This window comes from Rhinolophus ferrumequinum, chromosome 11 (genome assembly GCF_004115265.2).
Source record: "Rhinolophus ferrumequinum isolate MPI-CBG mRhiFer1 chromosome 11, mRhiFer1_v1.p, whole genome shotgun sequence".
In the NCBI taxonomy this organism is placed as follows: Eukaryota; Metazoa; Chordata; class Mammalia; order Chiroptera; family Rhinolophidae; genus Rhinolophus; species Rhinolophus ferrumequinum.
Window position 1 is genome coordinate 86,067,023 of NC_046294.1, and position 499,952 is coordinate 86,566,974.

Consider the following 499,952-nt stretch of genomic DNA (forward strand, 5'->3'; position numbering starts at 1 on the left):
CTTCAAAAGGAACATAATGCCAATATCTGATTGACTCTCCTTTATTGGTTTTAGTAGCCACAGATGAGCAATGGCTAGATTGATTAATCCATTAGGAGTTGCAATAAGGTGATATTTTAATTTAATGCATTTTTATTATTGATTTTATTGATTTCTACCCCTTTTTTCTTGCATTACTTTCTTCTTTGGGTTTTCTCTATAATCTTTTTTTTTTCCAAATTCCCGAATAAAACAGTTAGCTCATTTTTTCTATCTTTGTTGTTTTCTGATAAATATAGCTAAAGCCATTACTTTTCCTTAAGTCTTACTTTAGAAATGTCCCACAAATTTTGATATGCAATGTTTTTGTTGTCATTCAATTCTAAGTATTTTGCAATTTCCCCTACAATTTCTTCTTTAATACAAGTGCTATTAAGTAGCTTGCTTTTTCAGTTTCTATACCTTTGGGATTAATGAAAACCTGTCTTTTTGTTATCAATTCCTTTTTTTTTTACGGTATTTGTAAATGATTGAATCATCATCCTTTGTAGCCTAGTTCATGATGATTTTTTTTTAATGTTCTAGGTGAGCTAAAAAATAACATACACTCCTCACACCTTGGGTGTAAAGTGCTTTATCACATCTTCATTCAAGGTTATCAGTTGTATTATTCAAACCTATTTGCTCATTTTTGTCTTCTTGATCTGTTAGTTTCTAAAAGGGATATGTTAAGTTACTTAAGTACAGTTTTTGATGTATGTCTTTTGGGCCCGGAATTCTACTTGGCCTAAAAGTAAAAGTAGTTTATTTTTCCATGGAATATCTTTTCTATTTGTGTTAGTGAGGTTTGGATTCAACTGTAGTCAAAGAAAACCCAAAATATCAGTGTCCACAACAAGGTAGAAGTTTATTTCATTAAAATCCAGAAGACTAGGGTTGGTCCTGCTTAAATATAATAGTTTATTTCTCCTTAATTCAACATATGCAGACAAGAGCTGTTATGGCAGACCCATAAAGTCCTTAGGGACACAGTGTCCTTCCACGTTATCCTTAAGTTGTATCTCTTGTCCTCATGATATGGTAAGAAGGAAAGAAGAAGGGGAACGAGAAATGTACCGCTTCTTTCTTTAATAATACTTCCTGAGGTGGGTGGCTGGTTAGCTCAGTTAGTTGGAGTGTGGTGCGAATAACACCAAGGTTGCCAGTTCGATCCCCACTTGGGCCACTGTGAGCAGTGCCCTCCTTTAAAAAAAAAAAAAAAAAAGAATACTTCCTGAGGCTATTGGATCTGGTCAAGATGGTGGACCAGGAGGTTGCATTTACCTCCTCTCAGGACATATTGAAATTACAACTACACTACAGAACAACCATGATTGGGAATCAACTGAAGTCTAGCTAAACAAAAGTCCTACAACTAAGGATATATAGCAGAAGCCACCTCAAGACTGGAAGGGTGAAGACACAGAATGGGCTGGTCCAACACTTGCGTGTGACAATTAAAAATGAGGAGGGATATCTTGGCTGTACAGGTCACCCCCAAAGGAGCAAGGTGTCCCAGCACCACACCAGGCTCTCCAGCCCAAGTTTTCAGTGCTTGGGAGAGAAATCCCCATAACTTCTGACTTTGAAAACCAGCAGAGATTGTGGCTGAGTGAGACTAAGGTGGATGCAGTTCCAGGCTTGAAGGTACTATGCATGGACTTACTTGCTGATGGACTCACTCACTTTGAGCCACAGATGGCAAGAACCCATTCCGTTCCGTGGCTGAGCAATATTCCAATGTATATACAAGGTCTGATGATTAAGTTCGGGAACTCATACTGAAAAAAGTGCTACAGACCTCATTGCTGAATGTCACTATGGTCACCTTCAAAGTACTCCCCTTCGGAGGCTATGCACCGTCACAGGTACCTAGTCTACCCTTCAAAGCAATTTTGGAACTCTTTCTCTGGAATGGCCATCAGAGCTGTCATCATCTTACCTTTGATATCCTGAATGTCATCAAAATGTCTTCCTTTCAATATTTTCTTCATCTTTGGGTAAAGAAAGAAGTCACTGGAGGCCAGATCAGGTGAGTAGGGAGGGTGTTTCAATACTGTTATTTGTTTACTGGCTAAAACCTCCCTCACAGACAGTGCCGTGTGAGCTGGTGCATTGTCATGATGCAAGAGCCATGAATCGTTGGCAAAAAGTTCAGGTCATTTTCTTCTAACTTTTTCAAACAGCCTTTTCAACACTTCCAAATAGTGAACTTGGTTAACTGTTTGTCCAGTTAGTACAAATTCATAATGAGTAATACTTCTGCTATCAAAAAAAGGTTAGCAACATCGTTTTGACTTTTGATTTGGACTGACGGAAATTTTTTGGTCAGGGAGAATTGGCTGACTTCCATTGTGCACTTTGACACTTTGTTTTAGGATCGTATTGGCACACCCATGTTTCATCACCAGTGATAACATGGCCCAAAACACCATCTTGCCTCTCCAAAAGGTCTTGGTAAACTTCAACTTCCCTTTGCTTTTGTTCATCGGTGAGCTCCTTTGGGACCATTTTTGCTCACACCTTTCTCATGCCAAGATTTTCAGTTACAATTTTCCTAACTGTTTCTCTATCGATGTTTGCTTGGTCTGCTATGCTTCTCACAGTAAACGATGATTTTGACCCACAATTCGATGAATTTTTGCAGTGTTTTCATCAATTCTGCTCGTTACTGGCCTTCCTGACCTCTCTTCATCAGTGATGCCTTCTCTCCCCTCAGGAAAACGTTTAATCCACTTGTACACTGCCGTTTTCTTCATGGCATTATCCCCATAAACTTGGACTAACGTGTCCTTGATTTCACTTCCACTCTTACCAAGTTTAACAAGAAATTTAATGTTTATTCGTTGCTCTAATTCAAAGTCAGACATTCTCGCAATGGCACAAAAAACACACAACAACAATAATGAACACCACTCAGCAAGACACCACCACACGCCGATACAAACACAGCTGTGAGACACTGATATACCAAGGTTATGAAACCTTACTGAGCTATTTGTACAGTGCTGCCAGTGTAAACACACAGGGCAAGTTTGCCAACTTAATTGTCAGACCTTGTATATATGAGGTCTGACAATTAAGTTGGCAAACTTGTTGCAACAATGCTGCTAAACTTTTCTGAAATTAGAGGGAGTATTCGTTATGAATTTGTAACAACTGGACAAACAGTTAACCAAGTTCACTATTTGGAAGTGCTGAAAAGGCTGCATCAAAACGTTAAAAGAAAATGACCTGAATTTTTTGCGAACAATTCATAGCTCTTGCATCACGACAATGCACCAGCTCACATGGCGCTATCTGTGAGGGAGTTTTTAGCCAGTAAACAACTGCATTGGAAAACTCTCTCTGCTCACCTGATCTGGCCTCCAATAACTTCTTTCTTTACCCAAAGATAAAGAAAATATTGAAAGGGAGACATTTTGATGACATTCAGGACATCAAAGGTAAGATGACAACAGCTCTGATGGCCATTCCAGAAAAAGAGTTCCAAAACTGCTTTGAAGGGTGGACTAGGCACTGGCATCAGGGCATAGCTTCCCAAGGGGAGTACTTCGAAGGTGACCATAGTGATATTCAGCAATAAGGTATGCAGCACTTTTTCTAGGATGAGTTCGCAAACTTAATTGTCATACCTCGCATATATCAGTGGTGCCCAAAAAATGTATACAAGTGGACATTTTGGTCAATGTGCAGTAGTTCGCCATACACAGAAGTGTCTGGACACTGATGGTAACCACTTTGAGCTCCTCTTGTAATTGCAGAAGTCAAACATGACTTGCATTCATCCTTCGTTATCAGTATATATTGAGTATTATAATTTTAATACAATTTTCCTTTCTTAAAATGTATATACTTTTTATTAAAGTATTAAATTTGTATTAAAATTGTAATACTCAATGTATACTGATAACAAAAAAGATGAATACAAGTCATGTTTGACTTCTGCAATTACAAGAGGTGCTCAAAGTGGTTACCATCAGTGTCTAGACACTTCTGATTATGGCAAACTAGTGCTCGAGCAATGTTGACCAAAGTGTCCACTTGTATACATTTTTTGGCACTCCCAGTAAAGCACATGTGTGTATAAAGTATATAGTGGAATATTACTAAGCTATAAGAAAGAAATCTTGCCATCAGCAACAACATGGATGGACCTAGATGGTATTGTGCTGAGTGGAGTAATTCAGACAGAGAAAGACAAATGCCATATAATTTCATTTATATGTGGAATCTACAGAACACAATAAATGAACAAACAAAACAGAAATGAACTCAGAATACTATTTGGTGGTAAGAAAAGATGATATAGGAACATTTGTGACAACATGGATGGATCTTGAGAATATAATGCTAAGCGAAATAAGTCAGACAGGAAAAACAGAGAACCATATGATTTCACTGATATGTGGTATATAAACCAAAAACAACAAAAGAATAAGACAAACAAATGAGAAACAAGAACTCATAGACACAGACAATAGTTTAGTGGTTACCAGAGGGTAAGGGGAGTGGGGGATGGGATATGAGGGTAAGGGGGATCAAATATATGGTGATGGAAGGAGAACTGACTCTGGGTGGTGAACACACAATGGGATTTACAGATGATGTGATACAGAATTGTACACCTGAAATCTATGTTGTAATTTTACTAACAATTGTCACCCCAATAAATTAAAAAAAAAAAGAAATGAACTCAGAGATACAGAAAACATTGTGATGGTTGCTGGCTGGGAAGGGGATTGGAAGTATGGGGGGAAAAATGAAGAGATTAAGTAGAAATTGGTAGTTACAAAATAGTCACGGGGATGTAAAGTGTACCATAGGGAACACAGTCAATAATACTGTAATTATGTGTAGTGTCAGATTGGTACTAGACTTAGCGGGGTGATCACTTCATAAGTTACACAAATGTCTAATCACTATGCTGTACACCTGAAACTAATGTAATATTGTGTGTCAACTGTAATTGAAAAATAAAAAATTATTTAAAAAAAGAGTACAGACTGTGAGATTCCATGTATATTAAGTACAAAACCAAGCAAAACTAATTTATGGTGTTAGAAGTCAGAACAGTGTTTATCTTCGGAAGGTAGGAGTAGAGACTGGAAGGGGCACAGCAGGGATTTCTGGGGTGCTAGTGATGTTTTGTTTCTTGATCTGGATAGTAGTTATTATGTGGTTAGTATTATTATTTGATGCAATTTTTGAAAATTCACTACTTATGTACATTTCTCTACGTATGTTATACTGCAATGAAAAAGTTTAATGAAAAATATAAGGGTAGGCCAATACTGAACAACCCCATCCAGAAACACAAGCCAACTGCTTAGCTGTAACACACTTCCCTATTCCTGTCTGGGCTCTACCATCCTCATGGACACTTTGTGACACAAATATGTCCCTATCTCTTACCCTTGTAAGAGACCCTCTGCCATCAGTCCTGCTGGTTCTTCCTTTACAATGCCTGTCCGCTTTGATCAGTTTCTTGCATTCCTGTTGTCTCTGCTGTATCTGATGCCTTGACTCAGCAAAGGTTAGTTTCTAACTGCTCTCCCAGCCAGGGCAGGGATTAAGGTGAGGCCAGTGAGTATCTGGGGCCAAAATTTAAGAAGGCACAATTCTCAGGCATAAAGTTGACAGCTTTATGAGAGCAAAGTTTCTTTAAATTCTTTACCCAGACACCTATCTTGCCTCATGCTAGTTCTGCTCCATGATGCTGGACTTTTTGCTTTCATCATTGTCCTATCATTGTCTGCTAAATTAAGAATGGCCTTGGGCAGATCAAACCATCTCCCTTAGCCTCAGTTTCTTTATATGTATAGTGAGGAGCCTGGACCCAGAAATAGCAAATCGACTTCCTTTTGAGTACCAGCCATCTTGAGCATAGGGTTGAGAAAGATTCTGAGGGCAAGTACAGATGTATTGAACAAGGCGTTATGATCAATTACTGATACCTGCCACGGGTGAGAAAGAGGACAACCTTGATATACATACCAGGTACTTCCCTTAAGTAACTAAAGCTAAATTCTGTATCCTGTCATTCTAGACCCTCCACAATCTAGTCTTACCATACAATGGTTCTATTTCTTAGGGAACCAAGTCTAAAATATTCAACTTGGTTTCAAAATAAAGGAAGTTGAAGTGAATTGGGACAGCTGCACCAAGACGAGTTGTAGCATGGTCACCTGTGGTAGTCACTTCACCCTCAGGTACACTTGGGCAGAACCCCCATCGAGGTGGTCAACCTTGGGCTTGCCCCCTCCTAGCTCATCTCCATTTCCAGAACCCAATTCCAAAATATTGTCCTGAACTCCCTTGAGAGCTGGTTTATGTCCTGGCTAAGGGAAAAAGAACCCAAAAAATTATGCCCATTTGTTTGAGCCATGGATGATTAAACAGAATCATATCTCTCCTGCTGACTAGCCTGGCTCTCTCAGCTCCTCTGGTACGTGCTGGAGGCAGCTGGATTTGAAAGCTCAGCCCACAAGACAAAGCCCAGCCTGTGAACCCAGAGAAATGCCAACCCAGGGCCTCTTGCAGGCCCCCAGGACCTGCACTAAGGGCTTTCTGAATGCAAGGCACATGCACACACGCCCAATAGTGCATGGTTCATTGAACGGGGAAATCTCACGAGTCCTAATATTTCTTTATTTTCCTCTTTCCCAGGATCTGTCCACCCAAAATGGTGATGAGTGGGCTCTGCCTGAGCTGGCACATCCAGGACTCTCTGGTCAGAGGAACCCAGTGCCACTCCAATCCTTCCCCTCTTCTGGACGGGCACCTATATGCAGCTACCTAAAAGGCAAGTATGTGTAAGTAAGTGTAATACAATGAGACTTGTGCTCTGCCTGGACAAAGTACCAGGAAAATGCAAAGCACAAGTGGTTGATTCTCCACAGTACTTCACTTCTCAGGGGAGGTGACTGAGGTGGGTCTAAAAGACAATAGTTGTCCTCACCGAGCAAAAAGAGAAGGGAAAGCCTGTGTCAAGGTATGTAAGTAGGGATGAACTCAACATGTTACGGAGCTCCTACTGGATGGAGCTCAAGACCCCAGGACCAGGCCTGTGTGCCCTCCAGATCATGACCTCATTTCACATGCTCAGGTATGGCGTGGGGAGCAGCAGTCTTTGCTCTGCCTTCACCAACAAGGTAGCATGTCCAGTTTGCTCCAGGAGCTCCCTAGGGACTACCGTGAAACCCTCTTGGGGACATCCTTAACATCCCATCCTAGGTGGACCCATTCAGGGAAAATCATGGTGGGTCAAAGAGTACGGAGGTAAGTTTCTAGAGCCTGGAGACCTTAGAAGAAAAGAATGACCTGGGCACTGCTACGTTCCTCTCCCGTGACAATGCCCTGCCAGTGGTCCTGTCCTGCCTATTTCCTGCTGAGCTCATCATCCTCTATCCACTCATAGAGCCTCTGCTTGTTGATTAAGCCAAGGGGAGGGATGTGTGATAAAGTAAACCCTGGGGAATAAGGGCAATGCCCTCCTGAGGCCATAGGACTGGGCACACGCCATGACATGGGGGTGGGGGTCCATCCCCTTCCCAATGAGCTAAGCCAATAACCTGATTATCAGGGAGGAATTGCAGTGAAGTCATTTAGAAGTAGAACTTGGGTACTCTGTGGAGGCCATGTGTGAGCACTGAAGGTGAGAGGAACAGACAGGGATGGGTAACGAAGGGGAAGAAGCGGAAAGGGCCTTCTCTCTCGCTATCCAAGAATGCTATCCACCAACTCCCCATCCCGAACACACACCTACAGGCACCCTTCAAAGCCCTTCTCCTCCATGGAGCCTTCCCTAAGTGGCCCAGCCAGAAATGCTCAGGTACAACCAAGGCTGAGGACCACTACCTCTCGACCTTTGTTTTAGGAAGCAGGACCTACAGTCGAATTAACAAGGGCTCTGAAGGGTAAATATGGACTTTATGTCTAATTCTGCTTCAACTAGATGGGTGACTTTGGGCAGAGTACTCATCCTTAACAAGTACAATTTTTCTCCTCTGTCAATTGAGAAGTAATAATAATACCTACCTTCCAATATTGAGAGGATTAAATAAGATATTTGTAAAGCCTCAGCACTTAGTAGATGCTTGATAAATGTTTTTCTCTTGTAATATGTATCATTTCCAAGTGCACTCCTCACCTCCTCCTCTAGATTGCAAGCTCCAGGAGGGGAGTTTTGTAACACACACACACACACACACACACACACACACACACACACACACACACAGAATTGAGCACATGGACAGCTCAATAAATGCCTTTTGGAAATAAAACCTTATAGAGCAAGAAGAAGGGAAAGGAGGAGATCCCTGAGAAGAGGGCTTTGCCACCTCTCCCAAACTGGGCAGGAGACTGGGTCATATCCTTCTCATCTAGTTGTAAAGCATCTGTGTTCATTATTTTAACAGTTATTCGTGATCAAACGATTTGGTGTTAATGTGGATCTAATGTATAAATCCATACGGGTCCCACAGTCATTTAGCATTAATTAAACGAGACCATTACAAGGCTGGGATTCCGATGGGTTTATTACACTTAGCAATTAATGGCAGGAACCACTTGGCCACTCTTTCTCTCTGCTCTTGCCTTGTCTCTTTTACCTCTGGAGCAGAACTACAGAGCTGTCCTGGAATGGAGAGCAGTGCATAGGAGGATCCTGGCTGGGGTGCAGAGATGATTGACAGGTGGGAAGCTCAGCAGAGGTCAAGCGTTGCCTTTGAGGAGCTGACATTTCATAAAGAAGAAATAAGGGCTACATTGGCAGCTCTGGTCTGGGAGTCCAGGGAACCGGATTTTAGTCCTGCTCTGCTGTTGTTGACTGGCTGTGCAACTTTGTGCAAGCCATTCACACTATCTGTTCTCCATCAGTTAATTAAGGAGTCGGGACAAGCGAAGCTCATTCCCTCTGCCTGGAATGCATCTCCTTCAATTTTCCCGTGGTTATTTCTTTCAGGACTCAGCTCACACGTCAGTTCCTCCACTAGGTCTCCTGAATACCCACTCCCCACCACCCCAATCACTCCGGAGCATATTTTCTCTGCTTTATTTTCTTCATGGGACTTATCACTATCTAAATTATCTCTGCATTTGTACTCATTTGTCTACTTGTATATTATCTCTGTCTCTTCCCACTACAGGCTCTACTAGACTAAGGACTTCATCTGTCTTATTCATCACTGTAACACCAATTCCCAGAACAGTACCTATTCTGTACATGGCACATGTAGCTGGCACATGGCAGGGAATCAGAAAATAATTTTTCTGTTGATGGATCATTAGGTGATAGCTAAAACACCTCCAAGATGGGCATTCGGTGGCCCTTGACATCTGTGCCCAGAAAGCAAAGGAGGTATGGGGTGCAGATAGAGCTGGGCTAGCAGGGAAGAGTGGTGGGAGAAGGGCTGGGACAGGCCGTAAGGGACGGAGCAGAGCCACCCTGACGATGAGGGAAAGACGGCTGTTACACTGAGCAGATAGCAGACAGGAGCCACAATGGTGGAGAGTTTCAAGTCTCAGCAGCTGCTACCCTTTTGGGTTTCTGGCCAAGACCATTTGGTGAAACTGTATAAATAATCACAATACAAGAATCCCTTGTGGACTGGAATAGTTTCCCTTCCAAGGCACTGGCACGTATTTCACTTCACTTAATTCTCCTGCCATCCGCTTGATACAGGAAAGGGGAAAATATCTTCTGCTATTTATTCTTATAAAATTAATAACTATAATTCTTAATTTGTATAGTAGCTCCTAGAACACACTTTCCTGTACAAGAGTGCTAGTATTTATCCCTATTTTGAAGACGATGAGACTCAAATAGGTGAGGTGACTTGTCCAAGGTCACTCATGGAATAGGTAACCTAAAAAACTCAAACTCCAAACTCAAAATATTGCTACAGCGCAGTGTTCTGTTTTCCAGATGAGGAAACGGAGGCAGAAAGTACGTGGCTAGATGCTGACAGCCACACACACACACTCAGGGGGGCAAAACTATTATAGGGTCAGGGTGAGGCATGATGAGGATTGGGGTGGGGGAAACCTCACTTCCAGATCTGAGCATGGAGATGGAGGTTACCCCGAATGAAATGGTTCATTATTCTAGCTCAGGGAGAGAGGGCCAGAGATTCGTGGTATTACAGAATCCTAGAATTTTAAGCTGGAAAGGACATTGGAGATGCTACTATCTATTTATATTAAAATTATATACTATAGTTATTCTTATAGAAATTTTTAAAAGATTATATTCAGGTCTCGGTTGCGTGTTCTAAGCTCTTTGATTTAGCATCGTAATATCAGGTGCCATGCCCAAAGTAGACTCAGCCAGTATCTGACTCAGAGCTGAGCACTGAATGCACACAAGTAAGACAGGTCAGGTCTAACAAGTCAAATAGCCATTGGCACTCAGCCTCAGTGTTGGGGACACATAGGGAGTGGTGGAGACTGTGGCAAGTTGGAGAATATAAACTCTGTGAGGGAGGAAATATTGCAGCCAACTGTTGCCATGTGGATATGCAGGCCCAGTGTTAGAAAAGCCGGAAATGTGGATCTCTATTGAAAAGTCTAGAATTTTTAATGTTGGCATTTACATTGAAAGCACTGTGCTGGCCAAAATAAAATGTCTAACAGCAAGTTTCTATTCATTGTCCATCAGTGTGACACTCGTCCTTAAGTGAATGAATTTACCCTGTTCACAGCCTCCATCGTGCAGATGGGCAGCTCAAAGAGTTAAGCCATGTTCCTGATATTACAAGCAGTGAGAGACAAAGCTTAGACCCCACCCTCCAGATTTCCAATCCAATACTTAAACTGTTGACCCAGGGATCCGGTCAGGGAGGGGACACATCACTGCATGATTTGCTGTCCTGAACGCACACAGTCCATCCAGCCCATGGCCCAGAAGTCAGGGTCTACCCTCCTGCCTGAGCTGGAAGGTCTAGCCCACAGAAGAGGTGCAGGCAGCAGCGCCTCCTGACCTCCCTCCTTCCAAAGCCTTGGAAAAGCTCCCCGATACCCTCCTCAATGCTCCATCATCAGGCCACTTAGAATGCAGCACCATGGCAAAAGCCAGCTGTCACTTAGGCACTTACAGGCAGAACCGCAGAAAAACCAAACTACTGTTATTACACTTAATAACCAGTTTCCACATCATCAATTCATTGGAGTCTGACAGGCGTTGTTAGGGTGTCAGCTCCCTTGGCCTAACAAGGGGTGGGGGCACTAGGCGGGACTGGGCGCTAGCCTCCAGGAGTTATTGTGGCCCCCTCCTGCCCTGTGTGGAGGACATGCTCCCAAGGGCAACCTGATGTTCGGTCCCGCCCTCCGCTCCGCCAACCTGCGCCCACGTGCCCAGGAGCTTAGTGGCCACACCACCAGCACTTAAGGTTTGGAGCAGGGCCAGGACCCCAGAGAAGGTGTCTGATGGGTGTCTGAACAGGAGAAAACAACCCCACTTGGCAGAGTGGGGCCAAGGGGTCTGAAAGAAAAGAATCCAGGACTGGACCACCTGGGTTGGGATCCTGGCTCTGCTGTGTGACCTTGAATAAGTTACTTCATCTTTCTGAGCCTGTTTCCCATTTGTATAAGGTGGTCCCTCAAAGCTGCCTTCTAAGGGTTAATTTGAAATGTATGTGTAGTGCCCAGAGAGGTGCCTGCAACCAGTAAATGGCCTAATATACTGGGGAGGGGAGGTTTGAGCTGAGCTGAAAATATCCAGCAATAATAAAACCTAACATTATTTTTATTGTCCCCCTTTCAGAGATGAGAAAACTCAGAGAAGTTAAGTCACTTATCCAAGGTAATCAAGCAAATGGTAAAACGGCTTGGCAGCCAGGCAGTGAGGCAGGAATTGAGATCTCAGCCCTGTTGCCCTTCCTCCCTCTCCACTCCCCTGCCCTCCCAGTCCTTGTATCTACAAGGGAAGATCTGATGCAATGGGGGGTAGAAGGAGTTGGGGGGTGGGGACTGAGGGCAGGTGGGGCTGGTCTGCAGTTACCCAGCGTCTTAAGGTCCTACGTCCAGATTGTTCTGCACCGAAACAGCAAATGACCCTGGAGGTTTAGGGAACAATTCCAGGATGGAGGGCCTGAGGCCTCCAGAATGCAATGATCCTTCTGTCGCTCTGGGTCCAGGCCACATGAATCACACCTTCCTGAGACTCGGCCAAAGCAGTGTTCCCCACCCAGAGCCTTGGAAGACAAAAGACAAACCCCCTTCCTATGGCCCTCCTGCCGCCCTTCTTCTGCGCTGCCTGAGGCAGTGTAGTGCTGCCATCTTTTGGCCTCATGCAACACTGCATCCCCACCCTGCCAGTGGGGTGAACCCAGCCAGAGCAGCAGCCCCTAGGGAAGCCGACAGACAGAGCGTCCTTCAGAGCCAGCACCTGGAGGGGGCCCACCTCTGCGAGCCTTGGCAGGGCATCCTCTCAGCATCCGGCACAGCCTGAGACTCCAGAACAGACCAGGCGCCCACAGGGGGCCCTCTGCCCTTGGAGGGGGACAGTGTGCTGAGGACCCAAGAGGCCCAGGGGCCCCTGATGTTGCTGTCCTTCCCACCCCATACCTGGGCACAAGCTGGGGCGGCAGTGCAGGGAGAAGGGGGAGTGGGAGTGGGAAAGAGGGGTTCACAAAGTGCCAGCACCCTTAATCCCTGAGAGGAGGGATTGTGGTAATTAGCATGTATGGTTTTGTTAGTTTGTTTGCCTATTTATTTGTTTTGTTATGTTTGTTCTTTTTTCTTTATGCTTAATTGGAATTTTATATTTTTCTACAGTGATCAAGTAAGCCTCAAGAAATAATGAAATATTTATAAATTTAACCTGAAAGTAAATTTGCTTTTAAGTAAAAAAACAATGATTCCAGAATAAAAAGGGAATTTTTCCTAACTCCTTTCTTTCATGGATGAGGAAAATGAGCTCAGAAATAGGTGAGTTTCCCAAAGTCACCCCACTGGTTCGTAGAGAGATGGATTAGAACTTGCATCTCAGGACAGGATGTTTTCCCCCTTGAGAGTGGCCTGGGCCTTCCCATACCCACCAGCCAGGCTAGGATCCAAGGTGATCAAGCAAGTGGTAAACTGGGCTTGGAGTTAGGCCGGGAGGGAGAAACTGAAATCTCAGCCCTCCTTGCCTAGCCTCCCCGCCCCTCCCAGTCCTAGTATCTACAAAGAAAGATCTGCTGTAATGGGGGTCCGGGGGTTGGAGGGTAGGGATGTTAGTCACCCACGGCACCTGCTTTTCTGTTTACTGTCTGTCTGTCCCGTGTAAGTTTCATGGGGGCAGGAACCTCACCTGTGTTGTTCACTAAGGGGTTCCCAATATCCGGTATAATGCCTGGCATGGGGCAAATACTTCATAAATATGTATTGAATGAATGGGGTTAATCAGGGAAGGCTTCCAGAAGGAGGTAAATGATACATCCATCTTTAAAAGGCAATGATAATGGATCAACAGAGAAGATGGGAAACATTCTAGGAGTTGGAGGAGGGCCTCGAGCTGGCACACAGAAAATCTGTTCCCATATGCCTGGGAGAGAACGGCAGATGGCATGAATTGTCCACCAGCACATATAGGTGCCTGACCCATCCCCTTGCCCTGATTCCTCTGCTCATCCTGGGAATCTAGGATGGAAGCCAGTAAGAGCCGCTCCCTGGGACCAGGACGGACCCGCTGAGAACTCAAGCCCCAGTGCAGCCTAGCTGGGTCTGATGCGGTCCCGCTGGTGGGACCTGACCATACTGGGTGGGGCCTGATGGGGTCTGACTGGGCTGGACAGGTCTGACCAGATGTGGGTGGGTGGGCCTGGCGAAGCCTGGTTGCTCCCATATTTAGGAGCCCCTAGCACCTGTCATCTCAGCCTGATCACCAGGGGCTCTAGTCTAAAGACATGTAGGGGAAGAGTCCAGAAATGTTGAGGCCAAAGGGAAAACGTGAGGGGGTCCACACTTATGCAAGGTCTTGTTAGTAGGGCCCTTTATATTATCACCAGTAGTTTAGGAACATAAAGATGCATTAAGATTACTATGTTTTGGTACAGATATCAGTCTGGGAGAAAAATGGAAAATTTCAGCAGGGAGAAATGGACATTTCTGAAAGGAACATATTCTCTTAATTTTTCCAGAAAAGTCCCCCAAAATGTTCTTGGAAAAGATTTATTTCTCCCAGAATGTTACATAGTGCCTGTATGACAAGGAGCCCAGAGGCCTTGTGCACATCCCTCCAACCACATTGAGAAAGGAGACACACACTTACTGAGCACCTGCTATGTGCCAGGCTCTGTGCTAGGCTCATTGTGTGCAGGGCCTGGTGTGATAAAAGTGGGGCAACCTGTAGCCCATAGACACCTGCATCCTGCAGTAAACCTCAGCCACCCAACCTCATTTGCCTGAACACCGGGGAGGCAGGGTCTCTCAGCCTCAGCCTCTGCGTACGTCAGGGCCACAGATGACATGGAGGGCCACTGGTCTGTCCTCAGGCCGAGCATATATTTGTAAAGTGGGGTGCACATGCTACTGTGGGTCCTGCCCACTACCTTCCCCTAAGCCCCTTGTGACCTGCCCTGAACAGAGTTCAGCCCTGCTTTGGGCTTCCAACTTTAATTTCCTCCTGCAAAGCTTCTTAGCACCAAAACCTAGAGATGGGATGCTGGTGAGGGCCCCTCCAGGAAACAGGCCAGGGGTAATTCTTTATTGTTTCTGAATTCAAAACAGTAACTCAGAGAAGGACAGAACAAAGACAAAAAGAGAGTGACTCAGAGAGAAACACAAAGAGAGATGGAAAGTGAGAGACAAGGAGAAAAAGAAAGATGGAGAAACAAAGAGGTGGAAAAAAAGAGAGACAAAGAGACAGAGAAATGAAGAGGAAGGTGACAAACGTGGGGAGAAAGGAAAGCTTAGAAGACAGAGGAAAGGAAGGCGAGAGAGACAAAGGAGCAGACCAACAGTGAAAGGACTAAGGAGGAGGGAGAAGGCGCCATCCCTCAAGGCGGGCCCCCAATCCTGCTTTCACCCCCCTACAGGAACAACTACGAAATGGGAGGCACAAAGAAGCAGCAGAGACTGGCAACGTCGCTGGGTAACCTTGGAGACGAGAGCCAGGGAGATGGGCACTGGGAGGGGCACTTTGGGAAGGAGGGAGGAGGGAGAGAGACCAGTGGGCTGGAGACCAGCAACAGGTCCCGCCCCCTCCCCCACCCTCACCCTCCCACCTCACCCGGAGGTAGAAGAGGGGCTAGGGACAGAGGCCAAGGAACGTGACCCGTTTGAGTGGGGGAAGGGAGTGAGGGGGACAAAAAATTCCAGGAACAAACCTAAGGAGGCCTGAGGAATCAAATAAAGAGGGAGATTTGACTGAGAATCAATTTAGGGAAGAAAGAGCAGGGAGTTTGGGAGCTGTGATAACAGGAAGGGGGTGAAATCAGCAGAGATAGGCCGTGCAGGAGGCAGCCCAGATGGCAGCGCTGAAGCAAGGAGGGGCCTGGATGGGACTCGGTGGGAGGCAGAGGGGCACAGGCAGAAAACAGTCACAGCCAGTTGGCCAAGGGGGCTCCTTCTGACCCTTTCCCGGAGACATATTGGGGGTCATCACTGCAGCATCCACCCGCAGCTGGAGACAGAGTCTCTGAATCCCAGCTGGTTGGCTGGGGGGACCATTCCATTCACTCCTGTCCCAAATTCTTGCTGAGCTTCCACTATGTGCCAGGTAGGTGCTGGCACCCTGGGGACACAGGGACCACTAGACAAACATATGCCCTCCAGCCACTCATAGGCCAATAGAGAAACTGAGGTGTGTCCACAAATAACAAGATAACAATGCGAAGGCTGGCCTCTTGGATCCGTCACTGATGCCCAGAGCCAGCCGGGCTGTGGAGGGCATGGGCAGGGTCTGGACTGGGCAGCATTCCCAGAAAAGGCAGCAGGACTGAGTAGGCCCTCATTGTCCCTGGCTCTTCCCACACTGACACGGCTGTGTGGCTTGCCCAGGCCAGGGGACAGACCAGGGTAGAAGTGAGATCAAAGTGGCATTTTCCTCACCTAACCCAAAATCTCAATCCACCACTAACTGCCTGGGTTATCTTGCACAAGTGACCTTGACTCTCTTTGCCTCAGTTTCTCACCTGTGAAACAGTGATAACAAGTCCTGCCTCCTGGGGTATTATCCTTATGGTGTGGCAAAGAGTCTCATTATGTGAGAATCAAATGAGAAATAAATTACAACATCCAGTGCAAAGCGGAAGCTCTGTGAAGGTTGGAACACCTATCCCCTGGAACCAGGAGATTTCCCATTTTTCTTTACCTTCTGACTCCATAGTTGCCCATACTTTAGGGTATGAATTAATTTGCAGGAGGAGCTTAAAAAAAAAAAAGTTTAAAAAGAAAAAAAAAAGGGACACTGGTCATTCCTGTCCCATAACAATTCGTAATTAGTTGAGACCTTGTTTACAGAGCAAATTTTGGCCTTGACCTCATTTCATTCTCATCACAACCCTGGGTTACTCACTCAACCACCTTTGCTCTGGTAACCTGTTTAAGCCTCAGTCTTCACATCTGTGAAATTGGGGTAATAAGAGCATCAGATTCATAGTGTTGTGACAGTTAAGTTAGATCACAGGGGACCAGGCCTGATGGGCCCTTCTCAATATTCATGATGATTGCGACAATGATGAGAGTTTCATCAGGGCCTGCAATACTAAATAAGGCCATGCTCTCGTAGCACAGAATTTAAATGACTCACGGATCCTGATTTCATTTATAGCAGAAGTCCATTCTTCTGAGTCCTGCTCCTCAAATAATTAAATGTTGGGAACCCCAAGAAATTCTGACATGGGGCGAGACTCTGTCCTCCTCCCTGTTGCTCCACACTAGGTAGCATTTATCCGTCTCTGTGCCCCTGAGTGTACCTCCCACCACAGTGCTCACACACAGCAGGGTAAGGACATGTTGGACAAATGTGTGGGTGAGTGGATGGATGGATGAATGGATGGCTATATGATTGACAGATGGATGCAAAGATGATTTTATGGTCTTTTGCTCCAGGCCACATGCCAAACCTCACTCTAGGCCTTTCTTGGGGCTCAGTATGAACAGAAAGAATTCCTCTCCTGCAGGAAAAGGGAAAAGAGGGGGGAACATCAACCATCCCACAATTCATTCTCGGTCTTAATTACATACATTTCTGATGAGTTCATTGACTTTACCCAATTAAGCTGTCTTAGAGCTCTCCACCCTAGGGTGTGCTGAGAGAGGCTGGGCTGTGTACGTCAGAAGGGAGGCTGGGCTATTTGCCTAGTCCTAGTAGGTCTAGAAGCCGGTGCCCATCATGGTTCTGGGGGCCCAGAGCCCAAGGAGCAGGCAGCAAGGTAGGAAGGGGCCTTCCACCATGTCCTCAAGCTCTCTGAAGTCTTAGGATTGCCTGGGGTGAGGACAGGCATGGGGAAGGGAAACAGAGACTCCTCACGGGACACTCCCACTGTGTCCGTCCCTCCCTCACCCCGAAATGCGAGAAGTCACCAGAAGAGGAGACAAGGCTGGCTAGTGCCTGGGAGATTATTTTGGTGTCATGGAAAGAGCTCTGGACTTAAAAGTCAGAGGCATTGGACTGAAGACTCAACCCTATATGTGCTGGTTGTGAGGTCTTGAACAAGCCAGATGACCCCTTAGAGCTTCATTTTGGTGAGGAGTTTGGATTGGATGATCTTGTAAGACCCCCTCCCATCTCTCAAGACTCATGAATCCAGAAGATATGCTTCAAGGTCACTCAGGAGCTCATGATCTGGACATTGGGATGGAGTTGGAAGAATTACTCTCACTGGCTGGCCACCTGGGGGGGGAGGGGGGCTGGATGAGTCAGCCTCCTGGGCTCCTCTCCAAGTTCATGAGCGTTGCCAGGAGGGATACCCTAGCAGAACCTGGAGCCTCACACCAGCAGGGAAGAGGATGGGGCAGGGGACACCAAGGAGGCTGTGGAAGTGCTCGGGGCCCCTAAGCATGCCACTCACCCAATCTTCTCGGCAGAGGTGGCTGCCTTGTAGGGAGTCAGTACCCTGCTAGCTCCAAACCCTCTGGGGGGTGGAGAGCCGAACCACTGCCCAGTGCCTGGCAAGGAGCTCTTGGACACATCCTCCCCCCACCGAGGCTTCAAAAACCAGGCAGAACTTCCAGCCGTAGGGAGGGCTGAGCTACAAATGTGCCCCAGTTGCCCCTTTGAACTCTGAGCCCCATTCTCCTTGCCGCGAGTGCCACCTGGCCAGCCTGACAGCCCTGGCAAGGACATGGAGCCAGGCCAAGACCCCAGCATGGACAGCAATTGATGGTGCTTCAGCTCCACCAGGCCAGACCCCACCAATCATGAGATAAGTCTCACTGAACCTCAGCTTTGACTACTCCAAAACAAAGCCAGGAAGGCTAGAGAGGTGACACGGATGGCAAACCCTCACCTTCCGCCAAGCCCAGGGGAGGAAAAGAAGGGACTGTTATCACCCACATATTTCCTGGGATGCGTGGAGATAGTATCTGTCAGGATACGTTACCTCCCACAGGGCTCCAACCCAGCCTGCCCACCCTATAGCCAAGAGCACCCTTTGCCGTCCTCCAGCCACAGCTCTCAAAGTCTGCTCATTGTGCAGAGAAAGGGCGGAGCCTCGCAGGAATGATGACCTTCCCAAGCAGCAGCAGTGGAGAGAAGGGACACCTTCAGGGCCAAGCTGATAGGTGGCTCTAAAAATGAGGGACTGAGGTGCAGGTTACAGGACCCAGTCTCAGACTCACCTTGGGTTTTGCTGATCCCGCTGGGAGGGTCCCTAAGTAGAAGAGAGACGGTGGCCTGAAATATGCCTGGCTTACAGATTGGCTCCACCTGTCCTCATCATGTCTCTGCCACGTGATCTTCTATAAGAGACCTAACCCTTCTGTATCCATTTCCTTTTCTGCGAAACAAGCATAAATTCTGCCTGGCATCCCCCTCAGCTCAGGGATTCTTGGTAAGTCTGTATGAGTAAATGCCCTGGGCTAGTCAGAGACTGGCGGACCTCAAAGACACTGGGGAACATCCATCCCTCCTAAGGGACTCAGATAACTTAGATGACTTCTCCAACTACACAGTATGTTGTGTGAGAAAGTGGATCCAAACATTTATTGTTGTACAAATAACAGAAACGATGTTTCTATAACAGATATTTGGCTCAGTGATAATCTGAAGTAAGTTACAGACTCCCTCTGAAAAATACTCATATGCACCGACATGCAGACTGCTCGTGTGACCTAAAGAGATTCACTCCTGAAGCCCATTCATGGATTCGCTGGTGGTCAAGGATCGCAGCTCTGCCACTGTGTGACCTTGGGCAATTCACATAACTTCTCTGTACCTCATTTCTTCAATAATAGCACCTACCTCATAGATTGTTTTGAGGATTTAATGAGTTCTCTATGTGTAAAGTGCTTGGAGCAATGCCTGGCACATAATAAATGCTATATGTGTGTTTGCTATTATTACCCACTGGAACATAGTCTCAGCTTCCTGGGAGCCCCAGATGCCAAGACAGCCATTCTCCTGAGGGTCTTTCAAATGTCCAGGTATAGCTGCTTAGTTGTCCCCCAACTCCCAACCTCCCCTTGGGTTGGGTCCCCAAGTGGATGGGATGGGATCAGGACCCCACCACCACCAGGCCAGTGCACCTCTCTCGAGCCTTGACACCTCCCACCTGGCCATGCCCACCTGGGCAGCCACTGCAGGCACTTCCAGGAACCCTACTTCTTCCCGCCTCTGCCCTGCCCTCCCCGCTGCCCGGGAATCAATGCAATCCCCTAAAAGCTCACAACTCGGAGGTAATTATAAGAAGCATCAATTACCCAGCAATGTGGATTTCATGAATTCAATTAATTTGCATGGCGATCGATACAGAAGGGTTCGCTGGGATCCCTGGGGGAAGTTAGGACATTGTTCTGCAAGCTATTGATTTTACAATGTAAAACAAAACCTCTCTCCTTGAAAATTCATAGATGCCCATTCAGCCATATTAACTTTCAGATCATTTATTTTTGTATGTCTTTCAACTCTGTTTGTTGCTATCACACAAATGCAGAGTATGACATCGTAGGGAATAATTGAATCAATATAGTCATGCTACGCCAGGCCTCCCTGGCTGGAGAAAGAGATGCCGGTTGGTGAGCTGCACGTCTTCTCATTCCGGTCTTCTGCTGTGTCCAGCCATCCCCTCACCCCAAACATTCCCTCTCCCAACCGGCCACGCCCCTGACCCTAAGTCCCTCACTCCATCAAACTTACCTACTTGATTCAAGACAAACTTAGAGCACAGCTGGAGAAATGTAGTTAGATAATAGGAAGAACTTTCCTGGTGATCGATGAAAGGGTTGGAGAGAATAGAGGACTCCCCTTTTCCAAAGGATCTTTGGAACCGAAAGGATTCGAGCACGAAGTGGCTGAAGTCAGGGGTATGGACTCCGTAACCTGTCAGCGACGCTTGTCTCTGCCACTCAAGGACATGTACATCGTGGGTTGGTGGGAGACTGTTTCTTTTCCTCCCACAGAGGCAATGAGGTTGAGGAGACAGCATTTCTGAAAAGCTATCCCACCCCCTTCTCTCAGAGAAGGCCAAGTTTAATAGGAAGAGTGCTCATTTAAAAAGGGGCCCATCAACCTCAGGCTCCCATTCTCCCGACTCAGGTATCCTGAGCCCTGCTGTACTACACATACTCGTACACACACACCAGTCCACATACAAGGCTGAGAGCCCCCAGCCCCAAGGAGAGCATGAGCAGGACTTACCACGCTTCCCCTTGCCAAGCTCCAACTCAGCAAACCGCTCTCAGCACCCCATGTCTGGAGAAGGAGAGAAGCTGTTTTTTTTTCATTTGTGTCTGCCCCCCACCCCCGTCAGGATATTAGACAACTAAACAGCCCGTCGTCTGTTTCCCTCAGATAACCAGTTCCTGACAAGCCCCCTAATTGTCCCCGGAATCTCAGCGCCAGTGTATAGAGTAGGTCATTTAACCAACAGTACACACAACTAAATAAAAATCCATTTTCCAAGAGAAAATTCTATTCTTATCAGAGTTTTGCAAGAGGGTTGCAAGCGGCCCATGTTAATTGAAGCTTTGATGTTTGTAGGAGGAAGCCTCTAATCAGCGCCACAAAGGCAGCCGATTCACTGCAGAGGGCCCCTGGGCTGAGAGCAGGGCTCTGGGCAGCCTGGGGAGGAGGGAGCAGGGAGAGGACAGAGGGCTCAGGCCAGCCACCGACGACACGCAGGCTCACCCACCGCACAGGCCCAAAGCCGGGCACAACACATCGAGAGGCAGGTGGCTGGGCTGGGAAGGCCACTGCGGCCGGCCGGAGGTGAGCTGGAAACCAGCGTCAGACAAGCCTGGCTCAGGAGCCACCGTATGCTGTGCCCGCTGTGTGGCAAGTCGCCTGACATTGCTGAGCCTCAGCTTCTCCTCTGGATCACCAGAACGCTCTTTACCACCTCTGAAAGCCTACTTGATGGTGAACAAATAAAAATAAAATCCAGGAAAGGAAGTTTCACTTGTTAGGGACATCCTGTGAGCCAGACTACCTACCACTTTATAGTCTACCTACTATGTAGTATCCTCTCTGCTTACTGCTGACTGTGTTTATTCCTTATCTCATTTAATCTGCAAGGTAGGGAATCTTACACCACTTTGTAGATAAGGAAACGGAAGCTCAGAGCAGCTAAGTGTCTTACTCAAAACATCACAGTAGAAAGTGTCATATCTGGGACTCAAACCTGTTGTCTTTGACTCCAAAATCCAAGCAGATTTCCCTTATCTGAGCTGCGTCTACAAAAATAAGGTGGGAGGACCCATCCAGCCCTTCCCCCCATACCACCCCCACTCACCCTCCCCTAACCCTAGTAATGATTAACATCCAGGCACACACACACACACACACACACACACACACACAGCAGCAGCATCTTTCCCTTTGCTCTTCACAGCGACCTCCAAAGTAGGCAGAAGGCACCTGGAAACAAAAAATACAGGTCTTGCAGAAATGTGTGCTGGTTCATGAAATAACATTCATAGAGTCAACTTCACCTGGACTATGACAAGCTCTCAAGGGCTGGAATGACGTGTTGTTGGTGTCGTGCTGACATGTTGTTGGTGTGGTGATGACAATTTCATATCTACCAACCTAGCATGCACAGTACCTTCTACACAAGAGCTGCTCGAAAAGGCATAGTTAGCAGCAGTAGTAAAATTATCCCCACTTTCTAGATGTAGAAACTCAGCTCAGAGGATGTCAGTGAGTTCTGCAGGCCATACAGCCAGTGAGCAGCAGCAGTGGGATGTCTCCGACCCCCGGCTTTAGCTACAAACCCATGGCCAGTCCACCATTCTCCTGTCCAGTGCCTGATAAAGGCCACTGCTGATTAGGGCTGAGGTGGGAAGAAGGTAGGAGAAATCCAAACACAGGGCACTATGGATTGAATGGTGTCCCCCACTCCCAAAGTTCGTATGTTGAAGCCCTACCCACCAACGTGATAGTATTTGGAGCTGGTGCCTTCTGGTGGTGGCTAGGTTCGGATGAGGTCAGAGGTAGGACCTTCTTGGGATTAGTGCCCTCATAAGAGGGACACCAAATCTATGGGCACCCTAATCTCAGACTTCTAGTCTCCAGAACTGTGATAAATAAATGTTGTTTAAGCCATCCAGACTTGATATTTGTTATGATATTTGTTATAGCAGCCAGAGCCCACCCAGTAAGATATGTGGTCATCAATAGCACAACTGGAGTTCTCGGGGCATGACACCTGGTCCCAGGTACCTGTGAGGAATCAGGGGTATGGATGGGACAGAAGTGACAACATTCCTCACCCTCAGGGGACTCGGACTGGAGGAACACAGGAGGCACACTAGAGATGTAAAGCCATGCTGGGGCCCAGGCCAAGGAGGCAGTGGTCCCAAGGAGATGAGGTAGGAGAGAAAAGAGAGGCAGTCGGGCAGCTACAAACCTGAAGTGTCTTCAGAAGAGAAAGGAGGAAGGAAGTGGTCGAATTTGCCATGCCAGATTAGGCTAGCAAGAGTTAATGCTCATTTCTTCAACACTGTTTGCCTAGCACCTACAGGTCTGTGCTAGGGGCTGGGGGCTCAGAGATGAAAAGACAAGTTGATAAGAGGCATCCACTCTAGCGGGAGCCATGTGTAAAGGTGAGAGCTTTGACAGAGGTCTGCCTGTGCCCTTGGGAAGAACTTGCTTTTCAGCTGCCATTTCAAAGATGCTTAGGGGTGTGCTGGGTGGGAAATTGAGTGATGAGAGGATTTTTAGAAACTTCCCTGCCCTTGACCTCATTTGATGATGCTACCTGCTGGGATAAACCAATAATGAGGAAACCAAGGCCCAAGAGCTCCAGCACCGTATTCAAGACCACAGAACTTTCAACGAGCAGAACTGGACCCAAACCCAGGTCTTTGGATACTAAGTGCAGTGTTTTTCCCATTACACCCAGGAAGTTAGATATCAGATGCAAAATGTGAAGTGGCTAGCTCAAACTCAGGAGTTAAAACCAGGTATCTGTAAATGGGCACTGGACTGAAGCTGTATGGCTGGCCTTCCACACAGGACTCTATGGCCCCAAATCTCCAGCAGGCGGTACCTGTGCCCAGCTGTGTCTGCAGAGTGTCAGGGGATACTTGGGAAAGGGAAGGGAGGAGGTGTGGGCTGACGATGTCAGGGTGACCTGAGCAATTCCTAGGGTTGTGGCCTCTCGCTTCCCAAGAGATAGTGGGACCTGCACAAAGAAGATGGTGAGGTTCAAGGGATTAACTTTCACCGAGTCAAGGCCAAGGTGGGTGGGATGCCTAGGGACGGACCCACAAACCTCCTTACTTGCTTAACCAGCTTAGCTGATCCATTTGCTTGGCAGCAGCGGGTCTTTTGCTATGTACTGACATGCCACGAGTTGAAGATTGGTGCCCATTTAGAAAAACCCTTATAAAAGCAGGAGCAGACTCATGACCTGAGTCCTCTGATCACGAGATCAACTCCCAGGGAAGCCTGGGTGACTCAAAGTCTCCTAACTGGTCTCCTAACCCTATGTCCCTTCCATTCTGTTCTCTGCTTTGAAGCCAGAGTGATCATTCTGAGATATCATCTGGCCATGTCGCTCCCCAGCTCAAAACCAATCAGTGTTTCCTCATTGCCCTGGGGATAAAATCTGAAGGCTTTGCTGACAGATAAGACTCTTCCTCATCTCTTCCTGCAAGCCTTTCCAGGAGCCTCCAGTTTCATACATTCAATGCTCCTACCAGATAGGTCCCCATGTGCCAAGTCCTAGTCTGTGCATGTTGTTTCCTTATCCTGTAACATCGCACCACCACCACACATCCATCCCACGTGTAGTAGATTGCATTAATGGCCACCATTCTAAAGAGGTGGAGGATATTACCCCACTAAAGAAGGGAAAATATTTTTCCCTTCTTTTTGACCTTGGGTTTGAACATATGACTTGCTTTGGTCAATGGAATGTTAGTGGGAGTGACATGACTAAAGATTTGAAATGTGCTTGTGTGATTGGCTTATTCCCTTGAGCTGTTTTTATCACCATTAGCAGATCGTGCCCAGGCTAGCCTGCTGGTGCCGGGAGTTGGATAAGAGATTCATGGAGCACACGTGCCTAATCAGGCCCAGCCTAAATCAGCTAACCCTCAGCCCACTCACAGAAGCATGAACTAAATAAATGGTAGTTGTGATATGCCACTGAGATATTATTGATGTTTGTTACACAGCATACTCGTATTGTAGTGATAGCTAATTGATACATAATTTTAACATGAATCATTTCTAGCCATTGATCAGACCTCAGCTGAGGTAGATGTCATTTCTTCTCAGAAGTCTGACTTCAGCCCCCTCGTCACTTCCACCAGTGCAGGGTGAGGTGCCCCCCCCCCGGGGCTCCCACAGCACACAGCATTTACCCTTTTTGCAACACTAAAGCATGCACTGGGTTATAACTTCTATTTCACTTTCCTATCTCCCTCATGGGATTCTGAGCTTCTTGGGCTCATGTATTGCATGCTATTCACAATTTCTGATACAGACATATTTAGAGACTACTTGTTAGAAGAAAACACATAGAGCTGACCTTTTCTAAGTGTTGAAAGCAAGAGGACCTCTCACTTTTCCACCCCAGCTCACCACCATCATGGAAAATGCCCAAAGTGGGAAGAAGACTCATGTGGGTTCTCAACTCCTCCTGATGGCCACTTGCACACATGCATGTGCATACTTGAACCCCACACTTGCCCAGGCTGCACATACCCACCCACCTGCTTGCTTGGTGACGAAGCACTTTTTGAACCAATTTGCTCCATCTTTCTGCAATATCCTCCAGCAAATCAAGCATCCCCTTCTTGGGATGTTTTCAATCTGTTTTATGTTGATTTTAATTAAAGAATCAGAAACTGAACAAACAGTTCCTAGCAGGTGGCCATACAAGTGTGAAATAAGCAAACTGTTTTATCTGCCACAAACTCTGCTAGTAAATTTCTTCAAATTAATCCCAGTCTCCGAGAGTCTGCTGATTTCAAGGAGAAAGCTAGGCAATCCCAGCCTCCAAATATTTGCTTTTGTTACAGCTCCTGGAGCCAACAACTGGTGGTGTCTACCTTTGTTCCACCCTCACCCCAGAGATGAGTTCCACCCAGACTCATCTCTGGCACTCCATTGGCCCAACCCATCAGCCCAGAACAAGGCTCATGTGCCCATACCACTAGGCTCCATGGCCAGAACTCCCATAGGGCGGTCAGATGCCCAGGAGACAGCTCCCAGCCCTCCCTCTCTCTTCTGAGTACCAGCACAGCCCACCCACTCTCACTGCCAATGCTCCCACTTGAGTTTGGTCCACGTCACCAAAGTTTGTTCACTCCCAGGGAGGAACAGACTTGGGGGCCCAGGACAATGTTTACTTTCTTCCCCATGGTACAGCCCAGGAATGAAAAAACCCATGCAAAAGTGACACCACCTAGCAGGGGCGTACATAAACGGGCATCTCATGCACCACTGATGGAAGTGTAAATTAGCACAGGCTAGCTGGAGACCAGTTTGTCCATGCATATCGAAAGTTTTAGAATTTTTCTTATTTTCAGATCCAAAACTTTCACATGTAGGACTTCATTTAAAAAAATCGTCAGTGTACAGTGGTAAACATTTACCTCAGAGCTATTTATAACAGCAAAAACTGAGAACAATTTGTTGTTCAACAATAAGGTATTGGATAAATAAATGATGGGACAGCCATACAAAATATTGCAAAATATTAAATACATAGAAAATAATCTTATGATTTTAGTGAAAAAAGGCCATTTATAAAGGCAATGAATATGTACAGCATGGATTCATTTTCCCTTTAGTTTTTATGTATATATAATATATTTTATTCTATATATAGTATAAATATATTGCACATATTAGTCTAGGTCTGCAATATGTGTGTGTGTACACATAAGAAAAAAGGCTAGAAGGATATAAACTAAAATGTTAACAATAGTTATCTAAGTATTGGGGATATAAGTGATATCTCTCTTTTGTTTGTTTGTTTTTAATCAGTATTTTGTTAATTTTCTAATTTTGAGAACCCTGGCTAGAGAATCAAGAGACCTAGGTTGTGACCAGCTGTGATGCTAACACAAACTTAGTATTATGCCATCTCCTGGCCTAACTCTAAAGCTGGCTGTGGAGTCATTAATATCACCCTGTGTTGATTTCCCTGATCTACATACACTATAGAAGAGAAACCAGGTTGCCTCTAAGATTGCACCCAGCTTCCATCTTATAGTTCTACCGTGTGCCTGCACTACATCTGGGAGAGGAAGATGGGTGGGGATATAGAAGGCACGAACTCAGGAGAAATGCCTTGTGGGTAACTTGTTTTCCCTGGTCATACCAGGCTCAGAGCTGTAAATATCAACACTGAAGAGGCCCTCACTACATGTCAGGCACTATTCTATTACACACTTAATGCAAAGGGATAGCACTAGAGTAGCAACCCATATTTCTACCCCACTGTAATTACAGGACTGTCCCTAGAGGATGGTGGTATTTCTGGCCATCCCCAGGAAATGTGCCACATGTGCTCAAGTACAAAGTACAGGTCCAGTCACTATCACTGGGCCTCCATCCAGCATCACCCCCCTCTGCTAGGCAGCAGCTACTCTTCTCCTGCATACGACCCCACTGGCCAATCCTCAGGACCTGGTCCTTTCCACCCACTCCAGGGCCAGCATTGCTCTCAAGCCTAGAGGTGCCACATTGCATGGTAGTTGGCAGTGAGGGGAGCAAATCTCTGTATTTTTTAAAGTGACACTAGCAGCTATACAGATAAACACCTAAATCTCATTGACTGAACACAGTAGAAGTTCATCTCTTGCTCACAGCACAGATCAGTGGGGAGTTAGCTCCACATAGTCATTCGTAAACACAGTCTCTTTCCATCTTGTGGCTTTACCCTCCTCTAAGTCTCCAGAGTCCTCTCTGTTCTGTAGCAAATGGAGGAAGAGAGCAAGGACTACACAAGGTAGGTTCTAAAGGGCCATGGCTGGAAGTGCCCACATCACCTCTACTCACACCCCATTGGCCAGGACTCAGTCACATGGCCGCATCTAACTGCAAGGGAGGCTAGGAAATGTAGTCCAGCTGTGTGCAGCCCAGGGAGTCACGGCTGTAGACTCCGGTGAGTGATAGCAGGCTCTTTCCTTCTCTGTCCCCACTTTCTGAGTGACCCTTTTAGAGGCACCCCAGCAGTGCAGTCTCACACCCCAGTACTTTGCTGTATTTCTCAAGATATGCCTCATTCTCACCATCCTCTTTGTTTGCCCCTGGGACCTGAGCCCACATCCTGGAGGAGGAGTGGCCAAGGACACAGCCTAACACTGGGAATACAGTAGGTTCTGTATGCCCCAGGGGGATCCAAAACCACCTGTTGAGAAGAATTGAATAAAACGTCCCCCTCAGTCCCTCACAACCCAAATATTTAGAAATTCCAGAGGTCTCAAGGACCACAAAATTGCCAGAAGCGATTACTTTGTTTTAGTCTTCCTTATTACCTTTCTGTAGTGTTTGGCCCCAGTGGCACCTTCTAAAACTCTCCTCTCATGATTTCATGACCTGTGCTCCCCAGGTTTTCCTTCTGCTTCTCTAACTTTGCCTTCAGCTCCTCTCCCTCCTGTCAGGGCTCCCTCCCATTCTCCTTAAATGATAGTGTTCCCACCCTCTCTTCCTTCTCCTCTTCCCCCTCCTGTCCCCTGATGAACTCACCCGCACCCCACTCAGACACCACCTTTCACCAAACCCATATTTCTGGCCAGACCTCTCTCCTAAAATCTAGACCTGCATTTCAAACTGCCTGCTGATCACATGTACCTGTATATTCCAACTCGTCATATCCAAAGCTGGGCTCACTATAGTCTTCCTGAAATCTCCCATCCTCCCTCTCTTGGTTAATGAGCCCACCAGCCACCCTGGCACCTTGGAAGCACCCTGGGAGTCCTCCTAGAGTCCAACTTTGTCTGGCCCCACAGCCAGGTGGCAACAAGCCCTGCCATGTCTAGTTCCTCCTGCTCTGGGCACCGTTTTCTTCAGTACTTCGATCTCCTCTCTGACCCTGGCCACCCAAGAGACTCCTGCCTGGTGTTCCCACCAGTATTCCCCTCTAATTCATCACCTCAAGGAAGCCAAATGCTCTTTCTAAAAACACAAATTTCATGGGGCAGCCGGATGGTTCAGTTGGTTAGAGCGCAAGCTCTCAACAATAAGGTCACTGGTTCGATTCCCACATGGGATGGTGGGCTGCACCCCTTGCAACTAAGATTGAAAACGGTGACTGGACTTGGAGCTGAGCTGCGCCCTCCACAACTAGATTGAAAGACCATGACTTGACGTGGCTGCTGATGGGCCCTGGAAAAACACACTGTCCCCCAATATTCCCCAATTAAAAAAAAAAAAAAAAACACAAATTTCACCATGCCACACCTTCCAAACAGGCAAGATATAGAACCGCAGGGAAAGGCCAAACTCCTTAGTCCGGCAGGCAATGCGCACCACCATCTGGACACCCTCACCACTTTCCATGTCAACTCACTGCCGTCTGCTCCTCGCCTCCTCCCTCTACACTCCTAACACCCTCCCCAGGCCCTTCTTAGAGCACAGCCCACCTCTGCATTCCCACCTCTGGGCCTCTGCGGGTGGAAAATTCTATACATCTTCCCTGAAGAAACCCCCAACATGCACACCCTGATAAAACAAGGGTGAATTCCCCCACTCCTGGGGTCCCCCAGTATTTTTCTGCCTTGTGGCCACTCTCACCACACCTTGTTATAGTGGATCATTTCTGATCTAATTCCCTCACTGGACAGTGAGTTCCTGAGGGCCTAGCACACTGGCTCTTGTAAAGGCACACAGGGTTTTGGAGGAAATTAGGTCTCCCTTTTCTCCCCTCCTCAGGCTTGGGTGCTGCTGAGAGCTGCACATGTACTACTGGGAGGCCCTGGGAAGCCCAGGTTCCCCCTGGATCCTCTTCCCCAGAGCGACCTGGCCAACACCGGTCTCTCCTTCTCTGCTGAAGCCGCCTTGGCGATAACCTTGAAGACACAAAGTCGGCAAGGACCCTCTCAGCAGCAGCTGGACCTGCATGCTGATGAGGCAACTGAGGGGGCAGGAGAGGCCGGCAGCCTACACACCCCTCCTCCTCCTGGGAAAAGACAGCGAGAAGGGGATGGCAACAAACAAAAGAAATCCTTCCCCTTCATCTGATCTGTGCCCTCTCTCAGAACTGCTTATCGGCATCTTGCAATGATTGCTGTGCCACTAACTTCCAGAACTATCGCTTCTGGGGTGTAGTGGCAGGCTGAACTTGGAAGCCAGACCCATCACCAGCCATGGGGTTGCCAGGCTGCATTGCCAACCCAGGGGGTCCAAAGCCTGCACCTAGCCATGGGGTGGAGGCGGGTAGAAAGAGGTGCCCGTTCCCAACCTGGGGGCAGGCAGACTTAGGGATCCACCCGGGTGAACCCCAAGACCTGCACAGGTACACAGCATTGCCCCCCACCTCCATGCACATACACTGGGTCCCAGGTATGGACACATACCCCATGTGTATAGGTAACATGCACAGAGGCAAATACACACCCGGGAGGAAATACCATCGGCCCGCTTACCTTGGATAAAAGCTGTTGTTTTCAGTTCACTTTTCTCCTCATGCCCACGATCCAATCAAGAACTATAGGTTGGGCCCTTGCTGCACTCCTGGCACAGAGCTAGGTCCAGAGGAAATAGAGTGTAGCCCAGGGCAAGCCACAAAGGTCCAAAGGGGGAAAAGCAACTGGAGGTAAAAGAGGCAGGAGGCCAGCCTGGGTGCCCTGGTGCCAACGGCCTGAAAAGTGAGGAGGCTGGTATGGGGACACAACATGAGGGAGGATACTCTGGGGACTAGAACAGAGTGGCGACACCCTCACCCTGAGTACCCTGCTTCTCAAAGGAGAGCCCGGGTGAGACGCCATCTGGCGCGGGGGGCCCAGGCTTCGGGCCCAGGCGAGTCGGCCTAAGCTCTGGATATTTACAATTGCACTGTGGCCTCCCCACAGTCAACTCTGCTCGTAGCAGCTAAAACGTCTTTCAGAATCTGATCTTCTCACGCCGCTCGATGGCTTCCATCACACTCAGGCAAAAGCCGAAGTCCTTACCGCCATCTACGTGTTCCTATGCGATCCGGCCTCTGCCCACATCTTAGCACACCTGGCGCTATAACAGATACATTTTCATTTATGTTTGTCTCCCACTAGAAGGCAAGCTCCCCTGCAGGCCAGGACTTCACAGCCCTCACTGCTGTGTCTGCGGTGCCTGCAGTCGCACCTGCCACACCACATACACAGGAGACACGTTTCCTAACTGAGCAGCTACCACTGCTCACATCCTTGTGAGGCACTGAGAATGTAGCACACACTCTCATGGTCCAGGCGTGTCTCACACTCAGCTCCGAGTCACACTCGGCTCAGGGGTTCTTAACCAGAGACCCATGCATCACAAGGGGGTCTGTGCAAGGGTTTCAGGAGGTCTTTGCACTCCTGGAAATTAAACACAAAATAAGTTTAAAACATGAACACTTTTCTGGGGAGAGGATCTGTGCCTGCCAACAGATATACAGAAGGGTAAGAATCCAACAGCTTGAAGGAGAAAGAGGGAGACACCCAGGAACACGCCATGTGGTCCCTGCCCTCAGATGGGAAGGTCAAGTGCTAGCTTATAAAATGACATGGGTGTAAAGCAGGTGACTTAAGCACCTGAGAGCACACACCGGAAGGTACATTAAGTACCCAAGGGCACACACAGAATGGGGCCTTGAGTTCTGCCAGGGCAGACCATTAGGGAAGGCTTTCCCAGGGAGGGGACCAGAGCCTTCTGGTCTTCACCCATGAAGGTGAGTGGACAACAGTCCTTTGGTACAGATGCTCACCCTTCCTGGCCCTAAGGAACAGGAACTAGGAGATGGTGGAGTGCCTGGGGAAGCAGGGGAGCTCCCAGAAAAAAGAAGGAGGACAGGTGGCCTGTTTTGTAGCTTGACTTGTACAAACATTTTCCAGGGCTGGCAGCACAGCCGGAGGACCTTGCCAGCCTCAGAGCAGTACTGTGGCAAAGGGAACTGCACACTTGGGCCCTGCAGATTGAGGCCACTCATTGCCCGTGTTATCCCAGGTGAGGGACTTTATCTCTCTGAGTCATGGTTTGGAGAATTAAATGCAATAATATCCGTAAACCATTTAGCCACTGTCTGGAATAAGTAAGAACCAAAATAAATATGGTTCCTTTCCTAGGGAAACTTCAGTCTAGAAGTGCTTGGTGTGAAGGCCCCTGGGCTCTGTTCACACTCTCTCCCACCCACTATTATACCCACATTTTCATCTGTGTACCTCAGACCAGATGAAACAACCATAATCACACCCAAGTGCTCTAAGAGGAGTCCATACAGGCCCTGGAAGGAATGGGAATGTGAAAGCTTGCTACACCAGGGACCCATGATATGTGGTAAGGCACCTGGGCTGGGTCCTTGCACTCTCTCTTAACCTACCTTGAAGCCTCAAGAGGAACACCCCTGCCCAGGATCAGAGTGAGGTGGGGAACTGAGAAGAGGAAGTTGTTCACTTTCATTTGTTAAGCTTCTATTATATGTTGAGTTCAAAGGAGGTATGATTATCCCCACTTTTTATGTGAAGAAACTGAGGATCAGAAAGGTTGTAGATAGAATAATGGTTTCCCAAGATGTCCACATCCTAATCTCAAAATCTGTGAATATGTTGCCTTACATGGCAAAAGGAACTTTACATATTTGATTAAGTTAAGGACCTTGAGATGGGGAATCATCCTGGATTATTCAGGTGGGCTCAATGTAATCACAGGGATCCTTAAAAATAGAATAGGAAAACAGAAGAGGTCAAGGCGATGCAGAGTGAGAAGAACTCAACTTTCCTTTCCTGGCTTTGAAGATGGAGCAAGGGGCTGCACACAGTCTGAGGAATGTAGGTGGCCTCTAGAAATGGAAAATGCAAGAAAACATATCCTATCCAAAGCCTACAGAAAGGAATGCCGTCCTGCCAACACCTTGATTTTAGTCCAGTGAGACTTGTGTCAAATATTTGAACTACAGAATTGTAAGATAATAAATTTGTGTTACATAAGCTTCTAAGTTTGTAGTTATTTGTTACAGCAGCTGCAGAAAACTAATACAGTCATGCGGTCTATGGGGGAGTCAGGATTCAAACCCAAGTAGGAATGGTATATTTTGAAGATTGAGTCAACAGAAATTGCTAATGTATAGGATGTGTAATGTAGGAAAAGGGGAGGAATCAAGGATAAATTCAAAGGTTTTTCCTGGGAGCTCTCATTTATTAAAGTGGGGAGATTGTGGGAAAGAAGGTTTAAAGAAGAAAATTAGAAGTTGAGTTTGGATGTTGGCAATGCCTATTTGATATCCAAGTGGAGATGCTGAGTAGGTAAGTGGATACAGGAATCTGGGGCTCAAAGGAGAGGCTCAGGTTAGAAATATAAATGTGGGAGTCATCAGCATGAAGACGGTATTTAAAGCCAGGAAATTGAATGAAATCATCCAGAAAGAGAGAAAAGTGCAAGGACTGAACCCCAGAGTTTGGGGAGATGAGGAATAATCTGCAAAGAACATGAGAGGAGCATCTACTGGTTCAGAAGAAGTTCTCTGGGGCTGGAAATCCCTCTTGAAAGTTCAGACAACAATCACAAAATTTTGGAAGCTGAAAAGCTGAGGGACAAATCAAGTGATGGCTGACTTAGTGACCCAAAAATGTTGAATCTCCAGCTGGCAATGGGAAAAGCTGAGAATCAACCTAATCTACACTGCAAAAATCCACAAAAGCCTCAGGCACTGACAGCACCAGATACCTCCGGAACTGGGGCGGGAATGAGAAGGACCTGAAACAGGAAGGATTCAACAAACGCTGTTTTGAGAAGCACGTAGCCATGAGGCCATGACCACATTCACTTAAACCCCTCTGAGGCTTATTGACCCAGCAATCCCTCTGGGTATCTACCCAAAACATCTGAAAACATTTATCCATAAAGACACGTGTGCTCCACTGTTGATTGCAGCTTTGTTTACGGTGGCCAAGACGTGGAAACAACCAAAATGTCCTTCAATAGATGAATGAATAAAGAAGTTGTGGTATATATACACAATGGAATACTATTCAGCAGTAAGAAAAGATGATATAGGACCATTTGTGACAACATGGATTGATCTTGAGATTATAATGCTAAGCGAAATAAGTCAGACAGAAAAAGCAGAGAACCATATGATTTCACTGATATGTGGTATATAAACCAAAAACAACAAAAGAACAAGACAAACAAATGAGAAACAAAAACTCATAGACACAGACAACAGTTTAGTGGTTACCAGAGGGTAAGGGGGGTGGGGGGTGGTAGATGAGGGTAAAGGGGATCAAATATATGGTGATGGAAGGAGAACTGACTCTGGGTGGTGAACACACAATGAGATTTATAGATGATGTATTATATTGTACACTTGAAACCTATGTAGTTTTGTTGACCATTGTCACCCCAATAAATTTTAATTAAAAAAAGAAATTGTACCTCTACTTCTTTACAGCCTTAATTACAATATATCAGATATATATATATATATATATATATATATATATATATATATATATATATATATATATATTGCTTGGTAAAACTGCAGAGATACTGTGACACTGTACTGGCCTAGTCCACTTTCAGAGATGAAAGTAATTGGAGAAGTAATGAATGTCTCATAATTCTGCAGCAGTGAGGCTTTCATTGTGACCAGGCCTATAACACCCTGTCAATCACTATGGAAGAGATTGTCCCTCAGAATGGAGGGGAGGGTCCAGGGCTCTAAGAATTTTACATTTGGGTCTCTTTCTTTGACTTTGACTGATGGTACAGCTTATGCCATCCTGAAGACTCCCAGAAGTTGAGATGGTGAGATGCCTCAGAACAGAGGAAGCTGGGTAAAAGAGCCTTATAAATTGTTCCAGGCTGTTTGGTCTAGAAAGTAGTTATTTATCTCAAGATGTGAGAACTATTTTTAAGGCATTATTTCCCTTATCATATCCCCAGGTAACCCACTCTATCCCCTGGAGCTCATGAAAAAGAGTATAGTGATTAAAAGCAGTGGCTTTCAATCTGCTTTCAGCAGATAAAATGAATCATATTTTTTAAAACTCAATCCAAAACAAGATAGGAAAGTAGGAACAAATAACAGCTATCACAAACAAAACAAACAGCAAGGAGGAAGATCTAAACCTCTGTTGATAATTACAGTAAATTTAAATGGTCCAAACACGACATAATAGACAGGGATCCCCAAACTGGATGAAAAAGCAAGACCCGATACTTGAAACATAAAAACACAGCTAGATTAAAAGTAAAGAGATGGGAAAAGATATACTATATAAATACACCAAAAGAAAGCTGACGTGGATGTATTAATATCAAAGTAGTGTGCAGAACAAGGAATATTACCAGGAAAAGAGAAATGTTTCATAATGATAAAGAGGTCAATTACTCAGGAAAACATAACAATCCTGAATGTTTTTTTACCTAATAACAGGACACCATAGGAGATCTAATCAATGTAATTAACCATATTAACAAACTGAAAACAAAATAATATATGATCAGCTCAACAGATACCAAAAAAGCCATTTGACAAAATTTAATACCTATTTGTGATCTTTTTTTTAAATCTCTCAACAAATTAGAAATATAAGAGAATTTCCTTAACCCAATAAAGGGCATTTCAAAAACCCTGTATTTCATATCACACTTAGTGTTATGACTAAAGATTTCCTAATGAAAGACTAAATGATATCCTATTAAAATTAGAAACAAAGCAAGAATCGTCTGCTCTCACCACTTGTATTCAATGTCACACAGGCAGTCCTAGCCAGTACAATAAGATAAGAAAAAGGAATAATTAGCACTCAAATTTGGAATGAATGGTAAAACTATCACATGGCAAGATGGTCTCTGTAACAAAATCTGAATGAATCTACCAAAAGCTATTAGAACTAATAAATAAATGAGATTTACAAAAACACAGGATACATAGCCAATATTTTTTTAAAAAATTAGGAACAAACAATTGGAACATAAAATTTAAAATGTAATAGCACTTAAGAATATTTCAGGGATAATAAATTCAACAAAATATTTGTAAGACTTGTACACGAGAAACTATAAAACATTGCTGAGAGAAATAAAGCAAGCCTAAATAAGTAGAAAGATGCAACATGTTCATGGATCAGAATACTCAGTATTGTTAAGATGTTAATTTTTCCCAAAATGACCTGTAGATTCAATATATACCTAATCAAAGATTAGTAGAGGGGCAGCCAGTTAGCTCAGTTGGTGAGAGTGTGGTGTTCTTAACAGCAAGCTAGCCGGTTTGATCCCCACATGGGCCACTGTGAGCTGCACCCTCCACAGCTAGATTGAAACAACTACTTGACTTGGAGCTGATAGGTCTTGGAAAAACACACTTAAAATAAATAAAAGTTAAAAAAAAAAAAAACGACTGGTAGGATTTTTTTAAAGAAATTGACAGTCTAACTCTAAACGAAATGTAAAAGACCTAGAATAGGGAGGGCGAAATTGGAGGGCTTACACTACAGTAAAGCTACAGCAATCATGTCAGTGTGGTGTTGGGATAAGGATATACGTGGTCTGACAATTAAGTTCTCACTTGTCGCAGTGATGTTGCTAAACTTTTTTGATATCAGGGAGATTATTCATTATGAATTTGTACCAACTGGACAAATAGTTAACCAAGCTTACTGTTTGGAAGTGCTGAAAAGGCTGTGTGAAAAAGTTAGACAAGAACGACCTGAACTTTTCACCAACAATTCATGGCTCTTGCATCACAACAATGCACCAGCTCACATAGCGCTGTCTGTGAGGGAGTTTTTAGCCAGTAAACAAATAACTGTACTGGAACACCCTCCCTACTCACCTGATCTGGCCACCAATGACTTCTTTTCTTTACCTGAAGATAAAGGAAATATTGAGAGGAAGACATTTTGATAACATTCAGGACATCAAGGGTAATTTGATGACAGCTCTGATGGCCATTCCAGAAAAAGTGGACTAGGCGCTTGGTGTCAGTGCATAGCTTCCCAAAGGGAATACTTGGAAGGTGACTGTAGTGATATTCAGCAAGGAGATATGTAGCACTTTTTCTAGGATGAGTTCGTGAACTTAATTATCAGATCTCATATGGATAGATTAATGGAATAGAAGAGACCAGAAATATACCCAAAACATATGGGCAGTTGATTTTTGAAAAAGACACCAAGTTAATTCTATGGGAATAATAAAGTCTTTTCAACAAATTGTGCTGAACAATTGGAGAGAGAGAGAGAGAGAGAGAGAGAGAAAGAGAGAGAGAGAGAGACAGACAGACAGACAGACAGACAGACTAATCATAGAGCTAAATGTAGAGCTAAAACTGTAAAATTCTAGAAGAGATTCTTTATTAACGGGTTAGTCAAAGAATTCGTAGGACACAAAAATCTAAATACTAGAGTTCAAGGCATGAACGTTTGACCAAGGTATGTTTTAGGCAAATGAAAGGAAAGACTTGTTTACACAGCTGAATCCAGCTACTCTCAGTCCTTCCATGTTCTCCCCTAGACTATCCTCCCTCTTCCCCAATCCAAACCCTTATCATAACCTACTCTTACTTATTGTCCTGTCTCAGCTTCAGGGTCACTTCCTCCAGGAAGCCTCCAGGACACTCTAAACTCAGTCAAGTGCTCCTTCTTTGATTCCCATCTCTCTCTAGATGTAACTATTGTAATGGTCTGTATCACCCTCTGTATTGGAAGCCTCATGTATAAATAGGATGGTGTCTGACTTCCTCAGTCTTATTGCCAGTGCTTAGCAGATGGTGGATGTTCAGTACATTTTACTAGATGAACAATTGTGAACAAATGTGTAATCACATCCATAAAGACAGTGTCTAGTTCCCAGGTGCTAGCAATCAATTTTTTTTTTAATTTTATGGTCATAAAATACATATAACTATCTTAACCATTTCTAAGTGTACAATTCAGTTATATTAGATACATTAATGATGTTGTGCAACCATTATCACCATCCATTTCCATCTTTTCATCTTCTAAAACTGAAAGCCTATGCTATTAAAAAATAGCTCCCCATTTCCTCTACCCCTGAGGCCCTGGCAAATACCATTCTACTGTCTCTTTGATTTTGACTACTCTAAGTACCTCATATAAGTGGAATCATACAGTATTTGTCTTTTGGTAATTGGTTTATATCTCTTACTGTTCTCGAAGTTTATCCATGTTGTGGCATATTGAAAAATGTCCTTCCTTTTTCAAGTTGAATAATATCCCATTGTTTCCATTGCAGGTTTGACAATTAAGTTCGCAAACTCATCCTAGAAAAAGTGCTATATATCTCATTACTGAATATCACTACAGTCACCTTCCAAGTACTCCCTTTGGGAAGCTATGCACTGACACCAAGCGCCTAGTCCACTTTTTCTGGAATGGCCATCAGAGCTGTCATCATATTACCCTTGATGTCCTGAATGTTATCAAAATGTCTTCCTTTCAATATTTCCTTTATCTTCAGCTACAGAAAGAAGTCATTGGGGGCCCAGATCAGGTGAGTAGGGAGGGTGTGCCAGTACAATTACTTGTTTACTGGCTAAAAACTCCCTCATAGACAGTGCTGCATGAACTGGTGCCTTGTCGTGACGCAAAAGCCATGAATTGTTGGCAAAAAGTTCAGGTTGTTTTCGTTTAACTTTTTTACACATCCTTTTCAGCATTTCCAGTTAACTTGGTTAACTGTTTGTCCAGTTGGTACAAATTCATAATGAATAATCCCCCTGATATCAAAAAAGTTAGCAACATCATTGCAACAAGTTCGTGAACTTGTCACACCTTGTATGTATATACCACATTTTGCTTACCCATTCATCCGTTGATGGATACCTGGTTGATGGAAATAACATGTTTCCTTGTTATAGCTATTGTGAATAATGCTGCTATGAACATGGATGTACAAATATCTCTTCAAGACTCTGCTTTCAATTCTTCTGGGCATATACCCAGAGGTGGAATTGCTGGATCATCTGGTAATTATATTTTTAATTTTTGAGGAATCACCATACTGTTTTCCACAGCAACTGTACTATTTTACATTCCAACAGTATACAAAGGTTCCAATTTCGCCCCTTCCTCATCAACATTTGTTTTCTGTTGTTTTTTGTTTGTTTGTTTGTTTTTGATACTTGCCATCCTAATGGGTATGAAATGGTATCTAATTGTTTTCTTGATTTGCATTTCCCTAATGATTAGTAATGTTGAACATCTGTTTGTGTACTTATTGGCCATTTGTATATCTTCTTTGGAGAAATGTCTATTCAAGTCCTTTGCCCATTTTTTTTATCAAGCTCTTTGTTTTGCTGTCATTGAGTTTTAGTTCTCCATATAGTCTGAATATTAATTCCTTATCAGTATATGATTTGCAAATCTTTTTTCCAGGTTATTGAGATATGACTGACATATAATATTGTGTAAGTTTAAAGTGTACAATGTGTTGATTTGATACCCTTATATATTGAAAAATGATTATCACTGTAGCATTACCTAATCCTCCATCACTTCACATAATTGTGTGTGTGTGTGTGTGTGTGTGTGTGTGTGTGTTGAGAACATTTAAGATTTACTCTTAGCAACTTTCAAATATATAATATGGTTTTGTTAACTATAGTCACTATGCTGTACATTAGATCCACAGAACTTATTTATCTTAAAATTAGAAGTTTGTATCCTTTGACCAACATTCCCCATTTTCCTCACCCCCAACCCTGGTAACCACTATTCTACTCTCTGTTTTGATGAGTTAGGCCTTTTTAGATTCCACAAAGAAGTGATAGCTTACAGTATTTGTCTTTCTCTGCTGGACTTATTCACTTAGCGTAATACCCTCAAGGTCCATCCATGTTGTCAAAAAGGACAGGGTTTCCTTCTTTCTAATGCCTGAATAATATTCCATTGTGTATATATACCACATCATCTTTATCCATTCATCCACCAATGGACTGACACTTAGGTTGTTTTCATACCTTGGCTATTGTGAATAATGTTGCAGTAAACATTAGAGTGCAGATATCTCTTCAAGATCCTGATTTCATTTCCTTTGGATATATACCCAGAAGTGGGATTGCTGGATCATATGGCACTTCTATTTTTAAATTGTTTAGGGATCTCCATAATTGTTTTCCTCACTGGCTGCATCAATTTACATTTCCACCAACAATGTACAGGGTTCTCTTTTCTCCACATCCTTACCAACACTTGTTATCTTTTGTCTTTTTTATGATCCCCATTCTAACAGGTACCAGGCAATGACAGATAATGGTGGTTTTGATTTGCATTTCCCTGAAGATTAATAATGTTGAGCATCTTTTCATGTGCCTGTTGGTCATTTGTATGTCTTCTTTGGAAATATATCTATTCACTTCCTCTGCCCATTTATTAATATGATTGGGCTTCTGCTATTAAGTTGTATCAGTTCTTTATATATTTTGGATATTAACTCCTTATCAGATGTATGATTTACAAATATTCTCTCCATTCCACAGGTTGCCTTTTTATTTTGTTGATTGTTTCTTTTGCTGTGCATAAGCTTTTTAGTTTGATATAGTCTCACTTATTATTTTTTCTTTTGTTGCTAAGGCTTTTGGTGTCTTATCCAAAAAAAAATCACTGCCAAGACCAATGTCAAAGAGCTTTTCCCTGTGTTTTCTTCTGAGTTTAAAACTTCAGGTCTTACAGTTGAGACTTCCTTTTTTACCTTTTTTTTTTTTAACCTAACTTGTGTAAGTCGTGTAAGAGAGGGACCCAATTTCATTCTTCTGCATGTGGTTATCCAGTTTTCCCAACACCATTTATTGAAGAGATTATCCTTTCCCAATTGAGTATTCTTGGCTCCCTTGTCAAATATTAGTTGACTGTACATGTAAGAGTTTATTTCTGGGCTCTGGATTCTGTTCCATTGGTCTATGTATCTATTTTTATGTCAGTACCTCACTGTTTCGATTTCTATAGCTTTGTAGTATAGTTTGAAATCAGGAAGTATAATGTTAATTATCTAGGTTCTTTTGTAGGTTCCATGTGAATTTCAGAAGTTTTTTCTATTTCTGTTAAAAATGTCATTGTAATTTTGATAGGGATTGCAATGAGTTTATAGATGGCTTTGAATATTTTGAGTACTATTAGTAGTACTATTAGTAGTACTAATATTTTAACAATATTAATTCTCCCAATCCGTAAATATGGGATATATGTCCATTTATTTGTGTCTTCTTCAATTTCTTTCATCAAAGTCTTAGAGTTTTCTGTGTAGAGATCTTTCACCTCCTCAGGTAAATTGATTCCTAAGTATTTTATTGTTTTTCATACTACGTGAATGTGATTGTTTTTATTTAAAGATATTTCATTGTTAGTGTATAGAAATGCAGCTGATTTCTGTATGTTGATTTTGTATCCCGTAACTTTACTGAAATTGTTAATTAGTTATAACAGCTTTTTGGTGTAGCCTTTAGGATTTTCTGCATATAACATTATATCATCTGCAAATAAAGGCAATTTTACTTTTTCCTTTCCAATGTGGATAACTTTTATTTCCTTTTCTGCTTGATTGCTCTGGCTTCCAGTACTGATTTGCATATTTTTTCTCCCATTCTGTGGGTTGCCTTTTTACTCTGTTAGTGTCTCTTGATGCACAAAAGGTTTTTAATTTTCAAAAGTCCAATTGTCTTTATTTCTTTTGTTAGCCTGTACCATTAGTGTCATATCCAAAAAATCGTTGCCAAATCCAATGTCATGAAGCTTTTGTCCTATGTTTTCTTCCAATATTTTTATTGTCTTAGGTGTCACATTTAGGTCTGTGACCCTTTTTGAGTTTATTTTTTTATATGGTGTTAGGTAAGGGTCCAACTTCATTCTTTTGCACATGGCTATCCAGCTTTTCCAGCACCATTTGTTGAGAAGACTGTCCTTTCCCCCCACTGCATGGTCTTGGCACCTTGTCAAAATCATTTGGCCATATATGTGAGGTTTTATTCCTGGCATCTATATTCTACTCCATTGGTCTATATGTCTGTCTTTAAACCAGTACCATACTGTTTTGATTACTGTAGCTCTGTAGTAAGCTTTAAATCAGAAAGTATGAGTCCTTCCATTTAGTTCTTATTTTTTAAGATTGTCTTGGCTACTCAAGGTCCCTTGAGAGTCCATTCAAATTTTAGGATGGGTTTTTCTACTCCACAAGTAACAGCATTAGGATTTTGCTGGGAATTGAATTGAATCAGTAGATCACTTTGGGTAGTATCGACATTTTAATAATATTAAGTTTTCCAATCCATGAACATAGGATGTGTTTCCATTCATCTATATTTGCTTTAATTTCTTTCAGCAATGTTTGTAGTTTTCATTGTACAAGTCTTTCATCTCCTTGGTTAATTCATAAGTATTCTTTATTACTTTGATCCTATTGTAAATGTAATTGTTTTTGTAATTTTCTTTTCAGATTTTTCATTGTTAGTGTGTAGAAATGTGACTAATTTTTGCATATTGACTTTGCATTTGCTACTTTGCTGAATTCATTTATTACTTCTAAAAGTTTTTTTTGTGCAATTGTTAGGGTTTCTACATATAAGATCATATCTGCAAACAGAGATAATTTTACTTCTTCCTTTCCAATTTGGATGCCTCATTTTTTTTTTCTCACCTAATTGCTCTGACTACAATTTCCAGTACTGTTTTGGATAGAAGTGGTGAAAGTGGGCATCCTTGCTATGTTCCTGATCTTAGAGGAAAAGCTTTCAGTCTTTTACCATTTAGTATGATATTCACTGTGGGTTTTTCACATATGGTTTTTTTCATATTGATGTAGTTTTCTTCCATTCCTAGTTTTTTTTTTTTTTTTTTAGTGCTTTTATCATTAAGGGATGCTAAGTTTTATCAAATCCTTTTTCTTTTTTTTTTTTTTTTAAGATTTTGAATGTGTTTTCCCCCCTTCTTCCACCTCCCCCCACAGCCCCCCATCCCGCCCCACTCCGGTTCAAGCCATTGTTTCTCAGTCTAGTTGTGTAGGACACAGCTCCCTGGCCCATGCTGGTGTTATGAGACTTGCGCTTCCCCCAGCTGAGGGAGTCGGTCACTCACGCTGGCCGACACTCAGCAGCCCACTGCATCTCACAGCACCCCACTCCAGGGAGAGCTGTTGTTCACAATCTTAGCTGCAGAGGGTGCAGCTCACTGGCCCATGTGGAAATCCAACTGGCAACCTCAGCATTAGGAGCACGGCGCTCCAACCACCTGAGCCACTGGGCTGGCCCCTGTCAAATCAACTGAAATGTGGGGTTTTTTTTGTTTCATTCTGCTAATACAGTGTATTTAATTAATCAATCTGTGTATGTTGAATCATCCTTCAATTCCAAAAATAAATTCCACTTGGTCATTGTATAAAATCCTTTTAACATGCAGCTGCATTTGGTTAGCTAGCATTTTGTTGAGGATTTTTGCATTAATGTTTGTAAGAGATACTGGCCTGTAGTTTTCTTTTCTTGTAGTGTCTTTTCCGGCTTTTGTATCAGGATAATACTGGCCTCAGAGAACGAATTAGGAAGTGTTTCTCTTCAATTTTTTGGAAAAATTTTAGAAGAATTGGCATTATTTCTTCTTTAAATGCTTGGTAGACTTCACTAGTGAAACCATCAGGTCCAGAGCTTTCCTTTATTGGGAGTTTTCTATTACTGATTCAATCTCGTTACTAGTTATAGTTCTATTCAGATTTTCAACTCCTTTGTGATTTAATCTTGGTAGGTTTTGTGCTTCTAGGAATTTTTCCATTACATCTAGATTATCCAATTTGTTAGCATACAATTATTCATAGTACTATCTTTTAATCATTTTTATTTCTGAATAATCAGTAGTAATGTTCCCTCTGAGTTTAGTAATTTGAGTATTCTCTTTTTTCTTAGTCCATTTAACTAAAGGTTTGTCAATTTTGTTGATATTTTTAAAGAACCAATTTTTAATTTCATTTATTTTCTCTATTGTTTTTCTATTCTGTATTTAGGTAATCTGTGCATTAACCTTTATTATTTCCTTTCTTCTGCTAGCTTTCGGTTTACTTTGTTCTTCTGTTTCTAGTTCTTTAAGTTGTACAGTTAGGTTGCTGGTTTAAAGTGTTTCTTGTTTTTTATTATAAGCATTTTAACTATAAATTTCCCTGTTGGCACCACTTTCACCATGTCCCATAAGTTTTGGTATATTGTGCTTTCATTTTAATTGATCTCTAAGCATTTTCTAATTTCTTTTGTTATATCCTCTTTGATTCCTTGGTTATTTCAAAGTTTGTTCTTTAATTTCCATAATTTTTAAAATTTTCCAGTTTTCCTTCTGTTATTGATTTCTAACTTCATCCCATTGTGGTCAAAGAAGATACTTTGTATGATATCTATCTTTTTAAACCTATTGAGGGTTCATTTGTGGCCTAATATATGATCTATCCTGTAAAGTGTTCCATGTACACTTGACAAGAATGCAAGAATGTGTGTGCTGTTGTTGGGTAGTGTTCTGTATTTGTCTGTTACATCTAGTAATTGTGTTAAGTCCTCTATTTCCTTACTTCTGTCTGGTTGCTTTATCTATTATTGTTGAATGGAATACTGAAGTCTCCACCTATTATTGTAGAATTATCTATTTCTCCCTTCTATTCTGTTGGTTTTTGCTACATATATTTTGGTGGTCTGTCATTAGGTGTGTAAATGTTTATAATTGTTATCTCTTCTTGCTGTATTAAACATTTTGTTAATATAAAATGTTCCTCAGCTTTTGTTCATCTGGTCATATCTTAATTTCTCCCTCACTTTTGAAGGACACTTTTGTCAGATATAGGAATCTTAACTGAGTTTTAGTTTTTTTTTTTTCTTTTAGCACTTTGAAAATCTTTTCCCACTGCCTTCTGACCTCCAAAATTGCTGATGATAAATCTACTGAATATCTTATTAAGGATCCTTGTATGTGACAATTTGCTTCTCTCTTGCTGCTTTCAAGATTCTCTCTTCATCTTTGGCTTTTGAAAGTTTGATTATAATGTGTCTTGGTGTGGGTCTTTTGAGTTCATTTTACTAGGTGTTTGTTAAGCTTCTTGGATACTTATGTTCATATCTTTCATCAAATTTGGGAAGTTTAAAGCCATTTTTTAAAAATATTCTCTCTTTTCTTCTTCTGGGACTCCCATGATGCTTATGTTCGTCCACTTAATGATGTCCCACAGGTCCCTTAATGTCTGTTGACTTTTCTTCACTCTGTTTTCTTTCTGCTCCTCAGACTCAATAATTTCCATTGTCCTATCCTCAAGTTCATCAATTCTTTCTTCTGCCTGCTCAAATCTACCTTCAAATCCCACTAATGAATTTTTCATTTCAATTGTAATTTTCAGATCCAGAATTTCTTTTTGGTTTCTTCCTAGGTTTTCTATATCTTTATTGATATTTCCATTTTGTTCATACATCATTTTCTTGACTTTTACATCTTCCTTTAGTTCTTCGATCATCATTAAGACAGTTGTTTTATATCTGCCATCAGGTCTTTCTCAAGGAAGTTTCTTTTGATTTATTTTTCCTTTGAATAGTCCATGCTTCATTGTTTCTTTGTATATCTTGTGATTCTTTTCATTGAACCCTGGATATCTAATTCTAATAATGTGGTGATTCTGGAAATCAAATTCTCCCCTTTCCCCAGTATTTACTGATTTTGCTATTGTTTTATTTATTTATTTATTTATTTATTTATTTATTTATTTATTTATTTATTTATGTGTTTATTACTCTAGGCTGTCTCTGTGCTGAGAATCACCTGAGATGTAAACTTAACATCTTCTCAGGTCTTTTCTGAGACTTTCCTTGGACATGCACTGTCACTTCCTAATCTTCCCCACATATGAAGCTTTTTTTTTGTTTTTTAATGTCCTTGTTTTTGATGTCTAGGCCCTAAAATGGGACAAAGAGAAAAACTGAAGGGGCAGAAAAGGCTTCTGGCTCTTTAAATCCCCTGGAAGTCACTTCAGCTAGACGGGGAGGAGCTTACAACAATAGGAGATATTCAAAAACAATGGCCACCTGTCCCATTGTTTGCACCTCTGATCAGATGCAGCAATCAGATATTAGAGCACAGATCCCTAATATTTAGAGAACAGAGTCCCTTTTGCCCATTCTGATTCCTGCAAGCTATGTGTAAGTGCTCCAGGAGCATATGCACAGCTGTCTGCCAGGTGGCTGGGGTGGGAGATGGGTAGCTGCTACTGTGCTAAGAGCTGAAATTGACCAAAATTAACTGCAATTTACCATCCAAGTCTTCCCCTGGAATTTACAAGTCTTCAACAGTCTCCAAAGTTCCAAATAGTTACATTTACATCAGAAAGATTCTGGTTGCCAATGCAATGTTTTCTAGGTGGGGAAACAGATTTCTTGGTGCTTCTTACTCCACCATCCTCCCAGAAGCCTCTCTACATTCATTACTATTTATTTCTATCAGTACCACCAGCAGAGGAAGACAGGGCAGAATTATTATCCTCTTTTGCAAATGAAGAACAAAGGGCCCAGAAAGGTGAGGTGATTTGCCCAAAGCCACACAGCTGACAAAGGCTATCCTGACTCCTCATCAGGTGCTCTTTCCCCTTGGTACATTGCACTGCCTCTCAACTGTGGCACCCCAAGCTGTCCCCCAGGTATATAAAGATACTGGAATCAATACCCAGTCTCTTTCTCTCACTCTCTCACCTCTCAACCTCCTTGTCTCACTCACTCTAGCCTCCTTCTCTTTAACCAGTATACCTGGTAGTGTAATGGGTGAGAACAGACATAATGGGTTTGAATCACACTCACTGGCTGTGTGAGTTTGGGAAAGGTACTTAACCTCTCTGAACCTCATTTTCCTCAACTCTCAGATGGGCATCAAATAGCATTTACCTCAGAGGAGTATTGTAAGGATTGAGCACAGTGCCTGGCCCCTATGAGCTCTGGTTGCCGGCTTTTTAGTACGGTCTCTCCATGTATCTCTGCCTCAGTGTCTCTTTTTCTCCCTGTCTTGGTCTGTCTGCCTATCTGCCAAACCAGTTGCAGTCCCCTTCAACATGCTGTCACGGCCTGTTCTGGGCTCAGCCTGAGAGACGCAGACAGCGCTGAGACTTCATCTGTATTCTGCCCCGGATCAGGAAGATGACTTGTTCCAGGGAAGGAACAACAGGAAAACCACACACATGAACATCTTCCTCACCTTCCAGGCAAGGTCTTGGAAGAAAGGTTGTGGGGGAGTGGAGAGGCTGAGGCTGGGTGGTGGGCACAGCCCTGGAAAGGTAAAGTAAGCTGAGAGTCCCAGTCCTGGGTGACAAGAAAGCAGGTGGGGTGGGAGTGACCACCGCCAAGGGCACCACCCTCAGAGAGCAGCAGAGGATAAAGGTTAGCCCATGGCCATTGCCCAAGGGTCAGCTCATCCCCCAGCAGACACCGAGGGGCCTGTTATGCCAGGCTGATAGCAGAGTGGAAAACACAAGCGTTCCCACCTGTGCCTGGCTGTAGACCTCCTATAGGAGGAGGCTTGTCAGGCCCCTGGAAAAGCTGCATTGATGGGAAGGCATCATGGCTCAGCATCCTGAGGAATGGGAGGAATGAGGATTGGTCTCTGAAGACGTAGGTTTAGGTGAATGCACAGTCACTTACTAGTCACATGACCTAGAAATCATACAATCATTCTGAGCCTCAGTGTCCTCATCTCTAAGATATAATAACAATATAAGACCTACTGAATTCCTATAGAAACTAAATTTAGAGATAACAGGCAAGAAGGCTGGGAGACTACAAGGTGCTCTCTGACACCGGGTGTTATTAATGGCACAGGCTGGGCAGCCGGTCCACCCTCATCTCCCTGCCTCCACTGTCACAGAGGAACTATTATCAATGCTGGCACCAGGAAGACAGACACACTCCAACAGTCTGGCAGCATAGGCCAGCTGAGACACTAACAGCCTTTCAGTGTGACCGTGGGCTATTCCACCTCTGAACCTCAGTTTTTTCTTTATACCCAGGGGATTGGGCCAAAGGTAAACATCCAGGAGTTTTGTAATCCCATGTTTGTAGCTTGAAATCAGCCATCGTGGGAGTATTTACACCACAGATATCAGCAAACACTACAAATCAGGGTACCACTGTTTGGGCCATCATTCCAGAAGCTCCTCCTTCCAGTAGCTGGCCAGGAATGCAGCAGCTGGCCCAAACAGGTTGCCTGGCATGCTCAGCATCCAGCTGCTTCCAAGGGACTCACCCCGATAAATATGGATGCACAGCTGGCTGGCAGCCGGTCCACACCCCCTATACACACACACTCTCTGCCTGGAGGGTCCCTGGTGCAGACGGGGAGGGAAGGAGGAAGGCAACCTGTGTGCTTGTCAATTACAGGAACAAGGCTCTGGGCCCCGCCTGGCCTGAATATTACATGAAGCCCTTTTTCCCCAGTATTCCTGCTCTCTCACCTCTCCCCAATTCACATCAAAGCAGGAGGGGAGCTTGCCAAGCTTCAGCATGTCACCTGCTTTGTAGTTACAAAGGGCTCAAAGGTACCCCCATACAGAGTCCTGTACCCTCTCTTATGTCCCTCCCAAGACCCTTACACTGTGCAAAAGTCATGCTCAGGGAGTGTCACCCACATAGACTGCAATGTGCCTGGTGCTCAACCCGGGCCACACACATTCTGTCCCCTTCACCCCCACCACCACACCCACACACGTCATAACCTGGGAGGCAAACCAGTCCCCAAGTGAGGAAGCACACGGTAAGAAGATGCATGGAGAGCTGCTCGGGGATAGAGGCTGAGGCTGGTCTCGGCTCGACCCCCCACACTGACCCCTTCCAGTGTCTATGGTTTGTCATTCTTGCTGTTCTTTTCTGAATCAAGCACTCAGGCATGCTCTCATTCTCTGTTCTGGCTTAATCTGTGTCCCCTAAAAATGATGTGTAAGAGCCCCAGCCCCCCGTAGCTCAGATGGTGACGTTATTTGGAGATAAGGTCTTTACAGAGGTAATCAAGTTAAAATAAGGTCATTGGGGAGGGTCCTAATCCAAAAGGACAAGTATCCTTATAAAAGGGGGAAATTGGGACACAGAGAGACACACACTGAGAGACCATGTGAAGACGCAGGGAGTGGATGACCATCTACAAGCCAACAGGCCTAGAACAGACCCTTCCCTCACCACCCTCAGAAGGAATCAACCCTGCCAACACCTTGACTTTGGACTTTCAACCTCCAGAACTGTGAGATAGTAAATTTCCATTGTGTAAGCCACCCAGTTTGTGGTACTTTGTTACAGGAGCCCTGAGAAACTAATATGTTCCCTCTCTCTGAAACAGAAGTAAAATACTTGTGGGTATCTTGGTTTCACTCTTTCCATGCATATTCACTCTCATTGTAGCATCTGATCCTCATAGCAGATGACTCCTTGGGTCCAAGAGGCATTACTCATCCCCTTTAACAGATGAGGAAACTGAGGCCCAGAGTCAGGGAGCTTACCAGAAGGCCCACACAGAGTTAACAACCAAGCCAGGTCTAGAGCCAAGGTCTCCTCACTAACAACCCAAAGGACTTTCCTGCATCAAGCCAAACTTCTCTTCCTAAATTTGTACAGAATTCGGTAAGGCCTTAGGTTTGGAGGGCTGGGGATACCTCCCATCACCAGAGATGACCTTTCTAGCAGTGGTCCCCCACACTGCATGCACTATACAACTACCCAGGCAATTTTTAATCAGCCTGAGGCCTGGGCTACACCCCAGACCAAGTGAATCAGAACCTCTGGGAGTGGGGCTCAGGCACTGTAAATTAGTTTTTACAGCAAACTAATGTGATTCTAATGTGCAGATTGGGTGGAGAAGCATGAACAAGAGTGTTCCAGGGTGGAACCAGGCACCACTGGCTTACAGTGTCAGCAACCTATGATGTGGCAAGAGGGCGAGGGCCCAAATGCCTCCATTCCATCCCAGAGGGGCCCTGTGGGTACCCAGCAAGCAGTACCACCTCAGGAAATGTGAGACATAAATTAAGGCGTAAATTGGTGCTCACTTATTCTTTATGAAGGCCTAGAAAATATCAGACTTGGGTGAAGTTTTTCCAAGTTTTTCACTTTATTGTGGGGATGGGTCTTTAAAATATTAATGGAAGGAAAAAATCATGTCTTTGCTTTAAATCTGGGCATCTATGGGGAGATCCAAGATAGCAGAGTAGATAAACACTGTGCCTGCTTCCTTTGGTAAACAAATTGAAATTACAACTAAATTGTAGAAAAATCAACTGGGAGAACCATCTGAAGTCTGGCTGAACAGAAGTTTTATAACTAAGGATATAAAAAAGCCACATCGACACCGGGGCAGAGATGTGCAACTGGCTAACCCCAAACCTCCATGTGGCAATTGAGAACTGTGAAGGGTATGTCAGCCATGGAGGTTCCCTCCAGCAAAGCAAGGGACCCCAGCCTCACACCAGCCTCCGCAGCCCAGAGACATTGGTTCCAGGAAGAGGAGCACCCCGCAACATCTGGCTGTGAAAAACAGTGGAGATTCCGACCATCTGGGTGGGATAGAAGGCTGAGGGAAACCCAGATGTCCTCTTAAAGGGCCCGTGCACAAACTCACTCACTCCCAGGCACTCATCTTGAGCTCCAGAGAAGGGACAGTAACTCAGGGGTTGTCGGAGACATGCAGGGGTCAGAGTGAGTTGTGTGTCTTCGAGATTAGGACTATCTGCATTTTTCCTGTGAAGGATTCTTCTCCCATGCAGCCATCAAGCTGGCACCATCTTTCCTGTGTTGAGCCCTCCCCCTGTGCTTACGGCCAAATCTGAATCTTATTGCTCTGGTGAGCTCTGCAGCAACACCCTGCTGACCCCACTCCACCTAACGCTGGAGGCACTTTCTCTGAGAGCAGCCAGCCCCACCCCCATTGCACTCTTTCTTGGAAAACTGTCAGAGTCCTACAGACCCCAGGCAGGCAGCGACTGACCTCAGTGTGCTCTGAGACTTTTGCTGAGTAGCTTCAGGCTCAGCACTGGCACCAAACCAGAGTGTACATTAACTTGGTGACTACAACTCTTCCCACTCTGGTGACTCCCTGAGACCCTGCCTCACCCAACTTGCACACCACACAAAGCTTTATCAGTAGCTGAACCTTAAGGGAGCCAGCAGGTGGCAGCAGGCCTTGGGGTGTCCTGGCTTTTTGCAGAGCTAACCCCAGACCTGGCACTGGTGGTAGCCATACTCAGTCCTCTCCTATGTGCCTCCAACTTTAGCAAAGGCAGCAAACAACTGCAGATAGCTTTATAGCTCCTACCAGGTAGTCCCCAGATGATCACAGGCAGTGGGCAAATTGGGCCTGCACCAGAGCCCCTCCCAAGAGGCCTCAGATTCAACATATTTGGAGGTTGGCTTCAGACCACAGCCCTACAAGCAACACACACAAAAAGTGGTCTCAAAAGACACCAGAGCTCACTGGGGCAAATGTCACTCAGGGGGGTAAACCCCAACCACAGCAGCCCATAAGCTGCTGTGGACATGGCCAAACCCCACAGCCAATCAGTCTGAGGGCCAATCCCACCCACTGACATGCCAGCAACAATCAAGGCTCAACTACAACAGGCAGTTACACACAACACACACAAGGGACACTCCTGAAGCATCTAGTTCAGGTGACCAGGGCAACGTGCCACTGGGCCCCACAGGACCCGTACTACATAAAGACACCTGGCAAGACTAGGAGTCATAGCAGCCCTATCTAATACATAGAAACAAACACAGAGAGGCAGCCACAAGGAGGAAACAAAGAAATATGTCCCAAATGAAAGAACAGGAGAAAACTCCAGAAAAAAAGAACTAAACAAAATGGAGACAAGCAATCTATCAGACACAGAGTTCAAAACAATTGTTATAAGGATGCTCAAGGAACTTAATCAAAACTTCAACAAAGAGGACTGATGTCACAGGAATGGCAGCTGCGAGACAGACTTCTTGAGTTCTCCTCCAGATCTTACCACAAACGGAACATCTGTAACCCTTCAAAGGACTCTGCTCATCACGTAGAACAGCTAAGAGACTCCTACAAGGATTACTTGAAAGTGGGCAAATTGGGCAAGCAGGGGAAGAGGGAAGGGAGCAGAGTGGAGTTGCAACCCGCATCCGTGGCTGCGGAGATGCAAGGGGTCCCAGGACAGAACAGAGACCACAAAAGCCAGGAGGTGAGATTTTTCCCTGCATCCCACAGCTGATCTCTCCCGCCTGAGAGGGCAGCATATCCAGCGTTTGAGGCAGTAACCTCAGCTGAGACCTCCAGCTGGGCCCTAGGTCGGACAAAGGACACAAACTCCATACCTGGGCCCCTCCCCCCACTCTCCCAATCCTACCCCCGCCCTTCCAGAGACTTAAACTGGCCCCTGAACTGAGGAGTAGTGTCACATTATAAAGGGGCCTTAGTGCTCAGGTTCTGGGAAGACTGGTGTGCAGCTCTGACCAAGGGAAGAGGCTGGGAAGAGTGTGATTTTTGCTGGGCAGGGAGAGAAGAGACTCCTCCACCCCCAGCCACCATCTTTTCTGGCCTGCGGGAAGAGTGTGAAACTGCTGGACTAGGAGAGAAAAGACCCCTCTAGCCCCAACCCCCACCCTTTCTGGACTGCCTAGGGCGGGCAATTAAAATGTGGAGACACTCCCAGGGATCAACAGTTGGGGCAAACGCAGCTCTGGGCTTTCAGCAGCTCAAAAATCTCCCGCCCACCACACACACACACACACACACACACACACACACACACACACGGAAGAAGTGCCCTAAGACTCAGGAGAACTGGGCACAGGGCTGGTGGTGCTACTCTCAGTGCATATAAATGCAGCCAAGAGCAGAAACTATACTGACTTTGTAGAAACTACCATCCAGACCCCTTAGCCCCACTCATCTAAATCTGCAGTCCCAAGGTCACTCTGGGCACCAGGTGACCGGCTCTGCCTGCACAATACACTGAAGACTCTTTGGTACAGCAGAGGACAACCTGGAGATTACTTGGTGGGCTTAAGCAAAGACTGGCGCTGCTCTTTTGTTTTGTTTTTATATCTTTGATATCTTTGCCTGTGTTGAGTATGGGTTATCGGTTGTTTTTACGTGTGAATGTATTTGGTTTTTTCTTTGTTGTTGTCGTTGTTGTTGTTGTTGTGCTTGGTAATTTGCTTTGTTCTGAAATTGCCCTACCAGGGCCCAGCTTAAGAGGCACAAGATTCAAAACACCCAGAGGCCAACTCCAGACCAAACCAGAGTACTACCGGGTTTGACCTACAAGTAACACACCCAGAGGGAATTCTCTGCAGGCACAAGAGTCCATAGAGGCCAAACCTCATTTAAGCCATCAACTTTCACACAGCAGAACATCCTGCTGTGGGCAGAGCCAAGTCTCACAACTAGTCAGCCTAGGAGTCAATCCCACCTACACACAAGCTAAAAGCAATTAAAGATAAATTTTAACAGGACAATATACACAACACAAGAGTCACCTCTGGAGCACATGCAGAGGAGAAGAAGGAAGTGGTGCAAGTCAAATATAAAGGACACATACTATATAAGATAACCCAGCAAAAACTAAGAACCCTAGGGCATCTACCTAATACATTGAAGCAAACACAGAGAGTCAGCCAGAATGGGGAAACAAAGAAACATGTCCCAAATAAAAGAACAGAACAAACCTCCAGAATTGGAAATGAAATAGAGGTAACCAACCTATTAGAGACAGAGTTCAGAACACTGATGATAAGAATGTTTAAGGAGCTTAGTGACGACACAAAGAAGGATAGAGAAATCATAATGAACAACCAGTTAGAGCTAAAGAATACAATAACTGAAATAAAGAACACACTTGAAGGAAATACTAGCAGGAGAGATGAGGCAGAGGATTGAATCAGTGACTTAGAAGACAAGTTAACAGAGATCACCCAAACGAAACAACAAAAAAGAAAAAAGAATAAAAAACAATGAAAATGGTTTAAATGACCTCTGGGATAACATCAAGTGCAACAACATGCGCATCATAGGAATACCAGAAGATGAAGAGAGGGAGCAAGGGATCAAGAACACATTTGAAGTAATAATGTCTGAAAACTTCCCTAACCTGGTGAAGGAAACTGACATACAAGCCCAGGAAGTGCAGAGAGTTCCAACTAGGATAAACTCAGGTCCACACCAAGACACATTATAGTAAAAATGTCAAAGGTTAAAGACAAAGAGAGAATCCTAAAAGCAGCAAGAGAAAGACAGAGGGTTACATACAAGGGTACTCCTATAAGACTATCAAACGACTTTTCTACAGAAACATTGAAGGCCAGGAGGGAGTGGCAGGAGATACTCAAAGCAATGGAAAACAAAGGCCTACAACCTAGATTGCTTTATCCAGCAAGGCTATCATTTAAAATTGAAGGAGAGATAAAGAGCTTCCCAGAAAAGAATAGGCTAAAGGAATTTATTATCCTGCAAGCCAGTATTGCAGGAAATACTAAAAGGACTTCTGCAAACAAAAGAAAGATGAAAACAATCTAACTACAAATTTAAAAAATAGCAATAACTATGTACCTAGCAATAATCACTTTAAATGTAAATGGATTAAATGCTCCAATCAAAAGACATAGGGTGGCTGAGTGGATAAGAAAGCAAGACCCTTGTATATGCTGTATACAAGAGACTCACCTCAGATCAAAAGAAACACACAGGGTGAAAGTGAAGGGTTGGAGTAAGATATTTCATGCAAATGGAAATGAGGAAAAAATCTGGAGTTGCAATACTTATATCTGACAAAATAGACTTTAAAATGAAGAACATATTAAAAGACAAAGATGGGCACTATATAATAATAAAGGGATTGATCCGACAAGAGGACATAACCCTAGTAAACATCTATGCACCCAACATAGGAGCAACAAAAAACATAAAACAGATATCGACTGACATGAAGACAGAGATCAACAGTAACACTATCATAGTATGGGACTTCAACACACCTCTGACAACAAGGGACAGGTTTTCCAAACAGAAAATCAATATGGAAACAATGGCCTTAAATGACACATTGGACCACTTGGATTTAATCGATATTTTCAGAGCATTTCACCTCAAAGCTGCAGAATGCACGTTCTTCTCAAGCGCACATAGAACATTTTCCAAGATGGACCACATGTTAGGCCACAAAACAAGTCTTGATAAATTTAAGAAACTTGAAATCAATTGTCTTCTCTGACCACGGTGCTATGAAATTAGAAATGAACTACAGGGAAAAAACTGGAAGACACACCAATTCATTGAGGCTGAATGACATGTTACTAAATAATGAATGGGTCAAGCAGGAGATCAAGGAAGAAATCAAAAGATATCTCAAGACAAATGAAAATGAAAACACGACGACCCAAAATCTATGGGATGCAGTGAAAGCAGTTCTAAGAGGGAAATTCATAGCATTGCAGGCCTACCTAAAGAAACAAGAAAAATCACTAATCAACTGTTTATCTTCACAATTAAGGGATCTGGAAAAAGAACAGCAAAATAAGCCCAAAGGGATTACAAGAAAGGAGATAATAAAGATCAGAGCAGAAATAAATGAAATACAAACCAGAAAAACAATACAAAAGATCAATGAATCCAAGAGTTGCTTTTTAGAGAAGATAAACAAAATCGACAAACCTTTAGCCAGATTCATTTTTAAAAAAGAGAGAGAGAACTCAAATTAATAAAATCAGAAATGAAAAAGGAGAAGTGACAACAGATACCACAGAACAGAAACACAAAAAATTTTAAGAAATTACTATGAGCAACTATATGCCAACAAATCTGACAATCTGGAAGAAATTGACAATTTTCTAGAAGCATACAACCTTCCAAGGCTAACTCAAGAAGAAACAGAAAACCTGAATAGACTGATTACCACCACGGAAATTGAATCAGTAACCAACAATCTCCCAACAAACAAAAGCCCTGGACCAGATGGCTTTAGAAGTGAATTTTACAAAACATTCAAAAAAGAAGTATCACCTATTCTCAAGCTCTTCCAAAAAATCCAGAAGGAGGGAAGGCTCCCATACACTTTTTATGAAGCCTGATTCCAAAATCAGACAAACACACTACAAAAAAAGAAAACTACAGGCCGATATCTCTAATGAACATAGATGCAAAAATCCTCAACAAAATATTAGTGAACAGAATTCAGCAATACATTAAAAAGATCATACACCATGATCAAGTGGGATTCATCACTGGTATGCAAGGGTGGTTCAACATCTGCAAATCAATTAATGTGATACATCACATTAACAAAATGAAAAATAAAAATCATATAATCATATCAATAGATGCAGAAAAAGCATTTGACAAAATCCACCAGCCATTTATGATAAAAACTCTTAAGAAAGTGGGAATAGAGGGATCCCATATCTCAACACAATAAAGGCCATATATGATAAACCCACAACTAACATCATACTCAATGGGGAAAAACTAAAACCATTCTCCCTAAGATCAGGAACAAGTCAAGGTTGCCCACTTTCTCCACTTCTATTCAACATAGTACTGGAAGTTCTAGCCACAGCAATCAGACAAGAAAAAGAAATAAAAGGCATCCAAATTGGTAAGGAGGAAGTAAAACTGTCATTATATGCAGATGACATGATACCATATATAGAGAACCCCAAAGACTCCACCAAGAAACTATTAGAGCTGATCAACGAATTTAGTAAAGTAGCAGGATATAAAATTAATATCCAGAAATCAGTTGCATTTGTATATACCAATAATAAAACATCAGAAGGAGAAATTAAAAAAAAATCCCATTTACAATTGCTTCAAAGACTATAAAATACCTGGGAATAAATTTAACCAAAGAAGTAAAAGATCTGTACTCAGAAAATTATAAGACACTGAAGATAGAAATGAAAGAAAATACAAATAGATGGAAACACATACCATGTTCATGGATAGGAAGAATTAATACAGTTAAAATGTCCATACTGCCTAAAGCAATATACATATTCAACGCAATTCCTATCAAACTACCAATGATGTTTTTCACTGAAATAGAACATATACTCCTACAATTTATATAGAACCATAAAAGACCCTGGATAGCCTCAGCAATCTTGAAAAATAAGAACAAAGTGGGAGGTATAACGATACCTGACATCAAATTATACTACAAGGTTACAGTAATCAAAACAGTATGGTACTGGCATAAAAACAGACACATAGATCAATGGAACAGAATAGAGAGTCCAGAAATAAATCCATGCCTATATGGTCATTTAATCTATGACAATGGAAGCAAGAACTTACGGTGGGGTAAAGACAGTCTATTCAATAAATGGTGCTGGAAAACCTGGACAGACACATGCAAAAAAATGAAGCTGGACCACCTCCTTACACAATATACAAAAATAAATTCAAAATGGCTTAAAGACTTAAATGTAAGATCTGAAACCATAAAATTCCTAGAAGAAAATATAGGAAGAAACTTTACAGACATTACCCGAAGTAAGATTTTTACTGATATATCTCCTCAGGCAAAGGAAGTAAGAGAAAAAATAAACATGTGGGATTACATCAAACTAAAAAGTTTTTTCACAGCAAAGGAAACCATCAATAAAACAAAAAGGGATCCTACTGAATGGGAGAAGACATTTGCCAATGATATATCCGATAAGCAGTTAATATCCAAAATTTGTAAAACACTCACTCAACTCAACTCCAAAAAAACAAACAACCCAATTAAAAAATGGGCAGAGGACATGAAGAGATATTTTTCTAAGAAGGACATACAGATGGCAAACAGACATATGAAAAAATGCTCAACCTCACTAACCATCAGAGAAATCCAAATAAAAACCACAGTGAGATACCACCTCACCCCAGTCAAAATGGCTATTATCAATAAATCAACAAACAACAAGTGCTGGTGAGGATGTGGAGAAAAGGGAACGCTTGTGCACTGTTGGTGGGATTGCAGATTGGTGCAGCCACTATGGAAAACAGTATGGAGGTATCTCAAAAATCTGAAAATGGAACTACCTTATGATCCAGCAATTCCACTCCTAGGTATCTATCCGGAGAAATTCAAAACTCTAATTCAAAAAAAAAATTTATGCACCCCTATGTTTATTGCAGCACTATACACAATAGCCAAGACATGGAAACAACCGAAATGCCCATCGGTAGATGACTGGATTAAGAAATTGTGGTACATTTATACAATGGAGTATTATGCAGCCATAAAGAAGAAAGAAATCTTACCATTTGCAACAACATGGATGGACCTAGAGAACATTATGTTAAGTGAAATAAGTCAGACAAAGAAAGACAAATACCATATGATCTCACTTATATGTGGAATCTAAAGAAAAGAATAAATGAATGAACTAATCAGAAACAGTTCCAGAGACATAGAGGAAAAACTGAGGCGGGGGGGAGGAGAGAAGGGGGAAGGTGAGGTGATTAGAAAACAATCAGTAACCACAAGATGGCCACGGGGTTAGGAAAGTTAATTTGGGGAATGTAATCAATAATGTTGTAAAGATTTTGTAGGGTATCCGATGGACGCTTATCTTGTTAGGGAGACCACCTCAGGGAAGATGTATATGCCTGATCACTGCACTGTACACCTGAAGCTGAAGCTGAACAACAATGAATGTCAACTACAATTATATATATATATGTATATACATAGTTACAAGAAGCGGAGTACAGCATTAGGAATAGAGACAGTGGAAATGTAATGGCTGTGTGTGATGTCAGAGGGATAGTGGATGGGGGAAGGGGGGTTGACACAGTGTGAGGGATACAAATGATAAATGTCCAACTATTACTTTTTTTGTACACCTGAAACTAATTTTTAAGAAAATTTAAAAAAAAAACTTCAACAAAGAGATAGCAAGCATTACAAAGGACATAGAAACCATAAAAAAAAAAAATAAGTCAGAAACAAAGAATACAATAACTGAAATGAGGAATGCACTAGAAGGAATCACCAGCAGATTAAATGAAGTAGAGGATCAAATCAGCAATTTGGAAGACAAGATATCAAAAACACCCAACTGGAACAGCAAAAAGAAAAAAGAATCCAAAAAATGTGAGGACAGTTTAAGAGATCTCTGGGAGAACACCAAGTGTTACAGCATTTGCATCATAGGGGTACCATAAGGAGAAGAGAGAAAGCAAAGGATTGAGAACCTATTTGAAGAAATAATACTGAAAACTTCCCTAACCTGGTGAAGGAAATAGACATACAAGCCCAGGAAGCACAGAAAGTCCCAAACAAGATGAACCCAAACAGGCCCACACCAAGACACATTATAAGTAAAATGGCAAAGACAAAGAGAGAATCCTAAAAGCAGCAAGAGAAAGGCAACTAGTAACTTATAAGGGAGCTCCCGTAAAATTGTCAGCTGATTTCTCAACAGAAACTTCGCAGGCCAGAAAAGATTGGCACGAAATATTCAATGTGATGAAAAAACAAGGATCTACAACCAAGATTACTCTACCCAGCAAAGCTATTATTTAGAATTGAAGGACAGATAAAGAGCTTCCCAGACAAGAAAAAATTAAAGGAGTTCATCATCACCAAATCAGCCTTACAAGGAATGTAAGAGGGACTTCTTTAAGATGGTAAAAAACATCAAAATTATGAATAATAAAATGGCAATAGCTACATATCTATCAACAATTACTTTCAATGTAAATGGATTAAATGCTCCACTCAAAAGACATAGAATGGCTGAATGGATAAGAAAACAAGACCCTTATATATGCTGCCTACAAGAAACTCACTTCAGAGACAAAGACATACACAAATGGAAAGTAAAGGGACAGAAAAAGATATTTCATGAAAATGGAAATTTTTAAAAAAAAATTTAAAAGGTGGGGTAGCAATACTCATAACAGAAAAAATCGACTTTAAAACAAAGGCTATGACAAGAGACAAAGAAGGACAAAGTCATCCCACTTCAGGGTATTTATCTGAAAAAACCCAAAATGCTACTTCGAGGGGATGTGTGCATCCATATGGCCAAGATGTGGAGGCAGCCTGGGTGTCTCTCGACGAAAGAATGGATAAAGAGTAGGCCATGCAAACAAGTACATACAATAAAATATTGCTCAGCCAGGGAAGGGAATGGGTTCTTGCCATCTGCAGTGGCTTTGATGGACCTAGAGGGTAATGTGCTGAGTGGAGTGTCAGACAAAAAGACAGATGCAATGAGATTTCACTTATATGTGGAATCTAAAGAAAATAAACAAAACAGAAATAAACTCATAGATACAGAGAGCATTTTGATGGTTGCCAGATGGGAGGGAGGTTGGAGATGAGTGAAAAAGGGGAAGGGATTAAGAAGTACAAATTGGTTGTTACACAGTAATCATAGGGATTTAGAGTATTTCATAAGAAATATAGTCAATAATATCATAATAACTATGTATGGTATCAAATGGGTACTAGATTTGTTGGGGTGATAAATGGGAGGGTTAGGGGACAGGGTGTAAAAGATGAACAGAGTAAGAAGTACAAACTGATAGCTACAAAATAGTCATGGGGATGTAACATAAAGCAGAAGGAATATAGTCAATAATTTGGTAATAACTATGTATAGTGCCAGGTGAGTACTAGACTAGTAAGGAGGATCATATCTTAAATTACACAAATGTCTAACCACTATGCTATATACCTGAAATTAATATAAAATAATATTGAACATCAACTGCAATTGAAAAATTAAAAAGGGGGAAAAGGTGAAGGGGAATAAGAGGTTCAAATCTCCAAGTATAAAACAAAAAAGTCATGGGGATGTAATGCACAGCATAGGGAATATAGTCAATGATATTGTGATAGCATGGTACAGTGTCAGATGGCTGCTGGACTTACCACAGTAATCACTTCTTTAGGTATATATGAGGTGTGATCAAACAATACAGTAAATGTTTAAATTTTAAAAATCTATTACAATAAAAGACCCATTGCCATTAATCCACCTCAAAATACTCATCCTCACTTCAAACACACTGATCCCATCGTTCTTGCCACTATCTGAAGTAGTTTTAGAAGTCTTCTTTCATGAGTGTCTTTAGTTGCGCTGTCATGGCTGCTTCTATGTCCTAAATCATTTTGACTGTGGGGAAGAGCCAGAAGTTGCATGGTGCCAGATCCAGTGAATAAGGTGGAAGTGGTCACACCATAAAGTTTTCATTTGACAGAAATTGCCATATACCAGAAGCAATGTGTGACACGGAGAGTTGTCATGATGGAGGATGATTTACACACACTTTAAAACACACCTTCTCTCAACCGTAGCTCACACCTGACTGACTGCACAAAACAAGCTGAAATTTGTCACACACTGTTACTAAGGTTCAACGCACCACTTCCCCTATTGAAGATCCCTGCCTTCCTGTTGGATGGCACCTGGTAGCAGCCTTCACTATATTTTGTGATCACAATGGAAAGGATCTATGTCACACATCGCTTCGGGTATATGGCAATTTCTGTCAAATAAAAACATTACACTGTCCCCTCATTCACTTTATTCATCGGATCTGGCACCATGCAACTTCTGGCTCTTCCCCAAAGTCAAAATGACCATAAAAGGTAAACATTTTGAATCGATTCAGGACATTGAAGCAGCCATGACAGGGCAACTCAAGACACTCACGAAAGAGGACTTCCAGAACAGCTTCAGAAAGTAGCAAGAATGATGGGATAAGAGTGTTCGAAGCGAGGGGGAGTATTTTGACGGGGATTAATGACAATGTGTCTTTTACTGTAATAATTTTTTTTATTTAAACATTCTTATTTTCTGATCACACTTGGTAAATGTTGAATAACTATGCTGTACACCTGAAACTAATATAATGTTGTACGTTAGCTATATTTTAATTAAAATCTTTTCTAAAAATTAAATAAACTAAAATTTGACACTCAATCAATCAATCAATCAATAAATTTTGGCCTTTACTGCTCTATCTAAATCAAATGTAGTTGCCTACCATGAAAATGAAGGAATTGGGGAAGGGGGATGGTAGAATAGGGTAAACAAGGTCAGACATATGGTGATGGAAGAACTGACTCTGGGTGGTGAACACACAATGTGATATATAGACGATGAATTACAAAATTGTGCACTTGAAACCTATGTAATTTTACTAACCATTGTCACTCCCAATAAATTTTAATTAAAACAAAACAAAACAGCACACAAAAAAAAGCAAGAAAGAAAATGAAGGCGCTACACTGGAGCACTTACTATGTCCCAGGCAAGTGCTGAGTGACCCCTACCGTGTTTATTCTTACAATTAACCTACAGGGTAGGTATTATAATCCCCATTTTACAGATGCGCAGCTGAGGCTTAACCTGGCTAAAGTCACCCAGTAATTAGGTGGTGGGGCTGAGATTCCAACCAGGCAGTCTGGTACCAAAGCCTGTGACATTGATCACCACCTGTGTGGTCTTCTACAAAGTCTTTTACCATTCACCACCACTTTTTTGTAAAAGGCCACTAAAATTAGGATTGTAGATATTAAATGTTTAAACAAAATGCCCTTTTCCCATGGCTTCAAAATATCTACTGATTTTTCTTTCCTAACTAGGGGTTGAAGAGCTCAGACACTAATAGGCCCCAATTCAGAGAGGGTATAGAACAGGAACCTCCATTCCCAGCACAAGGAACCCAGCCTAGACACCAGCACAGGCAACCGGCACGCCCGTCTCCCATTCCTGCCTGGGCCCTCCGACTTTCAGGAAGGAGAGAAACGTGGGCTGGGACGTCCCTCTAGTGGCCGTGATGATAACTGCAACCAACCCATCCACACCCACCCAAGCCGGGTGCAGAACCCTTAGTCCCAGTTGAAGCGGGGAAACTGCCTCTGATGGGCACACCTACTGTGGCAGCAGCAGGCCTCTGAGCATTGGAGACTTTACCCAGGTACAGGAGCTTGGGGGCCTGGACACTATGGCCCGAAAAGGCCAAACCACACCAGTCTCCCACTCACCATTTTCACCTCATTTGCCTCCCATCTTCCCAGCTGATGAGGGCATTAGAAGTCAGGAGGAAGGTTCCCCTCGCTGGCAGGATTCTGGCTCTAGGGCAATGGCTGGAACCCTGAGAGAGTGTCCACAGCACTCTCCAAAATTGGCCTCTGCCCTTCCCCCAACACTCTCACCCACTCCTCTCCTCAGGCAAATGAAAGTGTCATTGGAATCCTACCCATCCAAACACTCCCTCCTCCAGAAGCCTTCCCTCAGCCCTCCCCCACCACACACCTCTTAGCTGACAGTCTCCCCTGCCCTCATTTCCTGCAGTGAATTCCATGCGGGCCCAGAATGCTTTTCAGGACCACTAGTCTTTCCTCCTCCTCCTGGAGCTGTCCCTGAAGCAGACTGGGAGCCTCTGAGGACAGGTGTGGAGTCATGTGTGTCTCTGGTATCCACCTGCAGAGTGTCACCCAGGGCTGCCTATAGCAAGGCTTCCTCTACTCCTTTCCCACCCTCTCCATGATGCAGTATGCCCTGAGGGGCCAGCCAGGCAGCTGGGCCAGGAGCGGGAAAGGAACTTCCCAGGAATGCACCCTGTGAGGCTGGAGAAGGACTAGTAGTGGCAAAGCACATAAACTCCTACGGGGGAAGGGCCGGCTCTCAGGTGACAGAGGTCTCAGTCTCTACTAACTTTCTCTCTGTATTGAGATGGTGGACAGTTGCACCTCAGAGGGGAAGGCAGTTTCCTCACAGTTCCCCTCAGCTCTTAGGGGTGGTGGGGGGGAAATCCAGAGCCAGCCTGCCCCAGCCCAGCACAAATCGAGGCAGCAGGAACCTCCCAACCTCAGAATCAGGCTGACTCCCAGGGTAGGAGGCCCTCCCTGGCTGGCCAGATGGCACCTCAGACTCACCCAGTGCCCCCCTCCCATCCCATCCCGAGACCTGAGACCTGCGTGTCAGACTCACCCAGTGCCCCCCTCCCATCCCATCCTGAGACCTGAGACCTGCGTGTGTTAGCGGCCTTTAGGCTGGGAGGAGCAATTCCAAATGCCCCACTGATAAATTCCTAAGGAGAAGACTTGCTAATATGGAGCCTGGCTCTGAGGAAATGGGAACTCGCTGGGTGAAAGATGACAAATCACAACCCAGTGGGCAGGCTGAGAGCACTAATACTCACCTACATCTCATTCATTGGGCTGCCCTCGCCAGCCACTGGCCTCAGCCATCTCAGGGGACACGGGGCGTCACCCTGAGCAGCCCCTGTGGCTCCAAGAAGCTCTGGGATGATGGGAGGTGGCAGAACAGTCAGTCCTGCCCGCAGGCCAGGGGAGGGCCCAGCAGCAAGGGGAAGGGGGTGCACCCACCCCTAACCCCAAAGTAGACATGAGTGAGGCCTAAACTAGAACATTCCTTGGGACATAACCCCTGCTCCTGGTTCCGGTGGAAGTACCAAAGGCCCAGAAGTCCACCAGATTCATCCTGGACTGCACCCACCCTCTCTGCCTGAGAAAATATGTCGAGGCAGGCCATTGGGCCAAAAGGGGGTCAAGACAGCTCCTGCTCACGTTCTGGCCTAGAGAACGGGTGCGAGCTACACACACACCACACACACACACACACACACACACACACGCTCACATGCTCACAGGCACACAACACAATCCAGGTGCAGGGCAGGGCACACAGCCAGCCTGGCTGGGTACTGCCGAGTAGCCGGCTTGGTGCCTGGTCCCAGGCAGGGCGGGTGTGCAGTTTGAGTAATGGCGGGTGCAGGATGCACCCGAATCCTGATAAGGGAGAATAATAACTTGTCAAAGATATATATGATATGTGTTTGCTTTCCCGAAGGAATATCTATGGGGCTAATTCATCAAGCCGGCAGGCTGGCTGGAGACCCAAGGAGGGAAAAGAGAAGGAGCACGTGACAGGGCAGCCCCCAAATCGGCCAGGGTGGGGAGGGGAGTGTGGCCTGCTCAGGTTGGACTCACTCCAGGGCTCTGGGAAGCACTGAAACTAGCCAGGTCCACGGATGTCCCCCAGGCCCTGAATGCTAATGGTGTATTTTGGGGTCCATAATCCATAGATGTCCCACTTACTTGGGAAATCTACTCTTCTCTCCTGTGCACCTTCTCTCTTCCATTCTTTCTTCCTGCTGCACAGTCTGTGGAAAGCCTCTGGCCTGAGGAGTGGAAAGATGATCAGCAAATATCTCCCTTTTCAGAGAGAAGATAAACGGAAATGGGTAGAACTAAACCAGGAGGGAGGGCCCTACTTGTGTCCTGTGTTCTTGCTCTATGTCCCTTCTCTCTTTCCACCCCCTCCCTGTCCCACAGTCTCCCACATACCCTCCAACTTTCCTAGGCTCTAGTAGAAGGATGGAAAGAAAGAAGGCAAGAGGGCCTGTTCCCCTTACTCAGGTCATGTCAAGGATGCTGAGGCCAGAAAACCCATCTGGAAACACATGGCAGTCCCCCAGGAGGCTCCAGCTGCCACAGATGCTTGGTGGGGGCCCACCTCCTTACCAGAGAAAATTCTTTCACATGTCTATTCCTTCATTATTAGAGCTTCCTTTCTAATGCTGTCTCTTACTATCTCCTCTCTCTTTCTCATAGTGATCTAAATAAAAAATTGAGTTAGTGCACATCACTCCCCCAGGGCCTCCTGAGGTCTTACCTGTCCCTCTGCGTCCAAACTCTGAGCGCCACCCAGCCAACCTGGGGTAGGCCAGAGACCAATCTCCAGGACAGGAGCCCTAAAATTCAAGGTCTAGAAGGAAGCATCCCTGTGTGCCCTCCCCAGGACCGGGCACCTCCAGACCCTGCCCTCACATATCCCCTGCTGCCTCTCAGATCCTCACGTGGCTCGTCTCACTGTCACCATTCCGCCACTTACCACTAAGGTCAACTCCCTCACCTGGTAGCTCCAGGCTGACATTCAGTTCCACCTGAACCCGTTCATTCAACAGAGGCTAGAGTCCCTACTATGCGCCAGGTCACTTCTTGGCACTTGGGACACGTCAGTGAGCAAAGCAGACGAGGAGCTCCGGCTGTGGAGCTTACATTGTTAAATAAAACACTGAAATACTTCTCTCTGACCGGTGAACATGTATCACCACCCACTCTTCCTTCTCTACCTCTCCATGACCCAGCAATCAGACGGTTAACTTCTGGCACAGCTCAGAGACCACTGGAACCCTAGGACCCTGCCCAGCCCCTGCCTGGCATCCATCCCGGTTAGTAAGGGCTGGTGCCACACTGTTCTTAAATATTGTGACTCTCACCCTGGAGAGAGCGTCTGTAGCCCACCCTGTGGGAATTAAACGAGAGCTTCTCTGTATGAGAATCACCATTGCCTGCCTGCCTGCCTTCATTCCCTCCCTCCCTCTTCACTCCTTCCTTTTTTCTTCCTCCTTACTCTTCCTTCCTACCTGTCTGAGGCTTAAGGTCTCCCTCCCAGCACCATGACCCTCTCCTGGTCCTCAGCTCTGGGCACAGATCTGAGAAGCCACCCACCAGTCCTTATAGCTTCCCTTCCTTCCCACCCAGGGCCACCCAGGCAGTGGCTGGCATCTTCGGGATCCTGAGGGCCAGGAAATACAGACACCAGGCTCCAAGGGTGCCAGCTCCCCACCCCCATTTGTCCCTAATGAACTGATAGCCCCATTCTCCTTTCTGCCCCTCTGCCCTCTCCCCGACACCTGCACTGCCCTATCCACAGAGAGCAGGCCCAGGGCTGGAGACCACTGGTGTGTCCCCACCACAGGGCCTGTTGAACGGAAGAAGAAAGGGGGGGCCATGCCCCTGCCAGTGCAGCCTGAAGCTGGAGAGCAATTAACTTGGCATTTTCAAACAAGGGCAGAGGAAGTGGGAGCCACAGGACTGAGTCAGCACATCGGAAAGCGGGTGCCAAGCGGCTGGCTCAGCTCGTTAGCAGGACAGGGCTGAGCCAATGAGAAACAAGGTCAGGGAGAAATGGTGGGGGCCCCCAAACGGGGATGGGAGTGGGGACCGAGTCAGAAAGATGGCCATAGACTCCCCCACCTCACCCTGCAGCCGGGGTCCTGTCCTGGCTGCCCAGGCCTCAGGTTCTCATTCCTCGCAGACGATTCCTGCCCACCAGCAGCAATCGGCAAACATTCCCCACGTACTGTACGTGCTCCACGACTACGAGTAAAGGGGACTGACCCTACACACACACACACACACACACACACACACACACACACACACACACGCACACGCCAGCCTGGCCTCCCGGGCCGATATGACCACGGTCCTGGAGTCTGAGCAGCAGCACAGGGCTGCAGAGAGCAGCGGATGAGGAGGGAGGGCAAGGGCTTTGGTGGCTGGGAGACGTCTGGGAGGACGTGGACGTTGAGTAGCTACATTTAAAATAAAGTCTGCGTACCCTTCCTTTTATACAAAAGGAAACAAAGCTGCTGAGCCCATCCTCCTGCTGCATACTTTGCCAGGCGCCACAGGCACTACCCACCTCACCTAGGATCCTTACGTCAGCCTGCAAGTTTCCTCTCCCCTAGGAGGAGGTCGAGGCCTGGGGCTTACGGGACTCGCCCAAGCTCACACAGAAAAGGCCAGAGCTGAGATTTACATTTGTGGTCCACTGACTCCAGAGTCTATGTTCTTTCTAACTCCAGCGTTTCTGAGGTAGGACTCAGCTAGGCTGAGACGAGGGGCAGGCATCCGAGCAAAGGCTCAGGTGTGAGAATGAATAGAATGAGTTCTAGCAACTCGGCTGCCAGCCAGGCTGGAAGCGGGGCTGAGTGTGTGTGATGGTTAATTTCATGTGTGCACTTGACCCCCTGAAACACTACTCCTGGATGTATCTGTGAGGGTGTCTCCCAAAGCACTTAGCATTTGAATCAGTAGACTGAGTAAAGATGACCCTCACTAATGTGGGTGGGCACCATCCAATCCGCTGAGGGTGTGGATAGAACAAAAAAACAGGAGAAAGGGTGAATTTGCTCTCTGCTTGAGCTGGGACACCCATCCTCTGCCCTAAACATTGGTGCCTCTGGTTCTCAGGCCTTCTGACTTGGACTGAGTTACATCACAGACGCCTGGGTCTCCAGCTTGCAGACGGCAGATCATGGGACTTCTTGGCTTCTATAACTGAGCCAATTCCTATAATAAATCTATCTCCTATCAATTCTGTTTCCCTGGGGAACCCTGACTAAGACAGCACGTCTCCACCACCCCAAGGATAGGGCTTCACTCTCGGAGTTTCTGACATCACTCTGCAGATGCGTCACAACTTGGGAGGAGCTCCTAAGCCACCTGTTAATGCATCTTTGCAAATAGGAACCAAGAATTGGCCAGAACACCATACTAGACCACACCCTCGTGATTGCCAGTCCTACTGGTCTTGATTAATTCTTGACCCTTGAGAAAAGAGCTATTTCCAAGACGCCGTGTGGTTCCCTCTGGTTCTGATGCTATTGCTCTTTTCTGAGCAAGGAAGGTTTAAGGGTAGGGCTCAGGGCCCACAGGCTGGGGGGGTAAGGCCAGTGATAGTCAAGAACTGGGCAGAATCGAGTCAGCCAGCCCACGGCCACGTCGGCCATGAGATGCAGGCTCTCGGACGGGTGAAGGAGCAGGAGCAAGGAGGGAAGGGATCCATTGCTCAGCTGATTCCACCCCGAGCTTCCCACCGTCACCGACCTGAAAATTTCCCTCGTTCCAGGCCTGCCCATCAGGCAGGGCTGCCCCTGCTAATACCACTGCCCCTCTCGTGATGTGACCTGTTTCCATACCCTCATGTCTCCTGATCTAAATGTGAACAGATTTTCCTTTTCTTCAGAGTCCACCCAGGCAAGGTTAGAACTTTCTGAAAAAGGCTTTCACTAGAAAGCACAGGGCAGACAAGAGCTCCGAGCACTTTTGTTGGAGGATAAAAGCATTCAACTGGCTCCCACCAGAGTAAGCTCCTCAGACACAGGGGCTTTGACTTTTCGGTTACTGCTGTATCCCCGAGGCCTAGACGAGTGCTTGGTATCATGGGTGCTTAGTACACCTGTGCTGAGTGAATCAAGTACACGCCTGCTTGGTGCGAAACATGGCTCCTCCCCTCCCACGAGCTCATCTTTCTCCCTCTCAGCTCCACACATCACTGACCTGATGACGCCCTGCTGCCTTCACCTGACTTACAAACAAGCCTCCCCATGAACGATCTGCTTTCCTGCCAAAGTCCCCCATCCTGCCTCCACTTTTCACTGCACCCTTCCCACCCCAATGACAACAGGGACCATGCCACCATCTGCTCCTGTACTGAGCAATAACTGCTAGTATTTGCTGTGTGCTAGGCCCAGCGCTAAGCCTCTCATTTAATCCTCACGTACTGGACACAGGTACTAACACTGCACCCATTGTAGAGATGAGGAAACTGAGGATTAGAGAGACCAAAGGTCACAGAGCCAGGACTCACACACTTACCTGTCTGTTTCCAACACTTGTGCTCTCTGGGACTGAGAGCCAGATGGTGGACCTTTGACACCACCAGGCTATCTCCTAAGATCTTCGCCAATCACCCAATCAAGAATATGAAAGACACTGAATGTGCCCCAAAGGCATTCGTTCAATACTGATGAACCTACTATGTGTTCAGCATCTGCATGAATAATGGGCATACGACCCTTGCCCCAGAGTTGTCATGGTCCTTGGGGTGGGCACCACCTTGCCTGGGGTCTGTGGTCCCTGACTGGGGCTCTTCCGTCTCCAGTGCTGGATTCTGAGCATCAGTCAGTCTAGGGAAAGCCTCTCATTTGTCCTTCCTGGTCCCACCGAAGTCAGCCTGCAGTTCCCAGCTGGCTCGCAAAAGGTCCTGTGCTCCAAGAACAATCAAGCACAGATGATCTTGGTACAGGGGACATGGGTGGTGGGGAGGCTCTCCAGTGAGTCACCACTCAGGCATCCCCCAGGGAAAAGGTGTTCTGGAGCCCTGACACTATACTCTTGCAACATTAAAAACACTTTACGTACTTCAATGGTGAAAGACACCATCTCCACCAAGACAAAGCAGCATGGTTTCCTAAGAAAAGTAACAAACGAGCACGGGTAGGAGATGAACAAGTCGTTCCACCTGGAAGGGCCAGACCTTCTACATGGAAAGTTCCTATGTGATTACTGGTCCATGAGGCTTCACCTGAGTCCCATCAGAGAGGGCTGGGGATTGTCGCACCTCTGAAGAGAGGGAGCCAGGATGTGGACCCAGCATTTTCTCTGGTCCAAAATGCAGGCCTCCTGCCTTTATTACCATGTGCCCAAAGTTGTAGGGAACAGGTCAGCATGGGTGCTAGGGGCAGAGTGGGGCAAGGCCAGGCCTGATGGCCAGCCAAAACATCCTGGCCAGTGTTGTCCTGTCCCCACAGACATTTCCAGAGATTGTTGCTTCCATACACACCCATTCTGGCAGCTAGCTGGCATGGGGCTTGTCTGGATGTGCATGGACTGGTGGGGGCCTCGTGCACCCAGGGGGCCTCAGGGTTTTCATCTGAAAAAAGAGTCCTTTCTCATAGCCTGGACAATGTAGAGGGGGCAGGGACACCCAGATTGTGTCGTGGGGCCCACAGTCTTAAGCATCAGCGTCCTGGGGACCAAGAGGTCACCTAACCTAGGACGGGGAACTGGCAACAGCCCCTGATGCCTTCCCTCTCCCTCTCCCCTACCCCTGCCCCCAGTTGACCAATTGGCTTCCTCCCCAGCCCCAGGCGGGGGAGTTCCTGCTTTTAGTGTTGACACGAGTCACCCAATAACTACACCATACCTGTCCTTTAAGTCCCCCGTCCTCCAGCCACATAGCATTTGTGCTCTTCCCTAATTCCCCTCACCCTTCAACAGCATTGAGACTTCACTCCTGTCACTTCCTCCTTCCCTGTCTCAGCCACTTAAAATCTGGCCCATCTTTTAAGACCCAATTCCGCTGTCCCTGTGGGAGTCTCTCCCAACTCCAACCTCCCAAGCCTCTCCCTGTCCGTGCCGCTTCCAGCACGCTCACCATGTTCTGTAATGTGCTGCAGTGACATCTGTACATGACTTGTTTTCCTAGTACGGTGTCTGGCACATAGAAAGCTCAAAACTAATTCTTAATTGAATGAATAAGTCCAGTGTACTCATTATGTTACAGACAAAGAAACAGCCGCCAGGAGAGGTTGACTGGCTTCCGCAAAGTCACACAGCCAGTCAGTGCTGGAGGCAGCTCAGAACCCATAAAAATGTGTTCCCCACCCCACCCTCATTCCCCGACCCCACACCACCTCTCATCCCCTGAATCAAGCCAGGGGCCACAAGCTCAGGATGGATGATTTTGTTATTGCCAGAGGTACGGCACGTACAGAAAAGTACAAATACATATGTGCAGTGAAAAGGTAACAATCACCTATCTGATCTGCACCACCAGGGTTAAGACATACAATGTTGTTAGTGCCTTGGAAGCCTCAGATCCCCCCACTGTGACCCTCCCACGTTAACCACTGGAGTCAACCACGATCCTAACTCTCCTATTAATCATCCCCTTGCTTTGCTTTATAGTTGTGCCACTTTTATGCGTCTCCCTAACAATGTATTGCTCTTTGCTTACCTAGCTAGGTTTGTGCTTGCTACTCAGTTTTTCAAAATGAAACAGGATCTGTGATCTCTTCAATGCTTAACACTGTTATGTTCAAGTTTTCCCAATGCAGTGAACTCGGAGCAGATGCCTATTATAAAACCAGGCCACAAAAGCATGTACAGAGTTCTCCCATCCGATAGTACCAGCTCTCTCCTAAAAGCCACTTTATTTTAGGCACTGAATTAATGGTGTACAAACGACATGCACAGTAATGTGGAATTAGCATATGTCTTGAATTATTTTTTTTCAGGAAAGGATTTTATTATGTGTGTAAAAAAAGTCAACTGCTCAGGCCCTTGTTTTGATCCCAGTTGTCTGACAACAGGGATCTGCCCTCATGTTTAGAGGCAGAAAAGAGGCACCAGGAGGATGTGAGAAGAAGGCTTGGAGGGCTCCCCAGATCCCTCCTCTATTCCCCGGGGCCAGCCCTCACCACAGTGGCTTTGGCCCACAGCTACCCTAGCCCAGGGACCCAGTCGCAGACAGAAACAGACCTACTTTTGTTTCCATGGCAACTGTAGGCATCAGGAAGCCAACTGAGTGAGCTGTAGCCAACAAGGCAGCTGGTTTGAAGGGTGTTTGGTCTCTCTATGGACCAGCAAGGCAGAACCACCAGGGACCAGAGGCAGCAACCAAGACAGGAGGAGCCATAGGAGCTGGGCATACAGAGCATGCAAGGGACGTGTCTGCAGAGCTTGCACGTTTGTGGATGCACACACATGCACCCACACTCACCCCAACCCTCTCTCACCCAGGCAGAGGCACATGCTGACAAATGCACATCCACACTCCCCTGTAAACATACAGACCCATGCTCACAAACTTGGACAACTGTTTACACCAAATACACCCGTTTTACCTCTTGCCCCATTTTCACACTCAAAAATACAGACTCCTGCATATAGATGCACATTCATACATTATATATAAGATGTGTACCCAGAAAGATCCACATTCACCCCAATGTGTGTGTGTCTACACACACCCCCACATGCACAGACACTGCACACACACAGAGCACACACTGCATTCACCTTAGCCACCACAGACCCACATGTACAGGCAGAAATGCGTGCCCGTACTCACCTGTGCACTCACAGGCATATCACAGACACATACACGCAGAACAGATCAGATCAGAATACTGGAAAGCTAAAACTCCAAAGCTGAGGAGCCCAAGCTTTCTGAAACAACTCAGAAATGAGATTGTGGTTCCATTCAGTACTGGAGCAGCATGACAAAACCCAGAAATGACCATCCTGGCTTGCTGCCGCATGAATGGTGCCCACCATATAGGTAGACCTTTAATCGTCTCTCCCATGAACAAAGTTGGAGGCCAGGGGGTACCCCCGCGTCTAGCTCGGTGCCTGACCCATAGAAGGCCCAGCATAAATGTTTGCTGAACTGCCCAGCTCCAAGGGTCAGGCAAGGAAAATGGAATTAAGAGGGAGGCGACCCTGAGGGCTAGTTCAGGTCCAATATTGAGTGGCTCCAGCACCCTGGGCCAGAGATTTAACCTCTCCGCTTCTCGATTTGCACGCTGGTAAAACGAATCCGATAATGCCCTGACCTTCTTGGCTTCGCTATTCTGAGGCTCACAAGGGAACAGGCTGAACTAGCCGGAAAGGCACAGAGCGTGGCCAGAGCTGGGGACCACGCAGACCACTGCCACGCGCGCCCGGACTCGCCTTGCTCGGGGACCAGATGCCAGGAGATCTGGCTTAGCTATCCCCAATTGCCTATTCCCCAAGCGCGCACCTGCGCTGAATTTCTGCACAGGAAGATAGTGCGATCTGGCCACGCGTCAGTGCGTAGGCCCAGCCCCGGGATGCTCGCGCTGCACCTCGCAACGGACTGTAGTAGGCGGGACAGATGTGGCCCGGAGGGGACCTGGGCACTCCGGGGGTGGGCACCCGGAGAGGATGCGCGCAGAGCACGTCAGAGCCACTGATGCCAGACCGTGAGGTGCCAAAGGCGCCCCTTCCTTTCCAGCAACAGAGCCCCTCTCCCAAGGCCAAGGGAGCACAAGGTCAGTTTCTCCCCCATTCTCATAACCCTTCTGAAAAGTGAGCATGGAAGGTATGTCTCCTGCTTCCCACGTGGAGAAACTGAAGCTCAGAGATAGAGTGACTTTCGGCTGGACACACAGATATTCAGAGATGGAGCCAGATGGAAACCCAAGTCTCCTCAACTCCAAGTCCACTGTTCTTCCGTTGACTAGTGCTGTTCTGGTCCCACAGACCACTTTGGCCAATACTGGATGAGGGCAGGAATTCTTCCTTCACCCAAGGCTAGTTTTGGCTCCTTCCAGCCCAGGTGCCTTGCCATCCCTGTGCCACCTGGCCCACTCCTGAACCAACATGCCACCCCACATACCCTAAGGTTAATGGAGATCTCAGCCAAGCATAAAATCAGTAGAATTAAATCATGAAATACAAAGAACACCTTTAAAAAAAAAAATTAATGATTTGTTCCCAGTAAACTATCCATTTGTTCTTATCCTCTCTTACTGGACATGATTGCGAGCTGACCCTACTATCATGGAATTTTAGTCTCTGCTGCTCGAAAAGAACCTTTAAAGAAACCTCGTCTAAATGCCCCCCCCCCCCCGGGCAGGTATATCTATTAGCACAACATCATCACCAAGTGCACATCCAGCCTTAACTTGCATACCTCCCAAAACCCTGAGCTCATCATTTGCTTTTTGCCAACTCTGGTGATTAGAAAGTTCTTACCTCTCTTTGGCAGAACTCTGTCAGTCTTCTTAAGGAGAAAGGCCAATTGTCCCTGGTGGGGCCACACAGAGCAAATCAAATCTCCCTTTCATAATCTAGCCTATGTTAGGAGTCAGCCGTCTCTTTTCCTGACTCAGCAGCCCTTCAACTTTTCCTCAGAAGTCACATTTTTGAGTTCCTTTCTCAGCCTCCGGACACATTCCTGTCTGGTCCCGTCCTTTAGAGATCAGCACAAATATGTGTTCTCGCCATGTGTCAGACACTGTGCTATGTCATCTCATTTACTCAGGACAATAACCCCAGCAGGTGGGCGTGATCATTATCCCCATTTTGCAGATGAGGAACCTGGGACAACGTGAGGAAGTTGCCAAGTTACACAGCAAGTGGCAGAGCAGTCTCTGCTCCTCTCCGCTGCTCTTGTGGCCCCCGGAGGACGTTACTCTTATCCAGCAGCCCAGCAGACAGACGGGAGCACTGGAGTTGTGCTCAGAACATCTGGCTTTGCATCCCACTTCCCACTTACAGTGTGACCCACGCAAGACACCATCTGGGTCTCCTAGTCTTTAAAATGGGGTCCTTATAGTGTCCAGCTGCTAGGCTGTTATGGAGATGAGACCAGATCTAGAAATCCGACCCTAGTTCTGGAATTCCCCATTAGCTCCCATTCTCCCTCCAGGTGTCCCATGCAAATGCATTCACAAAGACTACAGCAAGTGAGGGGACATGTCACATCCTATGGCACGGGCCCTCTCCAGGAAGGGGCCAGGTTCAAGTCTCCAGGTCCTCCACCCAGCCTGGAGTCACTCTCTAAAATGATTTGTCAAGTGACAAGCAAAAATATATTACCAATTTAAGAGTGTGATTTGTCTGCAACTTTTTAATCCTCAGGCTGTTGTTGAATAGATTAAAGTGTCTGCTTTGATCCATGCATTTAGACGGAAACATAAATGTAGCCATCACTTATTCTCTCAGCTGCTAGGATGGGTGTCATGCTGTATCATGCTAGCTTCAGACCCAGCCAAGGTAACGCATAAGAATGACCTTTTTTTGCTGTTCAAATAAATCCCTCTTGACTTTTCTGCACCAGCCTGCGCTCATCGGGCTGCCGCCTAATCTGACCACAGCTCACGCTGGGAAATAGTCACTCAGGAAACGGTGAAGCAGCAGCAGCCCAGCCTCCCGGTACAGCGCGCGATCTTCCCCCAGCTCGGCAGAGCCCTGCAAGAATACATCTCTGGAGAAATAGATTTTGAAGAGGAATTTGGTACATAGATCTTCTGTCAGCGAAGCAGACTCCGGCTCAGCCTTTTTTTCAGCCTCACTGCTTATCCAGAAATACATCTATTTTTACATGGATCTCTAGCGAGATTTTCCTCTTCTTGCGGAGTGGGAGGCCGTGGAGGGAGCGGGAGTAGGGGAGCCGCGGAAGCCGCAGGGGAGGGGCAGGGGCGGGAGCGGGCGGGAGCAGAGCAGGCCTGGGTGGGCACAGGGACATGGTGGCTCCTGTGGAAGTCTGTGGCGCTTAGCCCTGCATTTCCCTGCCTTCCTCCATCGACAGACGTCCTGTCCCGGTCCTACTCTGAGAATGGGCCCAGCCTCCCGGAGTCTCCGTCACTGTGCGCCCCTCCACGCCCCCTCGGCCCACCCAAGGCCCCAACCACCTCCGTGACCCCTAACCCTGAAGTCCCCGGAGGCTTGAGCTGAGAACACCCCTATGCCCACAATTCTGTGCAGCCACGCACAGAAATGCACACATAGAGAGCCCACATCGAATGCCCACAAAGCTTGGCTGAACCTACCCGCCCTACCAGTATGTGCGGGCCACTGCAGACACGTGGGAGCTGCCTCTGAACCGGCCCACTGACTGCGCATGAAGTGGTTGGCCCGGGCTCAAGCAGCATGCTGCAATTAGGCCTCAAACAGTGGCCCACAAAATGTCAGAATTACCTGGGAGGCTAGGATTCACAGGGGCCTAGGGCATGTGGAAGGAGGGCCACGGGAAGCCGGGGGAGAGTACCGTCCTACTCCCATAGGGTGCTTTGCAGGTGAAAAGACCCTATGCCTCCTTTCCTCAAACCATCTTGAATAAATTAACTCCTTCCATCCCAGAAGTTTTTGTGCTGTGGAGACCTGTCCCTCCCCCCCCACCCAAGATAATCAGGGGGGAGAAGTAGTCCAAAAATAGGAATGACTCCACTGTGGCTACATCTGCTGCCCTGCCTGGCCCTGTCCTCTGCCCTCTCCCCACAGGCCAGGGCTCCACACATAAAGGCTTCAGTTCTAAGAGGCCCTGCCTCTCCCCTCTCCAGGCCCTCCCTGGCTGGGTACTTCCAGTTCAGAAGAAACACTGGGCCAAAATGCAAACCACCACACAGCAAGGTGAATGCGCCCTTTGGAAGCTCAGCCCTACCAACAAGGATCTCCCCTTGGTCTCTCTTCTCTGAAGCTTCCAGTTCCATTCCCAACCTCATCAGCCCCTGCCCCTTTGGGGACCTTGTTCTTGAATTATACCCCTCTCCTTCCAGCAGCGCCAGACTCTTCCTTTGCTCTGCTTTCAGTTGCCTCTGGCCTTGCCCACTCCCTGCCCGCATGCTGACACCCAGTTCCTGTGGGTCAGATTGAGTCCAGCGGGTGTTCCCACTCTCTCCCTCGCTCCATCCCACCCACTCTCTCCTCAGCCCCTGCACTGGGAAATGCACGTCCCCATCACCCAGGATAATCCTGCACTGACTCGTGGCCTTTGTCTCCCTCTCCTGCCAGACCTGTCTTCTTCCTAACCCTGCTCACAAGCCCTGCCCAGCCTCACAGATGGGACCTCTTCTAGCTCCCCTCTTTCCTGTCCAGATGCCCAGTTATGCCTGCTCTTTCTGTCTGTCTAGCTCTTCTTCCTCTTCTCATCACTTCTTTGGTCATCCCCCAAGGCTCTAGCCCATTTCCTTTTTACCCTGTCTCCCTTGTAGACAATGATCTAATGCCCTCCCAAACCTGCAGCCATTGCTTCCATGTGAATAGCTCACAATTAGTATCACCAGGTCTGACAGTTCTAGTGAGTGTTCCCAACTGTTCATAAGACAATTCCAGGTTGGTAAGAACTCTGCTGTCACCCCTAAGTCATCCTGCCTGAAACAAATGCATCATCTGCCCTCCATAACCACAGCCTCCTCCTAGAATGACTAATGAGTTACCATCTCCTCTTGTTTCCTAGGCTAGATCCAAGGTGAAGTCCACTTTTCCCCTTAACCTGCCCTGCCACACGCACAGACATATGCAACCAGTCATCAAGCATCCTCTAGTTTCCTTTGAAATGACTTGATACCTGCTCAGCCTTTCCATTCTCATTACACCCCCGTTTCTAACCCTCATTTCCATTGACCAGAACTACTGCAGGAACCACCTAATCTGTCTCTTGCACCATGGGGCAGGCAGAATAATGCCTTTCCCCCAAAATGTCTATGCCCTAATCCCTGAAACCTGGGAATATGTTACATCACATGGCAAAAGGGAGTTTGCAGATGTCTAAAATTAAGGTTATAGGCCTTAAAATAGAGAGAGTATCCTGGATTTGTCCAGGTGGGTCCAATCTAATCAAATGAGACCTTAAAAGCAGAGAATTTTCTCCAGCAAAAGTAAGAGAGAGGCAGTAGAAGAGGAAGTAGCAAGAGATGCGGCAGAAAGGGAAGTCAGGAAGATGAGGCTGATTCGATATCCTGTTGCTGACTCTGAGATGCAGAGCTTCACAAGAATTGAGGAGGGACCTCTAGGAGATAAAGGTGTCCCCATTTTACAGCCATCAAGGGAATGGGAGCCTCAGTTCTACAACCACAAGGAACAGGATCCTGCCAACAACCTGAATGAACCTGGACGTGGATTTTTCCCAGATCCTCCCATAGGTGGCCAGCCAGCCGACATATTGATTTTGGTCTTGTATAATCCAGAACAGAGAAAGCAGTCAAGCCAACCTGGACTTCTGGCCTGCAGAACAGTGAGATAATAAATTTATGTTATTTTAAGCCACTAATTTTGTGTTAATTTGTTACAGTGGCAATGGAAAACTAATACATCCCACTTTTATCCATTTAGCAAACCACTGCTATTAGATCACCTTCACACCGCAATACCTTTCAGGACTCCCAAATACATATCCTGTATGTCCCAAATCCTCAGGCTGACATTTGAGGGTCACCCTTCAATTTTCCTCTGTAGCTCACCTCCCACAGAAACCCCCACTTAAAATATACCGGCCACCTTCACACCTCCAGAATTGCCTCGAGTATTACCACCTCTGGGTCTTCATTCACAGTATGTCCTCATCTAGAATTCCTTCTCCTGTCCCATCCTCTCTGTTGATCTAAACCTGAGCCCCACTCCCTCCTTCATGAAGCTTCCCTGAACCTCTAGCCTCAGAGGCCTCACTCCCCTGTTCTCTCTGCTTTACCCACTGGGCTCTCAGTACGCATTGCCTGTGTTAGATTCCATCCCTCCTCAACACCCTTCCCAACCTTATGGCAAGACCCACACCTGCCATTTGCCTTCTATCCCCCACTGTGCCTATCACAGTTCTGAGTAGGGGGTCAGTAGAAACCTGCTGAGTTACAAATAAAATGAAAATGTTTCCAGCCACTGATCTATTGAGCACTGGATCCCAGATGTGAGGATGTGAAGAACCATCCAGCCTGGACCTAGCTGCCATGGACCAGGAGAGAGGGATAGAAGCCCTCAGGCCAGGGACCTCGCGGTATGTGGTAAGGTGGTAAGGGGGCAAGAACAATCATGAACCACAAGGAGCCCCTGAGAAGGCCCAGAGCGGGGGCCTGTCAGCCAGGCCAGAAACGGTCCTGTATCAGAAACAGATGAGCCAAGAAGAGGGTCCCCAGGTCAGAGCCACGGAGGTCCCAAGCAGAGACTAGAGGGAAGCTGGGCTCAGGGATCAGGGCAGATCATCCAGGACCTGCAAATTAGCCACTACCTACCTATCTAGCAGTGTTAGGGGACCGTGTGGGCTGTCATTAAGTGCCAGTCAGATACCCATGAAGACTTAGAAGAGGCTGAAGAGGGAATGGAAAAAGGAGATATCAAAAAGGTAGGGAAAGGGAGGGCCAAAGAGGAGGGGAAGAGAAGGCAGGGAAAGGATGTGAGAAGGAGAAAGAGAAGTCAAGTGGGAGGAGAGGGAGGGATTTCTCCCTCGATAGCTACTGTGGAAATACCACGAACCCTGGAATACCCCTAACCTGCCAGGGTTAAGATGAGGCAAAGAGATGGCAACACTCACCCTTCTTGGCCACCACAACTAAGAAATTGTGTAGAGTAATTAATCAAAAGCTAATGAGAAATGTGTTTTCTCTCCCAGCCTAGCCCCACATCATATTCTTATTAGCTGAGGTTATTACAATAGTAATCATGCATGCTCCAGGCGCAAATTGGGTTTTTTGCTCCACTGCCACCAATTTAGAAAACCATTAATGGCAAGATAAAGCCCCCATGGCTCACACCAGGCCAAGCCCCAGGAACCTGCTGCTGGTTCCCTGCTCCCACTGCCACACACCCACTGTCCAGAGAGGCACCCTCCAGAGCAGCCCAGGAATTTGGAGGTCTGACCACCATAAGGAGCCAAACATTGGTGGGGTGGGAGGTGCTGGGCCTGAGGGCGGGTGAGACCTTGGGTTTTACCCACACACACCCTCCAGTGTAATTGCCAAGGGCAGGAACAACCTTCATGAGATGAAGCATAAGGCCGAGCTTGCCTTGGGGGTCCAGGTAATCCCAATGTTCTCTTGAACCCTTAGCCTGTCAGATCCTGTTCTCTATTAACAGCTGGCTAAATCTATGGTTCCCAAACACAGGAACGCAATCAGGTGCCAACTCTTGATGAAGTTTCCAGTGGGGGAAAAAAAAAGGTAATGTAATAAGTTGTTCCTAAAGCTACATGTACTCAATTTTAAAAGATGTTTTAAATTCTGAAATTGTCTTTCCTATTTTGTTTGTGGTTTTACATACATACGTGTGGGTGCGCACGTGCGTGTTTGTGTGTGTGTGTTGTGTTGTGTTTATAACCTTACTTGGTAATTACTCAGGATTCTTTCAGTTGCAAGGGATGGATTTAAACTGATAATGCAACATTGGTGAAGTGACTAGGAAGAATAGGGGTAAACCAGAATGTCAGATGGTATTGTCAGGTCTCTCTCCCTTTCTCCATCACCCTTTGCACTGTCCTTGTTCTCTCTTTCTAAATTTGAGCTTCCTACCCGGGTTACAGTCATGAGAAGAATGACCCATGGGTGAACATGGCCAAAGGCTGGTTGGGGCTTATCCTTGCTTAGGATCTCAGAGGAAAGAGGTCCTCATTCTCTCTCAGCACCCACAAATGAAATCCAGGGCAGCACTCTTATTTTCCCAATTTGGGTCATATATAAATATAAATGTATAAGAGGTATGACAATTGCGTTCAAGAACTTGCCACGTGCACTTACATTGGCAGCACTGTACAAACAGCTCCATAAGGTTTCATAACCTTGGTACATCAGTGTCTCACAGCTGTGTTTGTGTCGACGTGTGGCGGAGTCTTGCTGAGTGGCGTTCATTATTGTTGTTGCACGTTTTTGTGTGTCATCGTGAGAATGTCTGAGTTTGAACAAACATTCAATTTCTTGTTAAACTTGGCAAGAGTGGAAGTGAAATCAGGGACGTGTTAGTCCAAGTTTGTGGGGATAATGCCATGAAGAAAACAGCAATGTACAAATGGATTAAATGGTTTTCTAAGGGGAGAGAACTGGTGAAGAGAGTGGGCCAGTAACAGGCAGAACTGATTAAAACATTGCAAGAATTCATCGAATTGTGCGTCAAAATCATTGACTGACTGTGAGAAGAATATCAGACCAGGTAAACATTGATAGAGAAACAGGAAAATCTTAACTGAAAATCTTGGCATGAGAAAGGTGTGTGCAAAAATGGTCCCGAAGGAGCTCTTGCATCACGACAATGCACAGTTCACACAGCACTGTCTGTGAGGGAGTTTTTAGCCAGTACACAAGTAACTGTATTAGAACACCCTCCCTACTCACCTGATCTGGTCCCCAATGACTTCTTTCTTTACCCAAAGATAAAGAAAATATTGAAAGGAAGACATTTTGATGACATTCAGGACATCCAGGGTAATACGACGACAGCTCTGATGGCCTTTCCAGAAAAAGAGTTCCAAAATTGCTTTGAAGGGTGGACTAGGCACTGGCATTGGTACATAGCTTCCCAAGGGGAGAACTTCAAAGGTGACCATAGTGATATTCAGCAGTGAGGTATGTAGCACTTTTTCTAGGATGAGTTCGCAAACTTAATTGTCATATCTTATAAATATGTTTACATAAATACATATACATATATATATGTGTGTGTATATGTGTACATACATTACATATATATTATATCTATTATACATATACACACACACACACACACACACACACACACACACACACACACACATATATATGCTCTGAGGCCAATAGCTGTGACTAGGGACACCTTGCTGGCCAAGCTTTAGTCACAGGATTATTCCTGAGGCCCAAGTAATAGTACTACCCTGCTGTCCCGTTAGAACAAGGAAGGAGTCAATGCCCTAAAAGAAGTAGGGAATGGTAACCAAAAAAGAGGGATAAAGGGTGCCACGCAGACAAAGAAAGCAGACATCCACTACACCTAGCAAAGTAAAAAACAATAAAAAAGATGTCAGTCCACGCCCCCTCCACCCAAAAATTCCTTTTGTAAAGTTTGGGAACTACTGAGTCAAACACTGAGCCACCAGAAAATGTCAGAGACCATTTTTCCATGTCAAACACCCAGGGTTCACACAAAAGAAAGTCCCCTTACTTTAACCGCAGCAGTGAGATGTAATGTGTGCTCTTAGCAACCTCGCTGGTAAAGAGAGCTGTCTCAGCATATCAGAGAGCCTGTCTGTGACGTCAGAACATACTGTAGACTCCTGCAACCCATTCCAGATATTCTGCACTGAACACCAAGGCGTAAGTCTAGACAGTTCTCATAGCCATCGTGCTCTGGTGGTAACGGCAGCAGGCAGCAATTTCACTACAGAGGGAAATCCCCAGGGATCCAGAGACCTCATGGAAACCCGTTGAGGTTAGCTTGAATCCATTTCCAGAATGCCAGGCCCCTGGACAAGATGCCTTTCCTTGGCACCACAGGACCAGCACAGCTGCAGCTCGTCCAATCGATGGGTCAGAAGTATGGTCAAGACATCCTGCCTTTCAGGGTTTGCTGCCTTGGTTATTTTAATCATTTATTATTTAGCTGTTTGAACCCATTGTCTACAGAAGTCCCCCAAAATAATAAACCGCCCCAAAACAGACCTGACTTTGAAATCTTCTTCTTACTGGCTGTTTGGCTTTGAACAAAACTCTTAGGCTTCTCTGATCCCCCGTTTCGTCTTCTGTAAAATGCACTTCAGAAATGGTCTTTGAGCACCCAGGTGGCTCAGAAGCATCCTTGCATCTTTTGACAAACTGTGTTGAGCACTTCCTAAGTGTCAGACACTATATGAAGTGCTGTGGATGAAGAGAGAACTTACATGGAAGTCTCCCTAACGATGCTGGGGACGGAAGACACACACTCAACATGTGTGATTCAAAGGGGAACGGGTCACATGTCATAAGACAGGCATGAATCAAGTGTATGGGCATTTAAGAGGGAGAAGGTATGCTCCCAGCTGAGGGGAGGGCAGACGTGGTGGAGGAGAAGATGTCTGCTCTGGTCTGAAAAGATGATGAAATGTGGTGATGAGGAAGGTAAGGCACTCCCTGCAGAAGGGATTGCCCACGCAGGTCTGGACACAAGAATACTAGGGGTGGATAGGCTCCCTCCCCTGAATCTGGAAGATTCAGGCTACAGATGGAAGGGTCTTCCCTTCTAGACCATCTGCTTCCTCTTCTACCATAGCTCTACCCTCTCCATTGTGCATTCATGGTCATATTGGCTGGACACAGCCAGGGGTGGCGTGGAGAAGGGCTACTCAGGACCCGTCCTGGAGAATCTATGACACCCTTAGCAGGACCATCCTTGAAGTGCCCACCACCACCTCCCTGCCTCTGCCTCTCCCGCTTGGCCAAGGGGCACTACTGCTGATTAGTAGCAACAGCTCAGCTCTCCCCCAACCTCTGCCCGCCGGCCGCACGGCTGGGATGTAGCTGATCCTTTCCCTCCGACAGGGAAGGCACAGCAGGCTGCAGAGAAGGGGGCAAGAGAGCGGGGACGTGGCTGAGATGGATCAGAGGGAAAGAATGGAGGGTTTGGGGAACTAAAGAAACATTGACTCACAAGCTCAATGAGCAGAAGGCCTCTTGGGCTGCAGCTTGCACTGTCTCTGTGACAACACAAACTCCAAGCAAGAACATGCTTTATAGGGCAAAGCCTTTTCCCACAGTGTCTCATTAGTCTAGTCTCCAAAACAACCCTGGGAGACAGGTATTTTTTTTTAATGTATTTCTTCCCTGGTCCACTCAAAGATCTGCAAGGGAAGGGACCATGTCGGCCTTGTCATTGCTGTATAGTATACAGGCCCCAGCACAGAGATGGCATCCAACAAATAGTGGCTGGCTGGCTGGATGGGTGGATGAATGGATGGAAGAATGGAGGAAGGAAGGAAGGAAGGAAGGAAGGAAGGAAGGAAGGAAGGAAGGAAGGAAGGAAGGAAGGAAGGAAGGGAGGAAGGAAAGAAGGAAGGAAGGAAGGAAAGGAGAGAGGAAGGGAGGGAGGGACGGAGAGAAGGAGGGAGGGCGGGCAAATGGAGGAAAAAAGCAGGCAGATGGATGGATGATGAATTATCCCATTTTACAGATTAAAAAACTGAGGCTTAGAGAGAAAGAGTGACTTACCCAGACCAATCAGACAGCTAACAGCAGATCAGCATCCAGCCCCAGTTTACCAGCCTCCCCATCTGGCATGCTTCCCAACACCCTGTCTCTCTTTGTTTTCTTGAACATGCTCAGCCAAGAAAGGCCATCCTCCTGAAAATCTGATTCCAGTCTTTCCTCTGTCAGTTTGTTCAAAATGAAGCTATTGCCAACTTGGCTTCCACAAAATAGCAGGATTCCCAAAGTCCGACTGTGGGCTAAAGATAGAGGGACCTCTCTGAGCATCGTTCTGGAAAAACCTGACTGCCAACTGGTGGGGGAAAGGTGGACAGTGGCATCCAGAGCATAGGCCCCCACAGAAGAACTGGGTACCCATGGTGTAGGGTGAACAGGGTGGGACCTGGAATCACGTAGACTTAGGGGAAAATCCCAGCTCCTTCCCTTCCATAAGCACCCGTTAATGGCTCCCCACCAGGCGGCAACCCTCCCCCACTGCCATGCCTTCCCTCCTCTCCATCTCAAGGAAGCTGGCTCCTAATCTCTCCAAGTCTGTCTCCCTATCAATACCTATCACCCATGTTTCTCTGACGGTTAAATCAATGATGAGATGAAGTCCAGGCCTTATCCCAGTTCCCTGTCTTTCCCTGGACTCTCTGCCCAGAACCCCAAAGCCTTGACCTCACAGGCACCTTTCCAGGCCTTCCACATGCCAGTCAGGGGTCTTCTCATTGCAGACTCACTGCTTCACCTCAGATTCACCCACCATCCTAAGGGCCGGGCACTCTTCCCTCATACCTGATCCCATCCACGTCAGGGCCCGTTCCCCTTCAGCTCTCGTGTTTCAGCCTCAAGACCTCCCTGCCCTCTGGCCCCAGGGTCACTCTTTAGTCCTCAGATAAACCTCTCCTCGAAGTGAGTTCTGCCCCTTCCCAGTCAGACACCCTCAGACTTCCCACGTAGACACTGGGCAGGCCCTCTGGCTCCCACTGTACCTGCTGTTCCCTCTTCCCCTCTGGTTTTCTAAAACCCCCAGACCAAACAGTGGTCCTTTACTTCAGGTCCAGGGACCCTAAGAAGGTTCTCAATACACTTTGTCATTTATGGAAACACATGCACATTTTATTAGAAAAGGGTCCACAGCTAGAGGGTTCCCTGACCCTAGAAAACTTGAGATTCACAGCCTGGAGGCCCCATTCCCCCTTCCACTCCACCCATGACAAGTTCAGTGCTTTATAGCTCAGTGTGGATTTTGCTCTCTCAAAGCCCACTTGACAAGATTCCTCCTGCCTCGCCTGACACCTACATGAATTTCAGGGACACGGGGCTTTGCTACTGAAATCACCTCAACATCACAGACTTTTGGTCCCTTCCCCCTGGCCCTGGCCTTAGTACAAGGTGTGGCCTCCACCAGGGGCACGTGTGAGCCACACGAGCAGCCACCATCTTTCCCACCACCTCTTCCAAAATAGAGCTTTCTGGTGTGTGGCTGGCAAGGTTCTAGGGGGTCCCCTAGATGAGGACCGGATTCTACACACAGGGGATGCTGCATCCAAGCTGGGACTGTTGGAGGTTAGAGGAAGGCCGTTGGTTACAGCCGCTGGAACTGGCAACCCTGGTAAAAGTGGGGATGCCATAGAAATCTGGAGTTAACACCTCAAAGACCATTTGATTCAGCCAATCATTCAAAAAACCACTTCAGTAGCACCTTCACTGTGCCTGACCCTGGAGATCGACAGACAGTCACGGACCACTGGGATGGCATACGTGAGATTCCCACTTGACAGAAGAGGCAGCTGACGGCAGAGGGGTTAATGGCTTATCTAAGGTCAAACAGTTGGTAAGTAAAGGAGAGGAACTAGGTAAGACCCAAGCACCTTGTTTCTTGGGTTGGTTCAAGAGTTCACAGCACACCCCCGCATCCAATGGCCCAAATGTGAGTCCTCGGGCCAGCCGCTGCTTCCTACTCTAGATGGAGCAAAGGACTGGGAGAATGGGAAGACACTAGTTGTCAGGTCTCTGTTTTGCCTGAGGCACATAGAGGGCTCCTGGCAGAGGAGGGTGGAAGAGAAGCTGGGAAGCCACAGCCTATGCATGCAAATGAGGCAGCTGCATAATTAATCAACATCAAACAGTTTCATTAAGAGATGGAGCTTTGCGGGTGTTGGTCTTGGAAAAAAAAAAACTGAAACAGAGGGAAACGGACAAGAGAAGGGAGGCTCAGACTGTTGAGGCCCAACCCAGACGCTAATGACTGAGCCTGCTGGGGAAGGCCCAGGATCTGGGGATAGTCACAAGGTCTGTTGGGAGAGGAGGCTGATGGCTCCAGGATGGCTTGAGACCCAAATCTTACACTTGGCTCCCTGGATGTCATCTTATCCCTCATGGACAAGGACCACTGAAGTGTCCCTCAACTGTCAGCCCACTGAGAACCACACCATCACCTCCACTTCCTTCTAGGAGCTGAGGTTTGGGGGAGGAAGGGTGGTATCACCAGGCTGAATTCAAGGACCAATCCCAGAGCAGCAGGGTGTGGTGCTGACTAGAAACAGAGACTCTTGGCTTCTGAGCAGAGGCTTCCCCAGGGAAGGAGCAGGTGCCCTAAAAACACCTAGGACTCAATGCTCAAAGTCTCCAAAATGGTCTCAAAGCACCTGGGACAGAAAGAACCCACTTGGAGAAACCAAACCAGGGGACCAATTTATCCATAAATCTCCACCCCTAAGTCCCCCCACACCCCTTCATTTACTCTAAATGAAGTAAAGCCTTCTGGGAGCTAATACCACCGGGCTGGGGCCTCCCTAGGCACCTAGCTGTGCAGTCTCACCCCTACGGCAGTTGTCCTAAGTTCCCATGAGTCAAGGAAGTGACCTCTCAGAAGAACCCTACCAACTCTTCACGATCTGGCTCTGCTTGTCTTTCCAGCCACATTCTCGTCCCTACATTCCCTCTGTGTTCCATCCATTCAAAGCACTCTCCATTCCCCCAGCAGCCACGGCCTCACACTTCCATGCTGTTCCTTCTGCTGGAATGGCCTTCACACCCTCTGTGTTACCTGTCTAGCGCTCTTCCTTATCTGTCAATGCCCAGTTCAAATATGCCCTCTTCTGAAAGCCTTCCCTGACTCCCATACCCTACAAGGTTCTTCCCTGGGCTCTGCATAATTTGTGTTGTAATTATTTGTCTACTTGACAAACTCTCGCGAGGAGAGGAAGCATATCCTTCTTCATCTTTGTATCACTAAGATCTGGGCCACACTTTAAAAGTCTGTCAGCTGAATAAATCTTTTGAGCTGAAGAAGACCACACATACTCACCTCATCCAGACACCTGACTCTTGAAAACTGTCTAAACCGTCCAGGATGAAAAGTTTCTTCTCTTCCTGAGTATATCTCAAATCCCTGAGATTAGACGGGGTGGGGTAAGAAAAGTGACCCTCACTCAGGAGGCTGGACAAAGACAAGCAGCAGTTCCTAACAGGCAGATGCCGTAGGCTGAGCCCGGACCACAAGAAAGGCCTCGTGTGCTGGGCCAGAGCCCACTGCACTCTCTTCCTAGGATGAGTGAGTCCAGGGGACGTGGTGTTGCCTGGGAATGCAGTGGGGCTGACGAGTCCAGTGTCTCTGGACTTCCATGGCCATGGGGCTTATCGGAGAGCCCTCCGCCGTCCGGAGCTTCTCCCCCAGGCCTGGAGCTCGGGCGGGTAACCAGATGGGACCAAACAGCGGCAGCTCTGCCTGTCCAGCCAGGCCCTCTTACTTTCTCTTCTGCCTGGCCCCTGTCCACTTTCCTCCAAACCTGTTGATTCCTTAGGACCTAAGTCTTCCCTGAGATGGCCAGGAGGGAGAGGATCCATTTTAAATCATCAAGGTTATTAGCAGTTAATTACCTGAGGTGTTATTGTAATTGAAAAACAAAGAGGCTCATAAATATTCCCAGCACCCGTACCCTCCCCCATCACTGCGTGAGGAGCAGGGCCCCTCCCCCACACGGGCCTGCTCAGACCCCTGGCTTTTCTTCCTCGCCGTCCTCGCAGTCAGTATTCCTGCACATGCTCCACCCATTTTCACAGGGATATTTGTAGGGGAAACCAGACCCGAGGAGGGTAAGCTACCCTCCCGACAAACCCTGCAGAGTTGCTGAGAAACACTCAGCAGAAGCCATAAAGACACAGAGAGATTTATTTCATCTTGGGGGTGTGCACAAAGGAGGCACAAATCTGAGGCCTCAAGTCAGTATTTTTAGTGATTTTTATCTCAGATTCTCCTCAGTTATTCTACAATTTAGCATGGCCGGCATTTGTCAGCATTATTGATTTCTAGTCCCAAATTCACTGCCAACAGAGATACCACTGCGGTCACGGGTATCCCCCAGCCCCTCGCCCTCGCCTCCTCTTACCAGGGCTGAAGACTGCAGTAAGGGGTGGCATAGAGGACATAGGAGAAGCCCCCACTCAATCTGGCCATGCTAACCCCAGCACCGCTCACTAGATCCTAAGGAGAAGGTGTCAGTCATACCCCAAAGGTTCTTAGGAAGAGGCTGTCTCCTGCAGAAAATTCCCCAGAGGCCATCTGTTCCTGATGCCTCACAGAAGAAGCTGCAGACCCACAGACTCCATGACATGGACCACCCTATGGGAGACTCTTCACAACAGTCTCCCGTTCTCACAAAACTGTTCCCTGGTTAGGGTAAACCAGTAGGAGGGGCGTAACCTGAGAGAGCTAGAAATGCCCCCAGAACACCCGCAGAGGCAGGCAGCAGATGTAAATGGCTCACACTCCTGGGTCAGGCCTTGGCAACAGCACTGCTGGGTGTCCCGTGTGGACAGCAGGTTGTGGGCGCGGGCAGGACGGACGGGTGAGCCCGAGCAGGAAGGCAGCCTCTCAGCTGTTTCGAGCGTCTGCTGCCCTGAGGCAGACACCCTGGGACTCCCAGCACACCCTGGCTACCCTCCGGTCCTCCTTCCTTTCCCTCAACAAGGCTCCAGCTCCTCTGTCGCAGACTAAGCCCTCTCCCCTCTGTACCGGACTCTCCCGAGCAGCACTCGGTCCCTGAATAGCCAGAGCGCCAGAACCAGACCCCTCACCTCCCAGCCCAGCTCCTGGAGGCACCAAGAGGAAGAGCAAAAGGGGGAGGGGCAGAGCACACAGGAAGTCCAGACATAACCACATATGTGTGAGTGTATGAAGCATAACATACACACAGAAACATGCATATGTCATTAGGTTTGTTAACTGAGCGTTTACTATGTGACAGGTAACATTATTAGCCACATTTTATGACTGGAGAAATTAGGGTTTAGAGACCCCAAGTAACATGTCCAAGGTCACACAGCTAGTATGTCATGGAGAGGAATATGAACCCAGTCTGCCTCTAAATTGCCTAAACCCTAAAACGTCCGATACATGCCTTTCCTGATGTCTGCCGTGGTGGGGGTGGGGTAGGGATGAGATGGTTGGAGAGCCAAGGTGTGTTAAAACTTTCCTCTCCCCACTCCGCGTGGGAAGGCTGCTGCCCAACACAGGACCAGAGTCCTCCTCTCCTCCCTACCCTCCAGGCCGGAACAGGGAGTCAGAGCCCTTGGTGCGGGGCAGACTGCCCCACCCAGTGCCCTCCACCTCTGGCTCTCTGCCTTCCCATCTATGCTCCCAAGGGCAGAGGGCCCCAGCGGGGCAGCGAGGGAAAGGCTCAGTCTAGTCCCTGCCTGCCCTCCGTCCCTCCCCGCCCCACCACCCCGCAGGGCTGCTCCCGTCCCCCCTCCCGCTGAGGCTGCACTGTCAAAGTCACCTTGCTAGTGCCAGGGAAGGCAGCCAGTGGGAGAGAAGCAGATGGGCGGCTGACGTGGGCAGCACGGAGGGAGCATGTACAGCTTGCTTCGGGTGGGGGCAGGGAGGCTGATGCACACCCTGGAATCTGGCGCTGGGGCTGACCAGGGCTAAGGACAGGCCCAGGGGTGAGCCCAGAACCTTAGGCTGACCCTGGACCCGTCTGCAGGTCTGGTGGGCCACTGGATGCAAATTCACTGAATGAACCTGTGAAAGTGCAGGGGGCGGATCTGACACCTGCAGAGAGCCAGGACATTCCCAGGAACCAGAGCTTCACTCCAACGAAAGCTTAATCAGTCTTAACCCCTTTCCTTTCTTTCCTGGGAACTGACCAAACGAAGCAGGGAGGGAAGGACGGCACCCAGAGCCCACTGCCGCCCCCGCCCCCCAACCCCGTGTGTCTCTCGCTGCAGGTATCCGTCTTCCCGGTTCTCTGCAGGCTCTGGACAGGCAGGATGTAGTGGGAGCCAACAGCGCCGCCTTCGGGTTGCTCCTTGCCACTTACCGACTCTGGGAAAGATCATTTCTCTTTCTAAGAGTTTCACGGGGCTACTACCCACCTGTGGTTTATCGCACAAACAAAATGCTGAAGACACACTTGCCACTCAACAAAAGTAGTTTTCATTCCTCTTCCCTTCCCCACCTCCTCCCACCGGAAACTTCTCTCACTTCCTGGTGGCAGAACCGAGGCAGTGGAGGGATAGCAGATGCTCCTCTAGGCACCATCCCTAGCTGGCACTGGTGGGGGATGAGCGGCACTTTGGGAACTGATGGAATCGATTCAATATCCTGCAGGAAAAGTGAGATGTCGGTGCCATGTGCTGGTGCATTCTGGGAACATGCTGGAATGTTCTCGGGGGACCAGCAGGAGCTCCTGGGCACACACTGAGGTATCACTAGAAGTCCACTGTGGTGTAGTTGAAGCAAACTGGGCACTACTGGGAACTCACTGGCAGTTACTAGAGTGTTCCGGGGATTCCATGCAAGTAACCACAAGTTCCAGGGGCCTCACAAGGATTCCACTGGAGAGATACTGGTGCAGAATGAGAATGCAGTGAGAGTTGCTGGGGACATACTGGAAGGTTACTGGGAAGCTCTCCGGGTGTCACTGCAAGCAAAAGCACGTGCCTGGGCATTCCTGGGTCACTTTGAAATTGCAGAGAACATAATGCCAACCGGGACGCTTTGCGGACTGTTAGGGGCTCCCTGTGGGGGCACTCATGATTTCCTCTATGCTGCTCTGCTCTTGACAAGGGGCATCGGGGGGTAGGAGTGCAGCCTGCCCAGGGAGCCAGAAGCAGGGCCACACTGCCCTGGAAGAGGAAGCAATGGTCCTGACTGGGCCGCAACCACCTCTGTGCTTCCCAGGTCTGGTGGCAGCTGCAGGGAATGTGTGGCCTGGTCCGGAAAATCACCCCTGAGGAGGGGAGCAGCTCTGCCTGACTGCTGGGAGCCCTGTCTGCTGTCGGTTTCCCCCAAACTCAGTCCCAGGCCCTACCTCCACCCTCAGGGTGAGAGGACAGAGCGGGGCCCCGGGCAGGCAGGACGCTCTCAGGGCTGAGGCAGTGAGACTCAGTGGGGCTGGCAGGGGTCTCATCGACGACAAAGCCTCCTCTGTGATCCAGGAGCTCAAGCACAGGGATCTAGAAAGGACTTAGAGCCAGTACGTGCCCAGACGCCCTCAACAGAGAATGGACTTCTCCTCATGGTGTGGCACAGCACAGAGCTGACAACAACCCAAGTCCGTGCCATTGGGTCATATGCGGGTACACCCCATCTCACAGGAGCCTGTGGGGGAGGCGATGGAAATGCAGGACAACTGAGTGGCAAAGCACAATGCAGGTATCCACCAACCAACAGGTTGAAAGGTGGAAGGTGGGGGTCAAGCTCCCGGAAAGGGCCAGGCTCCTTTGCAGGACCTGGATAGGGTCAGAGCGAGAAGATAAAAAGGCAAGACAGACAAAGACCCAAACTTGAACATGTTCTGTTTCAACTAGCAGGTATTTAGCACCTACTGCATGCCAAGTGACTCTACCCGGTTTAGCCCTCACCCCCCGTGTCCCCAGGCAACATCAGCATCTCTGCTTCCCTAGATGCCTCCTCACAGGGAACAGCATGCCTCCCTGCCAGAAAGCTGGGTGTCATCCGGGACCCTCAGCCCTCACGGGCACTCCGAGGCCAGATGCTGCCTTTTCTGCCTCACAACAGATGTCTCCTCCGGTGGCTCTCGGGCCACACAGCATGGCCACAGTGGGTCGTCTCTCATGCAGATCACTGCAGGAGCCTGGGGGTTGGAGCCCTGTCTCCAGCCTCGCCCATCACACTGCTGCCAAAACGGTCTTCAAAAACACCATTCTGATCACGCCTGCATCCTGCATCAGGCCCTTTCCTGCCTCCTCGGAGCCCACAAAATAGTATCAACATTCCATGGAATAAAAGGCACATCAGCCCTACAGCCGCCCAACACAACCCATCCTCTGGTCATCCCAAACGCCCTGCCAGACTCTAAACTTCTCTTCCTCTCCCCCCTCTGGGCCTCTGCACATGCTGTTCCCTTGTCTGTCTCCCATGAGTTCTTGAGACTGTCTGCAGCTTAGTATCCCCAGCACCGGGTACAAAGAAGTGTCTCAATCGAATAACTGGATGGAGGACTATGGGAAAGGATCAGTGAAAAATTTCACGAGGTTGTAATATTTTCCCCATTAGAGCAAGGAAACAGATTCGGAGACACGATGCCACCTGCCAAGGTCACCCAGAACCAGTGCCCATCCCGCCACCCTTTGCTGCCTCAGAAGAGCCTTGGGACACCCAAGACAAGAGGAAGAACAGCATAAGAACCCAGAACGGGTTCGAGGAAGCACAGGGCAGGAGGCAGTAACGGTCAGGAAGGGGCGATGGAGAATGAGGACGGGGGAAGGTCGGTACCTGTGGGTACTCAGCTCGCAGTACAGGAAGAGGCTTCAGAGTCTGGAAAGTTTCAAGCAGATATCACTGGTGTCCCAGCAGGAAAAAAAACCATCCTACTCTAGGAATCAGAATGGGACTAGAGAAAATCCTAGGGCTAGAGTGAAGACAGGACACCAGGATGGGGGACATTAGCCCATGCTGGTCATGGTGACAAGGCTGTGTGCAGGTTATTAAGCCTGGACTAGGACTAATAAAACAGAAGTAATTCCTCCTCATTTCCAAACCCCTAGAGGGCGAGGGGAATATAACTATGCATCTGAGTCTCAGAAAGAGAAATTGGGGACACACAGGCTGGGCCTTCGTCAGCTTCTTAGCCCTTGGTGGTAATGCAGTTAGGAAATCTGGGATCCTTGGGGAAAAGATAAAGGCTTGAATAACTTGTTGTCTCTATTTCCTACCCCTACCCTCTTTTCTGAGTCTCCCCGTCCTAGCCCTTCCCAGAAGCCTTCCCCACTTCCAGCACCCACTGTTCCTTTGAATGGCAAGAACACTTCCCCAGGACCTTGACCTCCCAGCTTGTTCTGGGGTCTTCTCTAGCTGTGGGAAGGCATCTCCCTAAGACCCACAGTGACTGGGGGAGAGCAGTGGCATGGGTGAGCCACCTTACCCTAGGCCTAGCCCCAGCCCTATCCGTACCTGCTCAGGGCTTAGGGCCCCAGGACCTGGCGGAGGCAGCTGTGCTCAAGCTAGCAGGTATCTTTTGTTAAGATTATATCAGCTGCCGCCCTACTTCAGTGGACAGGACCCAGGATGGCTGCATGCCCTGCAAAGCACCAGTGGCGCTGCTGGCCAGAGGAACTCAGCCACCTCTGCCCCAGCCTTGAGCCACCAAGTGAACCCACGCCAAAGCAGCTCTTAATGCACGCCCTCTCTGGTTGGACATGGAGAAGGACAGTCACTGGGCTCAGGGCACTGGCTTAATTCTTCTGTGGCCCCCCCGAGTCAGGGAAACTTGGGCCTGGACAACCATCAAGCCAGCATCAGGTACCTGCCCACCCTCACTGGGAAGTTCCAGCACCACAGTATGCTGTGTCCCTTCACTAGACCTGAGGAATCTAGTGGCTGAGCCAGGACGTGTCCACTAGTCCCCCACCCAGAGGCCTCCTCACCATGTCCCCTGGCCCAGACCTGAGGTCGCAGCTGGGACAGGCCAGTGGAAAGCATCAGAGAAGCTATGCCCAGCTCGCGTCCCTTCACGGGGACTGGCCTGCCTCCCCTCCCCCACCCGTCTTGCTTAGCCAGCTCCAGCCTGGCCACGGGGCAATGAGGGGGAGCAGGAGAGGGACTGAGAATCAGCACAGCCAGCCCGGCCCGCTACCCACTCCTCCACCCAGGCAGCACTGAGCCCTGTCATCAGGTGCTAATTAAATCCCCCTAATGAGGAAATAAGGATGCAGGAGCCAGCTCCACCACGGCCTCCCCGGCCCACCGCCCTCGCCTCTCCATCGGACTTATCGCTCGTCACAGGATGTTTACAATAATTTTTAATTTGTGCAATTATTAATCACTTTTCTATCTGCCTCATTTGCATAATAATTAGTCATCTCACTGTTTGGCATGCCTGTGAATGACAGTGTTTTAAATTGAATTAAGATTTTAATATTCTATTTTCCTGCTTTCTTTCCCCTCCACACGCTAATCAAAGTCAGATTTGGCAGCCAGAGGGAGGGTGGGGAGGAGGTTGGCAGGCACTGGACTTGGCTGGCTCTGTGCTCCTGACAACTGTGCTGGGAGGAGGGCCTGTCTGGAGGAGGCAACAGCAGCCCCCTCCCCTTACCACCCCAAACCTGGCACTGAGGGGTTAACCCAGTCTTGCCTAATGAGTAGAGGTGATGAGTGAGGAGGGGGCAGAGAACAGAGGAGGGAGGGACCACACTGGCTAAGTGGGCCAGAGATCAAGAAAAGCACTTACATTTTCTTTTCCAAACAGGTTGCTTTTTGCAAGGGGAAGTTGGAAAGCACATTACAGGCTAGTGTTTGATCCCTGGTTACTGACCTAGGTTAACTTTGATGGCTCAGTGTCCTCCAGGTAGAGAAGTCGGCTGGAGCAGCCTAAAACTCATGGCCATTCCTCAGATGGACTGAGAAAACAAATCTCCCCCCAACCCCCCCGAGATTCCGCCTCTCCACACACCAGCAGACCCTCTGCCCAGGCTGGGCTCTTGGCAGACCCTGCCAGGAGTATCGGGTTTCCACTGACAAGGGGCAGGGGCACATTGCCCTCTATCAGGACAGCAATGGGTTTCTCTCGCCCTTCCCTACAAACCTTAAGCCCTTCTCTGACCAGCACAGGAATCAGCTCCAGACTAGAAGAGGGACGGCGCTGCCTCCCCACCGCTTTCCCTTGCCTCTGGGTTGCCATGGTAATCCCAGTGGCTGCCCTGGATACCTACTGCTGCTCCAGAATTCTCTGCTTAGGCAGGGCAGCTCTCCCTGCAGCCTGCTTAGAACACCTCCCCACTTACCATCACTGAGGACAAAGGGTATGATCACCAGCACGTGGTCTGCAAAGTCAGATACTGGCCTCTCCCTTCAGGTGAGTGGGGGTGGGGGTGGCTCACTGGTGTGAGCCAGCAGCCCAGGGTCAGGCCATCTTGGGGGAATCAAACTCCTCTCAGCAACCCAGGCTCTCCCCAGGCCAGAGCAGGGGAAGGAGCGCATCCTACTACAGAAATCCCTTCCTCCCACAGGGAGCAAGGTCTCCCAGCTGTGCACTTAGGGGTCAAGGACACCTAAGTCCCCTGGATGGGGAAGAAGGAAATGGGGTCCTGCTGCCAGAGTTAGAGCTGGGTAAGAGGAGGAGTGCTTGAAGTTTCCAGGAGAGCCGTCTCCTTCCCAGGATCCCACAGCTGCTCTGTGATGCTGCCCTGCGACTCTGTCAGCAAGGCCAAGAAGAGGAGTTTCCAGGCGTCCCTGGGTCCACTCGGGCCACAGATTCTTCCCAGGCTGATGCAGGAGCCCTCCAGCTGAGTGTTAATCCAGTTAGGAAGCAACGGCCCAGGAGCTGGTAGGACCAGGAACCCGGGGGCCGAGTCTTTGCCTGAAGGGGCAGGACAAAAATTGCCAGGATTCAAGAGAGACACAGTCCAATCCAGGAATGACAGGGAGCTTTTGAGAAACGGGGCCCCAGGGCTTTGGGCTGTGTCCCCATCCGTGACAAGACGCAGCACACAGCCTTCTTACCACGTTGTACAGCAGGCCCTGATGGGCCCAGACTTCACTGTCTGCTCCGTCGTCACTCAGGGGCCCCCAGCCCTTGCCACACCCAGCTTCACCCAGCTTTCTGCTCCCTGGCCTCTGACTGGCAAAGGGAGCTCTTGGCAGTGAGACCTGCACGCACAGCTAGTGCCACAGCAGCCTCTGCTGGCCACCTTTGTCTCCCACACCTCACCTTAGGGATGCAAGGAAGGCAGCAGACCCTTGGAACGATGCTCACCAGGAGACCCAGGAATTTACCTGGGACAATCCTGGTTTACACCTGCTACCTCAGTGCCATTATTCGTCACACACACGCTGTTCATTCTCAGAAGTGTCCAGGTTTAGGCAATAAAATGGTCTCTCTAATCACAGCCAAGTTCAGGGTCCCAGAGAGCCTAGGGAGAAGGTGGAGAAACTGCAAGCATGGAGACAAGTAACCTCTCTGCCCCCAACCAGAGATGAAGTTATTCCCTTTTAGTCAGCTCAGGAGGAAATTCAGAGCCCCCGCCCAGGACCCAAACAGAGGCATCTGATAGCCCTGCTTGGGGAGAGGGGGAAAGCAGGTCTTTTCCAAGGGGGCAAATGCTTACCAGAGGAACAGAAAGAAGATAGAAGAGCACACCCAGCAAAAGGGTAGGAAGCCCCAAGGGAGGAAAGTGTATCCCTACATATCCACCGGATGACAACATGGAGCAGTCCGCATGGGCCTGTGCCCAGTGCAGCAGGGCAGCCCATCCAGCTGATTGTCTTGTATGGCTCTGGGTTGTGGCCTCTGCCCTTCTGCAAAACCCACCTAGACTGCAAAGCTGCTCTCTCTCCTTTACCCTACTCTTCATACACTTTCCCCCGCTGGCTTCCTAGCCTGAATCGCAAAATCAGTAACGACATTTCCAAAGCTCCCCCTTCCTCCCTCCATCACCCACCCCCTAGCCTACTTGAAGACAGATGTCAGAGCAATCAGACCCAAAGTGGTGGGACGCCTGGATCCCTTCCTCTCTTCCTGTTGCCTGGTTGACGCAAGGCTCTTAGGAAATCTCTTCTCCATCCATCTGGGTTGGAATTCCTGAGCACAGCCTATAGGGACCACTGTGTTTCTTTGTGCAGTGGGAATGGAGTCATAGAAATTGGGGTATTTCTATATATTCTGTCATTCGAAGAAGTTAATGCAAATTAGCTGCAAAGTAATATACAAATGCACACTATCTACATCAGATACCAACAGTTGTAGCATTTGGGGGACTCAGACAGCAGCAACGGCCCCATTTCACAGAGTCTGATGCGTAGGAAGAGAAACCAGGCGGGTGTACATAGGCTTTCTTTCCCACACCTGAGTAACCCTCCCAGGTGAAGCATGTGGCCAGGCGCTGCTGGAGGCAGAGGGAGTCACCCCCTGCACTCAGGCAGCTGCCGGGGGTGGGGTGGGGGGGGTGGGGACGTGGGGGGTATGGGGGGGTAGCTGGCTGGCTGGTCGGTCCTTGGGCCTCAGTCCCACACCTACACCATTTTCCCTCCAGCCTAATTAATGCCAAGACTTCCCAGGCCTGTGGCTGGGGCCAAATTGGGATTTCACCCCCGGTTTTGCCCACGCAGGAGAGGATTCTTATGAAAAGGAAAAACAAGGACCACAAAATCCTTAGAAAGATTTCAAAGATCCCCTGCCTACATTTGCATATCACTTGCTGAGTTCTGAAGTTCACACTAGCCTAATTCTTACTTGCAATGGAAACTCAACCCAACATTTAGGTGAATTCAACAAATATTTATTGAGTGTCTCCTATAGGCCAGTTTTTGTGTCAGATGCTGGAGACTGTGGTCTATGCATCTAATAAACTCTAAGTTGGGCAGGGGGAGAGTATACACATATACCACAGCTCACTGTAATACAAAGAGATTTATACTGGAGTCAGGTATGTTCAAGTATTATGGGAGCAAGCTCAAAGAGGAAGCACCTAATTCTGCCATTCTGCCTGTAGTGATGGAGCCAAGGAAAACGCCACAAAGGAAACGACATTTGAGCCGGACCCTGGAGGATGAGTAAGGTTTGCTAGCGGGAGGAAGAACAGGGCAGAAGCAGCAGCTTGGAAAAATCACAGAGCCTGAAGCAGCAGAATTTGACTGAGAGAAGTGAGAAGTCCGAGAATGCGGGAAGGGGCAGACAGGTCCGATCGAAGGGGAGCCTGGCAGAATGCCAAGGAGACCGACACATCCTGTAGACAAGGGCTTCATCCTCCATCTGCCTCCCACGTGACTCAGTCTCCCCTGTCAACAGTGGCATAGTCACGCATCCCCTCCCGTTTCCACAAAAGCCACAGCTTCCCTGTCACTGGGCTTGGGTTGCCTGGCAGAGCCACGCCATGAAAACTTGTATTTGAGAGGAGGTCCACCCGCTAATTAAGCAATCACTTGATTGCAACCATGACAATCAATTAGCCCACCTGAGTACTCTCACCCAGAGTAATCCCTTCAAAACTCATTCATTTAGACAAAATGTATAGGCTTTGGTAGCTCTATAGTCTTTAGCCTCAGTTTCCTCATTTGCAAAATGGAAACAGCATCAAATTTGTTGGAGTTTTATGAGATTAACGCATGGAGAGTGCGCCTGACCAATAGTTGTTCTCACTAAATGACAGCTATTAGTTCTGCTGTGTCATGCCTTGGACTAGGAGTGGGGACTCGAAAATGAATAAGGGTTCTGGCCATAGGACCTCACAATCCACAAAACAGCACGACGAATGTTGGGTACAAAGTGCCATGAAAACTCAGAGAAAGGCTAAGTTGGTAGTGGGAGCAGAAGCACAGGTCTGCATTCTGAGTTCCTAACTAGAACTGGGCAGACAGGGTGCTTCTAACGCCTGCCACATTACCCAGCGCCTCAGCTTTGTGTCTGTCAACACTCTCGTCCAGTCCTCTCCAGCATGAGACCACGTTGGCTGGGCTAATCTGAAGGAAGACGAGAAGGAATGGGCTTGGGTAACCGCCATTCCAGCCTCCTCCTCACTGTACCAAGGGAAACCAGGGCCAGGCCTACCATCCCACTACCCTGCATGTTGAAAAAGCACAGAAGAACAAGAAAGTGGGATTTCTAGAGGCTGAAGGTCATTATATTGCGTCCAAAACACCAGCTGCACAAGTAGGCAATGGAGGTAACATGGCTGGCTCTACCCTCTCCCACAACATGTGTAAAGGAGCCGTGGGAAACTTTGACAATAGTTAGCTCAGTGGGAACCAGCAGGGGGATGCAGTCACCATGAAAGCTCTTCCAATCTTACATACATTGATTGAAGTATGTAGATGGAGGGAAGTGAGGTCCTATTATACTCTGATCAGACACCCTGGGTGTTAGGACTCAAGCCAGCTGCTGTGCTTTAAAATGGGCAGCAGCAAACTTGAGTTCAAAGAACACAGTACGAGACTCAAAATCATGCATTGAAAGGATAGTTGAAGGAACTGGAAAAATGTCAGATGGGCCCAACAGCTTTCTCCTGATGTCAACATAACTGTGACACTACTTCAGAAATGAGGTGTCACAATTAAGGGGGTAAAAGTCTTACTGTCAGCCACTCGCAGAGATGGTTCCCTCAGTCCCTGCTTCAGGTTCACGTGATAAATCCCAACGCACAGCACCTGCAGGATGGTCGAGCTCAGGAACAGCCCCTGCAGTCCATCTAGTCTGTGCCTGAGCTGTACTGTGACTCTAGGACCACCCTCGAGACCACCCTGCCCTCCAAGGTTCCCTGTGAGCACGAGTCCAGAACCTCTGCTGACCACTTGGTCCTCTCCGAAAGCCCCTCATCCTTTTCTTCCCACCTCTTCCTGCCATGTCAGCCTCCAGCTGGGCATGCTTGGTTCTGCTGCTGGGTTGGGGGTGGAGGGGAGGGAAGAGACACTCTGCGAAGTGTCTAAAGCCCAACTAAACCCTGTATGAAGGTTAATTTCCTCCTACCTTATTGTGCAAGAACTGGCTACTTCAGTTCTAGTATATGTTTCAATGCAAAACTCTCCTCCTATTACCTTAACCTGGTACCTCCAAGAGGAGAAGCAAGTAAGGCATGAGAAGAAAAATTTTTCTCAACACATCTAAAATGTTGTCAGGTAGAAGAGGGTTTACTAGTCTGTTTTTGTAGCCCCAAGATGGAATGCAGACAAATGCTGGAGCCATAGGAAAACAGAACTGAAAATAGCTCGAGTTGCCCAAGAATGGAATACATATGTTCCAGGAGGTGGTGACAGGGTGGAGCATGGGTGGGAGTGGCACTTACCAGAAATGTGATTTGCCAGGGGGTTCCAGCACTGGAGTGGGCGTGAGGATTAGATTTCTTTAAGACCCTGTCCAGCTTTGATTGTAGGATTAATATAATTAGCATTGCCTCTCTATGGGACCAGAGGTTGGGACAGCAGTTGAGCTAGTAAACTGGTGGAAAATACTTTTGAATTAATTGGTGTGGGGAAAGTATAGTGAACTGAAGTCCTTTAAGGTATCCTCCAATGCTGAGATTCCTATTTTGTGATTCCAATTTCTGAAAGGGTCAGCTACTGGCAGATTTATACAGCTGACAAGATGCAGCTCAACCTTCTGTCTCGTAAACACCTGGTGTGTGTGTGTGTGTGTTTTGGGTGGAGATGAGGGCAGGAAACGACAGACAGATGAAGGACCAGATGTCAGGGCACACACACATACACACGCACACACATCAAACACACACACTGGAGTGCTGGACCTGAAGCTGGTAGAGAAACAAAGCGCAACGACTTGAGGCCCCAGCAATTCCACAATCACCCCTCCCCTCGCTGCTGCTCAGAGTCTTCTGTTAGGGACATAGCTGCCTCCACTTCCTCTCTCAAAGCATGGGTAGTAGCTTTCACATTCACCGAGGAAGACCATGGCGCCCTAAGTCACCAGATCGCAGAACCAACATCAATGTGCCACAGCACAGGGACTCAGTCAGGAGCTGAGCAGGGACAGGACAGAGCTGAGCAGCTACTGCCAACATGCCCCAAATGGCCAGTTAGCCACAGTGCCTGCCTTCAGCCATCTCTGTGCGGTGACTATGGGGGAGTGTCCTCTAGTCACCCCCTACCTGGATCCTTCTCACTGTCCTGCCCGTCCCAAAGCTCCTGCTCTCTGCTTCTGTCCCTATAATGCAGGTTGACAGGCAAAGGACACAGGACACTTCCTGTCCTGGGTACTGCTCCAGAGATCGGGCATGCTGGGCCCTCAGTGGTTCAAGGGCCACCTCCCCACAGAGTTCTCATGACCGGCTCCCTACTATACCCGCAGCCTCCCCGAGGTACATAAAATTAGCCCTTGACTGCTCCTTTCTCCATCCTACGGGACACCACACACCCTACTCTGCACCCCCCACTTCACACTGGCCAATAAAAAACATTCTTCTTCACCAGCCAAAAAGCTGTTTCTAAAAGGGCAGCAGCCTGTCCTCTCCCAATCTTCCACCCTTGAACCACAAATGCTGAATCTAAGTTTGGCCAGTGCAGAAGGCTAGCCTTCATCCCTCCCCCTGAGGAACTGGGGGTGTGTCCTTGCAGCTTCAGAAGCCGGGAGGGAACAAAACCCCTGACTGTGCTCTAACCCTCTTGTGCTCCTAGAGCCAACACTGTCTTCTGCCCCTTAGGAAACAGACACCAGAGCAAGAGCCCCAAGCGCTGGGGTAGGGTGTCCCACGCCTGGAGCTCAGGCCTCCTATCAGTGGCTCCACGGCTAACCACCATCATTGTCAGTCACTCCTCCCACAACCGGCACTACTTTTAAGGACAAAATAAAATAAAATAACCTGAAATGCTCATTAAAAATACCTGCCTTTGAAATGCTGTATGCCCTTAAATTCAGAGCAAGCCTCCCCATCCCACCCGGTTCTCACTGATCCAAATACACCCAGTTTCGGTTCTCCTCACACCGGCAGCAGCAGCAGCTCACATCTCCTCTTTGTGAGGTGCCGGGCGCGTGAGGGCTGCAATGAGCACGGCGAAGAATCACTGCACGAGGCCCATCACTACTCCTGGCCCTGCTCTAGACACTCCCTCTGCGGGGTACAGAAGCCCCTGCCCAAGGGGCTACACTTCTTCCAATAGCACAGCCCTCAACCCCCACCCAGTAGGAGACGCTGGCTCACCAAACACGACCAGAGAACAGCCATCCTGGTGTTCGGGCAAGGCCAGGAGCAAGACGAGAGGGGAATCAGTGGGGACATGTGCCCCCATTGATGCAGCAGACACGCTCTTTAAATATCTTAGTATTAACATTTTAAGGGAAGATACTATTTATTAATCATCTACTACATGCCAGACAATATGCTAGCTACTTTATTTCAGATCCTCTCAAAAACTGAGGAAAGGGTGTACTATCCTGGTTTTACAAAAAAAGGAGATGGTGGGTCAGAGAAGTTAAGTAATTACTAGAAGGTAGCACCTACCTAATTTGTGATGACCTCTCACTCTGGAAGACTGATCCCACTGACTTTCCCTATTAATGACAGGAAGATGAGAAGGACCCCTCTGAAGGAAGAGGCACTATGGGGAAGTAGCAGCAGTGCTTGCTTTGCAGGAGTCAGAAGCCCTGGAGGAAAGAGCCCCAGGAGGTGTTAGATACGGCCTGGAGCCCCTTCCCAAGGCTCCACTCTGGGGTTCAACCCCCAAGCTACTTCCGCCAGCACTGCAGGCTTCAGTGGCTCCCCTTCTGTACAGCCTATGGAGAATGTTACAAGCCCTGGAAGACAGAGCCTCGGACGTTCCATGAGGAGAAGCTCTCCCGTTTAGGTGAGACTTAGCCTGACGGGGATGGGAGGTGCCCGGGGGGGAGACGCAGGGTACCGGGATAGAGGAAGAGCACTGCATAAAGCAGAAACAAAACCCTCTGTTGCCAATCCACCTACTCCGCCCTACCCACAGGCACTCCTGTCCCCCTGGACGACCACTGGGGTGGGACCCACCAACCCAGGAGAATACAATAAGCAGCAAGGCCCTGGCCCTCTTTTCAAGAGTCCTTTAGGCAGCATGTGGCTACATGGTCAACCAGGGCCCCTCTGGGAGGACACCATACCAACTACCCCATCCCAGTGTACCCTCCTCCGTTTGGGCTGGACCCGCTGTCAGCCCTGTAGTCCAGGCTTTCAGAGCTCAGGTGATCCAAAACTGGCTGGGAGGCCATAGTGGGCTTTCATACCTAGGACTCTTTAGTTTTGGTCTCGAGGAGATAACCCTGAAGGTCAGAGAGGTAGATGCAAAGCTGACATATTTTGGGTCTGCTATTCCTATTATAAAAGGCTCAGCTGAGTAGAGCTGGCCATGTAGGAGCCAAGGCCTTTAATCTCATGCCTTTCCCACAGAGAGGTGGCTCTCTGCATACTTTCTTGCTTCCCTTAGGTGAACACTACGTGACCACACTCATCAGATTTCCTTCCAGAACTCTCCTCTTGGTCAGTTGATGTTCCCAATTCACATTCAAGACAGAAAAGTAGCCCCAGTAGTGCGTCCAGGCTACATGGAGTGTATCAGCCAGTATGAGTGTAACTTCCAAGTCCCAGGATGGAGTCAAGTCCTCGAACCTGATCCACGTAAGAGTGGCCAGAGGATCAACGAGTAACCACAACAGTGGGCAAGCCGCAGGGTAGCTGTGGGGGATGGGGCCAGAGGAGGGTCCTATTTCCCAAGGGAATAACTCAGTCTTCCATCCATTTCAGAGACATAGCTATAGAAGGTAACAGAGCAAAGGACTAATTGTTTTAGAACCTTGGATCTCTGTCTAGTTCCGATTTCTTAGTCTTCTCGCCTCACGAAGCTTTAACCAAGGACAAACTACATGCTGTTCATAACTGGAGGTCAGCCTCTCCCCTGTGCATCCTTGGGGTACATGAATTCTAATTGCACCAGGAGGTATAAGAGCCAGACTTCTGTCACACCCATGAAACTATGGACAATCAGGCATTGCACATGTCTGTCCCTGTCCTGGCTTCTCCCCTTCTAAAGCCTGCTTCCCTTAGTGCTCAGAATGGCCCTCTACATCCCTCATTTATCCCTGAAAGGTTAGAAGGCCCAGCTCTAACCTAAGGCCAGTCATATGTCTACAACGTTACACAAACGTTACAGAAACCACAGTCCTATTCCAAAGTGGTATACGAAAAAATAACCTGCATCCCTAAGTGACCAGGGACAAGAACAGCTCTTCTCCTCCTAGGAAACACACGTCCAGCTCCTGTTCAAGCCCACACTCTTTAGGCCGTAGCCTCTAGCTGCCTAACAGGGTGTTTGAGAAATGCTCTCCGTGGCCCTAGCCTTTGGCTCAGATGTCACATCCTCTCTGCTGGGTCTTAGTAAAACGGGGGCATGTGGAAAGAAAGAGATAAATTAAAATTTCACTTTCAGAGGAAAAAAACATTTTCATTTCAAATTATTTGAAAACACACTGTCTAGTTTAGGTAGACATAGAAATGAAAGGCAAAGCAAAGCACACAGACGACGTAGCGCCTTTCCACTTGACATGCCTCGGCTGGTTCACAGGTTCTAGATTCAGACTTGCAGAAATACTTTTACCTCGTGCAGCAGATACATGCAGGACCCTGCCCCTGGCTGGCAGCCCACTCCGCATCAGCAGTAGGAGCCGAGCACGTGACCATCCTGGGCAGGAAGAGTACTGCCAAGTCTGACGGAGACACAGTGCCCAGGGTAAAGTGCCCGAGTTCTCTGTCAAGAGGTAATCAGCACAAGAGTCCTAACTATTCCCCCAACCCCAAAGGTGGGGGCAGGGAACCAGAGCAACAGTTTACACCACAAGGACACCCCAACTCCACTTTTTTGAGAAAATCCAGAAATTTGGCTTTCCTGAATCTGCAGCTACTTACAGACTCTGATGTCTCCCTGACCACAGAGGTGAGGTATGTATGTACTTAATATATGATTGACACTTAAGTACATAACAAAAGATAGCAATTAAAATCATTATTGTTATTTCCCCAGACATGAATTCCTCTCTTCCCTGGTGTATTATCTACTTCCTCCCAGATCCCTGGTGAGAAGAGTCAAGGGTAACTGCCCCTCTAGCACACTCAGGGTCTTCAAAGTGAAGTTCCAAACTGAACCCCCCAGCAAGCCAGGACTGCAGAACCCAGCCCCAGGTGCACTATGGGGACCCTCATTACAGAGGCTGAGAGAAGCCCCTGGTAAGCTCTCCTGCTGTGGGCAGGGGACAGTCCCCTGGACTTACCCTTTACTTCTCACATTCCTACTAGGGTGAGGATGGGTGTGGGGAGAACTGCAGGGAGAGGAGTCTGAGGTTTAAATCCTTGCTCTTTTCCAACTCAGAGCGATTCCAAACAAGTTAACCTTTTTGCACAAATGTTTTCTCTCCTGCCAAAAGGAAAAGAAAACAAGGCGTGCTTACTAAGCTCTAGTTTACCTGTGACTCCTTGTAATTCCTTAGCTGACAGAGGGTGCTAAAAGGAATATGCAAGGGAGGGGAAGATTTACTCCTTTTACAGCTGACTGCTCTCTGTCCACTCCCACAAATTTGGGTTCATAGGCACCAGCTGAGGATCAAACTACCACCAGGACCTCCTACTTGCCCTTGTTTTCTGACAGGGTGAACCTGTATTAGCCCAAGGTCAACAGCATAAAGTGTGACGCAAACACAATTTCTCTATTGAGCAAAGGAAAACATTCAGGTGCCAACGACAGACTGAGTCATTCCCAGATACCGTAATGTCGTTTGCACAAGGCAAGAAAAGCCAGTGTCACAGGAGAGAGATGACTGGGCTGCAACCTGGCCCAGTAATCTCTCTGCCCATTGTTACAGGCCAGTCCAGCTGCCTGAAAGCCAGCTCCAGAAGCACTTATGCCAACAAGACTCAAAATTAAAAATTTTTTAAAAAATCAAGAGAAACAAACGGATCTAATAACTTATGCAAAAATGTACAGTTCAGGACACATCTCCTAACCAGCTCATACTTCAAAACCCAGTTCTCAGGAAGCTAACTCACAGCCTAGACTCAGCTTTCTCATTGGGATTTCCCAGCCACACACTAAGCCTAATCCAGCTCTTTGACGGGACTTGAGCAAGGGTAACCTCTTTAGAAAGGAGCGATGCACTCTGTGTCCTACAAGGTCAGTGTGTTCCAGCAAACCCAAGGGAAAAAGAGCTGAGTATTTACAGCTTAATAGTGAACCAATGGCAAAGCATCAAGGCTTTTCTAGTTAGTACCATCAATGAATTACATTCTACTTGCGCTACAGTGTCTGCTCACTGCGGCTTTTTTCTTTACATTTTTAAATTGAGATATAATTCACATACTATAAAATTCACCCCTTTCAAGTATACACTTCAGTTGTTTTTAGTATTGCTCACTGCTTCCTAAGTCTAAACTTCAGAGTGGAGAAGAAGGCATAGAAAAGGAAGGAGAGTAAGAGGGTCTGAATTTAATTAAAAGAAAAAAAAATCTTCCATGTAGAGAGGTTTCAATGCCCAATTAAGGGAGATTGTGATCAAAATCTAAATACCAAGTCTGTCTTGAAAATCGTTATCATATTGAAGACAGAATTATTTTTCTGGATATAAGGGAGGAATAAGAAATGGAGGAATACGCAACTGAATTTAGCCACCCAAGTCTTGAGAGATTCGAAGTCTTATTTTGTGCGTAGCCCCAGGGCGGGCTTTGTCCAGTCCAGAAAAGGCATATCACACTGCCCTCTAGTAGCCAGCCTAGGACATCACAGCTACCAGCTCAAAAGGCTTGGAGGTCTCTGCCCCACAGGATGCGTTGTGCTCACATACATAAAGGCAAAGAAATCAGACGGAGGAGGAATTTATACATTTTCACCAATGCCTACCAAACACAGAGCTCACCTGGAATAGAATCTGTTTCCCCTCCACCGCAGTCTCTGCTTGAAAACATATAATAAATTCCTTTATTACGGAAAAGAAATATGGTTTAAAATTTCCATTCGGACTCCTGTAACAAAAATGCCATAGACTTGGGTGGCTTAAACAAGTATTTCTCACAGTTCTGGAAGCTGGGAAGTCCAAGATCAAGGCACCAGCAGATTTGGCGTCTCGTGATGGCCGGCTTCCTGGTTCATAGATGGGCAGCTTCTCATTGTGTCCTCACAAGATGGAAAGAGCAAGAGAGCACTCTGGGTCTCTCTTCGAAGGCACTAATTCCATACATGAGGGCTCTACCCTCATGTCCTAATCACCTCCCAAAGGCGCCACCTCCTACCGTGTTTCCCCAAAAATAAGACCTCGCCAGATAGTCCAAAAAACGCTAAGAGCTGATTGTCCGGCTAGGTCTTATTTTCAGGGAAACACGGTAATAGTGTTGGGGGCTGGATTTCAACATAAGAATTTTGTGGGGATACAACATTCAGTCCATAACAGCCGCTTAAAGCGAGTCGTTCTAAGAAATTGTGGTGCCCACAAAAATGAAGTTAAAACCTGAACCCAGCCGTGGAAATAAAACCCAGCTATGTACAGAGGCGTGACAGTGGGCTAGGAGGTTTATGTGCTTACTCACTGCCACCTCTGGCCAAGGAAAGGGGTTGGTTTACAAAATAAGCTTATGAATCCAATGTCCAGAGGCTATATTCCCTGGGGACTTTTTTTAAAAAATAAGCTTTTCTATTTTGGAAAAACTTTAGATTTACAGAAAGTCATGAAGATAATACATAGAGTCTCATTACTCTTCACTCAAATTCCTCGACTGTTAACTTTTTATGTAACAGTACATTTGTCAAAACTAAGAGATTCACATTGGCATATTTCTATGAACTAAATAAACCCCAGACTTTATTCAGATTTCACCAGTTCCGCCACTAATGTTCTAACCTTGGGTCTTTTAAAAAATGTTTACAACAAGGAGCTAAAGACAAGACAGGTGGTGTGGAACCCAGTAGAACACGGTCTCAGTCCCAACTGTGCCACTTGGTAACGTAGAACCTTACTTATTTTCAGAACTTGTTTCCTCCATAAAAGTACCTCCATCTCACAAATTCTAATTCTAGATGTGATTCAGTTTACCCTTCTTCTCTCTGCCTAAGATCCTCTCTGACAGCCATTAGTTAGGGAAGAGACATCCCTGACTTGGTAGTGACTCTAGCTGAGACTCTCCAGTTAGAGAATGGAACCCCTTTGGGCTTTTCAGATCTCGAAATTATTTCAAAATCCATCTATCTCTCAAACGGCTGGGGAATGGGCAGCCTTTCTTCAGGATTCTGAGTGCATACTGCCGCCGAGATGACAGCCGTCCAACACACATTTTCCCTTCTTCCTGGGTGTGCATTGTTTCTCAGCCTTCCTTGTAGTCAGGGGCAGCCATGCAACTAAGTTCTAGCCCACAGAAAGTGAGGTGGAAGTGCCCCTTCTAGAGCGGACCTGTAACACCTGCCAAACAACCCTCCAAGCTCTGCTCAACTCACTAAAATGGCAATGGCCCACAGCAACCTTGGGGGCCATGTTGATGTTGGCATCAGCCTGGTCCCTAAGTGACTGCATGGAGTAGAGTAACCCCCTCCCACTGTCCAACCTGTAACTACCCTGGACAATTTATGAGTGAGGAGAAAAAAACCTGGTTGTGGTAAGCCAGTCCCTTTGGAAGCCATCATAGCAGCTTAGTACACCCTAACTAATACAGGTACTAAATGTCAGTTCTGTTAGTGCAAAACCTTGCTTCTGGAGCTGTGCTTAGGGCCTCAGGTGCTGAGAGCTGAGGTGATCACATGTCTGAGTTCAGGACACACTATCACGTTCAACCACCCAAGTCCCCACTTTTTTCCCCTTTCCCTCCTTCATTCCCATTCTGTTCCTTCAACAGACCCGAGGCTAGTGAGTTTAGGTACACACATACACACACCCTCCTTAAAAAAATGCTTATCTGTGTAATTTACTTAGCTGATTTTTGCTGTAAATTTCATTGTTCCTTATTTTCCTTACCTGGAGTTTACCATGTCACTAAGTTCCTAACTGCTTGCATCTGACTGCTTTTTATAATATTCCATCATAGGCATACAAAGTCGGACCATTAAGTTCGCCAACTGGCCACCGTGCACTTACACTGGCAGCACTGTACAAACAGCTCCATAAGGTTTCATAACCTTGGTATATCAGTGTCTCACAGCTGTGTTCCTGTCGACACGTGGCGGTGTCTTGCTGAGTGGCGTTCATTATTGTTGTGTGTTTTTGTGTGTCATCGCTAGAATTTCTGAGCTTGAATTAGAGCAACGAACAAACATCAAATTTCTTGTTAAACTTGGCAAGAGTGGAAGTGAAATCAGGGACATGTTAGTCCAAGTTTGTGGGGATAATGCCATGAAGACAACAGCAGTGTACAAATGGATTAAATGTTTTCCTGAGGGGAGAGAACGCGTCACTGATGAAGAGAGGTCGGGGGGGCAGTAACGAGCAGAACTGATAAAAAACATTGCAAAAATTCATCAAATGGTGCGTCAAAATCATCAGCTGACTGTGAGAAGCATAGCAGACCAAGTAAACATCGATAGAGAAACAGGAAAATCTTAACTGAGAATCTTGGCATGAGAAAGGTGTGCATAAAAATGGTCCGGAAGGAGTTCTTGCATCACGACAATGCACCAGCTCACACGGCACGGTCTTGTCTGTGAGGGAGTTTTTAGTCAGTAAACAAAATAACTGTATTGGAACACCCTCCCTACTCACCTAATCTGGCCCCCAAAGACGTCTTTCTTTACTTGAAGATAAAGAAAATATTGAAAGGAAGACATTTTGAGGACATTCAGGACAGCAAGGGTAAAATATGACAGCTCTGATGGCCATTCCAGAAAGAGTTCCACAACTGCTTTGAAGGGTGGACTGGGCACTGGCATCAGGGCATAGCTTCCCAAGGGGAGTCCTTGGAAGGTGACCATAGTGATATTCAGCAATGCGGTATGTAGCGCTTTTTCTAGGATGAGTTTGCAAACTTAATTGTCATACCTCGTATACTACATTTTATTTATCATTTCCTATAAGGACAGAGATCTAAGTTGTTCCCAGTATCTTGCTACCCAAACTATACATTAACGTCCTTATACATAACTCCTTGTGGATTTGTGCAAGTTCTCTGAAGGACATAGCCAGGAGTGGAACTGCTTTGAGGTAAGGTATGTACACACTAAATGCATTAGTTATCTATTGTTGTATAACAAATTACCTCAAATCAGAAGCTTAAAACAATAATACCCACAGAATAAGAGAAAATATTTACAAACCATGTATCTGATAAGAGTCTTGTATCCCAGAATATACAAAGAATTCTAAATAAGGGTGTGTGGGGGGCCGGCCCGGTGGCTCAGGCCATTGAAGCTCCGTGCTCCTAACTCTGAAGGCTGCCGATCGGATTCCCACATGGGCCAGTGGGCTCTCAACCACAAGGTTGCCGGTTCAACTCAAGTCCCGCAAGGGATGGTGGGCTCCGCCCCCTGCAACTAAGATTGAACACAGCACCTTGAGCTGAGCTGCCTCCCTGATGGCTCAGTTGGCCGGAGCGCATCCTCTCAACCACAAGGTTGCCGGTTCGACTCCCCCAAGGGATGGTGGGCAGCGCCCCCTGCAACTAGCAACGGCAACTGGACCTGGAGCTGAGCTGCGCCCTCCACAACTGAGACTGAAAGGACAACAACTTGAAGCTGAACGGCACCCTCCACAACTAAGATTGAAAGGACAACAGCTTGACTTGGAAAAAAGTCCTGGAAGTACACACTGTTCCCCAATAAAGTCCTGTTCCCCTTTCCCAATAAAATCTTTAAAAAAAAAAACAAAAGAAAAAAATGCAAATGAAAACCACAGTGAGCTACTATTTCATACCCACTAGAATGGCTATAATTAAGACAGATAATAACAAATGTTGGCAAGGATATGGAAAAATCGAAACCCTCATACACTGATGTAGAAGCTTGGCAGTTCCTCAAAAAGTTAAACATGGAGTTAAATATGAACCAGCAGCAATTCTACTCTAAGAAAAATGAAAATGTATGTCCATAGGAAAACTTGTCCATGAATGCTCAGAGCATTATTCACAATAGACAAAAAGTGGAAACTACTCAAATGTCCATCAGTTGATGCATGAATAAATAAAATGTGGCATATCCACACAAAGGAATATTATTCACACATAAAAAGTAATGAAGTACTGATATATACTACTACCTAATGAAGTACTGACATATACTACAACATGGATGAACCCTGAAAACATGCTCAGTGAAAGGAGCCAGACACAAAAGGCTATGTATTATATTAGGTTGGTGCAAAATTGCGGTTTAAAAGGTTAAAAATAATTGCAAAAACCGCAATAACTTTTGCACCAACCTAATATATTGTCCCATTACACATTATATGACATGTCGAGAATAGGTAAATCTATAGAGACAGAAAGTAAATTAATAGTTGCCTAGGACTAGGGGAGTTAAAGACAAGTGGAGAGTGACTGCTAATGGATACAAAGTTTCTTGTATCCACAGGCTGATCAAACAGTTTTAAAATTGTGATAGTTGCACAACTCTATGATATCTCAAAACCATGTAACTGTATACTTTAAATGGGTTAAATGTATAGTATATGAATTGTATCTCAATAAAGCTATATTTAAAAAAGTAATAAACACCTGTTATCTCCTGGTTTCTTTGGGTTAAGAATGGGAGCTGGGTGATTCTGGCTCATGATCTCTCACGAGGCTGTGGTCACAGCATTGATCAGGGTTGCACGCATCTTAAGGCTTGAATGGGGCTAGAAGATCCACTTCCAATGTAGTTCACCAACACAGTAACTCGGTAACTTGGTGCTGCTGTCAGTTGGTGAGAGGCCTCAGTTCTTCTCCACATGAGCGTCTCCAGAGGGCAGATACCTCAATGTCTTTCATGGTCTGGTCAGAAGTCACACATTTCCAATACATCCTATCAGTCACATGCCCCTGTAGTGGCAGGGGACTACACAGGGCTTGAATACCAGGAGTCAGGGATCACTGGGGGCCACCTTGGAAACCGGCTATGAACATTTGATAAGAAAGACAGTAACAGCTAACAATTCTGTGACACGTACTATGTGCCAGGTACTATTCTAAGCTCACAATAATAAACCTAGGAGGTAAGTACTATTATCTCCATTTCACAGATAAAGAAACTAAGGCACAGAGAAATTAAGTGGCTTATCATGGTCACACACTTAACGTGTTTCCCTGAAAATAAGACCTACCTGGACCATCAGCTCTAACGTGTCTTTTGGAACAAAAATTAACATAAGACTCGGTCTTATTTTAATATAAGAAAAGGGTCTTATATAAGACCAAGTATATCATGTCATATCATATCATATCATATCATACCAGGTCTTATATTAATTTTTGCTCCAAAAGACACTTTAGAGCTGATGGTCAGGCTAGGTATTATTTTTGGGGAAACACGGTAGTAAAAGACATAGGTGGGATTCAAAGTCAGGCAGTATAGCACCAAAGCACACTCTTAAAAACTATGTAATACTTTTTTTCAATTAAGTGTCACCCATTTATTCCCCAGAATGGATATACCAGTTTAAACTCCCATGAGTTTTCATTCTACGTGAGGGTTCAGTCTCCTGCTTATTTTTGCCAAACTAATAAAGCAGAAACTCATTAATGTTTTCATTTGCATTTCTCTAATTACTAGTGAGGTAACATACTTATTAGCCATTCTGGCTGTCCCTTTAGATTTTACCTATTCATAGTCTTTGCCCATTTTTGTGTTTTTTCTTCCTAATTTGCCGTAGTTATTTCTATATTCAATCCCTTATATAATGCAATCCTTTCTCAGTTTTAGACACTGCAAATATTTTCTCCTAAACTATACCTATCTGGTCTTAACTATAGGAGACTTGTTGACTAGAAATCTTTAATCACAAAATAGTCAAAGCTATCAAAATCTTATGGATTGTGCTTTGGGGATCTTAACAAATCTATACTCACCCCAAGGTCACAAAGACATTCTCCGTTTTTTCTTACTGGCTTTAACATTTTACCTTTCATTTACGTCTATAATTATTTTGGAATCCGTCTTTGTTTTACACAGTTTGATGTAGGGATTTACTTATTTTTGTCCATATAATAAGCCAATTTTTTGGCACCATTATCCATCTCTTCCCCACCAATCTGTGATACTACCTTTATCAGATGTCTAAACAGTCATGCCATTCCTAAATCCAGTTTAGCACTAACTCTTATTTTCTAAGAGGATAGCTCCATCACTGTGCAAGTTTTTACTGATACAGCAGTCCCCCCTCATCTGAGGGGGTGCATTCCAACACACCCCGTGGATGCCTTAAACCATGGATAGTACTGAACCCTACACATAAGATGACTTTTCCTACACATACATAACTTTTCACTTAAAGAAGGCACTTTATGGCTTCTCTTTGGCATATTCAAACTGCCAGCATCACTAGTCTTGTACTTTAGGGTCATTGTTAAGTAAAACAAGGGAGACTTGAACACGAGTACTGCGATCCTGCAACAGTCGGTCTGATAACGGAGACAGCTCCTACGTGACCCCCAGGTGGGCACATGCAGAGCATGGAGAAGCTGGGCAAAGGGAGGGTTCACATCCTGGGAGGGATGGAGTGGGACAGAGCAAGACTTCATCACACGCCTCAGAACAATGGACAATTTGAAACTTATGAATTATTTCTGGAATTTGCCATTTAATATTTTTGGACCATGGTTGACCACAGGTAACTGAAACCACAGAAAATGAAACTTCAGATAAGGGGACACTACTGTATTGCTTTCTGGCTTAATAAAAAATCCAACCCATCGCCTTCCATGTCCCTGGGGGTTCAAATTAGCTTGCATTCTTCCCCCAAACAGAATACCCAGTTAAGAAAGTGATTTTAAAAAAATAAATATGTTTATTAAAAAAACCTAACCAAGAACAAACCCTGGGACACTGAAAAATCAATGTTTCCTTTGAAAGCCAGCAACAGCCAAGTGTTGGCACACCTGAGAAGTTAGAGGTGCCTCAGTCCAAACATCAGGTCTCAAAAATTCTTCTTCTCAAATGCTCGTACTCAAAACTAACGTTCGACAAGTTGCTGATCTATGTGGACCCTGATTATTAGCATAGACAACTACTGCAGCTGGATGTCTGCCTGCCCCAGGTCCACTACCACAGCCCATAACCACCCCTACAGCCTCAGAAAAGTTACATATCCTCAACACTCCACTTGTAGGCAAGTTCCTCCACCGCCTTCTTGCTGGCAAGCCTGGAAAAGCGCTTCTGTTCAAATCCATTGGACCTGCAATTAAGAGATACTAATCAGCCAGAATCCTGAATTGGACATTTATTTTTGAGAAAAGAGAAAAATTCACAATCTAATGAATAAGTAAGAAAATAAGGCACTCATGTGAAAGTACTTAAGACATCTGCAACACAGTCCAAAGGAGAAAATACATAATTCATCCTCCTATTAGTCCTTGATCAGACCCTTTTCCCAGTCTTTGACAATTGTTTAAAACATTGACCACTCTCTAAAGGCCCAACTCACTCTCTGCTGGTGTCTACATCTTATACTTTACCCATTCAGTACATAAACATTTAGTGAATTCTATTACATACTAGGCACTGTATCATGAAAATGAGTATAACCTAGCACCTGTCCTGATGAACTCGGAGACTAGTGGAGGAAATTGACATTTAAATAAACAATTAAAATAAAAAGCATAAACTATGGTAGAAGTATGCACTGGGTGTCATGGAAACAGAATGGTGATCTTACCGAGCTTAGGAGGAAGAAGAATAGTCAGAAAAGGCTTCAAGGAGGTGGCCCCTAAGCTAAGTCTAAAAGATAGAATTAACCAGAGGGTTGGAGGTGGGCCACAAGTGCTGGGAGGGCATTTCCAGACAGAGCACAGCATGAGCAACAAGAGCAAAGACACAAAAATGAGAAACAGCCTACCACACACAGGGAACCAAAGGCAAACTGGTGTAGCTGGAGCCCAAAGTGTGACAAACGGAGTAGCATGAGACAAAGTTAGAAAGGCAGGCAGAGGCAAAGTCATAATGAACTTTTGTCAGCCACAGTAAAAAGCTTAGATTTCATCTGGTAGAGACAGAGTTAACGCAGGGCATAAACTGCATTTCAAAGAGATCACTCTGGAGAAGATGGGAGGCAGGAAAGTTACCTGCAATGGTCCAGCCAACAGATGATGAAAGCAATGATAAAGAAGAGGGACGGGAAGAGAAGACACAGTAGGACTTAGGGACTGCTCAAGTACATAAACGCAAAGGAGAAAGAGGTACGTTTGACCCCCAGGTTAATCATTTTAGTGACTAGACGAATGAAGCTACTACTAACCAGAATCGAACAAAAGAGCAGGAGCAGGTTTAGAGTAGGAGAAGTCAATGAGTTCAGTTTTGAATATGCTGCATGTTAAGCCTTAAGTAACGTTTCAATAGAGACATATAATGCACAGCTAAGTATCCCTGAATGAGCTGCAAATATGGATAAGGGAATCATGTGCATACAGGTGGTAAATGAAGGTAAGATTCAGCCAGAGAGAGCACTTGGAATGAGAACAGCTAAGGGTTACAGATGGAGCCCTAAGACACATTTAAGGGGTGCACAGAGGAAGAGGAGCTCTTCAAAGTAGCCAAGAAGAAATGATAAAAAGAACCAGGAGTAGGGTGTCATAAAAGCCAATACAAGGGGGAGTTTGAAGGAGTGGACGTCAACTCCCATCTAATACCATGTATCACTCTGTCTTCTTATGTAAACTTCTTGAAAATGCATGTATTCATCGTCTATACTTCCTCACTTTTCATTCACTCCTTAACATAGTAGAACCTGGCTTTTGTTTCACTATGTCACAGAGTTAGCTCTCTTTCGGGTCATCAATAACCTTCCTTATTGCCAAATCCAGTGATTTCTGCCTCTCCACAAATCAGTCACCAAGTCCTGCCATCTCATCTCCTAAACACTTCTCCACTTACTCTTCGTCTCCATTTTTAATACCACTGTCACAGTTCAGACCTCCATCACCTGTAGCCTGACCTACTGCAACAGCCTTGTACCTTATCTCTCTGCTTCCAAACTTGTGCCTTTCATATTCTGCCATAATGATTGGTTCACCTAAAGTGGAAAAATGCTGTTAACCCTTCACTGGCTCCCCTTTGTCTCTAGGATGAAGACCGAGCTCTTCAGAAATGCTTCCAAGGCCTTCTGTGACCAGACCCCACTCACCTTTCCAATCCATCTCAGACAACTTCACTTCACGCTTAATGCCATCAACAATAGCACACCACTTAGGACTTCCCCACCTGGGCCCAGTAACACCATGATGTTCCATAGCCTTATGACTTTGCACATATATAATCCTCTTCCTTAAACAGCCTTCCTTTCCTTCTTATCTGGGCTGGTAACTGACATCCCTTAAACTCATGTGTCACCAACTCTAGGAAATATCGCCTGGCTATACTTTCCCATGGCTGAATTTACTCTTCCTTTGTGCTCCCAAGGCACCTTGAAAATTCTCTATAGTAATACTTATCAAGTAGCAGTGAAATTATTTACTGTTTGTCTTCTCCTCTAGATAGAAAGTGAGTTCCTGGGATCAGGGACTGTCTCTCACAAATTATGAGACCCGGGCACCTAGAACATAGCTGCTTAAAGTTATAACATACATGCTAAGTGTCACTGAACTGATTGGGGTAACAGGCTTCCCTTGTTCCTCAGGCCTTCCCTAAGAGATGAGTGCGGTAAGTAATCGAAAGCTTTAGGAAGGGAAGCTTATTGTGAATGGCACCACCTCCACCCGCAGAAGCATGTGTGGTAGTATAGGGCACCAAGAAAACTACTGCTTTTTGCCTTGGGGAATAAGTACCTAAGAGAATCAACACTAAGATGATTATACAGACCAAGGACACGTGAATAATAAACAAAACCCTAAACAGAATAAAAAAACAAATTGCAAGAGAACTCACAGCTGAGCAGTATAGAATTAGGAGCCCAGGGTTTCTAAATCCAGTTTTAGCAGGCGAGTTGAATGACTCTCAGTTATTAAATTTATCTGGGTCTCAGGTTCTCATTTAAATAATGGGAGTTAGCATAACTAATCTCATGGGTTTTCCAACTCTAACATACTATTGACCTGTTCTAGAAATATTCACTTGCAGTGGGCCAAAAACAAAATTAGAAAAGATGATGAAAGAATGAATAAACACAAAAAAAGCAAGGATGAGAAAGGGAACCAAAAGGAAAGGTTTAGTAGAAAACAAGAATGAGAAGTGGAAGAAAATCATTGGGAGAGATGAAGACAAATTAGACACCAGTAAAAAATTAGGTCAGGGGAAGTTCTAAGTTTTGGGTCCAGAAGTTCAAAAAAAAAAAAGAAAAAAGTAAAAAGAATAAACTGGTTATAGCAGGGAACATCTTTAGGATTGTTGCTACAAAAATATCTACTTCTGGCTACACGGCAAATTAGTATTCTGAAAAATCCCCCTGCTACCAAACACAGAGCCTATATAATAGTGAGCTGCAAACCAAAGTAGTAGGCTAGCCTGAAAGCACAGCCACCCTAAGGATATTTGTCAACACAAGCAACTGGAGCGCCTTGAATTTTGATGACAGCTTGGGGACAGAAGACAATGCCTTAGGCCCATATAAGGTGGAACGGTGTATTCTAGTCAAAGCAGAAGTACTCGAGCAGACTAACCTACGCTCAGATAGCAATTATAAAATCTACACAAAATATAAAAATACATGTATTTGAAGGCATGGGAGAGTGACCAAAAGCAGGCAGAATCAGGATGGCAGTCTAAGTGTGAAAAGAGATTTGTGCTGCTTTTTGCCAGAGGGCACTTTCCAATCTGCACAGCTCATGGAGGCAGAAAGCCACAGGCAAATTGGCTTGAGGTATCAGTGCAAAGTGGGCAGAGCAGCTGGAAATCCTGAAAGGGAGGGAGCCGCAAAAGGGATGAACCCCAAAATCTACACACTAACTGCCCCCAAATTCTTGGCTAACTGCTAAACTGTGCTTGTGCATGGGAAACTCCATTGGGCCTGACGAAAAAGCAACATCTAGAAATTAAAAGAACTGAGCAGAAATTTTTAGCCGCTGCCCACTGCAAAGGAGACAGAGTGTGGAGTTCAAAAACAGCCAAGTCAAATGTCTGTTGGAATAAAAATCAACACACTTCAGAGGAATATAACAGAATTCGAAGTCTCTACAATGTACATTCATAATGTCCAGTATACACTCAAAAAATGACCAGGCATGCAGAAACAGTAAAATGTGATCAAATTCAAGAAAAAGCTATTAATAGAAACCAATCTTCAGGGGACCTAAAATGCTGCATTTAGCAGACAGGACTTCAAAGCACTAATTATAAATATTCTCAAGAAAGAGGAATATGTCTCATGATGAACAGATGGGAAATCTCAACCGAGAAATATAAACTATCAAATGGAAATTCTAGAGGTGAAAATACAATAAACTAGCTTAAATGAAAAATTCATTGTATGGGCCTTATAGATTTGGAGATGGCTGAAGAGTCAATGAATTTGAAAATAGAAATTATCCCATCTTAAGAACAGAGAGAAAAATAATGATAGAAAAATGAACAGAAATTCAGAGATCTATGGGATATCATCAAGTGGAAGAAAATAGTATAATTGGAGAAGAAAGAGTGGTTCAGAAAAAAATAATTGAAGAAAAAATAGCCAAATACTTCCCAAATTTGAAAAACATAAACTGTTGATCCAGAAAGCTCAACAAGCCCAAAGGAGGATACACACAAAGAAAAGCACATCTAGGTGCATCAGAGTCAAAGTGCTAAAACCCTAAAACCCAAAGAAAGACGAGAAGAAAATCTTGAAAGCTGCCAGAAAAAAACAATATATTACAACGTATGTATGTGTATGTGAAGGCGGCGGGTAGCATTTAATAATAAAATAAATGAAGACTGAGGGTTGACTTCTAATCAGAAACAGTGGAGGCCAGAAAATGACGAAACGTCGTTAAGGGCTGGCAAAGCTGCCCTAGAACTCTGGTACTGTCAACCCCGAGTTCTATTATGTGTGACAGTGCAACCTCAGAAGTTCCCCAGGTGAAATCTGAAATGGGCCCCTGTATGCAGAGGGCAAGGAGAACCAAAGGAAAAGGCAGACCGTTCCAGAATGGAGTTTTAATAAGCAAGAGAACTTACAGATGAGGCCTGTCTTGGGCATCAGAACTTAAAAAAAAGTTTATATAGAAGCATTAACTGGGTTCAGTCACATATTCAGTCCAGATGGTCTCAACACCTTACTCTCTCAAGACTAAATCCTTGAATTGGTTGCTAGTATGGGAATAGTCGGAGGGACATACATTCCAAGGACAGGGGAGGGGATAAGGAGCCTCTGATTGTCCAGGTAGAGCTTGTGGGTCAACGGGCAGTCACATCCTCTCGATGACCTCCTCCAACACTATGTCAGTGAAGCCACCTTCAGAAATGAAGGCAAGAAAAAGATCTCTAATTAACAGAACTGTGCCAACGTCAATTTCCTTACTTTGATAATATACTATGATTCTATAAGATATCATTGGGAGAAGCTGGGGGAAGGATATACTATGACACACTGTAATATTTTTTTCAAGTTCTTGTGAGTCCACAATTATTTCAAAATGAACATTTTAAAAAAATAAAAGTGAAACAGGCATTTTCATATCAATAAAAACTGAAAAAATTTGCTGTCACTAGACCTGCGATGAAGGAATATTAAAAGTTCTTTAGGAAAAAAGGAAGAGCACAAGAAATGGTAAATATGTGAGTAAATATTAACAACTATATATTTTTTCTTTTGTTTTCTTAGTTTTTTAAAAAATATGTAACTGTAAACTAAAAATTATAACACTGTATTGTGGGATCTATATTACTTTTTTATGTAATATATATGACAACAATTGCACAAAGAACAGAAGGTAAGTGGAACTATAGTGTTACAAGGTCTTTATGAAATAGTACAATTATAACTCAATAGGCTGTGGTAAGTTAAAGATATATCTTGTGATCCTTAGAGCAAACATCAAAAAAAAATAATTGCTGAGAGGTATAGCTAAAAAGATTATACAGCAATTAAAATTGAATACTAAACTTACACACCTAAAATCCAAAACACTGACAATAGCAAACTTGTATCCACCACTATGAACTCTTTAGCTTCCTGTTATTTAAAGATTTTTGTGATGAGATCAAAGGTAAGGTTAACAAACACATGATTATTCAATATTATATAATGAAGTATGTCAACATTTGGAAGGTCTGAAAAACTCAGCAAAATAGTATTTTCCAAATGACCAGTGCAGTTATAAAATCATGCAGGGTTAAAAGATTCATCCAAAGTAGGAAAAAAAAAAAACAAAAAAAAAACCACCAATGGATTTCAATAAAAAACTATGAAAAGTTTTTTGATATAGTTTTCAGATTCCATATCATCAATAACCTTTAAGAAACTACCACTTGTTGAGTTTTTGTTCAGTATCAAAAAATACAACACACCTTCCTTTTCTAGCTACCTATGTATAAGGCTAAATTTACTTCCTATTCCGCAACTAAAAACACTGCAACAGACTACATGCAGAATCCTGCTATCTACTATTAAGCCAGATACTAATAAGATTTTTAAAAATGTAAATCAATTTTGTTATGAAAGTATAATTAGTTTTCTTTTAAAATATGGTAATTATGCTAAAGTAATGGCTGTATTATGTTTTAATGAATTAATAAATGCTCTTTAAACTTATCAGTTTAATTTCTAATATGGTAAATATTAAGATATAACCCACATAAACAAAAGTTTTTGGGGATCTTCAATAATTTTTAAAGGGGTCTTGAGATCAAGTTTGAGAATCACTATGCTACATGTTAGAACAATGTCCTTCAGAAGGTAAGAGGACATGGGATCCAACATATAAGTGGAGGAACTGACTTTGGATAGGAGCACATATAACTCATCCATGATAACAGACAGGAAGTTAGAGTACGTGGGTGTAGACAAAGGCAGGTGAACAAATAAGGTGGTGGGATCAGTGAGACATTACAAATAATTCACTCCTAAGGCACTGAAGAGATAGTCCAAGGGCTACATTTTAGATACAACAACATATAGAATGCTCCAAACTACCACTCATCACTCACCCCCTCTAAACCTTAAAAAATATCATTAGAAGTGACCAATGTCAAAACCAAAAGGATCACCTGAGTTGTTTGTCCAGAGCTTTTCAAACTTTGAAAAGGGAAAAAGGAGGAAGAGTGTTCTAAGCATGGGAAATGGGATTTGAGAACCTCAGAAATAGAAGCAAGCAAACTGCATATTATTAACCCTGTGATTAGAGTAGAAAATGAAGCAGAGTGTACAGTGATTTACAGTTAGGGAAGGTTAGGGTCAGATGGAAGAGAAACCCAAAGTGTGGGAAATATTAAGGCTTACCTGTCCACTCCATCCCAGCGATATCCAGGCCAGATATTGAATCTGTTGGGAGGAGGTGCTATGCCACTGTAGCGAGGTCTCACTAATGAAAGGAGAGAGAGAAAACAAGTCAGTTATCTATACAATTCAATTCAGAGCTGGATGGCAGTGGGAAAAAAATTTTCATACGGCAATCTCGACTGGGTTAAAGCTAAACTCCCAAATACAAGAAACCTAAGATTGTATGGGAACGCCTGCTGTGCACGTGCCATGTGTGTATGCATCCTCCCCCTACTGACTCTCTTCACGTAAGTCACCTCCACCTGCGACGAGTCCCCAAAGGCTGACCTTTCTTATTCTTGTTCTCCTTGGCCTTATTCTTCCTGATAAAGTTGGCCATGGGGTCCCCCTCTCTTTCTTGTTCTCTCAGCATCCGGTCCAGGTCCTCATCATCAATGTAGCGGGCCAGAGGTTTCTGCATTTCCTTTATTGCGTCCTCCACATTTTGTTGCTGCTGCCGGCTCTGGGCAAGGCTGGGCAGAAAGAACCAAGAGTGTCTGCTATACTGTTTAACATTTTTACACTTACACTAACATGGACCACACTGCTACATTTAGAGAACCTCCTCTTTCTAGCAGCCTACGCCAAATATTGAAAAGGGAAAAATTCCTAGAATACCAACTGGAAGTGTGAAGTCTATCAGTATTTTAGGAGGGAGCTTGAGCACGCTGATTTCCCATTCCTGAAAACAGCTCTCAGGCAGAACATGACTAACCGGTCAGCAGAACAGAAAAATGACTTCCTTCAGTCACCGCAGGCTTGTTTTACCTTTCGGTAGTTCCCTTACCCTTTTCCCCACTGGGCATACAGTTCATCTCTCTCCGAGGCCTTCTCTGCTTTTCTCCTTTGCTCTAAACGTTCCAGTTTCAAATCCCTTTTACGGCCAGACTTATCTCGAAATACAGTTTCAGCATACTGGAATTCAGCTGCGAAAGAAAAATATACTTTTAAAGCTAAACACCAGGTATGAAAATCAGAAATAATATTTTATTTAATATCTGAAATCAACCACCTGGGATTCTGATGCTGATTAGGAACTTTTGCAGCCAGACTACAAGTAGTTTCTACACATATCTAAGTGCATATTGGTGATGATCCTGAAAACTTTAACATTTTTCAAGAAGGAAAAGAACGACTTGGACCGACTGAGAAGTTAAAATACATAAAACCAGAACTGAAACTTGATAGCAATTGAAAGTTTTAAATATCAGTTATAATAAACTACATTTAAAAAGTAAAATAAAAGCTACATGAGCTTCAATTGGTCTCTGCACATTCACATTTTTACCTTCAAATGCCATGGTTTCTTGGTCCCGTTTCTTGAGTTCCTGCTGCTCTCGCTGTATGTCAGTTAACACCAGCCCAGTTTGAGCCCCAGAATACATGTGTGCAGCCTATACAATGGGAAAGGGAGCATCCAACATTAATGAGACAATGCAGCAGCAGGCCAAACAGGTGCACACAGTCAGGTGCATTTTGTCTGATGAACAGCAGTAACCACACCGAAAACTCTAGCTTTATATTCTTATTGTCAGCCACAGGATTCACAGAATAGAAAAGAAATAAAATTGAATTTCATGGAAAATTAATAGTACTATGAAGGTTAAGAGTAAACACTATCTAACAAGATACTAAAGAGAACGCTAAGCAGCTGTATTTCTGATTTTTCAGTGTATAACCTGCACACATGAAGACTCACCCTAGTCACCTCACCAGCTCTAAGCCCTCCAGTAAAGACCCACACTGATAAAATATTCCATTTAGAATACAAACTCAGGCAAACCTAAGATCCTTAAACTGTGGCTATATTTCAGGCTAATGAACAGATATGACCAAATAAAAAATTTTTAATATACTCTTCCTTCTAACAACACAACAAACAGCCCACAAATGAAGTATACAGTATAATTTGATATCTTTAAGCAATATGCTGAATTGGATTAATATTAAATTGTCCACGGACTAAACAGGCACGTAAAATGTCAAGGGGCCCAGTTGAAACATAGATTTCACTTTGTTCACCAAAAGAGAAGAACCCCACTTTCCAGGTTAGGGACAGGCTGTCTAGACCGCCAGGACCATGGGTTACAGAGGAGACTTACCTGAAACATCTGTCCTGTGCACACCGCAGGTTCTACCATTCTGTTCACTAACCAACTCACTGGAGTAAGATTCCTATCCTAGTACTGGTGTTCTTTACAACACAATTACTCACGGTTCATGTGCATTTTCCTTTTGCTAATTCAGGCTTCACCACAGATTTAAAATAAAACAAACAAAACACTGACTTCCCAGGTGATATGATTTCTAAAAGTAGTTTTATATTTTAAGTACCTCTCTTTAAGCTCTGGATAGAGACTTGCAGTCCAATTTATAGTAATAAATTGCTTACACTAAATGCTTCCTTTGTCCCAGGCACTGTGCTAACTCATTTAATTCTCACAATAACCTTATGAAGTATGTACTACTATTACCCACCTTTTACGGATTAAGAAGCTGAAGCTTAGAGATATTATGTGTCTTGCTCAAATTTACAGACAGAAAGTGGAAGAACTAGGATTTAAATATGTGATCTATTTGACATAAGGTTTGTGGTCCTAACTCCACTCTGTAAACTACAGTTCTCAATTTATTCCTAATAAGAAGTTTTTCTAGACTTCCTAAAATGAGATTTGTGGAATTAAGAGGATGTAAAGGCAGAAGCTAGTTAGGAAATCTGGTATTTGGAAGTTCACCTTGAATGGGTCGTAGGCAGTCTTGCCTTCAGAGATAAGGAAAGAGCTCAAGTGGTCCTCTGAACTAGATGTACTATACTACCAAGATCTACTGCAGCCTCCCCGGGCTTGGATCTCTGGTACCAGCATAGAACTAGAAGACAGAAGTCACTCCAAGAGAAGAATATGGCTCCTGAAAATTCCTACCTTCTTTCCCAGAGGCTGAGTCCTTCGAGGTAGAGAGAGATCAGAATCAGAAGATTTGGCCCTCGGTTTCCTCCTTGGTGGGGAGAGGTCAGAGTCAGAGCTCTGGTGTCTAGGTCTATTCCGTGGAGGTGACAGATCTGTATCAGAATCCTGGTGCCCTGAACTTTGTTTATTCCGTGGAGGAGAAAGATCTGAATCAGAAGCTTTCCGGTTGTCCGATGTGTCACTCTGATGTCTTCTAGGTGAAGAGTTTGTATGAAATTTCCTATGGCTGGGTGAAGAGCCTAGAAATTAAAGAATAAAGTCTTTAATCCCCTTGTCAGAATCTAAAAATAGAACTTACCAGGCTAACGTTCAACATTCATTTAGTCCCCCTGTATCACTAACCTAAATACAAGTACAGATGACATGGGAGAAAAGCAAAGTCAGAGACAACTTTTAAAACCAACAGGCAGGACGCAGGGTTCCATTCCCAAGTTACTAGTACAGAGAGCTCAACACACTCATCTGTGTCATACTTACCCACACACAGAATGGGCAAAACAAGCTGCCATCAGATCTCAGTGGTGTGGTAAAAGTTAAAATTAGTATAGATTCTGATGTTCTCAGACGAAAGGATAACAAAGTATTTGAATTTTAAAATTAAAACAGTAACTAGGGACAAAAGATGCAGTAAACAAATTCCACCCCACAGGTCTGAATTATAGACATAAGCATCATAAATTAAACTCCAAAAAAGCAATCTGCCATAATTTCTAGGAAATCTATCTAGAAGCAGAAAAGGAAATAATCCAGAACAGGCAAGAGTTTATGTACACAGATGTTCATTACAGAATTATGAAAGCAAAATTTTAAAATAACCTAAAATATGCAAAATTAGGGAAATGGTTAAGTAAATTTAGGTAATACACCACTAAAAATTACATTAACAAAGAGATGTTTTTATGACATGGGGATGATAGTATTAAGTGAAAACAACAGGAAAGATTATACATGCAATATGCACATACTGCATAAACAGGGCTCAACTACATCAAAAATGAATAGAGAAAAGACTAGAAGAACATTGGCTACCATACTAATAGTGACTGCCTCTGAATGACAGAATTTTTTATGACTTTTTTCCTGCTTCTTTATATATTTCTATACATTCTGTATAAAATTTAAAACGTAGTACTTTTAAATGGGGTGAAGAGAATAAACAAAAATATATATAAAAATTTCCCTGCCATCGTAAATTTTTAACACTCTTCATTCAGCCCAATCTCTCACCATTTCCCTAGTTTTTAAAACTTCTCCAAAGAAACTCCATCCTCATTTCTAAAGACATAAATACCTAATAAAGCAATAAAAGGTCCAAAAGAAAGCACCTAGGGCATAAGTCCCTCTCACGGACAATCAATGCTCACCTTTAGAATCATGCTGTTTACTTCTGACATGGGATTTTGCTTGCTTTTTTCGTGGAGGAGAGAGGTCAGAGTCATATCCATATTTACTGTTCTTCAGGAGTGACAGATGAGAGGGTCCTGGCCCCTTCCAATGTGGAGAAGTTTTTCCAGAGGCTCTTTCTGGGGCTTTACTGCTTTTGGTTTTGGGCAGTGAATGAGGAACATTAGGAGCCAAATCGGGGGAGTCATGCCGGGCCCTCCTGAGCTGCAATGTGTCTAAAGAGCTAAGAGTCCTTCTAGGTTGAGATGTGTCAGGGCAGCTGTTACGGGCCCTTCCGTGGGGAGAGATATCAGAGGAACTGTGATAGGCCCTTCTAGGAGGAGATGGATCTGGTGTGTCATGACGGGTCCTCCTAGGAGATACACCTGAAGAATGACGATGAGGTTTCCTGAGAGGAGAGGGATCTGATGAATCACGATGGGCCCTTCTGGGGGAAGATGGGTCTTCGGAATCATGACAAACCCTCCTAGGAGGGGATGAATCCAGGGTGTCATGACGGACCCTCCTAGGAGGAGAAGGATCTGGGGTGTCGTGACGGGACCTCCTAGGAGGAGAAGGATCTGGGGTATCATGACGGAGCCTCCTAGGAGGAGAAGGATCCGGGGTGTCGTGATGGACCCTCCTAGGAGGAGATGGATCTGGGGTGTCGTGACGGGACCTCCTAGGAGGAGAAGGATCTGGGGTATCATGACGGAGCCTCCTAGGAGGAGAAGGATCCGGGGTGTCGTGACGGACCCTCCTAGGAGATGGATCTGGGGTGTCATGACGGGCCCTCCTGGGAGGAGAAGGATCTGGGGTGTCGTGACGGGCCCTCCTAGGAGGAGAAGGATCTGGGGTGTTGTGACGGGCCCTCCTAGGAGGAGACGGATCTGGGGTGTCGTGACGGAGCCTCCTAGGAGGAGAAGGATCCGGGGTGTCGTGACAGAAATGTCTGTGTGAAGATAGGTCTTCATTGTGGCCTAAACACAAATAACAAAGAGTCAAATGCTGTGTTCACCACTGGTACCCAAAATTTTAGAAAATGCCCTAGCAGGACATCTCAAAACTACTAAAAAAAACCCAAGAGGTCTGCACAAGCTCCTTTGCTAGAACATCTTAAAAATAATCTAGCTTATTGGCCTAATAAGTTATAAATTTGCAAAGCATTTTATATACATTTTCATATTATATTTTGTAAGGTACGCAAAGCAGGTATTTTGTTTTGCAGACATGAAAATAGAGGCTCTAAGGAGCTGAATGGTTTCTTACCTAAAGTCACAGCTACCAGATGAAGAGACAGACTAGAACCCCAGCCTTCTAACTTCCAACTCAATGTTCTTCCCAAACCTTACTTGTGCAGAGTTCCCAGTCAGAGGCTTGATATTTAGCCTAGATAATTTATAGTTTGTACTCACTCTTCTTCAAAAGGCAAACTGACTAAACCTGTACCACAACAAAATGAATGCTGTTAACTATTTCATGTATGTCACTGTGCTCCTTATTAAAGGGGGAGAGATCACCAGGAAAAAAGAAGGATCAGCATTTACTGATCACCTACCGTGTTTCCCTGAAAGTAAGACCTACCCCGAAAATAAGTCCCAGTTAAGATCGTCAGCCAGACGGATGCATTTAGTGCCTTATGACGATGTTCGAGAAGATGACATGACTGTATTTGAATAAATGTATTGTTGTCCATGAAAAATAATTCCCCTGAAAATATGCCCTAATGCGTTTTTGGAGCAAAAATTAATAATAAGACCTGGTTTTATTTTCGAGGAAATACGGTATAAGACCCAGTCTTATTTTCAGGGAAACATGGTATTACATGCCAACGTTTTATATAGATTATCTCATTTAATTCTCACAACAAGCCTAGGAGATAAATATTATCCCCATTCTACAGATAAGAAACTTAATAGAAAGATTAAGCAATTTGCCAAAGTCATACTGCTAATAAGTGATGAAGTGAATATCCAAATCCAGATCGGTCTGACTCCACAGTCCATGTGCAATCTTTAAAAAATACGTAGTTGAGGAAAGAGTTTGAAACTTTAAATTTTCAAAGACATAACAGAAAGAAATGTTTATAGCAATTCAAGACATTTCCAAAATCCAGTTTCTCCTCTCCGTTTCTTGTCATTGAGCTCCATGGCCCAAATACAAATAAAAGATGGGGAGGACCAATGGACACTTGTTAAATGGATGAATTAAACCAAGTCAACTCCTTTACTTTGAGGGATAGGCCTATCCGATTGGAATCCACCCCTCAGAGAAAAGTACTGATATCTGTGGGGGCCGTGACAGTAAATCTAATCCATAAGGTTGATAAATTCCATGATATTTATTAAAAAGGAAGTAAGGGTCAGAGGTCAGTGAGGATATTTCCAGTAAGAAATGAGGATGAGGTAGTGAGAATGCAACAAAACAAAAAGAACTATTAGTGAGTGAGTGTGAGTGTGTGTGTGTATGTGTGACTTCTTACAGATATGGAAACCAAAAGATTATCTCTGAAAAAAGGATGATGGAAAAGACTGAAACACAACTACAGAATAAGGCAGAAAATAATAATTAAGAGTAAAACAGTCTAACCACTATGCTATACACCTGAAACTAATGTAACATTGACTGTCAACTGTAATTGAAAAATTTTTTTTAAATTTTAAGTAAAACAGGATTCTGATAAAATACTAATAGTCTTAATTCATAAAACAAAAATAATACATTTAAAATTAACTGAGAAAATTAACCTACAGCCCATTGCCATTTTTGCTATGCACTTTTTCCTAATCATAACTGCAGGATAATTAACCTAAAGGCACAGAGTATAACACAGAGAGAATAAATCTTGTTTAGGAGTTAACCCTTCAACACTCCATCGTGAAAAAGGAATGAGCAGCAAGGGTAAACTGAAATTAAACAACTATCAAGCACCAAGCAAGACCCTTGTTTGTGAAGGAGTGAAGACGGATGGTAAAAATCCAGCACACTTCCCCTGGCTACTCAGAGCCCAACTGACTGCTGGGACGAGGGCTGTGACCCCCTGTGACTAAGTATTTCTTAATCTGTGTCCCTTAGTAAGTAGACCTATCTACCAAGTTTTTGGGAAAGGGAAATGACTGCTAAGACGCAAGTGATGATTTACCAGAGGAGTAGCCTGCAAGAATCAAATACCTTTTAACAATTCAACAAATATTTATTAATACCGTATTTCCCCGAAAATGAGGCCTAGCTGGCAATCAGCTCTAATGCATCTTTTGGAGCAAAAATTAATATAAGACCCGGTCTTACTTTACTATAATTAAGACCGGGTCTTATATAATATAATATAATACAATACCCGGTCTTATATAACATAAGACCGGGTCTAACATAAGACCAGGTCTTATATTAATTTTTGCTCCAAAAGACGCATTAGAACTGATTGTCTGGCTAGGTCTTATTTTCAGGGAAACACGGTAGTACCTCCTTGTGCTAGGCCAGGGGAATACCAAGGCAAATAAGACGAGGTCTCGTCTCTGCTCAGACATAACAAATACCTTTTATCCAACTCAAGAACTCAAACGATTTTTAAAAATAGGTCGTCAAATTATTAGCCTTAGGAAGAGAGTATAGAATAGGCAAGTGGAGAATAATGCACCGTAAATACCAATATTTAAGGGCAGAACACATAAAGATTTACTAACACAAATACAAAGGTCCTTGACCCATACATGAGTGGCTTCATTCTGAGAGAGGACAGAAGTTGCTCAAGTCTCCAAACTCTTGCTCACATGCTTGTTAACTCCTCCAAAGTCCTGCCTATGCACTAAGTCCTCACCTATTCCGGGTCCTGAAAGGCTCCCAAATGAGTCACTTCCTGACCTCAGTAACCCTAACACCAAAACATAAGAGAAAGTAGGATACCTTCGGTTCCCACATCTTACTACCTCTGAAGAAGTTCTGAATTCGATTTCACAAAATATTTTTCAGGATCAATGACACACTACAACAAATTATGCATTCCTCTTTTTAAAAAAGTGTTAAAAAAAAAAAAAAGGCTTCCCCTATAAATAGGAAATTTAGATCCATCTATTGCTGTAACTCACCTCCCAAAAGCTTCCATTTGGCACTGGAACGAAAGGTTTCCATCTGCTTTACCTCTTCTGGTCGCTCATCCACAAATTCAGCCACCTGTGGGAATGAGGACACTGTGTTGAGGAAACCTACGGAAGCCAGCCAAGGAGTACTGCTGTCTCAAGAACCTGAAGCTATGACCATTCCCATTCCTGACATACATGGCACACACAGCCCCACAACAGCCATGAAGAAACATGTAGTGGTCCTCAGTTATATTTGCTCCATGAATATCTGATTGTCGCTGGATGGTTTAATTCTGGATCTTTCCCTAACTGATTTCGCTCCAAAAGTTAATCTTTCATTACAAACCTTTTTATTAACCTGCCAGGTACACAACTGCCACTTGTAAGATAAAAGCTAAATTCCTTTTACCTTTTTCTTTTTACCTCTTTATTTTTCTTATATTGCATTCAGAATGAAAACACAGGCAGTATCCCAGTCATGTCTATCATTCATCAATGATAAGGAACCTTCGGGTTCCTTATAAAACCTTTCTTGTGGTAGGTAGTCACAATGATAGGTATTCTTGAATCCAACCAAAAGAAGTCATTAAGATGTACACAGAATCACAGAATCTTTAAGCGAGAAAACCACATTTCATATCATTCAAACTCTCAAACCACTGTGGAATCTTCTCCATACTACCCTTGATAAATGGTCACCCAGCCACTCCCTGTCGGGGAATCAATTCACTGACAGGGAACTCATTATGTTACAAGGCAGTCCACTGCATTTTTTGGGCAGTGCTAGAAAGTTCCTGGTTTTATGAGACCCGTGTCTACCTTCCTATAACTTCTTCCCATTGACCTCTGATGCAACTCATCCTCTTTCCACAAGACAGACTTTCAGAGATGGCTGGCATAACAAATTCTAGTTACAGAGTAGCAACTAAGCATAAGGTCCTGTGTTTTGGACCTTACTATCTCACTCAGTCCTCGTAACAGCCCTGCAAAGAGGTTCCACACTATTAAAGAACAAACTACGAGTAAGAGAAGGTAAGTAACTTTCTCAGTGTCACAAGCAAATGACAGAACTGGAATTCAAACCTATGGCGTTATTCCTGTCTACGTCTTCTCTTCTCCCAAGATCCTACCATCAGTTCTCACATAACCTAGTTTTGAGATCTCTCACTCGGCAATAAAAGCACAGACTTTCAAGCAAGCATGAAAGCTTGCTTTCAAGCATGAACTGAGATCTAAATCCCCAGCTCTGCAAGGTAGTCTTTGTACAACCTTTGGCAAATTATTCTCTCTAAGCCTCAATTTCCTCACTTGTAAAAGTAGGTTTCAAAGGATTACTAGGAGGACTCAATGAAATAGACTGTGTAAGCTTAGCAGTGCTTGCTTGGTACATGATAAATGCTCAATAAATTATACCTATTATCCTTGTGCTGCCACTGCTTTTGTGGTTGTCCTCGTTATTTTGCCATTATTACTGGTGGTGATGATGGTCTTGTAGTAACGAAAATGAATTCAATAACCAAGATCTGTTCTACCCAGTGTAGAGAGCAGTGGGGCTAAAGCCTTTCTTGTTTAGATTTTGGGGCAATTACAGGAGCAAAAGACAACATTACAAATAAAAATTAATAGACCACTATATAAAAATTTAAATTTTTAAAGGTCAAAACTATTATAAATGAAAAGGCACATGACAAAATATACCTATGACATGCAAGACAGATAATATATTCTTATATAAATATGAATTAAATCAACAAAAAAATTAAAATTCCCAATTTTTAAAAAATGGACAATACCAAGAAATTCATGAAATATAAATGCCCAACAAACATATGAAAAATTATTCATTTTACTATTTTTTGAAGAAACTAAATACCACTGTTCACCTGCCAAATTGGCATAGGTTTGCCATAGTTTTTGCTATTATTAATAATGTCCTAGTATTGATGAAGAAATGGAAAAACTGGCATTCTTATACACTTCTAGTGGGAGTATAAATTGGCACCACCTTTTGGAAAGCAGTATGGGACTACAACTCAAAAGGACCATAATTTAACTTCATGGGAATAAAGCAATAGATTCCTACACTGACTTATGTACAAGATGTTTATCAAAGCATTATAATATTTTAAGACAGGAAACAACCCATATGTCCAGTAACAGGACATGTTAAATATTATGCATACTGAACTATGCAACCATTAAAAAATCATACTCTCAAAGAATATTTAAAGTCTTACTAAAGTATTTACAACATATTATTAAGTGAAAGAGCAGACTTAAAAAACCATGTGTACAGTATAATCTCAATTATATTTGAAAAAATAAATAAAAGTATGTATAATCTATGAATTGAAGAGACATGCATCCAAATGTCAGCAGTTGTTATCACTGGACGGTTATATTCTTTTTAAAACTTTAAACTTTTGTATAATTCCCAGATATTCTATAATAAATATGTACTGTTTTTATAAAATAAAAACAAATGTTGTAAACATTAATTAGGTTTAAGTGATTGATTCTGACTGAAACTAACTGGTTCCTTATCATCACTATTTTCCTCATAATTACTAACAAACCATCTTTTAAATAATCTATTGTAGAATATGCTGGGATTAACATTAAATATACTTATCTGGAATTCGTCTTTACAACTTTTACCACAACACAGTCTATCAACAGCTCTCTTTTTCACCTGTTTCCCGGTTATTCTGAGCAAAGGTTTCATGACTTTCAAATAACCAATGCTAGGTTATTTGCCTACGCTTTTGCCCACCTGGCTCTTATCCTTCAAAACTCATTTCACATATTTACATCCTTCATGGAATTTCCCAATGGAATAAAAAGTGTGCTACTTCCCAGTCGCTCTAACAGCAGTTGGTACATATGTGAAATATAGCTCCAACATTTATCACACTGCTGAAATTACTTGAAACTCAGTCTCCCGTTTTAGGGTATGCCCTCTAAGTACAGACACTGTGTTCTATTAATCTACATATCTCCAGTATTTAGACAAGAGTACACAAATTTTAAAGCTTGGTTAAATCAATGAATAAAAGGAACAAAGAAAAGGTTTTCTATAACTGAACCTGAACTTTGTTTTTAAGACAAATTCCAACCAATTGAACCTGGCTAATTCTAATCATGGCTCTGATACCAGATATTGAGGAGTCCCGCCTCTTTCTCTCTGATTAGTTCTCATTTCTAGGCTGATAGAGCCCTCCATAAACAAAGAAGACAGTGTACAGGCATCATCAAAGACTATTTTAAAATAGCTCTTTGGAAAGTGTCACCTCTTCTCTGTCGTCAACTTTCCCTCTTATAAATCTACCCTGAACTGGCACTGAAGAGTGAGAGCTTGAATTTCAAAGTCCTCACAGCCTCAAAAGATACATACCACAGGCAAATCTCCATCATCTTCCTCTTCCTCTTTTTCTGGTTTAGTGGTGGAAATAGATGTCCAGCTCACATCATCATCCACAATCCGCATTCTAAATGTGAGAATTAAAAAGATCAAAAAGGAAGAAACATTCTTGGGTAACAGCCTATGAACACTTACATACTGTTTCCAGGATAAAGCTCAAAATCCTACAAGATCCTGCATGGTCCTGTCTTTGCCTTACATGGTCAACTTCATCTGCCACTGCCTCCTCAGTTCACTACCTCACTGGTCATCTTTTGGTGCCTGGAATGAGCCAAATTCCTTCCCACATCAGTTTTCACAAACTCAGTTCCTTCCCTCTGCCTGCCCCACTCTTCTCATTCCTTACTGGGAAACTCTTACTCATTCTTAAGATCCCAGCATATACATAACCTCCTTGAGCACATACTTCCTGACTACTCTCTCTTAATTGTCCCACTGAGAACCTGTTACCCATTCTTGGAATACTTTCATTGCATTTATCACAAAGGAAATAAATCAATTTGTTGCCTAATTAGTTGTTTAAAGCCTACATCTCCATTAAACTTTAAGTTCCATCACAAAAGGAACTATGACATTCTCATTTAAAGTGGTATCCTCAACATCCTGCAGTAACTGGCGTAAGAAATATTCAAAAGATGTCTGTTACACAGATAAACTATGGATGAGTCTCAAATAATAACCATGACTATCATGATGTGAACAGTTACTATCTAAAAAGCCAAGATCATTCACTTTATACATCTCTAAACACAACAATAACCATTTAATATAAGTGACACCACTCAGTATTACTCTCATTTTAAAAGGAAACCGAGGCTTAGAAAGATGAAATATCTTGCCCAAAGCCACACAACACAGCCCATAAAGTGGCACAACTAGGACTCAAACTCTGAGTGTTTGATCAGTGTTCCTCCAAAGCTCAAGCTATTTTCACTACATGGTACTATTACTGCTTCCAAAGAATCCACACAAGTCAGAGGGGCAATAAGACAAAAGGCAAGAACACAGCGAGAACCAAACCAGAAAAGGAAGTAAATGAGTTCTTTGGGACTGTTTGACTTTACTGGGTATAATAGCTTCCCAGTGCAAACTGGGTGGCTTAAAACAACAGAAACGTATTCTCTCACAGTTCTGGAGGCTCAAAGTCTGAAATCAAGATATCCGCAAGGCAATGCCCACTGGGCTCTTGGAGAGGATCTTGCCTTGACTCTTCCAACTTCTGGTAGCCGCATACCTCGGCTAGTGGCAGCCAGTCCAATCTCAGCCTCCATCTTCACACGGTAATTCTCCTATGCCTGTTTCTGTGTCCAAGTTTCCCTCTTCTTAAAAGGACACCAGTCATACTGGATTTAGTGCCAGTCCTAATCCACTATGACCTCATCTTAACTAATTACATCTGCACATTTTTAAAATTAAATTTCCAAATGATGTCACATTCTGAGGTTCTGGGTGGGCATGAACTGGGAGGGAGGAGTACTATTCAATCCCGTAGTGGGTCACGAAAACTTCTCCATTTGAAAAATGGGGACAATAACAATACCTACGTCATGGTAGTATTGTGAAGCTTAAAAAAACTTACATTTGTCTAAAGTGCTTATAACAGTGCCTGACACATGACAAGAAGTGTATGTTAGTTGGTATTGTTAGTATTATTGAGAGTAACAGGAAGTGAGTATCCTCGTAGGTCTCTGACTCAGGACCAGAGTCCTTGGGATTGGAGAGCCCCCACAGACAGGTTCTGGGTCCTAAATACCCAAGCACAGAAGCTCTGAATTAGCTCCACCATTATTCTCAGGGCACAACATTCATTCTGCGCGGGAGAGGACGAAAGGCTACAAAGGCGGGAAAAGTGATGAAAGTTACAGCCTGGTTTGAACACATCGAAGACCCGGCCCAGGAGCGCGAGAAGCGACCTGCGCCGAGTCTGAGCCCCAGGAAGGCTCCCACTCGCCAAGAGAGCAGCGAGGCCGAACGGGCGTGGATAAGAGGAAGAGCGGGGGACCCAGGGCGCAGTTGGGACGGTGAGGGACGGCGAGCCGCCGCGGACCCCGCCCCCGCCAGGACCAACTCACCCCTTGCCGCCAGCCCCGCCAGGCTTCGGTCGCTTTTTGCGACGCTTGCGACCGGACTCGGAGCCCCCGTGGACGCCGGCATCTGCCCCCGATAAGTAGCGCTTCAGATACTCGGCCTTGGAGAGCGGCGGAGCTGCCGCCATGGCGGCAGCGAGAGCGGGACGACGGCTCGGCGCTGGGGACAAAATTCTGAAACGCAAAACGGACGGCGGCAGGGAGGTGGAGCCAGGACCGGAAGTGGCGGAGTGCTTTTGGAACGGCGGGAGCTGACAGATGAGAGCTTTCGCAGGTCTATCAGCACAGTGCACAGAATAGGTCCTGAGTCCATTCTACATCCTTCTGAGGGCGCAACCACGTTTCTGCTGTTTGTCCGTCCATCTGCTCATTCAACAGACTATGCAGCAAGCGCTGTTGTAGCCATGAGCCTACAACCACGACCCTAGCAAAATCTCCGCCCCCAGCACCTTCAGGAGGCCCATAATGTAGTGGTTAAAACATAGGCTCTGGAGTTGCAGTGTATCTAAGTTTGAGTTCTGGTTCCGTAACTTCCTAGCTCTACGACTTTGGACAAGTTATTTAACAAATTGGAGATGACAATAGCACCTAACTCGATTGCGACGACTGAGATATTACTGTGTAAAGAACAGTATCTGGCACATAGTATTGTTATAATATTTTTATTGGTGTACGTTTAGGTGGGGAGGAATCTGCCCTAATAGGCTTCCAAGTACCATTCAAGAGAGGAAGTCAGGAATTCTAAACCAAACACAATTAACTATGAAAAATGTGGAAGCTTCTAACTTCCCCCACATTTGGTATGATTGATAGTCCCTAGCTATCTCTTGCATAGAACTTTCCCAATGAAAAGGACGCGGGTCTATTTTCAGCATAGCAGAAGAGGGAAGCTAGAGATTGAATTCTACTACTTCAGTTTTTGGGGAAAAGACTTTTCTTCTTGTGGACATTAAGAGCTTTACTTGAATTATCTTTTAACCCTCATAATCCTCAGTTTTATTATCCTTATTTTACAGATGAGAAAACTGAAGCTTGAAGAGGTTAAGGAAGTTGCCCAGCTTCACCAGCCAGAACATGACTGACCCTTGGGAGCAGAGACTACTAGCAAAGTGGGGTGCAAGAGGTAATCCAAATTTTTGAAATAAAATATTAGGTATTGTCTTTTTATCTCATCGTGTAGAAGTTAAATTTTTCTCACTTTCTTAAAGTATATTGGTCAAGAAGGTATTGTTATACTTTATAAATACATATATCTTGGGATACATGTTCAAAAACACACAGCAAAACAGGTTTGGAGATCACTGCCCTGAAGCATGAACTTTTAACCACTGGGCTACACTGAGTGGTCACAGCACAGGTCTAGAAAAAATAGCTGGCTGGTTCTCTGAGGCCTGGTGAGGTGACACAGAGGGCTTCACTAGCTGGAGGGCCCCATAGGTACCCCATACACATCCTGTCATGGCTGTTAGTCCACTTCAGTGTATCTCAAACAACTCCACAGCCTCCGCCCTGTCAGCAGACACTTGGCAAGTCTCCCATTTCTGCTGCAGTGAACATTAGCAGTATACAAGTCCTCTCAGCCCATTTGTCTTCAGTTCCACTGCTACTCAGTACCCAACCTTAGCCAGACCAAACCCAAGCTTATATCCCAAACTTCACGTTTACTTCACAGTTAAGCAGGACTGCCCTCCCTCTGTAGTTGCATCTAATAAAGCAAATGCAGTAATTATGGACTTGACCTCAACATGCTTAGAGTTCAGGTTTCTGCCTGGCCTGGGTTTGAAGCCTGCCTCTTAAGTTTACTTCCTTCTGGAAGTTACCTAACTTCCCTACCTGTAAAATGGGAATAATTTTATTTATAGCTACTTTTTCCCAGAAAGGGTTTAAAGCCGAAACAGACACTTTAGAATTTCTGTTATGAGAGAAAACTACATCTAAAAGCACTTCACAATTATTAACTCACGAATCCTCACAAAACCCCTACAAAGTAGATGTCTTTATATCCCCATTTTACAGACCAGGAAACTGAAGCATCAGAGGTGCCTGTACTAAAGGGCTTCCTAAATTCTGAAGTGACTACACAGAACCAGCACGGGTTATTTTCTTATTTGAAAACACTGTCATTTTTCTGTAAAGAATAGAAGTGTGCATTCTTTAAGAATAAAGCCAAATGTCTTAAACACCACTGCCCTAAATTTAAGGAGAGGTACTATTTCCTGCAAGGTGCAACAGGCAACTGGTATATCGAGGTATACAAAGGAAACAAACCGACAGTTATAACAAGTCTTACCGAACCCATTAACACTTCAGCTAGCAGTCACTTGCCCTTCATACTTATTCCGTATTCATCTCATCACAAGAGATGTACACTTAATACCTGTGTGTTATTCTAACGGCTAAATATGGCTGTATTTAACATGCTTGAAATACGAAGTAGAAGTGCCCTTGCAAAGGAACTCCTTTTAATATAATCACAAAGCTTTCCACTTAAAATGTATCCTCATGGTTGTGAGACTAAATCTACATGTTCTTGGGCTGGCACTTTGATATTTCACCTCTCCTGGCCTTAGAGCAGGACCCTTCCCATACCTTGTTACCTCCATGTTACCTCCAGTGCCCTAACAAGACGCAATCCAAGATGGAAGATTTATTAAGAATCTGCTGAGGACTACCATGGAGCAGATTTTATTAACCATATGCTGTATGCTAGAGGCTGTGAGGTAAGATGCAGTCAGATGTAAGCGCCCATCCCATCAGGCTGTATGAAGTGAGACTTAGTTGAGTATAAAACTGGAGGCTGCAAGCCTTGGCCCTATCAGAACAAAGTACCTCGGCTGGGTTATCCCAGTCTTTGCGGGTTCAGAAACTCAGGTTTCTGAAACTCATTTCCCAATAACTGGTTGGAGTCTGCCTCACACCAGTCCAACTCACAAGGCTCAGTACTAAACCAGAGTGCCATTTTTTTCCTTCACAAAGGGAGATGAACCTGACACTGGGACCCAACTTCCAAGCACAGTCATTCCATAGAGAAAGTCATTCAAGAGACCAAATGATAGATCAGGTTGCCTGGTGAACTCGGATCCCCAAGTCAGTTGGAAATACATCTGTGGACAATCTATTAGGGTAGAACACTTCTTAGAAGTCTGTTCAGTGTGGTAGCTTTATAGTTTGTGAGGCATTTGTTACCACAAACTCCAAATTCTTAAAACACTTTACTCTTGCCCTCAGGTATGGGAGTCAGTCCCACATGAAAGTAGTAAGATGCCAAAGAATTCAATATGGAGAGTTACCTGAAAACAGAACCTTTGAAAACAAATACATTAGGATAGGGAGGAGGCAGAGATTTGAAATATGGAATGCTCAAAGAGGAAAGAAAGCAGGGGTGCAGAACCACAGGAGCCAAGAGAAGGGTTGAGAGATGACCCACTGTCAAATGGAACAGAAATAAAGAATAAAGAATGAGAACATTTTCCAAGCCACATTCTCCAAGGGAAATCCCACTTGTGGCCTATGAGAATAGTTTGAGTGGTGAAGAGCAGATGAGTGTGATTACTAAGTCATCTTCTACTAGGCAAGTCTTCAGAGTTCAGTTTGCAGCACAAAGCACTGAGGTTTGCCATAGTATCTCAATCAACAGGTCTTTATTGAACAAACCCCTGCAGCCAGCTGTGTAGGAATCATCAGTGGTAAATGCAATGCAGAGCACTAGCTGGGCCAGTGCCCACTGGGTTGTGCAACTGGAAGCAGCCCCTCTCTCTCTGGTTGAATGTTCCCCATTTGTAATTCTGAGTGGGAGCTCAAATATCTCCAACTAGCTCCAACATTTTTCAACCTTCAAGCTTTTGCATTTGCAGTTCCCTCTGCCTAGAAATCTCTTCCCCCAGCTAACCACATGGCTTATTCCCTTACCTCCTTCTCAGCTTTATCTAAATGTCAAAATTATCACCTTCTTAAGATGTCTTCCCTGACTACTCTATTTGAAGCACCTTCTTTGGCATTATTCATACCCCGTCCCTGTTTTCACATTCCTCTATAACACTAATCACAATATGACAGTTTTACTTGTGAGTTTATTATCAATCCCAACCCCAGTCCAATGTCAATTTTCCCCACTACACTTTAAGTTTCATGAAAGCAGAGCTTTATTTTGTTCACTGTTCAGTGGTATACCGGGCAGATCTATAAAGGCAGGAATGAATGAAATGCCAGCTGCAAATTACAGTGGAGAAAATTTTCTTCAGGAGGTTGAATTCTACCAGCATGATATCAAACAAGGACAGTGAATTCAGAGTGCTGTTTGAAAGCCACCATTTTAATAAGAACTTCACCTGCGCTGGACTCCCTTCCCTCAGAAAACTCCCTTCCTGTTCAAAGTCAGTATTTTATATACCCCAAGCCAACACCCAAACTCCAGCTGTAGCTGTCCTCCATGTTCTTCAGCATCAGAGTTCCAACCCTAGAGGAGAGAACATTGTGTGGATGGAGGACAAAGACTTGTTGGAAAAGAGTGATAATGACACTCCCCACGGTTCATTTCCAGGTTTCTTTCCAAGCTGATTCAAAACTTCCAAAACAAGGTCAAATAATCCAACAGGCTTGCACTTTCATCACTACCTGTTTAGAAAGTGTGCCATGAGCAAGGCCTGGTGGGGAGGACACTCCCAGCCTTTTCCAATAGTAATAAATAACCCTGCAGTCTGAGCGGCGCTGGCAGCTGGAGGCTGGCCAGGCAACTGCCCACTGCTACCGCTGTGGGACCAGGCCTGTCTCATAGCCCTCCGTCCTCATGTCATTGAGCCCTAGCTCCTCATTTTGATCAAAGGTGCGCTTGTAACGTTCCACCTTCATCTCAGGGTCGTCTTCGGGTGCATACACATTCTGCAAGGCCAAGGACAGATAATCAGTGCCTGTGCCATCCTGCTATCATCCTCCCTCCCCCAGGCGGCTTCCAACTCCCACCTTCCCAAGAACTCAGGGATTTTCTTATTCTCTAAGCACTGCCAATTTCACATGACTTGGCTCCACTAGTGGGAAATAATAGAGTCCACATGGGTGGGAGTGGGACCCACCAGCCCCAGGCAGAATTTGGAAATAGCCTGCCTAAAATACTTTCTATCTGCACCTTTTTATGAAGACTATAGGCATAGACTTAATCGTGGAGAGACCTCTGAACAGTTTTGCCTGACCTACAACAACTGCTCAGTAAATGTTAATGTTACTATCAATCACCAGACTATCTCCCCAGTCATCTTAAAGCCTTTCAGTTTTCCTATCTTGGTCTCTGGACAAGGCATCATTTCTCCTCACTCCACAATCAGATTTGCAGAATGCAGACTCCATTGCCAGACTTACAGTAGTGAGAAGAACTAGACTATAGGAAGAAGGAGCCTAGGAGTATCCTTTTTTCCCTCTTGACACACAGTTACAATCCTTGCCACCTTCTCTCCTTTCTCCCTTATGTTCTAACTTCTGCTAAGAGGTTCCCTGATAAAGAGCAGTTCATTTAGAACCAAGTCTCTCAGTTTCTGAGGTAATGATACATATTCAAGGAAGGTCAGAAATATATCTCCATGAAATACCAGGGAAGGTCTACGGTACCTGCAAGTAGCTGTTTCCTGCTGGATCATTCATAATCAAATGGACCTTCATTTTACCCTCGAGGATCTAAAGGAGAGAGAATACAGTATGTGAACTTTACGTAGTAGGAAGAGGCTATGTCTGCCAGATGAGAACCAACCCAATTTACATTGCAGTATGCCCAAAAGTTTCACGATCTGGTGAAATATGGTACTTTCAGAAGTGGAGTAGAGAGTATCTAAAATAAGAAGGATTTAAAAATCTATTTAAGAAGCAACTTGACATCCCCAATCTCATCTCCCACTACAAACAGGCCAACAATTGCCCTTCTTCTATCTCAATAGAAGACTGAATGATTCTGTGGACAAGTTACCCCAATACACTATAGACTGGGGGTCACTGGCCCAGTTGAGAGTAAAGGAATCAAGACAGAAGATTAAGTGAATGTACCCTGACTGGAAGCAGACATACATGCACCCTGAGCCCTCTTCCCACACTCAGCTCTCAGAACACTGCCAGCCGAACCGTGATCTTCAGGCCAGGAAATGGAACACCCACTGATGGGAATCTGACCAGCCCAAGAAGAAAGACCCACTGGAGCTATCTCAACAAAACGGCTAAGCGAAATCCCCTACAATGAGTCCAATGTCAACAAGACTCACCCTCACTCAGGTTTTTTAGTCCTCTACTTTTAAATAGGAAAAGATTACCAGACATCTGAGCAAAGCCCCTAACACTAAAAGACAAAAAGTTACATGGGACAAAAAATAAAACCTAGAGGAAACAGAAAAATGCAAGGAAAATAAAGTGTCAAAAAAAGAAAAAAAAAATCACCATTAATATTCTCAAGGAGAAAAAAACAAAACAATACATCCTTAAAACAGGATACTATTTCTTTTAAAAGGCAGAGGAAGAATAGTCAAAGACCAAAGAAAGCTCTTAGAAAACAAAAATGTGTTAGCGGAAGTGAAAATCTCAATTGAAGAGTTAGAAGATAAAGTCCTAGAATAGAACAAACACAAAGAAACTAGACAAAGGACAAGTAAATTACAGAAACCAGAAAGTCAGTCTAATATTCCCAAACACAGGGGTTTCAGAAAGAACAGAGAGGAAGCAATCCTCAATAGAATCATTTTATAAAGCTTCCTAACTGAGCCACATGGATTTCCAGATTCAAAGGACCCATCAAATGCTTAGCACAGTGTTTGACAATTGACCCCACACCAAAGCACATCCGAAATTTCGTATCACAGCGGACAAAAAAGTGTCACAAGAATAGGTTGGGCCAGCCCGGTGGCTCAGGTGGTTGGAGCACTGTGCTCCTAACACCGAGGTCGCTGGTTTGATTCCCACATGGGCCTCTACAGCTAAGATTGTGAACAACAGCTCTCCCTGGAGCTGGGCTGCCGTGAACCCTGGTGTGCTGCCGTGGGCTACCGTGTGCTGCCGTGAGTGTGAGTGGCCGGCAGGCAGCGTGAGTGGCTGGCAGCCAGCGTGAGAGCGAGCTGCCATGAGCTGCTACGTGCTGCTGACTGAGGACTGGCGACCGACTCCCTCAGCCGGGGGTAGCGCACAGCTCAAAATACCAGCAGGGGCCAGGGAGCTGTGTCCTACACAACTAGACTGAGAAACAATGGCTTGAACCGGAGTCGGGGGAGGGGTCGGTGAAAGGGGGGAAAAAATAGCATAGGTCACATATAAAAGATCAGGGATCAAATACCGTAAGATTTCTCAATAGCCAAACTAGAATGTGGAAGACATTAGTGCAACGTCTTCAAAATTCTGTTGAAAAACTATTTCCATCCTAAAATTTCTATTCCCAGGCATTAATTTATGTAGAATAAAGAAATTTTCAGACATGTCCCAGAAATCTTACTTCCCATGCTCTTTCTCAGGAAGCTACTAGAGAAGATGATCCAACAAAATAAGGGAGAAAGCTAAGAAAGATGACATGGGATGTCAGAAACCAGGAGAATCCCCAACATTGTTGGTTGAGTGTTTAAAAGGTGGCAAGAAAGGTTATGTAGCCTCTTGTTCACTGGAGCCCCAAGACCACACAAGAACTGACCGGCCAGAGTCCTCTCACCTGGTCCAACTTCTGGCTAAACTCCTGAAGTTTCTCCATCTGGCCAGGACTGGAACTGTCACCCAGTGTGAAAGGGTTCTTAGTCACCTGTAATAAATGTCATCCAAACTGCTAGAACGCTGGCTCTATGGCTCTCTGTTTGATAGGCGTGACCATAAACCTGCCGGGGGTGGAAGACGCTGTCCAGTCAGGGAAGCTTGGTCTGCATTTATCCCACACCACCTTTCTGACGTAGGCAGCCACTCCTGAGAGCATATGGATTAATCTGCCAAGATGACAACTGGCAATATGAAATAAACTTAAAAATGTTCTTACAACATGAGCTCTAATTTGAAGAAATGCAGAGTAAAGTATAATTTACAAAGACAAAATGCCTGACAACTAAGAACCAATTAAAAGATTCATCAGGAGGATAAATATATGGGCTAAGTCAACACACACATATACCGAGAGTGCCAAAAAAATGTATACACATTTTGAAAGATGTTATCTATGCTCAAGCAGTAGTTCGCCGTAATCAGAAGTGTCTGGATGCTGATAGTAACCACTCTGAGCACCTCCTGTAATTGCAGAAGTCAAACGGGACTTAACACGCATCTTTTGTTATCAGTATATGTTATTACAATTAATAAGTCTTTTCCTTTCTTAAAATGTGTATACATTTTTTTTGGTACCCTCTGTATGTTGGGGAGTTTTAGGTGCTTAAAGGACCCTCGCCCCTCATTTTACAGTGAAAATGAAAACTACACAATATATCTACATTGTCTCAGACATAAGGCCTGGGAATTTCCATTCAGAATTTCCCATAAACTTATCTTTACACTCCAAAATAATATTTAAGTCTCTGAAATCAGCTTTGAGGCAAAGAAACTCCCAGTTATCAGCTCCCAAAACTACGGCATCTGAGGTCTTCCCGCCCCTTCCCCACGGCCACACGGCTGAAGCAGCCGTGCACTATACTCAGGTGACTCACCAGCTCCCGGATATCTTTCAGCAGCCCCTCCAGTGTGGTGAACTTGCCCCCGAGGACAGCCATTCCCAGTTCAAATTCCAGTTCTGGGATTTCCACACTACACGTCTCCGACTGTGAGGTGAAAGGTGAAATGAGGCTTTAAATCAGGGGCTGCCAGAGAAAGCTAACCGAGTTCTCTTGCCAATTTAATATCGTCAATAACAGTTTGGGGACAAAGTCAGCTATCCCAGTTTTCTGATTCCTCCAGTTAAAGCTAGACTCATCTTGTCCATGTGAACCAAAGGAATGGAACCGAACTAATAAAGGGACACTGAGTCATGGCTCCCAACTGTCAGGTATCCTGTCATCAGAGACCAGACACCAGAGCCCTTCCAGACACTGCAGGCAACAAGCTGCCAGGTCATCAGAAAGAGCCTGTGAGTCACTTGAATCTGCACTTCCTACCATGGATTAACTCTGCTCAGGGACCCATCCTCAAACCCCTGGAGTTAAGGAGATGCCTCAGTCCTAGGACGTAATTTAAAACGATAATTTCCCCTAGCTCGAGTCAAGTCATGCAAGGAGGACAGTCACTTTCCCAAGCAGGCTGTTACCTTGAGCAGGTCTCTGGTCATATCTGAGGGATCTGTGATGTGGAGGCTGATCCTGGTGCCCAAGGGTTCTACTGCTCCTCCAGACTTCACCTGTGTAGACGACAGTAGTCAGGAGCAGCAGACAAAACTCCAATCCTCAGCTGGTGCTGGGAAACCTTGCAGGATAGGCTCAGACCGCCCATCAGGCCCATTAACAACTACCAAGCACAGAGCCTTCTGAACTGATACACCGAGAGCTGGCCAGGAGCAGTGGCCAGCACCCGCAGCCTACCAAAACTTACCCCAAATTACCATGAAACTGAATTTACCTTTTCAAAAAATGATTACTGGCGTTGAAAGGGACTTTCAACTGCATCCAACATGTGGATCCCCTTTATAATATTCTGGTTTAAGAATTTAAACAGCTTTTGCTTGAATACACTCAGGGAAAGGGAATTTACACCCTCCCAGGCAACCCATTCTATTTTCAGACAGATCTAGAAAATTTTTATTAAGTCAAAATCTGCCTCCCTGCACTTCACCCCTCTGAGTGGGTCTCCCTGTTCCACACAACCAAGCTTTAAAATGTCTTAAACGACTTATGCGATCTCTAACTTTTCTTCTCTAAGCTAAAGCCCAGTTCCTTCAAGGGCTCCTCACCCTACACTAAGACTAAGAGAAAGACCCAACCCCTCCCCACTCATCCCAAAGATTTAGGAAGGATGAAAGACACAGGTTACCCTCAAGATAGTCTTCTTCACAAACAATGGAGCCCACTTACCTCATTGGTCCGATGGCCACAATTCTCACAGTTCGTAGCCATGATGATAACCTCCTTAAAGTGAGGGATTTCTGGAAGATGGAGTTAAGGAAATCTGCTTCCAGGACACCAAGACCACCCTCTGGGGAAGGAAAAAATCCAAAACCCAAACACCAGTTGCTGGTCCCACCAGTTGCTGGGATCTATAGGGAATAGATCCCAAGAAGCACCCTAATTTAGTCCTCCAGAAGAGGGCAAGGTCGCAACCCACGGTGACCCATTACAAATGTTTGCAGATATGGCTTAGGCCACACAGGAGCCTAGAGACCCCGGCTTAATTCTCTATTTGAACCCAAAAGCCAAAGGGCACAGTCTCATCAATGGCAACATCCTCATCACTTGGAATAAAACACGTGCTTTCCATGAAGGGAATACTCCTCAGCTTGAATACAATCTTCAAGCCTGAGTCAGACGAGCAGCAATCCCCTTGCCTGACGAAAGATACGAACTAGCTTCATGTTGGTCTTAGCTGGAGCATTGCATTCTGGGCAGTTAGTGTCAAACTGCAGCACCTGAAACACAACATGGGGATGTAAGGTGAGCTCTCCCAGGCCGGTGAGCCCTGGCAGGCTAAAGACATTCAGGTGGTATGCTGCTGACTGCTTGTGTTGGTGGCAAGAGAGCCGCTGAGCGGCATCAGTCTCAGCCCACAACTCTGCTCCTTCCTCCACCACGGCCAATGTGACTCACTTCATTCCTGAGATCTTCCTCTTCTGGCTTCTTTTCTGGTGCCTCTGCCTAAAGTAGCAGAGATGCAAATCACATACTGGCACACATACTTCAGGCCTCCCCAACACCCTGCCCTGGAGTAAGAGAAAATGCTCTGGCTTGCTTTTGTCAGCTTGCCACCTCATGAATTTAACAGACAAGCTAGAAAGCAAAGCCCAATCAAAGGAAGAAAGAATAGAGTTTAAGATCACAGCTACTGCCATCCTTTATTGTCAAGTTTACTCTAAGTTTTTTGACATGAGCTGGATGAGAAGCACAAACATGCCGAGATAGGGTACACAAGACAGCAGCAGCAGCAAGTAAGTTTCCACTAACTCCAAGCATTCTTCTGGTTTCTTCAGTCCACTTACCTGGAGCCCCAGCATCTCTTCCTGCTGTGGAGTCCGGTTATAGTGTGTGATCAAAAGGGCGTCGTCTTTCCGGGGAACATGTGGGTTTTCCACAAAGCTATTCCCTGAGGGATCATCAATGATCTAACAGATGGGTAAAGAGTAATTATAAGAAGTTATATGCGATCCTCCACCTACGATCAAACCACTCAGACACCACCGTGGAAAACTCCTGGAAAACTCTCAGTGGCCTCTCCTCCCTTCAATCTAGGGCACCTAGACTCCCTCAGTACTCACCAGAGTGAAAGGAGAGGCCACATGCTTCAGCTTTTTCAGTTTGACAATGAACTCATCAATTCTTTCAGCTATGGCTTCTTTATTTGCCTGACAAGAACAGAGAGTAAAAGCATCAGACCTGGTGAAAGACCTTATGCCCAACTCCCTGTCATGCACACGTCACTTCCATCAGGAAGTCACCTGTCAACGTGAGTGGAAACAGAGCGACTCAGACTTCACATTAAGATGTAGCAAATAGTATAAAGTTTAAGGGTGGTGTCAGATGAGCCTCATTATCTCACTCACTCAACCATTTAGCCCAGGCACTCATGCCAGGCTAAATAAATCAGAGCCCTCTCATGGGGCTCCCTAGCCAGTTAGGAAGATAGATGACTAAACGTACAATTATATTATTTCTGTCATAATAAATATAAGAGAAAACGGAACACTCAAAAAGCACAGATAAACCCAAGAGGATTAGGAAAGACTCTTCAGAAGTAATGTGACACTGTTTGTCTGGGATGAGGCCTGAATATACCTTGGGGGAAAGGAAGTGGAAAGGACAGTAGGCACAATGTATGCAACATACTGGAAGCTATAGAATCACTATAAGCTTCCCCTAAAAGTTCCCCAACACTCAATCAGAGACAGTTCATCTACATTTAAAGCTGAACACTCTATTCAGACACAGATGAGATCTGATACAAAATGACGGTGAATGTTTAAATAAAAAAATTTGTTACAGTAAAAGACACATTGCTATTAATCCCCCTCAAAATACTCCCCCTCACTTCGAACACACGTATCCCATCATTCTTGCCACTTCCTGAATCAGTTCTGGAAGTCCTCTTTCGTGAGTGTCTTTAGTTGCCCTGTCGTGGCTGCCTCGATGTCCTGAATCATTTTGACTGTGGGGACGAGCCAGAAGTCGCACAGTGCCAGGTGCCAGATCCCAGATCCAGTGAATAAGGAGGATGAGGACACACCGTAATGTTTTTAACAGAAATTGCCTTTTACCAAAAGCGATGTATGACATGCAGCATTGTCATGATGATTTACACACACTTTAAAACACACCGTCTCTCAACCGTAGCTCACACCCGACTGACTGCACCAAACAAGTTGAAACTCGTCACACACTGTTACTAAGGTTCAGTACGCTGCTTCCCATATTGAAGATCCCTGCCTTTCTGTTGGATGGCACTTGGCAGCAGCATTCACCACAGTTCCTGATCAAAAATGGAAGGGCTCTCTGTAACACATCATTTCTGGTATGGCAATTTCTGTCAAATAAAAAGATTAGGGTGTATTCTCATCTACGTTATTCACCAGATCTGGCACCATGTGACTTCTGGCTCTTCGCCAAAGTCAAAATGACCATGAAAGGTAAACGTTTTGAATCGATTCAGGACATCGAGGCAGCCATGACAAAGCTACTAAAGACACTCACGAAAGAGGACTTCCAGAACTGATTCAGGAAGTGGTGAGAATGATGGGATAAGTGTGTTCGAAGTGAAGGGGAGTACTTTGAGGGGGATTAATGGCAATGTGTCTTACCGCAATAAAATTTTTTTTTATTTAAATATTCACCTTATTGTTTGATCACACCTCGTGTAAGTAATTATCCCTTGAGCTACTGCAATCAGAAAACCGCAGCTCACCCTTCGTGTAGGCTGATCCTGCTCCAGTGCAGAGATAGCTCGGCTGATCAATCCTTCAACGGTGGTCAGAGCTGGAGAATAAGAACAAAAGACAGATGAGTCTCGGTTCTGCCATCAAGTGTCCGTATGACCCTGGGCAATTCACTTGAACTCTCTGGGCCTTGATTTCATCTATAAAATGAGGAAGCTGGGAACAAGGTTCCATTCAGCTCTAAGAAAAGTGACGCTAAAACTCTGTAATGAGCACATCACAGTCTTACAATCATTACTATGTCAAGCTGTTTTACGTAAGCTTTCTGCTTACGTTAAACCAATTAAGATTACAATGATTATGTACATGGCCAACCCATACACAGCCACTAGACCTGGCATCAGGGACTTGGCAAGAAAGTAAATAAGATTCCAGTCAGCATAAACAATCCAAGTACCCTGATCTTAAACTTACCTCCCTTCTGGCTAAAGGCAGGAATTTCAAACTCCAGCTCTGGGATCCTTATGGTGGCAGAGTCAGTCTTCACTATTTCTCTGTTCATGTCCTGGGCAGAAAGAAAAACTCTCAGTGCAGAGAGCTCAACAGCACAGCTTCTCCTCAGGAAAGACCAGACTGTCCCTCCCCTTCCGTCAGACTCCAGCCCAGCTGTTTCTTCCTCTTTCCGCTTAGCAAGGGTACAAACTACTCCCGGGGTGTGAGGCCAGCTTCCAAAATGGGTTGCGCGCTCTTCCTAACAACAACTGCTCATTTGACACCCTGACAAAATTTACAAAGCACTTCCACAAGTCTTATCTCAGCTGAGCACATGACAGCACCAACGGTATCATTTTACAAAGGGCAAAACAGGCGTGGACACTCGGGATTTATTCCAGGTCCGACGGCCCCACGGCCTGGACCAGAGCTCGGGCTCCAGTCCCCCAGCTTTCTCCAGGACACCCGAGTACCTGCTCCGGGCTCCTCTCACCTCCGGGGCCCGGACGCGCAAAGTGTAGCACACTCCCTGGTCCTGGATCCTGCCTGCCGACTGGATCTCCGTGTTATTCCAGCCACAATGCTCGCAGGAAAAGGAGCTCACGATTATTTCTCTGAAGAAGGGGATCTTGGTGAGTAGGAGACGCGTCATGCCCTAGGGAAGCGGAAAGGAGCGAAGTCAAGAACCAATGAAACCCCAGTTCCCCGTCTAACGCCCCCCGGGCGTGCCTCACCTCCGGGTACCCGACTGGGCCCACCTAGAGGAGACGCCAACCGCCCGCCGCTAACCGCCTCATCCAACCCTCCCGCCGCCCGCCGCGGCGTCCCCTGCCTCACGTTGCGGTAACAATTCATGCACAGCGACTCGATCTCGGTGGGCTGCTGCTCCTCGTCCTCGGCGCTGATAGGCCGGAACAGGCGTCCCGGGGCGGGAGCCAGGGCCGTGGTGGGGGAGGGAGCGGCGGCAACCCCCGGAGGACCCGGCTCCACCGCCCCGCTAGCCGACATCTCCACCACGCGCAGATCAGGCCGCAACTTCCGGCTTCCGCTCCTCTCGTGGCCCCACCCCTTCCTCCGGCACACCCTCCCGCTACCGCCCCCTCCCTTTCTTAAAGAGGCCACAGACTCTGGGCCCTTAAAGAATAGTACGTACAAGGTTTCCCGGTTGCCATGATTGTATGCTCTAGACTTCCATAGCCAGACGGGTTCAGGCTTTGCCTCCACCTCAGTTCAGGCGTCACTCCCCCCCAGGACGTCCTCCCAGACCCAGGGCAGTGCTTTGCTCTTCTGCCGTAGCTCCATCGCACAGGGTTCTAACAATTGGCCATAAATCTGACTACAAGAGCCTTGATGGCAAGGGGCCTGGCTTGTCCCTCCCTGTCACTGATGAGGTGCTCTCTGACCTGGGCTTCCTTCGATCCACTATTGGGCCACACGCCGCTTCGGCTCTAGTCCCTCAGTCCCGCAATCGTTCTCTCCCTTTCTGTTCTTCTCACCTCCTATTTCCTGTCTTCATAAACACTTGCCCAAATTCTAGCCTCAAGTACACAGCCCTCAGTTTTACTTCCACCCCTTCATCCCCATCACATCTGACCCCTCCCAGTTTCTTAACTAAGAACAGCAAACACTCTCTTTTGTGAGGGTAAATTTTTCCAGCACCTCCTCTCCCTAGGCACCTCTCTCCCAGTTCTATTGCTAAATCTAGAATGTCAGGGAAGAGATCAGTCGGTGGGCACGATGATGCCAGATTCATGAGGGGTATGTATTATGAGGCAGTGTGGAGGTGCTGAGAACCGGTGCAGAGCAGGCTGAGCTGGGAGGAAAGGATGCTGGACAGGACATTCCAAGGGTTCTGGACAGGGTGTGTTTGCCCTTTTCTCTTCTCCCCACTTCACCCACCCCCAATTTCAGAGTTCTCAGGGGATCTATGAGGAGCTTTGTTGCCCCCAAGTAAATCTGTATGTAGGGGATGGGGTTTTAAGAGTTTGGTGGTCCCAAGAAGAGGGTCAGTGTCATAAAAAGCGGCCATTCAAACTCTGAAACAGGAGGAACAGAGGGGAGAGGCCACCTCAGGAGCCTGCACTTCATGCATACTGTCTGTGGTGAGCAGGCTGGTGAACAATGCGGGGTGCAAAGGAAGGGTCTTTAACCCAATCCCACCCCCCAGAAGTGATATATAGCTCTCATCTAAAGCATAGCACAGCCAGCATCAGGCCCCTCTAACAGACCTGGACTGGGAGGGGATCAATGAGAAAAAACAGCAAGGGATTGTAGTGGCAGATGGGTGTGCTTTGGAGATAGTAGTAAGGGCACTGCTTTTAGACGTGTTTAAAATGAGAGTCACACCAGACAAATGAGTTTCCATTATAGGAATCTATATAATTAGAGTCAGAAGTCTAGACTTCAGCCTGGGAGTCAGGAGGGAAGGGCCAGCGATGGGGAGGGCACACAGGATGCTCCCCAGGGAGTTTAACAAGCCCCCACAGTTCGGAGGGCTTGGTCAGCTGTTTAAATGTAGAGCTATGGAAGGAAATAAGGCCTCTGCTTCCTCCCATCACAGCTCCCACCATTTCACCCACCAGCATCAAAGCCAGCAGGGATACACACACACACACACACACACACACACACACACACACACACACCATCATCACATGCTGTCATATTTTCCTCCTTTCTCCCTTCTCTTCCCCCAACAAAAGCTGTTATGACAGCCCTGGGGAGATAAAGAGCTCCTCTCTCTCGACCTGCTGTAGCAGTGGCCACCAGGGGGCCAGGAGTGATCAGAGTCAAACTCTGGTATGGAGAGGCACAGGCTTCCAGCACCATGGCAACAGGCTTGCACATCACTACTCCTCATAGAGTGCCTCTCTCCCTTCCTATTCCCGCCGGTCTCGAAATGGAGCAACTCATGAGAATTCCCAAATGAGCATGGGAAGCAGGGTTTGCAAAACCTGGTGACTGTAATGCATCCGAATTGGGGAATCGCGGGAGGCTGGATATGTATGGGACAACAGCCCCTTCGGTGGCCTCACTATCTTGTGCAGGGCCCTCCACCCTCTGCCCAATAGGCCACTGTCAAGGACTGAGCCCTGCTAGGGACTCAGATCCTGGGCTACCCAGACAAGGAGCTGGGAAGTGGACCTGGGCAAATAGACCCTCAGGGCTCCCCCAGATGGCCGAAATCATGGTCATGAAGGCTATAGTTTATGTCTTCCCACAGGTCGTCGAGACGGGCCTGCAACTTGCTTCGGGCCTGGCTGCTGTCGGCTTGGAGGAACTCTGGGGCGAACGCGCTGTGGCCTGGCGGGGGCGGCGCCAGCTGCAGCTGGACCTCTTCCGTCTCCCGATCAATGGCGCGGGTGAAGGCGGCGATCTGCAGGAATGTGTCGTGGCGGAAAGCCTGGAGTCGCTGGCGCACCTCCTGGGACAGCACCTGCGGATCCCGGCCGGGTCCTTCCTCCGCGCCGTCCGTCCTGGCGCGGGCAAAGGCGCTGAGCTCTTCACGCAGCTGGTCTAGGTTCTGCTGGATGTGCTCATGCAAGGCTTTGGCCTTGAGCGTGAGCTTGCGCGAGAGCACCTGCACACAGCGGCTGAGGCGCGCCGGGCTGGCGGCAGCGTGCGGCGCCACGCTGCGGTGCAGCTCCTGTACGTGGTGCCCGATGCCTGTCACCAGGCGTTCAGCGTATGGGTGGAACAACGCCTTCACGCGGCCAGTGTGGTGCACCACGCGATTCTGCAGCTCCTGCAGCAGGCCGCGCACCTCATCCACGCCCCACAGCAGCTGGGCCTTGGTGTCCTCTCCGACCAAGGGCAACTGCTCCTGTAACTCCTGTACGCGCAGGGCCACCTGCTCCATCAAGTCCGTGGTGTAGGGTTTCAGACTCCGCCTCAATCCCTCCAGGTTCCAGCCCACGCGCTCATGCACCTCCGCCATGTAGGGCTCCAGGCGCGCCCTCACCTCCTCCAGCTCCTCCTGCAGTTGCTGCCGCATGCCCACCGGATCGTATGGAAGGCTGGGCGGCTCCCTCCCCTGCCCACTCAGGGGGCCCAGCTTTTCCAGGAACTTGTCCATATTGTTGAGGTCTTGTTCAAGGCTGTCCTTCAGGCTCCTAGGTAGGGGGAGAGACATCCAGGCCATCAAACTGTCAGCCCCATCATCGGCTTTGCCCCAGAGATATCGCTCACTTACCCTTTGGGGAAACCAAGGATGTAGGGCGGTGACCCCAGAGTCGGGGTTCTAGTCCTACCCTCAGGCCAATCATATTCCTCACACAGGAAGTACAAATACATGGCACACGCAAATCCAGACCAACACTGCCCAAGGAAGCACAGATGCAACTGGACTCACACAATCCTTTCATTCTGGGGTCCGTAGGGGGGGGGGGATCCTCTCTGCTGCTCCCAGGTCCCACGCCTCAGTGGGCAAGGGGACAGCCCCTATTAGAGAGATCAAGGCAGGGGCGGAGGTGCGGTGCTGCCGGCAGAGGGAGCTAATCAGCCCAGAAAGGACAGGACAGCGGGCAGAACTAGCACCGCTCTGTTCCATGGTCCCAATGGGAACCGTGGAGGTTGAGGAGTAAGGCAGAGCATCAACCCACCGCCCGGCTGTCTCCTCCCTTCCCCCGCACCCCTTGTCCTGGCCACTCACGCAGGCTCCCGTGCCAGCTTCTGTCTCTGGGTCTGCTCCACCCTGCCTTTGTCCCCACTGCTCTGGCTGAAATAGTCCCAGAAGACTTTCTGTGCCTGGGTGGTTGACAATGCTGTGGAAAGGGATGGAGTGATTAGAAGCTGGGTTCCTCCCCCCCCCCCCCCCCCCGGAGTGGACGGGCCCCTCAGTCCAGCCTCCACCCTCACCTCCACATTGAAGTCGGGGTTGGAGACCCACCTGAGAGGAGAGCCAGAGCCCAGGTCAGAACTGCAGCCATGCTTGCCATTACCTACTCTGAGAAAGAAGGTGAATGGAGGCCTGGTTAAGGTGAAGAAGCAAAGAAAGAAACATCTCCCAGGGGACTTGCCCAGAGTCCCGTGCTCCAGGGACAACCTGCACGAAATCTGTGAACCCTTCCCGTGGGTGTAGGGTGCATAGAGCTGTTGGGGCTCAAGAGGACTGACCTAGGTGAGTTTGGCTGGGAGGAAAAGAGTGTCTTCTTGGGGGGATGGGATCCTTTTTCACCTCAATCACATAATATGGAGTGCGGAGCTCAAACTGCTTTGTAAAGATTCCCCCACCACCCCCCTCCCCAGACCCCAGAAGATCTCCCTAGGCTACATCTGCTTCCCATTTCATGGCTGGGAAAACTAAGGTACTCCAAGGGAGAAGACTCTGCTAAAATGCTACAAGCATATATGTCTTTAGTTCCCACCCCAGCTGCTTAGACCCCTGTAGTCCCCTCCCTTAGGACTCTGACCTGCGTCCCTCTGCCTCAGCTGCTCACCTGCTCAGTTCTGGGCACAGAGAGCAGATATTCCGCTTTATACTCCAGAGGCCTGGGCCTCTGGCAACAATTGTTTTGAGTAAATATCACGTGGAGGTTCAAAGAAGGATGACCTCAGCTGCCTCCCGGTGCTCCTCCTGTCCTTTCCTGGCACCCACAGGGTTAATGAGTGTCCTCCTATCAGGGGGCTGGCCCAGCAGAACAGGGCTTCCTGGAAAGTTTTACAAGGAGTGGGGCCATACTCTTCACCCAGTTTCCCCCAAACCTCATGACCTTCAACCTTCCCATTGACCTGCTGGCTGGCCCACTAATAGATACAAGCCTGTTTGTCTGCTGAGGGCCCCGCTCTTACTCAAATGCCCAGAGGCACTGTGCCCCAACCAGACTGGGACAGTGTCCAGCTGCCTGCCTGAACCTGAGCAGCCCCTGATAGCTCTACCACAGGCTACTGAGGCAGCCTGCGAGAGCCAGCATTTACAGGACTAAAAACCCTCTCCATTCCCCTTCATGAAGTAATCCTGGAACAAGCAGGAAGTCAGATGGGGTGAAGATGAGATGATGAGAGGTAGAATATGAACCAGGGACTCCGGGCCCAAAGAACTGGGATAAAGGGAGGATTCTCCTCATGTGGAAAGGCTGAACTCCACCCACAGGGCCTCTGAGGAGGGGAAGCCAAAGGCCCAAACCTTTCTCTGATGACAAGCCCACTCCATATACTTAAACACACACATTCATAAACTCCTGATTTTTGCTCCTAAATGTATCTTGAAACATTCCCCTCTCCCTATTTCCACCACCAGTCACATTACAGCCCCACTTGTCTCTCACCTTGATCATATTTACAGCCTCCAACCAGTCTCTGCCACAGCCCTGCCTACATCAGTCCATCCTCTACTATAGCTCATCCCAACCCCCTTCCAGTCTCATCTCCAGCCACACAAATGCCTTGGCATTCCCTGAACATATCACTTCTGTCAGAACGTGGAGCCTTTGCACATGCTGTTCCCTCTGTTTGAAATATCCTATTCCTTGGTGAACTTATATTCATTTTTTTCAGATTTAGTTTGTATTAGTTAGGATTAGGCTCAGCTGCTAGTGACAAAAAAAGAAAGAAAGAAAGAGAAGAAAGAGCATACCATAAACAAAATGGAATTTTATTTCTCTCTCATGTAAACATAAACCAACCAGGACTCCTTCTGTCTTGTTGTATTATCATCTTCAACAAGAGACTCGTGTCCAAGTTTCAGCTGCTCCAGCTCCAGTCATCAAGTCTACCTCATAGCCAGCAGGAAGATTGAAAAGAAGGGCATGTTCACTCCCTTTAAAGACACACTCTAGACATATTTTTTACCAGTTTTACTGGCATCCCATTGGCCAGAACATAGTCAGGTGGCTACACTTAGCTGGAAAGGAGGCTGGAAAATGTAGTCTTTATTGTAGATGGCTATATTCCCAGTTTAACAGAGCTATGTTAGGAAGAAGAAAAGAATGGACTTAGGGGGACAATAGGTGGCTGTCCTGCACGGCTCCAATATCACTCTGAATGCCCTCTACTGCCTTCACCCTTCTCTGCTCTGGAAACAGACTGATTCCATATTAATCACAGTCTTATTTACAATTAGGTTGGGGTCATGTGACTATGATAATTAGGTGAGCTTCCCATTTGTAGCCATTTACAGGTGAGCCTTTGAGAATCACTCCTTCAAGTGCAAACGTCATTCCCCCAGCCCTTCCAACAGTTTCACAAACCTTTAATGTTCTACATTAAAGCCGTTCACACTTGAAATACATAGAGTGGCTTCTATTTTTATCACCAAATCTAAATTAATAATAGATATAAGACACACTCATACTTCTCTAGTTGATGACATCTTATAGTTTTCATTTTTTAAATGTTTGAGTTGGTTGGAGGTATTTGTATATGTGTATGTGTTATGTGCTTTGTTGGTGGAACAATTTGAAATAATTGTAGACAGCAAGACATTTCACCCTAAATACTTCAACATATACCTCCTAAGAATAAGGACACTTTTACATAAACACAATGCCATTTATCACACCTATGAAAATTAACATAATTCTTTAATATAATCTAGTATATACTACATATTCAAATTGCCCCAATTTTCCGCAAATGCCTTTTAAGTACTGTTTTCCTTTTAAATTCAGGATCCAACATTTTTCATCTGGTTGTTATGCCTCCGTCACCTCTTTTCAGTTAGAACAGTACTCCCCAACCCTTGACACTGACTTTTTTTGAAGAGTTCAGAGATGTCTTGTAAAATGTTCTGGATTTGGCTGCTTCTCATCATTAGATTCAGGTTAAAGATTTTCGATTCAAATCATCGAATTTGAAACAAGTTCTCTAAAAGCTTGTACATAAGAAATCAGCTAACACATGTAGGTGGAATGATATAATTTTTTAATTGCTATTTTGCAATCCTCAGGTAATATTGATTCAGGCAAAGATCATCAATGAATGCTAAAACCAACAGGTGAAAAATTATTGGGAAAGGATGGTCACATGCCTTCAAAGTATCACCCCACAGATTATTTATCAATTACTAAACATTGCAAAAGTCAAAACAATGGAGAACTCTCGTGTGTCACTTTAACCAAGTAATCAAACTTAGCATCACCAAATAGAGGGACAACCTGATAGTTTGTGTCTCCAGATGTGATGCAGTAAGAAGGGCCAGCTAGCACCTATGAAGTACTTTGAACCTGATTGCTTCCACATGAACTTGTTTGCGCCTCCCTTTTCTTCACTCTTTCTCTGTTGCTTACTGTCATGGTATTCGCAGACAGCTACATTTTTTAGGAGAGAGTTACCCACTTAGGATTTTTGTAATGCAAGAGTTTAAAAACATTAATATGCTGATATAATCTGAATGTAGAGTAAAAAGAATTTTAAAATGTATATTTGTGAAGATTAAAAGGTACCTTACTCTTTAATGAAAAGGCAGCAGTAGTTTTGGTATTAAACACATAAATTAAACAAGTATACGAGGTGTGATCAAACAATATGGTGAATGTTTAAATTTTAAAAAATGTATTACAGTAAAAGACACATTGCCATGAACCTCCCTTAAAACACTCCCCCTCACTTCGAACACACTTATCCCATTGTTCTTGCCCCTTTCTGAAGCAGTTCTGGAAGTCCTCTTTCGTGAGTGTCTTTAGTTGCGCTGTCGTTGTGGCTGCCTCAATGTCCTGAATCATTTTGACTTTAGGGAAGAGCTGGAGGTCACACCGTGCCAGATCCAGTAGATAAGGTGGATGAGGACACCCCATAAATTTTCATTTGACAGAAATTGCCATTTACCAGAAGTGATGTGTCACACGGAGTATTGTCATGATAGAGGATGATTTACGGCACACTTTGAAACACATCTTCTCGCAACCATAGCTCACACCTGACTGCCCAAACAAGTTGAAATTTGTCACACACGCTTACTAAGGTTCGATGTGCCACTTCCCATATTGAAGATCCCTGCCTTTCTGTTGGATGGCACTCAGCAGCAGCATTCACTGTAGTTTTTGATCACATCGGAAAGGCTCCCTGTCACACATCACTTCTGGTACGGCAATTTCTGTCAAATAAAAACATTATGATGTGTCCTCATCCACTTTATTCACTGGATCTGACACTGTGTGATTTGTGGCTCTTTCCCAAAGTCAAAATGACCATGAAAGTTAAACATTTTGAATCGATTCGGGACATCGAGGCAGCCACAACAGCCCAACTAAAGACACTCATGAAAGGGGACTTCCAGAACTGCTTCAGAAAGTGGCAAGAACAATGGGATAAGTGTGTTCAAAGCAAGGAGGAGTATTTTGAGGGGGATTAATGGCAATGTGTCTTTTACTGCTATAAATTTTTTTTGTTTAAACATTCATTGTATTTTTTTTACCACACCTCATATGGATCTCACATAAAAACTCAATATGCACCAAGAACTCCTAGACAATTTTTCTCTTGTGAATGCTTTTAAAAGGAATATTAGTGACTTCTCCTTCTAAATAGTAAGTAAAACTTGTTGCAAATTTTTCTCCTTCGGTCTTCCCTGCCAATAACTCAAGTGTATGTGTAAACAGTGTGGCAGCAGGTCCTGGATTCCATCTCAGAACAGACTAGAGACAAGGGTAGAATGTATGGATCAATTGTTAGTAAAGTTACATAGATTTCAGGTGTACAATTCTGTATTACATCATCTATAAATCCCATTGTGTGTTCACCACCCAGAGTCAGTTCTCCTTCCATCACCATATATTTGATCCCCTTTATTCCCCATCTACCACCCCTCCCCCCTTACCCTCTGGTAACCACTAAACTATTGTTTGTATCTTTGAGTTTTTGTTTCTCATTTGTTTGTCTTGTTCTTTTGTTGTTTTCGGTTTATATACCACATATCGGTGAAATCATATGGTTCTCTGCTTTTCCTGTCTGACTTATTTCGCTTAGCATTATATTCTCAAGATCCATCCATGTTGTCATAAATGGTCCTATTTCATCTTTTCTTACCGCCGAATAGTATTCCATTGTGTATATATACCACAACTTCTTTATCCATTCATCTATCGAAGGACATTTTGGTTGTTTCCATCTCTTGGCCACCGTAAATAAAGCTGCAATGAACATTAGAGCACACGTGTCTTTATGGATAAATGTTTTCAGGTTTTTTGGGTAAATACCTAGGAGTGGGATTGCTGGGTCATACGGTAATTCTATTTGTAATTTTTTGAGGAACCTCCACACTGCCTTCCACAGCGGCTGCACCAGTCTGCATTCCCACCAACAGTGTATGAGGGTTCCTTTTCCTCCACAGCCTCTCCAACACTTGTTACTATTTGTCTTGTTGATGATAGCCATTCTGACTGGGGTGAGGTGATATCTCATTGTGGTTTTTATTTGCATTTCTCTGATGATTAGTGATGTTGAGCATTTTTTCATATGTCTATTTGCCATTTGTATGTCCTCTTTGGAGAAATGTCTCTTCAGGTCGTCTGCCCATTTTTCAATTAGGTTGTTTGTTTTTTTGTTGTTGAGTTGCATGAGTTCCTTGTACGTTTTGGATATTAGCCCCTTATCGGAGGCACTGTTTGCAAAAATCTTCTCCCATGCAGTTGGTTGTCTCTATTTTGTTGATGTTTTCTTTTGCTGTGCAGAAGCTTTTAAGTTTGATATAGTCCCATTCATTTATTTTAGCTTTTACTTCCCTTGCCTTTGGAGTCAAATTCATAAAATGCTCTTTGAACCCAAGGTCCATAAGTTTAGTACCTATATTTTCTTCTATGCAGTTTATTGTTTCAGATCTTATGCTTGTCTTTGATCCATTTTGAATTAATTTTGGTACATGGTGACAGATAGCAGTCCAGTTTCATTACTTTGCACGTGGCTTTCCAATCCTCCCAGCACCATTTATTGAAGAGGCTGTCTTTTCTCAATTGTATGTTTTTTGCTTCTTTGTCAAAAATTATCTGTCCATATTTATGGGGGTTTATTTCTGGATTCTCAATTCTATTCCATTGGTCTATGTGTCTGTTTTCCTGCCAGTACCATGCTGTTTTGATTATTGTTGCCCTGTAGTACAAGCTAAAGTCAGGGAGTGTGTTACCTCCAGCATTGTTCTTTTTTCTTAAGATTGCTTTGGCTATTCGGGGTCTTTTGTGGTTCCAAACATTTCTGATGATTTTTTTGTTCTATTTCTTTTAAAAAATGCCATTGCGATTTTGATGGGGATTGCATTAAATCTGTATATTGCTTTGGGTAATATGGCCACTTTAACTATGTTGATTCTTCCAATCCATGAGCACAGAATGTTTTTCTATTTCTTTGTGTCTTCTTCAATTTCTTTCAAAAATGTCTTATAGTTTTCAGCATATAGGTCTTTCATATCCTTGGTTAAGTTTATTCCTAGGTATTTTATACTATTTGCTGCAATTGCAAAAGGAATTTTTTTTTTCTTTTTCTGAGATTTCATTGTTAGTATATAGGAATGCAATGGACTTTTGTACGTTGATTTTGTAGCTGGCAGCTTTACTGCAGTCGTTGATTGTTTCTAATAGCTTTTTGGTGGAGTTTTTAGGATTTTCTATATACAGCATCAAGTCGTCTGCAAAGAGTGACAATTTAACTTCTTCATTTCCAATTTGGATGCCTTTTATTTCTTTCTCTTGACTGATTGCTCTGGCGAGGACTTCCAACACTATGTTGAAAAACAGAGGTGATAGGGGACAGCCCTGTCGTGTTCCTGAATGTAGAGCAAAGGGCTTCAGTTTTTCACCATTAATTATGAGATTAGCTGAGGGTTTGTCATATATGGCCTTATTTTGTTAAGGTATTTTCCTTCTATACCTATTTTATTAAGGGTTTTAATCATAAATGGATGTTGTATCTTGTCAAATGCCTTTTCTGCATCAATTGATATAATCATATGATTTTTGTCCTTTATTTTGTTTATGTGATGTATCACATTGATGGATTTGCATATGTTGAACCATCCTTGTGCCCCGGGGATGAACCCCACTTGGTCGTGATGAATAATCTTTTTAATGTACTGTTCTATTCGATTTGCTAGAATTTTGTTTAGGATTTTTGCATCTGTATTCATCAGAGATATTGGTCTGTAGTTCTCTTTTTTTGTGTTGTCCTTGCCAGGTTTTGGTATCAGGGTCATGTTGGCCTCATAAAATGAGTTAGGGAGTACTGTCTCTTCTTCAATTTTTTGAAAGAGTTTGAGCAGGATTGTCATTAGATCCTTTGTGAAGGTTTGGTAGAATTCACTAGTGAAGCTATCTGGTCCCGGAATTTTGCTTTTGGGAAGGTTTTGGATGACTGATTCAATTTCCTTACTGATGACCGGTCTGTTTAAATTTTCCAGTTTTTCATGGTTCAGCCTAGGAAAGCTATATGTTTCTAAGAACTTGTCCATTTCTTCCAGGTTATTAAATTTGGTGGCATATAGTCCTTCATAGTATTCTTGGATGATCCTTTGTATTTCTGTGGCATCCGTGATAACTTCCCCTTTTTCATTTCTGATTTTATTAGTGTCTTCTCTCTTTTTATCTTAGTGAGTCTAGCCAAGCGTTTGTCAATTTTATTAATCTTTTCAAAGAACCAGCTCTTTGTCACATTAATTTTTTTATTGTCTTTTTGTTCTCTATTTCATTTAGTCCTGCTCTGATTTTTATTATTTCCTTTCCTCTGCTGACCTTAGGTTTCATTTGTTCTTCTTTTTCTAGTTCTTTAAGGTGTAACGTGAGGTTATGTATTTGGAATTTTTCTTGTTTCTTGAGATAGGCCTGTAATGATATAAATTTCCCTCTTAAAACTGCTTTTGCTGCATCCCCAAAATTTTGGTAGGATGTATTTTCTTTGTCATTTGTTTCTATGTATCTTTTGATCTCTCCTCTAATTTCTTCTTTGACCCAGTTGTTCTTTAAAAGTATGTTGTTTAATCTCCATGTATTTGTGTTTTTTCCTGCTTTCTTTTTGCAGTTGATATCCAATTTCAAAGCTTTGTGATCAGAGAATATGCTTGGTATGATTTCAATCTTTTTAAATTTGCTGAGGTTAGTTTTATGAACCAATACATGGTCTATTCTTGAGAATGTTCCATGTACACTAGAAAAAAATATATAGTCTGATGTTTTAGGATGAAATGCTCTATAAATGTCAATTATGTCCATTTCATCTAATGTGTCATTTAAGGCTGCTATTTCGTTATTTATTTTCTGTTTGGATGATCTATCCATAGCTGTCAATAATGTATTTCGGTCCCCTAGTATAATTGTGTTTTGGTCAATTTCTCCCTTTAGTTCTGTTAGTAGTTGCTTGGTATATTTTGGTGCTCCCTGATTGGGGGGATAAATATTGATGACTGTTATGTCTTCTTGTTGTATAGTCCCCTTTACCATTATGAAATGTTCATCTTTGTCTCTTGTTATCCTTTTCAACCTGAAGTCTGTTTCATCTGATATCATTACGACTACACCTGATTTTCTCTCAATACCATTTGCTTGGAGTGTCAATTTCCACCCTTTCACTTTGAGTCTATGCTTGTCCTTGTAGCTGAGATGTGTCTGTTTAAGACAGCATATGCTTGGGTTTAGTTTTTGATCCAATCTGCTACTCTGTGCCTTTTTATTGGTGAGTTCAGCCCATTTACATTTAAGGTGATTATTGATACATGAGTATTTCCTGTCATTCTATCTTTAGTTTTCTGGTAAAGCTATGTCTCCATTGTTTCTTTGCCTTTTTGTTGTTGTCTATTATTTCTGTGTTGTTGTATTCTATGATGTTTCCCTCTGTTTCTTCTTTTATTACAGTATATATTTCAGTTCTGGATTTTTTTTGAGTGGTCACCCTTAAGTTTATGTAAAACAAAGTTTGATATTTAGAGTATTCCATTTTCTTCAGCATGCTTACTTTCTCCATTCCCATATTCCGGTTCAGGCCTTTACTCTCCCCTTTTTATGTTTTGGTTGCCACAAATTGTCCCTGTTGATGGTGGTCGAATAGCCTCCTTTAGTATTTCTTGTAGTGCAGGTCGTGTATTAGAAAATTCCCTCAGCTTCTCTATGTCTGGAAAGGTCTTTATTCCTCCTTCACATCTAAAGGATATCTTTGCTGGGTATATTATTCTTTGCTCATAATTTCTCTCTTTCAATAGTTTGAATATTTGGTTCCACTCCCTCCTGGCTTGTAGAGTTTCTGCTGAAAAATCTGATGATAATCTAATGGGCTTTCCTTTGTGGGTTACCATCTTCTTTTCCCTGGCTGCCTTGAGGATTTTTTCTTTGTCATTGATTTTTGACTGCTTCAATACAATGTGCCTTGGAGAAGGCCTGTTGGGGTTGAGGTAATTAGGTGTTCTATTTGCTTCTTGGATTCGAGGATCCACTTCTTTCACAATTTTGTGAAGTTCTTGTTGACTATTTGTTTGAATACACTCTTTGTTCCCTTCTCTCTTTCTTCTCCTTCTGGTATGCCCATTATTCTTATATTTCTCTTTCTGATGGAGTCAGAGACTTCTTGTAGAGTTCTTTCATTTCTTTTAAGTCTCAAGTCTCTTTCTTCTTCCATCTGTGCCATTTCCAGGTTTCTATCTTCGATGTCACTGATTCTTTCCTCCATCTGGTCAACTCTACGTCCTAAGCTGGCTATTTCATTCTTAATTTCTTCTACTGAGTTCTTAATCTACAGAAATTCTTTTGGTTCTTTTTCAAAATTTCAATCTCTTTGGTAAAATGCTCACGTTGTTCTTTGATTGTGTTTCTGAATTCATTAAACTGCCTTTCTGTATTTTCTTGCATCTCGTTGAGTTTTTTTCAGAACTGCAATCTTGAATTCTCTGTCATTTAAGTCACATATTTCCATATCTTTAACCTCATTTTCTAGAGACTTTTCACTTTCTTTCTGAGCTGTCTTGTTGCCTTGGTTATTCATGGCAATTACTAATTTATTATTTCTCTTCCTAGACATCTACAGGAGTGACTTTTGCAACAGGTTGATAGGAAGAGGTCTTTCTTTTGTTTTCCAGTACGTGTTGGTAGAATGTTTTATTTTCTCTCTGACTGCAGCCCTTTTTTTTTTGTCTCACACTGTAGTGTTATGTTTTCTCTGCACTATTTCAGCTTCTCACACAATGGGGGGATTCCCTGGAAGGCGGGCTTCTCCTCTGTTAACAGTTTGCCTGGGTCATAAGGCGCCGCATCCCTGTGGGGATGTGGAGAGCTTTTGAAGTTCCAAAGCTCTTTCAGAGCACCAGATTCTGGTTCCAAAGCACCAGATTCAGAGCCTGTGAGTTTCAACAGTTCTGTTTACTCCTGCAGGGATCACCCAGAAGCAGGGTAGGTTGTGGTAGATGGCCGAGAGCAATAACAGCGACCACCACCACAGCCAGTCCTGCTTCCACAGCTCCCTCCCTTTTGCTGGAACTAGTTGGGCTGTGAGTCCGAGTCTGTGGACCATAGTTCTCCGAACTGCAAATATTCTGTTCTTTTGATCTGACACTGCTACTGTTCTGCTTCTAGCACTGGACAGGTGAGGGCGGGGTGAGCTCTTGGAGGGTCGTGAGGTGGCGGCTAGTCTCTGTGCTTAAGTCTTCCATTCTCTGTGGCAGTGAGTGCTTAAACCACCATTTTCAGCCTTCTTATCTCAGTCTTTGCTCCAAGGTCTCTGCCGTGAGCGTTGGGTTCAGCCGTGTTATATGCTGTCCCCTCAGCCTTGTGGGCCATAAATGGAGCCCTAGCAATCCGAGTTCTTCCCTCTCCCGCAGTTGCGATAGTTTCAGGATGCAGGGAGCTCGGAGCACTGAGCTAGGTCTGCGTCCTGTGCTCACACGCGGCTCCGTCTCTACACTTCTCCCTTCCCTCCTCCCCTGCTCATGCAATTTGCTCACCTTTAGGTGAATGCTGTAGTGAGCCTCTTCATCTTGCCTGTCTGCTATGCAGGGAGTCCTTTGTGGAGTTATAGATGTTTAATTTGTTGTAAATTCCAGGGGAGATTTCCAGAGGCTCACCTCATACTGCCATTTTGATGACGTCTAAGGTATTTATCTTTAACACATTAAAATAGCCAAGCAAGTTAAGTAGTGACCTGTGTAATCATTTTTTTTTTTTTGGTTTGCTTTGAAAGACAATCTATTTGCATTATATGTCAAAAAGAAAAAAATAATTAAATAGAAAATCTAGAAGTGAAAAATATTATCTAGAAGTCATTAAAATAAAATAAAAACTCATCTAGCTACAGTTGGAGAGAGAATTAGTAAACTAGAAGGTTGATCTGGAAAAATCACCTTGAAAGAATCATTGAAATAAATAGAAGGAAAATATGAAATGTAAGGTAGGAGCCATGGAGGAGAGAATGGTTAGGGCAAATATATGTCTACTAGGATTTCTGCAAAGAGAATAGAGAGACTTCAGAAGAGGCAATATTCAAAAGACAATGGCTGAGAAATTTTGAAAATTAAAGAAAGATACGACCTGAATCCTCAGTTGCAGGAAGCATCCTGAGTCTTGAATAGGCTAAATGAAAACAAATCCAAATCAAGACATATCATTGTGAATCTGCATAATGTCAAAGATGGAGTATCTTAAAGTCAACCAAAGAGAAAAAACTAATTATCTACAACTGAAAATTTTAAACTGACAGCTGACTTATCAGCAGTATATTCTCAATTTACTGAAGGCAAATTAATGGCCAACCAAGAATTATATTCAGGTAAACTATTATTCAATAGTAACAAGTTAATTTCAAAAATGTTCTGAAGGCATCACTCACAGATCCTCACTAAAATAACTACTAAGGATCTGAAAAGGAAGCAGAACCCAGAGAAGAGTGGGATAAAAATGGACATGGAAGCAATGAACAATGAAATTAGTAAATGTGGGGGGGCCAGTTAGCTCGGTTGGTTAGAGCATGATACTCGTAACACCAGGTTTGACTGCTTGATCCCCGCGTGGGCCACTGTGAGCTGCGTCCTCCACAACTAGACTGAAACCACTACTTGACTTGAAGCTGATGGGTCCTGAAAAACACACTTAAAATAAGTTTTTTAAAAGTTAAAAAATAAAAGAAATTGGTAAATGTTTAAGTAAATGGAAAAAAGCATTAGTAATTTTATATATAGTTATATAAATATGTGTGTATACATATTTAAACATATATATATTTAAACTGTATGGGATTAGTTTTTATAACTGAAAATTAGTCAAATATTGGCAATTTCATATGGTTCAATCTAACAGAATATTTTTATATATAGCTTAGTCTGTCTTATTCACTGCTGTATTTTCAGCGCTTAACACATTGCATGTTATATGGTAGGGGGCCTCCATAAATATATATTGATGAAGGGATTAGTTTGGAGGAAGTGTTATAAATATTAAGAAACTGAGGCAGTAAGCTAAGGTAGCATGGAAACTGGAAAAGGAGAGATTAAAGTATTCTGCGGAATTTGCATTATTCAGGAAGAAGATAAGAATATTGATTATCTTTAGACTTCGTTAAGCCAAGCAGTAATATTAAAATTTTAAGGATAATCCATTAAAAGAATACAAAGAATGGATAACTTTCAAACTAGTATATGGGGGGAAGGACTCAAGAACATCAGACTGAGTTCTGGTAAAGGGTGGTAGACTGATTGCATGCATTGGCCTCTGCTCTTTCCTGAAATTCCAATACAATGGCATTAAAATGTAGTTTAAAACAAACCAAAAAACCCACAGAGAGAATAAGAGACACAAGACGTTTTGGAAGCTGGAAAGCCTACATATGGCAGTAACAGGACACACCTGAGAAGATAAATTTTAAAGCAGCAAAGGAGAAAGCCAAGAAACACCCTGATTTGTACTACTGAACTCCCTGAAAGCTCAGACATTAGCAGCAACAGATTTGTCTGGAAGTGTGAGTGACAGTGGGGCTAAAACTGTGTCAGTTGTTTGAGCATCTGTTTGAGAAGCAGATATCCTCTCCAACTCCACTCATCTGGATTACTGTCCTTCCCCCATAGCAGCAGAAAAACAGAAGTTTATTCTCTGGAGAGGGTTAAAGAGTGGGTCTCTGGCCTCGGGAAAATAAAGTATTGTTGGGGGCCAGAGTTCTTGTACTCAAAAAAGGAGGATTTAAGTAAAACTTTATATACTAAATTATGAGATGTTGCCCTTCACACACTAGCTTTCCCTTTGGCCAAAATGTTGGCCAGTTAGACTTTACCCTCCAGGAAGAAGATTGGAATATTCTCCCTGAGAAATGGACTCAAGGCTTCACGTGAGCTTTTTTTTCTTCTAATTTACAATGAAAATTTTCAAACATACAGAAAAGGTGAAAGAACAGTACAATGATCACCCTTGTACTCACCAACTAGGTTCAGTAATTGTTAATATTTTGCCCTGTTTGCATCCCCTCTCTCTATGTATGTGCTTTATATGTGTGCTTAACCATTTGGAAGTGGCAGCTAGTGTGTACTTCTCCTCTAAATAACTTCACTTCTATATCCTAAAAAATGAGGACACTCTTCTACAAGACCACAATACTCTTATCATACCTGGGAAATGATGAGACAGGGATTGTAATGGTGGCACAAAATCATCTATTTTGAGATTTGGATCTCTGATATAACTCAATTTAACAAGTGTAATGAGGCAAAAAAGGGTTAATAAAATGAGCCTGAAGGGGGACTGCCCAGGCCTGCATCCCCTCCCAAGGAACCACAGAGGTTCATCCCCTAGAAATAAATCAAAGATTTCAAACATCCCTAAAAAAGGTAAATAAGACCCTAACTGGAGTAATCTTGTTTTTCGTTTTTTTTTTTTGTTTTTTTTTTTTGTTTTTTTTTTAAGACTTTATTGGGGAAGGAGAACAGGACTTTTATTGGGGAATAGTGTGTACTTCCAGGATTTTTTCCAAGTCAAGTTGTCCTTTCAATCTTAGTTGTGGAGGGTGCAGCTCAGCTCCAGGTCCAGTTGCCATTGTTAGTTGCAGGGGGCGCAGCCCACCATCCCTTGTAGGAGTCGAGCAGTCTCTGCAACCTTGTGGTTGAGAGCCCACTGGCCCATGTGGGAATCGAACCAGCAGCCTTCAATGTTAGGAGCATGAAGCTCCAACCGCCTGAGCCACCAGGCCAGCCCCTGGAGTAATCTGGTTTTGATGCCTGCGCAAACTGCTGGAACCTGTCCATTATTTGACAGCCTTATTATAATACAATTAAAATCAAATGAACATTAAGTCTTGGCCCTGCCGTAGTTTTTCTGTACACATTCTGGGTAAGAGCATTTGCAGAAAGAAACTAGTTCTGTAACCAACATATGTCAATCAAATGACCTCAGTCTGTACATCACATCTCCTGCTGTAAGGACATTTACCTACCCTTTCCTACATAAGAAAAAGCGAACCTAAAGTTAGGTGCAGTTTTCTGCCCTTGCAACTTCTATGCCAGGATCTTTCTTCCTGAATAAACTTCATTAATCTCTTACTTTTCAAGGCGGTGAGTTCCTTCACTTTTTGTGAACGATCAGGGGTTATTCCAATGACACACAGTGTCATTTAGTTGGAGACTTTTTGAAAGCTTTCTTTTCTTTTTTCGTCTCCTTTCTGCCAAACCTTAATAATTCTGCTTACTGGGGGAATTTCAATCGAAAATTCCACTACAGGCCAAAGCAACTTACATCCTTGTTAGAAAATATAAAACTTGAGATGAAACAAAGATTCGACGCCGCAGTTTCCAGCAGACTTTGCCCAGCCGATCCCTTCTCTTTAACACATCTTCCTTCTGTATTTCTACTTGACTTGTGAATCCTTTCACAACCCGCGAGTGAGCAGCCACAACTGGAAAGTCAACTATAATTCCATAATATCATCAAATATACAGTCATGCTCGAATTTCCCCATTTATCCTTTAAAAAGCTTTTTATTGTTTTATTTTTTTTTCTACCAAGAACCAGTCAAGGCGCAGCTGGTTAGCTCAGGTGGCTAGAGTGCGGTGCTCTTAACAACACTGCCAGTTCGATCCCCACATGGGCCACTGTAAGCTCTGCCCTCCACAACTAGATTGAAACAACTGCTTGACTTGGAGCTGATGGGTCCTAGAAAAACACTCTTAAATAAATAAAACTTAAAAAAAAAAAAAAAAAGAACCAGTCAAGTTTTGTGCATTGCCCTAAGTACTCTTTTATCTCTATTCAAACGTTCCTATGTTTTTTTAAGTGACGTAAACTTTTTTAAAAGGCCAAACCAGTTGTATTGTTAACTATCCCATATTCTTAATCTGCTGATTGTTTATTTGTAATGTCATTTACCTTGTTTCTCTGTGTTCTATGTTTCCCATAAACTGGAATCTAGGTCTCAAGGGTCAGTTATGTTCAGGTTATATTTAAAATACATCAGGAGATGTGCAATGTTTGGTTGACTCCTATTAGTTTCATTACTTTGCAAGGTGGTAACTACCTGATCTCTTCATTGTAAAGATATGTTATTTCCCTTTGTAAATAAATAAACTTCAAAAGTCTTGCCAAAAATCTGGACACTGCTGCATTTTAAGAAACTGCCATCTTTCTTAGTAAAATTAATCTTCCGGCATTGAAACTGTCTATATAAGGAGAAGGCACTGAACCTTGCAACACAAATGCTTGTCTCCCAGATTTCCCTTCCCCCTCAGCTCCTGAAGTCACACTAGCCTAGCTGTTGACTAGCAAAAACAGTGGGCAGAGGCTTGCAAGGGTGGTGAGCAAGCCAGGTTTTTACAAGCTAGGTTGTCTGGATCACCAACCAACCTGAGAATGATCAGCCGCCATGAAGGAGTGCTGCAGGAGAAACCAGAGAGCAGGTGTCCTGAGCAAAGGCCAGTTTCCAGTGAAGCTCAGGAAGTGGAGAGAGGGTTCTAGGCAAGTGTCGTGCGGGACGGCCTGCGTGGTCTCTGCTCCCGCTCCCCACATAAGAACGCAGGACATGGTGAGGCCAAAAAGGAACACCCACAGAGCTATAGGTAGGGAAGTCAACCACTATGGTCTCACTGGAGGCTGGGTTCACACGACGTGCGACCTGCTCTCTGCTTTGCTGCCAACCTACCGACTCTCCTCGACTCTCCTTCACTCTCCTCAACTTCCCTCCGTAGTCGTGGCAGTTATATTAGTGGCCAATGGCTCAATGGTTACAGCTGACAGCCAACCAGCCACAGCTGACAGCTATCTACTACCCGAGCCAGCACCTTTCCGCATGAGGCCAAGAGCCTGGAAATTGCTCCCAGGGGCTGTCCCCACAGCAAGGCTGAAGGCACAAAGGCGCTTGTTACAGAGGGCAGTGGACAAATTGGGAGGAAATAGAATTTGGGGATGTCAGATAAGGAGAATAATCAAAGAACAATGAGGGAAAGAGAGTGGGAGAGTTCACCTTGGCAGAGAGTATTATGTCTTGGGCTATGTCCCAGGAATGAGAGATGTGAAGCATGGTGTGTTTAGAAGATTAAGTTAGCATTGCATCAAAAACATCCAAATCCTTGATGAAAGCAGCAGATGACACAGTGACCAACATGATTGGGACCTGGAGAGATGGGGCCACTTGCTGTGTGCCAGATACCCTGCCAGGTCCTGGAGATGAACTTGACAAGACTAACACCCAACTAGACTACACTGTGAGTTCAGGAATGTTCCAAGTGCTATATAGCAAAAGAAGAGTTGTCCAGATGATGAAGGGAAGAAGCAGTGTGCACGACATAAGGCATGGAAGCACGAAGCTACACAATCCATAGCACATTGGGGAAAAAATGAGGGGCCCAGTACAGGTGGAGCATGGTGGTAGGAAGAAGCCTGCACACACCTGCAAGTCTCTCTGCCCCTCAGAGTCTGGCCCAATAGAATTTGAAAAGACTTGATAACAATAACTCCTTATTGAGCACCTACCATGTGTCCAGTATTTATCTATATTATCTGTAATTCTCAAGTCAATACTCCAAGGTAGGTATTGTTATCCTCATTTTACTTACAGAGAAACTGAGGCTGAGAGAGATTCAGGAACTTGTTCAGGGTCTTGCTCTGGGCCAGTGCTGAGTCTGTCTGACTCCGAAGTCCATGCTCAATACACAATCTCATGCACAGGATAAAAGGACACTGCTCCTGGGACCAGAACCAAAACAGAGCCTACACCCCTTACTGGGAAAAGCCAGGAACCCACTGGGCTCAGTAGAAAGCCAGGTGCCATTCCCCTCACTGCAAGGGGTTTATGATTTGGGAGAAAGAGGGCTATTGAAATGTAGGGAAGCCAGTGTCCATGTATAAGCTGATCTGGGCATAGGAAGAGTAACTCAGGGCCAGTAAGGTAAAGGACAGTCAAGCCCAGGAACAGCTGCCAAGTCATCATGGGGAATGGAGTCTACCTCTCCCCCCGTCCTATCCCACACCCTCCAAGTTCCCCTCCTGTCCTGTCCCCTACAGAGGTAGAACCAGCTCAAGCTATGGCCAGAACACCAGGTTCTTAGGTCTTTAGCCTTGTCACTATGGCCTGTTTACCCTCCACAGACCATGATCCATCGTGTCTGAGAAATGTACCACAGCTAGATGTTTGTGTCAGAAACACCTGCTGGTGGTGCAACAGCTGGGTGGGACCAGTGACGTGGACTCTAATACCACGAAATGTACTGAGCACATTCTAAGTCAACATAATGATGTTGTGCCAACAAAGATAATGATTTTAGTTGTTTATTTGTTTGGTTTTGTTTACATATACCATTTTTCATCCCCAAAGATTTGAAGCAGTGAAAATTGAAATGATGATTATGATGATGAGAGAGAGAGAGACCCTCAGGACTAGGGAAAATAAAAATAATAGCAAAAAATCATGATCTGACAAAGCACAAGAGCTGAAGGACAAAATCACAGATGCAATAAGGCAACAAAGTTGCAATAGTTGACTTTCACATTGGCTTTGGGTTTCCTGGAAGCCCAGGAAGAGGGAAATTCAGTCAGTTACATAATTGTCATAATAAGAAACAGGAAGCACAGCAGGCTCACAGGGAAAATAAATTTTCCAAACATCAAATTGCAAAATAAATGTCTCTATGAGACTTTATATACAGGGACCTTTGAATTATATTAAAAAGTCACTCAGGAATGGCAATTTGCTTATGATCACAGTGAGGTAGCCCAAATCTAAGTTTCTGGTGACTTGACAAGATCTATGGATAGAATTAAGCATGCCTGACATTTTTGAATAGGAAGTCCTGTCTATTAAAATTTTAACTAACATTAATAAATAGCTTTTTATTTTGTTAATATTTAAAAGAATGCAGGATACATTCAATGCAGAATACAAAAGAATACAATGCAGGAAAAGTATAAAATACAGATAAGCAAAAAATATATAATCACCCATAATTCCACCATCAGCACTTATATATTCTTCCATATTATTTTTATCTAGGCATATGTTTACATATTTTTACATAATTTTCTTACGTATTTATTTTTATGGGATCAAGCTGTTTATTAATCTGATTTATTATTTAAAGAGTATACATCACATATACACATCCATGTAAATAAATGTTCATTCACAATATTATTTTTAATGTAGATTAATATGGACATGTATAATTTAACAATCTCTTCTTATTGTATATTATTTTGTTTTTAATTTTTAAATTATAAACAGAACTGCAATGAATATCTTTATAGTTAAATACATGCATTCTATGGTTATTTACTTAACATGAATTTTTAAATGGAAGGACATTTTCTAGACAGGTACATTCCTATTCACAAACCCATTGCAGTAGTACTAAAGACCTCCCAGGTCGGTGGGAACCAGGGGCTTATACTCTAGAGGAATGAATGTACCACAAAGTCTTCAGTGATCTTCTGTCTATGCTACTTTTGTGGACTCTCAGATACACATAACGTATTGAATGCATATATCTAATTTCACTTTTTTCTGACTCTAGAGTGAAGAGATCTCTTCAGAAAAGATGTAAACACATAGGAACAAGAAGAATGGGGGGGGGGCTTTTTTTTTTTTTTTTTGGCTCTCTGAGCAGCACCATGGTGGTCAGTAAGAATAAGCGCCTTACGAAAGGCGGCAAGAAAGGAGCCAAGAAAAAAGTGGTTGACCCATTTTCTAAGAAAGATTGGTATGATGTGAAAGCACCAGCTATGTTCAACATAAGAAATATTGGGAAAACTCTAGTCACAAGAACACAAGGAACCAAAATTGCGTCTGATGGTCTCAAGGGTCGTGTTTTTGAAGTGAGCCTAGCAGATCTGCAGAATGATGAAGTTGCATTTAGGAAATTCAAGTTAATTACTGAGGCTGTTCAGGGCAAAAACTGCCTGACTAATTTCCATGGCATGGATCTTACGCATGACAAAATGTGCTCCATGGTCAAAAAATGGCAGACCATGATTGAAGCTCATGTTGATGTCAAGACTACCCATGGTTATTTGCTTCGTCTGTTCTGTGTTGGTTTCACTAAAAAACGCAACAATCAGATTCAGAAGACTTCTTATGCTCAGCATCAACAGGTCCGCCACATCAGGAAGAAGATGATAGAAATCATGACCCGAGAGGTGCAGACAAATGACTTGAAAGAAGTGGTCAATAAATTGATTCCCAACAGCATTGGAGAAGACATAGAAAAGGCTTGCCAATCTGTTTATCCTCTCCATGATGTCTTTGTTAGAAAAGTCAAAATGCTGAAGAAGCCCAAGTTTGAATTGGGAAAACTCATGGAGCTTCATGGTGAAGGTAGAAGCTCTGGAAAAGCTACTGGGGATGAGACAGGTGCTAAAGTTGAACGAGCTGATGGATATGAGCCCCCAGTCCAAGAATCTGTTTAAAAATCCGACTTTTCATGGTGACAAATAAAACCCGTTAATGTTAAAAAAAAAAAAAAAAAAAAAGAATGGGGGGAAAAAAACCACAGCAAAATTTTGAAAGCTATACAGCAGCCAGACCAGTTGCAATTATTCGGTTGGTGCAAAAGTAATTGCAGTTTTTGCAATTATCTTTAACCTTTTAAACCGCAATTATATTTACCCCAACCTAATAATTTAGCAGGCCTGAGAAAGCTAATCATAAGTTGGCAATGGGGAAAGATGCGCTCCAACCTGATTGATTACAGTAAATTTGCAAAACGCTAAGGAACTTAGTAAATCTGCTGCTAGGCCATATTATAGCTGTGTGTGAATTAGAACTAACTTCCCTTTTTGCAAAACACCCTGCCAGAAATTTGTCATAATAAATATACAATAACATAACATCTACAGTGTAAGAAAGGTGCCCTCAGAATTGTGCACAACCTGTGCAGCCATACATAACAGCTCTGAACTGCAAGCACCAGGTACCAGCAAAAGTAGAGGTGAATGGGGAAGCCGTTGTAAAACATGAAAGATTGGTTGAAACTATTTAAAAAGCAGGTAAACTTTGGCTCCTTTTTCTCATTTTGGCAGAAGACTGAGGGTTTATTCTCTGAAAAGGGAAAGATCAAAGATCTGTGGAGGGAGAATACCAGGCAATTTGAGGACGGGGTACTGTATTAGAAACAGAGGAAATCCAAGTATGCCCGCTGAATGCTGAGTCCCATCCTGCTTCTTACACTTGGCCCCAATAACACTAGTATCTGGGTCTTTACACTCCAGGAAGAAGGATGGGAGAAGCTTCCTAGGGAAACATGACCAGCTGAAATGGAAAAGCCTAAATATTTTTACATTGGGGGTTCCCCACCTAAACATTCCTGTGGCTCACCCAACAGTGAAGCTCATAGTCAACAAGTACTACTCATGTACTTGGAGTTTCAAATAGGCTTTAAAATCCACACTCTTAAATTTAAGCAGACAAGCAAAGATTACCAGTCATTTGAGAAAAGATCCTAACATGGAAGATAGAGACCAAAATAAGCCAACATGTTTAAAAAGAAACTTGAAGAAAACTGAGATTATACAAAAAGAACACTTAAAAATATCACTAATATCATCAGAGAGTTAAAAGAATATATAACACTGATGAAATAAATAAGAACAGGACACTGTATAAAAAAAAAAAAAAAGATTGCAAAAACAAAAAAACTGAATAGAGGGTGAAGAAATCTCCCAGAAAGGAGAACATGCAAAAATAGGGACTATGAGTGGAAAAAAAATGAAAAAGAAAATGAGAGGGGCAGCTGGATGGCTCAGTTGGTTAGAGCATGAGCTCTGAGCATCAGGATTGCCGGTTCGATTCCCACATGAGCCAGTAAGCTGCTCCCTCCACAACTAGATTGAAGGATGACGACTTGGAGCTGATGGGCCCTGGAGAAACACAATGTACCCCAATACAATTTATTTAATAATAAAAAAAGAAAATTAGAAAGCCTGTTCAGGAAGTTCCTATTATCGAAAGAGATAAAAAAAAAAGTGGTATAATCACCTTGGTAAACAATTCAGAATTACCTGGTAAAGATGAACATATATATATACTGTAAAACTGAACAGAAAAAATAAAGATTAATTAAATTCATTTATTATTTTTTTTAGACAAATATTTATTGGGCACTTACTAAGTTCTAGTCAATGTGCTGGGTGCTGACTACACAAGAATAAACAAGATTAGATAAGACCTCTGCCCTCTCAGAAACCACCAAGATTTGGAAGAGATCCAAGATGGTGGAGTAGATAAGTGCTGTGCTTGCCTCCTCCCATGAACACATCAAAATCACAACTAAATTATAGAACAATCAACCTGGAGAGCCATCTGAAGTCTAGCTGAACAGAAGTTTTATAGCTAAGGATATAAAGAAGCTATGTGGGGACTGGTTGGAGGAGCAGAGATGCAAAACGGGCTTGTACCATACCCACATGTGGTGGTTGAAAATCAGGAGAGATATCTAGGCCACAGAGGTTCCCCATGAAAAAGAGAGGGACCCCAGCCCCCCACAACAGGCTTCCCAGCTCAGAACACTGGTGCCAGAAAGAGGAGCCCCCACAACTCTGGCTGTGAAAGACAGTGGGGATTCCAATCATCTGGGTGGGACAGAAGGCTGTGAGAAACCCAGACATCCTCCTAAAGGACCCATGCAGGCACTCACCCTGGGCTCTGGCAAAGGGACGGTGACTCTGGGGGTGTTGACATATGGGGAGAGGCTGAGTTGTGTAACTTTGGGGTAAGGACTGGAGGGACAGTCCCCATTTTCCCTGTGTGGGCCCCTTCTTCTGTGTAGCCTGCTGGTGGGCACCATCTTTCCTGTGTTGAGCCCACCCCCACTGCTGACTCAATGATTCCCTGCCTCACCCAACTCTTGGACCGCAGGAGGCTTTATCAGCGGCTGAACCTTACAGGAGTCGGCAGGTGGCAGCAGGCCTCTGAGTGTTCTGGCTTTTTGCAGAGCTACCCCAGACCCAGTATTGGTGGCAGACGTTTCTCCCATGCACCTCCTGGTACAGCACAGGCAGTGATTGACCGTGGATCACTTTATAGCATCTACCAAGTACTCCCCCGGCCAATCATAGGCAGTGGCTGACATGGGCCTGCACTGGAGCCTGTTCTAAGAGGCTCCAAAACTAACATACCTGGAGATTGGCTTTAGACTACAAGAGATCACCACCCAATTAGCCCCATAAGAGGCACACACAAAGAGTGGTCTCAACAGGCACCAGAGCCTGCTGGGGTGAATCCTGCTACATGGGGTATGCTCCCCGCACAGCAACCTATAAGCTGTGGATGCGGCCAAACCCCACAGCCAGGCAGCCTGAGGGTCAATACCACTGACTAACACACTAACAGCAATCAAGGCTCAACTACCACAGGAGGGCACACAAAACCCACACAAGGGACATTCCTGGAACAACCAGCTCAGGTGACCAGGGAGACTGTACCACTGGGCCCCTCAGGACCCCTACTACATAAGACCACTTGGCAAGACTGGGAAACTTTGCAGCCCTACCTAATACATAGAAACAAAAACAGAGAGGCAGCTAAAATGAGGAAACAAAGAAATACATGAGAAAACTCCAGGAAAAGAACTAAATGAAACAGAGGCAAGCAACCTACCAGACACAGAGTTCAAAACAATAGTTATAAGGGTGGTCAAGGAACTTAGTGAGAACTTCAACAAAGAGATAGCAAACATAAAAAAGGACACAGAAACCATAAAAAACAACCAGTCAAAAGTGAAGGATACAATAACTGAAATGAGGAATGCACTAGAAGGAATCACCAGCAGACTAGATGAAGCAGAGGAACAAATCAGTGATTTGGAAGACAAGGTAGCATAAAACACCTGATTGGAACAGCAAAAAACAATAAAAATTTAAAAAAAGGATTGTTTAAGATACCTCTGGGACAATATCAAGTGTAACAACAACATTTACATCATAAGGGTACCAGAAGGAGAAGAGAGAAAGCAAGGGAATGAGAATGTATTTGAAGGAATAATGACTGAAAACTTTCCTAACCTGGCAAAGGAAATAGACATACAAGCCTGGGAAGTGGGGAGCGCCCCAAACAGGCCCACACCAAGATACATTGTAATTAAAATGGCAAAGGTTAAAGACAAAGAGAGAATCCTAAAAGCATCAAGAGAAAAGCAGTTAGTTACCTACAAGGGAACTCCCATAAGATTGTCAGCTGATTTCTCAACAGAAACTTTGCAGGCCAGAAAGGATTGGCAGGAAATATGCAAAGTGATAAAAAACAAGGATCTACAACCAAGGGTACTCTACCCAGCAAGGCTATCATTTAAAATTAAAAAAACAGATAAAGAGCTTCCCAGACAAGAAAAAGCTAAAGGAATTCATCACCACCAAGCCAGTATTACAAGGAATATTAGAGGAACTTCTTTGAAATGGGGGTTGGGGGGAGGAGATAAAAAAATATGAATAATAAAATGGCAATAACTACATATCTATCAATAATTACTTTCAATGTTAGTGGGTTAAATGCTTCCATCAAAAACATAGGGTGGCTGAATGGAGAAGAAAACAAAACCCTTACATATGCTGCCTACCAGAGACTCACTTCAGACTGAAAGACACACACACACACACACACACACACACACACACACACACACACACACTGAAAGTAAAGGGAAGGAAAAAGTTATTTCATAAATATGGAAACAACAACAAAGAAAGCTGAAGTAGCAATACTTATACCAGACAAAATAGACTTTAAAGTAGAGGCTATAACTAGAGGCAAAGAATGACTCCGCAATCCCACTTCAGGGTATTTATCCGAGGAAACCCAAAACACTACTTCGAGAGGACCTGTGGATGTTTGTTACAGCATTTTTTACAGTGGCCAAGATATGGAGGCAGCCTGGGTGTCCATCGATGGATGAATGGATAAAGAGGAGGTGGTACCTATACACTGCAATATTGCTTGACCAGGAAAGAGAATGGGTTCTAGTCATTTGTGGCAGCATAGATTCATCTGGAGGTATTGTGCTGAGTGGAGTATGTCAGTGAAAACTGGTGCAATGTAATTTCGCTTACATGTGGAATCTAAAAAACAAAACAAAACAAGAACAAAACAGCAGCAGACTCAGATACAGAGAACATTTTGATGGTTCTCAGATGATAGGGGAGTTGAGGGGGTGGATGAAAAAGGGAGAGGGATTAAGAAGTACAAATTGGTTTTTACAAAGTAGTCGTGGGGTTTTAGGGTATAGCATAAGGAATACTAGGTCTCTCAATTAAGTTCGAGAACTTGTTGCAACGATGTTACCAACCCATTTTTTGATATCAGAGTGATTATTCATTATGAATGTGTACCAACTAGCCAAACAGTTAACCAAGTTTAACATTTGGAAGTGCTGAAAAGGCTGTGTGAAGAAGTTAGACGACCTGAACTTTTCACCAATAATTCATGGCTCTTGCATCACGACAATGCACCAGCTCACATGGCACTGTCTGTGAGGGAGTTTTTAGCCAGTAAACAAATAACTGTATTGGAATACCTTCCCTACTCACCTGATCTGCCCCCAATGACTGCTTTCTTTACCTGAAGATAAAGAAAATATTGAAAGGAAGACATTTTGATAACATTCAGGACATCAAGTGTAATACGATGACAGCTCTGATTCCAGAAAAAGAGTTCCAAAATTGCGTTGAAGGGTAGACTAGTCGCTGGCTTCGATGAATAGCTTCCCAAGGGGAGTACTTCGAAGGTGATCATAGTGATATTCAGCAATGAGGTATGTAGCACTTTTTCTAGGATGAGTTCATGAACTTAATTGCCTGACCTCGCATTGTCAATAATATTGTAATAACAATATATAGTGTCAGATGGGTGCTAGATTTATCAGGGTGATAGATGGGAGAGGGTTTGGGGGCAGGGTGAAAAAGGCGAAGGGATTAAGTACAAATTTGTAGTTACTAAATAATCATGAGGATGTAAAGTAAAGCATAGAGAATATAGTCAATAGTATGGTAATAACTATGTATAGTGCCAGGTGGGTACTAGACTAGTCAGGGGGATCACTTCTTAAATTATATAAACATCTAACCATGTGCTGTACACCTGAAATTAACGTAAAGTAATATTGAATGTCACCTGTAACTGAAAAATTAAAAAGGAGGGGGAGGAAAGGACAGGGAATAAGTGGCCTAAACTTCCAGATATAAAACAAATAAGTCATGGGAATATAATGTACAGCATAGGGAAGGTTGTCAATAATATTGCGATAGCATGGTACGGTGTCAGATGGTTGCTGGACTTATGGTGATCTCTTCTTTAGGTATATAGATGTTGAATAACTGTTGTGTACACCTGAAACTAACATAATATTGTATGCTAACTAGATTTTTAATAAAAATCTTAAAAAGAAAAGAAAAGAAACCACCAAGATTCTACATCTCAAGGCAGCTGTGAAGTATGGCACCTCTGTGGCTCAATTTTGTCCACAGTATTTGGGGTTCCATGCTAGAAGTCTCTGGGTATAGTTCCTTTGGGCAGAACGTATATAAAGCAATTATAATTATTCTGTGATTCAAAAAAGGAGTAAAAGTGAGATCAAAGCTCTATTGAGAAAGAACCAGTTTAATTTTAATAATCTTTAAGAGTTGTCCAAAGATAAAATCAATTATGTGGAGAGATGGTAAGTTGGCCGTCTGCAGAAAAGTTCGATATTAAGCAAGACTCATTCACTCAACAATTGAGTAGTGACCGTGTTCCTGGCATTGTGCTAGAGGCTGTGTATTAGTTAGCTTGCTGAAAAACAAACCACCCCAAAGTTTAGTGTCATATGATCTCTCAAAATTTCTGTGGGTCAATGGTTCTGGTTCAAGGTCTGTCATGAGGTTACAGGAAGGATGTTTCCTAGGGCTATAGTCATCTGAAAGCTTGACCAAAGCTGGAGAATCTGTTTCCAAGGTGGCCTACTCATATGGCAGGCAAGTTAGTGCTGGCTCTTGAGGAAGGGCTACAGTTCCTCCCTATGTGAACCTCTCCACAGGGCTACTTGAGTGTCCTCACAACATGGTACCTGTCTCTCCTCAGAGTCAATGATCCAAGAGAAAGCAAGGGGGAAGACACAATGCCCTTTATGACCTACCCTTGGGAGTCACATACCATGACTTCCACAATAGCCTGTTGATCACATAGGTCAGCCGTCTTCAATACAAGAAGAGTGTGAATATTAGAGATGAGGGTCAATCTTGGAGCCTTCTTGGAAGCTGGCTACCACACTCTGTAAATACAATGATGAACAAAAAATGGTGTGTTGGATGTCAAGAGGCTGTTAGTGCAGTTATGCTCATTTGTTAGAGATGATGTCAAAAGAACTAGACTGAGAGACACAGTAGTTCCCTCCAATCTTAACATCCTGAGATTTTGTGTGCCTAGGCCGTACCATATCATCAATCCACCATCTCAGAGCCAGCAGCTCAAATCCTTACTGTTCTGACATGGAAAATTTGGGGTCTCTAATTGTGCTTCTCCATAATTACCTGCTTGTTGTCACGCAGCAAGATAACCATGGTTCCGCCCTCTGTGCACTCAGACACAGAAATACTTAGATAGCTCCACCCTAGTTGTTTCTCTCTCCAGAGCATTCCACTACCTGTGCTCCCCCTCCTGGGAGCACAGGGTGTCCTATGATAACACCACGAGGACATAGCGTGCCACTGCAGGAATTGCTTTTGACCCAGTTGGGACCAACTCTCAACAGCAGCAAGGACCTGTGGGTACAAGAGAAGGTGGGCCCCAGACTCCTCCTTTTGCCCTATTGTGCTCTCTTCTCCCTAATCAGGGCCATTCCATACACCACTGATGTCAGAAGTAGTGACCCTTCTGATGTTCTCAGATGACTCTGACCTTTGAGCTTTGGGGATGGGCGCAGGGGTGTGGCTAGCATTTCAGCCTGACCCACACTGGGGCTGGCTGACACTCCCTTTGGGGCACTAACCCATGCCCACAGAGGAGTCTGTTATCTCCAGGTCACCTGATGAGCCAGAGGTAGCCCGGGAGCTTCAGGTCTGAAATTGTGCTGAGCTCTTGGGGAACTGTTGGGAGACATTGATGTGGGCTACACCAGAGTCCAGAAAATGCCCTTCCCTGGCACTCACAGAGGACTCTACCTGCGTCGTTCTCCTGTGTGCAAGTGCTTCAGTCTTGCCAGGTGGCAAAGACTGGATCTTGGAGAAGCACTGGCAAATATACATTTGTTTGTTTATTTCTAGTTTTTAAAGTAATACTATTAGGATGATTATTGTTTTTAAAAAAGAAAGAACAGAAAATAACAACTGTTGGAGAGGATGGGGACAAATGAACCCTTGTGTGCTGTTGGTAGGTAAGCAAAATGGTACAACTGCTATAAAAAACAACATGGTGGTTCCTCAAAAAATTCAACATAGAATTACCATTCAATCCAGCAATTTCATTTCTGGATACACAGAAGAATTGAAGGCAGGGACCTGAAGAGATATTTCTACACTGATATGCATAACAGCATTATTCACAATAACCAAAAGATGGAAACTACTCAAGTATTCGTGGACAGATGAATGGATAAACAGCACGTGGTATGTACATGCAATGGAATAATATTCAGCCTTAAAAAGGAAGGAAATTCTGATACATGCATGCGACAACATGGTTGAACCTTAAAAACATGCTAAGTGAAAGATGCCACACACAAAGACAAATGTGGTATGATTCCACTTACCTGAACTGCCTAGAAGAGACAAACTCATGGAGAAAAAAACGCAGATTAGAGATTACCAGGGGCTGGAGTGCGGGAGTGGTAACGGGGAATCACTTAATGGATACGGTGTCTATTTGGAATGATTAAGAAATTTTGTAGATAGTGATAATGGTTGTATAACATTGTGAATGTAACTAATGCCACTGAACTAAACACTTAAAAATGGTTAAAGTGGCAAAGTATGTGTTATATATATTTCCCCACAATAAAAAGTAATACTAAAACATTGTCTTAAAGTCTGTATCTATGTAAGCCAGATATTGTAAGCCAGATATTGGGATTCAAATGTGATTGGGCAGAACCCAACTGCCCTGCTGTGGTGGGCATTCCCTCTTTCTCCATGAAGGTTCTTGGTAGGACTTAGTCTTCTCCTCATTAAGCCAGGCTCACCCTAGAGGCATCACACCCTGGTAATTAAAGTTCTGTAGCTGGACAGCCCAGGTTCCAATCTCAGTTCCACCACTTGCTAGGTAATGAACCTCAATATTCTGACTTGCCTTCTCCTCACCTGCGGCACCTTTGATGTCACAGTCTCTTGTGAGTGGATGTGGTACATTATATACCATGTTTTTTTAAAGCTCTTAACAATAGTAAGCACAAAGTGTGAGCCTTATTGCCATCCCTGCGTTTAAAAGTTCTACAACCTTTTGTCACTAGGTGTTCCTCATTGGCCAGCTTTTGGGAGGGGGGACTTCAGCCTCCTCTTTGAGTCCGCGTTTTCCCTTCTGTGACCTCCGTCAGTTTCCCGCTATTCATTAGCACTCAGATGCCTGTACAGGGCAAGCACAGAGCAGTTGAAGCCCCCTCTGTTTCCTGGTCTCCCTCCAGCCAGTTCCTCAGAGTCGCTCTCCGCTTTAGCAGCCAGTGGGGACCACCAAATACAATTCTTTCTCTCAGTGGAATTCTAGGTCTAACTGTTGAATTAACTGACTTTTCACCTCCTGACACATTCACATACAAATATGCATGTGTGTTTCTTAATGGGATTGTACAGTGCATAATATTCAGGACCTTGCATTTTTGTTTTGGTTTTGTTTTGTTTTTTCTTAAACTATCTTGGACGTCTTCCCATAAATAAAGAGATTCCCCAAACCAAATCAGAGTTTTACTTGAACTAAGGACCTCATGGAAGACCTGAGTGTGGTTGTCAGAGCACCTCTGAAAAGGGTGGATAGAGTTGGCTGCCAAAACTGGGTGCAGCATCGTAATTTCCTGATCTCCGCTGTCCAATTTGCTTAGCGGCTAGAGACATCCCTTGGTTGACTGAGGCACAAGAGACATAGCCCACACACTAGCTTCGAACAGAAGAGAAAGGCTGCCTTCCTTGCAAGACATAACCAGTCCTAATGAAGACTAATATGTATATCTCAGACAAATCAACAGAACCGACTAGAACAGATCAGGGGTCAGGTATAGCTTCCAAGACCCACAGCAGGAGAAACCACTGCAAGAGAGAAGGGACATGTTAATCAAAGTTCTGAATTGCTAGCCACAAAAAACTACTCGAAGATACAAGTAGAAAATGAGTTTATTCAAATATTTCTGGAATGTTCAAGGAAAGCTGGAGTACTGATTGGGAAAATAGACAAGCATAAGGGAAGCTAGGGGAGAAACATGGCCACGACCACTGCACAGAATCAGACCTGTGGGGACAACACTGCTGCCACTGTTGAGCCAGGATAGCCCAGCACACCTGGCAGCCGTGGACTGAGGCTCCAGCCCGGTTGCAAACTGGTTGCTGCTGCCCCACTGCCCCAGCCAGGATCGTATACTCTCCCTGTTTCTTTACACCAGCTCCTTATTCCGAGTCTGGGACACTACACCTGATTTGCTGAGCGTAGGCCCCATGTCACACCCTAGAGGAAAGGAGGCTGGAAAGCACGACGCAGGCACTTTTAGTGTCTCTCATGGGAGGCAGACTTTGACACACATCCAGACTCAGAAGTGAGAAATTCCCCCAAATAAGCCAACAGAGGGTCAGAGGTTGGGCAGCCAAGAGTGATGCTACTACCAGCAGACGTCTGCCAGGTCCTGGACCCCGGAGACTGAAGACGAGGTGAGAAATCAAGGTATAGGAGAGGCGTTCTTCATCCAGTGGAACCAGAGCCATGGCAGGACCCTCAGAGACCTGCAGGAGGGCTCTGGGAGACTGTGGGGGAGACCATCAAAGACTCATGATCAGGACCAGGCTCTGGGAGACACTGAGGCCCCAGGGATCCCGGAGACAGCACTCAGCCAGGAGGTCCTCACATGAGGTCTGAGAACATCTCTGAAGCTTTCAGAAACCTGCTAACCTTCTGTCCCACTTCCTTTTAGTGCCTTGTTCTATTTGGCGCTTTCCTAAAGCCAGCCAGTAAACCTCCAGGTGCCCGGGGGACTATCAAGGTGTTTTCACAGGTCAGTTCCTGCCCTTCTTGTGGGCCTGAGAGCAGCCAGGGCCAGGGAGGCCCAAGGGTCTGCCCTTGGCCAGCTCTGGTGACCTCATGTTACAGAGCATGCGACCTGGTGCCGGGGGGACAAGGAGTGAGCAGAGAGAGGAAGTGCCACTTATTGGGCATCTTGTGCTACAGTGGCAGCATCAACATGGGGACAGTTATTGCACGTTTACTCTGCCCCATGTTGTGCTAAGCGCTTAACATACACCAGTCCATCAAACCCTCACAGCTCCGTGCGCTGAGCATTAGCTTTCCGATCTTCCAAAAGAGGTCAGACTTTCTGCCTTAAATCACTCATCAGTAGCAGAAAAGCCAGGGTTCAAACTCAGGTTTGCCTGATTCCCAAGTGGAACCTTTCCCAATAAACAGACGCTCAGGCTGACACAACGGCCAGAGCGAGACAGGCCCGGGCCAGACAAGGCCTGTGGGGCTGCTGTTCTGAGAGCACCTTGGGAGGGAGGGCGGGAGGGAGGAGGCCCCTGAGCACTCGCCCCTGGGCCCTGCCCCCAGGGTGTGCTCTGGGTATCTTCAAGGAAAACCCTGAAAGGCCTGCACCCCACTCTGAGAAGGGAAAGCTTGTTGGGCTGGACTTGCAGACCTGGAATCAGAGGTAACAGTCAGGATATAAGTCATTTGGTTTGAACGAAGGCTTGAACTGGTTCTTCTTTGAATCTTCCTCCTCAAGGAGTCTGTGAGCCTCTGAGAGCTGTGGTGGGGGAGAAGGGGAGCCCACTCCAGAGGCTGCAGCTGTCTACAGCTGGCTGCGCTGATGAGACTGCTTGGGGCCCGACTCCTCCTCCCCTGCGGTGCACCCCAGTAGCTGACAACCTCAGCCCCAGACAGGCAGGCCCCTGCGCAGGTGATAACTGCACACAGCACACGAGGGCCCCACAAGCCCCGGGCACCTGCTTCATCCCACCTCCCAGGACTCATCTATGTCTCTAGGCCTCATTCCTCAACTCTGGGAACCATGGGTTTAGCAGTCAAGAAATTTCTAAAATAAGCATGATCAATTTTATAATGGGAGTCGGGTGGGGTGGGGTGGATTAAACTAAAATTCACACAAATGAGGCACAGAAGAGCTAATGCAAGGAAGGGCAGTCTCCCCCACTGTGCCAGGAGCTCCCCAAAGCCAGGGACCATGTCTTTCTTACATCCGTAGCCCCCTCAGAGTGAAGCACAATGTCAGACTCTACAAAGGCTGTTTTGCTCATTGCCGGGTGCCTAGAATAGTGACTGGCACATTGAGGGCACTCAATCAATATTTGTTGGCTAAGTGCATATAATGGGCTGCGTATTTTGTCTTTGAATAATGTGTGACATCTTTTTCTACATCCCCCTTGGCACACTACCCACACCCCTCTCAGCACACCTTGCCCTCACCTCTCCCACAGTTTTCATCTCCCCAACTCCGGTATCCCCCAAACTATCCCCTGCTGGCCCCTGCTAAGCTTTGCCAACCAGGGATCTCCTCCCGACCTCAAGCCCAGCAACACTGAGAAGTCAAACTACAAGCAGACTGGGCTAGTTTCTCACAAGTTTTATTGAGTAGCGAGAGAAAGTGTCACTTTCCACAGGACATGTGTCCTCAAGCTCGTACAAGAATTGCTTTGGGACAGATAGACAGACAGGCGGCAGGGCAGGGCAGGTGCCAGTGGTGGGGCGTGAGCACCAAGGGCAGCTCAGCTCTCCTGGGTGGCCTGCGTCTGCTCCGGCTGGGGGAGGGCCAGCGGCGTGTCCTGATTCTCTTTCTCCTTGAGGGTGCTGAAGAAGGAGTTCACCTTGTCCCTCAGATCCTTCTCCAGGAAGCTCAAGTGGCCTTCCACGTCCCCCGCATGGGGGCCCAGCTTCTGCTTGAGCTCCTCCACCTGCTGCACCAAAGCCTTGTTGAAGGTCTCGCCGTAGGGTTCCACTTTGCGGCGGAACTCCTCCACCTGCTGGTCCAGGTGGCTGTTCAGCTCCGCCAGTGACTTCTGCAGCCCCTCGGTGTTGCCCTTCAGCTTGTTACGTACATCCTCAGCCACGGGCACCAGCCTCTGCCGCAGCTCCTCGGCATTGGCCGAGATCTTGGTCTTCAGCTCCTCGGCGTTCTTCTTCATCTGGAAGGCCAGCCCCTCGAGCTGGTGATTGAGCTTGTCCTGGACGTCCTGCGCGTAGGGAGCCAGACTGCGGCGCAGTTCTTCCACGTTCTGGTCGATCTTGACCTTCAGCTCATCCGCATAGGGAGTGAGGCGCCCCTTGAGCTCTGCCACGTTCTGGTCGATCTTGGCTTTGAGCTCATCAGCGTAGGGCGTCAGCGAGGTCTGCAGGTTGTCCACGTTCTCACGCAGCACGGTCTCCATGCGCTGCGCGTAGGGAGTCAGCTGGCGCCGCAGCTGCTCTGCCTGTGTGCTGACCTGGCTGCGCAACTCATCCGCATAGGGCCCTAAGCGCTGCTGTAGCTGTCGCACGTTGTCCCCGATCTTCTGGCTGACCTCCTCGGCGTGGGGCAGCAGCCGGGTCCGCAGGTCCTCCAGCTCCTTCCGAATCTCCTCCTTTAGCTTCTCCGAATCCTTGGTCAGGCGTTCATGAAGATCCGTGGCGAAGGGCACCAGCTTCTTCTGCAGGTCACCCGCGTAGGTATTCACTTCCCCAAGTTTGTCCTGGAAGAGGGTGCTGCCGGCGAAGGGCACAAGGGAGCCACGGTTACACTGGGCATTGCATGCCAGGACTCGTCCCCTGATATAGCACTCACCTTATTTATACACACCTGCCTAGGACAGGTGAGTGTTCAGGGGTACCGAGTTCACCCATCTTTTCCCTGTGGCCTTCCCTGTGGTGGATGATGATTTGAGAGAATGTATGTAATAGACTAAGTTATTATACTGAATTTGTATGTCGGGATCGCCCCCTGAGTTTGAGTCACATTTATCATGTGACCTTGAACAGATTGCTTCCCTCTCCCTATCTGTAAGGAATGGACTTTGAGGTCCTTCCCAGCTGAGGTGTGCTGTGACACAGATCACATTCTCTAATGGAATGTTCTGTTCTGATGTCTCCCAGGGTCTTCTAGCCACACAACCATGCTGGCTTCCTTGCATGTGCCCACCCTCAGAGGCTTCCCAAATATCCCTCCTCCCTTCCCATGACTTCACAGGGCCCTGTCCGTCTGGCATGTATTAAAACCCAGCCCTCACAGCACTGCCCTCCCTCCCTTTCTTTCATGAGCCTCAATGCTAAGATATGGCCATTCGTCACACTCTAGAAAGTTCGAACAGGAAGACACCTTAGGGATTATTCAGTCCAACCTCCCTATGTGCATATGTGGATCCCAGGTGCAGAGACATCGGCGCTACCTAAGCTCAGGTCTCCTGCCTGTGAGCTCAGCCCTGGCCCACACATCGCATGGCCTCTGAGAGGCCCCACCCTGCAGGCTGTGCCCCTCTTACTTGAGCTGCTGGGTGAGCTCAGACTTCTGGAGATGCTCCACGGCCTCCTTGGCGTTGTTGCTCAGCTGGCTAAAGTAGTCCCACACCACGGTGGCCACCTGGTCGGCACTGACCTCCGCCCGAGCACCTGGGCAGGAAACAGAGCAACTCATGAGGACCTGTCCCCTTGTCCCTCTGCAGCAGCCCCGTGCTGCTCATGGGATGACAGTGGGGAGCCCAGCTACCGATTTTACTCTCAGTTTGGCTACTTACAGGCCCCAGGGGCATATGAAACTGGTATAGCTCCCATGCCCGAGGGCCTGCTGCTGCAAATGGCCCAGCTCTCCTGTGTGCTGCGTAGAAACTGGGCAGCCCTGGGCGCCCAGCTGGGGACCAGCACGTACTGGGAACTGTCCCCTGGCCTTGGCCCCAGACTCTCCACTCTGCCCCACTCAAATGCAACAAATGGGTCCTGCATGAGAGCCCCATCCAAAGGCAGCTCCTACTCACCAGTGATAGCCACCAGGGCCAGGGTCAGGACCACAGCCTTCAGGAACATCCTGGGCTCCTTGCTGGGCTGGAAGAGTCCCTCACTGCACTGGATCCTTCCTGGAATCAGAGTTGCTGGAGGAGAGGTTCTCAGCTGGCTCACCTGTGCTGCCGTCTGAAATGACTGAAGCTCGGAGCCAGCCAGATATTTAAACCCCTGCTGGACTGCCCTCCTCACCTCCTCTCCCAGTGTGACTCCACGCTGGAAGGTGACACATTCCGAGGAGGCCTTTTGGACTTTTGTGACCTTAAGGCAACGTGGAAGCTGACAGCAGACTGGGGCTTAGGCAGCAGATAGAAGCAATTGTTCCCTGGTTGTGCCCCACCCAGTACAGAAAGGAGGGTGAGGGCGCCGTGCGCTGCGGGACAGATGAGGCCCAGGGAACCCCTGAGCCCAGGACTGATGCCTCAGAGGCTCTGCTGGCAGCTCTGGGTCTGTGCCAGGCTTCAGGGGGAGGACAGAGTCACGCCTCCTCTGTCTACCCCGCACCCCCAAATCACCCAATCCTGACTCCATCTCAGAGCATCTGACACTGGACTGGGACACCCGAGGCCACAGATGGGGGCAGCGAGCTAAGATCCAGGGTTCTGGTCAAGGTGCGCCCAGGAGAAGGTCCCTTTGTGAGCCTGTGGGCAGGGCTCTGTGTTGAAAGGGTTAATTGTGAATGTGCTTCATTGTGATCCAACCTGGCTCAGCTCCCAGCCGGCTTCTCCTCTGAGGAGTGGGGTTACTTGGTACATTAAATGAGGTGTTTCTTGTGGAGTAGTACAGTACCTGGCACAGAGTAAGCACTAAAAATTTGTTGTTATAAATAACATTGTTTTCCTGATTTGGAACAAAGTAGGGAATACAGTATAATGCTCACCCCTCCAGTGAGTATGGCAGAGTTAGACCCAGCCCTCTGCAAGTCGCCAGGTATGCGTGATACCAAGTGATGGATGGGACAGCCCAAGGCAGGAGTGTCAGCTTGTGACGAATCACGGGAACTGAGGCTTTCAGGGGGCCTCTCACCCAGGTGGGGAGGGTTATGGTGGGGATGTCCACGAGGTCTTCTTCTTGGACTTCTCACGTTCTCTCCAAAGGAGGGCACCTACACTACCACAAAAAGACATCCATCCTCTCCTGGACCATGCCATGCTGCCTTGAGTGACTATGAGAAGAAATCCATCGTATTGCACTGTTGGCTGCCCTCCATGAGCACAGTGCCTGGCAGGTGGGGGGGTCCCAATTATCTGCCATTAGAAGAGACCACATTGTGCTAACCCTGATTTACCGCATCTCCATTTGTTCATATACCAGAAATGGTTTGATGGCTTTCGGGATGAAGACAGCTAAAAGGCCTTCTGTTGCTTGCATCCCTTCTGCAGGGTCCCCATACCAGCCATGGTCACCTCGAGTGTCAGGGAGCTCCTCCCCCCTGGAGCAGTCCATGCTGTGTTGCAGTAGTTGTTGAGGGTTCAGATTCTGGAGTCAGACTGCCTGGTTTTGCATCTGGGCTTCCCAACTCACTGTCTGTGTGACCTTGAGCAAGTCTTTTAACCTCTCTGAGCCTCAGCTGCCTCCTAGGCTGTGAGGATTCCTGAGATAATCTGTGCGACGTTTGGAACAGTGCCTGGTGCATAGTCAGTGCCGGTCATATGACACCCCTGAAAGGCTGACTCCCTGCAACACGGACCCATCAGTTCTGGTCCTGCTCCTGAATCAAGCACAGTCCAGCTTGGGGTGGCCAAAAAGGTCGACGCCCAGTGCCCGCATCCCTTTCCCTACCCCCTACCCCCAGGCCAGAGATGAGGAGGACAGTGAGTCATGAAGGACACCTCAGCTGCAGTTTGACCTCCTGGACTTACAGTCTGAGCAGCAGATGCCGCCAGCATGTGACAGGTTCAGAGTTTGTCCATCTCCCTCACCTGGGTGTGCACATACTGTGAGTGTCCTGTGCTGGTTTGAGTATGTCTGAGCATGTCTGCCAGGACGTATGCAGATTTGTAGAAGTGTGCAGATATATTAGCTATCTGTGGGCACAAAGCTAAGGGCTAGAGCAAAGGGGCTGGCACAGGCAGTGCGTGCACCCATAGCCGTGGGGAGGCTCTGCTGCCTCCTGACGTGTGGTGGCTGGGACGCCATTAATGACGCGTGTATTTCCCAGAGTCTGCGGGCATGTTTTGTATCATTCTGTGAACCGATTTGTTCTGGGGGTGGGGAGAGTGCAGCCCTGTGCCCAGTCTTAGAGGGTGCAAGTGCCGATGGAAGGAGCAGACTGTCTCCTCTGGGCCTCTGGTTCTCTTTGGGCCTGGTCCTATGGGTCATGGGATGGCCACATTTGGTGAGCACAAAGGGTATATGATGCTGGGCAAGTTGCATCCCTCTCTGAGCTTCAGTCTCCTTGTATGTACAACAGATAGACCTAAAGGTTGGTGAGGTGATCAGGCTGATAGTCCAGCATTACCTACAGCCACTCTCCTCTCCACCTGCAGGGGTCAAAGCAGTGGTCAGCCCAGAGATTGGAGCCTAGAAGTACAGCTCAGGCCCAGCCAGGCACAGGCCCAGCCAGGAATAGGAAGTCATGGGGACACATGTCCCACATATGCTCCATACCAGCTCATATCCCAGGTCAGAACTAAAGGTGGGTAACTTCGGTTATAGTGGGAAGAATCCAGGTAAGATACGAGGAGGGACTTCCAGCGTGGAGAGGCATGATGCACGAGGGCTTCTGGCTGGCAGGGCTGAATCAGAGCTGCCCAGTCCAGCCCAGTGGCAGGCACCAGGATAACAGAGGTTCATGTACTAAGCCTCACTTGGACAAAAGTGGAAGCAGAGAGAGTCAACCGAACCCCGGAGGACCATTTATGGCCTCAGCTGCTCAAGTGTCCTCTCCCCACACCCTTTACTCCCTAGAGAGGTCTGTGGGCCAAGCCCAGAGCGATTGCCTCGTTCCAGGAGCCAGGTGGGAGGGAGGGAGAGGAGAAGGTAGGGAGAGGCAGCTTAGGTTGTCCACTGAGAGGGCCCCTACCGAGATAGCCCTTACCTCTACAGAGACCCAGGCTGGGAGCTGGTAGGAGTGCTAAGCCCTTTGAAAGAGATAAGGTCCCAGGCCTCAGGGCATGCTGTGACCCAGCAGTGTGGGCCCACACACCTGGCTTCTCTACCCAGGTCAGTACCACCCTGCTGGGGCTTCTGACCGGGCTGCTATTTCCAAGCTGAGGAATCCCGTGATGAGAGGTACTCAGCAATGGGACTTGATCCCAGCTGCCACAGTTTGGGGAGGGCCTCAGCCACGAGCCCAGCTCCTGCCCCAGGAATGTTATCTGTGGGTCCAGAGGGCAAGGTGAAGAGAGGGGAGGTGGGGCAGGACAAAGGCCTTGTGCTCAGAGTGGCCTTGGCCCTTCTCCCACAACCCCTCCCCTGGGCCAGGTCAGGGAGGTTTCTGGGTAAGCGGCACTGGGATTGAAACCAGAGATGGAGATGCTGTGGAGGGGTGCTATATGAACTCAGCTGTGTAACCCTCCCTACACAAGCCTCTGCCTTCTGTGACTTCACTCTAGATACCCCAGTCCCAACACCCTGAGCGTTTTCCTCCACCATCCCCCCAGTTCAGGCTGTTTTCAGGGCTTGGGGGTGGGAGAGGAAGGGACCAAATGTGAAGGGTAAGGTGGACCTAAAGACCCCTGGCTTGTCCCCTCAGCCCCTCTCCCATCTCACCAGCCTCTCCCTAGGGAGCCAGGCTGCTTGGAATGAATGGGGTCTCCCTAGGCTCCATACCTTCCCCCACCCCTGGTTCCTGAGCCCATCTGGGCTGCAGGGATGGCAGGAGAGTAGCATGGGCACTCCCAGCCTTCTAGAGATTTCCCAACTCTCCCAGCAGGCCTGGCTGCATCTGACTGCCCTGCCTCAGGCCCTGGTCTAGACTGATCAGCAGGTGACCTTTGCCCGGCTCGCTGGGCCCTAAGTGCTCACTGACCTGGGGACAATATAAAACAGGTCAGAGCCCTCTTGTCTGCCCACTCAGTTCCTTCCAAGAAGCAGCTACTCCAGGTAATGCCCTTGGGGAGGGGGAGATGGGGGACAGGAGAGGGGGAGAGTGGGGGAGTGGGGGAGAGGAGGGTCTCTGTCGGCCCAGCCAGCAAAGCCTGGAGTAGGAAGAGCTTGCCAAAGATGTAGGGCTTGATGAGCGGCCCCACCTCCAATTGCACACTGGTGGAAACTGAGGCCCTTGGAGGAGACGTGACTTGCCCAAAGCTACATGGAGCATAGTGGCAGAACTGGGACTGGAGCTGGCTGCAGATCTGTTCACTGTCCCCCCGTTCTGCACGTTTAGGACTGGAAGAAGCCTTAGACACCCCAGTCCTATCGCAGACAGAAAAACTCAGGCCTGTAGATGGGCATAAATCCACCCGAAGTCATACAGCATGTTTGTTAATAGCAGAAACTAGGCCAGAACCCAGGTGTCCTGATTCTTAGTCTGGTGGGTTTTCCGCTCCATCCCATCTGTCCTCCCTTCTGGGCTGGGTCTCCCCGAGCGCCCTTTCTGAATGCCTTCCATCTCCCCGTGTTAGCGTGGGTGCAGGCCCTCTCTCCGCCTGGTTTGATCCGGCTCAGTTCCACGTTCAGGGCCATGCCACTTCCCCAGGGAGGGCCGAGAGGTGGAGGGGGATACTTGGGGTACCCCTCACAGGACACTTCCCTGCAGGAGCAGAAGCACCATGCGGCCCCGGGTCATCCTCATTGCCACCCTCCTGGCTCTCCTGGCCTCTGCCCGTAAGCCACTTGTGGGGAAGGGGCGGGGGGCAGGTGGGGACAGCTGTCTACCCGGAGGACCTTTGGGAGGTGGCTTGGTGATCCCGGGCACTGACGGGTGGCTGGGCAGGAGCCAAGGGTACCCCACTCAGCCCTGCTGTCCTCACAGGAGCCTTGGAGGCCGAGGATCCCTCCCTTTTGGGCGTCATGCAGGGCTACATGCAGCAAGCCAGCAAGACAGCCCAGGATGCCCTGGCCAGCATGCAGGAGTCCCAGGTGGCCCAGCAGGCCAGGTATGCCCTCACTTCCCTGTCCTTGGCAGCAGCTCCCCAGCTCCCACCTGCCTTTCACGTGGTGACAGCCCTGGTCATGGGGCTGAGGCTCTCCCACGCCCACCAAGGACGTGCACCTCTCTGAGCTTCCATGTTCTGGTTTACAAAACAGGGTTCCCTCCCAGGGCTTTCTCAGGCTGCCGTGGAGAGATGACAGAGGCGGCTGTCTCCTCCTGGCCTCTTCTCCCTTTGCGGTCCCTCCTTTCTCCCTCAGGTGCCCTGCATGGTTCTAAGAAAGGCCATTTTAGCCCTTATTTCCATTTTTGTTTTCTGACTGTCTGACTAGAGGTTTGGCTAGGAGGCTCCACCTGACCCAGTTTCAGCCCAGCGTGTTTGTGTGTGTTTCTGCTTGTTCCCAGCCCTGGGCCCCTTGTGAGCAGAAGTCTGTCCCTCCTCCACCACCCGGCCCCCCCTGCCTTCTGTTCCTCTCCTCTCCCCACCTCCACTCCACCAGCATTGACTGGCATTTACGTAGCAGAGGCATTCACAAACATTCTTGGTCCTCAGAGCCGGCTGTGGAGTCAGGTATTATTTTCCCCATTTTGCAGGTGAGAAAATCAAGGCTCAGAGAGGTTATGTGACCTGCCCCTGATCACAAAGCTAATTAATCCTCTAATGATTTTCCAAATGAGAGACTGCGTCCCTCTGCCCCATCCCACTCAAGGGCCACCAAGTTGTATAACTCCTGGGGACATCATTTGCCTAGGACAGAATGACAGCCTGACCTTACACATCTCTTTGCCCAATCATTCCTCTCCAGCTTGTCTCAGATCAGTGGGGGCACAAATGTTCACCCCAACCTGGAGAAGTAAGAGCTGGATTTGAGCTAGGGTCCCATCACCACCTTCTGCATCTGTTCTGCCTGGGTGGAGCCATGGCGGACCCTGATTGTGGTCTCAGGGGGTATTGCTGGGTGAGGCTGAGAGGATGCGGGGAGAGGCAGTGGGGATATGGCGGGGGCCCCGTGGTGGCTGCTGCCCACAGATGAACTCTCACCCCCACCTCTATTGTACCCCCTCACTGATTTCACCCTCAGGGACTGGATGACTGATGGCTTCTCCTCCCTGAAAGACTATTGGAGCACACTTACGGGCACGTTCTCTGGGTTCTGGGATTCGACCTTTGAGGACACACCAGCTCCAGACTCTGAGGCCATCTGAGCCCTCGACACCCCCAGTTCGCCTGCCCATCCATCCCGCTGGCTCTTTGGGTCCTGCAGCTTCCAGGGCTGCCCCCGACACTTGCTTGAAAGGGACAGCATTCTCAGTCCTCTCACCCCACTCCCCAGACCTGACCCACCTGACCCAGGCATGCTGTCCTCCCAATAAACAAGAAGCTGCTGTGAGTGGGCTGTCCCATGCGTGCCATGTATGTTTGGTCGTGGGCATGTTTGGGCTGTTCTGTGAGCGGGCACTGGACTGACTCCAACTCAGGCAGGCCTGAGGCCAGTGCCCTAACCACCTCTTAGTGTCTGGGTGGTGTCTGGGCCCGAGTTTCTTCATCTGTAAGGTAGGAGTAACCCCACCTACCTTGCCTGCCTCGACAGGTTTATGTGGCGGAGCAAATGTAATAATAGGTTTGACAATACTTTGATAAACTGTCAAATGCTGTATAACATGACTTGAGTGTGTGCTCTATGCACGGCACTGTGCCTGGCACTTTTATGTCATCGTCAGAGTTGACACTGTGTGCATTCACCAAAATTATGGAGCTGACTCGCTGTACTTGGGCTGCCTGGCCTTCTCAACCACACTTGAGGGAAGGAGGCTGCTGGGGTAGTGGTTAGAGTAAGATACAACTAGGCTCTAGTCTTGGCTCCATCATGTTATATCAGCTTCTTACCTGTAAAGTGAGCACAATAATATCCCTTCCATTATAGGTTTGTTGGATGGATGGATGGATGGATGGATGAATGAATGAATCAATCAATCAATCAATGAATCAATGAAATGAGACAGTGCATAGTACCTGGCACATCAAAGGTACCTGGTAAATGGTCGTCTGTGTTGCTATAGGCTGAGCTGATTGCCCTTGGGACCAGGATTGGAATGGGGGAGGGGGCTGCTGGGAACTAAGAAGGAACCAAAGGTCACCCACAGAAGCTGCTTCGCTTGTGTCCCCACCACCTAACAGAAGTTCATATCAGAGAGTTCCAGAAGCACACTCTACTGGAGCAGGTCCCCGACTCTTCCAGTGCAAAACTGAGGCTCAGAAAAGTGAAAGCCCTTGTCCAGCATCATAGAAGCAGCAGACAACAGATCCAGGCCTCTGCCCGTATTCTGCTCAGCTGACACAGAAAGAAGCTGAGTTACTCTTATGCCTGTTTGCGGAGGGCTCCCTAACAGATCTTGGTGGTCTTCTTAGGAAGTCAGACAATTAAGTTCACGAACTCATCCTAGAAAAAGTGCTACATACCTCATTGCTGAATATCACTATGGTCACCTTCTAAGTACTCCCCTTGGGAAGCTATGCACCAACGCCAGCACCTAGTCCACCCTTCAAAGCAATTTCGGAACTCTTTTTCTGGAATGGCCATCAGAGCTGTTGTCGTAGTACCCTTGATGTCCTGAATGTCATCAAAATGTCTTCCTTTCAATATTTCCTTTATCTTCAGGTAAAGAAAGAAGTCATTGGGGGCCAGATCAGGTGAGTAGGGAGGGTGTTTCAATACAGTTATTTGTTTGCTGGCTAAAAACTCCCTCACAGACAGTGCCGTGTGAGCTGGTGCACTGTCATGATGCAAGAGCCATGAATTGTTGGCAAAAAGTTCAGGTCGTCTAACTTTTTCATGCAGCCTTTTCAGCACTTCCAAATAGGAAACTTGGTTAACTGTTTGTCCACTTGGTACAAATTCACAATGAAGAATCCCTCTGATATAAAAAAAAAAAAAAAGGTTAAAAACATTGTTGCAACAAGTTCACGAACTTAATTGTCACACCTCCTACATCCAGCCCCACTGAAAGACTCCTGTTCCCTCTTTGGAAATCCACCTGCGCTTCTCTTCTGGCCCAGCTGGGCCAGGGACCCCAGCACCCACACCTGGGAAATGTTCTCACTCAGATCTGGGCTTGATACTTATTGTTGTAGCTCAGAATGGTTAGGAACTAAAAAGCCTGCTGGTTTATCCAAGAGTTAAGACACACTGGAGATGGAGGAGGGGCGATTACCCAGCGGCTTGCACCGGGGGCAAAGGCCCTGAGGGGAGAGGGTCGGGAAGGCTCCACGAAGGTACTGTCCCGGCCTTTGAAGGTCTGTGAAGCCATGTGCACACACAGGGCTCTATGAGCCTGAGAGTGCAGAGGGGCAGGCTGCGAACAAGCACGCGCACAGGAGGACGTGCGTGTGCGTGTGCGTGTGTGCGTGTGTGTGTGCACACCCAGATCAACTTCAGTGCCTGGCCACACATTTGGTTTTTTAAAATAACCACGGATTTCCAGGGGCAAATGGGTCTGAAATGGGCAACCTAGCCCATCCAGCTCTTCAACTTTGGTGAGTGACTTCCCAACTCCAAGTTCTAGCTTCCTCATCCATACCATGGTTTTAATGGCTGTCTACCCAGGATTTGGGGAAGGATGCCGTAAGATAATGTATATTGAAAGCATTTTGAAAATTAAAATGTGCTGATTCCCTATAAGATGTGGTGATTATTTTTCTGACTCAGGCCAGAGCTGGCAGAAAAAGGAGGTGGCAGGGCTTGGAGCCCCCAAAGCAGACTGGTTGGCTTGTACAGCCCTGCCTGAGGACACAGTGGCTGTTTCAGGGGTAGGATGGGAGTGTGAGGAGTGGCAGACTGCCCTTGTGAAAAAAAGAAAAGGGAAGCATTTGTTTAAGTGTTGTTGAATTAATAAAGGAGGAAGGAGCAAGGCCCAAACTCTTCACTTGAACCTGCCCAAATCCTTCAAGTCCCGATGGCTCCTTGAGGCCCTCCCCAGACTGCCCAGAGCCAGAGGGCTGGGAGAGGCTCCTGTCCTCTGCCCAGGAGAACACGGTCTGCGGACAGGGAACCCACTTCTCAGCAAAGCCAACCTGCCTCCCTGCCCTCTTCAGACAGGGCTGCACCCCTGATTGTTTGAGGCTCTTGCAGGGCACCTAACATTCAATTATCTATCGCTTTGCCTGGTCCTTCCCGCTCCCCCTACAAGGGGTCTCATACTACCTCGTTCGTTCCCAAGCAGCCAGGGTCCAGCAGCCCCTCTGACATTGATTAAGACCCTGAGAGGCCTAGGTTCGGAATTGAAGAGCTCCGACTGGAAAATTAACGGGGCAGCCCCTGCCCTCTGGCCAAGGGCCCCTGCGGGGGTTCCCCCGACGGCCCCTCCAGCGGCCCTCACCCCGCCCCCATTTTCCCAAGACAGAATTTTATTTTGGAGAACTTTTTATTGTTTAAAAATCATAATCGAAGCTTCAAAAAACATACAAGCCAACACATACGTCCCGCTTTGGAAACGTTTATTCTAAGAAACCGAGCGAGGGGAAGGGGTACCCGAAGAGAGGGCCCGTCGGTCCTGGGGCCAGGAGGAGTCCCAGGGAGCAAAGGGTGTCTCACTGGGCGGTTAGCTTCTTGGTGGCCTCTTCGAAGACGGCCAGGACGCCGACCTTGAGGCTCTCCCACAAGGGCAGCAGGCCCTGGCGGAGGTCCTCCAGTACCGGCTTGACCTTCTCGCCCAGCTCTCGCAGCCGCTCGCTGGCCTTGCTGTGGTAATCAGACAGGGTGGCGCTGCTGTCCTTGAGCGCCTGCAGCCGGGTGGCCAGGCGCTGGCGCAGCTCGTCGCTGTAAGGCGCCAGCTGCAGGCGCAGCGCGGCCACGTGGCTGCGCGCGCGGTCGCGCAGTTCCTCGCCCAGCGGCCTCAGCTTCTCCTGCAGGTCCTTCAGCCCCCGGCGCGCGCCGTCGCGGAGCTCCTCGCCCAGCGGGCTCACCTTCTGGCGGTAGTGCTCCACCTCCTCGTGCCACTTCTTCTGGAAGTCGTCCAGGTACGGCTGCACCTTCTGCTTCACCTCCTCCAGATCTTTGTTCATCTCCTGCCTCAGCACCTCTGTCTCCTTTTCCAGGGTGTCCCAGAACTCCTGGGTAACCGGGCCCAGCTGTTCGCGCACCTTGGTCACCGTGGTGCTCAAACTGTCCAAGTTGTCCAGGAGTTTCAGGCTAGAGGGGCGGAGAGAGAGGGCCTCAGGGGGGACCTCCTGGGCACCCTGGACACCCCCGGAGCTGCAGGCTCAGTGCCGCAGCTCACTTGTGGTGAGACCTGGGCAAAACTTGTCCCTGAACGTGCAGTAGCTGTGGGTCAGACCGGGCCTGGCTTTTCCCGTCCACTGTCGCACCCAACACATCCGCAGTCGTCCCCACCCCCCACCCCACCCCCCCCCCACCCCCCCGCACCCGCCACCACATCCCATTGTATAGATGGACTGAAGAGCTAGTGAGAGACAGCTGGATTTGCTGCCCAGTCTTGTCTGCCCCCAAAGCTGGGCCATTTAAGGACCTCATCTCTATGCTTTCAGACCATTCTCCTCTCTGAAGCTGTCTGAGTAGCAGCAGAGAAGGAAGTTAAGAATGGGAGGGGGTTGCTCCACTTGCAGGCAGAATGTGGTGCTGTGATTATTAACCAGGCAGTGCTGGTCTGTTGCTTGTTAGGAGGCTGTGACCCAGCTTGCGAATCGCATTCCTGTTTCTCCATCCAGGCCTTCTATGGGGCCCATCAAATAGCAGGTGAGGATTCGGCCAGTCTGGCTACATCTTCCCGCAGGCCTCCCTGTTCCTTAGACCAGCAGCCCCTGCCCCGCCCCAGGCCCCAGGCTGGGTCCTTACTTTAGCTGTTTACCCAAGGCGGAGGCTTCAAACTGGGCCACATACTCTCTGCCGCCATCTTTGATTGAATCCACGTACAGGGTGGCTAAATCCTTCACTCGATCCCATTGTGACTCAGGTTCATCTTGCTGCCAGAAATGCCGAGCCTGGCTCCCTGGAGGTGAGAGGGGAGACTCAGATCAGTCCCACTCCCGGCCGGAATCTGAGCTGAAAGGCCAGGCTTGGGGGCAGCAGAGAGGGGGGCTGGTGAGAGATTCTGCTCCCTGTGCCCAGGAGGGTGGACCACAGGAGTTTAGGGAGAAGGACTCCCTGGATGACTGGCTTCCTAGGTTAGGGGGGCACCTACCCGTGAGGAAGAGCGCAGCCAAGGTCAGCACCACGGCTTTCATCCTGGGTGACCTGGAGGAGAAGAGCGGGTATGAGCAGGCGGGCCTCTGGCATGGAGGAGCTCTGTGTTCCCCCACACATTCCAGGCAGGGGAAGAGGAGGAAGGTTACAGAGAGAAGGCCTCACATATCCAGAGCCCCAGCATGGGGCAGAGTCTAGAGCCAAGATCCCAGAGCCTGAGCCTCCAATGCCTAGAGCTGAGGAAGCCAGAGGAACCTAGGGCCGGCAGCAGCGCTTACCTGGAGCAGCACTTCAGCAGTGGCTGTGCAGCAGCTGTCCCCTGGCCTATTTATGTCTCCAGCAGGGGCCGGGCTGGGAGGCTGACTAGCCCAGCCCCGGCCTTGCTGCTCCTCACTGTCCCAGCAGCGATGTGGAACTTAAGAGTTCAAGGATCAGCTCTGTCCCTGGAGCCCGGCAAATAGAGTGGGCAAACAGGAAGCCGTGGGGGCTGCAGGGCTAGGGATCAAGGGTTCAGGAAGGTGTGGGAGGGGGTGGTTGCAGGCATGCGGGTCCGCAAGGGTGGGGGTTAGCTGAACCCATCCCCTTCCCTATGGAGGGAAGTGTGTTCCCCACCATTGTTCATTGTGCCTCACAGCTGGGGAGAGGAGAGGGAAGGAAGGAAAATCCACAAGCTGGCCTGGAGGGCGGGCACTCCTCAGGAGATGCTCCCCTCACATTCCAGGGAGATGATTTCACACCCAGCCCACCCCTCCCCTCCAAGGGCAAGACTCCCACCAGCACTCTGTCAGAATCTTTTTTTTTTTTTTAAAGGGAAGCATTTTTTTTTCTTTTATATTTTATTGGGGAAGGGGAACAGGACTTTATGGGGAACAGTGTGTACTTCCAGAACTTTTTTCCAAGTCAAGTTGTTGTCCTTTCAGTCTTAGTTGTGGAGGGCGCAGCTCAGCTCCAGGTCCAGTTGCCGTTGTTAGTTGCAGGGGGTAGCTAACCTTGGAGGGAGTCGAACAGGCAATCTTTGTGGCTGAGAGGACGCTCCAACCAACTGAGCCATCCGGGAGCTCAGCGGCAGCTCAGCTCCAGGTGCCGTGTTCAATCTTAGTTGCAGGGGGTGGAGTCCACCATCCCTTTTGGGAGTCGAGGAGTTGAACCGGCAACCTTGTGGTTGAGAGGACGCGCTCCAACCAGCTGAGCCATCTGGCCACCCAGGAGCTGAGCGGCAGCTCATTGACTTCATTCTAGTTGCGGAGGGCGCAGCTCGCTGGTCCATGTGGGAATCGAACCAGCAGCCCCATTACCCAGAGCTCACGCTCTAACCAACTGAGCCACCCGTTCACCCCCCCCATCAGAATCTTTTAATTTTGTCATGTGAAAATCTTACCTACTGCCCCCCACCCAAATCCTACCATCTATCATGACCAGCACTTCAAAAAAGAAAAGATTTTTAACACTAAAACAGGGCATAATCTTGGAAATAAAGGACAGTTAAATTGAATACATGTATCTTTGCGTGGTTCACATTTCTATTTGATCACGTACAGGTGAGACTGGATGCCAGCTCTCATGCATCACTGCAGTGCGGGGAAGACCTCTGGTCCAGGAGGTAGCAGAATAGCTTTCTCATTTCATTTTGCCTCCAACTTGCAAAATCCTGAAGGAGGATGGTGAGCCAGTTACGTAATCTCTCTGAGCCTTGGTTTCCTGTCAGTAAAATGGAGACAAGAATGGGGGGGGTTGTTGGAAGCCCCCATGAGATCCTGTAAATGTAAAGTGCTATGTGTTCGTTGGTGTTTGCAGCACCAGTTTGTAAGGTTTCTCCTGAAAGGCCCAGGATCTCCAACACCAGCTCACTGACAGGACTTAAGTCATGGAACCTCTGAATGTCCAAGCTGAGAGGAACTTTGAGATCAACTACTCCAGCCTCCCCCCACCCCTGCCATCTTACAGATGAGGAAACTGGAGACAGTGAAAGGAACTGGCCCAGTGTCTCTCTTCTCCCAGGGAGGGAGCTGGAGAAAGGACTGGATTTAAAGAACCAAAGTCTCTGGACTTGGGAACCTAGGCAGAAATGTGCCCTGCACACATCTGCCTAAGAAACTCCCTCAAATTCTAACACTAGCCTGATGCCGATGTGTACCAGGCCCAATGTCACATCACAAGAATCCTTAAATACACAAAAGGGAGGGAGGAGAGGCGGAGTTGGAGAAAGAGATGAGAGGACGGAAGCAGAGGTCAGAATGGTGTGATTGCTGGAAGGGGCCATGAGCCAAGGAATGTGGGCAGCCTCTAGAAGCTGAAAGAGGCAAAGAAACGGATGTCCCCCTAGAGCAGGAGTGTCCAAACTTTTTTCAACGTTTTTCACCAAGGGCCGTATGCGGTAAAATACACAAACAGCCGGGCCACTCCCTCGCGGTGAAGTACGTATTGCCTCACCTGGTTTATTTAAGTAAACTAAATATATTTTTGGAATTTGCTGCGGGCCAATTAACAATGGATCGCGGGCCGCAGTTGGCCCGCGGGCCGCAGTTTGGACACCCCTGATCTAGAGCCTCCAGAAGAAACACAGTTTTGCGGACACCACGATTTTGGCCTTGTATGACCCATTTTGGACTTTTGACTTGCAGAATTGTACTGTAAGATAATAAATTCATGGTGTTCTAAGCACTAAATATGAACATGTATGGCAAAGTTGAAAGGTACCTGGCATTTAGTAATCAATAACTGTTCTGTGTCCCAGAATCCCAGTTTCTGGCATTTTATCCCCTTGCTCCCATTGATCAAACCTACATGGTCGGACCAGAGCTAAGACCTTGGCTTCAGGCAGCAGATGTGGGGGAAGGCAGGGCATCACATTTTCTCTATGTGGCCCTGTGATGCGGGATCTCTGTTCCAAGACTGACCCAGCCCCACAGGCCTGTGGGACTACAGCCTCGGCAGATGCCTGGGCTGCCAGCTGGCCGGCTGGCCAACCCAGCTTTTAACCTGTTCGGAGAGTGAGAGGGAGGCCAGTCCCCTGCTGGGTCAGTTCACGTGGGTGTCTCAGGCAGAGATTCCTTTCTTTTTGGGGGTAGAGCTCTTCCCAGCCAGCATATGGGGGCTCTCAGAAGGTTATAGGTTGGACTCCAAGCTACTTGCCACTGTTTCACCTTCCTCTTTGGTTTATTACTGAAACGATTATTATGGCTAAAATTAGTATCCTATTTGCACAGTTCTTTTGTGGCCACAGCACTGTCAGGATTAACTTAGTATGTCCCTGTAAGGCTGGCAGGCCAGATAGTCTCCTTATTATTTGGTCTGTAAGAAGACCACAGCTCAGAGCTGCCAAGAGCTGCCCTGCGTCTGTCAGCCATTAGTATTTGGTGTTGGTAGGACTGGGCATCAGGCCTGGCTCCGACGTCTCTGTGGTTGGTTCCCTTTGCCCACCAGCAGCAGGGCCTCAGGCTCCCGGAGGAGAATTTCTGCTCGGCTCAGAAATTCTCACCTTCCTGCTCTGGGGTTTCAAGGCACTCGGCTGGGAAGTGCTGTATGACAGCACCTTGCTGAGCAGGAAGGTTCCTTTTTAAATAAACTTATTAAATAGTATGTCTATTTCCTTTCACTGTAAGATATTTGGCTTACACTAGCCCAAGCCCCTAATTGCTAATATTTTGGAGAGAAAGGGCTCTTTCTGGACAGAGACCTACGGGAAATACCACCACCACCACCAAACCGGGCAGATTTCAGAATCAGACTTGGGGTCCAGCCAGTCATTGTTAGAGGCATCAAGTGCCCATGGATTTGACTATCATGTTTCCCCGAAAACAAAACCTGGCCGCATAATCAGCTCTAATGTGTCTTTTGGAGCAAGAATTAATATAAGACTGGGTATAATATAATACCGAGTTTATTTTACTTATAGTAAAATAAGACCCAGTCTTATATAAGACCGGGTCTAATATATATATAATGTAATATATTATATATGATATATAATATTAATATAATAATACCAAGTCTTATTTTACTATAAGACTGGGTCTTATATTAATTTTTGCTCCAAAAGATACATTAGAGTTGATTGTCCGGCTAGGTCTTACTTTCAGGGAAACATGGTAGCTGTTGAGTGGGTGCAGGGCCCACCAATGTAGGCCCTTTGTCTTACCACACTCTTCTGATCTTAGGAGTCTCCAGAGTGACTGTTTCTGAAGTAGGCCACCAAGTGGCTGGCCCTGGGTTCCCTGACACACGCGGGAGTACTGCTAGGACTGCAGGGGCGGAGTTTGCTCATTACACAATTTATGTCCTAATGTCATACTGGTCAGTCTGCACGGGGAGGACTCTGTCCCCAGCTAGGCCTGGCACATAACAGACACTCAACAAATATTTGTTCAATCAATGACACTGGCACACTAAAGGAAGGTTCACCAGGATGGTAACAGGGTCATCTGAAGGAACAGGCCTTGGGAGGAGATTCAAGAAACTCGAGCATTTGGCCTTGTCACGGCCCCTGCTCAAAACAGGAGAGCATGTGGTGGGTCAGGATGGAGTTGGGGAGGTGTGCACTGAGCAGGGGAGAGAAGAGCCCCCTGGCAACATTTCCTATTTGGCAAGTTTGTTTCAGCTCTCGGTGGCAGCCCACATTTAGACCCGAGGGCAGGGCATTGTAACCAACCAAATGCAAGATTCTCTCCTGCCCTCCTGCTTAGGACATAAGGTGATGACAGAGCTCATCTGTGAACAGCACGAGTAGAGGTCTGGCTTCTTGGGAGACACACCAGCCTTCTGAATTCTTCATCTTTGCAGTTGGAGTGGGGTGGAGGTTACCACAAAGTCAGAAAGACCAGTAAGGATCTGTCAGCATACCTTCTATTTTGTAGAGCTCAGATCTCCAGGTGTACATCCAGGAGGCAATGTCCTGACTCCTCCGTGTTTATCCCAAAAGCACCCTGGCTGACTGTCTTCAGGAGGGAATGGCATCTGTTATAAAAGGGCCTCACACGTTGGGAGGCATCTGGTGAAATCGCTGTTTGGTGTCAGAGACATTCACCCAGACTTCCATGGGATTGTGTATAGACAGAAAACTTCTAGAAGACATCTTGAGAAGGCTCTTTTCTGTTCTAAACAGGCCCACCGTGACTTTCTAATCCACCACGGGCTCGAAAAAGCTTTTGTAAGTTCCTTCCTCTCACTCTTCTTTCTATAAATTCAGTATTTCCAGCTTCAATAATCTCTTCATAGAAGACTTTCGATCAGCTGACTCTTAACCATGTTTGGGACCTTGCTGGAAATTCTACCCTGCCCTTGGGAGTCCAGGGGTGGGGAAAAAGGGAAAGTTATAGGAAAGTCCCCTTTCTATCCTAACACTGTGCTTATAGAGGTCACCTCATAAAGGCCCCAGCCTTTAGGCCCCAGGTCTTTGATGACCTCCTGCTACTCCTTCAAAAGCACCCTCTTAAGGAATCTATTTTCCACCCGCCTCAGCAAACTCCAATGCTCATTTCTGAGGGGGCAGAGTCCAAACTGGGTGCGTGGGGCCACAGTGTGGAGCCGAGTTCAGGCCTCTAGAGAATGCCAGTTTTACAAGGTGGGGTGAGAATGCATTGCTCCAAGCTCCACCCTACGCTTGCTAGACTTAAGTCTCCATCTGCCTGATGCTTCTCCCAACTAGACTGAACCACAAGGAAAATAATGTAGCAACATAAGATGGTAATCAGGTTTTTATTTTCACAATTCCCCTACTTTCCACTTAAGTTACTAAGTTTTAAGTGCCCACAAAAAAGGGACGAAAGGCCTTACTGTAACTTGAGTCTGGAGATTTTTTAATCCTTTTTTAGTTCAACATAAATGAGAAAGAAAAAAATACTTCTGACATTTTCAAAGAACAGAAATAGGAAAGTATATTCATATACATTCAACATATACTGCGCATATTGGTTACTACAATACAAAGCAATGATTTTTTTAAAGTGTAGTTCGCAAGATGGCACGGTTAATAGGCTCACTGGCTTCCATCTGGGTGGTCACTGGAGGGTGGCAGTCTGCTCTCCCATCAATTCAGTCCCATGTAAACAGAACAGGCTGGGGTGGGGGTGCAGTCAGGGGCACTGGAGTTGGAAGGAGCCTAGAGAGGTCAAACAGGAGTTGTTCAGGCTTTCTAGGTAGCCTCCTTCTGGTGAGTAGTTGGTGGCACCACCAAGCGGCGGGAGACTGGGGACCATGGAAACATGGGACGTATCCCAAGAAAGGCTCTTGCACTGCAGAAATCCATCGAGGGATACTGGCTCCAGGAGCTGAGCTGCCAATGCCATTATCAGTGAGAAGGACAAGCTGCATGGGGATCCTGTCAGCAACACCAGGATGGCCATGCTGGGCACCCGCTTTCCTCTGTGCAAATTCAAGATGAAAGACTAGGCGGGGGCTGGGGACCATTAACTCTCCTTCCTCAGAAAAAAGGATCAAGAGTCAGAATATTTAGCATCTCTTTCTGGTTTTGAAGATCAAAGGCGACAACCAGATCCTTTGTCAGCCCCCAGCCAGCAGAGAAGACTTTGGTTTCTAATAGTGAAGAAAAATAAAGATAATGACAGAAACAATAGCTATTGCATATGCTCTGCTTCCACTACATCTGTCACCGGCACGAGAACTGCTCACAAGTACAATGTCTAAATAAAATACTTTGAACAAAAGGTGCAAGTCACAATTCAAATAGAACAGAATCTGGTTAAACATTTCTCTTAAACAAAAATTTCTTTTGTTTTTATTTATTAATAATAATAACAATAATAACAATTATATCAACATTTACCAAAAACAATTCCTACATGATCAAGAATTAAAACAGGGGCTGAGGATGCCCAGGGAGGAGGAGAAGGTAGGAGGGAGGCAAGGCCCAGACCACCTCCTAGTCTTCTTGCCTGTGACAAAGAGGCTGAAAGGGAAAAGTGTGTGTGTGTGTAAAATATGGAGAAACAATCCTTTTTCTAGCACAACAGAAAATGAGAATGTAAGTTGACACAAAAGCATAGTGTACCCCTGTTGGGTCTTCAGTCCATGGGTAGAACCACCAGGATGGTAAAGGCAACCAACTTTCCAGGCTACAGGAGGGGAACTGAGTTATACACCAAGAAAAGGCTCACATTGAGACATTCTAACCAACACCCCATCAACATCAGGTCACATTCTGTCTCCACGCTAGCATTCTGATATGCTCTTGGCTGGACCAGACATGCATTTCAGTGGATCCCAGCAGTAGAGCCGTCCCCAGATTCCAAGCTTGGGGCTTCTCCTTTTGCGATCCAAGTGCCAAAGGCCATCACCCCTTCCTTTCTCTCTTTCCCCAGCAACTACAATTTCAGAGGATGTTATCTTTCAGTTTTTGCTTCTATGGAAGAGCAACGCAGAGGACTCAAGGGTGCTCAGTGGATGGAGGCTGGGGAGGGGAGTGGCTGTCGCCCTGGCCTCTGTACTCTAACTGCTTTGCTTGTCTGTCTCAAAAAAGGAAAGGGGGGAGGGGAGGGGAGGGAGGGAGGGGGAGAGAGAGAGAGAGAGAGAGAGAGAGAGAGAGAGAGAGAGAGAGAGAGAGAGAGAAAGATAGAGAGAGAAGCAAAGTAAAAAACAAAACAAAAAAACACCTCAAAAAGAATACCAAAAAAACAAACAAAAGAAAAACAACAAAAAAACACAAAATCAAAACAAAAAACAATAAAACCCCCAAAACCCCAAAACCAAAACCAAACCAAACCACCAACTGAAATTTACCAAATACACTTTTACAAAAGGTGGCGAACATGGATTTCATGTTTATTTCCTTGGTGATTTGGTCAAACAAGCAAACATGGCAAAATGCCCACAGAACCCAAAAGAACGGCATACTGATGAACCAAAAGTCACGAAAGGAGCCAAGACATTTTGGGTGGAGAGAAACACAATGGCAACTTGGCGCAATGCTGCCAGATACTGTTGGTTTAAAGTCAACCTTTTCATTCTCGAGCTGTACACAAACCTGCAACAGAACAGACACAGACAATTAGTTTGAAGAGAGAAAGACTCAACTATTCAATTGAAAACTTAAAAAGAAAAAAAGGAACTGTGTAGTGTAAACCCTGATTTTTTTTCTTTTTGTAATGCAAGTGCCTGACTCAAGCTTTGACTGTGGAGGCCAGGACGCCTTCCCCACTGAGCCTCCTTTGTTTTTAGAGATCTATCAGCCATTTGGGCTACTTGTTTGTTTTCTCTTCTCGCGCTTTAAATTCCTCCATTTAAATGTTTTAAATTCACCAGTGAAAAGCGAGCCTGCGAAGCCCCTGGCCCCCACCCTCAACTCCAATAAAAGCAGAACCCCAGGCCTGTGCGTGCACGCTAGGTGTCTCTCTCTCTCTCTCTCTCTACCCGAGATCTCGCTGTGTGGCCCCAGGTGTGTTGCGTCATTTCCAGGTCTTGTAAGTAATAAACGTGCATCTTTCCAGTTTCCTGATGGTTATTACTGAAGGGCAGCTTCCAATCATAATAAGAACCACAAGGACTGGTCCAGACACAACAATGGTTATTAATAGGCTGAGACCAGTGAAAAACAGACTGGTTCATTTTACCTCACAATGAGGCTCTAATATGGATTTGCCAGACGGCTTAACTTTGAAGTCTTTTCTGTCAGTTTTCAAAGAACTAATACTACCTACTATGTTCATTTAAGCATTACTCCAGCCAAACTGGCTAATTTACCTGTTTCTTACCACTGGCCTCTGATCACCTACCTATTCCCGGGCCCAGAATATTCTGCCACTTGCAGCACAGCCTTAAAAATATGGCTGGATGTGTTTTCTTGCTGGGCTTCATCCTACAGGACTGAGTTCAAGGACCACTTCTTTTTCTTATCCTGACCAGAGTGCCCGCCCCCCTCCTCTGAAACTGGAGCTCACTGTCTCTGTGTCTTATCCCCCATAATTAAACCAAGGGGCAACGGGCAACATTTCTTCTGTATGCCCCTACCCACACAGAGCTTAATGACAGCAGGAAGATGCGAAGGCCTGAGGGGAAGAGTGGCGTTGCCGAGTTCACGTGGAAGGATTCTCCTGGTTCGGCCCTGGCCTGGGTGATACTCACTTTCCGTTTCTGTTACACGCCTGCCTGCTCCATGCTGAAGGAGACCTCAGGGTGCTTGTAGCTGAGCAGTATGTCTGTAATACACGTTGATGGGTAGCAAGAGGAGTTCAAATGCTGGCTGCCATCAGTCAGGTCTGGGTGCTCATGACCTCTTAGGTTCTCTTCGCATCCTGTAAGACCAGAAAGACCACGTGAGATGTGCATGGAGCTAGGGGGGGAGGTGGGCAAGATGGAGAGAGGAGGAAGAAAAGTCTGAGCACCCGTAGCCTGACTTCCAGCCCTGAATTCTAGCTCACAGCAGGCCCTCAAGGTGTTTAGTGACTGTGGGCTGGGCGGCCAGGATTCTTCCCGTGATCTCTAAGTGTTCTGCTCTTCCTGTTCCTTTACTGTCAAGCCCTATCAGCAACTGCAGAGTGAGAGAAGACAGAAACTGCTCCTTCAGGAAGACTTTCCTCTTTAAGGGAGAAGACAGGTTTCCTGCTCAGACACACTGATTACTGGCACTGTGACCTAGGCGTTGTTCTAAGCACTTTAAACTCACTAGGCCAGTGATGCTCACAGCACAATCCAGGACTGGGCCCTGCTGCTTTGGCCACTTTGCAGAGGGGGACGCTCTGCAGGGGGCTCAGAAAGGCTAAGTGCCTTGCCCACGCAGCCTGTAACGGACAGAGTCAGGATTTACTGCAGGCCTGTCCATTCCGAGGCCTGTGCTTTATATCCATTATGATACCCTCCCTTTTCTCATTCTAAGGAGAGGCAGACATACTGCTGTGAGCACAGTGCTCTCTGATCAGAACAAGAAAAATAGTTATTAAGGAGTATCTTAACAGGGCACTACAAACAGAAATGTGACACCCCTATACTCAACCAGAAGACATGCTCCTTTAAGCACACACGTTGGAAGAAAGAGAAGTGGGGAAGGGTTTTGTTTCCAGAACCTCTTGGTGATGTTGTGGCACCCCATGAACTCTTTATACAGAAGACGGAAGCAGTCACTAGTGAAGACGGAAGGGGGCGTCTACAGGAAGTTATCTGGGGTGCCCATGTGTAAGGCCCTTTACCTTCACTTTCTCCATCCTGAAACTGCTGGCTCCCCATGAGCGAGGACTGACTGAGAACTGCATCTGACATCCGGGCAGAACTAAGTGCTTTCCCAGCCACAAGACTCATTCCTGGCAAGTTATCCAGCTGCACCTGCAGAAAATGATTAGGAAAGAAGTAAGGATACCAGAGGAAATGCCACTCACAGGTGACCCTTAGAGATAGCTGTTCCCTCTACAAGAGCCCAGGCAAGGGCCAGCCTCTGGCACTACTCCCAATCAGTACCACCCAGACTCCCTTCCCCTACAATGCCATCCAAAGGGGGTGACACTGGGAGGCTGCCGAAGGTTTCTCCCAGGGGGCAGGTGGGGTGGGGGAGGGCACGTTGAATCTCTCTGCTGGTGGGCAGATGCCCTTGACACCTACACGGTCTTCCAAAATCCCTGTCACCATGAGGAGTCTATCTAGGGTAGTAGAGTCCAGTAGAACTTTCTGTGAGGACGGAATGTCCTACTGCCCTGCAAATATGGAGCCACTGGCCACCAGAGGCTACCAAGCACTTGAAATGTGACTAGTGTGACTGAGGAAATCAACTTTTAATTTTATTGAAATTATATTGAAATTTGAATAGCTACATGTGCTATTTGCTACTATATTAGACAGTGCTGCCCGAAGAGTCTACCCGTGGAAAACAAAGTCTTGCTGAGCCAGGTTAGCTCCCTTTATCTGAGTAAGTTTGATGTAGCTACCAGAAAACTAACTATGAGCCTAAGGGTTCATTTGCTGGGGCTTGAGTTTACACTGGGGAAAAGTTCAATAACTAAGACTAGAGAGAACAAATGGCAACTACTCTGGATTCCTCAGTCTAAAATTTGGAATACAGATTCTACTAAGATTCTACTGGAGCTGGGCTGGTCCATGCGGGTGATTCAAAGGCATGCTCCCTTAAGTTTACAGAAGCAGTGGACTCTGGTTGAGATGACAGGAGTGGGTGTTGGTTACCCCACATTACTAAAGTCTGTTTTCAAGGTTGGGACTGGTAGGATCCCACTTTCGAGAAGCAGGAGGGGACCAACATACATAAGCATCGTCACTGTTCTGGATCGTGTGGTGTCTCTGGAGGGTCCGGGGCCTGTGGTGCTCACTGACTGAGGGGCGTATTGGGTACCCAAGTCCATTGTGATCTGGCAGCTCCATTGCTTGTCCTGGAGAACTTCTATCCATGCAGTTCCCTATGACAGACTCTGAGGAGACAGAGCAAAATAGGGTCAGCAGACCTAGAGTTTCCCCTAACATTGTCAATGCCTGTCAAGCAAATGCCTTGCAAGGGACAATGAACAATGGTGAGGACCACATGTGCACTATCTACTAATCCTCAGCCACTGGTGATGGTGCTTAGAGGAGCCTGGACTGTCTGCCATCCCTAAGTCCTACAGCAAACATGAGCCTCTTTATGAAGGGATCAGACCCTTAGGAGAAAAATCCCACGTATTGGCGGTTGGCTGGATCCCACTGAACCGTTATTCCTCATTTCTCTGTTGACTTGACAGTGCTGTGTTCCCAAACCTAGATGCACATAAGAACATTCTTGGAGCTTTCAGGAACCTCTAGCCTGGGAGGATGGCCTCCATTCTGTGGAGGCCTTCTCTCTCCTTCCAGGCTTCCACCTCAGAGAACCACCCCAGTCCTCTCCTCTGCTTCTCAAACTGCTGCTCCTTCCACAGTTCCTCCACTCTTTCCATTTCTATCCTTGATCTCTGTCCCCCAACACTTACTTTGGCAATAGCATCTATTTTCACAGCTTCAACTATATTGCCTCTATATAAAGAACTACTGAAATACTCTTTTAAGCTCCAGATCTATCGCACCAACTCTTTACTAGGTATTCTTTCCTGGATAGCTAACGAACATCTAACACTCAACATGTCTAATTCCAAGCTCATCAACTCCCCCACAACCAGCTCCTCTTTCAGAGATCCTTGTTTTGGTGCCTATTTTCCTAATCTGGGTGTGAGTTCACTGGGTGCTTTACTCCTGTATCCATATCACCCTAAGACTAAAGAATCTACCCCTGTAATGTTGGTCACTTCAGTACCTTTCTTTCCAGTCTCACTGTTTCTATTAAAGCCCTAAAACCTATTGTCTGGATTACTGCAATAGCCTCAGCCATCCCTCTACCACTATCCTACGAAGGTTCATCTTTCTACAGGGTAGCCCAAACACCTCATTTCACAACTCTTTCCCAGACTATCTTCCCATCAGTACCTCACACTACTCCCCCCTACATTCTAAGCTCTAGTCAAATGGTACCATTTAACTCTTCCCCACCCATTCACAGTTCAATGCATTTGCTCTCATTGTTCCCTTTCCCTGGACATGCTTGGTTCTTCTATTTCCATTCCTGCCAATCCAAATCAACTCATCCTTCTAGGTCCATCTCTAATGTTATCATCTTTATGAAACTGTCCCTTTCAAACAGAAATAGATCTAGTCTTCCTTTAAGTGTTAGAAGACTTTAATGAACTCTGATTACTCTAACATTATTCCTGGTTCCACGTTCAATTCATATTAGACTGTAAATTCTTTGAGGAAAATAATTGTATCTTATGCATGTCTATGAGCCTTTAGCGTTCGTCCTATACCCAGTATTTAAGAATTACCTCCTTAACTGATAATAACAAAAATGGTCTCTTAATATAGGTTAGTATCCTGTCAGAGTCATTCAACTGTATCAACGGGATTTTTGGAAAGAAAGAGGAGTTCAAGAAGAATAAACATTTCTTCTTGACCATCCTTGGTCAAGAAGAAAACCAGGGCCACACTGAAGTTGATAAGATTCTCCTGGTTGCACTTTTGGCTCCAGTCCTTAAGAGCCTGGCACTTGAACATATACAGGGGTGGGGTGCGGGTGGTGGGGGTAGGGTGTGTGTGACAAGGAAAGCTATACTAGTGGACACTTTGGTCAACGTGGCTCAAGCAGTAGTAATTGCAGAAGTCAAACGTGACTTGGATTCATCTCTTGTTATCAGTATATACTGAATATTACAATTTTAATAGTTTTTTTCCTTCTTAAAATGTATATACATTTTATTGGCACCCTGTGTACTTTGTTTGCTTGGTTGGTTTTCTGGGTTAAAGCTCCTTATGTACCATTGGGCCTATTTTCTGATGAGCTGTGCCTTGGCGAGACCAGATTTTTAAACAGCGTTTAATAGGAAACACAGCCCTTATTCTAACTGTATCGTTCCAGTCGCTGTTTGAATAATGAGAGAAAAGCACGCTGCTTCGAGTGTGCTTACAGGGTCTCTATGGTCTCCTACAACAGTTAAGGTTAGGCCTTGGCTTAGGGGCCGGGGCAGAATGGGAAGGGAGGGGAGCTACCAGACGTGCACATGGCTGGTAATGCAAAACATTCCAGAGAAAAATGAGCCGGGGGACGTTCCCAGGTACCAAAGATGAAAGCAAATGAGCAATCTTTTGCAAGTTCTCTGAACAAAGAGGTTAAAGGAACAGCCAAAAGTCAACTCTTTTGCTCCTGAAAGCTAAAAGCCAGCAAAGAGAGGAAGATAAAAGCCCACACCAGACCTGCTCTATTTAGCTCACCCATCTTACCCACGCAGCCTAATTCCTCTCAGTGGGCACAGATTACGTGCTGGCCCCAGGGCCAGACAAAAACCACTGGCGGGAAGTGGTGCAACAGTGGCTTTGTGGGGCAAGGAGTTGGCTCTCTGGTTTGTTTTGCCAAGAAGCAACATGAATAGCTGCTTCTTACTTTTCCAAAATATTTTCTAATACCTATATTCTCTTCTTTCATAGGTAGCACCATCCATTCAATTCTTTGAGTTTTTCTTTTTTTCTGAATGATAGAATTGGATGCACATCTCATAATCTGCACCTTCTTGTATACCCGAAGACAAACATGAGGGCTCTCTTGTTTAAAGAGTTTTAAAGGATCATTATCACACATGAGAAACAGCAAAGCTAACAAATGTGTAAGTCCTACTTCTTGACATTTAGTTCCTTCCCACCTCTTCTCGGGGCCTTAATGTGTTTGTTGGAGATGTATGCTAAGTCTCCTCTTTCCCTGTCTCTCTCTTTTTGAATGTATTTTTATTCCTGAAGACAGGGTTTCTCTAAATCCAAACACCCACCCTCCTCTTGGTCCTGCCTTTGGGAAGGTCACATGGATGCTGTCCTCCTTTGTCTGCTTTCTTCCTGTCCTTCAGGTCTGGTGCCAACACACCTGAAAGCAGCACCAAGGCAGAGCCAGCTATTGCCTGACAAATCATGTGATGAGCCTTTCTGACCCCCAGCCTGGGGCTCATGAACATAAGCTCAGGGGTCAGGAAGACGTGGGCTTGGATCCTGAGGGCTCTTGGGGGATGGGCTCTTGGGCAAGTTACCTGACTTCCCTGGATCTCAGTCTCTATTTGTACAACATGACTCACTCTGCAGGTATGGAAAGTGCTTACGAGAGCTTGGAACACTGGAAGAGCTCAGTAAAGACTGGTGTTACTCCAACTCATTTCGGAGACATTATTTCTGAGGGTATAAGGGCATACGGAGCCAGTTGACAAAAACAAACAAGGAAACTGATTTTATCACAGAACCCGACTTCCAGAATTATGGGGACAATGTGCTCGTGTATGAGTGAACAAATGAGTTAATGAAACTTTAATTTCCAGAGAAGAAGCCTTTATGAGAGATGAATGTAAGTTACAAACTAGATGAAAACGGAGTTGGGTAACAAACCAGGGCTCCGTCTGCTCAGGTTTCAATATAATCCATAGGTCAAAGATTTGGAAGGGCTGGCATCTTTTGCGTGGCAGATATGCTCGGAAGGTGTAAAATGGGAGGAGAGAAGACATAAAAGAAAGAATGTTAGACTAGGGAACCAGGAAACTTGAAGTCAGGATCCAGTTCCAATAAACGCAAATGTATGAAATTAGGTAGGTCATTTAATCTCTCTTAACCCCTGTTTCTCTCTCTTAAAAATGACAGGTATTTAGGGGCTCAAACGATAACACATTGAAAGGGTCTCTAATAAACTAGAAAGGACTGCACAAGTAAAGTGTGATTTTTAAGTTAAGAACATTGAGTCAGGAGTCTAGACGTCCTTTGTGACAGTTCAAGATGAGACCTACTGACTAGTTGGGGCTGGGGGAGGTGTACATAGAGTAACCCACTGACCAAAGCGCCTAAAATTCAGGTTCAAATCTTTGGCATCTTACATGTGAATTCAGCAACTACAGGAATTGTCAAGCTCACTGAAGGATATCTAACTCATGGTGACGAGGACTTCTGAGAGCAGCAGTCTCAGGTATTTACCAAAGTGAAGCTGAGAGAGCACAGAGGAGAGGATGATCCTCTGATCATGCAAGAGAAAAAATACACAAACGGACACAATGCACGCCACCCACCTGCCCAGGGAACTCTGGGGCAGCTTGCATAACTGTCTATTGAATCTGTCAATGTTGACTCACCCTTACTTATTTACCGGGTTTTAAGAAAAAAATGAGAGAAATGACATGTGTGCATAGTCGTCGTATAGGTTCTGGGGGGTAATCCCTCCCTGTTAGTCATTTTACCCTCTATGTGGCCTGAAGTCCGTAACATTGCAGAAGCTGACTGGACTCAGACAGGAGGGTATGGTTTTCTTTACGAGCTCAAGTTGGTAATCTCACGTGTAAACTGGTTATGCTGTTGTACTTATTTATTTGCAAAGTAAAATAAAAAATCAAGTATATGGAACACTACAGACGGAAGATAAACCTTAATTCTACTGCTACAGCGGCAGATAGGGAGATTAGAGGCAGCATGGGGCACGGACAGCCCGGAAACTGTTACACACCCCAGCACACCCTGAGCGTGCTGCCTGCTCCGTGCCCTGCGAGGGCCTGGCTCCACACTGATTGGCAGCAAACCACCATAAAGGAAACAGACAACCACGAACACTGATCTGATGGCATTTAATTTTTCTTGAACAGGTGATCCCTGTTCACCTATGCTTAAGAAATTTTAGACAGATCATTCTGGCTCTATCCTTTATAATCACAGTTATATGTTGCTTAACAACAGAGCTACATTCCGAGAAATGCATCGTTAGGCGACTTCGTTGTACAAACATCACAGAGTGCACTTACACACACCTAGATGACATAGCCTACTACGCACCTGGGCTTATGGCATAGCCTGTTGCTCCTAGACTACAAACCTGTATAGCACGTTACTGTACTGAATACTGCTAGGAACTACGACAGCTCTGATGTAACTGGCAATAGATATTTTTTAGCTCCTTTATAATCTTACGGACTGCCGTCATATATGTGGTCCACCCCTGACCAAATCGTCGTTACGTGGCACATGACTGTATACTTCTTACAGCACTGGTTAGGCAGCACTTCACGTGAAGGCTCTTGATGAGCTTGCCTTCTTCTCCCCAGTGGCATATTAGCCCTGAGGGCAGGTTCTTTAGCTGTTCATCCCTCTAATACAGTCGGTGCAACCCACTCATTCCATACATTTTGTTGAATTTGCTCTATCACGAAATATTTTGAGATTATGTGTACCTACACCAAGGTGGAGGAATCATCAGAGGGAACAGCAGACAAACTCCCTGTGCAAAGACATGAGTGAGTGTGAGCTTCCCCACTTGCCTGCAAGATGGTCGGGGTAAAGTATTATAACCCTTTCTTGGCAAAAGTGACAGCAAATCATCTGATGATTCTTTGGTGATGTAAAACTGTGAGCTGTCAAGTTTTTAAAAGAATAGAAAGAATCATGTCATGTTGAAGCAGGAAGATCGTGGAGCCTCACTTTCTATTGTAAAAGGGATCGTAACATAAATGTCCCAGGGTGGATGTGAAAAGAAATGAGTAACTGAGTCGAAAGCACCACACATGGAGCAGACTTACTCCAAACATTTACTGCGTTCTCCTTCACATAGGGGACATTTAGCCCAACACCCCTAATTACACAGATGAAGGCCGGAGAGGTTCCATGCCAGGCCCCGGTCACAAAGTAAGCTAATGTTGTTTAAAGGAAGGACAGTGGGGAGATCCCAGGATAAGAGAAATTGCTTTAAACACACAGACATACATCCCTGGAGGGATTTTAACTCTTGAGCAGCAGGGGGCTTCCTTAGACCATTAGTTTCTCTATTGCATTATATCACTATACTGGATTCTAAACACACATAGTAATAAATTTGTGGCTTTATTCAATAAAAACAATCGTGTATGTTGTTCCAAAAGTCACAGAACAGGAGCGGATTTTACAAAGAGCAGTATTCAAGCAAGAAAAGGCATACTCTGCAGCTAAGTTAAAGATAGTTTATAGTAAACTGGGTAGGAAGAAGGAAGACTAATCTCTTACAATACAATGGCAAGCTAAGCAGGGCAGGGAGCTCAGCAGGGAGCTAAGACTACAGCTTCTAGAAAAGTTCATACCGAAGATAAGGAAAAAAAGATTTAAGAAAAAAAGAGGACTTTGAGAGGAAGGTACCTGCAAAACTGATAATGAGGCAATGAGGACAGGAGAGTTTTAAGCTTAAGAATACACTTAGGGCTTGATTCTTCCAGAAACCAGAAGAGATGTTTGTAGGGATACTGGCAGTGATGATGAAGATGGTGGGACATGTAAGAAGGTAGGGAGAAGAGAGAGAGAGGAGAGAGGTAATGATAGTAACTCAGCTAGGGGGAGAAGTAGGAGAGATTTGTCAAAATAATCCTAAAATGAAATTTGGGCCTGAAGAGAAGGCCTTAGATTTAAAAAGAAGGGATGTGAATAACTGACAGGACTGTGTATTGATTTACACCTGGCAGGAGAACTGAACAGTGTGCCAGTACTCTTGTGGCACGCTGCAGCTGGATCTAGACCATACTCGGGGCTTTAGAAAACCTCTGCCCTTAACTCCTCCTAATTCCTTCACGTACACTTCACTCCAGTGATCTTTCCTCATGATTCTCCCCTAAATCCAAACGGCAAAATCGTCACCTATTAAACCCAACTCAAATGCCACTTACTGCTGGAAACCGACCCCATTCCTCTGATCTCGCCCTCCTCTGGCGCGCCCACACTTGTATCAAACACATTCTGCCTTACTTCCAGTACTAAAATATCAGCAAGCCTAATGAAAGGTGGGTTCCTCTGACAATGACGGGACGCAGGTGAATTCAAGCCCTCCAGCCTTTCGATACAGAAGAGTCACATCACACATGAGGGAAAAGTGAAGAGAAATGAGAATAGTTTTTGAACAAAACCATTTCAAAAGTTCTTATAAAAGTCTTCCATCGGGAGTCGAAATTTGCTGCAATTTCTCTCCTGAGAAAGAATTGGTTCTGCCCCATAATATGAACTCAGAAAAGTCGAATCCTTTCTTCCATCTGACAGGTATGGTAGTTTTCCTTAGTTCTCTACCCCGACTTAAACATCCCCAGGTCTGTCAGCCGTTCCACATATGATCTGCTTCTGAAACTTCCACCATCCGAAGACTGGTATAGACCTCTAAGCTGGACGGCACCCAACTGTTCAAAAGCCCAGGATTTAACTGGTGTTTTATGCACCCATGTGTCCCTCCTATCGGTGCATAATGAGCACAACGTGAAGGCACCAAGTCTCCATCACATAAATTGATTTAGAGCAAGGTCTTCTATCCTGCTCTGTGCCATGGGACCTAATTCCCCTAGGAGTGAGCTTTCTGTGTTGACTTTAAAAGTCAGAGCAAGAGATGCAGCTAACTCCAAGAAGGGAAGGATGGAAGAAATGCTGTTTCAAGGTTGTGTATTTTATGGGTGAACTCATTTTTCACGATCTATGGGATGGATATCAGTCCAGATTTTGTCTAAGACGAAGGCTATGATGCTAATGGAACAACATTTCCTGAGTATAACTCACTGACGGTAATCCTAATCTCCCTCAGAATGAAAATGAATGGACACATTCATTAAAGAGTGAGACAAAACGGAATGACGTGGGGCCTCTCTTATGATGCTGTAATAGTCTGCATTTAGTTTATTAATGAAATGATCAAAGAGATAACACGTTTATATCATACTTCCAGATTATCAAACACTTCTTTCCCTTTCATGCTCTCACACACACATACATTATGCATAACACAAACACACATATGCATGTCTTAATCTTCCCAAATACTCTGTAAAGCACCATTACTCCTCATGCCCTTTTTTCACACACGAGAAAAGTAAGAACATGAGGGTTTAAGTGACAAGGTTATTGCATTCATGAAAGAGTCAAGTACAGACCTGAGGTGCTGTGACTTTTGGTCCAATGCTATTTATACTAAATTTTATTTCCTTAGCACTGGTAGCTGACTCTTGTATTGCAGAAGTTAAAGTTAGCTATTTTGATGACAGTCAAGGAATTCTGGATTCCAAGAAACCGTGGTATGAATATGAGAAATAGATAATATATTTTACTGACTGTACTATCTGTTAATTTTCTATCACTATCCTTTAATTTTGAAAACAGATCCCTTACCCACCAATACCCAATTCCTACATGCTTCTCCCTCAAAAGGTCCTGAAGGTCTTCTCAGGAATTCTTTTTCTCTTAGGAACACAGAGCACTAGCTGAAAAAAGATAACATTACTAAGTTAATTGAATTGGGGCAGACTGGCCCAGGACTATTACTTTGAAGGGACTCTTACCTCGGCTGGACACCTTATTTCTACTGAATGTAGCAGTTGGCTGATGTCGGTATGGATGTATCCCCAATTCCTGTGCGTGACTCACAGTTCCTAGTAAAGAGTCAGGGTCCCCGGGTGCGCCAGTACTCAAGAGCAGGGGGCTTTCATGGCAACCTTTGGTTGACGTGTGGGAACTCTTCCTGTCTGGAAAGCCATCCTTGGCCCCCTCGCACGAGCACTCCTCTTCCATGCTCTCTGAATGCATGAGTGCCGGCTGGTGAGCATACCCGTGGGTTGGGCTGGGTGAGGAAACCTGGGAGATACATTCTTGCGCCCTGATTTGTAGAAGATGCTGGGGGCTGGTATGGTGGTGATACGAGTCAGCATTTTGATATGGTAAAGCCTGGTGCTCCGTCATACTCTGTCCCCCAAGACTGGGAGCCAGACTCCCAGCATCCCCCTGGTTCATATGCCTGAACAATTCTTGGTACTCTTGCTGCTGCTGCTGCTGCTGCTGTTGTCGCTGCTGCTGCTGCCTTTTCATGAGCTGTGCAAACTCTGCTGGGGGCAGCCGAATGTCCGAGTGGCCGGTGAGCGAATGCCGGGGAGAGAGTAGTCCTTGAAGGATGTGGGGTACCTGCTGGTGTCTGGTATAGTCTGGAGGGGTGGGGGACAGCAGGGCCTGCTGTAGTGCTGATGTGGTATAGTGAGAGGGCTGCTGTGCACTGGGCGGGAAGGGGGGGAACTGGTCAAGTGCAGGGACTTTCAGCGCTTGGGGCGGAGGGAACCCCACTCCTGTTGAAGGGCTGTAGCTGCTGGGGGAACCCCGGGACTGGTCCGAAAATAGATGGGGGTGTAAATGCCCCTGGTCGTAGTTAGCAGGGGAGAACCGATTCACGTTCAAGCTGCAGACACAAAAAAGAGTGAGTGCCAGGCATTCATGTAACAAGTGTATTATACTCCCCTGGCGAATAGTTGCTACTCTTTCCCAGTAGGGAGCCCCACTGATACAGAGAACTGTGGTGTGACAGGGGAGACGGGGATGCACGTAGGCATCATCCCAGCTCATCCCTGCTCTCACTTGTCTAGTGATGTGCAAGGGATCTAGTGCACTGTGTGTATCAGACCCAGCTCTAGGCTGAAGGTAGCAACATGGCCTACTTTCCATCATCTGAGCTACTAAGAAGCACCAATCTCTTAGAATTTGAGTGACAGAGAGGGAAAGAATCCTCAAAGAATAGACAAGGGGAACTGGCATTTTTACCAGCTCCTCTAATCGGCTGTTTCCTTCTTTGTGGACAAATAGTAAGACAGTTTTGTCATTTTCCTCCCGTCTCATTAGCATTTTGGTCCTGGGTCAATAAACAGGTTTCAAGTTCACCCCAAATCCATGACCCTGATTTTGGAAAAGGGTGAAACGATCATAGCCCAGTCAGACTCATTCTCCTTCCCTCCTCCTTCTCTGGCCCTGCTAAGGGGCTTCCTCCCACTGGATCACTGGAATGGATGGATGAGTGACTTCAGGAAGCCTTACCTGTGGGCCTCGGCACTGTCAGCACTCAGCTGCTTGGACAAGGGCCGGTGCCCGTAGCTGAAGGAGGCCATCAGGTTGGCACGGTGCTGCATCTGAATCTGACTGGCACTGGGGCTAATGGAAAGGCCCCGCCCAGCAGAGCCTGGAGCTGTCCCTGGCATGCTGCTGAGCATGTCAACAGGCTCCTGTACTTGGATGGTCACCTGCTGGGACTGGGTAGGCTGCTGTATGCCCAAGCAGGTTAGTGCCACGCTGGGAGGAGGAGAACAGTTCTCAGGCTGCTGCTGGAAGATTGCACTGCGGGAGGGTAAGCCTTGAAACTGGGAGGGAGATGCAGCACCTGGAGAGAAAGGAACATCAGAGTGACTTGCCAGCTGGAAGCAGTGGGCGCCAATGAGGACACTCAAACTAGATACCATGTAGAGCAGTGCTTCTCAACTTTAGCTCATCTGGAGGACTTATTAAAACACAGATTCACGGGCCCTACCCACAGAATTCTGCTTCAGTAGGTTTGGGAGGGGCCCCGAGGATCTGTATTTCTAATTAAGTTGCCCTGAATGCTGGCCCATGAATTATTCTTTGAGTAGCTCTGATGTAGAGCAATGCTCCTCAAACTCCAATGTACATACAAATGGCCTGGAAATACTGCTAAAATGCAGATTCTGATCTAGCAGGTCCGGGATGGGACCTGAGATTCTAATTTTCCTGCTGATGTTGTTGGTCGGAGGACCCCGCTTTGAGTAGGAAGGATATGGAAACCAATTCCGACTCTTCAGGGGATCTGGACTGCGTGTATTCCTTAAGAGATGACCAGGTTTTGAAATACTACGTCCCCATCGTGCTGGTCTCCACAGACCCACACCAAGTAGGGAATACTCACCTTCACCTCCATCTGAACACCCAGCAGAGAGGAGCGACATGTACAGTGGGGAACCAGATGGAGGCACGACAGTAAGGACGGTTCTGGCAGCAGCTTTTTATTTGGTCGAGTTGGAGAGGGTTTTAATTAAAATATTAATAATAGTTAACCTTCACTGAGAACCATTTTGTGCCAGAGACTGTTCCAAGTGAAAATATTTATTCATTAAATATCATTATTATCCCTATACTACATTTGAGAAAGCTGAGGTACACTGAAGTCAAGTAACTTACCTGTGGTTTCGTAGCTAAGAGTTGGTGGAAACAGGATTCAAACCAAGGCAGTCTGCCTCTAGAGCCCACACCTTTAAATATTATATTATTCTGCCATTCAAATCAATTGCTGTGGCCTTCAAGACTGCGACTCCTTTTCCCCACGTAGCACACCATCCCACGGTCCCACGGAAAGCTTCCCACTCACCGTGAGACTGGATCATGGCACTGCTCAGCGGGGGAGGACTACTACTGGGTTGTCTGAAGAGATGATTGTTGGCGTGGCTGGGGGGTGGGCTTGAAGGCTGAATCCTTAACCTTAAAAACAACACAACCAGCTAAATCAATACATTTCCTGAGGTGCCGGAATAACCTTGAAGTCAGCTTCACTCATATGATACACACAAGCAGAAATTATTTTCTTAGCTTTGATAAGCCTCCAGGCTAGAAAAACATACATAAACCACCCACCACAGTCTACTTAAAAGCTATCCACGTTATTTTAGCAAACTTCCCAGACAGAGAGGCAGAGGTCATTGGGGGCCTGTGTCTGGCCTCTTATATTAGGTATCAGATTACTTTATTCATGGGGCTAAGAAAATGAAGTGGCACAGGAAGTCAGGATTTCAGGGAGGCTGCGGAAATTTATATTGGTTTCTCTGCTTTTCAAATAGGTTCTTCCAAGATGAAAGCTAAAGTCAGTCAGTATCTCCCATATGAGACAGGCCAAGGACACCAAGCTATAGAGACAATGGCTCAGACATGAAACAAAATGATTCGTTACCTCTGGAGCTGGTGGGTGAGGAGGGCTGGCTGGTTTTCACATGCAGCCTGAAGAGGTGGAGAAGGCTGAGGAGGACAGATAGAATCCTAAAACATATGGGGAAAAGGAGAAAAGTAATTTGTGCTTGAAGATTAACTAGAGCTATTCTCAGGAAGGGAAGAAACAGAAAGAATTATCTGTCACTGAGACTTATGCTTTGCTGTTCATCGAAAGGTTTGATTACCTTTACTCAAACATGTCAACCATCAACATAACTCAACTCCATTCTGCCCTGCATGATCTCCTTCAAAATTCACAGGCAAATCAGCCTGAAAGCAAACTCCAAACAAGTTGGAGAAAGCAAAGAGTGAAGGCCTACTTGAATTTGCTGCTGGAGAATTTGATGGTGCTGCTCCTGCTGGTATAACATATGCTGCTGCTGGGTCTTCTCCAGGGTTCTTTCATCAATCTGCCCCCCGTACATCTTCTGCAGCTGCTCACACTCCTGAAGGGAAAGCAGTTAATACAGATGGGATGCACCCAGGCCCACCCTGTGCAGTGATGATGACAGCAGATGCACATCTGCCCCAAGGTCTCATGGCCAGAAAGAGCCAGAAGAGAAGTGTCCTTGGTGAGCAACTAACCCATTTAAATAGGTATTTGTGTACTAAATATATATTCCCATTCCGTTCTGCATGAACTAATGGAAAACACTAAGGATGGTCTGTGTACAAGTGAAAATATCCAGTGTAAAATCTGTGTACAGAGAACATACCACTTGAAGCGTGGTCATCAGGAAGGCAGAAAGGAAAACGGCCCCTTTAAGAAGCCTAGAGGTATACTTCCTTCCTCTGGGAGCACCATTCCACACCAACTGGAGAATAGGCCAGGTGCTAACAATGCAGAGCAGGCTCCAACAACACCCAGTGCCCATAAATCACAAGAGGACTGCCCGGGTTTCTTAGAAGTACCTTCCCTAGTACTTGCCACTGAAACCCAAGCCCAGAAATTCCTCTCTAATGAACTACAGAGACAGGAAGAAAATTTCGTCCCTTCATAGGGTAAGCAAGTTTGATCCTGGGGAAAGCTGTACATAACAAGAAGTAAGCAAAAAGCATTAGAAACTATACAGTTTTGAACCTGTAAAACTGCAGTGCTGACATGAAGGGGTTGGAAAGTTTAACACCCCAGTCCTCCTGCAATACTGGTCTCTGTTACCCATGCTTCTCCAGAGATGCCTGCCATCTCTTCCATTACCTGCTGCAACTGTTTGATGCTGCTGTTGTTGCCCATTTTTTCCAGGTGAGCTTTGAAGGCCTGGATACTTGCAGCCCCATCTGAGAACCGGCGCACAGGGGAGAAACGCTCCGTAGGGAGGTGCAGGGTGTTGGAGTCCTTGTAGGTAGAGCTGAATACATGGGAAGAGAAGGTTAGGGGCTAGGACTCAGCAGTTTTGACCAAATCACCTAGGGACTGCTGTTCCAGATGAACACAAAGATGGCTGGCTGCCCACGGAGCCCTGTATATTATGCCATTTCCAAGACATCTCCAGTGGCCAGTCATTTCCCTAGCCTGCTTCCCTTTTAGAGGGCTCCAGGTGCACATCTTCCATTCCCACTTACCTTTAGTTTAGTTGGCTCAATTTCCAAGCCTGGTGATGTCCTGGGATCAAATACATCCAGTTCTTAGAAATATACAAGGTCAGAGAGAAGAGCTTCTCGAGAAACCTCAGGCCAAGCTGGCAGGAACTCTTGCTTTTATCATCATGTCTCTATGTAGTGTCTTTAGAAATCTAAAATTCAGTTTGACCCGGTAATCTCCGTATAACTAGAGGAAAACTATAGCCAGCTTTGTGGTGAATGGTTTGGCCTGGAAGTCATAGGTTCTGTGCTAGAAAATGGAGGGCAATGGGGACCTCTGATCCCCAAACGGAGGAATGGAGGCCTCAAGAGCCTGCACAAACCTGATCAATGCAAATCAGGTTACCTACTGTGAAAATTAACTTATCAGAGCAGCAGCACCCTCCCAACCTCCTAATGAAAGAGTAATCACTTGGATGACCTTCAAAAACCCCACTGGTCAATGAGAACGCAGCCAGCATCTTACAGAAAGAAAGAACAAACTACTGATAAGGAATGCCTAAGCCAGTCTCAGCTTAGAAGCTAACATCTATACTTGTTACCTAATCAGAAAGAGATGTTTTTGGGTTAAGCAGATAAAAGACTGCCAAGACAGCATTCCAGCAGCTGACGGAAAGGACCAGGGTTTCATGTCCAGGACAGAGATGACATCACAGCGAACTATGGGGGAAATGATGTACCTACCACCTTGCCAGTTACTCATTCTGGACTGAAACAGAACCAAGGTTTAGGAAGCAGGTTAACAAGTGAGTTCAAATACAACGCAGACAGGGAGGGAGAAGGACAGTCTGATGACTGTGCAGAGGGGTCACAAGAATTCTAGCAGCAGGTGAGAACCCTCTACCCTCTCTTTTCTAATGATGACTTCTGTTTCAGACTCTACCTGAAGCTTGACACAGTAGTGAGCTAATGAAATGGGCATGGACGTGCATTATTTTTCAGTAGCACAAAAGACAAATGATTTTGGCAGACACACTCCAGAAACAGTGATCATGAAAGGTGCTTCCAGGGGCATTTCCTCAATGCCGCTTAGTTCTGTTTCTAAATCAGGTGTCTGGAGTTAAAACAAGCAAATACTATTTTCTCCTAAAATTTGGTTCTTATACTTTCAATATTTTCTGACAATGGACACATTTCTGATTCACTCAGAAAGCTGTGTTCTTCAAGTACATTCTATCTGCACAAAACCCATTCTCTCCCTTCAGAGCAATACTTCCAGGTCCAGATATTTCATGACTTTTCTAGAAGCTCAGGTTTTGAACAGACTAAAACCCAGGTCAGCCCAGCACAGTAACTTCAGAGTACCAGTTATGATGTAGTTGCTGATTTTGGAAGCACTGATAGTATCAACTGTGTTTCATTTTTATTACAATCATGTTCAAACTCAGAACAGACTCATATTAGGCTGATATTCCCACTATGCTTTTTAAACAGGGATTACTGGTTCCCCATCTAGATAAAATCCATCTTGTGTTAAGTTGCATTTTTTAATTACACATAAAACTTTAAAATTTTTAAATTATACACCTCTAAAATTAAAAAGGTTGATCAGACCCCTCTTCTGTCTCAGTGTTGGACTTCAGCTATTATACCCCAGAAGAATGAATATATATATACATATACATATATATATGTATATATGGAGAGAGAGAGTTCTATCTCTATCCAAGATAGACTGTCTCTATAACATGTTTCCCTGAAAATAAGACCTAGCCGGACAATCAACTCTAATGCGTCTTTTGGAGCAAAAATTAATATAAGACTTGGCCTTATATTATATTATATTATATTATATTATATTATATTATATTATACCTGGTATTATAGTAAAGTTAGACCGGGTCTTATATTTATTTTTGCTCCAAAAGCCGCATTAGAGCTGATTGGCTGGCTAGGTCTTATTTTCGGGGAAACACGGTATTTCTATCTCTATCTATCTATACATACACACACATATAATGTTCTTGAGTCATTTCTCCCAGAAAATGAAAGCAACTCAATAATCTATCTGGGCCAACCATTTTCTGTGTTTTATGGACTTGGGAAGACCAACTTCAGTCTCTTATGTTGCCATATTTTTATAGTAACCCCATCAAGACATGCTGAGTTTGCATAAATGCCACCTTACACAATCTGCCAACTCATAAAGCATTTATTCCAATTCAAACCGGCTTGACCACAGGAAACCCTTGGAACACTCTATTAGAGTGTTCACATGAAAACAGACAGCAGACAGATTTCCTGCAGGCAAGGCCTTGACAGTGACAGCAGGCAGGGTGGAAACCACACACACGGTGCTATGGGCCAGTGTGGTCTTCCTTAGTAACAAATGTAAACAGGACGTAGTCTGTGATAAAGGCTGACTGGAGATGTGCCGATCTTCATGTTTCCCTGATAACAATACCTCCTGAGAAACACTTAAAATTAAACAAGGATACCCAAAGGACTTCAGCTAAACAATAGACCCTGACAAGGGCTGAAAAATTAAGTGTCAGGCTGTGGAAGAGAGGAAGACAGAAACCAGGAGAAACACAGTGATAATGGGTCTATTAGGTGACAGTGGAGAGCTGAGTTATTAAGAAATCATATAAAATTTTTGCGGTGGAAAGGCAGCTCTCCAACAATCACTCAAAGTACCCTTTGATGTAGTACCCTGAGGCCCTGAGGGACTTTCCTTAGAAAAATACTGTCTTTCTGTGCCGTAAGTTTTGAGGATCGTCAGTCCTGTTACTCCCAACAGACCATTTTTTGTCATTTATAAGAGCTTATTTTTCTTCTTTCAGAGTTCCAACGTGGCACTCATTATGTCTCAGTCTGCTCAGAGTTCACCTGTCTCTGATCATACTGATGCCCAACAGGTAACTAGTCACAATAGAAACACTGTGTCAAGCTTGCCAGTGTGAGCTGATTGCAAAATTTAATAACAACACATTTGTAAACTTAATCTCCTCAGAAGTTGACTGCTTTTCAACCTTTCCAAGTAAGACTGTTTTTCATTGTCCTCCCAAAAAGATGAAAATAAAATCAACTCTAGGAATTGGGGGTGGCTTTGAAAGTGTGACCCATGAGCATGGGGAGGGCTTCAGAATGGGCACAGCTCAGATTTTTAGTTATCAAGGTATTCACAGAAGATAGTCATCTTCTTAATCTAGCAAAGTGTCATTCCCTTCTGCTTCCAGGTTTACTTGGATTCAATTTTGTGAAGTTTTCTTGGCCAGGAAGGTTAAATTTGTTATTATTTCTTCAAGAGAATGAATTATAAATGTGGCACAGACCTTGCAAAAGATTTAGCCATCAGAATATTGCAAGAACGACTTCTCAAGCACAACATTCAAGAGGATGCAGTATCTCTGCTCTATCATTCACAAAGGGATGTGTCTTCCTTTATACGCTAGCTCACTGTTCAGTGGTAACATGATAAGAAATGCTCATTCTTTGGAAGGTGATGAGTTACTTAAGGTCAAGTCTATTAATATGGCTTATTTTCCAGTTGAGAGCTTCATCTCCTTGCAGGTCTCAAGTTCAATTTCATCTATGAGTCAACATCTAGAATCACGAGACTCAATCGCAGACAATGAACACGAGGTAATGGGAGAGAAGAATCTCATATTGCCCCATGTACTACTTAGTGCAAGGAGCTGAGAAGATATAAGTTCAGGATGCTATTTAAAGCCTTGATGCTAGTCACTATCACTGTCAGACTAGCCAGAAGGGTGCCTGTCCGATGAGCCTCAAGGATCTCACATAGCTCATGCGGCTACTCACCGATGCTGATCAGGTACCAGGTGAGGGGGCCAGACCCGGGAACGGAAAGCCTGCTGTCCTAGCTGCCGTTGTAGGTCCGGTGGGATCTCAGCTGTAGGGTTGGTCATGGCCAGTGTATGTCTTTTGGACCTATTTGCCAAGTACCTGCAACAAGCAGGAGCACATTTCACAGTAAAAAAGACAGACAGGAATATTCCTCAGCAAGAAGCATTAGAAGTTACTCTAAAGCACTCGGAATGAAACAGTGTCAGAGCTCAAAAAGGGCTCGATGGCAAACAGATCCCTGACTGGATGAAAGTGAAACATGTCCAACTGGCTAACAAAAGTTAGCTTACCACTGAAGTGGCTGAATTTTGGGCCTAAGAGTAGCCACTGAAGAGAAGAGATAAAGCAGATGTAGCTCACGAAGAGGATTGATTTTCCTTCAGAGGAATGGATTTCCTTACTTCAATCCATTCAACAGAAGAATTTATTTTCTACTTGTTAATTTTATTCCTCTTTTCACTCCAAATTTCCAAAAATATAAGTCAGAGAAAATGAGCCCTAAGGATTGTTCCTAGAGATGAGCCAAGGGAGATATTCATAAGGATTCCCCATGTCTCTGCATCCCATTGGCCCCCAGGTTTTGAGATTAACCTCACTATACGTCATGGAAAACAGATACTTCCATTCTGGGATAGTGAATTCCCAAACCACCCCTTCCCTCATGCCTCCTGATTGTAGCTCAATCATAGAGAAGACAAACTGATGTTGTTGCCAGGGAACCAACATTGTCTAGAGGATGAAGAAATGAAACCACATGACATGTTCAGAATTGTTTTTAGGGGGGAAAAGGCAAGGCAAGAAAACAGAAATTTCAAAAGCTGAAGAGTTGACAAGCTGGTGACTTTTATTCTGATCTTTCAGATCCACTTGGCCAATACCATTAATAAGATATTGGTCCCCCTTCGTCTGGTTGATGCCTTCCTCTACTACTGCTGCTCTGCTTGGGCATGTATAAAAGAAGCATTATTCCTCTTCATTACCTCAAATCTAATGGGCATTTTATGCTTTAAATGTTGGTCTAAAGAAGAAAGAAGGTGGCGATGGAGGAAGTAAAGCCCAAGACAAAGAAGACAAAATGAAATACTGCTATCTAATTCAAGTAGCGGGGGAGTCTTCTCGTTTCTCCTCATGATGCCTGCAGGGCCCGTTTGCAGCTTTATATACATTGTTATCAGTAAACTACAGAAACAACAAAATCAAGAGGGAAAAAAAGTTTCCACAATTTTTCTTCTATTGGCTAAGCTATAGAAGGAGCTGACCTACCTGCTAACACCCCTGTTTTCCACTCTTCTTTCCACATGGGACCAGCATCTTTTTGAACAGCAGCTCACATACAGAGCTACTGGGGGAAGGAAGAGAGTACTGGCCAAGAACCATCGGGTTCTTAAAAAATGCTCATTTCATTTTTAACCACTTTGCCCATGTAAGCTAAAAACAATGAACAGACTACAGAGTAATTAGTGGTTATGTAAACTTTGCAAAGAGTAAGCCATTAGTGGTTTAATATCCATTTGATAAAGACACCCAGTTTTCCCCAAAGCCCATGAAAACCATTTTATTTCAATCTCCCTCAAGGGAAAAACATAATCTTGAAGAACACCTGTATTTCTCGGAAAATACATGCTGGATTCTGGTCAAATCCTCATCCCCGGAAAATAAGAATGACAACTCCCACAAGGGGCATGCATGGAGCCGAGGACCATGGCTAATGGAACTGAGGTAAAATGAACAGTACAGCATGACCGATGGTCACTGCCGTTCTCTGTGAAATTAGGCATCACTCAACAAGATTTTGCAAACCATGGATATTTGCATCTGTCTCTGGCCAGAATCCCATATTCTTTTTTCAGTATCTCTTTGTTGGTACAAGGGGATGAAGGAAACACACAGCAAACAGTACAAGAGGTATTCATTCTCCTGGAAAGGAAGAGTCCATGCCAGAAGTCCATGGCCAGATTAGCTAGGATCACTGTCATCCCAAATCTCCAATTCCTTTTTAGTAAACAGTTCTTGGCAGGTAGGAGCAGGCTTTGTGCCTTGGAATACTATCAGAGTTGCAATATGAAGGCAGGGGGCAAGGAAGGAAGGAGGGAGGAGAGAAGAAGTTATTGCTGTCACTTAGGGGACTTCCAACGGCGCTTACAGAAAGGAAATTTTCTGGATAGTCTTCTGTTACTTCCATGTGGGGAGGAAATGCCATCTGGCTTGAGCAAAGACACCACACAAATGTTGAAGCTGCACTGTACCACCTCCTTGGGCAGAGGTGACCTTTCGTTGGTTGCAGGGGGTGTCTGCCCAAGGATGTTCTGCAAACACTGCCAGATGCCACATTACCTCTGCACCGCTTCCTGATCTGGCTCCCCATCCGAGCTCTCCTCGTCCACAGGGGTAACTGCGGGCACTGCCTGAAGAGAGACAGAAAGGAACAGCTCAAGGTGGTGCTGCTTCTGTAATGTCCATTATTCTAGAAACTGGACGTGGGATAGGCCTTCCTGTTAATTTCCTTACTTACAAAACTTTTCCTAGGCCCACTGGGCTACACAGAACTTTCATATGTCTTTCTATTTTTCCATTTTTACCTTGCTCAGGTGATTTTAAATTGGATTTCTTCCTCTGATTCATCTTCATTCATTCAGTTATTCATCCAATAAATAGCTGAATGCCTACTATGTTTCAGGATAAAATATGAATTAACAGATACAGTTCTTGCACTCATTTTACAGTCTAAAGGAGGATAGAGACAAGTAAACAGACAATCTCAAAACAGCATGACCAAGTCCTCTAATGGGGCACCTGGGAATGGAGGAAGGCATCCTGGAGGAGGTGACACCTAACATGAGACCTGAAGGATGAATAGGAGCTAGCCAAGAAAAGAGGGAAAGGGGTCACAAGCCTTTGAGGTTTCTAGGCTGAAAGAAAAGAGAAGGCCCGCAGGTATCTGAGGACCTGAAAACATAGTAGAAGCTTGTTTAACTGGGATGTCTAACAACTGACGTGTTGTTGTATATTAATGTTATTTCCAGAGATTAGATGTCTTTAACTCCAGAAAAGCATAATGGTATTTTAACATTTTAGTACACAACATATAATTGTGTAGTTGCAATTCAATGCTTTAAAATAGCTGTTACCTACCAAAATATGTAAGTGAAATGAGAACCACCACAATGCGTGCATTACTGTGACTCTTCCCATCTGCTCTGGACTGGAACGCTATGCATCCTTGACAGCGCCTCGCAGCCTGGCAGCTCATATAATCGCCATGCCTCAGGCACCAGAGCAAAACTCGTACTTCAATTATTACAAAACAGCCTTTTTAATGAATAATTATGAAATAAAACAAAAAAATTTTTGGAATAATTCCATTGTTTGAATGTTTCTAGGTTTCCAGGTCCCTTATTACAGTTCTACAAGGCTGGAGTAAACAGGATTAAGCAGGAGTTGGCGACAGATGAGCAGGAGAGGAATACTGTACCCAGTTCTAAATGGCCTTGCACACCACACTAAAAACTTTATTCTGAGGAAGGGCAGTGGTGAACCACTAAAGGATTTCTAGAAGGGACATAATGTTACAAGATTTATATTTTAGAAAGCTGGCTTACTTTAGCTGCAGTGCGAAAAGGGCTGGTGGTAGGCATGGGGAGACAAGACTGGAAGCAAGGAAGCCAGTTACGGGGTCACTGTATTAATCCTGGCAAAGGATGACAGTGGCCTGAGGAAAGGGCAGTGAAGATGCACAGAAGTAAGATATTTACTTTATAGGCACTGGATAACTCATTTGATATGGGGAGTAAGGGAGAGGGAAGAGTTAAAGATAAAAGCTACATTCCTAGCTTGTGTAACCAGGAGAATGAAAGTACCATTCACTATCATTCAGGAAGAGAAATGGGTTTCATAGAGTTAGGGTAAGTTCATTTTGCGACACGTTGAATTAAAATTGTGAGTATTTGTGGGATAACCAACAAAATCTGTATAGTAGGCAGAAGAGCATGCTGAGCTGCAGAATCGTCTGATAAATGAAATTACTGGAGTGGACAAGATCATGCAAAATGAGATGGAAACAGGGCTCAAGATAAAACTCTGGGTTTCACCAAACTGAAGGAATAAGGAGAAAGGGAACCTGAAAAGGACAGGTAGGAGGAAAACAAGAAGAATGTGGTATTACAGAAGCCAAGAGAAAATATTTCAGGGAGAAAATGGTCAACAGTGACTAATACAGTTGGGAGGTCCAAAAAAATAAAAGATTAAAAACGTCCACTGGATTTATCAACAAAATCTTGTTAGTGACCTTGGCAAAACCAGTTACAGTAGGCGAAGTACATCACTCCACCTCCCATAAAGCTGTTTCTGGTCCTTCACGGCCCGCATTGATCTTGCCCTTCTCTGAATGCCTCTGCCACCTGCCAGTCTACGGTATTCACGCTGGTACTTAATCACATATGGTCTTTTACTATTATTCCAATACTTCACATATGTTATCTTCTCTTCCCATATAATCAGCTTGGTGAGGCCAAGAGCTATGAATATAATTACTTCCTTTACCTGACAGCAGTGTTACTGAAGGTATGGCCCATGGATCTGTGCCAATCCACAAACTGTTTTGTTATTAATGCATGATAAGGGAAGTACAGAAATAGAATAAGCTTTTAAAATTTTTTATAAAAATTTAACAGATAATTTTGTCTATTGAATCGAATAAAAAATTTAGCCTTGTATTTTTTATGTTTTAAAATTTTTATTTCTCTAAGAATTTATTTTTATTATATTTTACAAAGGTATTCATTCATGACAGATCGAAGGAGAAAAAAGATGCTCAATTAGAGCTATTTTGAGATGTGCTGCCCTAAAATCACCTCGTTAAGGGCTATGGATATAACTACTACCCAATCTTATGGTACTACGAGATATACGAATGAATGAATGATGAATGAATTTACCTATGACAGGAAAATAACCAGAAATAAACAGGGGAGGAAAACAACCTTAGAATGTAACCGCCATATAAATAAGATAGGCACCTGTCCCATTTGGGAGACCACCTCAGGGATGATGTAGATGCCTGATCACTGCACTGTACACCTGAGGCTGAAGCTGAACAATAATGAATGCCAACTATAATTTTATATATATATGTATATATGTGTATGTATATACTTACAAGAAGCGGAGTACAGCATTAGGAATAGAGACAGTGGAAATGTAATGGCTCTGTGCGATGTCAGAGGGATAGTGGATGGAGGGAGGGGGGTTCACCCCATGTGAGGGATATAAATGATAAATGTCTAAGTATTACTTTGTCTCGTGCGCCTGAAACTAATTAAAAAAAAGAAGAAAAAAATAAATAATAAATAAATAAATAAATAAAAGATATGATTGAGAAACACCAACTTGTGAAAGCCAATCAAGTGCTCCAGGTTGTACCGGAAACTCAAGGAAGTGTAAATCAAAGGAGAAAGGATCGGTGAGAAGGTCATTCTGGAAACCAGTTTAAAAAGCAATTTATTACAGAGAAAACTGCTAGATTCCACTGTCTCCTGGCAAGGGAAAGCTATCTGAGAGAAGGCTGAGTTAGGCCTGTGTTATTCTGCCTCAAAGCTGGCAGGATGGCAGCTGTACTGAACTAGGGAAATCTGTAAGAGAGTCACTGAGGATGAGGCTCTTTGGGAGCAGGCTTCAGTGTAGAAATTATTTGGGTAAGAAAAGAAGCCAAAAATGAAGCCTGAAAAAAGTAGGAATACATTGAAGCATCATAATTCTGGAGAAAGAGGAAATACAGACATTTAGGTTGGAGACCCTGGGCTCTCAACCCTAGGCCCACCATCTCTTTATCAAAAGCCTCTGAGACAGTAAGTTGGGCTCCGAGTTGCTACTCACTGGTGTCATGGTGACAAGTGGGGAGGGTCCCCGTGGGCGCTTCAGCAGCTGCTGCGCATGTAGTTGGATGTTGGCTCCTCCATCTGACGCCCTCCGGCCAAGGGGGCCCATTCCATTCAGCAGCTGAAGGGTGGGTGGCTGTAACAAGGACTGCTCCTGTCGGAGTACAGTGAGGAGGACAGGATGGTGAGGTGGGGGAAAAGGAGGAGAGCAAACAACAGTACTCTGACCTACTGAAATTATGAGATCCTCTGATTGTGAGATGGACTAGAGAAATCTTCCCTCTCACCCAAGATGCTCTGCAAGAGAAACCGTCCTTCTCTATAAGGAAACCCTTTAATCCTGGGAAGGTCCCTCAAAGTCTCTCAAATGAAGCTCAAATGTGTTTCTTGTGGGGCAAGCCCTCTCCCATATCCAAGTACCTTGTACTCAAGCTGCCCGGTTGGTTGCAGATTTTGCATGGGCAAGAGGTTGTGCATGAGGTCCATGTTCGGAGCCACGTGCAGGAATGCAGCCTGTGGGTTGACTCCGGGAAAACCAGGTAGGAGCTTCTGCAGATCTTCCATAACTTCCGTGCTGAGAAGAAACAGGATGACAGAGAAGTTTGGTTCATTTCTTACTCAAAAGTGCTACATTCCCAAACTGATGAAATCGATTTAGCTCAGTACAATTTATTTTATTTTATATTTCTCCTAAGTTTACATTTCTCACTAAGATCCTAAAGCAGGCAGAAGGCCAGTGTGTGGAGTCTGGCTGTCTGCCCCTTTACTGTTTGGGCCTGGGGATTGCTCTTCTTCATTGACCACTCATGTAAAACCAAAGGCTCTGAGCCAAGAGGAAATAGTGGCAGCAGTCCAGTTCAGGTTTGCAAAGCCTGGAGGTAAACAGCAGGTTCTGGAGGACACAGGCCACCCGCTAAAACAATGGCTGCCTGAAGTAGCGACTGATTAACCAGGGAGAGAACGCAATTACTCCTGTCAGTGCTGATAGAACAGTAAGTATTGGATGTGCAAGGCTGTCGTGCTCCAACAGGAGGGTTTACAACATACTTTAAAATAAGAGATCTTTCCACTAGCAGAGACACAGCTGACAGTCTTTGGAGGCAGAATGTTCTGCTACTGCCTGTTTGAATGTAGGCCGAAAGCAACCAAACCGCAGGCCTGGGAGGCTTTTTGGAAATCGCTCAGGGAAGAGGTGTAAGAAAACTAGCTTTTCCCCTAGTTGAACTCTCAAGATAACTCTTGTCACAACTTTCTCTTCTCTACACAGTAAAGGAAATATCCAGAAAAGAGGTAAGGATATTTTTAATGTTGAGAGTCTTCAAATGTAGAACAAAAACAGAGAGTGCGGGCCCTCAGGACATTTCCTCAGTGTGAGGGCATAAGGAACATACTGAAGGACTGTTTTGGGAAAACACTTTGGGAAACTGGCACTTATTTGGTGTCTGTGGATTCTTATTCACTTAATTTAATTTGTAACATACATAAATCACGTATCATTTGTCCTCACTTCCTAAATGAGTCTTGCATTAGGACATGTAGCAAACAACACTCTAGAAGCTGTGCAACTTGGGTGAATTTTACGAGGTACTTTTACGGGACTTACATCAGAAGACCTCAATCTTTGTGGCAAAGACACTATCATACTCTTCACCAAGTATTGTGATTAACCGGCATGATGGTGGCCATCGGCGTACCATCCACCAGGGACAGCTCTGTAATTCTTTAGTGAAATCAAGTCTGATCTACCAGGGCTTCTGAACTGGGATAAAAACACGTGTTGGCCACTGATTAGACCTCATCTGGGAGATACAACGAAGTAGGAGAAATTCACCATAGTAGGAACACAAAGTCAGGTGGGAATTCCTTGCCCTGATGTTAATTAGGGCTGTTGGCCAGATACTCACCGTGGGTCAGCCACACCCACTGTGTGCCTCCTCATTGACAAATAGCGGACCAATGCTTCAGGGGAAGGCTCTTCACCCTCATCACTGTCCAAGTTCACTGTCCCATCCGGCTGAGGTGGAGGGAAATGCAATTGAATTAGAAATAAGAAATAATCAGAAACAAGAAGTAAGGAAAAGAAACAAGGATATGGGAAAGAGAGTGGTTTCAGCTGGCAACCATCAGAGGTTGCTACTTGCCTCCACAATTTGGTTCTCTGGGTTGATCAGCTGCACCTGGGGAACGCTGAGGTTCACAGTGGTCCCAGCCGGCTCCGCCTGGAAAGCAGTACAGAGACACACATACCTTAAACACTTGAGGGAAATGATAGTGCTTCAAAGTATTCTTCCTCGCTAAAATCTGTTTCTAACTCTGAGTTTTTGGCTCCTCTGGCCTTAGAAGCTACAATAAAAAAGCATTCTTCAGAGATGCCAGTTTCTCTCAGTGATTTGCTGTTTCTTAAAAAAAAAAAAATTGCAACTATTGTTGTCCACCTTGAGTACCTGAACACCCTTCCATCCTTTCTAAGAAAGGTTCAGATCTTTGCTTGACCTCTGACAAAAGGAGAGATGACAGATGGAGGGGACAGAGATGGAGGTAAGGAAGAACAGGAAACTCTCTTGGTTTAAGTTAGTGAGCAATGGCTTACCATCTCCCTAACAACGTTACTAACAATGTTACTTGTCCTGAATCAGGTCACTGCAGTTATTGCCCACCTGGATATTGACTGGTGCTTGAAAGGCCATGGCTCGGGGTATACTAGGAGGTCCTCCGACACGCAGGGTTTTATGTCTCTTATGTCGGTCACACAGCAGGCTGTAGATGGCACTATAGTGATCATAGGCATCTGCTCTTAATGACTACCAAGAGAGAAGGGAAAAAGTGAACACCCCTAGCGAAATGGCGTGTAAATGACGAAACCCTTTCAGTAGTAACATCAGAAGACCAAACCACCTTCTTTCCAAGGCCCAGAGAGGGGCACAGGAAGAACAGGAGGAAAACAAAAAGACCCAAAATCCTAATGGTCACCAGATGGGAAGGGGGTTGAAGGGGTAGGTGGAAAAGGTGAAGGGATTAAGAAGTACAAATTGGTAGTTACAAAATAGTCACGTATATCGTAAGGAATGTAGTCAATAATATTGTGATCTCTAACTATGTATGGTGTCAGATGGGTACCAGACTTATCGGGGGGATCACTTCATAAGGTATATAAATGTCTATCTACTATGCTGTACACCTGAAACTAACATAATATTGTATGTCACCTGTAATTGAAAATAAAAAGAAATTCTTTAAAAAAGACCCAAGTTCCAGGAAGGAGAAAAAAGGTAAAAAGCAGGACAGAGTGTGTACGGCTACATCTCACTTTGTTCTCCACTCCTGTAGAGATACCTGTAGTGTCCGCTCTTTGTCCAGTCCCATGTCCTCCATGGCCAAGAGGACATCCTCATTCAGGGGGTCCACCTGTCTTTCTTCCTTTAGTTGTTGGCATTCAGCTATTAACTGTAACACAATGAAAGGCCAGCTATCAAACCTCCAATTAGCCATGCTAAGATGACACATCATATATATTGAACAAGCTGTTCCATGCTCCCTGGCTTATTTTTGGCCTCAGCCAAGGCCTAAGCAACAAAGCCCTGGATACTCAGCTGTGAACAGACAAGACCCCCATTTTCCTGAGCTCCTTGGGGTACCTGGGATGGCTATAATGGTTTAAGTAAAGGGATGCTTTAGGAGCCATTGAACTGAGCACACTAAGCAAAAGGAAGGAGACATGCCCATGGTGTGTGAGTTGCAGAATTGTGGGCTGTACCCTCTTAAAAGCCAGAAGGGACTGTAATTTGCGGGCAAGTGGTGTCCAAAAATTCCTTTATTCACTATTTGCTTTAGTATTACATATAGCTAGTTCTCAGTGCCGCCTTTTCAGGTCCTGGCTTGATTACAATTTCATGGAAAAGATTCCTCCAGCTCTGAGAGCAGTTCCCTGAGGCAGTGGTAGCCCCCTCACCCTGTCAAAGTTGGGATCGGCGTCCCCTAGCTTCATCCACTTGTGCTTGCAGATCTGCTCCATCGAGAGGCGCTTGTTGGGGTCCAACACCAGCATGTGGCGGATCAAATGCTCACATTCTGCAACAGATAAAGAGCCTTCAGTCTCCATGAGGCAGGCACCAGTGGGGCCTCTGGTGAGAAGGCGAACAAGGAGACTTGCAAGCTCCTCGCTTCTAATCTGTCTCTCTTGCTCCCTGCTCCTTACCCATTATGTCATTACTTACTCCAGAAGGAACTGGGCAAAGGCAGAAAGAGCTGGAGACGAGAAATTCCAATCTGGTGGTCTGGTTAATACCTTTGCTAAAAGTCTGATTAGCAAAAGGTTGGGGATAGTCCATGGATTTCAATTGTTTATATTATGGATGGTCCCACTTCACACAATTATTAAGAGTTGAATGTCCTCCAAAGAGACTCAGTATCTTATTAATTATTAAGGTGCTCAAAATAGTGAGTTCTTTCCTCCTATATGTATTACTATGTGCACACTAACACTTTTGGCTTAGGTGACTAAAAGCTCTCTTCAAAACTTAGGGAATTAAAATTTCTAATACTTCAAGGTGGGGGGAGAGAGGCACAGGATGCCTCTCAACCACACACTGGGACTCTTTGCTGCCTTATTTATCATTTTCTCGATGTTGTTTAAACATTCATACAACTGGACTCTGAGCTACAGATTAGGATCAGTAGGTATTTCTCTCTGGGAGCTCATACTACATAATATATTGCAGAAAGAATGATGGATTCAAAATCAAGAAGCCTATGTTTTGATTTCAAAACCACCCTCTATTTGTAAGTTTTCTCATCTATAAAATGAGGGTATTTCGGATGACGTGGGAGTAGTGCTTGTGATAAAGATGGTGGTGATGATAAAAACAGCAGGATTAACACTCTTCTGAGCACGTTAGCTATTATTATCGCATTGAATCCTCACAGCAATCCTAGGAGGAAGGTACTATTATCGCTCCAATCTCAGAGATGGTAAAAATTAGGCACAGAGGACTTAAAAATCTTGTCCAAGGTCACATGGTAAGTCAGATTTCATACCAAACAGTCTTCACTCTTAAGGGCTGGTGCTCTTAACGACATGCTATCCTGCCTCTGCACAGAGCTGTGGGCAGGATCCAAATGCCTGAACCATTCATTTAACATCTTCTCCCAAGGCACCATCATCTCTCCTTAGACCACTGCAAAAGTCTCCTAACCAGTCTTCCTGCTTCCCGTCTTGCCCCTTTACAGTCTATTCTCCACAGAGAAACAAAGGGGCTATTTCTAAAACAAACCTGAGCCTATTACTACCTTGCCTCCAACTTTCCAGTCTCTCCCCACAGCCCTTGGAATAAATGCCCCAGCCCCAGGCCTGCAGTCCTGAGCCTCCATCTCCGGTCTCGCCCTCCACTCTCCCCTTGGCTCGCTGAGCTCCAGCCACACTGGCGTTCTTCCTAACCTGTGCGCATGCTCAACACACTCCGACCCACCGACAGCCTTTACACGTGCTGCTTCCTTCAGTTGCAATGGCTGCTCATCCAACCTTCACATGGCTGGCTCCTTGCCATTTGAGTAAGAGCTTATATGTCACTTCTTCAGAAAGCTCCTCCTTGGCCACGTAAAGTAGGTCTTCAGTCACTCTCTATTACATTACACTCATTTTCTTCACACTGACGACTTCTTTGTGAAATTATCTTATTCATTTATTTACTTCTTTGACGTCTAACTCCCCCAACACAATGTAAAGTCCATGTCTTTCTTACTATTTCCAGCACCAAACCTCCAATCCCCCAAGGATGTTTATCACACCTAATTAATAATAATAATAATAATAATAATAGCTACTGAATAGATCAACAAATAAATATTGACTATTTAATCAAATGAGATTGAATTTGTGAAAATGCTTTTTAAAATTCTAAAACTGTAAGATATAGGTTTAAAAATTTTGTTTCTATTTTATTAGAGCAGTCTTGAAAACAAAACAATGACAATAATAAATTATTGCTAATTTCAAAAGACTTTTTATAAGGCCCTGTGATTACCAACTTTATTTCATTTAATATTCATAACCTTAAATTAGACACTATTGTCAGCATCATTTATAGAAGAACAAGAAACCAGTTAACGAACTCAACATTGCAAAGTAATGGTGAGCTGGGACTTGACAGCTATGCTCTTGACTACCCTGTTATAGATCTTCACACGGATATAATTTCTGTTTGCTCTGTTTTTCCAGAGTGACTTCAACTCTGCAATCGTACAATTTCTGCATCATTTGGCAAACACCATCTGTATCACCATCTGGAAAGGAACACTAAGGGTAATTAAGGCAAATTACTCTTAATTTTAAATTTAGTCTACCTTTAAAAGAAAACACAATAAAGCAAAGTCCCTATACTTAGAAGGCATTAATTTGTTCTTGCTTTGTGATTAAAAGTATATTCAAATGCAGTGTAGATCCTAAAGCCTGAAGTTCCTACATCTTTAGAAAATAGAGTAAATGCTATTTATAACATTAAGCTTTTATTAAAATTATGTTTCCAGGGTAGCAAGAATAGATCCCACAATTGTAGCATCTGTACAGGTTATAAATGTCATTGACACACACCTTTATGGTCTGCAATTACTTGAGGAAAAAAATACTTCTAATTTAGAAAGTTACTAACGCTAAAGACCCCTAGGTAGGGAGAAGGCCTGGGCCTAATGCCGCTGTTCTGAAATTGTCACTAGGACCTCTAGATGGCACTGTTCTGCAGGTAACCACGTTAGTCCTGATGCAGGCGACCAATGCAGAATGGCATTCAATTATAGGCTTGACCTGAAGTAGAGACTTCAAAAGACAATTCCCTTAAATAAACAAATAAATCGACACCACCATGACATGTCCTGATTAGAAGACATATCTAGTTCAATTTCAGTGTCTTGAAACCTCTAGTCATCCATCTACAACCATATTTTGTGGTCTCAGATGCCTTGAAAAATCCCCCCAAAAATGCAAACGAGAATTTATACACAAAACTTTGCACATAATCTTAGGCTGTCCAAGGAGCCCAAAACAGCACGCCACAGATCATCTCGGTGTCTACGGGCCTCAGGTTAAGAAGCCCTGGATGCACTGGCCATACTTAAAGGACAGGGGCTCTTACCTTGTGTGCCCTACATAATATCCAGCATGCAAAGGCACAGAAATCTAATACTTTTCATATGTTGCACAGATGGTAAAATATGACGAAATGCAGAAAGCCAGAGTGTTATCAACTCATACTCCCTAGGTGTCATACATAGCTCATGACATTAAATTCAAAGTAGATTTGAATGCACCTTTCTACATAAAATATGGAAAGAGGGTGAAAACAAAGGGAATAAATGCTCTCAAACCTAATAACAGAATCAACCACAGAACAGTCAATTAAAATGAGTGGAAAGATGGGGCCTCAGATCAAATAGTACAAACATCCACTTTTCCAGATGCCAAGAAGTACTCTATATATTTTAATGTCAAAATGGCTCCCCCACTTGTTCCTGTCCGAAAGACAGAGCCTTTGATACTGAATGAAAATGAAGCATCTTGGGCAGTGCAGGAATATGCTAGTGTGCGCCAGAGGAGCAGCTTCCTTCAGAGGCTGCTTTCATTTGCTGTGCGCAACAAGCCAAGCGGTCTCTGCAGTGCAAATCACTGTGGGCCCATGAAACTTGATATGCCAACAGAATGTTAACTAGAGGATGCGCAGCTCGGGCCCTGCCCCGGGGCGTTGACAGGCATTTGGATAACGGTGGAGAGAGCTGCTGTGTGGGCAGCGTCCTAAAATGGGAATTATGCTGAGGTTACCAGTGTAATTCCATCTAAGAAGGCTAGGTCTTTAACATCTTTTTTTCCTTTTTGACCTTGATAATAAACAGCTTTCTCTAAGAGGCTGAAAGTATTTGGCCTGAGGAGCAAAAAATACAGGATGGGGAAGGGGAATTGAAAACCAGATTCACCAAAGATAGTTAGTAGCAGTTGTGTCTCCAGTTTCCAGGCTATAAGAAAAAAATAGAATAACTTAAAAAAGAATTTCCTGACTAAAACTTTGAAAACATGCCACCTGAAAAAACGATAAAGGCAATAAGTCTGATTTATCTTGGAGAAGAGAAAGTGTACGCGGGAAGCAGCATACTGGTTATTCAAGTATCTGAAGGGTTTTTATAAAGAAGACAAAGTGCATTTATCCTGTGCTGCTCCAGGGCCCTGAATTTGGAATAATGAGGAAGTAACAAGTTCAATTTAGGAAAAATCTTTCTAATTATTAGAGTTGATCCAAATTACTGGATCAGGGTCCTAGGGATTTGAGGGAGGTCCCTTAGGAGAGTGACAGAGGGCAGTCAATCGGGCAGGACCACACCTGGAGCACAGCTAATTTTATCCGTTTTATAGATTAGTGTTCTGAGCAAGATCTCCCATGAAAAACTGAGTCCAGAAACAAACGAATAGGATGAACTCCTTGGTCCCCTCCAACTCTAAAAACCATGTAACTGTGAAAAGGGAGTGATTTGTCCTGTAAAATAGTGTATTATCACTATTAATCAGTGTCTGGCATTTATTACTAAAAGGGCTCCCAGCATTAGGTGTGAGGAAAACTGGGAGTCCTTTAAGGATGAAGACTGTGTCCCACAGTCTTGTGTATCCCCAGTACCCACTATAACACCCGATAATGAAACAGGCCCTCAATAATACCAGTCATACTGGACTAGACAGCTGCTACAATTCCTACAAACAACTTTAATAATCTGATTCTAAGAATCCACAATAGAACAGGCATTCCCCATGCCTCAAGCTTGAAAAACCAGACAACTCTCATTTTACACAAGATTGAGATGTGGTACTGTTTGGGGGCCAAAGCCTGAATCAGATGGTTTATGGGCTCTCCTTGTAGCTTTCGAGTTCTTTGTGTCACACAGGGGACACTTCCTTACTTATCTTTTCTGGGGCCATACAGAACAACGTGTAAATCAGATCACCACTTGATGCCCACCACGTGGGCATAGCCACAGTGTCAAGGTTATGATATAACGAACCAAAACAACTCGTGACAGATAGATACCTGTTCTCCATAAACACCGTGGATTCCACTGCAAGTGTGAATACTACATCTTTAGCATGTTAAGAAACTGAGAGTGAGAGAAAGACACAGAAAAGAGTAAAAAACAACACAGGGAAGGAGGGAATGAAAGATTAAAAGAGCAATTCTTCAAAAATATTATATAATATTTTCATAATAACATTTACTGAGCACTTATATGCTAGACAGTGCTATAAACACTTTAAGTTCATTTAATTTAAGCATTTAATTCAAACACCAACTTTTATTATTTATTATATCTATCTTATAGATGAAGAAATTAAAAATCAGAGACATTAGGAAACTTAACCAGATAATAAGAGGCAAAGCCAGGATACAAATTCTGGTCAGTCTTACTCCAAAGCCCGAGTTCTTAACCCATACAGTACCTAAAATAAATAAATTATTGATGTTTTAGGTAGTAGCCAGCATATCTTGATAAAAACAAATCAAATCAATTTCATTCCTCTTCTAATAGATCAAATGCCATGTAACCTCCACAGGTTCCATCATGATAGTCACCTACAAGCCAAGTTAATAAAAAATGGGCTAGGTAAATTCATGGTCAGAAGACTAAACTAACTGGAAAACAAAGTTAAGGGGAAATGGCAAGTTGGATTAAGATGAATTGGCAAGGCAGGAACATAATGGTGAGGCTTAAATGCATTACAGAGAAGCAAACTTAATTTACATACACTGCTTGTTGCATGGTGATGAAGACTGTGATGGAAGGCTAGAAACAACCGGCTTCCCCAATCAAGGAATCACAGACAAGGAGAAGGGACAGGCGGAAATTTAGGGAACTGGATCATCAGAATCTTCAGGCTGATCCTCTAATGGAGGGAAGGCCGACTATCCCTTGAAACCCTTCATGTGATGCCAAAGTATGGGACTTGGCAAAGCAGTCGTTTTCAGCTCTGTGGGCAGAGGAGTGGTCTGAAAGAAACTAAGTCATAGATTCTTTTGACCGCATAAAACTGCTTTGAACTGGGGAAACAGAAGACATCTGTGTGCCAGGAGGCATGGGAAGAATGTATGGAAGAAGCAATTACCCAGGAAATTCACGTTTTTTACAGGTGCTTGTAGGAAGGCTATGGTCTGGTTTCTCGTGTACTCTCTCCAGTAAATACTAGGTGTGTTCGAAGGTAATTCCAAAGCACTCAGCCCAAGATTCTTTATTTTCAATAATTTTAACAAACTTCTTAATCATGTTTAATTCTCTAGAACAATTCAAATTTCAAAGATGGTTCTATTTTTCTCAAAACTTAAAATCCAAAGAGGAAACAAAGAAATGGGGTATTAAATTTCTAAAACATGCTTCCCTGGAAAATGAGTAACTTTATAATTTAAAAAAAAAAAAAGCTAAATGGCACTGAAGTCTTAAGCTTTGATATACTGCCTGATTCTGTTATCGATTCACTTTGTCCAGCTCAGGTCCCAGTCTGGGCGAGAACTGATACTATCATGGCAGACAAGTAGAATAAGATTGATAAATGATCTACAATGACAATCTCTGGATGAAGCAACATGGCTTTGTTAAGAGTCTACACCCTTACTTTGTAAGTTCTGGACTTACAAATGTTTGCGACACAGAGCTCTGTTTTAATGCTGTCTGCCTTTTCCAAAAAAGAACAACCATGCACAAAACGTGCTGTTTCTTAATGAAAAGAAAATAAAGTCTGTCATAATGCCCTGATGCTGACATAATCATGGCTAAAATAGTATGACTATCTTGCTATGACATGATTCCCACAGAAATAAGTTAAAAGTATTATTATATTAAGAAGAAATCATAGGTGTTTTTGCCAAGATACCTTCTTTTTGGTAAGAAGCTAGCCAGAGTTAGGAATCCTCACTGCGCTTATGGACTAAGTCCTAGGAATGACATTTTTAAATAAGCCCGAGGAAATCCTGTCATTGTCAGCTGAAGTCAAACCTATTTTACATAGTGACTATTTTAAAATCTAAACATAGATAAATGGTCTTGAAATAGGACACTTATATGTAAAGTAACATACACCAAATATGCTATCCTATGGATGAATTCAGAGATTGCATAAATATTAAATAAAATCATATAAAATACAAGTTCTTTTGTTGCAATGAAATTTTGTTATATTGGATATTGTTAGAACAATGGTGCTGTAGGAATTGGAACATTTTTACTCTATAAATTAAATTTTGATATATTACTGTCACAATAGAAATATATAAATATTTCTAACTTGCAAGTTAAGGGACTTTATTTGAAGTAATAGTCAATATCACAGTTTTACACAACCAAAGAAAATACATAAATCTTCGAATTAACTGTAACGGAACTTAATCTATAATAGTGTTGGGTGTAAAGAGATTTGACTCATAACAAATAAGCACTGAGATCAATTGTGCTAACACAATGGCACTGAGGAATAAAACGTCTTATTTTGAAGCCATTCGCTTTCAATTCTTTTAGGAAAGAAGAATGGGAGTCCCAGTACTGAGTATTCAGTAAAATTCCTGGAAGAACAGTCTGACAGCAAGAGATCAGACAAGAAAATGGAGAGTTCTTAATTTAAATACAAATCCCAACACCAATGTTTTCTGCAAGTTATTATCAGAATGTTCTGGTTTAGAAATAAAGTTCCTCATAAGTACATCCTATGAGACACTTTCTGTGACTGAACACAGAGGCCAAAGGGAGTTGGCTTGGCACCATTTAGCAAGTAAAGATGGAGCTGATAAGAAAAGCTTCTATCAGGAGTTAATAAACAGGATGAGAGGCTTTCTCTTCAGTTTTAACAGTTTATCAACCTGCCACAGACTGAGGAGAAAACAAGTGTTTAACCCACACATCTCCATTTATTAGAAAAACAACATCATTTTTGAGCTTTCTTTATTTTCAGCAGTTTTCTAGGTGGCAGTGATGCTGCTAGACTTGCAGGAGACGCTGGCTTTAAAGGCCGGCGATACCAACATTTACCTCAAGCCCCAACCTTGAAAAGGTAGCTGGCATGCTACACTGTCACACTAGAGGCTGTCCAATTTGCAGTTAACATATTTAAAATAAAAGTTGGTTACTTATACTATCATATTTTTAATTCCTAATATCAATTATTACTGAACAAAATTCTGGCTTAGATTTATTCCAGAGTCTAATACAGAGTACTTGATATTAACTTTTTTCAATAAATAATCCATGTAGATGGACAAATATATCTATTCTAGGACTCGCTTGATACTTAGAACAACTTGGCAGATACATATTTTAATGAGAGTTAAAATACAATCAAAGACAGACAGTTTCTGCAGACAGACTGAGGGTTCAAATCTCAGCTCTGCCACTTACTAGCTGTGTGATTTGGGGTACGTGATTTAACCTTACTATGCCTCAAATTTCTTATCTATCAAGTTACAATAGTAGCCTACCTCACAGGATTGTTTTGAATATTAAATAAATAAGTTAATGCAATAGTGTTTGGTACGTAGAAAGTGTTCGATGAATGTGAGCTATTATCCAAATCTCTGGCGTCCTTCCACTTAGAACTTCCTCCCCTTCTCCATTTTCCTCCATAGGGTTACTATAAGCTAGGGGACAGTTTGCTTACAAAAAGGGTAATACTAAATAGGGCAGTACCAGTATTTACCCACTGATTTTTCTACTATATGAGGTGAAATCCTGGAGATGGTCAGGGGAGGTCTGCTTAACTCTGAAATAGATCTAGCTCCTCTGACATCAGTTGTGATTTTCACACTCACTAACAGGAAAGCACTACCCAGATTTTCTCCCTTGCAGTGCAGTATGCCTCAAAAAGGAATAAGAAAACGGCTTTGAGGACTCTGAGTCCCTGAGTATATGGAGACTGATAGGTGAGCTACTTTAATCTCCTGTCCCATTCCTTCTAAACAAAATGCTTTTAGCCAAGCAAGATGTTGTGTGCTTCTTGATGAGTAAGCCAATCAGACCAGAGTTGTTTGCGTCTCAGTAGAAGCTTTTTGGCAGGAGCTGCACAGTACAGTCTCCATCAGAAGCATTATGTAAGTCTGGGGCTTGCATTTCCAGTGATAAAATGCTTATGCAGTATTACAATTAATTAAGTCACAATGAAATCTAATCAATAAGGACTCAAAAATATTGTCCACAAGAGATCTCTATGCACTTGCCATCACTGCAGTTTTTTCACTGTAAATTAATTTTCCTTCAGTTAAATAAATGACTGATCTTACTATATTCGCTAGCAGTCAGTATGACTGGTGAATAAGACAAACTAGGCTTTAAGAAGTAGGCTTCTGATGGTTTTAAAAAATATATTAGTAGTGAATGAGTTTGGTGTTTAAAAAATTTAAGTTGTTGGCTTCCCACAGTGGGAGGGGGCGTCAGAGAAAGCATCTGCTAACACATGTGGCCAGGCCAGGTCCACCTTCTGCCAACAATACAAACAAACAGCAAGTTTCAATTCAACTTTTAATTCTTCTATAATTCAGGCTCAGGGTTTTACCCTAATTGCTCTCTGGGATGCTTTGAGAAGGTAGTCCAAAAACACTGGATTATTCACATTTATTTTACTTAACTCTACAGTAGATCAAGACCTTTTTAAAACTGGAAGTCACTTGACCTTGTCATTTACATAACTACCTACATAACAAATGTGCATAAAACCAATTAATAATTCACATCATCAGTGAGTTACCTAACACTTCCATAATAAAACACACGAGTCTGATGTAAGAGTCTATAGGTAAGTGGTGATGATTCAGTTTGTCATTAAAAAATATTTACTGACTGTTTATATCATACCAGGCGCTGTTAGGTTTTATGGAAGGTGATGATGTGTGAAACACAGTTCTAAAATAAAGGAGTTTACATTCTAGGGGACAAAGGAGGAAGACATACATAATTATAAAACTAGGTGGTATTAAATCAATTCGGCCTCCAATAAATCCTCTTTTAAACTTATACCACTGTCATTCCAATTTGAAAGTGTTTCTTTAGTATATGTCAGGATGCACATGAAGGGAAGCTTGTATCAAACAAACAAGCACTAGGCATAGCAACATCCACTAATTGTGAGGATGCTTCATTCCACACATTACTGACAATAGAGAGAGGCTTAGAATTCTTGAACTAACTGCATCCATTTGTATCGCATGGCCTCCCACACGGCTGGAGATACTCTGGAATTCAATTTGGCTGGAAGACGCTGGCCTATGAGGACTTCCTGACTTGGCCTCCCAAGTGCTAATTTAGAAAACTATACCAGCTTTGCTGCAGTTTCTAGATCCTTTTAGCAGAAAAATGGATAAACTCAGGTCAAGTCCATGACAACAGCCTGAGAAAGGAAAGGACCTCGTTCTTTAGGACTTCCCTCGACCACATTACCTTCTCTGATACAGTGACAGTGGATATCACAGGCTGGAAAAGTAGCTAGCTCCAGCCTCCACATAAAGAATTAACTCTATCTAGGCCTAGTGAGGTGTAACTGTGTTCAGAAACTAGAGGTGTGTGCAGAAAAGGGACTCTAGGGACACACTCTAGGTTTCCTTCACATGAAGCCAAAACTTTATGGTACTTGAAGGACGTTTACGCTAAGAAAAGCCTACATAACCTTATGAATTCATTTTCTCCTATGCCTTATCCTACTGACAGCATTCTCTGATGGGCCTTTAGATTCAGGCCTATGAGAGATCATATTGGTAAAACAGCAATCGTCTACTCATAGCTCAGATTGTGTTGTTTCTCAGTTCCTGCACTTAAAATTTGTATTCCTACTTAGGGAATTACTTGTCTGGGATTAAAAATTGACCACATTTAGGATAATTATGTTGGTGTTCTCTGAGTCTTTCAACTTTCATGTTAACTTATATCATTTTACAAATGTTAGTTCTTTCTAAGTAGTTCAATGCTATATGGTTTATTTCCAAGCACTAACAGACAATGTGGTTGACAGCATGGTTAGCTATTTTACCAGCATCCGCTACCTGAAGCCAGCTCCAGTAAGGCTTGAGTAAAAATCTTTTGCCATGATGCAAGGGGGTGTGGGTGGAGGGTAGAGGGGATCCAAGCTGCTCACAGGAAATACTGTGGACACTGGAAAAGCAGAGGAAGTGGTTTGTTTATCTTGCCCTTTCTTCGCAACAGTGTGGTATAGAACAAATGCTGAATGAGTACTGACTTAGTCATTTATTACTTGTGTGGCTTTAGGTTAAGTCAACTAATTTCTTTAAACTTCAGCTTCTTAAACTTCATTGGCAAAATGATAAAATAGTATGTGCCAATACCAATTCCAGAGTGCAGTTCTCTGGCTCAAATTAGATCAAGTACAGAAAATGTGCATACATTCAAAAGCCCTACAGAAATGTAAATTACTGTGATTAATATCATTATTTGAATACGAGTGTGCACTCTGGAGGAGTTCTGGTAATTAGGGAAAACCTAGCTATGCAATCATTCACTCAGTTAACAAATATTTTGTCCCAAGCTCTGGGAATATGGCAATCAACAAAACCAAAATTGAATTACAATCAAGAGGCAGTGGGGTGAGGGCCGGGACACAATAAACAAACGATGTCAGGTAGTGGAAAGTGCTATGAAAAAAAGTAAAGCAGAGTTATGGAAAAAGGACGATGAGGGTAGTCAGTAAAGGCCTCTCTGAGGGGACAGTTAATCAGAAACCTCAAGTGAGGTGAGGAAGCAAGCCATGCAAATATTTGAGGGAACAGGAATGTGTGTGCTTGGCAAGTCTGAGAAATAGCAAGTACGCCTCTGTGAGTGGAGCTCAGAACCTAAAGTGAGAAGCAATAGCAAATGAGATTAAAGAAGGCGGCCAATCACAGTTGTGCCTTGTAGGTCATAATGATAATGACTTTTTAAATTTCATTATAAGTGTAAAAGAAAGCCACTGGAGGGTTTAAAGCAGGATTCCACTTACTATCTACTTACTACTATTTACTAAGTCCTACCACATGCCAGACACTGTGCTAGGCTATAGGCAACTATGAAAAAAACATGTTTCATCTTTACTTTCTCTAAGCTCACAGTCTGATGTGGAAGATATATAATGGAAGAAGTAATTACAATAAAAAGTTTTGTAAGTCCCATGATATAAGTCCAGAGACCTGAAGAATGGTAGAAATTATCTAGATTCTTATTTCTATCACATCTAATTTCTTATTTTAGAATACAGGAATGGGTGGGGTGGGGGGTGGGTGAGGGAGGAAGAAGTATTTCAGGCAGAAGGAATTATTTCAAAGAACATCACTTGTTCGGGGAACCAGAAGGAAATTAGGGTCACTAGATGTAGACTGGGAGTTGGGGCTGAAGATATAGGTAGGAGCTAGGTCATAAAGGTATTTCTATGCCATTGTTTTTCAAACAGCAGTCATGAGATCGATTTAATAGGTTACAATCAGCATTTTTAATGTAGTAGAATAAAACATACACTGTATATAGTAAAGGCAAGTTTTGCTTTTTAAAAAACTTTTGTTCAAGTGTGTGTGTGTGTGTGCGTGTGTGTTTTCTAGGTCACAGTATAAAATGTAGTTTTGCTATGGTCATGATCAAAAATGTTTGAAAGTCAGAGCTCTGGCCACTTTAAGGAGTGAACTTTAGCCTAAAGGCAATGGTAAACCACTGAAAAGTTTAAAGTGGAAAATGATACGATCAGATGTGTGTGCTTGTGTGTGTGCACGATCAGATGTGTGTGCTTGTGTGTGTGCACGCACTTTGTTTTTATATATGTGTTTTAGAAAGATTACTCATGCAGCAGTGTGGAGAATGGACTAGAAAGGGATAAGACTGGAGTCAAGAATCCATTTAGTTGCCTATTATTTAATTTAGGCAAAGGCTACTACAGAAGGTGTTATAGGAATGGAGGGTGAATCTACAGGATTTGGTAACTGATTGGCTGTGATGAAGGTGAGGGAGGAGGGGGAATCAAGGCTAGTTTCAGCCTTGGTCACATGGTGATGTCATTCACTAAGACAGGGAACAAAGAATAGAGCAAATCTGCGGGGTGGGGGAGTAAATTCAGTTTTGAAAATGTTTCCATTGAAGTGAATTCAAGGCATGAAAGTGAAGCTGATCAGCAGCAAATAGTTGGATATATAGCCTTTCATCCTGGAGGAGAGGTCTGGGTCAGAGAATTAATTGAGCTTTAATTGGGGGCTGAACATCACTGCAATCTCTGAAGGCATCGCAGTAAGAGTAAGTAAGATGGCTCAAAGGAAGAAGAGACTTAAAGTATGAACAGAGAAAGAGAAATCTGCTAGAGAACACTAAGAAGGTGTACCCAGAGAGACAGGAATAAAACCGAAGAATGTGGTGTCTGTGTAGTAACGAGCAAAAAAGCCAAAAAAGTGTTTCAAAAAGTAAAGAGTGACCCAACAACAAGAAAACAATTTGATTAAAAAATGGGCAAGGCCAGCCCGGTGGCTCAGGCGGTTAGAGCTCCATGCTCCAGACTCCGAAGGCTGCCGGTTCGATTCCCACATAGGCCAGTGGGCTCTCAACCACAAGGTTGCCAGTTCAATCCCTTGAGTCCCGCAAGGCATGGTGGGCTCTGCCCCCTGCAACTAAGATTGAACACGGCACCTTGAGCTGAGCTGCCGCTGAGCTCCCAAATGGCTCAGTTGGTTGGAGCACGTCCTCTCAACCACAAGGTTGCCTGTTCGACTCTCGCAAGGGATGGTGGGCTGTGCCCCCTGCCACTGGAAAACGGCAACTGGACCTGGAGCTGAGCTGCGCCCTCCACAACTAAGATTGAAATGACAACAACTTGACTTGGGGGGGAAAAAAAAAAAGCCTGGAAGTACACACTGTTCCCCAATAAAGTCCTGTTCCCCTTCCCCAATTAAAAAAAAAAGAAATCTTTAAAAAAAAAAAGGGCAAAACACTTGGACAGACACATCACCAAAGAAGATATATGTGCATATGAAAAAATGCTCATCACCATCATACATCATTAGGGAATTGCAAATAAAATAACAAGATTCCACTACACACCTATTAAAATGGCAAAAATCCAAAGCACTGATAACATCAACTGCTGGCGAGGATGTGGAACAACAGGAGCTTTCATTCATTGCTGATGGGAATGCAACGTGGTGCAGCTACTTTGGAAGACAGTTCAGTGGTTTCTTACAAAACTAAACATACTCTTACCATACAATCCAGCAATCACACTCCTTGGTATTTATCAGTCCAATGCAGTGTCAATGTAGTGGATCGGTTGTGATAAATGTTCTGCTTTGGTGCAGGATATTGAAAGCAGGGGAGGCTATGGGTGTCGGTGGACAGGGGGCATATAGGAACTCTCTGTATTTTCTGCTCAATTTTCCTGTAAACCTAAAACGACTCTAAAAAATAAAGTTTATTTTTTTAAAAAAGAAAGTAAGGAGAGTGGTGAAATGCTAAATCTAGCTGGGCAGTCATTATGCTAAGACTGAGGATATCCAGTTGATTATGACAAAATCACGGGTGATTCTGGCCAGAGCACTGTATCGGACCCATTCTCTGCTTCCTTTTATAGCGAAATTGCAAAGAGTTGTGTCTATTTCCTTTCTCCATTCCCCTTCCATTCCTTTTCTGTTGTATCCACATGAATTCGGTTTTCGCTCCTGCCCCTCCACCAAAACTGTTGAAGATCCTCGAGGATCTCCAATTCTAACCCTAACACTCAGCTCAGTCACTGTACTGGACCTATCAGCAACACTCTCTCTTCCTTGAAACGCTTTCTTCACTTGTTTTCTAGGATAGCAGACTCTCTGGCCTCCCTCACTAGCCATTTCTACGCTGATCCCTCTTCATCTTCCTGATCTCTGAGTATTAGTGTGTTCCAGAGGTTAATCCTTGGAAGTCTTTTCTTCTCTATAATCACTGCCTAAAAAGACCCCATCTCATAGCTTTAAACGTTATCTATACCCTGATGATTCCCAAATGTACATGTTTAGCACATAACTCTCAACTAATATACAATCCTATATTCAACTGCCTACACAGTATCTCAACTTAGATGTCTAATGGGCATCTCAAACTAACACATCTAAAACATCTCTCCAAAATGCAAGTATTCTTCTCTGGCCACTGCCATCTCAGTTAGCAATAAATCCATCCTTCCAGTTCCCCATGCCCAAAACCCTGGAGTTACTTTTAATTACGCCTTCTCTCACAACAAATCCAACATAAATGTTGTTGGAGGCAGACTGCCTAGGTTCAAATTCTTGTTTCGCCACTTACTAGCTGTGTTATCTTGGGAAAATTGCTAAGCATCTCCTGGCTTCAATTTTATCACCCGTAAAAATGGGGGTGATATTCTTAAGTATCTCACAGGGCTGTTATAATAATTAAATGAGTTAATGTTTGTTAAATGCTTTGAACAGTGTCTGCCACGCAGGATGTAGTATCTCTTGAATCTGACCACTCTTTCCCATCTACACACCTCTACACCCCAGTCTGGGAACTGGCTACTAATATCTCTCATCTGGATTACTGCACGTCTCCAAAGCAGCCAAAGTGATTTATTTTTAAAAACAAAAGTCATCATAAAATTCTTTAATTGTATCTTTGAAATTTTTCAGAAGTCAGAAAAAAATCCCCACAAAAGTTAGATTATATCATTCCTTTGTCTCAACACTCTGATGCTTTGCATTTCACTCAAAGTCAAAACTCAGGTCCTCACACTGACTGCGCCCTGAAGTGTGCTCTCGGTTGCCTCCCTGACCTCATGTCTCTTGTCCCTCATTCCTTTCTGGAGCATGGAAGCCTCCGTCCCTTTCCTTAAACACTCAAGCATGCTCCCTCCCTGTTCATCCTCAAACTGCAAAGCTCGCTCCCTCACCTTCTCCAAGTCTGTTGAAATGTCTCTTTCTCAGTGAAGGGGTTCCCTGACCATACTTTTTCAAATAACCTCCCACCTACCAGCCCTAAACCTCTTTCCCTACTTGTTTTTCTCACAGCACTTATCATTATCTGATATACTGTTAAGTCATTAATTCTAAGGAGACTGAAATTATTTATTCTAAAACGCAATTCCCATTGCCTTATGTTTTGCTGCCCACCCAAGTTGACATACACTCTGTGTCATTCTTAAAAACGAAAACAACGATTAAGCAAAACTGAATAGATTGCTTACTGCATTGTCTCTAAACTGTTCTTTCTTATGTGCATATAAATGGTGATAAAACACGGTAGATTCTGGATAGGGTCTGTTTTCAAGTATTAATTTTTTCCAAGAGCTACTTATCCTACTAACCACTCATTGAAAAAATACTTTTTAAAAATTTGTGTCTGGAAAATAAATGTCATAGAAGTAAGAAATGTAGTAGCAGGAAGACTAAGGTGCAAAGCCAGCTTTATCCTTAGCATTTATTACATCTCAGTGGGCCCCTGTAAACAGAAATGTCCTGAAAGGGGGCATGGGAGGGGCTGAAGGACAGGGGGAAACAGGAATATTTATTGCCCTGCTACTATGTGATGGGCCTATTGACTCTTTACATACACTATTTAATTTGGTCCTCATAGTAATAGCCCTCACAAAATTGTTAGCCATTTATAGAAGAAGAAACTAAAGCTCAGACAGACTTAGTAATCTGCCACGCAACACGAGTTGCCATGTGCAGAGCCCAGAGCCAAACTCAGACAAACTCAGCAGGGCTACATGATGCCAAAACCTGCACACCGTTTCTATAGAACCTTGCCTCCAGAGGTACCAATTCAGCAAACTGAACTAAGAAAGGTTGTTAAATGGGCCATTTATACTCCATCACTCAATTCCTAGGATAACTTAATATGTCTAACTTTCCATGAACCCCTTCATAGCTGTGTGCTGGCAACTCTCTTACCTGTGGACATAAAAAATGGGATGCGGAACTTTCCACTCAGCACCCGGGCCCGCAGATTCTGCAGTGTGCTCCCGTCAAATGGCAGGGCACCACACACAAGCACATAGAGGACGACTCCAAGGCTCTGCATCCCAAACAGAGAGTATGTATAATTAATCGCAGCAGAGGAAACAAAAGAGGCCATTGTAGTATGTGTCTGAAGATGATGTGAGTCATGCGCAAGATAACAGAACAAACTTTTTCTCCTTTTTTTATGAGGAATAATATGGGGCATTGTCAAGGCCAATCATCTTTAGAACAGTTAACCTTCTTCTTTGCTTCCAGACGTTAATTTTGGGTAACATATCTAGAATTTCTCTCAGAACTCATCCCCTAGGAAGAAGGCAGTGGCAAAAAACAGAAAGAATCTCTGTTCTTGACAAGGGCATCCATCCAATCTTGCCCTTGGGGTTTTGTGTGTGTGTGTGTGTGTTTTGCAGATTCAAAGGGGGATTTTGAAATTTGTGGCTTAATCCATAAGACAAGTGCTGGGGGAAAGACTGCACAAAAAATTGGGAATTCAAACAACAGGTCAGCAAGGTTCTAATTCGTATCCTGCATTTTGTGCCATGCAGGATGAGGATAGCTGTCCTCAATCAAGGGTAAGTAATGCTATGGGCATAGAGAAGGCAGTCACATACCCAGATGTCCACTTTGGGCCCATCGTATTCCTTTCCTTCAAAGAGCTCAGGTGCAGCATAGGGAGGGCTGCCACACCAGGTCTTCAGCAGCTGCCCAGGAGTGAAAAGGTTACTGAAGCCAAAATCTAGAAAGACAAATGGACATAACTCATGTTATCTTAATCCAGCAAATACTAGTTTCTACTAGTTACTAGAAGTTCTGAGTCATTAAGTTTAAATATCCAACGTGGAAAGAGGACATTTAGAAATTATATAACCAGCCACTTAGACTTAAAATAATAGTGAAACAGAGATATAGATGAGCTGTAATACAAAAGACATCTGGTTAACTAAAAGTAAACATGATTGGTTTGTCAGCAAAACCAGCACTGTTCCCTTCAAAAACCTAGACTGAGCGAGGTGAATGATACTCGTTCCTTTAAGAACAAAAATTAATTAGGATGATGACTAATGTTAAGACCGCATCAAAATCATAAATATACATGTAATTCTACTCAACTGGACCCCAAATTTTCATATTATTTTTACTTCTTACACATTTATGACCACTAGAGACACACTGACTTAAAAAATTAGTCAAAGTGATAGTATTCTTTTTAAGGTGGCTTATTCAAAATAAAGAATATGCAACTTATTTATAAATTGAAAAAAGAATGGTTACATTTTAGCTTCAACCTCCTTTGTGCTTCAACTTCTTCCATTCTTTTGTTCACCTCCCACTTTTTTTTTTTTTGGCAGAAAAAAATTTTTTTTTTCTTTTTATTTGGGGAAGGGGAACAGACTTTATTGGGGAACAGTGTGTACTTCCAGGACTTTTTCCAAGTCAAGTTGTTGTCCTTTCAATCTTAGTTGTGGAGGGCGCAGCTCAGCTCCAGCTCCAGTCGCCGTTGTTAGTTGCAGGGGCCACAGCGGCAGCTCAGCTCAAGGTGCCGTGTTCAATCTTAGTTGCAGGGGGCGAAGCCCACCATCCCTTGCGGGACTTGAGGTATTGAACCGGCAACCTTGTGGTTGAGAGCCCACTGGCCCATGTGGGAATCCAACCGGCAGCCTTCGGCATTAGGAACATGGAGCTCCAAATGCCTGAGCCACCAGGCTGGCCCCCACCTCCCACTTTTTAAAGCGAAAGTAGATGGGAGATAGGAGGAGTGAGGTTTGGGGAGGAATACTAAAAAAATGAGCAAAGATGGCAGGCTGAAGGATAGAGAATGGCTGACTTAGAAATACTTTTATGTATATAAATATGTGTATGAACATCTTGTATGTGTGACAGGCTAGAACCCCTCCTGCCCCAGACCTACCTACCACATTCCCTATGGCCACAGCATCTGAAAATGCTGAACACCTCCCTACTCTCTCAAATTTTCCTCCCTTTCCTAGTTTTACACGTTGATAACTCTGTCTCCTTTTGTATTTGCTTTTCTTCTTTCTACCTTCTATAGAAGGTGTTTTTTAGTAAGGCATGTGTGATTTTGACTGTCTCCCTGCGCTCCATTTTCTCAGGCCTAACTCTTCTGGTCCCACAGCTTCCACTATCATTTGTTTGGTAATAATTCTCCAAATTTATATCTCTGACCCTGGTACCAAACCTTAAGTTCCTGACACGAACTTCTAATACCTGCCTGGAAAGAAACACCTCAAACTCCCCATTTTCCAAAATGAAACCTGCTCTTCCCATGATGTCCCCATGGTCATTACGGGCATTACCATCCAGTTACTAGGAGCGCTGGCGTCATCTTGCCTTTCTTCCTCTCACTTCCCATTTCAAACTGGTAAAAATTTTACTGCTTTTATCCTGTGTCTTGAATCCATCTCCTCCTTTCTTTTTTTTTTATTCCTACCATCTCAGTTCAGACTCTTATCATCTCTGACCTAGACTGATGCTACTGCTTACTACCTGTACCTATTTCATTTCCCTCTAAGCCATCCATTCATAGCACAGTGTATGTTACACAAATCATGGTGTTACCTCCTCACACTCAAAAACATTTGGTGGCTCCCTCCCGCTTACAGAATAGCCTACCATATTTTGCCATGTATAATGCGCACGCAAGTTTTTGGCCCAAACTTTCAGGGAAAATAATTTTATGTGTTTTTTTTTAATTAAAGTTTACTGGGGTGACAACTGTTAGTAGACTGTACAACATAGATTTCAGGTGTACAATTCTGTAACATATCATCTATATATCACATTGTGTGTTCACCACCCAGAGTCAGTTCTCCTTCCATCACCATACATTTGATTCCCTTTACCCTCATCTACTATTCCCCTGCCCCCTTAGCCTCTGGTAACCACTAAACTATTGTCTTGTGTCTATGAGTTTTTATTTCTTCATTTGTTTGTCTTGTTCTTTTGTTGTTTTCAGTTTCATATACCACGTTATCAGTGAAATCATATGGTTCTCTAGTTTTTCTGTCTGACTTATTTCGCTTAGCATTATAATCTCAAGATCAATCCATGTTGTTGCAAATGGTACTATCTTTTTCTTATAGCAGAATCGTATTCCATTGTGTATAGATACCTTCTTTATCCATTCATCTATTGAAGAACACTTTGGTTGTTTCCATGTCTTGTCCACCGTAAATAAAGCTGCAATGAATATTGGAGCACATATGTCTTTATGGATAAATGTTTTCAGATTTTTTGTGTAGATACCCAGGAGAGGGGTTGTTGGGTCATATGGTACGTTTTAATTTTTTAATTCAAATTTTTATTTGTTCACATTTAGGTACTTGTTGTTTTGTATTTTAAAGGAATTTTAGCATTTATTTTTTTAACATATCGGTACAAGAAATTTTATGTAACAAATAATTACAAAACACAGGAACAGATACAAGGTATAAGAAATTTTATGTACCGGTAATAAATTTACGATACGCATCATAGAAGTCCAAGAACTCTTTGTCGTTGCAAGTTCGTTGTAAGTTCAACAAAACTGATTATCGTATTCCAGGGTATTCTTTTGCATATGGATATCGTTATTGATTTCTAGAGTTATGCTTTTTAACTCATAGCATAAATAAAAGGATTTAAAACATTTATATAGATACGGAATTAGTACTACCCATGTATAATGCGCACCCTTATTCTTCCCTCACAAATTTGGGCAAAAAAGTACGCATTATACATGGCAAAGTATGTAAATCTCTTAAGCACTGTCATTTAGGGTCTTTCACAACTCAAGTCTACCCTACCTTTCCAACTTATCCCTGGCCATTCTGGCATCTATTAATGCTAGACTGGCCAGGGATAAGTACTCACATCCTGTGTTTATGTGCCTTTCTTATGCTATTTCCTCTCTGTGCCATGCCTTTTCCTTTTCTTTCCACATTTGAAATATCACCCATTTTCAAGGCCCAGTCAAATATTACTTCCTGTATGAAGCCTTAACTGATTTCCACCACAAAATAGCATGTCAATGGCTTCCTCCTCTGTGCTTTCATAGCCCTTTGTTTATACCTCTACATCCCAATTACAATTCTGCCTTATACTATACTTAGTTATATTACATGTTTATGACCCCCACTAGTTAGTAAATGGGAGGGATATCATTTTACTTATCCTACCTCCACACAGTGTTTTCATACATACCAGGGACTCAAGAAAGGGTCACTAAATTAAGCTGCAATAAAATCATCGGGCCAATCCTTTCATCACTCCTGGCTACAGGAGACTTCTCATGCTGACAGTGGCAGCTGGCCAGCTACTAGAGCCTCCACCTCCGAGCCATCCCTCCCAAGGTTCTCAAATTAACTTAATGCTCACAAGGGGCTTAGAGGTCGGGGCCATCATTATCATTAGAGTCATTATAGCTACTTCTACGAGAAATCAAACGCTCCTATTCCTCAATGGAAGATAAATGCGTCTTCTGTTAAGGAGAGGCCAGCGATGAATTAAAAGCAGCCGACTTTAAATTTTCCTAATAATATACAGGAAACGTCTCATTTTGAACCACAAATGCTCTGTTTACAGTTAGTAGGCTTCCTACCCCTTCACTCTAGGGGAGGGGGTAGGGAAGGCACAAACTTAACGGCATGAGCTCGTTTACTGTATCTACCAAACAGGAAATCTTGGCAAAGGAAACAATATCAAAGGGAACTACCTTCAGCGATGACTACAGACCCAGCTGGCCATTAGGTGCTTATATGAGAAATGAGTGTGCAATGATGACCACGATTGGAGCCTGACAACTAGAGGGGCTCACATACGGGGAAGCACCTGCTTCCACAGCATGTCACAGCCCAACAGCTGGCTCCCACAGCTAGACCCAAGGACCAACAGCAAGGTGTCCACTTCTGCAAGACCCAACAACAAAACCCCCACCACCTTGCTCTTACTTCCCATTACATGCCAAGCAAAAATCCTCTAGTCTGGTAACTTGTCAAGGGGTCTCCTATCATTATTCCAAGTATTGTACTTACTCCTAGCTCTAAGGTGTGGCTGCCCACATAAGCAAAATTCGCTTCTCCCTGCCTGCTATGACACTGCCCCCCCCGCCCCGCCCCAATTAAGACCAGTTTCCTACAATGAACCATCCTGTTATACCCCAATTCATTCTTTGATGCACCAAACCTAAAAGGATCTAACCCACCCTTCTCTCTTCAATATACATATTACTATTTTTAGTAATTAGTTTTATTGAATGCATACTGTTCTCTAATCTTCCCTACTAGTGCCTCTTCACAAGTATTTCACATCATTAATCTTTAATACTGCTGTACAACTCATTAAGTTAAAATTCTGGCTAGTTCATTGTCCATTCAGCTCTAACATAACTGATTTTCTAAAAATTTAAATTATGGATGTGGGAGAATCCTCAAATTATTAACATATACTAAATCTGGAACTCATTTTGAAACTTTCAGTTCCTTCAATCAACACTTCAGGGACTAAATAACTGGGATGGGAAGAATATCTCCTCTTTATTCTCTTAGCTGCTTGCATTTGGGAGCATCTTGCTACACATTTCAAGACGACTGGAAGGAAAAATAAAAGCAGTTAAAAGTCAAACCCGTACATTTTGGGTTTTGTTGGTAGTTTAGGGACGTACTGGGGGAATGCTGCTGGGATGTGTGGTAGGAAGTGGAGATGGGATGGGGTAGGTGAGAATAGATAGACATAGAACAGAATTACTAAGGCTTTTGTTGGTTTTCGTTATCTACACATACAGACAACTGCAAGATGACCACTTGGCAGAGAAAATTCTCACAAAAACATGTTAAAGCAGTGAGCAAAATGAATGAGGAAGAATTCTTGCTTGCTTGGATCAGAAATGCCAGTGAAGCAGGGAAATAAAAGCTTTTAGAACTTAAGTTTGCTCAGTTACCCTGAACCTAGAAAAGCGTATTTCCATTCAATGGAATTGTTCATCTTATTTTGGTTCTGGAGCTATTCTTATTCACCATGTCTTCAGTATTTACTAAAGTTTCTTCTTTTACTTCTCCTCCTTCTTCTTTTTTGCCATGAGTTGTGCTTTATTTTCATTAATCACAAAAATAACTTTTTGGCCTTTTCGAAGACGGTGATTTCACCCATGTCAGGCTTGCCTACAATTTTCTTAAAACAATACCTGGTCTTTGCTCTGAACCAAGTTTCCTGGTTCCCACTCGCGTCGCTGCAGCAAGAGACCTAAAGCTTCTTAACGTCTCTTTCATAATCTCTAACTAGGTTCCTCCATTTCCTTCACTCATATTACAACATGTACATAGAAGCCTTCCAATGGGTATAGCAATGTGTTGGTTCCTATGAAATAACCAAAGGCAGAAAAGATATATTCCAATGGAAAGACTCAAAAAGGAAGTAGAACTTAATTGAATGGCTAGAATCTGAGCAGAGGGGGAATGTGAGAAGAGTATTCCGAACAGTGGCTGGGGAGAGCATAGAAAAAGTGGATCACTTGGAACTAGTGTGCTAAGTTCAAGTAACAAGAAAGAGACAACCCTGGGCACAATGTAGACTGTGTAGAGGTAAGTGGCAAGAAATAAGATTACACCGTAGTATCAGGCCAGACAAAATACAGCCTTAAGTGAGAGAACAAGGACCTTACACTTACTTCATCCTGTAGACCAGTGCTTTTCTTTCCTTAACTTCTTTTTTCAAAAAATTTAAAAATTTTATCAGACTTCAGATACAAAGAACTTGATTATGAATTATCATCTTTAGTTCATGACACAGTCTCACCGTCTCACTATTGCTCTACTCATGGCCTGCCGTTATTTAGACTCTTTTCCTATAACCTTGAGATATAGTTCACATTCCATAAAATTCACCCTAAGTACACTGTTCAGCATTTTTTGGTACATTGAGTTGTGCATCCATTGCCTGAATACATTTTAGAACGTTTTCACCACCCCAAAAAGAAACTCTGTACCAATTAGCAGTCATTCCCTATTGCCCCCCTCAACTCTCCCACAAACTCCCAGCCCTAGGCAATCATTAACCAACTTTCTGTCTCTATGGATTTCTCTACTCTGGACATTTCATATAAAAGGAATCATACAACATATGATCTTTTGGGGCCCGCCTGGTGGCTCAGGCGGTTGGAGCTCCGTGCTCCTAACACCGAAGGCTGCCGGTTTGATTCCCACATGGGCCAGTGGGCTCTCAACCACAAGGTTGCCGGTTCGACTCCCGCAAGGGATGGTGGGCTGCGCCCCCTGCAACTAGACCTGGAGCTGAGCTACGCCCTCCACAACTGGGATTCAAAGGACAACAACTTGAGTTGGAAAAAGTCCTGGAAGTACACACTGTTCCCCAATAAAAGTCCTGTTTCCCTTCCCCAATAAAAAAATATATTGATAAAAAAAAATTTTTTTTTAAATTAAAAACTTAAAAAAAAAGTATGATCTTTTGTGACTGGCGTCTTTCACTTCACATGTTTTCACCATGCTGTAGCAGGTATTAGTCGTTTATTCATTTTTTTATTATTGAATACTATTCCATGGTATGGATATATCACATTTTATTTATCCACTCATTAGTTGATGAACATTTAGGTTGTTTCTACTTTTTGGTATTATGAATAATGCTGCTATGTACATTGTAAAACATGCAGGTTTCCTTGTGGATGTATGTTTTAATTTCTCGAGTATATACCTAGAAGTGGAATTGCTGGGTCACATGGTATGGTAACTCCATGTTTACCCTTTTGAGTAACTGCCCAAACTGTTATCCAAAGTGCCTGCACCACTTTACATTCCCACCAACAATGTACCAAGGTTCCAGTTTCTCCACATTCTTGCCAATATTTATTACTGCTGTGTTTTTAAATTACAGCCATGTTAATGGGGTGATGTGGTATCTTACTATGGTTTTGATTTGCGTTTCCCTGATGGCCAATGATGCTGATTATCGTTTAATGTGCTTACTGGATATTTGTATATCTTCTTTGGACAAAATGTCTGTTCAAATATTTTGCCCATTTTAAAACTGGGTGGTCTTATTATTGAGTTGTAAGAGTTCTTTATATATTCTGTATACAAGTCCGTTTTATATAATTTGCAAATATTTTCTCCCATTCTGTGGATTACCTTTTCACTTTCTTGATGGTGTCCTTTGATGCACAAAAGTTTTTAAAATTTTGATGAAGTCCCATTCATCTACATTTTCTTTTGTCACTTATGCTTTTGGTGTCATACATAAGAAACCACTGCCTAACTCAAGGTCACAAAAATTCACCCCTGTGTTTTCTTCCAGAAGTAGTTATTTTTAGTAATGTAATAAGCATCCCTGAACCTACCACCTAAATAAAAAACTACTATCCTGATAACTACTTACATCTACTCATAAGCAGCACCCATCCCATCCCCTTGTCCTCTAACTATTGATTTTCAACCCTGTCTGTCCATCAGAATCACCAGTGTCATTTTAAAAATCAATTTGGAGTGATCCACAAACCTTATCTTTGACCTACTGAATCTCCTGAAAATAACTTAGACATCTGAATGTAAACAAACAAAACGTAATTCTTTCTGAAGAGGTTTGAGAACCACTCTTGCAGGCAATGAGGGGTTGTTGGAACGTTTGCAGCAGGCAAGTGACGTGCTAAAATTAACCTGAAAGCAAGACTAGGTTAGGTATGAAGTGAAATTGAAGGCCTGTGATAAAGTAGAAGTAGTAAAAATAAGAAAGACAATTTAAAAAATATTTTGAAAAAAGATTAAACAGTACCTGAGGATAGACTAAACACATGGGATGAAAAGGAAGGAAAAGTAGAGAATATGACCATGTATGTCTGGGTAGATGAAAGATTCAAGGAAAGTAGAAATTGGTTTGGGAAGAAAAAAAGAAATATACAGAGGGTGCCAAAAAAATGTATACACATTTTAAGAAAGGAAAAAACTGTATTAACTGTAGTACTCAATATATACCGAAAACAAAAGATGAACACAAGTCATGTTTGACTTCTGCAATTATAAGAGGTGCTCAAAGTGGTTACCATCAGTGTCCAGACACTTCTGATTATGGCGAACTACTGCTTGAGCATAGATAATGTCTCTTAAAATGTGTATACATTTCTTTAGCACCCCCGATATTTTTTGTTATGCCTTGAGTTTAAGAAGGTAAGAAGAAATTCCAGTGAAGATGTCCTGAGTAATGAATGATAAAAGTTTTTTTGAAAGAATAAGCAGAGGAAGAGGAATGGCTAGGAATTAAGGCTTAGGAAACACCCATAGGTACTTGCTATTCCACAGTACAGGAATAGAAAGGATGCAGCAAAAAGGAGAAAGACAGGGTGGAACGTTTGCAGCAGGCAAGTGACGTGCTTAAATTTCCTTTAAAAAGAAAATCAGAAAAATATCATTAATAATAAGACGAGACGACAAAAACATTTCAAAGATGGTCTGCAGTATCCATAGAACGTCATCCAAGTACTCTGTAACTTTTATCTAGTAGAAAACTACAACAATGATAATTACTCTAGATGAGAAATGGTATAATTTCCCCCCAGAACTTTTGTTAGTTTTAAAGATATGCTAAGTCATAGGAATGGGCTATGAACAGAATCCAGATTCATTCTGAATCATCTAGAATGTCACACTGTAAATAAAATAAGGCATTTCTTACCATGTTTGATGATAACCAATAAATAATAATTCTGAACTATTAGTAAATTAATTCAGGGTACTTAGAAATGAACAACAAGGCCATGCAGCTCAGTGGCAAGAACACTGGAGGGAGCCAGGTGCCCTGGGAAGACCTAGAACTGGACTGTCCTTGATTCACCTCTCAGTGCAGCAGTTTTCCGTTTGTGCAGCACTTTAAATTATATGGGAGTAAATAGTAAACAGATTTTGTTTTTTAAAAGGACACTCTGTCAAATGTTGTGTCATCATCCCTTGTATTTATTACTTCATCGAGATGAGCATTATTTTTGTTTTTACATCTGGGAAAGTGAGGTGCATTAAGTGACATGCCCAAAGTTAAAGTTTAAAAACAAATTCCTCAGAACAAGGGCCAGCCTGTAATGCCAGCCTGGGTGCCCTCATAACCCACACCCATATCGTGCTTTAGGCATCATGTATATGTTTATAATGCGGTAAATGTCCATCTCGTAACTAATTTAATACCTTATTTATTAGTCTATGTTTTTCATTTTGTTCTTGACTGTCTGCTTATATAATTCCCAAAGGCGTACAGTGCTTGAGGAATACTGTGTGTTTACAAGTTTTTTTAAATACAGTGCTTTGAAAAGAGTGGTAGGCATTGTGTATCAGTGGGAAAAGGATACATTTTCCAATAAACGGCATAGGTACAATTGGTTTTCCACATGGAAAAAAATAAAATAGGACACCTTCCTCACACTACATCCTAAAATCAATTCCAGGTAAATGACAGACTTAATGTAAAAGGTAAAACTACAAAGTTTTCATAAACTAACAAAGGAGAATATCTTTATAGCCTCAGGGGATGGAAGGATTTCTTAAACAAGAAACTAAAAGCACTAATCCTAAAGGGAAAAGTGGTAAATTTGGTTACATTAAAATTATACTAGGTCTGGCCCGATGGCTCAGGTGGTTAGAGCTCCATGTTCCTAACTCCGAAGGCTGCCGGTTCGATTCCCATGTGGGCCAGTGGGCTCTCAACCACAAGGTTGCCAGTTCAATTCCTCGAGTCCCACAAGGGATGGTGGGCTGCACCCCCTGCAACTAGAAAACGGCAACTGAGCTGGAGCTGAGCTGCACCCTCCACAACTAAGACTGAAAGGACAACAACTTGACTTGGAAAAAAGTCCTGGAAGTACACACTGTTCCCCAATAAAGTCCTGTTCCCCTTTCCCCAATAAAATCTTTTAAAAAAAATTATACTAAACGGTGTGCATTTAAAGCCATTTTAAAGAAAGTGAAATGAGAAACCACAAAATGAGAGAAGATATTTATAACACATAAAACAAAAGATTCATATTCTTACTAGTGAAATAAAACTCCTATAAATCAGTAAGACAAACAACCCAGTACATAAATGGGCCAAGGACTTATTTAAGCAGATACCACACAAAAAAGGCCAACAGACAATAAAAGGAGCTCCACCTCATTATTAAAGAGAAAAATAAAAAAACTAAAACCACAATGAGATAACCATTACATGCTCACCAGACTGACAAAAATCACGAAGTATAATAATACTCAACTGGGGACTAATACTCAACTGTATGTCTTCACTGGGGAAGACATACAGGAATGGGAACGCACACACGCTGGACCCCAGGTTTGGCATTCTCAAGTAAAAGCTGAAAACAGACAGACTGCAGGTCCCAGCAATTTCACCCCTAGGTTTACACTCTTAAATGTTTGAGAATGCATATAATGTTCAAGAGTATACCAGGACAAATGTTTAAGAATGTTTTGCAACTGTTAGTAAGAGCTCCAAACTGAACACAATCCAAACAGCCAACAATAGATACAATGGAAAAATGACTTGTGGCATGTTCATACAATGGAATACTATATGAAAATAAAAATGAATAAGCCACAGTAAACAAACATGGATAAATCTCGCAAACAACATGTTGTTGTACGAAATAGGCAAAATAATATACTCAGGGTGATTCCAATCATACATAGTTCAAAAACAAGCAAACTATATTAAGGATGGGCTCACTGCACATTGTATTTAATATAAATGGCAACCCAAGGAGCAAAACTCCTAGGGATGCATTAGACAGATGGTACAACTACTTACCAAAAAACCCCTCTTAAGTAAAGCAAATAAGTGATTAACACAAAATTCAAGACAGTTATTATTACCTCTTGGGGGAAGGATAAAGTTTTGGTGAGGGGGTGTGGTCTGGGCTGATGATATTATCTATTTTCTGATTTAAGTGGTAACTGCACAGGTGTTTGCTTTGCAGTGATTCATTAAAGTGTGTGTGTGTATATATATATATGTATATATATATGGTTAAGGCACATTTCTGTGTCTGTAACATATTTCATAATAAGAGAGGGAAAAAGAGAAAAGAAAAAAATCCTCCCCCCCACCCCCCATTTCTCGCTGTTCAGGGCCATTTCGCTGAGATCTAGGCTCCATTATCACAGGGCTCGGGAGAAGTCAGGCTGTATTCTCTCCACTGATTTCCTAGTGCCTAGAACAGTGTTTGGCAGAAGGCATTCAACAAATATCTTACAAATGATTCACTGATTAACTATAAACAGAGAGGGAGGGAGAAAAAGAGAAAAAGAGAGGGAAGAATAAAAAAGGAAATAAATGTATGAAAACGCAGAGCAGTCCCTAATGAGCTGCTAAGAGGGTAGAACTGGACGCTTCTTGCTCAAACAGGGATCCCACTGAAGTTTTTGTGGAAAATAGCAATTATTCTATATGAAGAACAGCGAACTATGAACATGCTACATATATTGATAAAGTCTATGGTTGTAGTTAAATACAATTTAAAAGAAGTAAATATTTTAATGACATGTATAATTACTGTCATAATCCCAATTAGGTATAAATGATAAACAGTTCACATCATTGAAAATATTAGTATTACTCTTATACTAGTAAAATAACTATTTTTCAATAACTCATATTAAGGACAAAGATAGCATACAGTCTGCTGTGGTCTCAAAGTGTGTCTCTCCAAATTCCCATGTTGAAATCCACCTGCCCAATATGATGGTATTATAAGGTGGGGCCTTGGGAGGTGCTTAGGTCCTAAGGGTGGAGTCCTCCCAATGGATTAGTGCCTTAGAAAAGAGGCTCTGGAGACATCCCTAACCTTTCCCACCACATGAGGAAACAGAGCAGGTGCTGGCCATGAACCAGGATTGAGGGCCCTTACCAGAAGGCAACCATGCTGGCACCTTGATTGTGGAATTCCCAGCCTCCAGCACCGTGAGCAATAAATTTCTGCTGTTTATAAGGTACTCAATCTGTGGTCTTTTCTTATTGCAGCCCAAATGGACTAAGACACATTACTTACAAATAAGCTAAAAATTCATTTTTGTCTATAATGTCACTGTCTTCTCTAATTGAACAAGAGCTGCTAATAAAGAACAACAACACTAAAGAGATTTAGAATTTCCCTTCTTCTCCTTTAATATGTCCAATTTAAGGTGAATAGGCTTGATAAACTAGCTACTAAAAACATGGGTGGCCAGAACAAAGAGGAGGAAAAATATCTAAAATCCTGGATAGTAATACTAAACAAAACTGGGTAACTAAGAGTTGACACAATTTTGGCAAATCTTTCAGACAAGTAACTTTAACTCTCCCCAAACTTCTTATAAAACATGTTTTTATTATAACCATTTAATTACTCAAATATGATGGGTAACAAGCCAGTGAAACGGGCAGAGCCTAACCATTTCTTTAAAACCATACACACTTTGTATTCAGTAACTACCATCTTGTAGCTTTCCAGAGCTAACATCGTCCTAAGAAACAGTGGAGCGCTACAATGCCATAGCTCATGCCAGCCTCAGATCATTCTAATTAGGAGACGTAAGGAAAATAAACTACACTATCACAAGCTAAAGTTTAGTTCACATGGCTCAGGATAAAGTGCACTATATAATAAAAAGTGCACTATAAGATATAAAACAGAAGAGTGACAACTTCAGTATAAGTAAAAAAAACAACAAAAATTAACACAGAAACTTAAGGCAAAGAAGAAAATATATTCAGTGTATGTTTAAAAGTTTAAATATATACACTTCGCAGTTTTGAAGTACACTAATAAATGTCAAAGAAAGGAGGGGAGAGTGTTAACACCAACGGCCTATAAAGAATTTCTGTGCTCTTAAAACAATATGGGACCGAGCAAGTAAATTATGGCATATCCACTTGATACGCAATCATTAAAACTGATTATATGGAGCAGCATGGGGAAAATATTTGATATAATATAAAGGATAAAAACTGCACATAAAATTGTATATCCACTGACTATAATTATGGAAAAATGCATTAGAAAAAAAGACCCGAAAGAAATGCACTCAAAATGATAATGATAGTTTTGGAGGTAGGATTCCGGTGTGAATATTTTAAAATCTTTTGTTACTATTTAAATTTCCTATAGTGTACTTATCCTATAATTAAAATTTTAATTTAAAGACTTTAAAGTATCATCTTAAATAAAAAGAACTAAAATACTAAGCAGTCAGTTTCGGAAAATTCTCAGGTATGAAGATGCCCCAAAAGATACTTTATATCCCTTACTGTTTATTTCCTGGCAACAGGAAAGATTTATGACCCACTGATGCAACACTAAAATGAATATTCTAAACAGTTACAGAAGAAAAAGGAGAAACAACAGAGGAAACTGGTTAAGATGGATACTCACACCCATACAATAGAAGCCATATGGGTGGAGTTGTTCTCTTCATGTGGCCTATGGTCATTTATTTCTCCACTCATAAATGGCTCCGAACATAATTTGTTAACTCTTTTTTCCAACCCCCAACACCCTGGTTGTTTAGCATTTGTCTGCAGGCTGAAATGGTATCTTGTATCCCTTTCTCTTAATACAGAACAGCAGACTCTAATTTGAACCGCATGTCTTTCTTCTAGGGATGATTTAAATACCAGAGCTGTACTATCAATTTTGAGACTTGAAATTCTTTGTTCTAGGCAAGATCAGGAGCCCCGGGCTACACAGGGTAGTGATATTATATCCCTGAAAGTAAGTATATCATCAACTGGGTATGCCTATGTGGTCAGGGGAAAGAGGGAAGAACGGGTGGCACTAATTTAAAAATCAGGACAACTGCAACAAGAAACTTTCTTATTTGGCCCACCACTGCAGGGTGATACCCTTGACTTCTTTTTTGGCTGACCAACGAGCAATCCAAAACAGATGGAAACAGATGAGACACAGCCTACAGCCAGTTTCAATGTTCACAGTGTCTCTTAAGGTAATACAGTACAGCTACAGTTAACAACCAACCCCTTCAAGAGTCACTTGTGCTTCACTGCATTGCTGGTATAAGTAAACAGCTTGTAAGTAGGGGGCAGAGAAGAAACAGTGAAGTGGGAAAATGTTTATCCTAAATAGAAAACCTCATCAGAAAACATTGTGATAGGATCCTTCATACTTTTAAATCTGAAAGCTTCTAAGGACTTATAACCCCAATACTGCACCTGCAATTAGAGACAAAGACCAGGAACAGAAATCGTTGTGGCCCTTGCTTAATTTCACAGTGGACTAAGGAGGGTGGGACAAGCTGTCAGGTGTTCTTGCTAAAATGACTCAAAGAACCAAAGATCAACACCCATGTGAGAACACTATATAAACAGGTTTTAGACTGTTATAGGGCCTGTTAAAATGGAACATGAAACAGATAAGGAACTAATTTTCCGTCTCCTATGCCATATCACTAGCTTAGAAATCATGTGATCCAAAACCTTTATTTGGAATTGAACGAGAATCTACTGTGTGGATACTCAGAATTACGCTAGTGATAAAGGATGAGTTTCCAAGTTCCCAGGAGTCACTGTATTAATTCCCTCTTAAAAATGGGTCTTGGGAAGTCCTCAGTGTTTAGCAATCACTTCAACCCCTGGCTGAACTTCCTGAGTAGAAGCTAATAGAGAGAAGTAATGCCAAACACCACTGACTCACAACCTGAGCATTTTTACACAAGAAAACATTCTTTCATGGGAAAAAAAAAATCATGTAGTCAGCTTACTGGGGAAGGCGAGGGGGGGGGGAATTTGGTTTGGTTTAAGAAATCAGGGGAGGCCAGCATTGGAAGAGGGGAGAGGGTAATGAGATTGAAAGAATATACCCACCTTTTGGGAAAGGTTTGTCGAGGAGTACTATTCTGCTGCAGCTGCTGCTTTTATACCATATATGGGGCTGCTCCACATCCGTCCCTAAATCTTAGCAGTCTCCTGACCCTCCCTAACTCCCTAATACTATATATCTATATAGTACGATCACTATCTCTGCAGAAAATAAAAGTTTAAAAACAAAAACGCTGGACCAGCATTACACTGCCATTTGCAGTGAATGATGCATGTATTTTCTCCCAAAGCTTTAAAATACCTTAGCAGTTAGGATCACTGAACCCAGCTATTGTTAAATGAGGCAATAAACCAATCCCTCTCACTCTACCATAGATAGCACTACCCCAACCCTTCTCATCAAAAACAAAAAGTTCTCAGCCAACACAGGATCATCAAATTCAGTACTGAGTAGATGTATAAGGAAAGGGTTGTCAAGAGATATTTTCTGTAAGACCTACAAACAATATTCATTGGAATTTTTAAAAACATTAATACATATTATTATAGACATGATTCTAAATCATATCACTTAGAAAAATAAAAGTCCAATCATTCCATTAGGTAACTTTCTAATATTGATAGGTGACAATACTATACAAAATTTTAGTGTGCCTTTTATAGACCATGATAAATCAAAGTCCCCCTAAATTCTCAACAGAAACTGAAGGTAACAAATGGAAATTCTGTACATAGATAATAACAATACTTTCCAAATTAAAAATTAAGACATGTTTTTAAGATACCATCTGTTTATTTAAAAGTAACTAGAAGCCTATTTTTGGAGAAAATAAGGTATGATTATCATATATGAAGTTCTAAGGTGTCACCCAGAAACTAAAAGCAGGCAAGAAAATACCCTTTTAGGTTAAAGCTAATAGGATAAATATAACTTAAATGAGAACAAACACCGAACAACCACCCACCTAAAAGGTAATGTGTAAATATGGTAATAGGAATAGGTACTCCCCAAGTTTTTGAGGGATCACTAATGTGTTCTTGGCACAAGGTGAACGAGACACTCCCGGTCCCTGCCCCATGAAGATCAGTCCTGTGGGGGAGGCACGCATGACACAATCACACATCTGACTACACAATTATAAGCAGCAAGTATGTTTTAGAGAAATTCTGGGGGCAACTGGTACATGATAGAGAAAAGGGACTCTCCTGGAAAAGAGTCTACCAAGAGTTCAGAGAATTTCTCAATCTGGTAAAAATAACCAAGGTTGTATCTGGACTAGAATGTAAAGAAAACTGTAACCTATTTAATTGCACAAGTATTTTCCAACATTTTTTGACTTACAAACATCTTTCAAAGGAATATTTATCTTGATAACCTCCCAAGAAAGTTTTTAAAATAATTTTATGTTTGCATGATTTATGATAAAGTAACTTTAAGTAAAAGATTTTATTTTACATTACTGTATTTTAAAGATTGATTTAAAAGTTCATTATAAATATTATTTAAGAAAAATCATTTCCCCCCATTTTACAAGTGACTCACTAATTTATTTCAATTATGTAAGAAAAGGTATTAATTTAAAATTGGTAGGTCATGCTCAGTTTGGAAGCCACATACATATTGAGATTATAACATGAACAATAGCCAAAAACTGTTCACGGCCTAGTATTTGAAATGCTTCCATTCATTTTTACATCTGAAAAGCAAACTTGTTTATCTGAGTTATTTTCATGTTTTGTTTTTAAATGATGAATGGATACACAAGTTTAGCACTTCCTCGCAAATACGACTCTATCAATGTGGAGAGTCTTTATTCCCAATAAAGCAAACTATGTATTATATGTATGTAGGCGTATACACCGTGTTTCCCCGAAAGTAAGACCTCACCAGACAATCAGCTCTAACGCGTCTTTTGGAGCAAAAATTAATACTGTATAAGACCCGGTCTTCCTTTACTATAATATAAGACCGGGGTCTTATATGATATGACATGACATGACATAACATAACATAACCACCACATCTTATATTAATTTTTGCTCCAAAAGATGCATTAGAGCTGTCAGGCTAGGTCTTATTTTTCAGGGAAACAGGGTAGATATGTGTGTGTGTATAAAATTTTGGTTTCTGAAATCCTAGAAACATCTTGATGTGTTTTATGTGATCAAATGAAGACAATTCAAGAATTTGGTAAAGTTTGTTTTGAGGCATTGTAGAATGATCATTTTTATCTTCATTAACTTGAATTTTAACACCAGTTTTCCTTATGCTTTATATTGTCCAATGGTCCACTGTAGATGTAAATTTAACAAAATATGATGGAAAACTGCATACTGGTTGAAATTATCATGGTAACTAACTACTTCAACAGAGCAATAAACGGAATGACAGAGTCCTAAGCTTGCTCATTTAACTCCCTGGTAGCAGGTAGACTTTCTTATTCATTCATTCATTCATTCATTCCTACTCACTCAATTTATTTATTAGCAGGTAGACTTTCTTGATTTACACTCAGAGTCTCAAACAATTCCATTTAAGGAGGGTGAGGAAACCGAACTTATTACTTCATTTGTTCATTTCTAATAGTAAAGGCAAGAGAAGTCATTATCACTTTTTATGACATCAATCTCCTGGAACACAGAGAACCTCTAGGATTCAGAAATCAGTGACTGGAAAAAGATACTGTAAACTATTTGAGGTGTTAAATTAAGGGTGGTCTGTGTGTAACCTGAGCAAAGGAGTAGTCAAAGATCACACATATCAGGATGTTATTTAAAGTCTGCATAAAATACTCCTCAGGGTCTTGCAACTTCTTCTGTTTTGAATCTATGCCTACCACTAGCTGAGTTTTTCTTAGTTTGACACTAGTAAAGCAGATATATATTACACTCATTCTCTTATGGCTTTAAGAGAACTGATAAAAGTCTCAAGATTTGTAAAAATGAGAACTAATATCTGGACAAATGGGGACTCTTACTAATACTCTGTCACCTGAAGAAGAAGGTCTGCCTACGGAAATCAGTCTCTATTGTGGTGATCATTTTATAATACATACAAATCATTATGCTGTATGCCTGAAACTAATATAATGTTATATGTCAATTATATCTCAATCCCCTCCCCTGCCAAAAAAAGTAAAGTTTTGGACGAATGCACTCAATAAGAAATCAGCCTTTCTGACATCTCCTTCATTTTAACAGTTTCTACCAGACTTGACACAACACAGTAAAGATTTCATCAGAGTCTGAGTGAAAAAGTACTCTGGATGGTTTGTTAGTCCCTCAACTTGCAATTGAGGAGTTTTAAGACCCTGTTAAGAAAAACAGAGTTGGGGAAACATGGTCTTAAGTACACTTAGTAAAGTTCTTATAGTGTCTACATCCACTAATAAAATTAAAACACTCTAAATAGAATATCAATGTCCTTTAAAAACACCTTAAAATAGAAAGCACAAGTAAGTCTGCGCCTACTTTCCTTCAACCAACGCTTCCTTGCTACACATCTTTTAAAATTGTCTTTTTTTTTGTAGGTTCAATAAAACGCTGGTAAATTAATTTTTCTTTGCTCCAGATATTATGTAGATTAAAATGTGACTTTGTTTTTAATAATCACTTACCCATATTTTATTAAATGCTATGCCCAACATGGTCCCAGAGACAAAGAGCAATTTGAAACTTTTAGATGCTTTGGTAGGTCCAAAACGTATGTCCTGCTTCACTCGACTCAGCTCCCTTCTCCCCACAGATGGAGGAGGCAAGCTCTGAGGCTCAGGTTTCTTTCCCACAGCTTCTCTTTTCCCCAAGACCTCAAAGCAAAAGCTTCCATTTATTTTCTGCCTCCTGCTTCCCTCTCCTTTTCTACTGTCAATCTCCAATTCCTTTTTTTCCCTAAGTATTCCCCCAAATAAATGATTTGCAATGAATAGAGACTGGCATGGAAATCCTTGAGGTTGAGGAAAAGTAATAGAGAAATCAATGTGCAGAAACTAGAAGTTTGTGCAAGAGGAACCTATGGTTGGGGAAGAAAATCTTTATTCTCAGCTTTTCTAACTGGCGTGTGTTTATAGATCCTCAGGCATAGTGCTACAGTGTGCCAAGAGTTATGTGAAACTATAGGCTAAATAAAATACATCTTCCTAGAACACCAAATATTTTCTATGTTAAAGCTGAATAATTATAACATTAAAAGAAATACAGACATGACATTGAGAACACAAAATGTGCATGAATTATCAAGATAAAGCATGTGATTAAAAATGTGTTTAAAGTGAGCCATTTCAGACTATGTAATCAATGTTCCCCTGACCCAACCTGTGGAAGTTCATCCTGTGTTGGAAACTGAGGTAGGGAAGTCTGAGAAGCAATGCCTCTTCTGTACTGGTAGCATAGCTATTGCAAGTGAGGTCCTACAAATAGAAACTTGTTCTTGGACCTAGCAAGGTACAATCACTCTTCAAGATGAGTAAGACCTCACTTATAACCTAGAACCATGAGTGACGAAAAATTTGCTCATCTGATTTTTAATTTTAGAATTTTTTCATACACAGTAAGTCAACTGTGTGTACCTAAGATGCCTTTTGAATGAAGGAACTTTAGTTTTTCATCTGTAAAGCTCCAGTCTTAGGCATAGGATTCTGAAGAATTCTTCAAATTTTATTTTCCTAAGGGTCAACATACATTAAATTTGCTTAGCACCCTCTAGTTGAAGGTCATATACCGTTTCAGGGTGAGAACACAGGTTGAGGCATTATGATTCTAGGCTCTCTTCTGACCTGAATTCAGGAGAGTCACATGGCCTCTGTGGGTGTCAATTCCCTGACCTATCAAGCAGGGAGGTATACTGAGTGATTACTAAATCAAAGGTGTTAGGATCACGACATTGCTATGATGAATATTGTGTAGTTCCTTTCTGTGACCAGTCAGGGACATTCTCAATCCCCACACTGTGGAGGGGTTCTTAGAAACCCAAGGTATCCAACCTTTTTTTCCTGTATGATTGTATCTCAGTATATTCATACTACTGGTGAAAGGTCAATGGACTTACGAAATGTTTTCGTTTCTAACTTTCAAAACATGAAATAGTCTAGATCTCACTACATTAAGGTCAAAAATTTCCACAGTACCTTAAATCCATGCACTCTGGAAATTCTTTCCAGAAGAATTTTGCTTTGCTGTAGTTGTACTTCAGATCGTTGCTGTCTACTGATTGCCGACTGAAACAATAACACCGGAGTGGAAACTATCTCACGGAGACCATTCTGGGAGTTGACTTTTAAAGAGAAAAGTTTCCAACTTCCTTAGGTTGAAAAAAAAAGTTTCCACAATTTCCAAAACATTCTCATAACGTCTGAGTATTTCAAATAACTTTGCTTCAGGGAGTAAGCCAGCTACATTTAGGTTTTTTCTTGGGCAATCTCTTTTAAATATAGAAATTTCTCTACTTCATCTTTAGGGACAAGAACTAAAATTATTTTCAAATAGTGCATCAACCATTAAAAATAAAACACCATTTTTCTTTGACAGCTGAATATAATCCATCAATAAGAAAATCTGACTTCTCTATTTCAAAACATATCTTTAATTAGATGTTCCCTCTTCCTGGTGCATGCTCGCGCGCTTGCGCTCTCACTCTCTTATTTGTTGCCCCTTTCTTCCTTTTCATGTCTACTACCACCACCCTTAGGCAGGATTTTACCATATAACAGCCTTTTAACTGATCTTCCTATTGCCTTCTTGTCCCTTCCCTCTACTCCCACTTATTTTTCCTATCCATCCAATATTGAGTTTATTAAGCCTGGTATTTAAATCATTTCACAATCTAGTATCAGTACATACCTCTTCTGCCTTCTCAGGCATGACCCCCCTACTTGAGCCTCCCTTCCAGCCAAGCTGCTTTGCCTTTTCTGCAAATATGTCATATGCATTCTGCTGCTCATGCTTCTCCAGCTCAGCTTCCCATCATAATCAAAATAAAATCCCCAATCCTCACCGTGTGCATAAGGCCCCATGTGAACTGGCCCTGGCTGGCTCTCTCACCCCATCTCCTTCACCCCCCAACCCCCTTATTATCTCCAGCCATGCTGACCCTTTTCCTACCCTCAAATATGCTAACTGAATCTCTATCAGGCCTTTGCACTGCTCTTCCTTCTGCTTGGAAGGCTCTGAATACTCTGATTAAAAGCAATGATCTCTTCCACAAGTCATTCTTTCATGTTACTCAATTTTATCATTTTCATACCCCTAATGAGAGCTTATTTGTTTCTGTGTTTACTATCTTCCCCCCACATCAGAATGTTAGTTCCAAGGGACTGTTTTATCAGCTGCTGTATCCCCAGTGCCTAGATCAGTGTTTGCCCACAGCAGGTGCTGTCTTAACATTTGCTGACTGACTAATCCTACTGGAATTCTCTACCACTACACCTTAAGGAATCTTACTCATCCTTTAAAATTCACCTCCAGTGTTATGTCCTCAACAGGATGTTTATGCCCCCATCACCACTGTCTACAAAGTTATTGAGCACCAACTATAGAGCAGGTATGTGCTAGGCAGTGGGGGTGAAACACTTATCAGGACATGGTAACAGCCTAATGAAATTTTACAAACTGAGGTGGTTTCTTCCTCCTCTGAACTCTTGTGGTAATTAGACTGTACAATTAATGTGATAATGAATCACAACGTGCCTTATAACATCTCTTCTATTGTACCAAACTATAATTTGGTAGCTGAATATGCTGTCACCCAGGAATACAGGCTACCTGCTGAGAGAGCCACGTGTGCCACCCCAGTCCTTCACCTGCTCCTCTGTGGATCTTCACACATCTGAGCACGAAAAGCAAAAGGTTAGAGGCCAAAATCCTATTCTTTTCCCAGAGTTAGACTCTACATGAAAATAAATTTTCATCAGTGCTCTTTATAAAATAAAATTCAAAGCTTTGGAAAGTTAAAGCTGTGTGTTTTGGAAACACTAATCTTTTCTAAGTAAACTATATTTGCATGCCAATATGATGAAATTAAATGATATATGTGAAAATGCTTTGCAAAGTACTTTATAAGTGTGTAAAATATAATTTCAGGGTTATTTAACTTCTCAAAGGTCTAAGTATTTTTTTCCCAGAAAGACTGTAAATTCTTTAAGGTAGGAGTCACGTCTTACACTTTCTTTTTTCGATGACAGCTGAGCAAAGAACCTTTGTTAACAGTTAAGATTGTAGTTAACCACTATAAATTCTTTGTTCTAGACTTGGTAACTTTGCCTTCCAGAAATAAATTCTTTATTCTGAAAACAATCAATGCTTATTCTGGTTACTAATGATAGAAACATCCTTTAAATAATTCTATAGAAGATGGGTTTGCTACTTCCATTAAGAAGAATTTTTTAATTCTAAAACTAAAAAGAAAACAAAGTTATTCACCTAGGTTTTATTCTCTCTAGAAATAGCAATATAACAAAGATTCATAGAAAAGAATTTAAGCACAAAAACTCTTAAACCATAGAATGATGTTGGGTCTTTTAATACTTGTAACTAAAGTTTACCTGTCATTTCCAGAAAACACATATTCTCTTGGAGAGGGCTTGCATGGGTTTTTATAACAGCTAGATTTTTTTTTACAGTATCAAGTATGAAATATAAATTGACACATTAATTCATACAAAAAGTAAAAATAAATGTAAACACAAACATCCCCAGAACAACTTATTCACCTTCTGTATTTGAACAGGATGTATAATCCCCTTTTCATCAAAACCACTTAGGTAAACACTGGCATAAGGAAAACATGAATTCCTTAAATTTCCCAATCTGAATTTTTGTTAATTCCACATTAATTTGCCACTATAACACATATAATGATAAATCAGGTGCTTAAGACTGACAATATTTTAAATAAAACAAAAATCCTCTTTTCTCTCTGGTGTTTCTTTCATATGTACTAAGTAGCTCCTTCTTACTGAGATTTATAATAATTCATCAGAAAGAACACTGAAAGTTCAGATATCTGAAAGTTACTTTTAGCTTTTAGAATAAAAGGTTGATTTCATTACTTATCTGACCTTATCCTGTCAGAACCATCCAACCTACCTCTTCAAAATTAGTCATGCTGTAGTCAGCTTCAACTAGAAGCATTTCTCCCACTGGTTCATTAAGTTCAAAGAAGACCTGGCAGATGAGAATGGGAATTCGATCTAATTTATGTACAAAAAACGTAGTTCAGGCAATGACTTGAGAAATTAAATAATGGTGGCATTTAGGAAAGAATGCCTGAGCAAAGACAACGTTAGTAGCAAAATTAGAGGTGTTCATTTATTTTTTGCTTTGCTCTAAAAACAAATAATAAAAAGGCAGACTTTGGGTTCATGAATTTAAAAATCTTGCCAAAGTATATGTATTAACACAGAGAGACCAAGGCTGGCTGCCAGCACCCCTAGGAGTCTGTCATTGTGCAACAGCAGGTAAAAACTCTTATTGTCACTACATGTGTTTGTTTTAACTATTAACAAAGAAAAGCATTTAAAAATCTCCTTACCCAAATATTTGTCAGTAGAGTTTCTAATTTCAATTATCACTGACCGGTGCTTTTATACTTGTTTTCTCAATGCAAAAACTAAAAGCCATACAAATTTCCCTAACTAAATCAAAATGATTCTAAATTCAAAATCAAGAACCAAGGAAGCATTAATTTTTTTTTAACCTTTGGTCAGTGGAGGTAGAATAAAACTGTAGAAGAAATTTAACTCTTTTAACTTCTTTTAGCTCTAAATCAATACTCCAAAGACTCTATAACAACATCTGTGGTATCTGTGGTAGTCTAAATAATAACCCCCCCCCCCAAGACATCGATGTTCTAATCTATGGAACTTGTGAATGTGTTTTCTAAGTGGTAAAAGGAACTTGCACAGATGTGATTATGCTAAGGATCCTGAGACAAGGAGATAGCCATGCATTATTCAGGAGGGCCCAATGTAACCATGTGAGTCCCTATCCTTATACTACACAAGTTGGAGGATCAGACTAGGAGTGGGAGATGTGACAATAGAAGCAAGAGGTGGAGCGACGTGAGGCAGGGGCAGGAGCCAAGGAATGCGGGGGCCTCTAGAAGCTAACAACAGCAAGGAGATGGGTTCTCCAGAGCCTCCAAAAGGTACCAGTCCTACCAATACCTTCATTTTAGCCCCATAAGACTCAATTCAGATTTCTGACCCCCAGAATTGTAAGATAATAAATTTGAGTTATTTCAAGCCACTAAGTTTGTGGTAATTTGTTATAGCAATAAGAGGAAAATACAACAAATAATTACAAAAGAAGGTTTGAAATTGCCAGGCCTTGCCACGCTACCTACCTCTGTGGGAACTGCCAGCATCTAGAGAGCTTTGGAGAATATAAAACAGACATAATGGCAAAAGAAAACATGATTTTATGTAAGATTCAAAAAAGCATCTAATTCCTGCCTACTATGTACTGAGCAAGTGCAGGACTCAAAGAGCTTAGAACTATGTGAAAGTTCTAAACTAGAGTACATCCATCAGCCCACTTAGATACATAAAAAGCTAAGATGATGTTCCAAGGGTGTAAAAGTAGAGCCTAGAAAAAGTGAACAGACTTATCTACACAAAAGAAATTATCAGAAGAGGATACACACATAATATAAATATGACCTCTCATATTTATATAATATAAATATGACCTATATTATAAACATTAACTTTCAACTCCCACCCTATTAAAGAGTGAAATCTTTAGAACTGTTTTTTACCTTGACTTTTCAATGCAATTATATTTTAGCTTTATTTTAGTTTTCAATATGAGATTTTCTCCCTTCTTATCTGGGAGATGGGGGACATACAATGCAATACCAAAAATTATAAGAAAACAAAAATGGTTTGTTTTCATACCATTTTAGTTTTTATATAGACTGCAGTCACTTTCTTCTATCAATAGGTGGTGGGCTTGTTACTGATTAGGCAAATGCTGCTAGTTTACTAAAATTGAAGTATGAGTAATCTGAGGCAGTGAAAAGTGCTTTTTAGGCACTGTCAGCTGAACAGATGACTGAAATTTGAGGACACAGAGATGGACTATCTTTAAATTACTATAAGATCTAGCCTTAAATCACCATAAACCTACAGTCTTTAGGGTAAGTATGCTCTGTATTAGCAGTGACACAAGTCAACCATCTCAAGTGAGGCTGAGAGGGTATATAATTTTAGCAGTTTTTCTTCCTACTTTATTTTATATTTTATTCCTTATTATTTAAAACGTAACTGTCAACCAAAATAATAGAATTTTAAATATCATTCTTTTCCTTCTTTCCTCCTAGCAACTTTCCATCTAATACTACATGAAAAACAACATAAATATATTTTGAAAACTTATCAGTTTTCAAGCCACATACAAATAAAATCCTTTATTTGCACAATCTTTCTGAATAGATGAAAATAGACAATCCCTTGCTTTAAGAACCCTGAAGGAAAAGCTCCTTTATTCCTATTTCACATCCTCAACATGCCTCTCACCTGCTATTTTGATATTCAGATTGGCGTCCAGAAGCAAATTTTCAGCTTTTAGATCACGATGAACAATGTTCCGACAGTGACAAAAAAATACAGCTGCGACAATCTGTTTGAACTTCCGGCGGGCCTCCTTTTCTGCCATTCTTCCATGGGCCACCAGGTGGTCTGCATGGAAGAAGAACACAGTCGGTTCTCATTTTGAACACATGTAATTTCAAAAGGTAGGTGTAAGGAAGGATGCAAGGGGGACCACCAAATGAATGAGTTAAAAGAAGTGAAATAAAAAATACAAAACAGCACACATACAGTCCTGGCTTGTATCTATGAAAATTCATTAATAATCAGTACGCAAAGTATTCTAAGTAGAAATCCTGTTATATATAAGTATGCATAAGCATACACTTGCCTTACCATAGGGGGAAAAAAAAGAGTTCTGAGGGACATAATGCTATTTTTCAAAGATCATAAATAACACCTAACACCTTCCTTTGCATATCTCCACTGCAAAAGTTTACATACACTCAGCACACACACACTTGAAGATAAGTATCAACAATATTTCCTGTGCTAAAGGGTGAGTCTAAAAGCAGAGTCACAGTAATCAATAATTTCAGAAAGAGTGGAAAGAAATTAGTCATCACTCGGGGGGAAAAACTGCTTATATAGGACTCTGTTTAGGCTCATATCTCTTCTGCTTTCCCAGTTTTACAGTTTGACATAAAAATGTATTTATTTGGTGACTAATCTCTGTAATGCATAATAGTATGCCAGCACCCATCGTTATAGCTGCATTTATTGTGCTTACTAAGTAATATTAAAACTATATTATTAATTTTACAGATAACATCAATAGAAAACCAAGTAAATTTTCTACTACTTTAAATAATTTCATTGGCTATGTTGCTAACTAAGGTATACAGCAAAAGAATTTACATGTGATTAACTTTGTAATACAATAAATCAGGCTATCTTCTACATTTAAAAATGAAATGATTGACCTATAAGCAATACCATAAGTTCTTTAAGTATTTTTTTCTAGTAGTGGCAGTAGGTTTATACTGAACCAATGACATACATATCCTTAACTTAGTTCTTCATGTAACCAACAACATATACAGGCAGGTCATAACAGCTGACAGGATTAGAAATGTTAGCAATAATACAATTTGCTCTGTTGGAAATTTCTAATAGTTTCACCATCAGCACTATTCTTAAACCAACACATTTGCCATTATAAGTATCCTGAGATAGTGGAAAAGTGAAAAATTAGACAATATAAATAAATGTATTAGTGTTTATCAATAGCAGTTTTAGTAATACTACTCAAACGTTTTGGTGCCATCTCAATCACCAATAGGACAGTCGAGTATATCTGTTCTTCATTACAAAGAGGAAGTTTAGAATAAAACATATTTGATGTACTGGTAATGACTGCTAAGACTAAGAGCTTACAACAAGATATTGGGGGTGGGGGATGTGAAGAAGGGGATCTAAATGACAATCCAGCTACATAGTAGATTTTCAAATAATTCAAACTATATTCTGACCACAAAGAATACAAAATTTGAGACCAAAAATATAATGATTTTAATAAAAATGTTTTATAAGTAGATCATTTCAATTATTAAGAAAGACTCCCGCCCCCCAACGGAACTGATATGGTTATCAATGATCCACACATTAAGATCTTTGAAGCATTTCCCTCATAAATAATTATTATGGCCAAGATTACCAATTTAGTAAACAAAGGAGAAAACAAGAAGTCTTCTACTTAGAAGTTAAGACAACTGGAATACAGCTTTCTATGGGAGTTTAGAGGTGGAGATAAATGAGCTAACACTCTGGTGTGTTTAGGCTTCTGGTGAGACCTGTCAAATGAACTTGAAACAACACAAAGCCCCTAACTAGGGATAGTAACTTAATATAAGCTGTTAAAAGAACTGGACATTGATCCAGTTGATGTACATGCTATGTTTTATTTCACCTGCTCTTTTGACCCTCAGTTTCTCTTAACCCAAGGCCTAATTATTCTAATAATATGTTTAGCTGCTAAACTTTGTCTAATTAAAGAGCTTTGAAGAGACAGCTATTCTTGAGAAACATAAAAATAAACCCTTATGAAGGTTTACCATCAGAAGCTCATTTGGCCAACCCACCCCTTAATTAAAATGCCCAAGAGACATTCGTCTGGCAGTAAATACTAATTACCAGAACACATCAAAGAGCTTCTTAAATACAACAGAATGATTAATTTAGTGATTTCCAAAATAAGTGATTTTCTTTTATTTAAAAAAACCTCTGTATTTTCTAAGTACTTTGTTTTCCTAAAATGATTGGAAAATTCTCAAAATTCTCAAAACAGGCTAGGAGCTGGTGGAATGCAGCCCAGTTTTCTCTACAATGACACATGTTGTCCTTGGACAAATCATTTATACTGCCCATATCCTCACCTCTTGATCTGCTAAATAGAAATAAACTGTGTTACATGCTATGGCCAAAGAAAGGATAGCTGATTTGGGAATAAACTTGTGTTTTGATTAACTTTAAAGACATTTACAAAGCTATTTTTAAAGGTCTACTCAATGCTATATGGAGAATATTTATGCATTTGATTAACAGATCATGAGGTTCTTCAGGATGCTGTAGTACTTGAAGGTGATTATTATATACATCAATCGTCACTGTTATATAGTTGTAGTTAAAAGGTATTTGTGACAGCACAGTGAATAAAACAGCTTAAACTATATACTATTTTTCCTAAAGATATTTACAGTATCCTTACATTTGTGAATATGAAGAAAATATACAATCACTAAAAACAAAAATGTTGGCTGCGGACATCATATGTTTTCTTCTAGCCATAGTGTTTGATGGTCCAAGTGTCTGCTCTATGGGAGCATTACGCTCTTTTCCACATACAGGAACATCTTAATGGCTCAATGTCATTCAGACTTTAGGCTCTGCTTTTATTTTTGCCCATCTTAGTACCACCCCCACCCCCTATCCCGTTAGTTTGCTTTCAGTGTAAACCTCCTGGGTCTAGTGGGTGTGCCAGGAAGCCAGCAGCCTATAGTGGTTTTCAGTTCCCGCGAAACTGCCTTTCAGCTGCCAGAGGACAAATAGCTCCTTTATGTTCATGTGTGCTCTAGAGGCAGTAAGCAAAAATTCTTCAAGCTCAAATGTGATATTTTACTTTCAGCGAGGAAACCCAAAGCAGTAGCCCAGGCTGGACTTAATGAAGTCACAGCATTTGAATAAATTACTAGGGTAATTTCAGAAAGGCAAATGAAACAAAATGGCTCTTGAACCACTCAATATTCAAAGTAAAATATATTCTGAATCTCGTCAGGATAAACCCCAGCTGCAAGGAACTCTAAAGAGTAGTCTGCTTCTTCCAGGCAGTTCAGTGAGGCCGCTCTCCTAAATCCTGGGGGAGGCACCACCCACACCTTCAGTCCCCAGTGTCCTACACTGTAGCCATGACCCTAGCTTCCGGTATTCCCGCACTGCCCCAGCCCCAGTCCCAACAATCTTCAGTTGGACACCTGCTGCATAACCAGCTAAGTCCTTCGGCACTATCAATTAACTACTTGTCTATTTAGTGGTCACTCTATGTCTCAGCAAATTTAAAGTTTTTCTCTGTCACAACCTCACTCCAAACATTTCAAACCAGACAAGGATGAGGTGACTCTCGGAGAAAATGGTTCTCCTGTTTCAAGCTCTTACCAAAGTAGAGTCTTAAGTTCTCTTTCTCACTTTCCAACCATCATGAACCACTTGGTACTGGATTTCTTTAACCTATTTTATCTGCTCATCCACACACACACACACACGTTAGTGACACTATGGGATTTATATACTTCATGAGCAATAGTATTATTAGAAGTGGAGGAAATAAATTCAGAAGTTTCAAAAGTATTCGAGCACCAGCGTGTATAAAGTTTGCTTCAGAATTCAGTTTGCAATTTTGTTCCAATCTGACTCAGGAAGAAATATCTTGTGGTACATTTAGATTCTAACCTTTCAAAATGCAAAACTACACATAAGGCAGTCTTAACCTCCCTAGCCCAGCTTCCCTGGAGTGTCAGAGGCAGGCCACTAATGGGATAGTGGTGGGGAGCCAACATTTCTTTAAATAAGTCACTTTCCCACTATAAACAGACAGTGTCCCCATTTGTCTGCTAAGTAAGTCCACAACTAAAAACTGATCCAGAACACTAGCTGAAAATGAACGTACCCTGACAGGAGGTCAAGCAGCAGGGCAAAAGCTTTTCATTTTTCATGATGAAGAAACAACCTAGTCTAGAATGCGGAAAAGGCAGCATGCATGCTAAGCTTAGGCAGCTACCTGAAAAAGTCTGCCAAGTCCAAGCTAACCACAGCAAGTAGTTCTTTGCTTTGCCACTCTCTTCTATCATTTCTTCTTTCCATGCTCATGGAGACTCCTTGTTTATGAAAACAAATGCTTCTTTCCAAAAGAGGTAGAGCCAGGCCAATATAACTCAGCTAGCTACCTGGGAGGTTAACAAGAGTGTACTCATCTTAACATCATACTGTCCCTAACTCTTGTAGGCCCCAAGCTGCCACTGACTAGAGGAAGAGGGTTTGTTCTTTTGTTTTCCTTCCGAAGAATCCAACTACTTCACACCAGGCTTCTTTACGTGTTGCTGTTTCCTGTTACTATCTCTTTTCTTCATTCTTCCAGTTGCCAAAAATCTTGGTGTCATCTTGCATTCTCTTTCTCCCATACCACACATTCAATCCACCAGCAAATTTTATTAACTCTACCTTCAAAATAGATCCAGAATGCAACTATTTCTCACCCCTATCCTCACCCCACTCTAGTGATACCAACCTCGTCCAAGAGCCATTATCTTCCTCCTGGATTCTCGTAATAGCTTCCTAATATTACTCCTAACTAGTATGCCTGTTTCTGCCCTCGGGCCCCTGTCATCTACTCTCAAAACAACAGCCAGAGTAATAATCCTTTTTTTAAAAAAACTTTTATTTTGAAATAATTACAGATTCACAGGAAGTTATAAAGCTACTACAGGGAGATCCCATGTATTCCTCACCCAGTTTCCCCCAATGGTTAAATCTTACATAATTATCGAACAATATCAAATCTCAGAATTTGACATGGGAAGAATGGGTGAATACTTGTATACGTCATCTTATGACACGTGTATATTTGTGGAACTACTCTGCAATCAAGATACAGAATTATTTGGAGTTACTCATTACTGAGTATTCCTGCAGGTATAAAAGCAAAAAGCACACTATATTTTCTTCTGTCTATTCCAAAAAAATTAAACTTTTTCCTTAAGATTTTGAGAAAACAATTTCTTTGTGAAACAAGATATGATTTAGTTTTAAGTTTTAAACTAGAACCATTGCTATTTTTTCCTATGTCTCCTTACTACATACAACAGAGTCCTCTGTATATGATGGATGCTTAATAATTACAGATTAGCTCAAGGAATACCAGAGAAAAGACTATAAACTTTTAAAAAACATTTTTTATTCTTCATTTTGCCACTAAACAACGTTTATAAACTAAGCACTGTTTATGTTAAGTCTTTATTTAAAAACATGCTATTCTTTTTATACGAAGTTCATTCACATTAATGTATAAAAGGAGGATTTGTTTTCATATAGCTTCTTTAAAAAATACTTCTAGACTAAACATAAGCCCAGGCAGCCTGTGAAACAGGATCCCATATATTCCAAAAGGCCTTTCAAGAATGTTATTCAGACTTTCCTGATGTAGTGCGAATGTTTCTTGTGCTACACCAGCATACTAGTAGCAAAAGTGAGTTGGCTAATTTTGTAATACAGAGATTCTTCTCTGATTCCTAGCATAATCTGCAGGCTCCAATCAAGCTCATTCTTTAAAATCCAGCTCAGGACCGGCCCAGTGGCTCAGGTGATTGGAGCTCCAGACTCCGAAGTCTGCCGGTTCGATTCCCACATGGGCCAGTGGGCTCTCAACCACAAGGTTGCTGGTTCAACTCCTCAAGTCCCGCAACGGATGGTGGGCTCCGCCCCCTGCAACTAAGATTGAACACGTCAACTTGAGTTGAGCTGCCGCTGAGCTCCCGGATGGCTCAGTTGGTTGGAGTGCATCCTCTCAACCACAACGTTGCCCGGTTGGACTCCTGCAAGGGATGGTGGGCTGCGCCCCCTGCAACTAGAAAACAGCAACTGGATCTAGAGCTGAGCTGCACCCTCCACAACTAAGATTGAAAGCACAACAACTTGACTTGGAAAAAAGTCCTGGAAGTACACACTGTTCCCCAATAAAGTCCTGTTCCATTCCCCAATAAAATCTTAAAAAAAAAAAAAATCCAGCTCAAAGGTCATTTCTCTGAAGCTTTTCCTAATTTACTCACTTACCCTAGAAGAACTGCTCTATAATTTATGTCTAATGGCATTAATCTATATACCTCTACATAATCAGGGAACAATTGTATTACAGTTATTTCTTTACATGTGTGTCTTCCCTTCTCAACCAGGGATTCTTGGTCCATGGATAGATTCTTGGTCCACGAATCCTTGCGTAAAAGATAGGCATAGTGTGCTTCCATTCGAGTAGGAAAGAAGAGGAAATACAAATATGCATGTGTGTGAACATGTATAGAAATTTTTTTTTCCAAAAGGAGTAATATTAAGCGGAAAACGTCAAAAAATGGTCACTTATGGAGGATAGAAAAAGGGTAGAATCTAAACTTTTCTGAAACTACCCAGTTTTATAGTTTTAACCTTGCAAACATGTCTTAAATAACTCAAACAATATAGAATTGAATCAAACAAGTAAAAGCAATTTTAAAAATTGAAAGCAAACTGGAAAAAAAGGAACCTAACTTCAAGTTATGACATAATCAACCAGCAAATAATTTTTTAAGTAACAATAAAACACAGTATTTTTCCTATGCATCCTTAATAGAATACATCCTAAGGACAAAAAGAACCAGTAGTCGCCTTAATATTTGTAGTAATACTGGTATTGCTCTGAATCAATCTTGCCCTCAGTCTCATAACAAGTATGTAATTATGTTGAAGTCATTTGGAGCCACAATTTTCAGCATAAGAGAAAAGCGATATAAATACATAATATTGAAGAAATTAAATAAAAACCTGGAATCCTAAATTTCAATTGAAATGTTAGTACAAATTCATCTTTTACTTTTCTCTATATGAAAAATATGTATTTCCTCTCTCTGTACCCTGAAAAGGCCTCTAGGCAATGACAACCAGTTGCCACAACGAGCATCCTAGGGCCTCCAAATGCTTTTTTCTACTTGAAGGAACCAGAGCTCCTAGGAGAAATGTTTGATTCCAGGTCTGAGACAGGAAATGTTCAAGGTAAGCTTGGGACACCTTACCGAAAAGCAAGGAAGCTATCAGACTTGGGACTACGTCAAAAGGACACAGGAGTCAACTTGAAAAGACTCCTACTGGCTAAGTGGAATAATTTGAGCATAAAATTGTTAATGACTCAGTGGACTAAAACACATCAAATGTATTAAAATCCATAAGTTCATAACGATATTACAAAATAAACAAAATCACCTCGCTGGTGACAACTGGAGATTGCTAGGATGCCAATTTATTAATCTGAAATTTAATGCATGAAAGAAAAGAATCAAGGATTTATTTTGCCTTTATTATAGTTTCTAAATAGTTTATAGGCAAAGTTCTTTACCGAAGAATTATAGCTAATAAATGCAGAAAGAATGAATTAGAAAATTGCCATTTTGCAACTTCTAATGAAATAATGTGTACAGGCAATTAAATAATAAGAGTGGCTAACACATTAGGTCAGAGGTTGATGGGAAACTTTATAAAACTTTATACATTACTAAAAGTGGAGAAACCAGACATTCTACAACACTTGAAATGATGCAACAGGAAGACTATGAAGTATTTTTGTCCCCGCCCTGTCCAAATTGACCCGTATTTAATCAAACCACTTTATGAGAAATAGTGAGGTAGAGGAATGTGTTAAATGACATCATAAGGATCCAAATCCAGAATATGGGAAATATCACAAGACAATCCAGTTTCTTCAACAAATAAATGGCACAGAAAAAAATGTGAGTGTTTGCAGAAGGAAGCGGTTGTTGCAAATTATTAAAAATTTAAGACATCAACTCAAATAAGTATGTACGTTGTTACATCATGATTTGAACAAACTAAAACAGATGTTTTGAGACAACTGGAGGAAGCTAAACATGCCCTACCTATTAGTAAAAATTTATTGTTAATTTTATTGGCTGTAAGAATGGTATTGTAGATTATACTTTTGATTATGAAACAGTATCTTACACTGGATTTACTCTCCCACTTTACCCAAATATAAAAGTTGGACTGCCTGCAGACATTGGACAATAACCAACAAAAGGCTATGATTCTTCAGAGAAAGAATGCATCAGAGGTGAGCCCCATATTCACCCCAAACCACAACCTAAGGAAACAGAGCTCTAGCAAAGAGAACTGGGTCAGGGTAGAGAAACAGATCAGAATTAGGGGTTACTAAGGAAGCTTGGCTTTATCCTTTGCTTACAAATAGCAAAGGATAGCAGAGAAGGAGGGAGAAGCAGAAAAGAACATCAAAAATTAGCATTTGTAATTCTACTCAGGTCTTTGGCCAACTCACACATTGCCCATGTACAAAGCAAGACTATGGGAGGCTTAGCAGAAACAATTTCTCGGAGGACGAAAGCTAAAAAGAAAATTTTACATGTTACACAGTGCTTATAATATGCTGAAGTTCAGGTTCGGCTTACAAGGAAAAGAACTTTGTTAATATTCTAGGCACTCAGCTGAGACCCCAGAAGACAAGACTCTAGGAATAAGGGCTGTACCATAGTTGTAAGGGCAAAACAAAAACAGAACCACCCTAACAAAACCTCAAGTCAAGAATCAATATGATCAAGTTGATCCATCTGCAACTTAACCTCCTGCCACAACAATCTCACCACTACAGAAGACAATATAATCCAGAGTCTCTATAACATGTCATCCTTAATATCCAGCATACAATGAAAAATTACTAGACATGGGAAGAAGCAGAAAAAGTGACTGATAATCAAGTAATTAAACTCAACAGAAGCAGAACCAGAGATGACACAGATATCAGAATTAGCAAGCACAGATTTCAAAATGATTGTGATTAATACATTTAAGAAGACACAGGGCTTTCCAGTCAAGATGGAAGAATAGGTAAACATTGTGCTTGCCTCCAATTACGAACACATCAAAATTACAACTAAAGTACCACTAAACAACTAAAGAACAACCATCATTGAGAACTGATGTTAACCTAACTGAACAGAAGTCCTATTACTAAGGCTATATAGAAGATGCCACATCAAGACTCGTAGGAGGGGCAGAGATGCAGAACGAGTTGGTCCCACACCTATGTGTGGTGGTTCAAATTGGGAGCGATATCTCGGCTGTGGAGGTTTTCCCTGTGGATCAAGGTGGCCCAGTCCCACATCAGGCTCCACAGCCCAAGGTTCTAGTGCTGGAGATGGAAGTCCCCACGACTTCTGGATGTGAAAACCAGCAGAGATTGAGGCTGAGTGAGATGGAGGGCTGCTGGAGTACCAGGTGTTCTACTTAAAGGGCCCCCACACAGGCATACTTGCTGACAGAATCACTCAGAGTTCCAGTGCTGCAGCAGCAGCTAGAAAGGCACAAGGGAGGAACTGAATTGTCTGGCTTCAGAGTGAGGGCCGGAGGGGCAGCTTTCTCCCAGACAGAAGTGCTGGCAGAAGCCATTGTTCCATTGTTGAGTGCTCCCCCCATCCAGCATGCAGACACAGGCAGACACCATATCGGAATCACCATCAACCTAGCTAACACCATTCATTGGCCACACCCTGGTGATTCCCTGTGACCCTGCCCCCACCCAACTTTCGGGTCCACCCAAGCCTCTTCCAGTGGCTTTTCCATACAAACAGCCTATCTTAGCTCATGCTAGGGACTTTCCTAAAACCTCTCAAACCCCAAACAAGCAGCATCTGGCCTCAGCATCTGTCCCATACCTCTTGCTAAGTAGCCCCAAGCCAAGAACTAGTGACAGCCCACCTCAGTTCACAGCTTAGCCTCTCCCAGGCACCTCCAAGCCCAGCACAAATGGCAACTATCTGCAGATCACTTTGTAGCTCATACCAAGTGGCCCCAGGCAGGGTACAGGCAGCAGCTGACGTTGGCCTGCACCAAAGAGGCCCCAGAAACCATAAATCCAGTGACCAGCTTCAGACCACATCAGATCACCACCCAACCACTTACACAAACAACACACCCAAAGAGCAGACTGGGCAGGCACCAGAGCCACGCTAAAGTGAATCATGTGCCATAGAGTCAGCTTCTGCATAACAGCTCCTCCACTGTAGTCACAGCAAGTCCTCACAACCAATTAGCCTGAGGGTCAACCCCTCCTACTGATGTACCAACAGCAATCAAGCCTCACAACAGGAGGGCACAAACAACCCACACAAGGGACACACCTGGAACACTCAGCTCAGATGACCAGGGAGACCAGATGACCAGACTGAGCCACTGAGCCACACAGGACACTTACTACATAATGTCACTCTACTAAGACTGGGAGACATAGCAGCACTACCTAATACATAGAAACAAACACAGGGAGACAACCAAAGTGGAGAGACAGAAACATGTACCAAATGAAAGAACAGAACAAAGCTCCAGAAAAAGAGCTAAACAAAATGGAAACAAGCAATCTACCAGATGCAGAGTTCAAAACCTGGTTGTAAGAATGCTCAATGATCTCAGGGAAAACTTCAACAAAGAGATAGGAAACATAAAAACAAAGATAGAACACATTAAAAAAAAAAGTCAGAAATGAAGAATACAATAACTGAAATGAAGAATACATGAGAAGGAATCAACAGTAGATTAGATGAAGCAGAGCATCGAATCAGTGATTTGGAAGGTAAGGTAGCAGAAAACACCCAATCAAAAGAGCAAAAAGAAAAAAGAATCCAAAAAAAAGAGGAGAGTTTAAGGGGTCTCTGGGACAACATCAAGTGTACCAACATTCATATCATAGGGGTACCAGAAGGAGAAAAGCGAGGAAGGAATTAAAAACATATTTGAAGAAATAATAATGGAAAACTTCCCTAACCTGGCAAAAGAAATACACTTACAAGCCCAGGAAGCATTGAGAGTTTCAAACAAAATGAACCCATAGAGGACTACACCAAGACACATCATAATTAAAATAGCAAAGGTTAAAGACAAAGGGAGAATCTTAAAAACAGCAAGAGAACAGCAGTTACCTACAAGGAAGCTCACATAAGACTGTCAGCTGATTTCTCAACAGAAACTTTGCAGGCTAGGAGAAACTGGCGTATTATTGAAAGTGATGAAAAGCAAGTACCTACAACCAAGATTACTCTATCAAGCAAAGCTATCATTTAAAATCAAAGGACAGAAAAAGAGCTCCACAGATAAGAAAAAGCTAAAGGAGTCCATCACCACCAAACCATTACAAGGAATGCTAAAGGGACTTCTTTAAGAAGAAAAAAATGATTTAAAAAATGAATAAAATGGCAATAACTACATATCTATTATCAACAATTACTCTAAATGTAAATGAATCAAATGCTCCAATCAAAAAACATAGGGTGGCTGAATGAATACGAAAACAAGACTCTTACATATACTGCCTATAAGAGACTCATTTCAGAACAAAAGACACACAGACTGAAAGTAAAGGGATGGAAGAAGATAGTTCATGAAAATGGGGGGAAAAAATGTTGGGGTAGCAATGTTTACACCAGACAAAATAGACTTTAAAACAAAGGTTGTAACACAAGAAAGAAGGACCCAGCAATCCCACTTCTGGGTATTTATCCAAAGAAACCCAAAACACTAATTGGAAAAACATATGCATCCATGGTCATTGCAGCATTATTTACAATAGCCAAGATACGGAAGCAACTTACGTGTACATCAATAGATGAATGGATAAACAAGAAGTGGTACATACTATATACAATGGAATATCACTCAGCCATTAAAAAAAAATCTTGCCATGTGCAACAATATGGATGAACCTAGAAGGTAAGTCAGACAGAGAAAGACAAATGCCATATAATTTCACTTAAATGTGGAATATAAATAACAAAATAAATACACAAACAAAACAGAAACAGACTCATAGATACAGAGAACATTTTAGTGGTTGCTATATGGGAGGGGGAAAGGGGTAAAAGATTATGAAGAAATTGGTAGCTACAAATAGTCATGGCTATGTAATGTATAGCATAGGGAATATAGTCAATAATATTGTAATAACTGTGTATGGTGTCAGATGGGTACTAGGCTTATCAGGGTGATCACTTCGTAAGTGACATAAATGTCGAATCACTAAGTTGTACATCTGAAAATAATATAACATTGTATGTCAACTGTAATTGAAAAATAAAAAATTACTACAAAAAGTTTTAAAAAATGGAATCTATCATTTGTATACCTATGTTCATAACAGCATGACATGCAATAGCCAAAAGGTAGAAATAATCCATGTGTCCATCTATGATGAATGAATAAACAAAATGTGGCATATACATTAAATGGAATATTAGTCAGCCTTAAACAAGAAATTTTGACACATGCAAGATCGTGGATGAATTTATCTCATTGTGAACATTACGCTAAGTGCAATAAGCCAATAACAAAAGAACAAATATAGACTATGACTCCACTTATATGAAGTACCTAGAGTAGTCAAATTCATAGAGACAGAACACAGAATGGTGGTTGCCAAGGTCTAGGAGAGGGGTAAATGTGGAGTTATTGTTTAATAGATACAGAGTTTTACTCTTGCAAGATGAAAAGAGTTCTGTTGGATGGATAGTGGTTATCGTAGCACAATAATGTGAATATAATTATGGCACTGGATTTTATACCTAAAAATGATTAAAATGGTAAATTTTACAATCTGTGTATTGTAACATAATTTTTTTTAAAAGTAGAAATCAATTTCTCTCTCCCTTTCTCTCTCTGTCTCTCTCTCTTTCACACACACACACACACACACACACACACACACACACACAGAAATCAGCCCAGGAAATATTTTCAGGACATCAAAATTTGAAGGCACACTGAAATATAATGCACAAATTCCAAATATGAGATAAAAAAATCTCTGTATATAAGTCAAATATTTCTAAACATTATAATTAAAATATCTATATATTTTTTTTAGTAGTTGCACTTTGTCAGAGAAATTATTTTCAAAAAGAGGGTTAAAAAACAAACTTCAGAAACGCTCAGGAAAAATATTAATATAGAAGTTAGGCAAAACTATTCCTTTAGGACTCATATATACTCAATGCAGCAAAAATACTTTGCTCTTTTTCTGGGGCATTTATTTTTATGTCATGGTAGAACTAACAGGATGATCAGACAACTATGAATCGATGGCTAGCAGTAAAGTGAGGTCATCAAACTGTTGTTTTTAAGCACTAACACAAGTGGCTTCCTCATGCATTTTGAGCACGTTGCAAATATAAATGCTAAAGTCATGCCTCATATGAAGAAAATAAAGCCAAAAAATGAAAAATAATGAATGGGAAATTAACTGTGGAAGGAGATGGAAATTAACTGTTTTCATTCCAAGAAACTAAATGAAGTTCAGTGATATGGTTATTTGCTTCTGTCAGTTAAGCCTTAGAAAACAGCTAGTTTTTATAGCCAAAAGGAGTAAGTAATTTAGTGGGGAAAGAGTATTTTAGTCGTAAAGAGATATAGAATTTGAGAAGACTAAATAAGGAAAACCTGTTATTTAAATAAATAAATAAATAAATAAACCAGCACATAGTAGCGTGTTCAAATAAACAAATGTGACAGTGTTCTTAAACATCTTAGGAGGGTGCAAGATAATACTTGTATACAAGTATATGAAACACTTAACAAAATCTGGGACAGAAAGGTTATGCAATTTAGTCTTTCCCATTCTCAGCCTTATTAGTTAGTCACTGAGTGTCTCATAGCATAGACAGATAACTTTGTGAGAAGTTCTGGGTTCCATACATATTGGCATCATTAGGAAATATTATTTTTTAAGATATTGAGAATGTCCATCATAAATCACACACACTTCAACAAACTAGTGTTAACTTAGTAACTTATTCTAAACGCCCATGAGTTCTGCCTGGTATTCAGGAAATTTTTCTTGATAAAGTGCTGGATTTATGACTTTATAGTCTCAAATAGGAAGTTTGGGGATATATATCTAAAGAAATCATAGTGTGGAAGTTTTAAATTATGAGTTTAGTGGTTTACAAAACTAGCCAGTTTCTCAATTCTGTTTGTAAAATTAAACAGGCCCACAGTGTCATGCTGCCCCTTTATGACACAGTGCTGAACAGTATGCAATAATCACCTGAATAAATCAACCGAATGAGTAATAAATTCATAATCTTCCAGATGACTTGCTCTGAAGTTATGCAGAAAACAAAAAGGCGTTTCCACCTATCAAAAACTCATTCGACTAAAATGCTATGGAATAACATGAAAATTCCATGCTCGACTTGGTTAATTGCATTGTGACACAATGAAATAAATTTACTGCGTGCCTACTATATGATAGACAACCATATTAAACAATGAGGACACAGAGGAATAAGATTCAAATGCCACAATCTGCGACCCAGTGACATTCTTTGTCACTTAATTTTTTCATTCAAGTGATCAACAATTATTGAGTATGTGTTCACTGTGGGTAGTATTCTAAGTACGAGAGATTTAGCAAGGCTCAAAAACGATCAAGTCCTTACTCTCATGATGCTTACATTTTAGTGAGGTGAGACAATAAGCATATGGTGATAAGAACCAAGAAGAGAGTAACGGGCCAGTAGGAAGAATAAAATTTTAGACAGCATGGCTGGCAAAGGCCTAATAAGGCAACATTTGATAAGAGACCTGAAAGAAATGGAAGGAGAGACACGTGACTATCTAGAAAAAGAGTATTTCCGGAAGAAGAAAATGGAATATTTAAAGGCCTTAAACTGGGACCATACTGGAGACTTAAATGAACAAAAAGGAGATGTCAATGTGAAAATGGGGAGAGAAGAAAGAGCTGAGGTCAGAGAGGCAGATGGAGAACAGATTACACAGTTTTATAGGCTTTAGGAAGAACCATATATTTATTCCAAATAGATGGGAAAGTCAATAGAAGTAGCTGATTCCATATTCATTTGGAAAAAATGAAAAGAAAATCTCTCTAGCTGCAACGAGGGAATGAGGGCAGATTGAGGGAGACTGGCTAAAGGCGACTGCAGAAATCCTAGCAAGACATGACTGTCACTTAGCCCAGGCTGACACTGACGGAGGTGCCGAGACGTGAACTCAGCATATATTCAGAAGTTTGAGTCACCAAGATTTACTGATGATTTGGCATGAGGTATGAGAGTAAAAGAGAAATGACGTATGACTCTATAGAAGTTTTTGGTATGAGCAACTGGTTGAATGGAGTTGCCATAATTGAGATGGGGAAGACTGGTAAAAAGAGAAAGTTGGTAAGTGGAAAGCAAGACTTCAGTTTGCCTTAGACTGAGATGTCTTCTAGAAATTCAAGTGGAGATGTCAAGTAAACTGTTGGAAATATAAATCTAGAGTTAAGAGGACAGGTTGGGCTGGAGATTTAAAATTTGGGAGCCAACAGCTTATTGGATCATATATAATCAACTAGGGAGGGGAGGGGAGGGGAGGGAAAGGAAGGGAGGGGAAGAGAGGGAAGGAAAGAGGTCCAAGGACTGAACCGAGGAGCAGTCCAAACTTTTTCTGTCAGGAAGATGAGGAGGATCTGACAACAGAACCACCAGAAGAAAAGTGATAGCAGCAGACTACTGTCTAAATTTTCTAGTCTAGTATCAATAAATCACAATGAAATTTTTTTAAAAAAAGAAAATACTTACTGTAATGGTATTACTATTACAGTAAGCATTACTATAGTAGAAGTATGTGCAAAGAAAGAATGAAAAAGGCAATTAACTCTCTGGCAAAATCAGGGCAGAGTTCACAGAAGGCATAACATTTGAGAAGGGTCATGAAAGCTGAGTAGCATTTAATAGGGCAAAGGATAGCAAGGCTTTTGTATCTTGTGCCCCTGACACCTACTGATAATCACCCTTCCAACCCATTCTGAGACTAGTAACTCCTTTTTAAACCTCTTGAACAAAAACAGGACAGTATTCCAATAGGAGTTAGGAAATAATGTAAGCTCTTCTAAGTCCACACTAGCTTCACACTTCTATGGTATATGCTCGGGAATATGGTAAACCAACCCCTTCTTGCCTTCGCAGTTATCAGACCCTGAAATACATTTCATAGTCTACTGCTCCACCAAGATTCTGTCAGGCACTTAGGCAATATCAGTATCAACATCCATGACGATAATCTATTTGACAATTTAACCTCATAACTCCTTGAACCTTCTTTATCGCCAGTGAGTGACCTATATATAATTCCACCAAAGTTCAGCAACTATTCCTATGGCCACATGTTGGACCTGTCTTTGCTTGATTATTTTTCTGCCTTTGAAATTCTGAACTCTAACAGTATATTCCCCCGTGTCTTAAAATAGCATTCTACATTAGCAGTGTTGAAAAGAAATAAGATGTGAGCCATTGATATAATTTAATATTTTCTAGTAATCACATTAAAAAGTAAAAAGAAACTCATACGTAGATACAAAGAATATTTTGATGGTTGCCAGATGAGAGGGGGGTTTGGGGGGTGGGTAGCAAAGGGGAAGGGATTAAGATGTACAAATTGCTAGTTATAAAAAAAAGTCATGGGGATGTAAGGTACAGCAGACGGAATACAGTGGATAAAACTGTAATAACTATGTATGGTGTCAGATGGGTACTAGACTTCTTGGGGTGATCACTTTCTAAGTTATATAAATGTCTACTCATTACGTTGTACACCTGAAATTAATATAACATTGTGTAGCAAATGTAAGTTGAAAATCTTTTAAATTTAAAAAATAATAAAATAAAAGCCTTTGGGGGGATAAAAGTAAAAGAATCACTCATTTTGAAATTGATGTTAATAGATTTTATTTAACCCAATATATCAAAAATAAAATCAATACAATATGCAACCAACATAAATATTAGCAATGAGATGTTTTCTTTTTTTCATACTAAGTCTTCAAACTCGAGAGTCTCTTTTATACTTACAGTATGTCACATTTCAGACACCTAACTGTCTGTAGTCAAAGTGAAATGTAACTTTACCAAAATTAGAGTTGTGTTTAATGGAAAAATATTTTATACTGCATGTAGTAAAGAATTTGGTCTTGCCCAAAGTGAAAGTCTGGACTTTTCCCCTAGCTTCTGGGCAGTAATCTCAGGCCCCCTGAAACATGCCTGATGGGAGTGTTTGCCTGGGAGTTTTGGGTCATGCCAAATAATCTAACAAAATGATTTAGCATGGGACTGGCCATATCCATATAGTCTCCGGGTGGAGTCTGGCCACACTAGAAAGACCAACAATGTGACTTAGGGTGGGAGATTTGAGTCATGCAGAATCAATTGACCTGGAGACAGAGATCAACCATGTGGACCCAGCCTATGTAGAATAAAAACTGAACCTCAGCTGAGGTTCCCTGTTCACAATGCTCTATGCATATTATCACACATCAGTACCTGGAGAGTAACACATCCAGATTTCACAGGGAGAGGAAAACAAAAGCTTTGCGGATGGTACTTCTCATGGACTTTGTGCTTCTTCCCGTAGCTGATTTTAAACTGCAACATTTCCCTGTAACAAACTATAACTGTGAGCATTATAGCTTTCAGTGAATTCTATGAGTCCTTTTTAGCAAATTATCAAAGGTGGGGTGGTTTTGAGAATTTCTCTAATTTTCAATTGATATCAGAAGTGAAGGTGGTCTTAGAGACTGTGCTCTAACTTTGTAGTTGGCTAACTCCCTCAGTTGGCCTAAAATTCTTGCACACTGCCTCAGTTTTTAAATGTAAATACAAATTAAATTCAAAATTCAGTTCCTCAGGTGCTCTGCGTACATTTCAAATGTGCAATACCAAAATCTGACCAGTGGTGGCTACTCTACTGAGCAGTGCAGTTTTAGATTTTTATCATTCTAATCCTTTTATGTCCAACATTATTTGCTGTTCAACTTCACTTAGACCTCTACCTTTTCATATTCCTCCTATTTAACATTATTCATCCTGGTCTCACTTGCTCTCTCTCCCTTTTCAGCCTAAGCACAATGACCCACACATTAATTACTTTGTTAGGGACCTCAATTCCTTTGTCACCTGCCTTTCTTTTATTGGCACATGTCTCATAAACCCAAACACTGGATCAGTCCAACAGTCTTTCTTATCTCATCTACCCACAGATAGCTGAGCACTGCTGAAGAAAAAATAAAAATCATTCAATGTGTATAATGAAATAACAAGTTCATGGCTTCCTATCTCTAGGGCCTTCAATCAACTATATTAGCGGTCCTTGATGACTCCTTCTCTCACTCCCCCAAGCAGCTAATTTAACTGTCTCCATCCTCATCCAGGTCCCTATCCTCTCATCCTTAACTCTCAGGTAATGATGGAACCTCCTGCTCCAAATAGAAAATTAGACAAAAGGCATGAAGTACCTTACTGCACATTTTTCTAACTAAAATATTACCTACAGCCACTACATCCTTCACCTTCTTCTATCCTTCTTGTGCAAAGACAATTCCTAGCAACTATGCTCATAGCTAATCACTGCTTCTTCCTGGATCTGGCTATATAGGTTCTCTTTTCCATATCAATTATAGTCAAATTCATCTTTGAGGTGTCATCTTTAAGATATCCTTAACCTCACCCTATAATCAAATCTCATATTTAAACAAAACCAAAGTCCACCTTGTTAAGTGTGAGAGAATCTGAGATTTTACCCTACTTGCAAGCTAACAATTTAATACAACACAGTTGCATGGATGCTGGCAGAAGACACGAGACGCCAGATCAAAGATAAAGGACTTTGGTATTTAGGGTAGAACAAGCAGCATGAGCATCAAATATTTGCTTCAGTTTGCCAAGTCCTGATTCCCACACAGTGATGTGAAGGAGGCCAGGTGACACCTGCACATACAGTTGGGTGCATTATAGGAGAGGGACCCTGAGCTTAGGGAATCCAAATCTTTTATAATAGGAATAATTAGATTTATCCTTTAGCTCCAGAGGGAGAAGCTATCTCTGTCTTCCAAGGCTGTTCACTATGCAAGCATCCTTGAAGAGGTAGCCTGGAACAATGGCAAGTCAGTACCTTGCTAGCAAGACATGAAGAAACGTGACACTTTCGAAGAATTCTCCCCAACTCCCTGCTTCCTGCTCTAGCAACTGTCTTTCTATTCTATCTACATGTCTTTTGTTCAGAACTATGTTTCTTAAAATATTATCCTATTTAATGCCTCCACATATTGAACATACTGTAATCTAGCTTCCTTCATTCCACTGATATTTCCCTTGCCAAAGTCACAAATGATGTCCTCGTTGACATTTGCAAACCTTTATTTTATTTGACCTCTTTGGAGCATCTAAACGCTTGATCATTTCCTTCCAAAATTCTCTCCTTCGGCTTCCACGAAGTGTTCCACTTTTGATTCTCCTCCTATTGTTTTGACTGCTCCTTTCTATCTTTTGCTGGGCCTCCTTTCTCTGACAGCTCTTTTAACATTGCTTTTCTCTCACCCATCTTTTTCTCTATACTTACCTTGAATGATACCTACTCCCGTTTTTAAAGGCTACCTACATGTTAGTAACTCCCAAACCTAGCCAAACTCCGATATTTTCTATATACCTCTAGCTGGATATTCCAGACACCTAAAGTGTCTATGCCATTCTCATTTCCTACTCACACTCCCCATCCAAATTATTCATTTTTCCCTCTTTAAATCTGCTGTTCCTCCTTTAACATCCTATCTATATTGGTAGCACTATAATCAATCCAATAACTCATTCCTAGATCAGGAATGGGCAAACTATAGCCCATGGGCCAAATTCTGCCTACTACCTGTTTTTCTTTTTTTCAATAGCACCTTAATTTAGATATAATTCACATGCCATAAAGTTCACCATTTTAAAAGGAAAAATTGGGGGGTTTTTAGTACATTCACAGTGTTGCCTGTTTTTGTAAGTAAAGTTTTGCTGGAACACAGCCATGCTATGTATTTCCATGTTGTCTAGGGCTGCTTTCAGCGCAGAACGACAGCAGAGCTGAGCAGTTGTGCACAGAGGACATATGGCCTATAAAGCCTAAAATATTTACTATCTTGGCCTTTAGAAAAAACTGTTTGTCAACCTTTATCCTAGATTGCTTCATCTGTCAACTCCCATATTCACTATTACCAAATCCTGTAATATTGCACTTCCTAAATTATAGTAAGAGTTAATATAAACTGTCTAAATACTTCCTAAAGAACAGTGAGAACTACCACTGAGAGCTTACTATAAATATTGTAAGCATTTTTATTTTTTAAAACAACTTTTAAAAAATTGAGATATAACGAACATGGCATAAATTAACTATTTAAAGTGTACAATTCAGTGGTTTCAATATATTCACTATGTTGTGCAATTATCAGCACTACCTATTCTAGAATATTTCCATCACCCAAAAAGAAACTCTGTACCAATAAGCAGTTAGTCCTAGTTCTCCCCAACCCCCAATCCCTGGTAACCACAAATCTACCTTCTGTCTCTGTAGAGTTCACATTTCATATAAACGGAATCACAATATGTGGCCTTTTCTGTCTGGCTTCTTTCACATAACATGTTTTCTAGGTTCATCCATGCTGTACCTTGTATCAATAGCTCATCCCTTTTTACCACAGAATATTCTATTATATGGAGATACCACATTTTGTTTATCCATTCCTCAGTTGATAGACATTTGGCTTGTTTCAACTTTTTAGTTATGAGTGCTGCTAATAAGCATGTTCTATAATTTTTTGTATGGACTAAGCATTTTACAAACACACAATCCTTACAACAGCGCTCTGAGATAAGTGATAGCACCATCATTATTACTATCAGTATTATCATCATTACCGTCATTTTAAAGATGGGGACACTTAAGGCAGTGAGATTTAAGAACTCATCCAAGGTCACACAGGTAGGAAGTGGTGCAGGTAGAATTTGAATCACAGAAGTCTGACTCTATCCATATTCTTAACTATTAACAAGGCTGCCTTGTTTAACTATAACCCATTTTCTCTGTCGTCATTACAACTACTTATCAGACCCTCCTCAGCCTTCATCTGTTTTACTGCAGTAGCCTTCTAACTGCTCTTCCACACTCTAGTCTCATCTCCCTCAAATTATTGCCACCAAGTACTCTTTCTAAATCATAAGTTGAACTGAGTCCTGGCTTTTTTTAAAGCCCTTCTATGGCGCACTATCATCTAAGAGTGGATCAATCTTTTAGTGGCCAGATTCACTGATGTAGATGAAATCTTATGTGGAAAGCCAGTAGGCACTTTAGGTATAAAAGCAGAGATGCTCTTGTTGAATAGGAGGGGGAAAATGGAGGTTGGCTGGATGTTTTTGTGAGGAAAGCATAATCTCTTAGCCCTGCCTCATATACCGACCTCCTAAGAGAAGGCATTGTAGACTTTTCCAAAGAACCTTTAGAATTTTTAGAATAATCTGAGAAACCACCAGCCTATCACTTAATCCTCTAAGAAATGAGTTCTAGATCCCTGAATACATCAGGTTATTTCAATGCTTTATAGAGTCTTCACTTGTTTCCCACCAGAAAACTCACTTCTACTCAGCAAACTTCTTTTTTTTTTTAGCAAACTTCTCATACTTGAAAACATTATTTCCTTTATAAAGCCTTCTTTAACACACTCCTTATTCCAACAATTGCAAATATTGCTCACCATCTTTATCACATTCCGATTACTGATGTCCTTTGTACAATATAGTACTCAAAAATGAAGACAATTTCCAGATATGGTGTGACTGCCACGAAGGTTAAAATTGCAACAACTCTCTCAGCAAATCTGAAACTGAGTTTGGAGTTAAGCAGCCAACTACTATCCAAAGCAGTTTTGTGTTTTAATCTGCCAACAACACAAGATCAAGTTCCCATCTAGTAACCTTTACAACTAGAACAGAAACTTCCAAGTACCATAATTCATCACTTCAAAAAACCTTGAAAAACTCTGGATGAAACCTGCCATCTATGTTCTTCACTCTTACATCTCAACTGCCAAGTACTGCTAACAAACAACCCATAAAATAAGCCACAAGCGGAGTCCAACAAAGGTCAGACCTCCAACAGCTGCTAGCATATCATTGCTGCCTATCAGTCCTTCAACTTGTTCCCCACCATCAATTTCTTTCATTTTATAAGCATGTTGTACAACTTTTTGCGTGGACTAAGCATTTTACAAACACATAATGCTTACAACCCTCTGAGATAAGTGATAGCATCATCATCATCATCTTCATTTTAAAGATGGGGACGCTTAAGGCAGTGAGATTTAAGAACTCAACCAAGGTCACACAGGTAGGAAGTGGTGGAGGTAGGATTTGAATCTGCTATTGCGAGATCTCATCTCAGCATATAAATTGTTTTCCTACTTCTCAAAAATTAGTATTAGGTAGTCAGACTCTCAACTTTAATACCCCAAGCATCAATCTCACACAAATACTTCTTCTGCAAATTTACCAGCCTTCAACTGTTATCCCTACCTTCATCCTTTCTAGTTCACCCAAGACTAATCCCTCCACTTATGCACTAAAACGTAAACCCTTGTAGCTCCTTAAAAAATGCTCCATTAAATTTCATTCTCTCCCTTATGTCCACATTTCCTCTGTACTCCTGGTTCTTTTCCCTCAATATAAACTATACGCTTATATCAAATATATAATAAAAAGACAACACATATTCATCCCCTTCTAGTTATTCCTTCCCATCACAGTTAAGTTTCTGAAGAGTCATTTAAACCACTGGCCTTCAAAGTGGGGTACTGATTTTTATCTTGGTGGTGCTCCAGGGATTATAATTAGCATCCTAGTTTATCACAATCTACTTCAAATTCATACTGACTTGACTCTGGTAAAACACAGCAACTTTATTCCAATGTAACTCGTATTTCCTCAGCCTTCCTTTATGTACTTATTACATCGATACATGTTAGAAATCCAGAAATAAAGTGCTATAATTACTTCTCTAAACCATTGTATGTCTTTTAAAGAAATTATGAGAAGAAAAGGGGGAAAGTGTATTTATGTAGTCTTTTATTTCCTACATACTCATCTTTTCTGATTTTCTTCATTTCCTTCTGTGGACATGAGTTACCATTTGGTGTCATTTCCATTCAGCCTGAGCACTTCCGTTAGGAATGTCTTGTGTAGCAGGTCTGGTTATAAGACATTCTCTCACTCTGGTTATTTTGCAATGTCTTTATTTTGCCTCCATTTTTGAAGGATAGTTTTGGTAGATACATAACTTATGATTCATAGTTTACTTGAGAATTTTAAATATGCTAATCCACTGCTTTCTGGCCTCTACTTTTTTCTGATAAGAACTCAGCTATAAATCATATTGTTGTTACCCTGTATGTGATGAGTCATTTTTCTCTTGCTGCTCTCAAAATTCTTTTTCTTTTAGCAAATTGACAATGATGTGTCTAGTTGTAGATCTCTGTGTTTATCATAACTTAGATTCTTTGAGCTTCTTGAAAATCTAAATTAATGTTTTATGATACAGTAAAGTATTTTTTCTGTCCCTTTCTCTTCTCCTTCTGGAATTCCCATTACAAGTATGTTGGTATACTTGATGCTATACTTGCCTGACCGGTCTCTGATTTCCCCCTCCCCAATTATTTTTTCTCTGTTCTTCAGATTGGATTGTTTTTATTGATATTTCTTCAAGTTTGCCGGTTCTTTCTTCTGCCATGTCAAATTTGCGACTGAATTCATTTAGTGATTTTTTTTTTTTCATTTCGGTTATTCTACTTTTCAACTCCAGAATTTCCATTTTGCTCTTTTTATAGTTTCTATTTCCTAACTGATTCCCTATTTGTTAAGGCATTGTCATCATATTTCTATCAGTTATTTACACATGATTTCTTTGTTTGAACAAATTGTTTGAACTAATTTATAACAATTGCTATGAAGTTTTTGCTAAAATATCCAGAACCACTCAAAGAAAGTTTCTATTGATTACTTTTCTTACTGAGTATGGATCACATGTTCCTGGAATTTTTCTTTAATATACTGTAGTGTTCTTTTTATAAAACTGAGTATTACAAATAATATATTTAAACAATTCTGGATTATGCTTTTCTTCTCCCTGAGGATGATTGTTACTTTTCTCCTTTGTGTTGTTCTGTTTTTTTACAAACCATCTTGGAAATAATTTGAGAATCTGTATCCTTGTGGTATGTAGCCATTGATTACTCTGCTATATATTTCTTTTAATTCTCCCCCCGTCCCCGCCCCGATTCAAGCCGTTGTTCTCAGTCTAGTTGTGGAGGACGCAGCTCCCTGGCCCATGCTGAGCACTGCACTCCACCCGGCTGAGGCAGTTAGTCGCTGGCCGTTGGTCAGCCACGCACAGCAGCTTATGCTGGCTGCCAGCCACGCACGCTGGCTGCCGGGCTCTCATGGCAGCACACGGTATCCCACAGCAGCTCACGGCAGCCCAGCTCCAGGGAGAGCTGTTGTTCACAATCTTAGCTGTAGAGGGCGCAGCTCCCTGGCCCATGTGGGAATCGTACCAGAGACCTCGGCATTAGGAGCACGGCGCTCCAACCACAGGAGCCACCCGGCCGCCCCCTTTCTTTTCATTCTTATTTGTATTTTTTCACCTGGCTTCTTTGAGATCATCCCTATGTCTACATCAATCAGTAGTCAAACCAAAAGACTTTTCACTCTTTGCTGTCAAATCTGTTGGTAGGTTGAGGAGTGTATTCAAAGTTCAGAAAGTTTCAAAGTCAGCCTCAGATTTTACTCTTTGCTGGATTCTCTCAAGATTTCCTAGTGGATGCCAGTCCCCCAGTAAGCCAGAAATGAATGGAGAACTTATTTTATTCTGTTGTGCTTCTCTCATTAACAGGATCTTCCTATTAAATTTCTTGCTACTCAACCATTCTGCTGCTTGTCCCTACCAAGACCGTAAGTTCTAGCTATCAAGGCTATAAGCCTTCCCCATTCGTTTCCTAACAAACTTGCTACCAAACTGACAACATGACTGGGAATGGTTTTTGGTCTTCCCTTACACATTAAGTAGGCTGCCTCTGGCAACAAAGCTGCTGGTTTTAAGGCTAGCCAACCTTGATCACATTATACTTACGCTTGGGGAAGTGAGGGGAAGAGTGTAGGGGTTCCAGCAAAAATGCCAAAGACTCCCACTCTTACCACAAATTGAAAGATTTTCAGGAAGTAAAGCTTCTCAATTTGATATCTGCCATTGGTTCATTTTCAGAGCCCTAACTGGCTGTTTTTGATGATTTTGTCCATCTTATATTTGCTCTTTAGGAAAAAGATTTGCCAACTTCTTTACTCTGTTATTGCCAGAAGGCCCATCACTTCTATTTATCTTATCGTGTATATATTTTAAAATGCAGTCAGTATACTATAGATACATACATAACACTTGTTTATACACATGTATTTGAATAAATTTGAGTGCACAGTTTAAAAGGTAGGGTATTAATACATTATACGATCACGTTTAGAAAACACTGGTAAATCTTTCAGTTTCCCCTTCCTCACTGTGTACTCACGCCTCACCCACCGCATTCTGATTTCTGTTCTCGTTACACCAGTAAAACAGATCTCTTTAACAGCACTGAGAACATCTTTGTCACAAAGACCGAGGCCACCTTTCAGCCCTTATCACATTTTACTTTTCTGTAGCTTTTAAAACTGCTCTTTTTTGAAATTCCTATTTTCCTTGTTTTTTATAATACCATGCTCTTATTTCATCAACAGCAGCTTTTTCATATACTTCATGGCCTTACTTTCAACTTAAATACTGACGGTACTAAGGGTTTCATCCTTAAGCCTATCCCTTTCTGCATTACCCCATATTGATTACTAAGTACCATCTATCTGCTGATGGAAACAATATGCCTGGGCTCCATTTTATCTCTGATTTCCAGACTAATATATCCAATTACTTAATGGACAACTTTCATCTAACTGGTGCCTCAAACTCCGTATGTCTAAAACAACACAGTTCATCCAATTTGTTTAACCCTGGCATTCTCCATCTCAATAAACGATATTACCACTCATACCAATAACAGGGTCAGAGATCTAAACATCATCTTAATATCCTCCTACTCATTTTCTCCTTTACCTAGCACTGTGACTTTCAAAAAGTTTAGTAACCCATTGATATGCCTAAGTAATCTAAAATTTTAGGAATATTGGTGAATTCTTTTGCATAAACAATGATGAAATAAAAAACCTTGAGGGGAGAAGATGGAGTCATTATTATATAAGTAGATGAAATGCTAATTAATAAATATTAATTCTGTAATCAAGCAACTGTCTGTGCCTAAATCTCACAGTAATAATACTCTTCTAAGAAAATCTGTCTTACCCTTTCTTTCCATGGGTATTTAGTAACAGGAGGGTAAAAAATACTTCATATTAAGATTGTTTTGCTGCTATGTCCATGACCTAAATTTCCAAAACAGAAACTTGGCTTGTATTTGTAATAAAAAAAATCCTCCCAGAAACACTTAGTTGAAGTCCTTTTGTATGGAAGAACTGATTCTTCAACCCAGTGAATGGGAAAGAACATGTACTCTGGAGTCAGAGTCCTTGGGTTAAATCTCAGCTCTATCACTGATTAATTATATGACCTTAGGCAAATTATTTAGCTTCCTTGAACCTCAGTTTCTTTGTAAAATGATGACAAAAACCTATATTGCAAGACTACTGTGAAGGCACTACCTTACTTCAATACCTCCTCATTCTCAAATATTATCGTACAGCTTCCTAACTAGTTTTGGTATGTTCCATCCCAATTCTTCCTCATATGGCAATACTTAAAGGTAAAATTCAATTCTTTTACACAGTGGTTCACTCATTCATTCACTCATTCATTCAATAAACAGTTACTGATTGTTTCCCTCAGTAAATATTTGAGTCTAACAGTATAAACTGGAGAGCAAGAAGAGACATAGGGATACAATGGTGAGCAAAAAGAAACATGACTCCTAAACTTCCTGAGTTTGTTGTCTGGTGGAGACAGAAACCATCAATTACAACAATAAATGTAAAACTACGACTTATGTAAGTACTACTAAGAAAGGATATAGTGCAATGAGGATGTGATAGGGGATTTTTGAAGTCTGAGAACTCACACAAAGCCCTTCACTATTGAGCCTTTCCTATCTTACCAGCCTCATTTCCGGCCATTTTCTTACATGCAGCCTATATTTAAACCATGCTAAACAACTTAAGAAATGTAAAATATACCATGTTCTCATCCTGAAATCTTTTGAACGTGCTACAGCATACCTTGCTCCCACCTACTTATTTCCAGCAAATGTCCCAAGATTGCAGTTCTTGCGCTACATCTTTAAAGCCTTCACCACACGATGTTAATATTAATCTCTTGATCGGGTTGGTGTCTGCCAGTTCTGCCACGTAGTAAGTGATTATCCCCCTTATAAATGATTACTATGTTATGGGAAGATATTCTGAGCTTATGCCAAAATCCTGTCCTCATCTGTATTAGTTTCCTAGGGCTGCCAAAACAAATGGCCACAAAGTTGGTAGCTTTAAAAAACTGTAATTTCATTGGGATTGGCTACGTGATTGTCTTTGACCAATGGAAAGGACAGTATACTAGTTCTGACTAAGCCTTAGAAGCATCTCATGTTTCTGCTTATCTTAATTCTGCTTCTGCCACTGCCCTGAAAACAACATAGATACATGGAGCAGAGTCATTCTGGTCAACCTGCAAACTTGCAGCTTGAAGTAGAGCTACCCTAAGCTGACCCATGGACCTATGAGAATAAAGATAAATGGTCATATTCTTTTCTGAGATTTTGTGGTCTTTTGTTACACAGAAATGGTGATGGATACAATAGTCCTCACATTACAGTGATTTCCTTAAGGCATTCCATTATTCAAAATTCAAAACAATAGCAACATAAGCCATTTGTACAATGCTAACACATAAATGGCAATTGATGTAGTTTTCCCTAGTAGGAAGGTAAACTAAGTATTTACCTGGCCAACCTCACAGGTAAGCTGTCCTCCCCACATCAGATATACATGTTAAAGTAACTTGTTAAGTTGTCTGACTTATTAAATTTGTGAGGTTCCCCAGAACCGTGTGGAACAATAGCATTAATAACAGACAACTTTATCATGTTTTTGAGTTTAATGAGAATGCTTACAAAGTTTCCCTAATGAGTATGACTTTTTGATTTAGGTTTCTGGAAGATGTTTTTATCTACCTTCTTTCCATCTTAGCACCTTCCTTCTATCTTAGCTCCCTAGCACTTATGAAAAATAAGGAAGGGGTGTTAAATTATAAAAACATTTTTTCTCCCAGAATCTTTTGAGATGATTATAGGATTTCTTATACAGTCTAAGTTTCTTAAAAATAAATTGCCTGCATTGTGCTTGTGGATTCAGGGCTATGTACACCTCACCAAATTAGCTGGTGAAATGTCTTTTTCTGTGTTCCATAACTGCTTCAGTAATAGAAATTTTCTTGTGTATAAATTGACTGTTTATCTATTTTTGTTACTTATTAAATGGATATGGGGTAAAAATAAAAAAATAAAAAATAAAATAAAAAAACTGTAATTTATTCACTCAGTTCAGGAAGCAAGAAATCAGGTATAGGCAGGGCCCCGCTCTATCTGTAGGCTCTGTGGGAGAATCTTTTCTATGCCTTTTCGCTTTGGTGGCTGCCATTTTTCCTTGACTTGTAGCTGCATCACTCCAATCTACTTTGTTCTTTTTCAAGACTGTTTTGGCTATTCTGGGTCCTTGCAATTCCATAAGTATTTTAGAATCAGTTTATTACAAAATCAGTTTCTACAAAATGTCAGCTTAGATTCTGATGGGGATTGCACTGCATTTGTACATCAACTTGAGCAGTACTGCCATCTTATCAATGTTAGGACTAAAATCTACAGATATGAGATGTTTTTCCAATGATTTAGATCTTCTTAAATTTCTTTCAAAATTTTTTTGGACTTTTTTGTACTTTTCAGAGTATAAGACTTACACTTCTTTATTAAATTTATTCCTAAGTATTTTATTCTTTTTGATGCTATTGTAAACTGAATTGTTTTACATATTTCATTTTCAGATTGTTTACTGTAAGAGTATAGAAATGCAAGTGATTTGCATATATTGCTCTTGTATCCTGCAACCTTGCTAAAATCTTACATAGTTCTCATAGTTTTTTAGTGGATTCATTAGGATTTTCTATATATAAGATCATGACATCTGTGAATAGTTAATTTTACTTCTTCCTTTGCAATCTAGGTGCCTCTCTTTGCTGCCTAATTGATGAGGCTAGGACCTCCAGTACAAAGTTTAAATAGAAGTGGAGAGAGACGAAATCTTTCTTATTCCTCATCTGATAGGGAAAACATCTAGTCGTTCACCATTAAATATGAGGTTAACTGTGGATTTTTCAGAGATCCTTTATTAGATTAAGGAAGTTTCCTTCTATTTCTAGTTTGTTAAATGTTTTTACCATTAAATGGTGTTGGAGTGTGACAACTGATTTTTCTGCACCTATTGAGATGATCGTGACATTTGTTTTTTCTTTACTGATATGATGTATTACATTAATGGGTTTTAGTTTGGTGAACCTACCTTGCAGTCCTAAGATAAATTCTGCTTGGTCATAGTGTACAATTCTTTTTATATGTTGCGGGATTTCATTCATAAATGAATTTTGTTAAGAATTTTTGCATCCATAGTCATACAGATACTGGCCTGTAGTTTTTGTATGGTGTCTTCGTCTGGTATTGATATTAGGGTAATGCTGACCTCATAGAATTGGGAAGTGTTCCCTCCTCTTCTATTTTTTTAGGAGTTTGTGAAGAATTGATATTAGTTCTTTAATGTTTGGTAGAATTAAAGCAGTGATGCCATTTGGGTCTAGACTTTATGGAAGTTTTTTGATTGCTGCTTCAATCTCTTCACTTGTCTATTCAGATTGTCTATTTCTTCTTGAGTCAGTTTCAATATTTTGTGTCTTTCTAGGAATTTGTCCATTTTAATCTAAGTTAACCGATTTGTTTGTGTATACTTGTTCAGGTATTCCTTTATAATAATTTGTATTTCTTTAGGGTTAGTATTAATGCCCCCTCTTTCCTTTCTGACTCTAGTAATTTGAGCCTTTCTTTGTTCCTTGGTCCATCTAGCTAAATATTTGTCAATTTTATTGAACTTTTCAAAGAACCACATTTTGGTTTTAATGATTTTTCTCTATTGTTTTTCTGTTCTTAATTTTATTAATTTCTGCTACAATATTTATTAATTTCCTTCCTTCAGCTTGGTTTAGGTTTGGTTTGCTCTTCCTTTTCCAATGTCATAAGGTAAAAGACTAAGTAGTTGATCTTTCTTGTTATAGGCATTTTACAGCTATAAACTTCCCATACGTTTTGATATGTTGTGTCTTTAGTTTCATTCATCTCAAAGTATTTTCTGAATTCACTTTGATTTCTTTTGACCCATTGCTTACTTTAAAGATATTATTTAGTTTTCACATATATATGAGTTCCCCAAATGTTTTCCTGTTATTCATTTCTAATTCCGTTCTACGGCGGTTGCAAAATACATTTTATTATTGTTAACTTTTAACACTTATGCAGGTATGTTTTATGGCTTAGTATATAGTCTTATCCTCGAGAATGTTCTGTGTGTACTTGAGAAGCATGTCTATTGTGTTGGTGAGTACTCTATTGATGTCTATTATGTCTAGTTGATTTATAATGTTATTCAAGTCTTATTTTCCTTTTTGATCTTGCGTTTAGTTTTTCTATCCAATATTGCAAATAGGGTATTGAATCCTCCAACTATTATCTTTATTTCTCCCTTCATTTCTGTCAGTTTTTGTGTCATGTTTTGGTGCTCTATTATTAGACACATATGTTTATAACTGTTTCATTTTCCTACTGTATTGACCCATTTATCATTATACAATGTCCCTCTTTATCCCTAGCAAGTAGAGAAAAGGTCTTTTTTGTTTTAAAGTTTATTCTGTCTGATATCAGCACAGCCAGTGCAGCTTTTGTTATTTGCATGATATATCTTTTTCCATATCCTTTTACAATTTCAGTCTATTTGTAGCTTTGAATTTAAATAACGTCTCCTGTAGACAACATACTGATGAATCATGTGTTTTTATTTAGTCTAACAATCATTGCCTCTTCTTTAGATTATTAGATCCAATTACACTTAATACTGATATAGTTGGAATTATGTCTACTATTTTAGTTTTTGTTTTCTATATATTTCATGCCTTTTTTTGTATAGCTCTATTTGTTTTACCCCCTTCTATAGTATTTTTTAATAAACATTACATCAATTAATGTTGAAATCCAGCAACACATTGTTATAATTATTTCTTTACTATCTGTAGTGATTTCCTTGATCCAATGAAGTTTTTCTCACACATACCTCCTTTGTGCTGTTAGTGGTAAGTACATTACACATATATTACATTACAGGCCTAACAATTCATTACATATTATTTATATAATATATAATTTCATATAACTGATTTTTAAATAGGTTAAAAGAAGAAAGGAGAAAAGTATTGATCTCTTCTGTCTTTTATAATTACAATATTACCTTTATTGGTACTTCCTGTGTTTTGTGTGGACTTAAATTACCACCTTCAGGGATTTCACCATGAAGAACTTCCTTTAGTATTTCTTGTAAGGTGGGTCTGTGAGGACAGCAAATTCAGGTTTTGATTATCTGAAAAAGTATTTCACCTTCATTTTTGATGCAGGATTTTGGTTAATAGTTTGTTCTTGGGTTTTTTTGAGCACTTTTAAAATGTCATCCATCTGGCCTCCATTGTTTCTGCTGGAAAATCCGCTGTTAATCTTACAGGGTTCCCTTTTAGTGACACATCATTTTTCTCTCCGTGCTTTCAATAGTTTCTCCTTGTTTATAACTTTCACTATTCGTACTATGATGTATAGGTTTGTGGGTCTCTTGGTGTTTAATCCTACTTAGATATTGTTGGGCTTTCTGGACCTACAGGTTTTTGTTTTTCAATAAATGTGAAGTTTACAGTCATTTCCTTGCATATTTTTTCCTGTTCCTTTTTCTCTCTCTTCTGGTACTCCCAATATATATATATGCTGTCGCACTTGACAGTGTCCGACATTTCTCTGAGGCTCTATTCATTGTTCTTAATTTGGTTTTCTCTCTAATCTTCACCTTGCATAATGTCTATTATCAAATTCACTTCTGCCAGTTCAAATCTACAGTAAGCCTCTTTAATGAATATTTTTATATCAATTATTTTACTTTTCAATTCCAAATTTCCATTTTGTTCTTTTTTTAATAATTTTTATCTCTTCACTGACATTCTCTATTTGGTATTATCATTATCTTCATTTACTACTTTAATTGTGAGTTCCTTTGTTTTTGTGAACGTGTCATAATGGCTACTTTAAAGTGTTTTTATGATAAATCTGATTATCTGGTCTCTCTGACAGGCAGTTTCTGTGCCTGCTTTTTTTTCCAGCGTATGGGTCACACTTTCCTGTTTCTGTGTATGCCTTGTAGTTTTTTCTTATTGTTGGAAACTAGACATTTTAGATAATATGTTGTAGCACCTCTGGGTACTGGTATACTGCTACCCTTCTGGAGCATGTTATTGTTATTGCTTGTTTATTTGTTTAATGACTGGCTGAATGGTTTAAGTGAAGTTTATTCCCCCATACATAAGTGTTCAGCTTCCGATGCTGTTCCTCAAGGAGGGAGATTTGGTATATTTCACTTATTCTCAGATCACTGGATCACCAAGGCTTGGGCAGGGCTCTCTTCCTATCTTTCCTTGACCACACCCAGCTGTTAAACTCGAATAATTGCTGGCTGGTTGCTCTATTGTTTTCAACAATGCCCTGGGGCATAAATTGGTCTATAAACAATCCAATCAAATTCTGGTTCCTTTGAAGCAATAGTTTCTGAGATCAGTGTTTGATTTTTGTTCTGACTTCAGGAAATTTCTTGTGCATTATTCTCTGGTTCTCTCCAGCAAACTAGCTGGTCTACAGTTTAGCCTGTCTCTTGAATCTCCTCTTAAATGACTTTTACTACGACCTCTACTGTTCTTTAGGTGTCTTTAGATTTGAATTTCATTCTCTGTTGCAAATGAAGTTAGTTCCTTTGGGAAGAAATTAAGAGTTGTTTTATGGTATGTTTCTCCCTTTGGGCAAATTTCTGAGCCAGGGCTCTGAAGCTGGGTATGCAGACAATGGCAAAGTTCTCTCTGAGTGACACCCCCACTCTAGGGGCTAAGAGCTCAGTGGAAGGAGAGGGGTTGCAGCCTGAGATCTTCCCAGCTTGCCTCTCTTGGGATGGAACCACCAACTTACAAACTGAGGCAAAAGTAATCTGAGCCCCAGTATTCTCAGCATGCCACAGCCGAACTCCGTAAATGGGAGATGGGTGGAAGAGAGGAGTCCCCAGTCCTCAAATCACTTACCCAGGACTTAGCAGTCGCAGCAGGTAGCTGGGCAAGAATGCGAAATGCTGGTATCCTACACCTCAGGGAAGAAAGCTGTTAAGTTAGGTTGGGGGAATGAGAGTGGGGGACTGTATTTGGACTACAACAGTCCCGAGTGGAATCTCTACCTCACTGAACGGGCAAGGGGGAAGGATGAAGCACTACTACTTTTAAAAGTCCAGACTCTCTCACTGCTTGTCAAATTTTTATAGATGTTTTTGAATAAATGTTTATTTGCTGTTGACCCTTAGGACCATTTCCTAAAACTTCAAATGGCTGGGTTTTTTTGTTTTTCTCACGCTACCATGTTTCCCCGAAAATAAGACCTAGCCGGACAATCAGCTCTAATGCGTCTTTTGGAGCAAAAATTAATATAAGACCCAGTCTTATTTTACTATAAGACCAGGTATAATATAATATAATATATAATATAATATCGGGTTTTATATTAATTTTTGCTCCAAAAGACACATTAGAGCTGAATATCCGGCTATGGTCTTATTTTCGGGGAAACACTTCCTGCCAGAAGTTGATCTCCCATTTGTTCTTTAACATGGAGGTGAAGAAAGCAAACTGCTAGGGCTCTATATATGTTATCTCATTTAATCTTTGCAACTGTGCAGCAGCTATTACAGATCTTACTTTTACAGACAATTATACTGAGTCCCAGAATCTAGCAACTTGCTCCAAGTAAAGCAGCAAAAGGTGGCAAAGATCTGATTCAAAAGCAAATCTAACTGTCTCCAATGCTCAGGTTCCTAATTAAGCCCATTCTTTCATCCTTTATACAGATACTTTTAAAAATTGGAGCTCATGAAACAGTTATAGCCCTATGGCAGTCACAATGACTTCTTAAGGTAATACATCATTCTCTTCCTCATCTAGATCTTTTTAAATAATACTATGAAAAGTACTATTCTGTTTCTTCATGCCTTGAGCTACATTCCCACAAAGAGTCTATGACTAGGGAATTGTTATCCTTTCTGTACTTTTAAAAATCTGTTTTCCTAAAAAGCAAAGTGGATCTGATGTGTATTATATTTGCTTTTTATTATTATTATGAACATTAAGATGACACGGCCTGTTTTCTTCAAAGATTAACATTGTGCATAATTACATATACAAAGCCAATTAAAATTATTATTAAGAAATAATGACGGACGTGGCCGGTTAGCTCAGTTGGTTAGAGCATGGTGCTAATAACACCAAGGTTGCCGGTTCAGTCCCCACATGGGCCACTGGGAGCTGTGCTCTCCTTAAAAAAAAAAAGAAAGAAAAAAGAAATAATGACACCTCTTTTTAAAAGGCTCACATTTATCCTGAAGATTCTTAGACACAAAATGGTAAGAGTTCTGGGGAATGTTTAACATACCAAAAAATCCATAGTCACAACTGACCAATCCTTAATAAAAGATTCCACTTTAAAAGCAATTTCATGCCTGTAAATATATTTTAAATTAGTAAGGGCCAATATTTAAAAAATAAAAAAACCTCATTACCACCCATATTTAAACCAAAACAAAACCCCAAAAATAAGCTACATAAATCTAAAGAATTTAAGAACCTTTCTCTGTAGTTACTTGCCAAAAGGAAAACAAAATTAAAAAGACAAATTGAAAAATAAATTATTATTTTTTAAAAATGAAAAGACATGACAATCTAGATTTGCAAGTTTAGCCTTTACTCTACTTGGCTCCACTTATTACTGTTACCAAAAAAAAAAAGGGGGGGGGAGCAGTTTTTACCACCTGAAAAAGTCAGATTTCCTGGTAATAAATTCTGCTGTTTAATTCTGATGTTGTGTTCGAGAAAAAGAAATAGCTACGGAAGACAGAACCTCCAAAGTTACAAGAATCGTCAAAGGGAACTGTGAACACATGGTAAGGAATATAGTTACATGTTCTATTTAAACGAAGTTTAAAGAATGCATTAGGGTGAGACTGCTCCAAGTGGCTCTTTCTCACACAACAGAGGCCCACACACTTGTGGGAGTTCTGTCATACTTGGTAACCCCAGTTAGAGTCTGGCAATCAGACAGCCCCTCAGTCACATGTTCAGAAGGGATGTTTGCTCTTGGAAATCTTTAATCTCAACTGTTAGCACCTGACTGAAATAAACAAAACACCTTTGCTAAGGAAATGAAGATGGTGAAGAGATTTAAATAGGTGAATCAAAAATAATTAAAATTACTTTGTTGATAGAAAATGACAGCCCTGAAGGACAGCATCAAGTGACAGCTGCTCAAGTGACAAAGGCATCGAACAGCTAGCTATTTTAGGTTTGCCATAGCGTGCTCAATAGCTGTTTAAAGAATGCAATAAATGTACTTACCAAATATTTCCCCTCCACTAGCATATTCTGTCACCAGATAAATCATCCGTTCTGTCTCCATAACCTGGTGCAAAGGCAGGAAAGTGACAGACAGTGACACAAATGACAGGCTCACATCATAGGAAGAGAAACTAATGACTCTTCTTTTGTCATTTGAAATATTAATAACCATTACTGCTTAAAGGAAACTTAAAACATTGGTGGGACGGGATAGATATACATGTTACTAAGATAAAAGGGGGAAAATAGGTATGCATCTGAGTTCTTCGAAGTAGGAAGTATTTACTGCTTGAGAGAAACCGTCCTTTTGTTGTTCCACGAAAACTCTGCAATCTCTTAAGTTCCACAAAACTGAGAATCAAGAATCTGCCAAGAACCAAAAAGTTCACATTTAACATTGATCACTTGAAGCTCAAAGTGTCGCCCCAAAACCTCCAACCAAAAAAAAAAAAAAAAAAATAAGCCATAGGGGAAAAAATGGGAATCACTCAAAAACAGCACAGAAATCCAGTATATAAACTACTCATTTGTAGTTTGTCTTGGTCTCTATTTTGCTAATACTATATTTTTTATATATAACAAATATATTTAATATATTATAATTGTAATTACATAAACATATAATATATAATTATGTAAACATAATAATTGTTATATATAATAAAAATATATTTTGCTAATATTTAGTACTTTTTTAATTAGTTGTAGTGTATCAGTCCTTTCTTCCTTTCTACCTTTTTCATTCAGTCCTTTCTTCCCTTTTATCTTTTTCATTAAATATTTTTAAAGTAATATATGAGTATATACGCTCATTATAAACATTTTAAATACCTAGTATATGAACAAAAGACCAAAGGTTTTCCTCTTCCCAACCCCCTCTGTTTTATTCCCCAGAGGAAATACTGTTAATAGCTTATTCTATATCATTCTAGGACAGTGCTGTCCAATAGAAATATAATGATCCTCATACATGATTTTAACTTTTCTAGTAGCCACATTAAACAGTAAAAAAAAAGTGAAATTTTAATAAAAATTTTTATTTATCCCAATGTCCAAAATATTATTTCAAAGTTGTTTAAATTGTAAACTGCTTCAGTTTTTACATTCAAATTAATTTAAATAAAATTAAAACTTCAGTTCCTCATTCACTCTAGCCATATTTTAATACTGAAGAGCCATGTGTGGCTAGTGGTTATCATATTAGGCAATATAGCTCTGGACTTTCACTATACTCACAGTTAATTACTTTAAGTTATTTCCCAGTTTCTTTATCTTTGACATCTTTACACATTACTACCATATAACAATACTTTGCATTATGTTATAACAGTAATCTATCTCTTCTTTCCACTGGTTTCATGGTACTCCATTATATAAGTGCACATTAATTTCCCAATCTAATAACTATCATTCTTTTTTACTCTTTGATTTTTAAAAACTCTACATATACTGGTGATATTAACCCATTATTTGTTACATGTATTGCTTCCAAGCTCTCTCTATATGTTGATTTATATAACAAAAAGTGCTCTAAATATATGCATGTTTAGAAAAAAAATAAAAGAAAAAACAAATGATACTGTATATGTACACTTTTGTACCCCCAGGCCTTTCACTGATTGCAAATATTCTTTTATTATTAAATTTTTCAGGAGTTCAAAAACTTTTCTATATAGTTTCCTGTATTTGGCTCATTCTATAAACCTGAGGGGACTGAAGCTTTGGCAAATGACCTGAAAATTACCTGATATTATATGAAGACAATCTGACAGCCATTCACCTTAGCAGCTCAGAATCTCCAATTAACAATACCAGCTGCCAGAGAGTAAAATTAAAGCTTAAAAGACGGCATTGTTCAAAGCCAGGGCTTTAAGTATGGAAATTCTTAAAGGCTAATGAAATTTTGGGTAAGTAAGGTGCAGAATTCAGTTATTATGTTAATACCTGTAAGTTAACTTCTTGAGAAAGGTCAGCCTTAAGAAGCCATACAATTATTTAAAGATGATTTATTTTAAAAAGTGAGATCAAGAACTTTACTCAGTCTGTAAGGATAGGAAGGAAGCAAAGGTGAGACACCTCTGAGTTTGCAGATACAGGTCTTCAGGCAACATCAGAAAGCTTTCATAGGCTTGCTTCTGGGGCACAATGTAGGTGTGGTTCAACACAAGTTAGTCTGATAAATTTCAACAAGTCGGCTCCTGCTGATCTAATTCATTTCATTTTGTGAGCAGCTGATGCCAGAGAAGAGCCCTAAGGCTGTAGCCTTAACCACACATACTAATATCATGACATGCTTTCTTTTCCATAAAACTAAATGACTATGAGAGCTTGCCTGTTGTGCCCTGGATGTACTTTCTCCACGTCTGGGCCAGTAACCATTTATTGCAGACTAACAGCAGCACATGAACAGAGTGGGTGACCACTTCCTGCAGATCTAGGTGATAGCTGTTCTGGTAGAAAGCAATAAGCAAGACTGGCTCTATGCAGACGCACAGCTTGTGGCTGCCAACACAGTGCAATTTGAGAAGCACCCCCAAAGCCCCACCTCTCCCAAAATATCTCTTCCACCACCATGGCAAGATCCTCCCCTCCTTTCTGGCTTGAAATTCCAGCCATTAGATTTACTGCTTTTGCAGTAAGGTTAGGGAATCATGTTTGATTATGGCATGGAATACGCATGTTTCTTGGGAAGGTAAGAAAACTAGATTAGAAACCTCTTCCATTACACAAACTGAAATCTCTTGGCTATCAAAATAATCAAACGCTACCTTGGAAAACTAAAAACTAAGTCAGGACAGGACCCTACTAGAATAGAAAGGAGGCAGGTTCTGACTGATGCAAGAGGCCATCTTAAAATGTCCTTTGCTATCATAATTCATAATGTTATCGCAGAAATTAGTATTTAAATAATGTTACATTTGTCTCTAGCTTTTCATCTCTCAAAATCCTATACCTTTTGGGTTTCCCATTCTGTTTTAGGATTCTGACCTAAATAAATAAGTTCTCATCATATTCCGCATATTCTTTTTGTGTAATTCTCACTAAGAATGGCATCAGAGTTTTAAAAAACAAATTAAAAACATCTATGTGGGTAAGGTAAACCTCAGTAATAAATAGCCAGAGTAAACATGAGTACTGAGTTGGGGGAAAAAAGGGGTGGGGGAAATAGTAGAATGAACATATGAACACAGAAATAAAAGAAGGTGCAGATGTTCGCCCACCCACCTTTTCTTCAAAGGTTGGTTTTTTTGTTGCCATACACTACACCAGTAGTCACCCTACCTGGTAAAGCCTGATGATATGGGGGTGGCAAAGCATCTTCATAATTTGAACTTCCCGGAAAATCTTCTTCAAGTTCTCTTCGTCAAGCTGGGTCTTGTCTATGATCTTGATAGCAACCTGATAACACAGGAAGAAAACTTACTCTGATGCATTATTAAAAGGAGTTTACTAAGAAAAATAAAATCCACTTTAAGACATTATATTTCACAAAATACAAGCTGCCAGTATTTTATTTACAGAATGTCAATGAAGAAAATGAATATACTCTTTTGCCCGGTGGCTCAGGCGGTTAGAGCTCCATGCTCCTAACTCCGAAGGCTGAGGGTTCGATTCCCACATGGGCCAGTGGGCTCTCAACCACAAGGTTGCCAGTTCGATTCCTCAAGTCCCGCAAGGGATGGTGGGCAGCTTCCCCTGCAACTAGCACTGGCAACTGAACCTGGAGCTGAGCTGCGCCCTCCACAACTAAGACTGAAAGGACAACTTGAAACTGAACGGCACCCTCCACAACTAAGATTGAAAGGACAACAACTTGACTTGGAAAAGTCCTGGAAGTACACACTGTTCCCCAATAAAGTCCTGTTCCCCTTCCCCAAAAAAATCTTAAAAAAAAAAAAAAAAGACAAGAAGATTATATTGTACGTAAAGGATGACTTAGTAAAGTTCAACCAGAAATTCCAAACATGCATCTCACATCTCACCAGGAGCTTGTATAACTAACTCAGTAATGGTCATGGTGATGGTGGTGGCAGTGGGGGTGGCAGCAGCAGTTACCAGATACTGAACATTTACTGTGTGTCAGGCATAATTCTTAGTGCTTTGCAAGTATTAACTCATTTAAACTTCACAACACCCCCATATTATTATTAACCTTGTTCTACAAATATAGAGATTGAGATACAGAGAGATTAAGAAATTTACCCAAGATAAAGTAATTTACATTTGCATGTAGCAGATCCAGGATTAAAGCTCAGGAGGCTTGCTTTAGAGTCAAATTCTTAATGATACAGCTATAAAAATCTGAAGATCTTTCTGTACGGTATATACACAGCTACAGCATAAAACATCTTTTTATTTTGCTCACTATTCTTAAGATACCCAACAACACATATATTTTAAAACAGAATGAAAGATGAAGGACTTTTTTTAAAATCTACTAAATCTAAACTTCCTCTTTATTTTTAGTGAAATACTCAAAATATTGTGGTGCCCCAAAACCTTTCTATATGTCAGTTTCAATTAATCAATATGTAATCAACAAATATTAGCTAGATGAAAGAGCAGGACTAGATAAATTCTAGCCAGTTTCAATTTTAAAAATCCTGATTCTATACGCTGGAAGAGGTAAAGAAAGCTTATTGAAGAAAAAAGGAAAAACCAGGAAAGCAAAATATGAGAAATAAAGCCCAGAGAAATAAAGACTGTGGAGCTACACAGAGCAGATGATTCAAACGTATGATGAGCAGCATAAAAGTAACTTAGTTTGTAGTTATTTCAGAGGTTAGAATGAGGACTAACAGGAGACAGGGACAAGAACACCCATCTCAGCTCCATTCAAAGAGCATTTAAACCCAATGATGGAATGTGATCAAATGAGCTGGGTGTAGCCTGAGCTACACAGATTCCTCAGACACAGCCTTAACTTCAAGGAGCTCACAATATAGTAGCGGAAGAAATATGTGAAACAGACAACAGGACAGTGTTGGAAATACAATCAATAAAGCTATGTACAGGTAAAAAGGTAGAACAGAGGACAGAGTATGATCTTCACCTGGGGGGAAAAGTAGACATGGGGGAAAACTTCACAAAGGTCTAACTTGAGAAGAGAAAGAATTGGGATAGGCAGGAAAGAGGGTAGAAAATTTTATGAGGAGAATAGCAGGATCATTAACAAATCTCACCAGCTGTTTGCTCGCCTATAAAAAGTTTTGGACCATGTGACCCCTGTCCACTACTATTTGTACTTCTCTTCATCCCTGTGCCAAATCACATACAAGACTTTTAACGCTGGCAATTGGTCTGGCATCTGCACCTGGTTCTCTAAGAACAGTCCCCAAAACAAACAAAAAACTCACAATCACAGTATATAATGTCCTTTTAGAGAACAAATATCTGGTTCTTAATAGTAATTAATTATTAATAAAGTCTTACACATGAATAGCTTATTATAGTTTACAGAGTACTTTCATATATTTAACAAGCTTAGAAACTCGCAGACATATGCCCGTAGCAGAGCATTTCCCACCTGTGTGCTGGAAATAGATTACAGGTGTACCCAAGGCCGTGGAGTAGGTGACAGTGGATTACCTCCAGTCTCAAGGAACCTCATTTATTAACCCCAGAGAAAATAGGATCATTTTCTATGTGTGCCACTATGCACAAAAGGTTGGGAAGCACTACAGGATTTGTTGATCAACTGTCCAAGGATTGGGCCTGAAACCCCCTGTTCTGCTCATGCGGATGGCACAGAAAAAGTAACGGGTGGGGGCGTGGAGGTGCAGAATGAGGGCCTGCAATGCATCTGACCAGAGTTTTGCACTTTTCCACCCCCAAGAGTTTGAATCGCACTGTAATTGGGAGGGTCATGAGGTGGGGCCTCCTGAGTCACAGTGGACTCATTCTGAATTTCATTTGCATTCTGAAGCAACAGGACTTTCATAAAGGTAAAGAGAAAACCAAACCTAATTACCTATGAGAACAAAGTTGGCTATTAAGATCTTATAACATATATTATATACTTAATAAATATTTTCAATTTAATAAAGATAGTGGTCTAGTATCTAGAATGCAGTTTTACATTTCATAACAAGTATATCTAACGTCACATAAAGGGAATATGGTTCTACATACTGGAATGTATCTTTTCAGGGAAAACTGTATTAAGTATAATCTGTTCTTAGAAGGTGGACACAGAGAGGTTTTATAAACATCAAATTCCTGTGTACTCTTCAGTGAGATTCAAGATTCCACAAGACACGGAGAAGTGAAGCTCTGCCTAGCAGCTGAATATAGTGTCAAAAGGAAGGACTCTGGTGTCCAGTTGCCTGAGTTCAAAATCTTGGAATGGTTTCTTAATGTATAACCTTGAGCAAATTATTTAATTTTTCTAAGCTCCTTATCCATAAAATGTGGGCAACAAGAGAACTTACATTGAAGGTTGTTGAGGAGTAACTAAGCTAATACATTCAGCCTGCTCAGTATTATGCCTAGCATGTGGTAGACACACAATATACATGAATTACAGGTACTGCTATTATTTATTTGACTTTTCTAGAATCAAGCCTTGAACTTCAGGCATTCCTTGGCAAGGATTAGATTTACGTCACTAAGCAACATGATCCAGTACCTGAGACACATCAATTCCTGAACTTAGGGGTCAAGTTGGAGGGACAAGAAGCAAAATAGCTAACAATTTGTGGGCAGCATTCAGAACCAACCAGCTGCTTCCAGCTGATGTGGAAGAACATGGAAGGAATGGAGCTGGGAAAAAACGCATTCCATTTAGGAAAGTCAAACTGGGCCACAGGCTGGAACCCACAGCAACACCTGACCTGAGGACTGTTCCAGAGACAGAGCGGTCTGCTTCTTCATGACAGGCCAGGCTCTTCTCGCCATAGTAGCTAGCGAACACCACAAAGGAGGACACTTCAGTGTCACCTGGCACATGTGCCTGTTAGAGCCACTTAACAGAGAAGGCAACTTCTGAGAGCTCAGCTCCTACTTTGGCTGCAAACTGAAAAGTGGAGGTATCTAAAAAGCAGAAAAACACCAATGAAACAGAGAAACTACCAAGTCAGATAGATGGCAAGCAGGTATGATTATTTTGAGAATAACTGAAGAGATCAAAGGATCATGAATTTTTACAGGATACATCATAAAGGTTTTTAGCTTACAAACCAGTTGCTTGAAAATTGTATCCATAGCAAAAGGTACATTGGTAGGTAAATAGAAGATAAACTCTCAAACACTGTATTTGGATTGGTGTTGAAAATCTATTAATCACACATTTGCACTTAACATATGAAAAGCATAACAAGAAGGAAACATCCAACACATTACCAAAAGGCCATAGGCGTATATTCCTTAAGTTTGCCTGTTCTACCAGCACATAGAATTCTTTTGTCTTGCAAAGAGCATGACTAGTGAATTGACACTAATATTAATTAAACACGGCATTGTATCAAATATGTTGCTAAACAGATACAGATTGTGGGAATCCTTAAGAATTTCCCTACCCAAGATATTTCCATTCAACAAACTCTCCTTTTAAAATTGGCATGGGGAAAAATAAATAAATTCAGATTGTGCCAAATTTAAAGGCACAGTTCTTTATTATTCATTCCACAGGGGAAAAATGGCCATTTCCCCCTTACTTCCAAGCACAGTTCCTTTAACTCTTACTTCATTTTTGCAAGCACAGTAATGCTCAGAGGGAATGAAGTTGAAAAAAAATAGTGGTTTGTGGGGATAGAGTCCCAGAGAGAGTTTCCAGGCTCTCAGCCTCACGTGGAAAGGTGCTGGCTTGGGTAGTAGATGGCCGTCGGCTGTGGCTAACTGACCATCAGCTGTAACCAGTTAGCCAATTGGCCACTGATATAGCTGCTTCGGCTTCGCTAGTTGGTGAGGAAGTCGAGTCAGGGAGTCGAGTCGGTTGGTCAGTTGACAGGCAGAGAAGCGGACAGCAGGCTGTAGGTCGTGTGACTCCAGCCTCCAAGTGAGACTACAGTGGTATGACTCCCATACCTATGGCTCCGTGGGTGTTCCTTTTTGGCCTAGCCATATCCTGCGTTCTTATGTGGGGAGTGGGACCAGAGACCCCGCAGACCGCCTCGCACGACAAATGGCGCAGCGAGCAGGGTATGGCGCCGGCCAAAGATCTCCGAGGGATGGTAGAGCAGTTTGTACGTGTGAAAACGCAGTCTCGGGAAGCCCATGGGGAGCAGCACCAGAGACGGGGAGCGCAGTCTGCCTGGGAGAGACGTGACCCCTCGGTGAATTGGTGGTCCTCTCGAGCCTCCGGACGGCACGCCGCCCTGTTGGCCATAGCAGGCATCACCGGCTTTTTGGTGGGCTGCTGCTGTAGGCTCCAAGGGTTGCAGACATCTTACACCGAGGCCTCCACCCACTCAGGCACCTGGCAGGTGAGCAAGATTCCGGCCAGGTAGAAATGGAGTCTGACTCTGGGCAGGAGGGCGGGTGGCCCCCACACAGTATGTGGTGTCCGGTGGCCACTGTTCTCAGGAGTTGGACCCCCAAGGACGGGTGGGAGGCCATGGGCGACTCTCCGGCCAGCGTGGAGAGGGCCCTGCAGGCTCTGGCTGAGCGGTTGCCGGAGGAGGCGAAGGCTACAGCCGGCCGCGTGGGCTGGATGTTCCTCACGGCCTTGAGTCTGAACACGGAAAATGCGCTTAATGAAATGGCCCAGGTGCCGGACCAGGTGTCCCGGTTGGAGGCGCTGGAAGCTCGGGTCCGCCTGTTGGAGGAGGGGCCCCACAAGTGGAGACTCTGAGGCAGAGGCAGAGGAAGTGGAGGAGTGGAGACAATGTAGCTCTCAACCCCAAACCCTGCCAATCTTGAAGCAAAAGGGGCTGGATGAGGAGCATTTTACAGCCAGCATGAAAGATCTGGTTTTGGATACTGCACCTGCGAGTGCTTTTGGATCCTTGGTTGCCATTCTTACACCTTTTGTAGGGCGACGGATCCATGAAGTTACAACTGCCATGGCCACCCTAGGGGATGCTGAAAGCCGGAGGCGAAGGAAGTTAAGACAGGAGGTCCACGCAGTTGAGACCTGGAAGCCCAAACCAAAGGTAAAGGGGCGAGGTCGCGGGCCTCAGAGAGTAACACGCGCACAGATGTGGGTGATCTCCTGGCAGCAGGGGTCGATCGAGAAAAAATAGACCGACAACCCAATGCACTCTTGTTGGAACTTTGGAAACAGTTGCGTCCAGAGCAGCAATTCCGGAGAAGCCCAAAGGAGAAGTCTGGGAAAGCGCGACCCGTGTCCCTCCAGGACTTCATGCAGCCGCTTGAGGCCGACTCCTTTCAGCTTGATTAGGGGTGGGGCCAAGGTACCCGGTCAGACGGGACGAGCAGGGACCGGAGGCCCCACCTGGAACTGTCTATACACTGGTCCCCTTCTAATGTGCAGAGGGTTTTGGCCCTAGTTGACACTGGCGCAGACTGCAGTCTTGTTGATGGGAACCCAGAACTGTTCCCCGGACCAGCAATCTGCATTGATGGCTACACGGGAAAGACTGTGACTGTGAAAGCCGTCTCCTTACCACTGGGTATAGGAAGGCTTCCCCCTCGTACCTACAAGGTTTATGTCTCCCCCGTTCCAGAGTATATTCTAGGGGTGGACGTGCTACATGGCCTCAGCTTACAGACGTCGGTAGGAGTTCCGTCCCTGGATCCCGGTGGTGAAAGCGGTGACACGCGGGCATGCTCACCACCCTCCGTAAGTGTTGCCACAGCCCTGGAGCGTGATTACAGTGCGACAGTACCACCTGCTAGGAGGGCAGGAGGAGACTGGTGGTACCCTAAGAGGTCCAGGAAGTCTGGCTGTGCCCAGAAGCACTGGTGGTGTCCTGAAAAACCCTGGCTGTGTCTAGAGAGCCTGGCTGTGTCCAGGATACCGCATTCACCTCCAGGATCCTCGACAAGGGACCATCGCAGAAGACGCTTGTCGCGTAGATTGTAAGGTGAGACCCTATAGGTGTGGAGTGTGGGGACAGAGTCCCAGAGAGCAGTTTCCAGGCTCTCGGCCTCATGTGGAAAGGTGCTGGCTTGGGTAGTAGATGGCCGTCAGCTGTGGCTAATTGACCATCAGCTGTAACCAGTTAGCCAATTAGCCACTGATATAACTGCTGCGGCTGTGCTGGTGAGTCGAGAGAGTCAGCTGAGTCGGTCGGTTGGCAGGCAGAAAAGTGGGCAGCAGGTTGCAGGTCATGTGACTCCAGCCGCCAGTGAGACAATAGTGGTGTGACTCCCCTACCTATGGCTCCATGGGTGTTCCTTTTTGGCCTAGCCATATCCTGCGTTCTTATGCGGGGAGGGGGACCAGAGACCCAGCAGGCTGCCTCGCATGACAAATGGCGCAGGAGCAGGGTCTCCCACAGGACAGGTTTCTTCACAATGGGCAATTATTCACTTGCATATCCTGACATCACATTCACAGGCAAGACAAGGTAGAATAAAAACCAATGAGCCAAAGAAAATTTCAGTGTTAAGATCAAAACAAACCAGGCTTCCACCTCACCCACCGGAAACAAGTATGTCTCTTAATTCTGGGACATGCTATGACAAATGGACAGTACCACTTAGGGAGAAAATGCAAAGACTGCAAGTGCTAAAAGTCCTCCAAAAAGAAGAAGAGCACTCCTTTAAAGAAGTATGCAGATGTATGCGCAATAATTCCACAGAATACAGTAAACAGGCTGAATGATTTTAAGAAGGGAAAAGAAAAAATTATGACTATGTGGAGAAAAGTTCATTTTTCAATATTCTTTTAAGGAAAGAAGCCGTACTTCTCATTGAAATGTCTTAAAACTTAGGCAGATATCAAACGTTTTGCCATTGTGAATTATTTTCAATGGAGTTTTTTTACATTAATTTCTGTACCTAAATTTTTATTCTCTATTTTTATGACAAAGTATATTTACTCTAGATCATTCCTGGCTGAGATCTAGGATCATTTGATGGTCTACCTCTGTGCTGTTCAATACAGTAGGCACATTGTGACTATGGAGCCCTTAAAATGTGGATAGTCCAAATTGATGGGCTATAAATGTAAAATACACACCAGATTTCAAAGCCTTAATATCAAAAAGAGAATGGAAACTCTATCACTGATAAATCTTATATTGATTACATGTAGAAATAATATTTCAGGCTAAGTAAAATATATTATTAAAACTAATTTCAATAATAAGGTAACGTATGAAATGGCAGAAAATAGTTGCAAACAACATGTCTGATAAGGGGTTAATATCCAAAATATACAAAGAATTCATACAATTCAAGAGCAAAATAAAAATAACCCAATTTACAAATGGGTGAAGGACCTAAATAGACATTTTTCTAAAGAAGACGTACAAATGGCCAACAAGTAACGAAAAGGGGCTCAACATCATTAATCATCAGGGAAATGCCAATCAAAACCATAATGAGATACCACTTCACACCTGTAAGGATGTCTATTATAAAAGAAAAAAGAGAGAGAGAACAAACACTGGCAAGGAAATGGAGAAAAGGGAACCCCTGTACACTGTTGGTGGGAATATAAACTGGTACAGTCACTATGGAAAACAGTATGTTGGTTCCTGAAGGAATTAAAAATAGAACTACCATATGATCTAGCAATCCATATATATACACCCAGATGTATATACTTCTGGGTATATACCCAAAGGAAACTAATCATTATCTCAAGGAGATATCTGTACTTCCATGTTTGTAGCAGCATTATTCACAATAACCAAGGTATGGAAACAACCTAAGAGTCTGTCAACAGATGAATGGATAAAGAAAATGTGATAACCATGTTTCCCCAAAAATAAGACCTCGCCGGACCATCAGCTCTAATGCGTCTTTTGGAGCAAAAATTAATATAAGACCTGGTATTATATATTATATTTATATTATATTTATATTATTCATATCATATCATATATCATATTATAGACCTGGTCTTATATTATAGTAAAGTAAGACCGGATCTTATATTAATTTTTGTTCCAAAAGATGCATTAGAACTGATGGTCTGGCTAGGTCTTATTTTTGGGGAAACACGGTATATAGATACACACATGAATATTATTCAGCCTTAAAAAAGAAGGAAATCCTGTCATTTTCAACAACATGAATGAACCTGGACGGCATTATGCTACGTGAAATAAGCAAGACAGAGAAAGACAAGAAATATACCACATTGTATCCCTTATATTTGGAATCTTAAAAAAAGCTGGGGGAGAAAGAAGGAAAGTCAAACTCAGAAACAGAAAGCAGAAAGCAGACAAGTGGTTGCCAGGGGCTGGGAGGCGGGGGAAATAGGGAGAGGTTGGTTAAAGTGTACAAACTTTCAGTTATAAGATGCATAAGGTCTAAAGATCTAAGGTAAAAGATGGTGACTATAGTTGGTAACACTGTATTGTGTAATTGAAATTTGCTAACAGAGTAGAACTTAAATGTCCTCACCAAAAACAAAACAAAAACAGAAAAGGCAAATATGTGAAGTGATACATGTGTTAGCTTGAGGGGGGAATCCTTTCAGTGTATACATGTATCAAATCATCACATTATACACTTTAAATATAAATTTTATTTGTCAATTATGCCTCAGTAAAGCTGGGGGAAAAACAACTAATTTCCCGTTTCTTTTTACTTTTTAAAATAAAATTTTAATTTATGAATGAGGCCCTCAATTTTAGGACAGCGCTGGTCTAGATGATGTCAACAAGCTACCAGTTGAAGCAGGTATTCCATGAAAATGATTTCTGAAACACTTGACTAAATATTGAGAAGTGCCAGTTACCTATCTTCAAGAAATTTGGCAGGTTGCAAGGCACTCAGTGCTCAAACATCTACTTGGGAGAGAATCTTAAGGTCTCAAAAGTTGCATTCCAAGAACTCAATTTAATTCCATTAAAAAATGTTTACTGGACAACTGATTGGCTTAACAGGGCAGTGCCCTTGTGCAGCTCACCAGCAGCTACTCTCAAGGGGTTCTGTGAGAGAATTACGTTTTACATACACTCTTAAGACAACATTTCTCCAATTCTTTGGTCTCACGACAGCTTCTCTTAAAAATTGAGAACCTTCAAAGAAGTTTTATTTATATGGGTAATGTCTATCAATATTTAGAAATTGAGCGCAGTTTGAATCGCGGTGCGACGAAGGAGTAGGCGGTGGGATCTCGCTTGGTGTTTGACTAGTCCTTTCTCTGCCTTGCTTGTTTGAGCTTCAGCAGAATTTGAAATGGCTGGCGGTAGGGCTGGGAAGGACTCCGGAAAGGCCAAGACAAAGGCGGTTTCCCACTCGCAGAGAGCCGGCTTGCAGTTTCCGGTGGGCCGTATTCATCGACACCTGAAATCTAGGACGACTAGCCATGGACGTGTGGGCACGACTGCTGCTGTGTACAGCGCAGCCATCCTGGAGTACCTCACCGCAGAGGTACTTGAATTGGCAGGAAATGCATCAAAAGACTTAAAGGTAAAGCGTATTACCCCTCGTTATTTGCAACTTGCTATTCGTGGAGATGAAGAATTGGACTCTCTCATCAAGGCTACAATTGCTGGTAGTGGTGTCATTCCACACATCCACAAATCTCTGATTGGGAAGAAAGGACAACAGAAGACTGTCTAAAGGATGCCTGGATTTCTTATCATCTCAGGACTCTAAATACTCTAACAGCTGTCCAGTGTTGGTGATTCCAGTGGACTGTATCTCTGTGAAAAACACAATTTTGCCTTTTTGTAATTCTATTTGAGCAAGTTGGAAGTTTAATTAGCTTTCCAACCAACCAAATTTCTGCATTCGAGTCTTAACCATATTTAAGTGTTACTGTGGCTTCAAAGAAGCTATTGATTCTGAAGTAGTGGGTTTTGATTGAGTTGACTGTTTTTAAAAAACTGTTTGGATTTTAATTGTGATGCAGAAGTTATAGTAACAAACATTTGGTTTTGTACAGACATTATTTCCACTCCGGTGGATAAGCTCAATAAAGGTCATATCCAAAAAAAAAAAAAAAATTTAGAAATTGGATTAAAATCAGAAATAGAAACAATTTTTAAAACATAACAATAAACAAACATACAATTCATCAGCCATCAGAGTAATTATATCATCATACATCATGTAGTCTCTCAAAATCTCCACTATTCAACTGAAAGAACGAGATGATAACTGAAAATAATGTTTGAATATTTATGTAAATAATTTTGACCTTAGGGACTCTCACTGAAGAAGTTTTGAAGATTCTGGGGTACATCTGGAGAAAACTCTGAGAACAATTGCCCTAAGGCATCATTAAATGTAATGAATTAACTTCTCTCCTATGTATCTAGAATGCTATCTTTGGGAAAACGGAGAAAATAGTCAAATTTTTTTCCGTAGGACTTAATTCTTCCTATAGGGCTTAATTCATTCCCAGTTGAGAATGGCTTCTAGAAAAAGAATCTAAATGCCTTTGTAATCAGCCTTGATGAAAAAACTTGTTTCTTTTAAACGTACTAGAAAATAGAATTGTCATCAGAAAATAGGTTTAAAGAAACCCCAAACCACCACAAGCTACAGAAGCTAGACTCTAAGGCTAAATCTGTCAGGCACTACATGGCCATGTGTGGGGACAGAGCCCCAGAGAGCAGTTTCCAGGCTCTCGGCCTCACATGGAAAGGTGCTGGCTCGGGTAGTAGATGGCCGTTGGCTGTGGCTAGTTGACCATCAGCTGTAACCAGTTAGCCAATTGGCCACTGATATAACAGCCGGGGCTGCGCTGGGGAGAGAAGGTCGGTCGGTTGGCAGAAAAGCGGACAGCAGGTTGCACGTCGGGTGACTCCAGCCTCCAGTGAGACTATAGTGGTATGACTCCCCTACCTATGGCTCCGTAGGTGTTCCTTTTTGGCCTCACCACATCCTGCGTTCTTATGTGAGGAGCGGGAGCAGAGGTCCCACAGGCCGCCCCGCATGGCACCATGCCACATGGTCACGGTCGGGAGGTAGGCTGGCCATATTCTGGGGAAGATACTGACCTCAGCACTGGAACCAACCAAGGAGGAGTCTATACATTAGTTTGTAACAAATAGTCAAATTACTAAGGGGAATAGTAATAGTCAAAGTACTAAGGGGCAAAGTGAAGCATATGTCTCGAAAGAACCAATTATTCTATCCATTTTACACACCAATCACAACTGTTTCTGGGAAAATATGCACCTGTCAAGCCTAAGGAATGACTGAGATGTTAGGATTCTAGCCAACTCCAGACAGGAGGACTCGACACGACCACTAAAGATAAGGGTCAGTCAGCTCTCAATGAGCCCCACAGGAAATAGTTTAAAATATCTAGCTGGTCTTTAGGTAACTTGTATTCTTCTACACTTCTCTGTTTGGACTAGGGTTTCCGGGAGGGAATTTCCACCCATTCTGAGGAATTTTTTTCATTCTCCCATTCCTGAATCCCGAGATATAAACTGTTTTCTGTTCTCCACAATGAATCGTTTCCACAAAGTGACAGCCGATACTACCAACCACCTGGGTTCAAGGAGCCGATTTTCCCAATTTCCCCACCAACTTTTCTCGGGATTCAGGAACAGGAAAGCGAAAAAAATTCCCGAGAATTCCCTCCTGGAAACCCTAGTTTGGGCTGTACTACCGTGTTTCCCTGAAAATAAGACCTAGCGGGACCATCAGCTCTGATGAGTCTTTTGGAACAAAAATTAATATAAGACCCGGTCTTACATTATACTAAAATATAATATAATAAGTATTATAATTATTTTAATATAAGGCCAGGTCTTGTATAATATAACATAAGACCCGGTCTTATATTAATTTTTGCTCCAAAAGACATATTAGAGCATAAGGTCCGGCTAGGTCTTTTTTTGGGGGGAACACAGTAAATAGTAAAAAAAAACAAAAAAAAAACCAGTTCATGCATTTACAGTGTCTGGTGGATAGAGAATTGAGATCTTACTGAAGTAAGAAAATTAACCATGAAACATGCATTATTCTTGGAAGCATTTCTAAGGTAGAATGCGGTATATTGTGCATAATTAATAAATACAAATTTTCTGGTGATCACTTGAAATTCAAGAAACAAAAGGGAAATTTTTAACACAAAAAGAAAATAATTCCCATCTGGTTAACATTTACCCTCTCAGAAAACAGAAGTCCTAGGAGGGTCTCTAACATAACGGGCAACTCTCTCAGCCAAACTGATGTTGTTGTTGTTGTTGTTGTTATTTTAGCATTTACACAGTGCCAACAACATTTATATGTTTTACAGAACAATAAATCAACTTCTAGCCTGTAGGTTTACCACTTAAATGAACTGGACAAAAAAGATATTTTAAAAAGGGAGCAGGGGGAGGGAGTGGAGAGAGAAAGGTAAAAATTATTTATAAAATATCAGCCCCCGTTCCATTTTCAGTTATTTATTTTAGATTGACCAGATCTCAGAAGTTTAAGGAGATTTCGAATGAGACTGATGGCTTAATTCTAAGGCAGAGGGCTCTTTAAAAGGATGCCTGAAGCCCTTAATAGAAGGGCAGGAGGGGGAAGAGCAGGAAAGGGAGAGAGGGCCCAGAGGAAAAAATAGGCAAACAGGATGGTTTGAAAAGAGAGGAGGAACTAGGCAGAAAAGCATTAGCGATGGGGAAGAAAAGGGTAAGAAGTAAATGGTTTAATAAGGAAGGAAGTTCAAAGTAGCCACTAAAGAAAGGCTAGTATTAGATAGATATTAGATTAGATATTAGATAGTATTTCTTAGATACTATCTAAGAAAATGGTACAATGAAAAAACGATTGTTAGAGTAATATTTTAAAATAAAAGGAAAACAGGGAGCAGCAGTTAGTGCTAGGAAAAATTTAAAGTCCCGATGGGAAATTAAGCTATAAAAGATAAAATTTCAGTCACAGAGTAGAAAGATTAGACATGTGGGTAAAGAACTTGGCATTGGCCTGAACTGTGAGATTAAAAGGAAGTAGAAAGCTGAATGAATTTCAAGATGAATTTTCTTAATGAAGTACATGCTACTCTTTCCTGGAGTGCCAGCTCATAGGTAAAAATAACACAGACTCACAGGATTGCGATCTTCCCAAGAATAGCATTTGTCAAGGAGCCTGTGTACTGTTAAGCACATTTACATGTAGTACCTAGAACACTCAAAGCTTTTTAAAGCACCAGCTGGAAAGAGAGCTAAACTCAACTGGCACAGCACAACTTTCTTAAACTTCCCCAATGGAGATTTATTACATCAAGTATCTTGCTAACCATACAATGGTAGTGTTGTTCCTGGTGAACAAGTCAGCAACAGTTCATATTTTAAATTGTCTTAAATTATATTAATATGCCCCAAGGCATAATAACATAGCCTGCAGTAGTAGCAGGAGGTTGAATGAACCAGGGAAACACAATCACAGTTGAAAAATTATCCTAAATTATCCTCATCTCTTTACATTTTCCAATTATTTGGTAATGAAGACTTGGGAAAACAGGAAGCAATCTCTATTATCAGTTAGCATCTCACCCTCCCTATTTCTGAAATTCTTACATCCTTAGATGCCAGGACTGTGAGCTAATTGTTCGTCAAGGTGTACTCCTCTGCCAAACCACGCATTTCTAGTATAAATGGTTATGACACTGGCTGTCTTCTCGGTGGCAGGCCAGAGTTAAAATAAAAAGCCAGCTTCCCTGTGCCTACCAGGAACACTGCATCAAGTACCTTCTGAGGGGCTTTCCTAATCACAGCTGCACACCACCCGTGCTGGCAGAAAATGCCCCTCTGGGGTTCCATCCAAATGGGAATATTTTGTGTGACGGCTTTTTGCGTTTATTCTGGCTTCAATGAGTTCCTTGTATTTAACGGTTATCACATGTTCAAATCAAACATTTTATTTCCGTAATGAATGTTTGTGTTTCATGTGTTGCACAGTGAAGTTTAACTAACTTAAATCACTCCCCTGGAAAGTGTAATGGTAAACATTAATTAAGTCTCAAATTTCTGATATTTATCTTACAGACAGGAGGGGGACAACTGATAAACAATAATGGCACAGGAAAAAAATGAAAAACTGTTCCATTAAAATGTATTATATTATCGTGTTTCCCCCAAAATAAGACCTAGCCGGACAATCAGCTCTAACGCATCTTTTGGAGCAAAAATTAATATAAGATCCGGTATTATATTATATTACCTTATATTATATTATACCCGGTCTTATATTATAATAAAATATATTATAGTAAAATAAGACCGGGTCTTGTATTAATTTTTGCTCCAAAAGACGCATTAGAGCTGATTGTCCGGCGAGGTCTTATTTTCAGGGAAATACGGTATATATTATATAAAATATATTATAGCTATCATATATATGTTAATATTATACTTACATTAAATGTAAAAACACAACTACATGAAGTATGGGCTTACTATAACAGAGTTAACATTTAATAAGATTGTTCATCCTTTCCTTTAGCAGGGGTCAGAATATGCATCTTAAAATCTGACCTATGATGGTTCTAGTTCTAAATTGACATTATTGTGTAAGTAGAGAATTTTGAAAAGCTGCTAAAGTAGCACCAAAGATTTTACTTTGAAGTTTTAATCATTAAAGTCACTGTAATAATTAAATTTAACCATTTAATTTATTAATTTAGTAAGCAAAAACCAACCTGTCTGTTGGGCCCTCTTTTGATATAACAACAATATTGCTTTTAAGCCATTTAGTATGACCTCTAAAATTCACCACCAAAGAGACCCAAAAGACTCTCCAGACATCAGATAGAGCTTCATTTAAGATAGATATATTTGCATAAAATCTTTTAAAAAAAATAACAGACCCCAAGAAACTCCATCTAGAAAATCACAACGCATGAGATTTATGAGGTAAGAAAATGAAAGGAGAATACAGACAGCTGGAAAGAAATAAAATGTTAATTGATAATAACTTCATACTAAAAATAATTATGCCTCCACATGTGAAAGTCCTTTTGAATTCTCCTGAGGTCTTTTGGTCACAGATTTCTATAGAGACCACACTGGCATTCTTTGAAACAAAGTCAAAGAAAACCCTCCAATAAATCAAATGTACTTTACTGAGTAGAATATGGCACAGAATAAAGAGCTCAGTGTAGGGGAGACTTAGAAACTAACATATACAGTAGTTGAATCTTTTTTCCCCTCTGAACAAAATCTTGTATTAATCTTAATACATAAGACGGGGGCGGGGGGACGACTTATTCTGGTTAACTTTGAGTGAAAGGGTCAGAGACAGACAAAACTTTTTAGAATGCTAGGGCTCAGGAGAATAATTTGGAAATCACTAGGACAGCAAAAAGAACACTGGACTGAGAGGTGTGGGATCTAGAGTTCAATTCTAAACTCCATTTCTAAGAAACATTTGTGACCTTGGGCAAATCACTTTACCTCTAACAGTCTTCAGGGTCCCCATCTATTAAATAAAAGGTGTGTCTGTATGTGGCTCAAAAGCAGAGTTGTCAAAACAAGGTACTCACTGTGCCCATTCCTAATTAGAACTCTAAGAGATTTGGGTTTTGCTTCTTTTAAATTTTTATTTTATTTTTTTATGTTCTAAGGTTCATTCGTGTAAAATAAATCAGAATCACTAGATAACTTTCAATCTTTAACAATTAAAACATTCATACCATCTACTTTTATAGCACTATATAGTGTAGGACCATATGATAATAAGCAGAAAGATCCATTTACCACATTTGAGATAAACTTGGTGAATAAGCTCTTAAGTATTAACTACCTTTCTTACTTATATTAAACAGCAATTAGATACATTAAAGTAAAGCATAATACCGCTGATTACCTAGGAAAGCCTTGGCTTCTGCAACTAATATTTTCACTCTTGGTAGTCAATGTCTACTACCGTTAATAATACTACGACTAAATAATGTTGATATTAATTTCCATTCCACTTACAGAACAAGCAATGATAAACTAAATGTTATGCAGGCCACAACTAAGCCAAAAGAATTAAACTGTAAATTACAACTTAACTAGGAAGAAGCTAACACAGAAACAAAAACACAAGTCTAAGAATCTTGTATATGTTATCCAATTTGATAGTTTCCACTATAAGAAGAATCTTACAAATCAGAAAACTGAAGTGTCGAGTTTAGTTCGTTTTATACTTTCTGTGTTTTAGGCAAGTTTATTCCAACATATTAATAATAAACATAAGAATGGCTAAAATATACTGAGAATGTAATATATGCCAAGGCAGTGATACTTTCCTAAACTTTTTTATTATGAAAAATTTCAAATATATACAAAAGTGGACAGAGTAATATAATTAAACCATAGTCAATTAACAATTATTAACTCAAGGCCAATTCTGCTTCATCTATACCTCCAAAATTCCAATCACCGTATCATTTTATCTGTAAATATTTTAATATGTATCTCTAAAAGGATTCACTCTATTTTTAACACATAACCATAGACCCACTATCACATTTGAGAAAGTAAACAATAATTATAGGCATTAACTCTTAATCCTCACAACAACCCTATGAAGTAGATATTATTATTCCTATTTAAAACAGATACACCAAGGAAGTATTTTGCCTAGGTCATACTGTACTAAATAGCAGAGGCAGGATTTGGAAGCAGGCATTTGAACTCTAAAACCTGAGCTTTCAACTACACTATGTTTTGCTATCTCTCAAAACTAGATTTTATGGTAATGAGTTCTTACATATGGAATAGAAAACTAACAAAGAAATGAATGACAGATATCAGAATTCAGCAAAATTTTGAAACAAGAAAAATATATCACAGTACTTCACCTCTCCTCCAACTTCTTTCTTTATCCTCTGCTGGTAAACTCCATGAACCTTCCTTCATTTAACATAATGCCAATTATTACAAGGTTTATACTTTTCACAACAATGAGCTCTACCGGGTCAAACTGATATTTGGGATGTACTCTGTAGCTAACTTTCACCCAAACAAACTCACTGGATACAGTTGTACTCAAAATTAAACACTCTTTACAGAAGTCATGTAATATGTAGCAGACAGACCCTAAGGTGACAACCTCCAATTATATCACACACACATATTCAACACATATAATGATACACATATTCAACAGCTATAGACAAGCTCTCTAGAACCTGAGGACGGCCTCCAGCCAACAACCAGCAAAAAGCCAGTCATAAAGCCACAAGAAAATAAATTCCGCCAATAGTCTGATCTTACAAATGGGTTCTTCACCATTTGAACCTCCACACGAGAAGCCATCCACCCAATACCTTGATTGCACCTTTATGAGTCCCTGAGCATAGGACTCGGCTGAGCCACGCAAGGACTACTGACCCAGAGAAACAGTGAGATAATAAATGTGCACTGCTTTAAGCTGTTAAGTTTTTGGTAAGTTGTTACACAGGAATAGGAAACGAATACGTTATGGTTCATTATAACGTAGGTAACTTTCATCTCTGAGAAATTCTAGGACAAGAAAATCTCTTTCACAATTTATGGTACAGAAATCTAGGAGTTTCAAAGAAGAGTGTAAGCATGAGAACAGAACTAAAGTTCTTTCATGAGCAAAGTTTTGGCCCCATTGACAAGTATTCAAGCAAATCCATTCTATATAAATATAGGTAAGCTCTCCACTGGAAAAAGTAAGCATGCCAGACTCATTAGTTTTCAAATCAGTTACTTTACTTTTGTCAAATGCAAAAATGGTATCAAAAGCATGTGTACCTTAAAAAAAAAGAAAAGCATGTGTATCTAGTGACTTCCAAAGAGGACAATATGGAAGGGGGTTAGTAACTTTACAGTGGAGAAACCTGACCAACAGGACCTCGGCCAGGTGCTCGAGGTCAGTATCAACAGTCATAAGTCATGTACCATTGATACGACGTGATACAAAGGGCACTCCTACCTTTGCGGTCTTCCTCCCTAAGACCCAGGACCGCAGTCTAATCATGACAAAGATATCAGACAAATTCCAGTTGAAGGACATTCTACAAAACACCTGACCAGTCCTCCTCAAAACTGTCAAGATCATCAAAAACAAGTATAGAAAACTGTCACAACCAAGAGGAGTCTAAGGATATATAATGAGTTGATGCAATGCTGTATCCTAGATTGGATCCTGACACAGAAAAAAACATAAGGTAAAAACTAAGAAAATCTGAATAAACCATGAACTTCAGTTAATAATAATGTATCAATATTGGTTCATTAATTATGACAAATGTACCATACTAATGAAAGGTATCAATAATAGGAGAAGCTGTATGTGAGGTATTTGGGAACTCTGTACTGTAGAAAATGACTTTTCGCAAATCTGAAACTATTCTAAAACAAAAGGTTAATTGTATTTTTAAAACAAGCATGGGCATCTCATTTCAAACTTCATAACGGAATACTCTGCTATTCTGGCACTATGACCAAGTTCAGTCTCAAACGATTTTGTCAGATAACTTACATTTAATGCCACAGACACCATACCAAATAACAGTTTTTTTGAGTCTCAATTCAGATAAGCAGAAAGCTCAATAAACTTAACATTCTACATTAGACGTATATCCAGGATCAAAATGAATTTCCACCTGAAGAATATTTTAGAATTTTTTTTAACTACTAAATAATCCTTTTTCTTTTTCTTTTTTTACATAGCTTTGTGAACCCGATAGCAAGTGCCGAGAAATAACTTTTCTTGGTTAAATTGCTTCCTTTTACTTAATAATGTATGTTAAAGAACTCATCATGATTTTTTGTTTGCCTTTATTAACAGAAAGTCAAAACTAAGTGAACTGTGATAGCTATAATAACCTAAGTTTTCAGGTAAAATATCCATCTCCCTTCTCCCCTACACTGCTTGGCTCTTATTGTTTGTTTGTTTGTTTGTTTGTTTGTTTGTTTTAAAGTTTTAGCCTCTAGGTCTTTCACTAAAGATAACTGAAATTCTTTCCAAAAGTAGACTTTAAAAAAAAAATTGCAAGTATGTAGCCAGAGTAAGGACAAGAAATTCATAAACAAAACAAATAATCACATCAGTATTTCCCCTTAGCAAAGGTTTCCATTTCCTTGTATTCTAGTTTTTTTTTTTTAAAAAAAAAACAGCTTTATTGAGATACTATTGACATACCATATAATCACCCACTTAAAGTGTACAATTAGATGCTTTTTAGTACATTCACAAGGCAGTGCAACTAATCACAGCAATCTAATTTTGAACGTTTTGTCCCCCCTAAAAGAAACCCCGTATCCACAGGCCATCACGAACCATTCACCATTCAACTCCTCATCAGCCCTAAGCAACCGCTAACCCTACTTTCTGTCTCTAAATTTGCCTATGCTGAACATTACAAAAAATGGAGTCATACAGTATGTGGGTTTTTATTATTCTCTTCTTTCATGTAGCATAATGTTTTTAAGGGGCACCCATGTTTGCAGCATTCACTACTTTTTACTGCCAAATATTATTCCATTGTATAGAAATATCTTTTTTAATTATTCACTCATCAATTGATGGACATCTGGGTTGTTTCCACATTTTAGTTATTAGGAACAATGTTCAAAGTGAAAGACAGCTCACAGAATGGGAGAAAATACTTGCAAATTACAAATCTGATAAGGGATTTGTATTCAAAATATATACAGAGGGTGCGAAAAAAATGCATACACATTTTAAGGAAAACTGCATTAAAATTGTAATACTCAATATGTACCGATAACAAAAGATGATTACAAGTCACGTTTGACTTCTGCAATTACAAGAGGTGCTCAAAGTGGTTACCATCAGCATCCAGACACATCGTGATTATGGCGAACTACTGCTTGAGCAACGTTGACCAAAGTGTCCACTTGTATACTTTTTTTTTGGCATCCCCCCTTGTAAAGAACTCTTACAACTCAAAAAGACAATCTTATTAAAAAATGAACAAAGAAGGTATACAGCTGGCCAATAAACACATAAAATGATGCACAACATCACAAAAGATGCACAGGAAACAGAAAAAAACACAATGAGATACTGCTTCACACCCACTAGGATGGCTATAATAAAAAAGACGGACAATAACAAGTATTGGTGAAGATGTGGAGAAATTATAACCATCTCTTGCATTGCTGGTAGAAAAGTGAAATGTAGCCACTTTGTTATTTCCTTAAAATTTCCAAAAATATTATATATGAAGTTAACATATGACCCAGGATTTCACTCCTAGGTATAAATCCAAGAGAAATGAAAACATATCCACACAAAAATTTTATATTAATATTAAGACAGGTAGAATAAGAGGCCTAATTTCTAATTCTAAGGCTGCAACCACTGAACTCAAACTTATGGATAAATCCTTCTAGTTTCATCTTCTTCCTAGGCATGCTACCTAATTGGTAAGGTTAACATAAAGAAACTGTAAAAATTAAATTCAAAATATATTTACTGGAGGATTTTATATGCAAGAATACCTACCAAAAGGTTAATTAAGAATTAATATTTGCATTAACAAATTTCTTTCCTCAGAGAAAGAATCACTATAGGGTTCCTGCCAACAACACACTCACAGAAATTTTTATTGCAAAATAAATACATCGTACAAACCATAGTTCCTTATGTATTTTTCCATTCCACCCCCACCTCAAGATAACCACTATCCTAAAATTTGTTATCATTCCTTTGCTTTTCTTTACAAACTTACCATAAAAGTATCACCAAACAACCTATTGTTTAAATTTGACTGTTCTTAAACATCATGTAAATAGAATCATAATTATTATTTTGACTCTTTTTTATCCTTATTCTATTTATAATATCCCTCCATTCAGATGCATGTAGCAGTAACGAATCTACTTTATGCTAGTCATCCTTTTATGAATATACCACATTTATTCACTGCTTTACAGTTGCTAAGACATTTGAGTTGTTTGCATTTTTAGCTACTAAGAACAGTACTTTAAATCTTCTTATACATGTCTCTTGGGCCATGAGTACAAGAGTTTCACTAGGCTATATACTTAAGAATCACTAAGTAAAGCCAAACCGTTTCCAAAATGGTTGTATCCAACAGTGCGACTGTTCCCACTGCTCCGTATCATCTCCAACAACTGTTAATTTTAAATTTTCCCCAGTGTGGTGGGGGGTGAGGGACACATAGTTCCTCACTGTTTTAATCTGCATTTCCTTGATTACTAAAAAGGTTGAGGATCTTCTCATGTGTTCATGGACCATTTGTTTCTGCTTCTGTAAAATAAACTTATGAGTTTTCTATTTCCTTTTTCCTATTTTTTTTTTTTTAATTCGAGGAGGTCTTTTATATTTTGGGTAACAAACTGTCAGTACATCTTCTCATGTTGTACTTATCTTTTCACTCTCTGTATGGCCTTTTCACTCTTTATCATCTTTTTTTTTAAGTAAATTTTTTATTGAACTATATAATATACATACACAAATGGGACCAAATTATGTGTACCCCACATACACAAAAGCAATTTGGGGTTCTCAATAATTTTTAAGGACATAAGGGGTCCTAAGATCAAAATGTCTGAGAACCACTAAATGGGTAATACACGTGGTATCTTGTCGTGCTCTATGTCACAAAACCTCGTATGTCCCATCTCTTCTCTCTGTACTCAATTCTGGAAATGTTCCTCAAATACATCTTTCAGTTCACTCTTGAACTGTATCCAATCTGTATCATCCTTCCATTGTGTTTTTCATTTATGTTTTTTTATTTCGAGAAGTTCTACTGAGACTGAGCTCTTCTTTAAGTCTTCCTCATCTATTTTGAGGTTCTCGTCATCATATCATATTTTTAATCCCCTTCTTTATTTCTTTAAACATCTATAGTCTTTACAAGACTGATGGTTACTGCTAATGTTTGAGTTATCTATAACTGTGTAACAAACTACCCCAAAACTTAGTGAATTAAAACAACAATCACTTATTTTGCTCACAGGTTTGCAATTTGTACAGGGCTCATAAAGGACAGCCTGTCTCTGCTCCATGTGGCAACACTAGGACAGCCAGACAGGAGACTGGAGGATCCCCTTTCAAGATGGCGTCCTTACAAGGCTGGCAAGCTGGTACTGCTGTCAGCTGGAAGCTTAGTTGGTGCCATGGGCCTGAGGCCTCAGTTCCTCTCCACGTGGCTTCTCCATGGACTGTAAAGGCTTATTTACAGCACGGTGATCAGTTCCAAGAAAGAGTAGCCGAGGAGAATACGGAAGAAATGTGTGGCATTTGTATGGTTTAGCCTCAGAAATCACATATATCACCTCTGTCATTTTCTTTTGGTCAAAGCAGTCACAAAGGCCTGCCCGGGTTTAACGGAACAAGACGGAGACTCTATTTCTTGATGGTAGAATAGCAAGGGTTTAGATGAGCACATGAGTCAGGAAATCCTGTTGCAGCTATCTTTGGAAAATGTAATTTGGAAAACACAGCTAACTAAGTTGCTTGTTTTCTTATGCAAGCTCACATTTCCTGCAACTTTATCTATAAAAATTCTGTCAGACCAGTCTATAAACTGCGTTTCTAGATATGCAGGGCATCTTTTATACTCCTCATTCACCAAAGAAGTCACCTTTCTGGGCCCCAGGTTTATATGGGGCAGTCTCCAACATGACCTCCCACTCTGCTTGGACACTACTCTTTTTCTCTTGTCTCCTCCTGTTGCTCTAATCCTATTAGATACCCTCAGCATAAAAACCACTTTCAGTGCTTATTCTACCTTATGCAATCATGCTTTCTATTCCTTTCGAGGCCTTCAATTGTTTTTCTAACATGAGCTCCAGCATTTTACCTATCTGTTATATGTATGCATATTTTTTCCTTCATTTAAAAACGTTCTGACCAAAAGGAGCTTCTCTGCACGTCTCATCTACCACATTACTGAAAGAGAAATTACTCATCATTCATTTTAAGCTATTTCACGTATTAAAAAATGACAATTTCAGCAATACATCTATATTTTTAAAAGGCAGCTATGTAAATCATCATATATCACTCAGATGAAAATGATTTGGAAAATGTCTGTAATTAATACACTTCCTATAAAGCAAATCTGAGGGAATTTAAACTTATTAGATACACTAACTTCTGCCCCAGACTCTTCAAATCTTTTAAATCCAATTGGGGTCTCTGCCTCTGTACATATTTTAAATATGGTTTCAAACTGGATCACAACCCAACAAAAAGGAAATTTTATTGATTAAAAAAAAAAAAACTATATCTAGGGCCAATGTCTTAAAAAGAGATAAATTCAAGTTCTCTTCAGCAAAATGAAAATTAATTAAATGGATTTAATATTCACATTAACTTTTTTTGAACAGATACTCTTACAGTCAATTTACTGTAATTTACAGTAAATTACAGTCAAGGCTCAAAAGAAGCAGCAGCAGTTCATGAAGGAAAAAACCAAAGAGCTGTAAGCCACTGGTATAAGAGCCTTTAAATGTTAGATCTCCCTAGCATGCTAAAAGCAATGGCTATAAATTACCATATTCCCCAAAATGTGACAGCCAAACTTATATCCCAGAGGAAGAATGGCTATTACAACTATTAGTCGGTACTGACAGGAGACTTAACAGCAAGTCACTGAACAGACCATTTATTGTTCTTCATCTTATGCAATATGACCTTTCCAGCTCAGCCTGCTAAACATCACAGTGGTCCATGAGGAGAAAAGCCACATGGAAGCAAATTCCAAAATGTAATTTACCCTACAGGCATCATGCATTTCCAGATTCTTCATCTTACTTTGCTCTGCTCCCCTCTGGGTCATAACAGAACTTGGCAGAGTTTAGAATTTGCTATGTATAAACTCTGGAGCCCAGATTAGAAAGCTCAGCATAGTGTGTATTTGCACTGGCAAAAGTGGTTGCTTTGTGCACTGATTTGGGTTTGCTAACTAGGATATCTACAATTTAAAAATGTGTCTAGGACTGTTGAAATAAAAAAATCAGAAAAAAGGCACGTGTCATACACATCCCAACACAGGCTTATAAGTCTTCTGAGATCATCATCTCCATACCAACAGAATACCAAGGCCATTATGCAATCTGTGGTTTCTTTTCATAATTGAAGAAATTAATAGCTTTGGATACAAAACTTAGATAGTTTTACCCTGAGATATTCTGTGTATAGAATCCAAAAGTACCAGTTACCAGACTCCCAAATCGGGGTCTACAAAAAGTTCTTTTCATTTCACTAGCAATCTTTCTTCATAGCAAAGCTTCAAAAATGCCTTTTCTAAGTTTTCTACTTAGGAAAAGAGTCTGCAACAAACCCCACCCCTATTGTATAGTAGTTTGCATGTACCCTGTTGATAGAATTCATCTATATTGTATTTCATTTCACACCTTATTGATAGTTCTTTTCCTAATATTAAAATCCAAGAGTTAGGCATCATAACAAGGTAGAGGTACTCTCTATCTTGTGTACTACAAGATACATTTAGCATATGAAATATCATGAAGTTTAAAAGGGTTAAACCTGGAAGAGAGAAATGCTCTGACTTACAGTCTGAATTACAAGTAATCTAACATATGCAGATCGGGGGCAAAGTTACATTCTACAGTGTTAGACAATGTCAATCTAATCCATAACACAGTAACGGATTTTCCCATCTGAGTAATAAGGGTATTCATATAAATTAATTACAGTGTAGAAGTTAATTAATTGATGTTACCCTTGTAAATTAATAAGAGTTTGCTTGTCCATCTGGACATCAAAATGCTAGTCACTACAGAGATTCATTTATCTTAATCTGTTTTGGTCTGCTTTACATCAAACTCTTTTACCTCCATTTGCTCACCTGTATCTTTGAAAGTACCTTCATGTATGTTAAATAAAAACAAACAAGAAACTTAAAGCTTCTGCTTATTATTCTATGAAAAATGGGGTCTTCTTTTTATAGAATTTTCATTTATTTAGAGCAATAATGAACATGCATAAAGAGATGCTGTTGTTAAAAAAAAAACTTTTATATTTTGTAACACAGTCCCTTAATACAAAAAAAGGAATCCAACTAATACCTATTCAATAAATAGAATAATTATAAATAAAAAGTTACTCATTTCCCCCTACATAGGAACTGAAGAACTTAAAAGCATTAACCTCAATGTATTTCAAAAATACAAGCCTTAGGGAGAAAATGAGTTTATAATTTCAAATAACTCTAACTGTCAAGTCACATGACCAGGTCTGGGTTTCTACAGGCCTCCAGGAGCTCCTTCAGTTAGGGAAGCAACCCATCAAGGGCATCAACCATTCCAGTGGGGGAAAAGCAGCAACGGATTTGTTACATTTTGAATACTCTTTTTGCAGTCCACTATTCCTCCTTTCTCTTAAGAACAATTTTTAAGTTACACTCTAAACTTCTGGCTTTCAATGTCAAATAGACACTCCCAACGTCATTAAGAGTGCAGAAAGAGAAAAGGGCCTAGGTTTGGAGCAAAAGAATGAAGCTGGAATCCTAACTCTATCACTTAGTGCCTTACCTGTAGAACAACTACTTAATAAAGTTGCTATAAAGGTTAAACCATAAATCACCTAGAACAGGAGCTGGCAAAGAACAGGTAACTAACAGAGACTGGCTGTTCTTATTTTTGTTCTTATTACTAGTACTATTATTATTATTCTACATATCCCTTTTCAGGCCCTACCCTGTTTCCCAGTAATTCCAAATTTGTCACTTTCAAGTCTTTTAATCAAACTCAGACCCCTAACTTTCAACAGATAACCCAGTCTTGTGCTTGACAGAGAAAAATAAACATGAAGAATTCCTTCAGTTTCCTTTATGTCTCTATTCATCTTATGCACCCAAACTTGCCTTTTCTTTTTCAACCCAGAAGAAGCAGGTCTTTCCTCCAACCTCAAGCCAGTAATAAGTGCCCAACAAGTGACCTCCACCAAACTTTGTCCTGAATTCATTTTATGGAACCTATTCAAATGAAGGTTGAAATGTGTGTAGCCATTTGAATTTGTTGAAACAAATTCCTGGCCAGCATCTAGATAGAAACTTATATAACGTGTGTTTTTATAAAAAAAAAAAAAATAGGCTGTTGTTCACGTACATTTTAGGGACAGGATTGAATATATTCTCAGAGATTACATCTGCTTTCCTCCACCCAGCAGGAAAAAAACAAATATTAAAATAATTCTTCGAGAATACTACTCACACTCCCAAAGGAATCTTCTGACATCTGCACATAGGATCCTTAGGACAGAGGTATGAAAGAGAATAAACATGTGGGAGAAAGTCCTCAACATAGCCTGCTCTAATGAAACCCACCAATGAAATCCATGTTACAGGAAAAATGTGACTTGAGATGCAAATATTTATAAAAACTATGGTTTAAAGGCCGTCTATTTTTAGGAGGGGGAATATGCAGCAAGAGTAACATGGCAACAAACTAAACTGCAAGATGAGGCAGTAACAGTAAACCATTTCAACCAGAATAAGAAACGGTTCTTTCAAGCATTATTTTTCAAATGGTAAGTATTCATTCTTTACCTCTAGATGTTAAAGAATCACTATACAGAGAACAAAGTGTATTAAACACCATGTAAACACATATGAACAAATCTATGTTTGGTTGTTCTCACAGAACTTATTTGTAGTTTGGGTGGTACAACCCAAAGTTGTACCTTACAAATATGTAAAGGCACAGAACCTAGTGTTAACACTGGAAAGATCCTAGGAAATATTTTATTCTAATTTAATCCCTTTGTTTCAGAGATGATGAAACTGAAGCATTGAGGGGATAAGTAAAATCTAAGTACAAAATAAAATTTTGGGATACTAGCATATAAAAATTCAGTAACTTTCTAATATACCAACATTAATTTATAGGAAGATGTGATGATGACGATTTTTAGACGAACACTCTCACAACAGCCACAAACTATCAGGAGTGGGGGGCGGAGAGGGGTTACAAAAATGTGTGAAATTTTTATGGAGAAAACTACAAAACATTAGTAAAGAACCTAAAAGAAGACATATGTCATGTCCATAAACAGAAATACCTAATATTGAAAAGACCTCAATTCTCCCTCCTTGCTTCTAAATAAATCATCTACACTCTCGTCTCTCTTCCAAATAAGACTAAAATAAATAAAAGAATTTCTTCTATGTTGTGGGTGATAATGGCAAAGAGACACAGGTGCAGGGGCAGGGCTGGGGTGGGGGGTGGTATGAGGGTAAAGCAGTCATCTTACCCAAGCAGTTTAAACTTTAAATGCAGGTTTCTAGTCTATAATACCCAGCCAGCGACGCCTTTCCTTCTATATTCATTATTTTGCAAGTTCAAATGTCCCTCAATGGACTGTCTTTCCATACGATTCTCTATATTTACTTTTAAAATCAGTAAGGGCTTTTAAAAATGCAAAGAGAAATTTGGAAACAATGGAGGCAGGCCAGAAAATAATTTAACATGTAACTTTATAGCTCACCATACACTTATTTAAAGTCTGCACAAACTTCCAACTCAGTGGTCTGCCACTACACATCCACTACACATCCTGAAAACAAGCAGGGTATTGCTGGTTCAATACCAATACAAACTATCCTTCTAAATCTCAAAAGATCAAGAAGAACAAGGTCAGCCCCCTGAGACTCCCACTACAGTATCATAAAGTCCTAATAAAAGTTATAAATTAAAACTAAAGGCAACCCAAGTTATTTTCAGTTAGTATCCTGGGGAAGGAACTGAGTAAATTAAAAAGAAAAATTAGAGTTGACCCTGTGGAATTAACTTCCTATTACTGTGGGCTTCCAAATTAAAACTCAACGTATAGATATTCACACAGGAAGTAGGATAAGGCAGGCCAATAAACAACTGTAAATCTTTAACCTAAGCAAGATAGTTTCTTCCTGACAGTTTAACTCAAAAAGGTAACTAAAAACACATATTAGGCTTAAGGTTTAAACTCTCCTATAAACTGGAAAGTAAGCAACTGAAACTTGTCAGAGTAATTTCTGAGTCTCTTAATATTTCATTACACCAGATCCAAAGCGGCTGAAATTTAAATTTCAGGTTGGATACACTGGCGAAAGACTTTCTTCCCTCTCACTGAGAAAAAGTAATCATAAATTGGAAACAGTGGACATTCTGTGAGAAGGCAGTGAGACAGTCGGTGTTTTAATGGCACAGTAACGTAAAAAGGCTGCGATGACTGAACACATTAAGTATGAGAGCTTCGTGGCAACAACACAACAGGGCACTTGCCCTCACCAGGCACTCAGTGATCCCAACAAGCCAGGTACCAGCACATCTGCACTAAGTCCCCAATTCAGAGGTAAGAACTTTCCTAAAACCAAAACCCACTATGGAAGCCAAGTGTCCAGACTTGAGAAGGAGGAAAGCTGTCAAACGTCAGAGAGCTTCCCCTTTGAGAGAGCTGGAGAAAATGCTCTGAGTGGGGCTCAAAGGTCAGAAAGCTGACCACAGTTGGGTATATCCTATACATACTATTGAGTAAAACAATAAATCTAAACTCACAGGCCTTCAAAGTAATAGTCTAATACTTTCATATAATAGTACAGACTACTTTGTCAGTACATAAAAAGTATATTTTTAAAAAGAAAACATTAATTTTCCCTTAGTCCCTAGTTTCTTCAGGAATATAGGAAAAAGACCAGTGAACTATATCCCTAGAGTAAAATAGGGACAATCTCTCTGACACGCTCCCAATTCTTAAATATTAGTTTTCCTTAAGGCTCTTTCTGTTTAGGCCACTACTCAGTCACTCCTCCCAGACCCAGGTAAGTCCAATCAGAAAGTAAGGACTTCCACATCTGTATCTCCAGGCTTCAGCTTCCCAACCATCACCTCCCGACTATCACCCTCATGTCCTCCGATAACCTACTTTAAAGTCAGCCCACCCATAATTAAACTGATTCCATTTTCTCTTCCTCTTCCTCTTCCTACCCTGACTTCCCTTTGTCTCCTAAAAGCATTGCTTGGATAAAGCAGTAATTAATCTACTTCCTAATTAATCTTACCAAATGATGCCCCTCCAACCTCCCCAAACCATTAATCCCTCACATTCCAAAAATTTCCTTCTATAATGAAAGCAATATCATAAAATAATAATTGCTACTGTTTCTTAGGTAAGTTTTCTGTGTGAAGTGCTGAGCTTTACATGTATTATCTCATTCAATCCAATCCTCAAAACAATTTTTTGAGGTAGGCATTATTATGCCTGTTTTACAAATGAATTAAACCAAGGTTAAGGCTTCTCCAGTCAGAGAGACGGCTATAAATGGGAGGCTAGGAGTTCCATATCAGATACTAACTCTTAACCACTACATAAAACTGCCTCATTACAGACAATTGACGGGAGCAGGAAACCAAGTATAATCCATCACTCTAATAACTAAGTTACTAATTCATTATTTATCATACAGTTTTGGTCATGAAGTACACGTAATTTTACATTACTAGAGATATTCTCAAAACACGAATCTGATCTAAAAGATCAAATCAAGAATATACTTTGATGGTTGTCTATTGCTTAAGTATTTCACAATCTGTCTCCAACCTACTTTTCAACTATTATCTTCCAATATTCCCAACTACTGTCCCCTTCCCCAACCCCACACTTTTTGGTACTAATAGCTGTGCACAACTAGTAATCTCATTCAATCTCTTAAGGCCAGCTCTGTGGTCAATTTTTTTAAAATGTAGCCTTCCCTTACTTCTTTAGGAAAAATTAATTCCTCCCTCTTCTTGCTTCTGCAGTTAGTTTTGCATTACTAACTTACAGCACACATCCATGTATATATACATATATACTCATACACATACATCAAATTTATTATAAATCCCAAAAAAGAAAGTCATCTTTTCATATGCAGATGGTCCCCAATTTATGATTTTTTGACTTTACGATGCTGTAAAAATGATATGCATTCAGTAGAAATCATACTTCAAATTTTGAATTTTGATATTTTCCCAGGCGGTCAGAGGCAGTGACCTATCACACGAGTAAACAAACAATACTCTATGGTGTATTGTGTTGCCAGTGTTTTTTGGATATTGTGTTCTGAGCAAGTTTAAGGTAGGCTAGGCTAAGCTATTTTGTTCCGCAGGTTAGATACATTAAATTCATTTTCAACTTACAATGTTTCCATCTTTCCATGGGTGTCATCAGTCCTAACTCTGCTCTAAGTTGAGGAACATGTGTATTTAGACACAATACAGAAACCTCACATATTTATGCACCTATAGTGAAAGGCCTTTAGTGTAGCAATTTTCACTATTTCTGTTCTTTTTTTCTTATCCATTCCTTACCTACACTCCATACACTCCACAGCATGTTAAAAAATATATACTGAGGCCAAAGTAAAATGTTTCCAAATGTAAAAATAAGTAACATGGCAACTATACTATAGTTAGGATCAACCATGTGGCACCCAATACATATTAACTGTACAAATTGTTTCATTTGTATTTAAAGAAATAGGGCTTCTCTCTGTGCTTTAGGTGATAGAAATGACCACCTCTGCCCAGAATAGTGACTCTAAGAGGGTCAAGGAATGGAGATTCAAAACATATGACTAAGGAACCAAATGTGAACACGAGTTTTTAGATCTTTACTTACTTTCCCTTCCTCACAGTAACAGAAATGGTTTTCATAGATTTTTAAAAAGACAAATCACAGCATTACCCTATAATAACGAAACTATGCATACCATATTCAAATTGGTTTTCCCGCTACAACACCATACATTCCTAAAATATTTTAGTTATAAAATGTCTGATTTAACTGGAAAACATGTTGTTGCTGTTTAACCAAAAAAAAAACCACAACAAACAAACAAAAAAACACTGCACACAGAATAAATTTAGCCTTTTATGGCTGAAACCGTGAAACCCAAAAATATAGGTTACTTAGCTTCAAAAAGTAATTTCTTTTTTCTATCCTTCTAATATATTCTCAGAAGCATATAGGCACAGAAATTTAAGAAAACATGCTTATTCTTCTAGTGCAGTCCTAAAGCAACAAGGGAAGAAAAAAACCCTCAAGTATCAGGAGGGGTAGTGGAGAGGAAGAGGGGCTGTGAAGACGTCAGCAACATACTAGGGGAAGCCCGGTTGCCAAAGAAACCAAACAGTAAAGTGTAAGAGGAGCAATCATTAGTGGGAAAACCTCTGAAGAGCATTTACAGGAGCTCAATCCTTTGCCCTAAAAAGACATGCAGCAAAGACCAACTGTCAATGACAAAGGGAAGCTGGAGCACACCAACTGCCAAGCAACTGCCTTTTCTAAATTATGCAGTATGCACACATCAATTAGAATGACCTCAAATGAATTAAAAATCAATTGTGAATCTTCTGACTGCTGAAATCCTAAATCTGTGTATCTGTTATTTTTTTAAGAGAGACTGTCAGCTTATTGTTTAATTAGGTACAAATAATAGATTTAACCAGATATAAATACTAAAACCATTACTGTTTATAATCTGACCTAGGTAAAGAAACTCAGCAAATCAGAAACATTTATAGAATTGGCCAGCCTCCTTTCCTCCAGGCTTAAAGTCCAATCTAAAGTTATTTTGATTTGTTACAGTTTAGAAGGAAAATAGTGAAATTTGGAAAAGAGCTCGAAATGAGCAAACCTATTTGAAATCTCAAGCCAAACCTTTGTTCTGAGGCCACTACAACAAATCACGTTGTAGGTAAGGAGACAGGGAATTAATAAGGAAAAACATTACACAGAAGAAAAGAACGTTAGTTTTATTTTCTATGGAAAACCTAACATTTTAGAGCATAGTGGACTAGACCCTGGTTTCTGAAGCCAGACTGACTGCTCTACTCCTTACAAGTTTTGTGACCTTAAGAAAGTTGCTTGACCTTGCTGTGCTTCAGTTTCCTTACCTGTTAAGGTGAAGATAATAATAATATCTAATGCACAGGGTAGTTTTGAGGTTTAAATGAATTAAGAGGAAAGTACTTAGGACAAACAGTGCTTGGCAAGGATTCAACAAATGATCACGAAATCCCTGAGATTATCTATTGAATCTCCTCGTCCTGACCACAGTTAGGTGCACTGCAAACTATCCCTTATAGTATCACTATCAGACTAAACTTCCTACAACACTCCTTCCACAGTGCATCAGGAACCTGTGTTTCTCACACCAACCTCAAAACTTACGTGTCTGGCCTTCAAGATCTTCTAAAACCTGTAGCCACACAATCTCTCCAACTACTGCCCCCAAACAAGCAAATTTAGTCCAGCTACTCTTCACTCACCTTCACACAAAACATACCTGTTTGTGTCTGTCTGCATCGACAGCAGTCTTTTTAAAAGACCCATTTTCCAGGCGTCTCTTACCCCCACTTTCTACCTGTGCAAATGTTATCTACCTTCAAAAAACAATTCAGATTCTCTGAGAAAACTCCACTATTTAGATCCCCTAGTGATCACTCAGAATTCTCTCAACAACCTAGCTGCTGAGGACAAATGTAAACATCTGTTCTCTAATTGTGGTAGTTCTAACTATACAAGGTAATACTCTCCTTCAGCGCAGGGAATATATCTTCCCTAAACATCATCCACAGTGTCTATCAGAATGCTGTTCATTTTGCTAAGCCTTTCACTCTCACGTTTTCAAACTTAAAAATAAGGAACAAAATTTTATTCAGTAAACAGAATAAATTATAAACCATTCAATTCCATATTATAGCTTGACTGAGTCAGGAGGGTGAAAATAAAAAACTATTCTCTTAAATATAGCTGCACTTTTAAAACAACAAAAAAAAATCAATAACATATAAACATGCCCAAATCCAGTGGCATGAGACAGCAGATCCAAAAGGATGAAAACACAGCATTTCTCTATCCTTGATATAAAAAGAATAAACAGGGAGATATTTCACTATTGTTAATTTAAGTTGTCAATGGAAGCATGCAGAGACCAGGTTTATGGTCTCTGACCAGCATCACATTTATCCACAAAAGGGGACGTTTTCACTTTAGTCCATGATCAAAAAAGAATTCCCAAATCTACCCCCTCAATGCAAACAATTTTACCATTCTCTGAAGTTAACAACTTGAGAAAATAAGATTCAGAGGAACACACTGGTCATTATTACTAGATTACCTCTCTTCAGATATCTTCATTGCCAGTCTTCCTTCGTTTTGCCATGCAACTGACTCCCTGGCAACTAGTCTGTGGGCATAAATCCATGCACACAAGCAGATGTATGCTGAACAAAATACTGGTTACATACTCAGCCAGTTCGTCCAGATCTAACAGGTCAGAGAGTCTGCCAGGCAAATCAGACACAGGCAGACAGAAGACCCTAAACAGCAGACTATCTCATATGTTTTACTAACCATCCATTCAACAAACATGCAAAGCACTAAATGCCTATTTACATCTATGCACTATATACTATATGCGAGGCACTTGGCTCAGTATTGTAGGATAAAAAGTATTTAAACCACAGACTCATATTATAGCGGCTTAAATTTTTAATAAAAGGCATAAGACATATACTACTAAAAAGGCAAATATATCATTTATTTATATTTTGCTTTGATTAAAAAATGTTTACGGCAGCTTACATAAATTGCGATAAAATACAAAATGAGTAAGAGAAAATGAGATTAAGGAGACAAAGGAGGATAGTATACTAAAATGAGAACATTAAGATTTTTAACGTTTTGCCAGACATGAACAAATGTACAATGTAAAGAAATCAGACAGAATGCTATGAATTTGGAGGAGCAATAAATCTCCTCCAATCAGGACAGTCAGGGAAGAGTGGGACCCAAAGGGACACAATAGCGCCATTGTTGACAAAGAATGTTGATTCCTTTTTTAAATAACAAAGTTGAATACAGTTGCTCTAAAAAAGAACAAATGTGTATGCAAGAGACTTTTCTAGACAACTACCAAACAGAATTGATCATCTCCTCATCTATGTCCTCTAGTACTTCATGTATCTTTATTCCTTCCTGATCTTTCTAACACCAATGTCTAGAGCAATGCATCAAGCACACAGTAGGTGCTTAATAAATGTCTGTTGAATCAATGTAACAACCCAATTATTTTCATGCTTCCTGTAACCTTTGGGGTCAATTAAAAGTTTTTTTCCCCTTCTATTGTGTTTTAGAAATGCCTAGGAGACATAAAATAGATTGAAACAATGGCACCTCATTAATAGCAGAGTAGTATCCATATCAGGGTACTATATATAATAATCCAAAGGTAAGCTAGCTATTCAGGGGCTCAAGGGAAGGAAAGTGAGTAAAAGACTGACAACTATTGTTTGAAAAATATCTGTAAGTCTTCTTCCTCTTACTTAGGATGGATTTTGGATGTAAATGGAAAAAAATGTTTAAAATCTCAATTTCACCATAGTAAGAGACAGGAATTTTAACCATGATCTCATAGATAAAGAAACAAAATGGCAGAACAAAGGTATGGCTTTCATCATTTCCTCAAAAACTTTAGCACTTTATACACCTGAGAAAGTCCCAGCCTGGCACAGAGAGGTCTTATCTAATCTAGTGCTTTGCTTTTTCTGCAACCCCAAGATCGCTGAAAAAATTTCAGGAATAGCCATAGAATTATAAATCTTTATGTGTGCAGTTACATAAACTTTTTGCTCGATAAATACAGTAAAAGTATAAATTACTGGCCATACAAAAATAGAAATTGAGCCATAATCCCAAACTAATCCAAAAAAGTTCCTTTAATCAAACTAAAAGTGTACAGTTAGAGAACTAATTTTATTAAGAGATCCATTTTCAACAAATCAAAGAAAATACTGACAACTACAGTTGGACTACCCTTAAGAGCAAAGGTATATGAAATCAAGGCACAATTCAAATCAGATTCCAGATTTATTTACTAATGAAATTTCTTAACTTTTACTTAAAAAAATTTATGAAAGAAAATATATTTTCACAAAAATTACAGGAGAACCAAACTTGCTTCGTTTGACCATATAGTTAAATAGTTCTAGAATCATAGGTTCAAATCTGAAGTGTAAAGCATTATGTTTTTTGTATTGGTAGATATAGTTTACTTTTAGGTCCATCACCTCTTTACACTAAGGTGTAACCACAGCATTTGATAACTAAGTCACAGATAGATGTTTGCACTCCAATTATATTTCTAAAACGTAAATGTCTATGACTTTTCTGAAACTGCAACTTCAATTGCTCCAAAATTCTTTAAAATCTGTTATTCCTCAGGGTAGATCAGTGATGGCAAGTAAATTACAATCCTAACTGCTATCAATCCAAATGAACACTTGTTTTACATAAGATTGAAGTTCAACATATTTGTATGTCTTATCGGATCAGAAAGAGTATAATCTTGTGAGACACAGGAAGCAGTTGGATCTCTACAAATGCCTTTAATTTAAAAATATTCTTTTCTTAAAGTAATTTTTTTTAACTTTTGATTTATTTTAAGTGTGTTTTTCCAGGACCCATCAGCTCCACGTCAAGTAGTTGTTTCAATCTAGTTGTGGAGGGCGGAGCTCACACTGGCCCATGAGGGGATTGAATCGGCAACCTTGGTGTTAGGAGCACCGTGCTCTAACCAACTGAGCCAACCAGCCGCCCCTTAAAAATATTCCTGATCTGAAGAAGAAATTCAGTAAAATGTTTCAATTTTCCATGACCTAGCAACTTGACTTTAAATATAAATCATTTTTCCATACTTTGCTTTCATTTAATGTCTTCCCAAAAGAATCCCATGGCTAAGAGTACAAAAATAAGGAAAACTAACAATCATTTTTATCATTATCACATCGTATGCAATTAACCTCCTTGCTAAATTCATAACAAATTCTGACAGTTCACTGAAAGCTGAGCACAATCACTTTCGTTTGTGTTTTAAAATGAAGTACTTTTAATTACAAAGTAATACATGTTTATCGTAGAAAATTTAGAACATACAGATCAAAAAAGAAGAAGAAAATCGCTAATGTTACCAATCATGGCATGCAACCACTAACATTGTAATGATAGTAGTGTGTCTTTGTCACCTGGCTTAATGTTTTCCACCTCAACTTCAGCTCCATTGTCATCCCAACCGCTTCAGGTGCACCTGGCTCACCTACTCTACACTTGACCCTAAATTCCTTGAACGTATCTGTGGTGCTTTTCCTATGTATATATTTATCAACACAAAAATGAAACTATACTGTGCACAAATATCATATGGAATGTGTTTTTTCTACTTAGGAACACATACTGCTTATCTTTCAATGTCTCTAAATAGTTTTCTACAACATTATGAAAGTCTGTCATAATTTAAAATTGATCTCCCAGAATTGGACTTTTAGGTTTCTTGGGTATTTATTTTTGTTTTGTTTTTTTGGTTGTGGGTTTTTTTTCCTATTGTAAACAATGCTACATCCTAGCCGTATGCTTATGGCTACATTCTTGTTGTGACCTATGATTATCTAACACTCCTAAATCTGTACCCGCTAAGGCAGAGTATCCACTCTTAAGGGTACTGACACACACCACTGGCGCTGTGCCTACGAGTCACCACTTCAACAGCAACACTGAGTATGATCTTTTCTTAAATAAAACTTTGCCATTTTGGCAAGTAAAAAAGAATGGCATTGTAACTGACATTTCTTTGATTGCGGCTGATACGTATATAAGATACATCTAATATTAGGTATGTATATTAGATAATTATGTATTTTTTCATTATTGCTAAGAATTTCTATCGGATCACTTTTAGCTCAAAGCCTCTTGCCCAACCTTTGAATTTTAGCAGGCTTATACAGAGGGTGCCCAAAAATGTATACACATTTTAAGAAAGAGAAAAACTATCAAAATTGCAATGCTCGTCGGTGACCACAGGATGGCCACGGGTTTGAAAATTAATCTGGGGAACGTAATTTGGTGGTTACCAGAGGGTAAGGGGGTTGGGGGGTGGGGGATGAGGGTGAGGGGGATCAAATGTATGGTGATGGAAGGGAAGCTGACTCTGGGTGGTGAACACACAATGTAATTTATAGATGATGTGATACAGAATTGTACACCTGAAATCTATGTAATTTTGCTGACAATTGTCACCCCAATAAATTTTTTAAAAAAATAAAATTAAAAAAAAAATTGCAATGCTCAATATTTACCAATAACGAAAGATGAATAAAGTCATGTGTATACATTTTTTTGGCACCACCGGTATAAGGGGAAATAGCATTAAAAAAAACACTATTCTGCTATTCCTTTCTTGGAAACGACTTCCTCAAATCTAATGGTGGGCAAGATAACATCTCCATTACTTACGCGTTCACTCCAATATAGAAGGTATACACAGGAGCGCTGACACAACACCTTGAATAATAAAATCTACCTTCAATTAGCTACACACTGTTAGAGTTTATAAGTCAGATCAACCCACTTGGCATTTGTTTTTTAACTACTTTCTTAGATATCCTTTTAAAATTTTAAGTGCATTTTAATGCATAGCTCTGTCATGCAGCCAAGAAATAATAAAATATGGAATATCAACTTCCTTTAATGCTGTCAGATTACTAAAACATTAATGACAAAGCACCATAATAAAGTGATATATCTTATAAAAGTAATATCAGATCCCCACTAAATTACAACTGACTCATCTCTTGTTACCTTGAGCAAATGAACCTGAAAGTTGGAGTAGCTTTCAGCTCATGATTTTCTCCAACTTGTCCAACTCATTCAGACATTGCCAAGTCCAGCTCCAAAGTGATTACCTAGTTTTTAATGAATGTATTTCTTAAAGACTATTAATGTACTTACTGATGCCAGCATAGCTGGGGGCGGGAGCTATCTAGCCCAATGAGATCATTAGTCATTGATACAAGATTACGGTAACATTAGGAAATGACAACAGGTTGCTTAGTAGCAGTTTTCCAAATGCATTCATATGAAAGAAACTGAAAAGTAATCACAGAGAATCATAGACTAAATCTATTCTAAAACAGTCCTCTCGGCAAAGAAGAACAACTAAAAAAGTTTACCTTCTTGGCAAATTTTCCTCCTATATAGGAACTAGAATATGGTATCATTATTCCCTCTCCCCAAAGTTCTCCCACCTTCAGATGGGTGTGGGGATGGCAGGGAAACCTTCCTCTCCTGGAAGATGCACGTTGCCCACCATACTACTGTCTCAGTCAATGTGGTACCTCATTCCCAGGTCGTCTTTCAATAGAGAACACCTTGTGTCGGGCTCTGTCTACATCCGCTGTCTTCAACCACAGTCACAACGACCATTCTAGGCAACTTGCCAGAACTATGACCTGACTTTATCTTCACTCCACTTTGTTACCCCAATCCGACTCCTGAATTAGTCATATTCCATAACTACTCCGGTCTTGAAATCCTAAAGTCCAATATCTGCATTAAGCCAGACAGATTTTTCCAATTTCCAACAATCATAATACCTGTCCTGCAAAATTATGAGAAACGACTAACAAGTATTCAAACAACATTCAAAATAATGTTAATTCTCCTCCCCAACTCATTTTTCCCCGCATAGCAATCAAATCGGCAGATAACTCTTCAGCCTCATTAGAACCTTCAAGAGCTTGACCCTTCTTCTTCCCTTTTCTCACAACTGCTCTTTATCTCCTCAAAGCCACGTTTCCATAAGTCATCTTCAATCTGAGTCGCCTCTTGTCACAGTGCACCTCCTTCCCTAACATTCCTCAGTCCTCTGGAATCGGCCTCCCACCCCTCCTACTTCACTGCAATGCTTCTCACTAAGATCATTCACTGACCGCTGACACCCAATTCAGTCTGTATCTTAACGACTTCCCAGCAGCGTTTGACAGAACTTACCATTCCCTTCTTTAACCCTTCCTTCTGCTTGCCGAAAGACCTTCCCCTACCTCTCTGGCACCTCCTTTATCACTTGCACTATTCCTCCTCCTCTCCCAGAGGGATTTTTCTAAAGGTCTAATTTGATCATGACACTCTTCATCTTAAAACATTTTATTTGCTCTTAAGCAAACTCCTTTATGTGTTTTGTAGCGTAACTGTTTAACAACCCTGGCCCCATTTTCTCTCAACCCACCTCCTTGCTCTCCACAGTGCAGCCACACTAAATGATTTGTAGTTCCCCCAACAAACCAGGGTTTTTCTCTCATTTTCTACCCATTTTCAGATACTATTTCCTCAAGTGAAACACTTGGTTTTCTAAAACCCCAGCCCCACCCTCCCATCTTGAACAACTTTACTTACCTGACTTCTACTTACACTCCTGAAACGGCTTTCCTGCCCCTGAGACTGGGTTAAGGTCCATATGCTATCATAAATGTCATTACAGTACTTCACTGTAATTGCCTGTTATCTGTCAAATCTCCCACTAGACTGTAAGCTCCCTGAAGGCAGTAGCTGTATTTTGTTCACGTTGTTAACCCAATGTGTAACTAAGTCTGTGTCTGACACTTAACAGGAACTTAATATATATTTCTCAAATAATGAACGAATGAATGACATATACCCTTTTCTGTATCCTAATTCAAGTCATTATTTCTTGCTTGAATGATTACAAGTCTCCTAATAATTAATATAATGAATAAAATAGTCTCCCTACCTTCAATCTACCCTCCCCATTGTAATTATGAATAAATAAAAGCAAACTTGACTCTGTCCCCTTCTTTAAAGATATTACAAATTTTGCAATAATCTACAGGGACAAATCCATACTTCTTAGCATAAAATATACAGCTCCTTCATTGTCTGGTCTCTACTAACCTTTCTCATCTCTTGCCACCTACTTACACTGTCATTGTGCTTTGGCCTTATGACACCATTTACAGTTTCTGGAACTTACCATGCTTTTTTAATCCTATCTACCCTAAATTCTCTTCCCCACTTTTAAAGACTACATTTTGAAGATTATAGTAACATCTAGAAAACTTCCTGATTCTGGAGAAGACTAGCCTTAAGTTGCAAATATTGGGATAAAGTATTAGTCTCCCAAGAAAAAAAATATAGCATCCATTATAGCTCGTTTTCCCAAATAGAAGCAGAATCTATTTACATACTTAAGTTACTTTCACTGGGGTCCACCTGGGCAATAACTTCTTGTTCTTCACGATACACTTGCATTTGAGTACATTACTGAAAAAAAATACCACATTCCAGAAGAAGGAAAAAAAAAGAACATTTCACAATATTACTTCGCAATAAATACACTTTAACCTAAAACAGTATCAAGCAGAATTTTATATTTTATCAATATAATAAAATGCTTGTCAGTAGCAGTTCTTTTATGGAGAACACGTAGGAGGAAGACTTGTCATCTGACAATATCTACCAGGTTAGCATTATGCAAGTATCAGAAATCACAAGCAGAAAGTAACAGTTACTATCACCAAAAAGTCTGTATCCCTAAGTGAACTCTACCGTGAAATGAGGTGGAAGTGTGTTTTTCCTGTTCTAAAATCCAACACGCTCACATTCCTTACAGGTAGCCAGTGCTGGTGGAGTACGGATTTGCCAGCATGGAAAGCAGTCAGTATACTGCCTTAGGCATATATGACTTGTCACATAAATGCTGCCTTGGTAGTAGTGGCTAGAGCAATAACCAAAACCACCAAAGGGGGAAAACGTTAAGTCTGCCCACCACATTAACATCTCCTTTCCTACAATACTAACTTTTGCAACATTGTCATAAGAAGTGCACATTGACTTTATCAGGTCTACACTGCTCAGAATCTGACAGAATTTATATAGAATTAACCAAGCTGCGGGTACCCAACACATTTATTTCTGCTCAATGAGTCTTTAGTGAGTAAGAACATAAAAGAAAGGCTTGACTCCAGCAGATCTATTTGAAATTCAAGCTCCCCAGTTTACCAGTTTTGCACTTTCTAAAATTTGCTTAAGTCTCTAAGTACAACGTCTTCTGATGCAAAATAGGAATAACAAAAGTACCTAGCTCACAGGGTTAATCTCAGGATAAAATAAAATAATATATTCAACCCAATGCCAGGAACTCAGTAAGTACTCTGTAAACAAAAGCTATTCTTACTGTTACTTTGATTTTGCTGCTGTAGCTATTCTTTTTGATAAATTCCACATACTAAAAAAAAAAAAAAAATTTCAAGATGGAATTTAAAGGCAGAGCAACCTACTTATTGATAGATTAATACATAAATGAGGAAAACAGATTGGTTCCCATTTCAGATGCGAGGCACTGCTGGAAATTACTCTTTAGCAAGAAATGCTCAAAATGATAAGCCCTGATTATCCATGTGCTATTACCTTTATCTGGTCATCTACCAAAATTGTAGAGAATGGAAGCAAAAGAAGAAATGAGACTAAGGTCCCAAAATGCTACCATAGGAGTTGTATGTATTTAAAATCCTCTACAAATAACGCCCCATTGGCAGCACCCAAATAACACCCAAAATTGATAGAAAACTGAATTTAACTAGCCTGAACTCAGACTAAGATTGTCCATAATTGAGTTGTGACAGGTAAGTTCACTGAATCTACCTTTAGGAGCATATGTTGATAAAAGTAAGAACAGTATTACTTGAACTACACAAACAGGAACACTGAAAAGACTTGGGTAAAAGCATTTTGTTAATCAATTCTGACAAAAGATAATAAAGAGGGAGGGAGTAAATGACAACAACACTATTAATTAAGACCTGACTCAATTCTTTCCTTCTAATCTTAAAAAGGTTTAAACAAACACAGAATCACAAGAACACTTCTTCCCACCTGCCAATAACTTTATTCCAACTGTGGTGAGACTCCTACCTCCTCTCTCCTCATCTCACCTTCCACCAACACTGGCTGAATTCTTACCAGGCAATGAGAAGGGTAACAAGGTTGAAGGCTATGGAATAATAAAGAGGTCCCCAAACCAAAGATTTCTAATTAAAGTTGGGTGACATTTGTCACAAGACTTGAGCCCTGGAAGGCATGTTAGATATGTCTAGTGTAGCTACCTCAAATAACTGGTAACAGTTGCCGGGTCTCCTGCAAACAGTTAATGTCAAAGCCAGGATTAGAACCCAAAACTCTTATCTCGCAAGCCAATGTTTTTCCTACTAATTCTCTGAGATCAGTTTTTACAAGACTGCATATACCATACTCATCTATCAATGATCTTCCTCTTAACTGTATAATAATCCCCAGAATATTTGTTTTAAGTGTGACCAAAAGGGATGAGGGACAGGAAACAAATAAAAAATACTAACAGATAACATTTACTGAGAGCTTATTATGTGCCAAGCATTCTGTTAAGCATTTAAGTGCATTATCTCCTTTAACCCTCTTAACAACCCCACAGGTAGGTGCAATTATTAGCATCGTTTTACAGACAAGGCAACTGAATCACATAGAGGTTAAACAACTTGCCCAAGATCTAGAATTTGAACAGTCTGATCCCAGAGCCTATGCATAAAGAGGCAAAGCAAGAAGAAAAAGACATCACCGGAAAAGCAGTTCATCTAGTCATATCCACAAAATTTCCTTCTTCCAAAGACATTATATTGGGGCCCTCTATTTTGACCTTGATAGGTTTCTGTACAGTAAAATTCAGTGCTTCCTATAATCCTGCAAAATCTAGTAAAAGCTAGATCTGGTCTATATCTGGCTTTGATATAGCTGTAATGATCAGAAAGTTAGCAAGAGCAGAGTACGGCTCTGATGTCAGGTTATTGGCCCAATTTTAATTTCAAGACAAAGCCCAAAAGAGAATTTTTCTTATTAAAATAAAACACAAAAAAATTATACACTATTATATACGTCCACATTTTTCTCTCTTACTTTCCTTTGCTCTGTTTGCCTTTCTTTCATTAATGTGTTCCCTGGCCAAAAACTTATTTACTGGTAGAAAGCTTCAATAAACAAGATCATTTAGAAATCCCAAGGCCTTTTCAAAACTTTGTCCAGTTCTTGGGTTCTCATCATACAGACTTCTCAACTCAACTCAGATTCCTGTTCCACTCAACATAATCTCCTTTAAAAGTGGAAATTTTCAGGATGGCAGCCATGGCCACAGCCCAACTACCGTGTTTCCCCGAAAATAAGCCCTACCATGATTTTTCAGAATGACATCCCCTGAACATAAGCCCTAATGCGTCTTTTGGAACAAACAGGAACTGGTCTTAATATAAGATCTGGTCTTATTTTCGGGGAAACATGGTATAAGGAACGCAGCCTTCCACACGCAAACCTTCATGGGCAAACCGTGGAGTCCCAGATAATTGCAACTCTGGCCAAGCTATATAATGAAGTGCATTTAAATTTAAAATACCTTTTAAAGTAAGACGCAAGTATCCAATGAAAAAGCTCAAGTATGCAAGGAAACAGTTACGATGAAAGTGACTACCGTCCTTGCCATATGAAAACTTGTTACTTAAACTGGCTTAAAGATCGTATTTTCCAGTCCCATTAAATCAGTGACTTTGAAACCTCACGAGGTTACTATTCCCTCAAGGAAATAGAGTGCATACAAGGTGAAATATCGATTGCACAGAAGCACAAGAACTACGCTAAATGAAAATGAGGTGAGATCTTCTCAAGACAACAAGAACGAGAAATATTTGAAAGAAGTTCGGGAAACCTTGGTTCAAAAAGAATAAGCTTAAAATGAGTATGAGGTAAAATTAAGAGTTTCAAAATTTTATCACTTTCCTATCTATAAAATTGGTCTTTCATTTAGAAATTGAACCAGAGTTAAACGAATTTTGAGAGGTCATCTAGTCCTATTTTTAGGAAGAGTCACAACTAGACCATTCCTGACAAATATGCTTCTGAAAATATTTCAGAGAATACCCCCAACAACCTCTCTACATGCTGGAGATTATAAATAAACTGAATAAGCTATGCTTTCTTTCACTAATATTTTATAGGATCTCTTAGACATTTGCATTTATAGGGAATTTAATGTTTTCTACAATAGCCTTATAATCTGTAAAGTGCACTTGCTAGTTTTCAATTTTCTTACGAATTCCCTAACACAATAATCTTCAATAATGCAAGAGAGTCATTTTCAAACTGTGAATGCTCCCACACCACCGGCCCTAGTTCTATAACTTTAATATTAAGAACGATTGCCAATATTATAACTTGTAAATGCACCGTGTGGTTCAGAAGTAAATCCTAAATTATACAGGACAATAGAGAATGCTGTGAGGGTCTGAAGCTGAACTTTTCTTAGAAACAGACAGTGGCTGGTTCACTGGGTTAATATCTTACAGAGTCGATAGAGGTCACTGTATTGATTTTGAAGTCCAACCTACTTGGCTTTGAATCTAGCTGTATCACTTACTAACCTTGGGACTTCAGGTTTAACCACTCTCTTAAATCTCCACCTTTCCCCCCTTTTTTTACTTATCTCTAAAATGGGAATAACATCTACTTCACAAACTGACTGAGAGTATATTGTATGTCACATATCAAAAATCTTATTTATATTACTGTATTTTGCTGCTTTTGATAAGATAAAGTAACACCACAACCCCAAGAACATGGTACTTATATAAGCAGCAAGTCAAAATGACCCAGGAAAGATGCTTAATCAGAAAGAGGCAGGATATTTGATGTTATACATACACTCAGTTCGGCAAAGGTAAATGCACCTACTGAAATGATACCACTGCAGTCAGTGGGGACCAGATGAATCTCCACTGTGGGGCTAAGATGAGGCAATGGGGGAATGAAAACGAATCCAGCAAGGAAGAAGCATGTCACCATAAAGTAACATAAGGGAAGGAGGAGGAGCAGAAAGCAGAGGCTGATTAATGAATAAAGAGTGTTCCTTGAACCTTGCTCAAGCTAAAGTAATTAGCTCTACACTTTCATTTAGAGTTAATTACTGACCAAAAAAAGCAGAGGACAAACGAGTTACAATACAGAGCTCTCTCTTGGTCTTTGGCACAACTGCATTAGCATCTGTAAAAATTCCATCTAAAAAGTAAAACCACCAGGATATGAAACTAACTAAACTTTATTAAATGAAGGTAAACAGGAAGCTTCAATGAATGTTTCCGGATGGACTGTAGCTTTGATCATAGACAGGCAGAGATTCCACATCTAGTTAAAAGCAGAATCCAGGTAAGCTCAATGAGCAAGTTTTGTGGTCATCCTTGGGCAAGCATTTATTTGAAGTCTCTTCTAAGTACTCAACTCAAAGTGGACTCAAGACAAAGGCTCTTTATATTAAACAATCAAGGATGAAAGGGAGTGAAAGTGGGAAGTAGTAAGGGAGAATAGATTTAAAAGAAAACTCACAATCTGCACAATGTGAAATAGTTAAATGTTTAAATATAAAAGCAATGGGGGTGGTGCTGTTGTTTTTGCAAATACAGGTATTTCTGTTCAGGCTATCTTAATCCTTCACTTTACCTAGGGACTGGGTAAGAGAAATGCCCAGTTGGCATTCTGTTCTATTTTTCGCAAACAACAAAATCTGACTTTTTTCTCCACCTAAGCCACCCTCTTCCCAGTCCCCAAGAGCTGTGCCTATTACATCATCAGGGTTGTCTCAGCTTAGTATGGGACTCTTCTCTCTTCTCTGTTGGCCTATGATGTCATACCATGCTCCTACGCTCCGTCCCAAAGGTCATTGTCCTCTTTAATTTCCTTTAAGTGTTGAAATGCTATTCCTATGGAGGAAGCCCAAGGGACATAACCCCACTTCATTAAATTACATTGAGTCAACCAAAAAATGGTTACTATGTTTTTTAAAGAACATACCTATATAGTTTAGATTAAGAAACACAGCCAGAGATGAAATCTCCACCCTCCTCCCTCTTTTTTTTCCAAATCGAAGCTGCAAAACTTTTGTACTAAGAATGCTGATGTGTTGCAAATAGATTAGTCAGGCTAAACCACAATGGAGTGAGGAATAATAAAAGGAAAGCAGAACAGGACTGTCTAGGCACGTATATATGAGTATTTATGGGTGTATTATGATTACATTCTTAACTCCAAGAGATGGCTTTGGATGAGTCATTGTTTTGTACCATCCAGAGAAGAATTTCTTTCCACTGTTACACATAAAAGAGAGTGGACTCTTCCTAAATGATTGTTTTATACAGAAATTAAACAGAAAATATTTATTTTCCAGAACCAGAAATTCTGTTAAGATTGGTGAGAGTCACAAAGAATTCAACATCACTTATCACCCATTTTTTAGCACTTTGAGAAAAGCTTCATGGGATTTACTGAGGATTCACTCACACATAAAATTCAGAAAGGTATAGCTGAACAACTATCATAAAATACAGTTTTCCTGCTTTAGCTTGGCTGTCAATGCAATCCCAATCTAGTTATCTCTGAAATTTTTTTTTTTAATCTTGTGAATGGCCTGACAGCACCATTATGTTAGAGCACAGAGGACATCCTGAACTCAGTGGCTCTACACAGGCCTGTAGAACTAGAATCCTCACCACACAATATACTTGAACCGGTTAACTTTCCCAAAACTGTCGGTGTTTAACCTTATGTTTGAAGGCCTTTTATACTCTAACCTCAAACTACTTTTTCGTCATCTTCTAATACTAAACTGACTTATCTGCCATCCCTAAAAATGACTTATACTTTCCCTTCTTTCATTGCTCTTTCTGGAATTACTTCTCCATGTCTCTCCCCATATATAAACAGCATCCTTCTCACAGCTCAATCCTATCTCATTCTGGTAGCCCTTCTCTGATTATCCCGGTCAATCAAAGACTCTCTGTCCCTAACAAACTTTGTAATGGCTGTTGTCCACATCACTCATTTGGGTACTTAGGAAGACAAAGCAGTAAATATTATCTTTTCATTATATTGTGAAATTAGAAAAGTCCTTAAAAATCATTAGACTAGTAGGTCCCAACTTTTCCACCACAGAGGACACTTTATGTCATTTATCACCTGCCCACAGCCTTGTCCCTCTTTGGCCTCTTTGTTAAAGTTTGAGGCCATGGTTTTGGGGGGTTTGGGGTTTTTTTTTTTTAAGATTTTTATTAAAATATAGCTAACATACTAACAAACTAATACTATATTAATTTCAGGTGTACACCATAGTTACTCCACATTTATAGACCTAAAGAAGTGACCACGTAAGTCCGGCCACCATCTGACATCATACCACGCTATCATAATACTATTCTATTCCCTATGATGTACATTACAATCCCATGACTTAATTTGTTTTATACCTGGAAATTTGAACCTCTTATTCCTCTTCACCTTCCCCGCCTTTTTTAATTTTTCAATTATAGTTTTTTGAGTTTCAGGTGTACAGCATATGGTTAGACACTTATATAATTTAAGATGTGATCCCCTGACTAGTCCAGTACCCACCTAGCACTATACATAGTTATTACCATATTATTGACTATATTCCCTATGCTGTACTTTACATCCCCATGACTGTTTCGCAACTACCAACTGTACTTCTTAATCCCTTTACCTTTTTCACCCCACCCCTCAAACCTCCCTCCCATCTGGCCACCATCAGCTTGTTCCCTGAATCTATGAGTCTGTTTCTGTTTTGTTTGTTCGTTTATTTCGTTCTTTTGATTCTACGTATATGTGAGATCATATAGCACTGGTCTTTCTCTGACTTATTTCACTTAGCATAATACCTTCCAGGTCCATGAAGGCCATGTTTTTTAAAACTGTCTAGTAAACTACAATTATCAGTAAGTAAAGTTTACTTTAAAAAAATTAAAGACTTTTACTGTAGATCAGAGCTTCTTTCTGTTCAACTCAGTTCTCATGCAGAAAGGATATCCAACTCCAGTTCAAAAACAAAGACACCTGATATTTTGTACAGCCTAATCATGGCTAAAAATGTATAATTTCTCTCAGCTTTAAAAAGAAAAATTAGCTTCCACTGCCATTTAGCCAGACCCTTATTAATTTAAGGAACCAAAATTAGGAACCACTGACCTAGGCCAATCCCCTCATTTTACAGGTAATTAAAAACTTTGACCCTGGGAAGGAAAAGAACGTACCTAAAGTCACAAACGTAATGTCACAGTCAGACCTCTAGAATGGAGTATAAGTTTCTAAAGTCTCTGTTCTGTTTGTTAGATGATGCTGACTGCTAAGGGCTAAATAGAACATAGATTATTCTAAGGCAGATACCATGTTTTATAGCTCTTTTTATCTCCCACTCACTCTTCTACATAACTGGAGTTACAATAAATACTTACTCACTAATTACATTTAATCAACTAATACTTAGTGATCTAATGATTCCAGTTCTTAAGAAATCAAAATACTAAATTTAAAACAATAAAACTTTTAGAAGATAATATTAGGCTTATAGTGGTGACTTTATGTCATAAACAAGGTACAGAAAGCACTGAGCACACAAGAAAATGCTACTGAATTTCATTACATTAAAATTAAAAATTGTTTATCAAAAGACACCATTAAGAGTGAAAAGGCAACCAGCAAGAGCAAAAAAGGTATCTGTAACAAGTGCAAAGGAAAAAATGGCTCATATTCAAAATATAAAGAACTACCACAAGTCAGTAAGAAAAAAGACAGATAATCAATAGAAAAATCTGCTAGAGACACAGATATCACAAATGGCCAATCAACTCATGAAGAGAGGTGCTCTCGTTATTAATCAGGGAAATGCAAACTAAACCTCAATGAGATACCATTACACTCCTACTATATTAGCCAAAATTTTACAAGATTGACAATAACAAATATTAGAGAAGATGGGGAGCAACAGGAACTGTCCTATACTGCTGGTGAGAATATAAATTGCTATAACTACCTTAGAAAAAAGTTGGGCAATATCTAGTAAAATTGAAAATAAGGAAATCCCACAACCCAGTAATTATTCCATTTCTGGATGTATCCCGAAAAGAAATGAGTGCTGATAAATACCAGAATATATATATGAATGTTCTTACCACCAAATTCATGACAGCTACAAACTGGAAACAACCTCAACTGTCCACTAACAGTAGAATAAATTGTGTTATGTTCATGCAATGGAATACTATAGAGCAATGGAAAAGAACAAACTATTGCTATACATAACAATATAGACAAAACCCAGTGTTGTCTTTAGATTACTAGTTGCAGGTTTTCCCCTCAAGTTCTATTCAATTTTCACACTGTCTGGGATTCCATCCTTTCTACTCTCTCTCAGATTTTATGCCAGTTTAAGGGCAAGGGGCATCATCTCTTGCTATATTCTAAATGGAACGGTATGAAGTATTCATATTTTCATGTTCCATGTTTATTATTTATGCTTCATTTGTCCATACCTAAAATAATATTGTGCAGTAATTTAATAATACCATTCATTTGGTGCTTTACCACTTGTGTATGCTTTTACAAACATTGTTTTATTTGAACCTCATGATAAACTATATAGATGGTAGGTATTTTCTTATTTTGACAGATGAGGAAACTGAGATTTGGGGAAATTAAGTAATTTGCTCAAGGCCAAGCAGCTAACATTGAAATCCACATTGCCTGCCTCCTAGGATAGTGTGCTTTCTCATATATAGGATTTAATAGATTTTACCTCCTTCAGCTATACATAAGCTGTATGACTAATTTATTTTCCAGTAAGATTATGCTGTATTCAGTTGTGAGTCAAAAACTTCTGCTTCATATGTGACTGCTTCGTACTCACAGGTATTTTGATTCTCCCAAGGTATGTCACACCAATTCCAGAGTATCTTGCCTTTCTTTAAAAAAAACACAACCTTATGTATTATTGAGTGCTTACTATGTACTAGGCCTGTGCTTAGCACTTTTAAAAACCTATTTTTGGAGGAAAGAAAATAGACATACTGAAAAGTGCATAATAAATCAATGCACATGTAATGAATTGTTATATTACAAATACTCATGTGTACAACACACAGATCATGAAATAGAACATCCCTAGCATGCCCAGAAGCCAGCTTCTTGTATTGTGCTTCCAGTCCACATGCTAACTTTGATATTCAGTTCTTTGCTTTTCTTTATGATTTTTGCCTTCTAAATGTGCAACAATATAATTTGCTTATTTTGGGGCTTTTTTTTTTGGATTTTTGGGGAATAATCGTTTGTCAACATAGGTTCATCAATTGTAACAAATGCACCACTCTGGTGGGAGCATGCTGATAACGAGGGAGGCTGTTTGTGGGGAGTGCGGTAGGAGTTATATTGGGAAATCTCTAGTACCTTCTGCTCAACTCTGCCTTGAATCTAAAACTGCTCTAAAAAATAAAGTCTATTAAGAGAAAGAAAAACAAACAAAAAAACAAAAAACAGTGAAGCCTCAAGAGTAGACCTGACCTAGTCTACAGTAAGAGGCAGTTTTACTAGTAAATAATTGCAATGTGAATTCAAAACAAAGTCCCCATAATAAACCGTTAAGACTTATTCACAATTAACAAAGCTCATTGGAAAGTAAAATCTCCTCCTCTCTTCCCAATATTTAAACTTAGAAGTCAACCTTTTCTTAACAGATTGCAATATGCAGATTTCAGCCTCTTTAAGACCAAATTATCATTAATTCTGATTTTATTCACTACTAAGCAATAAGGTTTGACTTTAGGGAAGCCAACAGTAAATCTTGCAGTTACAAAGCTTCCCAAATGATAATGACAGATACTGGAAATTACATTTTCCAAGTAAAAAGTTGGATACTGAAGTTCAAAATGGAAATTAAGTCAGGAAGCTTAATATTCTTAAAGTTGGCCAACAGGTGATTAAATGGGAGAAGAATGAAGCTAATTTAATTGGGAAGTTACAGGTAAATTGCCGTCTATTTCCCTTAGTTTCTCTTAAGAGGACTAAATGACCAGTAACTATAAGAGTCACTAAAATGACTGAGAGGAATTTTAATTTACATTTTAGGTTTGGACAAATCCAAAAATTGTAAGTAATTGTGAATAAGTATTAAAGGTCACAAAGTAATGCTTAGATGCCACATAAACACAAGACTAACCAAATAAAATAAGTTAAAAAAATTGAAATCACTGGAACAGTGTTTTAAAGGCTATTTTGTCCCCTTAAAAATCCCTTCAAAGAATAAAAATAAATTTGCTATTTTGAATCTAAGTGGTATAGAGTCTTCCAAAAGGCACACGTCAGAACAATTAAACAGAAGCCTCATGTCGCCCACACAATTTCAGGAGCAGTGAAACTGCAGATCAGTGGCCTTATGTAAGGCACAGTGACGTAAGTGCCATCTCCCCTGACAAAAGACGGGGATTGGATTAAGAAGCTTGCAGGAATTTCATACCATATTTCCATTCTTCAGTACTCATTCATTTGTGTCGTTTACTGTTACCTTGCTCTCCAGAGACATATATTGCCAGTATCAGACACAATCTCTACTAATCTGAAACTATACTAATAGAACTTCAGGCTTAGCAGAATGGAGGGCTGATACTGTTTTCTTCCTTCCTTAATATGAAGTAAAAAATAATTTTTCCAAAATGTAGCTGGATAATACTGATCATAAACATTATGTTCAATATTAGAAAAAAAGGTATCTCAAAAAATCATTATCTAACATCAAGGCCACAAAACAAAATCATTTTCTGCCTCCATATGAAAGAAGAGGCTATAAAACAAGTATTTACTGATACTGCTGAGCCATAAGGGGTTACACTATTTCTATTTGAAAGGGAAGTTCAATGTAGTACCCTCCCCAGAGAAAAGCCCCACCTCAACCACATCAATTACTACTAGCTAAAACAAAAACAAACACACACAAAGAAATAACCAACTCCCAAACCAGAGTTTTGACACAAGCCAGATAAAACTGTATATTCATGTGTTCAGAAAAATTAGGTGTAACAGCCAACTTGGTCAGTTCCCACAAAGCGGTTGAGAAGAGCCTGGGTCACCCATTCAGGCAGTTTCTACACAAAAAGAGCAAGCATACTGCATGTGTAGTGAAAAATAAACTTTAAACCTCCAGAACTATTTGCACAAAAGAAAAATGGAATCAGAAGTTGGGCTTGGAAGGAGTAATGCTTATCAAAAGGTCAACCACTTAATACAAATTTGCTCAATCTCCTTGGTAATAGCACATGGACAGAACCCCACTCTTTACACAGAATCTTCTAAACATTAACCAATGCCCATAGCAGCCTACTGAGGTAAATGCTTTACAAATAGGGGGGTGTATCATAGCAGTACAAAAATTGAGGACCTGGCCCCTGAGCCAATGTTCTCTGTGCCTTTTACTTGATGAATAGACTACTCAGAAAAGACTGTGTGATGCCTGTTACCACTTTACTATAGAAAGCTGCTCTCAATTCCACACGTAAAAGACTATGTTTTAAGATGTCAAGTCAATAGCAAAGGTAGCAGGGCTGCTTAGCTTACCACTCTCTTTGTCAATTACTACCAAAAATTCCACTAATCAGTTAGGGAAGCAGCTTTTGAGCACTGTTTGCCTATACATACAAGCCTGTCTATAATAAAATTACTAGTTTTGCTTTACTTTGTATTCTTTATATAACCAGTTCCTACAGAAACAAAGGTCTGATCATTTTGTACTCGGGCATGTCAAAATCTTTTTATTATACAAATAAATGTGTCGGGGGCTGACTGCAAGGAAGCACAAGAGGAGGACAGAAATTTTCTCTATCTTGATTAAGATGGTGGTTATAAGGATTTCTCACATCTCACTGCACTGTATAGATAAAATCTGTGTGTGTGAATGTGTTTAATGACACTGAAATGTACACTTGGAAATGGTTAAAATGATATGTTATGTATATTTTACCACAATAAAAAATAAACAAAAGGAATAAACAGGAAAAAAAAAGACCTGTGCACTTCCCCGTATACAAATTTTACCTAAAAAATACAAGCATCAAAGATGATTTTTAATATCCAAACACTTGAGTTAGGAAGCACCAAGGAGAAGCACCGTATCTTACAACAAGACAAAAATCACAGCTAAAATACCTTGGTCTTTTTTCCTTCAGCCTCTACTTCCAACTTCCACGCAGTAATTAATTCACAGAAAATCAAATAGCCCTGGGGCTTTCAGTCCCCACTAAGCAGGCAGGATGAGGTCTCAGAGCAGTGTGGACACTTGCATCTGCCGGTGAGCATGGAAACACATGCATCAGCTAGAGCGGTCTCATACGTCAGGCAAGGTAACACGAACCACCCCTGTGTCAAAAGCATCATCAAACAGCCATAGATTCTCAGCTACTCTGAGGCAGATTAAGAGAAGAAGAAATGAACTGAAATTTCACTGATAACCACATGGCCCATAATTATTAGTCTCTCATAATTGTCAATGAGATACTTATCAGATTGTGGACGGCAAGTAAGAAATGCAAAATGGTATAAATGTAAATAATTTATGTTACAAATGGAAATTGCCACTTTCATCTGCAAGTAGCTAGAAGAAAATTTTAGCCAAAAAGCCAGGTCTATGTTGTTCAGAAATAAACACAGAAATGAATATGTAAATAGATCTCTGTTTCAAGGGTAAAGAAAAACACTTTTACACTGGAAGAAAAAAAGAAAGGAGCTCCTTCTTGATGGAAATGCCAGGTTTAACCACTGACAGATTGAAGAAAACACAAATGACACCAAAGATAACTAGTGTAGGCTAAAGTACAACATGCTCATTTTTTAAAACAACTCCAGTGCCACTCCACAGTCAGTCATTCTTAGCAGCAGTTTGGAAAAAAAAAGCATTACCAACATTGGCTACAGAAACGTCCTTCCTTACCCATACTCATTTCTGACATTCTTTTCCCTAAAGATTACTAAACATAGCCACTTTAGCACGTAAGAACAGACTATCTTTGAAGATTAAATAGGGCTTCAATAGGGTCTATAACACTAAACGTGTAAGGTTGCAACATCTATAAAGTCACCATAGGTCCGTCTGGTAACACTACAAAAGTTAAGGTTGTAATATTTGTCAGACTCCTAGGCTGAAACACAGCCTCCTAATGTAGTTGTTTTCAAACTTTTTAAAGAAGTTATGGAATCCTCCTTCCTTTTTAAAAAAAGAAAAAGTTTGTATCAGATGCCATTCTATCTTCTTTCGGCCCCTTCACACAAAAGGGACACAAAACCATCCACTGGTAATAACAGACGCGAAACCAGATCTGTAGATCATTTGGAAATGTGCAAGCAACACCACCTCAAATCCCGTATGTCCAACTTTGGTGCCCAGTCTAAACAGCTTCCCCCACATTTCTATCCTCATTCACAAACAGACCAGGGGCTATTCTACGGGATCCTAGGACTCTGGGTAAATGTAGCTTGAAAATCACTGATCTGGTTCATCCTCCTTTTATAAGTAAAAGTAAAATGAGAGGGAGTAGGGTATAACCGAAAAGGAAGCAGTGGTATAAAAGTCAGTCCTAGTTCTAGTCCTTGCCAAGTACATGACCTTGAGATTTAGTTTCCTCGTCATAAAATGGGAATAAGCATATCACTGCCCAGTACACCTTCTGTAAAAGTGCTTTGTAAATGGCAGACAGAGTCCTGTATAAATTAAGGTGTTATTCTTTTTATTGTCAGGTCATTATTAGCCAAGATGACATGGTGAGTTAAGTGCATAGATAGACTGGAACTCGAGTCCCCTGACTGCCTCTCCAAAGCTTTTTCCACTACTTCACCCAATATTTATGTTTATTGCTAAGCAATTTTTATCAGCTTCTCAAACTTGGGTTTTATAATAACCATTTTTATTAGGAAAACAAAATGGTGCCATGCATAAAACAAAATCTTTAAGATTACATAAGTAAATATAAAAGCAAGGAATTTAGAGTCTATGCAAGCTAGGAGGGGAAGTTACAGATAAAGAGTTTACTTGCATTCTGTAAGTTGATACAGTGTGAATGCTAATTAAGGCACTAAAGAAACAATTTTGACCATTCTGAGCTGCTGTGTGCTGATGATGTGCTGAAGAAAACAGAAAAGCCCTCAGTGTGATATACACAGTGATCAGAACCCAACTGTGATTTTTAGCACTTAAAAATGTCCCAAAGCATTGGCTGAACCTCCAGGTCCACTGTAAATACAACTTGAGTAAATACAACTTGATGAAGTTATCTAACCCACAAATTATATATTAACAAAAGACTGAATGGGCACAGCTCTGCTGTAAGCCTTGCATGGACAATAAAAAGAGGACTGGGTGCTGGCCGTCTGGTGCCTAGTGTCTAACTCTCCAGCCGCTGAGCTCCCTACTCATAAGTCTAAAGTGAGTCACAGTTTCCCCTGTCTAATGAGTGAGAAGAAACAGTCAAATTAAGAAACGCAAGAGAAAATAAAGCCAGAGATGTCATTAAAATGTAGCATTAGTGAAAATATATATACACATATATAGAAAGCTTCCTCTCATGTTTAAAAAAAAAAAAACCCTGGAAAATACCACCAATGTAATTTATTTCAGAACACAAGAATTTCCTTTAAAAAGCTGTGTTTCTAAGCTCATGCATATTCGTAAAGTGATTCATTTGGTAAAAATATACAGTCACCTGAAGCAGTGAAAAAGCTGCAGCTCTAAATGCTCAATCTACTTATCTAGACCAAAAGGCTTTAGTAGCATTTCTTAAAAACATATTATTCATCACTGCACTATGTATCTTTGTAAGAAAACATGGAAAACAGAGTGGACTAGTAGCACAGAAGTATAATTAGAAAAGTCAAACCACATTAGAAAATAGCATGGAACTCTGTTAACATCTGCACGCTTCATCATCCAGGAAATTGCACATCATAGAGCATAAGTATTATGGACTGCTTTCAGGGAAGGCTGTTTTCTGAAACTGACTCACCCTAACCCATCTTCAGTGTCTAAGCATGTGGTGAGACAATGCAAGAATAAAGCAAAGGGTCAATAACACATCCAAATTATAGCAAAGCAAGGTAAACTGATCTTGTAAGTGATGGGTAAGTCTATCCAAAGTTCTGAGTAATTCTCTTACTTCAGTGAAGACAGTGCATTACACATGTGCAGCCCGAACATACAGGGTGCTTTTTATTGATAACAGTATTACCTAGAATTTACAAAGTACTCATATGCATTGTTTAAAAAGCACTGTATTATTATTGCTACTGCTATTACTACCTCCACTTTTGCGTAAGAACTGAAGCCCAGAGAAGGCAAATGACTTGCCTAAAATTATATAGACACTAAGAGATGATGGTAGGTTTCAGACTCAGTTCTTATGAATCCAAACTCCGACTTTCCTTAAAGTTAAACCTTTTTTTCATTGGTCAGCATGATCCTTCATTAATGAAACCTTTCATCCATTCATTTCTTTATCTAGCCAAGAAATATTTATTAAACATCTATGATATATTGCACACTGTTCTCTCACCTTGAGAAAACAAAAAGGGTACAAAAATCCTGGTTTTGGTGAGAGAGGGTATATTGAAATCTAATATAATGGTCAGGAAAAGGTTAACCTAAAAAAAAAAAAAATACAGCAAGGTAGGAAGTGGCAAACAGAAATGGGTAAGTGGCACAAGGGGAACACAGATGAGGAAACTCTAACTGTGGAAGGCAAGTAAGCATCTCATAGGTTATGTTACCTGAATCTCAGAACAAGAAATCCCGCAAGTGGGTAGGAGATGGAGGGAGCATGTCAGGAAGAAAAAACAAGATGGGTAAAGGCATAAAGGCCGGGGAGGAGGGGGAAAAAGATATATATATCTAAATATATTTGGAAACCTAGGCAAAAGAGAAATTAAAGAAAGAGAAGAAGTTACCACAATTTTTTTAAAAATTTCTTTTAAAGACTGAGGAAACATAACTTGAAACAAAAATTCTGTAAAGTATACTGTATTTGGAGTTTTCCAGGCCCTCTAAGATGTCCACACCAATTGACACCGTAACTCCACATCTAAGAATCCACTCTAAGGAAGAGATCAGAAATCCTGACTGTGGTTTATATACAAAAACGTTCATCACAGAATTGTTTACAATGGGAACAAAATGAAAATATTTCAAATGTATGAGAGGAATGATAGAGTAAATTATAGTACATCCATACAATGAATACTCAAACCACTTAAAAACTATATTTATAGATAATTTTAAGTGATGTGGAAAAATGATAGTGTTTGTTTTAAAAAGGACACAACCATGCATATTCAGTTAACTATGAAAAATAAAAATGTACAGAGTAAAAAAAGAGAACGTATAAAATATAACAAAATGTTAGTGGAAGTATATATAGTTAGTGAAATCACTTGTGCTTTGTTTTCTTTAGGTTTTTTTTTATTTACCAAATTTAATAATGTTCATGCACTATTTTTTCCTTTTTTATGTTAAATTTTTCATTTTGAGATGTTACATTGTGGTTTGAATGTGCAGTTCCAAAATGGCAAATGATGTTGACTGAATACCTCTTCATATGCTTATGTACCATCTGTATATTCTCTTTGGTGAAGTGTCCCTTCATGTCTTTTGTCACTATCTAATTGTATTTTTTAGTTTTTATACTATTGAGTCTTGGAGTTCTTTATATATTCCATGTACTAGTCTTTTATGGATATGGGATTTGCAAACATTTTCTCCCAGTAGGTAGTTTGTCTTTTCATCATTGTAACAAAGCCTTTAGCAGAGCAAAAGTTTTTAGTTTTTATCAAGTCTAATTTATTAATTTTTCCTTTTATGTATCATGTGTTTTGGTGTCAAGTCTGAGAACTCTTTGTCTATCTCTAGATTCCAAAAATTTTCTCCTATTGTTTTTCTTAAAGATTTATAGTTTTATGTTTTGCTTTTGAGTCTGTGGTCCATTTTGAGTTAATTTTTGTATAATATGTGATGTTTAGGTCAAAGTTCATTTTTTTTCTATGGATGTCCAATTGTTCCAGCACCATTACTAAAAAGGATATCCTTCCTCTATTCAATTGTTTTTGTATCTTTGCCCAAAATCAGTTTGTCAATAAGTAATGAGTACAGTGGGGTTTTTTTTAGGTGATGAAAATGTTCTGGAATTGGGTAGTAGTGAATGTTGTACAATTTTGTGAACACACTAAAAACCACTGAATCATACACTTTAAAAGGATAAATCTTGTGGTGTGTAAGTAATACCTCAATTAAAACAAAAAAAATTCCCTAAGGATATTTGTGTAGGTCTCTATTCTGTTACTCTGGGTTCTCTGTCATGTTCCATTTGATCTATGTGTCTATCCCTCTAACTAATATCACACAATCTTGATTACTGTAGCTATATAAGTATGAATTCAGGCAGAGTGATTCCTCCCACTTTTTCTCATATTTAGCTATTCTAGTCCCTTTGTATTTCTATATGCACTTTTATAATAATCTTGTCTGTATCTGCAAAAAGTCTTATTGGAATTTTTTATAGGAATTGCACTAAACTTGTGTGTCAGTTTGGGAAAAACTGGCATCTTTACTATACTGACTCCTCCAATCCATGAATACAGCATGTCTCTCCATTTACTTAGATCAGTGATTTGTTTAATCAGCATTTTGTAGATTTTAGTGTACAAGTCCTATCCATGTTTTATTAAATATACATTAAACATTACTTTTTTGAGTGATTGTGAACAATATTGTACTTATTTCGATATATTCATTGTTAGTATACAAAAATGCAATTGATTTTTGTATATTTATCTTATATCCTGCAACCTTGCTAATGCACCTATTACTTCTATGAGTTTATCTATAGATTCCTCTCTATTAATACATAGACAATCATGTCATCTGTAAACAGGAAAATTTTATTTCTTCCTTTCTGATCTCTATGCCTTTTACTTATTTTTCTTCCCTTACTGCACTAGCTAGAACTTCCAGCACTATGTTGAATAAGAATACTGAGATGAAGACATCCTTGCCTTATTACCAATCTTAGGAGAAAAGTGTTCAATTTTTCACCATTAAATGGAATGCTGTTGTGGGCTTTTTGTAGATGCTCTTCATCAAGTTGAGGAAGTTATGCTCAAAATGATTAAGACCTTCTGAGATTATGTATTTAAAAAGTTTGCCACTCATAAGTGGGAAAGCAATTACTCATTTCTCTCTCTCCCACACTCATGTATATCCAAAGATCACCCTATTAACCTCACAAGGCAACTATGCACTGTCCTATTAAGCAAATCACTCTATGGTTAGCTATCTACACATGACTCTTTCAACAGTGTTAATTAAATTCAGTCATGGCATTTCCTATCAGGCATTTCCTACCAGAATAGCTTGATCATAAAAATAAGGCAATAACTTTCTGTTTTAAACTGGTAACCTACATAACTTGGACAATTAAGATTATTAAATACAGTAATGGCAGAGACTGTGCCACACATTGCTTATATTCCTACTGTGCTTTGAACATAGTAAGCAATAAATAAAGCTACTGATTTCAGTCACTATTTTATGGCATTATTATTTAGTTTTTTAAAAAAGGAAAGGCCAGAGCTTCAACCTCTTCAATATGAATTAGAAAAGACTTCATCAACATTTAAATATGATGAATATTTACAATCTATAGAAAAAAGTTTTTTCCCACTTTTCAAATGTCTCATCCAAATAATAAAAATGTGCTTCTTTTTCACATTTGGTAGGAGAAGGCTAGATAAATGGGGAAAATGCCCTTTTTAAATAACATCTAAAGACTTAAGATGGAATAATGATAAGAATAACTTACCTAGTTTTTGTAGATTCCTTCTGGAATCTTTCCATTGTCCAAGATTATATTAATACTCTGAAGCATTTAAAATATTCTCTCTTGAGGCGGCCGGGTGGCTCAGGTGGTTGGAGCACCGTGCTCCTAACACCAAGGTCGCCAATTCAATTCCCACATGGGCCAGTGAGCTGCGCCCTCTACAGCTAAGATTGAGAACATTGGCTCGACCTGGAGCTGGGCTGCAATGAGCAGCCAGCTAGCGGCTGGCAACCGACTGGCTCTACACTGGCTCAGCCGGGGGAGCGCAATGCTCAGAACACCAACATGCGCCAGTGAGCCACACCCTCCACAACTAGACTAAGAACAACGGCATGACATTGGAGGTGGGGGGAGGGGAGGGGAAGAAGAAGGGGAAAAAATAAAATAAAAATAAAATATTCTCTCTGACATGGCTACCATAAAGTCAGGTGGGGAAGGTTCAAAACGAACAGACTGGGTTCCATTCAGTCAATATATAGAGAGATATATGTTAAAACTATGTTTTGTACAGCCAGGCTATAAAATAAAGGAAATAAATGCTTACAAAGTCAGGTTTTCCTTGCAAAACTCCTTAGTCACTGTTTATTCTGGAGGTCAGGCTAATCCACAGATTAAAGCAGTTTTCAAAGATTTTACTTTCAAGCTACTAACTTAGAAATGTTTCCTTATATAAAAGTACACACCCTAGATATGTCAGTAGAACCAAAAGCAATAAATATCTGTCACCTCAAGTAGAATGGAAGTTACAAGTTCCCACCCCAGCTCCAATATTTGGTAAACATTTACTTAGTTTGATTTCTTTTAGGTCTAAAACCAACTGACCCACACTAATTTTTTAAATCAACAATGGGCCTACTGTTTAAGTATTAGTTCTTAGTCATCACACACAAAAAAGCTGTTTTACTCCTCTAGTTTTATCTTCTAACTGGAACACAACCAAAATCTAGAAGGTAAATTAAAAAGGGGAGAAGCGGGTAAAAAGGTCTCATGGCTCTAAGCAGCCAAAATATATCAGAAGTGTCATGTAGCAAAGCTCATACATTATGTTGAAGGGCCTCTCAGGATCTTACTAAAAATCTTATTTTATATAAAAATCATTATTAAATTTCATTTCCAGGTCATAGCATTATTAAAATGGAAAAAAAGTAGAAAGAGGAACGAGGGGAGAAAAAAATCCATTAGAGTAGCGTAAGGAAAGAGGCGGAACAGAATTCAACAAAACATTTAGTTCATTCAATTCATAGGCAAGAACCTTATACACTTCAATACAAAAAATAATGTTCATAATAATGGCCTAAGACAGGTAACAAATTTAAATTATGCTCATATGTTCTAATTAAAAAGACAAGAAAATATTTAACACATTAAATATACATTCCCAGAAAAGTGTCACTATTAGGCTTTGTAGTCAAATAGATCTTTGGATTGAAATATGTACTGGCTCTGTGACCCTGGACAAGTTACTTATATTCTCTAAAACTCAGTTTCCTTATCTGTAAAATAGAACTAATAAAACCTACCTCATTGGGTTGTTGTCTGGTACATAAGTGCTCAATAATCACTGGTCTTTTCTATCACTACTGCTAATGCTACCACTACGATTCACTTTAGATTTCTATTCCAAATGGTTTTTACTCAGGTATAAATTACAGGTGATAAAACACACATATTAATGTACCATTTGATGAATTTTGACAAATGTACGCACCCATGTAACTATCACTCCAGTCAAGATATAGGGCATTTCTACCAGAAAGTTCCCTCCTACTCTTTTGCAGTCAATTCCTTCCACACACCCAGAGACAACCACTGTTCTGATTTCCATCACCATCACTTAGTTTTACCTGTTCTACTATTCATATAAATGGAATCATATAGCATATACTCTCTGTGCCTGGCTTCTTCAACATAATCTTTTTGAGATTCATTTCAAGTCCATTTTTAACAATTTGAGTAACATTTCATTATGACTATACCACCATTTATTTATCTGTTGGTTGTTAATTTAAACAAATCGTTAAGATTTACTTATCGGTAGTATTAACAATATGGAATATCTTACCATTAATAGTGTCCAAAAAGGAAGCATTAATATAGTAAATGTAGATATTTCAAAGCCTGTAGAGGGCCTTTTAATAATTGAATATTCCGTCCTTCTCACACACTAATCAATCCATAATTGATATTTCATTTACTCGTAAAGCAATCTTTTATTATATCTGACGAATATTTTTAACTGCAGAACATGAAGAAAATCTTCAACACTGTAAGTAAATTAAAATCCTGTACCTAAACAGGAGGAAGTTCCTGTGCCAACACTATTCAGGTTGATTTCGTTTGATGGAGAACTTCAGCATAACAGTCTTATACGATATTGAAGCTCCTTAGCTCCTTATGCAGATGCTAAAAGATTTTCTACCAGGCCGGCCCGGTGGCTCAGGCGGTTAGAGCTCCATGCTCCTAACTCCGAAGGCTGCTGGTCTGATTCCCACGTGGGCCAGTGGCCTCTCAACCACAAGGTTGCCGGTTCAACTCCCACAAGGGATGGTGGGCTGTGCCCCCTGCAACTAGCAACCAACTGGACCTGGAGCTGAGCTGCGCCCTCCACAACTAAGACTGAAAGGACAACAACTTGACTTGGAAAAAAGTCCTGGAAGTACACACTGTTTCCCAATAAAACCCTGCTCCCCTTCCCCAATTAAAAAAAAAAAGAAAAAGAAAAACGCGCAGGCCCATGGCGGGCTCCTGGCCGGCAGCGGTGGCAGCGAAAACCGCGGTGGCACCGCAATTCCAGGCACGCACAGGATCCCAGGGCGGAACGGAGAGCACAGAGACCAGGAGATGGGCTCTTTCCCTGCGTCCCACGGCTGATTTCTCCCGCCTGGAGGGCGGCTAGTGGGCCCTAGGGCGGACAAAGAACACAGACTCCATACCTGGGCCCCTCCCCCCCCTTCCAATCCTACCCACGCCCTTCCAGAGACTTAAACTGGCCCCTGAAATGAGGAGTAGTGTCAGATTACAGAGGAGCCGTAGTAGTACTCAGGCTCTGGGAAGCCTGACAGGCAGCCCTGACCCAGGGAGACTGGGAAGTGTGTGATTTTGGCTGGGCTAGGAGAGAAGAGACTCCTCCATCCCCAGCCACCACCCTTTCTGGCCTGCCTAGGGCGGGTCAAGTGCTACTGCCGAGACACTCCCAGGGATCAGCAGTAAGCAGCAGTAAGCAGCAGACGCAGCTCTGGGCTTTCAGCAGCTCAGAAATCTCCCGCCCGCACCCCCCCACACACACACACACTGAAGAAGTGCCCTAAGACTCAGGAGTACTGGACACGGACCTGGTGGGGCTACTCTCAGTGTGCATATGTGCAGGCAAGGGCAGAAACTGCACTGACTTTGTAAAAACTGTCATCCAGACCCCTCAGGCCCACGCATTTAAATCTACAATCCCAAAGTCACTCTGGGCACCAGGTGACCGGTTCTGCCTGCGCAATAAGCAGGGGGCTCTATGGTACAGCAGAGGACAACCTGGACATTACTTGGTGGGCTTAAGCCAAGACTGGCACTGCTTTTTGTTTTGCTTTGTTTTGTTTTGTTTTGCTTTGTCTTTATATCTTTGATATCTTTGTCTGTGTCCAGTGGGGGTTGTCAGGTGTTTTTACATGTGAATGTATGATTTTTTTCTTTGTTGTTGTTGTTGCTGTTGTGTTTGGTGATTTGCTTTGTTCTGAAACTGCCCTACAAGGGCTCAGCTTAAGAGGCACAAGATTCCACATATCCAGAGGCCAACTCCAGACCAAACCAGAGTACTACTGGGTTTGACCTACAAGTCATACACCCAGAGGGAATTCTCTGCAGGCACTAGAGCCCATAGAGGCCAAACCACATTTAAGTGGTCAACCCTCACGCAGCAGAACGCCCTGCGGTGGGCAGAGCCAAGTCTCACAACAAGTCAGACTAGGAGTTAACCCCACCTACTCACAAGCAAAAAGCAATTAAAGATCTTCTTGAACGGGACAATATACACAACACAAGAGTCACCTTTGGAGCACACGCAGAGGAGAAGAACGACGTAGTGCAAGTCAAATATAAAGGACACATACTACATAAGATAACCTAGCAAGAACTAAGAACTCTAGGGAATCTACCTAATACATCAAAGCAAACACAGAGAGTCAGCCAGAATGGGGAAACAAAGATACACGTCCCAAATAAAAGAACAGAAGAAACCTCCACAACTGGAACCAAATGAAGCAGAGGTTACCAACCTTTCAGAGACAGAGTTCAGAACACTGGTGATAAGAATGTTTAAGGAGCTTAGAGAAGACATAAAGAAGGATGTAGAAATCATAACAAAAAACCAGTTAGAACTAAAGAACACAATTACCAAAATTAAGAACTCACTTGAAGGAATTACCAGCAGGTTAGATGAAGCAGAGGATCGAATCAGCGACTTAGAAGACAAGGTAGCAGAGATCACCCAAACAGAACAACAGAAAGAAAAAAGAATAAAAAACAATGAGGATGGCTTAAGAGACCTCTGGGATAACATCAAGCGCAACAACATGCGCATCATAGGAATACCAGAAGGTGAAGAGAGGAAGCAAGGGATTGAGAACATATTTGAAGTAATAATGTCCGAAAACTTCCCCAACCTGATGAAGGAAACCAACATACAAGCCTAGGAAGTGCAGAGAGTTCCAACCAGGATAAACCCAAACAGGTCCACACCAAGACACATTATAGTTAAAATGGCACAGCTTAAAGACAAAGAGAGAATCCTAAAAGCATCAAGAGAAAGACAGAGGGTTACACACAAGGGAACTCCCATAAGACTATCAAATGATTTTTCTACAGAAACATTGAAGGCCAGGAGGGAGTGGCAGGAGATACTCAAAGTAATGGAAAACAAAGGCCTACAACCTAGATTGCTTTATCCAGCAAGGCTATCATTTAAAGTTGATGGAGAGATAAAGAGTTTTCCAGAAAAAAATAAGCTAAAGGAATTTATTACCACCAAGCCAGCATTGCAAGAAATACTAAAAGGACTTCTGTAAATAGAAGATCAAAACAACCTAACTACAAATTTAAAAATGGCAATAACTATGTACCTATCAATAATCACTTTAAATGTAAATGGATTAAATGCTCCAATCAAGAGACATAGGGTGGCTGACTGGATAAGAAAGCAAGACCCTTGTATATGCTGTATACAAGAGACTCACCTCAACAAAAGACACACATAGGCTGAAAGTGAAGGGTTGGAGTAAGATATTTCATGTAAATGGAAATGAGAAAAAAGCTGGAGTGGCAATACTTATATCTGACAAAATAGACTTTAAAATGAAGAACATACTAAAAGATAAAGATGGGCACTATATAATAATAAAGGGATCGATCCGACAAGAGGACATAACCCTAGACAACATCTATGCACCCAACATAGGAGCACCTAAATATATAAAACAGATATTGACTGACATAAAGACAGAGATCAACAGTAACACTATCATAGTAGGGGACTTCAACACACCTCTGACAACAAGGGGCAGGTCTTCCAGACAGAAAATCAATATGGAAACAACAGCCTTAAATAATACATTGCACCACTTGGATTTAATCGATATTTTCAGAACATTTCACCCAATGATGCAAAATACACCTTTTTCTCAAGCGCACATGGAACATTTTCAAGACAGAACATATGTTAGGCCACAAAACAAGTCTTGATAAATTTAAGAAAATTGAAATCATACCAATTGTCTTCTCTGATCACAATGCTATGAAATTAGAAATGAACTACAGGAAAAAAACTGGAAGACACACCAATTCATGGAGGCTGAATAACTTATTACTAAATAATGAATGGGTCAAGTAGGAGATCAAGGAAGAAATCGATATCTCGAGACAAACGAAAATGAAAACACCACGACCCAAAATCTATGGGATGCCGCAAAAGCAGTCCTAAGAGGGAAATTCATAACTTTGCAGGCCTACCTAAAGAAACAAGAAACATCACTAATCAACAGTTTATCTTCACACTTAAGGGATCTGGAAAAAGAACAGCAAAATAAGCCCAAAGGGAGCACAAGGAAGGAGATAATAAAGATCAGAGCAGAAATAAATGAAATAGAAACCAGAAAAACAATACAAAAGATCAATGAATCCAAGAGTTGGTTCTTAGAGAAGATAAACAAAATTGACAAACCTTTAGCCAGACTCATTAAAAAAAAGAGAGGACCCAAATTAATAAAATCAGAAATGAAAGAGGAGAAGTGACAACGGACACCACAGAAATATAAAAAGTTTTAAGAAGTTACTATGAGCAACTATATGCCAACAAATTTGACAATCTGGAAGAAATGGACAATTTTATAGAGGCGTGCAACCTTCCAAGGCTAACTCAAGAAGAAACAGAAAATCTGAATAGACTGATTACCACCACGGAAATTGAATCAGTAATCAACAATCTCCCAACAAACAAAAGCCCTCTACCAAATGGCTTTACAGGTGAATTTTACAAAACGTTCCAAAAAAGAATTATCACCTATTCTCCTCAAGCTCTTCCAAAAAATCCAGGAGGGGGGAAGACTCCCAAACACTTTTTACGAAGCCACTATCACCCTGATCCCCAAATCAGACAAAGACACCACAAAAAAAGAAAACTACAGGCCGATATCTCTAATGAACATAGATGCAAAAATCCTCAACAAAATATTAGCGAACAGAATTCAGCAATACATTAAAAAGATCATACACCACGATCAAGTGGGATTCATCCCTGGTATGCAAGGGTGGTTCAACATCCGCAAATCAATTAATGTGATACACCACATTAACAAAATGAAACATAAAAATCACATGATCATATCAATAGATGCAGAAAAAGAATTTGATAAAATCCAACAGCCATTTATGATAAAAACCCTTAAGAAAGTGGGAATAGAGGGATCATATTTCAACATAATAAAGGCCATATATGACAAATCCACAGCTAACATCATACTCAATGGGGAAAAGCTAAAACCATTCCCCCTAAGATCAGGAACAAGGCAAGGTTGCCCACTATCTCCGCTTCTATTCAACATAGTGCTGGAAGTTCTAGCCACAGCAATCAGACAAGAAAAAGAAATAAAAGGCATCCAAATTGGTAAGGAGGAAGTAAAATTATCATTATATGCAGATGATATGATACTATAAATAGAGAACCCTAAAGACTCCACCAAGAAGCTACTAGAGCTGATAGATGAATTTAGTAAAGTAGCAGGATACAAAATTAATATTCAGAAATCAGTTGCATTTGTATATACCAATAATAAAACATCAGAAGGAGAAATTAAAAAAACAATCCCATTTACAATTGCTCCAAAGACTATAAAATACCTGGGAATAAATTTAACCAAAGAAGTAAAACATCTGTACTCAGAAAATTATAAGACACAGAAGAAAGGAATGAAAGAAGATATACATAGATGGAAACACATATCATGTTCACGGATAGGAAGAATTAATATAGTTAAAATGTCCATACTGCCTAAGGCAATATACATATTCAACGCAATTCCTATCAAACTACCAACGACGTTTTTCACAGAAATAGAACATATAATCCTAAAATTTATATGGGACCATAAAAGACCCCATATAGCCTCAGCAATCTTGAGAAATAAGAACAAAGTGGGAGGTATAACAATACCTGACTTCAAATTATACTACAAGCCTACAGTAATCAAAACAGCATGGTACTGGCATAAAAACAGACACATAGATCAATGGAACAGAATAGACAGTCCAGAAATAAATCCATGCCTATATGGCCATTTAATCTACGACAATGGAAGCAAGAATGTACGATGGGGTAAAGACAGTCTATTCAATAAATGGTGCTGGGAAACCTGGACAGACACATGCAAAAAAATGAAGCTGGACCACCTCCTTACACCATATACAAAAATAAATTCAAAATGGCTTAAAGACTTAAATGTAAGATCTGAAACCATAAAATATCTAGAAGAAAATATAGGAAGAAACTTCACAGACATTACCTGGAGTAAGATTTTTACTGATATATCCCCTCGCGCGAGGAAAGTAAGAGAAAAAATAAACATGTGGGATTATATCAAACTAAAAAGTTTTTCACAGCAAAGGAAACCATCAATAAAACAAAAAGGGATCCTACTGAATGGGAAAAGATATTTGGCAATGATATATCTGATAAGGGATTAATATCACAAATCTATAAAAAAACTCACTCAACTCAACTCCAAAAAAACAAACGACCTAATTAAAAAATAGGCAGAGGACTTGAAGAGACATTTTTCTAAAAAAGACATACAGATGGCAAACAGACATATGAAGAAATGCTCAACCTCACTAACCATCAGAGAAATGCAAATAAAAACCACAATGAGATACCACCTCACCCCAGTCAAAATGGCTATCATCAATAAATCAACAAACAACAAGTGCTGGCGCGGATGTGGAGAAAAGGGAACGCTTGTGCACTGTTGGTGGGATTGCAGATTGGTGCAGCCACTATGGAAAACAGTATGGAGGTATCTCAAAAATCTGAAAATGGAATTACCCTATGATCCAGTAATTCCACTCCTAGGTATCTATCCGGAGAAATCCAAAACTCCAATTCAAAAATCTTTATGCACTCCTATGTTTATTGCAGCACTATACACAATAGCTAAGACATGGAAACAACCAAAATGCCCATCGGTAGATGACTGGAGTAAGAAACTGTGGTACATTTATACAATGGAGTATTACGCAGCCATAAAGAAGAAAGAAATCTTACCATTTGCAACAACATGGATGGACCTGGCGAACATTATGTTAAGTGAAATAAGTCAGACAGAGAAAGATAAGTACCATATGATCTCACTTATATGCGGAATCTAAAGAAAAGAATAAGTGAATGAACTAATCAGAAACAGTTTTGGAGACAAAGAGGAAAAACTGAGGGTTGCTAGATGGGCGGGGAGGGGGGTGGGGGTAAGGGGGAAGGTGAGGGGATTAGAAAACAATCAGTAACCACAAGATAGCCACGGGGTTTGAAAATTAATCTGGGGAACGTAATTTAGTGGTTACCAGAGGGTAAGGGGGTTGGGGAGTGGGAGATGAGGGTAAGGGGGATCAAATATATGGTGATGGAAGGACAGCTGACTCTGGGTGGTGAACACATAATGTAATTTATAGATGATGTGATACAGAATTGTACACCTGAAATCTATGTAATTTTACTAACAATTGTCACCCCAATAAATTAAAAAAATTAAAATAAATTTAAAAAAGAAAAAGAAAAAGATTTTCTACCTAAAAGAGGACAATTTCCACCCTTGCCCAGTAGTACTGAGTGCAGCCATACATTTTGGCAAATGTCCTTTAATGCTGGTTTACAGGATAGAGCACTACTTCACGGGATGGGAAACAAGACAGGAGTTTAAAGAATTCATCTATTTAGTCATTCTCAATTAATTAGCAAATCTCTGCCACCAAAATCCATGCTGTCACTGATAATGCAACCTCTCTCCAGATAAATACATTCGAAGTCAAGATACGTCTGGACAGAGATTTTGCATCATCAGTGAAGACCCTGAATTCAGACAATGACTGGGCTTGGAAGTAGTTTTCTAGGGATTGATTTTCAAACTGTGTCCAAGAAAACATCAAGGCTTTTACAAATATTTGTTACTTTCACTTTTTAAAATAAACTTTAACTATTTTTAAGACTTCCTTAACAAAAATGCATATAGATGTGCTATATGCCAATTTTAATACAACGGAGACAAGCCCCAGGCAATTACACATACCAGGTTAATTTGCTTTCATGCAGGACTCAAAATAAGGCATCTCAGGGCATTTATGTCCATTTGCTGAATGTGAAATTCTTTAAAATGTGTCCTTGAATCCGAAGGCTAGAGCTAGCTATACACTGGTGTTTCTTCCTCTTTTTCCTCCTTCTCAGAACGCTGAATACCCACTCACATCAAATGGTACAAGCACACACAGGCTGCACTACATGAAGTGTCAGGCAACACTGTCTCAGCACGTGCTGATGACACAGCATGACTGTCAGTCAGCATGACTAACACAAAATAAGTGAAGCCCTAATAGGAAGGTTTGCGTCCTTCTTGCCCTACTTTTATGATAGCATTATCACAGGCTTTCAATACTTCCTCAATAACTGACATGTTTGTGTAAGGTAAAATGATTACCCTCAATAACCACATCAAATTATGACTAAAATTCTGAGATTTACGAAAAATCTGATAATGGATATAATGAGATTAATCAGGCTCAAGACAAATTAACACTTAATATTAGAAACCAATTCTTCAACAATTATCAAACACACTGATTATAGTATATGAAGTGGAAGAATCTCATATAAATAAGGTAATAGCCTTCGTCACTAGAGATCACCTATTATGGCAAGAAAAAATATTTCAATTTCCTGATATATTTAATGAAGTTAAATCCTATAAAGTAGATTTATGATCTCTGTCAAGTTATAATATTATTGGGGGGAGGAGAATAGTAAGCATAAAAAGAAAGCCTAAGGTTATTGGGGAGGGAGAGTCTCAACTATAATTTAAATTAACCATAAAAACACCATACCATTGTTCAAGATAAGTTACTACACAGAACATGAAGAACTAGTACATATTCTGGAGGAGAAGCCTTAGTTCTTACACTAGTAACACTGTAAACAAGTTTGTTGAATGAATACACTACTACTTAAATATAATTAGAACTATTATTTGAAAACAGAGATCAGAGAAAAGCATCTAAAATACTTGAGTCACTGAAAAGGCTAAAATTATGTGAATTCTTTACACTTTAGGCAAGGTCATAAATGCTGGAAATCTCTAAATTTTTAAATGATATGTTCATGCAAGTAAAAATAAGAAAGGTTTATTTGTAAAACATGTCATAATAGGAGGGACAAAAATTAAGTAATATTTAGATTACTTTTTAATACATCCTCAAATAAGGTGGTCAAAACATAATGAGATCTGTACTAGTGGTAATAAAACAATGACAGGAAAAACTGCAGTAGTGTCTCCTATGAATACTATTACCTCAATATAGTAAAGTAAGCATGACATGCTCCATAGACAAGCACAAGCTGTTAAGAAGATGCCAAAAGGATTCAAATTATCAATTTTATTAAGGCATGGTCATTAAATTTCAGACTTCACAGAGTTCTTTGTAATTACCTGTATGTTGAGATCCAGAATCTCCTCTCATTGTTGGCTATCTAAAGCCAAGTTCTCTATTATAAATAGTTGAAATAAGACAAAAAAAAACCTAGCCATTTTCTCCTTTTGGATATCAAGAAACTCCTTTAATATTTTGGTTATAACACGGCTGCAACAGTTGGTACATTCTACTAATGTTTTAATTAATTTTGCAGTGCAAGGTTGTAATGTTTATCATGCTTCTACAGCTGCAAATAATGCCAATGAAAAAATTAAAACAAAATTTGAACTGAAGGTATAAAACAAAATGTTTTCTGTTTTAAAATTTTGAGTGAATAAAAGACAAAGACAGGATTGAAGATTTTTTTTTAACGACACTGATAATATTTTCAAATACACAATGAAGATTTAATTAGCCAAGAAACTTATCCAACAATCACTCCAAATTGAACGAGTATGCATTAAGGAATATTAGTGATTCTACTTAGAAATTAAAATTTCCTGCTCCTCCATTCGTTTTCAGAGCATAGTGGTTAAAGGCAGCAGATCTGAGCCTAGCACTGCCAACCTACTATCTGTAAATTTTGTATTAGTTACCTTAACTCATTGTGCCTCGGTTTTTTCTTTTATTAAATAGAGATAAAAGTAACCACCTACATTTTTGGGTTGTTGTGTAAATAATACATATAAAGCTCTTATTCAGAGCCTATAATGCTTAAGTGCTCAAAAATGTTATTAGATGCCTCTATTGCGGTTGTTGTTAGGCAAGGTGTTTTTAAAAATTATTACCACTTACAAGAACTTTCCTATGTAAACCAGGATTTTTTTGATATTGTACAAACAAAACAAAACACAAAAATCAGAGCTCCCTAGAGCTCATCAAACACGACTGACTTTCTTGAAAGTTTAATGAACTTATAAAATACATATTAAGGCTCCAGATAAAATTTCATTTGCAAAACCTTAGACTAGACTAGGTCAAAGAGCTCAGGACACAAATTTTGGTTATAAATGTTATTTCAGAAACCAACTCAGTCATAAGTGGTCTCACCTTCAATTTTTAAAATATCAAATACAGGTAACAGTGCGAATTCCCTAAGCTCAAAATTGGATGCTCCCAGGTGAACTTGTTTTCAAGAATAAAAATATTTCACAAAATGTTTTTGGGGAAAAAAAAGGACAATGAATTCTTTTCGTCTCTGAATAACCAGATAATACTAGTGAGAAAAGTGTGTGAGACTCAGAAATGAAACCTGTTTTCAGTGAGAGAACAGAAACAATAAAGAAAAAAAGGCAAAATTAAAAGGGCAAAATAAAAATTAAAACATTACACGTATTTTACCACAATTTTAATTTTTTTAATTAAATCAAAATAAATTATTTTTCATGACCCCACACATAAGTGTCTATCTGCACTCCCTAAAATCCAAGATCCATTCTTTTTGGACAAGATAGAAATAGGAAATAAAAATTTTTAAAAATAATAATGTAAGCAATAAATTGTTTCTCATAATAACATGAATAAAATGTAAGCTGTGTTTTCCTTAAAGTTGAGATATTGCCGTATGAAGATATTTCACAAAAGGTCTTCAGAAAAAAACTAACCGTAACAAAAGGAAATGTGAAAATGTGGATGCTATGGGGACAACTTATGGAGACAACTTAAAGGCTCATACAAAAATTTAGAAGGCTCACTCTAACCCAACCTACAAAAGAGTCAGCATAGCATTCTGACTGTGCTTAGGGAACAGTCAGAGCTCCTGATGAAAGAAGCTTTAAAATCTAAGGCAGTAATATTTCATAGAAAATATTTTAGGAAATGACTCAAGGTTTGTCTTTTCCACACAATTTGTTAGAGGGGAAAACATGAAGATCTAAAAATATCCCCTCAAGATCTCAGAATAGCTCCTGTAAAGTAGAATTTTAGACTTTTCTCCCCACACCAAAACTGACGTATCTATTTTCATTATTCCATCATAAGCAACCTTAATCAACGTATTGTTAGCTCCTCCAGAATTGTTACATGACACCAAGCCAAAGTCAGTGTGGAAAATATGTTAAACTACTCTTTGGCAAAATAGGGCTTCCAACAGAGCAATGAAAAACAAAATAACTCTGATGAAAGTTGGGTATCATATAAAAATATGTAGATTCCTTTTAAATTTGAAACCCACAATTCATTAAGAAAACCCTTAAAGGAAACTCAGAGTACGATTATCAATCAGGTCATTCATTTCTAATGTTAAGAGTGAGTGTCACACAATTAGGATGTGTTTTATAAAATATTAGTTAATCATGCAAGATCTTAATTTTAAATGTATGCTTGCTTACCTGCACCCACGACCCCCCAGTAGCTAAGTAATGTACATCATTTGTTTCCATCTTTAAAATATTTGGTGGTTGGAGCGCCGCGCTCCTTACACCGAAGTCGCCGGTTCAATTCCCACATGGGGCGGTGAGCTGCACCCTCTCCAGCTAAGATTGTGAACAACAGCTCTCCCTGGAGTTAGGCTGCTGTGAGCAGCCGGAGGTTGGCATGTGCTGCCGTGTGCTACTGTGGGCTACCGTGTGCCGCCATAAGCGGCTGGTGGCCAACATGAGTAGCCAGTGGCCAGCGTGAGTGGCCGGCAGCTAGAGAGAGCTGCTGTGAGCTGCTGTGAGCAGCCAAACGGCGCCCGGCTGCTCAGCCGGGGGAGCGCAAGGCTCATCACACCAGCATGGGCCGGGGAGCTGGGTCCTACACAACCAGACTGAGAGCCAACGGCGTGAACCGGAGGGGGGGGGAGGCGGAAGAAGGGGAGAAAATATATGTATATATTTGGTGGTGAAAACTGAGCCTAAGTAACAGGACACCGTTATTTTCTCTCCAAATAAAAAACCACTCAAGATAAGTACTACTATTAATCTAGGAAAACTATGGTGCCTGGTCTTTACCCAGAATCTTGGTTGCGTCTGTTGCAAGGGGGAAAAGAACTGCTTTTATCAAAGCCACAGGCAAACACAGCATGTGTGGGGACAGAGTCCCGGAGAGCAGTTTCCAGGCTCTTGGCCTCAAGTGGGGAGGTGCTGGCTCGGGTAGTGAATGACCATCAGCTGTGATTGGTTGGTCATCAGCTGTCACCAGTGAGCCATTGGCCACTCATATAACTGCTGTGGCTACGCTAGCAGCAAATGGGGGCTAGCGAGAAGATGGTGGCTGAGCTGGCAAGAGCGGGTTGCAGCTAGCAAGCGAGGTTGGTTGGCAGGCAAAGAAGTGAATGGTGGACTGCGGATCGTGTGGCTACTACTGCGTGTCTCGCCCAGCCGCCAGTGAGACCACAGTGGTATGACTCCGCTACCTATGGCTCCATGGGTGTTCCTGTTTGACCTAGCCACATCCTGCGTTCTTATGTGGGGAGCGGGAGCTGAGACCCCGCAGGCCGCGCCGCACAACACATGGCGCATAAAAGATTCTGAGCGTTCTTATGAAATGTTCTAAAGGAGCCTCTTGTCATTTGACAGGCAAGCAAACTTCCCAAGGAAAATCCAGGGGGGAAAAGAGTCACTGTAAAATGTATAGAGAATGATAAATTAACAACAGCCCTTGTCCTCAAGCAGCTTAACATTAGCAGTTTAACATTAACAATAAATGGCAACTACAAGGGATATGTATCACAAAGCAAAACAAGATTAATTGCCACCTGACTATGCCACAATTAGGATGAGTTCAAAGGAGGAATGATCACTCGGGCCAGAACAAACTGAGAAAATCCCTTAACGCTGAGAAGCAGTTCAGTGAGGCTGTCAGGAAGGGTGGTAGTACTCAGAGTGAGGAGGGCCACTCAGACTCGCTCTTTGTACTCTTGCCTCCCAGTCCCGACTCTGTTGAAGAAGGCTACATAGGAAGAAGGATGTGCACCTGACACTTTTTATCAGCATTAAGACTAATATAAATAAGGATGGAAAAGAAAGGTTACCAAATTCCATGTGCCTGCCACTCCCAAATAAGAAAACAATCAAGCATCAAGACCTAAACTGGATAAAACAAACCTCAATGACTCAGCTTAGGACCAGCTGTAAATGGAAGTTCTGGTTAAACAAAACAACTGCTTGCTTTGAATTTGCCTCCTGTGTAAGTAGGGTAATTGCCCTAGATAAAGAGACAGCTTCCAACACAGAAAAGAGAGGACAATCAAGCAGAAGGAAGAAAAAAACACATGCACAAAAAACAACAGAACCTCCACAGAGCCAGTGATTCAAATGCTGCCTGGTTTGCTGGCCAAGAAATAAGTTAATTCCTATGCTAAACGCCTTTCCTCTGTTTTCACGTGGTTTTTCAAATGCTGAATGCATCAAGCAATCATACCACTTAAGAAGTTCTGAAAAGTCTTATGATTTTTCTTTTCTGTTGTGTGTTCTGGGGCAGAGATCTGTTTTGTCTTATTTCCGAATCAAAAGAAAGCAGAAACCTTAGCCAGAATCATTAACACCAGATGTAGTGAATTTACGTATCAAACAGTATTTTTAAAAGCAGCAATACACTGTCTGAGGACACTTCTTGTAAGATTTTTTACCTGTCTTGGCCTAAAGACAACCTTCTCCTCTTCCAAGAACAACCTTCCTGTTTTCTCAGCCTCATCTGAACCTGCTCAACCAAACAAAGAGCCACTCACAATGTCACAAAATACCAACTTTAATATTTTATAGCCAAACCAACACACGCCTGGCTGTAATCTAGAATAAATTACTACGAGATTCTTTACTTGTAATGACTTTCCACTCCTCTTATCTTTGGTAATAATCTCGTATTTCTGTCCTACAGATGAATCAAAGCTAAGATTCTTTGAAATATCCCACATTCATGAAGGATCTCTCAGATCAGAATCACTTCAGCTCTACATTGAGACTAAAGCAAGTCTCAGCACAGAAAGGTAAGAATCTGACTCTTGAGGATCAGTTTAGAAGAAACAGCATAATTAATAAAAGAGATCTTATTTGATTTAAAAAAAAGGTACCCAAGGTCTTCAAATTACAAACACCGAAAATAAAGTTCAACAATGAGAAAATATTCAGAACAAGCTCTGTTTATGACAGATAGGCTTGCTGTTAATATATGATGGTTGCAGTGCATATATGGCGCAATGTACACTAGAATTCTTTTTTTATTATTATTAGTTTCAGGTGAACAAAACAACATAATGATTAGACATTTACACACTTCACAAAGTGATAACCCCAACAAGTCTACTACCCATCTGACACCATACATACCATACGAAGTCTGACAATTAAGTTCGCGAACTCATCCTAAAAAGCACTACGTACCTCATTGCTGAATATCACTACAGTCACCTTCGAAGTACTCCCCTTGGGAAGCTATGGAGGGACGCCAGCACCTAGTCCACCCTTCAAAGTAATTTTGGAACTCTTTTTCTGGAATGGCCATCAGAGCTGTCGTCATATTACCCTTGATATCTTGAATGTCATCAAAATGTCTTCCTTTCAATATTTCCTTTATCATCGGGTGAAAAAAGAAGTCATTGGGGGCCAGCTCAGGTGAGTAGGGAGGGTGTTCCAATACAGTTGTTTGTTTACTGGCTAGAAACTCCCTCACAGACAGTGCCCTGTGAACTGGTATATTGTGATGCAAGAGCCATGAATTGCTGGTGAAAAATTCAGATGTCTTTTTAACGTAGCCTTTTCAGCACTTCCAAACAGGAAACTTGGTTAACTGTTTGTCCAGTTGGTACAAATTCATAATGAATAATCCCTCTGATATCAAAAAAGGTTAGCAACATCATTGCAACAAGTTCGCGAACTTAATTATCAGACCCCATAGCTATTACAATACCATTGATTATATTCCCTATGCTGTATGTTACATCCCGTGACTATATATATATATATATATATATTTTTATATAGTTGACATTAAATCTTATTTTATATTATTTTCAGGTGTACAGCACAGTGGTTAGGATTTATATAATTTATAAAGTGACCTGTCTATTCAGGTCCTCTGCCCATTTATTAATTGGATTGTTTGTTGGTGTTGAGTTGCATAAGTTTTTAATAAATTTTGGACATTAACGCTATCATTGGCAAATGTCTTCTCCCATTCAGTAGGATGTCTTTCCAGTTTGTTCATGGTTTCCTTTGCTGTGCAAAAATCTTTTTAGTTTGATGTAGTCCCATTTGTTCATTTTTTTCTTTCGTTTCCCTTGCCCAAGGAAATATATCAGTAAAAATATTACTAAGGGTATTATCTGAGAGTTTACTTCCTATATTTTCTTCTAGAAGTTTTATGGTTTCAGATCTTACATTTACGTCTTTAATCCATTTTGAATTTATTCTTATATATGGCGTAAGAAGGTGGCCCAGTTTCATTTTTTTTGCATGTATCTGTCTAGTTTTCCCAGCACCATTTATTGAATAGACTGTCTTTACCCCAATGTAAATCCTTGCTCCCTTTGTCATAGATTAAATGACCTCATAAACATGGATTTACTTCTGGGCTCTATTCTGTTTCATTGATCTATGTCTCTGTTTTTATGCCAATACCATGCTGTTCTGATTACTATGACCTTGTAGTATAATATGATATCAGGTAGTGTGATACCTTCAACTATTTTCTTCTTTCTCAAGATTGCTTTGGTTTTTTAGGGTCTTTTGTGGTTCCATATAAATTTTAGGATTATTTGTTCCAGCTCTGTGAAAAATGTCATCAGTATTTTGATAGGAATTGTACTGAATCTATAGATTGCTTTGGGTATTATGGACAGTTTAACTACCGTGTTTCCCCAAAAATAAGACCTAGCCAGACCATCAGCTCTAATGTGTCTTTTGGAGCAAAAATTAATATAAGGCCTGATATTATATTATTATTATACCTGGTCCTATATTATAGTAAAGTAACGCGTCCAAAAGACTCATTAGAGCTGATGGTCTGGCTAGGTCTTATTTTCAGGGAAACACGGTATGTTAATTCTTCCTATCCATGAGCATGGGATATGCTTCCATTTACTTGTATCTAATTTCTCTCTTCAATGGCTTATAATTTTCTGAGTACAGGTCTTTTACTTCCTTGGTTAAATTTATTCCTAGGTATTTTATGTTTTTGATGCAATTGTAAATGGGATTATTTTCTTAATTTCTCTTTCTGATAGTTATTGGTGTATAAAAATGAAACCAATTTCTGATTATTAATTTTGTATCCTACTACTTTATTAAATTCATTTATCAGTTCTAATAGATTTTTGGTGGAATCTTTGGTGTTCTCTATATATAGCATCATGTCATCTGCAAATAATGACAGTTTTACTTCTTCCTTTCCCATTTGGATGCCTTTTATTTCTTTTTCTGGCCTCACTGACATGGCTAGGACTTCCAGTACTATGTTGAATAAAAGTGGTGAAAGTGGGCAAGCTTATCTTGTTCCTGATCTAAAGGGGAATGCTTTTAGCTCTCCCCCGCATTGAGTATGACACCAGCTGTGGATTTGTCACACGTATATGGCCTTTATAATGTTTAGATATGTTCCCTCTATTTCCACTTTGCTGAGAGTTTTTATCATAAATGGATGCTGGATTTTGTCAAATGCTTTTTCTGCATCTATTGATGTGACCATATGATTTTATTTTTCATTTTGTCAGAGTTGTGTATCACGTTAATTGATATGCGGATATTGAACCAACCTGATATTGAATCAATACCACGAATGAATCCCACTTGATCGTTGTATATGATCTTTTTAATGTATTGCTGATTTCGGTTTGCTAATATTTTGTTGAGGATTTTTGCAGCTATGTTCATTAAGGATATCAGACTATACTTGTAGGGACAATAAAGTCAGTCAGGCTCCCTCCCGGGCCATCCGACGGCACTGAACTGACAGCCCGACAGTTACATAAGAGGGAATGCTGCACAGGCACCATCCATCCTAAACATGTCACTGTTTATGTAAACTTATGTAAGCACCTTGGCTGTGAGCCACTGTTGTCCCAGCACGGTATAAACGAGCCCGGCCATTATACGAGGCTGTGCTGGTTGTGTCGAGCGATGAGGCTGGCTGTGCCCAGCGATGAGGCTGGCTGTGTCCAGAGACGAGCCTGGCTGTTCCTAGACAGCTGGTGAATAAAAGCATGTCAACTCTGCCTTCGGCTCCACGCATCTTCTTCCAGTTCCCAGAGTCACAGACACCTTAAATCGGGGCCACAGCCCACTCGGACATGACCATACTTTTCTTTTTTGTAACGTATTTGTCTGGTTTGGGGATCAGGGTAATAGTAGCGTCATAAAATGTGCTTGGGAGCCTTCCCTCCTCAAAATCCCTCTTGAATTTTTTGTTAATAATTTGAGGAGAATAGTTGTTAATTCTTTTTTAAATGTTCAGTAAAATTCACCTGTGAAGCCATCTACTCCAGGACTTTTGTTTGTTGGGAGTTTATTGATTACTGATTCAAATTTCTTGGTAGTAATCAATCTGTTCAGACTTTGTTTCATCTTGATTCAGCCTCAGAAGATTATAAAAGCTGCTAGGAATTTATCCATTTCTTCCAGATTGTCCAATTTGTTGGCATATAGTTGCTTGTAGTATTTCCTTAAATTTTTTTGTTTTCTGTGGTGCCCATTGTCACTTCCATTTCATTTCTGATTTTATTTATATGGTTCCTCTCTCTTTTTTTTTTCTTGATGAGTCTGGTTAAAGGTTTGTCAATTTTATCTTTTCAAAAAATAGCTGTTGGTTTCATTGATCTTTTGTATTTTTTTTTTTCAAGTCTATTTCATTTCTTTCCACTCTGATCTTTATTTTTTTCTTCCTTGTACTCACTTTGGGCTTTGTTTGCTGTACTTTTTCCAGTTCCCTTAGGTATAAAGTTAGACTGTTTATTTGAACACTTCTTGTTTCTTTAGGTAAGCCTGCATTGCTATGAATTTCTCTCTTAGGACTGCTTTCGCTGTGTCCCATAGAGATTTGGGGTCATTGTATTTCCATTTTCATTTGTCTCAAGGTTCCTTTTGATTTCTTCCTTGATCTTCATTATTTAGTAGCAGCCTGTTATTCAGCCTCCGTATGTTTGTGTGTTTTTCCGTTTTTATCTTGTAATTGATTTCTAGTTTCATGCCATTATGGTCACAGAAAATGCTTGATACGATTTCAAACTTCTTAAATTTACTGAGACGTGTTTTGTGACCTAACATGTGGTCTACCTTGGAAAATGTTCTATAAGCACTTAAAAAGAATATATATTCTGCTGCTTTGGGGGCGAAATGCTCTAAAAATATCAATTAAATCCATCTGGTCTAGTATGTCACATAAGGGTGCTGTTTCCGTGTTGATTTTCTGTCTGGAAGATCTGTCCACTGGTGTCAGTGGGGTGTTAAGGTCCCTTTCTATGATTGTATTACTGTTGATCTCTGCCTTTATGTCAGTCAATATTTGTTTTATATATTTAGTTGCTCCTATGTTGGGTGACACTAGAACTCTTTAATACATATCATAAAGAAAAATGTTTTCTGTTCTCAGATGATAGTTTAATTTAGATAATTTTTTACTTAAAGGTAATATTTTTACTTATAAAATAAAGCAATTTAGTAATTATTTCAATATTACAAAAAGTAACAAGGCATGAGATTTCAGTTTACCAAACGAGTTGATGAAAGCACTGAAAATCTGTTTAATGACTAGAAGCACAAGCTGTGTAGCACACCCAACATCATCTACTGAAAATGAACTGTCTAAATAAGGAAAATGTTAGAACCTAGTGCTTGAGCTCCTAATCTAGTGCTCACTTATTTGCCATGAAATAGAGAACAAATAAACTCACTGTGACTACCATCTTCAGCAAATTGGAAGACAAAGTAATGTGAAGTAGTGGTGAAGAAAAAAAATCATAAAAACAGATTTATGTAATACTTTAACTGACCAAATTCTGAAGGTCCAATTTCAAAGGACATTATTTTTTTGAAAAGAGAAATGCAGCCAATTTTACTTAAGTGAAACCTGTTGTACTATAAGTACCATGTGTCCCAGAAAATAAGACCTAGCCGGACCATCAGTTCTAATGCATCTTTTGGAGCAAAAATTAATATAAAACCCAGTCTTATTTTACTATAAGACCAGGTATAATATTACAATATAATATATTAATATAATATAATATAATATAATATAATATAATATAATATAATATAATATAATACCGGGCATAATATAATATAATACCAGACCTTATGTTAATTTTTGCTCCAAAAGACACATTAGAGCTGATGATCTGGCTAGGTCTTTTTTTCGGGAAAACACGGTAACATTTACTGAGCACTTAATATGTACTAGGCACTATGCTAAGTACTTTCAATGATTATCTGATTTAATCCTCTCCAAGACACTAATGAAGTAGCTGTTATTTTACAGAGGCGAAAACAGAGGTTTAAAAATAGTTACGAAACTTGCCCATACCACTAATAAATGAGGAAGTTTGAATTCCCATCCAGGTTTTCAGACTCCAAAGCCTGGACTCATCACTATTCCCTCAACAAGGAGAGCATCAGTTTCAGGCGTGACAATGAACCTTCTTGACTATACATTACATCCTGCATCTCCCACACACTCATCTCTACCACCCCCACGACCCACCTGAACTCTTGCTAATTGTTCTTAGTCATTTAGAACTCACAACACAGCTAGATAAATGTCATCTTCGAAAAGGTGAAAAAGAAAGGAACTTACAACCTTGAGTCACAGCTGATGGGCCCCTTTTCCAAAGCCTCCCTTGCTCATTCATTTATTCATTCAAATACTCACTGAGCACCAACTATTGGAAACAGTAGTGACTAAGAGCATGAGATTGCTTAGATTCAAATCCTAGCTCCATCACTAATATGTGACTTTGAGTAAGTTATTCTACCTCTCACTGCCTTAGTTTCCTAATCTACAGAATGGGGATACCCATTGTATTTGTAGTAAAGATGAATCATGTAAACTTAGAACAGTGCCTGGCACTTGGTAAAATAAGTGTTACTTGTATTATTATTACTCTGTGTGAGGGAATAGTTAAACTAGGAGCTGTGGATGATATGGCATGGTATGCCCTTTCAAGCTTACAATCTATGACATGTGTACAAATAACCACAAACCAATCTGTAAATATCATTCCACGTATTGGTAAATAACTGCTATAGATATGAGAGGAGAGAAAGATTACTTATAGCTAAAGAGATCAGGGAAGGTCTCATATAAAAGGTGATACTTAAGCTAGACCTTAATATAAAGGTAGAAAACATTCCAAGTACAGAGATAATCATGGGATAGTAAAGAAATTGAGCTTAAGTGAAAAATTCATGGGACAGTAGTGCTGAATAAACCTGAAAATGTAGGTAAGATTAGGGGTCAGATTATCAAGAAACCTGAAGGTTCAAATAAGGAATTCAGATAAATATTATAATCATATTTTAAAACTAGTATTAATATCCCCACCCCCAAGTGGAATATGTATGGAAATGAAAGAACAGAGAATTCTTCCCCGTTTGGGGGAGGGAGGTAAGATTAAAAAAAAGAACAGCAAAGCAACTCAATTTGAGAAAAGCTACATGCTTTTTCTCTTTTTCTCTCTTCAGGGATTCACAAGGCACATTAGTATTTTAAGAGCTCTCATACGTCCTATGGTAAAGAAACAGATTGATTTTGTTTACTGTTTTGTTATTTTGCTGTGGAACTCTAACAGTTTCCAAACTTATTTAATGATCCTTTACCCCCTAGAATATGTATTTAAACACTGAGGGACACTAGTGTTCTACAGAACTCATTCTGAGAAACTGATACCAAAATATCTTTAAAAAAAAAAGGGAATGTGATCTCACACGAGGGAGAGGAGTTATCTTCTAGCCCTATAATCATTTTTCAGAAACTTTTCCAAGATCATGAACTACTCTGGAAGTCTCCCTTTTTTTTGGTTTTATCCTGAGTGGCAAGTAAACCAACTAAAGGAGTACAATGAGTATCATTTTTTGTTTTCTACCTTAAGAAAAACAAAAAATTTAAGACTCTACTCTGACAACAGTATAAGTTAAATTAACTTCTAATTTCCTTTCCCAAAGTGGCCGAAGTATTTCACACATGTGTTTTCCTTTCCTAATCAAAAGAAAAGGAGACCAGTCAAATCTGTTTATCCTTACTCTTTTCTTTAATGTCTTTTTAATCTTTTTCTTTCCAATTTATCATTCTCTATTTTTTCCATCCATATGTGACTTTCCTTTTACTGGCCCACTTTTGTGCTGTGTTCCACTGTCGTCTTATTTCTTCCACCTCACTGTTCATATTATTACCTTGAGCCTGTGGACTCTCATTATGACCAGAGAATGTGTTCAACTGCTAGTGACAACTGAGATGACAGATAGAAGGAGCACATGCTGCAGTTCCCCCATTCTGACCCATAATATGAGGTGTGATCAAAAAATACATTGAATACTTAAATTAAAATTTATTACAGTAAAAGACACATTGCCATTAATCCCTCAAAAGACTCTCCCTCACTTCGAACACACTTATCCCATCGTTCTTGCCACTTTCTGAAGCAGTTCTGGAAGTCTTCTTTTGTGTCTTAGTTGTGCTGTCATGGCTGCCTCAATGTCCCGAATCAATTCAAAACGTTTTCCTTTCATGATCATTTTGACTTTGGGGAAGAGCCAGAATTCGCACAGTGCCAGATCCAGTGAATAAGGTGGATGAGGACACACCGTCATGTTTTTATTTGACACAAATTGCTGTACCAGAAGTGATGTGTGACACGGAGCACTGGCACGATGGAGGATGAAGTAAAGACACTCACGAAAGAGGACTTCCAGAACTGCTTCAGAAAGTGGCAAGAACAATGGGATAAGTGTGTTTGAAGCGAGGGGGAGTATTGTGAGGGGGATTAATGGCAATGTGTCTTTTACTGTAATAATTTTTTTTAATTTAAACATTCACCGTATTTTTCGATTACACCTCATAGCTACTGCCCATCCACCAAAGCACTCCTTTCCACTAAACCACAATGCTCTCAACAACTAGTTCCAATCTCCTAAAAGTGAAACCTATTTACAAACAGGTTCTAGATATCCCTATTTACATGCTTTAGATTCTATTGGCTGAAATGTGAAATACACTACCAAACCCAACGTAGAGGTTAGAAAAGAAACACAGATGGGAGAAGGCTGGAGTGGTGTCTTGTTGCATACCTAAAAGTGTCTCCTTTTTAAAAGTCAGTACCTGAAGCGAAAGTTCTCACGACATAACACAGGCCCTTGCCAAAATATCAGTATAGTTAGCACACAAAAGAAACTTTTGTACAGTTAGTATTCATAAGGATGAATAAAAACAATGAGGATAAACTTTAAAACAACCTTAAAGTATTTTACCTTCTAGGATGCTTTCCTCCATACTAACTACCTTAATGTTTTCATAAGTATTTCATTGTGATTTCTTCCTGAATTGGACTTCATCTAAATATGAGTAGCCAAGCTGATTAAGGAAACCCAATTGGCTAAAATGCTGTAAAAACAAGCCCTCTTTTAAAATAATTAATATCTTTCTCTGTTTAACTAAAAATGCGGAGTGCAGCAACATAAAGGAAAATATAAGATTCATATAATGATGGCACATAACTAAGCTCATTAAGGTAAGGAAAAATATTATTTACTTAGTAACCACCAAATCCTGTAAGAAAATAACTGTTGCTATAATTATGCAGTTTTATATCTCATTAGGTACTGAGGTGGAAGATTATGTATTGTGCAATAATACTTGTTGAACCAATAAAATCTAAAGCTACTGTCATAAAGTTGTGTTTATATATCCCCTTAGGACAAACAGTAAATCACTTTTTCCCTTTTAAAATCAAAATATGTCCAAGAGTCCCCCAAACAGCCTCTAATTCAAATTACAAATATTTACTTGATCAATTTCCCTAACCTGTGAAATTGAAGAACACAGTAGTTTTTGATTCAGCAAAAAGCATCACATCAGTCCTGCCCGCCCCCAGATGCCACAAAACAACTCTAGAAAGCAAGGAAAGGTAAAGTTTAGTAACTAAGAGAAAAACAGAAATAAGGGAAATAGAACAATTTCTAAACTGCAATTTACTTCTATTTTTTCCATCTCAACATTAAATCCATATCTACCCTGTAAATGATAAAACCATATAAAAATAATGTGAAACTGCAGTCTTCAAGCTCTTCAGCCTGGGTACTTAGATTGCCCCTCTGACACAAAGAGGTTTAAATAAAATCGAAAAATAATACTGAAATCCACCTGAGATTCAACTCATATAACTAAGCGGCAAAAGCACTACCACTTACAAAACCAACTCCAGATGACATTTTTGTGGGAGTTCCCCAAATGGCTGAACTCTTCATAATCCTACTAAATACCGTGTTTCCCCCAAAATAAGACCTAGCCAGACAATCAGCTCTAATGCGTCTTTTGGAGCAAAAATTAACGTAAGACCCGGTCTTATAGTAATATAAGACCGGGTCTATATAAGATAATATAAAGTATAATATAGTATAATATAATATAATACCAGGTCTTATGTTAATTTTTGCTCCAAAAGATGCATTAGAGCTGACGGTCCAGCTCGGTCTTATTTTGGGGAAACAGTATAGTAACCGTGCGTTAAGACAGCTTGGACATCATAAAGCTTAGCTTGTGCATAATGTCACTACCAGGATGAACACTGAACTGAGCTTCTCAGTCATAGGGCCCTTGCCTTATTATTCAACCATATATTGGTCTCCAAATCTAATTTCTACTTTCCCTGGTTCTAAACTGTATATTTTTTATCGTATTACTATATTTACTTCCTATCAGCCACTTCAAATCCTTTGTGGAACAAAACACGATATAAGTAATACTTTATTCACCTTTGGATTCCCAGCATTTAGTGCAATGCCTGGCATGTGCACGTATGTACGTGATTCTTAATTCATGTTTACTGAATTAAGTTCTTAATTCATGTTTACTGACTTATATTGCCCCACTGCAGTTCTAGCGCAATAAAATAATTCTGTCAAATGCCCATAGCAAACCTTAGCAATATTAACTACTGGCATGGGCCGGAAGTCACATGTCTTGGTGTTCCTGATAATATTTTTGTCAATGAACAAAGGAATGCCAAAACTGTTTTTAAAACTGTTCTAGTTCTTGAATCTTTTCAAAGAAAACAAAGTAATCATTTCATTTTTACATACTAAATATGAATCATTTCATTTTTACATACTAAATATGAAAACTCAAGTAGATAAAAGGGATTTTCAGATTTTTTTTATTTTTCCGTTTATTTTCACTTTCTAGAATTTTTCTTGGGGTGGGGGGGTAGATGATAAAGAAACCTATTAAAATTTTTCTAAGAAGTTTAGTACTTATAAAAACCTACTTCAGTGACCACAGCAGACGTATACCATTCTAATTCTATACATGATAAAGCATAGTATCTCTATACTATAATTCCTGTTTACAGAAGATTATGAGTCCCAGTGACTATATTTTAATTATAACTCATTCAGACAAGCCAAGACATCCTACTAAACAACTGCTGGCTTACAGATCTGATGATAACAGAACACAAAAAGTCGGCCAGGAAATAGTGTTTCCCTCTTCAGTATCAAAGGCACCATGCCTGGTCACTTTAAAGGTATATCTCTTTACCCCACATATAAAAATACTGCCAAAGGAAAAAAAGTTAAAAACTTTGAAGTCCAACCTAAGTATCTCCCCTAAACAAGGAAAATCAGTCAAACTATCCAATATTGAGCATAATAAATAAAGGTCAGTAACACCTGCAAATTAGCCATAAGAATGTATTCAGTTATCGTATCGGCCACAGACAGTGGAGAAAATGTTCAAGAACAAACATAAGAGATGAAGACTGGTAACAGGAATTAAATAGATAATATTTGTACATGATAAACTACCACAAGCTAATTCTGCACACTTCAGTATTCTTCTTAGCCTCCAAAGGCATGGAACAGAAGCAGAGTCTGCTATCTAAAAGTTGTTTAGAGAGGATTTGTCAACATATATCCAAATATCTGCTTACTGACGGGAAAAAGCACTGTTCACCAGCCAAGAGACTGAAAATGAGAGCTGTATATGGCATCTCCCCTCTATGGCCTCCTAATTCCACATCAGTTTGTAGTTATTCTTGTACTACAAGAGTATCGGTTTCAGAATGTAAGTCTCATGAGCCCCCAGGAAAGCCATTCTAGTGGAACTGTTCCAGAGTTTCATTTTGGCTCCATAGAGAACCTAAGAGGCCCTGTCCACAACAACAGTGAACATTAACTGCTCTATTGGCTTCCACCTCTGACCTATAAAGAGCAAAGCCTGGAGCTCTTTGTAATCCACATTCATTTTAGTATTCTGCTAGAACACTGCAAAAATGTAGGTTTCACCAAAGGCACTGTCATGGAGCTAAAACTGAAATTCTTGGTTACTAATCCTATGTAGAATTTAATTCTCAAAAAAGGAGAAATTCTCTTCCCCACCTTTTTTTTTTCCTTCCAAAAAAAAGGGCAGTGGTGAGACCCTGACAGGCTATATAACAGATTGTCTTAATCACACTTCAGATGAATAAAGAGTAGTAAGCTATTCTCCACAACACTGCTCGTACACTAGGCAAGTAATCTGTTATTTTGACATCTATTTCTTAAAGTTTGCTACAGCTATCACTTCTAAAACTAATGAATGCACTATGTAAAAATGTATGAATTCAATTGATGGATTCTAAATTTCAAAGCTAGATCACCAGTTTAAACTTTTTTTTATGTGAGGAAACGAGTTCAAATGTGTTAAGTGAGTTGGCCAAGGTCACATGGCCTGTGGTGGAGTCAGGACAAGAACTAGGGTCTCCTGATTCCCAGTCTCATGTTCTTTACAACCACAGGGACTAGGCAACAAGAAAAAGCCATACTATTCATCAGTGGTAAGTGCAGTGGCACTTTTCCTATCCATCTGTCTTTTAAAAGACACAATCCCTCTGTGTTCTGCACAATAGCCTATGGGGAAACAGAGCACATTTGAGCTAAATCACTATTCAATGGTCATTTTAACAAGCATGATGCAATACTGAAGCATAATGCCTGTTAAGTAAGCAGCAAAATATGACCAAATAAAGGCTTTATTTAAGCCAAACTATCTGTGTATGTCCCCATTTCATCATTCAAATATGAACATTCTTGAGAGTAAAAATCGATTTTTCTTCATCTCTATATACTTTAGAGCATTACTCTTAAAATTTTTTGGCTCATATGATCCCTAAAACAAAATTGGGAGGAAAAGGACTTCCGTGAATATTTTTTAAGCATATTTATTATTTTTTTTACTTTTTTTTTAATTGGGGAATATTGGGGGACAGTGTGTTTCTCCAGGGCCCATCAGCTCCAAGTCACTGTCCTTCAGTCTAGTTGTGGAGGGCGCAGCTCAGCTCCAAGTCCAGTCGCCGTTTTCAATCTTCAGTTGCAGGGGGCGCAGCCCACCATCCCATGTGGGAATTGACCCAGCAACCTTGTTGAGAGATCGCGCTCTAACCAACTGAGCCATCCGGCCGCCCCCATAATGATTTAAACTTTTTTTTTTCACTCCCTTCCATGATTTAAACTTTTGATGAAAAATCTTAGATATCAACTTAAAAATATTCATGGATGGGGCAGCCAGATGGCTCAGTTGGTTAGAGCGCGAACTCTCAACAACAAGGTTGCCGGTTCCATTCCCACATGGGATGGTGGGCTGTGCTCCCTGCAGCTAAAGATTGAAAACAGCGACTGGACTTGGAGCTGAGCTGCACCCTCCACATCTAGACTGAAGGACAATGACTTGGAGTTGATGGGCCCTGGAGAAACACACTGTCCCCAATATTCCCCAATAAAATTAAAAAAAAAAAGTTTAAATCATTGCAAAGGTTTTACTTTTCGTTATAGATCAATATATGCCTATTTAAAACTGGCATCTAAAAAAGAAAACAATTATATCAATAATTTAAATGCATCCAATAAAATCAAAACACCTGAGCAATTTGATACCCACCATTCTCCATTTTAAAACTATAAAATCTTCATTTTCTATATGAAATGCTGTATTTTTTCTTCTTAAAATTGTATTTCTATTTTTTTCCACAGTGTTTTATTTTAACATAATTTCTTATAACAAAATATGTACATTATTTTTTATTTATTTAAAGTATTTCTTTTGGATTGAGTTCCTATTACTATTCTTTGTAGTATTCAATTGATTAAAACAATGAAATATACTCCAAATTTTGCCAACAAAGTATAAGAAATAATTTCCTATTTTTGAAATGAAGTTCTTAGATGTACAGAGGAGGCTATATACCTTAACAAAAGGAAGTTTTCACACTTGATACCAGTGTTTCAACTATCCCTTTGTCGGAACCCAGCAGAATTTTATACCTCAGAAACATGTTCAATGGTGAGATTCAAGATAAGTAAAATGTATGGCTTTTTATTTTGTCAACTATAAGAAGAGCCGGAACTAAAGTTTGGGTAGAGGAAAAGAACCAGCATTATGCCAATGTTATCTTCAGGCAAATCAGTTTCAGGAAAGAGTATAAATGAATGTTTAGAACCAGGAAACTGATTTTCTTAAACACTATCCAGCATTTACATCTTTAGATGTGTACTCCAGTCTGAAGATCACTGTTCTAAAACACCTAGCTGGGTTCATTTATTGGAACTCAATAAATGTTTGTTGCCTCTAAATAGTTGAAGAAAAAATGTTAGTCACTGAGAATATATATCATATGTTGTACTGATTTTTTTTTTTTTGCAGTCAAATTATTAAGTCTGTGTAAGGATTAGGTGAGAGAATGAATGTAAAACATTGACAACAGTGCCTGGCAAATAATAAGACAGTGTATGTTACCTGCCATTAGGCAAATATTATTTTTCCCCATCTCTCATACATTTATTTAAATAATATTAAAGTCTTATTCAAACATAACAGTATGATTTATTTTTAAAACATACATATAGCTCAGTCTGCCGAAGAATAATGGTTCGAAACAACTACCATCTTGGTACCATTTCTATAAAAATTATGACTGTTACACCACAAACATACAGATGAAATTAAGAAAGACCAGAAGGCTTTTCATGCAAATCTAGAAAAAATAACTATTTCATTAGTGAAAATGGTATTTTTGACACTTACATGAAAACCTAAATTGATTTACCTTTTAAAATTAATATGAATTCTACAGATATGCGGCCTATTAAAACTTTTCTTTGAGACAGACTCTATCTACTAAAAAATCCTGTGAGGTACATAAGACAGAATTACAGGAACTTTAGGATGTCGAATTTAACGGGTCAGCTGCTTTGTTTAAAATACTTCCTGATTTCTCTGTGTATTAGTAAGTTTGCCTGGAATCTAAGAGACTTTAATTTCATCCTTATTTGAACATCTTCTACCTCTACTCTGCCCACCAAGGTTATAGTGCATTGAGCAGTTACCAGACTTTAATCTGAAGTTACTCCCTTCTCCCAACAATCTTTTGCCTCACTTGGAACTCAAAATATAAGAAACCTTATATACATGTTCCATCACAGCAGGCAAATAGGTACTGCACCAAACCAGAGCACAATTTGATATAGGAAATTGGAGAATACATTTTTTTGAGATATGATTCATATACTATAAAATTCATCCTTCTAAAATACATACCTTAGTGGTTGTTAGTATATTCAGAAGGTTGTACAACCATCACCACTATCTAATTCCAGAATATTTTCATCTCCCCCAAAAGAAATTCTATACCCATTCACAGTCACTTTCATTCCCCCTGTAGTTCTAGGCAACCCCTAATCTACTTTCTGTCTCTATAGATTTGCCTATTCTGGACATTTCATACAAATGAAATCATACAGTACACGGCCTTTTGACTGGCTTCTTTCACTCAGCATGTTTTCAAGGTTCATCCGCATTGTTGCATTATCAGTACTTCATTCCTTTTTAATGGCTGAAATACAGTCCACTGTATGGAAATATGACATTTTGTTTACCAATTCATCATTTGGGTTGTTTTTGCTTTTTGGCTATTATGAATAATACTACTATGAACATTTGTGTACATGTTTTTGTGTGAACATATGTTTTTGATTTCTTGGGTATATACCTAGAAGTGGAACTGCTGGGTCATATGGTAACTCTGTGTTTAACTTTTGGGGAACTGCCAAACTATTTTCTAAAGTGGCTGTACCATTTTATATCCCCACCAGCAATGATTAAGGGTTCCAATCTGGAAAATAAATTTGTTTTCCAAAATCTCTTCTTTTACAAGCCTTCTGCCTTCCTTTAAAAAAATGATCATGAAGAAAATAAACTTTATTTTTCACAATCCAGTGTGTGCTTCCACAACTGGCTTATTTGATGAATACTTACTGTCTAGGAAGAATATAGCATTAGAAGAGAATATAAATGGTATGGCTATAAATATTGAGACTAGCTTAAACAACACACTAGAATATTCACATTTAAATGAGTATCATGCCTCATTTAATTACTTAAGGTTATACACTCATTCCACCTTTGGAAACTCCTGTTTTGAAATTACTTTCAAGGCCAGTTCACAAAGGCAGATAAAATCAGTCTTATGACATCATATGGCCACACCCTTTTTCTTTTAAGTACCAGACACCATACTACTCAGCTTGATCATCCACCTAGTTTGTTTTACGGACATGAGTCCAAATGATTCCTGGCTACTTCCACAAATCTAATCCAGAAGAAAGAAAGAAAAAAAGGGAGGGAAGAAGGGACGGCAACTTTTTCCTACAACTGAGAATATTCTTCAAAATGAATTTTTAAAATGGATCTTATATTGGGGGGAAACTGGGGAAAGATACACAGGACTCTATACACTATTCTGCAATTTCCTGTGAGTCTATAATTATTTCCAAATAAAAAGTTTTTAAAATACAGATCTTAAAAGAGAGGCAGAATTTCAAAAGGAAAATGAGGAAAGAATGGATACTCTTGAGTAGGTAAAAAAGGAAAATGGAACTCACATTACAGGAATCACAACTAGCCCATATAAGCCACAAAGTTCATTCTAGAGTACAATTTTGGAAGGTAAAGTAGGAAAGGTAACAGTCAGACTGTAGAGAATTCTGAATGTCAAACTAGAAATTACCCTGTGTTCAATGGGGTACTTTTGGAGGATTTTTAAATAATACATGAGAAAAATCAACGCAGGGCTTTTGAAAGATTAATACGGAAGGTACAGAGAACAGACTAAAAGGAAGAGCCTAAAGGCAGAAAGACCAGTTACTATTCCAATAGCCCAGGCATGGTGGGGTGTTAAGGGTTGGCAATAAAACCAGACTATACAGGTCTTAATGACTTAATATTCTGGAATCGTCTATGAAAAGTCCGTTTCTGGGATTCATTCTGGCCTCTGTATCACGTTTACAATAAAGAAATCTCTTCTCTGAATCACTAGAAGGGAAAAGTTTTAACATTTCAATCTTCAGCAGGCTTTTAAGAATAAAGGTGAAAAGGCAGACACAACTCTATGTATGCCAAACAAAACAAAACGAAAAAGGTCAGATAGTATGCAGACTTTCTAGCCGTGGACTGTGTCCCTTTAAGCAAACAACATTAGAGGTTCTCTTACACTCAGAGAAACTTCTCCCAGTGCTTGCTCACTATCAGCTATGTTCTGCCTGCTATAGGTAGGAAGCTTCGTTGTAATTGCAAATTTCTAGTGGAAGAGCCCACTGAGGTCCTGAACAGTTTCTGTCTCTAATGCCATACTTTCAGAAAACAATCACGTATAGTGGATTGTTAAAATGCAGGAAGATCCAGGGCTTTATTATCGGCTGAGCAAACAGCACAACTGATGAAATGTTTATTGAGGGCCCGCTGTGTACTAGATACTGATGACACAGGATGACTAAAATAGTCCCGCTTTCAAAGAAGCCACAGTCTATTGAGGAAAATACACAAAAAAGTAACTGTAATGCAAAGTGGTAAATCACGTACTGCTATTATAGAGATACGTGATGTAAGAGATGCTTTGAAACTAGTAACAGCAACCAATATTTATGAAGTACTTAGCATGCAGAGGCCCTATTCAAAGCATTTTCCTACGTTAATTCATTTAATTCTCACAATAAGACTAACATTATCCACTTTTTATGGATTAGAAAACTGAGGCACAGATAAAGGTGGCCTCAGGAGGCACAGATAAACAGTTTTATTCTACAGCTACATTACTAAACAAGGCAATGTAGCTCCTAAGTCAGTGATTTTAACTACCTACTATACTGCTAAGGAAGGACAAATTAATGTTGCCTAGAACGCCAGTTAAGACTAAAGAGAGAAGAAAAGAGCAGATAACGTATTTGAGACCCCCGACCGAAGGATGACCAGAATTCACCAGCAGACAAGGCATTTGGGGTAGAGAGCTGGGTGCTTATTTACAGGGAGTATTTGAGGGGACAGCACTCTAAGCCAAAAGAATGAAGGAGTGGCAATAACAGGAGAGAACAAAGGCATGAGAGCTTAGAATGCACGATCAAAGAATAGTCAGTGGTCTAATCTATTTCCAGTGTAGGATTCCTAAATCCCAGGAACAAGAGGTGAGGATATCAAAGAAGATTACGGTGTTATGGCCTTGAGGTTTTAAGTTTATTTCAGGTTAGAGGGACCCACTGAGGCTTTGACCGCTGAGTGATATGAACAGATCTGCCTTCCATAAAGATAAATCTGGATGGAAGGTGGAAGGAAGTCAGGAGACCAATTAGAAGGTTACACAATAATTCTGTCAAGAAATGATAAGGAGTGGAACTCAAGCAGATGCTTGTGAAGTAGAATCAACAGTACTTACTAACTGCATGTGGGGGGAGGATAAGAAAGAGAAGACAGACTAGAAAAGCTATTTGTGAGGCTCTTGTTCTAGACAGAACAAAGCAAAAGGAAGATCGAATTTTAAGAGGAATAATAATAATTATTATTATAACAATAATTACAATAAGTCTAATATTTTTAAGCTATTAATATACACCTGCACTATGCCAAAAACTTCTATAAGAATTATCTCATTTAATGTTAATAAGGTAAGTTTTATTATCAGCCTTTCAAGAATGGAGAAACTGAAGCTTAAAGAAAATAAGTAACTTATCTTGCGGTGACAATCACTCGGCATTGAAGCCTAAAAAAGACTTAGACTGCGGACAGAGTGTTTAAGGTATCTTTGCAAACGTAGCTCTCTAGTAGGCCCTGAATATCTTTGTGTGGACTTCAGGAAAGCTGGGAGTCCTACAGATACAGAGCTATAATAATAACACAGCTATACAATTATTACTATTCCTACTACTAGTATTTATTAAGCACTTACTGTAAATGGGACACTGTTTAAATGTTTAAATGCATTATTTCATCTAATCCACATAATCCTGAGGTAGATACCACTAATCTCACTATTACAGAGAAACAGGGATGAAGTAACTCATTCAAATCTCTCAGACAGAAAATAATCAAATCAGATTCAAACGCAGGTCATTTTGATCTGGAGGAAAGAAGAGAAGAGAAAGTGGAGCTGAGATGGGTTGGAAGGAAGAGTTCCAAGTACTGAATTCAGAAGATACATAATCATAAAGCAGGCAGAAAAACAGAGTAGCAAAGGGATTTAAGAAGCAATAGTATGTCAGTGAAGTAAGAGAAAAATCAGAGAGCACTCCTGTTTTGAAAACTAAAGAAAAGGAAATTTTTAAAAAGAACAGGGTAATTAGTGTTAAGTGATACAAAGAGCTCCGATAGAACAAAGTTTAAATGAGGTAACTAGGATTAGCAATAAGGCATTGAAAACCCTTCCCAGAGCAGTTTGAGTGAAATTGCTGGGATAGACGTAAGATTACCATGGGTGTAGGAGAGAAAAGGTGGTGAAGAGGTAGAAATTTGGTGGTAAAAAGAGTTACTGAGCAGGGGTCAGTGAACTTTTTCTCTAGGTTTTGTGGGTCACACACTGTCTCTTTCTTTCTTTCTTTCTCTCTCTCCCTCCTTCCCTCTTTCTTTCTTTCCTTATAACAACGCTTAAAAATGTAAAAAGTATTTTAGCTGGGATATACAAAAATCAGGCCGCAGGAGAGATCTCAGCAGCTGCCAGTGCCTTCCCAACCCCTTCTTAGAGCACTGACTCGGGAGCCAGACTGACTAGATTAATATCCAGCCAGTCACAATCTGGGTGCCCTTGGGCAAGTCACTTAACTTCTGTGTCTTGGTTTCCTTATCTGTAAAACAGGGATAATAACAGGAGCTACTTATAAGGAGATGTAAATACAAGAAAATCATTTAGCTACTAGAGAAAAGCCATGTCAATAGGAAGGATTTGTTAGAGGATGGGCACAAGGAGAGAGCCAACAGAGGAGGAGATACGTTAAGTGGAAAAGGAATAATTCATTAAAAAAAAAAGTCCCAAAGTGGAGGCATGACATCAGGACAGTGCAGGTGAATGCAGGGAGAACAGGCTCTATCCCAACCACTGGTGAAATTATAAACTGGTTTGCAGAACAGCCTGCCAACTTTTATCAAAATTTCAAATGTACACATTCGAAGACTTTCTTTCAACTCTTCTAAAACGTAACTGTGCATATATACCCAAGCAAGTATAAAGTTATGAATGCAAGATGTTCCCCCTCAGTAGTGTTGAAAAAAATGAAAAAAATGGAAATAAAAGTCCATCAATAGGGGAAAGTTGAAATAAAGTAATGAACATCTGTACAATGCAATGTTATAGAGCCATTTAGAAGAGATAAATACGCATATGCTGTTGACATGGAAAGATTTCTATAATTTAATTTTTTAATTAAACTTTATTTTGAGATCACTGAAATATTTTGAGAGTCCAAGGTAGCTGCAAGAAATAAAACAGAGATCCCATGTACCCTTTACTTCGTTTCCCTCAATGGTGATACCTTGCAAAACTATATAGTTCAATATCATAAATTAATGTTTAATATCAAACACAAACAGATTAGCATGCATAAGCATGCACACAGTTTGTACACGTGCACAAGAAGATATATACATTTAACTGTTAGTAGTTCACACCTCTGGAAAGTAAGAAAGATCAAGGAAGGAAGGAAATGGAGGACATTTACTTTTACTTTATATACATTTACACTAATTTTTAGTACTTACAAAATCATGTATTATTTTTAGGATAAAGAAAGTAAACAGGGAGAAGGATTAGATTTTGAAATAAACAGTGGGGATTTTAAATGTTTGGAAGCGGAGGGGAGGGGTCTGAGGAAGACCACACTGACAGCCTCTGTTTGCCCCATTAAGTAGAATGCAGTCTGCGGTTTGTTGCACCACAGCCCGGCTCACTACTGGGCTCTGTTCTAGGCACTGGGGAATCATAAATCAATCATAAGGTGCAATCTCTAAACTCAACGAATTTAGAGCTTACCAAGGAAGGTGGACATTAACCAAGAATTACACAATTAAAATTACCATTATAGTACAGCACAGCAGTTTAGAACCTCACTGCCTGGGTTCAGATCTCAACACTGCTACCAAATGGCTGTGACTTTGGACGAGTGACTTAACACTCTTCGCTTCAGTTTCCTCGTCTATAAAACGGGACTTAATGATAGGTTCTATTTATTTACCCATCTACCTAACCCACAGGGTTGCTAGACGACTTAAAAATATCTGCATGTATAAATTACATAGAACAGTGCCTGGCATACAATAAACACTCAAATGTTTGCTGTTGTTGTTATTACCCTCATTACTATTAATTATTTCAGGGGGAATTTCATCTATCTTCAGGCACACAGAAAGTCAGGAAACGCTTCTTTGAGGAAGTGACTTATAATCTAAGTCCAAAGATGAATACAAATTAAACACCAAAAGAGAAACATTGTCTGGCAGAAGGAAGAACACAGCTGAAGATCCTATCCTGTACTAACTAAGAATGAGCTTGGCACCACAGGGATCTGAAAAAAGCCAGTGAAGCTCTGAGAGGAAGGCAGATGAGGCTGGAGAACTAAAACAGGAGTGCTAAACTTAGGAATTTTATCTTTATCTGAATAACAAAAGGTACTGGAAATAACGTAACAGATATGTTGGTTTTTCTTTTTTCTTAAGATCACTTTACTGGAGTAGGGGGTCTCCTGTTATAGAGAGAGAGGAACCTGAGCTTATCAAAGTGGGAAATAGGTCGATTTAGAAAGAACGGTCATTCTGGTGAAGGAGAAAAGAAATCGACGACAGACAAGACGACGACTGAAGAGCGTAACCACCACAACGAGGGTAGAACACAGGAATTAGTAATAGAACTAATATGACTCAATGACTTCTTCAGGCCCTGGAGCAGGAACACAGAAAACGGGCAGCATTGTTAGCCCACAGCTGGAAAGCTGCATGGCATGTGGGAGAGAAGAACAAAGGTGCCGGAGAACTGAGGACACTGTGACTCACTGAAAGTGACCGACTACGGTGTCCACATGGCATAAAGTGATGCCAGGAAGACTGTCACAAATTTAGAGGCAGGAAAAATTGAAGGGGCTGGAAGCCTCAGTGAGATCTGAAACTAAGTTCAGCAAATGGCAAAACTGGAAGACAGGAAACTGTGGTCAGAGAGCAAAATTTCCAAATTCATGATTTCAGAGGTAGAAGTCTGAATGACGATGGGAATAGCACTGCTACAGACAAGTGAGGGACAAATACTTAAATACTGTAAATAATGTGTTTTTAGGTATCTGGAATAAAACAGGGATGCCTTGCTAAAAACAAATCTTAACCTATTCATTTAGCCAAATAATTTTCAAGTACTTCCCTGAATAGCCATTCCTGACAAAAGCTCTAGGACAAATAGAGAAGGAAACTTTCTTTACTTGATTATTTGTCACAGCTGGAGAGCAAGCATCGCGGTAAGGGTGAAAACTAAAGCACAGACAAGCCAAAAACTGGGAGAAAATCTTTGTAAAACATGTACCTGATGAAGGACTGGTATACAAAACATACAAAGAACTTTTAAAACTCAACAATAAGAAAACAAAAAGATCATATTAAAAAACGGGCAAAAGATCTGAATCTCACCAAAGAAGCTACACAGATAGCAAATAAGCTCATGAAAAGATGCTCAGACCGGCCCGGTGGCTCAGGCGGTTAGAGCTCCGTGCTCCTAACTCGAAAGGCTGCCGGTTCGATTCCCACATGGGACAGTGGGCTCTCAACCACAAGGTTGCCAGTTCAACTCCTCGAGTCCCACAAGGGATGGTGGGCTCTGCCGCCTGCAACTAAGACTGAGCACGGCACCTTGAGCTGAGCTGCCGCTGAGCTCCCGATGGCTCAGGTGGTTGGAGTGCGGGCTCTGAACCACAAGGTTGCCGGTTCAATTCCTCGAGTCCGCAAGGGATGGTGGGCTGCGCCCCCTGCAACTAGCAACGGCAACTGGACCTGGAGCTGAGCCGCGCCCTCCACAACTAAGACTGAGAGAACGACAACTTGAAGCTGAACAGCACCCTCCACAACTAAGATTGAAAGGACAACAACTTGACTTGGAAAAAAGTCCTGGAAGTACACACTGTTCCCCAATAAAAGTCCTGTTCCCCTTCCCCAATAAAATCTTTAAAAAAAAAAAAAAAAGAAAAAGAGATGCTCAACATCATATGTCATTAGGGAATAGAAAATTAAAACAAGATACCATGACAGACCTATCAGAACTACAAAAATCCGAAACGCTGACAACACCAAATGCTGGTGAGGATGTGGAGCAACAGGAACTCTCATTCACTGCTGGTGGGAACGCAAAATGATACAGCCACTCTGGGAGACAGTTCGGCAGTTTCTTATAAAACTAAACATATTCTTAACATACTATATGGCACTCATACACCTCTGTATTTATCCAAATGAGTTGAAAATTTAGGTCTACATGAAAATCTGCACGTGGATGTTAACGGCAGCTTTATTAATAATTGCCAAATCCTGGAAGCACTAAAGATGTCCTTCAATAGGTAAACAGATAAACTATGGTACATCCAGATATTGGAATATTATTCAATTATTTAAAAAAACAGAGCTATCGAGTCACGAAAAGACACGGAGGAACCTTAAATACATATTGCCAAGTGAAAGACGCCAATCTGAAAAGGCTACATACTGCATGATTCCAACTATATGACATTCTAGAAAAGGCAAACTTACAGACAGTAAAAAGGTCAGTGTTTGACAGGGTTTAGGGAAGGGGGGAAATGAGTAGGTGGAGCACCGGAAATTTTTAGGGCGGTGAAACTACTCTGTAAGACCCTATAATGGTAGACACATGACATTATGCATTTGTCCAAAGAGAACTGTAAAAGATAAAACATGGATGGATACTAAAGTAAACTATGGACTTAGTTAACAACAATGTATCAATCAATACTGGCTCATTAATTATAACAAATGTGCCACATTTACACAAGATGTTAATACTAGGGGTAGCTGGGGAGAGGGGCGGAGATAAGGAGGTATGTGGGAATTCTCTGTACTTCATGCTCAATTTTCCTGTAAACTGTTCCAAAAAATAAAGTCTATTAATTTAAAACTAAAACTAAGTCTCTTCCACTTACTGGTTGTGTCACTTCGGACAAGTTATAAACTTTGCTAAGTCTCAGGTTGTTGACTGGTAAATTTGGGGATAATAATCACATTGGAGTTAAGAACATCAAATGAGTTCATACGTATGAAGCACTTAGAACAGTGACTAAACAAATTAAGTGTTCAAAAAATACTGGCTCCTTGTTACTCAAAGTAAGGTCTATAAACTTATAAATTAACATTACGTGGTGGCTTTTCAGACATGCAACTCTCAGGCCCACCCCAGACCTACAGAATCTGCATTTTAATAAGATCCCCCAGATAATTTCTGCACATATAAAGTTGAGAAAAGCACTGTATCTTAAACACTGTCACTAAAACAGAAGCATAAATGCTGGAAGGGTCCAATTTATTACTTGCTGATGCTTATAATAATCTAAAAAACAGATAAAGAATCAATTGTAATAGTTAATGAAATTTTGAAACATACGCGAAAGTGACAGTAACTAAAACATGTAGAAAAGGTACACAAATAAGTAATCTTTATTAAAAGTCTATGTTATGACCATTTCAAATAGTAGATAAATGATTAAAACTATTAGGACCATTTCAAATAGTAGATAAATGATTAAAACTATCAATTTTTTTAAGTCAGAAACTTATCTCACATTGTACTTCAAATATATTCCAAGTGGATTAAAAACCTAAATATTAAAAACAAATATCCAAAGTACTAAAAGGAAACAGAAGATTTTAAATGTTCCGGTGGGGACCTACATTCCAAAATAAAAACCAGAAGTCATATTGGAATGACAGTTTAAAAAAAGAAAAAACCTTTTATATGACAAAAGATACCACAAAAGTTAAAAGTTAAGACAAATGAGATGCAGAGAGAAAATATATCATACGTAATAACAAAGAATTACTAACCATAATGTGATTTTTTTTTTCAGGTCATATACATGAATAAAAAAATAATAATAATCTTTCAAAAAGTTAGCAGGAAAATGGGGAATAAAGTAGATTTATATACTCAGATTCAAAGAGACTGAGTTACAAAAGCTGCAGTGGAACAAAATAAAATAAACCCCCCAAAATCTACCTACAAAAATTTGCATGTGCACAGAAAAAGGTACAGTAGAACATATACTACTAAACTATTATTAACAGTCGTTATCTCTAGAAAGCAGAATTTGGGAATTGAGGAAAGAGTCAGTTTTTTTCTTTATAAATTTCTATATAAACTGAACTTTTCACAATGAATATGCTGTTTTTCTTTCTTTTTTTTTTTTAAACTTTTATTTATTTAAGTGTGTTTTTCCAGGACCCCTCAGCTCCAAGTCAAGTAGTTGTTTCAATCTAGTTGTGGAGGGTGCAGCTCACAGTGGCCCATGTGGGGATGAACCGGCAACCTTAAGAGCACCGCGCTCTAACCAAATGAGCTAACCGGCCGCCTCTATGCTGTTTTTCTTTATTTACTTTTGTTTAATTATAGAAGAAAAAATATTGAGTGACAGTTTTAGCTTAAAAGGCTGATACTTTCAGTAAGAATTACACATTTTATGGTTTTCCAGACAGTTACTTAACCTCAAACTCTTATGACATTTGGAAAACATAGCTTCTTCAAGTTATCAAAATTCTCCTAAGAATTCTTTAAGTATAAATATGCCAAATTTTTTTCTCCTCCCCAAGTCGGCCACTATGTTCAATTTTCAGTGGCCTTCCAAAATGTCTAAACCAGACAAAAAATTTAGCAACACAACACAAAATACTGAAACAGTGCCCACTTGTCCAAAATACTATGTCTAATATAATAGTAACAGATATCAACTGTTTAAGTCAATGCAAGTGACTCAATATTGACTCCAGTTTCAAATCTGAATCAGTTCTCGATCACTAAACTGGTAAAGAAAAAAAAATGTTTTTGAGCTATTTATCACCTCTTAACTAAATGCAAAGCTTCAGACCCCAAATTGCTAAATGTAGGAAAAGTACATGCCCTCAAGAAGACTGCCAATGGAAGGGTTTTTCTAAAAAAGTGGTTCGCAAACACAGCAGGAAAATCTTGTATTAGGTACTCAGTTACCATTTTAATTCCCTCAACCAATTTGGAAACTACTTAAGTAAAAGACTAAGAAGAAAAACATGAAAAAAAAAGAAAAACATAAGAAAAGATGAAAAAAAAATCTTACATATTGAAAGCACATAAAATAGTCCAAGTCTACTTGTTTTTCAGTTGCCTTTTGCTGGTTAGAATATTAAATTCCTTTGCTCTGGATGAATTGGAAATTAGCTTTGCTGGTTTCTTACAATGCACTTAAATGTTCAGCTTCTATAACGAATTATATGACAGCTAAGAGGTTTTTTGTTTTGTTTTTTTCCACTACTTAAACGTCAAACAAGTTTAAGCTAAAATAATCAGTACCCATGTCTCAGAAGATATAACCACAACTAAAATGGAATCATAAGTTAGTGAGGTAATTTCTCTACAAAGGAAAGAAAAGAATCCTTACGTGTTACCATATATGTAACCAGACATAGTATCTCGGTTTATAGAACATCATACTCAGAGCCACTAAGCATGTCAGCATCTTCTGCTCAATCTAAATTCAGCTGCCAGGATATTTGCAACCAAAACAAACTGTTTAACTTTTGAAAATGAGAAACTAGGTCCTACAATCTCTCTGGCCTGATTCACCAATAAAGATGTGAGTAAAAAGAAATTATCAGGAGAGCAAACCCAGGTTTTAAGTTCTTAGTGAAGTTTCTTAAGATTCCTCATATTAAAAGAGAAAGAGAAACCTTATCAGTAATGTTAGAAATTGCACACTCCACATCTCATATTCAGTCAGAAAAAAAAGAAAGAAAAAGCTCTTCAGGTACACTGATGACTTTATCATTTGCCAACGAGCATAGTATATCAAAAAGATCTAGGAAAAATGTGCCTGTAAGAGTATAGCATTAGGAATTCACAGAGAGACTGGTCAAGAGAAAACAAGCTCAAAACTAAGGTTAAAATCTTTTAGCATTTTTAATGTTGGAATTACTCCTGTGCTGAAGAGACTTAAGCATGCTCTCAAATGTAATTTGTCAGTAAATGCCAAGAATTATTTTAAAACAGCTTGCTTTATCCAATTTCTAATAGACTTTATTATCATCAAACACCAAAAATTGTGTAACCCTACACCTTTGTAATTATCTCAAAGATATTTTAAATGAAAACAGCACACTATTTATTGCCTCCCATTCTAAACTCACTTTTCTTTACTCTTTCAGATTACTGACTCTCAAAATTGGATACCAAAGACTGATTCACCACTCCTCCAATGCATCAAAAGACAACACTAAGAAAACAAACAATCCACTTTTTAAAAATAGGTAAAAGATTTGAACAAGTACTTCACCAAAGAAGGTATATAGCTAGCAAGTAAGGACATAAAAAGATGTTAGTATCACTGGTCATTTAATAGTTGTGCATTTATCACTGCACAACTATTAGAATGGCTAAAATGTTACCATACTAATGTTGGTGAGTAGATGGAGTAATTGGAATTCTAATACAGTGCTAGACAGAATGTGAAATAGTACCACCACTTTGTAAGACAGTTCGGCAGTTTCTTTAAAAGTTAAACACACACCTACCGATTATATGATGCAGCCATTCCACTTCAAGGTGTTTAACCAAGTCAAATGAAAATATAAGTCTACCCACACTTCCTCATCAATTTCACAGCAGCTTTATTTGTAATAGCCAAAAATTAGAAACAATTCAAATGTTCATCAACAGATGAGTGGATAAATAAATCCTCTTAAATCCATACAGTAACCCAGATACACCCCTCAGCAATTAAAATGTAACAAACTACTGATCTACAGACAACAACAATGAATGACTCTGAAACACAGAATGCTGATGAAAGAAGAGTACATCCTGGATAAGGCCATTTACAAGAAATTCCAGAAAGGCAAAGCTAACCTATCATGACAATAAATCAATGGTTTTCTGGTGGTAGAGTTGGGCGGGAATGAGTGCAAAGGGTCCTAAAGGAACACTCTGGGCTAACAGAGAAATTCTGTATCTTGATGGTGTGTTCATTACATGGGTATATATATTTATCAAAATGCAAATCATATACTTTAAATGGTTCCATTTTATTGAATACAAATTATGCCCACTCAAGAATATTAAAATGTTGTTTTGTGGGGGAATCTATACAGTTATCATGTTTCCTAAGATGTTTATAGTACCTTTCACGAGAAACTTTCAAATCTTTGCCACTCTTACAAATAATCTCAGAAAAAGCTGAGATTATCATCCCATTTTATAAATTGCGGGGGCAGAGGAGAAGCAGGATACACAGGAGTAGCAATTAGAAGGATGAGCTGGGAGCATAACATTACATTTGGGCAGATTTATCAGTGACAGTGAAACAACTGACAGGACAAGAAATAAACAAAGTGCTGACCTGCTGAAAAATCTAGCTGGAAACATATAAAAAGTAAATGTCAAAGAAAAATGTATGTTCCCAGAAGATGGGGTGAAAACAGGCAGTAAATGCCTACGGTCAACGTTACCTATATGTGCCACAAATATAAAAGAAAACCAGTCATATACAAATCAATTACCTTTAATATAGGTCAAGTGAGTAGCAGCAGCTCAGAACCCAAGGTATCTGATCTGAATCCACATCTGCCATCGATTGGCTCACACTTAATTAAGGTCATTAACTCTGAGTGTTCAGGGTCCCTCCCTTTTTAAAACAAAAATATTAATTCTGGTCCCTGAATAGCCCCTTTGGGACACTGCAGAAATAAAGAATTTATGTGAAAACGAATTTAAAAGTTATACAGTCAAATTATACTCGCCATGCAAAAGCATGCAACTAAGAATACACTACATTATCAAATCAGATTAATAAATAATAATTAGATAAATTAAAAATAGATAAGTTAAAAATGGCTCCCTATATAGCCTCAATAAAGATCAAGCCCAATAGCCTCAGCTAAAAATTCATTTCCTGTATTAACTGACTCCATCCCATCTATTTAAAATATATCAATCCAGATTCATCTACTGTCCCCCAAACATATTATTTTCCCTCCCTGGATATGCTGTCCCCAAACTACTGTTAGCAATCCAGCTCCTATACTTTATTTAAAAGTGATCCTGAAGTCCAGATCCCACTGGCCTAATAAAAACCTTGCTTATCTCCAACCCAAAATGTTCTTTGCTTTCTCTGAATTTCTAGTGCTTAATCAGCACTATAAAATACAACATTTAATTTTGAATCATATTTTCCTGTTCTCTAATTGTTTTGCTTTTTAAATCTTATTTCTTCATCTACAAAAAGGAAGAGCCTTAAGGATGGATACCAGAGCCTTAAGGATGGAACCTTAAGGATGGATACATGACTTCTTAAGGAGGGATACAACAGCCTGTTGTAACTTACAACGCTGTTAGGAAGGCAGAAAGCAGGGCTTGTTACTCTGTGATGTTGTAGTACAAACTTGAGTAGAAGGAAATCTGAACTACCTTCCGTTTTGGCAACCTCAGCAAGAACCTATGATTTTACTTGCCCCATCTGGAGTTGGAAGAAGGAAAGTTTAACAGTTCTATATCCAAGTTGTTGGGCTTTTTGTTTTTTGTGGGTGGTGGTGTTTTTTTTTCAGTTTTTATTATGGAAATTTTCAAACATATACCTAATAGGAAGAAATAGTATAATGAGTCTTCTATACACATGAGCCAGCTACAATTACAAACACACGGCCATTCGTATCTATTCTCCTGACCACATCTTCCTCTCTCCAGCGGAGCCCAGACATCATATTATGTCATCCATACATACTTCAGTATATATTTCTAAAAGGTATTTTTTCTTTTGAATATGACCACAATAGTATTTCCCCACCCAAAAAGATAATAATTCCTTAACATCGAATATCCAGTCAATGTTCATATTTCCCTACTGTCATATAATTTTTTTTTAGCACTTGGTTTGTTTAAATCAGGATCTAGGATTACTTCAAGAGGAAAAATGGTTTCCTTTTCTCCTGGCTCCATGACCTTTTTTTTCCTCCTTCAATTTCATACTTTTACCTTCTTAATTTTTAAGTGTAGGCGGAAAAGCATTTCATTTTCCCAGTACCCTCTACTCTCCTTAATAAAGAAAATATCCCTTATTACTCCCAATACTGAAGTCTGCCATTACCTCAGAGCTGTTAGCACATTCAGAAAAACATTTAACATGATGACATAGTTTCCTTCACAGTTAAGTTGTCACATTTCATTTACAACTCAGGAAGAGTTTTAAACGCTAACATCATAAAAATGTAAATAATGTAGACCCCCATTAAAAGATTATTTTCTATTTCTATTAATCTTTCTGAGGAGTTCAATTTTAAATTTCAGCTATTACACTGTCAGCTTCCCATTTTAAGTGAGTTAATATTTAGTGGGACATTTAAGCTTAAAAGATTACAGGCACAGTGCTAAGAGACCAACATTAGGGTACCTCTATTTCTTAGCCATGAAATCCATCCCTCATTATTCACAAGGGGAACCAGGTAAGAAGCTACGCAATAATCAGCTCAAATACACACCCTTCACTAGAAAATAATATAAAAGCACACAGTGAATCAGTGGGGTCATTTTCATTCATTTTCAGCATAGATTAACAGAAAACAGATAGCAAATGTTAGGTAAACAATGGGGAGGAATTTTTTAAGAAGTATAATCTTTACAACTACTGCTAAACCCCAAGAGCTAGTAACTTGGACATTCAGCAGGGAAGGCTGAATCAAAACCCTTTTATTACCCACTTGCTTGCGCTCAGCATTGTGGAAGACAAAAAAACAACATAGCCGTCTCTGCCTTTAAGAAACACACTCTAGCTGCTAAAATGAGACTTGAGATACTTCAACAATTCCCCCACCGTATGAGATATATCAGTAAGCACTAAACTGTATGAATCAAATTTAAAGTAGTTCATAGAAGGGATGGCTCAGCAAGGGCTAAAGAAGTCAAAGAGAACTATGAGAAGGTCAGAAGAATAGACGAACCTTGAAGGCAGAGCAGGATGGGACTCAGTAACATCAGGTTAGACTGTAAGCTCATGAAGAGACCAGGTCTCTCTCTTGTTCACCACTCCATCCCAATGCCTGGCACAGTGTCTGAAATACAGTGGACACTCATATTTGTGGATGACTAGGAGGAAAAAGGAGGGAGAGAAGAAGGGAGGAAAAAAAGACTAGGCATTCCAGAAGACTTTTTTTTAATGAAAGACTAAATATGGCAATTTCATGAAACAGTGAGAAAACACAGAATGATGAGAAATTAGGGAAAACAGGTAGAATGAACCCAAACTATCCATGGTTTTAAAAGTCTGCCAAAAGAAATATAAAACTGATTACATGTTAAATACTAAAATGAATATATCTAGAAAGCACATCCTGTTGTGTTTCTACTTTTTAAGAACAATAACTAAGAGGATAATTGGCCATTTTCCCTAAGATGGACCTTCATCTTTGTAATGTTACTGTGCATAACCTGGAAAGTGTTAACATTCCTCTTGAGAAGAACTAACACACCACTGGCTAATAATTGTTTTCCTTGAATATTTTTACTATCTAGAAATGTGACTGAGTTATCACTAAGGTCAGTTTATTTGGTAGTTGTGTAACCAAATACCTGAGACTCACCACAATCAAGGCAAGAGATGGATGAGTGTAACCCAGCAGAAAAGCCAGTGACTAATGGTGAATCACAACTTTGGTGACTATTTCACCAAAATGTCAACCTCCCATATTAACACTCCCCTACAATGATCGGTGAGGGTACATCAAAAATATTATCCAATTAAGTATTCTCCAATATTTTGCAGTACAATTTTACAGGATTAGTGGCAATAAAATCTAGCTGGGTCTAAGTTTATAAACCAAAATTTGTTAAATCAAGGAGATTCTTACCTCCTCAAACTTAACAATTTTGAGAATTCATGATTATGGTGGTCTCAGTGTATATATGAATTACCCAGACATTCCCCACACCTTCCCGCCCCAACAAGTTCCAGGTCCTGGCTACCACCAGCTATGATCTTAAGTGGGAGCTACATAATCTTTATATAGAAGGACTTTTTTAGGAATTGCAACCTAAAGGGAGAAGGGGACACAGAAGAATTTATCTTAAAGCTACATATGCATGGCAAGTGCATTACTTTAATTTAAATTATATGCATATTCAGAGTGAGTGTGGCCAGCTGTTAGCATTTCCAATGGTCATTTCCCTTAGCATTCCTTCTACTCTTTCAGCCCAAATTATCTGTAACAGACAAAATGTCTGGTTACATATTACCACTGTTACAATGACAGTGATGAATTTTGGTTATTTGGAATTCCACTGTTCAATTTTGATGCCTAACACCTAGTGTGTGGAAAGAACAAGAGTTTTGTAGTCATAATGACCTACTTATAAATTTCAGCTCTACCACTTGAAGGTTTGTGACCTTGGACAAGTTACAACTGAATTTCAGTTTCCTCAATACAAACTAGGTGTAACGACACATACTTTGCAGAGTTGTTGAGAGGTTAGCATGACTTATATAAAATATCCAAAACATAGAGGCACTTAGCCTATGGTAATTATGATGGAAAGTTGATAATCAGGCCTACACTGAGGTTTCCAAATAGTGTTTACTATATAAAATGAAAGCAAGAATCAGCCTCACTGTCTAGCACCGTTGTAAGAGGACCTACCTATCCTTGTATAGTTTCCCCTGGTCTCCAGAGAACAGTCTTCAGGGCAAAATGAGCATTACAGCCTATGTTTGTCATTAGTATGCCATCATCCCCTCCCTGACTCTAGGGACTCGAGAAAACCCAATGTTTTCACTATTGCCTATTTCTGTTTTATGGCCTCGGCCAAACACATTCCCTTAACAGATCTTGACTACTGTTTTGCCCCCGTCTATTGTAGGGAACTCTGCAAGTCTCCAATTTCGCAAGCACCATGCGTTGGCTTACCATACTACTGTACTCCAAGATGGCAGCCAACCCATGATGCTCTGCCAGTGCCTTTTATGTCTCTGTCACAGGCTGATTACCTGGTAAACAGGACCCTCATTTCTGGAATGATAGGTACACCCCTCTCGCTCTCAAGCTTGCTCACCTTATGTCACCTTATGTCATCTTATTCTCCCACCACCACTACCCTACCTCTCTACAACAGTATCTGCAATTTGCATAAAGCACAAAGATACTGAAAGAGGAGTTCGAAGACTCTGGTTCTTCTGCCTTCACTTCTAACACTCACACTAGTTCTGAAGGAATATCTACGTTTTTCCGTGCAAAATGCTGTGCTTACCTCACAAGACGGCAGTAAGGCTCAAACAAGATATCTGTCAGCATGTTAGACAGATGTAAGATATTATTATAACTATAACGTTAAAGTTTTATTATGACTTGACATTTACTTCTGCATATTAAACCCTAACGTTTTGGTAAATTCTCTGGCATTATTTATATTAGCAAAAGATTGGAAATACTCACATAGCTAACCATAAGGGGACTTATTTTTTTAAAATATGATACATTCTTTCATGGAAATACTGTACAGTATTTTTTTTTTAATTAGAAAGGACCTTCTATACTTATGTGTAATAATCCTCAAGACATAATAGTTAAAAAAAAGATGCAGACTAGTGTGTAGAATTTACTACAATTCGTTTTAAAAGAGAGGTATAGTAAATAGACAACACGTTACTTGTATACACATCACATAAAATACCTCCGGATACAAAGACAATAATAATACAGGCTGACTATAGGAAGGGGATCTGGATAGCCATGTGGTAAATGTGGGCAGGAAACTTTTTTCTGTATTTTACTCTTTTGTAACTTTTAAAAGTTTGAAACCCTAGTCCCCTAGATGAGATAGGGAAATCATCTCTTCATATGCCTATAACCTGAGAAGTAATATGAACCGCTAATGAGGATGACAGCATATCTGACAACTCATTTCCTCAGCCAGCCTCAACATCAGTTACCACCACCTAAAACAGTGTTCCTCTCCATGATCTCATTCCATCAAGTGAGTCGAGTTAATTTACTCTTTCTAGTCAAACTTCCTGACTTGCTGTTTATGTGTCTATGTGCTATACATTTCACACTCAATGTAATTTGTAAACTCTTGAAACTTACTGTCTTGAGGGTTCTACTGCAACCTTAGAAGGGTCCTCTGAACCATTATGTTGCCTGCCTTCAAAGCTGGTTAGGGATCCATTCCAATGCTAACTTTTCTGAACCAAACACCGAGTTCTGCTTCTTAGTCACTCAGATTCACCATAGGACCAAAGCAAATCACTAATTTGAGTCTCAACAATTAGGTAGCTATAATGCAGACCATCCCCATTTTTACAGAAGCGTAAATTATGTTAATTTCCTCCAATCTGGCAGAAAAGCACCCCTTTCAAAGGTTGCAAAATCACTCTTCATGGGGGTAAGTAAAATTTACCAAGGCAACATCCTCCCAAACCTACATTTTAAATGATATGGCCTTAAATATACAGGACTACAATCATGCTGGAATGACCTAACAGGACCTAAAACACTGCTCAAAACAGCAGCAAGTGCTACTTCCATTCTTGCTCTCCTGTGGCAAGCAGGTTATTTTTGGACCTAGCCTATGAAGTCGCACTTTGTTGACTATGAGCTTCATCCTCTGAATATTCCTTTCACATTCAACCTTGGTTCTCGCCTTCTGGCACAGAGCTCCAAAACCTCAATGGACTACATAATGAAATGCTGGGTTACTTTAGTGCAAAAAGGTCAAGCCTACAAAAGATTTCTAATTGGGAAATCTCTTCAATGAAAGCATATAGAAATTTGCTGACTCCTTTTTCCAATAGCTATTTGTTTTCTCTGAAACAAACCTTCAGTTAAACACAAAGCCAACCACCTAGCAAAGCTCAAATACAGATAGGTGTTTTGCAAGCACAGTAAATCTCAGGAGTAACTAATCAACATGAGATAACATCTACTAACAAGATGCATAGTGGTGTGCTGGGACATTAACTGCCTAAAAATCTGTTAAGACTAGTTTTGAGGAAAATAAAGAATACAACTAAAAGAAAAGCCCATTTTCCACCAAGAAAAAAACCTGTAAAAGGAAGAACTGTGTAAGTCAACTAGTCTTGCTACACAAAAACCCTTTATTCCAGGGTTATTTTCAGTAGTACTTAACTCCAGAGTGGAGACTAAGGGTCCCAAACAAACCTATTTGAGTATTTTTCTACTTTAATACTTCTAAAACCCACGGTTAGGCTAATTAAGGAAAAGTCTGAAAGAGCTTGACAAAACGTTGCCTTTTTTTTTTTTTTGAAGAAAGTGGGTAATCATCTGAAAATACACTTGTAAATTAGCAGTTATTTAGAATTAAGAATTTCATTGAAGCACTCCAGAATAATGTTCCAACTGAAAAGAAAGCAAGGATTTTACCACAACAGGTCTGCCTTGCTCCATTAGCTCAGATCTCCAGACATTAAATTTCTCTACTTTAAACTTCTCTTACACTCACAAGACCCTAAAGTTGGTTTCTGCATGAGAAAGACATGACAGAAAACCCCGAGAATGACTATTTTAGACTATAAGAATTTATATTTTACAGAGAAAAGGAGGCTGCAATGAAGAAAAAGACAATTATTATTTAGCCATGTTCTGAACTTCACCCAAGTCATATCCAATAAATTGGTCTAATACTACTGCCACAGAAAGGAAACATGTCTTGCGCAAGGTGAGAAGTCAAGGTCACTAAACTGAATTCTGTATACCTTTTTTAAGTAATATCTTTTCCACTATCTGCTTTGACATCAGCTGGAGGCCAACACAATTTCTTGATGCCTTTTCTGCCACCAACCATCTCTGTATATTCTGCATTAAATAACTGTCAGCAAAATGTTGTTTTTCTAAAGATGCCCAAGATTATAAAATGAGAGTTTGTAAAAAGACACTTAGGATGTCAAGCCAGAACTAAGTATGTCATAACCTAGAAAAGCTCTTCAGCAAGTAACACCTCAAAGTCATTTCTACTTCGCAAGCTGAATCTCACAATGCATCACATTTCAATCAGTAAGTTAAATGAGTGTTTTCTACGGGACAGCAAGAAGTTTTACTAAAGGAGATTACAATGCTTCCCAAACTGGTATAACATTTTTAAGAATGTTTGAGGCTGGCCTTCCAAATATACCTGACGGAGTGTAAACCTACAGTATCAAAGCAAGTAAAGACAATACCATCAATAAATTAAGAGTTTGGAAATGTACCCAAATATCTATAGAGATTTTGTGGATAAAGTAGCTTTCTAAATCAAGAGAGAAAAGATGGATTATTCAATAAGTTGTATTGGAACATCAAGCCAGACACCTGGAGAAAAAGATTCATTCATTCAATAAATCTGATACAAGCACATGTGCCAGACACTAAAAATAAGAACAAGGGGGAAAAAATTACACAATCCATTGCCCTCATGAAGCTTACAGTCAAGTGAGCTGAACACCTGAAACTAATATAAAATAATACTGAATGTCAACTATAATTTTTAAAAAATTGTCATGGAAATATAATGCAGCATAGGGAATATAGTCAACAATGTTATAATAACTATGTACAGTATCAGATGGGTAATAGACTTATTGGGGTTATCACTTTGTGCGGTATATAAATGTCTAATCACTATGTTGTTTTGTACACCTGAAAATAAAAAATTCACACACACACACACACACACACACACACACAGAGTCATATCTGTAGTATATCTGTAGTATAATTAGGTTCAGAAGCATATCTGTAGTATAACTAGGTTCCCTAATATTCGAAAGGCTATTACACATTAAGAGAGAAAAAAAGCCAAAAAACCCAATAGAAAAGTGGACAAAGGACACAGACAATTCCAAGAAAAAATACAAATCGCTAATAGACAAATTAAATGACTCTCAAACTCAATAATAAGTAAATACAAACTAAAATGACATTTTCTTTTACCTGTCAGATTGACTCCCTAAAAAGACGGCTGGTTGCCAGTGTTAAAGAGAAGAGAAAGAGTATTGTCATACACTCTGGAGTGAACTAGCAAGGCCTTTCTTGGAGGGCAATTTGGCAACATTTATAAAATGTGAAGCACTCATACTTTGACTCAAACATTCTATTTCTAGTGAATTGTTATATTAAATTACTAAGAAAATGACAAACCTAGTTTCAAAGAGTCAAACATTGTATATATCATAATAGAAAAGAATACATAACTTTGGTAAATTTACTCTAGATTGGACCTAATAAAAATCTAGTATTTTAAAAACAAATTAAGTCTTAGACTTAAGAGTATTCTGAATAGTAAATAGTGCAACAGCAAATGGAATAGAAAAGAAACACTACCACAAGTGTGCAAATACAAGGAAACATTAACTGACATATAATTTGTAATTTAAAAAAAGCTGGAAACAACCCTAAAACCTATCAATAGGGTACTAGTTAAATAAAGCATACTGTATCCATAAACTGAAATACTCTACAGCCATTAGAAAGATTAAGACCAAGGCAAAACATACTGACATAGAAGAATGTTGGAGATATATTATTAAATTTAAAAACAAGTAGCAAACTAGATGGATGATCCCTTTTCAATAAAAAACATAAACTATTAATATGTGAGTAGGAAGAAAATCTGGTTATAAAATGTTAACAATGTGTTCTCTGGAGAGAGGGAACTTTCACTTTCTATGTCAAATATTTTGTAAAGTTTGATTATTTTATAAAACACATGTATCAGATAAGATTGATACATTGATAGATGTTTTTAAAGAGACTTTGATGCTATTATATAAAATGTCTGGAAAGGGAGAACTATCTGAAAGTGGGAGAAAGGTACAGAATGAGTCCAGAGGAAAATATTCGCAGAACATATAATTTCAGAGTTAAAATAATTTTACAAATAAAGAGACTAGGAAATCAAAATTAAAAACTTTTGCGCTACAAAACAAAACCATCACAAAACTGAAACAATCCACACAATAGGAGAAAATATTAAATCATACATCTGATAAAGAACTTCTATCCAGAATACATAAAGAATTCTTATGTAACTCAACAATAAAGACAAATAACCCAACTAAAAAACTGACACAAAAAATAATCTGAATGTACACTTCTCCAAAGATCTACAAATGGTCAATTAGCATGTGAAAAGATGCTCAATACCCTAATAGTTATGGAAATGAAAATCAAAGCCACAATGAGATGCCACTTCACATCCATTTGCATGGCTAGATCAAAGAAAGAAAGTAACAAGTTTTGGTGAAGATGTAGAAAAATTGGAACCCTAATATATTACTGGTGGGAATGTAAATTGGTGCGGCCATTTTGGAAAAGTTCGGCAATTCCTCAGTTAAACGTGGAGTTACTACATGATCTTGCAATTCCTTTCCTAGGTAAATGCCTAAGATAAATGAAAACATACATCCACACAAAAACTTGTACATGAATGTTCGTAACAGCATTGTTCATAATAGCCCAAAAGTACAAATAATGCTAAAGTCCATTGATTCATGACTGGATAAACAAATGCAGTATATCCACAATGGAATAGTATTCAACCATAAAAAGCAATGAATTGCTAACATATGCTAGACAGAACCTTGAAGACATTACACTCAGTCAAAGAAGCCAGACACAAGAGGCCATTTATTTTATGATTCCATTTATATGAAATGTTCACAGAGATTAGTTAGCGGTTGTTTAAGGCTGGGAGAAGAAGGCTGAGGAAATGGACAATCACTGCTAATGGGTGTGCCACTTCTTTCAAGGGGAATGAAAATGTTCTGATACTCATTGTGGTTGATGACTGCACACTCCATGAATATACTAAAAACATTGAATTGGGTGAATTGTATGGTATAGGAATTAAATCTCAATAAAGCTGATGAAAAAAAATACATATAAATAAAAAAGAAATTGGAAGTTCCATGAGGTTGAGTGATTTGTCCAAAGAAAAGTGCCAGGCTAATAAAAACTGAAACAGGAAACATGTAGCTTGACTCCCACACCAATGCTAAGTTCATTACTACAAATTGCCTCAGGCAATTTTGATGGGCCAAAAAGGTTCCCTAAAAAACTAGAAAAGCAGAAAACACTGGCACTAGCATAAGAAAAGGAAGGGAAATTTAGATAACACTACAGAAATGAGGTTTTCAAAATTTAATGTAACTCCAAAATGGATTCTTGGCCTAAAAACTCTAACCATTGATATAAGAGGTTGTGACCACTATAACAGTGCCCCTTTTACTGAGAGCTCAATTAGAGCCGGGCACCGATGCAGCTGCTGACTGAAAAAGAAGAAGGAAAATGAGATCAGAAGGAACAGCAGGCTGAAATCACGGGCCACGCTTCTGTACATGTCGAAGAGACAAATAAGTAACATGCTTCAAACAAGGTATTTTATTCTCAAGGCTTGCAAACTCCTCTAAAGAGGACCAAAAATATCATCCCAAGATTTAATTACCTGCCAAAATTACTACTATATACATATAAGATACTTAGGTATAATATATAAAAGGGGTATCTCTGCAGCTGACTTGGACACAAAGATCGCTGCTGGAATACAACGGCCCCATTTGACTAGAATAACAATATCATTGTTGATGTAAAAATAGAAAGTAAGCCAAGAGCATACAATCACTAAAAACGTTATTTTGACAGTTTCAAAAAATGAATTATTAAAAAAACTGGTCTATCATCAGAACACTGCTTATGCAACATTAGAACATTCTGACAGAAGGAAAGGACAATAGGAGGCAGGAAGCAGACAGAAGAATTCCTGCAGGTCCCCAACTTATCCTAATAAGAAACACACAGCTCTGATTCTGCCTTACATAATAAAAACAATTCTGTTTCTTGTGGCATAAGAACGAAGATTTCTTCTGCCAGGAACAGAAAACAACTTACTACATGAAAATGTCAACTTGTTCCATGGAACACTGCACTGGCAGTGAGCAAAACTAGAGTTTGGGCTGTTTCCTCACCGAATTTTTAACGTCACTGGCCCATTACCAAATTCAGTTCAGTTCACACAGTGACAAAATACCACCCTGAAGTATACACTATAAATAAGAGTCTATAAAGTATCTTGTCCTCAAATTTCTAAGAACTTTGACTTATTTATAATTTTATATTAATGTAGCTCTCCTAACCCACCTCCAGTCTACCATCCTGCCAAAATAATCAATGCTTTTCCCTCTCTCTGTAAAGCAACTGGTGGCCCCAGCATGCAAACTGGCCTCAATTAATAGCTACTCTCTTACTCCTAGACAGATCTGCTCTCACCCATTAAGGTGCATGCTTACCAAGAATTGTTTTTTCTCAAGCCTATTTATACCAGTTGCTTTTGTTCTTACAGCTATATAATTAGGTATTTAAACTAATAAGAAATCAGGGAGAACAGAAAGACATGTTCCTATGAAAAGTAAGTTGAACACTTTAAAGGAGACTTGGTAAAGCCAAATTAGATGTGGATACAAATGTAAAAGATTCTTGGGGAAATCATAAAACCCAAGAGGGATTCTATACTCATACTGCTTCACAAGTGCCTTTAAATTCCTACTCTGCTTTTAGAAAGCAAATCAAAACTGGAAATCACAGATAATGAACTATGGGTATATTTAATGGAAACGAGATGAAGGCACTGCAATTAGGGCATCCATACACAAAGAAAGGCCTTGACCCTACATCAAGTGATTAACGAATGTGGGATTTTGTTGTTTTTCTGTCCCCTTCTTCCGCCTCCCCGCCCCCTCCGGTTCACGCCGTTGGCTCTCAGTCTAGTTGTGTAGGACACAGCTCCCTGGCCCATGCAGGTATTATGAGCCTTGCGCTCCCCCCACTGAGCCAGTCAGTCGCTGGTCGACCGTCATCTGCTCACAGCAGCCCACGGCCACTCTCGCCGGCTGTCAGCCGCTCGTGGCCACTGGCCGCTCCTGCCGCTCCTGGCAGCACAGAGCAGCCCAGGGCAGCTCACGCCAGCCTCCAGCTGCTCACGGCAGCCCAGCTCCAGGGAGAGCTGTTGTTCACAATCTTAGCTGTAGAGGGCGCAGCTCACTGGCCCATGTGGGAATCGAACCAGTGACCTCAGCGTTAGGAGCACAGCGCTCCAATCGAGCCAGCCGGCAGGCACGAATGTGTTTCTTAAACAAACTGCAAAGAAAAAGACAAGTAGGGGAAATCTAGAGAGTAAAACAAAAAATTTAAAAAACAAACTTATGGAACATCAATCAATTATAATGTATGAACTTTATAATTTAGACCCTGACTCAAACAAATAAGTGGTTTTAAAAAAAGAAAAGAAAACATACATATACATGACAATCAGGGAAATTTTAACACTGACTTGATATTTAATGACATTAAAGAATTATTGGGTGGCAGGTTAGCTCAGTTGGTTAGAGCGTGGTGCTGATAACACCAAGGTTGCTGGTTCGATCCCCGCATGGGCCACTGTGAGCTGCTCCCTCCTTAAAAAAAAAAAGTCACCAAACTTCTAAATACCTTTAAAATATATATATTGCTTTAGGTAGGATAATGGTATTGTGGTTATTTTTTTAAAAAAAGAATCCTCATCCATTTAGAGATACAAGACAAAATATTTACAAACTAAATGATAGGTTTCTGGGATTTGCTTCAAAACAAACTAGGAAGAAAAGAGAAACAGGAAGGGGGATAGATGAAAGATTGGCCATGAAGTGATAACTGCTTAAACTGAGTGACAGGTCCATGGGAGTTCATTATATTATTCTCTCTACTTTTGTTTATGTTTGAAATTTTCCATAATAAACACTTTTATATGCATTCATTCATATGTATATTTTCAGTTAAAATAATATATTAAAAGTATATACGAGTATGTATCACTATTTCTGATTTCCTTGCTTCATTTGTTCCCCCGCCAATTAAGTAAGCAAATCATAACCCTAACTAATTGTGTAACAGGACTTCTGTTAGAGATAAAAGAAAAGAACATATCATCAGATGCCCCAAATACAACAGCGGTAACCCCAAAACAATTTAAGACCAATATCCCCGTATTACCCATGAAAATCTCTCGAGTAACACATACACTGCCTAAGACAAATCCAAACACAGTAGGGCTGCAGCATCACCATATTTATTCACAGAATTATGGCCCTGACTGTCTCCTTCACCACCTTTTCACCATTAAGAAGAGGGAGCAATAATTTACAATCTTCATTAATCTCTTAAATTCTCACTCAGGTTTACCAAAGAACAGTTATTTAAAAATCAAAGGTTCAGGTAATCCAAGTCTGTTTCTTATTAATCTTTCTTCTTTCCTTCAGCAATTTCTCCAATTTAGGTTTATGTTTCTTTGTGAAAGATCAGTAGAGAATGATGAGTCATAAAAAAACAACTGAAAGGTTAGAGTCATACTTACTCTTTTCTTTCCTCCTCCAGGTTTGGTTCAGGAGCTGCTCTAACCCTCTTTTGAACTGTCCTTTATCGCCCTAGATTTAAAGACGCAGCAGAGTCTTAAAAGCCCTATACTCCCAAGCCAAGAAAGGCAGAGGGGAGACAGACAAGCTAAAGAAAGGCCATCTCATACATTGCTGGGGAGGCTAACCCAGGCACAACCTTTGTTCTGGGAAATAATGTGGCAATCAATATATGTATCAGGTCTTAAAAACATGTGTATCTTCCTCCTAGTAATTTCGCTGCCAACAATCTATTCTGAGCAAAAACTCAGAAATGCATCAAAGATTTGTACACAAAAATGATCATCACAGCAAATCTGTAACTGAAAAACTGGAAAAAATCTTAAATTATGAAAAAGCTCAAAAAATAATAGCAGTCATATAATGGAAAAGTATACATCCATTAAAATGGATGTTTACAAATAGTTTCTGATGATGGGGAAATGCTTGTAATAAATGTTAAGAGGGGAAAGGAATAAAACAGTATATCGATATGATCCCAAATACATATTTTACAATATTAACAACTCTTGCCTCTGGGTAGCAGGATCACAAGTGATTTTTTTCCCTCTGCTTTTTTATAACTTTCTGAGTTTTCCCAAATTTCTTCCATGAGCACAAATTACTTTACTAATCAGAAAAAAAGAAGGGCAAGGTGATAGAAGACAGCCCGCAATAATGAACAATTGGCCTGAAGTAAGGAAATCATAATACCTGTCTTCCTCTACCAGGCCTGCGCTACAAGCCTTGGACCGCTCCTTTAACTAACCTTTTCTCTACCCTGATGAGAATAAAATTTATCTTCTTGTCTCCTAGTATCAGTAGTTGCTGATTTTTGCACACAGATGATACAACAAAAACTAGTTAAATTAATCCATTAAAGGTAAGAACCATTAAAAGTAACCCATTAAAATTAAGGGCCAGTGACAAGACAGTTTTGTGTTTGTTTTAAATCAGCTCACTTAGTATAAAGAACAGAACAAGAGGTAACTCAACAGATAGCTTTAAGTTATTTTCAGGAAGTGCCAGCAGCCTAAAACAGCTTGGTGGGCTGCAAAAGAAGAAAGGCTCCAAGGCAGAAGAGGGTAAAGGAGACATTGGCTGGCTGACTATACCTGTGGGGCCTTCTCAAGGAAGTAACCCACGGGGAGCCTGGACATGAAAGAACCTTCTATTTTTAAAGGGACCTGAATTTAAATTGCAGGGTTTCCTTCAGATACTGAACTTCTTAATAATAAAAATTTGAGATATTCCAAAACTAAATTACTTGCCCAAAAAGGTTGTGAAATCTCCTTAGCTGGAGATTTGTGAGAAAAGGGTAGAAAATTAATTTTCTTTAACATCTTAACGAGAGATAGGAAATTTCAATAATAAAATTCTAAGATATATTAAGAGTATTAAAACAAACCCAGCTCCTATTTTTTTCAATCCTCATATTCATTTACTAAATGAATATTTACAAGCATTGTAGTGGGCACAAGGAATACAGCAGCAAACAATATATTAAAATCCCCATCTTCATGGAGCTTAATTTACCACACTGTGCCTCCTAACAAGTATTAAAAGTTAGATATTTTCTTTTTTTTTTTTAAGTAATATGATGTTTAGAAATGTCAAGCATGTCAAAGCACTGCCAAAAAAATAAACACCATCGAGCATTTGGACTGACCCAGAGAAACCCTAAATAAATATCTATGAAATAAGACTAAAAAACTGTGTGGCTGAGGTGGCAGGGAGACTTAATTTAACTATATACAAATCTGTACTTTTTGAATTTTGTGCCATACATCAATTCCTAGTTTTTGGTAAGTATGTATTTTTTCAAAAGTTTATTGGATGGATGGATGGAATGAATGAATGAAAACTTCTTCAAAAATTTCAGTCTCAAGAAGTTTGGTTACCTAATCTAAATGTTCACATTCAGTTCTTCCGGAGAAGGCAATGAGAAGTAAAGCACACTGCTGGTAAGCATGTACCGGCGCTGAAACTAGGCAAACATTCGACAATTTCTCAGAACTTCTTGATGAAAACCTAAATACAGTTTAAGATAACTGGCCAAAAGTATTCAATTGAGTGAGCCCAGCCTACACAGACGAGCTTCAAGCGATGGGTTTGCTTCTCCTTCCTTTTCAGTTTCTGGGAACTGAGGCTGAATATTCGCAACCTGGTTCCTACTTCTCTGACAACCTACATTCTGAAATGAAATATTATTCAGTGGCCAGAGACTCCTTGTCCACAGTGGATCACACGCCTCCTAAAGAGATACGTTCCTAACATAACTTCGCGACGGCCCATCCAAGTTTTGTACTAACTGATGGAACTTTATTGTGAACAGATCCAAAAGAAGCCCTTTCAAGCTAATTCATCCAAGACTGTTGAGGCTTCTCAAAGACATTGCCTCAGCCACTTATTTACCAATTACGTATTACATTAGGACAAAAGTCCACAAGAATGTATATAATTTTCATCTTCTAGATGTTACCAGTCATCCTCAGGACAGTACGATTGTCCTGTATTATGTATTATGCCAGAAGGGACCAAGCTACTATTAGAAAGGGGCAGGGACTCACCTGACAGGTGAGGTCATTCACCTAGGGAACAGGTGTAGTAGCTCTTAGACCAGAAACTAGAAACACATAAGAGAAGCCTAGATAAGCCCTGTGTCATCAAGGTATGTATCCTGGTGACCAGTTCTCTTAATAAGATGGCTCCATCCTCTGGAAACTGATCTGGTAAGTGAGGAGTCCATCTGAGAACAGTACCTTCAAAGATAGGAGAGACCAGCCCAACAAAGTAAAAGTATAATTACTCATATTCCCTGGGAGTAAGCTGGATTTAGTGGCAAAAGAAAACTATATAAGGCAGACTGTGTTTAAGGTCATTGCCTTTTCTTTTACTTCCCTAGTATTGTGAAAGGTTTTTTTGACACTTCAGTCATGTCAAGGGGGCACCAAGGGGTATTTAAGCAGGAGATTTGAAGGCAAAGCTATGGATCTATGGAGGACTGCTGATAAATGGCAGGGGTGACAGAGTGAAATAATGCCAAAGCACAGGTAGTGTTAGTATATACTCTTCCTCCTACTTGGAAATTTTCCTCTCATCATGACATCTCACTTTTGGAGTTTGGTTTAATAAAGAAGATAATTATCTTAGACTTTAATTAGTAGGTATATCTTGTTTCACTAATACAAGATCAAGTGCTCAGAGGACAAGGGCAATATTTTCTATCACTGGAGGAGCCAGAGTAGAGTTAACTAGTAGGGATGCCTGGATTCTAATTCCATCTCCCCCACTAACTTAGCTATAGGATTCTGAGCAAATGGGAGGGTAGGGGGAAGATACCAACGGGAGCCATGAATCGTATGGTAATTGTTCTAAACTACTTTAATAGCCTCTAAAGGCCTGAGAATCTAAACTCCATTAAGTACATCTTTCCAGAGTATAGAAAAGAAAGAATTGGAATAGAAGATCTCTAAAATCTTTTTTGTACCTCGAAATCAACAAATATTTATTGACTAATCATGTTTAATTTGTGTGCAAAACATGTACCATTCTCTTATAGTGTGAAAAAATATAAGTTGTTAAAATTGAATACCTCCCCTATCTGAAGAAATGCATCAGAAAAAGCTTTACCCTTAACCATAAAATAACCAGCATGCGTTTTTAAAAACATAAATCAGATGATGTCAGTGTTCTGCTTTGATATCCTCTGATGTCAATGCCCTGTTTAATACCCAATGCCATAAAATGGTCTATAAACCTATGTTATACGGCCCCTGTCTACCTTTCTGACTTCATCCCTTACCATCCTCCCACTTTTTCACTAAGCTCCAGGCACCATGACCCTGGGTCTAATTTTTGGACAAACCAAGGTCTTTTCTACCCCAAGACCTTTGCACTTACTATTCCTTCTGCATTGACTATTCTGTCTTCCAAATCTTCCCAAACTGGTTTTTTCTCATCATTCAGGTGTCAGTTCAAATATCACCACTTTGGAAAGGCCTTCCTGACCACTCTATCTGAAGGAGCATCCTTCCCCAGACACTCTCTAGTCCATTTATTTTCTTCGTGGTACTCATCATTATATGAAGCTATTTATTTATTTACAGGTTACATATTTGTCTCCTCCTATTAGAAAGTAAGCGCCAAGAAAGCAGAAGAGCCCAGGATAGAACCTGACACAAAATTTGGATTCAATAAGCATATGTTGAATGAATGAATGAATGAATGAATGAATGAATAAGAGAAGGATTCTACCTCTATGCAGAAATGTGTTAAATATTTTTAGAATTATAGAGGCTCTAGTGAAGAGAGAGGATTTTTTCTTTCTTTCCAAAGCATCCATTTTGTTCTTTTTTATGCCGTGAACCAGAAAACATTCGCCAGATTGATGCCTGGAAAATGAAAACAGCAATTCTGGCACAGAAATAACTGGTCTGAGCACCTCTGGCTTGAGCCAGATCTATGACTTTCTAGGGAGCTGGCAACAAAGTCAGAATGTTAAAATAAACAGCTCTGATGCTGAAAGTAGAATACTGGTATTTTGATTCTGGAAAGGCTAGTCCAAATCAATCTTAGCTCTTCACAAAATTTCAGCAAAGTCAATAACCCCATCGCAAGTGAAGTACCATTTGCATCAAAATGAAGTTACTCATCTTTCAATAGGCATTTCTAGATTATCTAGGGATAGAACCATCCTCCTCAAACGTAACTAATGTAACTCTTGCTTTCAATTTCTTTTGGACATAATTCTCTTTCCTATTTACTCATGAATCTTGTTTGCAGCCTTCTAACGAGCACAAGCATCATCTCTCCTGCTTCATTAAACTCTTCCTTAGAAGTCAAAATAATGCCATTGGCCTACTCTGAGTTGGCCTCCTCATGAAAATGAGTTTGCACTAAACCACGCAGCCCACCGTTGTGTCCTGGATGGTTAATATTTGGAATGGGGTCATGGGGCAAAACGTCTTCTCTGTGTAATATCTAAAGTTAAGAATCCTGACTTTGGCCTTCTAAGTAGCACCCAAATGCAAATGTGTTCTTAAGTCCTGTAAAAATATTTCTTCATATTCTCCACCAAATTTAAGTAACTCTCTGCAGAAAAGACTACACTCAAACTGTTCCATCATCAATGTGACAAAGAATAGTTACATAAACACTTGGAATATTCAAAGCAGGCCAAATAAAAGCCAGCGTTAGTCACAGTTTTCATTAGACAAGTCTCATAACTATTTTTAAAGTTTAACTAATGGAAAGCTATGTTTTAAAATGTCAATTTCATGAAATTAGCCCATAGTCCACAGGACTTAAACCCTACTCTCTCAAAGTGGCACCTGACATAATAACAAACTATTTTTCACCCTGAAAGCGTATCATGAGGATTACATCTACTCACACTAAATGAATGGCATGTGCATTCATGAACTGTTCCGTAGGAGTGAAAAGCCAAAAAGGGGGACTATGTTTTCCTCATCCTTGTAGAACAGCATCTGATGATGATGATGACGACACCGATGAGGTACATACCTACTATGCGCCCACTCACTGTTCTAAGAGCTTCACGTGTCTTAATCGTCATAATACCTACACTTGGGCAGTAAGTTTTACTGTCATCTCATTTTATACATGAGGAAATCCAAGCACAGAGAAGTTACATAATTTACTCAAGATCACCCAGCAATTAAGTAGCAAAGGATCCAAACCCAGGCAGCCTTATCCAAAGCTCAAGCTCTTACCACACAAAAAAAATGGGCAAGTGATATGTATAATATTTGTTGAAATACACATTAAAAGTATTTGACCAATGGCTTTTAAAATGTATACCTTTTTTTAATGCAAAATATATCTACCCTTTGTTCCCATTTGTCCAACCAGTGAAAGTATAATGAGGTACAGGCAACAGACTATAAGCAATTGAGAGTAGAAAATCTTTTTTTCAATCTCTTTAATACTTCATAGTGTCCTACCAAGAGAATAGAGCCAAAGAATCTAAGACTCCTTGGAAAAAAAGGAAATCAAAGATGGTAGGGCAAAGACAGCCAGGGTGAGCTGCTGACCAAAGTATGTCAGAGATGAATATTCTCCTCTCCACTTAACTGTTCTGCAGTGACGCTCTAAGCACTGCAGCACTGCCAGCATTAAATTGGAGCTCGTGAATGCCATGCTGCAAAAGTCACCAACAACCAAACAGGAAAATACTTCCTTTACTGATTTCATTCATCCCAGGGTCCCTAGCGATTTGAGAGTTAACAGAATCTGGAAAAGGGCCAGCTTCACCACTTATTGTTGAGTAGCCTAGTCAATAAATGAAGTTTACTTTAGCCTCTTAGTCCTCAGAATGGGTAGTACATATAAGAAAAGGTGATCATAAATAGTCCTTTGATGTTCAGAAACACCTACTACTTAACCTCCTTTGGCCAACATAAGTATCGACTGAATCAGCTGAGTCTGATTGTTATATATGGTTATTTAAAAAATCCAGACCATACAGTGACCTATAGGGAGAAAAGAAGAAAAAAGAAATCTCATACCTCTAAAAGATGAAACAAAAAAATAATATAATACATTCTGGAAAGAGAAGGGGGAAAAATAGCTTTCTTTGGTTCCAAGTGAGCTGACTACAGAACTAAGATAAACACTGCAGTGCACGGGAAGAAAAATCTATCTGAGTAACTGAAACAGCAGCTTCTGCAACCGCTAGTACCTAGGCACCTACCTTCCCCATTATATAACCAAACCATGGCCTTAATAGGCCATCATACTGTATGTCAACAGCTGTTAGGCACATCTAAGCTGTCAGCATTTAAGAAACCCTTCCAAAGTGGATTCAGATAAGCACGGAGCAGGCCAAAATATGCTCATCATCCACCCAGACCATATGACAACTCCTTGTGAATTAAGCTTCACTCATGTCATCAGAGTAATTTAAGCAGCAGAAGATAGGGCACTTGTAACTGTAACTAGAAAATTGCACACTGCTACAGAAACACAAATGAGTGCTGGTGTGGTCCCGTCACATATGCAACTCATTGAACTCATTGTCCAAGCCATTTCAGTCTCATTCAAGGTTTTGAATATTTCCATACATAGGAATTGCATAACTGCACACCACAGACGATCAAAGATAAAAACCAACAAAAACAGTGACACCCGTTTATAAACAAGCCAATGTTTAAAATGCTGCATTCCTAAAGGATACCAAGGCCTCAAGGCCTCAAGGCCTCAGAGAAAAACTAAGACACACACACACACACACACACACACACACACGAAAATTAGAAAGCGGGTAGACCAGCCATAATTAGCCACTGGCTTTGCTGACTACTGAAGATAGAGATGTCTTTTATATATAAAGCCAAGAATCAACTGTTTGCAATTACATTTACAAAAACATTCAAACCTGTCTGTCACAATTTTTATCAATATTTTGGTATATCCAAGGGCTGGAAGATACAAAATTCTTTAAGTCATAGATACCATAAATTAGGCAACCAATGAAGTTCATGGAGTCCATCCTCCAGAGGTCAGAGCAAAATAATCAGGAGCGAAAAGTGATTACTTAGAAAGGGGCGGGGTGGGGGGGTACAAAAAAGGAAATACCAAAACAAGGAACAAGGCTCCAACAAGAAGAGTTGTTTGTACACGTAAGTTTGGCTTGGTTAACAGTAAACAGAACTGGAAACACTGGGGGCTGGGGTGGGGGGTGATGCACTAGTCTTGGCTCAGTCTACTCCCCACTCAGGGTCTGAGCATAACATAGGGAACCTCAGACTTTGGTATCTCCTGCAGCTCAAACCTGCAGACTTGAGGCCCTCTGATAAAAACTAACAGAAAAGCTGAAGGGGGCCCCCCAGAGGAAGTGAAACTGACCAATCAATTTTCCACAGCCACCAACCCTGCCACTCTGGTAAGAAGGGCCCCCTGTAGCCTTTGACAGAAAGGAGGGAAAAAGGAACTTCAGGTTGTAACTGAGCAGGAGAGAGGCCTAGATAAGTCACTGGCTTCTGAAAACAAGCGACTGCCATAAAAGCAAAAACAAGGTAGTGATGACAACCAGAGGCTAGGCTGAGGAGGTGAGGGGAATTGATGTGGCTTTGGTAAAAGCAGCAGCAGCAGCAGCAGCTATAAGGGTTCTTCATTAGTCAGGTTGAGGGAAACAAACTGCCGGTTTTAAATATAGTGAATGACTACACTGAAGTATTCATTCAAGTGAGAGACTGAGCAAAGAAAGAAATTTGGAGTACAGATGGGCTTTGTGGGTCCAATGGAAATCAAATGATTCCTCCTGATGTTTTAGATTCCAATACTCCCAATGAAGAAGGAAGGCTACAGGAAAGAGCTGCCCATATTTCCTTGAAAAGGGAATTTTAACGTGTAAAATTTTGTATGTATACAGATATGGCTTCCTAACTGACCTTGGCCAATTTCACCACTACAGCGCCACAAATCCCTTGAGAACCAAGGGCTCAATGAGTGTCAGCCTGCAGTGCCCGGGTGCCTCATACCCCTCCTCAGTCACCACTGAAAGCTCACCATGGGGTCTACAACTCCAGACCCTCCAACAACTGCAACCAGCCATCCAACTCTCCCAAATTGTTTAACTCCTGGTTACCTAGTGCCACCAGAAACCTGGCCCCCCACTCTGTTCCCTGAGCCCCTTCCTGCGGAAAAGCAAGTAATTTCCCCCCAGTACCCCCGTGTTCTTCATCACCTCCTCTAATGATTCTGTCTGTCCTCAGGCTTCCATTCCCACCATCCATCAGCCCGGACGATCAAGTGCTGACTGGTGTGTCATTAACCCGTTCCCTCGTCTATCCCGGCACGCTGCAGCGACCACACACCCCTAGGACCTGCCCCAGCCGTCCTTGTTCCCCTTAGAAGCCCCCTCTGCCAGCTTACTCTTGTCTTCCGCAATCCTCCGGGTCCACATTTCCTGTGCCCCTGCCCTCATTCCCTCAGGATTTCCTAATTGACGGTGCCAGCCTTCTTAGCGTGGAGTCTCGCGGCTCCGTCGGAGTTCCGAACCTCTTTCCAATCATCCCTCCTACCGCCCTCGGTACAGCGCCGGGAACCCCCTCCTCACCCCCGACTCCGCAGCTCCCCAGGTCCCCCAGCTCAACACCCCCCCGCGTCCCTTCTGCCGTGGAGTTTCCCCGTCTCGGTCCCCAGTGTCCCCTGCCTTCTCGCCCTCTCCTCACTCCCCTCGACAGCCCCTTACCCGTTTCCCCGGTCCCCAACGCTCTCCAATATCCCAAGCCCTGCTCGCTGCGCCGACCCTCAGCCTCGGTATCTCGGGTCTCCTGCCCCCGCCACACTCGGAGGACGGTCCCGAGCTGCGCAGCCCCACAGCCGCCCGGTCCCCCCGCGCCACTACCTTGGCCTTGGTGACGAGGTGCGTGGCCCGCTTGACCACAGCGAAGTTGCCCTTGCCGATGGTGCGGTCGATCTCGTAGTAGCCGATGCGAGCAGGCACCGGACCACGGGAGGCCGGGGCTGGGGGACGCGGCGGGCCAGCCGCCGGGGACACAGCAGCGGGGGCGGCCGGGGGCCCCGGGGCGGGCGGTGGCAGTAGGCGGCCGGCCGGCCCGGCTCCCCCCGCTCCGGCCCCGGCAGCCCCGCCAGCTCCGCTCGCCGCCGCCGCCGCCATCTTGTTGTGCAGTGAAACCTCCGGGACCGCGGGGAGCCGGCGAGGGGGAGGGGGCGGGGGGCGGGAAAAGGAGGGGGGGGTGTGCGGACGTCACTCGGGGGGGCGGGGCGCCCGAGCCGCCGGGGCCCGGCGCCATGGCAACTGCTCGTCACGTGTCGACGCGCGTCACTGCCCAGAGCCATGGCAACCGTGACCTCACTGGCGAGCTCGACCTTCCCGCGTGGGCCCTGTTCCTCTGGCGCTGGCTCCCGGCTGCCCCCCTCTGGGGATGAGACAGTGGGCACCGCAAGTGTACCAGCCAGTTCCAAACCGCTGCAGCGTTCCGGAACCCGGGGTGCTTTAAACCTGACCCAAAGCCAGCCCCGTGGCCCTTGGAATCGCTAAAGTGACCCCTGCAGTGACCTATGTCCCAGTTCAGCAATGGTCCAGCCTCCCTTAAAACAAAATATTGCCTCATCACCAAAAATACCAGCCTTGTCCCACTTTAGCCCTTGAGGCCACAAATGCAGGAATAACTACCGTATAGAAGCAACTGTAACTAAGTTGGTAGCGAGGGGGATTTTTCAGTAAAATTCCTTCCTCCTTCAAAAGCCAGCTCATCCGGTACAACCAATCTAATTGTCACCAAATATAGGGAAATGGAGAAACTAGGATTTGCGTGTTCGAGGGCGGAGAAACCAGCCCAAACACGCATTCCAATTATTGGGTGGATGAGGGCCAGAGAAGGTACGTCATTTTCCTTCCTCCCACCCCGTCTCTGAACAATTCTATAGCTAGATGACTGTCCTATTTCTGTCACTTGTATAACCCTGACAAAGCAGTGGTGCACATTGTCCAGTGAGCCACATCACGGTTAAAGACGAACGGTCTGTTAGGCAAAGTAAATAAGAAAGTAATAAAATAAAAAATTCCATCCTTACTAGTGACTCTCCAAGGACAATGAAGGTGATCAAATTTATCTTTTTCTTCCTTCCTCTGTTATCTGGCATTCCACACCCTGTAGAGCCTCTCACTAGCTCCCAAGTGTCCCCCTAGTTTTTCTCCCCCTCCCTTTATTAAGTAGATTAACAGCTTTAGGCAGGGATGCGGAGGGTTAGGCAGGTGGGCTGTCAATAACAAGATGAGGAGGGAGGGAAAATTGTGAACATTTTCGTGTTAAAATGTATTCCTTCCCAGTCCATCCACATCTGTGTCTCTCTCAATGGCAGAACTGTATCGTCATGTCATTGCATGTACAATACACTGTAAATGTGTGAAAAGGAGAGTACATGTTTACTCTCTCGGACAAAAAGATATTTACAAGCACTCTGATTCCCCATCTGACTATGCGTAATGGCTGGGACTAGGATGAGACAGGTCACTCTGCAATTGTCTTGGATCAATTCCCTGGTGGCTGTTCCAAACTGCCAACACAATTAACACTAATTGTCTTCTTTACTAGCAAGTAAGCATAAGGATGAAGTGGACCTTGGCTTCTTGCACTCGTTAAACCTTTTCATTTGTTGAGATCATTCAATCCCAGATAAATAATGAGGTGTGGCCAGCCTCTCGTAGCACTTCATTGACCCCACTCACCTGCCTCTAGCAAGGACTGTACATTAACTTTGGTGCTGGGCCCCAGGGTCCCAGTGGTACCATCTCCCTAAGGACAGGAGGGGAATGGAGGTCTCGGTGGAAACCTCCGAGGCAAGGAGAGGCGAGGAAAAAAATCTTTTACTCTGGAGGCTCACAGTGACTTCATAGCCTCTCCTCTACTCGTGGAGATCATTTGAACATCAAGTATGGCAACTGCTGCTGCTCTCTGGAGGGTATAAAAATCAAAGAAGCCTCTGGGAAGCATCTAGAAAATGGAGTATTGGTCTAACCTCCAAAGAAGAAGAGACAGATCATTCTCGTCCCTAATAATGGCCAGCATGTGTATGCTGCGTGTTCTATCATTTGTTTCCTGCCTATATGGATTGAGGACAGTAGATGGTATATCCTATTGAGACTTGGACAAAGACTTACTGGAGATCTCCCTGAAGAGTTCTCTTTGGTGAGAATATAGAAAATTGGGGAGGGGATTGTTTAACAAAGATCATCAGTGGGAAAAGGAAAACAGTATAAATGTGTGTATTTAATAAGGATTTATTCAGTACCAAAGACTCAGGTTTTGGGAGGAATTCAAAGTCAATAATACCAACAATTTGCTAGGATCTATGCTAGGCAGTTTACATAAGTAAACTCACTCCTCAACAACCCTATGAGATGGATTATATTATTATTCCCATTTTGCAGATAAGGAAAACGAGGCACAGAGGGATTGAGATAATTGGCCACAGTCATAGAGCTAGAACATAGTAGAACTAGGATGCAAACCCAGGTAGTTTACCTCTGGAGCCTGAGATCTCCCCCCACTGGTTTATAAACCCTGTCAAAATAGGAGCTACTAGGAAAAATTGTTTCTCGGGAAGTGCAGAGTGACTAAACTCAGTTTAGATCCAGGGAAGAAAATGACTTTGAGAGTCCTGGAGAGCAGGACAGAGCAGGCACATAAGCATACAAATAAAGAACAACAGACTACAAAACTGAAGTACCTGTGATGGCTTAACTTGTAAATAGCACCACAAAGAGATGTGTAGGTATTTTTGCTGCCCTTAGGAAGCAGGAGGTGTTCCTGCCCTGCTGCACACTCAGAGGAGTGGCTTGAGGGCTGAATTCTTGGAGCCCCTCTACTCCAGGGTGCAGGCAGAGAGCTAGCCACCACTTAGTTCTTGGTCAGCCTCCGTAAAACTCACCCTTTTCTAGAAAATCAAAAGATGAGTTCAAAGATGAAAATGAGACATTTTCCTATGTAACGTCATTGTCTTGTTTCTAGAATTTGAAAATGGCACACAAAGGCATTCTTCATGGATAGGATAGGCCCTTAAAAACTTCTAGACGTGATGTAATGCCTCTGAGGACCTGAGGCCTGACCTGAGAGTAATATAAGTAGTAGGGGGTAATACATTAACTCTTGGATGATTTTAAAGTCCTGCTTAACCCATCTTCAGGGCAGTTTACCAGGAACCTGAAAGAAAACTGCAGCCGCATAATATAGCTCCACAGATTCTCAAAGCCATCAAGACACTGAAGAAAGTCCTCACTTTACAAAAGCCTCACTTTACATTGTCCCAGCTCATTACTGCTCTGGAAAAAGCTAACATTATATGAGCATTCAGTTGATGCAGAAGCATATTCAGAAATTCTGTATGCCAAAAGGCAACATCATAGAATGTTTACATGCTACTTATTCCCAAACAAGGAAGTTATTAAATTAGCCAGTTATAAATTCTGCTATCACATGGAAACAGAGCACTGGTGGATACACATTATCTGAGCACTCAGTGTGCCCTGGTTCTCCGGGTGAGCTGCATGTGCACCCTGTCTGTGTTAGGGCTGCATTCTGCATTCCCACCTCAGCTGTGTGGCTGTTGCCTTTCCTCCTCCTATCCCAGATCAACCTAGTAACATCCAAATGCTTACCCTCAGTATCCAGAAACAGGTCTGGCAGCCAAAGTAAGTACATAGTCTGCTGCTATAAAATATCTTGGGGAGGGGTCTTAAGAGAAGCTAAATAAACTTTCAGTCAAGGATTTTCTGTTCAGCTTGCCCATATTTTTCTTTTTAATGGAAGCATTCAAACTATTACAGGAAACATAAAATTTACTCTTACTGCTTTGCATATGTTCTAGAATATGGTTTAAGCATTTTTAGATTGTTATTAAATCATTATCCTTTAAATCATCCAAAACATCTTCAGTATGTTTTCCTTAAAAAGGTTTTCTGCATTCTTTTTTTTTTTTTTTTAAACTTATTTGCACTTTCTGGTTTTTTTTTTTTAGATTTTATTGGGGAAGGGGAACAGGACTTTATTGGGGAACAACAGTGTGTACTTCCAGGACTTTTTTCCAAGTCAAGTTGTTGTCCTTTCAATCTTAGTTGTGGAGGGTGCCATTCACCTTCAAGTCGTTGTCCTTTCAGTCTTAGTTGTAGAGGACGCAGCTCAACTCCAGGTCCAGTTGCCATTGCTAGTTGCAGGGGGCGCAGCCCACCATCCCTTGCGGGACTCGAGGAGTCAAACCTGCAACCTTGTGGTTGAGAGCCCACTGGCCCATGTGGGAATCCAACCGGCAGCCTTCGGAGTTAGGGGCATGGAGCTCTAACCACCTGAGCTACCGGGCAGGCCCCAGGTTTTTTGCATTCTTAGATGTGACTATATTATCATGTGGGATCAGTGTTTTCCTCAGGTAAATACACCTTTGGTTTTATAAGGAAAATCAATGGGAAAATACATTTAGCAGAGAAAAAAATTCATCCAGGACAACTTTTTTTCACAAAAGTATATGCTCTTAAGGTGAGGTACACTTAGTGACCCTGTAATCAACTCCCTAATATTTACACTAATAAAAAATGTTTTCTTATAATCTGCCTCTTTTTCCTAAATGAAAAGTCTGATACTCAACAAATATTAATTAAGATTTTGGCATATTTGGATCCTTTTCTCTCACTTGAATATACAAGTGTATCTAAAATTCTGGAATTCATAACTTTCCATAGAGAATTAAGTCGTATTTCAAAGGTCTAACTCAGATGGAAATTCTTTATTTTCCTGGTTCAAAGCCTACAGAACTGCATCTTTCCTCTTTTCCCTTCATTCTCACATCTCTCCTGACTAAAGACCCATCTTCTCTATCGCACCTGCCTTGGGACCTGCCTCTCAGTTTGAAGGGTTCACCTTCACACAGCCTTGCCTGTTTTGAAAGACAGTACAGAGACTGCTTTATACCAGTTTCCTTGTGTTAAGATTGGGGTTTGCTGAGGTTTTCTATCAGCCTTTCCAACTGTTGACTAAGAAAAATTTATACTACTGGGGCTGATTTCTGTAGGTAGCTAACCTACCTTTGTTTCATTTCCACCACAATTTTCTTGAAACTAGAAAATCCATCTTCTACCTCAAAGGCCAGAAGGAACCTTCTTCCTTGTCTGCAGAGACACCTGCTGGCCAAAGTTCTGAATTACATAATGCCTAACTGCACTCTGCCATTCCTCTAAGACCTTCTAGTCCTTCCTATTTGAATTGCAGGCAGTTGAAAACCACAAAACCACATCAGGAGCCAGAAAGCTGGAATCCAACTGGAAGCCAGCTCCAGGAAGCTAGATTTCTTTGTGGCCAAATAAAAAGTACAGTGGGCTAAAATTACACTGGTGCTTTAGGCTTAGGTAACAGTCCACAACTGTGGTTTTGTGCCACCCAAAGATATCTTCAGTTATCCCGAGTTCTCGTGGCATTTTAAAAATAATTCTTAAGGATGAAATTCATTTCCATTTATGTTTTAAAAATAATTTCATTCTTCTGGCAATTCGAAAGGACAGCCTGGCATAATGAAGAAAAAAGCAAGGGTTTTACAGTTGGACCTAGGCTTTTTAGTGGACTTTTCCACTTACAAGTTCATCTCTAAGACTCAGTTTCCTTTTCTGGAAAATCACTTCTACCTCATGGGGTTGTTAGTAGAATCAACTGTCATAAATACATAAAGGAACCTAGATTACAGCCTAGTACATAGTGTGCACTGAAGTATTAATTTCCTTCCACTAAATGCCAAAAGCATATAAACAATAACATGCTGCTTTCAAAATCACTTTCCAAAGATTAGGAATGAGTGAGAATAAAATTACGGCTGTGAACATGGATTAACTTCAGAGCTAAAGCAAAATAACTATAGTTTTGAATGTTTTGGTTTGGTTTACTAAATATGTATAATTCAATCTTTGGAAGTTGGACATTTTTATGAGGCAACTCTACATGTCCAATGAAAACATTCTCACTCTCACAACTTTACAAAGTACTTATTATTCCCACTTTATAGATGGTCAATTTACTGGACCTATCTGATGATCAGCTCGCACAGACTGTAAGTGGTGAATTTCAGAAACAAACCCAGGGCTTTCAAACCCAGTCGTTTATCCAAACTTTAGTGTATACCAATGTTTGTGGTCTGTTTAAAAAAAAAAAAAAAAAATACTGGTGATTTTTTTCTTCTAAAATTTATTTAAAGTATATATGTAAGAAAAATGCTAAAACATTTATATCATTGTTATGCAACAATCTGCTTAAGAAATGTGTGCATTCCCAGATTTTCTGCAGACTGCAAGTACTCTATGAGAACTCTGTAAGAGCTCTATAAGAAAGAAAAAAAAATCAATCCTTGTAGCACGTTTTTCTTCAAAACTCATATAAAGTCACATATATAAAAAATTACTAACAATATTCATACTAAAGTCTTTATTTTATGCAATAATTTGCATTTAAGAAACTAAACACTCATTTTTTATCTTTTACTCTGTTTTTCAAAATAAAATTAAAATGTCTCAATTTCTTTTTATTCTTAATTAAGATTATAACATTGAGTTACAATTTAGGTTAAAAATAGGGACAAGATATGATAAGGTTGGATAATAGGGTTTAAGCTCTACCAGGCCCAACCCCAACTATAAACCCCAAGACCACATTTCAATAAAAGCTGGATGTGGAAACAAAAGTAGGTATCAAAAAGTCTACCCTTACACTTCTACCAACTTTAATAACAGTTTTCTTTTTTCTAGAGATTTTCTTTGATGACTTCCAAGCACCAAGTATTTGTGGATTCATTGTTTGTTAAGTCCAAAGTCTCAGAGAAGAGTACTCAAACTCCTTCCTTTGCAACCTGACCTCAACCTTCTATTTCAGCTTCTCAAGTTTCATCTATTTTCCCACACCACCCCCCTTTGCTGCCCAGAACTGCTGCAGGCTCTTTTGCTATGAAAATACATTCTGCACTTTCTCCTTAACCTTTGCTCTTGCTTTTCCTTGTGTTTGGAATACCACTGAAGCTCACTCATCTGTCATCTGAAATTCTATTACCCTTTTAAGTGCAGCTCAGCTCAGGATTTTTACAACCCCTGTAAAAATTAGTCAGTTTTTTTCTGGGTGTCTCAAATATCTATTCAAAGCACAGGCTTTGGATCTGGAGTAACTGGGTTCAAATCCTGGCTACAAAATTTATTCGCTGTGTGACTTTGAGAAAATTAGTTAACCTCTCTGGACTTGTTATTCAACTATAAAATAGGAATTATTATAACATCTATTTCATAAGAGTTTGGAGAGGATTGAAACGATTATTACAGATTTCCAACCAAGATGGCAGAATAGGTAAACACCGTGCTCATCTCCTCCCATGACCACATCAAAATTACTAAATTATAGAACAACTACCCTTGAGAACCACCTGAAGACTAGCCGAACAGAACTCCTATAACTAAGTATATAAAGAACAAGCCACCTTGAAACCGGCAGGATGGGAGGGATACATGAAATGGGATAGTCCCACATCCACGTATGGCAGTTGAGAATCAGGAGGGATATCTTGACTGTGGAAGTCACCCTTGAGGAGCAAGGTGTCCCAGCTCACACCAGGCTCCCCAGCCAGAGCACCAGTGCCGGGAGGAGGAGTCCCCACAACATTTGGCTGTGAAAATCAATGGGGACTTTGCCTGGGTGACACTAGGGCTGCTATAGACACAGGCATTCTCTGAAAGGGACTGAGTACAGACTTACTTACTCACAAACACCTGCCTTAAGCTCTAGCAGAGGGACAGCAGCCCAAAAAGAGCCAGAGACATATGCGGAGGAACTGAATTGTCTGACTTCAGGTCAAAGGCTGGAGGGGCAGCTCTCTCAGAAACTGAAGTGCTGGTAGGCACCACTGTTCCTTTGTTGAGCCTAACCCCACACAGCCAGCAGTTACAGGCAGGCATCAAATCTGTCTCCATTAACCTGGTTAACACTGCTTGCCCCACCCTGGTGATTCTCCGAGACCTTGCCCCGTCCAACTCTCCTGCCAGGCCAAACCTCTTTCAATATTGTTTCACACAAGTGGCTGGCCTTGGGCTACACTGTGGACTTTCCTAAAATGTCTCAAAGGTCCACAAACCCCAAACAACAGTGGATGGCCTCGGTGTTCACTGTACCTCTTGCTAAGTGGCCCAAAACCCAGCACTAGTGGAAGCGGGCCTCAGATCACATCTTAGTCTCTCCCAGGTGCCTCCAAACCCAATACAGGAAGATACCAACTACAGATCACTTTGTAGCTCCTACCAGGTGGCCCCAGCCTGGGCATATACAACTGCTGAACTGAGCCTGCACCAGAGCCACTCCCAAAAGGCTCCAGAACCAACACACTAGCTGGCCAGCTTCAGACCACACAAGAGCACCACCTAGTTAACTCCACAAATGAAACAGCCAAAGGGTGGATTTGGCAGGCATCAAGAGCCCTGCTAAAGTGAATCATGCCCATAGGGTCAACCCACACACAACAGCTTGTGAGTTGTAGTCATGGCCAGTCCTCACACCCAGTCAGCCTGTGGGTCAATCCCATGCACTGATTTGCCAAAAGCAATTAAGGCTCAATTACAACAGGAAGGGACACACAACTCACACAAGGGACATCCCCAGAGCACGTGGCTCAGGTGATCAGGGAGACTGTGCCGCTGGGCCACAGTCTGCATACGGCCACCCTGCCAAGATTGGGACATGCAGCAGATCTACCTAATGCATAGAAACAAACATAGGAAGGTAGACAAAATGAGAAGACAAAGAAATATTCCCCAAATTAAAGAATAGGACAAAACTCCAGAAAAAGGACTAAATGAAATGGAGGCAAGCAGTCTACCAGATGCAGAGTTGAAAACACTGGTTACAAGGATGCTCAACGAACTTAGGGGAAGATGAACTCAGTGAGAACTTACAAGAACCAGTCAGAAATGAAGAGCACAATAACTGAAATAAAGAATAAATTAGTTGGAATCAGCAGTAGATTAGATAAAACAGAGGATCGAATCAGCAATTTGGAAGATAGCATAGCAGAAAATACCCAATCAAAACAACAAAAAGGAAAAGGAATTTTTTTAAAAATGAGGATAGGTTGAAGGACCTCTGGGATGACATCTAGCATAACAACATTCCCATTATAGGGATACCAGAAGGAGGAGAGAGAGAACAGGGAATTGAAAAACCTACTTGAGGGCTGGCCCAGTGGCTCAGGTGGTTGGAGCACCGAGCTGCACCCTCTACAGCTAAGATTGTGAACAACAGCTCTCCCTGGAGCTGGGCTGCCATGAGCAGCCAGAGGTCAGCATGAGCTGCCTTGGGCTACTGTGTGCTGCCAGGAGCGGCGGGTGGCCAGCGTGCGTGGCCGGCAGCCAGTGTGAGTGGCCGTGGGCTGCTATGTGCGGCCGTGGGCGGCTGTGGGCTACTGTGAGCTGCCTCAGGCTGCTGTGCTGCCGTGGGCTATCATGTGCTGCCATGAGCGGCTGGCAGCCAGCGTGAGTGGCTGGCAGCCATCGTGAGTGGCCGGCATCCAGCAAGAGCTGCCGTGAACTGCTGTGAGCCGCCGACTGACGACCAGTGACTGGCTGCCTCAGCCTGGGGGGAGCGCAAGGTTCATAATACCAGCATGGGCCAGGGAGCTGTGTCCTACACAATCAGACTGAGAAACAATGGCTTGAACCGAAATGGGGGGGAGGTGAAAGAAAGGGGGGAAGAAAAGAAAATCTATTTGAAAAAAAATGACTGCAAACTTCCCTAACCTGGCAAAGGAAATAGACATACAAGTCCAGGAAGTATAGAGAATCCCAAACAAGATGTATCCAAAGAAGCCCACACCTAGACACAGCATAATTAAAATGCCAATGGCTAAAAACAAAAAGAGAATTTTAAAAGCAGCAAGAGAAAAGCAGTCAGTTACCTACAAGGGAGCTCCCAAAGTTTCTCCACAGGAACTTTGCAGGCCAGAAGGGATTGGCACGAAATACTCAAAGTGATGAAAAGCAAGGATATACAACCAAGATTACTCTATCCAGCAAGGCTATCATTTAGAATCAAAGGAGAGATAAAGAGATTCCCAGACAAGAAAAGCAAAAGGAGTTCATCACCAAACCAGTATTACAAGAAATGTTGAGAGACTTCTTTAAGAAGAAAAAAAAGCAAATAAAAACTATGAATAAGAAGATATTGCAAAGCAAAAAACTCTCACTGACAAAGGCAAAGATAATAAAAGCAGTAGATCAACCAACTATAAAGCTAGTGCAAGGATTAAAAGACAAAAGTAAGAATATCTTGTGTAATTGCAACAGTAAATTAAGAGAAATACACAAAGATACACACAAAAGAAGTAAAAAATGACAAAAAGATAAATGTGGAGAGGGTGAGTAAAAATGGGAGTGCTTATACAATGTGTTTGAACTTAAGTGACCATCGGTTTAAAATTGACTGCTATAAACATATCTTGGTATATAGGAAGCACATGGTAAACACAAACCAAAAATATACAAGAGATATACAAGAAATAAAGGGAAAGGAATCCAAACATGCTACAGAAAGTCATCAACTTATAAAAGAAGAGAGCAAGAGATTAAGAAAGGAGCAGAGAAAAACTACAAAAACACTCTCAAAACAATAAAATAGCAATAACTACATACCTATCAATAATTACTTTCAATGTAAATGGATTAAATGCTGCAATCAAAACACGTAGGGTGGCTGAATGGATAAGAACACAAGACCCAGAGAATTCTAAAGATTCCACCAAAACTATTAGAACTAATAATGAATTTGGTAAAGTGGGAGGAAACAAAATTAATATTCAGAAATTGGTTGCATTTTTTATATACCAATAATGAGGTATCAGAAAGTGAAATTAAGAAAACAATCCCATTTACAATTGTATCAAAAAATAAAATACTTAGGAATAAATTTAAGCAAAGAGGTAAAAGACCTGTACTTGGAAAATTATAAAATATTGAAGAAATTGAAAAATATACAAATTAATGGAAGTATATAGTATGCTCGTAGATAGGAAGAATTAACATGGTTAAAATGTCTACTCATATACTACCCAAAGCAATCTACAGATTCAATGTAATCCCTATTAAAACACCAATGGCATTTTTCACAGAACCAAAACAAATAATCCTAAAATGTATATGGAACCACAAAAGACCCCAGATAGGCACAGAAATCTTGAGAAAGAAGAATAAAGTTGGAGGTATCATGCTACCTGATTTTAAACTATACTACAAGGCAATAGTAATCAAAACAGCATGGCAGTGGCATAAAAACAGATATAGAGATCAATGGAACAGAATAGAGAGACCAGAAATAAACCCACGCTTATATGGTCAATTAATCTGTGACAAAGAAGGCAAGAATATACTCGTGGGGCAAAGACAGTCTTCTTAATAAATGGTGTTGGGAAAACTGGACAGATACATGCAAAAGAATGAAACTAGATGACCTTCTTAGACCATATACAAGAATAAACTCAAAATGGATTAAAGACTTAAATGTAAGACCTGAAACCATAAAACTCCTAGAAGAAAACATAGGCAGTAAACTCTCTAATATTGCTTTCAGTAATATTTTTTTCTGATACATCTCCTCAGGCAAGGAAAACAAAAGAAAAACAAATGATGGGACTACATCAAACAAAAAGGTTTTTCACAGCAAAGGAAACTATCAACAAAATGAAAACACAACCTACTGAATAGAAGAAGATATTTGCAATGACACATTGATAGGTGTTAATATCCAAAACTTATAAAGAACTTACACAGCTTAACACCAGGGAAAAAAAAAACAACAACAATCCAATTAACAAATGGGCAGAGGGGCCGGCCCGGTGGCTCAGACGGTTAGAGCTCCATGCTCCTAACTCCGAAGGCTGCCGGTTCGATTCCCACATGGGCCAGTGGGCTCTCAACCACAAGGTTGCCGGTTCAACTCCTCAAGTCCCGCAGGGGATGGTGGGCTGTGCCCCCTGCAACTAGCAACGGCAACTGGACCTGGAGCTGAGCTGTGTCCTCCACAACTAAGACTGAAAGGACAACAACTTGACTTGGAAAAAGCTCCTGGAAATACACACTGTTCCCCTTCCCCAATAAAATCTTAAAAAAAAAAATAAAAACAAATAGACATTTCTCCAAAGAGGACACACAGATGGCCAATAGACATATGAAAAGATGCTCAATGTCACTAATCATCAGAAATACAAATTAAAATCACAATGAGATATGACCTCACACCTGTCAGAATGGCCATTATCAATAAATTGACAAACAAGTGTTGGCGAGGATGTGGAGAAAAGGGAACCCTTGTACCCTGTTGGTAGGATTGTAAAATGGTGCAGCCACTATGGAAAACAATATGGAGGTTCCTCAAAATATTAAAAATAGAACTACCGTATGACCCAGCAAGAAATCCAAAACCCTAATTTGAAAAGATACATGCACCCCTATGGTCACTGCAGCATTATTTACAATAGCCAAGATATGAAAGCAACCTAAGTGTCCATCAATAGACAAATGGATAAAGAAGAGGTGGTTCATATACACAATGGAATATTACTTGGCCATAAAAAAGAATGAAATCTTACCATATGCAATGACATGGATGGACCTAGAGGGTATTATGCTAAGTGAAATAAGCCAGACAGAAAGACAAATACCATATGATCTCACTTCTATGTAGAATCTAAGAAACAAAATAAATGAACAAACAATACAGAAACAAACTCATAGATACAGAGAACAAACTGATGGTTGCCAGAGGGGAGGGAGATGGGAAGGCTGGGTGAGAAAGGATGAAGGAGTTAAGAAGCACCAATTGGTAGTTACAAAACAGTCAAGAGGATGCAAAGTACAGCATAGAGAATAGTCAATAATATTGTAATAACTGTATGGGGTCAGGAGGGTACTAGACTTATCGGGGGGATCACTTAGTAAGCTGTATAAATGTCTAACCACCATGTTGTACACCTGAAACTAATATAATATTGAACATCAATGGTAATTGAAATTTTTTTAAAAATTTGAAAGGAGAAATTACTACATATAAAGTATTTACAATTGTGCTTGGCACATAATTGGTGCTCTATAAATGATTACTAAAATTATTATTATTAATCTCTTGTAGCATTTTTAACAGTCTAACTTACATTACATTTATGGCTCTCTCTCTCTGACTAGACTGCATTCCCCAAATAGGCAGGAACCATATCTATTTAGTACATTACTCTATATCCTGCGGTTAACATTGTACTTGTGATATAATTAATATTCTATAAATATTTCTTAAATAAATGAGTGTCTCCCCATTAAATTGAGATTTCCTTGAGACCAATACTTCTATATGGACAGAATATTTCTTCATTACTTCATTTCTATCTGCTCAGAATCTAATACAGTGCTGGCACCTTATAACACTCAGTGTACATTGGCAAAAATAAAGCAAGAGAAAGATAGAGAAGTTTTATCCCAAAATGTGTATTTTCTCTCATAAAGATTCAGGCAGATATGACTGGTGCTCTGAAGCTGCCATCCAAAATCTAACTTCGTGAATGACATAACAATGCTAACAAATAATCAGTGAAACTATAAACAAAAACAAAATAAAATCTAACTTTGGTCTGAGCACTTCATCTTGCAGAAATGTGTGGATCCCAGGGCACTTCTGGAGAAGCCAACAGAAAAGTGAAATGTTTTCCGGGTAATCAAACACCCTCCAGAAAATTGAGCACATGTACAGCCCAGGACTCTGCTTCTTCAAGGAAACAGAAGGCTGGGAAAAGGGCAGGAGAAGGAATAGTTGGCAAAGATCCAGTTCTGACTCAGATATACGAAAAGGAAGAATGGAAGTGTCCTAATTACTGTTAAAGCATGACTCCAAGAATGCGTAAGAGCTAAAAATTGGCTTTATTTCCTCAGTACCATTATTTATTAGACCCTTTCTAAACAGGGCTCCAGTTAAAAAAATCCTTCTAAAAATTCATCTGCCCACTTTTGCCACTTTTGTTTAACATTGTACTGGAGGCTCTAGAAAGGGTAATTTGGCAATAAAAAGAAACAAAAAGCAGGGGCCGGCCTGGTAGCTCAGGCGGTTGAAGCTCCATGCTCCTAACTCCGAAGGCTGCCGGTTGGATTCCCACATGGGCCAGTGGGCTCTCAACCACAAGGTTGCCAGTTCGATTCCTCGAGTCCCACAAGGGATAGTGGGCTCTGACCCCTGCAACTAAGATTGAACACGGCACCTTGAGCTGAGCTGCCGCTGAGCTCCCAGATGGCTCGGTTGGAGTGCGTCCTCTCAACCACAAGGTTGAGACTCACAAGGTTGAGACGGTTCGACCCTCGCAAGGGATGGTGGGCTGTGCCCCCTGCAAATAAGACTGAACACGGCACCTTGAGCTGAGCTGCCGCTGAGCTCCCGAATGGCTCAGTTGGTTGGAGCACATCCTCTCAACCACAAGGTTGCCAGTTGGACTCCTGCAAGGGATGGTGGGCTGCGCCCCCTGCAACTAGCAATGGCAACTGGACCTGGAGCTGAGCTGCGCCCTCCACAACTAAGATTGAAAGGACAACAACTTGAAGCTGAATGGCACCCTCCACAACTAAGGTTGAAAGGACAACAACTTGACTTGGAAAAAAGTCCCGGAAGTACACACAGTTCCCCAATAAAGCCCTGTTCCCCTTCCCCAATAAAATCTTTTTAAAAAAAAAAAAGAAAAAGAAATAAAAAGCATTCAAATTTGAAAGGAAAAGGTAAAAACATTCCTACTTGCAGATGATATAACTTGTATATAGAAAATACTAAGGAATCAATTTAAAAACTATCTGAACTAATAATAAGTGAGTTCAGCAAGATTGCAATACAAGACCAATATACAAAAATCAATTATGGGGCTGGCCTGGTGGCTCAGGCGGTTGGAGCATTGTGCTCCTAACTCCAAAGGCTGAGGGTTCGATTCCCACATGGGCCAGTGGGCTCTCAACCACAAGGTTGCCGGTTCGACTCCCGCAAGGGATGGTGGGCTGCGCCCCCTGCAACTACAACGGCAAATGGACCTGGAGCTGAGCTGCACCCTCCACAACTAAGATTGAAAGGACAACAACTTGACTTGGAAAAAAGGCCTGGAAGTACACACTGTTCCCCAATAAAGTCCTGTTCACCTTCCCCAATAAAATCTTTAAAAAAAAAAATCAATTATATTGCTATACACCAGCAGTGAAAATTCTGAAAATAAAATTAAGAAAACAATTTATTTATAATAACATCCAGAAGAATTAAATACTTAGATATACATTTAATAAAAGAAATGAAAGACTTGTACACTGAAAACAAAACATTGTTGAAATAAGACCTAAATAAATGGAAAGATATCCCATGTCCATGGATTGAAGGACATAATATTGTTTGATGGCAATACTCCTTAAATTGATCTACAGATGCAATGCAATCCCTATCATCCTAGTTGACTTCTTTTGTAGAAATTGACAAGTTGGTCCTAAAATTTATATGAAAATGTAAGAGACCTAGAATAGCTAAAATGATCTTAACAAAAATAACAAAATTGGATGACTTACACTTCCCTATTTCAAAACTTAATACAAAGCTACAGTAAATAAGACAGCATGGTATTGGTATAAAACCATATAGGTGAATGGAATAGAATGAGAATCCAGAAATAAACCCTTACATTTATGGTCAAATGATTTTTCACAATTCAATGGGGAAATAATAGTCTTTTCAATAAAAGTGCTGGGACAACTGGATATGAATATGCAGGAGAATGAAGCTGGGTTCCAACTCATACCATACACAAACATTAACTCAAAATGGATTACAGAGCTAAAACTATAAAACTCTGAGAACAAAATATAGGAATACATCTTCATGACTTTTGTTGGGCAATGTTTTCTTAGCTATGAAAGCAAAAGTGCAACATACAAAATAAATAATAATGTGAACATCAAATAAAAAATATACAAATAATAATAAATAATTTCGTGCTGCAAATGATACCATCAAGAAAATAATAAGACAATTTATCAAATGGGAGAAAATATTTGCAAATCATATATCTGATAAAGACTTGTATCCAGAATATATAAAGAACTCTTACAACTTAATAATAAAAAGACAAATAAGCCAATTCAAAAGTAGCCAAAAGATTTGAATAGACATTTCTTCAGAGGATATACAAATGACCAATTAGCACATGAAAATATACTTAACACCAGTAGTCATTAGGGAAATGCAAATCAAAACCACAGTGAGATTCCACTTCACACCCACTAGGATGGCTAAAATAAAAAAGACAAATAATAATAAGAGTTAGTTCATATATTGCTGGTGAGAATGTAAAATGGTACAGTCACTTTGGAAAAAGGGTTTGGCAGCTCCTCAAAGAGTCAAACAAGAATCAATTACCATATGGTTCAGCAATTCCACTGCTAAATGTATCTAAGCAAAATGAAAACATATGTTCATACAAAAATTTATACAGAAATATTCATAACAGTATTATTCATAATATCCAAAAAGCAAAACAACCCAAATGTGTGTCAACTGATGAATGGATAAAGAAAATGTGGTATATCCATACAATCGATTATTATGCAGCTATAAAAGGAAATGAAGTACTGATAGATGCTACAACATGGACGAACCTTGAAAACATTATGGTCAGTGAAAGAAGCCAGACATAAAAGTCACATAGTATATGATTCCATTTTTATGAAATGTCCCGAATAGACAAATCCATAGAAACAGAAAGTAGAGTAGTGGTTGCCTAGGGCCAGTAAGGTTGCGGGTAGAGAAGAATGGAGTATAATTCCTAATGGATACAGTGTTCCCCTCTAGGGTGATAAAAATATTTGAAATTTAGATCGTGGTGATGATAGCCCAAGTCCGGGAATAGAGTAAAACCATTAAATTGTACACTTTAAATGGGGGAATTTTATGGTAAGTGATTATATCTCAATAAAGGTGTTAAACTCTTTTTTAATTAAAAAAAACTCATTAGGAAGGAATTCTCTACATTACCAATGGAGACTCAGCTAAAAGGAGTTGGGGGGAGGGTGGCAAAAAAATATTATTAAGTGTTTCATAAAACTACCAGAAGTCTTTGTAAGAAGAGACCCTTTCAGGAAAACCAGTGGGGGTGATTAAAGTTTGCACTACTTTTGATCTGTAGAAACCAGAATCAGAATCAGCTTTATTTGCATAAAAAACACATGGGGGGGAGGAAGGAGGAGCCTCTGAGAAACATCCTGGGGAGGGAGGCTTTCACAGGTTGAAGAAATAAAACTTCTCCCCATTTCCATTCATTAATTTTACTGAACAAGTGCTCTCAAAGATAAAGTCCAGTTCATATGCAATTATTTAAATAGGCCATACTAATTCCTGGGGAAGCCAGCCACCTTACCCTGGAGGCCCTGAAGAATCCCTCATTGTTATTAAATGCTCAGCTGGTGTGGTGGTAGTAGCAATGTCTGCTTATTTCTTGTCTATCCTTTGTTAATAGACCTCAAGCGTTGTCAATTACAGTCCCATTTCCGAGGTAGTCTCCTGGGCGGAGTTATTTTCAGCTACTGTGTGTTTACTTAGTACCCTGTTGACTTGGGGGTGGGGGCGGGCAGCTGAATATGTATCTGGCTAAAGCGACTGTATGGCAGTGACAGAGATAAGCTTTGGGACCAGCTGTTGAGAATATCTGACAGACCTAAGGGGAGATGATGAATTATATCTTCTCCAAAATAGGGTTTTGGGTATGAATTGGGAAAAGAACTAGAATGATATTCTTTTGCTTACATCCCCACCCCTGGTGGAGCCAAGCTAGAAAATAATGGAAAAAGTTAGCAGGGTGTCCATAGAAGACAGTACAACAGGCTATGCACAGTGTATCAAAAGCCTTAGGAAAAAAGAAAGACCTAAAACAAAACAGACCACTTGACTGCAAGTACATAAACCAACAAGCCACAGACACCTCCTACATTGTATGCAAGAACTAGATTCACTGAAATAAATACCCTGTCTTTGAGAAGCTTGTCTTAAAAAATAAAAAACGTATAAAGACTTGATTCTTCAGCAGAAATTCTCTTTCCTTAGGATATAGCCCGATGGTATTTCAGGGTGCCTAGCATTGCATCCCATAATATGAATTATATGGTCAGGACTTGGGAAGAGGGACAACTGAATTTATGAATTGGTAGCTGATAAAGAGGAATGCTAGGTAGTTAAGGGACTGAAAGCAATGAAGTAGGAACATAGGATGTCAATTCAAATCAATAAAATCAGAACACTTTGTACCAGGAAAAGTCTGATCTTGTTTTTCAATCCCCTTCTGTTACAGATGAGAAAACTGAGCCTGAAAGAGATGAAGCTACCTGTCTGTGAGCTGGAGATACTAAAGGACTTGTCTGAAGTCACACAGGTAATAGCAGGGTTGGAAGCTGACACTACCACGTCTTCTGATTCTCTCCTTAAGAAGCCAGCCTTCATACTCTTGCCTTCATACTGTTTCCTCCCAGGAGAAAGAACGAAGAAAAGCCTAGAAACCAAAAGATCAAAGCAGCAGCAAGGAATCCTCTCCTTTCCATGAATATGACAGGCCGGACACCTGGGAGGAAAGGCAAAGACTGGTCAGTGAGGTATTATTAGTCAGCTCAGGCTATCATAACAAAATACGTACACTGGGTGGCTTAAACAACAGGATTTTATTTCTCACAGTTCTGGAGGCTGAGAAGTCCAAGATCAAGTTGACAGCCCATTCAGTTCCAGGAAGAGGGGCTTCTTCCTGGCTTACAGACAGCTGACAGTCTTCACCTAGAGAGAGAGAGAGAGAGAGAGAGAGAAGAGAGAGAGAGAGACGACAGAGAGCGGAGCGAGAGAGAGAGGAGAGAGGGCGAGAGCGGAGAGGAGATGAGAGAGGGAGAGAGGGAGAGACGAGAAGGAGAGAGAGAGAGAGAGAGAGAGGGAGAGAGAGAGAGAGAGGAGAGGAGAGAGAGAGAGAGAGAGAATGTGCAAGCGCTCAGTCTCTGTTCCTCTTCTTAAAAGGATACGAATCCCATCATGGGGGCCCCATTCTCAGGGCCTTTTCTAAACCTAGTTACCTCCCAAAGTTTCCACCTCTAAATACCATTATATCAGGGGTCGGGGCTTCAGCATAGGAATTTTGGGGGTCAGAAACATTCAGTCCATAACAAGATCTCAGAGGTCCAAGCAAGAAAAGATCCCAAAGGTGACAGATATTAACTATACTTACTGAGGTGAAATGTTGCAATTTACACAAATATCAAATCACCTGAGATTAACATAATGTTATATGTCAGTTATACCTCAGTAAAAGACTCACTATAGCTAAAAATTAAAATCCAAAACTACTTTCTGAATATATAAATAAATATTGAAATGGCATTACATTGCAAACTATAAAATTTTGTTGCATGCATATTTGAAATAAATTAATGGGGGAAAAGATTTTAAAAGCGATAAAAAAGACCCCAAATACATGAGGGCACATTGAAAAAGGAAAGAAAATGACTGAGTAAAAATGGTTTGTTCTCAGTCCTCTTTCATTCTTCCTGCTGAGATTTTGAGGGTGAGGAGGGTCAAACAGAGGGAAGACTGCAGCTGGAGTGAGAGTATATGCACTGTAGCCGGTCTGGATGTGCCAGCAGTGAGGTGATAGAAAGAGACCAGCACTTGAGTCAGTTAATACCGTGTTTCCCCGAAAATAAGACCTAGCCGCACCATCAGCTGTAATGCGTGTTTTGGAGCAAAAGTTAATATAAGATCCAGTCTTATATCATATTATATTACATAAGACCCGGTATTATATTATATTATATTATATTATATTATATTATATTATATTATATTATATTATATTATATTATTATATTAAAGACCCAGTCTCATAGTATAGTAAAATAAGACCGGGTCTTATATTAATTTCTTCTCCAAAAGACGCTTTAGAGCTGATGGTCCAGCTCGGTCTTATTTTCAGGGAAACACAGTGGTTGTTCAAGGCCCACTTCCACCACTGACTATCTTGGTGACTTTGGATAGCTTGTTGTAGTATCTCATCTGCAAAATGGGGAAAATAATAACAACCTAACTACAGGGTTCTTGTAAAAACCAAATGAGAGGGGCGGCTGGTTCAGGCTGGTTCGCTCAGTTGGTTAGAGCGCGGTGCTCATAACACCAAGGTTGCCAATTCGATCCCCACAGGGGCCACTGCAAGCTCCGCCCTCCACAACTAGATTGAAACAACTACTTGACTTGGAGCTGATGGGTCCTGGAAAAACACACTTAAAATAAATAAAACTTAAAAAAAAAAAAACACCAAATGAGATAACATTTATAAAACTACTTTGTAAATTATAAAGGGTTACATAAGTTTGTTTTGCTTAATGTTAGGATACTTCTGGGATTGTGCTAGTATTACAGATACAAAAGAAGTGGAAAACATGGTCTCTGATCTCAAGTATCTTGTGGTCCTGTAAGTATAAATAAGGCTTACAAGCATGAAAAACCTTCAGGATAGCACATGGCTGCACAGGGTTGATCAGGGACCTCATTTTGTCCATTGCAGACATGCAGGTATGGCTGGATGTGTCTGGCTAGCTAATAGTCTGATTTTAAGAAAGTTTATTTGCAAAAAGGCCACAGTGCCTCACTTGAGAGACATCCTTCTATGCAGCCAGGCATTCTAAGCTCACCAAGAGTCAGTGCCTTGGTCATCAGAATGGAGTGTGGTTGTTTTTACTGAAATGCAACACTGCCCCAACTGCTTACGTGAAGATCCAAGGCCTCATAGAAAAGACAAGTCTTATGTATGAGGTCTGACAATTAAGTTCACAAAGTCATCCTAGAAAAAGTGCTACATACCTCATTGCTGAATATCACTACGGTCACTTCGAAGACTCCCTGGGAAGCTATGCACCGATGCCAGCGCCTTGTCCACCCTTCAAAGCAATTTTGGAACTTTTTCTGGAATGGCCATCAGAGCTGTCATTGAATTACCCTTGATGTACTGAATGTCATCAAAATGCCTTTCTTTCAATATTTCCTTTATCTTCGGGTGAAGAAAGAAGTCATTGGGGGCCAGATCAGGTGAGTAGGGAGGGTGTTCCAATACAATTATTTGTTTACTGGCTAAAAACTCCCTCATGGACAGTGTCATGTGAGCTGGTACATTGTCATGATACAAAAGCCATGAATTGTTGGTGAAAAGTTTAGGTCGTCTAATTTTTTCATGCATTCTTCTCAGCACTTCTAAATAGTAAACTTGGTTAACTGTTTGTTCAGTTGGTACAAATTCATAATGAATAATCCCTCTGATAACAAAAAACGTTAGCAACATCGGTGCAACAAGTTCGCGAACTTAATTGTCAGACGTCTTAGACATCGAAAGAGGGTTTCCCTATCTCTGTAACACACTGGGGCTCAAACTATGTTTTGGGACCCATCTCTGAGTGTGTAACACAAAGAGTGAGAGAAATTATTCCCTACTCTGCCATAGACCGTGTGTTCCTTTAGTATCCAGTAAGCTCTGGGTAGAGCAGTTTGGGAAAGACCCAGAGCACCCAGGAGAAAGGGAAGTCATGGCAGTGCCAGCCTGCAGAGCCGTCAATTTCCAGCAAGGACTGCAGCACAATAATTGAATGCAGCAGTGTGTATTCTTCCCATCAGGGCAGAGACAGTCCCTGGCAGAAAATGCCATGCCAGGCAGTATGGCAGGAGGTAGTGTTACTGGATCAGTTCAGAGCAGCAGCAGCTCTTGGATGCTATGGATATTTGGGGAATGAAGGAAGAAGCCTATGAATCTGCCAGGAACATTGAGGGAGGGGGATTTGCCCAAGGCTCGGGCCCCTGTGTTAGCAGGTGAACCCTAAAGGGCCAACAGAAGTTCATGTAATACAGAGTCATTTCAGATAACAAAACAATCAGTAGACTGAAATCACTGAGATCACAGAGGAGGTAGCCACTGGACCTTGAAGTTGCTCTCTTGTTTCTCACCATGCACGTTTAAATGTTGACAGGTGCCTCTTACTCCACAGGCCATAGAGCAAACATTCAACTGTTAATTCTCCAACTCCCTGAAGTGCCAACAGAGTTTGAAAAGAGTCCTTTTTAACCCCACTGTGCCAGGCTAAGAGCTGAACAGCAAGTGTCCCTGGCAGGTAATTCTTGCCTTTTGCCTATACTCAGAGCAGCTGCTGCCTCTCCTTTTTCCAAATAAAGCCTTCTCTGTGTTCCTCCTTGCCCCAGGGACCCAAAGGAGTCAGAGAGTCTTTAGCTCTTCCCCCGGATAATAGGTTCTTCAGAGTCCCTTATGCCTTCCAACAAAAATTAGAAATAGGTGGTAGCTGGAGATGTGACAGCTCTAGATTCTCCATAGCCCTTGCCCACTGAAGAGTCCCTGCAAAGATTGTTGCCAGGGTTGCTTAGGGAACCTGCAGCATTAAATCTCAAGTGGTCTGATGGTTGCCATAGGCAACACTCTATCTTCCTTCAAAATGAGAGGCAGGTGCTCTCTACATCTTTAATACACTAGGGGTGAAGCTATGAGGGTAGGGAGAAAAATTGATATCCCTAATCCTGAATTCATTTTAAAGATGACTAGTCAATGAATTGGAAGCTGAATCCATTAGGATTTCCCAAGATGGAAAAGATTTTTCAGTCTCCTGTTTTGGGGGAGAGACAATAAACCGCAATCTAGATAAGTGACAAGCAAATTAAATAAAACTTAATAAAGATAAGTTTCAAGCTTTGTAAGCTGGCTGCCCAAATGTAACCAAAGGAATGGTGCAACTCAGTGATTCTTAATCTTTAGTGTCTATAATAATCACCGAGGAAACTTTCCCCAGTAATTTTAATTTATTAATTCTGTGTTGAGGCAGAGGCAACGGCAGACTTATTTAACTTACTCTTCTTTCCACCACTGTCAAGAGTCTGCGAGCAACTTATTTAACTGGAACTATGGCACCTTCATCAAGCTTATTGAGATGATTGAGGAAAAAAACTAAAAAATTGATGTAACAAAATAGCCTGAAGACTGGATTTCCTCCTTGGATGCTGATCCTTTCACGGATAAACTCCTTCCTTATCCCAAGATACCACCCTCATGCACCACAACTGAGATTGGGGGAAGTTTTGAATAAATCTAGAGCGAGCATGATGAAGCCCTGTTGGCAGGATTTTACCAGTGCATTACTCCTATTGCTACGGTATAGCTAGCCTGGGCTACAGATTTTCGAAATGGTGAAGAGGAGAAAATTAGAGTCCCACCTGGGCTTCCAGTACCAATCCTCCGCTCAGCCTGTACAGATGAATTTCAGGATGCTGGTGACTGTAGATGCTGTCTTGATGACCTTCCAGTCACAAAGCCCTGGATCTAATTATAAGGTCAATTCTGACCACATCCTCTTCTTAGTTCTAATTACGGGTTGTCTTAGCTTCAACTGCCATAACAAAATACCATAGTTTGGGTACCTTAAACAACAGAAATTTATTTCTCACAATTATTGAGGCTGGAAGTCCAAGATCGGGATGACAGAATGGTCAGGTTGTGGTGAGAGCTCTCTTCCTGGTTTGCAGAAGGCCACCTTTTGGTTATATCCTCAGATGGTAGAGAAAGAGAGAAAGAGAGAGAGAGAGAGAGAGAGAGAGAAACTCCAGTTTCTTTCTCTTCACTAATCCAATCATGGGCCCTACTCTCAAGACTTTATTTAAACTCAATTACCTCCCAAAGGCTCAGTCTCCAAATACTATCACATTGAGGGTTAGGGTTTCAACATATTACTCAAGAAAAAGCAGGGTAGGGGGACAAAAACATTTAGTCCATAACACTGATTGATTGATTTATCAGGTTGTGATTTTTTTTTTTTTTAATTCTCAGAGAGTCCCATTCTGCCCAGTACACTTTCCCCATCTATGCCTTTCTAAACTTTTTATTATGAAAATATTCAAACACGGAAATGTAAAGAGAACGGAACAATGATCCCCTATTTGCCTATCACCCAACTCAGTTATCAACTCTCTGCCACTCTTCTTTCATTGAGCCCAACCTCCAACACAAGGCAAGTAGTTTGTATGGAGACAGAAGCTCTTTGTTTGGTATCCCTAGCATCAGGTAAAATGTCTGGCTAATGGGCACTTAATAAATTGTTGCTGAATTAATCCACTATACAGATGACACTGTGCTTCCATGCTAGATGTTGCAGAAGATACCAAGATAAATTAAACCTAGCTCCGGCCCCCAGGGAGTTTAGAATCTAGAGGAGAGCTAATGTAGCCCACTTCACAGTGGCCAAGAAACACCTGCCATAGTCAAGACTATGCTGATTGCTCTTATACAGAGAGTATATAGGTGTCTATTCACTGGGGTACAACCAGACTATGATCAAGGAGTTATTCTCTCTACCAAAGGAAAAGACTCTTAATCTCCTCATCTCTACAAGACATCTGGCCAGAACACGTAGGGCTCAGATAAGAGATAAGAACAGAAAGCTGCAGGGTGAGACATAAGGGAAGAGAACCTATCCCTGGGGAAAATAGGCATTTCACAAGAAATGTCGATGTGAGCAAACCTCTTCTGATAGAAGATGACTAGCACTTGGGCACTTAAAAGGAATGTTGAGCAAATGCAGATAAGGAGTTGGAGAATTGTCCACTAAGAATAAGGGCCCTGATACAAGAAGTCATATCCTGGTCTAGATTGGATGGGACAGGGATAGCAAGGTCACAAGGGAAGTGAAACAGTGGAACTTAAGAGACAGGCAGAGGAGATCAGAAGTCTGTAAGCCAGGTATGTTATAATATGTAAAAAATGTTTTAAGCCAGTAAGAAAAGAATTACAAATTGCTACAAGAACACCTCTCTAAACTAGCTTTTAGTATGTTGAAAACAATTTTGTAACGTTAACTCTGTGGTAAATTGTATATGTTTCTCATGCTAGGATGTGAGTTCATCTCAATAAATCCTTATCAAATTTACCTTTAAGAAGATTTATTTCAGTCAGGGAGAGTCCCACATAGCACTAAGGCATGTATAATACAGATACAATATAAGATGCCCACATAAGATACAGGGGAAGTATTGGGGAAGCTCAGAGAAAGGAGAGTTTTCTTTCAGCTGGTAGAATAAGGTAAGCTTTGTGGAAATGGACATTTCAACTGGATCTTGAAAGATGAGTAAGATATGGACACATATGGGAGATCAGAACAGGGCATTTCTTAATAATAGGCATCTTTTTGTTTGGTTGGTTGCTGCTTTGTTTTTAACACAAATTCTACATCATTTACAAATTTAGAAACCAGTAATAACCCTTAACCAGTGTGGTTAACTAGTTTGGATACAGTTGCAGATCTGTGTGCCCACTTTGGGCTTGTTTCTACCCTGTTGAACTGGGATGTTTACTTGGTTCAGGATTCTAAATATCACGTTGACGCATTTTCTCAAAGTTCAGTCTCTACAGAATCCCCTCCATTCCCATCATCACCTGGTCACCCAAACCCGGGTGTGTTCTCTTCCTTAGCTTTCTCAATGTGCATGTTACCATACATAAATACAGAAAGACACATTAGGGGATTTGTTTGTTTTTAGTCAATAGACTTTATTTTTATGAGCAGTCAAGTTTACAGAAAAATTGAACAGAAAGTACATAGTTTCTATATACCCCTTACCACTCTCACCCCACACCCACATTTTCTCTATTATTAACATCTTGCATTAGTGTTGTACCTTTGTTACTATTGATGAACAAATATTGATACATTATTATTAACTAAAGTCCATGTATATATGGTCCATAGTTTATTATTAAAGACCACTCTTGGTGTTGTACATCCTATGGGTTTGGACAAACGTATACTGGCATGTATCTACCATTACAGTATTATACAGAGCGGTTGCACCATCCTGAAAATCCTCAGTGCTATTTACTGCAAGGCACTCCCTTCCCCACCTCTGGCAACAACTGATCTTTTCACTGTCTTTGTAGTTTTGTCTTTTTCAGTGTCATGTAGTTGGAATCATACAGTACGAAGCCTTTTCAGATTGGCTTCTTTCACTTAGCAATACACACTAAAGGTTCTTCCATGTCTTTTCATGGCTTTATACCTCATTTATTTTTAGTGCCGAAAAATGTTCCATTGTCTGGATGTACCACAGTCTATTTATCCACTCATCTGCTGAAGGACATCTTCGTTGCCTCCAAGTTTTGGCAATTAATAAAGTTGCTATAAACATTCATGCGCAGGTTTTCATGTGGACCTAAGTTTTTAATTCATTGGGTAAATACCAAGGAGCACGATTGCTGATTGCCAGATCATACGGAAGTGTTTTTGTAAGAAATTGCCAAACTGTCTTCCAAAATGGCTGAACTATTTTGAATTTCTACCAGCAATGAATGAGAGTTTCTGATGTTAGAAATTCTTGACAGCATTTGGTATTGTCAGTGTTCTGAATTTTGACAATTCTAAGAGGTGCATAGTGATATCTCATTGTTATTTTAATGTACATTTCCCTAATGATATATAACGTGGAGCATCTTTTCATATGCTTATTTGCCATTTGCATATTTTCTTTTGTTTTCTTTTGTATATTTTCTTTGGTGAGGTGTCAGATCTTTTACCCATTTTTTTTTAAAGATTTTTTTATTGGGGAAGGGGAACAGAATTTTATTGGGGAACAGTGTGTACTTCCAGGACTTTTTCCAAGTCAAGTTGTTGTCCTTTCAATCATAGTTGTGGAGGGCGCCGCTCAGCTCCAGGTCCAGTTGCCGTTGTTAGTTGCAGGGGGCTCAGCCCACCATCCCCCACAGGAGTCAAACCGTCAACCTTTGTGGCTGAGAGGATGCGCTCCAACCAACTGAGCCTTCTGGGGAGCTCAGTGGCAGCTCAGCTCAAGATGCCAGGTTCAATCTTTAGTTGCAGGGGTTGCTGCCCACCATCCTATGCAGGAGTCGAGGAGTCAAACTGGCAACCTTGTGGTTGAGAGCCCACTGGCCCATGTGGGAATCCAACCGGCAGCCTTCGGAGTTAAGAGCATGGAGCTCCAACCGCCTGAGGCACCAGGCCGGCCCTTTTACCCGTTTTTAATTAGGCTGTTTCTTTTAGTATTGCTGAAGGGTTTGTTTCATTTTGCACAAAATAACATTATATGATATATGTTTCTCTCTATCTTGCTTTTCTCATTTAGTACATTGTGGAAATCCCTACAAATCAACTGGTGTATATCCAACACATCCTTTTTCATGGCTGCATAATATTTCACGGTATGAATGGTCCAGTTTATTCAAACATTTTCTGTTGTTTTGGGGTTTTTTTGTATTGTTAAATCTGTTCTTTTATAGCTCCTGGGTCTCCTGTCTTGATTTAAAGGTTATATAACATTTATCTAGCATAGATAAGTACCTAAATTTTTTCTATAATTTTATTGTTGTTTAGATTTACAATCTGAATCTCTTAAAATGATGTGAGGTAATGATCAAAACTTTATTCTCTCTAGACCATTTATTTAAAAAACCACCTTTCTCCAATAAACTCAGTGTTTTTAATATATAAAATTATCATATATATATTTGGATCTATTTCTGGATACTCTAGTCTCATATATTTTTATTACAGAGGCTTTATAATATAAATGTATGTTAATGTGAGTTTATCATTATTGCTCTTTTCCATAATTTTCTTGTATATTCTTGAATATTTTTTCTTCCCATAAACTTTAAAATAATATAATGAAAATTAAAAGTACACAGTAGTCCCCCCTTATCCGTGGTGGATAAATTTTAAGACCCCCCCCCCAGCAATGGATGCCTGAAATTGCAGACAGTACCAAACCCTATACATACACTATGTTTTTTCCTATACATACATTCCTGTGATAAAGTTTAACGTACAAGTTAGGTACAGCAAAGAGAGTAACAACAACTAATAAAACAGAACAATTAACATACTGTAATAAAAGTTATGTGAATGTTGTCTTTCACTCTCTCTGTGTCTCAAATTATCTTATTGTACTCTACTTTTTATTCCCCTTCTTCCACCTCCCCCCCCACTCTAGTTCAAGCCGTTGTTTCTCAGTCTAGTTGTGTAGGACACAGCTCCCTGGCCCCTGCTGGTGTGATGAGCCTTGTGCGCCTGCTGGCTGAGGCAGTTGGTCGCCAGTAGGCCACTCATGGCAGCTCTTGCTGGCGGTCGGCCAGTCACACTGACCTCTGGCTGCTCACGGCAGCCCAGCTCCAGAGAGAGCTGTTGTTCAATCTTAGCTGTAGAGGGCGCAGCTCACTGGCCCATGTGGGAATCGAACCAGCGACCTCGGCAATAGGAGCACGGTGCTCCAACCACCTGAGCTACTGGGCCGGCCCTGTACTCTACTTTTCACTTAAAGGAAGCACTTTATGGCTTCTCTTTGGCATATCCAAATTGCCAGCATCTTGCAGTTTGGGCCATTATTAAGTAAAATAAGTGTTTCTTGAACACAAGCACTGCAATATGGAGAAGCCTATCTGATAACCGAAATGGCTACTAAGTGACTAATAGGTGGGTGGGGTATATAGCATGGATACACTGGACAAAGGGATGATTCACATCTGGGCGGGACTGAGTGGAACTAGGGAGATTTCGTCAAGCTCCTCAGAATGGTATGCAATTTAAAACTTCTGAATTGTCAATTTCTGGAACTTACCATTTAATATTTTCAGACCACGGTTGGCCCCGGGTAATTGAAACCATGGAAAACGAAACTGCAAATAAGGGGAGGAAGGAACACCTCTATATTCATATATATACTATCTTCCAAAGGTGTACACACAAATACACGTAATTTTTCACTCCACCATTTGCAGTGCACAATCTTTGTGAGTTATATTGTCATACGCAGGTAATTTTATTTTCATACGAGTGGCAGAAAAAGATAGAAGATATATATTTTAATATGCAAATGTGAAAATAAATTAACAAGGTGTTCATTTGTTTGCTTGAAGTATTCTTGTAACTTTTATGTAAGTTTAAATGTTTTGAAATAAACAATTTGGGAGAAATAGAAATACTAAATCACTTGGAAGTCTAGATTGGGGGATAAGGCCAATAAAACAATAGCTGTATAGTGATAATTAGTTAAGCTGGGGTTGGGGACTTAGGGGTTCATTGTATTACTCTCTCTATTTTGTGTATTCTTACGATCAAGAAGTTCTTTTTTTTTTTTTAATTGAAGTGGGAATTCCATTTAATTTGTGTAGTAAGTTGGTGACATCTTAATTGTATTAAGTCTTCCCATCCAAGAGCAATGGTAGATCTTTCCTTTTATTCAAATCTAGTTTTATGTACTTTGGTAAGATTTTTCTTAGGCTTCAGGCTCAGCCATTCATTGTTTCAACAAATATTTGCTGAGGTTCTTACGATAGTCTAGGCACTGTTCTAGAAACTTGGGATCCATCAGTGAGCAAAACAAAGATCGCTGCCTTTATGAAGCTTAACGCTAGTGAGGAGAATTAAACAATAAACTATGAAAATAATAAAAGAACAAACCATATAATTTGTTAGCAGGTGATAAATATGATGGATAAAAAGTACAAGTACAGCAGGATAAAGGACTCAGTAGTGCAGGGAGCAGGTCGTCAGCAAAAGCTTTAATGAGGAAGCGACATTGAGTGAAGACTTGGAGGAGGTGCAGGAGTTAACCAAACAAAAACTAGAAGAACATTATTTGAGGATGAGGGAAAATATTTGTATACTAAAGAAAATTATCTGATAAAGAGTAAAAAGTGATGAATTTTAGGAAAGAAAAGGGAAAATTGCTGGAGTGATGTCCTTCGTTAGATGACAAGGATGGAATCTAGGGCAAAGGTAGAGGAACTGGCTTAAGAGGCAAGAGCACAGAGAGTTTACCAATAATCATAGGTAGGAAGGTGGGTAGGTGTGGTGTTGGGAGTCCATGAAAGTCTTCTTTTGGTTACTTCAATGTTCTCAGGACAGGAGACAGGGTGAGAGTTGAGATGTTTTGAGGAGAGAGAAGCTGTGAAATCCTCATCTAGAAGTGTGGATGGGGGTGAATGGACCAGGGGTAAATACCATGTTTGCTGGGCAGCATTAGGGTCCACTTGATGTTCATGGTTTAGATTTTAAAGTCCGCTTTACTATGTTTTTTCCTCTGGTCACTTTCAACTACTCAGAGCATGTGAAAGTTTTTATGTATCCAGGGTTGTGGTTTTGCCTAATAAATATAATAAATCAAGAAAGAGGCAAGAGAGTTTAGAGTATATACAGGGGTATAGATATAAGGATTGACCATGGAATTTAAGCAAAAGGAGCAGAGAATGAACATCAGGGGAGTGAGGTGGTAGGAGGATAGCAGGCCCTAGGGGACTGAAGAATTGCAAGTATCAGGGTACTGAAAAGTGTCATGGTCAGAAAAGAGTGACTGATGGTTAGAGAGTGAAATGCATGGCACTGATGAAAAGGTTGTGGGTATTAGTAAAAGATGAAAATTGGGTGGAAGACAATATTAATGGAGAAGAAGAGGTCAAGGAACTGAGAGGCAGGGCGTTAGAAGCATCATCTACATATACGTTAAGATCACCAAGAATTAAGACGGGAAATTCTGGAGAGTAAGCCAAGAACTAAAACAGTAGGTAAGTGAGGGCAGAGTATTGGGATGGGGAGAACGTCAGAAGGTGATCGAGCTGTGAGGGGAGGGTGACACCTGATAACATGAAATTCTGAGCTTGGGATCGTCAGACAGGAAAGACCGAGAATGATTTGAAAGTAGCAGGACACCTACCCCACGTCCAGGCCCAGGGATGTGATGGTCTTGGGAATAAATGCAGCCACCACTTTAAATGGCCTTTAGGGCCATAAGATGAAGGGACTGTTCAAAAAATATTTGAGAACATAGGAGCAGGTGATTTTGCTGATAAAAGATAATGCATTTTAGAGTAAACAGTGGAAAAGTTTTAGGAGTTGAAAGAGATAAGAGAGGGATAGAGTAGTGGATATGCTAATCTTTATGGAGATTAGAGTACGGGGAAGAGCCCCAACCTCAGAGTAAGACAAGAAGTACCAAGATTCCAAAGATGATAACTAGGCAAGCAAGCAGGATGGTTTACCACAGCTCTGTGGTGGCTAAATGTTGACAATGAAACTAAATGGATCAGAGAAATGCAGTTTATTATTTACAACACAGCCAATAGCACAAGAGTGCTGGTTCCTAGCTAATTGTGCTGGTTCCCCTCGCCCTTAGGCCCCATAGGATGACATAATAGACCAAGATGGATGCTATACATGCAGTGTATTATATACCACAGCTGAGAATTGCAGGGCCAGGGTTCGGCAGCTTTTGTTGTAAGCAGCAGACAAGCCAGTGCCCCTCTCCCAGGAGAAAGCAGACAGCAGTCACACCATGGTCACCTTGATCTACTTAGTTGTTCATATGACTAACTATTGAAACTGCTCATTATCAGTAGATATTAAGTCTTCCATTTTGGTGCCTACTATAGGGACGTCCAGGGCCTGTAGCGGACTGCTTCTCCCAACAGGAGAGATTCCAGGGGCTTTTTGTGGTGACTGACATAAACAGAGGTAAAGGGCATTAGGGGATTAGTTCTAATGGATTCAAGACAGACAAAGTTCATGTCTGTTGAGTGTTGTTTGGAAATAGGGAGTGGTGGATATCTGGGTATCATTTTTTATTTTTTACTTTCTTTTTTTTATTACTTTCAGGTATACAAAACAATGTAATAGACATTTATCATTTACATCCCTCACACTGTGTGAACCCCCCCCCCCATCCACTACCCCTCTGACATCGCACACAGCCATTACATTTCCACTGTCTCTATTCCTAATGCTGTACTCCACTTCTTGTAAATATATATTATATTTATAAATTATATATATGCATATATATATAAACTTGTAGTTGACATTCATTATTGTTCAGCTGCAGCTTCAGGTGTACAGTGCAGTTATCAGGCATCTACATCATCCCTGAGGTGCTCTCCCTAATGAGACAAATGTCCATCGGATACCCTACAAAATCTTTACAACATTATTGATTACATTCCCCAAATTAACTTTCGTAACCCCATGGCCACTTGTGGTTACCAACTGTGCTTTCTAATCCCCTCAGCTTCCCCCTGATTCCCACCCCCACTTCCCATCTAGCAATCCTTAGTTTTTCCTCTTGGGTATCAGTTTTTACCCCTGTTAATAGAGGAAGGAAGTCTAGGAGTCTAGGGATGCAGGTTCTCAGTTCCAGTTCATGGGCACCTCTTCTCTGATAATGTAGGTAGAAGGCCTAGGGAATGGGAGAGGTCATGATCAGATTCTTGTGTGTTCAGTTCACGACTGGCCCTGTTGGGGGAGGGGCAAATTAACACTAGATGCAGACTCTACTTTGATATCTATAGAGGGAGTTGCGGTTTCTTTCTCAGAAAAACGGAGGTTAATCTGAGGATGGGGGTGCCCCTTTTTTTATCCTGATGATGTGGATAGGAGACCGGAGAGACATGTGGTCTTCGTTCAGTGCATGGGCCAGTGCATAGGCCCCTGTTCACTCTTGATGATGGGGTAAAAGACCTCAAGGAGACACAAATCCTAATTCCTATGCGCAGGTTCACTCTGACTCCTATTTGGGAAGGGCAAACTTATTTAAATGTTCTTTCAGTCTTTGTCTCTCTCTCTCTCTTTTTCTATTGTGGTAAAATATATAACCTAAAATGTGCCATTTTAACCATTTTTGAATGTACAGTTTTATGGCATTCAGTACATTCACACTATTGTGCAATCATCACCACCATCCGTCTCCAGAACTTTTCATCTTCCCCAACTGAAATTCTGTATCCATTAAACACTAACTCCCCATTCTCCCCTCTCTCCAGCCAGTGGCAACCACCATTCTACTTTCTGTCTCTATGAATTTGACTACTCATTAAATGGAATCACACAATATTTGTCCTTTTATGACTGCCTTAGTTCATTTAGCATAATGTCCTCAAGGTTTATCCATGTTGTATCATCTGTCAGAAGTTCCTTCCTTTTTAAGGCTGAATATTACATCGCATGTATATACCACATTGTGTTTATCCATTCATCCATAGACAGAAATTTAGGTACTTTGACACTTTCAATTACAATTTCTGGGCAAGCTATAGGCTCTTTTTCTACCCTGATAATGGGGATGGAAAGTCCATACAATTTGATCATAATCATAACTCATAATCTTTGGTACACGTACTACTAACATTGGTCCATATATGGTCCTATTATTTTTAAATTAATTAATTAATTTAATAAGATACTAAACTCACGGCCTAACTTACAAAATAGAACTCCGCCAATAATTTTTATCTATTTATTTGCTTCTTCCTTATCCTATTCCCTTGCCCACTCTCAAAGGGTCTTTTCTTGCATTTTATTACACTATGCTTGAACACTATGTTGTTCATGACACTATTTGTCAAAACCAACAGAATGTTACAGCACAAAGAGTGAACCTTAATGGATGCAAATTTTTTAAAAAATCAACAAGGAGGACAAGAGATCCTAAGTTGGAATACGAACTGTGACAAAAGAATCTAACTGTATTATAAATGATAAAATATCATTGAAGGGGTGGAGGTAAAAAAGATGTAGGCCTAAGTAACTTTGAAAACTCTGGAAACTGTAAGATTAAAGACAAAAGGAATTGTACATAAGCAGTGTACTCTAGCTGGTAAGGTTTTTTTCCCTTGGAGGTATTAGTTCACAATCCTAAAACCATTGTACAAGTATACTGGGAATGAAGAAATAATGGATGGCAGATGGTGGGAGCCAGGTTTCTCCCTGTTAGATTGAGAGGTTACAGATAGGAAAGGAGGGAAAGCTAGAATTAAAAGTATGATACTGAATTATAGTGGGAGATATCAGTAGAACTCATGTTTAGCTTAATATGCAGAGAGATAATTATAATATGTATACATGTGTTAGTATAGATATGTTTATTTCCTAGCTCTGTCCTTTGAGAGGCCTACAAGTAATGATACCAAGTAGCAAAGAGGACACCTAGCGCTTATATTTTGGTTTCTAATATCATTCTCCAATAATATGTCTTAGGTTGTCTTTACCTTATATAGTCTCTTTCCTACATGATACCCTTTTTTGGGTGTCATAAAATTCACCTTTTTCCTTGAAAAATCATGGAAAAAATTTTGTATTGCTCTCTTGTTTTGTTCTCTATTTTTGATATTAGAGGCTTTCCTCACATATCTGGTAATATTGGCTATCTGCTCAGCTTTTGGTTAAGAGTGGGGGACTAAATAGCTGTTGGAATCTCTGAGTACTGTCCTTGGGGCTTGTTGACTTGGCGCTTCACTATAGGAAGTGATCTGCATGGGTCATTTGTGGGGAAACAAGGTTCCCCAGAGATATCTCTTTCAATCTCCTGCCTTGATAGTAAACGTGTGTGTTCTGAGCACCAAATGGGAAAAGGAGGTTAAGGGGTCCGTATATTCAGCATTCAGTATATGAACAGTCACTTAAACCTCCTGTTTTATTGTGCCTGCCATCCTTCAGTCCAGGTCCTCTCTGTTTTATCTTCTCCAGAGAATATAACTTGAATTTTCTCCTAGGGTGAGGAATCAATCAATAAAATGGATTAGGAAATCTAGCTTTCTCACTTAGCTTTCACACAATCCTGCTTATTTTAGTCCCAACCTCACCTCCATTCCACACCCAGTTCCGGAGGTACTTGGTCTTGCCAACTCCTGTGCCTTCTGAAGATTTTGTGGTATAATTCAGGTTGGTTCTCAGATTTCCCCACTGCCATTTGGAGATCTAGCTTTCTCAGTTCTGCCAAATCAATAACCCTTCGATTATATTTTACTGTTCTTCCTGTCCTAGTGGATTTTTTTCTTAGAGTAGCCTAGAGTAGTCTAGAAAGAATTGGACAGGTTGTCAATCAAGCCGTTGGAAAGGTTCTCGGTAGGTCTACAGATCCAGTGAGGAAAATTAAAGGACTAATCCAGAAATCACTTTTAGCAAGAGCTGGAGTGATAGGTTCCACTTCAAAGAAGTCACCCTTGGAGCAAAACTAATGCCATAGACACTGAGTTGTTTAGATCCTTGTCAGAGTTTGTTTAGATCCTTGCTACTGAAAGTATGGTTTCAAGGACGGTCAGACGGTGGGAATAGGCAAAGCTATGCCTACCACATCCCAAGATCTCATTAAAATTATAACTAAATAATAGAATAATCAACCTTGAGAATCATCTGAAGACTACCTGAACAGAACCCCTATAATAAGGATTAAAATGAGGCCACAGCAAGACTGGTAGGAGGGGCAGAATGCAACACAAGCTGACCCCAAGCCCACAGGTAGCAGTTGAGTACCAGGAGGGACACCCTCAGTGGCAGAAGCCATCCTGAAGAATGAAGGGTTGAGTCCTACTGGGCTCTGCAGCCCAGGAGTCCTGTGGCCAGGAAAAGGAGTCCCTACAATATCTGACAGGGAAAGTCAGTGAGGATTCCGTCTGTCCATCCAGGTGGAGACAGAGGGCAGCTGGAAACCCAGCATTCTCTGAAGTGAGTGCGCACCAGACTCACTCACTTGCAAGCACTCCACCCAGGCTCCAGCAGAGGGACGACAACTCGAGAGGCACCAGAGACATACAGAGAAAGATTGAGTTTGTGTGGCTCAGATGAAGATTATAGGGACAGCTGCCATTATCTCTATGTGGAGCCTGCTTCACGTGTAGCCTACAGGAGGACGCCACCTGTGGGGACAGAGCCCCAAAAAGCAGTTTCCAGGCTCTCGGCCTCACATAGAAAGGTGCTGGCTCAGGTAGTAAATGGCCATCGAGTGTGATCAAATGGCCATCAGCTGTGGCTAGTTGGCCGTCAGCTGTAACCAGTGAGCCATTAGCCATGAATATAACTGCCATGGCTACGCTAGCAGAAAAGGGGGGAGCTAGCAAGAAGATGGTGGCTGAGTCTGCAAGCGGCACAGTGAGGGTTGAGAATTGTGTTGCTCCTGGTTCCTGTGTCTCCAACCCAGCTGCCAGTGAGAATATAATGGTATGACTCCCCTACCTATGGCTCCATGGGTGTTCCTTTTTGGCCTCACCATGTCCTGTGTTCTTGTGTGGGGAGCGGGGAGCAGAGACCCCACAGACCCCGCCTGACACCCACCGCACGACACTTGGCGTAGTCAGCAGGATCCCCGCATGTAACACCAACCATTCCTGTGTTGAACCCTCACCCAAAGGGCTAATCAGACTGCATTGGTCCAGTAAAATCTGCATGAGCACGACCTTGGTGACTCCCTTGAACTCGGCCCCCCCAGCTAGTGTGGCATCGCCGGGGCACTCTTACATCCTGGTGTGAGCCCTGCCCTGCAAGCTGCAAAGACTTTACAGCAGCAGATGGCCTGCAGCAGCCTGAGGACATTTTGGTAAGGGTGGTGAAGCACAGCATGCACTGCAGCCTTTCTTGGGCGGCTCTCGGGGATCTGCAGGCCTGAGGCAAGCAGTGGCTGACAATGGTATTCTCTGGGCATTTTGGTGGGGCAGCCATAGGCTCAGCACTGGCACAAGAACTGAATCTTCACTGCCACGGACACAGTCTACCCAGGTCAACCAGCCCGGCCCGCACACGTAAGAAGGCTCTTTCAGCTGCTGAGACTTACATGTAGGCGGCAGGTGGCAACAGGTGTAGCGGGACCCTGGACCTTATGCTAAGCTTCTCCAGGCCCAGCACTGGTAGCAGTCATCCTCATTTCACAAAGAGGCCACCCCCATATGCCGCCAGGTCCAGTGCAGCATCCACTGCATATAGCTTTGTAGCTCCCTACCAGGTAGCTCAGGGCCAGTCACAGGTAAGGCTGAAATTGGCCGGTACGGGAGCCCCTCCCAAGAGGCACCAGAACCAACACACGCAGAGGCCAGCCTCAGACTGTACTACCTGATTAGTCCCACAAGCAGCACTGCACCCAAAAGGTGGTTTCAAAGGCCCAAGAGCCCACTGGGGCCAATCCTCCTCTGAGGGGTCAGCCCCCACACAACAGCTCGTATGTTGCTGGCATAGCATGCTCACAGCCAGTCAGGCCTGGGAGTCAATCCCACTCACCGACATGGCCAAAAAGTAATCAAGGCTCAACTACAACAGGAGACTATACACCATTGGTGGGGACAGAGCCAGGAGTAGCAATTTCCAGGCTCTCGGCCTCACGTGGAAAGGTGCTGCTCAGGTAGTAAAGGGCCAACTGTGATTGGATGGCCATCAGCTGTGGCTAGTTGGCCATCAGCTGTACTAGTGAGCCATTGGCCACTAATATAACTGCTATGGCTACGCTAGCAGCAAATTGGGGCTAGCAAGAAGATGGTGCCTGAGCTGGCAAGCGCGGATTGCAGTTAGCATGGCAGAGTGCAGGTTTGCAGATTGCAAAGAAGTGGACGGCAGGTGGTGGGTAGTGTGGTTCCTGTTTCCTGTGTCTCCAACCAAGCCGCCAGCGAGAATATAGTCGTATGACTCCCCTATCTATGGCTCCATGGTGTTCCTTTTCGGCCCTTCGCCATATCCTGCGTTCTTATGTGGGGAGAGGACCAGAGATGCCGCATGACACCCCGCATGACACCATACACACAAGGACACTTTTTGGACACATACACAGGTGATGAGGGAGACTGCACCACTGGACCACACAGAACACCTACTACATAAGACTACCCGCAAAGACTGAGAGACAAAGGAGATCTACCTAGTACATAGAAGCAAACACAGACCGGCAGCCCAAATGAGGAAACAAAGAAACAGGTCCCCCCACTTCCCCCCCAAAAAAAAACAGGAGAAAACTCAAGAAAAAGAACTAAACAAAATGGAGACAAGCAACCTACCAGACTCAGAGTTCCAAACATTTGTTACAAGGATGCTCAATGATCTCAAGGAGAACTTCAACAGAGAGATAGGAGACATAAAAAGGGAGATAGAAAATATTAAAAAGAACCAGTCAGAAATAAAGAATACAATAATGGAAATGAAGAATACATTATAGGGAGTCAACACTAGATTGGATGAAGCAGAGGATTGAATCAGTGATTTAGAAGATAAGGTACAGAAACACCCAATTAGAACAGCAAAAAGAAAAAAAAATCCAAAAAATTGAGGAGAGTTTAAAAGGCCTCTGGAACAACCTCAAGTATACCAACATTCACATTATTGGGTACCAGAAGGAGAAGGGAGGGAGCAAGGAACTGAAAACCTATTTGAAGGAGTAATAACAGAAAACTTCCGTAACCTGGTGAAGGAAATTGATATACAAGCCCAGGAAGTACACAGAGTCCCAACAAGACATACCCAAAGAAGCCAACACCAAGACACATCATAATTAAAACGCCAAAGATTAAAGACAAAGAGAGACTCTTAAAAGTAGCAAGAGGAAAGCAGTTAGTTAACCTACAAGGGAGCTCCCATAAGACTGTCAGCTGATTTCTCAACAGAACTTTGCAGGCAAGAAGGGAGTGGCATAAAATATTCAAAGTGATGAAAAGTAACCAAGACTACTCTACTCAGCAAAGCTATCATTTAGACTCAAAATGATATAGTATAAAGAGCTTTCCAGACAAGTATAAAGAGCTTTCCAGAAAGACAAGCTTTCTTCAAAGTATAAAGAGCTTTCCAGACAAGAAAATCTAAAGGAGTTGATCACCACCAAACCAGTATTACAAAGAATCTTAGAGGGACTTCTTTAAGACAAAAAATAAAAAATATGAATAATAAAATGGCAATAACTACATATCTATCAACAAGTACTTTCAATGTAAATGAATTAAATGTTCCAATCAAAAGATGGGGGGGTTCAATGGATAAGAAAACAAGACCTTTACTTGTGATGGCTACAAGAGACTCACTTCAGATAGAAAGACAGACACAGGCTGAAAGTAAAGGGATGGAATAATACAGTTCATGAAAATGGAAACAACAAACAAAGAAAAAACTGGAGTAGCAATACTTACAAGGTCAGACAGTAAAGTCTGCGAACTCATCCTAGAAAAAGTGCTACATACCTCATTGCTGAATGTCACTACAGTCACCTTCGAGGTACTCCCATTGGGAAAGCTATGCACTGATGCCAGCGCCTAGTCCACCCTTCAAAGCAATTTTGGAATTCTTTTTCTGGAATGGCCATCAGAGCTGTCATCGTATTACCCTTGATGTCCTGAATGCCATAAAAATGTCTTCCTTTCAATATTTCCTTTATCTTTGGGTAAAGAAAGAAGTTATTGGGGGCCAGACCACGTGAGCAGGTAGGGTTTTCCAATACAGTTTATTTGTTTACTGGCTAAAAACTCCCTCACAGACAGTGCCGTGTGAGCTGGTGCATTGTCATGATGCAAGAGCCATGAATTGCTGGCGAAAAGTTCAGGTAGTTTTCGTCTAAACCTTTCATGCATCCTTTTCAGCACTTCCAAATAGTAAACTTGGTTAACTGTTTTGTCCAGTTGGTACAAATTTGTAATGAATAACCCCTCTGATATCAAAAAGGTTAGCAACATTGTTTAGGCTCTTGATTTGGACTGACAGAACATTTTTGGTCACGGAGAACTGGCTGACTTCCGTTGTGCACTTTGACGCTTTTTTCCAGGGTTGTATTGGTACACCCATGTTTTATCACCAGTGATAACCTGGCCGAAAACATCATCTTGCTTTGCCAAAAGGTCTTGGCAAACTTCGACTCTCCTTTGCTTGTGTTCATTAGTGAGCTCCTTTGGGACCATTTTTGCGCACACTTTCTCATGCCAAGGTTTTCAGTTAAGATTTCCTCTTTCCCTATTGATGCTTACTTGGTCTACTATGCTTCTCACAGTCAGACGATGATTTTGACACACAATTCAATGAATTTTTGCAATGCTTCCATCAGTTTCTGCTCGTTACTCTTACTGGCCTCCCTGACGTCTCTTCATCAGTGATACGTTCTCTCCCCTCAGAAAAACTGCTTAATCCATTGTACACTGCTGTTTTCTTCATGACAGTATCCTATAAACTTGGATTAATGTGTCCCTAATTTCACTTCTACTCTTACCAAGTTTAACAAGAAATTGAATGTTTGTTCGAGCTCTAATTCAATCTCTGACATTCTCTCAGCGGCACACAAAAACAACGCAACAACAATGATGAACGCCACTCAGCAAGACACCTCCACACGTAAACCCGAAAACAGCTGTAAGACACTGATATTCCAAGGTTATGAAACCTTACCAAGAGGTTGTATAGTGTTGCTAACATAAGGGCACGGTGGCAAGTTCGTGAACTTAATTGTCAGACCTCATTTACCAGATAAATAGACTTTAAAACAAAGACTATCAGAAGAGACACAGAAGGACCTAGTAATCCCACTTCTGGATATTTATCTGAACCAACCGAAAATGCTACTTCAAGAGGACATGCTCATCTATATGGTCATTGCAGCATTATTTACAATGGCCAAGATATGAAGGCAATCTGGGTGTCCCTGAATGGATCAATGGATAAAGAAGAGGTGGTACATACATACAATGGAATATTACTCAGCCATAAAAAAGAATGAAATCTTGCTATCTGTGAAAACAAGGATGGGCCTGGAGGATATTGTGCTGAGTGGAGGAAGTCAGACAGCGAAAGACATGTGTCATGTGATTTCACTTATGAGTGGAATCTAAAGAACAAAATAAACAAAGAAACAAAACAGAAACAAACTCATAGATACAGAGAAAATTTTGATGGTTGCCAGATGGGAGGGACGTTGGGAGTGTGTGAAAGGGGGAAGGGATGAATAAGTACAAATTGGTTGTTACACAGTAGTCATGAGGATGTAGGGTATAACATAAGGAATATAGTCAGTGATATTGTTATAACGATGTATGGTGTCAGTTAAGTACTAGATCTATCGGGGTGATAGATGGGAGGGGTTTGGGGGCAGGGTGAAAAAGTGAAGGGATTAAGAACTACAAATTGGTAGTTACAAAATAGTCATGGAATTTAAATTATAGGGAATATAATCAATTATATGGTAATAACTATGTATCGTGCCAGGAGGTCTAGTCAGGGGTATCACTTCCTAAATTATATAAATGTTTAACCACTATGCTGTACACCTGAAACTAATATAAAATAATACTGAATGTCAACGCTAATTGAAAAATTAAAAAGGGGTGAAAAATATAAAGAGGAATAAGAGGTTGAAAGTTCCAGATATAAAACAAATAAGTTTTGCAGATGAAATATACAGTGTAAAAGATATAGTCAATAATATTGTGATAGCATGCTACAGTGTTGGATGGTTGCTGGACTTACCTTGGTGATCATTTCTTTAACACAGGGAATATAATCAATAAGGTGGTAATAACTCTGTATAGTGCCAGCTGGGTACTGTTGAATAACTATGATGTACACCTGAAATTAATGTAGTATTTTTTGATAGCTGTATTTTAATAAAAATCTTTGAAAAAAATAATTAACACCTATTCCTCTCAAACTATTCCAAAAACTTTAAGAGGAGGGAAGACTCCCAAGCTCATTCTACAAGATCACCATTACCTTGATTCCAAAATCAAACAAAGACATTACAGAAAAATAAAATTATAGGCCTATATCCCTGAAGAACATAGATGAATGGTCCTCAACAATACATTAGCAAACCAAATTCAGTGATACATGAAAAAGATACACTGTGATCAAATGGGATTCATTACTGATATGCAAGGTTGGTTCAATATCTGCAAATCAATTAACGCGATACCACATAAACAAAATGAAGCATAAAAATCATATGATCATATAATAGATGCAGAAAAGTATTTGAGAAATCCAGCATCCATATATGATAAAAAAATCTCAGCAAAGTGGGAATAGAGGGAACATATTTCAACCTAATAAAGGCCACATATGATAAACCCACAGTTAACATCATACTCAGTGAGGAAAAGCTAAAAGATTTCTCCTTAAGATTGGGAATAAGACCAGGGTTCCCACTTTCACCAATCTGTTCAATATAGTATTGGAAGTCCTAGGCACAGCAATCACACAAGACAAAGAAATAAAGACATGTAAATTGAAAAAGAGTAAGTAAAACTTGTCACTATTTGCAGATGACATGATACTATATATAGAGAACCCCAAAAATTCCACCAAAAAACTATTAGAACTGATAAATGAATTTAGTAAAATAGCAGGATACAAAATTAATATTCAGAAATTGGTTGCATTTTTATACACCAATAACAAATTATCAGAAACAGAAATTAAGACAATCCTATTTACAATTGCATCAAAAAATTAACATACCTAGGAATAAATTTAACCAAGGAAGTGAAAGACCTGTACTCAGAAAATTATAAGACATTGAAGAAAGAAATTAAAGAAGATAAAAATAACCAATAACATAACCCATGCTCATGGATAGAAAGAATTAATATCATTAAAAAGTCCATACTACCCAAAGCAATCTATTGATTCAATACAATCCCTATCAAAATACCAATGGCATTTTTCACTATAACTAGAATATATAGTTATATATTCTATATATAGAATATATAGAATTCTATATAAATAATCCTAACATTTATATGGAACCAAAGAAGATCCCGAATAGACATGACAATCTTGAGAAAGAAGAACAAAACTGGAGGTATCAAGCTACCAGATATGAGACTATACTGCAAGGCCATGGTAATCAAAACAGTATGGTCCTGGCATAAAAACAGTCACATAGATGAATGGAACAGACTAGAGAGCCCAGAAATACATGCTCTTATGTTCATTTAATCTATGACAAAGGAAACAAGAATATACATTAGGGTAAAGACAGTCTATTCAATAAATTATCTTGAGAAAACTGGACAGATACATACAAAAAAATGAAACTGGACAATCTTCTTACATCATATACAAGAATAAACTCAAAATGAATTAAAGACTTAAATATAAAATCTGAAACCACAAAACTCCTAGAATAAGACATGGGCAGTATTACTATTACCCTTAGTAATATTTTTACTGACAAATCTCTGTGGGCAAGAGAAACAAAAGAAAAAATAAACAAATGGGACTACATCAAACTCAACAGCAAAAAAAAAAAAACACAAACCATCAACAAAATGAAAAGACATGCTACTGAAAGGGAGAAGATATTCACTAATGATACATGTAATAAGGGTTTAATATCTAAATTTATATTTTAAAAAAACCCACTCAATTCAACACCAAAAGAATAAACAGTCTAATTGAAAAATGTGCAGAGGACCTGAATAGACTTTTCTCCACAGAGGACATACAGATGGCCAATTGACATATGAAAAGATGCTCAACATCACTAATCATCAGAGAAATGCAAATAAAAACCATGAGATACCACCTCACTTCTATCAGAATGGCTATCATCAATAAATCAACAAACAACAAGTGCTGGCGCGGATGTGGAGAAAAGGGAACGCTTGTGCACTGTTGGTGGGATTGCAGATTGGTGCAGCCACTATGGAAAACAGTATGGAGGTATCTCAAATATCTGGAAATGGAACTACCCTATGATCCAGTAATTCCACTCCTAGGTATCTATCCGGAGAAATCCAAAACTCCAATTCAAAAATCTTTATGCACTCCTATGTTTATTGCAGCACTATACACAATAGCTAAGACATGGAAACAACCAAAATGCCCATCGGTAGATGACTGGAGTAAGAAACTGTGGTACATTTATACAGTGGAGTATTACGCAGCCATAAAGAAGAAAGAAATCTTACCATTTGCAACAACATGGATGGACCTAGAGAACATTATGTTAAGTGAAATAAGTCAGACCTAGAAAGATAAGTACCATATGATCTCACTTATATGCGGAATCTAAAGAAAAGAATAAGTGAATGAACTAATCAGAAACAGTTTTGGAGACAAAGAGGAAAAACAGAGGGTTGCTAGATGGGCGGGGGGGGGGGGGTAAGGGGGTAGGTGAGGGGATTAAGAAACAATCAGTAACCACAAGATGGCCACGGGGTTTTGAAAATTAATCTGGGGAACGTAATTTAGTGGTTACCAGAGGGTAAGGGGGTTGGGGGGTGGGAGATGAGGGTAAGGGGGATCAAATGTATGGTGATGGAAGGAGAACTGACTCTGGGTGGTGAACACACAATGTAATTTATAGATGATGTGATACAGAATTGTACACCTGAAATCTATGTAATTTTACTAACAATTGTCACCCCAATAAATTAAAAAAAATCAACAAATAAGTGTTTTTGAGGATGTGGATAAAAGGGAACCCTCGTGCACTGTTGGTGGGATTGCAAATTGGAGCAGTCACTATGGAAAACAGTATGGAGGTTCCTCAAAAAATTAAAAATAGAACTATCGTATGACTTAGCAATTCCACTCCTGGGTATTTATAAAAAGAAATCCAAAACACTAATTCGAAAAGACATATGCACTCCTATGTTCATCTGATTGCTTGTTAGAAATGCGTAATCTCCAGGCTCTACACTAAGCCTAGAGTATCAGAATCTATACTTTAACAAGATCCCTAGTTAATACGAATCCACCCACATCTACCAACAGATCAGACTGAGGGCCACAGCTTCTGCAATTAGTTCTACTCTTACAGACTGGCAGAAAATAAATCAAATTGAACTGATGCTACTTTATTCATGACAGATAAATGGATTTTTCAGTGCTTGGTTCTCTCAGATAAAACTCAAGTATTCCATTATGACAGGACCTAACATAACAAGGTCAGTAAAATTTGTGGGATGGTCATATTTGCTCAATCAATATAGCCGAGCCCCATCATACTCTTAGTATTAAGTTCATACTAAAAATAAGGCACAGAAACATAGCTTATGTTGGAATAATTTATAAAAGTTAAGAAAAACAAATAAAAATAAAAAACACCAGGACCTTTGGGAGCCTAGAAGATAGAATGTAAGATTTTTGGTATAGTAGAAACATAATGATATTTAGAATCTAAAGACCTAATTTGAATCCCAGTTCCATCCCTTAGTGGCTAAGAGTGGCCAAATTATTCAACCTCTGGGAACTGAGTTTTCTCATCTGAAAATGAGTACTAATACCAAATCATAGAGTTGTACGAGCATTAAATAAAATGGTGAAGAGAATTTAAATTGTGAGGTATTGTGCAAATGTGACTTTTATTGTTATTAAGCCTCTGGTTCAATTACAATTCTGTAAAGTAGAGCTATGACAAAACTATATGACTGGAAACTATAGGAGGTTAGACAATTAACTACATGTTGGAAGGAAGGGAGGAAAGATGGGAGGGAAGGAAGGAGAGAAAGTGAGAGAGAGAGAGAGAGAGAGAGAGAGAGAGAGAGAGAGAGAGAGAGAGAATGACAAGCATTGGCAAGGATATGGAGAAACTGGAATCCTTGTGCATGGCTGGTGGGAATGTAAAATGGTGCAGTCACTGTGGAAAAAAGCATGGAAACTCCATTAAAAAAAAAAAATTAGCATATGATTCAGCAGTTCCACTTCTGAGTATATACCCAAAAGAACTGAAAGCAGTGACTGGAACAGATATTTGTACACTCATTTTCATAGCAGCATTTATCACAATAGCTGAAAGGTGGAGACAACCCAGTGTCCATTGACTAATGAACGGATAAACAAAATGTGGTATATACATACAATGGAAAATTATCCAGCCTCAAAAATCAAGGAAATTCTGATATACGTTGTGGGGACAGAGCCAGGAGTGCAGTTTCCAGGCTCTCAGCCTCACATGGGAAGGTGCTGGCTCAGGTAGTAGATGGTCATCAGCTGTGACTAGTTGGCCATCCGCTGTTACTGGTTAACCATTAGCCACTGATATAACTGCCATGGTTAAGCTAGCAAGGCGTGGCGTTGTGGCGTCGTGATGTCGTGGTGTGGTGTGGTAATGTGGTGTGGCGTGGTGTGGCAGAGTGTGGATTGCGGATTGCAGAGAGGCGGATTGCAGTTAGCAGGTGAGGTTGTTTGGCGGTGACAAGTGGACGGCGGGCGGATCATGTGGCTCCTGCTTCCTGTGTCTCCAACCCAGCCACCAGCGAGACTATAGTGATATGACTCCCCTACCTATGGCTCCGTGGGTGTTCCTTTTTGGCCTCACCATGTCCTGCGTTGTTATGCAGGGAGCGGGACTAGAGACCCCAGAAGAGACCCTGCCTGTCACCCGCGTGACATACATATACTACAACATGATGAACTTTTAAAATATTATGCTGAGTGAAATAAGGCAGACACAAAAGGACAAATACTCTATGATTCCACTTGTATGAGGTACCTGGAGTAGTCATATTCACAGAGACAGAAAGTAGAGTGGTGGTGCCAGGGGCTGGGGAAAGAAGGCAATGGGGAGTTATTATTTAATGAACACAGTACTTCAGTTTGGGAAGATGAAAAAGTTCTGGAGACGGATAGTGGTGATGGTTGCACAACAACGTGAATGTACGTAGCGCACCTGAATTGTATACCTATAAACGGTTAATGGTAAATGTTATCTGTATTTTACAAAAAACAAAAACAAACCAGAAATCTGATCTTCTCACTCACCTCCTTAAAATCTTTTAATGACTTCCCTTTGCACTTAGCATGGACTGTAAGACACTGCATTATCCGGCTGACACTTTGCCAACCTCATTTTGAGAAGGAGAAGAAGAAGGGAAGGAGCCGGTGGACTGCAGACTGGTGGAATGGGAGAAGTTGAAGAGGTAGTTTGGGACCTAAAAAGGAGAAGAGAGCTAGAAGCTATAATAAGGAAACTGCACTTTTAAGAGAAAAAGAGAGCAAGTCCCTGCAGTGTAGCAAGGAGCTAAGAAGCCCCAGGAGTTTATGGTAGAGAGACAGGGAAAGGGCATGATCCTGGGCCAAGTGCTGGAACCTGAGCATTTAGAGTCTTAGAGAGGGGAAGAGAGAAAAATGGGAAAAAAAAAACTCTCTTCCTGGTCTGTCCTCAGACAGGGAAATTAAGAAGACGGACCACATACAGATGTTAAACAACTATGATATTGTTCAGTGAACTGCAAAGAGTGTAGTTTGAACCCGAAATCAAGAGACCTTAATGAAAAAAAGTAAGGGAGGGGGGATTCTAGAGGACTTTGACAAAGGCAGAGAGAGGTCTTGGGGGCACACTATTAGGGAAGCTCACTCTTCAAGAATAAAAGCCAGACACAAAAGGCTATGAGGTTTCCAAGACCACCGTAAAGGCAGTCAGAAACTGTAGACCAGGCATTGCTTATACAAACTATAAAATTTGTAACTTCATCTCCGCGTTAGCTTTGTTATCTCTTGTCAGTTTTCCTTTAATAGTTTAGCAATAGAACCTGTAAAGTGGGAAGGACTTGTGGGCTTGTCTTGGGAATTGACCTGGAAGGGAAAATAGGCATCCCTATATCCCCTCCAGAGTCAGGGGAGAAGGAAAAACCCCAAAGAGAGAGTGAATAGTGGTGGTTAAAGTTCCATGTGATAAAAACACTTTTCAGAAAGTGTTTGATTGGGTTTGATGCAGGGAGTTTTAGATTTCAACAAAACGCAACGAACCTCAAATTGCTACCAGCCTGGTCTGAGCCACGATCACTTCTTGCCTGGACCAGAGCAATAACCCCCAACTAGTCTCTCTGCTCCCACTCTTTCCCTACCGTCAATTCTCAGCCCAAAAGCTTGAGGAATCCTTTTAAAATTAAAGTGGAATCGTGCTTCTCAAAATTCTACAATGGGTCTTCAGGATAACAGGCACAGTCCAGCCTCTGGTCTACACATTCTGGCCCCGTCACTTCTGGTCCTCATCTTTTCTCTGTTACTGTTTCCTCCCCCTCCTCCTATACTCACTCTACTCCAGCCACCCTGTCCTCCTTGCTGCTTCTCAAATATGCCAGGCCTGTGCCCTACGCAGGGCCTTTTCAGTTGCTATTCCTTCTGCCTAGAAGACCGCTATGAAGATATGTTCACGGATAATTCTCCCTTCTTTCAGGTCTCTTCTCAAGTGAGGCTTACCCTAAACACCCTATTTAAAAATATAACTCATGGGGCCGGCCTGGTGGCTCAGGCATTTGGAGCTCTGTGCTCCTAGCTTTGAAGCCTGCTAGTTCGATTCCCACATGGTCCAGTGGGCTCTCAACCATAAGGTTGCTGGTTCAACTCCCTGAGTCTCGCAAAGGGATGGTGGGCAGCGCCCCCTGCAACTAAGACTGAACACGGCACCTTGAGCTGAGCTGCCGCTGAGCTCCAGGATGGCTCAGTTGGTTGGAGTGCGTCCTCTCAACCAGCGTCCTCTCAACCACAAGGTTGCAGGTTCGAGATGGTGGGCTGCGCCCTGGCAACTAGCAACTAGCACTGGCAATTGGACCTGGGGCTAAGCTGCGCCCTCCACAACTAAGACTGAAAGGACAACAACTTGAAGCTGAACAGCACCCTCCACAACTAAGATTGAAAGGACAACAACTTGACTTGGAAAAATATATATATAACTCATACCACCTCCACCACTCTGATTCTCCCAGTACTACTTCATGGCTATCTTTTATTTGCATAGTATGTACTTATCTTTGAACATACTACATACTTGTCTTATTTTTTTATTATGATGATGTTTAATGTTTATTATCTCTTCCCACTAAAATGTAAGCTCCAGAAAGGCAGAGATCTTTATAGCTCAAGCCCCTGGAAAGTGACTGGCACATGGAAACATTCAGTAAGTATTTGTGAAAGAACGAATGGGTGAAACTGTATGGATTCTTGGCTTTGTGATACCGTAGAAGATCTCCATGAGTGAGAAACAAAGCTCTGATCTTGGTCCTGGGCTGTTTTGTTTTTTTGATTGACGAAATACAAAGAACTATCAATAACTAGGGCTGGCCAGTGATGGAACGTGCGGCCCTAGAAGAAGTTCCCTGTAGAGTGATTGCTTAAGACAGAATTTCAGTAAATATCTGTAAGCAGTGCTATAAATAGATTTCCATATGACTTCTAACCTGAGAGTTCCTCCAACTTTTAAGTTCCCTGATAATGGTATGTTACTGCTTCTACTTAAGAACCTACAAAAGGTTTCCTATCGCCTACCTAAGTAACTTACTTCCCTTCTTTTCAAAGTCCTGTTTACTTTGATCCCACTCTATTTTTTCCCCAGTACTTTTGAAAAGCTTCTCTCACCCCACACAGAGGCCATGCCTATTCTACTTCAGTGGTTTGAAGTTTGAATAACTTAAGTTTTGGATTCAGACAGAACTGACTCTGAATTCCTGATCCATCACTTGTGTGTGGATTTTGGTAGGTTACCTGACTCTTTTCAGCTTTAGTTTTTATCATAAAATGAAGATGATGATATGAAGAAGGAGGAAGAGGAGGAGGAAGAAGAGGAGAAGAAGGTGAGTGTGATTTAGGAGTAAGAAATATTCCATGGAAGTTCCAAGGACCATGTCTAATACTGAGTCCTGTCACCTTTCTTCCATAGAGATGTTTTTTCCCTCTGTCAGGACCATACTATTTAGTGCCTAGTGCTTTCGAAGTGTTTCATGTATCTTCATTTTGTCTTTACTACTATATTCTTATAGAATCATGGAGTGTGCAGGCAGGGGCCAAAAAGTTTAGATTCTTACCTGTAGTGCTTGCCTATGAAATGAGAGAGCTGGACCAAATAATACTTTTAGCTAAAAATGCTATTCTTTCAATATGCCTTTTGTATCCTTGAGGTAGCTAGCACAGTCTGACATGAATAAGTGTTTAATAACTATGTGATAACTGAATGACTAAAATCTCTTCATTATTATTTCTCTATTCTATATTTGCTGTAGCCATATACTATATAATAGTATTTTATGAAGATCAACTAGGATAATGTACATAAAATTAATTTTAAAATTTGAAGTTGTAATTATACGTGTGTATATATAACCACAACAACAACACACACACACTTTAGAGCTAGAAAAGACCTTCGCGATAATCTAGTCCATCCTTTCTTATCTTGCAGACTAAGAAACAAAAAGGCTGGAAGAAGTTAAATGAGCTGTGGCCCTCAGACATGAACCTGGGACACCCTGAAGCCTAGTTTAGAATCCTTTCCACTATACTACTGGCATATTTTTAAAAGTGAATTGTTTAGAAAGCTAAAACAGAAAAAATTTAAGACACAAGTTCTTAATAAATTTCAGTGAAGTGATATGGAGATTTTGCCAAGACACTAAAAACTACCAAAGCCATAAAGGTATTTAGATATTTGCAGAGGATGATTTAACTAGTTGTAGTATTTCCTAGGGGCACACCTCCCTTCTTTATTTCTCAATTACAAAGTTTCTCAACTGAAAACAAGAAAGTATAAAGATAGGCCATAGGTTCCACACAGGCACACATTCAACCTTGATCATTTCATTCCTCATTCAGCAGTATTTAATGAGTGTCTACTTTGGATCAGGCACCATGCCAGGTGCTAGGAATCCTCAGAGCTTACAGTATAGCAAGGAAGACAGTATATTAAAGCAGTAATTACATTAAAGTGTGTTAAATGTTAAAAGTGGGGAAATGCCAGATTCTACGGATTTACCCCTGGGGAATAATTCAAGCCATTTCTCTTCTGTTATCAATATATTTCTGGGCTGCCTCTTTATACCATCATTTGTGTTCCCCAAACATGAATTCTTTTTAATAAAACACCTAAAACAAGAAACATTTCCTACAGGTGTGCCATATATTGTGTGAACTTCTACAAGGGAATTCCAAGATAAACTAGCAATGTAAAAATCATTTTATATGAAAAATATTTTGGATTGTATATGCCTGATAAACGTAGCACCACTTGACAGCACAGGTGATCTGAAAAATAATTTGATATATCTTGAATCTTTAGGCTCCCAGGTTTTCATAGCATTCTTACCAAGTTTTGTCAGCAAAATCAAAACCCTGATCATTTTCAGAGTGCTGGAAGGCTCTACTGGACTCCAGGCATAGGTCTGAACGAATCCTATCCATCTTTGAAGGGCCAGCTCAGAGCACTGCTCCACAAATGTTTGTTTATTACAGCCTGCATACACCTTTCGCACCTCCTCACTGCTCTTACGGTACTGCATTTATATAGCATTTAATCATATATTCTTTTC

At 41.6% G+C, this 499,952-nt stretch overlaps 9 protein-coding genes, 1 long non-coding RNA gene and 1 other non-coding gene across 15 annotated transcripts; 5 read left to right on the forward strand and 6 right to left on the reverse strand.

The window, feature by feature from the left end:
• Positions 1–113,808: 113,808 nt before the first annotated feature.
• Positions 113,809–135,508, reverse strand: BUD13 (BUD13 homolog). Its single transcript, XM_033121861.1, has 10 exons — positions 135,346–135,508; positions 133,247–133,340; positions 129,859–129,943; positions 125,755–126,753; positions 124,346–124,629; positions 122,713–122,818; positions 122,212–122,350; positions 121,713–121,897; positions 121,386–121,467; positions 113,809–114,215 (listed from the first exon to the last, which is right to left on the reverse strand). Exons 1-10 carry the CDS (start codon positions 135,486–135,488, stop codon positions 114,122–114,124), a joined length of 2,211 nt encoding a protein of 736 aa, XP_032977752.1. The 5' UTR covers positions 135,489–135,508; the 3' UTR covers positions 113,809–114,121.
• A 3,970-nt stretch (positions 135,509–139,478) lies between these two features.
• ZPR1 (ZPR1 zinc finger) lies at positions 139,479–149,904 on the reverse strand. Of its 2 annotated transcripts, XM_033120939.1 has the most exons (14): positions 149,684–149,903; positions 149,340–149,501; positions 148,829–148,919; positions 148,384–148,454; positions 146,744–146,830; positions 146,468–146,590; positions 146,079–146,126; positions 145,834–145,900; positions 145,350–145,420; positions 144,590–144,679; positions 143,997–144,107; positions 143,024–143,110; positions 140,959–141,024; positions 139,479–140,238 (listed from the first exon to the last, which is right to left on the reverse strand). In XM_033120939.1, exons 1-14 carry the CDS (start codon positions 149,852–149,854, stop codon positions 140,104–140,106), a joined length of 1,380 nt encoding a protein of 459 aa, XP_032976830.1. In that variant the 5' UTR covers positions 149,855–149,903; the 3' UTR covers positions 139,479–140,103. The 2 variants fall into 2 exon arrangements, 1 of the variants encoding a protein (XP_032976830.1); XR_004424445.1 differs by lacking the exon at positions 139,479–140,238 and having other exon boundaries at positions 140,963–141,024; positions 143,024–143,183; positions 149,684–149,904.
• Positions 149,905–151,200: 1,296 nt separating this feature from the next.
• APOA5 (apolipoprotein A5) lies at positions 151,201–154,311 on the reverse strand. Of its 2 annotated transcripts, none has more exons than XM_033120941.1 (4): positions 154,258–154,311; positions 153,735–153,786; positions 153,498–153,609; positions 151,201–152,958 (listed from the first exon to the last, which is right to left on the reverse strand). In XM_033120941.1, exons 2-4 carry the CDS (start codon positions 153,781–153,783, stop codon positions 152,007–152,009), a joined length of 1,113 nt encoding a protein of 370 aa, XP_032976832.1. In that variant the 5' UTR covers positions 153,784–153,786; positions 154,258–154,311; the 3' UTR covers positions 151,201–152,006. The 2 variants fall into 2 exon arrangements, with proteins under 2 accessions (XP_032976832.1, XP_032976831.1); XM_033120940.1 differs by having other exon boundaries at positions 153,735–153,791; positions 154,258–154,309.
• Positions 154,312–172,802: 18,491 nt separating this feature from the next.
• Positions 172,803–173,642, forward strand: LOC117030483 (40S ribosomal protein S3a-like). The gene has a single exon (XM_033120566.1). The coding sequence runs from the start codon at positions 172,819–172,821 to the stop codon at positions 173,611–173,613; it is 795 nt and encodes a 264-aa protein (XP_032976457.1). The 5' UTR covers positions 172,803–172,818; the 3' UTR covers positions 173,614–173,642.
• Positions 173,643–185,915: 12,273 nt separating this feature from the next.
• APOA4 (apolipoprotein A4) lies at positions 185,916–188,484 on the reverse strand. The gene is made up of 3 exons (XM_033118798.1): positions 188,308–188,484; positions 187,819–187,945; positions 185,916–187,045 (listed from the first exon to the last, which is right to left on the reverse strand). Exons 1-3 carry the CDS (start codon positions 188,354–188,356, stop codon positions 186,073–186,075), a joined length of 1,149 nt encoding a protein of 382 aa, XP_032974689.1. The 5' UTR covers positions 188,357–188,484; the 3' UTR covers positions 185,916–186,072.
• Positions 188,485–192,270: 3,786 nt separating this feature from the next.
• Positions 192,271–194,758, forward strand: APOC3 (apolipoprotein C3). The gene is made up of 4 exons (XM_033118884.1): positions 192,271–192,379; positions 193,035–193,102; positions 193,251–193,374; positions 194,450–194,758. The coding sequence occupies exons 2-4, from the start codon at positions 193,048–193,050 to the stop codon at positions 194,571–194,573; spliced, it is 303 nt and encodes a 100-aa protein (XP_032974775.1). The 5' UTR covers positions 192,271–192,379; positions 193,035–193,047; the 3' UTR covers positions 194,574–194,758.
• Positions 194,759–197,770: 3,012 nt separating this feature from the next.
• Positions 197,771–199,970, reverse strand: APOA1 (apolipoprotein A1). 2 transcript variants are annotated; one of them, XM_033119081.1, is made up of 4 exons: positions 199,846–199,970; positions 199,566–199,618; positions 199,220–199,373; positions 197,771–198,556 (listed from the first exon to the last, which is right to left on the reverse strand). In XM_033119081.1, the coding sequence occupies exons 2-4, from the start codon at positions 199,606–199,608 to the stop codon at positions 197,956–197,958; spliced, it is 798 nt and encodes a 265-aa protein (XP_032974972.1). In that variant the 5' UTR covers positions 199,609–199,618; positions 199,846–199,970; the 3' UTR covers positions 197,771–197,955. The 2 variants fall into 2 exon arrangements, with proteins under 2 accessions (XP_032974972.1, XP_032974971.1); XM_033119080.1 differs by lacking the exon at positions 199,846–199,970 and having other exon boundaries at positions 199,566–199,710.
• Positions 199,971–207,322: 7,352 nt separating this feature from the next.
• SIK3 (SIK family kinase 3) lies at positions 207,323–448,965 on the reverse strand. Of its 2 annotated transcripts, XM_033119066.1 has the most exons (25): positions 448,693–448,965; positions 320,723–320,839; positions 317,441–317,504; positions 281,354–281,515; positions 255,659–255,783; positions 254,979–255,102; positions 238,034–238,152; positions 237,418–237,528; positions 236,742–236,885; positions 236,226–236,303; positions 235,989–236,098; positions 234,505–234,658; positions 234,083–234,238; positions 230,546–230,616; positions 228,167–228,310; positions 224,019–224,169; positions 223,141–223,266; positions 222,783–222,868; positions 222,207–222,316; positions 220,868–221,207; positions 219,355–220,238; positions 210,764–210,927; positions 209,704–209,836; positions 208,643–208,812; positions 207,323–207,545 (listed from the first exon to the last, which is right to left on the reverse strand). In XM_033119066.1, the coding sequence occupies exons 1-24, from the start codon at positions 448,963–448,965 to the stop codon at positions 208,655–208,657; spliced, it is 4,104 nt and encodes a 1,367-aa protein (XP_032974957.1). In that variant the 3' UTR covers positions 207,323–207,545; positions 208,643–208,654. The 2 variants fall into 2 exon arrangements, with proteins under 2 accessions (XP_032974957.1, XP_032974958.1); XM_033119067.1 differs by lacking the exon at positions 228,167–228,310.
• On the forward strand, positions 330,601–331,460 carry LOC117029831 (histone H2A.Z-like). Its single transcript, XM_033119068.1, has one exon. The coding sequence runs from the start codon at positions 330,701–330,703 to the stop codon at positions 331,085–331,087; it is 387 nt and encodes a 128-aa protein (XP_032974959.1). The 5' UTR covers positions 330,601–330,700; the 3' UTR covers positions 331,088–331,460.
• TRNAI-GAU (transfer RNA isoleucine (anticodon GAU)) lies at positions 438,257–438,330 on the forward strand. The gene has a single exon. It is a non-coding gene; the product is annotated as a tRNA-Ile (tRNA).
• Positions 448,966–452,396: 3,431 nt separating the features above from the next.
• LOC117029938 (uncharacterized) lies at positions 452,397–477,696 on the forward strand. The gene is made up of 4 exons (XR_004424317.1): positions 452,397–452,502; positions 467,208–467,288; positions 476,063–476,138; positions 477,570–477,696. It is a non-coding gene; the product is annotated as an uncharacterized LOC117029938 (long non-coding RNA).
• The last annotated feature ends 22,256 nt before the right edge of the window (positions 477,697–499,952 follow it).

Coding starts and splice junctions, on each gene's coding strand:
- BUD13 (XM_033121861.1), bottom strand. CDS start 135,488: ATGGCGGCAGCTCCGCCGCTCTCCAAGGCCGAGTATCTGAAGCGCTAC. Junction 124,630..125,754: donor TAAACAGCATGATTCTAAAG/GTGAGCATTGAT, acceptor TTTAATTTCTAG/GCTCTTCACCCAGCCATAGG. Junction 122,351..122,712: donor AGAAACCATGGCATTTGAAG/GTAAAAATGTGA, acceptor TTTCTTTCGCAG/CTGAATTCCAGTATGCTGAA.
- ZPR1 (XM_033120939.1), bottom strand. CDS start 149,854: ATGTCGGCTAGCGGGGCGGTGGAGCCGGGTCCTCCGGGGGTTGCCGCC. Junction 148,920..149,339: donor TGCGCGTCCGGGCCCCGGAG/GTGAGAGGAGCC, acceptor CTTTCTGCCCAG/GACATGAACAGAGAAATAGT. Junction 146,127..146,467: donor AAGAGATGCTGGGGCTCCAG/GTAAGTGGACTG, acceptor CTGCTACTTTAG/GCAGAGGCACCAGAAAAGAA.
- APOA5 (XM_033120941.1), bottom strand. CDS start 153,783: ATGGCAAGCATGGCTGCAGTTCTGACCTGGGCTCTGGCTCTCCTCTCA. Junction 153,610..153,734: donor GGCTCTGGCTCTCCTCTCAG/GTGGGTCTCCAA, acceptor CCCTTTCCACAG/CATTGTCAACCACCCAGGCA. Junction 152,959..153,497: donor AAGCTGGCACGGGAGCCTGC/GTGAGTGGCCAG, acceptor CCCCCTACCTAG/GAGCCTGAAGGACAGCCTTG.
- LOC117030483 (XM_033120566.1), top strand. CDS start 172,819: ATGGTGGTCAGTAAGAATAAGCGCCTTACGAAAGGCGGCAAGAAAGGA.
- APOA4 (XM_033118798.1), bottom strand. CDS start 188,356: ATGTTCCTGAAGGCTGTGGTCCTGACCCTGGCCCTGGTGGCTATCACT. Junction 187,946..188,307: donor GGCCCTGGTGGCTATCACTG/GTGAGTAGGAGC, acceptor TTTCCTGCCCAG/GTGCTCGGGCGGAGGTCAGT. Junction 187,046..187,818: donor GAGCTCACCCAGCAGCTCAA/GTAAGAGGGGCA, acceptor CTTCGCCGGCAG/CACCCTCTTCCAGGACAAAC.
- APOC3 (XM_033118884.1), top strand. CDS start 193,048: ATGCGGCCCCGGGTCATCCTCATTGCCACCCTCCTGGCTCTCCTGGCC. Junction 193,103..193,250: donor GGCTCTCCTGGCCTCTGCCC/GTAAGCCACTTG, acceptor CTGTCCTCACAG/GAGCCTTGGAGGCCGAGGAT. Junction 193,375..194,449: donor CAGGTGGCCCAGCAGGCCAG/GTATGCCCTCAC, acceptor TTTCACCCTCAG/GGACTGGATGACTGATGGCT.
- APOA1 (XM_033119081.1), bottom strand. CDS start 199,608: ATGAAAGCCGTGGTGCTGACCTTGGCTGCGCTCTTCCTCACGG. Junction 199,374..199,565: donor GGCTGCGCTCTTCCTCACGG/GTAGGTGCCCCC, acceptor TCTCACCTCCAG/GGAGCCAGGCTCGGCATTTC. Junction 198,557..199,219: donor GCCTTGGGTAAACAGCTAAA/GTAAGGACCCAG, acceptor CCGCCCCTCTAG/CCTGAAACTCCTGGACAACT.
- LOC117029831 (XM_033119068.1), top strand. CDS start 330,701: ATGGCTGGCGGTAGGGCTGGGAAGGACTCCGGAAAGGCCAAGACAAAG.
- SIK3 (XM_033119066.1), bottom strand. CDS start 448,965: ATGGCGGCGGCGGCGGCGAGCGGAGCTGGCGGGGCTGCCGGGGCCGGA. Junction 209,837..210,763: donor AGAACAGTGACGATGCTTAT/GTATGTTGGTCC, acceptor CATTTTCTGCAG/GTGCAGCTGGATAACTTGCC. Junction 208,813..209,703: donor TCAGGATGGAGAAAGTGAAG/GTAAAGGGCCTT, acceptor CTGGTCTTACAG/GATGCGAAGAGAACCTAAGA.